The sequence below is a fragment of the Rana temporaria genome, chromosome 3 (assembly GCF_905171775.1).
Source record: "Rana temporaria chromosome 3, aRanTem1.1, whole genome shotgun sequence".
NCBI lineage: Eukaryota > Metazoa > Chordata > Amphibia > Anura > Ranidae > Rana > Rana temporaria.
The window spans coordinates 257,104,694-257,681,409 of NC_053491.1; the positions used below are offsets into that span (position 1 = coordinate 257,104,694).

At 42.2% G+C, this 576,716-nt stretch overlaps 1 protein-coding gene and 1 pseudogene across 1 annotated transcript; both read right to left on the minus strand.

The window, feature by feature from the left end:
- Positions 1-38,567: 38,567 nt before the first annotated feature.
- KCTD16 (potassium channel tetramerization domain containing 16) lies at positions 38,568-481,526 on the minus strand. Its single transcript, XM_040344594.1, has 3 exons — positions 480,920-481,526; positions 479,473-480,599; positions 38,568-40,189 (listed from the first exon to the last, which is right to left on the minus strand). The coding sequence occupies exons 2-3, from the start codon at positions 480,302-480,304 to the stop codon at positions 39,738-39,740; spliced, it is 1,284 nt and encodes a 427-aa protein (XP_040200528.1). The 5' UTR covers positions 480,305-480,599; positions 480,920-481,526; the 3' UTR covers positions 38,568-39,737.
- Positions 481,527-485,375: 3,849 nt separating this feature from the next.
- Positions 485,376-485,825, minus strand: LOC120930724 (annotated as a pseudogene).
- Between the last annotated feature and the right edge of the window lie 90,891 nt (positions 485,826-576,716).

The window sequence follows — 576,716 nt, forward strand, 5'->3', positions numbered from 1 at the left end:
ACACCTCATTGATTAGTGACCACAGTGAGAAATCTCCCAGTACTGTGGTTATCAGGAAACAGACAACCGGGAAGTGTCCAGAACAGAGAGGAATTACAGCAACATCAAAGCAAAAACGAACAATGAGGACATGAAACCAGGACTGCAGTAAGGTAAAGGAAGCTATTTAGCTAAAAAAAATCCTTTAGTGACCCTTTAAATTAAAATACCTGTTTGGATAGACAAACGTAAATTTACAAATCATGAAATAAGCCATATTGTAGACCTATATGCAAAAAAAAACAAATGAGGATCATATATTGTGATGAACAAAATATGAACTATGAGCCCTGCATTGGGCTAAGACCTAAAAAACACAGTGAATTGAAAAAAGTCCATATGATTGCAATATAAGGAAACACCCAGTGATGATCAAGTTGACAGCTGCTCTATCTTCTCAAGATCCGCAACATTAAGTGAATTTCACCACCCTAGTGTAAGTGAGACTGCTTACCAAAGCCAAAGGTCCCTTGTAATAATATAGGACCAAAACCAGCATAAGTGTTAAACCCAGCAGACACTACTGAACACTGCATCCATAGCGATGATTCGATGTGATGATACGACAAGCTCCTCATACCACAAACTCCAAAACCATATTGTTTTGTACTTGCACAATTTTTAAAGGGTTAAACTTAAGAAAATGTGCATGTGTTGCAAAATTGAACTAAATATTTTCATTTTTATTTTTTTTGCTCTAATAAACAATTTTAATTGGCAATTGTCATGGATATGCAATAAAGTCTGGCAGCTTACCTGTCTCATGTGTTCATTAGAGGCCTGACCCTCTTTCTGGCTGTCTTTTATAACCTTCCTCCCTGTATGGCTCCACCCCAGGCCATCCCAGGTAACCTATATTAACCACTGCACTGCTAGTCTGCGGTGCTGTTCAACCTTTGTTTGTAGCTTGTTCCTGTCTGCAGTGTGCTACGTTTACCTTCCTGTGTACCGACCTTGGCTTGTCTCTGACTTCTCCTGTTTGCCTGTTTCCCTGACCCTTGGCCTGTTCCTTGATTACCCTTGTCTGCTTGTTGCCCCAACCTCGGCTTACCCATCACTATCGCTTGTCCTGGTTGCTGCTTCCCCTCTCTCCCTGTGGAGCGTGACCTTGGGGGCCTCAGGGGTCGCGACCTGGATCCAGCTGCGGCGAAGGCCATCCTCACCACCAGAGGCTTTGGTGAACACAAAGCTGGGTCTTAGACTCCGCGCCCTGGGGAATCTTGGGCTCACGTTTCCTCTCTGATCGCAGCAGTCGGCCATAGGTTTCACTAGCCTGTGGTGCATCCCTGACCCCAACGGGGTGCACTTGTCACCTGGCCACAGGTGACCTGACAGTTTGAACAGCCATGAATCCGGCCGATGTGCCGCTCCCCGCAGACGATCCATTACAGAGCATTGTTCGCAGACTCGAGACGCATGAGGCTAATCAGACTCAGGTGATGCGTTTTCTACAGGATCTGGCTTCCCGCTTTGATCAGCTTCAGACCTCGTTGGGAACCCCGAATCCGCAACCCCAAGTACAACCAGAGGCTGTGCCTATCGCACCAGTTGCAGAGTCACATTCACTGAAACTACCACCTCCAATCCGTTTTTCTGGAGACTCCAAGGCCTGCAGGGGGTTCCTTAGCCAATGCACTATTCATTTTGAGCTCCTGCCCCAACACTTTCTGTCTGATCAGGCTAAGATAGCCTATATCATTTCCCTCCTCTCCGGTGAAGCCTTAGCCTGGGCTGCCCCTCTGTGGGAACTGAATGATCCAGTGGTTTCTAGCCTGTCTGTTTTATTGAAACTTTTTCGGAATATCTTCGAAGAACCGGCTCGTGTCTCTTCAGCGGCCAGCGCCCTTTTACGTCTCTGCCAAGAGTCCCATTCAGTTGGACAATATGCTCTTCAGTTCCGTATCCTCTCAGCTGAATTGAGCTGGAACAATGAGGCCTTAGTCGCAACCTTTTTGCATGGTCTTTCTGACAGAGTGAAGAATGAATTAGGAAAAACCATCCCCACTGATCTGGACGGAGTGATCTCCTTGTGTAACCAGATCGATATTTACTTTCAGGAAAGGACCCTAGAAAGGCGACACCAGCATTCATTGGTCCTTAGTCAGCCTGAGCTCCCCTCTCTTCGACCCGTGGAGCATCTCCTGCCAGCTGAAGAACCCATGCAGCTGGGTCGGACCAGGCTATCCCCTGAGGAACGTGCTAGGCGCAGAACTCTAGGACTGTGTCTCTACTGTGGGGTCAAAGGTCATTTTCGTGACACTTGCTCTCTTTGTCCAGAAAAACGTTCTGGTCCAATACATCTGGAAAGTGGAGTATTGGACCCAGAAATATCACCTTCACCTTCTCGTCTTCTTCTTTCTGTGTTCCTTCATGTTGGTGCTTCTTCTCATTCGGTCTCGGCATATTTGAACCCCGGAGCCGCTGGCAATTTCATGGACTGGGAAGTCGCATCGTCCTTGAGACTTACCCTTTTGCCTCTCACCACGCCATTGGTGGTCTTGGCGATTGATGGCACCTTCTCCCAGGGTTCCTATCCGCTTCCAGACACTCCCTGTTAAAATGTCGGTAGAAACACTTTATCAGGAGTGGATATCCTTCCTTGTCTTACCTAAGGCCTCAACCCCTATTGTTCTGGGACTCCCTTGGTTACAGCACCATTCTCCACACGTTGACTGGGCTACTGGACAGATCCTGTCTTGGGGTTCCTCCTGTTCCTCGTCCTGCCTACCCAAGGCTGCCCCAAAAGAGACACTTCCTGCTGCCACCATCCCAGTATCTTTTGCTCTTCCTACTGCATATAGTGGTTTCTGGGATGCGTCCTGCAATAGTCAGGCTGATGCAAGTCATGTGGCACTCTGGATGAGGAGCCCATCTGTGAACCTGAACCGACCATTCCCTCCAGTTTGTATGACCATTTACCTTTGTCTGTCCCTAAATACCCTTGGACGCACGGCCAGGCTAGCTTGTCTGCAAGTCCTGCAGTTGCTACACCGTGCGATGCGATTCAGGTAGTCCCTACACCTGACCTTGCTATTCTATCGGTCTCTGAACTAGTTATGCCATTTCAGCCCATGCCCAGTGAGCCCCCTACCTTTTCTTATTCAGGACTTTCGATAACCTTGTCTCACCCTAATACTGTTACGTCCATTCAAACCTATCTAGGGGGTTCAGTCCATCCTCATTCTGCTTGTCTTTCAGCTATCCAGCTTGACTCTCGTGACTTGTCACCTTCTAACCAACCTGATCTCAGAGTTCCACTGTCCTCGGCTCAGTCTGATGGTCCTGTGCTAGATGCCCAGTTCATTTTTTAAGGGTCTGGGAAATCCCTCCTCAGATTCCTGTTGATCCTCTCATGCCCTTGCTTATTCCCAAAAGGCCTTTGGTCCTCAATAAATCCTCTTGTCCTCTCTCTACTTCGGTTCTGGTCAATGTTCTGGATTCTCATCTCTGCAGAGGCATTCTTCAGTATCTTGTGCATTGGAGAGGGTTTGGTCCTGAGGAGGCATCTTGGATCGCAGCATCTGAGGTCTTGGCACCTCGTCTGTTGAGGAGGTTGCATCTGAGATTTCCCGTTAAGCCTAAGCCCAGGCTGGGGAGGGGCCATAAGAGGGAGGGTACTGCCATGGATATGCAATAAAGTCTGGCAGCTTACCTGTCTCCATGTGTTCATTAGAGGCCTGACCCATTTTCTGGCTGTCTTTTATAACCTTCCTCCCTGGATGGCTCCACCCCAGGCCATCCCAGGAAGCCTATATTAACCACTGCACTGCTAGTCTGCGGTGCTGTTCAACCTTTGTTTGTAGCTTGTTCCTGTCTGCAGTGTGCTATGTTTACCTTCCTGTGTACCGACCTTGGCTCGTCTCTGACTTCCTCACCACCAGAGGCTCTAGTGAACACAAAGCTGGGTCTTAGACTCCGCGCCCTGGGGAGCCCTGGGGAATCTTGGGCTCACGTTTCCTCTCTGATCGCAGCAGTCGGCCATAGGGTTCACTACCCTGTGGTGCATCCCTGACCCCAACGGGGTGCACTTGTCACCTGGCCACAGGTGACCTGACAGTAATTCATATTTTCTCGAATTTCAAATATCACAGATTTACAGATATAGCACATTAGAATAGAAGACACATAGTCTTCGATTGGATTTTTTAGATAAAAAATAAATAAATGCTAATCCAATTTTTCTATTTTAACATACAGTAAACACAAGTAAAACCAACAAATAAATGGCAAAAAAAGCAAAGGAAGCAGCTATTTTTCACTTGATAAATATTTCTACCACCATCAGCATTAAACCATTTTTCTTGTTTTACTAAAACCCAGCTCAATGTTTTGCTGTCCCAAGCATTCCCAAATACTAGCAGGTGATCATGATAACAGCTGCTGTAATGCTATTGTTATGCTATCTAAAAATTGCTGTACTGTAGTTATTATGCCGCGTACACACAGCCGCTATTCATGTCATGTAAAAAAACAATGTTTTTCTCGACGTGATTCCTTTTAAGCCTGCCTTGCATATACACGATCGTGATAAAAAATGCTCGAGCAAAGCGCAATGACGTACAACGTACAATGGCACTATAAAGGGGAAGTTCCATTCGAATGGCGCCACCCTTTGGGCTGATTATACAAATTTCCCTTCTCACAACTTGCTTCTGAGCATGCACGTTTTTTCCCCGTCAAAGACTACACACGACCGTTTTCACAACGATAAAAACGATTATGTGAAAAATGACAAAAAAAAAAATAGAGCAGGTTCTAAATTTTCAATGGCCATCAAGAAAAATACGCTGGAGCCTACACACAACCGTTTTTCACGACCAATTTAAAAAATTGCATTTTTCTCGTCATGAAAAACGGTTGTGTGTACGTGGCATTACAGTAATACCTTAATGCTACACATTCTATATTATTACAGCTGATTCAAACATCAGGTGCAACAGGTGGACCATGCTGAGTTACCATCAATATATCGTCCACCATAATGAACAATTTACCTGCAATAATTAGCCCATTGTCTATGGAAACAAAAGCAACAAAGCTTTCACTATTTACCTTTGGATACATTCAATAGTCAGTCCAAAAAGGGGAGAATAGAGAGTTGAGGATTTTAAGGTTTCAACAGCCTATTGTGTGGCTGTGCTTTCTAGGGGGATTGTTTGGTCCCCCTGCTCAGGTCATATGAGCTAATTTTTCATCTCTTTGGAGAAAAAAAGAGGCATCACCCTACACCGCATAATACGTTTAGAATATGGTTATATTATGTATTATGTGAATGTTTATGTATTGATGTTCTTAGAGTGATTGACCCTTAGTTTTCCTGATGAATCCGATTTTGAAGTCCAGGAAAGGCCTTGAGCCCTAAGTTGCCCATTACAAACTGTTAAAAGGAACTGTACAAACGCTGTATTGGAACGTTGGACTTGATCTATCATTATTACTTTACCTGTAATGGATGATAGTGCACTAAGTTTATTTAGGGTCATTACTTATTTTTAAATATCTAAAAATATACTTAAAATATATTAAAGGGGTTGTAAAGGTTTGTGTTTTATTTTCTAAATAGGTTCCTTTAAGCTAGTGCATTGTTGGTTCACTAACCTTTTCCTTCAAATTCGAATTTCTCACTTTCTGTTCCTTTTCAGTAAGCTGTTCTGGCTGACTAACCACCAGGCAGGAACAGTTTGGATTTTGGAGTTTGGAGGCAAGCTTACTGAGGAGAAACAGGAAGTGAGAAATTCAGACAAAGAAAAAAAAAACATTTAGAAGGGAAATCGAAGGAAAATGTAAGTAAACCAACAATGCACTAGCTTAAAGGAACCTATTTAGAAAATAAAAAACGAACCTTTACACCCCCTGTTTTTCATAATGGTTAATGACGTACACAGATACTCTGCCAGGCTTACCTAACCTGGAGGGATTGAAACCATCACCGACCAAAGTGCCAAAAGTGGCACCTGCCACCCTAGCCACCATCCTTGCTAGGGATAGACCTCTGCACAGAACAGAATGCCTAGGACTCTCCAGCGCATGCTAGCAGAGACAAAGCCAACATGAAAGAGCCGTTTGGAGTCCTACCAATCAAAGCAGATCTCAATGCTGACCTGGACTGAAGGAACAGTAATGAAAAAATTGACTGAACTTAAACTAGAGGTTCACAACTTAGAAACTAAAGTGGCAACACTAGAATCACCTGTTACATCCATGAAGGATCACATCTCATTGAAAAGTGTACAAGCTACTCACATTCAGCACCTCCAACCCTTACACTTGTGGGTGAAAGTGGAAAGAATAGGGGTCCTCACAACAACCTACACAGTTAGGACCTCCTGGAAGCCTTCTCCAGGACCCAGTAGTCACAAGAGACACTATTACACAACTTACCATGATCAACTGGGCATGCCACAAGCCCTTCATCCAGGGCAGGCTAATTAAACATGTTTCCGGTAAAAAAAAAAAAAAAAAAAGCCTGGCCAGAAGAATACCCCTACAAACATCTGAACTTAAAGTGGTTGTAATGCCAAAAAAAAAAAAAAGCCACGAGATATATAGAACAGTGCATTTGCCATGTAAATTGTCCTTTTCTATGTTCTATAATACCTGGCTGCTCTTGCCTGTTCCTGTCTTCCCCACTGTAAACTGACCACATTTATCATGGCTGCTGATCACTGCTATTGTGGGTCAGTTTACATGCCTCCATCCAGAGGCGGCTCTAGGCTTTGTGAGGCCTTAGGCAAATCTTAGACACGAGACCCCAATGCACTAGCTTAAAGGAACCTATTTAGAAAATAAAACAAAAAAACTTTACAACCCCTTTAATATATTTTAAGTATATTTTTAGATATTTAAAAATAAGTAATGACCCTAAATAAACTTAGTGCACTATCATCCATTACAGGTAAAGTAATAATGATAGATCAAGTCCAACGTTCCAATACAGCGTTTGTACAGTTCCTTTTAACAGTTTGTAATGGGCAACTTTGGGCTCAAGGCCTTTCCTGGACTTCAAAATCTGATTCATCAGGAAAACTAAGGGTCAATCACTCTAAGAACATCAATACATAAATATTCACATAATACATAATATAACCATATTCTAAACGTATTATGCGGTGTAGGGTGATGCCTCTTTTTTTCTCCAAAGAGATGAAAAATTAGCTCATATGACCTGAGCAGGGGGACCAAACAATCCCCCTAGAAAGCACAGCCACACAATAGGCTGTTGAAACCTTAAAATCCTCAACTCTCTCTTCTCCCCTTTTTGGACTGACTATTGAATGTATCCAAAGGTAAATAGTGAAAGCTTTGTTGCTTTTTTTTCCATAGACAATGGGCTAATTATTGCAGGCAAATTGTTCATTATGGTGGACGATATATTGATGGTAACTCAGCATGGTCCAACTGTTGCACCTGATGTTTGAATCAGCTGTAATAATATAAAATGTGTAGCATTAAGGTATTACTGAAGTGGTTAAATATAACTAGGCCTCGCTCTGAAAAGTCCCAGTTTACAGTGCCTTGCAAAAGTATTAACCCCCCTTGGCTTTTTACCTATTTTGTTACATTACAGCCTTTAGTTCAATGTTTTTTTTTTAAATCTGAATAAGACTACTGTGTTCTGATCCATCACATATAAGTTGGTGAAGTAAAATTAGAAAAATATATACATAAAAATATTTTTCAGAAATAAAAAACTGATAATTGGCATGTGCGTATGTATTCACCCCCTTTGTTATGGAGCCCATAAAAAACTCTGGTGCAACCAATTACCTTCAGAAGTCACATAATTAGTGAAATGATGTTCACCTGTGTGCAATCTAACTGTCACATTATCTGTCATTACATATACACACCTTTTTGGAAGTCCCCAGATGCTGCAACACCTAAGCAAGAGGCACCCCTAACTAAACACTGCCATGAAGACCAAGAAACTCTCCAAGCACATAAGGGACACTGTTGTTGAGAAGTACAAGTCAGGGTTAGGTTATAAAAAAAATCCACATTATTGATGATCCCTAGGAGCACCATCAAATCTATCATAACCAAATGAAAAGAACATGGCACAACAGCAAACCTGCCAAGAGACGGCCGCACACCAAAACTCACGGACCAGGCAAAGAGGGCATTAATCAGAGAGGCGGCACAGAGACCGAAGGTAACCCTGGAGGAGCTGCAGAGTTCCACAGCAGAGACTGGAGTATCTGTACATAGAACGACAATAAGCTGTACGCTCCATAGAGTTGGGCTTTATGGCAGAGTGGCCAGAAGAAACCCATTACTTTCAGCAAAAAGCTAAATGGCACATTTTGAGTTTGAAAAAAGACATGTGGGAGACTCCAAAAATGTATGGAGGAAGGTGCTCTGGTCTGATGAGACTAAAACTTGGACTTATTGGCCATCAAAGTAAATGCTATGTCTGGTGCAAACCCAACACATCACCCAAAGAACACCATCCCCCCAGTGAAACATGGTGGTGGCAGCACCATGCTGTGGGGATGTTTTTCAGCAGTCGGGTTAAGTGAAAGATGGATAGTGCTAAATACAGGGATATTCATGAGCAAAACCTGTACCACTCTGTGTGTGATTTGAGGCTAGGACGGAGATTCACCTTCCAGCAGGACAATGACCCCAGACACACTGCTAAAGCAACACTTGAGTGGTTTAAGGGGAAACATGTAAATGTGTTGGAATGGCTTAGCCAAAGCCCAGACCTCAATCCAATAGAAAAAACCTGTGGTCAGACTTAAAGATTGTTGTTCACAAGCGCAAACCATCCAACTTGAAGGAGCTGTTTTGCAAACCAAGCTCCCCAGAACCTGTCCTGCCGCAGAGTACGTACAGGTAGTTGTTACCTGCACGTTTCTACAGGAGCAGCCTATCAAGCATATACAATGTTGAGTTCCATCGAGTTGGGCAGTCACAAATAAGACGTCTGATGGGCAGGTTGTGTTGCCGCTGAATGTCAGCAAGGCGAGCCATGGCCGTGTAAGATCTTCTATAATGGGCCGAGATTTTCCTAGCCTGACGCAAGACGTCCTGGAGCCCAGGGTATTTGGCAACGAATCGTTGCACGACCAAGTTCAGGATGTGTGCCATGAATGGCACATGTGTAATTTTGCCCTGTTTCAGCACGCTCAGCAGATTGGCACTCTCATGGACCTTGGGATGCTAAAGTGTTTCTACTTGACATCTGTTACACAGGAGAGGGTGGCTAATAAATCATAATTCATGAATTACATGAGATGGGACATATTACAAGTGGTTTATTTTGTCCTGAATAGGTCAATAGGACAATGACCCTTCAATGCTTAGCTCAGGCTATTGAAATGCTAAGTGGAGCCGGCTTGTGAAATACCTTTTTATTGTGTTCTTCAGGTGAAAAGCTGTTGTCAGAGACGGGACGTCTCTGGGAGATAATTACCTCAACTAAATGTCTTTTAGAATGTGATTGAAGTTCATTGTATGTGTATTGTATAGTGGGGAATTGCAGACAAGCCGCCTAGTCACCTCGTCAGGCTAAATGATTAGATAATTGTCTCATGTTAATTATTCTGATTGCTTTGTTGTACCTTATATAATGTTGTAGTAATTACCTCTTCTATATGCTGAGCCAAGCTGTCTAGATAACGTATTCTGTTACAATTAGTAATTAACTTCACTGATGTAATTATCTAAAGAAATGTGTCTTGTCAGGGTCGGCACCAGAGTGTCTACCTAAAATCTGTATGGAAGCCCCAGTGTGTGAAAAGGGGGTGGAGATTTCATTGTTCTTAGATTGATGATAAGCTTGTAAACTGTATATAACCAACAGAATGCTGCCATTAAAGAGAGTCCTGTTTGAACATACATACAGCCTGCCTGGTGTGTGTTCTTAATGGGTCCGAACGGCACATAGCTGTAGTTCGGATCCCGGAACCTTGGATGACTGGACCATCAGACGTTGCAATTGACAATCTGATCCAATAGAAGCAGAGGAGTGTCGGGAGAGCAGAACCGAGCGAGCAAGGGTCTCGTCACAGGCACCGTTGTCGTATACCACTTTACCAACTGTCAAATTGAGCAGTGTTAGTCACTGATCTGCCTGTGAAAGCAAAGCTGAAAGGAGTGCAGGACCAGTGTGGCTCTTGTCTTCCAGGCACAATAGACGCAGCACAGCATGGCAACGTCTCACCTGGCATGTCAAATAGGTTCTGGGGATCTTGGGCGGCACAGCGGAAGAGACGGTAGCATCGGAAAATGAGGAGTCAGCCGAGGAGGAGAGGGAGGATGTAGTAGGGGGAGGAGGAGAAGAAGAGGCATGTAATCCGTGGCAGTAAAATCAAATCTACATGGGTGCCACGGGTTACATGCTTGACGGCAGTCAGAAGGTTCACCCAGTGGGCAGTGAAAGTTATGTGCCTTCTTAAGGCGGTCGTCCCTAGGTGAGTGTTGGGCTTACCACAACTTATGCGTTGACTGCAAAGGCTGCAGATGGCAACACTATTGTCTGCAGCAGACACGTTAAAAAAAGCCCACACTGCGGAGCCATGGGCCGGCATCCTGGGAGCACCAGATGTGACCGTACATGGTTGATGGCTCGCTCCTGATACATTAGGAGTCTGGTTTGTCCCTCCTGTGCAATGTAAGTTCGGCCTGCTTCTCCTCCCTATCTGCTGGTCCATCTCTCCCTCTGAACCCCCCTCCTCTTCCTCTGTTGTGGGCACCCATGTGACGTCTGTAGACATGTCATCATCTACGTTCCCCATCACTAACAGTAGAGATCTCGGAGTAGGCAGCAACAGAGGGCACCAACCTCCTTGGGCTGATCTGAGTACTGTTGTCAGACTGCTGAGTGTCGACTGTTGCTACCTCCTATTCCTGATCCAATGCCAAGAATGGCTGCGCATCCGAAATGTCTTCTGATTGATTGGAAAATAATTCCTGTGACTCAAGTGGACGGTATATGGTGGTGGTGGTGGTGGTGGTGTTGGTGCGTCCTTTGACATAATCAAATGAACATTGTGCCACTTCCCACTTTGGCTCTGGCCTGGTGCTCCTGCCCTACCCCTTCCACCCCTGCAGAAGGGCCTGCCTCTTCCTCTACCTGTCATTTTTTAAATGACCCTGTGACAACACAAGTCTCTAGAGAAGCGCAGTATATGTGGAAGAAGGTACTGTATTTATTGGCGTATAACACTCACTTTTTTACCCTGAAAATAGAGTGTAAACTGTGCATGCGTGTTATACGCAGGGGGCTGTGGAACATTTTTTTTCTTGAAACCTTCCTCTTATAATTATGGTGCGTGTTATACGCCTGTGCGTGTTATACGCCGAAAAATACGGTATATAACAAAATCTGTCGTTTTGGGGGCCACTGGTTTATCGCACCAGTTATGATACTTTTTTTTCAGGAATATTTTTTTAATGTGTGTAGCAGAGGTAACGCAGCGAAAGAGGCAACAATTCAGCAGTACACCGCCAGTCACAATGCTGCACAATACAAATCCACTATAATACGCTTTCTATATTCGAAAGTATATTATAAGTCTATATTACACCTATATAATGCAGAGCAAGTAGCACACCTATACCAGTGCTTGAAATTACTTTTGTGGACCTGTTAGGTAGCGATTTGTGTCGCTAAAGTCTGTCCCTGCTGGAAACGCCAACCTCTCCCTACACTGAAAAAAAGTATATGAATGTATTACACATTATCATGTACTTCAGAGTAAGTAGCACACCTATACCAGTGCTTGAAAGGACTTTTGTGGACCTGTTAGGTAGCGATTTGTGTCGCTAAAGTCTGTCCCTCCTGGAAATGCCAACCTCTCCCTACACTGACAAAAAATATATGAATGAAGGTATTAGACACCTATATACTGCACAGCAAGTAGCACACCTATACCAGTCCTTAAAAGGACTTTTGTGGACCTTCTAGATAGCTTTTGAATAAATACAGCCTGTCCCTGCTCCAAACAGCACCCTCTCCCTACACTGACAAAAAGCAGAATGTAAGATGGCTGCCAGATCAGGTCTATTTATAAGGTAGGGGGTATATCCATGTGCTGAAATGTCTCAATTGGCTGTCCTGCACCACCTGATGGATGTGTTATAGGTCAAAGTTCTTACCCATGTAACATTGCGGACCGCCGCGAACATCACCAGATGACCGCCGGTTTGGCGGACCACGAACACACAAAGTTCGCTGTGAAACGACCGCCGGGCGAACCGGCAGGCCATCTCTACCTGGGATACCTTTGGGCACCCCAATGACAGCAATAGCTTAAAGGGTCACTAAAGGATTTTTTTTTTTAGCTAAATAGCTTCCTTTACCTTACTGCAGTCCTGGTTTCATGTCCTCATTGTTCGTTTTTGCTCTGATGTTGCTGTAAAACTGCTCTGTTCTGGACACTTCCTGGTTGTCTGGCTCCATATGAAAAAAGTCATGGGAGAGTTTAGTTTCGTTTTCCTAGCCATGACTCTCTATGGCACTGTTCAGCACAGAGGCATATAATAACATGCAAAGACTAAACTACTTTCAGTTTCGTTTTTGCATCTAAGAGGCACATTATATGATTGATTTTTATCTATTTTTAATCGTTTTTAAAAGGAATCAGTTAACTAGTATGTCTCTATACCCTGTAAATAGTCATTTCAGCCAAAACATTTTTTTCCTTTAGTGATCCTTTAAATGGGCATGGTTTAACAAAATCTGAGCCATCTTGTACCCAAAAAATATATTTGAGTCGCTGTGCTATAAGCAAAATCCCTGCTCCCAGCACAAATCCGCCCCCACAAAATTTCCCTTTCGAGCACGTCAGCAGCACAAATTGTCCCTCCCTCTAAAATCCCCCTCTGAACACAAATCCTCATTCTTCCTGAATCCCCCCTCTCAGCACAAATCCTCTCACCTCCCCTAATCCCCCATCTCAGCACAACTCTCTCAGTAAATACAACAACAATAGAATGCCTCAGGCCTCAGGCCGTACACACGGCCGAGGAACTCGACGTGCCAAACACATCGAGTTCCTCGGCCAGTTCAGCCCTGAAGCCGCCGAGGAGCTCGGCGGGACGAGAGCTCCCATAGAACAACGAGGAAATAGAGAACATGTTCTCTATTTCCTCGCCGAGGTCCTCGTCGGCTTCCTCGGCCGAAAGTGTACACACGGCCGGGTTTCTCGGCAGAATTCAGCCAGAAACTCGGTCGGAAGCTGAATTCTGCCGAGGAAACTGGTCGTGTGTACGAGGCCTCACACTTTAGTCCTGCCAATCTTTTCTTTTAATAATTGGGATTTCTTAGTTTATTGGTAATTAATGGCAATAGGGGGGATAACTGTGTGGTGCTTTGGTGTGTACAATATTACCGCACAAACATGCGGTGACGTGCTGCAAATAAATGTTAGTTTTGCTGTGTCAGCAAAGAAATAATAAAAATAAAATATAGAAAATTATTACTTCCAAAAAAACAAATATTACTTAAAAAAAACACTGATTTGCTACTGCCACTATCAGAAAACGTGGCAAAAAGTTTCTTTTCAACAACTTATCAAAGTCGGGCATGTTGGGATCCCTCTGGAATGGTGAGATTTTCCCAGTTTCCTCCTACCACCAGCCTTCCTCCTTCTTCTAACAACCTTTCTTCTCCTCCTCTTCTTCTGCTTCCTCATGGATTTTCACATGCTGGTGGAAGGCATGGATGTACTTCTGTGGAAAATAATGGTGGACAGAATATGATCTTTTCTGCACAATACTGATGGCTGATTACATGGAAAATGGCACATACGCGGAAAATGGCACATACTCATTCTCGCACCCTTGAGAAGGAGGAAAAGGGAGCATTAACAAATCTATAAAATTCGCAACATTAGAAAAACAATTGATGAAAGCTCTATAATCTGAGGCAGTTACAAGGAATTTAGTTCACTATACCACTGGTGCTCATATTAATCACTGTCCAGCTCAGGAACGAACAGTGCCGCTTTCTGACAATCTTTTATGCCTAGTGGGACTACCCAATTCACATTTCATTGGCTGGCTTATAATAGTTCTCTGTAATACTGGAAGTTTGTAATGTGTTTGTAATGTGTGGAGTGGGTATGAATGGATTTATAATGCTGGATTACCACACTACACAATAAAAAAAAAAAATTATTTACTGGAGAAATACATTCACACAAGCAGAAATCCCAGCATCAAATATTTCATGCAATTTGCAAGACCATTCTTCAATGATAGTTGACAGTCGTATAGCTTAAGATAATTATTGCTTTTTATAAAAAAAGAAAAAAAAAATGCTCTAGGCAATTTTGAATAAGCACTGTTAAGTCTGTTTTATAATTAGTTCTTGGTCATCTTGGACAACAAGAAAGATTAACTCATGTTTCTTAAAACAGCAAGACTCTTCTATGATAATCAGACCCGGGAGCAATTGTATTGATTGTCTAAACACATGATTACTACTGAGAGACACTCAAAAAGTATGCTGATGAACGTGTGTGGCATATTAAAAGGAGTAAATCACTGTTAATTATGTTATCGTAGGGCTGCACTGGCCACTGGTATAGCCAACAAGAAAAGGTAAGCCATCCATCTACCATTTTCTCACTGATGGATTCTCTTTATGTATACTTACCAACCACACTCCACTTACAAATGTTTCAGCTGTACAAAAGTGGAGTAAGTATGGACAGTGCAAAGTAAGGGTGGGAAATCAGTAAAACAAAATGATTTCTTTGATCTCCTACAAATTAAAAAAAATGTGGTAAACATTCTAAAAAACACACCAAATTTATAGGGTAATATTAAAACCCAACTTTAAATTAGAACTATAGGCAAAACTTATATATAACCCCGGTAAGGTTTATTTTTGCCATCTTTGTCCCATTGGGGAGATTTAGCTTCACTTCCTGTCCCATAGCCAAAAGGCAAGTAAGAGGAAATTCCTGCAAATTAAGGGAATCTCTTGGGGAACTAGTGTCCCCATTGGAAGATTTCTCCTCTCTTACTTTTCAGATTTTTCTTTACTTTCACTTTCAATGATAAAGGTAAACAGGACAAATAGAGAGGGTGAATTTTCTTAACGAGGACACACATAGTATTAAGAATGGACAGGTGTTTTTATCTAACATTCTCTCTATCCAAAACAAAAAAAATATATATATACTTTTAATTATACTTTATGGTTTGATCAAAGCTTACTGCTCAGTTCTCTCAACCTCTCACACACTTTGGCCCCTCTCCCACATTTATTAAAATATATTTTCCAGCCATCTTCTGTTCAGCCACATGATACACAGGTAGAGTCCTCTACAGTGAGTGAGTGAGTAACTTGTATGTTTTTTTTTCTGAAGGCCCGATGGTTTTCTTTCATGCGGATATCTGTGGGTAGAGTGTTCCATAGCCATGGTCCTTGGACTGCAAATCTTCATTCTCCTTTAGATTTGTAGCGGGTCTTGGGGATGTGGAAGAGGTTTGGGTTAGCTGACTGGAGGGCGCGACTAGGGGTGTAGTGTTTTATTTTCTCGCATAGGTATTAAGGAGCATTTCCTTGGGTGCATTTGTGAGGCAGAGGGTCTTGAATGAAACCCGATCCTTCACGGCTAGCCAATAGAGGGTCCTCAGGGTGATTTTCCCATTACCAGTCTGGCTGCTGTGTTCTGGACAACTTGTAGACAGAAAATTTGGTATTTGGGGAGTCCGAGGTAGAGGGAATTTGCGTAGTCGAGTCGGGAATTGATGATTGTTCCAACTACTACTGTTATCAATTCTCCATTGAGCTAGGGATGGGGGCGTATTGGTCGTACCTCAGCCAAGACTATTTAATAGCCTCCCAGCTTCAGCATTTTGCCGGCTGGGGAGTTGTGAATTGGGAGGATCCTATACAGGCTCTATTGCTAAATTATAGTTCTTGTTATAATCTTCTGGCTCAGTTGGAATCTGGAGCCCTGGCCTATACCTGTAAAGGTCCAACAATGTCACTTATGAATAGAGTTTGGAAGGAAATGAGGAGTATAATGAAATTTGAAGGGATCTCGGAGTATTCACCTCTTTGGGGGAAAAGGCAGTATAAAAAACTGTGTAAACTGGAGGGTTTTGAAAGCTGGCATTCCAAGGGGGTTCAATATATAGCACAGTTGTACGTTTTACACTCTTTTCAGGATCTGCAAGAATCTTTTCAACTCCCTCATCCTAATTTTTTTAAATACTTACAATTACGGCATGCAGTGCAATCCCAATTTAAATGGGAAATGATAGTGATGAAATCAATGCCACTTATAACCTCATTAGCATTGGCAACGGAAAAAAGAGGCATGATTTCATCACTATATTGTGAACTTATGAGATCATACCAACATAAGGTTGTCAGCATTGATAGAAGAGGGTGGGAGAAAGACATAGGGGATATTTCAGATGATACCTGGCAAACAATACTGAAAAGGGTACCTTCAGTTTCATTATCACCAGCACAATCTTTGACGTAATTATTTATAATATATAGGTTATATAGAACACCCGTTAAGTCCACAATGTCAAAAATGTACCGCTGACTTAATACATATGATGTGAAAGTGTAAACTGGCTAGATATTGGTGAGAGGTGGTGAATACAATTAATGAATCCTTTAACACACATATTAATGAGGATCCTAAGACATGCCTAGTGGGCTATTTTGATGTAGAATTTTTGCCCATGGAGATTTAGTAGAGTACTGTTTACAGCACAAAAGTCAATTGCCCAAAAGTTGATATCTCCGAGCGCACCCTCATTCGAGGAATGGCACCTTCAGGTAAATAAAAATATTCTGAAGGAACAGCAGATCTATTGTAATAGGGGTGTACCTAATTACTTGCATAAACTGTGGAAACCATGGATATCGGTCCCACGGTTAGCACTATTTTTATTGGCATCTGTTTTTCCTTTGTAGGACTGTCAATTGTAGCTCAGGTTAGTAAATATGGTACTAGAAGGAAAATGGGGGTGGACAGCTACACTAGGGAGTAGAATTGAATGTAGAACAAGCCTCCACCAGAGGTAACCTCTTGTATAGATGTAGACATACAGCTCATTACATTAGGCAGGGTATGGATTAGTCACCCCCCTCCTCCCCCTTTTTTATTTATTTATATTTTATGTCTAGTTTTTGTATGTTTGTGAATATGTTGTTAATATTTAATTAAATGCTTGTTATGATGTATAAATGATTTATGTAAGAAACAAAGAAAAAAAAATCAGAACCAGCTTTGGATTGACCAGATGTAAGGTGCTAGAAATAAGGAACTTATGTATTAGCTCAGTAATGAGACAAGTACTGAATTTCCTAATAATAATATATTTTGGTCTGTAAAGATGAAAATGTATAATAAAGAAGTATGATGGAAAAAAACAGGCACGGACTAATGGCTGCTACTGCAGCCATCAGCTTGAGTTTAAGGGTTTAGCTGAACTAGTTAAAAATCTGAATCCCCAGTGAGTTGCTAGGGATTCAGATTTTTCCATCCCCCTATCCTGCTGCCCCAAAGCAACTGATGGGTACTAAGTATAATTTCAATTAATTCTGATTCTGAATTGATATGTTTGTACACTCCTGGTGTGTCAGAGGGGCTGAGGCTCTTGAGAAGTTTAACCACTTAAGACCCGGACCAATATGCAGGTAAAGGACTAGGCCCCTTTTTGCGATTCTGCACTGCGTCGCTTTAACTGACAATTGTGCGGTCGTGTGACACGGCTCCCAAACAAAATTGGCGTCCTTTTTTTCCCACAAATAGAGCTTTCTTTTGGTGGTATTTGATCACCTCTGCGTTTTTTATTTCTTGCGCTATAAACAAAAATATAGCGACAATTGTGAAAAAATTCAATATCTTTTACTTTTTGCTATAATAAATATCCCCCAAAAATATATACAAAAACATATTCTTTCCTCAGTTTAGGCCGATACGTATTCTTCTACCTATTTTTGGTAAAAAAAATCGCAATAAGCGTTTACCGATTGGTTTGCAAAAAATGTATAGCGTTTACAAAATAGGGGATAGTTTTATTGCATTTTTATTAATATTTTTTTTTTTACTACTAATGGCAGCGATCAGCGATTTTTTTCATGACTGCGACATTATGGCGGACACATCGGACAATTTTGAATTTTTTTGGGGAATAAAAATGCATTGTTTACTGTGAAAATTACAATTGCAGTTTGTGAGTTAACCACTAGGGGGCACTGAAGTGGTTAAGTTTGACCTCATATGTGTTTCTAACTGTAGGGGGGCGGGGCTGGACGTGTGACGTCATTGATTGTTCCCTGATATAGGGAAAGGCTATCAATGACAGTGCCACTGTGAAGAATGGGGAAGGTGTGTTTACACACACCCCTCCCGGTTCTTCAGTTCCTGTGACCGATTGCGGGACTCCGGCGGCGATCAGGTCCGCGGGTCACGTGACCGCGGTCACGGAGCTTCGGACCGGGTCGCGGGCGCACCCGCGGCCCATGGCTGGGCACTTAGAGAGGACGTACAGGTGCGTGCTTGTGCCCAGCCGTGCCATTCTGCCGACGTATATCGGCGTTAGGCGGTCTTTAACCACTTGACAACTGGGCACTTAAACCCACTTAATAACCAGACCAATTTTCAGCTTTCGGTGCTCTCACATTTTGAATGACAATAACTCAGTCATACAACACTGTAGCCAAATGAAATGTTTGTCCTTTTTTTCCCACAAATAGAGCTTTCTTTTGGTGGTATTTGATCACCTCTGCGGTTTTTATTTTTTTCGCTATAAATGAAAAAAGAACGAAAATTTTGTAAAAAAATTAATTTTTCTTCATTTCTATTATAAAATTTTGCAAAAAATGAATTTTTCTTCATAAATTTGGCCTAAAATGTATACTGCTACATATCTTTGGTTAAAAAAAAAAAATTGGATATTATTTAGTCTGGGTGAAAGTTATAAGGTCTACAAGCTATGGTACCAATTACTGAAAATTGATCAATTTGATCACATCTGATGTACTGACAGCCTCTCTCATTTCTTGAGACCGTAACATGCCAGAAAAGTACAAATACCCCCTAAATGACCCCTTTTTGGAAATAAGACATTTCAAGGTATTTAGAAAGAGGCATGGTGAGTTTTTTGAATTCTTTGCAAAGTCAAGGTTTTTTTTATTTTTATATTTTTTCCACAAAAGTTTCATATTAGCAGGTTATTTCTCAAACACAGCATATGCATACCACAAATTACACCTCAAAACACATTCTGCTATTCCTCCCGAGTATGGCGATACCACATGTGTGAGACTTTTACACAGCGTGGCCACATACAGAGGCCCGACATGCAGGGAGCACCATCAGGCGTTCTGGAGCACCCAGACCAGTTCTGACATTTCTCTCCTACATGTAAAAATCATCATTTATTTGCTAGAAAATTACATAGAACCCCAAAACATTATATATGCTTTTTTAGCAAAGACCCTAGAGAATACAATGGCGGTCGTTGCAACTTTTTATCGCGCATGGTATTTGCACAGCAATTTTTCGAACACATTTTTTTGGGAAATAAAACAGTTTTGTGCTTTTTAAAAAAAAAACCATTAAAGTTAGCCCAATGTTTTTGCATAATATGAAAGATGAAGTTACGCCGAGTAAATAGATACCCAACATGTCACCCTTCAATATTGCACACGCTTGTGGAATGGCGCCAAACTTCGCTACTTAAAAATCCCCATAGGTGACGTTTTAAATGTTTTTACTGGTTACATGTTTTTAGTTACAGAGGAGGTCTGGGGCCAAAATTATTGCTCTCGCTCTAACGTTCGCAGCGATACCCCACATGTGTGGTTTGAACACCGTTTTCATATGTGGGCGGGACTTACGTACACATTCGCTTCTGTATACGAGCATGCGGGAACAGGGGCGCTTTAAATATTTATTTTTTTATTTTTATTGTTCATTTTACTTTATTTATTTTAGTTTGACACGTTTTTCCCCAAAAATAAATGTTTTGATCACTTTTATTCCAATTACAAGGAATGGAAACATCCCTTGTAATAGGAATATAGCATGACAGGTCCTCTTTACAGTGAGATGTGGGGTCAATAAGACCCCACATCTCACCTCTAGGCTGGGAAGCCTGAAAAAAAACAAGAAAAAAAACGATCCTGGCTTCGATCGCAGCGGTGAGTCAGAAGAAGCACCGGAGGGCGAAGGGAGTGGGGACGTCCCTTTTTGCCTCCCGTAAGAACGATCAAGAGGCGGAACAGCCGCCATGATCGTTCTTATGGTGTAGAGAATCGCCGGCTGAAAAAAATGATATCTGAATGATGCCTGTAGCTGCAGGCATCATTTAGATATCCCTGCACAAAGTCAAGGACCTCATATGACGTGGGCGGGAAGTGGTTAAAACACATTTTTTTCCCCAGAGTATTTTCTGGGTATTGCAGAGTATTGGCCGGGGTATTGCAAAGTATTGGTGCGGGGGTATTGCAGAGTATTGGTGCGGTGGTATTGCAGAGTATGGTGCGGGGGTATTGCAGAGTATTGGTGCGGGGGTATTGCAGAGTATTGGTGCGGGGGTATTGCAGAGTATTGGTGCGGGGGTATTGCAGAGTATTGTGTGGGGGGTATTGCAGAGTATTGTGTGGGGGGTATTGCAGAGTATTGTGTGGGGGGTATTGCAGAGTATTATGCGGGGGGTATTGCAGAGTATTGTGCGGGGGTATTGCAGAGTATTGTGCGGGGGGTACTGCAGAGTATTGCGCGAGGGGTATTGCAGAGTATTGTGCGGGGGTACTGCAGAGTATTGCGCGAGGGGTATTGCAGAGTATTGTGCGGGGGTACTTCAGAGTATTGCGCAAGGGGTACTGCAGAGTATTGCGCGGGGGGTACTGCAGAGTATTGCGCGGGGGTACTGCAGAGTATTGCGCGGGGGTACTGCAGAGTATTGCGCGGGGGTATTGCAGAGTATTGCGCGGGGGTATTGCAGAGTATTGCGCAAGGAGTACTGCAGAGTATTGCGCGGGGGTATTGCAGAGTATTGCGCGGGGGTATTGCAGAGTATTGCGCGGGGGTATTGCAGAGTATTGCGCGGGGGTATTGCAGTGTATTGCGCGGGGGTATTGCAGAGTATTGAGCGGGGGTATTGCAGTGTATTGCGCGGGGGTATTGCAGAGTATTGAGCGGGGGTATTGCAGAGTATTGCGCGGGGGTATTGCAGAGTATTGCGCGGGGGTATTGCAGAGTATTGCGCGGGGGTTTTGCAGAGTATTGCGCGGGGGTTTTGCAGAGTATTGCGCGGGGGTTTTGCAGAGTATTGCGCGGGGGTTTTGCAGAGTATTGCGCAGGGGTTTTGCAGAGTATTTTTTAGAACGGCGACCCCCAGTTAAGCAACCACCTTGCCGCCGTTTTTGGACGGCGGCTGGTGGTTAAGTGGTTAAATGGTTAAGGCAAAGAACAGAGGACTCACCTTATCCAGTGATTCCTAGAGGGGAAGCACTACACAATAATGGAGATGAAGGCATATCTTAAAGTAGTTGTAAAGGCAGAAGGTTTTTGATCTTAATGCATTCTAAGCTGCCCCAGCACCCCCTAATTTGATTGCTCTGCCGGAGAGAGGTATTCTGAATTTTCCAGCTTCAGACTTGCATTAAACGCGGTTAAACTTTGAGTGGGATGTGAGTAATATGTATGAGTAGTCTAGTGGATTTCCTCTCTCCGGCAACAATCAATATACACTGATATAATGGGCATTATGCCCATACAGAGGATGGTGGATGATGCATTGCACATATATTCATCTATTCATTTTTTACATAAAATCTTTTATGCACTAGGATTGTGCTATATTTCTTAATATCTATGTATTGTGATGTAATCATCCGATACCTCCTTGCTCAGAGACAAGCATATGCACATAGCTACTGATTGGCCACATCTACTATCAATTCGATAGGCCGGTTACTCTCAGCACTTCATTATAGGCGACCTTTGCCCCGGATGTTATTGGCCATTGAGTACTCTCATTGGTCACATCCGTGAGCTTATCTGATTGGCCGTCCATTTATGCTTTCACTATAAATTCTTTACCATTGGGGACGTCCGGCGTTCTCTCTCACCCGACGCTGAGGAAGTCCCGCCCACGGGACGTAACGCGTACGAAGGGGGAGGAGTTACGCACGGACGTCACCCTCGATCATCGCCGCTGTGTTTGGATTGTTTGCTGTACATGCTGCTTTGCTCGCACTCGGCTCAGAGTGATTTTAAATGTAAGTGTACCACTTTTTCCTCATTAAATATCCCCGGTACATACAGAGAGCACTTAGATTCTTGTGTGTTTTTCTTTTATGGTGACCTGTGGATATCAATCTGATATGGTGTCATGCTGGAGACTGGAAGCTGGTCTTTGACTGAGTTTTGGATGCTGTTATGCCGATATGCTTTGTGACTCTTTATGGGTCGAAGCAATGAGGTGAGAGTCCATCCTTACCTTGGTGGTGGATTTACCTCTGGTGTCTCCTCTTCACTCTCACCCCTGCCGGATTTATTTATTTATTTAAAGGACACTTTATTTTGCACTTGGACACTTTATATTTATATTTATATTTATTTTTATATGTTTATTAGATTGTATTTTTGCGCTGCACTTTTTTCTTTATATGCACATTTGGACATATATTTCTCATTATTATACTCCCTTACAGGACCATTGGGAACAGCCCTCTACTTCTTCCAATCATTTTTTAGGACAGGAGGGGACCCCCTGGAGGGGTCCTCCACCTCCTACCCCAGTTTGGGGAGGTTGGAGGGAATTTCCACCACCCCCCCCGAGGGATATGTGGAGAAACACCCAGCCCCCATTGGCCCCTCCCGGAAATGGTCAATTCAGCCAAAAAAGGAAAAACCGAGAGGAACCAGGGGGGGACGACGAGTCCAAAAAGCCAAGATCACATTAGGGACTGGTATTTTTAACCTCAGTGGTACCACACTCTCTGAGGACGAAATACGTGTCCTTGATCGAGGTTTGAAATTTGCCCCAATCAGGAATTTGAATAAATTCCATACGTATGTTAATGTTCAAAAATATGTACGGGGGTTAAATTTGAAGAGGTATTTCCTCTCTAACCCTATCCAAAGGAATGTTCCCTCATCCTTTGTGCAACATACTAACCTAAGGAACAAGTCTGTTTTCAATCCCCAAGGTCAAGATACCAGACATCTTGATGTTTTCAAGAATTTAGTCTGTAAAGATTTGGATGATTTAAAGATTAAAAATGTACGTGACTCCCATCACATTAAAAAGGGTATCAAATCATTAGAGCTTAGAAATGATATCGTAATCCGCCCTGCGGATAAGGGGGGTGGCTTGGTTGTGCTCAGTAAAACATACTACCAGGAAGAGATGACCAGGTTACTTAGTGATAATGATACTTACCTATTGCTGAGAGGCGACCCGATGGTTCAATTCAAAAATGAGTTGCACTCTCTTGTGGAAAAGGGGAGACTGGAGGGGGTTTTGAATAAAAAGGAATCATCTTATTTGGACCCCTTCTACTGTCGTACACCCATCATTTATTTTCTCCCTAAACTTCATAAAGACCCCGATCGGCCTCCTGGTCGTCCCATAGTCAACGGGATTGACTCTGTCACCTCCAGACTTGGCCAATATTTGGACCATTTTCTTCAGCCGTTGGTATCCAAAATGGAGGCCTATTTAAGAGATACAAAACAGGTGATACAGATTTTAGATACTCTGTCGTGCACTAAAGATACAATCTTAGTGACGGCAGATGTTGGTTCACTTTACACTATAATCGATCATGAAGCAGCTATGGCTTCGACTGTTTGGGCCTTGAATGGCACAGATTTGAACAGACAACAGATTCATTTTCTTTTGGATAGTTTAAATTTTTGTCTTCTTAAAAATTACTTTTGGTACAATAGGAATTTTTATTTACAGCAACGAGGCGTTGCTATGGGCGCTCGTTTTGCTCCCAGTGTGGCCAACCTTTTTATGGCCCACTGGGAGGAAGAGACGGTGTTCAATAATCGCCCCCCTCAGCTTCTATGTTACAAACGGTACATAGACGATTTGATTATGATTTGGGAGGGTGATATGGCTAGTTTACAGCAATTTATGAGTTTGCTTAATGCCAACACCAAAAATATCATTCTGACCTGGAATATTTCATGTGATAAAATTACTTTTCTGGATTTGGAGATTTTTAAAAATGATTCCAAGTTGAGAACTAGGAATTACTTCAAAGCTACGGACCGTAATGGGTATATACCCCTGACCAGTTGCCACCATCGGCTGTGGCTATGTAATATACCCAGGGGACAGTTTGTCCGGTTACGTAGAAATTGTACATCAGAAACAGATTATGTCACACAATCTCAGGTACTTGCCAAAAGATTCATCCAGAAAGGCTACTCTTCCTCAGATATAGATTCAGAAATTGAAAGGGTGCGCTTAATGAATAGGGAGGCTATTGTCTCAGACAAATCACCAGTCTCATCAGGCATTGATCAAACTGTTAATCATAAAATTGTTTTAGATTACAATATACAATACAAAAAATTTGAACGGATTGTTACAAAACATTGGTCAGTGTTAAAAGGAGATGCGGTTTTGGGACCGACACTACCTGATCGACCGCAATTCGTTTACAAGAAAGCCCCAGCCTTGCGTGATTTGATTGCACCGGGGGTCATCGACCCGCCTATTGTGCCTAGACCGAGATTATTCAATTTTCTTTCTGGTTTTTATGCATGTGGCAGATGTGCCACGTGTAAACATGTGAGAAACAATATTAAGAAACGAAAAACCTTCAGCTCTACCGTCACTAGTAATGAGTATACTATCAAAGAGCTTGTCACCTGTGATACTGAAGGAGTTATATACATGCTACAATGTGATTGTGGGCTCCAATACGTAGGTCGTACCTCACGTGCCCTACATGTTCGCGTTGGCGAACACATCAGTTGCATCAAACGAGGTGTGAAAACACATAGCGTGTCAAAACATTTTAGACGTTATCATAACCGTGATCCTAAATGTCTGAAATTCTGGGGTATTGAGAGAGTGTCCCGACATTGGAGGGGGGGCACTTTATCCGCCAGTTAAGCAGACGAGAATCGTATTGGATCTTTGAGCTCAAGGTTGCCTCGCCTGGGGGCCTTAACGTTGAGTTTGATTTAAATTGTTTCATTTCTAACCGGTAATTAATTGATTAAAATTTCGTTTTTATAGTAATTTTTAATTTTTATTATATTGTTGTCTGTATTTATTTATCTCTGTTTCAATTTGTTATCAGTCACTGTTAAGTGATGATGATCGAGGATGACGTCCATTTTTATATAAATTTTTGTATATATACATTTTTTATATATATATATATTTTATGCATTTTATATGAATTTTTAACATATATTTTAATATATTTAGCTGGCTTCTCTGTACAATTTTTTATAAAAATAAAAATAAAAATAGTCTTTTTTGATTGTGCGGGGATTGTATATAATCTAATTTTTATATCCAGTTAATTAATTATTCATGAGGCTTATTGGACCTTACTGTTTGGTTTTTCTTTTTTCCTTTCCATTCAGTTCTTGTTCCGATTTTTTATATATTTTTTATATATTTTTTATGCCTCCCTATTTTATTGTCTATTATTGATTTGTTGCCCAGCCTTGGATGTGTAATTCCAGTTTATTTCCCTTTACTGGCCACATCCTGAGACTCTTTCGATTGGGTGCTGAATCGTAATTTAAACAGCATTATGGCTTTTGAACCGGAAGTTGTTGGTCATTTAGCTACTGATTGGCCACATCTACTATCAATTCGATAGGCCGGTTACTCTCAGCACTTCATTATAGGCGACCTTTGCCCCGGATGTTATTGGCCATTGAGTACTCTCATTGGTCACATCCGTGAGCTTATCTGATTGGCCGTCCATTTATGCTTTCACTATAAATTCTTTACCATTGGGGACGTCCGGCGTTCTCTCTCACCCGACGCTGAGGAAGTCCCGCCCACGGGACGTAACGCGTACGAAGGGGGAGGAGTTACGCACGGACGTCACCCTCGATCATCGCCGCTGTGTTTGGATTGTTTGCTGTACATGCTGCTTTGCTCGCACTCGGCTCAGAGTGATTTTAAATGTAAGTGTACCACTTTTTCCTCATTAAATATCCCCGGTACATACAGAGAGCACTTAGATTCTTGTGTGTTTTTCTTTTATGGTGACCTGTGGATATCAATCTGATATGGTGTCATGCTGGAGACTGGAAGCTGGTCTTTGACTGAGTTTTGGATGCTGTTATGCCGATATGCTTTGTGACTCTTTATGGGTCGAAGCAATGAGGTGAGAGTCCATCCTTACCTTGGTGGTGGATTTACCTCTGGTGTCTCCTCTTCACTCTCACCCCTGCCGGATTTATTTATTTATTTAAAGGACACTTTATTTTGCACTTGGACACTTTATATTTATATTTATATTTATTTTTATATGTTTATTAGATTGTATTTTTGCGCTGCACTTTTTTCTTTATATGCACATTTGGACATATATTTCTCATTTATTTTTGATACATCTAGATACTTATTAGCTATCAGGTTTTAGATAAAAGTGTAGATAGATGGGTAGGAATATTGCAGATTACTGTGTATTATGCCCAAATCTTACTGCCCATCTCTATTGTTCGTTTTGGTTAGTTATCCCACTAAGTTCATGGCATGCTATATTTGATGGTGCCCTGTCAGTCCTTTGCAGGTGTGAGCTGCATTACATATGAATGGGTTTGCACTATACATTATATTTGTGTGTGAATTGTCATCTTTGTCTTTTTGTGTCTTGTGCGTTCATACTTTAGGTGATTCCCCTATCTATTGATGTGCATGTGTCTCAGTGATGCCAACCGCCAGTATTTTTACTGGCAGCCAGTAAAAAATAGGCACTTTTCTCCTGCCAGTAAATGCCAGTAAAATATGGCTCTGATGCTCGGCTCGAAACTGTGCATATGCAGCTTGGGTCTGGGGCCGGCTGAGACCATCCAAGTGCATGCTACAGTGTGTTCGGGCAGTGCTGGTGGGGGGCGGTTCTGGTGGAGGCGGTGTCTGAGCGTATTGTGTGATGTCATGGTGCATGGTGCAAAGGAAGCCGAGCAGAGCGGCTGGAGCCTTGTGTGTGGGTCTGCAGGACAGGAGTAAGGCAAGCCAGAGGTGGAATTGGGGGGACTAAAGGGACCACCTGGCATGGAGACAGACTGTCCATGTGACCCAGAAGGGGATGTGTCATGTCGGTGAGGTGTCAGCATCATCTGTGCTGCTGCACACTGCTGTCAGTGTTATTGTGAGAGTCAATTTCATAAGTGCATCGCCCATTTTAATGTATTGCCTTCCTGTCCCTTAGCTACTTATTATATATCAAAACTAAAAAAATAAATATTTGTTTGCCTTAATATCTACCTTAAATCACATTGCTAATTGCATATTGTACTTATTTGTAGCCTAAACACTGTAAATTTTCACTTAAAACTGTAATATTGTAACTTTTGTAACTGCCAGTAAAAACTTGGCGGTGCCAGTAAATTTTGGGTATTGTGCCAGTAAATTTCAATCTGGTAGGTTGGCAATATTGATGTGTCTATATGTATCGCTTGTTGATTTTATTAGTGTGGGAAGATAAAATGTTGTTCAATGTTCATACAGTTATATGTAATAGAGTATAAGGGCACAGGTTGGTATAAGGCTACATGGTGTTTTATGGCAATGTTTTTATATTTAGTGTTTTATGGAGCAATATTTTGTTTTGTCAGAGCACATGCATTTTCTTCTTTTGTTTATGTGTGATGTATACAACTATATATTTATGGGTTTCTGTCTAAGTAACAGGAAGTCTGAAATTAGTACCCAGTAACACCTGTCATGGGGGGGGGGGGAGGCGCTATATAATAATTGTATTGCTGACATATCTGTGTAATGACTAAGCACATGTGAAGTTAATGAAACATGTCTGTCCTGCCCAATGGGCATATAATTTGTTATATATACATATTGGCCCAGATTCACAGATTGGTTGTGAGCAGGCGCAGGGGGATGCGTCCACGTCACGGTGCATGCGCAGTTCGTGATACGTATCTGTCTGGCGCTCGGCCCATCATTTGCATGGGTCACGCCCACTTCCACCTACGCCGGCCTGCGCCCTCGAAACCTACGCCACGCTGACGCAGCGTTGGGAGCAATAGCTTGCTGAATGCAATGCTTGCCTCTCCGCGCTACGTTGGCCCAGCGTACAGCGTTTGCGCTCAGCGGCGTAATGTGCGCCCACACTCTGTCAATCTGGGCCATTGTTTCTCAACCATTTTCTATGCATGTTATGTTTAGTTTGCATGCTGCTATCTAGGTGACCTTTTGTGGTAATGCACAGTTCTGTATTTATTTTTTCTGATTATGACACACTTCCTTTCTGTGTATGCTCCACCTCTTCTTCCCGACTTTCTTCTTCCTCTGTTATGGCTGAAGCTACAGGCCACATGTAACAAGGGCACATATTCTGCAAAGGTAAGCTACAGACAGTTTCATCTTTTGACCGCACAATACTACAACCTGTTCATCTGCTGTAACCTGTCATCTGATATATTCTGATGTTTAGGATTAAAGCAACTTCTGTGAATATAATCGGTATTGGCGAGTTCAAGCTATCTGATAATGATTTTCCTCAGTGATTATATCTGCTTATACAGGCCAGGCAAAGAGGTCTCACAAGGGATAAATCGCTTCACAACAATTAGAGTCAGAATAGCGTCTACCCAGCACTTTTGTTCTTGTAGTATTGGGATGTCCTAATAAAGGATTTTGATCTACAGTGGTGTGTGCCCATTTATTCTATACCCCCTAATACCTACCTGAGCCCCATCTCTGTCCAGTGACATTCACAAATGTCTTCAGAGACTCTCACTACTGATTGGCTGAGACACAGCAGTGGTGTCATTGGCCAGCCAATCAGGAGAGAGGGGGTGGGGCGGGGCTGGGCCACAGCTCCATGTCTGAACGGACACACAGAGATGTGACTTGGCTTGGGTGCCCCAATAGCAAGCTGCTTGCTGTGGGGGCACGCGACAAGAGGGAGTGGCCAGAGGCAGCAAAGAGGGACCAGAGAAGAGGAGGATCTGGGCTGCTCTGTGCAAAACCAACTGCACAGGGCAGGTAAGTATAACATGTTTGTAAAGGCTAGGTTTTTTTCAATAAAAATAACAATCACTTTAAACAAATATTATTCTGCTTTGTGTAAAAGCTAATGTTACTGTTTTGCAACAAGAAGGATGTTTTGATTGTATTACGTGTCTTTTTTACATCATAATGCCCTTGATTACCTAGTATCACACAGCACCCATGCCAAGACAATTCTGCTTACGAGGAATTATTCTGTCCTTTGTGACCTGATATCGCCTTTGTTGGTAGCACCTTTAAAAAACTTTTTTTTTTTTTTTCCAAATGCAAATTATTAAGTTCCAGTAGGACCCCTTTTCACACTGGGGCCGCGGCCATGCTCATTTTAGCTGTGCAAAGAAGGGGTTAAAAACGCCTGTGTTGCTGTGCTCCCAAAGTGCTGCCCATTCATTGTAGTGGGCAGGGGCGTTAACAATGCTCCCAAACCGCCCCAAAGATGCTGCTTGCAGGACTTTTCCGAATGTCGGCGCATTCTTTAACGTCGTTTACGTAAGGCTTTTTTCATCGTAACGTTACCCCTGCTCTATGAGACGTACGCAATGTTAAGTATGGACGTCGGGCCAGTGTCAAATTTTCTGTCGTGTACGTCGTTTGGGTAAAACGTTCGCGAATAGGGCTTTGAGTAAATTACGTTCACGTCGTCTAGGCATTGAGCGGGTGTAATTTAATTTGAAAATTCAACGTGATACTGCGCATGCGCCGTACGAAAAAAAGCGCCATTTACGTGGGGTCAAGCTTATTTTACATAAAACATGCCCCCCTGTTCATCATTTGAATTCCACGCCCTTACGCCGGGAGATTTACGCTACGCCGCCGTATTTTTAGAGGCAAGTGCTTTGTGAATACAGCACTTGCCTCTCAAAGTAGTGGCGGCGTAGCGTAACTACGATACGCTACGCCTGCCTAAAATTACGCCGGGCTACGTGGATCTGGCCCATTGCCTGTAAACTGTCTCAGTGTGAAAGGGGTCTAAAATATTTCTCCTGGAGAGAACGCCTCAAAAAGCAGCATTCTATTTAAAGCCACCTACAATATATTGCTTCGCCTGTAAAATTTTCAATTATGGGTGATGTCACCCGGCGACTCCACCTCTTATGACGTCACAGTCCCGGGGCATAATGGGATTGTGACGTCATAAGAGGCGGAGTCACCAGGTGACATCACCCGTGACCACGTTCCATGCCTATATAAATTGTTGCACATCGCGCACACAACATTACAGCGGGAGAGAGTGTCATGTCAACATCCGAAGAAGAGAAGAGGGAAGAAGACGGCGGAGAAGACCGTGCCAACGCTAGTAAAGGAGCTGGAAGAAGATGACGGAGGAGCCCGGCAGAAGGCAGAAAGCACCGGAGAGGGAGAGAAGAACCGGAGAAGGCACCGGAGAATCGGAAGAGACCCCTGAAGTTGGAAGAAGACCCCCAGAGTTGGAAGAAGACCCCCAAAGTTGGAAGAAGACCCCCGGAGCTGCCTAATAAATGACATTAAAAACCTGTCTAGTGTGTTTTCTTCTTGACACTTTTGTGCATCACTGTCAGTCAGAGTCTCTCCTCTCTGCTTCTCCACGCTCACTGGAGCACTGAGATGTGGAGGGGTGGGGAGAGGCTGTCTCAGCGTCTCATCAATCAAGGCAGCTGGTGAATCCAGACTTGGAAGTCAGGATGACGCACTGCCTCAACTGATGGCAGTGACGTCAGCGAAAAGCAGACTTCAGACCGCTCTCTGCTGAAAACGGTTCACAGGAGTGCAAAACAAATTGCACTCCTGTGACCCATAGGATAATGCCCAGCCGAAAAAGCTCAGGCAGGACTTATCCTTTAACATCTCTCAGCTTCACAATGGGTGGGGGTTTGCCTTGTCCCTGTCTTATTCCCGGACTTGCGATGCACGGGATGACTTCCCTTCCTTTTGGGTGCAGGCAAGGATTGCCCTCCTGTGCATCAGTGCCACACAGACAAGCCCTGCTTGTGACGTTTTCTGATGTGGTTGTGCACCATCAGACGCCTGGGATGGGTGGATACGGACATATTCTTGCCTAATGCCGGGTACACACAATCATTTTTCTGCATGAAAAAAACATTGTTTAAAAAAAAATGTCATTTAAAATGATCGTGTGTGGCCTTCACATCATGTTTCGGCTTCTGAAAAACGTCAATTTTTTTTTTCGAGCATGTTGCATTTTTTAACAACATTTTAAACAATGTCGTTTTTTGGGTTGTAAAACATGAATGTGTGTGGGCTAAAACAACGTTAAACACCTGTGCATGCTCAGAAGCAAGTTATGAGACGGGAGCAATCGTTCTGGTAAAACTACCGTTCATAATGGAGTAAGCACATTCATCACGCTGTAACAGACAGAAAAGCGCAAATCGTCTTTTACTACCACGGAATCAGCTAAAAGCAGCCCCAAGGGTGGCGTCATTCACATGGAACTTCCCCTTTATAGTGCCGTCATACGTGTTGTATGTCACCGCGCTTTGCTAGAGCATTTTTTAAAAACTATGGTGTGTGGACAACGTCGTTTTAATGATGAAGTTGGAAAAACTTCGTTTTTTCTACATGCCGAAAAATGTAGTTTTTTTTCATGCCGAAAAATTATCGTGTGTGCGCGGCATGATCCTCATTGGCGTCCAGCATGACACTGGCATGGCCCCGTCTGAGTCACAACAGTGGGCCAGATTCAAGAAGCACTTGCGCCCGCGCAACCATAGGTTGCGCGGCGCAAGTGCTTACTTGCTCCGGTGTAATGAGTGCTCCTGATTCAGGAACCTCGTTACACCGACTGCAGCCTAAGATATGACAGGTATAAGCCTCCTTATGCCTTCATATCTTTGGCTGCATTCTTGCGTTGGCCGCTAGGTGGCGCGGCCATTGTGATCTGTGTATAGTATGCAAATTGCATACTACCACCGATTCACAAAAGTTGCGCGGGCCCTGCGCACGCAAGGTACGGAGTTTCCGTACGGCGACTTTAGCATAAGGCTGCTCCTGCTAATAGCAGGGGCAACCAATGCTAAAGTATAGCTGCGCTTCCCGCTCGTGAAATTTAAATTTCACGTCGTTTACGTAAGTGAACCGTGAATGGCGCTGGACGCCATTCACGTTCACTTAGAAGCAAATGACATCCTTGCGACGTCATTTGCCGCAATGCACGTCGGGAAAGTTTCCCGACGGAGCATGCGCTGTTCGCTCGGCGCGGGAGCGCGCCTAATTTAAATGATTCCTGCCCCCGGCGTGATCATTTACAGTAGGCAGCCTTACGCCCGGCTGTTTAGCATATCGCTCGCGCAATTTACGGAGCAACTGCTCCGTGAATCGCGGGCAAAACGCAATATTTGCGTGGGCGCAGAGAAAAATATTTGCTCTTTGCCCACGCAAATATTGCTCGGATCTACCTGAATCTGGGCCAGTGTTTTTTGCTTGGGTGAGTCATGTGTTTTTACACATATTTTTGTTCTTTTTTTTTACAGCATATCAGTGGCCTTTTGTGACTCATATTTATTTTCACGTTCACTTTCCTATTTTTCTACAGAATGTCCAGTGATGGCACTCTTCATACGTTTATTTTTTATTTATTTTTCACCCCTATCTACACCTTCACGGCTGTTGGTCAGTTGGAGCACATTTTTCAGACATTTATACACTGTTTGTTATATCTTACCATACTTAGCCACATATTTTTTATTATGTTTTTTCAGACCAGTGTGTTGGTCAGATGTGCTTTTCTGCTTCCCATATAAGGATTTTTGCCCCTATACATGTTTTCTATTAGTTATATTCACAGATAATTTTTGGCAACTTACTTCTGATAAGTGGACATGAGCCACAAAATGCACAGAGTTATATGTCAAGACAGTCTGATCCCTACATTTTATATCTATCATACATTCGTCTATTCTATTGTACCGTGTATTGGTTTCTTATAAATTAAGAGCTGACCTATGGCACATGATTATTATTAACTATGTTCATTAATACATTTTTATTCTGTGCTATGTATTTCGCTAAACATGAAATGTGCTTCTACGATGAATTTTTGAAAAAACTTTAAATAAGGCCTATTACAAAATAAAATGACAAAAAAAATATATATATTATAAAGTCCCATGACCAGAATGTTTGTTTTTTATGTAGGATCAAGGGGCCTTTCCTTATTAGAGGTTGATGGCCAAGTAATTCTGAGGAACCATGGGGTACAAGTTGTGGTATTTCCAGGAGATCATTCCAGAAGTGTGAATGAGAGGAGAAAGTTGTAGGAGAAAGCGGTGCTGAAGTTCACCCTGCAAAGCAAAAAAAGAGATCAGGCATGAGTGCACTGGAAACCCTTCTATTGCAGGTTAGACTTGCTGCAAAAGCCAGGGGTTTTTATTTCATGATAAAAGTTGTCTCATCTCTCCCTCTGTGATGTGGCCTAATCAAGCTACTCACATACTAATTTTTTCATAACAAAAACTCCCTTGTCTGTCCCTCTTACAGTCTGGCTTAATCTATGTGCTTACTGAATATACTCTAAAGCAAATGTACAATATTTGTGGTTATTTTTTTCAAATAATACATTGTCTCCCCCTCTTATATTGCCGCCTAATCAAGCTGGTCAGATTACCTATATATATTGTACAGTCACTGCAGGTTATGTTTTAGGATTAATCATTTAATATAAATTAGAATGTATTATTTCAGTCTCACCTCTCCCTCTTACATTATGGCCTTAAAAGACTGCTTACAGACTGTGCAAGGAGTATTTGTGACTATTGCCTGTGAAATATATACTCTATATTTTTTTCTGGATTAAAACTGCCTTGTCCCTCTGTCTCTCTATCTTTCATCATGACCTAATAATGTTGCTTACTGTGCAGAGACTGTACCATATGTGCTGCTACTTTCTCTAAAATAATATACAGTTTTTATCTTGAAATAAAAATACAAGTGTATCTCCCCCTCTTATGTTACAGCTTTATGTGGAGATGTGTTTTCGGAGTATTTTTTTTTGCACTTTGTATTGTCGTTAAATGTATACAATGTCAAAACAGTGTACAGTGTAGTACTACAAAATAAGAAGCTCAAAAACTATACTATGAATGGTTTTGCTGCTGGCAGCTATTGTGGTATATTTTTAAGAGTACAGCTTTCTTTAACACCTTCCCCACCGAGCCATAGTAAAATGACGTCGGCGGGGACCTTTCGTCCTTCAGACTGGACGTCATATGACGTCCTGTCTTTTCCGGACGCTAGGGGGCCCGCGTGCGCCGCCGACGGCGCCCGCGCGCATTCCACGGGACCCGGTGCGCATGCCCGGCGGCCGTGATGTCCGCCAGGCACCCACGATTACCCACAATCACGGCAGGACCATGGATCTGTGTGTGTAAACACACAAATGCATTTCCAGTCAGCGTAGAGGAGACCGATGTGTGTTCCCAGTACAGAGGAACACACATCGATCTCCTCCCCTTGTGAGTCCCCTCCCCCCTAACAGTTAGAACACACTTTAGGGAACATATTTAACCCCTTCAGCACCCCCTAGTGTTAACCCCTTCTCTGCCAGTCACATTTACACGGTAATCAGTGCATTTTATAGCACTAATCGCTGTGTAAATGTGAATGGGCCCAAAAATGTGTCAAAAGTGTCCGATATGTCCGCCGCAATGTCACGGTCACAATAAAAAAAAAACACAGATCGCCGCCATTACTAGTAAAAAAAAAAAAAATAATAAAATGCTAGAACTTTTGCGTAAACTGATCAAATATGCTTATTGCGTTTTTTTTGTTTACCAAAAATATGTAGAATACGTATCGGTCTAAACTGAGGAAAATTTTTTTTTTTTTTTTTTTAAATTATGATATTTATTAAATCAAAAAGTTAAAGATATTGTGTTTTTTTTCAAAATTGTCGCTCTTCTTTTGTTTATAGCGCAAAAAATAAAAACCACAGAGGTGATCAAATATCACCAAAAGAAAGCTCTATTTGTGGGAAAAAAAGGGTGAGAATTTTGTTTGGGAGCCACGTCGCACGACCGCGCAATTGTCAATCAAATTGCGACAGCGCTGAAAACTAAATATTGGTCTGGGCAGGAAGGGGGTGAAAATGCCCTGTATGGAAGTGGTTAAAGGGGTTGGAAAGGTTTGTTTTTTATTTTCTAAATAGTTTCCTTTAAGCTAGTAAATTGTTGGTTCACTTACCTTTTCCTTCGATTTCCCTTCTAATTTTTTTTTTCTTTGTCTGAGTTTCTGACTTCCGGTTTCTCTTCAGTACGCTGTTCTGGCTGACTAACCCCCAGCCAGAACGGCTCAGATGATGGGGGCAAGCTTACAGGAAGTGAGAAATTCAGACAAAGAAAAAAAAATTAAAAGGGAAATCAAAGGAAAATGCAAGTGAACCCATAATGCACTAGCATAAAGGAGCCTATTTCGAAAAAAAAAAAAAACCTTTACAACCCCTTTAATATAGCTTGCAGCTGGTACTTCTAACATTCTGTTTAAGCATTTAACCTCTAAATAAAATAGCAGGTATTGCAGCCCATTGTTTTTAAATTGTATACATTTTTGTTTATATTTAAAAGTGTTACTAAAGTCAGATAAATTATCTTTTTTTTAATTAAAATAAAAAAAACATGTTATACTTACCTGCTCTGTGCAATGGTATTGCACAGAATGGCCCCACTCCTCCTCCTCTGTGGTCCCCGGTGGAGATTTTGGCTCCTCCTCTTCTTTTAAGGACAACCATAGCCAGCCGCTTGCTATAGGGAGAAACGTAGTCTGCACGCTCCCGACCTGTGTGTCTATGGAGCTGCCTTTAGGCCCACCCCCTTCTTATTCACTGCATTTGATTGACTGTATAAGGAGTCACGATCAATAGACTTATACAGCGGGACTTAGGCCCGCCCCCCACTTCCTCTTCACTGCATTTGATTGACAGCAGCAAGAGCCAATGATTCCAACAGCTGCTTCTCAAATGCTGTGTGAAGAGGAAGTAAGGGGAGAATAGATGCAGCCATGCACAGCGATGATCTCTTCTCCCCTCTTTTACTCTTCACACAGGAAAGAGGAGGGGGCACAGAGAAATTGAAAAAAAAATTTACATTGATGCAAACAATGCATTAAGGTAAGAAACATTTTTAGGTTTAGTAACACTTTAATGTCAACTACAACTCTATCCTCCTCCTCTCCTCTTCCTGTTGGGGTACTCCAATGCTTTGTCCTCTAGCCCCTTTGATTCCCTCTCCACACCTCTTCCCTAGGCCAGTTGATAACCTTCCAATAACTTCCAGTATTACCTCTATGCTGACCACACTGAAATCTATCTCTTTACTCAGTTCACTCCCTCAATCTCCTCATATATCACTAATTTACTGAGTAATATATCATTATGGGTTTCACACCACTTCCTCAAACTCACTCTGTCTGAAACTGCGCTCTTAATATTTTCTCCCCTCCGACCCCCCCTATTGACTTTAGCATTGAGATCAATATCACAACTATTAGTTCCTCCGTGTATGCCAGTGTAATCTAAACTTCTCAATTAGGCCCCAAATCCAATCACTGACTAAACAAAGTTTGGATTTGCTGATCATTTTACGTAATCTGCTTAACTCCAGGTAAATTACATTTTATAGAATTTGCTCCTCACTTGAGTAGCAGACAATTCTGATTGTTGATGTCTTTAAAAACATTTATGAATACTTGAAAGGCTAAAATAAATTATGTAAGCATTTTTTTATACAATAAATCCAGATGATAGCAGATGTTGTACATGCTGTGCTTGATCTAGTGAAATACAACATTAGCTATAACTCTTTCCTATTGCCTTTATAATGTCATCTTATAGCATAATGTTGCCCTCTATGTATGCTAAACAAAAGTATTCCCATAATTAAATAGAAAGAATCCAGAAACACTGGGCTTTAAATTCTGTGAATTAGGAAAACTATGTATAGTGTGCAGCAGTCTGCTCTGCAGTACATAATATACAACACAATTTGTTGATCTTCTCCACTCCACACTGCTATGCATTACATACTCTTGACCAGTCAGCTTGATACATTACACATTCCATCATGCTTGTTACTAGCCTGCTAGAACTACTTTTTTTAAAACATAATCTTTTTAAGTCTGTTTAATTATGCATGTCACCATCTTCTTTTGTTTGCAATTTTAACACAAACAGTAATTCAAACAATAAATTATACAAAGGCAAAAATTATACACATTTTGGCAAACAGACTGCAAAAGAAAAAGAAAATGTTTAAGATTGGCTTGATCTTCTTGTCAGGATTAAAACGTGGAAGCTATTTCTACAATTGGTCCACAACAGACCTTTCTGAATAAATATTTATCAAAATAGTCTACGTGTGATTAGCGGTAATTTAAAAACTAGTGATGCGCTAATGATGTTTATCATCTTCCTTCAAACCAGCTATTTTCTTATGTGTATCCTTTAATAAATCCTTTGTAAAACAAATGAGAATACCTGGCATTGGACATACAAATTTGTCAAGCCTAAACCCCCAGTCAAAGCTGAACTCCAGGCTGAAATAAAAGACATCATCAATTACAGCTTTGAATCCATTTATACATTATTAAACATATTTTTAAATGCAGGTGGTGCAAGTACCTGAATTTGACCTGGCACCTGTCACTTTCACTCATATCCCCAGTACAGCAGAGCTCAGGCTGGAAGTTTAAAAGCAGCACTAGGAGCCAGTTAGTTGTTCAAATGCTATCAAATAACATGTTGCTAGGAGCAGAGATCATAGGGATGACTCTCACCAATCTGAAGCATAATTTGCTGTTCAGTGACAGGCTGGGTGAGGGAAAATAAGTGTGTCATTTAGCTTTAGAAGAGGAAGAGGTGATTTTCTGCTCTGCCAGATAAAGCCGTGCCTTATCTGGCACGGCCTTATCTTATGTATTTCATGTATTTCAGAAATACATGGACAGAAATACACATTGTTTCGCTGGTAAAAGTTCCTCTATACATCTGTGTATTTATCTGTTTACATGGAGTTGGAGTTCAGCTTTGAAATGTATGAACCATTGAATGTAACAGGTCTCCTCTTTAAAGATTTCCGTTACCTCCTGCCCATGTAACTATAATTTTTTTGAATTTCCTGTTACATCCTGTTATACCAGATAATGGTCACCAGGGCAAAAACTGATGGAGAAAATTCCCAGAGAGTAGCAAAAGTCTGGCAGGTATTTATGTCTTTAATCTATCCCAAAAAAAAAAAGTTTTGACTTCAAATACATTTTAATCATTGTTCTTCTTTGGTTTGTAACTGAGCAACATTCATTCGTACTGAGAGGAAATTAGGTCTATCCGGTAATCATGTGAAACAAAGCCAATGTTCACTGTGTGAATGAGCACTTAAGACTTTATTATGCACTTGTACATCAATGAATTTACACATTATTTGTTACCACAAAAGCCCTGTACTTTGCAAACAGTCATAAAGTATTTGCTGTGTCCATTTTACCAGAGAATGTTTCCCTACTTGGAGTCCACATGGGTGATGGATGTTTGTAGACTAAAATAAGGAAAGGGCTTTGATTTCTTAGTGGTAAACACCATCCACACATCTCAGAGTCCTACAAAAATAGAGATAATGAAGCAGCCACAGATTATATGACCACACAAAGCAGCCGTCTGACTTGAAAGAAAGTGCAGAGTAACAAGGATATAACAAGACCAATAATGTATGCAGTAATATATTCACTAAATGTAAACCATCATGATATAGTTTTACTTTACTTTTTTTTTTTCTTTGTTTCTTTTACTCATGTGACCTCCATTCTCCAATAAGGAAACATGCATTTTTGAGGTGACACTCTTCCAGAAACTTTCTTAACAAACACACACTTTTTGAAAACTGAGGAAATAAAATAAAATAAAAAAAGGACATAAATAAATAAAAAAAACTCCAAAGTATCTGTCTGTTAATGTTCAATGTCTACTATGTTTGTGCTATTTGTGTTTACAGAATCCATCTTGTTAAAATTTGAAAATAAAATAAAACGTTGTGCTTCCACAAGAACATGGTACCCTGTAACTATCAACGTTAAAAGGTAATGCCACCCAAAACTAAGCAGCCAGTCTTGCATCAACAGTGGTTTGTTAAACCATCCAAAAACTGGGTAAACTTCTTGAGTTGTTTTCTCTACTCCAGCCCACAGATCTTGGTTTGGCCTTCCTCATTGCTCTGTCACCAGACTCCTGATGTTCGGAATGAAGCCAAATCAGACAGATGTGTGATCTTGGACGGAGTTCTTTCAAGTCGGTGTTTGATCATACCCACCAGAGTAAGGCCAAAACTGAGTGATTAGTTTTAGGCAGACTTGCCTTTAATGCCCTTGCTGCTGGTTTGAATTGGTCAGAATTGGACTTTGTATCACGTTCATCCAGCAGCAACAGGGTTAAAGTGGACTATGTATATAGGCAGTAGTTTACGTGGACATGGCAATCTACCAAATAAACAATAGACTTCATATACCAGTGATTTATAATATCTTTGCCCTTTCTATAGGTGGTATTTTCGTAAAAGGTCTGATTGCCATGAATATTTCCTCTCAGGGAACCTTTCTGGTATTTTTATTTTCATGAAATCCTGAATACATTTTTCCAGCTCTTCTTCAATAGAAAGCTTTTCTTTCACAACTTTTTTTTTACTTGTGTTGGACTCTCTCGACCCAGTCGTTAAAGTTCTTAAAAGGTCACTTTTCCTTCGGATTTCGGACTGCTGGATAATCTGCACAGGTCCTTTCTTGGCTGGTCGGTCTAGAGTCTGTATATTGGACTGGCGAGTTACTGGACCACAGATGACTGTTTCTTGAGGAGAGCTGGCTTCAGATTGACTATCACAGCTGGATGTAGAAAGTTCATTGCACGATGTTCCACTTTCACCCTCTTTGTCCCCCTTCGTGTTTTTACAGCAGCAATCACAATGAGTTGAAGGCCATCTAGTAGGTCCTCCTGCAAATAAAGTTAATACATATTATTTATGTAACAATGATCAAAATTCCATTCATCAAATTTGCTTAGTTGCTGAAAAACCTTGAATCAATTCTATTCAAGAAAGGGAATTAGTGGCTGTACCCCTTAGCATAAAAACCAACCATGTACCAAATCGACTTCCAAATCCTATGCTACCTCTAAATAGATAGATAACACTATGTTGCATACATTTACTGCAAGTATCAAAACCTTAGCCAGGTTTTCAAATACAAAAAAAGAATGGCTTTATTCATAAATCTTAAAAACAAACTTCAAAAAAAATATATAAATAGTATAAACATACGTATATAGGATAAATAAATATAAAGTAAACAACACAATTTCTCAATTATAAATTTATACAATTTAGTACAAGTGAATGTTACAACAAAAACACAATTTTGAATATAATACATGACAAAATCCTAGGTGCCACAGACAATAAAGCGCAAAGTGGTTGAAATAAAGTCCAAAATGTTCTTGCAAGCATATTTTAACAGTCCTTTGAATTAGATTTTCATAAACAATAAGGCCCAGATCCACAAAGAACTTACATCGGCATATCTATTGATACGCCGCGTAAGTTCTAAGATGCCCCGTCGTATCTTTGTTTTGTGTCCACAAAACAAGATACGTCTGAATGTGGGCTCGATCCGACTGACATACGTCTTAGTACGCCGTCGGATCTTAGGTGCATATTTACGCTGGCCGCTAGGTGGCGCTTCCGTAGATTTACGTGAGGAATATGCAAATTAGGTAGATACGCCGATCCTCAAAACGTACGTCCGCCCTGCGCATTTTTTTATGTCGTTTACATAAGGCTTTTTTTGGCATAACGTTACCCCTGGGTCTATGAGGCATACGCAATGTTAAGTATGGACGACGGGACAGCGTCAAATTTTCCGTTGTTTACGTAAAACGTTCTCGAATAGGGCTTTGCATAAATTACGTTCACATCAAAAGCATTGACTATTTGCGACGTGATTTTGGCGCATGTGCCGTTCCAAAAAAATGTCATTTACGTGGGGTCAAGATGTATTGACATAAAACACGCCCACATCTTAGCCATTTGAATTCCGCGCCCTTACGCCGACACATTTACACTACGCCCCCGTAACTTACGGCGTAAATTCTTTCTGGATACGGAAAATACGCTCTAAGTTACGGCGGCGTAGTGTATCTGAGATACACTATGCCTGCCCAAAGATAGGCAGATCTTTGTGGATCTGGGCCTGTGTGTTCCTGTGACTTCACACACCTGCTTAGTGCTCACAGAACTCACACCTCTATAAAGTGATGAATCAGCCTTGAGGATAAATATGGTGATGGCAAACTCCCACTTCCAGGCTTCCGTTTGTCAGCTCTTGGTATATCACTCAGGGTTCTAGATAGCATGTGGGAATGAAATAAATACCTTCCATAGTGTGAATCATTTAAACAACTAAAGGTTTATTTAAAAGCCGAATGGAAGCTTACATGAATTGAAGTTAAAAGCACATTTGAAATAAAACAGCAGCATTACAGACACCTCTCATGTCACTTCTGGTCCACTACTCACTTACGGCCACGCTCTACGCGTTAATGCCACATCACATGACTTCATCAGGGATGAAGTCACGTTATGCAACATGTAGGGCATGGCCTGGGAGTGAGTAGTGGGCCGGACATAATGTGAGATGCATCTGTAACGCCACTGTTTTATTTGAAATGTGTTTTTAACTTCAATTTATGTAAGCTTCCATTTGGCTTTTAAATAAACCTTTAGTTGTTTAAACCAGTGGTCATCAATCCTGTCCTCAGGGTCCACTAAAAGGCCAGGTTTGCAAGATAACTGAAATACATCACATGTGATATCGTTTTCAGCTCAGTGATTGCAGTATTCTAGTCTGCATCTACCCAAGGTAATACATAAAACCTGGCCTGTTAGTGGGCCCTGAGGACAGGGTTGATGACCACTGGTTTAAACGATTCTATGGGAGGCATTTATTTAATTCCCGAATGCTATCCAAAACCCTGAGTAATATACCAAGAGCGCACAACCGGAAGCCTGGAAGTGGGAGTTCGTCATCACCATATTTATCCTCAAGACTGATTTATCACTTTATAGAGGTAAGAGTTGTGTGAGCACTAAGCAGGTGTGTGAAGTCTCAGGAACACTTAGTCCTTTGAAATAGATTTTCATAAACAATTTTTATATATGCTTTGAAGAACATTTTGGACTTTATTTCAACCACTTTGCACTCTGCAATGTATTGCCTGCGACACCTAGGATTTTGTCACGTATTATATTGGACATTTTTTTGTTTGTTTTAACATTCACTTGTACTCAATTGTATTAATTTATAATTGGGAAATTGTGCTGATCACTTTATATATATTTTTCGTCATTTGGGTTTATTGTGAACACGATAGACTCAGCAGCAGTTTCATTTATCACTCTAGCAAGTGGTTATTCACTTGGTAGCGTGAGGGATTACACTTTAAATACACTTTAAATACACATAGAATACAAAAAAACACCCACCCACCATTGTAGAATCTCAATAAAGTGCACATTGTGGTCTCAAAGTACTTCTCAATATGTCTCCATCACATAAGTAGCTACCATTCGAGTAAGATTATTTTGTGCACAAAAGTACCATGCACCATAGTTTATGGTTCCTCATACTATATAAATATATATGGAGTGTATGTAGCCATCACATAGTCCATGCTAGCCTGTTGGTCAGTAAAGCCTGCTCCTGAGCTGGACTATCCTGCATGACATGTCCTTCCTCTAGTGTACTCCTCGTACACAGGTGCCTCATGAACCAAGTGCCGTACTTGCGCTGATGAGTAAGCCATGTGTCAACACAAATCAAGACAGTCCTGAGTATGTGCAGCGCTACCATAGGATTTATGATTGTAGTGGATTTCTGCACTTTAAGGACTTGCTCTGAAATGCAAAAAACTCAGTTTGGTTTTGTGCTGAAACATTTATTACTTACCAGTTTGAGTATAAGGCACCATTGTACAAAGTGCTTTGGAGGAGGGACAAGCCGTGCAAGTGTGTTACTTGCTGGTCATCAGACATATCAATTAATTTTCTACATTTTGATTGCACATCATGTTTTAATTTATTTTTAATTTATAGAGATCAAGTTCCATACCCCCATCATTAGGTTTCCATACCCCCAAGTGGCTTGGTTGCCAGTGGTTAAAAAACAAAACAAAAAAAAAAACATAAATAGAACAATAGCAGCATTGACGCCAAGTCATGGTGAATTCATATTTTCATTTTCAATGGTACCATAAAGAAAAATAATGAATTGTATCTAGCCATTCAGGATTATTTAGTGGGTAAGCCCAACACACACATAAAGTGACTGAAGTAAAAAAAATAAAAATAAACATAGATCCACTATATCTTTAGTAAAATGCAAAAAAGCTTCTGTTTACAGGCAATTGGAACTCATATATGATCATACATTGTACATCTCTGTGACTGAGTTGTTTCCAGTGAGGAAATTTACAAAAGCAGCAGTGCCTTCCAGTCTGTGTATACTCAGGCCAGGGACATTTATAGACCCATTCTTAGACTTCTATATACAGCTCCCAAAAATCAATAGTGGCTAAATTGAAAGTTATTTAATTCTTGCCTTAGGAAAAACTATTGAGTGACACCCTGTAAAACCGGCCTTGTAAATTTCCAAGAAACTTATACATGAAGAGTATTGATTGCTACTTGTATTGGCTAATTTCTAAGATGCTTGCCCTTTTTGTGTGTTTTCACTTTGTTTCTGCCTCATCTACCTTTCTTATCAAATAAACTGAACCTACTGTTACAGCTTTGTTAATGGCCAGATTCCTAGGTAGTTTTTATTATGTATTACAGCTATGTATGTATATACAGTGTATATATATATATATATATATATATATATATATATATATATATATATATATATATATTGTGACAGGAAGTCAGGTAAATATGTGGGTGTTGTCACAGACGGGAGATACATTTCTGCCTTGTTTGGACAATACACCAATCATTATCGGGCGTCGGCTACAAACGTAGCCAGGAAAGGTTTGAGGCCGTTGAAAAAGTTCAGCTGTTCAGAATGAGGCAATTAGGATTACCACTAATTTGCTGCATCATTCCTAAGGCTTTGTGAGTAGGAGAGCAGTGCCAGAAGGTCTTCTGTGGAGGTGAGGAGAGGATTGATTTTTCTGTGTGATAAAAATCAAAAGACTATTGTTTTGTGCTGTATGACCAGCACTGTCTACCCAGCAGTAGGCTGTGTTAGACTTCATAGATAGGTTCCTGTGTGGAAGGTAGACGCCCAAAGAGGCTAGGATTTATTTTATGTTTGATTTTGTTTATGCTGTTTGGATGCTTGCAATTGTTTTCCAGCAAGATGGAAAAATAAACCAAAAACTTTGTTTTCAACCCTCTTCGACTGCCAGTCTGTATAAATTCAGTGTGTGGTGAACCCATCCAAGGGGTCACACACCCCCCTACCGAGCTAACCCCTCACAATATATATATACATACACACCGTATATACATTGTACTGACATTTATGCAGAGCTTTATGTACTATACATTTACTTCACGCTCTGCCCACAAAGAGCTTACAGTCTAAGATACCTATCTCGAATACACACATACACTGATGCCAGTTTAGATAGGACCCAATTACGACCGTGTCTTTTGGAGAGTAAACGAAAAATGGAGAACCTGGAGAAAACCCAAGAAAGCACAGTGAGTATATGCAAACTCCATGCAGACAATTCTGTCAAATGTTGGGATGCCATTTCTGAAATCTTTGTTTACCTGGCTGATATGCTAACCCTTTTGTATCAACATTTTGAGCAAGGAACAAAAATGCAGATAAGAACTTCTGATTTAAATTGACTTTCCTGATTTGCATACCTGTTCTGTAACTCAAAGTATATGAAATGCATCCTGCAAATAGTGTTTCCCAGTGCTTAAAGCGGAGCTCCACCCTAAAGTGGAACTCCCGCTGATTGGAACCCTCCCCCCCTCAGGTGTCACATTTGACACCTTTCAGGGGGGAGGGGGGTGCAGATACCTGTCTAAAGACAGGTATTTGCACCCACTTCCGGCCACACAGTCTGCGGGTAGACTGCGGGCAGGATGTCACCCCCCGTTGTGTTCTGGGAACACTCGGCTCCCAGAGCACAGCGGGAGCCAGTCAGCAGGCGCAGCGTGACTCGCGCATGCGCCCTAGGGAACCGGGCAGTGAAGGATGGCAGGGGGGGGGGGGGCAGCAGAGTGACGAGCGACAGGTAAGTGTGCCAATATTAAAAGTCAGCAGCTGCAGTATTTGTAGTTGCTGACTTTTAATATATTTTTTTTGCAGCGGATGTCCGCTTTAATCTTTTTTGTATAATTTACCTTTTAAGGGAGCGTGACAGGGGGTGTGTCCTACGCCTACATACTTATGCTAATAGGTGTCACTCGTTAGCATCTCAAAAAGTTGAGAGGTTTGGCTTAACAGACAGCTAACTAGCATTTTCAAAAGAAAGTATGTAAAAGCACCCCCTTAATTTTTCTCATGACAGGTTTGCTTTAAAGGTCAACTGAATCCAAAATTAATAATTTGGATAAATTGCTAGCTTAAAACAGACCAGTGCTGTGCCTTGCATGGGTCTCTTTAACCACCTCCTGCCTGCTTTATAGGCAAATGACGGCAGGCAGGATGCTCTTTTGTTCTGGGTCAACGGCATATGACGTTGCCCAGTCTCGCCGTGATCGCATTCCTGGGACACGGCCACAGCTTTTTACCCATATGATCAGTTGTGTCCAGTCACAGCTAATCACATGTAAAACAAGGAGATATTATGCAGCCCCATCAGTTATGCAAATTTGTGCCCATCAGTGATGCCAATCAGTGCTGCCTTTCAGTGCCCATCTGCACCACCTATTATTGCCACCTATCAGTGCTCATTAGTGCCGCTTATCATCAGTGCTGCCCATCACTGCTACATATTAGTGCCTACTCATCAGTGCCAAGCCATCACTGCCTATTAGTGCAGCCTATCAGTGCAGCCTCATCAGCACACATCAGTAAAGGAGAAAAATTACTTATTTACAAAAAAATTGCAGAAACAAAGAAAAAAGTTTTTTTTTTCAAAAATTTCGGTCTTTTTATGTTTTTTTGTGCAAAAAATACAAAAGCCAGCAGTGATTAAAAATACCACCAAAATAAATTTGTGGGGAAAAAATGATAAAAAAATAATTTGGGTACAGTGTTGCATGATTGTGCAATTGTCAAAGTGTGACCGCACTGAAAGCTGAAAACTTAATTGGGCAGGAAGAGGGTGAAAATGCCCTGTGAGCAAGTGGTTAAAGCTGAACTGCCACTACACACCAGCTACACACCAGCTAGGCTGGTGAGAATGGGAGTACGGGAGGATCCTTCCTGTACCAGATGCAAGAGGGACCACGGAGACCTGATCCACATGTTGTAGAGGTGTCCCAAGTTACACCTTTATTGGGGGGAGGTGGTGGACACAATTAACCGTGTATTTCTGGTTCAGCTGAAAACGCACCCGAAATTGTGCTTACTGGATATCTTAGACACCGTCCCAGGGGAAGAGCCTGCTAGGACAGGGATATCGAGGGCTCTCTTCCAGGCTCGGAAACGTATTCTGAGGCACTGGAAGTCGGAGGAACCCCCTACGGTGCGGGAATGGATTAGCCAAATGGGTGATACTATTAGATTGGAGAAATACATCTATCAGCACAGGGGGAGTATGTCGAAATTTGAAAGCATTTGGGCATGCTGGTTGAATGTCCCTGGGTTAGCTCCGGCTGATCTAATCATGGACCGCCTGTTACTATAAGAGGAGGGAGGAGGAAATGGGGCCCAGGGAGGCGGTAGTGGTGCCAGTCGCAAGTCACAGACTGGTGGCGGAGTGGTCATTGTAATTTCAAATGTGATGGCTAGTTGTATCCCTAAATGTGGGCCGCACAGATGGGTATGTCCCTTGGAATACTATATGGGATGGGCCAGAAGTGAAGTGTCTGCTATGTATTTATGATTTGCTGCTGTAAGATCGAATTGTACCTTGATTGGGTGTACTGTACTGCATGTATTGATGTTATTTTTGTATCTTGCTTTGTTTTTTGTTATTCTTCAATAAAACCCTATTTGATTTAAAAAAAAAAACGGCATTCCATGCATATTTACTTCACCGCATGATTCCAATAGCACTCTGTGTGCAATCTGCTGCTGGTGTCAATAGATTACTAATAACACCCCATATACAGATCGCAAATGCATCGCGTTTGCCTGCACCAGATCGCATGATACCACAGTAGCATGCAATCCGGTTGCAGTGCATTTTTAAATTAAATTGTTCTATTTGTTATTTTGAAGATCCAAAATGAAGGACAATTTGGGATAAGGGATAATTTTTTTGCAATAATCCTCATGGTCCTTGTTATTGGAGGCATGGCATCAATGTGTTCTTTGCCTATATATCTTGTGATGTGTCCCCCTTTTGCCTGGCAAAACAACTAGCATTTTTTAGCAGCAGGGATGAGCAGCAGGCATGACATATTCCATGACCTACCTTTCCTTTCATTCTGAAGCTACTATTCCACTATTATGGCATCCTAAATACATATAAAAGCAACCTATGCTTAGAAGACTTAAAGGGTCACTAAAGGAAAAAAAATGTCTGCAAGGTAGACAGACAGAATAGTGTAATGATTCTGTTAAAAAACGAGTAAATACCTATTAAATTCCTTCATCTCTCCGGCTTTCTAGTTTCTGTTCTCTCATTCACTTCCTGGTTTGCATCGCTTGTTCATGTAAGAACTACATTTCCCAGTATGAATTGTGGCACGCCCAGTAATTAACACCTCCTTGAAGTCTCTAACACGTAGAGAGCGTCCTGCCACACAGATGTACCGTATTTATCGGGGTATTGCGCGCTCCGGCGTATAGCACGCACCCCTAATGTAGACCCGTTTTTCCTGTAAAAAAAGATTTTAATACTTACAGTTTTGGTGTCTTGCCCGGCGTCCTTGTCCGGTCCGGCATCCGTCTCCAGCCTCGGTGGTGTCCTCCCGGCTTCTCCCGCGCTGTCTCCGAGTCAAATCCCCGCTTCCCGCGCTCAGTTTGAACGCCTCCGCCGACATATACCGTGCGCAGTACACTCGGGTACATTCGGCCACGCTCTCACATATAAATGTCACAGACCGTGACTATGAGCGAAGCCGAGCCTGGCCGAATATACCCGAGTGTACTGCGCTCGGTATATGTCGGCGGAGGCGTTCAAACTGAGCGCGGGTATCGGCGTATATCGCGCACCCATGATTTTCCCCTTATTTTAAGGGGAAAAAAGTGCGCGGTATACTCCGATAAATACGGTAGTTTCCAGGAGGGGGTGACCACGTTACTGACCACCGCAGTAAAGCCTCCCTTCGCGGTGGTCAGTAAAATCAGACAAGCAGGAAGTGAACAGAACAGAGAAGAAAAAGAGCAACTTCTGAGCAAAAACGAACAATGAGGAAGTGAAAAGAGGAATGTCTGCAGGTAAAGGATGCTTATTATGAAAAAAAAAATTCCTTTACAACCCCTTTAATTACATATATTTTTAAAGTATTAATTAGTACCAAAAGATACACAGAATTAGTGGCTTTATGTTTAGATGTACATTAGGTCTGCCTACACACAGACATATACTGTATATATGGATGGTAGGTATAAAAAATGTATTTGAAATCAGATATTCATTGCTTTAAAAACAATGTCAATTTTAAAATTATTTAGGATCAGAAACTTATACAAAAGCATGGTGTAAAATATATAAACATTGCCTACTTTTGACACACCAGAGAGGTGCAAAATATTACTAGGAATAGCTTTATGATTAGGTCTCCAGGTGATAGCAAATTTATCTTAAGTAACTTTTCCCATTTCAAGAGCCCAAGCAGCGTGAAATTCTCATTCCCCTCAGCATTATGATTATAAAGGCAACATCTTGCCAGCTTGATGAGTCCATTAGGGAGAGTGCAGTATACCAAAAGAACACAAAGCAATAAGCAAGAAAGGTTAAATTGCCTTTAACTTAAAAAAAAAAAAAAAAAAACAGAAAAGAAAAAAAAAAAGTTTCATCAAATCGTCATACAAATATCACTGCAAAAAAGACAAATTTGGCATGCACTATACAGAAAAATAAAACAGTGATTGATTGACAAAGTCTTGCAATTTACACAAGGACACAACTCCCATGTGTCACACCATCAATTGTTTAAGCTTAAAATGTATTTTACAGCAAAGTTAAGCTTACAATAAGAAGGGCAGCTACTGTAGAATTTTATTCTGTATAAAACATCCTAGTTTTGCACAGGTTATTTTAGGTAAAAAGAGAGTTTTTTTTTTTTTGAATGACTGAAAAATGAAGCCAGCTTTAAAAGTCTCAACTAAAGGTCTGACTTGTTCCAAGGCAGTGACTCTCTAGAAAGAGAACCTAAGATTAAGATGAGTCTTGGGGGCCTGCAACTTTAAAAATAAGTCAACGCTAACATGTCTAACCTCAATTTTCCATTAAAAAAGATTTAGTACATTAGATGAGTTTGTTGGTATCTCATTCAAGAAAACGTGACTATTTTTGGTGTTTCTGAGGGAATTTGTGCCTATTTTGCCAAAAGAGCATGTGTGTAATCAGGTGCTAATGTTGGACTGGTATGCAATTAATCTCAGAGGTGTTTTTTTTTTGAGTTTGGGCCAGATCTCTATGCAGGCCACCCGAGTTCCTCCTCACCAGGGGTCTCCAAACTATGGCCCTTCAGTTGTTCAGGTACTGCAATTTAACTTATGCATAGTCATGTCTGTGAATGTAAGAGTTTTACAATGCCTCATGGGACGTGTAGTTCCGCAACAGCTGGAGGGCCATAGTTTGGAGTTCCCTGCTCCACACCAAAATCAGCAAGCCACGCCTAGATTAAGGCTTACCTGTAGGTGCTTGAAATATCTCCTAAACCTCCACGGTTTAGGAGATATTTACTAAAATCATGGGTGCCGCTGTCTAGGGCGCATGTGCCATAGACAGCGGAGCAGGTGCACTGTAGTGTGCCATTCCTCATTGAGGCTGTGCCGTAACTGCCGGCTCCCGCGCGCACGTCATGCGTGACGTCATCGCGGCTCCGGCCAATCAGAGCGCCGGAGCTGCGATACACGGAAATAACCCCTGGGCAAGACATTGGAAGACGATGGCTGCAGGGGCTTCGATCGGAGGTGAGTATTACATAATGAGCTATTATGCCATGCATACTAGCTCATTATGCCTTTGCCTTGTAGGTGTTTTTTTTTTTTTATACCTGGGTTTACTTCCTCTTTAGGGACCTGGCTTTGTGCGCAGTGGCACACTTATGCCAGGAACAAAAAACAGCCTTCCTCAAACTGTTGTCACAAGATTGGAAGTGCACAAATGTTTCAAATGTGTTTTTTATGCTCTAGCATTAACTTTCACAGGACACATCAAAACTCAAAAAATGTGGAGGGGTGTCCACATACCTTTGGCTATATAATGTAGGTATGTCAACTGGTGTGACAATATCTGTCACCTAGTGAGATCAATGTAAGGTGGGTGCCGCTCCATAGCAAAATGGAAATCCAACAGGCTAGTCACTCTAAATTAAAGAAAATGTTGTACTACATTAGAGAGATTTTGTTAAAGGAAAAAACAAACTGTAGGTATGGCGTGCTTGCAGTTTTCTCCAAAATCTTACAGTAATAGCAGGCAGAAAAACGATCATACACATCACATGATCTGGAACCACAGTGATTGGTTCATGAGTATGAAACATGTTGCTGTCATTGATAGCCTTGTTTCAGAACCAGGGGCTTGCACAAGTGTATGCCTACTATTCTAAATTGTAGTGTTCATTAAGGCCCCATGCACACGAGACGCTGCTAAACTCGAGTTCAGAGGCATTTGGGCATTTTTTTCAACTGCCCCTGAACACATTTAATGTTATCCTATGTGTCCATGCACACAATCACGTTTTTTGGCGTTTCAAAGCAGTTGGGTTTAGGGCCGTTTTTCCAAACCCAAAATTTTGGGTTCAGAAGCTTTCAGCTTTTGCGTTTTAGACGCAAATCGCGGCAAATCGCGGCAAATCGCGGCAAATCGCGGTACCGGCGTTTTGCCGCGATTTCGTTTATAGGCGTTTTTAAAGGTGACCTATTTTTTTACATTAGAAATCTCAAAAATGATGGCAAATGATGAAAAACCATAAAAAAAACATAAAAAATGTAATTGCTTGCATTGCATTGTGGACAATCCACAACTTGTGGCAGGTGACGTGGCCAGTGGACAATCCACAACTTGTGGCAGGTGACATGGCCAGGTGACGTGGCAAGTGGAAAACCCACAACTTGTTGTAGGTGACGTGGCCAGGTGACGTGGCCAGGTCACGTGGCCAGTGGACAATCCACAACTTGTGGCAGGTAACATGGCCAGGTGACGTGACAAGTGTACAATCCACAACTTGTGGTAGGTGACGTGGCCAGGTGACGTGGCAGGTGATGTGGCCAGGTGACGTGGCAGGTGACGTAGCCAGGTGACATGGCAAGTGGACAATCCACAACTTGTGGCAGGTAACGTGGCCAGGTGACATGGCAGGTGACGTGGCTTGGTGACGTGGCCAGTGGACAATACACAACTTGTGGCAGGTGACGTGGCCAGTTGATGTGGCATGTGACGTGGCCAGTGGACAATCCACAACTTGTGGCAGGTGACGTGGCCAGGTGATGTGGCAGGTGACGTGGCCAGGTGACATGGCAAGTGGACAATCCACAACTTGCGGCAGGTGACGTGGCCAGGTGACGTGGCCAGTGGACAATCCACAACTTGTGGCAGGTGGGGTGGCCAGGTGACATGGCAGATGACGTGGCAAGTGGACAATACACAACTTGAGGCAGGTGACGTGGCAAGTGGACAATCCACAACTTGTTGTAGGTGACGTGGCCAGGTGATGTGGCAGGTGACGTGGCCAGGTGCCGTGGCCAGTGGACTATCCACAACTTGTGGCAGGTGGCGTGGCCAGGTGACATGGCAAGTGGACAATTCACAACTTGGCAGGTGACATGACCAGTTGATGTGGCAGGTGACGTGGCCAGTGGACAATCCACAACTTGTGGCAGGTGACGTGGCCAGGTGACGTGGCAGGTGATGTGGCCAGGTGACATGGCAAGTGGACAATCCACAACTTGTGGCAGGTGACGTGGCCAGGTGACGTGGCAGGTGACGTGGGCAGGTGACATGGCAAGTGGACAATCCACAACTTGTGGCAGGTGACGTGGCCAGGTGACATGGCAGGTGACATGGCAGGTGGCGTGGCCAGTGGACAATCCACAACTTGTGGCAGGTGACGTGGCCAGGTGACGTGGCCAGGTGACATGGCCAGGTGACGTGGCAGGTGACATAGCCAGGTGACATGACCAGTGGACAATCCACAACTTGTGGCAGGTGACGTGGCCAGGTGACGTGGCCAGGTGACGTGGCAGGTGGACAATCCACAACTTGTGGCAGGTGGCGTGGCCAGGTGATGTGGCAAGTGGACAATTCACAACTTGGCAGGTGACGTGGCCAGTTGATGTGGCAGGTGACGTGGCCAGTGGACAATCCACAACTTGTGGCAGGTGACGTGGCCAGGTGACGTGGCAGGTGACGTGGCCAGGTGACATGGCAGGTGACGTGGCCAGGTGACGTGGCCAGTGGACAATCCACAACTTGTGGCAGGTGACATGGCCAGGTGACGTGGCAGGTGACGTGGCCAGGTGACATGGCAGGTGACGTGGCCAGGTGACGTGGCCAGTGGACAATCCACAACATGTGGCAGGTGACGTGGCCAGTTGACGTGGCAGGTGACGTGGCCAGTGGACAATCCACAACTTGTGGCAGGTGACGTGGCCAGGTGACGTGGCCAGGTGACGTGGCAGGTGACGTGGCCAGGTGACGTGGCAGGTGACATAGCCAGGTGACGTGGCCAGTGGACAATCCACAACTTGTGGCAGGTGGCGTGGCCAGGTGATGTGGCAAGTGGACAATTCACAACTTGGCAGGTGACGTGGCCAGTTGATGTGGCAGGTGACGTGGCCAGTGGACAATCCACAACTTGTGGCAGGTGACGTGGCCAGGTGACGTGGCCAGGTGACGTGGCAGGTGACGTGGCCAGGTGACGTGGCAAGTGACACGCTAAATACACATACACTGCTGCTCTCTCAGCTGCTCTGGTCTCACAAAATAGCTGAAATGGTTAAATAATATTGTTTTTTGAGCTTAGGGAGGGTCTTATGATGTTTCTTAACCAAATGCTTATAAACGCGAACGCGGTAAAACGCGGTAAATCGCGGTAAAACGCCGTGTTTAGATGAGTTTGCATTTGCTTCTCGTGTGCATGGGGCCTAAAATTCTCTCAGCATGGAGACCTGAGTACTTTAGACTGCTGACCTAAAATTATTGTCCAGGTGGGGTTACAGTTGAAAAACACACAAATTAACACTACTAGGTGTTACAAAAAAAATTATTCTCTGGTTTTCAAAGGGGGTTGTAAAGTCAGAAGGTTTTTTATCTTAATGCAGTCTATGCATTAGGATAAAAAGCCTTCTGTGTGCAGCAGCCCCCCTTGGCCCCCCTAATATTGACCCGATCACCATCTCTGTCTCTTTGTACCCTTACTCATTCACCAAACAAAAGTCAAAAAAATTCATTAAAACACACAGACAATTCCTTTATTAAAAATGGAAAAAAAAATGCCCCCCAATGTAAATCTATTGTCAATCACACCGCCCACCGTGCCAGACACAAATAAAAAAAAAAAAGGAGCAAAAACGTATACAAAATGCAACACTTGCCTTTTGGTGAGGCTCCATTAAAGTCCATTACACATGTAGCGGCCTGCTCCTGTTGGGCTGGCACTGCCTTAAATTTAGGGGGAAGTCTGAGAGTTAGTTTACTCAGACATGTATGATTTAGAGCAAATTTGACCTCTGTTCCAGCCATGGCTGTGCTGTGAGTGACCACTATTGTTCTACAGGGGTGTTGTTATCACTCCAGGCCAAGGGTGGCAGCAGCTAGGTCAAGGTGATTTGGGTGTTCCCCCTCGGCAGCCAATCAGTGGGGGTTCATTGTCCCGTTGTGCATGCTGGGGAGGGGTACTTAAGGGACAGACGTCATTGGATCAAGGTCGTCGATCCTTGGTCTGTTGTCCCACCACCCCGTGTGTGACCCTCCTGCCCGGGGGTGCGTGCTCCTGCAACCCTGGCTCCGGGACCACGTTGGTCTAAGGTTGTGATCTGTTGAGTAGGCTCAGTAAGCAGATTGGGTCTACGCTTTCAAGGGTGATCCTGTGCTGTCCCATCCTGGACGGAGGAAGCCTATCTTGGAGCGGACCAAGCACGAGGCTGGTATCTCAGGAGAGGCCTTAAACTTCATCAAAGGATGCACCTTTACTGAAAGGCTTGATGGTGATCGCCTGTCAGTTCTAAGCTCTGCAAGAAGTTATTCTGGAGAGATCCGGGTGCTGAATCCTGTGCTACAAGGATTTTGGACAGAAAGTGTCTCCATCTGTGGCAAAGACTGTACCATATTCGGTGCGCCATTTTGGCTGCTAGGCTAGTGAGAGAAACCTATCCGGGTGTGCAATACTCACTCTGGCTAGAGTGGCGACGAAAGCTGTGTTGCTGGAAGCAGGAGTGTTTCCCGATTGAATTAATGCACCTGAACCTATTTACCTGTTACCCTTCCACCTCTTCAATCACTTTTTTAATTTCTTTACCAAGTTCAGCAAATAAATCTTACAAAAAAGAAGTCTAAAGTGTGGACATTGAACTTTCTCTACTCTCATCCATTACCCTGGACGGCGAGGAAATAGAGGTAACATGCCGCCCCGAAAATATCCAGCAGCTCTTTCGGGGGTAGTGCTACACGTGGAGGCTCGCCTGGCATAGGCTGTTGTCTGACAACGGTATCAAGAGTCTATTTCGCCATTGAGAGTCTGAATTTGTCAAGGTGTTGGACTGTGCTCGCAAAGAAGGGGTTAAGGTCAGGTTGCTTGGCTAGGCTTTGGCTGCACGTGCAACGGAGTAAAGTGCGTGGAGCAACGTGCCAAGAAAAGAACTGAAAGTGGGAGGAGTTACCCGCCCCTGCGTGAGGCGTGAGTGTGTCTGGCGCGCAAAAGTGTTGATTACTCGATCGTGGAGAGATCGGTTGCAGTCATGTCGGCGTATCCATCACAATCGGAGAGGCTGAGGCCTACTATGTCTCAGGCTGGAGCTAGTGCGAATAACACCCACCCACCCACTGGAGCCTTGTTAACAGATACAGGTTTCTGGATGAAGCTGCGGGGGCGTTTCGTACTCTACACGAGCGGCAATGTGGAGGCACTCGGTGTGTCATGCCTACGATGTGAGGGACTGCCAGTTCAAATCCGACCTTTCGGCCGATACTTACAGTGTGGAGAATATTTATTCATGGTGGACCAGCCTACCGGATCACCCCGTGCATATTGGGGTGGACTGGGTTACAGGTGCCACCAATTTGGAGGAAGTTACTCCCTGGCCTGCAACTACTACTACTACTACCACACCTGCCGTGCATGCTGTTGATGAAAATGTTCTTGGCCCATCAGCAGAAGCTACTACAGAGAATGTCTGTACAGCAGTCATACCTGCCATGCCTGCCTGGAAGAAGGTGGGTTATGCGAAGGCTTCCCACGGCCGAGGTTGAGGCCTACCTCAGTGTCTACCGGGACCGGACTCCAAGGAGGATGTTGCCCTCATAGCGGCCACGCCAGGAACTGGTAAGCGGGCTGGGGACAATGTCAAAGTCGTGCATACTTATTTGCCCGCAGAGGAGTATGCAGACTCTGATTTGGACTCATTGTCAGATGCCGGTGACAATCATTGGTTTGATCTGGAGCTTCCTGAACTAGCGTGGGATAAGAGATTCAAAGCTGCCACTTCCCGTAGTTTTGGGAAACGTTCTCCCATGGACAGTGGAAATACAATGCCTCAGGCGGAAACCCCGGGGGTGAATTGGGAAGTTGTGATGGATGCAGGAATCATTACAGGAGGGAAAGATGTGCCTCCAGTCATGACGCTTGTTTTGAAAAGGTCTCCGGAGGCTTGTGTAATGCCGGGACTGGGACATTCCCATACTTTGCCTTAACTTGCTCGGTTGCAGAGGATTCTGATGAACAAGGTTGCTCTCGACTATGGATGGGAGTTCCCTTATGTGCCAGAAGCCACCATGAAAGAGATTGAGGAGAACCGTAAAAAATGGTATCAGGAAGCCATTTGGGACTATCTTAAAGTGCCAAAGCCGTCCCAGAATGTCAGTTTTTCTTTTATAATGGCTCATCGTTTTGAGGGATGTCGGAAGTCCTGGAGCTATGGCAGACACATTTATTCGAAAATCCCAGAAATTTGGACGAAAAGGCATTCGGACAAAAATTAATGCACATGTCTACTTACCAGACCTACCACTATACCTTCTTATACTACCCAGACCTACCACTATACTGCCCTATACTATCCAGATCTATCACTGTATCTCCCTATACCAGAGGTGGCAAACACAAGGCCCGCGGGCCGAATCCGGCCCTCCAAGCCATTTCATGTGGCCCTCGCACCTCCAGCCCTCCTCCATTCCTACTCTAGACCCTTACTTTCTGCTTTCAAGCAATGCATCCAGTTTCTTCCCAGCAGCAGCATAAGGAAAGGGGGTGCACTGTGATGTAAGGGAGAGTGGGGGACTCAACTTCTGATGGTGGGGGGGCTATTGACATCTAATGTAAAGGAGAGGGCATGCACTGGACATCTAATATTACAGATACAACCGGCCCTTTTGAGGGCAATCATAATGCTAATGGGGCCCACAATGAAATTGAGTTTGACACCCCTGCCCTATACTATCCAGATCTACCACGATATATTTCTATACTATTCAGTCCTACCACTATATCTCCCTTTACTATCCAGAACCACCACTTTACCTCCCTATACTACCTAGACCTGCCACTATACCTCCATATACTATTTAGATCTACCACTATACTGCCCTTTACTAACCTACCAATGTACTGCCATATACTATCCAAACCTTCCATTGTACTGCCCTATACTATCCAAACCTACCTCTGTACTGCCCTATACAACCAAAACCTGATACTACACATTACTACATCCTATTCTGTATCCTCCTAACCTCCCCTCTACTGTGTCCTCCAACCCCCCTGTACTGTACCTTCCTGCCCCCCATACTGTGTACAGTTATACATAAATACAGGCCGCTAAATGGCTGGGAGTGTTTTTTTTTTACAGGGGGGCAATGTGTACAGGGAGGGTGATAGTTTCAAAAAGGAGTGGGAGCAGTGTGTACAGGAAAAAAGTGTCAGTGTATATGGGGGGGCAGTGTGTAGAGAGGGCGGGACAGTGTGTATAGGGGGTGAATGTAATTTGGGACAAAAATGTCATATGGGTACAGTGTTGCATGACTGAGTAATTGTCATTCATAATGTGAGTGCACTGAAAACTGAAAATTGGTCTGGTTAGGAAGGGGGTTTAAGTGCCTAGAGAGCAAGTGGCTAATCTACATTTGTGCCTGGATTTCAGCTTTAATTGAACCAAAATGTATAAATCATCCTTTTACTGAAAATGTTATAGCAGCAGCAAAAATAAGGCCATTACATTTTTTTGAATGAAAAAGATAGATTGTATAAAAACTAAGCAGAAGCCAAACCCTAAGGTAAAACGTGTTTGTAATATTTAATATTATAGATTTGCATCATAACACTCATTCTTCCTATCAAACAGATATACATGTTTCATCAACTTGAAAAAAATAAAAAGTGCACATCTCCATTAGAAGCAGAATACGAAAATAACCACACACCAATGTGAACCTGTGTCTTTTCCATCCATTAGCATTCATCTTCAAGCTTGCATCGCCCAGAGAGATTATCGTTAAAATAACTGTATTAGTGTGTCTGAAAGCAGAGCTTCACTGATTTCATTAGGCCCGCTCAGCGCACAAGGCACCTGGAGTATTATTTAACAAATTTTCATTTATTTAAAAGTTTGCTGATTATGATGCTAAATGCACATTTCTCTTAATTGGAGAAGTCTTCGGCATTTTTCTCTCTCTAATATCAACTCTTGTTCTCCTTTGGCAGCAATAGAAATCAGCCAGTTAATACAAATGCACTTTGCCGTTCACTGCAAATTGCTCTACTGTGGTTTATAGATAGCAGTAATGAGCTGCCATCTGTATATAAATAACAAGGTACAACCAATACATATTACTGATAATGTGCTTAGTGGAAACAGCAAAAGTGAACTTTTTACTCTAAAAGCAACTCAACTGCTGTGGTTTCTTTGTATCTTTTCCAAATAATAACAGCCTTGCTAGAAGCATGCCAGAAATTGTCTATATTATGTAGAAGGTGAGCAAGTAGAAATGGACATGATAAGCAGTCAAGCATAGCACATCAGTGCTTTGTTCTGCAATGGACTGATGACTTCTACAGGTGAGAATCAGCAAATACTACTTTTCAGCAGGATGCCACATACAAAACTATTGATGAGCCACAAAGTTTTCTCCAGCCAGGTTTAATGAGACACAAAGGCTGGCTGGTGTCTTTAAGGTCAGAGAACACTCTATAACCAGCAATAGTTCATTTGAAAAGCATCATTTACAAAAGCAGCTTTTGTAACGGCGGTTGTATTATTCGAGGACTATAAGCAGCAGGATACTTGGCTAATTGCAAATATATGAACATTTCATGTTAAACATTATTCAGTATTATAAAAGCTGTCTACCAACATGCATAGCTTGTTGGGTTTCTATTTCTGTAACACAGATAACTTAGTAGAAGTAAGCCGTTCAAGAACCTTAAAGTGGAGTTAAACCCTAAAATATAAAGGCAAAACTTTAGTTTTGGATAGAGCAGAGATGGATTGGAACACCTATTCGATTTTTATTGCCACCTGTGCCCCCATTAGAGAGATCCTCTATTTGTCCTGTTTACTGTTATTGAAAGTGAAATAAAGGAATTCTATTTTCAAAATGGACCAAAGTGCAATGGCATACAAAACAGATTCACAGTCACAACTTAAATCCCAGCTACAGCCAAAATATTGCAGTAGCAGTTTAGCACCTCTGTTGGCTTGTATTGCTCCTGTGCATTTTTGCCTCAGTGACAACCTATCTAATTTATTTCTTGTCCTGGTTCCAATATGGACTGGAAACTTTGTAGACATTTTAGCCCCCCCCCCTTTAAAAAGGGGCTGTAAAATGTTATGACTATTCCTATAATGCTATACCCATTACACAAGACGGAGTAGATTCCTTTCAGGACTAGAGCTCCTCTAGAACCCCATCCGATTTGTCTAAAGCAACATTAACTATGTAGCCTGCTCGGATTGGCAGAGGTTGTTACTCCAATCAGAACAGGCTTAGCAGGCTCTGTAGTCATCAAGAGTGCATCGCCCGCCAGAATTAGCTGAGCGGTACATATACTAAATACATACAGCTTTACAGAGCACCCGGCGGCCTGATATCCATTGGTCAGTGCTGCCTCACCCAGCATCTAATATGACCCCCGGTTTTTGGCTGTGTAAATGGTCGTCTTATACGCCGGAAAATACGGTATATTTGAAGTGTTGTTAATTTTTTATAATTTTATTTTTCATAATTTTATCATGATGTGTGATTTTTAGTCTTTATAAGAGATGTCCACCCCATCCCCTAATATTTTTCAGTTAACCAGGGAAATGGCAGAGCTGCCAGATTGATAATTTGGTTCTGGTATTTAAATTCATAAGATGAACCCGGCACATTCCCCGGAATGCTGGAGGTGTGGCGCCTCCCCTGGCGACTTCTCCCACATCTTCTGGCGGTGCCCTGAGGTGCAACAGTACTTGGAGATGGTGCTGGACATGTTTAATAAAGTTGCAGTGACCCAGCTACCAATGGGGATGGAGGTGTGTCTCTTGGGAATAGTTGAGAACATTGTCCCGACCTCCGCAAAACGTACTTTGGTCAGCTTGTTGCTTTTTTACGCACACAAAAATATTGCTATGCACTGTAAGAAACCCACACCCCCCTCTCTGGTGCAGTGGAGGAGCCTAGTGAACACCAGCCTTCGCCTGTACAGAGACACGTATATTAATTGTGGCTGTCCGCTGAAGTACGGCAAGGTTTGGCGTGCTTGGCTGGCAGAGTCTAAGACTGCTGGCTGAAAATGTATGTTTGGAGTCACTGATCTGTGAGTTGGTGCTTGTGAGTGGTCTCTGTTGAGCTGCCTCATGGGCACTCTGAGGATGTAACTGAAAGGAGATCTGATGCACCCTCACCCTAACTCATCCTATGTCAATGTATACATGTTGCAGTAGTATATTGTATCTGATGTCTTGGTATATGTACTGTACGTGCTTGAGCTATGTATGTATGTATATGGTTTGTTTGTTCTGTTTTTCTTTTGTATTATATGAAATACCTTAATAAAAACAACTTTAAAAAAAAAAATTGCACAGTAATGTATAAATATATATATATATATATATATATAGTAAGCATATTCATCTTCAAAGTTTAAACTTCCAATCCTAGAGATTTCGATTACAGAATGGTTTGCCGTTGTGGAGCCCCACCATATGCTCTTCCTGGTATTTGCAAATAAAAATGAATTATTTGCAGCTACAGCAATATAAGGTGAGAATGGTAGAAAGCTTGTGTAAGTCTTTTAATGTTTATAATGCACATCTGGTGTTTCCTGTGTTTGGAGCAACTCACTAAAATACAGGACAATACTGCTTTGTTTCTAAATTTGTTAACATGTTCTGCATAAAAAGCAAAATGTAAAACCAAAAGGAGGCTGAATGTTTTTTTAGTCACTATAATCTTTTTTCATTATGATATATAAAAAGTAAAACAAATGCTGTTGTTTTAAAAAGGTTAAGATTGTACCCCACCTTCTTTGTTTTCTTTTTAGATAGACAGATGGAAAAGTTGTTCTTTAGTGCCAGTGGTGTCACATATGTAGGTATCAAGGATTAGGGATGAGCTTCGTATTCGAGTCAAATTTATGTTCAACTCGAACATCGTATGTTCAATCCTTCGTCGAATTACGGACGTTTTGGGCCGTTCGCGCCAAATTCGAGTTGCGCTTCACGGCCCATAATTCACTGCGGCATCGCAGTGCATTGCTGGCTGATGATTGGCCAAGCATGCACTATGACCTGCATGCTTAGCCAATCACAGCTTTCAAAAAACAGAGAGCCATAATTGGCCAAAGCCAGGGTGGCTTTGGCCAATTATGGCCCAGGGGGTTTAGTACATGCCCCACACTATAAAAGGCCGCCTGCAGGTCGGCCTTGTGTAGTGTGTTGCGGTGGTTAAGAGAGAGAAGACAGAGAGAGAGTGTAATTTTTTGCAGGTAGATAGAGCAGTCAGTTAAAGTTACAGTGTGTAGAGGATATATATGCATCCAAGGTGTTGTACATATATTTATACACTGTATAGTTTAGCTAGATCAGCTCTTCCTAATTTACTGGCAGACAGGTGATTGTGCCAGCTGCAGTATTCTCACGTGGTGTATTGCCTGTGTCCTCTGCAGTGTGCACCATAAAGCTATGTGGTGTGTGTACTGCCTTTGTCCTCTGTAGTTTGCACCTAAGGCTACTTGGTGTGTACTGCCTTTGTCCTCTGCAGTTTGCACCTAAAGCTACTTGGCGTGTACTGCCCGTGTCCTCTGCAGATTGCACCTAAAGCTACGTGGTGTGTGTACTGTCTGTGTCTGTGCTATTTTTCTCAATGATTTTCATCCATATTGCAGGGACCAGACATTACATTAAAGCCGCAAGCAGTTTTAAATTACTTTTTTCTTATAGTAATCTCATTTTGTGCAGGGACAGTTCTAAACATGTGCCACTTCACAGGCATACTATAGACACCCATCAGGTACAATATTTAAAGGAATGTTTCATGTATTTTTTTTTTTAAATTTAAGCATCATTAAAATCACTGCTCCAGAAAGAAAAAAAAAACGTTTTTTTAAAACTTTTTTTTCCATTGATACATGCTCCCTGGGGCAAGACCCGGGTTCTCAAAGACATTTTCACAGGCATACTATAGACCCTCAGCAGGTACAATATTTAAAGGAATAAAAAAAATATTTATTTTAAGCATCATTAACCACTTAACCACCTGACCATATTGCTGGTCAAAGACCAGAGCACTTTTTTGCGAATTCGGCACTGCGTTGCTTTAACTGACAATTGCGCTGTCGTGCAACGTGGCGCCCAAACAAAATTGGCGTCCTTTTTTCCCCACAAATAGAGCTTTCTTTTGGTGGTATTTGATCACCCTTTTTAGTTTTTGCGCTATAAACAAAAATAGAGCGACAAATTTAAAAAAAATGCATATTTTTTACTTTTTGCTATAATAAATATCCCCCAAAAATATATATATATATAAAAAAAAAATTTTCCTCAGTTTAGGCCGATACGTATTCTTCTACATATTTTATGTAAAAAAAAAATTGCAATAAGCGTTTATTGATTGGTTAAAGCGTTTACAAAATAGGGGGTATTTTTATTAATATTTTTTTTTACTAGTAATGGCGGCGATCAGCGATTTTTTTTCGGTACTGCAACATTATGGCGGACACTTCGGACACTTTTGACACATTTTGGGACCATTGGCATTTTTATAGCGATCAGTGCTATAAAAATGCATTGGATTACTATAAAAATGCCACTGGCAGTGAATGGGGTTAACACTAGGGGGCAGGGATGGGGTTAAGTATGTTCCCTGGGTGTGTTCTAACTGTAGGGGGGGTGGACTGACGTGGGGAAATGACTGATCGTCTGTTCATACATTGTATGAACAGAAGATCAGCATTTCTCTCCCTGACAGGACCGGGAGCTGTGTGTTTACACACACAGCTCCTGGTTCCCGCTCTGTAACGAGCGATGGCGTGTGCCCAGCGGCAATCACGCCCGCCGGGCATGCGCACGGGAGTCGGGACGAGCGCACGCTCCTAGTGGCCTGTGAGAGAGCTGACGTACAGCTACGGGCTCTCGCCCAGGGGAGCCGACCTGCCGCCGTAAACAACGGCGGCTGGTCGTTAAACTAGTTAAAGATTTTTTTTTTTTTTAACCACTTCCAGCCCGGCCTATGGCCAATTTACGTCCGGGAAGTGGTTACACAATCCTGACAGGACGTCCATGGACGTCCTGCAGGATTTCATGCCGTGGGGGCGCGCAGCGCGGCGATCGGTGAAGCGGGGTGTCAGTCTGACACCCTGCATCTCCGATCTCGGTAAAGAGTCTCCGGCGGAGACTCTTTACCACGTGATCAGCCGTGTCGAATCACAGTTTTTGATAGCATGGGCAGCAATTAGAACACCTGTCAATTTTTTTTATTGCTGTCTTTGCCCCTGTTAGGGAGAGTCACCCTCTCTATTAGTCCTGTTTACCCTGTTGTCCCCAGAACAGAAATAGTGGCGATATCTTCCAATTGGAACATAATTCTGAGGTCCCTGAATAGTTAATTTTGCGTCTGGCACACAAATTATACACAAATAATGTATCTGACTTGAACAGCGGCGCACATGTTTTTTTTAAGATAGCAGAAAAAATGAACTGTGTGGACAACAGGTGAGAAATTTTATTGCATGCAGCCTTAGATCATTTGATAGTCTGTCACATTGTATAGAAGCAATTAGCTTGCAGTGTACCGGAAAGCACTTTCACAGATTAACAGAGTTTAATGCTGCATTATAACGATTTTAAAGTCTTTTCTTCTGAAGTTACACAATAAAAAGAAATGATTCATCATTCTCAGTTAATCCATTATGTTAAAAAAAAAAAAATCCAATTTCACATAGCAAATATGAACATTTTTATTATATTACACCACATGTAGAAAAAAAAAAAAAAACAAGCTGCTTATGTACCATAAATCTAGGAAATTCAGAAAAATATATAATAGTATACTGTACTATTCAGAAAGAAATATTGTAAGGGGGTTATTAAGAAGCCATTCAGTGTTCCCACCTAATAAAAAAAAAATATTGCTTATAATTTATTGTTCTATCCTAGTGAGATTAGTGCTTCAGTAAGCTATTTTCATTTGGCTGAGATTTATAAACATGCAGCCTGGCTCTTTACCTCCTAATAGAACAGCAGTAATGTTCTATTTCACCAAACTCAATTTACTGGAAAAAAAATAAGATAGATTTTCAAAAAGTGTCACTGTTGCCCATGTCAACCAATCTAATTTCTCACAGAGAATACTAGGCTAAAAATGATTTGCAGCAGAGTGTTGTATCGGGTTAGCCATGGATACAAGGAAAAGTTTACAGTGGGTCTAGGGCAGACCTGGGCAAACTACGGCCCGCGGGCCCTATACGGCCCGGCGGACCTTTTAATCCGGCCCACCCCCGTCGCCGAAATCGCCGATGCCACGTTAATCACCGCGGCGGGGAACATTACAGACAGCGTTCGTTTGAACAGCTGTTTTCCCCGCTGCGCATAGACACTCCCCCTTGGACGGATCTGTCCAATCGCGAGCAAGGGGGAGTCACATAGACACTCCCCCTTGCTCGCGATTGGACAGATCCGTCCAAGGGGGAGTGTCTATGGCATAGACACTCCCCCTTGGACGGATCTGTCCAATCGCGAGCAAGGGGGAGTCACATAGACACTCCCCCTTGCTCGCGATTGGACAGATCTGTCCAAGGGGGAGTGTCTATGCGCAGCGGGGAAAACAGCTGTTCAAACGAACGCTGTCTGTAATGTTCCCCGCCGCGGTGATAACAGTAGGCAGGGCCGGGAGGGGTCACTGTGCCAACACACGCAGCCACTTGTGCCAACACATGCAGCCACTTGTGCCAACACATGCAGCCACTTGTGCCAACACACGCAGCCACTGTGCCACCATAAATTGTCGCCACTGTGCCAATCACACGCAGCCACTTTGCCAATCACACGTAGCCACTGTGCCACTGTTCCTAAACACAGCCACTGTGCCAATCACATGCAGCCACTGTGCCAATCACATGCAGCCACTGTGCCAATCACATGCAGCCACTGTGCCAATCACACGCAGCCACTGTGCCAATCACACGCAGCCACTATGCCAATAACACGCAGCCACTCTGCCCATCAAACGCAGCCACTGTGCCAATCACACGCAGCCACTGTGCCCATCAAACGCAGCCACTGTGCCCATCAAACGCAGCCACTGTGCCCATCAAACGCAGCCACTGTGCCCATCACATGCAGCCACTGTGCCAACACACACAGTCACTGTGCCATCAATTGTTGCCACTGTGCCCATCACACGCAGCCACTGTGCCATCAATTGTCGCCACTGTGCCCATCAAACGCAACCACTGTGCCATCACACGCAGCCACTGTGCCATCACATGCAGCCACTGTGCCATCAATTGTTATTGATTAAACAGTGGCTGCCTGTCCCCAGCGTCTGTCCCCCTCCTGTGTCATGTCCCCAGCGTCTGTCCCCCTCCTGTGTCATGTCCCCCTCCTGTGTCATGTCCCCAGCGTCTGTCCCCCTCCTGTGTCATGTCCCCAGCCTCTGTCCCCCTCCTGTGTCATGTCCCCAGCGTCTGTCCCCCTCCTGTGCCATGTCCCCAGCGCCTGTCCCCCTCCTGTGTCATGTCCCCAGCCTCTGTCCCCCTCCTGTGTCATGTCCCCAGCGTCTGTCCCCCTCCTGTGTCATGTCCCCAGCGTCTGTCCCCCTCCTGTGTCATGTCCCCAGCGTCTGTCCCCCTCCTGTGTCATGTCCCCAGCGTCTGTCTCCCTCCTGTGTCATGTCCCCAGCGTCTGTCCCCCTCCTGTGTCATGTCCCCAGCGTCTGTCCCCCTCCTGTGTCATGTCCCCAGCGTCTGTCCCCCTCGTCTGTCCCCCTCTTGTGTCATGTCCCCAGCCTCTGTCCCCCTCCTGTGTCATGTCCCCAGCCTCTGTCCCCCTCCTGTGTCATGTCCCCAGCCTCTGTCCCCCTCCTGTGTCATGTCCCCAGCCTCTGTCCCCCTCCTGTGTCATGTCCCCAGCCTCTGTCCCCCTCCTGTTTCATGTCCCCAGCCTCTGTCCCCCTCCTGTGCCATGTCCCCAGCCTCTGTCCCCCTCCTGTGCCATGTCCCCAGCCTCTGTCCCCCTCCTGTGCCATGTCTATAACAAGTACTCGTACCAGTTTTCCAACAATGATATTTACTGCTTTTTATAAAGAAATACAATTGATTTTATGCAGTATTGAGTTTAGCCTTTTGGCCCGGCCCTCCAAAATATTTTTAGTTTCTCATGTGGCCCCATCGAAAAAATAATTGCCCACCCCTGGTCTAGGGTGATACCATTTATTGGCTAACCATACAGGCGGTAGTGCAAGTGTTTGGGGCACACTAGCTTTTTCTTCAGCCAATAGGTTAGGTTTAAAGTTGACTAAGCCAACCTACACTGGGGCAATTAGTTCCTGAATAGTTATAGAACAGTTTATTTTTTTTATTTTTTTTATGTCTTATTTTTTAAACAGTAGAGCCATGTAAATGATTAATTAATTGTAGTCCTAATGCAAGCCATGTAACCATTCCTACCTTTTGATTGGCTCCTATTGCTACTTTCCCACTTCACTGACATAAGTAATTCTACATATTTTCCAACTGTTGTGCAGTATTATCAGTTTATTGTAATCAAAAACAACTAACAGGTATCATAGTTGTTGTTAATTGTCATTGTATAGATCAGGCCATCCAACCTTGAAAACCTAGAAGTTTGAGATGATTTGGCCAAATAAAATACAACTCTGTATACTATATATGTTTAGTACTGCCCAATTTAGGTTTGTGTGAGCAACAACAGAACAAAAACAGGCATGTATTTCAGGAAACTCCTTGGGACTGATATTTTCGCTGTTAAAATTCATGGGCCAGATTCACGTAGATCAGCGGATCTATAGATCCGCTCGTTCTACGTGAATTAAGATCCGCTCCCGCAAGTTTAGGAGGCAAGTGGCTAATTCACAAACCACTTACCTCCAAACTTGCGACGGCGGATCCTAAATCCCCCAGCGGAATTCAAATTCCGCGGCTAGGGGAGTGTCATATTTAAATCAGGCGCGCTCCCGCGCCGATTTAAATACGCATGCGTCGTCCGGGGAATTTCCCGGCGTGCATTGCTCCCACTGACGTCAATAGGACGTCAGTGGTTGCGACGTGATCTAGACTTGCGACGCGCGTGTTCGTGAATCGGCGTACGCAAACGACGTAGGAAATTTCAAAATCGACGCGGGAACGACGGCCATACTTAACAATACTTACCCCTGCTTTTAGCAGGGGTAAGTATATGACGGGTACCGCGCTACGGAAACGACGTAAGAACACCGCGTCGGGTCCGCGTACGGTCGTGAATTTCGCGTATCTCGCTGATTTACATATTATTCAGTGTAAATCAGCGGGAACGCCCCCGGCGCCATTTTTAATTCAAAAAAAAGATCCGACAGTGTAACACAGTGTGACACTGTCGGATCTCAGCCCTATCTATGCGTATCTGATTCTATGAATCAGGCGCATAGATAGGACCAGAAAAAATCCGAGATACGATGGTGTATCTGAGATACACCGTCGTATCTGCTTCGTGAATCTGGGCCCATATTTATTATACAATAAAAAAAGGTTAATTAACCACTTGAGACCAGGCCTTTTCTGGAACTTTTTGTTTAAATCAGTATTTTTTGCTAATAAAATTACTTCTAACCCCAAACAATATATATATATATATATATATATATATATATATATATATATATATATATATATATATATATTGTTTGGGGTTAGACGTAATTTTATTAGCAAAAAATTAGCAAAAAATACTGATTTAAACAAAAAGTTCCAGAAAAGGCCTGGTCTCAAGTGGTTAATTAACCTTTTTTTATTGTATAATAAATATGACACAAGCAAAATTGCAACAATTGCCATTTTATTCCCTAGGGTCTCTAAATTAAAAAAAATATATATACATATATATATATATATATATATATATATATATATATATATATATATATATATATATATATATATATATATTTTTTTTTTTTTAATTTAGAGACCCTAGGGAATAAAATGGCAATTGTTGCAATTTTGCTTGTGTCATACAGTATTTGCGCATTTAAAAAAAAAAAGTTGAATAAATAATAAAAAAGAAAACCCAGACAACCAATGGCCAGGGTTGTCGGGAAGAGGCCCTTGTCCTTATCAACATGGGGACAAGGTGCTTTGGGGTGGGGGGGGTGCAGGGCGCCAACTGCCCCAAAGCACCCACTCCTCCATGTTAAGGGCATGCGGCCTGGTACATTTCAGGAGAGGGGGGTGCTCGCTCGTCCCCACCCCCTTTCCTGACTGGCCAGGCTGCGTGCTCAGATAAGGGTCTGGTATGGATTTTGGGGGGACCCCCCCATGCCATTTTTTTTGGCATAGGGGGGGGGTTCCCCTTGCAATTCATACCAGACCTAAGGGCCTGGTATGCTCCTGGAGAAGAATCCATGCCGTTTTTCTATTTAAAATTTGGCGTGGAGTTCCCCCTCATGATTTATACCAAACATAGTGCCTGGTATTGGCAGGGATTCAAGTCGGATCCCCGTTCATTGAAAGTCGGACCAGCAAGATTGACACAATATCACGGTCACCTACTGTATCTCACATGTGTGGTGTGAACACTGGTTACAAATGCATGTGCATTCACTTCTGCACGCAGGCATGGGGAGCACTTAAAAAAAAAATCGTATTTATTTAATTTTTTATGTTTACGTTGTCCCTTAAATATTTTTTTGCATCACTTTTGTTTCTATTACAAGGAATGTAAATATCCCTTGTAAAAGAAATGAGGATATCAAGTCCTCTTTATGAAGCGGTATCTGGAGTCAAAAAGACCCCACATCTCTTCTGTACCTTGAAAAGCAAAAGATGATCCTAGTATGGGCTAACATGTTGTGATAAGCCGTGTTCAGTACGATCACTCTTTGGGTGACCTCCTGGATAAGATTAGTGTCTCTCTTTTCATCCCATCAGAGGACATTACACAGCATCACAGATATATACACAGATCCAGCCAACATGTTTGGTCATACTGACTGGACAGGTAAGACATCAAAATCAATACATGGCACAAACATCTACAGATTTGATCTTAAATTCATCAAGAAAAACTGTAAAACAGTCAACTACTACAGCACTTCACAGTCCTATTGCTGCTGTGCTGATCCCCAGGAAGCTAAATGAGTGTAGAACAAGAAAAAAAAAAAAGATGTTCTGTGTTAATCCTTCCAATTAAATAAATAATTGCAGCATTTTGGATAAAACATATATGTATGTGTTGTACAAGAATTTCTTTGAAATTGTAGTGACCACGTTTTCGTACAAATCCTTAAATTGTTCCTGACATGAATAAAACCCCACTGGGCTAAATTATTAGAAAAATTAGAGCTTAAAATTATTTTGCAGATTGGCTGCCCACTCGTGTTTGGTCAATTTAGAATAATTATTCTGAATAAAAAGAACCTTTCTTGACATGAATTTGAAAATATTACCTTCAAAACTCTCTCGTGACCTCAAGCCTAGGCAGATTGGATCAGACTAAATATGATCTCCAGTTATATGGGTGGGGGGTTTACTAAAACCGGAGCGCTCAGAATCTGTGGCAGCCAATCAGCTTCTAACTTCAGCTCATTCAATTGAGCTTTGACAATAAATCCTGGAAGCTGACTGGCAGTGTTGCAGCAGATTTTGCACTCTCCAGCTTTAGGAAATAAGCTTGTTTCACCTCATTGAGGACTACAGAATATATTGTTTTAAGTCAGAGTCTTTCTTATAGATTTAGAGTGAGATTGGATAATTGCCAAGGCACTGCCACTAAATACCAGGTTGGGTGTTGTATTATACATATTGTCTAAAATAATATTAGTTTTGTTTTTTTAAAAGACAAATATGTGGGTTGCCATTGTTGACCACTTTTTTAGAATGCTAGTTACCGGACTAGTATGCCAAGCCTTTGGTCTAAATGCTTTACTGAATCCTAACTTGGCAATTTGTGCAAATCTGGAACGGCAGACTAAAGTTAGAAGGTTACTTTACTAAAGGTAAATTGGATGTTCACTTTGCAAAGGAAGTTGCATTTCCCAAAATAATTTTTCCCCAGAGCCTAGAGAATGTGGTGAAATTTCACTTTGCAGAAATTACCCAATTATACGCAAGGAAAAAAAAAACAGCAATTTTGCTTGCACATGATTGGATGATGGAAATCAGCAAAGTTTAACCTCGAACACTAAGCTCTGGGGAAAATTCTCTTGCAAATGCAACCTACCTTGCAAAGCGAACAACCTATTGGGCTTTAGCAAATCAACCCTCCTCATCTGCATGCTGGTTCTAGATAGTGACTCAAAGCATTAAAACCAACCATTCAAGGTGACAGCCAAGCAACTAGCATTTGTAGAAGTAGCCTCAGGGTTTCCTTAACACACTTTGAAAAAGTTATTTACAATAAGCAGATCTTTTTCATATGTATATTCAAAAACATTTAAAACATACAATTCCCTTACACATGCAGTAGAATGCCACTGAAGTGGCTCCAAGTGTTCAGCGACCCTACAGATCAAATCCACCAATTAGAAAAAAAGATGTTTAGAGGGGACCTGATTGACAGTGAACAGGTGAGGAATTACAACATCCAGTCAAGAATTGGTGTCCCAGCGTTTTCCTGCTCTCTCCGTGCCATAGAAAACAGTCATTGAAGAAAAAGATTGGTCGCACACCAAGGAAGAACTTCTGTAGAGTAGTTACTTTAGTGTCAAGGTGCCAAAGGACGTAGACAGGACATTACAGGAACATTGGTAGACCTGTTTTACATGGATAACTTGTGCTTGTGAACAAACACAAGATATCCATGTGAACCCGGTCTACCAATGTTCCTGTAACGTGCTGTCTATGTCCTCTGAAAATAAAGTAACTATTCTACAGAAGTTCTTCCTTCCATGGTGTGCGACCAATTTTCTTTTTCTTCAATTACTATTGACAGTGGTGAGGCGGGGCTAGCACCCACAAGGAAATCGTTAGCCACAGTCTGAGCGGTGTTACACTCTTTATGGAAAACAGTCATATAGGATTTGTTTGACAAAGGGCAACATATCACTGTGCATTGTTCCAATAGAAGTTCGGAGTCACTGCACTGTGTGGTTGAGCTCTGCCGGTCTTATAAAAGCTTATATCTCCAGAATATGGTCCTACAATTCCTGGTGAGACACGGTACAGATAGGAACTATCAGGAGTTTACTCAAAATGTAGAACTTTAGGACTGTAGCACTCACTTTTCTCCATTTCGGGGCTGGTTTTGCCCACTTTTATTCAAAAGAAACACAAGTTCAAAAATAAAACATCAGATTCCCTCGTAGGGGTATTTAGCATTACAGTCCTGCTTCAGAATCAGCATTCCTAGCTAAAACACATCACTCCTGCTCAGACCTTCCACCTTAGGCCTTGGTCTGTCTCCCCAGACCTGACATTCAGCACCTCTGTGCTTGCAGCTTCATGCTGAAATGGCTCCCTCCTAAGGCCTTGTACACACGACCGAACATGTCCGCTGAAACTGGTCCGTCGGACCAGTTTCCGCGGACATGTCCGACCGTGTGTAGGGCCTACCGGACAGTTTTCCGGCCTAGCGGACAGGTTTCCAGCAGACAAAAGTTTCTTAGCATGCTGTCCAGTACGACTCATCGGACATGTCCGCTGGCCCGAAATCCCGTGCATGCGTTGAAGTGATTCGACGCATGCGTGGAAGCATTGAACTTCCGGGTTCACGCACGTTGCCGCGTATTCTGTCCGCGGGGAATTTGGTCTGATGGTGTGTACACACATCAGACCAAAATCACCCAGCAGACATGTTCGATCGTGTGTACGAGGCCTAACTCCTAGGCCAGAACTCCTGTCTGCCGGGCAGAGCTTTCTCCAAGGATGAGCCTAGAGCCATGGTCTGGTGATTAATTAAAGCCCAGAACACAGCTGACTCAATAGGGAACTGGCTGTTTATGAGACCTGGACCCTGACAGGGTACCGGCCTGCTACAGAACATATATGATGTCCTAGCAACTATCTACATACTGTAAGAAGGCTAACTTTGGAGTTCTCTTCTCTCTTACTTTACTGATCACTTAAATATAAATTTATGTAAATAAATGTACTTGAAAAAATGCAAAACAACACTGAGTAGCAGAATGGAAATCAGTTTAAACATTAAAATATGATCAACACAAAACTAAGGAATATGAAACTAAGCTGAAACGGGGTGAGCTAAAAGTAGAATAATGAAAATCTGATGCAAATGATATAAAAATGTATGCCAGAATTTCAGAACAGTTGTATAAATTAGTGCCAGCAATATATTATTCCTGTTGTAAAACAAATCACATTATGATGTCCCACTTGCACCCATGCCTCACTTTTGGTTAGGAATGCCATCCATCACAGTGCTGGGCAGACAACACAGTAGGTGCAAGTGGGCAGAACGGACATTTGTCCACTAGAAATGGTTGATATTTACATGTCAGAAAACTCCAGTATCTGGGTCTCATGTAGGTGGCAGTTCTGTAGTTTAGGGAATACCACAGGTACTCTTTTAGGGTAAGAATCTCCCCTCCTCAATGTCTGAGCCATCAAAAGTTATACAATTCAGAGAGTACTTTGTTCAGACATTATCTTTGGTCGGGATCTATGTCCTGGACTGGCTGAAAAATGACACAATCATGTATTTCCTGGTGTCTGTGCAGTCCTCGGCTGTGTTTTCCGAGTCACATCAACCCATTGCTGCAGCCTCTCACTTTGTTTTTGTTACACAGGGAGAAATTTACTAAAACTGGTGCAGCTGTTCATGACAGACAATCAGTTTTTGACTTCAGCTTGTTCAGTTAAGCTTTGGCAATACAACCTGGAAGCTGACTGGTTTCTATGCAGAATTGCACTAGATTTTGCACTCTTCAGCCTTAGTAAAACATTTAAAAGGGAAATCGAAGGAAAAAGTAAGTGAACCAACAATGCACTAGCTTAAAGGAACCTATTTAGAAAATAAAAAAACAAACCTTTATAACCCCTTTAAGAGATGAGTGGGTAAAACAAAAGAAAATGCTTAGGGTGCTGGCTGGATTCAGTTATAATAAAAAAAAAAAAACTTCTTATACAGCTCTTATGTACAGTTAAACAAAAAACGGTAGCAATGCCTTTCTGTATTGCAATGCTGGTAAATCTGTTGAAGTTACAAAAAAAAACACTGTCTGCCTCTTTTAAATGGCATCCCCAATAAAATAAAATAAAATAAATTTACCTTTTTGTGCTCATTGTGAGATGCAGCAATTGTTTTAAGAGTTTCTGTTCCTACTCTAATAGGGTAACTACTAAGTAATGGCCCTCCAGCTAAATATATATCCTGGTAAGCAAGCACACTTAATGGAAGTATAGATCACTTGGCAGGAGGTAAACATCCGCAATCCATTATATTAAAAAAGGTTTATCCAGAATCAATAAATGAATTAAATTGTAATAAACTAGACTGTTTGCCATACGATAGAAGGCTCATCTGCATTAACGACAAACAAGAGTTACCGTGTGACTCTCTCAGCTTATTAGTATTAAAAATATAATTAGCAGAGGTTGGAGCCATAGCAGATGGGGTGATGAGTATGAGGGGAGATTGGTAGTTACGTGTGGTAATAGCAGTGGTGGGGAGGGGGACAGCACAGTTGGCAGGGTTATGAGAACAGAAAGGGGAGCATTTGGCAGAGAGGAGTGGGGGAGAGTTTGCCAGAGTGGTATTAGTAGAGGGTGAGCATTTTGCAGAGTGGTGATAGGAGGGAATGGATGTTTTGCAGAGTGGTGAAAAGAGGGAATTACCGCTCCAGATGGAAATGCTTGGTTAATCAATCGCCTCCTGGAGACCACGGGTGCTGGCAGTGCATATAGCAGAAAACAAAAAAGAAAATATTTGGACAGCTGCACTCCTGGAAAAGATTCCTGAATTGTCCTTTAATGGAATACACTACAATCCACAGAAAAAAAGGTAAAAACAGGATACACAGATGACGTTTCGCACTGATACTCAGTGCTTACTCATAGCTGACACTCTAAAGCAGGGATATGCAATTAGCGGACCTCCAGCTGTTGCAAAACCACAAGTCCCATCATGCTTTTGACTCTGGGTGTCATGCTTGTGGCTGTCAGAGTCTCGCTATGCCTCATGGGACTTGTAGTTCTGCAACAGCGGGAGGTCCGCTAATTGCATATCCCTGCTCTAAAGAATACACTCAAAATAAATGTTCTTAACATGGTGATCACGTGATCAGAAGAGGACCAATCATGGATGATATCTCATTAAATGAAAATAGCCATCACATGCGTGCATGCATGGTGATCATGAGGTTATTGGGCAGGGTGGTGAACATGGGGTTATTTGGCGAGTGGTGAGAGTGAAAGGGTGGTTGTGAGAGATGTGAAAACAGGGGAGGCACTTTGCAGTATGGAGGAGTGGAGGAGTGCTTGCCAGAGTGGTAAGAGTAGAGGGTGAGCAAAATTTCAAAGAGTGGTGAAAAGAGGAAATGGGTGTTGGCAGGGTGGTGAACATGGGGTTATTTGGCAGGGTGGTGAGAAGGAAAGGGTGGGTGTGAGTGAGTGAGTGAGTGAGTAACTTGTATAGCGCAATGAATGCAAACTTAATCACCTCAAGGGTGTGAGAGATGTGAGAACAGGGGAGGCACTTTGGCAAACACTCCCCACTCCTCCATACTGCAGAGTGGTAAGAGCAGAGGGTGAGCATTTCAAAGGCCCCTTTCAGACTGAGGCAGGAGCTGCGGTGGCGGTATAACGCCGCTAAAAATAGCGGCGCTATACCGCCGGGATTGCCGTGAGATTCGGCCGCTAGCGGTGCGGTATTAACCCCCGCTAGCGGCCGATAAAGAGTTAATACCGCCCGCAATGCGCCTCTATAGAGGCGCATTGCGGGCGGTATTGCCGCGGTTCCCATTGTTTTCAATGGGAAGGAGCGGTGAAGGAGCGGTATACATGCCGCTCCTCTCACCGCTCCAAAGATGCTGCTGACAGGAGATTTTTTTGTCTCCCGCCAGCGCATCGCCTCAGTGTGAAAGCCCTCGGGCTTTCACATTGAGTCTGCAGTGAAGGAGTTTTTCAGGCGGGATAGCAGCGCTATTTTTAGCGCTTTACCGCCTGAAAAACTCCTCAATGTGAAAGGGGCCAAAGAGTGGTGAAAAGAGGAAATGGGTGTTTGGCAGGGTGGTGAGAGTAAAAGGGTGGGTGTGAGAGATGTAAGAACAGGGGAGGCACTTTGGCAAGCACTCCCCACTCCTCCATACTGCAGAGTGGTAAGAGCAGAGGGTGAGCATTTCAAAGAGTGGTGAATAGAGGAAATGGACATTTTGCAGATGGGTGAACATGGGGGATCATTTGACTGAGAGAAAAGAGTGGGAAGAGGAGTTGAGTGGCGAGAATGAAGGGAGCCTTTGGTAGAGTGATATGTTTGGTAAGAGCTAGGGGGGGGGAGTGTTTGGCAGAGTAGTAAGACCGATGTGGGGGGTACACATATTTGGAAGCATAGGGAACAGGGGTGGCATTGGCCTACTGATAAAAGCATAGGGGTTGTTGGTGTCTGACAGAGTGATGAGAAGAGGGGATATGGAGTAGTGAAGGCAGGGAGCCTCTTCCTGCCCACATACAAATAATGGCCCTTACTTACACACACTTTCAATACCGCTATCACAGATGGTTGCTGTTCTCCAACTTCAGTACAAGGTCTATAATAATCTATAAAACCTACTAGCAGCAGATGCTGAAAACTATAGAATGATGCATTCCAGATCCACAGGCTGTAATCCCTGAAAATGCAATTTTGACAATGAGTGACCCATAACCCATTGCATTGTTGTTATTAGCTCATATTTCCTTTTATCATGGAGGAACAACTGCAAAGGGTCTTCAAAAATTGTCACCCTTCTTTGAACCCCCACTATGTAAAGTTCTTATTCACGCAGCATAACTTAAAATGGTATTTAAAAAGGTTTTAGATGCCTCATTATTTTTGGAAGAAAAATAAATTTGTAAATGAGGAGGCTGGGCAACTGTGCTTTGCCATAATGAACCCTGCCTGTACTGTGCAGACAGATCTTCATTATCAATTAGAAATATATTTGACAGCTGCCTGTCTTAACAAAGGGTTAAATGTATAATAGGCTGGGCTCCTTCCAATGTTAGTTAACAAGGACAGACTTGGGACAGGCTTACCCTGCCATTGTTCAAAAAAAAACTTGCAGTCAGCGATGACACCTTGTCCTGAGAAATATCTAAAAGGTAAGAAATACAGCATATTTAAATGTTACGTGTTCCCTATTCACACAGTATGCCTACAAACATACAATGACGTTTTCTCAAATTTGACTTCAAAATGCAAATATGCTTTAAGGACTTTACTGTCTCACCTAGGATAAGGGGAACTTATAAATTGATGCCTGCAGCCTGGTCAACTGCTACAGGATTATTTGTTACAGGATTATTTGGACCTATTACCAGTAACCTATTGTACAATATAAAATTAAAAAAGGTCCAACACTTTTTATATTTCACCTAAAAAAACATCTATTATATTGAACAAAATATTTACAAATTGCTTAACTTCAACAGATGAATCTGAAGCTTTGCCCATCGGACACCCCTGACTCTGGGTTTGAGTCTCATTTTGTAAATTATCAGAACCAGAAAGTCAATTTCAGTTATAGGGACTGCATTGGTTTCCTTTGCTCTGTTCAAATGCTAAAGCCTTGTACACACTAGCAGTTTTCCCACCTCAAGAAAGCACCGGTCAGCACTCTCAGCCATGGTCTGAGAGCACGGATCAAGAGCCGATCAGCAACCTTTTTTCCCCCTGAAGTACACACGAGCCAAATGTCAGACAGTTTCAATTGAAATTGTACTAGGCTTCAATAGAAACTGGCGTACATTTGGCCCATGTGTACTCTGCAGTCGGGCCGGCTTCTGTGGAAGGGGCATGACTGAAAAAGATCTGGCGATCGGCTCCCGCTCAGCATTCTCAACCCATGACCAAAGTGTTCTGGCGGGGAAGCCACCCCCTGTTAGAACACAATAGAACAGCACGGGAGATTGTTGTACCAATGTCAGATAGTTAATGCAGTGGCTTGTCCTGAGCTGTCAGTTTCTTTTCTCGTTCAGCCCTGCTGGGTTGAAGAAAAAAAAAACTACTAGTGTGTACTAAGCTTTAGTATCTATAGATAGTAAGAACAGACACCAGAGAGATATATATTTTTTCTGTTTAAGGCCCCTTTCACATTGAGGAGTTTTTCAGGCGGTAAAGCGCTAAAAATAGCGCTGCTATCCCGCCTGAAAAACTCCTGCACTGCAGACTCAATGTGAAAGCCCGAGGGCTTTCACACTGAGGCGATGCGCTGGCGGGAGACAAAAAAATCTCCTGTCAGCAGCATCTTTGGAGCGGTGAGAGGAGCGGCGTGTATACCGCTCCTTCACCGCTCCTTCCCATTGAAAACAATGGGAACCGCGGCAATACCGCCCGCAATGCGCCTCTATAGAGGTGCATTGCGGGCGATATTAACTCTTTATCGGCCGCTAGCGGGGGTTAATACCGCACCGCTAGCGGCTGATACCCGCGGCAATTCCGGCGGTATAGCGCCGCTATTTTTAGCGGCGTTATACCGCCACCGCAGCTCCTGCCTCAGTCTGAAAGGGGCCTTAAGGAAGCATCGCACACACAGTGAGAGGTCCATCTTCTATTCATAGTAGATGACAAGCTGATCAGTGAGTCAGGGAACCCTGGCCATAGGCACCTTTATCTGTTGCTAACAGCTGAGCGTGCAAGATTTTGGAGCATTAGGTGGTATAGGGAGTGATTCTAACTTTGTGGGGGCTGGGCTACAAGTGACACAATAGTGATCACTGCTCCCGATGACAGGGAACAGTAAATCACTGTCCTGTCACTAGGCAGACCAGGGAAATGCCTTGTTTACATAGGCATCTCCTCGTTCCGTGATTGTGTCACGGAGCTGCAGGACACCGGCGGATATCGAGTCCGTGGGTACTGTGGTCACGGAGCTCACGGCAGGGGCGCACAGTGGCAAATTCAAAGCAACGCACAGATACGTTTCTTTGAGCAGCCGTGCCATTCTGCCGATGTATATGTACAGGCGGCGGTTGGCAAGTGGTTAATATGACTAAACATTACACTGAAGCTGATATTGAAAAGAAACAAATTCAAGCACTGGAAATGTGAAAATAGATTGTTTAACAATGTGTCTGGATAGCGCGAATCGCCGTCGTACGTCGGTCCAATCATGTGATCTAGCGGGCGCACACAATTGCGGTATACAGAGGCAGATCCCCGTTCTGACAGGAACTGGCGATCTGTCAGAGATCTTCTGTTTCCAGTGATCGGGAATAGCGATCTCACCAAAAAAAAGCTCTATTTGTGGGAAAAAGGGACATACATTTTGTTTGGGTACAGCATAGCACGACCACACAATTGTCAGTTAAAGCGACGTTAAAGTGGCGTATCGCAAAAAATGGCATGCTCATTAAGGGAGAAAATCTCCCGATCCTTAAGTGGTTAAATTTTTTAAAAAAATAATGAACTTTAAATCTAATCTGTAATGCTGGGATACACTCTCTGTTGTCTCTCTTACAGAGAAAACTTAATGAGGAAAAATACCTGTATTAGAACGTTTCTCAGAACCTATCCTGGAAGCATACATGTGGTTATATAGAGAAAGGGAACAATACACAACACATATGTAGGAGATGCATTTTTGCTGCTCTCCTACTGGCCCTCTATGGAGATGTGTATGCTTATTTTGTATGTGATTATACACAAAATAATGAAAATCAGGTGACACTTCAGACTTTACTGGTTAGCCTAAGTAGCTTGCTAAAGCTTATACTTGCTGACTGGAATTGCTCTTTAATACGGCTTGATTTATCTTTAGCAATAAAGGCCAGAGACTTTCTAAAGTAATTATTACAGATACATTCTTTTTGGAGGAGCAGTCTTGGAACCTAACTGTATAACTGAATATTAATAAGGATAAGTAGAGGTGCATTAATTAATAAAGTTTCGAAAATGTTCTTAAGTCCGGAAAACATTAATAATTTAAAATGAAAGCTTCTGGTAAGTGGAACATATCTAGCTGGACTTCAGAAATGCAAGGATACATGGGACAACACACTTCTAAATCTAACAATAATTATAGAGAAGTAAAATGTGATATACAATTCATATATATCTGGTAAGTTGGTAAAGGAGAACTTTTATGAAGCTGGAAGATTGATAATAGTAGGAAAAAATTTGCATGAATGTTATCAGATCTATTATTCACTAATGAAATCTATATTGGATGCCTAATGGAAAATGTACCTCGACAATCATGTACATATGAAGACAGCAATCTACATTAGTTTCCTGCTAAGCATGACATAACCATAATTAAAAGGGTAAGTAAGAAAAAAAAAATATTTTCCCTGCCATCTATATGAAATTATGAGATTATATATATATATATATACACACACACACATACACACATACATACATACATACATACATACATACATACATATACACACAGTTCTTCATTTTGAAAGCTTTAAGGCTGCATTCACACCTGAGCGTTTTGTAGCCTGAAGCCTGAAGCCTGAAGCTATAAAACGCTAGAGGGGAAAAAAAAAACATTATTCTCTATGGAGATGATTCACATCTCCACTCCAAAACGCCTGAAGCCGAACGCCTGAAGCTCAAACAAGTTCTGGACCCTTTTTTTCCGCGCAAATCGGGCTGATTTGGGCATTTTTGAACGTTTGTATTCCCATAGAAACTAATGGAAACGCTCGATTCAAGCATCTAGCACGATAACGAGCGTTTCTATGGCCGTTTTGTCGCTTTAATCTCTTCTGTGAAATAGAATATTCACCCAGGAAGAAGATAAAAAAAAAATCTACAAACATAGCAACAAATTATGAAAGAGATGAGCATTTTTCCTATTGGCTAAAATAAAAAACGACAAAGTTCAAAAACGTCGGACAACACTGTATGCAAACGCACGAATACGTGTTAATACACGCAAAATAACGTGCGACAAAACGCCGGAAAAAAAGACCGAAAACGCTACCCTCAGGTGTGAATGCGGCCTAAAACTCATACACTGATGTCTTAGATTCCTGTCCTAGGGTGACAACCATATTCATTAGTATCGTCACCCTAGGTTAGGAAGCGTTGGGACCAGGGGTCAAGTCCTGGGGAAAAAAGTGTGGGAACTCACCCAAGATTCCCCACCCGCCTCAAAAAAATAAAAATTGCATGTGTGTGTTTTATGTACAATTTTTTTTAACAAATAAACTTCCCTCAGTCTGCACAATTACTCCCCCCATCTGCACAATTACTCCCCCCATCCCCCAGTCTGCACAACTACTCCCCCCATCCCCTCAGTCTGCACAACTACTCCCCCCATCCCCTCAGTCTGCACAACTACTCCCCCCATCCCCTCAGTCTGCACAATTACTCCCCCCATCCCCCAGTCTGCACAATTACTCCCCCCATCCCCTCAATCTGCACAACTACTCCCCCCATCCCCCAGTCTGCACAACTACTCCCCCCATCCCCCAGTCTGCACAACTACTCCCCCCATCCCCTCAGTCTGCACAACTACTCCCCCCATCCCCCAGTCTGCACAATTACTCCCCCCATCCCCCAGTCTGCACAATTACTCCCCCCATCCCCTCAGTCTGCACAACTACTCCCCCCATCCCCCAGTCTGCACAACTACTCCCCCCATCCCCCAGTCTGCACAACTACTCCCCCCATCCCCCCGTCTGCACAACTACTCCCCCCATCCCCCCGTCTGCACAATTACTCCCCCCATCCCCTCAGTCTGCACAATTACTCCCCCCATCCCCCAGTCTGCACAACTACTCCCCCCATTCCCCAGTCTGCACAATTACTCCCCCCATTCCCCAGTCTGCACAACTACTCCCCCCATCCCCTCAGTCTGCACAACTACTCCCCCCATCCCCTCAGTCTGCACAACTACTCCCCCCATCCCCCAGTCTGCACAACTACTCCCCCCATCCCCCAGTCTGCACAACTACTCCCCCCATCCCCTCAGTCTGCACAACTACTCCCCCCATCCCCCAGTCTGCACAATTACTCCCCCCATCCCCCAGTCTGCACAATTACTCCCCCCATCCCCTCAGTCTGCACAACTACTCCCCCCATCCCCCAGTCTGCACAACTACTCCCCCCATCCCCTCAGTCTGCACAACTACTCCCCCCATCCCCTCAGTCTGCACAATTACTCCCCCCATCCCCCAGTCTGCACAACTACTCCCCCCATCCCCCACAATTACTCCCTCAGTCTGCACAATTACCGCAACGTCCCCCCCCCCCCTCAGTTTGCACGGGGGAAGAAATGAGAGAGAAGCAGAGGCAAAGAAATAATAATTCAGGGGGGAGAGGGAGTTTTGCAGATAGCTCACGTACCTTACAACTCAGGTTAGTCATATAAGTCCATGCTGGAGGCTCCATGCAGGCTGGAGTGTGGGCGGAAACAAAGGGGAGGAGGAATTTGGATTGGACAGACGGCCGAGTGGGGGATGAGCTAGGAAGACAAACAGATACAGCCCGACTCGTGTGTGAAACAAACAAGGAGAGGGAGGATGGAAGGGAGCATTATGGCACTTTGGCGCCCTACCTCTGCAGGTGCTAGGGTGAACTGCACCCCATCACTAGACCTGAGACTTTGTTACGGCGGTCGCTGGAGGAGGAGGAATAGGCGGACTGAGGGAGGGGAGGACGGACGCGCCTTGGTTACTATGGGAACGACGTTCCTGCTGTGGAAAAGGTATAGGAACGTCGTTCCCATGCGTTCCCGCAGGACTCGAGCCCTGGTTGGGACTACATAACACGTATATTTTCCCTAAACAGAGAAGGCGCTTTGTAGTCCACAGAGATAGCAGGAAGCATTGTGAACTGATAGCAGCCCAGAGGCAGAAAGTACAGGAAGTTACCAGTCCCCATGAATTGCGGCTGAATAAACAGCTACTTTTTGTTGGCACTTGTCAAAAAGATATACTGGAATACGACAATGGTATATTTAACAGTCTAAAAGAGAGCAATTAAGGTAAATTCATTGTTTACATACATTTTAATATTGTTCAGCCCAGCAGCAGATCTCCTAAACTCAACATACAAATTACAATGTGATTGTACAATCTCTCTTAGATCTACCAACATGTAGTACAGGGACCTGTCTGATTGGATACAAATAGATTGGATAGTGTAGATAGATCCTCATATTGTATAGTTTTGATAAATCTAAATATTATCGTACAAAGATTGTTTAGTCAGACTGTAATTTGTATGCTAAGCATTAAGCCCCATACACACAGGCCGAATATCAGCCGAAATCAGCTATTTCAGTAGAAACCGGTCGACTTTTATTCCGTGTACAGCTAGTTGTCCAACAGAAGCCAATTTCACAATCTCTAGTTCCCTGTGAATTTTAATCTTGTACAGTGGAACCTTGGTTTACGAGTAACAAGCATTTTGAAAGATGAGCAACTTTTTAAAAAAAATTCTGACTCGGTTTGTGAGTGTTGTCTCGCAAAATGAGCAGAATTAAAGCTAATGGGGTGTGCTGTACCACATTTGGCCTGAGGTGCAGGGGGGCGCTGGACCTGAGTGGAGACATTCGCAAATACTTTGTTCCTGGGTGTTTCCAAGGTCAGACAAACTGTCCCCGATCATTTCCGAGGCTCTCTGGCGCCCCCCACCTCTGGCCACATGCGGTATTGCATGCCATTGTAGTCAATGCAGAACATATTATTTTTGTTTCCCTTGACTTCTATGGGGAAACTTGCTTTGATATGCAAGTTCTTTGGATTACGAGAATTCTCCTGGAACGGATTATGCTCGTAATCCAATTTTTACTGTAATCTGATTTTAAATTAGCTATTTCTTCAATTATTTAACATCACAAAGCTGTCTTGGCATATAGGATGACCTTCCAATCTGACCTGAGGAATAGCATTCGTTCAACATTGTAACACCATATGTTCGTCTTTGGTCTGCTATTACCCAATAAGGACTAAAACAGGATGGACAGTAAATTAACTGCAAGGACTTTCACAATTTACACCTTGGGGATAAGTAGGCCATTCAGACTTCTTTGTACACCAAGGTCCACATGTAATAATTAGTTCCTTCTGGAATACATATATCATATACAATGTAGATACACCCACACACTCCACATATGGGTGCACAGTATAGGCTCCCAGTTTAGTCAATAACTTTAAAGTTAAATCTTACGTTAATGTTGAGTCACAAAGTGATCATTCAGGGTAGTACTGTATGCCATTAAAATGTGTGTAGCTGATGACCTATTAACAATTTTCCCAGTTCTAAAATTTTGACTACCAATACATTTAACCATATAAGGATATAGAGAATAGTTTTTTTCCTATGCCACGTACACACCATCGGGATTTTCAGGGGTGAAAACACTGCCGAGAAACCCGACTGGAGAACCGAGAATCGGCTTGGTTCCTTTTCCCCGTGTACACACGACAGGTGTTTCCGACAGGTTTTCTCTTGGTCGAGAAAACCGGGCGTGTGTAGGCTCCCTAGCAGTGTTTTTTCCCTATGGGAAAATTGGCGAGAAAGAAAACGCCTGGGATTCGCGACGAGAAAATTTAGAACATGTTCAAAATTTTCCCGTTGTGATTCTCGGCGGTTTTCTCATCGGAAAAACTGCTGGAGAGCCAACACACGGCCGGTTTTCTCGTCCAAGAGAAGACATGACAGTTTTCCCGACGAGAAAACTGATCATGTGTACGCGGCATTAAAATGCTGCTAAAACCAGTTATACACCAGTAAAATTTCATTAAAATGTTTGTATGGAAATTTAGAAAAATCATTAGAGCCGGTTCACACTGGGGCGACTTGGGATCCGACTTGAAGTCGCCTAAAGTCGCCCCAAGTCGCGCTGTCGAGAAAAACAATGCAAGTGAATGGGAGCGGTGTTAATACACACGACTCGAGTCGCTCCGACTTCAAAAGAAGTTCCTGTACTACTTCAATCCGACTTGTAGGCGATTTGTACCCATTGATTTTAATGGAAGTCGCCTCCAAGTCTGATCACTGTCTTAACTGAAGCGACTTTCCAGGAAGATAACAGACATTTCTCAGGCAAACCTCTCCCTCCCCCTCCCTCCCCTAGAGCTGATTGTTGTTTGATTGGCCACTGGAAAGTCTCCTGTCCTGGAGACGACTTCAAGTCGTGTTGTAAATCGCCCCAGATATCCCTGTGGTTCATGTTCAAGTCGTGTCGGAGTCGCCTCTGAAAGTCGCGCTGGAAGTCGTGTCGCCCTAGTGTGAACCGACTCTGAGGAGCATTCAATCTCACCATCACTTCAAACTTTCTGCTATTTGAAATACATTCCCTGAAATGTTAAACAGATTTATTTTGTGCCTAAAACATACTCATTGCAATAAGAACACTTTTCCTTGAACTAAAACCACCTTCCAAGTTAGAATTTTGTTCATCTTGCTCATTTAAATTTCCTCATTGCTATGGTCGAAAATGATTGCCGATTTGACCTTACAAAATTAAGTGTACGTTCCAAAAATAAACATTTCCGAATACAATTCTACTTATGTATGGCCAGCTTTGCTCCTTCTCTCTCTGTATAATCAACCGGGCCTCATCAGTAGTGCAAGTTACATCATCATAGTGAAGTGGGTTTCTGAAATCCACAATGCACATTAACATAAAAAGAGTAAGGTGAGGTTAGCAAGCCCCTCATAATATATATCCATTTTGTTGTGTGTTACAAATACATATGTACTAACAGTCATTTTAATCAATAAAAGAGACAACAGTGATCCATTAAAATACAAAGTACCGCTTGTGATTTATTTCCTTTAATTCCATTGATTTATTTATTTATAGATAACCTATAAATAACTGTGACCTATATATATATATATATATATATATATATATATATATATATATAGGCAGTATGATCTGCACATAATATATTGCCCCCAATACTCCCATCTATATTGGCACAGTGTGTATGCCATTATCATTATGTTGTAAATTACTTGGTAAACTGATTTACTGTTACTTATGTCCTCAGAGATGCCACAATGTATTTTAACTCATAGCATGACTGCGGTGTTTTCAGCTGTATTGTTCTCATATTAAAGCCCAACTCTATCCAAAATGTTTTATTTTGAATACAGTGGGTGAAGAGTTAGGGCCTCTGTCGGTTTTTTTTTTTTTACATCTGTGCCCCTTTTTGGGAGATTATTCCTCACTGTCAAGGCAGGAAATATTGGGAAATCCATCAAACAGGGACACTGACCAATCACATTTTTATTACAGTGGGGAAGGTTACAGATGCCATTGTGTTTTTTTTTTTTTTTTGCTACCTGTCCCAGTGACACCTTTCATTTCTTGTATGGGAGTTACAGAAAAAGGAAATCAAAGAAAATCACCTCCATGCAGTACCAAAGAAAAATAAAAACTTGAAAGACATTGTAATACTCCTCTACTCTCAAATTAAAGAAAAACAGGTTGTTCCGAGTCAGGTTTAAAAAAATCTTTCACCAGCTTGTCATGACCGGCATACCTCAAAATATCTTTTTTTTTTTACAAGAGACAAAATATCCTATTTTCATCTAAACCAGCCACAACCAAAGAGGAAAGCTTTACCCCCCTAGAAGAAAAGGAACTGCACAATCAAATGTATGAATAAGGCTAGAGCTGAGTTGACTAAGGAGTATTGATAAGAAGAATCTGTTTGTACAGCTGAACTATTCGAAAGTTCTCAGTCTAAAGGGCAGGGCCGACCAGCTAAAGAAAATGTCATATACATGTCGATAGATATCGTTCTTTCCTCCTATTTTCTCTCCCTCATATATATGTGGATATATACATACTGATCATAAATGACGTCCATGCCACATTGTGAACTTATAAAGAGAACACATGTATATATATTGCATAATGAAAACATATGACAATACCCATCACACCTATATTGTGTTCACATTAATGAGATATGGACCATGTTATTGTTCATGCAATCATGCAGTTAGTATGATTCTAACAAATCAAATACACATTCAAGGATTACATTATGTGCCAATTATTAGGGAGCAGTATGGACATATATTCAAATCCCCAAGTGTAGATAGATATTCATAGAAAGGAAACGCATCTACTTTTGACACAATGGGGTAGATTCAAAGAGCAATTGAGTCTGTGTAACCATAGTTACGCAGCGCAATTGCTTACCTGCGCCGGCGTTACGAATGCTCCTTATTCAGGAACCTCGTTACGCCGACTGCAGCCTAAGAAATGACTGGCATAAGGCTCCTTATGCCGTCATATCTTAGGCCCCATACACACGAGAGGATTTATCCGCAGATACGGTCCAGCGGACCGTATCCGCGGATAAATCCTCTCGAGGATTTCAGAGGATTTCTATGCGATGGCGTGTACACACCATCGCATTGAAATCCGCGCTGAAATCCTCTGCCGATGACGTGTCGCGCCGTCGCCGCTATTATGACGCGGCGACGGGCGCGACGCTGTCATATAAGGAATTCCACGCATGCGTCAAATCATTACGACGCGTGCGGGGAATCCCTTTAGACGGATGGATCCGGTAAGTCTGTACAGACGAGCGGATCCATCCGTTGGAATGGATTCCAGCAGATGGATTTGTTGTGCATGTCAGCAAATATCCATCTGCTGGAAATCCATCCCAGGGGAGATTTCTCTGCGGATAAATATCCGTTGGCGTGTACACACCATAGGATCTATCCGCAGAAACCCATTTGATGGGATTTATCTGCGGATAGATTCTATGGTGTGTATGGGGCCTGAGGCTGCATTCTTACGCAGGCCGCTAGGTGGCGTTCCCATTGTGGTCAGCGTATAGTATGCAAATTGCATACTAACGCCGATTCACAACCCTACGCGAGCCCTGCATACGCAGTTTACGTCGTTTGCGTATGTCGGTTTTTGCGTAAGGCTGCCCCTGCTATTAGCAGGGGCAGCCAATGCTACGTATACCTGTCGTTCCCACGTCGCAAAATTTTAAATTTACATCGTTTGCGTAAGTGAATCGTGAATGGCGCTGGACGCCATTCACGTTCACTTTGAAGCAAATGACGTCCTTGCGACGTCATTTACCGCAATGCACGTCAGGAAAGTTTCCCGATGGAGCATGCGCACTACGCTCGGCGCGGGAACGTGCCTAATTTAAATGATCCACGCCCCCTTACGGGATCATTTAAATTTTGCGCGCTTACGCCGGGCATTTTGCCGGAGCGCCCACGCAATTTACAGAGCTACTGCTCCGTGAATCGAGGGTAGAGCAGATAATTTGCGGGGTTGCAGGGCAAAAACAGAGCCCTGCGCCTACGTAAAAACTGCGCAAATCTAACTGAATCTACCCCAATAAGTTTAGAAAAACATTGGTAAGCCTCAGACGCCCCCCAGTGGCTGAAAATAATATCTCCTCTGGTACCTGGCCGATCGTAAGAATTCCCGTCCAATAGAAAGGAAGCCAAACCTCCTGGGATGAACTCAGGACAATTTTATGAGCATATTGTTCAAAATGGTATAAAGATGGTGAAGGCCCATAAGGCAAGGATGACAGACCCCACACACCTGATGCATCCCTAGATACCTGCTGATTTCTGACCACTCCCCACCTGGCTGGACCTTGTGACGTGACTGTCCCCCTTTAAGTTTGGTAAGATACAGATCATCCAGATCATATATCATCTTCTTTCTCAGAATTGTAGGGATTCTATTTTAGGGGTTATGTATTGATGTTCATTTGATTGTTTAGGGGTGTATTATTCCAACTGTGTTTTAAGGAATTCAAGTATATATTTCCATAAGTTAAAAAATTTGTGATCACCAGAGAGATTTCCTCCATAAAATCTTGGTACTCTGTTGGTTGAATAATTATCCAAATTTAGCAATATTAGTCTGTAGAACTTGGTGAGACACATTTCGGATTTCTTTCCGGCCGGAAGAAACTCGAAGGACTGTTTCCCTGAAGCAACAAGGAATATTGCGTGGTTGATTTTAAAGCATACATTACTGTACCTATTTTTCCAACAGACCAATATGGGCCCCTCAGAGTTATTATATTAATTATTGTTTAATCACAAGTTGATGTTTTTATAGTGTATGTGTAAAGTGTCAATCACCAGTAAATCTTGTTCTTTATGAAATTGTATGAATATACTCTATAATTAATAAAGTCAAATTATTTACTTGTTAATTTGGTGGGACATATTTTATACTTTGGTAAGAAAACCCCATAAATTAATGAACTCAGGAAAAGATTACGGTATGCATTAAAATTCTGAACTAAGTTCATCAAATTACCGTAAGTTTGGAGGCACTAAATAAAAGATATATAGCATTAAGATCTAAATAGAGATCTCATACCATACTCACAACAAGCTCCAACATTAGCTTATGTTATATACTTCATACTGTCTACACAGTATGTCAGAGGAGTACATCCAGGGGTCGTTATTGCGACCCCAACCCCATGTTCCAGGGGGCCTGTACAGCCCCCCTATATGCCTGGATTGGAGAGCGGCGGGGGCGGTGGCATATAGAGGAATCGATACTCCATGTACTGTAGCCGTTGAATGCCCGCTTCTTCTCCTCTCCCTTCCACAGGCATTCAGTGGCTGCAGGAGAGAAATGGAGGGCACTGTTTCCACCACATGCCACTCCTGCCGCCTCCCTAATCATGCCCTGATATCATGGCCCCCCTTGCAGCGCTGTCAGGTTTCCCCACTCCCACAGGCTGCTGGGGGGGATCTGTCAGGGTGGAGAGGGGAAAGGGCCAGTAAATGTGTCAGTTACCAGCCTCTTCATTGTCTTAATGAATGAAGTCAGTGATCGGTACCGTTTTTTTTTTATTCACTGACAGCTGGAGCATAGTAAACTGTGTTTACTATGCCTCAGTTTATGAATGAACAGGAAGCTCTGCAGCCTCAATTGCACAGAATGAATGAATAGGAATGGCTCTGTACAGAGATAGGGACTGATGAATTTGTCCTAAGACCCTTTCTCTATATCAAAAGTGAGACACCTGGTATTTCATCAAAGCCCCCCAATATTGTTCCTAAAAACTATGTAAAAAAAAAATGTATAGAAATGCTAAAAAATATATAACAATAAAAAAAAAACTACTGACACCAGTAGCGGAACTACTAGGGTTGCAAAGGTCACATTTGCGGCTGGGATATGGCATTGTGACACTGTCTGTGGGGAGACCCCAAGATGACAGGAATGTGGCCCGCTGCAGGACCGTGATAAAGGGTCCCAAACAATGGGAGTACAGGGCCCTGGGATAAATTAGAAGGTTTCTTGCACCGGGCCCTGAAGGTGCAGCTTTAACTAAATTTGAATAATGTCCTTGTGTATGTAGTACAGCAGTGTAGAGTATAAAGAGCAATATTATCAACTTACATCTCTGTATCCAAGCAAACTCATTATGTCACATTATATTATGTCACTTAGACAGATATAGATGCAGACCATCTTATGACAGACATGTACCTTCCCTATGTCTGGTTTCGATTACAACAAAAAATCCCCTTCTTAAACAACAATATTTACTTGATCAGCAAAATGATAACTTTAAAGGAACAGTTGAGCCTTAGATTACAAAACATAAGGGGGACTTTTTTTACATGACATTTTAATTGACCCCCTCTCCAGGAGAAGCACATCCTTTAACAGTTTAACACCCTTTTGCATGTGGGTGATTAGACGGAACCCCAATCGTCTGTACGGGGGAAAAGAAGAGAGCAGATTCTCGGTTTTCCCCTTGGGATTTCCGACGGACCTTTTCCCGTTGGGAATCCCGGTCGTGTGTACTAGGCATAACTCTCAGTTTGCCTATGCCAGGCATGTCCAAAGTCCGGACCGGGGGCCAATTGCGGCCCGCGTTCTGGTTTAATGTGGCCCCACTGGTAATTTGGATATATATCTCTTTTGTAGCCCCCAACGAATGCATCGTGCATTCAGAGGCTGCATTCATGTAAATAGTGAAACTGCATTCATGGTACTTTTGAGGCTGCATTCATGGCAATGGTGAGGCTGCGTTCATGGCAATGGTGAGGCTGCAGATGGGCACTGATTAGGCTGCATTGATGGGCAATGACCCTTATTTTGCTTTATATTTAATTAATTTTTTTTTCTGAAACTTCCCTCTTACAGTGAAGGTGTGTGTTATACGCCGATAAATACGGTATATCCAAATAACACGCCCGAGCTCATCCTTAGAATCTTGAACACACACAGCTAAAAAGGCAAGAGAATTCTTGTTGGGCAGAGTATTAGTTAATTTGCATTTAATTTTAATGGTTCAAAGAATGTCAGGCAAAATGGTCGGCCCTTACGCATGTTCACTTCATCAAATCTGGCCCTCTTTGAAAAAAGATTGGACACCCCTGGCCTATGCCATATTGTACACAGCAATAGAATCCCTTTTATCATGTTTTATTTTATTCTCTGTTATTCTGTGTTTTTTCATGCAAAGCCTCATCTCTCTTTCCCACTGACAAAGTGCATGTGTTTTTTCTTCAATGCCTTCAGTGGCCTTTGCTCACTAACAATTTGACTTGTTATCAGGCTAATGAAAACTCTGACCCTTGTAAAAGCAATCACAGACATCTGAAATGGCACCGTGCCACTTCCACCAACAGTGTCCTTAAGTGGCAAAATGAAATACAACACAGAAACTGGGAGCATATGCCTTCAAGCACATGTACATATGTTATCTGGATGTATGAATGCTGGAGGAAAAAAATGCAGCATTCAAAGGATCCTTGGTTTGTTTAGCTATGACTATTAAAAACACTTAAAAAAAAAATCTTCTTATTTTTTTTAACCCTCAAAGCAATGCCTTACAAAGCATGGTGAAGTAAAGAATCAACATACATTTTAGAGAACTAAGTTTCTGGCTATCAGAGGCTAATTGAGACCAGTATAGTGAACCTATTTTAAATGGTTGACTACAATTTTCAAATGAGGCTTTTTCACTTAGGTGTATGCAATAACTCTGGTTTTGAACATGCAACTTATTAAGTAAATCCTTAAAAATTCTACATTTTTTGTGCTGTAGATCTGTGTTTTTCTCAACCAAGGTGCCGTCTGGGTTCCTCCAGGGTGCTGTCAGTGAAGGAATGCCCTGGATCAGTGTCATGAGTTTGGTTGGATCGGCCGCCAGAACTATAGCAAATGATGGTCTGGGACCAGGACACATGCTGGAGTCATTTACTAAAATTGCATGGTGCAAAATCTGGTGCTGTGCTGCAAAGAAACCAATCAGCTTCCAGGTTTTATAGTCAAAGCTTAATTGAACAAGCTGAAGTTAGAATCTGGTGCAGCTGTGCATGGAAGCCAATCAGCTTCTGAGTGCACCAGTTTTAGTAAATACCCCCCATGGCGTCATTCAATTCTATGGTAAAGACAGCTGGCTCGCCAGCACCATGACAATGCGTGGCACTGATACAGGGCAGACGGGATGCAGGGTCATTCCCATTCATTGGAAGATGAAATTCCACCTTCTCCAGACCACCTCTACCTCCCACCCTCTGCTGGAAGCAAAAGGTAGGGCTCTGTTGTGAACTGTGTGATCATCAGAGGACTGTGTGACTGGGGGACTCTGTGGTGGGGGACAGTGTGATTGGGAGGCTCTGTAATGGAAGGAACCTGTGGTGATGGAGGTGCTCTACTGTGATTTGAAGGGTCTGATGTAAATAAGAAGCCTGTGATGCTAAGGGGTGACTGTGACATGAAGGGAGACTCTAATGTAACAGGGAGAACATCTGACATGATGGGGGCTCTGATGTGAAGGGGGATTCTGATATTAAGGGAGGGCTCTGATGTTATGGGGGGCCTCTGATGTGGAGGGGGGTTGCTAAACTTCCTCAATGTAATTATAGGTTGTAACCCTAAAAAATAAAGATCATGTTCCTTTAAAGCAGGGATATGCTTGAAAGATATTCCCTTGAGGGAGTTCTATAGGTATTTGCAGGTCCGTCATTTCTTTCAAACACATTATGCAGCTGTACCCTCTGACACTAACACGGTGTTTGAGACGCTATGTTCAACCTCCCCTAGACAGAAGGGTCTTATCTCGGTGCTGTACCGCTCTATGGGGGGTGGGGATGGTGATTTGGTTTTGAAACACATGGCCCAGTGGGATCAGGAGTTGGGCCTCGATTATGATTACAAGGACTGGGAGGCTTGCTGGCAGAACATGAGGAAATGTTCTGTCTCTCTTTCAGTTAGGGAGACAGCAGTGAAATTGTTCACACGATGGTACCTCACCCCTCTCCGTTTGAGTAAAATTTTTCCTCAGAGTTCCCCCTTATGCTTTCGCGGATGTCCCCATCAGGGTTCTTTCTTGCATTTGTTTTGGGAATGTGAAAAGTTGCGCCCAACTTGGGGGGAGGTCTTGGTTTTGATGGATAAGTTGGCGGGGGGTAGCATGGCTCTGACACACACTCACTGTTTGCTGTTCGAGAGTATCCCTGATACTCCTAAACCCCTGATGCGTCTGCTGCACACCATCTGTGTGGCAGTTCAGTGGACAATTGCGCTCCACTGGAAGTCCAGTGTCGTTCCTCTGGCACAGATAGTAGCTAGGGTGGATCAGATTATGCTCACAGAGAAGATTCATCATACTCTTAGAGACACTATGCATCTTCATGATGCTAAATGGAGCCCTTGGTTCTCGCATCGTATAATAGAACAGTCATAGACTAATTTGAGTACATGGTCTATTAGAGAAGAACTTTTTCGATCTCGTTCTGCTGATAAGAATTCTTGTGATTTGTTATGATTTTTTTGTCTTTTATTTTTGTCATCTTTTTTTTTTTGCTTTTCCCTGTTTACTTGGTTGATCCTTTGCTAAAGGCTATCCTTATGGTATTTATGACAGATGATGGTTATGAGTTTAAATAAGCTGTCTTTGTGGATAAGATGTCTCTGTTCTAATTGATGATCACAGAGGTCCTTTCCTCTGACTGTTTTACTTTGTGATATGCCTTATCTGACTGTTCATGCTTATAATCAACCTTGTTGGATGTATTTTTTTTGTATTTTGTCTTCTTCAAAATAAAGAACTTTTCAGTAAAAAAAAAAAAAAAAGCAGGGATATGCAATTAGTGGCCCTCCAGCTGTTGCAAAGCTACAAGTCCCATTATGCCTCTGCCTCTGGGTTTCAAGCTTCAATCTTGCTATGCATCATGGGACTTGTAGTTCTGCAACAGCTGGAGGACCGCTAATTGCATATCTCTACTTTAAAGCATATTAAACAGCATAGTGATTGTGCTGTCTAATTTGACTCTTTCTATGCTGTAAAGTAGTTGATCCTGCCTGTTCCTGTGTCCCTTATGTGAACTGACCACAGTTATCATGGCTGCAGATCCATAATACCGTGGTCAGTTTACATGCCTCCAGCTGTTTTAGAGTCTCTCCTCTCTCTCACCTCTCCCCTTCCCTCTCATCCTTCATGTGACAGTAAAGTCAGTGAATAGTACTACTACCATTACCTCTGTTATAACAAGGTATACGACACAGTGTCAATGTTTTTTTTAAAATGATGCAGCTAAACACCTTATTACAGAGTGCCGCTGTGCCTCCCCTTAATAAAGACTACAGCAGGAGGAGCTAAGCGGACAGCACAGCAGTCACGTGACTGGCTAATATCAGAGAGGAATCTCAGCCCCTCCCACTGTAGTCCTTAGATCAGGGTAAGGAGAGCTGTGGGAGGTCACATGACCACACAGCAGCGCTCATAAATAAGGTATTTAGTGGCATTTTTTTTTTTTTTTTAATGGACACTGCGTATTATACCCTGTTATTACAGAGGGGCTGGCAGTAATGGTATTCACTGACTTTACAACCACTTTAAATGCATCAACATGGTTGTGTGCAATGTTTCAGGCTCGGGTTTCCTACAGATAAGTAACATTTATATTTGTTTAATTTTTAGACTGGGGCACCTTGAGACTTTGCATACTTTTAAAGGGTGCCACGACTGGAAAAGGGTTGAGATACATATAAAATGTGTATGTTTTTGACAATGAACTTAATTTCAATGTGCCGGTTAAAAAAATATATAAAAACACACATACATATTTAGCTTCTTTTTTTTGTTTAAGTAATTCACTAAACTTTATGCCATTAATGTGCACCATTAATAATGAACAATTCAACTTGAAATGCATTTTCATGCATTTTTTTTAGCAAACAAGGGTGAACAGATCCCTTAGTGTGCTCCTTTTTACTTTACAGATTGAATATACATTTTGGTGAGCAATTATTTCATTACAGCAGTAGAATGAAAAATATTGGTACAGACACACATACTATATATACAGATAGCATTAGGATAATGAAGTGAACACTCAGCTCTTGTTTCTGATAGACCCTATTATTAATAAACAAGCAATAACCTCCAGAGTTCTCTCCGCATGTGTTCAGGGGAAGAGAAGTACATATCCTCCCATTCCGCGTTACAAATATATTTATTAACTATACAATAGGGAGTTTTTGTCAACCACTGGATAACATGACAGAGAATAGGTCACTTACACCTTATTACTGACTACTATGATTTATTGTTGGACTGAAAGCAAAAGTCTCCAGAATCCCCAGAGTACTGCTAATCAGATACAGTTTAACAGTCTGAATTTCAGGAGCTTTGTATGGATCACACTGTCCAAACAGTATATTGTCTCTTCAGTCTTATGACAGTCCAAAAATGTAGGCAGAAAATAAACAAATGGAAAAAAAAAGTATCAGTAATGGTTTGCATATTATTATTTTTTTTCTTTTAAAGTTTGTTTTATACTGTATTTTTATTATTTATTATTTTTATTACCTGAAGTGTCCTTTAAGCTCACCCTGCTGGATTGAAATAGATCATTCATAAGCAGTATTTCATACTTCCTAGAATTTCTAAAGGTTTCATGCACACTGGGGCTTATTGTAAACACTTAACCTGGCAGGAGAAAAGCAGTTTCAAAAACGCCCCTAAGCCACATTTTTGCAAAAACGCATAGGCGTTTCATGCACTCAGGTTTTTATTTTATTGGTCAGAATATTGAATTATTTTGGTCATTAAAATGAAACACACTCAAGCTTGAAATGAGCCTAGTGCTTAGGCATGTTTAGATGCATTTTCAAGCGTTTAGGTGTGTTTTGGTGTTTTTTCTGCCAAAACGCTCCTCATTTGAACACACAGCAAATGTTTTTTTTTCTGCCTCTCGATCTTGTACAAACGAGCGAACATGTCCGATGAAAACGGTCCGCGGACCGTTTTCATCGGACATGTCCGCTCGGAGATTTCGGTCTGATGGTTGTACACACCATCAAACTGAAATCCCCGCAGACAGACAGCGCGGTGACGTGGTGGTGACGTTGACGCCGCCACACCCGCAAACCTGGAAGTTCAATGCTTCCACGCATGCGTCTAATCACTTCGACGCCATGCGCGGCTTCTCGGGCCAGCGGACATGTCCGATGAGTCGTACTGTCCGACGGACAGGCTTCCAGCGGACAAGTTTCTTAGCATGCTAAGAAACTTTTGTCCGCTGGAAACCTGTCCGCTAGGACGGGAAACTGTCCGGTCGGCCCTACACACAACCAAACATGTCCGCGGAAACTGGTCCGACGGACCAGTTTCAGTGGACATGTTCGGTCGTGTGTACGAGGCCTAAATGTCCATGCCTCTAAACTTGTGTAAACACCTATTTGTGCATGGACACATATGCTAACATGGAGGGGTGTTTAGAGGCAGAAAAAAAAACCCAAGCGCTTGTAAAAGAAGCTTTTTGAGCTCAACTGTGCATTAGGCTTTGAAGTACGACATAAAATAACTAGGGGAAAATGGTAAAAAATATAATAATTTTGTTTAAGTCCAGCTGTATATTCGTTCTGAATTATTAAATACAACTTTGGCATGGTTCACTTTGACTTTGAAGGCGACATCCATGCGTGACTATATCACCACTTACATACGATTTCTTTAACAGAAGTCAATGCAAGTTGTATTGAAGTCACCCCAAAGTAGTGCAGGAATATTTTTCTACGTCAGAGCGACTTGAATTGCACCGATTAGAATGGTTCCATTGCCGTTAATGGGTCATGCGACTTTGAACCGGGGCTTATAGCTGAACTTCAGGACAACAGCCCAATACAAAAGGTTAAAAAAAATATAAGGGAGCCAAATGATTTTGTACTTATGTTTGTCCAGTTCTGAGCTCCGGTCCTGGCCTCAGGGCCTATGCTACCACTAGGCAAATTAGGAAGCTGCCTAGGGCGCACTGCTGCCTAGGGCGCCTGGCCACTGATGTTTTTACTCTTTTCTCTCTGCAGCAAGCAACTAATTCTCAGCCATAGTGTCAGAGGCGCAGCGGTGGTGGAGGACTGTGTCCAGACTGGAAGCAAGCAAATATTAATTGATGGGCACTGGTAGGCTCTATTGATGGGCGCTAGTGAGGCTACATTTGATGGGTGAGGGTGAGGCTGTATTGATGGGCGCTGGTAGGCTGCATTTAATGACGCTACATTGATGGGTGCTGGTAGGCTGCAGTTGATGGGCGCCGGCGAGGCTGCAGTTGATGGGCTGCATTTGATGGGCTCTGGTGAGGCTGCATTTGAAGGGCGCTTCATTAAAAAGGTAAGGTTTACATGGGGAGGGAAAAGGGGGTGGAGTCTGGGGTGGAGCTAGGCGGCAAAGTTAGGTTTTACCTAGGGTGTAAAAAATCCTTGCACCAGCCCTGCTGGCCATGGCAGGCTAAAAACATTAATCAGAGGCAATTCTACATGTGAGTGGAACCATTGCTTTTACAGTAAAAGCTTGGTTTGAGATGGTTTTTCAAGACAAGCTAAATATTTTTGGAGCGCCCACCCCCGAAGGAGCCGCTGATTAGTTTGGGATCGGCTTACTGAGTTATCTTTTTGACTTAGTCTAGGGGTGATGTCTGTGAGTGTGAATAAAGAGCAAGTGTCCAGACATCAATTCAGTTTTCAATGCTTTATTCCAAGGCCTAACACGGCCAACATCAACATGACACACGACAGAGAAAAGTTGATGAGCGTAGAGAAAACTTTAGTATCAGGCCTTGGATATGAAGAGAGAGCAAGCCTGTTCTCAGCAATGATATAGCTCAATACGTCGCCACCCCAATCAGGGTGGGTAAAGTGCCCCCGGACAGGCAGTTATCTCAGGTCTGGCAGCCGGAGCGTCACTTGCGGATCACTAGGAGGAAACAGACCTCTGCCACAGGCCTGACTCAGGGCCTCTGCCACAGGCCGGGCAACTTGGGATTTGTGAGATGAATTTGAGCAAATCCTTCCAGTTAGTTCCGTCAGTGTCACCCACTGATAGCTTGCGCAAACCTGTCATATGGTGTGGTGACCGGATCCCCGATGGTTCGTCTAGGCCTCCTGGACAACCTCTAGTTCTAGGTTCCCCCGAGCCAATCCCCCATCGCACAGCCTCCAGCTTAGGATCCTCTCAACAGAAGGTTGGGACCCAGCAAGTCGCTGGAGCCCCTCTCAATGTCAGGATGAGGCTCTGCATGGTGCACAACCTCAGTGAAGCAGGCCACAGTGGCGGGGCCCATGGATGCGCGTACCCTGAAGGTGGGTACCGAACCTGGAACTCGGGCACTGCACTGCATAGAACAACCCGCCAAAAGTGGCTATCCCCCTCCCAGCATACCCAACGAGGGAAGAACTCCTCTCATTGGCTGCTGGTAGAAGGTGGGTCCGTCAGAACCCCTCTAGCGCCAACTGCCGCCCAGGGGTGACAACATACCCCTGGAACGCAGACTGAACTACAGGACCGATTCTGAAATGGGCAGCAGCCTGAGTTTCCATAAATCACGAATGGGAGTAAAACTAAGCCTTCCATTCCCCACTAACTTTAGTGTAGCGCCCGCATAGAAAGTAAGGGGGCGCTACATTTTGATACATTTTTCCTTGTTATACAAGCGATGTCTTGATATAAGAGTAGCGTAATGTCACAGCTGAGTATAAAAGAGAAGAGAGGAGCCTCTAAGTGTAACAATATTAATGAAGGTACAACATTTAGCAACTTATTGCTACACTTAGAGGTGCTTCTCTTCTCTTTTATACCCTGTAAAAAAATGTTTTGATATACAAGTGCTTTGGATTACAAGCATGTTTCTGGAACTAATTATGCTCGCAAACCAAGGTTTTACTGTATTCCTATTACTGCTATTAACATTTATGGCCTTGTTTTTTTTTTAAACTTGATTAATGTAAAGGTGTCCAGCTTGTACAGGTTCTTTCCTGAGAAAACAATGATTCATCAATACATGCTGGAGAATCTGTGAGTGCCACTATTACAACAATACCTTCTAGATACCTTCTACTACAATACTCAAAAGGACATTGCCATGTTTGTTCAGGTATCATGCAGGGTTGGCATCTACTTACTGAACTAAGATAATGGCTCAGAAATGACACACACACACCCCATAAGTACAACTTGGTGCATGTGCAGTTCTTGACTGTGTACACAAATGTCTGACACAGATCAATGCTCTGCTGCACCCTACCATTGTATATTGTATTCCAATGTTACAGTCTGAATTATCACTGCAGGAGAAAACGCTTTCTCTCTCCTGCAGCAGACTGATGACATCGCCTCAGCCTATCAAAGTCACTGGACTGGAACTCGAATACCTTTTATCATTAAAAAACATTTAGCAGTAGAGGTCTCCACTGTCTTCTAAATGCAGTAAAATGTCAGGAATTTGACTATGCAGTCTTGTAAAAAAAGTACTGAAATATCCAGTCAATAATTTTAAAAGTGTAATGCCGCGTACACATGACCGTTTTTCGGGTTCTAAAAAATGATTTTTTTTTTTATGTCATTAAAAACCATCGTGTGTGGGCTCCAGAGCATTTTTCACGATCTAAAAAATGGCCATTAAAAATTTCGAACATGCTCTAATTTTTCACAACGTTTTTAACGTTGTCGTTTTTAAGGTTGTAAAAAATGGTCGTGTGTGGGCTTTAACGTCGTGAAAAAAATGTGCATGCTCAGAAACAAGTTATGAGACGGGAGCGCTCGTTCTGGTAAAACTAGCGTTCGTAATGGAGATAGCACATTTATCACGCTGTAACAGCCAGAAAAGCGTGAATCGTCTTTTACTAACACAAAATCAGCTAAAGCAGCCCAAAGGGTGGCGCCATCCGAATGGAACTTCTCCTTTATAGTGCCGTCGTACGTCTTGTACTTCACCGCGCTTTGCTAGAGCATTTTTTTTTCACGATTGGGTTGAAAAAAACGTTGTTTTTTCTAGACCCTTAAAAATTTAATTTTTTAGAACCCGAAAAAACGGTTGTGTGTACGCGGCATTAGGGACATTTTTTTCAATTATTTTTTTTTTCTTTGCAATAGGTAAATGAAAGATGTTTTTACATTTACAGGTAATACACAGCAATAAAACATGCGATATATGTAAGTACTGTTAAAGAACCATAGAGATGATTCATATGATAACCAGGCAATATATGAAGTAAAAATAATTGCAATTGATTATACCCAGCAGGTTGTAAATTTGTGTCCAATTCCTTATTATTTCCAGTCAGGGAAGATATAAATGATCAGTTAATCTGAGCATCCAGTCAATGTCTATGCCCTGCATAATGCCTATGCAACACATAGCTGTGATTAACTGAAATAAAAGACTTCCAATTATCAAGGGGTTACTATTTGACAAGCACATATTTTCTGTTAATGCTATTTATAACTAGCAAGCAGCAAAGGGGAAGAAAAGGTCACTTTTTAGGTCGGCTTTAAAGGGGTTGTAAAGGTAAAAAATGTTTTCCCTAAATAGCTTCCTTTACCTTAGTGCAGTCCTCCTTCACTTACCTCATCCTTCCATTTTGCTTTTAAATGTCCTTATTTCTTCTGAGAAATCCTTACTTCCTGTTCTTCTGTCTGTAACTCCACACCGTAATGTGACGCTTTCTCCCTGGTGTGGCGAAAGCCTCTTGAGGGGGCGAGCAGGAGTGTCAGGACGCCCACTAACACACAGCTCCTTTCTCTATCTGCAAAGTAGAGAGCGTCCTGACCCTCCTGCTCGCCCCTTCCCCCTCAAGTATAGTTACAGACAGAAGAACAGGAAGTGAGGATTTCTCAGAAGAAATAAGGACATTTAAAAACAAAATGGAAGGATGAGATAAGTGAAGGAGGACTGCACTAAGGTAAAGGAAGCTATTTAGGGAAGTTTTTTTTTTACCTTTACAACCCCTTTAAAGCATATTTCCACTTTTTTTGTCGAATTTGAGAATACCCCACTATATATTTGTTATGTGTTCCCATTCGCACACATGCCTAAAATATATGCCCCATCTGAGAAATTCCATCGGAAATTCCGATGAATTCCATCGGAGTTTAAATATAGAACATGTTATATTTTACTTCGATAGAGTTCTGATGTGCTTTTGGCCCGATCGTGTGTACGCTGCATAATGCTTATCTATTTGCCTGTTGATATGTTCGATCTGGTGAGTGCATTATCCTACTAGCATGAGGTGGAGCACGTATGGCGATTGGCGGAAGTCCTTTCCAACATTATATTGTATTCACTTGGGGGTGATTTGGTGGATTCACCAAGCATGGACATTTCAGTGATTGGGATTGTAAAGCCTTTTATGAATACTGAAAAACTGTTTGAATCAATAGACCTACAATAGTGAAATAACAAACTTTGGGCTAGCGCCTTCTTTTCATTTTTTTTTTTTTTTTTTGGTGTTCAGAGCCATTGGACATTTCAAAAGGGGTAACTACTCATATTTAAAGTGGTTGTAAAGTCAAAAGTTTTTTTTTTTTTTATCCTAATGCATTTTATGCATTAAAATAAAAATAAAAATAAAACATCTGTGAGCAGCAGCCACCCCAGTACTCTCTAATACTTTTCTAAGCCCTATCTCCATCCAGGGATGTCCAATTGTGCCTCTGCCATCCGGGACTCTCCCTCCTGTTTGGCTGAGACACAGCAGCAGTGCCATTGACACCTGCTGCTGTCAAAGTCAGTTAGCCAATCAGGAGAGAGAGGGGGCAGCTTGCTGTCGGGGCACTTGACAGGAGGGATGGGCCAGGAGAGCTGAAGAGGATCCCAAAAGAGATGGATCTGGGCTGCTCTGTGCAAAGCCACTGCAACACTAACATGTTTGTTATTTTTATAGAAAAACATAAACAAGATGTTATATTCACTTTAAATATCCACTAGTGTCAGGGTGAGGTATGAAACACTGTTCACATATTACACCTAGTGCTCACTTTTTAATAGTTTCATACAAGCTCAAATTGTTTTCCTATCTCTGGCCTGGGGCAAAACAGGGATTTTGGAGATGCAATTTTGTTTTATGATTACGGTTCATTATTGAAGCCAGTGGCAGCTTCTTTTGGGGAGTGGCAAACAAACAACACCCCTCCAGGGGCGTGGCATGGCACAGAGACAGAACCCCCTGGCACTTAGCCACTTTTGTGGCAGGGCTGTGGTGTCCTCTCCTCCTATCCTGGAGTGCAGGCAGCGGCCGCAGCAGCTCCAGTGTCTGCTTCTCCAGTTTCCTCCGTGTGTGTCTCCTCTTCAGCCAAAGTGCTAGGCATTTAATAAGATCGTCTGATGCTTTGGCCAGTCGGGAAACAGGTCTCACAGACCTGCCTCCTAATTGGCGGGGAGGAACTTTAGTGTGATAATAGCGAAAATGTATTTGCTATGGTCAAACAACTGGGTGGACTTGGAAATCAATGCTCTGTGCTCCACGCCCACCCTTTTTTGAAGCCTATTCGAGCCTCTGGCTTTAATCAGGTGCTTCAAAAATACACCCACCCCACATTGGAGTCCATGGTCAGGCGCCATTGTAGATCAGGGGGGCTGAACGCATGGATAGGGGAGGCGGCACCCGTGCACCCTCTATGGATGGGCCCCCACTGCAGGTAGCTAGCATTTTTAGTAAATCAGCAATGGCACTTCCAAGTATTCTGTCAGTACAGCTCTCCATTAGCCATAGCTCGTGTGGGAGATGCACTAGCCCTAATCCAGGCATGTCCAAAGTCCGGCCCGGGGGCCAATTGTGGCCCCCGTTAAAGTTTAATGTGGCCCCCCTGGTAATTTGGATATATACTGTATTTATCGGCGCTCCCTCAGAGGGGACAGGGAGAGGGGGAACGAGTGCTGTCAAATTACATACAGGAGAATCTCTTGTTTACTCAGCGACATCTGTAATAGAAAGTCCCGTCTCCTGGGCTGCCATTGGACGACTCCTCTGTCTATCATAGGAGGCGGAAGAAATTGGATTAAAGAGGCTGCTGTGTAAACAAGAGATTCTCCTGTATGTAATCTGTTGGTGCTCATCCCGCCCCCCCCCCCCTTCCCTCCAAGGCTGCAGATGGACATCGATCAGGCTGCATTCATGGCAATGGAGAGGCTGCATTCATGGCAATGGAGAGGCTGCATTCATGGCAATGGAGAGGCTGCATTCATGGCAATGGCAAGGCTGCAGATGGGCACTGATTAGGCTGCATTGATGGGCAATGAAACTTCCCACCTAAAGTGAAGGTGCGTGTTATACGCGATAAATACGGTTTATCCAAATAACACGCCCACGCTCATCTCTTCACCACACACAGCCACAAAGGCAAGAGAATTTGTGTTGGGCAGTGTATTAGTACTCGAACGAACACACTTTTTAATAGTTCAAAGAATGTCAGGCAAAATGGTCGGCCCTTACGCATGTTCACTTCATCAAATCTGGCCCCCTTTGAAAAAGGTTTGGACACCCCTGCCCTAATCTATAGCTAATGAAATCATACGACCCATCCCATTGATTGCTTTCATTTGTTCTCTAGGTGCCAAAGATGGACATTTCTTAATAAGGTCAGCATAATAAATTAGAAGTTTCACCTGGCACCTTAGAAACAAAATCTTCTTTACTTGCTGTAAAACTAGCACATTTTTTTTTTAATAAAGTTTTGATGGAAAGGTTACCGTCTACTGGGACAGGAATAAAAAAAAAAACAGGTCCTATTAATCTAACGATCTGCTGTTTCGTTTTAGAGAAACCAACCTTATTTCACAAACCAAGATGAAATATGCAATGCATACTATTGATGTAGGAGCCATTCTGCATGATACTGATACACTACTGACATTGAGCTTATTATATTTGGAGAAATCTCATTTACCTTGGACAAAAGGCTGAAATGTTCTAATTTTGTAGCAGATATTGGGAATTATCTGTTTTTCTGTACGTGCTCCAAAGTCACTCTCCACAGGCAGTGAATTCATAATGGATGAGCAATTCCTTGAACACTGATATATTGCTACTGGGGTTTTCCTCTCTGGTGGATTCTAAACACTGTCATCACTCTGCCAGCCTAGAGGCAGGATAATGTCAGCGATGCTAAATATTCCCAGGTCATCGGACTTGTTTCTTCTGCAATAGAAAACACTGACTGATTTGGTGCTATTATTAACCTTTATCATCTATGTTTATTGAGCTAACAACATGCAGTATATAGGGCTCCTAGAAACTAGCTCCATCTACGCTGAAGCTATATAACTGATAAGCACTAAATATAGGCCTGCTCTTTTGAATTTGTTCCATGATTCTGTGCAAAGCAATGAGGCATGATAAGGGAAGCAGCTGAGAGGAGCTGAACATTGGATAAGGAGCTGGTTACAAGAGCACTGTAAAAGCTGCCTCCATACAGAATAACCAGGTGCAGGTCAATGTAATCATGGCTTGTTTTTATTTATATATATATATATTTATTATGGGGAAATATTAACCACTTCAGCTCCAAAAGATTTTACTCCCATCATGACCAGGCTATTTTTTCACTGCACTACTTTAACTGGCGAATGCGCGGTCATGCAATGCTGTACCCAAACAAGATTTACATATTTTTTTTCGCACAAATAGAACAATTTTTTGTTCACCACTGTTTTTTTTTTTGAGATATAAATTAAAAATACTGAACATTTTGAAAAAAAAGCGTCTATAAAATAGGGGATCGTTTTATTGCATATTTATTAATGTAGCGCCTGGTTACTTTCCAGAACCGGTGCTAGGTTAAATTTAGAGGGGGTCAGAGTGTTAGTCAACTCTGACCATCATGATTTGTTTAAATTTGGGCCTCTGTCTCAGCTTTGGCTGTGATGTGGGCTCATTATGTCCTTTCTGGGGTGCTGATCACACCCCAGGTCGGCAGGTGGCAGCACTGGAGTCAAGGATTGGGTGCTCTTACCCAACAGCCTATTAAGAGGAGTTTGCCTTGCTGTGCATTATGGGGGAGGGTATTTATGGGACAGATGCCATTGGTCTGGGTCTTCTCCTCGTGTGGCGCCCACCTTTATGGTAGCCACTCCATGCTGCCCCGGCAAATGGCCTTCCGGGTCGGGGTGTGCGTGCAACGCAGAGATCCTGGCTTCGGGATCATGTCGGCCCAGAGCAATTGATCTGCTGCTTGGGGACTCAGTAATCGACTGGGTCCCACCTAAGGAGGTCCTGGGCTGTCCGTCCTGTTGGAGGAAGCTGTACGGTGGAGAGTCTGCCTGAGGAGTACCAAGAGAGGCTGGTGTTCCGATAGGGGCCTGACCATCCATCAGGGACAAGGTGTCAAGTCCAGTCAAGAGGACTCCGGACTATTATTTTCTGCAACCATTGGGAGGGTCTGTGGCAGAGACTTAATCCCAAGTTTGAGTGTTATTCTGGCTGAAAGGGCTGTGAGAGAGGCCTGTCCAGGTGCGCTATACCCATTCCGGCTGGAGCGGCGAAATGAAATTCCGTTTTACATACACCTGAAACTGCTATTTCCATTTCTACTATTCCTCTATGCGTGCCTAACAATGTTTAGTGTGTTTACTGTGTGCTTTACAGGGAGAAATAAAAACGGGACACACTGCTGTATGAAGAGAGCCCTGTGTTGTTTACTGACACAGAGGTCTCTTCTGACATACCCTGAGCCAGTCAGCGTGTTTCCAGGCCATAAATCATTGTCTGGGACCTGTTAATTGGCTTGTGCTGCAGCGAATGGCAGTACAGTCTTCCGGGTCCGCAGACCAGGAAGAAAGCCACAACAAACAGGCACATAAGTGTGCTTGTGCGAATGACCTGCCGCAGTAAATGTACTATGGCGAGACAGCAAGCAGTTAAAACGTATTTCCACTTTTACAGCCAAATTGGGATAACACATACTTTGTACATGTTTGCACCGCCCAATCAAAATAAATGGAAAATGCATAACAAATGTGGCAAAAATGCATCAAAAATGCATAAATGATTGCGGTTTGGTGCATTTTTTTAGTCACATGTCTGTCTTTTTTCACAGGTGTAAAATGCACCAGAAACACGTCAAAAACACAGCAAAAATGCATATGCTTTTTAACAGCATTTTTGCAACATGTGAAAGCAGCCTTAAAGAGGAAGTAAACTTGTTTTTTCTTCTTTTTTCTTACCATTAAAAAAGAGGCATAATGGGCCAAATTCTCAAAAGAGATACGCAGACTTAACTCCATTTTTCTAATTTTACACGGCGCGTATATTTGCGCGCGATCGTCAAAACGACTTAAGCAAAGATTTCCGTATTTTCAGCCGTACTTAAATTAGTTACACCTGCGCATTCCCGGGCGCAAATTACGCTAGGCTCGCCGCTGTTTTTGATAGGCAAAGATGCAAATGAGGGAGTTAGGGCGATTCTCAGAATTAAGTGTGTGTGCCGTATTTTCCGCCCTGTGCGCACCTGTTAGTTTTTCTGACTAAATTTCCACATTATAAAACCAGCCCTAATTTTACACATGCTGTGGAAGGGTTTGCAGAAGGAAGTGACTAGAGGTTACAGCTCTAGTTGTGAAGGTTGTTGTTGAAAAATGCCAGAACCAGCAATGATTTTGACGGCACTTGCTGCCTTACAGGCACAAAGGAGGAGGAGGGCACAGAGGAGGAGGATGAGGGCACAGGCGCGTGTTTATCGGCCACGCCGTGATATTTGGCAAATGCCAGTTTATGAGGTCATTGGCAACTACCGATTTGATAGGGAGGCCATCCTGGAGATCACCCAACTCCTTCATGAGGATCTAATCGCCCCAACCCTACGTTCCCATGCCCTGACACCTCTTGAAAAAGTTATGGCAACCCTCCATTTTCTATCGAGTGGCTCATTCCAGCGAGCATCTGGAGGTGTGGCTGGGATGGTGCAGTCAACCATGAGTAAATGCCTACATCAGGTGGTCCCTGCCATACTGCGGCGCATGAGCCACCAGTTTGTCATGCCCACCCAGGAGGACCAGCGTGTGCAAGCAATGACAGACTTTTACAATATTGCTGGCTTTCCTAAGATCATTGGGGCGATTGACTGCACCCATGTGGCACTCCAGCCCCCCCATGATACTGAACACCTGTTCAGAAACAGGAAAGGCTGGCATTCAATCAATGTCCAGATGATCGTAGATGCACATGGCCTCATCTGGCACGTTTGTGCCAAGTTTCCCGGCTCGTGCCATGATAGTTTCATACTAAGGCAGACCAAGATCTACAGAGACTTTGAGATGAACGTGTATGGAGACAGCTGGCTGATTGGTGAGTGACATTGGTGTCAGGTATGCCCCCCCCATGATGGAGACATCACAAGGGGCACATGCATGACTAATATCCTCCTGTCTTTTCCCTTACAGGTGACTCAGGATATGCATTGGGACCCCACCTGATGACCCCCTTTAGGAACCCCCAAACACCCGGAGAACGAAAATACAATGAGGTGCACAGCCAGACCCGGGCTATAGTAGAGCGGACTTTTGGCATGCTAAAGTCACGATTCAGATGCCTGGACAAGACTGGGGGTACACTATTGTATTCCCCAGACTTTGTATGCAAAATTATTGGTGCATGTTGCATACTGCACAATTTTGCATTAAGAAGGGGCATGCATGTGGAGATATCTCCTGACCTAACCCCCCACCCAGGCAACCCCCCCCCCCAAACCCCTCTACCCGGTCTGCTGAGGGCCAGGCAATCAGGAGACAACTGTCTGAAGGCATCTTTGCCCAGTAAATGCATCCTAATACTATTTTTGTTTTTGATTTGCCAAGACCAAATCACAGAGATTATGTGACCTTTAAATCTTTATTTTGGTAAATAAATGCACATTACTTATATGCCAAAGAGAATGTTTATTTTTATTTACAAAACGCACATTAATTATCTCACAATGAGAATGCATGAATGCACGTCACTGTGGTCCCTAGCACAGACACATCACATGCACATCGAATTGGATTAGATCCAAGTACCCCCCCCCCCTTTGGTACTTGGGAGCAGTAACGCCCCGCCACGGCTCCAATTATGTCACTGTGCATTCATACACCATTCAGGAACCTAGGATGACTTCTCCCTGGTCCTGGGGATCCCTACTCCACCAAAACTGAGGGTGACACCCTTATGTTTTCAGGAATGCCATCCCCCCACATTCACACATCATTCACACACATATACCAAATCATAAGTACAGTGTAAAAAAAAAAAAAAAAAAGTACCCCTGCAAATTAGGGATGTTGCCGAGTGCTCCTTCTGGGCTGCCCACGGGCACGGGCACGGGGACGGCCACGGGGACGGCCACGGCCAACTGGGGGATCTTCACGGGGGGGGTCTGTGCAGGGGAGGGAGTATTTTCAGGGGGGGGGGACTGTGCAGGGGAGGGAGTATTTTCAGGGGGGGGGGACTGTGCAGGGGAGGGAGTATTTTCAGGGCGGGGGGACTGTACAGGGGAGGAAGCAGCCTCCCCTGGTGTCTGTCCTCCTGCTGGCCTTCCCTCCAAGGCAACGGCTATCCTTGTCAGACAGGAAGTTATGTCAGCCGTATTGGCCTGCACAGCCCGGGTATTGGCCTGCACAGCCTGGGTGAGGGCAGTCACCTCCTGGGCCACACCTGTTGTGGCGTTCCTCAGGTCCCACAAACAGGTGATGACCCCCACGGAGTTGGTGGCCACGTCACCCAGTGACTCCCTCATTGCACCCAGGCTGCGCTCCACCTTGCTCATAGTTTTTTGTATTGCAGACAGACTGCGGGTCTGCCGGACATTGTCCCTCAACAGACTGACCGGCAGACGCACCAACCCCCCCCTGTTTTCAGGGGTCGGCATCCTACTTGCCCCTGAGGCTTGTGGCCTTGGAGGAGGAGTTGGAGTGAGCCATGGGTGCTGCTGCATGTTGGAGGAGGGTTGGAAGGGGCGACCCATGATGGTGGCCTGACTTCTGGGCGCCTGTGGGGTTCCCTCAGGGGATGATTCAAAGGTCATATCTTGGCCCATCATTATTTCCTGCCCAATCAGAATATTGTCATCTTCCTCCCCCTCATCCTCCTCCCACTCAACATCCAAATTAGGGGAGTTGTGGGCACTCCCCTCCCATGGCGAATCCTGCCCTTCTTGGGACTCTGCATGAGCCTGTCTTGGGGGTGGTGCAGCAGCCTGCCCTGATGGGCCTGCAACCTCCTGACCTGATGGGCCAGCAACCTCGTGACCTGATGGGGCTGCCACCTCCTGGGCTGATGGGGCTGCCACCTCCTGGGCTGATGGGGCTGCCACCTCCTGGGCTGATGGGGCTGCCACCTCCTGGGCTGATGGGGCTGCCACCTCCTGGGCTGATGGGGCTGCCACCTCCTGGCCATCTGGGGAGGACACAAAACAATCACAGGTTGTTGGATCCATACACTTGGCACATCTTCCCTTCCCCCACCCACACATGCTAATCACCAGATAGAAATTCCTAAAAATTACCTGTCCTCATAAGAGGATCATTGTCAAAGCCAGGCAGGCCCACCACCTGCTGTGGGTGGAAACACTGGGCCACTGCCCATTCCTCCTCACTCATCCTGACTGGGCAGGGTCCCCCTCCTCCAGTGCCCCTGGTATGGGCATGCAGCGTTGCCAGCTTGTTCCGGGACATGCTCCTCAAGTCATTTTTTTTTTTTTAACTCCAGCGATGGTCCTGGTCTCCCCCCCCCCGCGCCGCATTGATCCGATCGGTGATCTTTTGAAGGATCTCCTTCCTCCTGGCCGGGGTGGTGGTGTGGCTCTCAGGGCCATGGAGAAATCGGCCAAATTTAATGACGCCCTGAGCAAGTATATGCTTCTCTGCCGGAGAAAAATTTAGCTTCCTGCGCTTGGGAGCCATGACAGACAACACCCAGCAACAGGGAACTCAGCCAACAAACAAACAACAATACACACACACACCAAAGAAAATACAAACAAGCCAAAATAAAAAATAGACAGACAGCTACTATTAATTCGAAAACAAACAGGCAAAAAAGGAAAACAAAAAATATAAACAAAACCCAAAAAAAACTATTAGGAAAAACAAACAGGCAAACAATCAAAACAAAAAACAAATTAGCAAAAACAAACACCAACTATACCCTTCAACTCCACAAACACTTTTCTCACTAAACAATCTTACCAACAAACACTGACAAACGTTCAAAGCAGAAGCAACTTGCTTTAGGAAGGGAACACAGGGAAATACTTTTGCAATTGAAGTGTGTTTGACTGGGGCTATTTAGACACAGGGCGATCTTCAAACTAAGTACGCTTGGCCTTTTACCTATCTCACTGATTGCGCTGACCAAAGTTCTGCACATGCGCATTGAGGTCCAGATTCGTGCGCGCATGCGCAGTACGGCCGGCACTTCATTTGCATGGGGTCACGGCTCATTACAATGAAGCACGCCCACTTCATTCCCACTTGCCATAACCACGCCTTAGGCATTGAAACTTAAGTTAAGGATGGCGCAGTTTTGTGCGCAAATGCACTGAGAATACGGTAGTTACGACACCAACTTAGGGCGCCGTAACTTAAATGACATAAGTTAGATAATCCTAAATTTACACATGGTTTTGAGAATTTGGCCCAATGTGCTTGTATGCATCGCCTACTTGCACTTTATGTGACACTTACCTGCAAACAAAGTCCTCACTGCTAGAGGCTGCATCCAACCTGTGTGACTGGCCGGAGCCACATGACGTCACTCCCACACATGTGCACAAGAGCCACCGGTCGCGGCACAGGTCGCAGCCGTTTCTTCAGAGCACATGCGCCAATGAAGTAATTGCGGCTGTATACTGGAAATAGACACTTACAGTACCTATAGTTAAGCCTTATTATAGGCTCACTTATAGGTACAAACATTAGAGGGAAGTTTACTTCTTCTTTAACCACTTTAAGACCAGCCACCTCAGTTATACTGCGGCAGGTTGGCTCTATTGCGTGAATCGTCGTAGCTGTACGTCACTTGGTGCAATAGATACAGTAGTTGCGCACGTGATGCTGGTGCCGATGTACATGGCCGGTGGCAGTGACGTGGCCAGCCACCCGCAATCACTACACAGAGAGCCAGAATGGGGATCTTGCAATGTAAACAAACAGAATTTTTGAAATCGCAGATGTGGCGTCGCACTGATTAGGACAGTGCCATTGCCGACAATTGCCGCCGATTTGAGATGCGATTTGACATGTCAAATCGCATCTCAAATCGTTCAAAAACGTACCCAGTGTGAACCAGGGCTGAATGTACACATTTCTATCAATGTACTGTATGTGGTTTTCATTTGGTAAAGTCCATTCATTCTAAAATCAAATGTTAGCAGCAAATTAAATCTTCAACTACTTTCAAACGACATTTGAACATTCTGCAAATTTCTGTAAGAATTGTTTTTCAAAGTTTGAGCACGAAATTCTTATAGTGTATACCCAGCTTTAGAATCGGTCACAATACCTTCTCCTTAGAAACATCTACAAGGTTAAAAAAAAAAATACAAATATTATATTATATATATATATATATATATATATATATATATATATATATATATATATATATATATATATATATATATATATATATATATATATATATATTGTTTTTAAGGCATGCTGCTTGAATGTGATCACACAGAAAACACACATGGTTTTATCAGATTTAAATGCAAAAGTGGAACTACGCTATAACTGCTGTGTACGAGAGATTGAAGAGCAATGGGGCCATTATTACACAAGGGACCTACACTATGTGATATCTCCACTCTAAAAGATCAAAGTTCTTATTTGTCTTTGTAGCCTCTGCAGTTAATGTACTGTGGTTTGATGTGCTGATCTGTGCCCTGTCAAATCACGCAGGACTCATTGTATGAACTGACAACTATACAACCTCCACACACATGACCCGCATTTCTTAAAACAAGTGCTATACCAGCAGGATTATTGCAGAAACAGAAAAACAAGGTGATGAGTGCAAAAACCCACAACCAATCATATTTCATTTCACATATAGTAAACTGAAACTTAAATTGGTTAATATAGGTCACTAAGCATTTTGTATCCTCATTGCTCTTTGCACAGCTTACTAAAAAAAATAAAAAAAAAAAGGCTATAAAGGATAACTGACGAGTTACAGTATCCTAAATCAAATGTATAATCCTCATTACCTAAATATATCTGGAGGTTTCAACAAATTCAAGACAGCAGCAGTAGAAATGTAGTAGAACAGACCCTGACAAATAACAATAACAAAAAAAAAAAATGTAAATATTTCCCTTAATTCACTAATATTTATTCTAATAGTGTCAGTATAAATCATTTTGTACTGGATAACCCATTCAGTGCAAATTGTATAGACTGTGTGCCAATACAGAAACCCCTGTCAAATCATTTATTGCTGGAAGTGGTAGATTGCTGGTGCTGAAGCCTTATGGTGGCCAAACACGCATTCATAAGTGATTGATTTATTTTCTGATCAATCTCTTCCAATCAGAATTATCTATAGTTGACAACCTATTCGGTCAATATGCCACACACTGGAAAGTGGATTTTCATCAACAGGTAATGTGATTGTAACTAAACATAAGTAATCATAAGTAAACAAAGTATCTCGGTGCTGCCAATCAATGTAATCAATGTAAGATGATTGAAAATATTCCAACCTGGCTGATCGACTCAGTTGTTCTAATTGTATTCATTACATTTTTTAACAGCCTTGTTTGGGGGCTTTGGTGAAATATCAGGGGTCTCACTTTTGAGACAGAGTAAGAGAATGAGAACATAGATTCCTCAGTCCCCTTCTCTGCAGCCTTAGCTGCACTGGGCAGTAATCGAATGGGAAGCACTCTGTATAGAGCTGACAAACCAAAACATAGTAAACACAGTTTAATATGCTTAATATATGAATAAACACAGGATCGATCTCCTGATCACTTACTGGGTTCATTCAGGAAACAAAGGGGCTGTTAAACAAGACATATTTACAGACCCCCCCCCCCCCCGCTCATCCTGAACCCAATCCCCCTTGTGCCCTGCAGCCGGTGGGAGGGACAAGAGGAAAGCTGACAGTGTTTCGGGGAGGAGGGCATCACAGAGGGATCAGAGCTTCAAGGGGGGGGGGGTTACACATGAAGTGGGGGTGGGCTATTACATGTTTTACAGATTTGATTGTTTTAATCAAACTGCAGGTCTATTGGATAAAAATAATAATAATAATAATAATAATAATAATAATTAAATGTGTATGGCCACATTTAGAAAATCACAATTTTGAACTGCAAAGACAATATTAGTGTCTAAAAATTGAAGCACCGCACCAAGAATGCAAAACGAGATTTTATTCCAAAAGCAGATTAAAATGCTGGCTAGTAAGGCAGCTGTTGCCCCAGCCAGGAGTGACACAGTTAACCAGTTTCTCGCACTTGCTACTGAGCTCTGCCTCTCTCCCTATGCTCTTTAATAGAAGGGGAGAGGGCTCTGCCCAGACTTGGTCTACATGGGGAGAAAACACAGCCAGAACAAAGCATGTAATTTCCAGCCACATTGCAGAGCTGCTGCAACTACCAGAGAGAGAGCCTCGCCTGCCTCTAGGAACCTTCCACTTGTAGAGGAGGTTGCTGGGACCTGCAGTCCTCCCTGAAGAACATCAGCTCTGGAGACTTGCCACTGTACACTCTGCTGTGTATGGACTCTTGCCCGTGCAGTTATGCTGCAGACACAAGTTTGAGTTAGGGATGTTAGGACAAGACTGTACACTTTGTTTTGGAACTGTTATGCTGACAGTTTCCAGTAAAGCTTTTGAAACTTTGTCCTAGTCTGGTCTGAAATTACTTAAAGGGGTTCATAGTGATAATTGTGAATAGGAGAACAGGGCCTGTAATGCATACACATGGGGCAAAGTCATGGCTTGCTTTTGATGAAGGCCCAAGGCCATTTTTGGATGATATTACTCTGCTGTAATGCTTCAATAAATATTTTCTATAGAGATGCTGTCGAGTTGCCGGCCTGTACTTTCTATTTTATCTACTTTGAGCTATGACTAAGCACTAGTTTTGTATATCCCACTGCTTACTGTGCTGTGTTTGTAATGCTTTTATCCTGTTTGCACCAATAAAGGCTACCTTTCAGCCTAGGTTCACACTGCTGCAAATTCAAAATCGCGGTAAAATGTGCGATTTTACGGCCGCGATTTTGCCGCGATTTCGGCCGCAATTTAATGTAAATCGCGGCCCAAAATCGCAAAAAGTAGTACAGGAACTACTTTTTGAAATCGCAGATGCAGCGTCGCACTGATTAGGACAGTGCCATTGCCGACAATTGCCGGCAAATACCGCCGATTTGAGATGCGATTTGACATGTCAAATCGCATCTCAAATCGTTCCAAATCGTACCCAGTGTGAACCAGGGCTCAAGGTTTATTTTGGTGTGCGGCTGTCCATGAATTTTTTCCCTTGATTTCTGCCTTGTGCATTGCCAGCACCCACAGTCTCTGAGGAGGACATTGATTGCTCATTGCACTCACCTGGAGCGGCGGTTTCCCTTTCTTCACCTGTACTTTCTTTGGATCCCTTGTGAGCTTAATTAGCTAGAGCACTGACTACACTATATAGCAGTAGAGCTTGGGTGTTTTCATATGGCCTGCCATTGCTAGGGGAGAAAGATGAGATGCCAGACAGCAGAAGAGTGGTACCGGCAGGGGTGACGGCTGTTATGCATTATAAAGACAGCGGTCCCACGTGGCGAAGACCCTAGGGAGCTGTATGGTACGGATAATAGAGTTAATTATGTACATGCATGGGGTCAGTGCTGGTGCCCGGTGGGACCTTGTAATTTTTTTTAAGAGGAGTTTTAGTAAGCAGTTTCTTCCACTTACGTGTTGTGTTAGGCTTAGCCTAAGGGCCAAGTTAAAGTGTAGATGGGTTAGAATGCTTGTCAGTTTTTATTGTGGTCTGTGTCCCCATTAGGGAGATTCACCATCTGTATTTGTCTTGTTTACCATTAAAAGTGTGAGTAAAAGGAAATCCCACATTTTGGGTTGTCCTCAGAAAATAATAGAGGTGAAATCTTCCAATGGGCCCACTAGTTCTGGTGGGTCCCCAATGAATTATGTTAATTTGCAGGGATTTCCTCTCACTTCCTGATTTGCTTTGAGACAGAAAGTGAAGGAAAATCTCTGCAATGGGACACAAATACAGGCATACCCCACTTTTAAGTAAACAATGGTGTTAATTTACTATCGCTGGAGAGTGTAAATCAGCTGCACAGAAACCAATGAGCTTCTAGGTTTTATTACCAGGCTTAATTGAACAAGCTGGGGTTAGAAGCTCATTGATTGTAGTAGAAAAAAAAAAAAAAACAACATCTGATAGGGGTTATAACACTCATTTACTCTATCCAAAATGAACAAAAAAAAGTTTTGCCTATAGTTCTACTTTTAGGCTTCGTACACACGACCATTTTCCGAGGAAAACGGTCGTGTGTATGTTTTTCGTTGAGAAAAATGTCGTGGATCTCGACGAGAAGAAAGAGAACATGTTCTCTTTTTTCTCGTCAGGAGTCTCAATTTTCTCGTCGTGTTTCTCGTCGGGCTGGTTTACGACGAGAAACACGTTCGTGTGTATGCTAAGAAACCCACGCATGCTCAGAATAAAGTATGAGACGGGAGCGCACCTTCGGTAAAAGTAGCGTTCGTAATGGAGATAGCACATTTGTCACGCTGTAACAGACTGAAAAGCGTGAATCGTCTCTCACCAAACTTTTACTTAACACGCAGTAACATGAGATTAGCAAAAGCAGCCCCAAGGGTGGCACCAGTGGAATCAAACTTCCCCTTTATAGTGCCGTTGTACGTGTTGTACATCACCGCGTTTGAGAACGACGAGATTTTGTCTTGACAGTGTGTACGCAAAGAAAGCTTGACAAGATTCTCGACAAGCCTAACAAGGAACTCGTCGAGGAAAACAACGATTCTTTTACGACAAGATTTTTGGTCGTGTGTACGAGGCCTAAGGGTAAGGTTAGGGGTTGGTTAGGGTATGAGGGCACTGTTTTTAAACCTTCTAAGCACTGAACGCTGCCGTACTGATAACAAAATATGCCAGGTGTTTCCTCATTTCAGAAGTCATTGCAAGCAAGCAAGCATGTCAGCCTGATTTAAAAATTTGGGTGGTTTGCAGGGTATAATGGGAATTCATGTCTTATGAAGCCTCGTACACACAACCGAGGAACTCGACGGGCGAAACACATCGTTTTCCTAGTCGAGTTCCTTGTCAGGCTGTCGAGGAACTCGACAAGGCAAGTTTCTCCATTCCCGTCGAGGAAATAGAGAACATGCTCTCTTTTTGGCTGGTCGAGTTTCTCGACAGTTTCCTCGACGAAAATGTACACACGACCAGTTTCCTCGGCAAAAAAATATCTCCCAGCAAGTTTCTTGCTGGTTTTTGCCGAGAAACTCGGTCGTGTGTACGAGGCCTAAGAAAACTTGCTTGCTGATAAATGCAGTCAGTAAATAAACTGTCTTTTCATACATGGCAAGTGTTTTTTTCATACAGCATATAAATCAATATATTTGTTAGACTTTAGAAGACTTGAGTGCAGGCGAAATGGCTAGCAATTCACATCAAAACATAATAAAATGTATCAGCATTGCAAATCGGGTAACAGCAAGCGACATACGACTTGTATAAACTGGTATTTAGCCAAGAAATATTTCATTTATGAGCTAGCCGTTGATCATACAACACGCTAACCACTGTGGGTGAAAATAATCAATAATGTATAAAGTTAACAAATCTCCCCACTGATTTCATCACAGGGGGTGAAGGCAAAAGCGAGAGCAGCATGAAAATAAACATCTTGATTTAACTGCTACCATCAAGTCTTGTCTTTGCAGAACTCTGTTTGATTTATATATTTATGTGCATTTCCCATTTTATCAGGCAGTGGTTAAACCCTAGATCTTGTTTTCCCCCCTGCGTTCAGAAATGGGACAGCAGGCGAAGGCAGATCTGTGTATCCGCTGATGAACCAAGAGAGACATTTACGATATCAAATGCAGCCAAGCGGTACCCTCTGCCTGGGAGATGGAGACCATCTCCACAGCAACGCAAGGAGCAGATGATGACCTGATCTATGGAAACCTGAGACTGGTTCGCAGCCTCGCTGATAAAGCTCATTGCTTTCTCTGCTGGACTCCGCTTTTTAATTTTAATATTCATTTCCTTGGATTTTATTTTCAGAAAACCTCTACTGATGAAAGGGTGACAGTTTAGTTGTGCTAACAAGACTGAATGCATAAGCGGTGGTGTTTCTCCTCAGCAAAAAGTCCTTTGAAGTTGGATGTGTACTCACATACATATTTATAGGCATCTTAAAGGATAAATAATATGAATGTGCGCTAATGCTTATATTCAATTTAAACCCAATTTTTGCAGACTCGTTTTGATTTATTGGACGTAACTTTCACTAAGCAGTTTTATTTGTCAACAGTGTGAGCTGCTTAACCTTCTCCCGCCTAGCCCCAGCATTGCTTCTACCATGCGATTATGCCTGAGGGGGCAGGAAGGTCTGCTCACAGTACTAGAGACTGGGAGCTGTCTTTGACAGCTTGGTCACTGTGCAGGGAGCACGCTCTTAGGACAGAAACCTCTGCCACCTATGGGCACATATGTGCATCACGTGGTCCTGTAAACCCAAATTTTTTGTTTTTTTTGCTGTCACATAGCCAGATTCATGTAGGCGGGCGCAACGTTAGGCAGACGTAGCGTATGGCATATACGCTACGCCGCCGTAAGTTAGAGAGGCAAGTGCTGTACTCACAAAGCACTTACCTCCTAAGTTACGGCGGCGTATCGTAAATGGGGCCGGCGTAAGCGCGCCTAATTCAAATGAGGATGGGGGCATGTTTTATGTAAATGATTGGTGACCCGACGTGATTGACGTTTTTTAAGAACGGCGCATGCGCCGTCCGTGTACATATCCCAGTGTGCATTTCTCCAAAGTACGCCGCAAGGACGTGGAAAAAAAACACAATTAGCTAGATTCAGTATGAGTGCCGCATCTTTAAGGCGGCGTAGCGTATCGTATTTACGCTACGCCGCCTTAAGTTAGATAGGCAAGTACTGTATTCACAAAGTACTTGCCTCCTAACTTACGGCAGCGTAGCGTAAATGTGGCCGGCGTAAGCGCGCCTAATTCAAATGAGGATGGGGGGGCGTGTTTTATGTTAATTACTCGTGACCCGACGTGATGCGCCGTCCGTGTACATATCCCAGTGTGCATTGCTCCAAAGTACGCCGCAAGGACGTATTGGTTTCGACGTGAACGTAAATTACGTCCAGCCCCATTCACGGACGACTTACGCAAACGACGTAAAATTTTCAAATTTCGACGCGGGAACGACGGCCATACTTAACATTGACTAGGCCAGCTATTTGTTCGACTAACTTTACGCCGGAAAAAGCCATACGTAAACGACGTAAAAAAAATGCGCCGTGCGCACGTACGTTTGTGAATCAGCGTATCTAGTCATTTACATATTCTACGCCGAACTCAACGGAAGCACCACCTAGCGGCCAGCAGAAAAATTGTACCCTAAGATACGACGGCGTAGGAGACTTACGCCACTCGTATCTTAGCCTAATGTAAGCGTATCTGGTTTCAAGAATACGCTTAAATTTAGGACGGCGTAGATTCAGAGTTACGTCTACTGATACGCCGGCGTAAAGCTACCTGAATCTAGCTAACAATGTAGAGTATAAGATTTCCTATCATCTGTGCCTAGTCTTGCCACAACGAGTTAATCCAGCTCTTTTCTTTTTTCAGTGAGATAAATGGACAAACAGGAGAAAACTTTTGTCCGTTCTTCCCCTTTGCTGTGAATGACAGGTTATTGCACTAGCCTGAGACAGGCATTATTTTTTAAATTCCCACCCCCACTCCTTTTCTGAAGTCATGTGGTTACTTTTCTGAATTTTAAACAAAGGATAGACATTTTCCCATGGGACTTTCTGGCAGCAAAAAATTAATCCAAGAAATCATTCGTGGGTTGTTTAATAATACAAAATATATTTCGGTTTTATTTGTAGAAAAGATGGCACATGACACACATGAGGCTATAAAATGTATAAGTTTATGAGCTCTGGCAATTACAAATTGCAACGAGATAAATGCAAAGGTAATAAAATGAATATGTGGTATTCAATTTAGCATGGATCATCTTGCAACATGGTTAGATATGCAGATAGAGGCCACTCTTCTGGATTTTGACTGGATGTTAGTGATCATAGCAGAATTTAGTGTAAGGATTACACAGGAGAAAATGCATGTTGGCAAGGGGAGTTTAGAGGTGGGCGGGGAGTCTACTGACATCACAACTCCACCCACTGAGCTCCAGACAACACACCCACCCACAGAATCTGCAGTTTTTCAGTTCTTATAACAGACAGAGGGGAGACATTTGACAGGTAAGGATACATGCAGGAGGCATGTACAGTATATCCTTATAGATCAGCACTATGGCAGTAGTTTAGAATGAAATGAGAGTAGGATGAGAGTGGGTTTACATCCACTTTAACCTCCCTGGTGGTATGATTATTTCAGAAAAAAGGTGCTGAAAGCCGTACCATTATTTGCAAAGAAATTTGGCGTTTTATACTGTAGGTCTGTAATTTTTAGGAATAACTTACTTATAGCTAGTGTAACTATCTCCTAAATGGGCACCTGTGCTATTCCTTCAGAGCCCTGTGCCGTAATCGGCTGCTCCCGTGCACATGAGCAGGAGTGACGTCATTGTGGCTCCGGCCAGTCACAGAACGGGAAGCAAGACAGGTAAAGATGGAAGCGGCTGCAGCGTTGACATCTAGAAGAGCTTTGTTTTAAGGTAAGTTTAACGTAATGTGCTAGTGTGTGATGCATACTAGCACATTATGACATTACTTTGCAGTTTACAACTGCTTTAAAGAGAAATTTCTTCAAATGCCCTTCAAATGTGTGGAAGGTCTTTGTCTGGTCACTGGGAACCAGCAGAGACCTGTGGCACATCTGTACACATGGGGGATTCCCATGCTTAACCTGCCTGGCGGTATTCCCGAGTCTGACTCGGGGTTAGATTTTCCTGCTGCGAGCGGTAACCCCGAGTCAGACTCGGGCTTGCCTCGCTGGATCCACAGGCACTTTTTACTTACCTTGTCCCTGGATCCAGCGATGCCACCGCGCTGTGTGAGCGAGCGGGACCTCGCTCGATTCACATAGTGCCTCCGTGTGACGCCGATCTCCGTTCCCTGCGACGTTACGACGCACGGGGACGGAGAACGGCGCCAAATTCAAAAAGGTAAACAAACACCTTACATACAGTATACTGTAATCTTATAGATTACAGTACTGTATGTAAAAAAAACACACACCCCCTGTCCCTAGTGGTCTGTCCTGTGTCATGCATGTCATTTTATATAATAAAAACGTTTCTTTCTCCCTGCAAACTGTAGATTGTCCATAGCAACCAAAAGTGTCCCTTTATGTCAAAAATAGTTTTAGATCAGCTAAAAAACAGCTATAATAAATTATAATCACTTGCAGAATTGTGCGATAGCGATTTGTGGGGAAATTCGTCATAAAAAAAAAAAAATAATGACAGCGACAATTCTGCAACTGAGCAAATTTCAGTGATTTTAATTTGATTACATTATTGAATAATTTTTATTATAATTACATTATTATTTGTTATAATTATTTATAATTATTTATTATATTATAATTTATAATTTTGTTTTTAAAAAAATGTCATACCCGGGATGCCTATTAGAATCTTGTTTGGTCAGATTTAAGTGAGTTATTTCTAAAAATTACAGACCTACAATGTAAAACGCCAAATTTCCTTGCAAATAATGGTACCGCTTTCAGCATGTTTTTTCTGAAAGAATCATACCGCCAGGGAGGTTAATCACACACCACTAGTATATTAAACCTCCACTTTTGCAGCCAGATTGAGATAACACCTACTTTATATGTGTTGCATGTTCGCACAGGTATGACATAACAGAAAAAAAAAAAAAAATACAAATTGGCACTTATATTTATATTTATTTATATATTTTTTATTAAAAATAACAAACATGTTATACTTACGGTACCTGCTTTGTTCAGTGGTTTTGCACAGAGCAGCCCAGATCCTCCCCTTCTCGGGTGCCTCTTTGGTGCTCCTGGCCCCTCCCTCCTGCTGAGCGCCCCCACAGCGAGCAGCTTGCTATAGGGGCACCCGACCTTAGTCAGAGCTTCCCGTGTCTATTCGGACACAGATCTGCGGCCCATCCCTCTTTCTATTCTCATTGGCAGACTGACTGATCGACAGCAGTGGGGGCCAATGGAGCCACACTCATAGCTCCAACTGTCCCTGATTTTGAGGGACTGTTCCTGATTTGGAGCAATGTCCCTCTGTCCCTCATTCCTCCTCATTTGTCCCTCATTTTGGTCTGATCTATGTAGTTGTATATAAAATGCACTTTTTATCTATCAAAAAGTGTTTTCCAGCGCTAAACCTTTCATCCAAATTCTAAATTGCTGCTTTTGTAAATTCCACAAGCCAATATAAAGGAAGAGTATTGGTAAAAAAAAGCACTTGTGGGTTTAACCAATCTTGTTTTTTTTTTACAATTCTCCTCTAAGGGGGTGTAGCAAGGGGTGTGTCCTATGCCTGCATACTTTTTCTGATAGGTGTCCCTCATTCCCAGCTCAAAAAGTTGGGAGGTATGCACACTGCTGTCTCAGCCAATGACGAGGGGAGTCCTGGACCACCAAGAAATTCCTACATCGCTGGAGCTAGAGGGACCTCAGGTAAGTATTAGGGGGGCTGCTGCACACAGAAGGCTTTTTATCTTAATGCATAGAATACATTAAGATAAACACTATTTTATGATTTTACAACCCTTTTAAGGCAGGGACTGGAGCGTTATGTTTACTATTATTAACCCTGTCTGTACTGTGCTGGCAGATGTTATCAGTTGCAAGCTAGATGACTGTCCTAACAAAGGGTAGAGATTTCAAGGCTTGGGTGGACCATAGTATGTTAATGCATTTTTAATAAATTGTCCGTTGGTCTGTTCCCTGAGTGTGCATTGTAAGCCATTAAGAACAATATAGGTAGATAGCCTGTAGAGTCCTATGTATAATCGTGCTGCAAAGAAACAACTAGAAAGGTAAGACATTTTTACAATTATATTTAGGTATGTTTTTTTTTTTATAGGCACACACAACAAATATATAGTGGGGGCTTCTAAATTTGACTGCAAAAGTGGAAATATATTTTAAGGGCCAATTTGCACTAGGAACTGCATGAGAATGCACGAGGATCACACAGGATCATGCTGCAAATTTGTGTGTGATTCACAGGCAGTTCTATGCAGTGCAATTTCAAGCCTATTCATTGAATTGTCTGAAATTGCACCGCACCAAAAAGTAGTGCATACACTACTTTCGGAAACGCACTGCAACTGCTTTGCATGGTGCAGGATGGTGAAACTTGTGTTCCGAGGAATTCTCTCTTGATTGGTGGACATTTAGGCAGTCTTAAAGGGGAACATAGCTCCGATTTTAAAAACTTGCATGTAGGAAGAAATTGTGAAAAGTGCCATGGGTTTACTAAAGGCAAAAAGACTGTGGGCCAGATTCAGAAAGAACTGCGGCGGCGTAACGTATCGTCTTTAAGTTACACCGCCACAAGTTTTCCTCGTAAGTGCTTGATTCACAAAGCACTTGAGTAGAAACTTGCGGCGGAGTAACATAAAGACGTCCGGCGCAATGGGGCGTGTACCATTTAAATTAGGCGCGTTCCCGCGCCGAACGTTCTGCGCATGCTCCATTAGGAAATTTCCCGACGTGCATTGCGTGAAATTACGGCGCCCCCACGTGTTTTTGAATGGCAACGTGCGTAACGTAGTTTCGTATTCCCTGGACGTCTTACGCAAAAAAAAAAAAATTGAAATTTGACCCGGGAACGACGGCCATACTTTAACATGGCTCATCTAAAGTTAAGCCATGAAAAAGCAGGCCTAACTTTGCGACGGGAAAAAACGACTAGCGACGACGTAACGAACGCGCGTACCTTTGTGGATCGCCGTAAAAGCTAATTTGCATACCCGACGCTGGAAAACTACGCAAACTCCACCCAGCGGCGGCCGAAGTATTGCATCCTAAGATCCGACGGTGTAAGTCAATTACACCTGTCGGATCTTAGGGCTATCTATGCGTAACTGATTCTATGAATCAGTCGCATAGATACTCTCAGAGATACGACGGTGTAATAGGAGATACGCCGGCGTATCTCTTTTGTGAATCTGGCCCTGTGTACTTTGTAAGTGCAGTTGCTACAAAGCTTAGTAAATGGGGTCAGGGTTGATTGGACCCTGGGCAAAAAATTCCGCCACCCGCTATTTACATATGAATGCTCCCATAATTTTCCCATCATTTGCATATAAATGACAGTTATTTAAACACAAGGGGCCAAATTCTCAAAAATCTTGCTTAACTTAACTTTAGGGAGTTAAGTTACACTGCCGCAATTTTCCGAAATTAAGTACCGATTCTCAAAGCACTTACCCGGAAAATTGCAGCAGCGCAACTTAACTCCGTCCGTCGCAAGGCATTCCTAGTTTAAATGGGCGATTCACATTTAAATTAGGCGCGCTCCCGCGCCGGACGTACTGCGCATGCGTGTGACGTCATTTTTCCCGACGGGCAGCACGCGAACGTAATTTACGCCGGGCTTTGTGGATCGCGACGGGACAATAAAGTTGCGTCGGAAAAAAAAAAAATACGCGCCGGAAAAAAAAAATCAAATTTAAAAAAAAATCGCGGCGATCGAAAAAAAGGTCTGATTTTACATGGTGGACTAACTTTCCACATTGTAAAACCAGCCCTAGTTTTGCGCAAGCAAATCGGAACTTACGCAGAAACCACAATGCTTAAAAGCTTTGTGGATCTGCTTAAGTCTTCATTTGCATACGCAAAGCGGCATTTCAATGAGAAATGCCCCCAGTGGCGGATGCGGTACTGCACCCTAAGATCTGACCGTGTAAGTGTCTTACACATGTCAGATCTTCTGCCTAACTTTGGAAAAATCCTTTTGAGGATCGTTTCCAAAGTTAGGCACAGGGATACCCAGGCTGAACAGCAGTTCCGCCTGCGTATCTCTTTTGAGAATTTGGCCCAAGGTCTGCAGGTGAGTCATCTGTACACAACAATAGGACAGAGCTGGACAGCATTAGTAGCAGCACTTTACACTGAGATATCAGGACACAGCAAAGGACTAAAACTTCAAGGGACAAGGGAATTTAAACTAGTATAGTTGGCAGCTCCTTTGGGCCCCAAAACAATGACAGGGGCCAGGACAGGTGTCCCTTTTGCCTTGCCTTAAAGACGGCCCTGAATGGGGTGAAGCTTCACTTTGCAAAGAATACTGAATCACATGTAGGAAAAAAAAAAAAAAAAGAACAGCATTTCTGGTTGCACGCGATTGAATGGATGATGGAAGTCAGCAGAGCTTCATCTCATTTAATAAGCTCTGGAGCAACTGCACCCTATATTTTGGTGTCATTAACTTTGCAATGACACTCGCTGCAGATCACAAGGACAGTGCAATATGAATGCAGTGCGAGAAAGCGTCATGGAAAGCAGGTTTCCCACATGGCATTCTAATATAAACGGTCTCTAAATGTACCGGGAAAAAACAGGGCCAGCAACTGCTACATTCTTCCAAGAGTGCAAACTGCCTGGATGTCTATGGCTTTAGTAGCCTATTAGTCAGGAGACCAGAACAAGCTTGCAATTAGAAAGTGAAAATGCTTATAAAGTATGCACTGATTTGCATACTTGTTTCATTACACCACTGTCACAAGTAATAGAACATCTTGGTACAATAACCCTTGCTAAACCCAGACAGTCCGTATTTCCCCACTCCTAAAGCCCCGTACACACGATCGGAATTTCCGATGGAAAAAGTCTAACAGAATTTTTCTATCGGAAATTCCGACCATGCGTATGCCCCATCGGAGTTTTTCCATCGAATATTCAGAGGAATTCCATCGGAGTTTAGATAGAGAACATGTTCTATTTTACTCCGATGGAATTCCGATGCGAGTTTGGCTGGGCAAAAGCCTGACCGGGTATACAGGGCTTTACAGTGACACAACCTCTTTTGGAACCAGTAGTACAAGAGCACCAGTACATGTCAATGGCAGGTGTGCAAAAGACTGCAGTCATGTGACCTCAATTTCTCATTGATATTAAAGTGGAGGTTCCATCAAAAAAACAATTTTGCTTTAAACTGTAGCTTACGACTAAAAAAGAAAAAAAAAAATAACATTTTTTTTTTTACTCATCTGGAAATGCCTGTTGCTATGCAGTCCCACGAAATCTGCCTTTGAAACCACCTAGGATTCTGACATCATCTCCCTCTAATGCTCCTGGGAAATGTGTGTCATCATTTCCCAGGATGCAGTGCGCTGTCCAATTATCACTCCCCATCCAAGACTTCCAGGAAGTAAGTGCCTGTAGGCTTCACAATGCCCACAAGCAAAATGACAACGGTGTAGATATAGTTTTATAAACTATCTTTTTGAATATCAATGCGGATCGGCGGCGGATTGTAAAATAGTAAGTGACCAGATTTATATTATAAAAATGCAGGATGAAAGGACATACATTTAAAAAATGCCAGTTGTGGTTGGAACTCCGCTTTAATGATATGTGAAGGTCACAAAACAGAAAAAGAAATCAAACTATCTGCAGTGGTAGGATGGACTAATAAACATTTACATCCTGAAGTTGGGTTTTAAACAACATGCACATGCTTTAGAAACTGCAATGATGGAAAGGTGGCACTAAAGTATGAAGGTACTTGACCCATATGCTTCTCAGTAATTAATTAAGCAGTGAAGCAAGAATAAGGATGGCAGCACTTGAACTTTTACGTTTAAGAACAAGTCAACAGTGCCAGCAGCCATATTTCTATCCTGACAGGTTTCGCCCCTTTAACCTGACCCTTCTGTCACAGCTAATATATTGTTAACAGTCCAGAAATAGTTAATTATCCCCTAACATCACTTATCAGACTCTCTCTACTGCCAGTCATTCAACCACACACTGAGACATTAATCTTGTGATTTTAATCAAATCTTCCTATTTGGTAAGCTCTGGTAGTACCAAAGCAAAGAAGTCGTTTTGTAAAGTGCATTTATACCTTAAAGTTTTTTTTTTTGCCATTGGATATAATGGAGAAAGCAGTAAAACCTGACAGGGGTTCCAGCCTATCTGGGGCTCCATTAGGGAGATTTACAATGCTTTTGGACAACTTTTTTTTTTTTTTTACCAGAGAGGAATTTAGGGAAAATCTGAAACAGGAAAACAGACAATGATAAAAAGCTGAACTTAAGTTACAAAAAAAAACAAAAAAAACTTTTGTCTGTGTTGTTAGATAGATTTCTCACTCCCTATTTTGGAGACCATCTTTTTACCAGACAGGCAGTGACATAAGTTTTAATTCATCACTACTTTATCCCAAAAAAAAAAAGAAAAGAAAGAAAAACATATAGGTAGATTCAGTAACATTGCCGCAACTTTGCGGCGGCGTAGCTTAAGAAATTTAAGCTATGCCGCTGTAAGTTAGCAAGGCAAGTACATGATTCACAATGTACTTGCCTGCTTAGTTTCGGCGGCGTAGCCTAAAGCGGCGGGCGTAAGGGCGCCTAATTCAAATGTGTTTGAGGGGGGCGTGTTTTGTTAATAGTGCTTGACCTTACGTTTTTTACGTTTTTTTCTAACTGCGCATGCGCCGGGCGCCTACACTTCCCAGTGTGCATTGCGGGTAAGTACGCCGCAATGATTTTGACGTGGACATAACCGACGTAAATTGCTATTTGCGGACGACTTACGCAAACAACGTAACAATTTTGAATCTCGAAGCGGGAACGGCGGCCATACTTTAACATTGCTATTCCATCTAATAGATGGAATAACTTTAGGCCTGATAATGGCTTACGGAAACGGCGTAAATGTACTGCGGCGGCCGGGCGTACGTTTGTGAATCGGCGTATCTACTAATTTACATATTCTACGCTGACCGCAATGGAAGCGCCACCTAGTGGCCATCCGAAATATTGCAATCTAAGATAGGACGGCGCAAGCCGTCGTATCTTACATATGTTTAAGCGTATCTCTGTTTGAGCATACACTTAAACATAAGTCGGCATAGATTCTGAGTTAGGTCGGCTTATCTACTGATAAATCAGCTAAAAAAGTTTTGCTGGAATCAAAGGGGCAGAGATGCAAATCTTCATTCTATGCTTCCACAGAAACTAGGGCAGGTATATAAAGAGGCCGCTTACCAGATATGTTGGATCCCTGGAGATATTTTTTTCACTTTTGTTTGTTATATTGTGTTAATATATTTCCCACTCATTTAGCACTTTGTTTGCTATTTATGGTTGCGCATCTATTCTTATTTTCAACACTAATATGCACAAATGAAAACAGTTAGCAGGAGCCCTATACTACGCTAAACTATCTAACTTAAAAAGGGAGAAGAAGGCAGTGCATTTAAATGTCGTGGGGGAGTGTAATTATCTGGAAGAATAGAAAGAAAACTCTTGGCTTTGCCATTGCCTACAGTTTAGTATAAAACTCCAGAAATATATTGTTTATATTATCTCCTAAAAGTTATAACGTATACAGGGCCGTCTTTAAGGTAGGGCAAAAGGGGAAGCTGCCCTGGGCCCTGTCATTGTTGTGGGGCCCAAAACAGCTCCCCCATACTTGCCAACTATCCTGGTTTAAATTCCCTTGTCCCTTGAAGTTTTAATCCTGTGTTGTGTCCCGATATCTCAGTCTAAAGTGCTGCTACTAATGCTGCCCAGCTCTGCCCTATTGTTGTGTACAGATGACTCACCTACAGACCCTTTGTTTACATGTAAATAACCGTCATTCTTATGTAAATAGTTCAGGACGGCAGTATTCATATGTAAATAAAGGCGGCATTTGTATGTATATCATGCCCCTCTGCAGTGAAGAAATCATGTGCTGTAACTTCTAGCAACTAATCAGTGAGCCATAATGTGTGCTGTAACCTCTAGAAACCAGTCAGTAAGTGGTAATGATATGCTGTAACCTCTGGCAACCAATCGCAATTACTGCCTGATCTGATACAGTAAACTGATTTTTTAAGTCTAGCTGATATTTTGTGTATGTCTCAGAGCAGGTGGAGAGCAACATTTCATGGGGGGGCCCAAGAATTTTTTTGCCCAGGGTCCAATCAACATTAAAGACAGCCCTGAAAGTATAGTGCACCTATATATGCCTCCAGCACTACTATCCAACATTGCTGCATTTCTGAATGTTTAAATAGAGATTTTCATTTAGATTTTTTTTTTTAGCTCGCTAAACAGTTATCGGAAGCTATATGGCACTAAAACTGTCACAATCTCCATTGTATATTTAAAATGCATTTAAAACCGAAACTTAGTTCTTTATACAAGTTCTTTATGCGTATACATTCTGTCTTAAAAGTGTACATAGATATATCATTAGGCTCTGGCACACATAAATGAATTTCCTTTTACTAAGTCAATGGGCACATCCGCCAGAGCAACAATATGGTTTAGATCAATCACCCAGTCAGGCAGCACTCTCCTTGTAGTCTCTTACGTTCATACACATGAATTAAAGTCCTTATGACTGATGGCTTCTCATTAAAGCTTCTTTAATACATTGTGACATGCAGATCTGGCTCACTTGATTGGCAGATTGTCTTTGATTCTTAATGGGAGCACTAGAAATACGTTGTAAGCAAGGGTTGAAGTCTTCAACAGAAAACAGCTTGACTGTCACATACAAACTACTGAGCTTTTGATCAATACTTGCTCCCTTTGACTGTCACCTACAAACTACTGTGCTTTTGATCAATACTTGCACCTTGGCGCAGCTCCTGCATATTGTACCATGCGGTTAGATAAAAGCATTTTGTAGGGCTTAAATAGAGGTCCCCCAAATAGTTTTTTCTTATTTTAATAAATACATTTTAGTTTATTGTAGGCTGAAGCAGGTAACATCAACATTTGCCATGGTCCCAAACAATGCAAATACATCATATTGAGCTTAACCACTTAAGACCCGGACCAAAATGCAGGTAAAGGACCAGGCCCCTTTTTGCGATTCGGCACTGCGTTGCTTTAACTGACAATTGCGCGGTCGTGCGACGTGGCTCCCAAAAAAAATTGGCGTCCTTTTTTTCCCACAAATAGAGCTTTCTTTTGGTGGTATTAGATCAGCTCTGTGGTTTTTATTATTTGCGCTATAAACAAAAATAGAGCGACAATTTTGAAAAAAATTCAATATTTTTTACTTTTTGCTATAATAAATATCCCCCAAAAATATATATAAAAAAATGTTTCCCTCAGTTTAGGCTGATACGTATACTTCTACCTATTTTTGGTAAAAAAAATTGCAATAAGCGTTTATCGATTGGTTTGCGCAAAATTTATAGCGTTTACAAAATAGGGGATAGTTTTATTGCATTTTATTTTATTTTTTTTGCTACGAATGGCGACGATCAGCGATTTTTTTCGTGACTGCGACATTATGGTGGACACATCGGACAATTTTGACACATTTTTGGGACCATTGTAATTTTCACAGCAAAAAATGCTATAAAAATGCATTGTTTACTGTGAAAATGACAATTGCAGTTTGGGAGTTAACCACTAGGGGGCGCTGTATGGGTTAAGTGTGACCTCATGTGTGTTTCTAACTGTAGGGGGCGGGGCTGGACGTGTGATGTCATTGATCACCTTTCCCTATATCAGGGAACAGACGATCAATGACAGCGCCACAACGAAGAACAGGGAAGGTGTGTTTACACACACCTCTCCCCGTTCTTCAGCTCCGGGGACCGATCGTGGGACTCCGGTGGCGATCGGGTCCGCGGGTCCTGCGGCCACGGTCACGGAGCTTCGGATTTAACAATCACTCACAGGTACATGATTGTGCCCAGCCGAGCCATTCTGCCGACGTATATCGGCGTTAGGCGGTCCTTAAGTGGTTAACCGTTTCAGCCCCAGGAGATTTGGCTGCCCAATGACCGGGGCATTTTTTGCGATACGGCACAGCATCACTTTAACTGACAATAGTGCTGTCATGCGATGTTGTACCCAAACAAAATTGACATCCTTTTTTCCCCATAAATAGTTCTTTCTTTTGGTGGTATTTGATCACCTCTGCCATTTAATTTGTTTGCACTATAAACAAAAAAGAGCGACAGTTTTGAAAAAAAAAAATTAAAAACACAATATCTTTTACTTTTTGCTATAGTAAATATCCCAATTAAAAAATAAATAAAAAATCCTCAGTTTAGGCCAATATATTCTTCTACATATTTTTGGTAAAAAAATAAGCGTATATTGATTGGTTTGCGCAAAAGTTGTAGTGTCCACAAACTATGGGGAAGAGTAATGGCATTTATATGGCGTTTTTATTTTTTTACTAGTAATGGCAGTGATTTTTGCAGTATTGCGACGTTGTGGTGGACAGGTCGGACACTTTTGACACATTTTTGGGACCATTGACATTTACAGAGTGATCAGTGCTATAAATATGCGCTGATTACTCTGTAAATGTCACTGGCATGGACGGGGTTAACACTAGGGGGTGATCAAGGGGTTAAATGCGTACCCTATTTTGTGTTCTAACTGTAAGGGGGATGGAACCAACTAGGAGATTTGACAGATTGTTTCTTTCTACAAAGTAGAAGAAACAATCTGTCTGGTCTCCTCAGACAGCACAGGGATTTGTGTGTTTACTCAAACAAACCCTCGTGCTCCCACTCGTCCACCAGATCGCGTGTGGCCGGCGGCGATTGCGCCGGCTGGCCATGTGCTTCGTGTTCCCTGCCGTTTCGTTCCCTGCTCAAGCACCCTCTGGTGGCTCTCCTGGGCGAAGCCGTATATATACGCAATTTTGCCAGTATATTCTGACATTCTGCCGCAGTATGTCTGTGTGAACCGGTTAAAGAGACTCTAAACTCTGTTTAACAAAAAAGAAAATTATATTCAAGTATGTATTCTTATCTTCTATTGTTCTCAGCCTCCTTCAAATCTCACTTTTTTTGCTGCTGTGATTTGACTTCCTATTAGTGTGTGGATGAGCTAATCTTTCATGATTCCACTGTATGTAAGAGCATAGCTACCATCTCTCCTGAGATAGACTTGGCCAGTGGTGGTCAACTTGAAAATTATAGAAGGCCTCAAGTGTGGCTTCCCACACTTTTAGATGGCTTGACAATAGCAGCACCTTGATACCCACAAATTTTAGTCCTGTTGCATTTTTTGCAGTATATTGCAATGTACACCTAAGAAGTTGAAGCACGATAATCCCCAGCAGTGGTGTCAGTGGATGCAATAATAACCCCCAACATTGGTGTAATTTTTACAACTGTGTGTAAATAGCAGGGTCCGATAATTTGTCATGCTGTGTTTTTTAGGCATAAACCAGGCAAATTATTTATCTGCCTCCGTTCCCAGTCGACGCCTTGTACGGTGAAACACATCGGGTAGAGCACAAATCTCTGACGTCACCACGCACCAGCTGGCTGGCTTGAGCCGTGGCTGTTTTGAAAGCGTGTCATTGCTTTTGGATGTCAGTGTTTTTTTGGAAGTTTGTAATAAATCTTTTAAGTGGAAATACTGCACCATGAAGCCTCTTCTTTTTACCTGGTAAACTCATCCAAGTTTGGAAGATATATAGGAGGACCGGCTAATGCTTTTTTGAAAAATATTGCATACAACAGCAGTCTGCTGTATCGGGAGGGATATCAGCTCCTGTTGTGTCCTAGGAGGAATATCCATAGTCGGACTAACCCATTGCTGAGCGAGTTTGATCTCTATAACCTCAGATCCACCTTATCCGGTAAGCGGCCCCTCTTATCATTAACATCGAATAATAAGTCTCAAGCTACAACCTGAATGTTTGATATCACTCTTTTATTTTGAAACACTATATGGACTCGAATGCTAACAAAGTTTATTCGTATCAGATTTTGTATTGCATGTGGTTGCGTAATTTTGATCCTTTTCCCTATAAATTATTTGTTATATTTATTATCAGAGTTTCCACAGGGGGTTTGATTTACTAAAACAGGAGAGTGCAAAATCTGGTGCAGCTGGGCATGGTAGTCAATCAACTTCTAACTTCAGCTTGTTCAATTAAGCTTTGACAATGGAAGCTGGTTTCTATGCAGAGCTGCACCAAATTTTACACTTTCCAGTTTTAGTAAATCAACCCCATTGTGTTTATGCTGTTTAAATATCAGTTGCCTTCTTTTTTAAGATAAGAGTTCTGTAATTTTCCAGGTTGTCAGTAAAAGAAATGTGTCCCGTCAGTAAATTTTCCATGTTTTGTCAGTACAAAAATGCTGCAGAAGGTTGGCAACACTGGTCAGTGGATGCAATAATAACCCCCAGCATTGGTCAATATTATCACGCATATGCTGGTGGTTATTTGCAGCGAAAGTTACCCCCATCCCCTACATAGGTGATCAGTGGCAATGAAAGTTACCCCCTCCACCTTCCCTTTCCTGCACTGGTGGTCATGGTAGTTCAGTGAAAGTGAACTCCCCAATTGGTGGTCATGGTAGTGAAAGTTACCCCCCCCCCCCCCATTGGATTATTCATCACCGACTTCCACACCACTCTCAGACTCCCAAAGGCTAGGATTTTACTTGTACTGTGTGCAGAGATAACTCCACCCATAGTACAGTCTCCCTGTCAGTCCTGGGTGCTGGTGCACCCAAGGCGTTCCCGCGCCCAGCACCCCTCTGCCACTCTACTATCGATATGGTGCTCAGTAGCCTATGGGTTGCATGAAGATAGCTGGCAAGCCTTGTGCTGAGCACTAGGTGATTTGTAGTGTGCATAGAGCAGTGTGTACAAGACCAAAACTAGCGTGCACTGTTCATTCCAAATAAATCAAAGTGAAAAGGAAAGGAGAGGTTCTGGAGCTCATGGATGTTGCAAGGAGACAGAAAAACACAGTGCAATTTCAAGTGCAAAGTGTATTTGCCTTTTATAAATAACCCCCATGGTGTAATTTTTATCATGAACCTTAGTAACTGTATGTAATGGAGAAAGATACAGATGCCTAGAGTTCTCTATTAAGTACAACAATTTCAGTATTAGTTTGAAAATATGCTGCCAGTTGTGTGATTTCATTGAACATGAGCAAGCAGGCCAGCTTTACCCAGTAGGCTGTAAACAACTTGCACTCAGCAGCATGGAAAGGGAAATGTGATTATTACATTTAATTTAAGACTTCCTCTAATTTCTACTACAGTGACCTATTAGAGCCATTCACTTAATTATGCTTGACCATTTGCAGCCCAAATAAAGCAAGTGTAATCAGTTTCAAGAATACTTCCAAAGCCTTGGAAAGGACTTTGTTTTGTCATTGTGATTGCTCTATTCATTAGTCACAGTGTGACACGGTGCTAGAATATGCATTGTAAGATACTTTCCAAAAGGCACTGAAACCTTGCTGCAGAGGAGATAAAATGTGAGACAGTTTACAAACTAGGTCAAACATTTAAGAACCACAATAAAATAAAATAAGTGAACTGCTATTCAACTGTTGATCCTGAATTTCATTTCATTTACCTTCAAATATTTACCTATTCATAAAAAAGTAGTAAATGAGCTTTAAATAACTCAAATAACTCTAATGCCGCGTACACACCATCACTTTATGTGATGAAAAAAAACAACATTTTTAAAAACTTCAATTTAAATGACCGTGTGTGGGGGAAAACGTTGTTTTATGTCTTGTGAAAAATGACAAAAAAAAATTGAAGCATGCTTCAATTTTATGTGTCGTTTTTCAAAACATCGTTTTTTACTTCACAGAAAATGACCGTGTGTAGCAAAAAACATTGTTTAAAACTACGTTTTTAAACCCGCGCATGCCCAGAAGCTAGTTATGAAGCGAGCTTCAATGCAAAAGAGTGGTGAACGTAACCTCGCTTTGCTAGAACATTGTGAGAAAAACGATGGTGTGTAGGCAACTTCGTCTTTGAAAATTGAAGTTTCAAAAACGTCGTTTTTTACTTCACAGAAAATGTTGTTTTTTTTTCATCACATAAAGTGATGGTGTGTACGGGGCATTAGCAGCTCAGCTCCACCTTTCTCACTTTTTGGAAATGTTGTCACTGCTAATCTTCCGATTTCTAATTTAAATACAGAGTAGGTGCTCTGGAGGGGAAACAGGGTGAGCTGAACTGTTGAAACTTGAACTTCAGTACTTATACTAAGAAAGTTGAGTATCAATTGCTCTACCGTGCCTGCAGCTGCAGTGGTAGTACAATAAGGACTTACTCCTTGGTCAGAATATGTAGGGTATATTACATGAATGTCCATATCCTAGCCACAAGTTCACTGTAAGGGGGCAACAGTGGTGGAACTACCAGGGCCACAAAGGTCGCACTTGTGTCTGGGCCCTGGTGTTCATTTACCATAGGGGGGGGCCCTCTGCGGGATCGTAAGACTTGGTTCACTCTTTTGCAACCACAAATTCCTGCAACTTACTACATGATTTAACATTGCAGTCTATGGCACTCAAATCACATCAAAGTCTATGGCACTCAAATCACACCAAAGTCGCAGATAAGTAGTGCAGGAACCTTTTTTTTGTCCGAAGCAAATATATCCAACAACTTGTGTACTGTTCTTATCAGACATTATTGACTACATGTAAGATGATACAGTGGGGTTGATTTACTAAAGGTAAATAGACTGTGCACTTGGCAAAGTGCAGTTGCTCCAGGACATAGTACATGAGTTAAAGCTTCATTTTTAAAGAGTACCCAATCACGTGCAAGGAAAATAAAAAATGCAGTATTTTTACTTGCACGTGATGTGATGATGGAAGTCAGCAGAGCTTCTGCTCATTTACTAAGCTCTGGAGCAACTGCTCTTTGCAAAGTGCACAGTCTTTGCCTTTATTAAATAAACCCCACTGTTTAGTCTGAGGAAGGCTGTGATAGCCAAAACACATTAGCATTCTATACACTGTGGCTAACACTGAGTTGCTGGCTTTATTTGGTTTGGATTGACTGGATGGGGAACTGAACATCCCGACTTGAGCAACGGTCTTCAGCATTTGTATCATGGATTAAGCAGTAGAGCTGCGGTATGATTTCCAACTTTTTAGTTTTTTTGTCACTGCGACATTGTTCAAGAATGAATGTTTTATGACTTGCCAAGCCACTTTATGTGTTGCAGTGTAAACCTGGGCTTATAAAGGGCCTTTCAGCAGGAGTAAAGGGCTTTAGAATCAGTGGGAAGGGCCCCAGGACCAGAGAAAATCACCCCCTGACCATCACCACTTGGTTTCTTGAACTGAAGCCCTGATGCCACACGGTCGTTTTTCAACATGAAAAAAAAACAATGTTTTTAAAAACGTCATTTAAAATCATCAGCCCAGATTCACGTAGCTCGGCGCATCTTTGTGCCGGCGTAGCGCATCCCATATGAGCTACGCCGACGTAACATTGAGAGGCTAGCGGAGTATTCACAAAGCACTCGCTCCCATATTTGCGCCAGTGTAACGTAACTTGGCCGGCGTAAGCCCGCCTAATTCAAAGTAGGAAGGTAGTGGGCGTGATACATGTAAATTAACCGTGACCCCATGTAAATGAATGGCCGAACGGCGCATGCGCGCGCATTCTCAGAATCATGTCGCATATACTCCCTAAGATATGACGGCTCAATGCCTTCGACGTGAACGTAAACTACGCCCAGCCCCATTCACGTACGACTTACGTAAATGACGTAAAATACGACGCTGTTCCCGCGCCCATACCTTAACATGACTCACCCCTGCTTTATGAGGGGTATACTTACGCCGGACATACGCCTTACCTAAACGGCGTAGATTACAGCGACGGGCGCAAGTACGTTCGTGAATCGGCGTATCTAGGTCATTTACATATTCGATGTGTAAATCAATGGAAGCACCCCTTGCGGCCAGCGTAAATATGCGCCCAAGATACGATGGCGTAGGAGACTTACGTTGGTCGGATGGAGCCAGAATTCAGGCGTATCTTGTACTGTGAATACGGCGCATAGATACGACGGCGCATCCGTGGACTTACGTGGCGTATAAGAAGATACGTCGGCGTAAGTCCTACCTGAATACGGGCCATTGTGTGTGGGCTTCACATCGTTTTACAGCTTCTGAAAAATTTGAGCATGCTGCATTTTTTAACGTAGTTTTTTAAAATGTTGTTTTTCGGGTTATAAAAAATGATCATGTGTGGGCTAAAACGACGATGCCCAGAAGCGAGATATGAGACAGGAGTGCTCGTTCTGGTAAAACTACCATTCATAATGGAGTAAGCACATTCATCGCGCTGTAACAGACAAAGAAGCACAAATCGTCTTTTACTAACAAGGAATCGGCTAAAAGCAGCCCCAAGGCGAATAGAACGTCCCCTTCATTGTGCCGTCGTACGTGTTGTACGTCACCGCGCTTTGTATATAATTTTTCAAAAACGATGGTGTGTGGGCAACATCGTTTTTAATGATGAAGTTGGAAAAACTTAGTTTTTTGGACATTTTCATGCCGAAAAACGACCGTGTGTACGCGGCACGAAGGTTAAAAGGGGTTTAAACCTTTCTGTTTTTTTTTTAACTTAATGAACCCGGGGCCACTCTGCAAAACGAGCTGCGGAGGGAAGTATAATGTGTTATAGTATCACTTTAAATTACCTCTCACTTTCTCTGATTTAACAGCACAGTGAAGAGCAGACTGTTTAGGGATAGAATGTGTTGCCAGGTGCTAATAACTGCTTAAGACATCTGATACATTTGTTATCACACATATAGAGATTTGCCAACTTGCTGAAATTATCTGTGTGAAACTTTTACCATTGAGAAACACCAACAGGTCTTCCTGTTGCAGAGAAGGGCAAAAATGTGTATGCATATTGATATCAGGGACATATCTGTCGTATTAAAGTGTTCTTTCACCTAGATTTTAGGTAACTCCAGGGAGTTCCCACATACAATTCTGAGTAGTTCTCAAGTAATGTAACTCTGTACTACACAACCTCCTCTCTCTGACAAAAAGAAGAAGGGATCTACAAACCCCTTTAGAGCCGGTTCACACTGGGGCGGCACGACTTTGGGGGCGACTCGGCAAGGCGATCTCAAGGCGACTTGAGAGGCAACTTGCAAAATGACTTCAGTATTGAAGTCAATGCAAGTCGCCCAGAGTCGCCCCCAAAGTCGTACAGGAACCTTTTTCTAAGTCGGAACGACTTGCGTCGCTCCTATTAGAACGGTTCCATTGACTACTGTGACCGCGACTTGTCAGGTGGCTGAGTCGCCTGACAGGTCGCCCCAGTGTGAACCGACTCTTAGCCTGTGCACCCTGGAATTAAATTAAACAATACAATGTGACAAATATATTGATAAAAAAAACAAGCAGCAGGTAGTAAAGCTCAAAGCCTCAAACATGTAAAGCAAAACAACTGTAATTTCATACCGCACTAAACACACACATGTGTATATCACTTACAAACATAAGATAAAATAATGCTCATAGGAAATGGCAGGGGCGCCGTCCGTATTCCCCCCTGCATTTCAAAGAGTGGTGGAAGTGACGTGGCACGTATCACGGAACCCAACACATTTTGTCAGCAGTGTCTGACAACATCAGGGGTCACTATATGCAAATTTTACTGTACTGGCTGTTTGCTTGTAATCTGTATTGTTGTTTCTGCTGACATCACCGACACATGCATATCTTAAAACACAATTAACGGCACACTTTCTGTGCTGTCACTCCATAATGATGTGTGCCTTGTCCTTCATCTCCGCTTGCGGCATCATCCTGCGATCCCACGATATTAGTCTCATTAAACATTTCCTGATACACCCCCTGTGACTTACACGTCACAGGGGGTGTAAACATTGGGACAGCACAGCGTCCTATCAAAACAACGGCACACTGCAGTGGGACATGGTTGTCATGATGATCCCAAAACAAAAGGGAGGCTTGGCTAAGAACCCCAGTGTGCATGTGAGAGATTACAGATCAGGCTAGCAGGAAGGGCGGAAGTAAATTGCTAGACAGACTCGGAAGACTAGCAGTTAAAATGGAGCTGCCTGGGGCGTGGTCTGGACATGGACGAGTAGAGTCGCACATTTGTGGAGCTCCCGGTCCGGCCCGGCCTATTACAGTGATATTTCAGCGAAATTGACCGATATTCCCCGGTATGTTCTCTGCTGGGAAGCGGAAAGGAAGGAACAAGTGGAAGACCCCTCCTAAGCCGATCCAGAGCGGTGAAATCCGCAAGTTCTTCCAGACTAGCAGCGGGACCCCTCCGGCCACCAACATCATGGCGGACGACACGAGGCACAACTTTATGGATGCCCTGCAGACAGGAGCTCTCTCCTCGCCCCTGGCGTCCTCCTCCGCCGCTGAGATGGACCTTACTACACCAGCGGCTTTCTCTGCGGAATCACGGGACCCACAGGAGCGACATCCCTCCCCGCTTACCTTACGGGCTGACGAGGAGCTGCGGGAACTGCTCCGGGCGATCCCCACGAGGTCCGACTTTGAGGCCTTGGCCACCAGGCTGGAGACGGCTCACCGCAGGGAGATCGCGGCAGTGAGAGGCGAGGTGGAGACACTGTCGGAGAGGATGGGGATGGGAGAGACTTCGGTGGCTGCCTTGGAGAGACGGATCGCAGCGGTGGAAGCTCAACAATCCGCACAGGCGACGACAGTCCTCACGCAGCAGCTTCAGTTAGAAGAAATGGAGGACCGCAGCAGGAGGAACAATTTGCGGCTGAGGGGCATGCCGGAAGCTACGGAGACAGAAGACCTGGCGGCCTCGGTACTTGGTATATTCCGGGACCTGCTGGGGAGTGAGTTCCCAGCTGGCATGTCCTTTGACAGGATCCACAGAGCCCTGGGCCCCCGCTCGGATGATCCGGACAGACCCAGGGATGTGATTTGCCGTATCCACCACTACGCGCAGAAGGAGATGGTGCTACGGAAGGCATGGGAGAAGGGAGAGATGGATTTCGATGGCGCCGCACTCCGCATCCTCCCCGACCTGTCCAAGGCCACCCTGCAACGCAGAGCCATACTGAAGCCGGTACTGGAGGTGGCCCGAGGATCTGGAATCACGTACAGGTGGGGGTTCCCTCTATCAGTGACTTTCAAGAAAGCCCACCAGTCCTTCACTCTGCGAACCTCATCAGACCTGCCTGATCTCTTCCTGTTCCTGGAGACTGAGCCCTTCGAGATCCCCGACTGGCTGCAGCCCCTACATCGCCCAGCTCCCCGATCCGGTCCACCGGGTCGCCGGAGAGGCAGGTCGCCTAGGCCACAGAGAGATCGCCGCAGATCAAGGCATAACCCAGCCGAGGAGTCAAGAGAAGCCTGATCATTACCGGCCGTGAGGTGAGCCCTTTGATGTGTCCCCTCTACCCCTGCCCACCCTGATGGTTGTATATCTTTTATTTTTATATTTTTTTTTCACCTTATTTTTTTCTACCTGCCTTTGCCTTTCTCCCCCATCCTTTGTCCCCCTCCCGCGGTGGTTGTTTTCTTTTTTTTTCTTCTCCCCCCCCCCCCCTCTGATCGATCACTGTTTTGACCCCTCCGGGGTGACCCCCCCCCCGCGCCAGCCTTCCAGATCCTCTCCTGCTATCCAGCCTTCTATTGCTGCTCACCCCCCCCCCCCTGGATCTCTGGGGGGTGGCTCTGCTGGCGGGAGGAGTTGGCATTCCCCCTCCACCCTGTGTTTGGATTTGGGGTTGTCTCCCCTGCTCCGGCCGGACTGACCCTCAGGGTGCCTCTAGGCGGAGTCACAACGGCATTGGGAACTTTGTACACGCCCGCTGGATCTCTGGGACTCCGAGCTGTTCGCCGGTCAAGCAGGCCCTGGGATGGGTGCGGGGGTGGCGTCCCGGATCTGTCGCGGCGGCTCTGATGACCTGAGCTGGAGATGGAACCCCACGGTGTCCCCTTTGCTGGGGGGGAGGGTGGTATGGTTGTTTTGTTTTTTGTTTTTTGTTCTGATTTGAGCCTGCCTTTTTTTTTCTGCTCCCCCCCCCCCCTGTTTCTTCCTGCTTCTGGCTTGGGGATACTATTGATGGAGGGGGGGTGGCGGGGTCGGTCTATGCAGCCAGATGAAGAGTGATGGAGCCAACATGTATCTCATGGTGCGATCAAGGTACTAAACGTGGAGATGAGATCTCACTGATGGACTGAGGGGAATTGACTGCATGGATGGACTATGTCCCCCTTGGGAAGTCATCGGGACCAATGTACTATACTCATGTTCCTATGTTAATGGCTTATGAGGGGCGGGGGCTTGTTTGTTCGTATTTTTTTTTTGGGGGGGGGGGGGATATCTATCTATCTATTTCCTGTATTGATCTCTAGGGTTGAGAGACGTGGGGTAGGGGGGTACGGTTTGGGTTTGTATTTGGGCTCGAAGCGGTAACCACACGGTGGGTTGGTAGGTGGCTGGATAAAGTTCTATCATACCAACGCCTGATTTTCCTTCCCATAATATGTTGTTTGATCTTTTTTCTTCCTAGGAATGTTTAGTCATGTTAGATGAGGGGGGCCGGGCTGGACCGGAGTAGCTCTCCTCGGTCCTGTCTAACCTCCTCCCCAATAGGCTGAAGCACCACCCCTGGTGTGAATCGGGGCGTGCTTTCTTTTGCGCAAGCGCATATCGCTTGCACCTCTTCGTAGGATAGACGGTACATACTGTCCACTGTGTGGGGATTTGTTTTACCAGTAGGTATACAAGTGCTACATCTGTGTGTTTTTTTTTTATTATAGAATACTTGTAAGTTTTGTCTGGTTATTTGTGTGTATTTTGCCCCCCTTTTCTTTTCCTTTTTTTCTTCTCTTTTTTCTTTCTTCTTCTCTCTTTCTCTCTATCTCCTTCTCTCATCCCCCCTTCCCTTTTTATCTGCTCTCGTCCAATTCTTTTTCTCTCCCCCCCTCTATCTCCCTCCCCTACCCCCCCCCCCACTCCCATTAGTAGCTTAGCTCCCCCCTCTACTCCTCCCTTCTGCCCACGCGCGCATTCTCCCCCCTCCAACACCTGACTTGTGCTCTTCGCCCCCCCCTACCCTCTCTAACTACTCCCTTTATTGCTAACCCCCTTCGAGTGACCCGGGGAAAATGGACAGTCTCAACATCTTTTCGCTGAATGCAAAGGGACTTAATGTGCCCGAAAAGCGTCGGATGCTTCTCAATGATCTTAAGAGGATTAAAGCAGACGTAGCATTCATACAAGAGACGCACTTCAGGACTGGGGGGCCCCCGTGCTTGAATAGTCGTTTCTACCCCTTTGTGTACCATGCAACTAACGAAACGGCCAAATCTAAAGGGGTGTCCATTCTTGTGTCCGGAGGGGTACCTTGGACGTGTGGCGACACCCTGGCGGACGCCGGGGGTCGTTATATGTTCATCAAGGGGACCATAGGGGATACAAAGGTGACGTTCGCCACTTTGTACGTACCCAACGACCGACAAGACACCTTTATACACGATACCCTGGACCTACTAACAGGCTTCCAGGAGGGACAATTGATTGTGGGAGGCGACTTCAACATCCCGCTGTCTCCAGCAGTAGACACTTCATCAGGACACTCTTCTGTACGCCCGGGAACGCATAAACGCGTCTCCAGGGATTTACACAATGCCCAACTGATTGATGTGTGGAGGTTGCACCACTCAGGGGTTAGGGACTACACGTTTTATTCGTCTCCGCACAAGGTATACTCGCGGATAGACTACCTTTTCGTCCCTCATGGCCAGTTGGAGGCAGTACATACACCAACGATCGGGAATATCACGTGGTCGGACCACGCACCTATTACCATGCGATACGATCTTACAGAGACCTCGAGGTCCAGAACACGGTTTTGGCGCTTGAACGAAAGCCTACTCCAGACGCCGGAAGTTCTGTCTGAGGTTACAAGCGAGATGCAACATTACTTCAGAACTAATGCCACTGATAACTGCGACCCAGGTATTTTGTGGGAAGCACATAAATCAGTGATCAGAGGGATACTGATCAAATGCGGCGCGCGGGTCAAACGGGAGCGAGAGCGGCAGTTGTTGGGTCTCCTGGACAAAATCCGCGTGGTGGAGTCCACTCACAAGCGGACACCTACGCCCTCCTTGGAGGCAGAATTGCTCGTACTCAGGAGACAGACGGTAGACCTACTTCAATACAGGGCTAAAGCGGCACTACAATTCTGCCGGAAACTTACATACGAATCTGGTAACAAATGCGGAAAAATACTCGCCAGAGCAGTTCAGAGCCGCAGGCTTAAAGCGTTTATACCTCACATAACTGCACCTTCGGGACAAAAACTGACTCTCCCCACCCATATAGCACAGGAGTTTAGGACCTACTACTCCTCCTTATACAATCTCCCGACCGGGACCCCCAGCGAAACGACAATCGACGCTTATATCGAGGCCTCGGGACTACCCCACCTCCCAACGACGTTGAGAACAGACTTAGATGACCCTATCACTATAGAGGAACTGCAGCGAGCGGTGGGTGACATGAAACCCGGTAAGGCGCCGGGACCGGACGGATTCACCTTACAGTACTACCGGACCTTCCTCCCGTGTCTGGGTCCCCATATGGTGAAGATGTTTAATGGCCTCGGGGAGGGGGGAGCCTTCCCTAGAGATACTCTGCGGGCACATATAACCCTGATACACAAAGATGGTAAGGACCCGACGGCATGTGGAAGCTACAGGCCTATTTCCCTGTTGAACACAGACCTCAAACTGTTTACCAAAATCCTGGCCAATAGATTGACTCAATCCATGCCGGATGTTGTACACTGGGACCAGGTGGGTTTCATCCCGTCACGATAGGCGAGAGACAACACCACGAAGGTGATGAACCTGATCCACGTGGCGACCAAGTCCAAGGTGCCCTGTGTCTTCCTCAGCACAGATGCTGAGAAGGCATTTGACCGGGTTAACTGGTCATTTATGTTCGCCGTTCTCAGACATATAGGCGTAGGACCTAGGATGATTCAATGGATCTCTAGCATCTACTCCATACCTACAGCCCAGGTTAAAGCCAATGGAATTCTTTCAGAATCCTTCCCCATTACAAACGGGACCAGACAGGGTTGCCCGCTCTCGCCCCTGCTCTTTGCCTTGGCTTTGGAGCCGTTTCTGTGTACGGTACGCGCACAGCCAGACATTACGGGGATCACTGTGGGAGATGAACAGTACAAGATCTCCGCATACGCGGATGATCTCCTGTTCTCCCTGACCAATCCGGTGATATCCCTACCGAATTTACTGCGAGAGTTTGACAGATATGGGAATCTGTCCAACTTGAAAATAAATTTTGACAAATCGGCGGCGATGGGGGTTAATGTTCCCCCCGCGAGATTAGGCTTTCTGAAGACCCAGTTTAAATTCAAATGGTCTGACTGCTCCCTCGGGTATCTGGGGACTCGGATTCCTGGAGACTTGAGGCGCACCTTCGATCTTAATTTCCCGCCGTTGCTGGCCAGGGTTAGGGAGCTGTTGAAAGACTGGACCAAGGGATTGCACTCCTGGTTCGGGAGGTGCAACCTGATTAAGATGTCAATCCTGCCCAAGTTTCTGTACTTGTTCCAAGCATTGCCGATTAAGATCCCATCATCATTCTTCAAACAGGTGAACTCCATCTTCATTGACTTTATTTGGGCCGGCTCCAAGCCCCGTCTACGTAGGAGCCTCTTGACGCTGCCAAAACATCTTGGAGGGCTGGCCCTTCCAGACACGCGGAATTACTACAGGGCAGTTCACCTGGGCAGAATTATAGATTGGAACCGGCATGGTAAACTTAAGCTCTGGGTCCATCTGGAACAGGCACAGGCGGAGGTCCCGTTGGGGGGGGCACCCTGGTGCGTTGACCGACTACCCTCAGACATGACTTCCCACCCGGTTATTGGCACTACCCTGGGGGTGGGGACGACAACCTTGTTCTCATCTCATCTCTCGTCAGGTCAATCTCCACTATACCCGATTTTGGGGAACCCAGCGTTCCCTCCGGGATTGGAGGCAGCGGAATACGGGGCACTGGCGTCGACGGGGAGGGTTCGGGCCTCCCACTTCCTGGAGGGGGATCATTGGCCTTCTATTCAGGCCCTGACTAGAGATACTGGCCAGTTTCGACTCCCGTTTTGGAAGGCGATTCGCCTACACCACTTCCTACATTCTATTGCGAACCCAGCGCACTATCAGCGGGAGCTAACGTCCTTCGAGGAGTATTGCAGGGATGAGGGGGCAATGCCACAGGTGTTGTCCAAAACGTATGAGCTGCTTAACTCCCCTCCGACACAGCCCGACTTGCCCTTTCTACAGAAATGGGAAACCGAACTACAGTGTTCCTTTACTGATACCCAAAGACAGAAGATAATTCGCTTTTCCCTTAAAACGTCGATCTGTACAAAAATTCAGGAGCTTAATTATAAGATCCTAACCAGGTGGTATTATACCCCTCAGGTCTTACACAGATTCTTCCCCACGTCCAACAATTTATGCTGGAGATGCCTAGCGGAGGTGGGAACGTTCCTTCACATCTTTTGGTCCTGTCCCAGATTACAGCACTTCTGGTCAATGGTCGGCGAGATCACTCAGAAATTCACAGACCACGTAATAGTGAACGACCCGGCCTTCTTCCTGCTCCATGACACCCCAATCCCAGAGAGGACTTACAAGAAGTCAATCGTACGTCATTTACTGAACGCGGCTAAGTCCTGCATTCCTCTCAAGTGGAAGAAGAGATCGCCCCCGTCGGTGGGTATGTGGCTGCGGAGGGTGGAAGATATTAAGCGGTTGGAGGACCTGGTCCTCACGGCTCAAAATAAGCAGGAGAAACATTCTCAGGCGTGGAGACTCTGGAATATGTATATCTATTCAGATGAAGGGTCCGAAATGCTCGCTTCATAACTTGATCAGGAGAAATGGCCCCGCTGTCCGTGACGGCAGGGAACCTAATCCCAACCCCGGGTCGCCCCTTCTCTCCTCCCCCCCTCTCTTTTTCCCCTTCCCGGTCCTCATCCCTTTTCCTCATTCTATGGTTATTTATCTTTCTCTACCCCCCTCCCCCTTGGCCTCTGTTTGCTCTATCCCCATTGCTCCCATGCTAGCACTTTCTTTCTCTTTCTGGTTAATGACAGGTGAGACCTGGACGGGGCAATTGAACCGTAGACAATCACGAGTTAGTAGCGCAATCTGTTCGATGTCTTTTGTAGCACAGGCCAGCGTAGGGGGAGGAGGTTATCAGCGTAGTCTTGTGATATAGGGCCGATATTGTCTCAGGTTATGCTTTGTACACTGGAGAATATCTGGTCCCTTCAGGGATAAGAATGCACGTGATTCTTACACCACCCCTTCTGGTGGACAGTACCGTATTGTATTGTAATTGTCATTTTTTTTTGTTTGTATGTATGTATGTCTTGTCTGTTTTGTAAGAAAATAAATAAAAATTTATATTTGAAAAAAAAAAAAAAAATGGAGCTGCCTTTTCCCAGGAAGGATAATTTTTAAAACCACTGCAAAATGGTAAGAAACACAAGATTGGGGGTTATTATTAATGTGGAATGTGTTAGAATACATTGCTATACTCAACGCTGTATCCTGGCCCAAGCCTAGGGCAGCACAGAAAGAGTCCCCGTCGGCTTGCACTACACTCTTAGGGGCAGACTGGGCTGAGAGGCAAATTAGTCTAGCTCCCCCATAAAGCGACTGCACTTCTTCCGGTATGTGGGAGGCCGGCATTCTGCAACTGTGGGGGGGGGGGGAGGCGCTACTTCTAATTTTGACTGTTCTATCATCCTGGACCACAAACCTTCCTCACTGTGCTATATGTTTTCTGCTGCACCATCGGCATGGTTATATCTCCTCTCCATAAAATTATCAGAAATTTGTGCTTAATGTAGAACTATAGGAAACCCTTTTTTTCATTGTGGATAGAGCAAGGGAGGGAGCCCCTGTCAGTATTTTTTACAATTCCTGTCCCATAGCCAAACAGGAAGTGAGAGGAAATCATTGCAAATTAAGGGAATCCATTGCCGCCACCCAAACCCAACCACCCCCCCCCCCCCCTTAGAAGTAGTGTCCCCACTCGAAAATGTCAGGGTGGGTCTTAAACAGAAATGGGTGTGACCTTGATGGGAAAGGGTGGGTCATATTTAAATTAGGGGGGCACAAGTTTAGTCAGGCCTAGGGCAGCACAAAACCTAAATACACTAATGCATATCTTATTTAAAAAACAAAACAGCTTTATAAGGAGAGAGTTTACCTCCTCTTTAAAGGAATCACTATTCCAGCCTGAGGAAGACAGGCATAAAGGGAGAAATAAGCTGCACCTACCTTCCATATTATTAGTTTGATAGCGATTAACAATTTTTTCAACATTGTACTAAATCTAAGGAAGCATACACTAGAAGTCTAGCCCAGAGTAGGAAACCCTTTATCCTAGCAAGTATTCTCTTATCTGGTTTATAACAATATGACGTCTCAGTGGTAGAACATAGAGGTGTGCCCCATGTCATTCAAACGTATTAAAAGAACATAACGCCTTAGTTCCAATAAAAAAGTTGAACAACATGTGTGCCTGGACTTTTTCTTTAAATTGTTAAAAATACAGTAAATACTATGCTGCCAAAGTCTATTCAGTTAGACTCTATACAGTTTATACAGTTGAAGATTAACGCTAGAACAAACAGCACTAAATGTAAAGTCAATTCTTGCCACATGTCCTATAACCATCAATGTATGTATGCGCTGCTGGAAATGAAATCCTCCCATGTACTGTACTGTAAGAATTGAAATGCCTCAGGCACCCAACTCCACCAGTTCCTTCCCTTGCTAAAATCAGTCAGATGTACTACAATGTCATAAATCATATAGACACCCTGCCATGTGATAGATCAATGCTGTGTGAAATCCCTTTTGACATTAGTAGGGTGAGGTAACGGAACACAAGTGTTCACATATAATTGCTAGAATTACCACGGTCTGGATGTGCAACAAATCATTTTGCAGAAATTTTACTTTAAATATTGTATTTAACCCCACGACTGCTGCTGCAACTATTGTGGTGATCGTGGCAGTAGCATGTAAGCATACTTGTTTACTTTTTTTACTCCAGGCTGTCAGCTTTTTAGAAGTGACTTAGAATAGAAATGCTGTAAAAGCAGCTTTAAGGCCATCTAACGCATGGCTCCATTGAACCTGAAAGAGGACTAGTGATTGACAGAGTGTCTGCAGAGGACAGCCTCAGAGGAGAGGGGAGTATTGAAGCAAAGACTGGGTTTTTAATTTTGCCAACTGTTGGGCAAATTAATATTGAAATTTTACTCAAAGCTCAAGATGGACTGAAGCGGTATTAAACCGAAAACCAAAAATGTATTATATTGCAGCTTACCAATCATTAGATGTGGTGGCTGCATCGGTGTGGTGGCTGCATCAACTTTCTTTTCTTTGGCTTTTTTCCTTCTGTTTTCACCTGGTGATCTCACCAATAACACACCTCCTGTATTGGTGAGACACAACTCTGGATTAATGAGAACAGGAGGCACAGCAGATAGCAGTATTGTCAGTCTGAGGGAGAGGGTATAGCAGTCTCAACTCCAGTCCTAAAGGCGCCCCAACAGGTTATGTTTTCAGGATTTCCCTGAAGAAACGGCTGTGGTAATTACTGAAACAGTGAAACTGATCAAATCACCCATGCAAAATAAAGGAAGGCCTGAAAACATGACCTGTTGGGGCACCTTGAGAAATGTTTATGTTTTTGGAGTGTGAAAGCAAACTGGATAATCTGTAGAGAACCAGCGCAAACAGGGGGAGAACAAAAGGGGTTACATCATGGCAAGCAGAGACCGTCCACACAAAAGTTCATATTTCAAATTTCCATCAATCAAGTGATTTGTTGCTGTAGCTTTAGAACCTTTTTTCATGCATCCTTATTTCGTATGCATCCAATTCCTCATACAGCATATCCTCTTATAGGAGAAGGAAAATTAAGACAACGTATTCTGCTTCTACGGGCATTAGGATGCATAATTGCGCTCACATTGTATGAAACTTTGAGCAATATTTTAGGGCATACTTTTTCCTTTAATCTATCAGTTAACATCCTGCATCATCATGTGCTTTTTTTTAAGATATGTAACACATCTTGTCTGAACAAGAAAACAATAAAGATGTACCAGTTGCAGACCTGAAGGTTGATAGCTGCCAAAATGCACAGAGGGTGCTATAGTGATCTAAAGGATGGCACCATCACACATTTGTTACATAATATTCAACACCACACCATCTTATATGTAAGGAATCTAGTTTATTGGAAAAACATATCAGTCATCAACAAGACCAACATTTGTAGGAATATGCAGGGTCTTTTCATCTGCTCTGAAATAAGGACCTTGCACAGCTCCAAAACAAGTCTTCTGATGTTGTTGACTACTAAATTTCAACTTCTTACATATAAAGACATTGGGGGTTATTTACTAAAGGCAAATCCACTTTGCACTGCAAGTGCACCTGAAGGTGCACTTGGAAGTTCAGTCACTGTAGATCCGAGGGGAACATGCAAGGAAAATAACAAACAGCATTTTAGTTTGCACATGATTGGATGATAAAATCAGCAGAGCTTCCCCTCAGATTTACACCGAAGGCACTTCCAAGTGCACTTGTACTGCAGAGTGGATTTGCCTTTAGTAAATCAACCCCATTATGTTGATGATGATTATCTTTTTTTTTAAAGAACTCCAGTTTAATTGAGAAAAGAAAACAATTATTAAAATGTTGATCTTCTGAAAACACAAAATTAAGCCAAATAAAACCTTGACTTAATTTCTGTGTTATGGGAGACCAGTTAATAATATAGAATTTGATAAACATTTTTGTGTTTGTGTCCAATCCACTACAATTTGTTGATTTTGCAGATTTTACAAAACAAGAAGCCTTTGAATAAGGCCTCTTCCACACGAGGCAGACTCCATCGCTACGGAGTCCGCCGGCTCAGCGGGAGATCTCTCCACTGAGCCGCCGTATTACAAGTCCATCTCTGCTCACTGAGCGCGGATGGACGGATGGCGCATGGACGGATGGGGACGTATCGCCATCCGTCTGATTTTGGCGGATCGGATCGGGTCGGATGTCAGCAGACATGTCTCCGCTGACATCCAGCGCTCCATAGGATTGCATGAACCGGTCGTTCAGGTCCGCCAACAAAAATGACAGGCGGACCTGAATGGTCCGACCATGTGAAAGGGGCCTAATAGGAAGTGTTTGTTTTTTTAAGCGCCATATACAGGTCATATGTTATTATGTTATTTCATATGACTAAGAGCTATTGAAGTAATAAATGTTAAAGATATAGGGCCAGATTCTCGTACAGCGGCGTATTGTTGCGTGGGCGTAACGTATCCTATTTACGTTACGCCTCCGCAACTTAGACGGGCAAGTGCTGTATTCTCAAAGCACTTGCTCCGTAAGTTGCGGCGGCGTAGCATAAAAAGGCCGCCATAAGTCCGCCTAATTCAAATTTGGAACAGGGGGGCGTGTTTTATGTTAATGTTCTGTGACCCGACGTGATTGACGTTTTTCACAAACGGCCCATGCGCCGTCCGTGGAAATCTCCCAGTGTGCATTGCTCCTAATACGCCGCAAGGACGTATTGGTTTTGACGTGAACGTAAATTGCGTCCAGCCCCATTCACGGATGAGTTATGCAAACAACGTAAAATTTTCAAATTTCGTCACGGGAACGACGGCCATACTTAACATTGGTACGCCGCACTTACGCCACCATATAGCAGGGGTAACTTTACGCCAGGAAAAGCCTAACGTAAACGGCGTAACTGTACTGCGTCGGCCGGGCGTACGTTCGTGAATTCGCGTATCTCGCTGATTTACATATTTCGACGCTTAAATCAGCGTACACGCCCCTAGCGGCCAGCGTAAATATGCAGTTACGATTCGACGGCATAAGAGACTTACACCTGTCGGATCCAAGGGAAATCTATGCGTAACTGAATCTATGAATCAGGCGCAAAAATACGACCGGCCAGACTCAGAGATACGACGGCGTATCAGGAGATACGCCGTCGTATCTCTTTTGAGAATCTGGGCCATAGTTTACCTTTTGTACAAAAATTGTAAAACATACACACAATAAAAAAAAAAAAATATGTGCATTTGTTGAATGTTTTTATGCAAATAATCTACGCTGTAGAATGCAACATTCTACATTGAAAGCCTGTATAAAATGAATAAGCCATTTTTAACACTGCAACAGTTTAAATGGGCCATGACGGAAAAGTACATTTAAAGAGTTTTAAACTATTCTTAATGGACAGGTAACACTTTGTAAGTGCAATAGCTTATAGCAGGTTTCTCCATTACTTATGTCTGTCCTTGCAGGGATGAACCAGGTATAAGCACATCAGTACATGTTAATAGATATGGTATAAACAAGCCCCAATCTTGCTGGGTTTGGGGAAACTTGTTAAATCAATATGTGCCAAATGTGTTATGATGTGTTGTCATTATTTAGCAACTACATACAGTGTAAACATATAATTTAGTTCATTGCTTTATTGTGTGCAAACTAATAATTCTTTCTTTACAAGATGCTATACATGCAAAGCAGGAATGTGAGTAGTTCACCTCTGTAGTGAAAGAGTTAATCTTGCATTAAAAAGGTAAAAGGAGTATACTGTACTGTTAAATGCAACCTTGCACAGGAAATTAATTCCCCAGGTGATTGAACAAACATTTGCCATCTGTGCTATCTATGTAGACCCCTGGGGCAGGCAAGTAAGCATAGGTCAGACAGGAATCCCGCAACGTCACGTAATAGTTGAATTTTCAGATGAATAAAAAAAAATAGGATGTAACTATAAAGAGCAAGATAGCATGTACAAATGATTAAAAATTAATCTAAAAAAAAATATGGTTGTTAACTACAAATACATTGTGATCCATTTAAAATCTAGCCATTGTAATTTTGAGGTATTTGATAGGGTCTGCTTTGATTTACAGAGAAAAGTTGTTTCCAAAGTTAAAGAACTCCAGTCTCCCCCCAAAATATTAAAAGTCAGCAGCTACAAATACTGTAGCTGACAACTTTTAATATACAGTAAGGACACTTACTTCCAGGGATCCAGCACTGTCCTCACCCAAGCCGATTCTTCGATCAGCTTTGTGTCAAAAAATACGGAGGCCACCGATATTGACTTCCCTGAGGTCATGCAAGATCCTCTAACTTTGGTACTTTTTGAGTCATTGACCTGGAACATGCATGCAGCCAGTGAAGTTATGCCGCGTACACACGATTGGTTTGTCTAATGAAAACGGTCTAATGCACCGTTTTCATCAGACGATCCGATCGTGTGTGGGCCCCATCAGTTGTTTTCCCATCGGTGAAATAACGTAGAATCTGTTTTAAAATTATCTGATGGTTAAAAAAACGATAGAAAAAAAAATCTGATGGTGTGTAGACAAGACTGATGAAAGTCAGCTTCATCGGATATCCGATGAAAAAATCCATCAGACCGTTTTCATCGGATGAACCGATCGTTTGTACGTGGCATAAGTAATTGCCATTATTGAACCAACCGGGACAACATAACACTTTTTATTTGACCCAGGTAAGAAGGTCTGAAAACCATTTGATTGGGATAACAACCAAGCAACTAGTGTTTACAGCAGGAAAGGTATGCAATGGTTGCTGCCATAACCTCTTGCTACAGGAATGTACATTGTACATCAACCAATTGGAAATTACTCTGCTGAAGTCATATGATGACTAGGAAAATGCTAAATAGTTGCTATGGTTTACTACACCTAAGACCTAGCATTAAAGAATAATTCTGATGATTTTATAGCACTTGACCTGATTATTGCAACTTAATAATAATTTATTGTAGACTATTATGTACAGTATGTAATTATTAGAGAAAGGGTCTTACTATCCTTATCCGAATGCAATACAACAGACATTGTGCATGAGCAAATTAAATTGAATATATGCCACGATTCCTTTATAAATAGAGGGAGAGGGTCCTCTTCTTCTTGCACCCCCTGACCAGGATTGGTGGAGGTGGGTATTTACAATTGAAGCTATGACCAATGCTATGTGTGTACTGTAAATGTAGTCCTTTTTCATTTCATTTATACCACAATTGATTACTGATAAACCTTTTTATATTTTATTATTGTCAGAGCCATGTCATTACTGGTGGTACTAAATAATCCCCTGAGGAAGCCAATGCTGGCGAAACATGTTGGGATATAACATCTACTTTTGACCATCCATGCCCCTGTGGGACACCAGCAACCAGTTAATAGCTAAACTGTATATGCTCTGTTAATTAATTATGTCTGAACCTTTATTTTTATGTTCCAATAAAGATTGATAGATTTTACCTTATATGTATAGTTTATTATCCAAGCACTGCTATAATCTCATCCTTCCATTTCCATTTATTTCTGATACCAGTGATGAGGTGTGTGATATTCTAGAGTCACTTAATCTATTTCCCCAGCTATTGTACACCAGGTGTTTTCAATACATCATTACTTGCTTGGGTGACTATTAATACATAACCAACACTGTTTTTTAGGATAATAATTGTTTATATGTTCGCATGCCTTTTATTTTTTTCTCCTTTTCTACTTGTCTCCAATATATATTTTTTCAATTATTGATATTTTGTGATTCTGCTACATTATTGTTTTTTAAATATTTGCTGTCTGAGATGACATTGTCTCATCACGGCATGACTTTTGTGGAGAAGCATGGGAGGGATTTATGCCAAAGATACATTCAACCCAGAATGCCACAATATCACAGAGGCAGACTTGGATAAATCATTTTTGAGATTACAATGTCTTCTAGAGAAAAAAAAGTAAGGATTTACTGGCATAAACAATACTTTGAGAAATATTCAGAAAACAAAATCATCTCATGGGGACTTATAGGACATTTTTCCTAATCTTAGAAAAATCAATGACTCCCTTAAATTGATTTGGGAACAAAATTTAAAGAACTGCCCTTTAGAAATGATTGCCAATCTATGCAATCAATATCAAACTGAAATTGTTAATCTTGATGCACAAATCAGTCTTTGGTATCAAGACCATATTCTGATTGTTTCATCTACCTTGATTGTTCGCAAGGAAAAGGAACTACGTGTACATCTAGGAGGAATATACAGTAGCTCTCATAAATGCCAAAGAAGGTACATTTCTTAAGGATAAGTCAGCACACGAAAACAGATATGCCTACAAATGGAATCAATCGACCTTTAGCAAACCCATGAATAGACCTTTAACACAGGCAGCATCCAAAACCACTAATGTTGTACCCAATATGTCCTCTGTTTCTTCAGTGTCATCTAGCCAATCATATATCGTGATTTGTCACGAGACAGATTTCCCAAAAAAACGCAGGAGAACTAGATACAATGTCAACGGGATCACTTTTGGATCTTCAGCAACTCGACAATCACAGACTGCACGCTCTAGCCAAACCACCTCACGGGTTTCTTCATTCAATTAAACATGTTGACACTCTGTCCACACCGGTCTACAGTTCTGCACTTAACACTCTGGCTTTTGCTTCATTGTCCTTTTCTTCTAAAACCATGACCACTACCAGAAGGGTAAGTGAACCAAACCTTCTTTCTCTATTTCCCCACAGCACTCTAGCTATAGATCCCAAAATATCTCCCATTTTTTTTTGGTGAAAACACCGGATCAGTCCCCCAGTCCCACTGTCACGACCCCACTCCCCGGGAACAATATGGAGACACCAAATTAGAAACCATTAATCTCTCCTCTGTATCTCTAACTAGTGACAACTGAAGTGCTAAACTTAGGGTTATCCAGATGATTAAAGCTATACACCTCTTTGCGAGGAAATTAATGTACAAAGTCATTTACAATGTCCCCTGTGTTAGGTGAATGCACTTCCTCTAGCACCCCCACTGAGCAATTTAATTTTGGTCCTGATGAACTTTAAGCTATTAAGGATCTGATGGATCTGTGGGAGGAGGGCCACACTGATTCAATTGCAGAATTATAATTAAACAAACATACACAGGGGGAAACCTAGTGGTTATGGATGTTGAAGACTATGAAGACATGTGCCTAAGCATTCTCAACAACAGATAATGGTATTGACCTATCTCTAAAAATCGAATTGAAAATTTCAATTGTGAATACTATTCTAATTTTCAAAGCATACACCAAGGGGCTCATTGATAAGAACACCTGAAATTACTTAAATACCAAAGAACCTAGGATCTCTACATTGTATGCATTACCCTAAGTACACAAATCATTATCCAATCCCCCTGGTCGACCAATTTTATCTAGTTGCCAAAGCCTAACTGAAAATGCTAGTACACTCATTGACAAATATCTCTACCCTCATGTGACTTTAAACTTTAAATAATTCATATTTATGTTCTCCAACATTACAGCATAATGTTTACCCATAGTCTGGTCAGTAAACTGTTTTTTTCTTTTCCTTCACAATGCAATTTCTGCTGCACTTTGCAAATACTGAGAGAAGAAATATTATTTTTTCAAATGCTACAAGGATGACAAAAAAACCCATCTGTGCATGCCAGAGGTGCCTTAAAGACATACAAAAAAAAAAAAAAACTTTTTGAAATGAAATGATGAGAACTAGAATGAAAGCGCAAGTAGCTTTTCCGTCCAGAGTTCTCATTCCAGAAACACTCTTTCTGCTGCTTTTTGATTATCACAAAGTTTCTTCTCTAGCAGCATCTTCAGTTATACACCACTGCCTCCCAAAAATACACAATACCTTTATTTATAGATAAAATTACACTTGAAAATCAGAATATTGATCAAGATCTTACAAGAGTAATATTTGCTCCTGGATTGTCTTTGACTGAAAATGCATATTGACAGGAAGCTTTTGAATTGTGAGGGAAAGGAGGCTGGTTACCTGTTCTCATGAATAGGTGAAATGTCCTTAACCACTTACCCACTGGGCACTTAAACCCCCTTCCTAACCAGACCAATTTTCAGCGCTCTCACATTTTGAATGACAATTACTCAGTAATGCAACACCATAATTAAAAAAGAGTGCACCAAAAAACGCTCAAGGGGGAACTACACAGTGCACTTTCCGGCGCCCAGAAAAATAAAAACTTTAATGTAAGATGGACAGGAAATGGACTAAGTCTAAAAAGTATAATATATATATATATATATGAAATTAACAGAAATAGCTAAAATCTCTGCTAAAACCCGGAAGGTGATGTATATATATTAAAGCAGCTGTTTAAAATAGATAAAGCACATCTATTAAAAGTATAAAGAAAGAATCAATCGAATACAACCAGTAAATAATGGTTATAAAATGATAAAACAGCGCTAAGCATAAGTAAAAAACATATAGATAAAAGATGTTGGAAAAGAGTCCATAGATCAGTGAATCCGGCAAAGTTCAAAGTAATATAGCAAATGTTTTCCAGGAATGGTAGTACACCCTCCACCGATTTCCAATCTTCACCAAAACGTGAGACACACTTCCCCTCTGGGGTTCAAACTCACCAGAAAATCAATAAAGAAAAGCCTTGAAATAAATCATCCTGATCGGACCTCCAACCGCATTCCAGAAGCAGCAAGGGATTTTTAAAAAAATGCAACATCATACCCATATGAAATGTGTGTCTTATTTTTTTACACAAATAAATCTTTCTAAGTTTATGTTATAACATTTTCCAAGTTAGTAATTTTTCTTCATACATTTTGGCCAAAACATATTTTTACATATCTGTGGTAAAAAAAATGATCACACCTGATGTACTAATGGCTTATCTAATTTCTTGAGACTATAACAAGCCAGGGCAGTACAAATACCCCCTAAATGACCCCTTTTTAGAAAGTAGACATTCCAAGGTATTTAATAAGAGGCATTGTGAGTTTTTTGAAGTTGTATTTTTTTCCCCACAATTCTTTCCAAATGAAGATCTTGTCATATTTAACAGGTTATTTCTCACACACAGCATATGCATACCACAAATTACACCCCAAAACACATTTTATTCCTTCTCCTGAGTATGGTGATACCACATGTGAGACTTTTATTCTGCATGGCCACATACAGAGACCCAACATGCAGGGACCGACATCATGGGTTCTAGGGACAAACAATACACAATTTTTTTTTGCACTTTTGAAGAAAGACAGAAAAGCACCTCTGAGTACAGTGTTTAATGAGTAATGCAATACATATATCCAACACTTACATATAAGTACAGATGTGCTCATAAGATCAGTATCTTGTGGTAATTGTCCCAATGTCTGCGGCATGTCTTAGAGCCGTACCAAATCCAGACTGTGAAGCCGCAAATAGCCAGGGGAGAAACCAGCTGTTTACTTTGGTGGAGATGGTGACAGTCTGCTCGTAGTGTAGCGTGTGACGTCAGCGGGATCAAAGGGAACGGACCCCGTGCAAGGCCGCAGACGGACGCCGGACAAGGCCGCTGATGGACGCCGGGCAAGACAGCAGACGGACACCGACAAGGCTGGACGGACTCCGCGCAAGGCGGCAGACGGATGCCGACAGCAGACAAACACCGACAAGGCTGAGCATCCAAAAAGTTTTTTCCTAAACTTCCCTTCTAAGCTTGGGGTGCGCGTTATATGCCGGCGCGCGGTATACCCCGATAAATACGGTAATTGGGAATCACATGCATGCTGCATTTCCACACAACCAGTGTATCCTCTTCATTTTGCAAATCACATGGTACACTTTACCGGCTAGAAGCTGAACTCAGAAACATATTAAGACAACTTTCAGCTCTGAATATTAGCAATTGGTCCTTGTTTAACATTATCACTTTCTGCACATAATCACTAAACAAATTTTGTCTTTTTTTTTTTACAAGCTAAGTTTTACTAACTTTACTTACTAACTTAAATGTGTATTAGGAATATGGATTATTAACATTTTTGGAGAACGTCTTGTCCCTTACACATAGAGAAGACATAAAGCCTATTACAATATTTTACCAATTTATTTATACGGAACTACTACCTTTGCAGCCCAAAAACCCTCTACGAGTCCTAAAGCCTTACCGAAGATGGCAGCAGCAGCATCCGAGAACCGAGGCAGAGATCGACTTCGGGTGCCCTCATCGTGGGCGCGCTGGACAGGTAAGTGTCTTTATTTTTAAAAGTCAGCAGCTGCAGTATTTGTAGCTGTTGACTTAAAAAAAAAATTGGCGGACCTCCGCTTTAAAGCCCATCATGATGCAAACCCATAAATATACTGTAGTTAGTACTTTAAGTGCTGACTGCACAGGACTTAGATTGAACCAGTGGATTGGGCCAGTTCAGCAGGGACCAGCCAAATTTTGATCCATGTATAGGCAAGGCTGGTTGTACAACTTCTGTACAACCACCATGTTGGATTTTTGCCGCTCAGTCAGCACTGCCAACTATAGCCAGCAGTGCTGATCAGTGTATTCTGATGGCAGGGTTCCCCCGCTGTCAGAATGCAAAGGCAATTTTTTTTACAAATAAATGTGAAAAGTGTGGAGTACATTTGTATTTACCCCCTCCCCCCCCCCACCCCCACCCTGAACCAATACTTTGCAGAACCACCTTTAACTGCAATTACAGCTGCAAGTCTTTTTGGGGATGTCTCTACCAGCTTTGCACATCTAGAGAGTGCCATTTTTGCCCATTCTTCTTTGCAAAATAGCTCAAGCTCTGTCAGATTAGATGGAGAGCGTCTGTGAACAACAATGTTAAAGTCTTGCCACAGATTCTCAATTTAATTTAGGTCAGGATTTATATTGGGCCATTCTAACACATGAATATGCTTTGATCTAAACCATTCCATTGTAGCTCTGGCTGAATGTTTAGGGTTGTTGTCTTGCTGGAAGGTGAACCTCCGCCACAGTCTCAAGTCTTTTGAAGGTTTTCTTCTAAGATTGTCCTCTATTTGGCTCCATTCACCGTCCCATCAACTCTGAACAGCTTCCCTTTCCCTGTCCCTGCTGAAGAAAAGCATTTCCACAACATGATGCTACCACCGCCATGTTTCACAGTGGGGATGTCACTCTTCCATAAAGGCCAAATTTGTTGAGTGCATGACTAATAGTTGTCCTGTAGACAGATGCTCCCACCTGAGCTGTGGATCTCAGCAGCTCTTTCGGAGTTACCATGGGCTTGTTGGCTCCTTCTCTGATTAATGCTGTTTGTCCACTAAGGTTCTCTAACAAACCTCTGAGGGCTTCACAGAACAGCTGTATGTATATTGAGATTAAATTACACACTGGTGAACTCTATTTATTAACAAGGTGACTTTTGAAGTCAATTGGATCCACAAGATTTTAGTTAGGTATATCAGAGTAAAGGGGGTTGAATACATATGCATGCCACACTTTTCACATATTTATTTGTAAAAAAAAAAAAAAAAATTAAAACTGTTTATCATTTTCCTTCCACTTCACAATTATGTGCCACTTTGTGCTGGTCTATTACATAAAATCCCAAATAAAATACATTTTTGGGTTGTAATATGAAAAAAAAATTGTAAAATAAGGGATGTGAATACCTTTTCAAGGCACTGTATATAGTACATTTTTTTCATCTCGTCTATGTATATCAGTGGTAGGCAAGCTGTTAAATTTTAGAACCTAACATACAGGACTCAGCTTCTCAAAAGGTCCATGAAATAAGGTTTTTTATTTTGCTATAAAAGAGCAAAAGAGGTAGTGTATTATTGAGGCTAAGTGAGGATTTTTTTTTTTTTTATATATATATATGCAAATATTTGCTGAAATGCTCAGCAATATATACTACATCCCAAAAAAATGAATATATTTTCTTCTCAACAACAGAATACATTACACCTATCCCATGATAAATGTAAGGCCTTGTACTCACGACCGGATCTGTGCGCTGGAAACTGTCTGCCCGACAGTTTCCGGCGTACAAGGCTGATTTTTGTTTGGTTCCGCTGGCTTGTACACACCAGCGGACCAAATTACCGTCGTACCGGAACGCGTGCACGTAAACTACGTACGACGTCACTATAAAGGGGAAGACCAAACTTAATGGCGCCGCCCTCTGTTCCTCTTTTGCTAGTTACGGGTTTGCTCGTGTTAGTGAAGGTTTGGTTAGAGCTGATTCGCGCTTCTCGGTCTCCAGGCTTTGACAGCGTGTATTCACGGGTTCAGTGCGTGTGCTTGCGGTAACGTAGTTGTCATTCGGCTATAGGCTAGCAGGTTGTTTCTGCTTTAGCAGTTGCATCCTGTGCGCTCGTATCTGTTTGTCACGCGTTTGTCGCAGGTAGTGCTGGATTTGCGAGTGCTTTCTGTTTGAGTGTGTTCTTGACTGACCAGCCGGCCGGTTTGAAGCCATGATGGAGCAGCAGCGTCAATTTTCGCGAGTTGGTGCTGTTTATGGGATGGCTGCTGGATATGTTCATTTTTCCAGTACTTTGGCCAGAAACAGGGGGCGGAGGCGTTTCTGGACCAAGAATTGGTTGCGCCAGCGTGACCAGTTCTCACATATGCCTCTGCTTAGGGAAATCCAGGAGAATAATCCTAATGACTTTAGGAATTTTCTCCGCATGACGGACCCCGTATTCAACAGTCTGCTGGAACTTCTGTCCCCCTATATCACGAGGCAGGACACTGTGATGCGCCAAGCCATCACGGCCGAGCAGAGGCTTATTGCCACGTTGCGGTACCTGGCGACTGGGAGGAGCCTGCAGGACCTCAAGTTCTCAACAGGCATCTCTCCGCAGGCGCTTGGGGTCATCATACCAGACACGTGTGCTGCCATCATCAAAGTTATGCATGAGGAGTATATTAAGGTAAGTTTCCTGGCTGTAATAATGTTGCTAACTAACTTTATTTTTAATTTCCCAGATATGCTGTGTGTTTAACTAACGTTCCCTTTTCTCCCTATGCATGTTGATATCAGCTTTACATGTTTTTTTCTTGGCCTACCTGCATATTTGTCCCTTACCCAATATTAACCTGTCCAGCATGCTATCCTAGGGACAAACCCACCTTGCCATTTTTTAAAACAGGACTTTTTGGTTTTTGTGTCCCCCCCCCCCCCCTTCAAACTTTTAGTGTCCCCATCAGAGGGCTGTGGAGTCTCTTAATGAAGTGGCCCTATATATTTCATTTCCCAAATTCTCCATGCACATTTTTCAAATGCAATTTTAATACTTTGAAGTGTCACAAGGATGCTTGTAGGATGTTTTTATTCCAAAGTACTAAATCTCTTTTTTTGTTTGTCCCCACAGCTACCCTCCACACCACAGGAATGGCAGTCTGTGGCTTCCCAATTTGCCCAGCGGTGGGATTTTCCGAACTGCGGTGGAGCAATAGATGGGAAACACGTCCGCATAGTGCCCCCACCCCACTCGGGGTCCTACTATTATAATTACAAGGGTTATCATAGTATTGTGTTGATGGCGGTGGTGTCGGCACAGTATGAGTTTCTATATGTGGACGTGGGGAAGAATGGCCGGATGTCTGATGGGGGAGTGTTCGCACGGACTGATTTCTATGATCGTCTCCAAGCTGGTGGTCTGGCATTGCCACCAGATGAAGATAATGTGGAAGGACTTCCGTTTGTGTTCCTAGCGGACGAGGCTTTCGGGCTTGGTCCTCACCTCATGCGGCCTTTTCCCCAGAGGACCCTCACCTCAGAGAGGAGTGTGTTTAATTTTCGGTTGGCCAGGGCTCGGAGGGTAGTCGAGAATGCCTTTGGGATACTCACCAACCGGTTCCGCCTGTTCAGGACATCGATACATCTGGCGGAATATAAATTGGACACCGTTGTATTTGCCTGCTGCATTTTGCACAACTTTTTACGCAGGCACTCCCAGACGTACCTACCCGACATCGGTTCTGAGGCAAGACTACCCTCAGATCCCCTTCCCGGGCTGGACACTGGTCGCGCTGGCTTGGCCCCCCAATCAGCTCGTGAGGTACGCGACAAATATGTTGAGTACTTCATGGGTCGGGGGGCCATTGCTATGCCAGATCATATTTCTTTCTAATTCGGCCCCCAAAGAAAGGAATATTCTCTCAAATAATAAATAATTAGACCATTGGACTTTATACAGTTGTTTGTCATTAATGCTTTTTCTCTTTTTATCTGTCTTCCTGGTTCTCTAACTAACTTCTTCAATTTTAATGCATAATTGATTTCTCCACTTTTAGTAAATAACCACATTTAGCACAGTATTCACTCATCTACAAACAGGGTATTGAGTCTAGAAATAAGAAGCAACTCCATTTGTGAATTTTGAGGTCAAGTTTTTTAATTTTTGCTTGTTCATGACCCCACAAATTATTTTATATTTTTTTCATTACTCCCTGCTTTTGTACTTAGGAGTCTACAAAACTTTTTTAAATTTTTTTTTTTTTCAGGTAATTCTACCAAAAATATTATGCAGATTATACATTTTTTAACAAGTTCACATTTTTGTTTATCAAATATAGTTAGATTTATTGTTTACATATATATATATATATATATAGAATATTTTTGGTGGGGTGTTTACCGCCTTAGTATTTTTTAGTTTCTGCATATTTTTTATGCACAAAAACCAATATTTTTTTAACAATTTTTTTTTTTTTTTGGTGTGTTTTTCAATAAGAAAATTTGTTGTGGAGATTTAGGAGTCAAATCTCGACTTCACTAAATTCAGTGATTAGAGAGATTTATAATTCTATATATATATCTTTTTAAAATTTTTTCGGTGTTTATTCTTTATGGTCTAAACTTTATAGTATCCAAAAAGGTTCAACATGGTCAAAAAGTAACAAAATACAATTATAAAAATATAAAAACTCACAACAGCAGTCAGTCATGGTGTGCTTTCACACTGGAACACGCCAAAATTTCAAGATACACACATTCAGTGCAAACTCGCCAAATGTCATTGGTTCAACAGACAAATGGCCACATGTGCTATCTGACATCATGGGTGATCAATGTCTGTGTTCTGTGGGAGCAAACCCTTCCTCTCAACTACTTGAGGATGGAGGAGGGGGTTGGACCCACAAAGCACAGACACTAGATATTCTGTGATGGCAGATAGCACATGTTGGCACACTGTGTGTGTATCTTCAAATTTTGGCGTATTCATTATTAAAACAGTAAAAATGTTTGTGGGGGCGGGGGATGGGCGGGGGGTGTTTCAGTCTTTGACACGGCCCATCATGTCAATAATATTTTTAAAATTAGATTCGATGACCATCATTCTTTGCCGCATATTGTCCATTTCCGTGCAGCATTCCAAAAGGACATTTGTTAAATTCTCTTCCATGACAACCATCCTTTCACGCATATTGTGCATTTCAGTGCTGCACTCCATTACCTGCAGAATAATTATAGCAGCACTTGCACGTGAAAATATTGGCACACCATCCTCCTCCCCTAAAAAAAAAAAAAAAATGGTCATTTACAAAATTATTTTTCGATGAGGCCTATCTACATATGTTTTTTTTTATCAAGCTAGGGTGACACTGACCTGATGGGCTTCTCCTTTCCACCTCTTCGACATCTTCTATCACTCCTCCTTCTTCCACCACCTCCCCATCATCTTCTATCACTCCTCCTTCTTCCACCACTTCCCCATCATCTTGGACTCCTCCTTCATCCATCAATCCACCTTCTTTCAATTCGCCAAATTGTTCTTCCGCCACTTGCCCTTCATCTGCTATAAATTCTAAGTCCAAAATTACTTCTTCCTCCTCTCTTCCTTCCTCCTTTCTTCCTTCCTCCTCTCCTTCCACATCCTCTTCTCCTTCCACATCCTCTTCTCCTTCCACATCCTCTTCTCCTTCCACATCCTCTTCTCCTTCCACATCCTCCTCCTCCTCCACATGTTGAGATGGCAGATTTTGGCCTTGTCTGGCCCTCTCTGCCTCCTCCAAATGCTGGCGACTTCTTTCCCCTGAAATAAACAAAAAAAAATGTAGACTCATCAGCACACAGATATTGGAGAGCATAAATCGCACACATTGCTTAGAAGATGCTTTCATTTAGTTACTTTTGTCTTTCACCAAACCTACATTTTGCAATTACTTCTATGGGAAGCTCTGATCCTGCCCCTTTTTAGCAAAGTGACACACATGGATGTCCCCCCTAAACAGTATTTCTGGGAGACCCTACCAAAACACATTTTTGGTTTGGGGAGACACAGGTGCTCTGCATTGCAAATGTGAAAACATCTGCTTTATTACCACTGTTTTTAGAATGAATCCTGTTTGCCTTTCCCATTCTCCTAATTTTATTTTTTTGAACTAGCTTTTACACAATGTTTACAAACAAAGTTTTTGGCCAGTGAGCCATGTCCAGGTGTGTTGTTCCTGGAATAACCGAGCCTTTCTGAGAAACTATGTGATGTTACGTGGTTTACTAAGAACACTATTTGTAAATATGTAGGTATTTATGTCCTAAAAAATAAATGACAACATGTCTTTAAAATTACAAGCAGGCCAAGGAGGCAGATGGTGAAATATACATGGCAACACATTATTGCAGACAATCACCCACCCCCCCCCCCCCAACCCCAATATATATTTACTTACTTTTACGCAGAATTTTAAGTATTTTCTTCATCTGATGTGGCTCCCTCAATTTTAAGTCTGACCAGCGTTTCCTCAGCTGTTCCTTGGACCTGGTGATCCCAAACATCCTCTGCATTCTCCTCGCCACCTTGTCCATAATATGTGCCTTTCGGCGGTTAGGGGTCTTGTATGGGCCTAATTCACCATCATAGTCCTTCTTTCGCATGATGTAAACTAACTCCACCATTTCCTGGAACCGCATATTAGTGGCTTTGTATCTTCTTGGCCTTGATCGGGACGTCCCTGCCTCTGTCCCTTCACTTGTGGCATGAGAGCATCGTGCCCGCTCGTGTGACATCGCCATCTTTCCTTTCCCACAGAGATTATGGGCGTGGAAAAGATGAATTCTTACGCCATGGGCGGAGAAGAGGGCGGCGTTTAATACATACGCGGAGTGTAGAGAATGCAAACAACGTGTTTACGTCGGTTACGCGGAGAATCTTCGAGCGCATCCAGAACATACACAGTTAACGCCATATTTCCTAAACTCATTGATTAGGGGCCTCGCAAAGGTGACGAGGGCGGGGTTTAATAAATACGCGGAGTGTTTAAAAGGTGCACGCCGTGATTACGCATCTTACGCGGTAATTAGGCGAGCGTGAGAAACGAGGAGCGAGAGACAGGAAGGTAAGGAAATTAAAAATGTGATCAGCAGAGGCCTTGAAAATGGAGACACATGGGATGGGGGTTTGGGCTGTTGGTTGCACCCTTTTTAAGCTATTCTGTCTATGGGGTACCACAATGTTATTTTGGTATCCAAATGCTTTTGGACACCTCACAAAATAGAGATGTGAACAATGCTGTACCTCATTGACAAGTTTTTGAATGGTGTATTCAGATCAGGCAAAGTATTGTTCAAGTGTTGGTTGTACAGAGGTCATTAGGAAGTGTCTTTTATGTCATCCATTGTCAGGGGCATGAGATTTACACATGAAAGAGTGCCTAGATGAATACTGTCATTTGTAATCATTGTTTATTTTTCTATATTAAAAATATTTACTGCAATGTTAACAATGGCTCTGCATCTAGCAAATCAATGTTTGGTACAACCAATGCGGCCGAGCTGCCAATCATTGTTTAAACAAGAGAGACTGTGTTTGTAATTAGATATAGGTAATAAATTTCAAGACACATATTATATCAAGGTCAACACTGATCCTTTTGAATATTTATTTTTCTTTGGTTTATGTTTTGCGAATCTAGACTCCAAAAGAAATATCATTTTTAAAAAAGTGAAATGGACCAACTACAAACCAAGGAAGCTATAGAGGCCTTACTTCAAAAATATCAGGACACGCCCATCCTGTGGAATTCAAAACACGCATTATATTGCAATAAAGATGTACGAGCGGCAGCACTAGAAGAGCTAGCAAACTATATGCAAACATGGGTGCCAGGATGCACTGCCAACATGGTGAAGGATAAACTTGCCAACCTCAGAAGCACATACAGGAGAGCATACAAAGCTAATAAAAGCAAAAAATCGGGAGCAGCAGCAACACAAGCAAAGGAACCCAAACTGTGGTATTATAAACAGATGGCTTTTTTGCGGGACGAAATGGAAGGCAGGAAAACGATGTCGAGTCTTTCTTCCAACCTTTCCTCCATGCTACCTTCCAGCGGACATTCCCCAGATGACCACAGCCCTGCAGAGTCGGAGGAAGAGGGCCTGGCTGACAGAGATGCAGATCTGCCACCCTTCGATGAGGAGGTATAGTAGTTTCCTCTATATTTCTGGCGTAAATAATTCTTGGTGGATTAATGATTTGATATTGTAAAAGAAAAGCCAAGCTGGGAAAAAGCAAAAAAAAAGGTGTACAGACAAATAGGTGTCAGGGATGACAACTGCAGGGGTCAGAAGTAGAGTGTATTCAAGTAATAATGAACAGAAAATACAAAACGAAAAACATGAAAATGAGTGTGGTTTTATTTAGCGAAATTGTAAAAAATGTCCTTTTTTTTACACACAGGAAGAAGAGATCAGCCAGGAGGTGGCAGATCCTCAGGTGTATGTCAGCCAGGAGGAGGCCGGGGTCAGTGGCAGCCAGGAGGAGGCCGGGGTCAGTGGCAGCCAGGAGGAGGCTGGGCCCAGTGGCCTGCAGCAGGTCCCCCCGGCCAGGAGAACCACCACCAGCCAGTCTTCTCCCCCCCAGGTGAGGCCATCAGGCCGAAGGAGGCAGTTGAGGCCTGTGGAGGAGGCAAGCCTCCGCATGATACAGGAGGCAAGCGCCATCATGAGGGCCCCCCTCAACCCCACAGAGGCCTTCAGTGCCTCATTGGCCCACGATTTGAATGAAGGGGAGGAGGACCAGAGAAGACTGGCAAAGGCCCTGATGAACCAGGTCCTTTGGTGGATGCAGAAGGGCCTGCTGACCCCAGACACTGGGCTATGTGACCCGGCCCGGCTTGCGGAACACCATCCTCCTGCTGCCACATCGACCCCACCTGCAAGACCCCGTGTTAGATCCGCTGGAAGGCTGCCTGGAGGGAAGGCTGGAAAGAGGAGGAAACGTTGATTCTCTGCCTTCCATTTCCTTCCACATAAAGGACATCTTGTTTGGACTACCACAGTTTGGGTTCCTTTGTTTCTGTGCTGCTGCTTCCTATTTTTGGGTTTGGTTCCTGAGGCTTGCAAGTTTATCCTTCACCATGTTGGAAATGCAAGTTTGCATATAGTTTGCTATCTATTCTAGTGCTGCCGTTCTGTTTATTTTTTGTGATGACATTTGCCTGAATAAAAGGCTTTTTGCTTTCATTTGAAAACATGTCTATTGTTTGTTATACTGTGGGGATTATTAGGCAGCAAACCTTTAATAAATATACAATGGGTCATTTACAAAGGACACACTCCTTGGGGGGGGGGGGACATTTGGTGTGCCAACATGGTTTAATATTCTCAAATGAAACACAAAAAAAAAAAATCAAATAAATAAAAAGAAAAAAACATGTTAAAAAAAAATAAACTAAATGGTGACATAACTAGAAACAACAAAAAACAAAAAAAGATGCACATTCCTTTACAAAAATGACTACTATAAATTATGGAGGACCACCAACCAAAACACACGTCTGGCATAGAAAACATTATTAAAGGATTACATCACAAGCAAGAAATGTGACATTTCAGTATGGGACAACTCTATTGAAATTGCATCAGCAAGAGAACAGGGTTATTCTAGCAAGAGAAGAATTAATAAAACGAGGCAAGAAAATGTGGTTTAGTGCGCCTTTTTAAGACATTGTTCTCTTGCTAGAATAAAAGGTTTCTAATGACGAATGTGCCATATCCCAAACAAACGCGAGTTTTACCTGAACGAGCGCTCCCGTCTCCTCATTTGGACTGAGCATGCGCGGGGTTTTTGTACGCTGCTTTTGTGTACAGACGACCGAACATGTCTGACGGACACGATTCCAGCAGACTGTTTTAAAGCAAGACAAGGAAACAGTTGTTCGTTGGAAAACGGTCTGGCCGACGATTGTTTGCTGGAATCCTGTCTGTTACTGCCTACACACGAACGAACATGTCCGCTGAAACTGGTCCGCGGACCAGTTTCAGCAGACATGTTTGGTCGTGAGTACGGGGCCTAAGGGTTACAAAGGACAAATAATGTCCCTGTTCTGTCAGATAGACTTTGCCATAATGTATGCTGAGAGTCATCATAATCAAACTGAAAGATCTGACCGTTCTGGCATACAGCAATTCTCCTTCCATGAAGGTAAACTGCATTCTCCATTAGAAATCTGTTTGTTCATGAAAAAAAAAAAAAAATCAACCCTGTTACTTTGCATTCTCTCATGAAAACAATCATCAACTTGACCCCATTAACCACTTGCTTCCCTGCCCATAGTCAAATGACATCGGCAGGCGGGCGTCATATGACGTTTATGGCTTCCCGGCCATCTAGGGGGCATGTGTCACTCAGGAGCCCATGCGAGTACCAGATGGCGGTGATGTCCGCTGGGCACCCGCGATTTCCTGAAACAGAGCAGATCCACATCCTGTCAGGGGAGAGGAGACCGATCGTGTGTTCCAAGTACAGAGGAACAATTATAGGTCTTCTCTCCTTGTGAGTCCCCTCCCCCTACAGTTAGAATCACTACCTGGGTAACACATTTAATCAATGCATTTTTATAGCACTGATCGCTGTATAAATGTGAATGCTTGCAAAATAGTGTCAAAAGTGTCCGATATGGCCGCTGCAATGTCACAATCACAATAAATATCAGATTGCCGCCATTACTAGTAAAAAAATAATAATAAAAATGCCATCCCCTATTTTGTAGACGTTATAACTTTTGCTAAACTGAGGGAAAAATGGGAAAATAAACATAGTGGTAATCAAACACCACCAAATAAAGCTCTATTGTTGTGCATTTGGATACAGTGCTGCATGTCTGCGCAATTGTCATTCAAAGTGCGACAGCGCTGAAAACTGAAAATTGACCTGGGCAGGAAGAGAGTGAAAATGCCCGGTATTGAAGTTGTTTATGATTTAAAAAAAAAAAATAAGTTCTTAAAACTACACATTTTGAACAAAATTCTGCTGGTGTATGGCCGCTTGCTTACCGTATTTTCCCGGCGTATAAGACGACTTTTTGGATGCAAAAAAATGCATCCAAAGTCGGGGGTCGTCTTATACGCCGGTGACAGTCTCTGTGCTGCGAGCGTTCATGATTTAATAGCCGCTCCTTCTCTTCAGACTGTCCTGTGATAGGCGGAACACAAATTTTCCTAGCAGCGCCTCTGTTCTGTGTTCCTCCTATCACAGATGCCTTCTCATCCTCGGACGAGAGGACGCCCGTGATAAGCGGAACACAGAACAGAGGCGCTGCTGGGAAAATTTGTGTTCCGCCTATCACAGGACAGTCTGAAAAGAAGGCACGGCTTTTAAATCATGGACGCTCGCAGCAGACGGAGACTGTCATCGGCTTGTCAAAATCAGCAAAACGTGAGTGATAGCACTGTTGGCACAGTGGGGGCAAGTGATGGCACAGTGTGGGCAAGTGATGGCACAGTGGGGGCATGTAATGTAATGGCACAGTGAGGCATGTAATGTAATGTAATGGCACAGTGAGATTTGAAAAAAGCCTGTTTCTGTCAGCGGTTCTGGCTACCCCTCAGCTTCCAGAAAGACTAGTAGGAAGGGTGTAGTCTTATATGGCGAGTATATCCCAAAACCAACATTTTTCCTGGAAAATTAGGGGGTCGTCTTATACGCCCAGTCGTCTTATACGCCGGCAAATACGGTAAGTCCCCTGCCACCACGCCCCCCCCCCAGAGGCACTCTTATGGTGACACCTAATGTTAGGGGGCACTCTGATGAGGACACCCTATGTAAGGGGGCACTGTGATGGGGGAACCTTATATAATGGGACACTCTGATGGGGACAAATGATGTAAGGGGGCACACTGATGGGAGACACCAGATGTAAGCGGGGCTTCCATTGTAGAAACCTGATGTAAGTTGGCACTCTGATGGGAAAACTTGATGTAAGGAAGTACTATGATGGTGGCAACTGATTTATGGGGGTAGTCTGATGGGGGAACCCAATGTAATGAATTACTCTGATAGAGGAAAACTGATGTAAGGGGGAACACTAAAGGGGCATTTACATTTACAGAGTATTACTAGAGAGTGTGGAGGAAACAGAACCAAAAGCACCAGAGAGTATGGCTTGTGCCAAAGAAAGGAAGGTAGACACTGAAAACCAAGCCTTCAAAGATGAATGGACCAACCAATATATGTTCATTCTTTCTATGGGAAATTTAAAACCAGTTTGTCTCATTTGTTGCAAAACTGTGCCAATAATAAAAAGTGCCGATAACAAAACCACCACTACGAAGGCAGTGGGGTGAGAGCATGTAAAATAACTGAACTGAGAGCCCAGTATGACAGATCCACCAAAAGTCCTCTCACATTCATATACAGCCTAGCCAAATGCAAATAAATGTTCACCTAAAGTAGCATGGATTTTGGGGCAACAGAAAAGACCATTTACTGAAGGAGTGCTTGAATGCTGTGGCTGAAACTTTGCTTGAGGGTAAACAAAAAGACGAGCTGTGTGAAAAAAATAAACCAAATCCCACTGTTAGGCCTCGTACACACGACCAGGTTTCTCGACAAAAAACAGCAAGAAAACTGCTTCTTGCCGAGATTCCCATTCGCGTTTACGAGGCATTCAGGTTTCTCGTCTCGAAATCTGGCCAGAATCTCGAGGAGAAAAAAAGAGAACCTACTCTCTTTTTTCTCATTGGGATTCTCGTTTGCCTGTTTCCAGACAAGAAACCCGAGAGTGTGTATACTTACCTGCCGCCATAGAAACCCGTGCACGGTCGAAATGACTGACACATGCACGGTAGCTTCCACTGCATAGGTAGGGTGAAGCAAGATGGTGGCGACGGCATCGAATGTGACGAGCGCATGCTCGTCGTACACAATGACATCACCGCATTCTTTCCTTTCATTTCAAAAGAACCACGGTTTTCTTGAAAGTCAGTACACTCGGGCGGCAAGAGTTTCTTGCCAAGAATCTCGTCAGGGAAAACTACGGGTTTTTCCTGACGAGATTCTCGGTCGTGTGTACAAGGCCTCAGAGTCAACAGCAGCAAAAAAGACTGAAATGTTACCAGAGGATGCATTGGCATAACTTAATGCACCTATTCAGAGTGCAGCCTGCATTTCTTTAGGCATTGATCAATCAACAGATATAACTGATAATGCCCAGCTTTTGGTGTATGTAAGATTTTTTTTTTTCTTTTCACAAAGAAACACAAAAACTCTATGAGGACCTGTTAGGAGTAACACCACTTGAGAAATACAAGAGGACAAGACATATCTGAGGGCATTAAGGAGATTTTGAGAAAGGGGAAGATAGATCTGAAAAAAGTGGACTCCAGATAGTGCCCCTGCCATGGTAGGGAAGGAGAGAGGAGCTGTGGCACGGCTGGCAGAGCACAACCCTGACCTTATTGCTTACCATTGCATCATTCACCAGGCTGTGTGCCATTCTATCAGAAAAGTTTGCAGAAATCATAGACAAAATGATGAAACTGATCAACTTCCTCAGGGTATACTCATGCCATCAACATCATTTACTAAGTTTCTTAAAGAAGTTGAGGCAAATGCAAATAACCTTTTACTGCACAACAATGCAAGATGGCTGAGTAAAGGCAATGTATTGGAATGCTTTTGGTCCATTCAAACAGAAGTAGCGGCTTTCTTAGTGCAACTGAAAAGTCACAAAGCAAAACAGTTTTCACTGTTTTTACAAGAGGAGAGCACAATGGATAATATCGTTTTCCTAGTGGACATAACATTACACCTTAATGAACTCAATTTCAAGCTCCAGGGCAAAAACAACTCCATCTGTGATTTGATGGCCGCTGTCCGCTCCTTCCAGAGAAAACTGGATTTGTCCACGGAAGATCTGCAAGGAGAGTGCTTTCTTTTCACAAAGGTGAAAGAACAGATTCAAGGAAAGAGAGATGACTTTCCATTTGTTGACTTCATAAATAAAAACAGAGAGGGAACTTCAGAAAACGGTTTGACAGCTTCACTCTTGGACAGCAGATCCTCCTGCTCATACACAATCGATTCCTCATAAAATATGTCAGAGTGTTTTCAAAAGAGGTGATGCAGACCTTCAAGTGGGCAGATGAGGGATCTCTACAGACAGAAATGATTGGTCTGCAAACAAATGTTGCACTAAGAGAGCACTTTGGAGGAACTGATCCTGCTCATTTCTGGCTACAGACTGTGACTAATGCCTTGTACACACGATTGGTTTTCCCAGCGGTAAAAAGTCCGCCGGGAAAACCGAGAACCTGCTCGATAGCTTTTTCCCTCTACACACGGCTGGTTTTCCTGGCAGGAAAACTGCCAAGAGAGCTTTGGCCGGGAAACCCGACTGTGTGTATGCTCCACCACAGTGTTTCCCATAGGAAAACTGCCAGGAAAAAGACCGCCGGGAATCGCGGCAGGAAACAAGAGAACATGTTTTAATTTTTCCCGCCGGGATTCTTGGTGGTTTTCCTGTCCGGAAAACTGCCATGGAGCATACACATGGCCAGTTTTCCCAGCCAAAAGCTGTCATGGCAGTTTTCTCGACAGGAAAACTGGTCATGTGTACGAAGCATTAGATGGATTTCCCTTGTCTAATTAAGGTAGTATTACACACCTTGACTATGTTTGGATCTACAGACAGCTGTGAGTCAGCTTTCTCCACTATGAGCATTATAAAACAAAGTATTGTTCCAGGCTCACCGATGAGCACCTACATATGTGCATGAGAATGGCAGCAACTTAATTAAGCCAAGATTCAAACTACTGGCAGGACAATCAAAAGCCCATTTCTCGCACTAGACAGAGAAGATTTTTGGGTGGGGAAAAGATTTAAATACAACCAAGGATATTTTGTGTACTTTTTAAAATTGACACCTTTAGTTAAGTCAGAAGGTGCAATTTTCTTATACTTGCAAAATGTATGTACTTTTTATGTGTTATTGATTTGTTTCTATGTTGTTTCTGTTAACCACTTCACCCCCGGAAGAATTTACCCCCTTCCTGACCAAAGCACTTTTTGCGAATCAGCACTGCGTCGCTTTAACTGACAATTGCGCAAAGTTTTTCCCACAATTAGAGTTTTCTTTTGGTGGTATTTGCTCGCCTCTGCGGGTTTTTTTTTGCGCTATACACAAGAGCAACAATTTTTGCGCTATACACAAGAGCAACAATTTTGAAAAAAAATATAACAAAAAGTAAAAAAAAATCATTGTTTTAATATCCCCCCAAAAAATATAAAAAAAACTATTTTTTTCCTCAGTTTAGGCCAATATGTATTTTTCTACATATTTTTGCAAAAAAAAAAAAAATTGCAATAAGTGTATATTGGTTGGTTTGCACAAAAGTTATAGTGTCTACAAAATAGGCGATAGTTTATGGCATTTTTATTATTTTTTTTTATTAGTAATGGCTGTGATCAGTGATTTTTATCGTGACTGCAACATTATGGCAGACACATCGGACACTTTTGTCATTGTCCTTTATACAGCCATCAGTGCTAAAAAAAAGGCAGTGATTACTGTGTAAATGACACTGGCAGGGAAGGGGTTAAACACTAGGGGGGCGATGAAGGGGTCAAGTGTGTCCTAGGGAGTGATTCTAACTGTGTGGGGGCTGGGCTAAAAGTGACACGACAGTGATCACTGCTCCCGATGACAGGGAGCAGTAGATCACTGTCCTGTCACTAGGCAGAACAGGGAAATGCCGTGTTTACATAGGCATCTCCCTGTTCAGTTCTGTGACACGACTGTGGGACAATGACAGACATCAAGTCTGCGGGTCCCGCGGGCACGGTCACAGAGCGTACAGGTACGTTACTTTGTGCAGCCGTGCCATTCTGTCGACGTATTTAACGTGGTTAAAGATAGTTGTTTGTTTTCCATACAAAGACAAGAGCAAATGTAAAGCTATCCTAGTTCCAACTGTTGACATGTTTAATGTCGTAACTATAACTTGACATAAATATTGTCGAAATGCTATGGAAATTGTACTATTTCAAATTTGTTGATAGACATACAGTAACTACAATCTTTCTGAGTCATAGCACAGACTTGAGATTCAAACCTCAGCCCAAAGAAAATTTTAGCGACCGGACCTCCTTGAATTTTATTTCAATATCCCTGGTATATGATGAACATGTAGGGCCTTTTCATTACACTATGGAGTCAGCTGCTGAATGCAGAGTGGTAGCAGGGGCCAGGCACCATTGCCACCACTGGGCAATGTACATTGTAGGAACTATGAACAGGGGTCAAGTCCTGGGAAAAAGTGTGGAAACTCCCACCCAAGATCCCCTCCCCCACCAAAAAAAAAAATGATACGATCATATGCATAATTACTAAACGCATGTTTGTTTGTTTGTTTTTTCCGATCCACTGTACCTTAGTAAACCTTTATGTTACTGGCCGCTTCCTGCATATGGATTCATCGGGTAGTGTGCGGGAATTCCGTCACTTCCTCGATGCCGCAATGTCTCCTGGGAGCTTTGTCATTGTTCCCAGGAGACATTGCGGAGGTCTGCCACAAGTTATCGCGGGATTTAGAAAGAAGCAAGTTTTTTCTAAATCCCACGTTAACTCGCGGCAGACCTCCGCAATGTCTCCTGGGAACAATGACAAAAGCTCCCAGGAGACATTGCGGCATCGAGGAAGTGACGGAATACCTGCACACTACCCGATAAATCCATATACAGGAAGCGGCCAGTAACAAAGGATTACTAAGGTTCGCCTGCCCTGACAGTGACTTGAGCTGGGCATCGCCACTTAGTGAAGGATTGGCTCGATTGGCTCAGGCGACTCGGCTGCTCTAGTCCTGCAAAGGGAACTGAGTTCCTGCTGTGAAAAAAGTGCAGGGACTCCGTTCCCACAGGATTTAAGCCCTGACTATGAAGGCAATATATCTTGTCCGTATAGTTCAGCCGTGACATTATCTGACCAGTAGAGGTGTGACATAAGACATATATTAAAAGATAAGTAACCCCTGGATGCTGGGGAAGGGCTTTCCCAATCCCACTTACACCACTGATGGAAAATTATTTCTGACACCAACAGAGAGGCACTATTTCGCCCTCTGACACCATCCATGGTGCACTATTCCTCCCAATGCCATCAATAATAGGCCACCATTTCTATTTTTCTATTCCTCCCAGGCTCTCACTGGCAAACTTATAGGACACCATTCCTTCTACTGACCACTAGCAGAGGGAAAATATTTACTCCTCCTGACTACTAACACCAGGCCTTTTTTTTTTTCAATCCCATTGATACTTGGGGAATTTTTAAATTCCACTGACACCTGGGGATTTTTTTTTTTTTTTTTAATCACTGACAATGTGGAATTTATTTTAGTTCCACTGACCTCAAAAGTTGGATAACTTTCTACTCCCACTGAAGCCGAGACATTCTTTACTCCCACTAACCTCTAACGCTGGGCCATTTTTTAAACTTATTTTAATAAGCCTGTTTAAAAGCGAAACAGAAGGGAATTTCACTTTCATTGAATGCATGCCACACTGTTCTAAATTCTTGCTCAGGAAAGTACAGTTAATCCTATTTCCAATGAAATGCATATTAATTTAAATTAATTCATATATTTCTCAGGCAACCAATCTAATTAAGTCAAGGTTGGTAATTTCAATCAATTCTGATGAACAAAAAGCTAGAGACAAGCTACTTTCATACACATACTTGGGTTTACAATAACAACTCTGCTCTTATTTGATACTGTTTGAATACATTATGATTTTTATTCACATTTCTTCCCTCAACTAAGTTCCTATCTAGCTAACAAACGTACAAGCATTAAGTTCCTACTTCTACTGGTATAAACCGACACACACCACAAAAGGTGTGAAGATCACAAAACCCTAGGCATACATGAATGATGCCACTTTTGAGCCAAGAGATTCTATGTTTGAAAGTATAATTGAAAGTATCAATCTATTTGCTTTCTATGCAAAACAGCTGTGCAGAATGGAAGATGCAAGAATAGGGCTGTGCATTACCTGAGATAGAGGAAAATCTTGTGACTCTTCCCAAACAGGTAGAATATCCATATGCAAAAATGAATATGTGTATTCATAATAATCCATTATTCAGTATGGCAATGAGTAAAATGTAATAAATAGGGAGACAGACAGAAATGATGTTAGCAAGTTACCTATGAACATACCGTAGAAACCTAGAACAGTTGGGTTATTGCTATAATCAGAAATGCACAGTGCTTCCTTCAGTACAGTATGGCATCTTATACTGCCATATAACACAGTGAGAAGCTTCCTTGTTTATCGGACATTCTATGGACTAATCCTTGTAATTTTTCCCATAATCACTCTGCTTGTGTTCGATTTAATTACAGACAACCACAGACCGCAAGTTTAAACTAAGCCTCATGTAATACTTACCATAAATGTTACAATGTGACTGTACATTCATCTTTAGATCTACCAACACCATATCATATGAGGACCGACCTAGACTATTCAAATTGTATCTGGTCAAGCAAGGCCCTTGTACTACATAGTTGTTGGTAGATCTATATAGTACAATTCGATTCTAATGACCTTGCCAGTAACACACTTCCTGTCCTAGGCAGTCTCTACTCAGGATAATATGTTTTTGTTTTACAGTTTAACCACTTAAAGCGGGGGTTCACCCTAAAAACTATTTTCTAATATTACATTGACATGACCCTTGACAATGACAGTATGCCGAACGGCGAGTTGGCTCTATACGGCGCCTGCACACCGCAGTTCGGCTTCTTTTGGCAACTCGTGACGCTCCTTTTGCGACGGGGGGAGGTAGTTTTTGTCATCACGTCAATCACCTGCTGGATAGGAATGGCCACTACCGCGGGAGGCCCTACCCGGAAGCCAGAGAAGAAAATAGCTGTACAAAAGGTACGTACAGCAAAAAAAACACACAAAAAAACGGCATACTGTCATTGTCGAGGGTCATGTCAATGTAATATTAGAAAATAGTTTTTAGGGTGAACCCCTGCTTTAAGGACCCCTTCACGCACATATACGTCGGCAGAAGGGCACGGCTAGGCACAGACACGTACCTGTATGTTGCCTTTAAGAGCCCATCCGTGGGGTAGGGAGAGCGCCGCCGGTGGCGCTCTCGCCACCCAGTCCAATACTCCGTGACCGCGCCCGCGGGACCCGATCAGTCACAGGAGCTGAAGAACGGGGAGAGGTGTGTGTAAACACATGTTCCCCGTTCTTCTGTGTTGCAGTGTCACTGATCGTCTATTCCCTGATATAGGGAACAACGATCAGTGACGTCACACCTACAGCCACGCCCCCTACAGTAAGAATCACTCCCTTAGTGCACACTTAACCCTTTAGCGCTCCCTAGTGGTGAACTCCTTCACTGCCATTGTCATTTTCACATTAACAGTGCATTTTTATAGCACTTTTCGCTGTGAAAATGGTAATGGTCCCAAAAATGTGTCAAAAGTGTCCGATGTGTCCACCATAATGTCGCAGTCATGAAAAAAATTGCTGATCACCGCCATTACTAGTAAAAAAAAATGAGTAATAAAATGCCATAAAACTATCCCCTTTTTGTAAACGCTGTAAATTTTGCGCAAACCAATCGATAAACGCTTATTGCGATTTTTTTTTTACCAAAAATAAGTAGAAGAATACATATCGGCCTAGACTGAGGAAAAAAGAATTGTCGCTCTATTTTTGTTTATAGCGCAAAAAATAAAAACCACAGAGGTGATCAAATACCACCAAAAGAAAGCTCTATTTGTGGGAACGACCGCGAAATTGTCAGTTAAAACGACGCAGTGCCGGTCCGGGTCTTAAGTGGTTAATATCACTTTAAGGGTCAGACTACTAAATAGCAGCTTTATGGACAAACGTCTGGGAGCAGAGTTAAACCACTGGTTTATTACATCTCTTAGGTTGCTTTCACACTGTTGCCCTGTATTAACATGTGATATGCCGCACATTAATAAGCATTGAATGGGCTGCCTAACACAATTAAAAAAAAAGTACATGTGACATTTTCTGCTGTGCAAACCAACATAGGTACATTGAAAGGGTGCATTGGGGTGCCATTTAGAGAGATGTTGATAGTTGTATCAAGTGCATCACACTGGTACAACACAGCTGTTGTACATCCTACTTTGCCCTGTAACATCAGTCCTATCAGTCCTTTTCCTGCTGCTGTAATCACCATGTTGGATGTCCCAAGTCAGATGGTTAGGACAAGGATCCAACTTTTATCTGTCGTCAATGATATTCAATGGGCTGAAGTAGGACCAAAGTAGTGCAGGAACCTTTTTCAAAGTCGGACCGACTTGTATCAGAGCAGTTAGGGCGGCTCTCATAGGGAATCATTGATTTACACACGACATGAGCTCCCAAAGTCAGAGTGTATGTCATGCCCGTGTGAACCCGGCCTTAAAGTCCTGCACTGTCTAAGAAGTGTGCCAATAGCCAGGGGAATGAGGAATAGAATAAGTAATACAGCCTTTACCCACCATACTTAAGCGTTCAACCTATACCGGAGTTGGGCTTTACATTAATTTGACCACAGAAAGCTACAATCTAATATTATAGGTTACTGTAGTTTGCACGCCATCTGACTTTAGAAAAATACTCTGTGGTTTCCTCTCAAGCAAAAGTGCTTAACCTTTTTCTCCGATCCAAAACAGAGACCAGTGAAAGCTTTGCATTACCATATGTATTATTCATGTAACTGGTAACAATATCTATATGGTTGACAGTCCTGCTCTAATGCACCAAAGAAAGCAGGAATACAAATACTATACATGGCTGGTAAACAGAGCAATGATACCTGGAAGACACTTTAGAGAGAATCAGTCTCAAAAAGCTTTGTAATAATCAAAATCTCCATTATTGGACTGTTATAATAGTACATTCTTATGCTGACCATACACTGACATTTTTTTTTCTCCTTCAGCCTAACTATACAGCGCAGATGACTGGATCTCCCGCTGTGGCCACTACATTTTGACAGCCACCCCCACCAGGGGTACAAAGGGTGCCAATACTTTTGGTAGTATAGTGTGTGTATAATGTGTGTGTGTATCTATATGTATATGAGCCACTGGTGGAATCGTGAATGCTTAAAAAAATGGCATAGTTCAACTTTGTTTTATTATTCACTTATATAAATTAACTATGCTTTTTTGGCAGCACAACACATTTTTTTTCTGTTTTCTTACAAGTATGCCATTTATATTCAAGGAGATGAAAATCCAAATGGTGCCTGATCAAGTGTACCCATATTAAGAAGCACAAACATCAATCGTACCATGGTGAGCTGCTGAGAATTAACAGCTGTGATCACATTTAACTCATCTTGGGCTTTAATGTGGCGAGCCAAAGGACATTGTATCCAACTGAAGGCAGAGATAAAACTAACAGTGCATTATGAATGACTGTGTTCAGTCATGTCAATATTACTATTGCATATTCTTCAAGAAAACCATAGCCTGTTTACAAAATAGGTTATTGTTTTAAATGAATGAGATGTTTAAATTTCCTTGGGCACCAGCGTGTTAATGGGATGGCCAGGAAAGGTAACCATGAGCAATAGGGGTGGGGTATCAAGTGAATATATTGCATTGCAGAATTTGCAACGTATATGTTTACATCAGTGGAACTGTCAGTAAGCCCTGGTTCACACTGAGTGCGGGAATGAAATTGTGCGAGTTCAGCTGAACTCGCACAATTTCATTCCCGCATGTCAGTCCTGATTTCGGGTTTCTGCACAGATATCAATGGAAATTGCATCCCGAAATCTCCAAAAGTAGTGCAGAAACTACTTTTGGAAATCAATGCATGCGTGTCAAATTGCATGCCAAATCGCACCAATGTGAATTAGAGCTTAAAGCAAAAATATTATACATGATGCCCTTGCCAAAAGTATTAACGCAACAGTTGCTCAAAGGCTTCTTTCACATAGACAGCAGTGCATATTGTCCCCTGAAAAGCAATCAATGGTAATCTTTCATTGCAGGACTGTGAGCCAAGCATTTTTGGTGCAGTCCCATTAATCTCAAAAAGCAAGTTTACCGGTGGTGCAGCCGTAAAACAAAACATTGTGGCTGTGGCATATGTACAGCCCTGTCAGGTTATAATGTTAGAATTTAAGTGGGTGACTGGGGGGCACTGTGTAAGAGCCTAATGTCACGTACACACGATTGGGCTTTTGCCCGGACAAATCACATCAGAATTCCAATGGAATTCCATTGGAAAAATATAGAACGTGTTCTATATCTAAACTTTGATGGAATTCATCGGAATTTCCGATGAAAAAAACTCTGATGGGGCTACACACGATCGGAAAATCCGATGGAACAAGTCCATCAGACTTTTTCCAATCGGAAATTCCGATCGTGTGTACAGGGCATTAGGCTTCACTTGCGGAGTCTCATGTTTATAATACCCCTCAATTGCTCCACTGTAAGCTGGGGGGGGGTACATTTACAACTGCCCCGAAACCCCACACAATGCACACAGTTGCAGTATGGTGGTGCAGGTGGTTAGCAATTAAAACAGGTGGTGGATAGACAACATAACACTTCCTCATCATCTGGGAAACGTCCTTTGAGGAGCCATCCACCACAGATCAGCTTCAGAGGGCAACGCATGTAAACGAGTCCTTACTTCATTATAGGAAAAATGTTTTCATTCTAGTTCAGAACTGCTCAGTGTGGTAGCCGTGGCCTATTTTAAGAAAAACGTTAATGAAGTGAGGATAACATAATCAGCAAATGTTGTTTTAGGCAGCCATTCTAGATCCAAGCACAGCATTTAGCAGAGTGTTGGACGGAAGAACTGAAAGCTCTATTTCCATTACTTCTAGAGGAAGTACTCACTGAACCAGAATGTGCTGCAGGTGCACTCTACTCTTCTCGTCTTTTTCTGGATTGTAAATTGGCTGTAAAATTGAAATTGCCTCTTTTGTTTTCAAAACTGCTTAAACAAATGTTGCAAATAGTCTCTTTCACATGATTTGCTACAACGACCTCGTAATCCATCTTAAATGACACGGGCGCATTGCTCTCCTAATCCCATACAAGACATTAAAGCTGGCACAATGGCGGCACCTTATGTTGTACATTATCCCGAGCACGCCACGTAAATAATGCTAATCAAAGCACTTAGTGAACACATAACAGGATCTAGCTTTATTTGATCTGAATAAGGGATTAATCGTTTGCTAACAAATACAACAAAAGGAATTCTGCATAAACATGTTACTTAGCTAAAAAAAATTGCTGGGAGAGCTGATCCTAAATATAAGCATACTTCCCAACACTGGAACAAAAGAAAATAGATACTTGTTAGATGGGAAAAGTGAGGCGTGAATTAGACCCCTTTCACACTGGGGCCACTGGTGTGTTAGCGATAAAGCGCTGCTCCTTTTAGCGACACTTTGGTGCTGTTTAAATGACACTTTTCAGCCGCTAGAGGGGTACTTTTAACCCCCGCTAGCAGGTGAAGGTGTTAAAAGTTTGTTCTGCACTCCAGTGACACAGTTTCAGCAGGCTGAAGCTGAAGGCTGATGTCAAAGAGCTGGTCGGCAAAGTTCACGGCCATATGGTCGGGATTTGCCCACATGTCTGGACCTGCACCTGGCTCAGCCTCTCAGCGAGCCGCTGACAGCCTGAGCTGGCCGCTCCCACTCCCTTCACAGCCCATCGTTCCAGTGAGCGGGCAGGGGCAGAGCAGAGAGCCGTGACTGACAGTCTCTAACTCTCTGCACACAGAGCTTTGAGAACCGAATGATCGGTGGTGTTTGATCTCTCAGTTCTCAGTGTTAGAGCTGGCGGGGAACCAATGCCACATCCAGCTAGGTAAGTAAAATGCTACAAAAACATGGATTCCCATACTTCTCTTTTACATGCATGACGTTTTAAAGGGGACACCCTCCCCCTTGAAATTCCGAATACACATTTAAAGTAATAATGAAGTCTTATTTAAAAAAGAAAAAATAAATAAACACGTTATACTGCTCTGTGTAATGGTTTTGCACAGAGCAGTCTCACTCCTCCTCTTCTAGGGGCTACTGCCGGTGCTCTTGGCCCCTCCCAATTGCCAAATGTCTTCATAGCAAGCTGCTTGCTATGGGGGCACTCGTGTGTGCTTGCTCCCAAGCTACCTGTGTGTGTACATGGCATGGCTCGGGGCCCTGTCCCTCCGCCTCCTCAGTGGCAGTTATTGACTACTAATGACAGCGGCTCGCTGAGAGGCTGAGCCAGGTGTCTGCACTTGGGTGATCCATCTCCTTTAAGCAGGAAGTAATGGCTGTAAATGCAATCAGCAAATATGGCTGTCGCTATGTACTCTATAATGACAAGTTATACCTAGAAACAAGGCTTTTAAAACATTAGCACATATTGATAAGATTACTTACATCAAGCTAATCTATTTTTAATGTTAAGCTAAACTATTTTTCAGGCTTTTTAGTGGCTTCATATATTTGTTAAGTTAACTGACATCAGCTGTACATAATCACTGGGTGTATTTCAAGCTGTGAACACAAACCTATTTTCATGCAACACGATAAATTACATTTGGGCTTCGCCGAGTAATAAATCTCAATGCTGCTTTGATATAATAGAGGAGATCATATTCTTGTTAGAATGTCAAAAATAAGTGAAACTTTTCTGATTAAGAAATATATGATAAGGATGCAATAAAAATAGTCTTTAAATTACCAAGAGAATGCACATTAAATCTTGCATAGTTATCATTAAGTGATGACATTTTAAAAGCCTCTTCTTTCCAGGTTATATAATCTGTAGCAGAGATTTGCTGGCATTTTGTGGGGGAAAAAAAATCTATTGTAACAGAAATGAACCAGAAATGTTATAATTAAAAAAAAGTCACTAACACATGTTTCACTGGATATTATAATTAATAAAATACAGGGTTTGCCTATGGTAACAGATGACATTTTGTTTTAATTAACACTGCAATCTGAAAAAAACAATATGCATAATGTAAAGCAACCAATTGAAAATTGGCTTTCATGAGTATTATAAATGATATGAAGCAAATGTTTTTTTTTCTTTTCGCTTTCTATGATCAACTATGCATATAAGAATCAGTTTATGAAGGTTTTAACTTATTTATGTTTTTTTTTTTTTTTTATTGATTCAATTTTAGATGGACATGTGTGTTTCTGGAAACTAATTATGTAACTACAGTATAGTGTTATAGTCACTCCATTCCAGTGTTTTGCACCATTTTATTTAACACGGGCATGTGGCTAAAAAAACATAAGAACTTTGAAACCACAGGAATTGTTTTTTTTCCCCCTTATACTGGTTTGAAATCAATAATAGATATTTTGGGCCAGATTTTATCTTTTGCCCTTTAGAACAATCTTTTCGGCCATCACTGTCACACAGTTCTATCCATATTGATTGGCTATCCTTAGCAACAAGATCAGATGTTGTGACCCACACTGAGTCTAGTGGCAGAGAGGCTAAGGCCCCATACACACCATAGAATCTATCCGCAGATAAATCCCATCAAATGGGTTTCTGCGGATAGATCCTATGGTGTGTACACGCCAACGGATATTTATCCGCAAAGAAATCTCCCCTGGGATGGATTTCCAGCAGATGGATATTTGCTGACATGCTCAACAAATCCATCTGCTGAAATCCATTCCAACGGATGGATCCGCTCGTCTGTACAGACTTACCGGATCCATCCGTCTAAAGGGATTCCCCGCACGCGTCGTAATGATTTGACGCATGCGTGGAATTCCTTATATGACAGCGTCGCGCCCGTCGCCGCGTCATAATAGCGGCGACGGCGCGACACGTCATCGGCAGAGGATTTCAGCGCGGATTTCAATGCGATGGTGTGTACACGCCATCGCATAGAAATCCTCTGAAATCCTCGAGAGGATTTATCCACGGATACGGTCCGCTGGACCGTATCTGCGGATAAATCCTCTCGTGTGTATGGGGCCTAAGGGTGCATCACCCTAACATTTTTAGCTGTGCCCGAGTGTGGCTCACCCCTTTGGTCAGACTTGATAGTGTAGTGTGAGTGCTCTGAAGCCTCGTACACACGCTCGGTTTACTCGGCAAGAACCAGCAAGAAGACTGCTGGCAGAGCTTTCTTCCCCAGTATACCGAGCGTGTGTACGAGGCTTTCAGGTTTTTCGTCAAGAAAACTGCCTAAAATCTCAATGAGAAAAATAGAGAACATGTTCTCTATTTTCTCATCGTGATTCTCGGCAGTGTTTTCCTGCCGAGAAACCAGAGAATGTGTATACTTACCTGTCGCCATGGAAACCTGCGCATGCTCGACTTTGACGCATGCACGGTAGCTTCCTAGGCATAGGTAGGGTGCAGCAAGATGGCGGTGACGGCATCAAATGTGACGAGCGCATGCTTGTCGTACGCAATGACGTAACCGCATTATTGCCTTCCAAAAGAACCGCAGTTCTTTAGAAAAGAGTGTCTTTACACTCGGGCGGCAAGAGATTCTTGCCAAGAATCTCGTCAGGAAAAATAACAGTTTTTTTTTTTTTTCTGACGAGATTCTGGCTCATGTGTACAGGGCTTTAGTTTAGCATTCTGAGCCACTTGGAAAAGGTGGTACCAGGCATGTTTCACTTGTGGCCCAGTACAGTTAGCTTCAGTGTAAGTGTAAACCATGCCTTAGCACAGAACTCTCCACTAAAGCAGGAATCACTGTAGGTGTGACCAGTAATATTATATTCCAATATTACTTTTTAATATCTTTATAAATTAGATAGGGTCTGGGATTAAAAGTACAATTTCAGTTTTTGCAGATGACACCAAGCTATGCAGTGAAATAACGTCCTTACAGGATGTCTCCAACTTACAAGCCGACCTCAATGCTCTGTCTAATTGGGCAACTGTGTGGCAAATGAGGTTTAATGTTGATAAATGTAAAAGTTATGCACTTGGGGGCTAAGAATATGCATGCATCATACATACTAAGGGGAGTAAATCTGGGGGGATCCGTAGTAGAGAAGAGTCTGGGGGTTTTGGTAGATTATAAGCTTAATAATGGCATGCAATGCCAAGCCGTGGTTTCCAAAGTGAGCAAAGTCCTTTCTTGTATTAAGAGAGGTATGGACTCCAGAGAGAGACATATCATTTTGCCCCTGTACAAATCATTAGTAAGACTTAATCTGAAATATGCACCAGTTCTCAAAAAGGCTATTGGGGAACTGGAGAAAGTGCAGAGAAGGGCAACCAAACTGATACTAGGTATGGAGGAGCTCAGCTATGCGGAAAGATTAGAGGAACTGAATTTGTTCACTTTTGAGAACAGGAGAATATGGGGGGATATGATCAACATGTACAAATATAAAATGGGACCATATAGTGAACTTGGTGTTGAGTTATTCGTTTTAAGGTCATCACAGAGGACAAGGGGGCACTCTTTACGTCTAGAGGAAAATAGATTTCATCTCCAAATACAGAAAGATTTCTTCATGTTAAGAGATGTGAAAATGTGGAATAGACTCCCTCCAGAGGTGGTTCTGGCCAGTTCAGTGGATTTCTTATGGAAAGGCCTGGATTCTTCCCTAAATGTACATAATATAACTGGGTACTAACATTTATAGGTAAAGTTGATCCAGAGAATATCAGATTGCCTCTCGGGGGATCAGGAAGGAATGTATTTCCCTGATGTAACAAATTGGATCATGCTTTGCTGGGGTTTTTCACCTTCCTCTGGATCAACTTTGGTATAGGTTTGTGTATATGGGATTGCATGGATGTTTGTTTTTTATTGGTTGAACTAGATGACTTGTGTCTACTGGTGTAAGCAAACTTTGTCCATTTTAGTTTGAAAAAAAAATGGAAGAGGACTGAATTTCCATTTTTGCGGATCAGAGTGCAGGCAGCCTGATGTAAACGTACAGCAGACTCCATTTAAAGCTGTAGTAAAGCCTGCTTTGTGATTTTTACCTACAGGTAAGCTAAGGCTTACCTGTGGGTAACATAAATATGTCCTAAACAAGAAACGTTTTGAAGATATTCACCTTGGGTGCAACCAGTGTCATCATTGGCTCATGCATTTTGAAGGTCCGCCATACCTTGTCAGAACTTCAGCTTTGTACAGGAACCGAGAACTGCCGCGCGCATGTGCAGGAGTGAGTCATCACGGCTTTGGCCAACCACACAGCCGAAACATGCAAACCCAGAAGAAAGACCAGGGGAAGACATCAACCCTCTCAGCTGTGATAGGGCAGCACTAAAGGGCTTTGTTCTAAGGTAAGTATTTCATAATGTGCTAGTATGTGATGCATACTAGCATGTTATGCCATTGTCTTACAGGTGTCTTTTTTTTAACCAGCTGTGGTTTACAACTGCTTTAAACCCAGTGGCTTACAGAGCTCATGTGGGTCTGCCAGTCAGAAACTGTTCACAGATTCCGTGCTGAAAGGATCAGAGTCTGCTTTGGTTTAATGGGGCTCAAAACAGCATAAATCATGAACTTACTGTATAATAGAATGCACTAAGCCTGGTACACACAATGAGATTAATCGGACCAATGATTGTTTGTAGTTTTTTTTTGCATGCTAATCTCAGCTTGAACCTGAAGAGTTTACAAAAATTCTTGTACAACAGAATACAGTTTTGGAAGTGATGTAATGCGTTGCAATGTATTTGTATTGCATTTTTGAACAACAACTGTATTGATTAAATGAAAATTGTAAGATCTGGCATTGTACGAAAAAAGTTTTGTGCATGTCTGATCATATAATATCGGATGAACTCTCATGATCGGCTCTCGAAAGCTCTGTACTAACGATCCAATCGGGGTCGTTTTTAAGGCAGGGCTAAATGGGAAGATGCCCTGGGCCCTGTCATTGTTGTGGGGCCCAAAGCAGCTGCCTTATACGTGCCAACTATCCCAGTTTAAATTCCCATGTCTCTTGAAGTTTTAGTCCTGAGCTATGTCCTGATATCTCAGGGTGAAGTGCTGCTACTAATGCTGCCCAGCTCTGCTCTATTGTGTACAGATGACTCACCTGCAGACCCTGTGTTTACATGTAAATAACAGTAGCATTCATATGTAAATAGCTGAGGCTGGCAGCATTCTTATGTAAATACAGGTTGCATTCATATGTATATCATGCCCATCTGCAGTGAAGAGAGAATGTGCTGTAAACTCTAGCATCCAATCAGTGAGCAGTATTACTGTACAGTAACCTCTAGCAACCAATCAATAAGAATAAATCATGTGCTGTAACCTCTAGCAACTAATCAGTGAGCCATAATGTTTGCTGTAACCTCTAGCATCCAGTCGGTAAGTGGTAATGATATGCTGTAACCTCTGGCAACCAATCACAATCACTGCCTGATCTCCATACAGTAAACTGATTTTTAAGACTAGATGATATTTATTGTATGTCTCAGAGCAGGTGGAGAGCAAAATTGCATGGGGGGGGCCCCCAAGAACTGTTTTGCCCAGGATCCAATCAACATTAAAGACGGCCCTGGATCCCATTATCGTAAGATTGCTTACGATACGATAACATTTTCTGATTGTGTGCATTGGGTTTAATGTGACCATGAGCTTACATCAGAAGGAGGAATGCCAGGTATGTACAGAATATGCATCTGGTCAGCTGGAAGTGGTTCTGTAGGTCCATACGCCATGTGGACCTGGCAGAGAAAGGGTTGAAGAGCACCTGTGCTTTGCCCACTAAACATTCCCTCCCCAGCAACATACATTTTTATATGCTCTGAAAAAAAATTGTATCCTCTGCCATTTCATTTAGCAACCAGGAGCAAGGAATAACGCCTCCCTGTAAGTTCCAAGTCACTACTATCAGAGCTTGCCAAAGGCTGAGGACTCTCCTATGTGACAAGACTGAGGCCCCATACACACGAGAGGATTTATCCGCAGATACGGTCCAGCGGACCGTATCCGCGGATAAATCCTCTCAAAGATTTCAGAGGATTTCTATGCGATGGCGTGTACACACCATCGCATTGAAATCCGCGCTGAAATCCTCTGCCGATGACGTGTCGCGCCGTCGCCGCTATTATGACGCGGCGACGGGCGCGACGCTGTCATATAAGGAATTCCACGCATGCGTCAAATCATTACGACGCGTGCGGGGAATCCCTTTGGACGGATGGATCCGGTAAGTCTGTACAGACGAGCGGATCCATCCGTTGGAATGGATTCCAGCAGATGGATTTGTTGAGCATGTCAGCAAATATCCATCTGCTGGAAATCCATCCCAGGGGAGATTTATCTGCGGATAAATATCCCACGGAGTGTACACACCATAGAATCTATCCGCTGAAACCCGTTTGCACGGATTTATCTGCGGATAGATTCTATGGTGTGTATGGGGCCTCAGTGTTGTTACATGGCATCAGTCATATACGTCTACATACACAACAGTACCGTTTTCCTCAATCTTAGTGCCTGAATGTAGCAGTGGGAGAGCAAAAGAAAATGTGACTATATGCTGCCGAGGACCAGGACAAAAAAAAGCAATCCTACATGGACAAAGCACAATCAACATCTTTACATGCGAATCAGCCTCTGATCAGTACAGTGTTTTTGTTTCTGCTGGAGAATCAATCCAATATCCACTACTACTTACACTACCTGTGGACTGTTGAACTATTATATTCATTTTTGTTATTTGGCGCGGCTTTTTATATTGTTTATTTTTCAATCACCAGAGACCGGTATTATTTTTTCACCAATGAGAATGAAATCCTAAACTAAAGTAGGTAGAAATATCTCCAATATGTGATTGATTTTGTCATCTTGTTTACTTGATACGTCATTTTGTATGTTATAATAATAAAAAAGCCAAGCAAACGATACATTTTAATGAGAGTTGTCTTTTTGTGATGGTGTTTATTGTAGCTCATCATTATCACTTCATATGCAGTTGTTATAAAGGGTGGGTGTGAAAAATATCATACATTGTTACTGGGTCTATAATTATTTTAGTAAAAAAAAAAAAGAATTACAGTTATTCCAAGTGTAGCGAGCTCTAATGAAAACTCTTGGCAATCCGTCAACCACACTTTAGCGCCTTAATGTTATTCTGCTAATAAAAGTGTGGAGGTAATAGGAGTAAGATGAGACACTTAAAATTATGTGTGCAATTAGGCTTTAACAGCTTACATCCTGAAAAAGAACACTTATTGGGTACTTGTGAAATTAGCTGGTTTTAGCCTTGAACACCACGTGGAATAACAGAATCACACTTTGAAAAGCAATTTGCTCAATATTTTAGGGCTCAAGTACTGGACAAGGAACGTTGGCTTGACTAACATGGTAACGGTATTGTATCTCCCAGAACATACCAAATTCTCGGAGAGATAACATAATGCTGGAATGGTAAAATGTTGCACATGATTTGTGGCCTTTCAACATTTTCATCTATTTTTTTTTTCATCCTAACAACTTATTTATGGTGCTGAACTGTAAATGTAATTTGTGCATTCAGCCAAGACAGGGTGCATATGCTTCACAGCATTTACAAAGCTAAAAAACAAACAACCAACAACAAAAAACAGACTCTGCCTACTTCATAATGTAGGCCTTATGCAATAACTACTTGTCTACTGGAGCAAGTTTTCATTTTTTTTTTTTGGCATACATGTAAAAACCTGCATTTTGTGCTAGAAATTACTGTAAACCTACAAACAATTATGTTTTCTGAAAACAGACACACTGGAAAATAAAATAGAAGCAATTGCAATATATTCTGCACAATATTTTTATAGCTATTTATCAAGCACATATTTTAGGAAATATACACTAAAATTTATTTAAAGTGGAGGTTCACCCCAAAAAAACTATTTTTAACATTAGATTGGGCCTAATTACGGGAAGCAGAATCGGGTGTTTTGTTTAAAATCAATGCAGTACTTATCGTTTTTGAGATAGATGTTCTCCCGCCGCTTCTGGGTATGGGCTGCGGGACTGGGCGTTCCTACTTGATTGACAGCCTTCTGAGCGTCGCATACAGCGCATCACCAGTTTCCGAAAGTAGCCGAACGTCGGTGCGCAGGCGCCGTATAGCGCCGCACCGACGTTCGGCAACTTGTGACGCGCTGTATGCGACCGTCGGAAGGCTGTCAATCAAATGGGAACGCCCAGTCCCGAAGACCATACCCGGAAGCGGCGGAGAACATCGATCTCTAAAACGGTAAGTACTGCATTGATTTTAAACAAAACACCTGATTCTGCTTCCCGTAATTAGGCCCAATCTAATGTTAAAATACAGTTTTCGGGTGAACTCGAAAGCACAGAGACAATATTATACCTTTTTTTTAATATATAAAATATAAAAGATATAAAAGATGGGGGGTTGCTTTGATTAAACACATTAAATACTAAACATGCCAAGCCTTAAAACTATGTGTTCATGTAAAAATTTACTTTTTATTAACAGCTTGCCTTTAATGTAAAAAAAAACATACAACAGGCACATATCAGAAATGTGAAATGTTGGCTTTACATATTCTTTAGGTGGACTTCACTAGCAGGATCAACAGGTATTTGTGGGATGTTCCAGAGGGACTAGGAGAAAACTAAGTACAGATGCATGTATAATTATATTTTTTAATAAGAGGTCATCGTTTTATTTCAAAGCTAAACTTGAGGTATATAAACAAAAAACTTGTATAAGAATAAAAACAAATATATTTATAAATAAAATGTCTTGATTAATTCAACTAATGCGAGTTTCTACATTTGTCTAGGTATCAGCCTCCAGACCAGTGGCATAACTAGAACCTTCAGGGCCCCAGTGCAAGAAATCATGAAGGACCCCTTTTGACCCCAGGGGCCCTTCCACCCAAGCCTGGTCGCAAGTACCTATGTATTTTTTTTTTTTACTTTTTTTTTTTCAGAAGCCCTCTTGGGCATGGGGGCTTTAGTGAGATACCAAGGGTCTAAACAGACCTCTGATGTTTCATCTTTGAGACAGAGAAAGAATAGAGGATACAACCCTCAATATCCATCTCTGCAGTCTTAGCTGCACATAATGAATGGACAAAAATGGCTCTTTACATAGCTTTCCGCTCATTCACAAATGGAAGCATAGTAAATACAGTTTATTATGCCACTGTTAGGGTCCTTTCACACCAGCGGACGAACGGTCCGCTTTTCATAAGTCCCTTTACGGACTTACAATGGTTCCCTATAGGGTTTCGGCCATTAGCGAATGGAGCATCCGCTAACGTCCGTAATCACCCACCTCCGTCAGGATCCGTTTTTTCAGACGGAAGAAACCCCTATTTTTCTTCTGTCTGATGGATTGGATCAGACGGTCCGTATTCATCCGATTCCCCATAGGGGAGAGCAGAGAAGAGACAGGGCGGTCTCTGCACTGTGTGCGGGGACCGCTCTGTCTGCCGACAGCTAAGCGGGGATTAACGGAGGAATCCCTGCTGAGCCAAACGGGCTAACGGAGCGGATCAATACGGATCCGCTCCGTGTGAAAGAGCCCTTATGAATGGACAGATTCATTGATTGGTGTGCTTCCCTGCTCTCCATCCTGTCAGATCCCCAACAGCAGCCGGAGAGGGGAGGAGAGAACATGGCAGAGCTGCAGGGGACAAAGGGGGTCCAGGAAAGAGAAAAGGGGGCTGCAGAGCACAAGGGGGCAGAAGGAAGATGAATAGGAGGAGCAGCTGCTGAATGGCCGCTTCTACTCCTCTCCCTCACGCAGGCATTCAATGAGATTCAAAGAGATGGATTCCTCTATATTCAGCTGCCCCTCCTACTCAGGAGTACATGGGGTCACACACGCCCCTTGCAGCATGGGCCCCTGCAACCCCTATAGGTACGCCCCTGCTCCAGACTAGGGAAATAAGGTAAAGGATGAAAAACTGGGATGTATACTCATGTCCTCATAGGTCAGACTTTGTTGTGTTTTTGGCCAAGCGGTGCTGCTTATATAGTGGAGGTCAAGGACCAGACCAAGCATGGTCAAGACCAGACCATCTAGGAAGGTTTCTGTATCAGAAGACTGGATGCACAAGATTATAAATCCTTTTGCAGGTAAAACCTTTCCCAAATATGACATTCAACTGTGTATCTGGATGCATAAATGAAGTCAAGCTTTAAGTCTTTTGAATTCTATTAAATCTCTATCTCTACCTACCAGTGTGACCTCTGTACTAACCAGAGGTAAATGTCATGTGAGGTTAGATATTTTTCTCTTTCTCTTTCATTTCTGGGTTCTGTTATTAATGAGAAAAAAAATAAAAAATGAAAAAGGAAGTTTAAAAATGAATTGTCTTTGATTTTGTCTTGTGACAAGCTACTGTGCACTTGTTTCACCCGTGTGCTAGTGGATGTGACTATAATACAGTTCTCCTGAGTTCAGTTATGATGAGATGCATTTTCTTCTGAACATTCCATAGACCTCAGAGGTCAGCTTTATTCCACATCTCCAAGAAAAAGAGTATGAAATGACTTCTCGCTCCAAAGCTGCCTCAGGCTACTGCGTATAGAAGGAAAACAATGGCAGACAGATATAGGATTCAGGTTTACAACTGTGTATTCGTTGTTCAGATTTGCTTTGTAAGCATTTTGTGGCCTCTAAATATGAGGTGTTGCTTGTGAGAAAATGTGGTTTCACTGATTTGCTCTGATAAGTTTCCTATTAAATATTAATATTATTGATAAGACTGGATACATTCACAAAAAAAAAAAAAAAAAAGATGTCCTTAAGTGCCGGTTCACACAGGGGCAGCCCGACTTACAGCGCGACTTTGCAAGGCGACTTCAGCGCGACTTGGAGCAACATACAACGCGACTTAAAGTTGCCTCCAGGACAGGCGACTTTGGCTGTGGCCAATCACAGAATAATCAGCTCTGTGGGAGGGAGGGGTTTGCCTGAGTAAACTATTTTCTCTTCCTGTAAAGTTTCTTCAGTTAAGATGAAGATCCGACTTCTGAGGCAACTTCCATTGAAATCTATGGGTACAAGTTTCCATTGAAATCTATGGGTACAAGTTGCCTAGAAGTCGCCTTGAAGTAGTACAGGAACCTTTTCTGAAGTTGGAGCGACTTCAGTAGTGTACATTAAGACGGCTCCATTCACTTCAAGTCAATTTCTCATGTCACGCGACTTGTAGCGACAAAAGTTGGATCCCAATACGCGGTAGTGTGAACCGGCACTAAATGTCATGCTGTTTCCAGGAGTGAAAAATTTTGATATTTTGTTTTCCTGTCCAGTCTTTTAGGCCCCTTTCACATTGAGGAGTTTTTCAGGCGGTACAGCGCTAAAAATAGCGCTGCTATCCCGCCTGAAAAACTCCTTCACTGCAGACTCAATGTGAAAGCCCGAGGGCTTTCACACTGAGGCGATGCGCTGGCGGGGGACAAAAAAATCTCCTGTCAGCAGCATCTTTGGAGCGGTGAGAGGAGCGGCGTGTATACCGCTCCTTCACCGCTCCTTCCCATTGAGAACAATGGGAAACCGCGGCAATACCGCCCGCAATGCGCCTCTATAGAGGCGCATTGCGGGCGGTATTAACCCTTTATCAGCCGCTAGCGGGGGTTAATACCACACCGCTAGCGGCTGAATCCTGCGGCAATCCCGGCGGTATAGCGCCGCTATTTTTAGCGGCGTTATACCGCCACCGCGGCTCCCGCCCCAGTCTGAAAGGGGCCTTACTGAATCAAATTTAAAATGTCTAATTTCTAGGTCACTTGCTTAACATGTGCTGGGAATGCTCCCTGGACACCCTACTACCAAAATATTGTTACATAATTGTGTGAGCTGGCATCAGGAACTGAAGACTATCTAGGACAGGGTCATGATTTTATGGTCTTAGGTCACAATGTAACCATTGCACACAATGCATCAGGTGATTGGCTATCCAGTACGTCTTACGTCACTTCCGGTTCACAGGGACAGAGCGGTGGAATGCACACGGCGGCTTCTCACCAGCCATCCCTGTTAGTGAGACCGTCTGGTTCCCCACCCATTCTTTGTTAATATCTACTGGTTATTTTATACTGTGGGTCGGCTTGCTTAGTGCATGCCTTCAGCAAGCGACCTTTTTTAAATACCTTTTAAATAAAAAACTTTTCACACTATGGAAGCATTTTGTTTTACTTACTTCCTGTGAGGAGCTGTAACGGATACTGGCTGTTTTGAGTGAGGATTGGAAATCTTGGAGGCGTGTGGCTAAGGGACGAGACCGAAAGGCAGCGGAGCAGTCCATCCATCCCCCTGATGTGCTTATTGCCCCTGTAGGGGTATCTATGTCCGGTGAGTAGGGGGGGGGGGAGCACTCCAAGTCACCTGATTTCAAACTGAAGATCGAACAGCTAGGATTCTTATGTCACATAAGTCACCTATTTATAGCCGGCAGGGACCATTTACTGCATTTACTGTCTTATCTATGTCTGATTGCTGCTAGCGCTTATTTGCTCTCACTGCCCTAGAGAGTGGAGTCATTTCTTGGCCCCTTGCAAGTGGGACAGCGCACTGAGGACTTTGATGAGCTTTATTTTATTTAATTTAATTTTGTATTTAATTAAATGTATTACAATCATTCATTATCATATGGCACCCATTATTATGCACTAGGTAGAAGGATTGTCTTGTGGATAGTATTTACACAGCAAAGTCCTGGTTTCAAGATTTCATGTTTGTTTATTATTACACATACAGTATTAATGCAGGAAGCGTTGCACTTGGCATTTTAACACTATTAAACGGCCCAGGAGACTGGGGTTGTTTCACTTCACCTGTAGAATTGGGGTAGCAGCCTTTGATGGTCGACCCTCAGAAGCCTCTTACATTAGTGTTTAAACATCAGATTATTTACTCATCATTTACTTCACACACAACACAAACTTAAGGTGTGGGAAGTGTGGGCTGACACACAGCCTAGGGGCCACACATATTTCAAACAGCACACAAGGCATTAGGCATCACGTTACTCGGTGTACTGCAAAATATTGGAGATTTTTCAGCCAAACAGGCAGCGCCATTACCCCTAACACGTATCTATTCTTATCACCATTGTTTTACTTAGGACACTTGAAGGGGGGTAGCAACCACTTCTTTCCATTTAGCGCAGATATTCTCATCTTATTATGAACCCTCATATGGACCCAGTAGAGCGACTATCCTCAGGTGATACTCAGAGATTAAACAAATCCTCCTATATATGCTGTACCCGATTATCTGCAGTCGTCTCTCCTCTACATCTATTCAAAGTCTAGAATTTAACAAGTCTGAGCGGTCAAAATAAAAGGGTGGAGAGCTGTAGTTACACTCTAAAGCCTCATACACAGGATCAGATTTCCATCGGACAAAGCGTAGGACTTTTGTCTGAAGGGTGTTGGCCATGAACTTGTCTTGCATACAAACGTAAAAGAATTGTCAGCCAACAAACACAACACTACATGTTTTTTCAGCTCTTTAGCACCACCCTTTGTTATGGTTAGCATTGCTTCCGAGCATGCGTGTTTGTACTTTGTATTTTTTTTCGACAGACTTCTGTACACATGATCGGATTATCCGACAACACACATTTGTTGTCTGAAAATTTTAAAGCATGCTATCCCACATTTGTTGGCATAAATTCCGACAACAATTGTCTGATGGAGCATACAAACGGTCTGATTTTCTGACAACAGCCTGTCATTACACAATTCCCGTTGGAAAATCCGATCATGTGTACAGGCCTTTATACTCTGCAGAGCTCAGCGAGGAGAACTCTGAGAGCTGATAGGAGGAAAGGAACACCCCCCCCCCCCCCCAGACAGGAAAAGAGATGAGACTGTCAATCAGTTGGAGGAATGAAGCAGCAGACAAAAATGACACCAACTCTGGCCATATACTAGCAAACATTTTTTTTTTTCATTTGGACCCTGCATTTGTTTTTTGTCCAGTTAATGGACACACATAGAATATCAGTTTTAGCTTTTTAGATCCGAAAAAATCTAAAGAACAGGTTGGAAAATTCTGCAGATTGAACGATAAATTGAAACATTAATGTGTTTCGCATCCAAACTGTTTGCACTAGGCATATGTGACAAAACAAATGAAAAACTGATTCATTTGTATCCATTGAACGATTTATCAATCAAAATTTGGTTATTACATGATGACAAAATTGTTTGCTCTGATGGCCGGGATTTGAAAACGAGTTTGAACGATTTTTCATACAGTGTAAGAACAGCATTAGTGCTCTTAATTAAGACAATACACCCCATAGAGCAGGGATAGGCAATTAGCAGACCTCCAGCTGTTGCAGAAGTCCCATGAGGCATAGTAAGACTCTGACAGTCACAAGCATGACACCCAGAGGCAGAGGCATGATGGGACTTGTAGTTTTGCAACAGCTGGAGGTCCGCTAATTGCATATCCCTGCTATAGAAGAATATGCTTTGTTCATATTTCATGTCTGAGATTTACAACCACTTTAAGGTCTTGGGGAACCCCTGCTAATAATTACTACACCTACAACTTGGTATACATTAGTATAATGGTCATTGGAAAGAATGATCTTTACACTTGTGGTCATTAGGAGGAATCCCCCCCCCCTTAAAAATAGCTAGAAAAAGATAATTGAATTGATTATAAAGCATTTTTTTTTTTCATAAAAAATAATAAACATGGCATATTTATCTGCTGTGTGCAATGGTTTTGTACAGAGCAGCCCTGCTCTGTTCCTCTGTGGTGCCCTGCCAGTACTCTTGGCTTCTCTTTGTCAGTGAGTGTCCCCATAAAAAGGGACTTTCTACGGGGGCACTCGTGCAAACTTGCCCTGAGCCACCCTGTCTATAGGTACATAGATGGGAATGCCTGTAGCGGTGAAAGCTCCATACTTTAAGGTAAGTTTAACCTACATTAATATGCAAGCATGCAATGCGTGTGCTGTGAACAAGGCTTATTGCCGAAACGCGTCTGTCACAGTCTTCGTACTCACTGGTATAGAAAAATAAAAATATCTGAAGTTTATGGAGTTGACAGCTGTCTTTCTCTGTTGACTACAATATATTTTGGTGGATGGGAAGACAACAAAGCTTTGGCCCCCGGACTGCAACTTCCAACTTTATTTTAATGCCTCGTACACACGATCGTTTTCCCGGCAGTCAAAATTCCGCCGGGAAAACCGAGAACCCGATTGGTTGCTTTTCCCCGTGTACACACGGCCGTTTTTTCGACAGGAAAACTGCCATGACATCTTTGGTCGGGAAAACCGGTCGTTTGTATGCTCCACTGCAGTGTTTCCCATAGGAAAATAGCTGAACAAAAAAACGCAGAGAATCACGGTGGGAAAAAAGAGAACAAGTTCTCATTTTTTTGCTCGCAGTTTTCCTGTCGGGAAAACTGCTATGGAGCATACACACGGCCGGTTTTCCCGACCAAAAGCAAACATGGCAGTTTTCGCGTCGGGAAAACCGATCGTGTGTATAAGGCATTAGGCTCCACGGCTCTGAATTATGTATTTCTTTTGTTTGCATACTAGTACATTATGGCTTTACCTTGCAGTGTACAAAAAAACAATCCAAATCCAACGGTTTACTACTGCTTTAAACACAAAAGTGTACTTTTCCCAACAATGAAAATATATATAAAAAAATAAAAAAATCACCACTGCAAAAGAAAAAACTTCCAGTGTTACTAAAGCCCCATACACATGGTAGGACTTTTTGACATCAAACTTCAAAATGAGCAAGTTTTCAAAAAAAAAATCCTACCATGTGTACACTCCATCGGTTTTCATCGGACAAAAGTTTGCTCTTCAAACAGACAAACTTTTCGGCAACAAAAGTCCTACTGTGCAAAGTCCTATCGTGTGTACAGAAATCCACCAGACTTTTGTCCGAAGTACAAACATGCATGCCCAGAACCAATGTTAAAATCAACCAACAATAGCAGAAGTTGACCAAAGGGTGGCGGTAAAGAGCAGAAAAACCATGTGACGTTGGGAAAGTTTGTAGAAAAGTCATGCCATGTGTATGCTATGGGTGTGCCCGGCCAACTCTCTTCAAACAAAAATCCACAGAAAAGTTTGTTTGAAGTCCGATCGTGTGTATGAGGCTTTACAGTTGAAAATGTGCACACAATACTATCAAAATTTTCTCTCTGAGTAATAGAACAATGTTACCACACAGTGTGTGGCAGCTGATAATGCTTCAAACAACACCTAACACGTTTAGTATGTGTTAACGCTCTTTAATGCATCAGGTCTTACTAGCTTGAGGAATTAAAAGCTTTCAGAGAACATTGTTGTATACTCATCAACAGAGCCTGTCAAAATATATTTACACAAAATGGGTAAGACTGAACACAGATTTTAATAAAATGTTTCTCTCATACAGCTAACTGACTAACAGCGTATCTATTTATGGCACATTTTAACACTTAAATGCCATTATGTTTCCTCAATGGTGCATTAACAGTTCCTGTCCATTTTAGAGTAATGAGTTTTGTTTACAGGACATTTCACCTGGGTATCATTTCCATAAGCATACTAATTAATACAAACGCTATCAACAAATGCAATGGTTATCTTTGAAACAGGAACGTGAAAGCTATCTTGGGTGAAATGTTTGCTTGCTTGATGAACACAACATACTCCCACATCCACTTTATGAAAAACTAAGCCACGTGCCTATTTATTATTTCAATTTTCATGGGGTCATTAAAGAGTATGTTAATCCAACAACATGACAAATTCTTTACATGTGTCTGTTGTACCATGTACTTGTGATAAAAAGTATCCTGTTTTATTGCAGTACTTCCTTTGTGGAAAATATCTGGTGACCCTGCCGCTTCCACTGCTTTTCCTATTTCAAACTGACCACGCTTGACATGAGAGCACATCCACCCCAGCGTGGTCAGTTTTCTGGCTGTGCTGGGAGAACGGCTTGCCTGTACTCCAATTATCATACTTGTGCTGACAGCTCCCCCTGCACAGCAGTGGGAGCCAATGGTGCTGCTGCTGTGTCTCAGACAATCAGGAGAAAGAGTCCCAAACGGCCGAGGCCCTTGTGCACACATCTCTAGATAGAGATGGGCTCAGGTAAGTATTGGGGGGGGGGGGGCCTGCTACACAAAGATTTTTTTTGTTATCTTAATGCATTAAAATAAAAAAACACACTTACACTGGGAACATCAGTGTACTGCTGTTTTTCCATGCCGGCCTCTCCAAACCTCTTATACAGCCGACAACAAAAAATTATATATATATATATATATATATATATATATATATATATATACACACAAATGTTGGGTTGTTTTACAGGGTGAAGAATCACATATCCATTAAATTAAAAGCCTGCTGTCTGGTTTACAAAATAGGGGATAGTTTTATAAAATTTGTATCATTTTTTTTTTTACTAGTAATGGCGGCGATCAACGATTTTTTTATTGTGACTGCGACATTATGGCAGACACATCGGACACTTTTGACACATTTTTGGGATCATTGTCATTTTTACAGCGATCAGTGCTAAAAAAAATGCACAAATTACTGTGAAAATGCCACTGACAGTGAAGGGTTTAACCACTAGGTGGTGCTGTAGGGGTTAAGTGTTCCCTAGGGAGTGATTCTTACTGTAGGGGGGCGTGGCTTGCTGTGACACATAATTGATCGTTGTTCCTGATGACAGGGAACATGATCAGTGACAGTGTCACTAGGCAGAACGGGGAGATGTTGTGTTAACACTAACATCTCCCCGTTCTATCTCTCCGTGAGACGATCATGGGTATGTCCACTGCGATCGAGTCCATGGAACCCGCGGGCGGGCTCACGTAGATCGCGGCAGGCACGTGCACCTGCAACAACCGCTTCTTAAAGGGGACGTATATATACGTCCTTCTGCCTGTCCGTGCCATTCTGCAGACGTATATCTGCATGCGCCGGACGGCAAGCGGTTAAAGAGTACTGTTTTTGGACTTTTCTTATGACATTAATACTTGTTTTTGTTATAATTACTTTGCACATGAAATATTATATATTTGATCATTACATTTTTGTATTGAACACTGACTTAATATGGTGTTATTGTTGCACTACTGTGAATATTGCTATATAAGAACTTTGGTATATTCAGTATGCATTTTGGTAAATATACAGGCTGTCCCCGGGTTACAAACAAGACAGGGACTGTAGGTTTGTTCTTAAGTTGAATCTGTTTGTAAGTTGGAACAGGTCCTTTAAGTGTAGCTCCAGCTAAAACATCTATGTTTAAGCTTTTTGGATAGCATAGGGAAGGGTTATCACCCCTGTAACATGTGTTTTGCTGTCTGCGCCCCTGTTCAAAAGAATTTACCTCACTTTCTGTCCCAATGACCATTGGATTTAGAAAATTTGGGGTTATTAGGCAAACACAAGGATTGGTGATAAAGCCGTTGATAGAGTCGTTTGTAAGTCGGATGTTTGTAGGTAGGGGGACACCTGTATTGCATGTTCACTGGTTTTGATATAGTGAAGCATAACTATAACAAAATATATACCTGTAATAATAAAAAAAAGTCTAGCCAGAGATGAATTATGAAAACTAGCCTTAAAAAATCAGCACTGAAGCTTTTGCCCATGGCAATCAGCCAGAATGTTTATTTCCAGGAAAATTAGATAGTAAAGCTATTTAGTTGATGAAGGCAACAGTTCCGGTTGTGCACCTATTCTCATATAGCCAGATTCACGTAGGCGGGCGCAACGTTAGGCAGGCGTAGCGTATGGCATATACGCTACGCCGCCGTAAGTTAGAGAGGCAGGTGCTGTATTCACAAAGCACTTGCCTCCTAAGTTACGGCGGCGTAGTGTAAATGGGCCGGCCTAAGCGTGCCTAATTCAAATGTGGAACAGGGGGGCGTGTTTTATGTAAATGACTGGTGACCCGACGTGATTGACGTTTTTAATGAATGGGGCATGCGCCATCCGTGGACATATCCCAGTGTGCATTGCTCCAAAGTATGCCTTTTCGACGTGAACGTAAATTACGTCAAGCCCGATTTGCTTACGACTTACGCAAACGACGTAAAAAGATAGGCCTGTTCCAACGTCCATACCTTGCATGGGATGCGCCACCTAGGGAGCAGCTTTATCTTTACGCCGGCGTATCTCTAACGTAAACAGCGTAACTAATTGCGACGGGTGCACGTACGTTCGTGAATCGGTGTATCTAGTCATTTGCATATTCTACGCCAAACACAACAGAAGCGCCACATAGCGGCCATCGTAAATATGCACCCTAAGATACGACGGCGTAGGAGACTTACGCTACTCGTAACTTAGCCTAATTTAAGCGTATATGGTTTCCAGAATACGCTTAAATTTGCGACGGCGTAGATTCAGAGTTACGACGGCGTATCTACTGATACGCCGGCGTAAAGCTATCTGAATCCACCTAATTTTAGGCGTCATTTGTCCAAGAGGCCTTATTAAGAGCGCTCCTCTTTAGCATCCTGAAATGATGGAAATATAGCCTGTATCACTGGCCTATAGATATTTAGTAATACTGTACCTTATGAAACCTGCAATTACTTCACTTGCTTAACCTCATGTGTACAGTTGGTAACTGACAGCACAAAATCCTCTGGAATTAGGTAAAAGTATAACGAAGTATCTTACTGTCATTTGCTGTGTTATGCAAATTGTATCTACATTTCAAGACCTAGGGTGAAATCTGTTTTCATTCAAATTGGAAAAACAGGTTATTTAAAGTTTACTGACACTACATTGAAGTACTGTGATTCATGAGTGACAGAAAATAGATATCCTTTAAGTAGACTGATTTCCAACTGGAGAGGTGATGGCCTACTACTTGGTGGTGTGAAAAGACAGCAGTAGGAGCCAAGAGTGAGATGGGAAAATAAGGATTTTATGTTTAACATCTGTACAATGGTGGAAACAGACACTCATTGTTTTCAGGAACGATAAAAGGGGAAGATTTTTATCTCTTAAACCACTTGCAAATCATGTTCCTCCATGTTAAAAAAACAGCAGGAAAAATAAATATACCAGCCTGGAAGGCAGCATTAAACAAATGTAGGTCTCAGGAACAAGCTGTCAATGATTGGCAAGGAAAAGGCATAAAAATGAATGTGAAATGAACGATGCATTTTATCAACAACATTCACCAGGCTGTTAACTCTCGGCTAGCATTCAGCATTGCTGTAAGGTGGCCAGTTTTCAAGGCTAGAAGGAATAAGACAAATACTTTGCACAAACAGAAATTATTTGAAATGATTTCTAATTAGAGCCTATGAGGTGACTTTAACATGCATGCTGTTGAGGTAAAGCCAGACACCTGAATAACAGTACTATGATGTGTTTGGAATAAAAAAAAGCTAATGCCTGTAGATGTTTTGTACATTGAAGCAATTGTTTTAAAACCCTGTTGGTAAAGCTTTTTAATCTAGTAGCAGATAAACTCTTTTTCACACAGCAAAAGCACCAACACAATAAAACCCAATTGCAGCTAAACCTATTTTCTTTAATCTTAGATAAAATGCAGAAGGAAATAGAATCTCTGTCACCTTTTTATTGCTCTCTGCAGCCACATTTATTTTCTTACATCTTGTCTATGTGATGGTTGTTTATAATAGCAGAGTGGGAAGTCATGGGTATCAGACAGAACAGAAAGAAAAAGTTCCCCCTACAGGGGTCAAAGGCATGTAAGCAGGTTGAGTAACACTGCCCCAGCCGGGAAGGTTAGCGTCAACATGCTTCCCGGGTATTTCTTGGAGATCTTTCTTGGGCCCGACTGGTCCTGTTCTGTATAAAAATGGGACAGGGGTGTGATCCAGGGTGCGCATAATACAGGACTTGTCGTCGTTACCGGAGCCCGTCCATAAAGCCTACTGCCAAAACCAGAGTTCCTATGGATAAAAAGCCTTCTAGAGAGTATGGGACCACTGAGATCTTCAAATCTTCTGAAGACACCAGATCTGGAGGTCTGCCATAATTGACTCAATGCCATACAGATATGATGGGGCAGTTACCAAACCTGAGTTAGGGATTAGGGATGTTAGGGAGAGACTGCACACTGTGAATTTCCAGTAAAGTTTTCAAACTTTGTCTTATCTTGCCTGGTCAGAAAGAGTGTATGTAAGTAACTGACACACACAGCTTGGGTCAGTTGAAACACATTGGAGTAGGAAGTCAGCAGTACAAGAGTCAATGTGACACAGAAAACAGCAAGTGGTTACCAAGGGTAACAAATATTTAGCTAGCAGCCTGTTGTGAAGCATGTACCTGTGAAAAGTGTGACAACCTCTTTTTAGTGAGGGAGTTGTTGTCATCATTATCTCCCCTGGTTGTATGTCTCCCATGGCAACAAGAGCAGATCACCACTCAAAGGTCCTTAGCCTGGGCACAGATACAGAAGGAGTTTAGTGAGTGTGTGAGGAGATAAGCTGGACAGATGGAATGGGCATCGGCTCAGTGTATTCCTCCTAAATGCAACGAGTGATAGTAGTAGTGTATGTTAACATGAAGAGAGTCAACTAGAGTTCAGTCTGTTCAAATACATGTACCCCATTTGTAAGGCAGCGACTCTGTTCAAGGTGCCCAGCGTAAAACCAGAAGAACCCATCCTGAGGTAGGACTCATATGTGACCCACATTTGGCATCCAAGGAGGATGGGAACATGGAGGAAGTGTCAACTGTCTAAATATCTACCCAGCAACAAAAACATTTGTAGTATATTATTATGTAGTATTATTATTTCAGGTACATATATAGCGCCATCAATTTACGCTGTGATTTACACATATATTATACATTCACATCAGTCCCTACCCCTCAAGGAGCTTCCAATCTAAGGTCCCCAACTCACATTCATACATATACTGCTAGGTAAAAGGGCCAACCACTACACTACTGTGCTGCCCTGTATATTAAGGAAGGATTAAAAAAAAATACTTTATTTTATTGCTGTCTCCATGCAGGAGATTTACCATTGTTTCCCTTCCAGTTGGCAGGTTTCACAAAGAACAAAAAACAATTATAATCCTTCTCCAGGTTATTGAATGCTAAAAATGTTTCGGCAGGAGCTGGGCTGTTCCCAAACTATAAACACTGAAGTATTTACACGTTTAACCACTTGCCGACCGCGCACCGCAGTTATACGTCCACAAGGTGGCTCTGCTGGGCGAGAGCACGTAATATGACGTCCTCTCTTCCAGCCGCCACTAGGGGGCGCGCGCGCCGCCGGAGGCGCGCGCCCCCTGCTCGCCCCCGACTCCCGTGCGTGTGCCCGGCGGGCGCGATCGCCGCCGGGCACACGCGATCGCTCGGTACAGAGCGGGGACCGGGAGCTGTGTGTGTAAACACACAGCTCTCGGTCCTGTCAGCAGGGGAAATGCTGATCTTCGGTTCATACAATGTATGAACCGAGGATCAGTGTTTCCCCTAGTAAGGCCACCCCCCCCCCCCACAGTAAGAACACACCCAGGCATACTTAACCCCTTCCCCGCCCCCTAGTGTTAACCCCTTCACTGCCAGTGGCATTTTTATAGTAATCCAATGCATTTTTATAGCACTGATCGCTATAAAAATGCCAATGGTCCCAAAAATGTGTCAAAAGTGTCCGAAGTGTCCGCCATAATGTCGCAGTAACGAAAAAAAAAATCGCTGATCGCTGCCATTACTAGTAAAAAACGCTTATTGCGATTTTTTTTTACGAAAAATATGTAGAAGAAAACGTATCGGCCTAAACTGAGGAAAAAAAATGTTTTTTTATATATTTTTGGGGGATATTTATTATAGCAAAATGTAAAAAATATTCATTTTTTTCAAAATTGTTGCTCTATTTTTGTTTATAGCGCAAAAACTAAAAACCGCAGAGGTGATCAAATACCACCAAAAGAAAGCTCTATTTGTGGGAAAAAAAGGACGCCAATTTTGTTTGGGAGCCACGTTGCACGACCGCGCAATTGTCTGTTAAAGCGACACAGTCCCGGATCGCAAAAAGTACTCTGGTCTTTGGGCAGCAATATGGTCCGGGGGGTAAGTGGTTAAACACGCCGTCTTTCACCTCTGTAGCTATAAGCATATTATAAAAATAGAGAAAATGCAAAAATACTAGAAAATATAGAAAAATAATAATTAAAGTACAGCCATCTAGATTAATAATACATTAATGATAGATAATAGGCTATACTTTAATTATTATTTTTCTACTGCTATTTTTGTATTTTTGCATTTTCTCTATTTTTGTAATAAATATTTATTTTTATATATACTTCCGCTTTGCCTCAAAGTCTGACCTTCATTCACTCCTGTGATTGTTTTTTTCCTCATTTCTCACACTGCAGGTGTGTTTGAAATAGATAAATAAAAAGGTAAAAAACTGATGTGTCCACTGCAATGTCGCAGTCCCACTAAAAATCACAGATCAGCGTTGTTACTAGTAAAAACAATAAAAAAAAAAAAAAGTCCCTAAATCGATCCCCTATTTTGGAGACGCTATAACTTTTGCGCAAACCAACCAATATATGCTTATCGGGATTTTTTTACCAAAAATATGTAGCGGAATACATATTGGCCTAAATTTATGAAGAAATAAGAATTGTTATTGGAAATGTTTTATAGCAGAAAGTAAAAAAAAAAAAAAAAAAATGTATTTAAAATTTTCTATTTTTGTTTATAGCGGAAAAAATAAAAAGCACAGAGGCGATCAAATACCACCAAAAGAAATCTCCATTTGTGGGAAAAAAAGGACAGCAATTTTATTTGGGTACAGTGTCACACAACCATGTGATTGTCAGTTAAAGGGACGCTGTGCTGCATCACAAAAAATGGCCTGGTCAGGAAGTGGGTAAAATCTTCTGGAGCTGAAATGGTTAAAATATTTTTTTTTTTTTTCCCTTTCACAAATACATTTTATATTGACATGCAATGTGCTATTAAACTTGCTAACACATTTTACTACATCAGAACAGCCAATTTCCTAACCTAGCCCTTTCCCTTATTGCTTACCTAAGCTTTCTACTCTTTTGGGAATGTCACATAAAGGGAATGTGTGTGATGGCCTAACACTTCTGCCTCTCACCTCACTACATAAACTTATGAGGATCAGCCTGGGCAGAAGTGGAGGGAAATACTAAGACCGCGTACACACGGTCGGTCCAAACCGATGAAAACGGCCTGAAGTCCAGTTTCATCGGTCCAAACCGACCGTGTGTACGGCCCATCGGTCTGTTGTCCTTCGGACAAAAATTAGGGAACTTGTTTTAAAATCGAACCGATGGATGGCTGACCATTGGTCAAAACCGATGGTTAGTACACAAAAGCATCGGTTCAATACCCGCGCATGCTCAAAATCAAGTCGACGCATGCTTGGAAGCATTGAACTTTGTTTTTTTTCAGCACGTTGTGTGTTTTACGTCACCACGTTTTGACCCGATCCGTTTTTGAACTGATGGTGTGTACGCACATCAGACCATCGGTCTGCTTCTCATCGGATGGACCGGTCGTGTGTACACAGCCTAATAAGTGTTATATGAGTGACATCTCTGAGTCTGCTGAGGCTGTTGACATCATATACAAGATTGTAGCACCCAGAAGCAGTCTTAGGGCCCTTTCACAGGGGTTGACCGATCGGGTCTGTCTTTCAGTTTTTAAGATGGACCCGATTGGGCCCTTCAGTCTCCTCTAAGGAACGGCTGGTGTTCTCCCGAAGAAAATTGAAAAAAAACTAGTACAAGCATTCATACTTTCCAGGTTGGATTACTTGAATGTTTTCTTATTAAATCTCCCAAAGAAATGGATTGCTAAGCTGCAGTTCGTTCAAAACCATGCCGCCTGCCTTATCAAATGACTAACTTACAGAGAACACGTCACAAGCTCTCTTCAAGAGCTTCACTGGCTGCCTATTGCCAAAAAAGCCAGATTTAAGGCCCTCTGCCTTGTTTTTAAGGCATACTGGAGTCAAGGTCCAATCTATTTATCGAGTATAGTTTCCCACTCTACTCCCACAAGATCTTTAAGTTCGGTGAATCAAAATCGCCCTATGCCTAAACCATATAATTTTGCAGCAGCTGGTGGAACAACTCTCCAAGTCTTTGGTGTATTTCTATGGAATAATCTTCCTGATGCGGCGTACACACGATCATTTTTCGAGTTGTAAAAAACAAAGTTTTTCAGGTTCTAGAAAAAACAAAGTTTTTTTCAACTTCATCATTAAAACGACGTTGCCCACACACGATCGTGAAAAAAAATGCTCTAGCAAAACGCGGTGACGTACAACACGTACGACGGCACTCTAAAGGGGAAGTTCCATGCAGATGACGCCACCCTTGGGGCTGCTTTTGCTGATTTTGTGTTAGTAAAAGACGATTTACGCTTTTCTGTCTGTTACAGCGTGATGAATGTGCTTACTCCATTACGAACGGTAGTTTTACCAGAACGATCGCTCCTGTCTCATAACTTGCTTCTGAGCATGCACAGGGTTTTCACGTCGTTAAAGCCCACACACGACCATGTTTTACAACCCGAAAAACGACATTGTTTAAAATGTTGTGAAAAAATAGAGCGATTTTGAGCGAAATGTTCGATTTTTTTTTTTTTTCGTTTTTCAGAACCCGAAAAGGGCTCTGAAGCCCACACACGATCGTTTTAAATGCCATTTAAAAAAAAAATGCATTTTTACAACCCGAAAAAATGATCGTGTGTACGCAGCAAGAGAGTATGCGAAAAATGTCCTCGCTAATCCATTTTCGCAAGGTACTGAAGACTCACTTACTGTCCAATGTATATGGATAAGGGGCGTGCACTATCTACTATTAACCATCTGATCAGCCCGCCCTGACTTGTTGCTGCTTATTTAAATGTGGACTGTTATTCTGTTCCTTCAACCCTTCATTTCTTTTTTCCTTTGTTTAGATGATTCTTACGTTTTCTCAGTTGTTATTTATTATTAATCTATTCTGTACGTGATATATGTTATGCTTATTTTGAATGTCAGTATATGTATTTGGTCTGTCTAGTGCTTAGGCACAGTTCCTGAACTGTATTTGGCACTTTACAAATCATAAATCAAATCAAATGAGGTAAACACATATATAAATATCATATACATACATATATAAATATAAGGGTAACATAACAAAAGAATAAAAGTATATAAATGTACTAATTAAAATAAAATATATGTAAAAGAAAACTGAGACCACAATATTCAAACTAAGGGAAGAAAAAATATATATAATAGGGGACTAAACAAAGAAAAACAATAAACAGTGTACATCAGTGATTTCCTAAATACACAATTTATTTCTAATAAAACCTTAGCAATCAGCAAGAGAAGGCAAATATGACACCATTGTGTTAGGTTCTTGGGAGCCATTGTCTGCAGAAAAAAAAATCCATATGATTCTCTTTGTAGTAATAAACAATTTCTGTCACCACCATGGCCTGAGGATGGCACCTAATCGATCACCATACCTCTGAGATTATGTGTTTAATGCGGAGCTTGTATAAAATGAACCACAACTGGTTTGTCACAATATATCAGTTTTCACAGCCGGTGGTTCTCAAGGGCCACCCTGATGTCACTGCTATGTTTCTAGAAGTAGTTTTTGAATGGTCCTCTAGTTTTACCTACATAAACAAAAGAACAATGGATTCTTAAAATATATATATATATATAAAAAAAAAAAAGAATAAAAAGATTCAGAAATAGCAAACTTATACCCAGAATGTGAATAGGAAAATGTAGAAGCACATACTGCATGAAGTTACTACAGGTGTTACAGTTTTGGCATTTAAAGCAACCCTCCCTTTCAGATATCTTCAAAGGTTTATATCAGCTTTGATCAAAAAGTAAATTTGTTATGTGTGTGTATGCATGCAGTAGGGGTAATTTAACTTCACTGTGCATATTGTTGTCACTTTTAAGGATGTAGAAATGGCTGTACACAATGGGGCAGATCCACAAAAGCATTACGCCGGCGTATCTCTTGATACGCCAGCGTAATTTTAAATTTCCCGCGTCGTATCTTTGTTTTCTATCCACAAAACAAGATACAACGGCATCTGGGATCGATCCGACAGGCGTACGTCTTAGTACGCCGTCGGATCTTAGATGCAATATTTCGGCGGCCGCTAGGTGGCGTTTCCGTTGATTTCCGCGTCGAGTATGTAAATTAGCTATTTTTGGCGATCCACAAACTTACATCCGGCCGGCACATTTTTTAGTTAAAGCTCAGTTAAAGCTGCTGTTATGAGGCGTACTCAATGTTAAGTATGGCCGTCGTTCCCGCGTACAGTTTTGACATTTTTAAGTCGTTCGCGAATAGGGATTTGCGTAGAATGACGTCACCGTCGGAAGCATTGTCTTTTTCCGGGTTAATTTCGAGCATGTGCACTGGGATACCCCCACGGACGGCGCATGCGCAGTTAAAAAAAAAAGTTGTTTACGTCGGGTCACGACGTATTAACATAAAACACGCCCCCACTCCATTTGAATTAGGCGCCATTACGCCGGCAAAGATACACTATGCCGCCGTAACTTACGGCGTGGATTCTTTCTGATATTGAAAAAAAAAGTAAGTTACGGCGGCGTAGTGTATCTTAGATTCGCTACGCCCGGCGCATAAATGCGCCGCTGTACGAGGATCTGCCCCAATGTAGTTAAAACTATCTGAAATTATATTATAGGGGTATATTTACTAAAATGGGGGCACTCAGAAACTAGTGCAGCTGTGCATGGTAGCCAATCAGCTTCTGACTTGAGCTTGTTCAATTAAAGTGGTTATTAACCCACTTTCACATGTTCACATAATCCGTTTTGTCTCCTAATACAGTGTTTGTTTTTTTAATCCTCCTTTACCGCATCTCACTGCGGCTCCCAGCACTCATGTAACCGGCCGTGTCTTCTCTCTGCCTGTCTGACAGAATCAGCGGGTGGGCCGAGATTCCCCCGCTGATGTCAGCGGTTCGCAAGAAGGAGAGGTGACACGGCCGGTCACGTGACCCCCAGGAGCTGCTGTAAAATACTGTAAAGGAGTTTTTTTTTTTTTAAAAACACAGAAACAGGGGGCACTGTATTAGGAGACAAAAAAGATAGTATACAGATATATCGCTTATTTCTGCAGCAGGAGGGGGATGGGGCAGACACAGAAAAGCAGGCTGCGAATGATGGAGACACGTAAACTGACCACGGTGTCAGGTCTCAGCAGCCATGATTACCGTGGTCAGTTTACATAGGGGGTTTGGCTTATCGGAATCTGGAAGCCCCCTTTAACAAAGGGGACCCTGGATCCTGACCCCTCCCCTATGTGAATTGGTAATGGGGTACATTGTATCCTACCATTTCACCCCAAAAAATGACCAAATGGTAAAAAAATATATATATATTTGGGCTTATCCCTACTGAACAAAGGGACCTGCATCTACATATGGTAGAAATAACTAGGTTAGAATTGTATAAAACCATTTTTTTTTTCAACAAGGGGATAGAAGTGGGAGATTCTTGGCAATGTTGGCACAACAGGAACATTCAGCTCCCTCTCATATCTATCTTCTGGATTAGATGCTGTTACTCCTTCTGGGGTCCTAATTTCATTCTGGAGGGGGAATTACGGCTCCCTGTATGCTTCCTCTCTCCCCTCCGACCTCCACCCAAGGGAGATGTCTGACCACTTAGATTGGATAGCCCTTGGGTGGCTGTCAGATAGGGAGAGAGAGGCTTTGGTTGGACCGATCACAAAAAAGGAGATCCAGAAGATTATATATACACCTTTCCAAAGGGAGAAGCTCCAGGCCCCAATGAAATTCCTATCAAAATATAGCCCCAAAATTTGTAGAAATATTTACTAATAAGTTACTGAAAGGGGCTCTTCCAGAGTCAATGAGACAAGCACATATAGCTCTTATACATAAGGGCCCAGATTCACAAAGCACTTACGTTGACGTATCTCGAGATACGCTGCGTAAGTATGCATCGTCGTATCAATGCGCCGTGCCCATAAACTGAGATACGCCTGAAAATAGGCTTCATCCGACCGACGTAACTTTCCTACGCCGGCGTATCGTGGGCGCATATTTACGCTGGCGCATTTGCCACTCCCATTGATTTTCTATGCACATATGCAAATTAGGGAGATACGCAGATTCACGAACGTACTTGCGCCCGGCGCATAATATACGCGGTTTGCGTAAGTCGTACATCCGGCGTAAAGTTATTCCCCATATAGGAGGCGCAACTCATGCAAAGGTATGGACCAGGGAACACAAGTCGTCGTATCTTTTGTCGTTTACGTTGTACGTGAATAGGGCTGGGCGTAGGTTACGTTCACGTCATAGGCAGTGATCCGTCGTATCTTAGGGAGTAGTTCCGACGTGATTCTTAGCATGCGCACAGGGATGCGGCCACGGGACGGTGCATGCGCCGTTCATTTTAAGTACTTCTAGGGCGCTTGCCCCATCATTTGCATGGGGTCATGGCTCATTAGCATGGCTCACGCCCACTTCCACCTACGCTGGCTTACGCAGAGGAAACCCAGCGTATCTTTAAGAGCGAGTGGGAGCAAGTGCTTGGTGAATCCAGTGCTTGCCTCTGTGCGCTGCGTCAGCGTAATGTATATTAGATACGCTACGCCCACATAAATATGCGCCGATGTATGTGAATCCGGGCCAAGGAAATGAAAGATCCAAAATGATGTGCTTCATACAGGCCAATAGCATTATTGAATATGGACTTTAAAATATTGACTAAACTACTGACATTGAGAATACAACCTTTGTTAACAACTATGGCCCCGTACACACGACCAGTTTCCTCGGCAGAATTCAGCTTCCGACCGAGTTTCTGGCTGAATTCTGCCGAGGAAACTGGTCGTGTGTACACTTTCGGCCGAGGAAGCCGACGAGGACCTCGGCGAGGAAATAGAGAACATGTTCTCTATTTCCTCGTTGTTCTATGGGAGCTCTCAGCCCGCCGAGGTCCTCGGCGGCTTCAGGGCTGAACTGGCCGAGAAACTCGATGTGTTTGGCACGTCGAGTTCCTCGGCCGTGTGTACGGGGCCTATCATTGACTCGAACCAGATAGAATTAATGCCCATTAAAAATGACAGATAATAATCTATGTAGACTCCATACGAATATACATGTGCAGCATATTAAAGAGGGTTCTAGAACGGTGGCCCCTCTGGATATAGAAAAGGCCTTCAATACTATCAAATGGCAAGTTTAGCGTGGGAAAAACACTCCAAGATGATTTTATCTCCAAATTTGCAGGAATGATAGAATACTCCAGGAAGCTACTTTCTCCTTGTCCTGAGCGAGCCTCTGGCGTTGCCATCTCCTCTGTCTGCAAGCACCCCTCTGTGTTCCAGCCAGAGGAAGTGACGCAAAGTACTTCCAGCGGATCAGGATCATCAGGGGGCGCCGCAAGACGAGGTTCTGGTCTCCTGGGCGCAGCGTGCTGACGGTGAGGGGTGGCCATGGCTTACTCTGGGGGGATGGGGGAACTTGTGAACAAAGGTCCCTCCCTGGGTGGGGAACCACAGGTGATGGGCTGGGCACTTCCTAGGTTTGACCCCAAGCACAGTGGTGGTGAGGGTCAGGGGTGCACACTAATGGGCGTTTGTCTTTCTTTTTTGGCTCTCAGATTAAAGCCCAGGACAGGACCCAGATGCAGCCTCCTAGGAGAAATTGTGGACCATTGACACAGTGTCAAAACTTAAACTTTGTTGATTACCTTTTTCAGGTGATCACCTGTTTGAACTGGAGCGAACCCAGGATAAGAAATAAACGTTCCCAGAAAAAAAAAAAAGGGTGGAGGGTAAACATTTTTTTGTTGAGGCCACAGGCAGCAGGGCCAACAGGAGAGAGATGGCCACCCTAAAAAGCACTGGGCAGGGCACAAGGGGCGAGGAAGAGGAGGAATCTTATTCAATCCTCCTCAGGCCACCACAAAGCCTCAGTGACTCCTGCATCCCGGTGGGAGGGAGACTGGGGGGCTTCCTTCCATAATGGACCGTGGCAACTTCAAGTCCATTCATATTAGGCATAAAAGAGAACGGCTACAAGTTAGAGTTCAATTAAATTCCCCCTTCCAGCTTTCTGGTCACCCCGTTACCCAAAGATTGAGAAAAAGCAGAGGCTCCGAGTCTTTTTTTTAGGGGAGCTAGTGGATCAGCAGGTTCTTGTGCAGGTGCCTTGGAAGGAACGCTGCCAGGGAGTATATTCCCATGTGTTTGTGGTCAGAAAACCTTCAGTCAGAGTGAATTTGGGAGGTTCCTCACTTTCAGTTTCCGGGACTGCCTTTCGAACTAGCATCCTCTCCGAGGATCTTTACGAAAGTCCTTGCAGAGGCTTTAGCCCTGTTAAGAATCAAGGCCATTACAGTAATCCCCTTCTTGGACAATCTGCTGTTTGTCTTTTTGGCAACTGGAGAAGGACTTGCAGGTAGTGCAGAATTTCCTTCAGTCCCTTAGTTGGTTGATCAACCAGGACAAGCCCCAACTAATTCCAACACCGGAAGTCCAGTATTTGGGGTACAGTATTTCCTCAGTAGAGAAGAAGGTCTTTCTCCTTGTGGAAAAGATCCAGAAGATTGGACAGGCAGTGGCACAGCTTCAGACCAATCAGGAAGCCCATATCAGATAGGTCATGAGGGTGATAGGTCTGATGACGTCCTGTTTACCAGCAGTCCCCTGGACAAGACTTCACTATCAATCAAGGTCAAGAGGGTTTTTATGGTCTTTTATGGGCCAGACCTTCAGCCTTAATTATAGCGACAGATGCTAGTTCTTTCAAATGGGGTGCCCACTTGGAGGAAGCCTTGGCTCAGGGAACTTGGTCTCCAGTGTAAGCCAGACGGGCCTCGAATCAGAGGGAGCTCCTAGCGATTCAGAGGGCTATAGAGACCTTCCAGTCTTAGAAAAAGGGGCAGCACCTGCATGTGCGGACAGACATTGTGGTGGCTGTCACATATATAAACAAGCAGGAGGGACCAGGAGCCCTGCTCTGCAGTTTATAGCAAGCAAGATTTTCAGTTGGGCTAAAATAAAACCTGGCTTGGTTGATGGCCATTCATTTAAAAAGGGAATTTGCTGTTGGATTTTCTCAGCCCCCAACGAATAAGACAAGATGAATGGTCCCTCAACATGGATGTGTTCAAAGAGATCGTGCGGTCTTGGGGACGGCTGGAGGTGGACTTCTTTGCCTCAGAGAGCAACAGAAAGGTCACATAGTTCTTCTCCTTCCATCAGCTGGATCGAGCCAGAGGGATAGATGGTTTTGCCAATGCATGGCAATTCAATCTTAGCTATGACTTTTCCCCAGTGAGACTGATAGCCGCAGTTCTCTAGATATTTTTGACTGAAACGACAGACCACATTCTGATAGCCTCGTTTTAGCCGAAGAGAGCCTGGTTTGCCAACCTAGGCAGGCTCGCCATATATCCTCTGTTACATCTCCCAGTGAATTTGCCTACACCTACTTGCAGAAAGGCCTTACAAAGTTTTTTGGGGTTCGCTAACTTCTACAGAAAGTTTATAAAAAAATCTCCTTACTCGTGAAACCCTCACCCAACTTACCAGTTCCTCTGTAAAATTTACCTGGTCAATTGCTGCCCAGACGGCTTTCGAACAATTAAAACATTGCTTTACTACTGCTCCTATTCTCCAGCTTCCCAATTCTAATTATCATTTTGTATTGAAAGTTGATGCTTCACAAACTGCCCTAGGCTTCCCATTCACCACTTCATCCTGTTGCATTTTTTTTCAAAGACCTTAAATCCAGCCCAATGTAACTACCCTATTGATGAAAAAGAATTGCTTGCAATTAAATGTGCCTTAGAGAACTGGTGGCACTTATAGAAGGATCAACAAATCCAATAACAATCTATACTGATCATCGCAATTTGCAATATCTCAAGTCTAACAAAACCCTCTCCTCAAGACAAGTACGCTGGAGTCTTTTTTTTTTTTGTAGATTGGATTTTTTGATCACCTACAGGCCAGGTGCAAAAAATGACACAAGTCCTTCGGACAAAACTCCAAAGTACAAACACGCATGCTCAGAAGCAATGCTCACCATAACACATTAGAATAAGTTGCCCGAAGGGTGGCACTAAAGAGCTGAAAAACCATGTAGTTTTGTGTTTTATGCCCGACAATTCTTTGCCGTTTGTATGCAAGACAAGTTCAACGCCAACACCTTTCGGACAAAAGTCCTACGAGTCGTCCGATGAACATCTGATTGTGTGTATGAGGCTTTAGTCTAACACAGGAAGGAGAGATAACATTGGGGGTTAGTTACTAAAGGCAAATCCACTTTGCACTACAAGTGCAAAGAGCACTTGGAAGTGCAGTCACTGTAGATCCAAGGGGGACATGCAAGGAAAATAAAAAAAATCAGCATTTTAGTTTGCACATGATTGGATAATAAAATCAGCAGAGCTTCCCCTCAATTCAGATCTACCCCACAGATTTACAGGGACTGCACTTCCAAGTGCACTTTCAGTGCAATTTCAAGTGCACTTTGCACTTGTAGTGCAAATGGATTTGCCTTTTATAAATAACCTCCATTGTGTTAACTCATTAATAAGCTGGTGCATTTAGTTTCCAATCACAGGCAGGGATGGCCCTTCACAAAAGCTGTATTACTTTAATTGCAATGGAAATTTGAGAGGTCAAGCGCCTGGCAACACTGTCTAACACAAGGTTAATGAATAACCAAAAGCTAAACAAAAATACAAATTCTTTTGATTAAAAAAAAAAATTTGGCCTATGTATTTCACCAGCATATACAGTATACTCATTTGTCTTGTGTTCTATTCTGAATATGGTCATAGTTGTTCTGCCTACTCAACAGGGATTTTCTTAAAATAATGGTTCATAAACGAGCAAATCTGAAACCTGAATGGACAAACTACTAGCCCAATCAGAGATGTTCCCCAAAACACACCCAACCCTGGGAATCTGTGAGCATTTACAACTTTTCTCCCACATTCTTTCTGTAGTAGTTGATTTGTCAAATACTAATGACAGGAGCAAAAAAAAAAAAAATGTGGTCTACAATCCAAATCTCATTCATCACATGATCTTTGTATTAGGCAGGCAAGAAAAGTACTCAAGCAAAAGTGAAGAATGATTTAACTGAAGAAATTATCTGTGCAAACCCTTCAAGGCAAAATCAATCACTTAAGATCTGATAGTATGTCTGCAGCTCTGTCATTATTTGGCATTTTTGTCAGAACCATTTGGCTTTTTCTTGTTGCTGCTTAGCACAAAAATATTGTGTTTCACAGAGATCAGTCTTTATTTGTAAAGATCTGTGCCAATTGGGGTCTATTTTACCCACAGATTTGTAAGTGTCTTATTCACAAATGCTAGCATCATCACAGGAATGAATCAGTAACCAAGTTCAAAATGACATGTCCAGATGAATGAACAAGCCACCTTTGATGGCTTCTCAATGCAAGCTGCAAGTGACAGCAACAAAAACACCTCTTGGGAGTTGTCTAGAAAGAAACACTGAGTGAGACATGTTTGCCAATTAGAACGTCTCCACATGAGTACTTTAAAATTGTTCCTTTCTGCCATTCTAAGTGGTAAGCAAAAAAAATAAATTTGGATATGCTGTCGCTATCAGAACATGGTATTAGAACAAAACCTAGTTGAAATTCATTAATTTAATAGACATACCTGTAAATTTCAAAATGTCCATGCTAGATTAAATTACCTAGAATTCATTCTTTGTATTTAAAAGGTATGTATCACTTATGCCGCTTACACACAATCGGTTAAACCGATGAGAATGGTCTGATGGACCATTTTCATCGGTCAAAACCGATCGTGTGTGGGCCCCATCGGTTATTTATCCATAGGTTAAAAAAAAGCAATCTTGTTTTAAATTTAACCGATGGATTCCTAACCGATGGGAAAAAAAGCGATCGTTAGTAGGCACAACCATCGGTTAAAAATCCACGCATGCTCATAATCAAGTCAACGCATGCTTGGAAGCATTGATCTTTGTTTTTTTCAGCACGTCGTTGTGTTTATGTCACCGCGTTCTGACACGATCGGTTTAACCGATGAAAACGGTCCATCGGTCAATTCTCATCGGATGGACCGATCGTGTGTACGCGGCATCACAGTATTTTAGGGCAGGTTACAATGCTTGGACACAAGATCCATTTTCATGTTGCTAACCTTTCCGAACATGGATAGAATAAGACAGAAGGGGATCCTAGGCCAGTCAGCAGCTTTCCCCCACTATCCATTCAATTGACCTTGGATCTGCCCCATTTTCATTGTCTGTTCTGGCATGGCACCATTACACTCCAACTGCCTCTGCCTACACGTACATTCTCTATTGAGCAGCAATAGGCAGATGCAACTGTTCTATCATCATGGTTTACGGCAGGAACATGAATGTTGTAGTTTGACCCTGTGAACATCCACCAGGCCCTAGACTCTTGCCTTAGTTGCCATGTTGATAATTCTACTTTCAAGTTAAAGCAGTACTCGGGATAACATTTGTTTTTCCTTTGAATAGATTAGGGTAGGATTATATCCCTTAATTGTTTTTTATTGCTGTGTATCCACATCCGGGGGGGGACCCCTCCCCACTGTATGGAAAATCTAGTCGTCGATAGCTGTAACTGGAAACCATGTCCACCTCTTTTTTTTATGTTTCGGTCTTCCCCATACAGTGGGGGGGATTCCTACTCATTTATTTTTTTTGGTCTCCCCCGGATGTGGATACACAGCAATAAAAACTGATTAGGGGCTCTAACCCTTCCCTAATCTATTAAAAGGAAAAACAAATGTTATCCAGAGTACTGCTTTAACTTGAAAGTATAATTATCCACATGGCAACCTAGGAAAGAGTCTAGGGCCTGGTGAATGTTCACAGGGTAAAAATACAACATTCATGCTCCTGCCGTAAACCATGGTGATAGAACAATTGCATCTGCCTGTTGCTTCTCAATAGAGAATGTGCATTTAGGCAGTTGGGGTTTAATGGTGCCTTGCCAGAACAGACAATGAAAATGGGGCAGATTCTTTGTGCTTATTGCAAAGCTTATCAAGCTCAATTGAATGGATAGTGTGGCAAAGCTGCTGACTTGCCTAGGACCCCCTTCTGTCTTAATTAATATCTGCTTGGAAAGGTTAGCAACATGAAAATGGATCTTATTTATAATTATTCAGATACTGTATAATTTTGGCTCCCCATCACATTTTGCCCCAGTGGCTGCCACGACAAATAGTGAGAGTGGATATCTCTCCAACAGGATAATAAGAGCCTGACTGAAGTTTTCACGCTTCCTACTCTATACAAAAAAAAAACACTGGCAGGAATACTTTAAATAATAATTCTAAGGTCATAAATACCCAGAGTGAGTAGCAATTAACCTGCATTTGCTTTTTGTGTTTGGACGCATCATTTGAAAGACAGAACAATGGTCCATAAATTGCAGCAGTAAATGAAGCATGTCTAAAGCAATATTCTACCTCTGTGGATCTGAAAGATCAACTAGCCATTATACATAATGTAACAGCAGAAAAAAATAGCAATTTACTTTAAGCTACTGGTAGCTGTTAAATTTTAACTTTTGGTGTGCGGATGCAAGGTAAACCATTGGAACATTACACTCATAATGCAAATATATTGGAATAGTACCAAAATCAATATAGGTACTTGTAAAGCTAAAAAATACTGTGTTTACTTACAGTAAGTAAACATAATGCATTATATATAAAAAATTTTTTTTTTTTTTTTTTTTTACAATACATTTATTTTGCCCCTCTCCCCATGTACCTTAAAATCCCAAGGCTGGAAAGAGAAAAGGGACCCTTTTAACAAAATATATATATATATTAAAAAGCCTGTCAGCCTACCCCCATCTGGACAACATTTTGACTACCAAAGGTTGTGCGTGGCATTGTGTGTGCATAACCGATAGCCATCATTCAGCCCTATAGCTATCTGTTGCTCACATGCAGCATATTACTGGGGCACTGGTAAAAACAAGTGCCTGTTCACACCATCACACTGTGGTAATGCTTGTTACAATGGGAATTGTGGTGCCATTCATTCTAATTGTTTTGTAGCACCATTGCAATGCTGTGATGCCAAAAAATGTAATACAGTATGCCTTTTTTAGGTGCTTTGGCCAGCCCCTTGTTACTCTTGTGGGCCTGCACTGAATGGGTGGTGTTTCTGCATCTGAGGTCTGGGGTTCAATGTAAACAAAATAGGTGAATGTTGCCTCATTTACGGACATTAAACAGCTACAGTACTGCAATTGTTAAGTACATTTATCTCTTTATCTAAACAAGGACGACAGATGAAAGCTGTACCTCTAGAAAATACATACATTAGGCTTTAGGCACGAGGCAGCTTTAAAGTAAAACTATGGGCACATTTTATTTTATTTTTTTCATTTTGGATTGAACAACCCCCGTCAGATTATTTTTTTTTTTCATCATCTGTGTTCTATTGCAGAGATTTCCCTTCACTTTCTGTACCATAGCCAAACAAGAAGTGAGAGGAAATATCTGCAGATTAAGAGTATTCCTTGGGGAAACTAGTGTCCCCATTGGAAAATTTCCCCTCTATTACTTTTCTGGGGAAAATCCAAAATTGGGGTTTTCCTTTTACTTTCACTTTCAATGATAATGATAAACAAGACAAATAGAGAGATGGAATACGACTTTGGGGGCAACTCTGCAAGTCGTCCTGAAGACGACTTCAGAGGCGATTAGCAAAATGACTTCTGTATTGAAGTCAATGCAAATCGCCCCGAGCTGCCCCCAAAGTCGTACAAGAACCTTTTTCTAAGTTGGAGCGACTTGCGTCGCTCCTATTAGAACGGTTCTATTGCATAGAATGGGACGCGACTCGTCGGGCGGCTGAGCCACCTGACGAGTCGCCCCATTGTGAATATCTCGATCTTCCAAAATGCATGCAGCCACTGCCAATGCTAATCCTGACAGGGATTCAAGACTGTGTCTTGGTGATGTGAACAACTGGGCAGATCTGCCCTACATTGGCACTTAGAAAATGTGGCTAGCATGTAGCAGAACCACTAACCTAAAATACATCCACAAGACTTAATTTACTATCACTAATTGAAGCAGATTGAGGTGTGCAGCACTTATGGTCTGAGGGAAAAAGGGTCCTTATTTTAATCTACGAAGATAGCTTAAGGGTCTATGTTAGAAGCCACACTATGGGTGCAGCTTTTTAAAGACCCCTTTCTTTCTCGTCTTCCTTTAATGCAGTCACCTTGCACATAAGATACAGATAAACATCCTGATTTTTCAGATCACCTTGGTAAATAGGATGCCTTGTGATTTTAGCATAAGCAGATATTTCCAGGCATATCATACTTCAATGGTTCTCTTGAGTACACACGTAGTAATACATTTTATTGGCAGCATGTCATACAATTTATGAATTCTAATAATCAGTCTTTACTATCACTTAAGTAATCCATTTGTCCACTTCAAAGTTATTCTTATAGAATCATAAAAAGTGAAAATGATTATTAAATCTTTCCCCCATCTTCTTAAATGTCAACTACCTTTCTCGATACTTACCATTAGACCTCCTACCAAGTTCTTCATTGTACAGCCCTAATCTGGTCCGTACTTATGGCAGCCCCATCCATCCAGAGGAATATGACTCCAGATATAGGCATTAATAAGCCATGTGGCACACATGCATAGAAGTAGGTGGACACATAGGGGTTTATTTACTAAAGGCTAATCCACTTTGCACTACAAGTGCACTTGGAAGTGCAGTCGCTGTGGATCTGAGGGGGATATGCAAGGAAAATGAAAAACAGCATTTTGCTTGTACATGATTGGATGATAAAATCAGCAGAGCTTCCCCTCATTTTAGATCTCCTTCTCAAATCTAAAGCAACCACACATCCATGTGCACTTGCAATGCACTTTTAGTGCAAAGTGCATTTACCTTTAGTAAATCAACCCCATAGGGTAATTCTTACCTGCAAAGGTTGTGAGGCTCCAAGCAGTACCACATAATAAAGAACATGGATCAGGGCAGAAGGTAAAGTATTATTGTAGGCACTTACTACTAGGGGTTGGGGGGAAAAAAAGGGGACAACTTCACAAAAAAGAAAAGTTGCCCTTAAAAACATCCTCAATGAACAAAACTTTACATATAGCATTTAACCAGAACACAATATTTTATACCACTACCTAGAACTTCACAACCTGCACAGAAAAAAAAAAAGAACAAGTCCTTGTTATTTCACACCAACACACTTATAATTCGCTGCCACAACAGGATTTGTCTTCAGAACCCAAGAGCTGTGAAAAGTATTTGTTTTATCTTCTGTGATATAATTCACCTTAATGTGCACTGCCGAGGAAAGGTCTATCAGTGAGATTAATATTAACCAATGGAGATGGTATATTGTTGAGAGGGAGAAAGCGTGTGCCATCTACTGCTGTTTTACGACTCTCTGGCGCTGCAAGAGATATGCAATTGTTATCTGTTTAATTATTGATTACCTTCCTGCAACCAGAGCATAAAAGGAAACTTTCTGTGCTATAATAACAACGTTAATGCTCTGTAGAATAGCATGAGGATTTAGAGTTCGCAGAAGGTTATGAAGCCAACCTGGGAAAGCAGCCCTCGAGATTTGTGCCTGAAAATCAATCTCAATTTCTGATTTTCTCAAGGAACTGCCCTCAGCCTTTATACCTTGGAGTTAAAACATAGATCAAATCAGAAGAGATGATGTGAACTTCCTGCACAAGAAGCCACTGTTTCCATTGATATTATGTCATCTGACAAAGCACATTGCAATGTATTTACACTGCTTTACTATGTGCTTACATGAATCATCAGTATGAATAGAACTTCGTAAAAAGAAGGCCTTCTTTTTACAAAGTTCATTTTCTTCTCTTTATTCTTTCATATAAATATCTCTAATCAGCATTAAACATAACTGAAAACATGAACTAACAATTTTACCATGCATATTTACAATTACTATTATGGAGCATTTTAAAAGTAGCAGTATAAACAAACTCAAAAAATAAATAAAAATAAGGGCACAGGGCAAGCCATATGGAGAGTAGTAAGAGATCCAGAAAAAAAGGAGAGCCCCTCTCACTGTTGATCATATAGGCCCTTTTGTAGGGGCATCAGACCCCCATACAAATGTTTAACCACTTGCTTACTGAGCACATAAACCCCCCTTCCTGACCAGGCCAATTTTCAGCTTTCAGCACTATCCCATTTTGAAGGACAAGTGTGCAGTCATACACCACTGTATGTATATTACGTTTTCATTTTAGGTGGTATTTAATCACCGCTGGGTTTTTAAATTGTTTGCTAAACAAATTAAAAAAGGAGGAACATTTTGGAAATAAGTAATTTTTCTCCTCCCTGCTGATGAGGCTGCACTGATGGGTACTGATGAGGAGGCACTGATGGGTAACACATATGATCAGTGCCCTGATTATCTGTGTACACGTCCCATCAGGATTGCCGGTTACCGACTCTCCTTTCCTGTGATAGGATGTGAGGAAAGTACTGGTGATAACCTTCAAGTATGTTTACATTGTGATCAGCTGTTAAGGGACACAGCTGACCACATGGTAAAGGGCTGCTGTTATTGGCCCTTTACCACAACCTGTGGTCAGCTGTGTCCGAAGGACACACAGCGTGTGCCAGATGTGTGCCCCAGGGAGCAAGTCAGGGGCGTGTTTCCATGGATGTCCTCCCGAAACAACAGAGCCAAGCTGTAGCCGTCTTTCGGATATAGTGCCGTTAGGAAGTGGTTAAAATGTTGAAGGTCTAAACAAAATCTCTATATGTACCTTAAAGACAATAGATATTTTTTAAGCAATTTTTAGTCAGGTAAATATAAAATGACACATAAGAATATTCCTTTATATTTGCAACTAGCCGGTGAAGCTATAGGTTCTGTCACATTTACTAGGCTAATGTACCCCTTTAACATTCAATTACAGACAGTCCAAAAGCAAACAAATTCTGCTGTGTTCTCTCTATAGAAAACCAATAATACTCTATAACCCCATTGTCATGGGTGCAACCTGTATTAAAACTTTGTAAAATCAAGATTTTATGTACTATGTATAGTACATCAAATACAAAATCCTTGGATTAAAAATGTATAAACCTTCCCTAGAACGGGCTGTAGAATTGCATTGCATATATTGGTATTGTGTTTCAAAGAATGATGAAATTTAGCAAGGACTTCTAGCAAAATTTATAAGGTCACCTTTAGTGGAAATAGTCCCATTGTGATTTGGAAAATGACTCAAAGTTTTCAACTGTCAGTTATGTTGTGGGAACCAAGGTACAGGGTGAGAACACAGGGAGTACTAACTTGTGTTCACCAGGGCTCCTAATGTTGGAGAGCGGTTTTGCCGCATGTTAGTTCTAGGTCACAGTCCTCAGGATTGCCTCACAAGGAGGTGGGCAAGCCAGGGTCCAGTACAAAATACAGTATAGCAGGTAGGGATCAAGCAGAAGAGTAGTCAGTAAATTGTTGTAGGTTGGGATCAAGCAGGAGCGTAGTCCAAGAACAAGCCAAACAAACAAGGTCGAGAAAAAGTAATATCAAAGATACAGATGTCAGCAGGAGTGACAAGAGTGAGATATTGGCTGGAGAAAGCTCAATATTCTGAGAAACAGGAAGGGCAAAAACATGGCTTGAATAGGAACCAAACAAGGCACAAGGCAGGAGTGTAAAGTGGAGCAGACAAGGCAATGTCCAGCATCTGTGGTGGCTTAGCAAGAAGAGACATTGGCCGACCCAGCAAAGGCTGCAGGTTTAGACCTGGGTCCTGACATCAAGTCCAACTTTATCTGTAAGAAGACCGGCGTATCGGCCTGGATTTATGGGAGGAGCCCGGCAGCCTATATAGCCAACCCGCTCGTCTGCGGGCTTTGTTGGTTTCCTGTGCGCAGTATGTGGTTTCCGGTGCACGTCACTACGTCACCAGGCCAACTCAGCAGCAAGCACGGAGGCATTTTGCTCCGCCATGCACGCAGCACACGCGCCCGGCTGGCTATCACAGGTAAGGCTTTTCCACAAACCTTGTCACACAGTCCTCCGGTACCGCTCAGGCTCCGTGTTACCATGAACCTCGCCCCAGGACACCCCGCACCATCAGTCAGTCCAGGTGTCACCCACGTCCGGGTCGCGCCTAGCCAAAACATGCCGCACATGTCATGGATGCGCCCATAGCACATCCACCGGTGCATCCCCCCCCCACAGGGCAGCCTTTCCCTCGCCCCGTGGTCACGTGCCGCGCTCACTCAGCAGATACACCAGCATCGCTTCTTGTCAATCACAGCCGTGGCACACTGATAAGTGCCTTGCTCGTGCCAGAGCCGCAAGTCCCACGTCATCTACACGGACCCAAACACAAGCACCGTGCACCCACACATTCAGCTTCACCACTAACGCACCCCCATGGCTGACCCCATTTCAGCATGTAACCCAGAACCCAATCCTCGCCAGTCGCATATGCGACGCTCCACTTCACGTCCCACCATGGGGTAACACTCACGCATCCGATGCAAACCCCACACGTTCGCACAGGCCCACCTCAGCACCATGTCCTTACCACTATCAGCCCCATTTCAGTACATGCACCAGAACTCGGTAGTTGTCAGTCGCATGGCAACGCACCGATTCACGCCTCTGTCATGGGACATTTTTGCCACTCACCTAGCTGCCACACATCTGGTTGAATCCAAGCATTCTCAGGCGCAGCTTACCCCAACATGCCCAAGCCCGGCCTGGCCCCATTTCGGCACATGCTCCAGAGCCGGTAGGCGCCAGTCGCTAGCACGACTCACCGGTTCATACCTCTGCCATGGGACATTTCTGCCACTCGCCTAACCATAAACACATTCCAGCAAGTCCATGCACACCCTCAGACACAGTCCTGCCCAAAACATGCCCCACTCATCTTGGCCCCATTCCAGTACATGCTCCAGAATTTGCACGCTGCAAGTCGCACCATGCCACACCGATCCGAATCTCTGTCATGTGAATTTTCGGTCACTCATTTCATTGAAACACGTTTAGATTCGAACACTTGCACGTTCTCGCAAGCAGGCTCGTCTCAAGTGTACCCCAGCGGTTGTCGGCCACATTTCAGTACATGCTCCATCCATTTCGCTCACTTAGGAACGTTTGAGATTAGCTAGCCACCCCCCCCGTCCCTAATATTGTCATTTCTCCTACAGGTCAGTCAAGCTCAGTAGCTCCTCCCTGCACCAGGTTGGACGTCATTTCTACAGGTTAAAAAAAAAAAAAGTACATAAATATAACCCAACCCCCCCCCCCCCCCCCCCCCCCCGCAGGACACAGAAACAACCCTGATTCTCGTGTCACCCCCTATAGGTTCCGGTCGACCAACCCCGACCTAAAAGACAAGACTTCGCACCCAGGGCACAAATCACCCATACTCGTGTCTCAGGCCGGCAGCGAAGACCTCTTTGCCCCATCCCTCACCGCCTCCCGTCTCAGAGCGGCAGCTCACACTCCTTCAGGGGATGGACCATCCCCAAATTGAGGACAGAATTGAGGCGCAGGCAGGTGCCTTTCCCAGCCACAGCCAGGAAGGCAGAGCTTTTCAGGCTCCAATTCCCACCACCAGCCTCAAACAATGTCCCGCCAGCCTCACCCGGACCAAGTACCCAGCAGGCATCCTTGCAGTCCATATCCGCCGCCGTGTCTCAACTCCACACCATGATATCATCCCTGTCTACCACAGTCACAGACATGCAGACTAGAATGACACTTCTGGAGGCTCGCCTGCCCACGGCCACCCCTGCCCCGCCCACGGCTACCCCTGACCCGCCTACGGCCACCCCCGACCCGCCCACAGTCCAACTTCAGAAGCCCCCCGGCTACTCCCGCAGGCAAGTGCTCCACAGTCCTCCCAGCACACTTGGTCCCAGCCAACATTAGGAAGGACATCCTGGATGGCAAGGACATCAACCTTGCCTCCCTCCTCATCTCAGTCCACAATTTAGCAGAAAACAAGGCCTACTCCTGGGGAGACGTGTCGGTGGTCCTCAAGAAAAAAGACCCAAGGCTCAATTGCAAATTGTCTGTTCCGGAATTTGCACTGGCCTTCGGGATGCTCAGGGATGTCCTATGCTCTGCCTCCCCCAACATGAGGGAAGATTTGGACCTATATCTCCACACCTTGGTGGATCTTGGTTACAAATACAGGAGGTTTTTCGTTCTACGATTACCACCACTCCTTCTCAGCCAAAGAAGCAGCCAGGCTGTCACAATTCCAGACCACCACAGATTGGAGTCACATGGGCACCAAATTATTCTGACGTCACTTTGCCGGCCTGCACTCACCTTTATGCGCCATTTGCCAGTCCTCCACTCACACAACCACTTTTTGAGCCAACACCACAAATAGTCGCCCCTTCGAATTCCCCTCCACCTCAAGGGCAGCTCTGGGCCTACCCGCCACTCAGCAGACGACTCAGGCGGACAAGTTTGGGCGCCCAGTACAGACAGCAGGGGGAGCAGCCATCTGCAACAACTTCAATTACGGGTCCTGCAACTTTAGCCAATGTCGTCTACTCCATCTCTGTCTTATATCTCACAGAGCACACCCCAGAGCCCTATGCCAAATCAAACAGCAGAAGTCTTGACTAGGCCGAATAAACATTCCGTGGCTGGAGCTCTACCTCAGGTCCAACCCCACCCCTCTCTCACCACCTTCCTTGTCCAAGGGTTCACAGCAGGTTTTCACACAGGCCTTGTTTCCCTGCCCCACACATCTTATGAGTGTAGGAACCTACGCTCAGCCACCACAGACAAGCAGGCCATAGACCAGTTCTTGCAGACCGAGCTGGAGCGCGGCTTCATCATTGGCCCCTTCACTAAGCCCCCCTTCAACACGTGGAGAGTCAGCCCTATTGGACTTGTCAAGGGCAAGTTCTCGAATAAAGTCTGTTTGTACGTTCCTCCCCGGCAAGTATAGTCTCGCCGCAGACGCTCTGTCCCACTTTGACCATAATTCCGTTTTCCAGCAGAGACCGATCAAACCCCAGCTCCTATCCCTCCTTGGTCTCAGCTGACCCTGGACTAAGACAGCACCTACAGCAAGCGACCCAGCTGATCAACCAGTCCCTCTCTCACAACACTCTTAAAAAACATACCATGCAGCTTGGGACGCGTTTAACAAGTTTCTGGCACACCGCTCCGCGAACACGACCATAGACGTCAAGCACATACTGGCCTTCGTTTCATACGGCCATACTTGCCTGTCCTTGTCCTACAATACCATCTGTCTCTACTTGGCAGGTGTCCAGCACTTTCTGGCCTTGCAAGATCCTTCAAAACCCTTATTGTTCACATCTCACGCAGTCAGAGCCGTCCTACGCAGAGTCCAGAAACGACAACCAGTCGTCAACACCAAACGCCTACCTATAACCAGTAGTGTTGAGCAGAATACGCCATATTCGATTTCGCGATATATCACAAATATATAGCCGAATATTCGAGAAATATTCGCTAAATTCGAATATTCGTGATATTTTATCGAAATGAAATTTTTGCGAAATTTCGCTATTGCGAATGCGAAAATAATTGCGAAATTTCGACAACAGCGGAAGGAGCACTCTGATTGGCTCAGAATATTCGTGATATTGTATCGAAATTTCGCAAAATGCGAATGCGATATTGATGGCAAAGTTTCGGAAGGAGCACTCTGATTGGCTCAGAATATTCGTGATATTTTACAATACAAAATAATTGCGAAATTTCGACAAATGCGGAAGGAGCACTCTGATTGGCTCAGAATATTCGTGATATTTTACAATACAAAATAATTGCGAATATTCGGCAAATGCGGAAGGAGCACTCTGATTGGCTCAGAATATTCGTGATATTTTACAATAGAAAATAAAAAGTGTTTTGCATTGGTGGTGATTCTTTACTCTATCCATCTGTCACAGCCGTTTGTCAATCAAACACCTTGAAGATTGAACACGTTCATGCTGCATGCTTTGGACTTTTTTTCACTTCACATATCAAAGACATTTTTATGAAAGATTATTTTTCTATTATTGGGACTATATTTCTTTATATATTTGTTTCACTGTGTATTTCACAAGTTATTTGCGCTTGCTTTTTTTATAATTTGCCCACATGTCTTGTCACTAGACATATTTTTTATTCTTGTAGAGCGACTCAATTTTCTGTCTTGTATTAATTTATGTTGTATAACATTTTTGAGTTGCTGCTGTATTCTCCCCTTTTTTTAAGGTATGCGCAATTTTTTCCTTCTTACAAAAAAAAATATCAAACATACAAATATTCATAACAGAAACATACACAAAGCCCCCCCCTTTTGCATCAGAGACAATCAGAGTTCTCCTACCACAGTTATCGAAAATTCGCAATCATTTTCGCATTCGCATTAGCGAAATTTTGCATTTTAAATTTTTTTATATTCGGCAACATAAAAGGATCGCCTCAGCTTAGCTACTCGGCCCAGGGTCTCTAATCATACCAGCAATGCTTTTAGACGTCGATAGGATGTGATCTGTTTTAAAAATAAAATTGAAAAAATGTGAATATTCGGAATAGCGAATATTCACCACGAAATTCGAAATATATCGCGAATACTCGAATATGCCATATTCGAGCCGAATATTCGCAATACGAATATTCGTGAGCAACACTAATAACCAGTGCCATCTTTAGAGACATATCTACCATCCTCACCACATCTCCGTGTGGCCTCCTCCCTAGCTTGGTCATACAAGCGGCCATCTACCGGGCGTATAAAGGGTTCCTCTAACCGAGCGAGTTCACCTACAACAGCCTCGCCGGCCAAGTTCTGCGCAGACGGCACTTGGTTCGCCACCAAGATCGCTTCACGCTCCATCTTGCAGTGTCCAAAACCCAGCAATCAGGCCCCGGCATAGACATTGGCATATACAAAACGAATAACATCTGGTGTCCAGTAACCATATTCGACCGCCTACTGTCACACCTACCAGAACAATCAGACTCTACTCCTCTACTCCATTTTCTGATCAAACCACTGAGCACCAGCCAGTTTATCAAGCAAGTGAGGATCCTTCTACTGAATCTACACCTCAACCCCACTCAGTATACGGGTCACTCCTTTCGCATTGGAGCAGCCTCAGCCATCTCTTGACATGGGGTCCCCGACCACGTCATCAATAAGCTAGGCAGATGGAAGTCCGCCTGCTTCGCCGGTACATCCCTAAACCTCAGGCAGAAATGGCACAATATTTTGCCAAACTTGCTCAGTGAACAATCAAACTCAATAAAACCATACCCCTACCTGAATGTTTTTGCCCCCTTATTTTGGCGTACTTCAGGCCCATTGTAAGTTGTAAGTCCATGTCAGTCTATGTCGTCTATATCCGTTTCGGCCATAGGGCTTCAACTATATATAATGTTTATTTTCTTTTTTTCCACCTGAACCACTTACCTACTTTCACCCCCTTCCTGCCCTGATCATATTTTTAGCTTTCAGTGGTGTCATACTTTGACTGACAATTGCGTAGTCATAGAAACAACATTTTCATAATTTTTTGAGACAGATAGAGCTGTGTTTTTTTTTTTTTTTTTGCTAAACAAACAAAAAAATACCCAAAATTTCAAGGGGGAAAAAAAATGTTTTTCTTAGTTTTTGTCATAACATTTTGTAAATACGTAATGTTTCCCCTCCACTGATATGTTCTGATAAGGCTGCACTGATGGGCACTAATAGGCAGCACAGATGGGCACTGATAGGCAGCACTTATAAGCATCACTGAAGGTAACTGAAAATAGAATGTTTCTAAAAATGGGGTAAAATCTTGTTAGAAGGCATTGGCAAGTAGAAAGGCTGGCCGTATTTGTGGGAGGAGTCCGGGGCTTTATAGCCCGCCTCCTCCTCTTCTCCAGCGTCGGCTGGGTTTTGGTTTCCGTGACGGCGCGGCGCGTGCACGTCACTTCCGGTCGCGGACGAGTAGGTACAGGCTCCCGGTGCATCTCGGCACCTCGTGGTGGCGGTGTTCAGGTAGGGATGCACGGTCCGTAGGGGGGGATCGGAGGCACACGGCGGGTGCCACAACAGTACGGGGGGGGCGGCGCGCCCTCATTGGGCCCTCATCAGGCTTATTGCATTGGTCGGCATGGCGGCGCATGCCCAGGTTGTATGTGTGGGGGATGTGGTACCTTCTGGGCGTCATGGGTCTGGAGATGCCTGGGGGGGGGTGTGGCCAGCAGCAATGATAGGGGGTATCATGCCATGGTTGTTGGAGGACAAGTGGGGTTGAGGGGTAGCCTGCGGCCAGGGGGAGGGGGGGGGTCTGGGCTGTTATCTGTAACACCGGTCGTTCAGCTTCTGCAGGGTGAAGGTATGTATATTTTTTGTTTGGGTGCATTGCAGGTTCATTTATTTGGCTGTCATTTTATTACAGGTTGCTTCCTTCTTGTGTCATTTGGCAGGAGTCTTTGCTTTTCCCTGTCTACTTCAGGTGCGTGCAGATTCTTGCATGGTACCTGGGGAGGGGGGAGGGGGGTTACGCTTGTAATTTCTGTCATTTTATTTTCAGGTGTTGTGTCAGTACGGCTGTTGTTGCTACAAGCCTCGCATTTTCCCTGTAACGACAGGTGTGTGTGGTTTCGGACGGGTTGGCATGGGGGTTGGGCGAGCCGTGTCTCGGGGGGGGGGGGGCGTGTTTCCTGTTTCTGGGGGTTTCAAGTTCGGTTTCTCTGTCCTAATTTGTGTGACGGGTGGGCGGGATCGGTGTCATTCGGCTCTTTGTCGTAGAGCGGCAGGTGTGTTTTTTCATGTTTCTTTCACGGGTAGCGTAGGCTATGCGCAGGGTCAAGGGCTTTAGGTCTTTCGGGCCAGAATTTTATTGTACGTGTCATACAGGTTCTCGGCCGACATTCATCATACGTTGCACTTCACGTCTTACTCTCATATTTCATACCCACCACGTTCTGTGGGTATCACAGCCCTGAGTGTTTCGTTATTTAATTACCTGTCGCGACAGGTGACTCGGGCTGGTTTGTTTCATTCAGTCACGGTGGTTGTGCGTCAGGTTCATTCACGCGCTTTTGACACTTGTCTGCACCTTCAGGTTAGGTGGTGTAGGTTGGGGGGGGGGGCAGTGTAGTGTCACGTGAGGCGGCATGGCATTTTCAACATGTGTTGTTTTATTACTTGTGCAGTATGTCACATGTCTCTGAGAGTGAGGGGTCCTCTTTGATCCCGCCGTCACTCTCCAGGGGTTCGGAGCACGGCAGCATGCATCGTAGGGGCAACGTGTTTTCTGCCTCTGCCAGGAAAGCTGAACTGTTCAAGTTGCTGTTCCCTAGCCCACCACGGTCTCTCCCTGAGGATGATCTGAGTCAGGGGTCCGTGCAGAACTCTCTCACACAGATACACGCCTTGTTAAATACCTTGTCCTCATCCATATCTCAGATACAGGACAGGATGGATGCAGTGGAAGCGCATGCGGCTAGCGCTCAGGTGGCTCCGGCACCTCCAGTTCCAGGGCCTGCGCTTCCTTGCGCCCCCGTAGGTAATTCGGCCATTCCCTTACCTGTGGCAGCACCATCCCTGTTGGCGGCCTTTCCGTCTGTGTCACCGGCGCATTTCATTCCCACCAATCTTAGGAAGGACATACTGGAAGGGAAAGATGTCAACTTAGCTTCCCTCTTGATAGCATCCCAGGATGTCACGGAAAATAAATCCTATGCTTGTGGTGAGGTTTCGGTGGTCCTTAAAACCATGGACCCCAGACTGAACCGGAAGCTCAATGTGGCGGAGTTTGTGTTGGCATTTTCCGGGATATCTTATGTACGGTTAGTCCGGATAGGAGGGTGGAATTAGACTTATACATGCATAAGGTGGTGGATTTGGCTCACAAATACGGTGGTTGCAGCTTCTACGATTACCGCTGGTCGTTCTCGGCTAAAGCAGCGGCCACTTGGGCTCAGTTTCAGGCGGTCATGTGCTGGAGCAACATCGACATGGAGTTATTTTGCAGACACTTCTCTAACCAGAAGTCCCCGGTTTGCAGCACGTGCCAATCCACCGCACACAGCTCTGCGTGGTGTCCTATGGTAGAGGTCCCGGGTTCCTCAGGGGTGGGTAAATGCATGTCCGGTGTGTCCTCCTCGGCTTCATCCGGGCAGGTGGACAAGTTAGGTAGACCTGTGTATTTCCTGGGTAAGTCGCAGGTCTGCAACAATTACAACAACGCGGGGTGCAGCTACAACCAATGCAGGCTGCTCCACGCGTGTTTGAATTGTTTTAGGGTGCATCCTAAGTCTTCCTGTGGGGTCAAACCTTTTTCCTCCTCATGACTGAGCCGAGTCAATGTGGTGGCGCTAGGTGCCTATCTGGAGGGTCATCCGTCTTCCTGTATCAGGCAGTTTTTGTTGGAGGGTTTCTCCTCTGGCTTTCACACAGGTCTGTTCACCCTCCCCATGATCACTTGGGAATGCAACAACCTCTTGTCAGCAGAACTTCATGCTTCCCTAGTTGATGAATTGTTGGGGGTAGAGGTGGACAAGGGTTTTGTCATCGGGCCGTTCAGCGCTGCACCTTTTGGCATATGGAGGGTCAGCCCGATTGGGGTTGTATGTGGCAAGTTCTCTAATAAACGCTGTCTGATTTATGATTTGTCCGCGCCTCATTGTTCACACATTCCCAGTCTGAATGCGCTGATTTCTGCTGAGGAGTTTTCATTGAAATACTCGTCGGTGGACTCAGCCATTCAGCTCATCTTACAGTCGGGTAGGGGGGCTTGGTTATCCAAAGCGGATATCGCTGATGCGTTCAAATTGCTACCCATCAGGCCGGCACTCTGGCAGTGGTACGGCATCAGGTAGCGCGGCCTGTACTACTTTGCCACCAAACTGACTTTTGGGTCCCGCAGCAGTCCCTGCTTGTTTGACATTTTTGCACAGGCGCTCCATTGGATCCTGGAGCACTCCAAGGGCTGTCTCGGGCTAGTGCACTATCTGGATGATTTTTTACAGGTAGAGCACTCCGGCCGGGCGCCCAAGGATTTGCAGGGGCTCAGGCAGTTGTTTGCTGAATTGAACGTACCGTTGGCGCTTCACAAAGTGGAAGGTCCGGCTTCGGTCATCAATTTTCTGGGTATCACTTTGGATTCTGGTCGCATGGTGGCTAGCTTGCCCAAGGTGAAGCTTTAGAGAATTCGTTTGGCGGTGCATTCGTTTGCTCGCTCTCCAGTCTGCATCAGGAAGGAGTTACAGTCTCTCTTGGGCATGCTCAACCATGCTATGAGAATCATCCCGCAGGGTAGGGCGTTCGTGTCTAGGTTGTTGGCTCTGTTGCCACTGTGTCCCGATGGCGATGCCCGGGTCAGCCTGCAGGCTGATGCTCGCGCTGATCTGGTGATGTGGGACCAGTTCCTGCGGGACTGGAATGGTATTTCCTTACTCATTCTTCAGCCCACTAATTCGTCCCCCAGGGTCTTCACGGACGCAGCAGCCTCTGCAGGGTTTGTGGCTATTTGCGGGCCGGAATGGCTGGCGGGTACCTGGCCCCAGGAGGTTTTTCGTCTGCCCAAATTTGCGCAGACGTCAGCTTTATTTGAAGTTTACCCCATAGTGGCGGCAGCGGTCACTTGGGGGCCTGAGTGGGAGGGGAGGTCAGTTGTATTTTTTACGGACAATCTAGCCACCGCCTACATTGTCAACAAAGGCAGGTCCACTTCCCTGGTCATCATGGCCTTCATGCGCAGGTTAGTCTGGTTGAGCTTGCAGTACAGGTTCCACTTTCAGGGGGAATTCATCAGTGGGGTCTTCAATGGGGCTGTGGATGCTTTGTCCCGTTTAAGTTCAATCAATTTTTCTTGCAGCACCCGGAGGCGGATCGAGTAAGCCTATCCCGCGGTTTTCCCTTCTCACCATGGATTGACTGGGTTCTGGTTGCAGGCGGTCGATTTGGTTAATGCTTCTTTGGCCAGCAACACGCGTAGGGTGTACATTACAGGGTGGAGGCAATTGCACAGATTTTCCAGGCTGAATCCGTCCAGTTGCCCGTGGGACATCAAAGCCATCATGGCGTTTGCCGCTTACTGTCACAGTGTTTTTTCGCTATCCGCCAGCACCATCAAGTCTTATCTGGCCGGGGTGCAGCATTTCAGGTCCCTGCTTGAACCCTCCTGCCCGTCCATTTTTGCTGCTCACCCTATCAAGGCATTATTAAGGGGCATTACGAAGTCTCTGGGTTTGTCACATGTGTCAAGATTGCCTATTACCGGTCAGATGATCCGGGACATGTCGGTCTTGCTGTCCGCATTCCCGTTTGAGGTGGGGCTCAGTCTGGTCATCAAGGCTGCTATTCATCTAAGTTTTTTTGGTTTCCTCAGACCAGGGGAGGTTACCCGTGTCAGTGCTCTGGCCCCTTTCCTGCCCAGGAGCAGTCTCAGCCGGGGCAGTGATCACTTTGCCCTACAGCTCAACAACAATAAAACTAGACAGGTTGGTCGGGGTCATGTAGTCAAGTTTTATGTTACTTCGCAGGCTTGTTGTCCACTGGCTGTGCTAGAGGCTATGTCTGGGTTTCTGGCCACGGCGTCACCTGGTAGCCCTTTGTTACCATTCCCCTCTGCCCCGTTAACTACAAAGCAGTTCTTGGCACATGTCAGGATTCTGGTGGGGAGGTTGGGTTTCAACCCCAAGTTCTTCACCGGCCACTCATTTAGGATTGGGGCAGCGTCAGCCGCGTCTAAGCAGGGGGTACCTCCGTTCATCATCAAGCACATGGGGCGTTGGAGGTCCTCGTGTTTTAACAGATATATCCCCGAGCCGCACGCAGAGGTCGTTAGGGCATTTTCCTCTTTGCTTGATTGAGTTGTGTTTCATCTTCATCAAAACCTTCGGTTCACACCTACTCATGTGTCTTTTGCCCTCTTTTCAGGTATACCGTACAGGCAGGCCAAGGCACACCGCAGACCTTGGTGTTTTGGTAGGTAGGGTCGGGAGGACTCTGATTACAAGTAGAAAGGCTAGCCGCAAGCCAGCCTGTATTTGTGGAAGGAGTCCGGGGCTTTATAGCCCGCCTCCTCCTCTTCTCCAGCGTCGGCTGGGTTTTGGTTCCCACCCTCCCGGCCCACCTTTTTCATGATTTGCTTACATTATTTGCACACAGGGTATGCCCTCTTTTCAGGTATACCATACAGGCAGGCCAAGGCACACCGCAGGCCTTGGTGTTTTGGTAGGTAGGGTCGGGAGGACTCCGATTACAAACCAGGTTCTGGTTATGCCCCTCATCTGGCTCAGGTCAAATACTAACAGGCACAAAGTGATGCAATGATGATCATTCATATGTAGAATGGGGCAACTGTTGTTTTGTTTGGGTGCTGTATGCAGTGTGCATCCACAGCCGGGTTAGAAGATGGCAGGCTTGGTATAACGATATGTTCCTACTTCACCCAACATGGCTAAATTATTATTATACACACAATTTATATAGGGCCAACAGTTTACAATGTAGAGGGGAGACAACACAATTACAGTACAGTTTAATACAGAAGGGCCCTGCTCATAGAGCTTACATTCTAAAAGGGGGGGTGGTACAAAAGGTAATAGCTGCAGAGAATGATTTAATGATTTGATGGGAGTGGCTCAGGGACAGTTGTTAGGTGGGTGTGGGGTAGGCTTCCCTGAAAAAAATAGTTTTCAGGGGTCCCCTAAACGTGGACAGGGTATCGGACATACCCGGGCAGGGAGTTCCAGAGCATGGGAGAGGCTCTGGAGAAGTCTAAATGACACCTAAAGCACTTTAGTAAATCTGTTCATCCTGTTTACACAGATAAAATGGTTATGAGTTTCCAGATTTAGAAATAGATTATGAAATACTGTATACCTGCTGATTAGAGCTGAAGGACAATGGATACCTGCTATTTTGCTACTTGGTCAATTAATACCAAACTAAAACAAGTGTCAGTTTTAAGAGACAAAGGAAGACAAAGACAAAATTACCAGAATGCTAGTGGGAGCCTTGGAGGGGAAAACAGCTGGATGCCCTACACTGACTACACCTACAAAAGTTTCTGTGTGGTGGTGTCATTGTACCTTGTACATTATAGATGGACCCAATGTCACTGTCATGTTTGGGTCTCTACAAGCCTTGCTACACCTCTGCCTGGCACAGATCTACAACTTTTGACCCAGTAATAAAGTTTACATGCTTCTGGCTGCTTCGTCTTTAACAGGGAAATTTCCTTAACAACCTCTGTTTATGCAGATGCAAAGAGCATGGAAAAAGACTTTGATAACACCAATTTACAAGTATTTAAATAGGCTGTCATCTTCTCTGCAGCCCTGCAGAACACAGATACATGATAAAACAGTTCTGTAATTATGTAGGTTGGGCAACTGACGCTACTCCAGCTTTCATGTGCACCAAGGCCAGCAACATATTTTTTAAATATTTATGTATTCTTCCCTCAAAAAAACTCATTGTCATAAGCATAACACCCAGCAACTCAATATTCAAATGCAAAATATCTACAGCATCATTAATCTTACTGTCTTATAATTAGGAGTGCAATATCAGGTCTTAATTAGCATCAGGGTGGCAATCCATCTACAAAAATATTAATGCAATGCCATTAAATCTTCAAATCTGGAAAACTTTGGAGAGTTTGTGTTAATAATTTAAGAGAAATTCCAATAAGGCAAAGCGCTTCCATCTGGTACAAAGCTAATTTAACATCCAGGCACAAAAGTAAGCCCCATGTGTTCTAATGAACAGGGAAGTGTGTTTGACACAGAACGTTATTGAAAATGCTTACAGTCTTGTTCTCTAATTATCCTAATGCAATAGATCACCACTGGGCAATCATCCCAGCATGCGAAGATTTGTATGCATGTATTTGAGAGCTCTATGTTCCCATCTAAAGCTGGTGACAACTACACTAAAATGGATTTGAAAAGCAAATCTATGCCACCCAGTTTGGTGGTATTTGCTACAACAATACACTAGGAGCACCCATGATCATGTTATTCTTTTTCTAAGTGCTTACACTATGTGTAAACTCAACCTCAAAGTGTGAATAAGTTCCCTGTCCGTTACTAAGCTTTTGGGAAAAGCTATTTTTGGTACAAGGCTTAGTGGAAACAGTATTATTGAGACTAATATAAAAAAAAAAAAAATGCAAATTCTTAAGATGTCAGTAGAATACTCTACAGTTTTCATGTACAGTGTTAGCTGCTGACCACGCACAGATGATGATTTCCTCTTTCGTGAACCAGATACAGGACTATTCAGAAATGCAAAGGGTTCCTTGACTCCCACAAAAGAAGTGAATGATAATAGGGCGTGCACATTTATGTTGACATAATTATTTTTCTTTTTTATTATTATTATTATTATTATTATTATTATTATTATTATTATTATAGCATCTCTAGGTCTGCACCATCTGCAGAATAATAGGTGTTATACAGTGGGGGCATATTTGCAACAGCAATAGCAGTCCCCTAACTACTACCCTCTGATGCTTCTGTTGCTTACACTAGGGCCAGGTAGTGTACTTAAAGCATAGTTTAGATGTTTACGGTCACTTTTAAACCAAGGCTGTGTTTAGCCTGTCTACTGTATGGGATATGGTAAAAAAAATGTCATGAGGGACAGAGGATGGGAGGTAGGCAGGACAGGGTCAGCAGTTTGTAAGGCAGTGTACAGAGGTCAGCAGAGCAGTGTACAGGGTCAAAAGGGTGGAGGACAGGGCTTAGTAGTAAGTGACAGAAAGTTCAAAGATCAGTAGTACAGTAGATGAGGCCGAGTTCAGGGGTCAGTAGTATGTGAGGCAGAGTTTAGGGGTCAGTAATAAGTGACACACTGGAAAAAAATTGCAGTTGGATGATTAAACAGAATTCACACCTAGTTGCTGCACACATATAACAGTCCTTGTAGCAACAAAATATTACTTACTATGCCACAACTCACAGTCCCACAGATAAACTGATCACTTTTAGTGTGCAGAAAAACATGTGTAAAGGGAATGTTCACATTTTTTAAAATGAGCCTTTGTTCTGAGGTTTATGTGTGTCTATCTGGGCTTACCTTAAAGAGGAAGTAAACCCTCTCTTAAAAAAATATTATTATTATTCATTATGAATTACCTACCTGAGAACGAAGCCCCCCAGCGGTCTTTGGACACCTCCTCCGTCGCCGCCATGATATCCGGAGTGACTTTCGGGGTATCGCTACTCCGGGGCGGTGACTGGCCGATGACTGGATAATGTCAGCATGATCGCCGTTAGTAGCGGCGCGCTCAGTGCTCCTGCGCACCGTTGTCTACGGCGGATGCGCCATAGACATTGGTGTCGTCATTCTTGCAAGTATCTCCTTAATCGTGTAGGTTAAGGAGATATTTCTTGCACCTACAGGTAAGCCTTAATCTAGGCTTACCTGTAGGTCAAAGTGGTCTGTAAGGGTTTACAACCACTTTAAAGAATAACTTTAATAAAACCAGTGACTGTTGGGACAATGAATGCTATGGTCAGGACTCTGTAATATACAATACAATGGGGTTCATTTACTAAAGGCAAATCCACTTTTGCACTTCAAATGCACTGCAAGTGCACTTGGAAGTGCAGCCGCTGTAGATCTGAGGGGGACATGCAAGGGAAATAAACAGCATATTTGCTTGTACATGATTGGATGATAAAATCAGAAAAGCTTCCCCTCATGTTATATCTTCCCCTCAGATCTACAGTGACTGCACTTCCAAGTGCACTTGTAGTGCGAAGTGGAATTGCCTTTAGTAAATCAACCCCAATGTATAGAGTGCAAGGGTTATGCCCCCTACACACCATAACTTTATGTGATGAAAAAAAATGACATTTTTAAAAACGTCACTTTAAATGACCGTGTGTGGGGGAAAACGTTGTTTTATGTCTTGTAAAAAACGACAAAAAAAAATTGAAGCATGCTTCAATTTTATGTGTCGTTTTTCAAAACGTAATTTTTTACTTCACAGAAATTGACTGTGTGTAGCAAAAAACATCGTTTAAAACAACGTTTTTTCACCCACTCATGCCCAGAAGCTACTTATGAAGCAAGCTTCAATGGAAAAACGTGGTGAACGTAACCTCGCTTTGCTAGAACATTGTGAGAAAAACGATGGTGTGTAGGCAACTTCGTCTTTGAAAATTTAAGTTTCAAAAACGTCATTTTTTACTTCACAAAAAATGTCGTTTTTTTTCATCACATAAAGTGATGGTGTGTACGGGGCATTAGAAGTAACAGAGAATAATATAGTGCAGCATCAGGAGGAGCTCACCCATCCACATTAGATTCCCCCTTTACATTAAGAATCCCCATCAGAGTCCCTCCCTTACATTAGGGTCCTCAGAGCCCTACCCCCAACATCAGGGTCTCCAGAGTCATCCCCTTACATTAGGGTCCTTAGAACCAGAGCAGACAAGCAAACAAATGCACAAATGTAAAGGGTTCAATTAAAGTAAGCCTTGTAACCGGATAACAGAACATTCACTGCACAGTGTCGTGTTTACTGACCAGGCTGTCTGTGAATCTCAATCTCCAGTCTATGCTGACTGGTCTGGCAAGCAGAGATGAGCAATCACTACACATTCCGGCCCAGCCTTTTATACTGCCAAGCTGACTCTGTGTGTAGTGAATGTTCAACATACATTGGAGTTTGAGATACACATTCAGCCTGACAGTAAACAGGGATGTTTGCAGCAAAAATTTTGTTATCAGATTTACTGTAATTCACCACTTGGCTTGGCTGTGTTTTTCTGGGTCAGGGTTGACTGACTCAGGGAGGCTGGTATGACTCACAGGCATACCAGCCTTTGAGTCATACCTCTAGAAACATGCATCAGGTTCTAGAAGAATGTCAGTGGAGAGGTGGAGGAGCTGCCTGGAGTATTCTGAGGGTCATGACCAATCACCAACAGATGCCCAGGGTCAGCCCAGCTGGGGCATTGTGGAGTTTGGATGGAAAATGGAGATGAAGTGTTAGGCTGTTTGAGGCTTTTGAGAGTGTGGGGGGGGGTGGTGAACGTAGGCTTGGGCTCAGGTGCGGAAGGGATCCCTCTTCATGACACACGGAGGGATCCTGACCAGGAGGCACTGGGTGTAAGCTGTCTGGGAGGAAAGTGGAGAAGTAGCCAGGAGGGCTAGTAAAAGGGGCAGCTGCAGCCAGGCGGGCTGGCACTGCCTAAAGAGGTGGTACTGGGACCAGTAACCACATGAATAGGACAGGTAAGCACTAAAGACCTCTTTTTTTTTGCTACACTACTAAAGGGACCAGCGGTTCCTGCCTGCAAAGGGCATTCACCTGGATCTGATGGAGACTGTGTTGGAGCTATTTGCTCAGTGCTATTCCTTGCTACTTCACTTGAAGTAGTGTGATTTCAAAGTAGCAAGGTCAGCGCAATTTCAGGTGCTACTTGATAGGCATTTGTGTGGCTTCATGCACAGATGTCTATTGAAGATTCTCCCGAAATCGGCAAAAGTAGTACATGAACTACTTTTGCAAATCGGTGTGGCGCTGAAAAATTGGTGTTGCACCGATTGGAAAAGTGCCATTGCCTCCAATAGGCTGTGACTTGTCATGCCATTTGATCTCTCAAATTGCATGAAAAATCGCTCCAATGTGAACCTAGGCTAAATCTGTCTTAGTGAGCACTTCTCATTTGCCAAGATAATCCATCCACCTCACAGGTGGCATATCAAGATGCTGATTAGACAGCATGATTATTGCACAGGCGTGCCTTAGGCTGGCTACAATAAAAGGCCACTCAAAAATGTGCAGTTTTATGCATATTTATGTGTAGCACCCCCTTACTTCCAGTATGGGCGTTACACTAAAAGTTAGTTAGAATGAGAGGGTTAGTTTACTTCCATTCGCAATTTATGGAAATTTAGGCTGTTGTCATTTTGGAGTTGTCCTGTGGGTCAGACTGCGCTCCAGGGGTGCGTTACCACCCCTGGGTGACAGTTGGTGCTAGAGGGACTCTGACAGACCCACCTTCTCCTCAGCAGCCGATCAGAGGTGAAGTTCCCTCGTTGGGCATGCTGGGAGGGGGTATATCTGTGGCAACCGCCATTAGTGGTTCTGTTCTGTGCGGGGCCCAATTTCCAGTTGTGGTATCCACCTTCAGGGTATGTGCATCCATGGGCCCCGCCACCGTGGCCTGCTTGGCCGAGGTCTCGCAATGTGTGGAGCTTCACCCTAACATTGAGAGGGGCCCCAGCGATCTGCTCGGTCCAAATCTTCTGCTGAAAGGATCCTAAGCCGGGAGCTGTACGGTGGGGAATTGGCTCGGGGAGAACCTAGAGAGAGAGGTTGTCCGGGAAGCCTAGATGAACCATCGAGGATCCAGTCACCACACTGCATGACAGGTATGTTTAAGCTGTCAGTGGTGACACTATCTGAACTGACTGGGAGGATTTACTCAATCTGATCTTCATACCTCAAGTTACTAGGCCTGTGGCAGAGGCCCTGAGTCAGGCCTGTGGCAGAGGTCTGTTTCCTCCCAGTGATCTTTAAGTGGCGCTCCGGCTGCCAGGCCTGAGATAACCGCCTGTCCGGGGGCACTTTACCCACCCTGATCTGGGGTGGCGACGAACCGAATTAAGTTGCTGCCGAGAGCAGACTCGCTTTCTTTCATATCCAGGGCCTGATACTAAAGTTCTTCTCTTGCTCATCAACCTTTCTCTATTGTGTGCCATGTTGATGTTGGCCGTGTTGGGTCTTGGAATAAAGCATAGAAAAATCTATTGATGTCTGGACACTTGCTCTTTATTCTGCACTCACAAGAATCACCCCTAGACTGAGCCACAAGAAAAAAAGGTAACTTAATACGCCGATCCCAAACTGATCAGCGGCTCCTGCGGGGTAGCAATAGATATGGTTTTCGGAAGTGTATTGTAGCAAGGAAGTTAGCTTTTAAAGACTATCAATTCAGAGGTGAATAGAGAAGAAACAAAAGAGGGTGATAAACTATACTTATTGTTTTGCTGAAATCTCTGGAAAAGGTACAAAATACTGTAAACTACAAGTATGTGCAAGGAGTTAATATGATATGTAATCATAATTTAAATAATGGGGTTGTTTTACTAAACGCAAATATGCTGTGCACTACCAGTGCACTTGCGCCAGAGCTTAATAAATGAGGTGGCTGCATTTATGATAGTCAAAAGGAGACAGAGCAATGTTACATAAAAAATAAAAATAAAAAAATAAAAATTCTAAACAGTCTCACAAGCACTGAACTGGTTAAAGTGTATATCACATTTCTGTTTAGTTTTATCCTTTGATGAAGATTGAAGTCCATTGAAAAATATACTTTGAGCACCATGCAAGAAACATGATATAATAAGAAATGCTCACCACCTAGAGGATGTATAAAATTCTGTGCAATCAATTGATTAATCCAGGTACATTGGTCAGACATAACAGTCAGGTCCTTACTGCATCAGCAGTCCTTGAACACACCCCAGCTTGCTAATTGTACAATAAAAGAGCAGCAACACACGAATGGGGTCATCTCCCTGCCTGCAACACCTGCCATTATGATCCTTGTCAGCTCATGTAGCAAACCTGTCTCCTAATGCGTCCCCTTCCTCTCCTGATCTATGAACAGGATTAAGGGAACCTGATAAACATATAAGCATAGTGACACTGTACTGTACAGGATGCCAGGGATGGGTCCTGAACAAGAAATGATTTGGCTTGTGGACTTTTTAAGGGGGACATCCAGTCCTGATGGGGGCATCCAGTCCTGATAGGGGAAAAGGAATTCAGAGGATTGACAGAGATTTTGTGTGGGGAAGAGCCTCCAACTCTAACTACGAAGACTGTGGTCCAGAAAAAGGTTAACCTGCCTCCAGGAGACTGCTGAAAAGAGCAGGAACAATCAGCAGGTGTCTGTTAGGTGTGCTGAAACAGGCAGGACTCTTCACCCATCAGCTGACTTTCAATCTCCCCTCCCACCATCTGTGTGGCCATGCACTGTGTCGGGCGCCGGATCAATAGGTTTCTACCTGGTTCGTCACCCCCCTCACAGGCAGATGGCCACATCCCAACAAAAAGAAAACACTGAATCCTGGTAGAGTCATAACAGGAAACCACAAGGACACTGGCAAGGCTGGTGGAACAAACAATATAAAAGGGCAGGGAAAAGAAGTGCCAGGCAGGCATAGTGTAGCACAGTTTAATAAGGGTTACATTATAACATATAAAATGTATGCGCTCACAAGCGGGTAGGAGTAGGACGACAGATGGCAAAGAAGGAAGGCCGAGTTTGAACCTGGGACTAAAGTCTCTACCCAGAACACTATATGAGAGAGCCATGAGGAGGAAGCAGGATGAGCCTAGGAAACGGTCATGTGTTTTCAGAGGATAGTAACGCCTCCTTCATCAGCATGATGAAGGAGGCCTGACTAGCCTCCGAAAATGCGTCCTCACAACAGACGGTGGTGACAGCACTTGCCAGACACTCCAGCTGGAGAGACATACACTTTGAAAGGTACCCACATACCGGATGACTCATCCCAGCCCTAGAGGGCAGCCTGACGCAGGCACCTCTGCTGGCTGCCTTGCTCATCCTGTTCCCTCCTCATGGCTCTCTCATATATCGTTCCGGATCCTACTCCTACCCACTTGTGAGTACATACATATTATATGTCATAATTTTAACCCTTATTAAACTGTGCTACACTATGCCTGCCTGGCGCTTCTTTTCCCCGCCCTCTTATGATACAGATTATGTATCCCAATCTTACTTTTAACAGTTAGCATGCAAGCATTAATTTGTGTTAGCCAGACTTTTATATATTTATATTCTTATACTTTCAGGAATACAGACTTTTTTTAATTGATCCAATTTTAGCATTCATCTAGCTTATGTTAATGAGACTGGCACAGAGTTAGCATTGTAATATATACCAAGGGTGGTCCATAATCCAGTAGAATTGATCCAGGACATTGGGATTCTGCAATCAGCGAGGGAGCCGGCCGGGAACAACAGGATGGGTGGATACCAAGGGGAAGAGAAAGGGGGTGGGGGGAGGGGGTTTGACCGGACGGGAGCTTATGTCACTCATACTGAAATGTAACAAGGAATTACCAATATAATCATTTCAACACACATGAAGTTAAAATTTGAATTTAAAATAAAAGTAAAAGTAGAAATAAGAATGATAATAAAAATAATAAGAACGATAACAAAAAAATGCATGAAATTTAAATGAGAGGTTGAGCAAACAAAATACTAAAATATTTATATAAAAAACATTTTGAAAATGGTAGTAATTACCACATATGAAATCATAAAGAAAAAGAAATATATAGAACCCATATATGTACATTGATGTAAACATGTAAACATTATCATAGACACAAGCAACCACCCATACATACAAGTATGGCTGAAAGCACAGCAAAAATGAAAGGCGTTCATATATAGATTAAACCTGTGTCAGAACGCAGGAGTATGACATCACATTACAGTATGGACATCCAGCGCCTCGTTTAAGCCATGAGGGGAAAAATTATTGAGCTTATATATCCAGAAGGTCTCTTTCTTGCACAGCAGCCAGAATCTTTGGTTGTCTGTCAATGACCCCTTGGGTATATACTCATTTGCTGATACAGATAATCAAAAATGGCAAGGGACACTGTGTTCGTCTTCACCTTTTTTGATGAATCTGCAGTGCTCGCCCACTCTATTGCGCAAAGTCTCTATGGTACAACCTACATATAATAAATTACAGGGACACTGCAGGACATATATGACAAATTGGGTAGAGCCAGTGATAAATTGTTTGATGGAATAATTATGACCGGAACTGTTGCTGATGGTAGACTGGCCATGAAAAATAAACTAGCAAGTTAGACAGCCACATTTCCTACACTGGAACATGCCCACCCCCTGTTGTCAAAATAGCATATAACCGCCCCAAAAGATGCTGCTTGCAGGACTTTTCCAAACGTCCCGCAAGAGCACTGCCTGGGTGTAAAAGCACCCATTGTAATGAATGAAAACTGCTTCAGTGTGAAAGGGGTGCAACACATAAGTAACTGTATTTTTAATGGAAGCAATGTATGTACCTGAATTTGACTTATTCTGTACAATAGAACTCTGACTGGGAGGGAATAAGCAGCACAATCAGCCAACCAGTTGTACATGTGCTCATGTGCCAATAAGGAAAATGCTTAGAGAGCAGAGTAATGCCCTGTACACACAATCAGGTCACCAGATGAAAACGGACCGATGGATTTTTTCATCAGATATCCGATGAAGCTGACTTTCATCAGTCTTGCCTACACACCATCATTTCAAAATCCGTTTGTGTCAGAACGCGGTGATGTAAAACACTACGACGTGCTGAGAAAAATGAAGTTCAATGCTTCCGAGCATGTGTCAACTTGATTCTGAGCATGCATGGATTTTTAACCAATGGACTTGCCCACAGACGATCGTTTTTTTCCTATCGGTTTTTTAACCATCAGATAATTTTAAAACAGGTTCTAAGTTTTTTTCTTCCGAGCATGCGTCGACTTGATTCTGAGCATGCGTGGATTTTTAACCAATGGACTTGCCCACAGACGATCGTTTGTTTTTCTATTGTTTTTTTAACCATCAGATAATTTTAAAACAGGTTCTACGTTTTTTCACCGATGGAAAAAAAAACAATGGGGCCCACACACGATCAGTTCGTCCGATGAAAGTGGTCCATCGGACCGTTTTCATCAGACGAACCGATCGTGTGTATGCGGCATAACAGAGAGACAAGATCATATTTTTTCAGAAAGGACAAGACCTGTAGGACTTCTACCCTGTGGCAGAGCTGAGTAAATCTCAGAATTGAATGGACAGAAAACTAAGGGCTAGATTCAGTAAGACTTACGACGAGCGTATCAGTAGATACGCCGTCGTAAGTCCGAATCCACGCCGTCGTATCTTTAAGCGTATGCTCAAATTGAGATACTCTTAAATGTTGCTAAGATACAACCGGCGTAAGTCTCCTACACCGTCGTATCTTAGGGTGCATATTTACGCTGGCCGCTAGGTGGCGCTTCCGTTGATTTCCGTGTAGGATATGCAAATGAGCTAGATACGCCGAATCAGAAACGTACGTGCGCCCGGCGGATTTTTTTACGTCGTTTACGTAAGGCTTTTTCCGGCGTAAAGTTACCCCTGCTATATGAGGCGTAGCCAATGTTAAGTATGGACGTCGGGACAGTGTCGAATTTTCCATCGTTTACGTTGTTTGCGTAAGTCGTTCGCGAATAGGGCTTTGCGTAAGTTACGTTCACGTCGAAAGCATTGACTATTTGCGACGTGATTAGGAGCATGCGCACTGGGATATGTTCACGGACGGCGCATGCGCGGTTCGTTAGAAACGTCATTTACGTGGGGTCATGCTTTATTTAATAAAACACGCCCACCTCTTCACAATTTGAATTAGGCGCACTTACGCCGGCACATTTACGCTATGCCGCAACTTCGGGCGCAAATTCTTTCAGAATACGGGACTCGCCTCTCAAAGTTACGCCGGCGTAGCGTATATGAGATACGCTACGCCCGCCTAAAGATAGGCGATTCTTACTGAATCTAGCCCTAAATCTTTTTGTAAGTAAAAAAGCTCCCATATATGTATTTCTTTTGTGTTTTTGCTGTTTGCATGGGTATGGATTCAGTCTCATAAACGCTAAGTTAAGCTATAGTATAATGCCCAATAAACAGCTTTGAGGTGGGGTTTGCCTAAATATTTTACTTTTGTCTTTTTTTTTCTATAATGTCCACTGTATTGATCGGGTATACTTTCTCAAAAAAAATAAAAATAAATTATATATATATATATATATATATATATATATATATATACACACACACACATTTATATATATATATATATATATATATATATATATATATATATATATATATATATATATATATATATATATATATATATATATATATATATATATATATATATATATATATATATATATATATTATATTACTTTTGTCTGTTTTTCTATAATGTCCATTCTATTGATCTAATATACTTTCTATAAAAAAAAACTCCCTTTCTGACGCTTAAGGCGCAACTATAACCAATCTAATAATAATTCAATTGCATTTGTATTCCTTTTTTGTGCAGACTAAAGAAAAAGTACATCTACACTAAATTAAGCTATACAAGTCATTGTACAATGTCATAATTTGTCTCTTCTTTTGTTTGAAGGTCAAGCACTTCTTTTGGCTCGGTATCCCTCTAGGTTCCAACATTGTCTTTTTTTCTACGGAACGTTAGTTTTTGCCAGCGGGGGCCGGTAGCTGTTCATGATACAAGGCTTTAACTGCCAAACAAAAGTTACGTTTAAATTGTGTCTACACATAAAAAGTGTTTAAAAAAAGTAATAAATCAAATAGAAAAAAAAATGTAAGCCCTGTACTACCACACAAATAAATACAAACTTTGACATACACGCACAAGTAAACACCATTTAAACAACAGATACTAGGTATATTGCCTAGAGTAACACAGTGAGAGGAATAATTCTAGGTCTATTATTTATAGTTCACTGTAGAGCGATGAGCTATAAAGTGTTGCCTTTGAAAGATTTTGACTATCCTAGCTTGTTGCCATTTCATAGCCACACACAAATATTAGTCTTGACATCTTTGGTCTTTATTTATTCAACTTAGTTTCAGCTTTTATATTTTACAATAGATTAGGTGATGTTTTTGTGTTTGAGCGCACTAAATTAACTTAAGTTATTTTTTTTTTTTAAATATATATGTTCAGATATCAAAAAAATTGCAATGTCAATAAGTTTATTCTTTGGGTCGTTTGCTTTCAGAAAATATGCGTTAACTATGTTTTCATGCACACAAAACAAATTTAATTTATTTGTTCTTATGTTCTTACAAATGCAAGGGCAGTGCAATGGATTTCTTATGTTTTTCTTACTTTTTTCCCCATTTTTATACCTAGAGACACTGCTTTGTTTCTGTGATGCTGCTCTTAAAGTGATAATAAATATGCACTATTTAAATTTACATTGTCCCTTCTATTTCTGTATGTGGATGATGCCAATGTAATTATTTTAATAAAAAAAAGAAAACATCCAAGTACCATTTTCCTAAGTGATATACAGCTGCCACATGACCCAAATCTTTCTCAGCCTGTCTGCAGCGAAACATAAGCAATGCTAGTCCTTTTTCTGCCTGTTTACAATTTCAAAATGGCAAAACAGCCTTCGGGATACAGAGTAAAAATAAACAAACTGTTTTAAATTGGCATTCAAATATGTATTTGTAATCAAATCTTTATTGTTTTATGGAAAGAACATGGTGTAAGCGGATTTTTGCCAGTCACAGGTTGTGTCACGCCCCTCCAGCCTGTCACTTAGAATAACAGGGAGGAGAAGCCACCATTAATCTACATGTAATACCCTGCCTACATTGTGTTTAGCTGGTTAGTGGGCATGGAGGAGAAGAGAGTGAGTGGGCTGTCATTTACCACTGTGTATATGCTTGCATGTGTGACTCTATAGTCATATGGGCTGCTCAGATGTGATAGGGAGGAAATGCTCAGCATAGAAACTCAGAAAAAGTGAGCATGTGCAGAGCTGCCACCACAGCTGAAACATCCCTAGCTGAATTGGGGACATGAACAGAAAGGTGAAGATAGAGAGCAACAGGATCAACCAGTTTTTTTGTAGAATACAGAAAACTGATCTCATAGTGACTAAGTATGGACAGCATGCAATACAACCTTTATTGATAGTTGTTTTATGATGTGGGTTTAGTGCCACTTTAATCCACACACTGAGCGGTTTTAAGGATATCGGGAGGATAAGTTTATCTAGTAAACCAGGTGTCTATTAACTTATTAAAGTGTTACTAAGGTTCAACACTGTAGCTCTTATGTAACTATTTTTTTTTCAACTAGATACATATTCTCCTGGGTCTATTAGATCTGCTCCAAACCTAAGAAAATGCAGCTGCCTTCAACAAAGCACAATTGTTAGCTTCTTTCTAAGATTCACACCATTTTTTTTTTCTATTTTGAGGCTGGGACATGATGACCAAATCTTATTAAAGCTATCTAATCTGGATTGTAAGGCTTATAAAATGTGCCTCATGTTGTGGACTCATCTAAATGTATCTAGAAGTAGTTTTTGACATGCTGTTTTTTATTATCACATCTGGCAGCTGAACAAATCTAAAATAATATTTTATTTTTTTAATGGCACATGCATATTTAAATGTCTTCTTTGTGATAATTGCATTCCCACTATGATCCCATTTTCCTTTGAATATTCCAATACACTAGTTTCTCTACCTCACCCATGTGAATACCTAGTATAAAACTATAGGGATTGAAAATAAAGGGCCAAATTCACGTAGCGCAGCGGATCTATAGATCCGCTCGTTCTACGTGAATTAAGATCCGCTCCCGCAAGTTTAGGAGGCAAGTGGCTAATTCACAAACAACTTACCTCCAAACTTGCGACGGCGGATCCTAAATCCCCCGGCGGAATTCAAATTCTGCGGCTAGGGGAGTGTACTATTTAAATCAGGCGCGTTCCAGCGCCGATTTAAATGCGCAGGCGCCGTCCGCAAAATTTCCCAGCGTGCATTGCTCCCACTGACGTCGCTAGGACGTCAGTGGTTGCGACGCTTACGTAAACGACGTCCGTCCGTATTCGAGAACGACTTTAAAAAATTTAAATTCGACGCGGGAACGTCGGCTATACTTAACATTGGCTGCGCCTGATGAAAGCAGGGGTAAGTATACGACGGGTACGCCGCTACGGAAACGTCGTAAGAAGACTGCGTCGGGTCCGCGTACGTTCGTGAATTTGCGTATCTCGCTGATTTACATATTATTTATCGTAAATCAGCGGGAACGCCCCCAGCGCCATTTTTAAATTGAAAAAAAGATCCGACAGTGTAACACATTGTAACACTGTCGGATCTAGCCCTATCTATGCGTAACTGATTCTATGAATCAGGCGCATAGATAGGACCAGTTTACGTCAGAGATACGATGGTGTATCTGTAGATACACCGTCGTATCTCTTTGTGAATCTGGCCCAAAGAAGGTAACTAGGGTGCACTCTATTTTATTTATCAGCCATGTGCTATCAGGTCTCCCTTAATGATTAAAGCAAACATTTCATTTCATATTTTATTCTTCTTGCTTCTGTTATCTGTTGCATAGGCCTCTAGCAGACGTATTATGAAAAATGTATTTGGAAGTTATTAAAGAAATTCCAACTCTTTTAATTAAAGATTAGCAGCTAAAAGGCTGAACACAATCCTCTAAAGTTGTATGGTATATGAAGAGGCCATTTTTTGCGCAGATTTAGCACATAAGCACTGTGGATTTTAACTATATGCTTGTGTAGCGCCTGTGTACTTTCAGTCCAGGTGCTATCTTAAATTTAGAGGGGCATGAGAGAGTTAGTTTACTCTCATCCAGCTAATTTATGTAAATTAGGCCGCTACTCTAGCTGGGCTGTACTGCCAGTTCATTTTGTGTTCCAGAGATACCTTTCCATCTCTGGGCGACAGGTGGCAGCAGTGGAGCTCAGTCTGAAGTGCCTCTTGCCAGCAGCCAATCAGAGGGGTTTCTCCCTAGCGGGGCATGCTGGGGGAGGGTACTTCTAGGGCGGACACCATCTTGTAGGGAGTTCTGTTCCTGGTGCGGCACCCACCTTCAGGGTGTGCGCACATCACGGGTCCCGGTGATATGGCCTACCAGGCCGGGGCGACAGTGCTTTACGGTGTCCTTAGTTCCCGGACCACGATGGCCCGGAGCGACTGAAGCTGTGGCGGGGGCCCCAGTAATCCACTGGGTCTCCACAATTCTGAAGAAGATCCCAAGCGAGTTGTGCTGTTCGATGGGGAGTCAGTCTGAGGTGAGCCCAGAGGCAGGCGATCCAACAGGGCCTAGACAATCCATCGGGGATCGAGGTGACTGGACACTGACAGTTTGTTTGATGGCAACCTGTCAGTCGGTGACCATTTGAGAGAGTACCTGAGGGAGATTCAGGCACTAATCTACCAAGGAGGATTTACCTCACTACCTATGTTCTGGAGAAGGGACCTGTGGCAGAGGTCCCGTTCTGACTTGTCAGTTCTATTAAGTTTGTGGCAGAGACTTAATTTCTCCTCAAGTTCCGAGTGATACCTTGGCTGCCAGGTTGTTGTGAGAGGCCTGTCCAGATACACTATACCCACTCCGGCTGGAGTGGCGACGAGGGGTTAGAGTCCCATTGGAAGCAGGATTGTTTCTGTCATCCATAGGCCTGAACCTGCAAGTTCTCCTTTCACCAACCTATATCTATCTATCTCAAGTTAATTGTTTGCCGTGTTGGGCAAGAATAAAAGCACAGAAAACGACACCCTGCTGTTTGGACATTCCATCATTGCTCTCATCATCATCATCCCTAGACACATCACAGAGGTAACATAGCATGCCGACCCAATCTAACCAGCGGCTCCTGTGGGGGTGAGCGCTACACTTAATTTTATAATTATAAAACAATCAATACAACATCGCACCTTTCATTATTTTTAATTAATTTCCTTATCTCCCTGTTGTGTCTGCAGCACAGAAATTAAGAATAGGAAAACTTCTCAACAAAACCCAGACAGCAAAATATATATTAAGAGCCAGTTCACACTGGGGCGACCTGGGATCCGACTTCAAGTCGCCCCAAGTTGCCCCAAGTCATGTGGTCGAGAAAATGAATGGAAGTGAATGGGAGCCATCTTAATGTATACTACTGAAGTCGCTCCGACTTCAGAAAAGATTCCTGTACTACTTCAATCCGACTTCTAGGCGACTTGTAGGCAACTTGTACCCATTGATTTCAATGGAAGTCGCCTCAGTAGTCTGATTACTGTCTTAACTGAAGCAACAATACAGGAAGAGAACATACATTTCTCAGGCAAACCCCTCCCTCCCCCTCCCTCCCACAGAGCTTATTGTTGTTTGATTGGCCACTGGAAAGCCTCTTGTCCTGGAGGTGACTTGAAGTTGCCTTGTACTGTCCCGGAGGCAACTTGAAGTTGCCTTGTAAGTTGCCTGATTCATACTCAAGTCGTGTCCAAGTTGCCTCCCAAAGTTGTGCTAGAAGTCGTGTTGCCCCTGTGTGAATGGGCTCTAAAAAGGAATAACATATATATATATATATATATATATATATATATATATATATATATATATATATATATATATATATATATATATATAATGTATCAAAAACTAAAAAACAAGTTGGCTTTAGATATTCTTGTAAGCACAAAAAAAGTTTTCAGCAACTCAAAGGGGTAAGAGGGACCTCTGAAATGTGTGGATTATGGTCAATCAAGGCAAGAGTAAATTGGTGGCTATTGACAGTGGCGGCCACCTGCTTCCTAGCAACCAATGATGATGTGAGGGCCAGCCGCCTAAGTCTTGTCGACTGATGATGTCATTGATTGGTAGGATGCTCGCAGCAGCACAGACATTTGTTGTCATTGGATATAGTACATTATAGCAACCACTGATGCATGGCAAAAAAAAACAAAAAACATAGGGCCCCTCCAAAGTCTAAGCCAGACCTCTACAGAAGCATACAACCTCATTGGCCAGTAAAGGCAATGCACTTTGTCCCCAGGAGCCAAGGTCTTCATCCACAAATCCCTGGACCTGTGTGCGTGTGTGTTGGGGGGAGGGGGGGTCGACCGTTCCAGAATCTGGAAACCCCCTCTGGAAAAGCCTGCTCTTTTTTGTATTTTTGTGTAGGCCCTCTCTAAAATCCATACCAGACCCTCATCAAGGATAAGGTTAAATATGTTGAGGGGAACCCCAGACACTTTACTTGTTTACAAATGTAATTTAACAGTAATTAAAACAGTATTTTTTTATTTGTAAATGACAGTTTTGCTTTTGTATACAGTAATGTATAGGTGTGCCACGTCCCAGGCAGGTTGAAGGCATCACCCAAGTATGTTATTTAAAGGATTTTGTCCCCTTAAAGCTTTTTGTTTTGCATTGGTACATGTTCCCACTTGCAACGCCCAACTGTCCATGCCCTTTTTCCCCAAAAGCTTGCACATCATTCTCCAAAAAGACCAGAAAAAATACAGGATTTGGCTCCCATAGACTTCAATAGGGTTTTTTCAGGTTTGTGGATGTTTTCAATTGTTCTATCAATGTCCATTGAACTAGTTGGTCATCACTAGTAATGACCCATGACAGGCATTGCATAGAACACAAACAGAACATGCCACTTGCCACACATGTTTTGGTGATGTGGCCCGTGCAAGGGTTTAAACAATGCACAGAGCAGTTTTTATCAAGCTACAATGGAATTGCACTGGTGCGCTGGTTTCATGTTCTATGACTTTGTCACTTAAAAGTTGTAAACAGTGACATACCTGCAAAGGAAAAAAAAAACATATACTCATCTCTTCATCTCTGACACTGCTCAAAAGAAATCATTACCTGAAATCCTTCTCAAAAATGGACACTTCCACGATTGTCTATTTCCTGTTCCCCTGCAGACACCCCCTGCCGACCCATTCTTTGATTGGCCACAGCTTGAGTTTGGCAGCAGATTTCAGGCAATGATTTCAGCTGAAACCTGCTAAATGGCTTTGTCCAATTACACACAGAATTCTGTGTTTACATAAACACAAAACTCCGTGTACAGGAAACAGCAATCTGGCTGTTTCTTCTCTCTGAAAAGCAGGGAGAAAAACAGCACACATTAAACATTGTTAGTTAACCCTTTGATTGCCCCCTTCTCAGCTAGTGTCATTAGTACAGTGTCAGTGTACAGTATTATCACTGTGTTAGTGTCACTAGTGACACCAGTGTCAGTTAGTGACGCTCCCAGCCAGTGTCTGATAATGCTAGATTGCCCAATAGCCTATAGTCTCACTATTAGCAGAATACATTTCACTTTATAAAGACATTAGATTTTTTTAATTTACTGAATATGTTTTATAACAGAAAATAGAAACTAGTGTTTTTTTATTTATTTTTTATTCTGGGTCTTTTTTTGTTTATAGAGAGGGTGAATCTCCTTAACAGGGGCATAGGCAGCAATAAAACCTGACAAGCATTCAAATCCCTTTGTACTCCATCCAAAATAATAAAAACAAGTTTTGCCTTTAGTTATACTTTAAAGCAGAGTTCCACCCAAAATGTAACTTCTGCTTTAAGTACTTGTGACCCCCTGACTTGCCACATTTAGCATGTAATTTTTTTTTTTTTTGGGGGGGGGGACCTAGTTTTCACAGGTACCCATCTCCCACTTCCTCTCCTGGCTCAGCGGCGCCGAGTGGAAGTTCACCTCTCCCCCCTCCCTCCCTGCAATCTTCTGGGGCACGTCATAGGTCCCAGAAGATTGCGTGGCCATTCACAATGCGCAGCGCAACTTGCGCATGTGCAGTGCACACCTGGCTGTGAGGGCACAGCTAGGCGCCAACACTTGCAATGCTGGCACCACAGAGAGGAGGAGGAGACAAACAAGGCTTTGGGCAGCCACATCGATGGGCCATTGCACAGGTATCTGTTTATTAAAAGTTAGCAGCTACAATTGTTGTAGCTGCTGACTTTTAAATGGGTGGAACTCCGCTTTAATCAAAGCTACACAGCTTGGTTTGATCTACAGACACCCCTAATCTACAGTTTTTTGGTACAAGTGAACTATGCCTTTAAGGTCTAATCGTGACATATCTTGGTTAAATCTTCACATCTCTTGCATTTATGCATGTCATAGTTGTATTATACATCAAAGGTTTTTACAAGGCTGTCACATAATATCTCCTTGTTATATGATTACAATATCCTTAGTAACTGGAACATTGTAGCACAAAGAATCTATAATGAACACCATTTTGGCATATTATATTAAACCTATCAACTATTAAAAGTATTGTTTACATTGTGCTGCTTCCTGTGGTTAATGCGTATCTGAGCAAAATTTAACTATGATTTATAAAAACAAGTTTCTTCAAGAAGCATAACGAATTAATGAGTAATTTGCTGGATGGTGCATAGTCTTCCATTGCCAAGCGAATGTTCCTAGAGTCTTTAAACAAAGGATAGGCTTTGCTTGTTGGAAGTATTTGCTTATTGCAAATGTGTTGTCTTCTTCGAAAGCAAATAAAAACCATTAAGTTATTGAGTTAGTGACTGATTAGGACCAGCGCCAATATTTTATGCTCTAGGTCCTCCAACGGGATAGATGAAAACATTTCTTTCTTAAGCATGCTGAATGGCAGAAGTTACTCTGGCGATAAATGGTGAACAGTGGAAATGAAAATGCATTATTTTATAAGAAAATTAATTTTCTGGAATGCCAATTTTAATAGTATGGCCACAGGACACAACATTTTAATTGATAAACTCAACGACATTGTAATTTCATGTCACTAATAATGTCCTGATCTACAGTATATAGGGTATGGAAAATGTGAAACAAATGTATACTATTCCATTATTCTATTCTCAGAAAAAGGGAACATAGGATGATGCACAAGATGTGCATACATGCGAAAATACAGGATTAACCACTTTGTCTCTGGAGCATTATTTATTTGGTAAACGCCTGATCAAAATCTGTATTTTTGAGTTAAAAATGACAGTGTTAGTAAAGTGTTAACAAGAGAGAGCATGCCGCTTTAGGGCCCTTTCACACGTACGGACAGTATGTCTGTATTTCATCCATCTGTTTTTGGATGGAATACGGAAATACATGTATCCCTATGGGATAGCGGGTGTCAGCGGATGAACATCTACTGACACCCTTTGTCATAGGTCTCCGCTATGGTCCGATTCTGCAGATGGAGGAAAAACCTATTTTTCCATCCGTCTGCAGAGCAGATCAGGTGAACATGGACAGACGGTCTGTTCATCCGATCCCCCCATAGGGGAGAGCCCCATAGGGGAGAGCGGAGATCTGACAGTGTGGCCCCTGCACAGTGTGAAGAGACCGCCCTGTCATTTGCCGGCTCAGCGGGGATCAATGGAGCGATCCCCGCTGAGCAAGCGGATAAGAACGGTACATATCCTCATGGGATCTGAATGTGGGAAAGGGCCCTTAGGCAAACTACAGGTGCAAACAAGCCCCAGGTGCAGACCCCGACTCACCACTGTCCACAGCAGGTATGAAGAAGAAAACTAAACGGTCGCACACCGGGGCAAAACAAATGCTTGATAGGAAATCTTTATTGTCAGATGCCAGACAGATATACAGGAATTACAGTTGACACGTTTCACATGAGTATACTGTGCTTGTTATTAAAGTATTGCAGAAATATTATTTTTTTTGCTTAACACATAAAGTACAATTAAATAAACATTCCCTAATAATTAATTTATTTTTTACCCCAGCACTTAGGGCCAGATTCACAGAGACTTACACCGACGTATCTGTTCATACGCCGTCATAAGTCCAAATGTGTGCCGTCGTATCTATCTGCTGATTCTCTAAATCAGATACTCCTGAAATGTGGCAAGATACGACCGACGTAAGTCTCCTACGCCGTCGTATCTTGGGTGCATATTTACGCTAGCCGCAAGGGGCCACCGTTGATTTATGCGTCGAATATGTAAATGACCTAGATACGTCGATTCACGAACGTACTTGCGCCCGTCGCAGTAAGCTACGCCGTTTACGCAAGGTGTACGTCCGGCGTAAAGATAAACCACCAAATAGCTGGTCTAAGTCGTGTAGGGTATGGACGTCGGAACTGCCGTTGGATTTTACATTGTTTGCGTAAGTCGTACATGAATGGGGCTGGGCGTAGGTTACGTTCACGTCGAAAGCATTGAGCCGACGTATCTTAGGGAGTATATGCGACGTGATTCTGAGCATGCGCCGTTCGTTCGGGAAGTCATTTACATGGGGTCACAGCTAATTTTAATACAACACGCCCACTACCTTCCTAATTTGAATTAGGCGGGCTTACGCCGGCCCATTTACGCTACGCCGACGTAACTTAGGGAGCAAGTGCTTTGTGAATACTGGCCTTGCCTCTCTATTTTATGTCGGCCCCCTCAAATGTACGCCGCTCTACCTGAATCTGGCCCTTAGTTTACAACTTTCAATGTTGATTTCTGCTCGCACTGTGCCGCTACCCTGAATTTTTAGGCTTCACATGGAAGTGTTAGTTAAAGTGATATTAAAGGTATTTTTTTAATAACATGTCATACTTACCTGTAGTGGTAGTGTGTAGTGGTTTTGCACAGAGCAGCCCTAATCCTCCTCTTCTCTGGTCGGCCATGCTCCTGGCCCCTCCTCTTCTCCGAGTGCCCCCATAGCAAGTCGCTTGCTATAGGGGCACTCATGCATGCTTTCTCCCGAGCCCCACTCTGCATGTCCATAAGACACACAATACAAACAAATGGTCACTGCTTTCAACTACAACTGGCCTTTGCAGCAAGGAGCACATAAAAGGGCAAAGCATGCAAAACAAAACAAAATAAATTCCCGGCTCAACTTTCGGACCAGCCTGCTAAACAACCAAATTGACCTGTCTAACAATATGCATTAAAAATAGGGGTTTAGTTTACACACATTTGCAAATACATGCATAAGCTACAAAGCCCCGTCAAGGCACCTCAGTATCTGTATGCCTAACTTAAAATTTTGAGAACCTCCACAGATGAAGCACATGCATTATAATGGATAGGCAGAGGGCAGGTGAGCCTGGAGGGAGCCCACCCCTACTTAAAGGTACAAGGGCATACTGGACACCTTTGCTGCCATGGGACTATATGTTGGGTGTCCAGTGTGCCCCTGTGCCTTTAGGTATAAATGTGAGCTCCCTCCAGGCTCACCTACACCATTGAAAGTATTTTGTATACCTTCTTCATAAGCACAAAAAGAAAAACAAATGATCCTGCAGAAATCCAGTGAACTTGTAAGTTCCTGTGCTCCTCTCCCTCTGTTATGGAGATGATGAAAAGGGGAAGGCCCCGTACACACGATAGAATCTATCCGCAGATAAATCCCAGCAAATGGGTTTCTGCGGATAGATCCTATGGTGTGTACACGCCAGCGGATCTGTTTCCGCGGAGAAATCTCCTCTGGGATGGATTCCAGCAGATCGAATATTTGTTGTGCTGCACAACATATCCATCTGCTGGAATCCATTCCAACGGATGGATCCGCTCGTCTGTACAGACTTACCGGATCCATCCGTCCAAAGGGATTCCCCGCACGCGTCGTAATGATTTGACGCATGCGTGGAATTCCTTATATGACAGCGTCGCGCCCGTCGCCGCGTCATAATCGCGGCGACGGCGCGACACGTCATCGGCAGAGGATTTCCGCGCGGATTTCAATGGGATGGTGTGTACACTCCATCCCATCGAAATCAGCGGATTTCTTTGAGAGGATTTATCCGTGGAAACGGTCCGCTGGACCGTATCTGCGGATAAATCCTCTCGTGTGTATGGGGCCGAAGTGTTATGTGGTCCAAGTCAGGAGAGTAATCCAAGGTGACAATGCTGCTACTTCATAGTCCGGCCATACATTATACAATTTTCTGGTACAATGTTCCTTTAGATTTACCAACTCCATAAAATATGAGGTCAAACCTAAACACTTTCAATTTGAATGTAATCAGGCAGGCCCTTGCACTACATAGCTTAAGGTTAATCTAAAGGAACTTGAATAAGAACATTTAATAATGTATGGGCAGCCTTATGCTGGCCATATACTATATGAACAATTGTCTGAAATTCGGTCATTTAGACAATTTGTTCGTATTTCAGCCAGTTAAAGTACACAAAATAAAATAACCGTTGGGACGTTTTTGAGCCGAAAAAGGACAAGTTTGGAAAATTTCTTCCGAACAAATGAGAAATTGAAAGGTTAACCACTTGCCGACCGGCTCACGCCGATATATGTTGGCAAAATGGCAGGGCTGGGCAGATCATACGTTGCCTTTTAAGAGTGGCATTGTGGACATGCGTGCCTGACGTGAGCTCCGTGACTCTGACTGCGGGTCCTGCGGACTCCATGTCCGCGGGCATACCCGCGATCATTTCACAGTGGGGGGAAATGTAAACAAGCATTCCCCCAGTCTTCCTAGTGACATGACAGTGACCGCAGCTTCCTGTAATCAGAAGCGGTGATCACTGTCATGTCACACACAGCCCATCCACCCTACAGTTAGAACACATCCCTAGGCACACTTAAATTCTTCAGTGCCACCTAGTGGTTAACCCCTTCACTGCCAGTGTCATTTTCACAGTAATCAGTGCATTTTTATAGCACTGATCACTGTAAAAATGACAATGGTCCCAAAAAGGTGTCAAAAGTGTCCCATGTGTCCGCCATAATGTCGCAGTCACGAAAAAAATTGCAGCTCGCCGCCATTACTAGTAAAAAAATAATAATAATAATAAAAATGCCACAATTGTATCCCCTATTTTGTAGACGTTATAACTTTTGCGCAAACCAATCAATATACGCTTATTGCGATTTTTTTTTACCTAAAATATCTAGAAGAATACGTATAAGCTTAAATTGAGGAAATTTTATTTTTATATATATATATATTTTTTGGGTGATATTTAATATAGCAAAAAAAGAAAAAATATTGCTTTTTTTTTTAAATTGTCGCTCTATTTTTGTTTATAGCGCAAAAAATTAAAAATGCAGAGCTGATCAAATACCACCAATGAAAAGCTCTATTTGTGGGAAAAAAGGACGTACATTTTGTTTAGGAGCCACATCGCTTGACCACGCAATTGTCAGTTAAAGCGACGCAGTGCCGAATCGCAAAACATGCTCTGGTCTTTGGCCAGCAAAATAGTCTGGGGCCTAAGTGGTTAACGTGTTTCCTATCCGAACTGTCTGCACTAGGTATTTGAACAAAAACTAACAAAAAATGTATTCATTTATGTCCACTGAACAATTTATCGGTCATTACATGATGGTATTTTTTTTTTTTTAGCATGCAAATGTAATGTTTGAAAGGCTGTGAATTGTAGTCATGTGCAATAAAATATGTTCTATTACGTATTACTACAATGCACAGTAATGCAGTGCCATTTTTGGTACAAAAAAATAGGTGCTTGCCTGGGTTTAGGTACATTGCGGTGTGTTGAATCAGCTTCTATAAAGTGCGGTAAAGAAACATTTCATCACCAAATAAAAAAAACACACTTATGACAATATAGCGAATTGGCCTTTCTACCCAGTTAGTGATCTGTGACATTTACATTTTATTGGTAAATTCATTTAAAATGATTACATTCCAGATGCAATGGTTAATAATATACAAGTCCTCTTTACAGTACAGCTCCTCTCAGATTTGTCAGTAGTTTTTTTTCCCTCAGCTGGACCTTCATAGCAATTGTCATGTCACCGTGCTCATTGTCATTGTGGGCTGTGACTGCACATTTTTGCCCCTAGCACTAACTTTCTTTGTGTCCTTGACCATTTCACCGTCTGCCCTACATGAGCGTTTGCTGGCAGGAACTAAACACAGCAGAGCACATCATTTCCAACCAACTCCCACTGAACACTGCGGTGGTTTTGTCAGAGCGATGTCCACACAGTTCTGGCTGGCTCTGTGCTGAGACAAGCATCATTATACGGTCCGGTCTGCACAAGTGTTCACTCCTGCTGCCAATAAATGCAGGCCTTAACAGAAAAGATAATACATCTAAGGAAGTGGAGGCCAACCTACTACATTTTGGAGGTCTAATATGTATCCAAAATTCCTTTAAAATTGCTGTTTAATAATTGATAAAAAAACAAAGCAAAAAAAACAACAACACAATAAACATTGAAACAGTATGACAGTTTGAGAATGACAGTAAAAATGTAAAACTATTCGGAAAAAAAAAAATTTGCACACAACTTTATAGACACAACAAAGTTAAACATCTTTGTTACAAAAATATATATATTTTTTAACCGCTTTTGGACCGCCCACTGCATATATACTGCGGCAGGGCGGCCCGGCTGTGCAAAATGACGTAACTGTATGTGATTTAATGCATGCGGGGGAAGGGGGTGTCCAATCAGCGGGCCACGATGGCCGACGTGATCTGCCGATCATTCAGTGGAGAGACAGAGCAGCAGTGTGTCTATGTAAACAAGGTAAACTACTGATCTGTCAGGGAGCAAAAGAGAGATCTTGCGTTTCAGCTAAGCTGAAACACGAATCTCTCTTTTCCCCCAGTGTATCCGTCCCCACAGTTAGAAAGCACCTCCCAGGCACACAACCATTTGATTTCCCCTGATGTTAACCCCCCTTCCCTGCCAGTGTCATTTATACAGCGATCAGTGCATTTTTTTTAGCACTGATCTCTGTATTGGTGTCACTGGTCCCCAAGAAGTATCTCTTATTACTGAAATTTCCAATGGAAAAAGTCCGATGGGAGCTTTTCATCGGATATCCCGACCGTGTGTATACCCCATCTGACTTTTTCCATCGGAATTTCCGACAGACTTAGGTCCCTTTCACATTGAGGAGTTTTTCAGGCGGTACAGCGCTAAAAATAGCGCTTCTATCCCACCTGAAAAACTCCTTTACTGCAGACTCAATGTGAAAGCCCGAGGGCTTTCACACTGAGGCGATGCGCTGGCGGGAGACAAAAAAATCTCCTGTCAGCAGCATCTTTGGAGCGGTGAGAGGAGCGGCGTGTATACCGCTCCTTCCCATTGAAACAATGGGAAACCGCGGCAATACCGCTCACAATGCGCCTCTATAGAGGCGCATTGCGGGCGGTATTAACCCTTTATCGGCCGCTAGCGGGGGTTAATACCGCACCACTAACGGCGATTCCCGCGGCAATCCCGGCGGTATAGTGCCGCTATTTTTAGCGGCGTTATACCGCCACCGCGGCTCCCGCCCCAGTCTGAAAGGGGCCTTAGCTAGAGAGCAAGTTCTCTATTTTTCCATCGAAAAAAATCCCTAATGGAAAATCCGTTTGTCTGTATGGAATTCCGACACAATAAAAACCAAGCATGCTCGGAATCAAGTCAATGCATGCTCGGAAGCATTGAACTTAATTTTTCTCAGCTCATTCTTAGTGTTGTACGTCACCATGTTCTTGACGGTCAGAATTTGGTGTGACCGTGTGTATGCAAGACAGCCTGAGTGTAATTCCGTCGCAAAAACCATCCGAGTTTATTCCGACTGAAAAAACGGTCGTGTGTACAGGGCATCCGTGTCCAATTTGTCGGCCGTAATATCGCTGATCGCCGCCATTATTAGTAAAAAATATATAATAATAAAAAAATGTCATAAATCTATTTCAAAGTTTGTAGACACAATCAATGTACCCTTATTGGGATTTTTTTAAAGAAAGATATGTAGAAGAATACATTTTGGCCTAAACTGATTAAGAAGAATTTTAGATGTTTTTTAAAAAAAATTGTATTGGGAATGTTTTATAGCAGTAAAAAATATAGATTTTTTTATTCAAAATTGTCAGACTTCTTTTGTTTATAGCGCAAAAAATAAAAAACCGCAGAGGTGATCAAATACCAGCAAAAAAAAAGCTCTATTTGTGGGGGATTTTAATTGGGTACTGCATCGCACGACCATGCAATTGTCAGTTAAAGCAATAAAGTGCCGTATCACAAAAAATGGCCTGGTCAGGAAGTGGGTAAAACCCTCCGGGGGCTGAAGTAGTTAAAAACATACAAACATTATTAAAACCTTTTCTGCTATGTCAATATTTCCTAGATTTTATAGGTCACAACACCATTTACACCAACAGGATTATATGCTGTGCAGTCGTAGAAATGTCCTAGAGAAGACGGTTGCCAACGTTCTATCAGGCTTGGTGAAGATTGGTTGGAACATGCTGTGACTTGGCTCTACATGTTTCAGACGTAAGCGTTTCTTCAAGAGCCTAGGCATATATTAATATATAAATCACAAATGGATTTAGCAGGGAAACCACACAGGTGTCCAGAACACATTTAAATAGGCCATACATAGATACTTGACCCCAGCACATCAATGGTCCCAGGCTATGTGCTCCCTGAGTGTAACCCTTGCAAAAAAAAAATACATAATAAAAAATAAAACAGTTTCTTTCATCCCTGTAACTAACATCTGCAGAAGGGCTTGATGTTTTGAGAAAACAACAGACCTACTGGCTGGATCACCAGGTGAAAATAAAAGAGAAAAAGCCTAAAAAAGAAAATTAATGCAGCCATCACATTTAAGAACTGATAAGCTACAATATAATAAATGTTTGCTTTTTTTACTTTAATAATATACTGTGAGTAAAGCAGAATATATGAGACACCACACTCCTAACAGCCTGAGTATTACACCCAAAAGCAGCCTCAGCCTGGGCTCCTCCCAAGACATGCCCCCTCACTCATTTCACCCCACCCACAGAGCTTAGGCATAGTGAATGGTGTAAAACGGATCAGTGGACATGGCTTTGGAGGAGCCAATGCTGAAGCTGCTTTTGGACCTAAAGTGGTTGTAAACCCATCCATATACCCAGTGAAGTGACTGGGCTCAGGTTATACACAGATTAAACAAATATGTATACATGAGTTGCACCTGTTTATCTGTAGTCTTCTTCTCTCAACAGCCATTCAAACTGGAGATTTCTTACACCTTATCTGAGCTGCCAAAATACAAGGGGACGGAAAGCTGAAATTACACTCTGCAGAGCTCAATGAGGAGAGCTCTGAGAGCTGATTGGTAGGAAGAGACACACCCCCTCCACACAGCACACAGGAACAGAGCTGAGGCTGTCGCTCCCCTTGTCACCTTTTTTTCTATTGGTGTCAGAAAAACTTGTCAGAAGTGATGTTTATAGCGGAGGAACAAAGCAGCAGACAGAAATGATATTTTCTGCTCCAAAACATCCGTTTACTGGCAGCAGTGTACATGAGGCCTAAGAGTAAAAAATAAAAAAATGTTTATATATATATATATATATATATATATATATATATATATATATATATATATATATATATATATATATATTAGGGCTGTGGAAATTAACTATTAATTCATCGATTAATCTTTTTTGATCGATCAAAATTATTTTGATTGGTACTCACCTCTCCGCCGGCTTTCGGGCCTTTGGGGAGCTCCGTCGGAGATCCGGTGATGTCACGGACACCGGAGGGGCTTTCCGTGTCAATCTGAAGGGCTCCTTTGCTGTGCCTTCATATCTGCATGCCGGTGGGACCTTACTATCTGCCACACGCAAGGGCTGTTACACTTCCCTCTATCACTTCCCTCTATCAACCTGGGATTCTACAACCATCCACTGGGAGTTGTGATAGTTCCCTTCACGGGACATCTACATGCCGACGGACTGATGTTAACTTTTCCTCATCTGGATTCAGCAGTGGTATCATTGTACACATTTTTATACCAGTATCATACTTAGCTACATGTTTTTATGACTGCTTTTTGGTACCGTTTGGCATTACTCGCACCATTTTTACAGTTGATGTGGCTATATCGATTTTATCTCCAGTGCAATATTAATTTTGTTACCTACTTGAAGACTATAAAAGTTTTAATGCTATTCCCATCGAGCGCTGCCTTTGTGTGTATTTTGTATCCTGCTATCCATTTTTCCAGTGGTTGGTAGCTGCACTGGGAATCAGCCTGCAAGGAGATCAGCTAAAAGTAGTTGGATCTGTATGTGCGTTATAATTAATCGAAATTAGTCGATTAATCGATTAAAAAAAAATTGATTAATCGAACACAAAAATTTTGATCAGTATCAGCCCTAAAATATATATATATATATGCACGCACACACAATTTGGTGTTATAAATATAGAATAATGATCCTTTTTTTTTTTTTACCTGATACCAGGCACCCAGATGTAAACAAAGCCATGTCCTAAAACAGAAACCACTCACGCATTCAGTATTGCACGCAGTAGGTAATTACTTAATCATTTCCAGCTATGCTATCATGAGATGCGTGATGCATAATTATACACTTGTTAAAATTGTTTTATTTAATGTTGTGTTTGCCTTTTCAGCAGTAAGAGCTAAAATGGATTAAGTAACTGTCCTCACGATGCAACACATCAGCCGTTTCCCATAAAGAGTGCTGTGCTCTGTGTAATTCCATCACGCTTCATGAACTGAATAAGAAAAGCAGAGCTGAAATCCCAGCAGTATCCAACATTTTTGCAGACAAAAAACAAAATAAAAAAATAGCTTTCCTTCATTTATATAGCTTCAAATGTTTAAGAATACAATGTTCTCAGCAATAATGATAACAATTATGTTGTTTCACCAACACCCTACAGTTAGGTTATTTCCTGCTAAGGCTTCATTTCCACTGGCGTTTTTACAGCCACTTGTGTTAGCCTTTTTTACAGCTTAAAAACGCCTGTCCATGTTTAGGCTTCATTTTCACTGACGTTTTTACAGCCACTTTTCTGAGCGTTTTTTACAGCTTAAAAACGCATGTCCATATTATTCTATGGCATCATGCCCACATAGGTGTTTTTGAGCTGTAAAAAAAACGCAGGACCAGGGCGTTCTGAAGCTCCAGAGTAGAGCTGGAAAAACGCCAGACATTAAAAAATGCTCAAAAACACGCGAAAACGCTCAAAAACGCTCAAAACCGCTACGTTTTTGAGCTCCAGCTCCAAAAAATAAATAAATAAACATGGACAGGCGTTTTTAAGCTGTAAAAAAGGCTAAAGAAAGTGGCTGTAAAAAGGTCCATGGAAATGAAGCCTAATTTTGCGTTTTTTAACGTCTAGCGTTTTTACAGCTCTACTCTGGAGCTTCAGAACACCCTGGTCCTGCGTTTTTATTACAGCTCAAAAACGCCTATGCCATTTGAAGCTCAAAAACGCCTATGTGGGCATGATGCCATAGAATAACATGGACAGGCGTTTTTAAGCTGTAAAAAACGCTCAGAAAAGTGGCTGTAAAAACGTCAGTGGAAATGAAGCCTAAGAGTTAGCATAAACTAGTTTCAAGCGTGCTAACCTACCAGGCGATCGGGGATGAGGCGACACAGACCATCCCTAATCAGGGTAGAGAGACACTGGGGCTTTCACACTGAGGCGATGCGCTGGCGGAAGAGAAAAAAAATCTCCTGTCAGCAGCATCTTTGGTATGTATACCGCTCCTTCACATTTAAAACAATGGGAAACCGCGACAATGTGCCTCTGCAGAGGCGCATTGCGGGCAGTATTAAACCTTTATCGGCCGCTAGCGGGGGTTAATACCGCACCGCTAGAGGCCGATTCCCATGGCAATCCCGGCGGTATAGCGCCGCTATTTTTAGCAGCGCTATACCGCAACCGCGGCTCCCGCTCCAATGTGAAAGGGGCCTTATACAAGAGAACCTGTCTGCAGCCCATAACGTTCACACAGGACTAAATAATATACACTAATTGTTTTTTTTTTTTTACCAAAGATATATAAGCAGTATACATTTTGGTCCAAATTTATGAACAAAAATTACTTATTAGTAAGATTTTATAAAAAAAAAAAAAAAATTCTAAATCTATCGGAAAAAAAACAGTGGTGATTAAATACCACCAGAAGAAAGCTCTTTTTGTGTTAAAAAAATAAATATTATATATATATATATATATATATATATATATATATATATATATATATATATATATATATATATAATATATATAAGGTTGTTTTTTTTGGATACAGTATAGCATGACTGACCAATTGTCATTCAAAGTGTGAGAGCGCTGAAAGCTAAAAATGTGTTTGTGCGCAAGGGGGTAAAAGTGCCCAGTATTGAAGCTATTAAACCAATGTTTTGCCTTCAGTTCCAGACACATCGTTATTGGTTAGGTTGGCCAGATTGGACAAGAGTGCCAGCAGTGGAAGGGAGGGGAATTCCCTTCCGCTGCCTGTAGAAATAATTGAGTGGCTGTATAGCCACTCAAATCACTTTTACATAAAAGAACATTGTTGGCTGAAAAGTTTTTAACCAGGATGATGCCTGCATCTGAGGACTTCATACGACGTCCATCCGGGGAGAAATGCTAAAGCAGTACTAAACCCAAAAATATTATATTGCAGCTTATCAGCCTATAAAGCAGAACTAATACAATCTGTTTCCCTAATTTGTTACTTTTAAACCATACCTTGATAAATACCTGTTACAGTTAATAGTGTGCGTATGAAAGCTTTCAACTGTCAAGTCAGCAACTGTCAAATGGTCGGCGTCATAGCTTATATGTGCTGTACCATGGTAACTTTACATCAAACAGAGGCTAAGAGGCTTCCTTGGCAGAAAAGGTAGGAGGTTGAGTTAAGCTTTATATATGGTAGCTGCATTTGTTTTCTTGTTTAAAGCCTATTACACATGACCGGTTTCCCCGGCAGGAAAACTGCCAGGAGAGCAGTTGGCCGGGAATCCTGGCCGTGTGTATGCTCCCTAGCAGTTTTCCCATCAGGAAAACAGCAGATAATCCAGACGGGAAAATAGAGAACCTGCTCTCTATGTTCCCGTCGGGATTCCCAGCAGTGTGTTTCCTGCCGAGAAAACCGGTTGTCTGTATGCTTACCTGTCCCAGGTAAACCTGTGCATGCTCGATTAGAGTTTGATGCATGCGCGGTAGCATACAAGTTTAGTGTGGGGTGTAGCAAGATGGCAGCAACAGCATCGAATGTGATGAGCGCCAGCTCGTCGTAGTCAATGACATCACCACGTTCTTGGCATTCAAAAGAACAACGGTTCTTTTGAATGACCATCTGTATGCACGGCTTTGCAAGACAAGCTTGCCAGGAATCCCGTCAGGAAAACCAATGTTTTTTTCCTGCCAAAAAATAGCAATAAGTGTATATTGATTGGTTTGCACAAGCGTAATAGCATCTAAAAAAGGTATAGATTTATGGCATTGTATTTATTTATTTACTAGTAATTGTGGTGATCAGCAATTTTAGCGGGACTGCAACATTACGGCCGACAGATCAGAGACTTTTGACTCTTTTTTGGGACCAGTGACATTTATACCGTGATCAGTGCTAAAACAATGGACTAATTACTGTATAAATGACATGGGAAGCTAAGGGGTTAATACTAGTGGTGATCAAGGGGTTAAATGTGTTCTCTAGGGAGGTGTTTCTAACTGGGGGGAGTGACTGGGTGTAGCAAAAGATTGTTGTTCCTAATCCTAAGAACAGACAATCTCTCTCTATTTCCCTGTCAGAATGGGGATCTGTTTGTTTACATTGGCAGATCCCCATTCTGGCTCTCTGTGGAGCAATCGTGGGTGGCCGTGGCCAGTGGACACATGCATCAGCTCCCCCGCCGTGCATCGGGAGCTATAGCTGTAAAACAGGCCAACGTACACATACAGCGATTTGCAGGAACGACAAGGGTTGCTCTGATGTTCCTAAACAGAGCCAACCTAAGAGTGTTATTGGCCAGATCAAAAGTTAACAAAAATTTAAAAAGAAATGAAGAAATAATAATAATAGTAAACAAATTATAGCAGCCACCACATTGTAGGTAAGCTGCAATACTTGACATTTTTTGTTTTAGGCCTCATGCACAAACACCAGTGCTGCTGCCAGGAAAAAACAGCGTTAAAAACGTAATGTTAGCTATGTTATTGAATAGCACCTATACTGTAAAAATGCTTGTGACAGCGTTTTTTGTCATTTCTCATTTGTATAGCTCAACAGCCTCTGCTCCTGGACTGCCTCCAAATGCCTCTGAAAGTTTATGTGTGCATGGACACATATGCTAACACGGAGGGACGTTTAGAGGCAGTTACAAAAAAAACAAAAAAACGGCCATAAAAGCAGCTGTAGAAATGTCTTGTGTGCATGAGCCCTTAGACCCCCTTTCACACTGGGTTGGTTTTCAGATGCTTTAACGCTGGCCTCTGCTAACCGCCTGAAAACTGCCTCCCATTCATTTAAGTGTGACTTTTGACACACTGGGGAGGTGCGCTATTGGTCAGTGGGGCCAACCACTGTATTAGGGACCAATATAGAAGCTAAAAGTAGTCCTAAACCTAGTTATACCACCTTTCACTACAGGTAAGCCTATAATAAGGCTTACCTGTAGGTACCGCGAATATCTCCTAAACTTGCACTGTTTAGGAGATATTCACTGTATCCGCATGCACCAACTTTATCGGCACATGCACACTGAAGAAACGGCCCAAGCTTGGGCTGTTTCTTCGGTATCCATGACGCGACCAGCGGCTCCTGCACGCATGCGCGGGAGCAACGTCATCGCGGCTCCGGCCAATCACAGCGCCGAAGCCCGTAAACATGGAAATAACTCTGGGAGACATGTCACCGGTCACAGCGGTGTGCCGGGACTGTTGAAATAGCTTTGTTCTAAGGTAAGCATTTCATAATGGGCTAGTATGCGATGAATACTAACTCATTATGCCTTTGTCTTGCAGGTTTTTTTTTTATTTAGTTTAAAACCACTTTAAGAAGGAGAAAAGACAGAGCCAAGACAATCTTTTATAGGAAAAGCAAAGATTGTTTTTTGGAAGTTCCGCTGCTTTTAGCTACAATTTTTGACATTTGATTTTCAATGAAGACAATCTCTGCTTGTACATTTTATCACATCCTCAATTGGGATTTCTTGAATGTGTGACAGGTTTACTTTAACCATTGCATTTAAAAATCATTCCAACTTTTTTTTTTTTTATCTCCAGGGTTTCTTTGTTCGTCTGCCTCAATTGAATGTTTTGCATGTCAGTGCTATGTCTATGGCAAATATCTGGCTAATTCAGAAGAAAGTACAGATCAAGCTCAAATTATCCATACGAAAAAATATGCCAAGACATATTGAATTCCTCACTCCATTCTTAAAACAATCTGTCAATCATATCTATTAAACGAGAGCATTTACTATTTCTAACATGATGACAAATGTTCGCGGAAATGGAAAAAAGTGCTCTTTTCGAAGTCTTTTGACACACAAAAATTGCATCATTTATGCAATGTATTAGCTGTCGGCAGTGAAAATCCACCTAGGAATAAGAACGCGCTTTCACTAGCAAGAGTCATTTGTTATCTTGACAAACTCCTGCCAGAGAACTCCCTAACAATGACTACTGTATAAGCTAGGATGCCAAAGTATGACAAGTTTACGAGAAGAAAATTACTCTTTAATGAATAGGACACTTCCGCCTGTAATATAACAGCACTGAGTGGAAAATATAGCATAATGTAAGAATAGGGTATGTGTGTTCATTGTATTCTCTAACATGGGTGTCTTTGCAGTATTTTAGCTTGCTACTATACGAAATATCATCACCATGGCGACAAAAAAAAAAAAAAAAAAGCTATTAGCTATTTCTCGACTTCTGACGATTTTGGTCCAGCTGATAGAATAACACATTCATGTAAGATACCCAAGAATTTTATAGGTCAGAATGTTACCTATGACAGCCAAATATTAGCTTTTCTACATTTTACCCAGATGTATCAAAAAAGAACCCAGAAACAGGAGCCAAAAATGAAAGACAGGCTTGCTGAACTAAGAAACCTTAGAACAAAAGACAGATAATACAACAAAATATATATATGTTAGTAAATATCTTAATAAGATATGCAATAATGAAAAAAATATTAAAGCTAAACTAGGTAACTCATACACCGATCAGACCACTGACAGTTTAACCACCTGCAGAAGAGTTACACCCCTTCATGGCCATTTTTTGGCGATCCGGCACTGTGTTAATTTAACTCACAATTGCATGGCCATGCAATGTTGTACCAATATAAAGTTGACGTCCCTTTTTCCCACAAATAGAGCTTACTTTTGGTGGTATTTGATCACCTCTGCGTTTTTTGTATGCACAGCCGCATCCCTGTAGCAGTAAAACTGCTATTTGGGTAGCCAGTAAGTGGTTAAGTGAATTACATTGATTATTTCATTATTGCTCAATGGCATCTGAAAGTTGGTGGAATATATTAAACTGTAAGTAAACATGTTGTCACTGAAGTTGATAAGTTGAAAGCAGAAAAAAAGCATCACAGTTTGTTGTGTATGAAGCTCCGTAGCTGCAGACAGATTAGGGTGCCCACGCTGATCAGTGTTCAAAGCCAAATGTGTCTACAATGGGCATGTGAGCATCAGAACTGGACCAAAAAGCAATGAAAGAAGATGGCCGGGTCTGATGAATCATGTTTTCTTTTACATCATGTGGATGGATGCTGTATAAAGCAATGTTGCCCACTTATTGCAGTACCAATGGTATGGTGACCTTTACCATTTAAAGTGGTTGTATACCTTCCTAAGCTACTTTCACCTACAGGTAAGCCTATATACTTGATTCTGAGTATGCGCATTTTTTTCCCTTCGGAAAAGCATACACACGAGTGGTTTTCGCGACGAGAAAAAGACTGACAGGAAACACGACGGGAACAAATAGAGCAGCTTCAAAAAAAAATTTGCGGGCAGTTTTCTCGTCGGGAAAACTGCTATGGAGCATTCACACGACCGATTTTTCCCGACCAATCTAAAAAAATATGGCAGTTTTCTTGTCGGGAAAACCGATCGTGTGTATGAGGCATTATTAGAATGAGTAGCACTGCTGACAGGTTTGGGTGGTCACAAAAGAACCACGTGCTGACAGGTACAGCGATGCAATATTTTGCACCTTGAGGAAGAAACCACTCCACTGTGGTAGCTCTGGTGAGCTCTTTAACCTCCCTGGCGGTATGATTCTGTCTGGAATTACGTACCAAAAGCGGTACAATTATTTTGCAAGGAAATTTGGCGTTTTATACTGTAGGCCTGCAATTCTTAGGAATTAATTTAAATCTGACCAAACAAGAGTCTAGTAGGCATCCCGGATATGAATTTGTTTTAAAAACAAAATTATAAATTATAATATAATAAATAATTATAAATAATTATAACAAATAATAATATAATTATAATAAAAATTATTCAATAATGTAATCAACTCAAAATCACTGAAATTTTCTCAGTTGCAGAATTGTCGCTGTCATTACTTTTATTTTTTTATGACAAATTTCCCCACAAACCGCTATCGCACAATTCTGCAAGTGATTATAATTTATTATCGCTGTTTTCTAGCTGCTCTAAAACCATTTATGACATAAAGGGACACTTTTGGTTGCTATGGACAATCTCCAGTTTTCAGGCAGAAAGAACAGTTTTTATTATATAAAAGTACATGTAGGACACTGGGCAGACCACTAGGGACAAAGGGGGTGTGTATTTTTTACATACAGTACTGTAATCTATAAGATTACAGTATACTGTATGTAATGTGTTTGTTTACTTTTTTGAATTTGGCGCCGTTCTCCGCCCCTGTGCGTCGTAACGTCGCAGGGAACAGAGATCGACGGCACACGGGGACACTGTGAATCGAGCGAGGACCCGCTCGCTCACACAACGGGGATGCATCGCAGGATCCAGGGACAAGGTAAGTAACTTTGTCTGTGGATGCTGCGAAAGGAAAGCCACGCCGCTGCACGCTCTGCACATCTACCCCGAGCGTGACTCGGGGCTAACGATCCTAGCATGGAAAAACAACCCCGAGTCACGCTTGGGGATACCGCTAAGGGGGTTAAAGAAACCAATCAGCTTCTTGCAAAAACTTAAATGAACAAGCTGAACTTAGAAGCTGATTGGCTACCATTGCAGAGCAGCAACAGATTTTGCACACTCTAGTTTTAGTAAATTAACCCCAGTATATTAAAAAAAAAAAACCTCAGTATATTCCAGTTAAAGATTTTTATGGTACAAGACAGACGACAACGGATTTTCTTTAGACGTATAATCACCCCTTGTTAAACATGATAAAACCAATTAAACTGTTGCTTGTGTCCTTTATATGCCTCTGTTTTGTGACACAAAAGGAATGCTCTCCTAAAGCTGCCAAATTACAAACAAAAAAAGGTTGCTTTAGCCAGATGGAAGAAAAAAAACAAAATCAGTCTAGTGCCAGGCAGTCATTATCTTCATCTATGCTTAGCAAGTGTGACCATACATAAAATCAGAGGCACAATAGCCACTTATAATACATTCAAAAACCATCACAAAGCTAAGCAAAGCAAGCTTAGGTATTACAGGAAAAGTAGAGGTATGCATATTTCATGCAAAAACAGACCCAGTAGTAAGAGGATACAGTACAGTAAAACTTTGGTTTGCGAGCATAATTTGTTCCAGAAACATGCTTGTAATTCAAAGCACTTGTATATCAAAGCATTTTTTTTACAGGGTATAAAAGAGAAGAGAGGAACCTCTAATGCCCTGTACAAACGATCAGATTTTCCGATGGACTCGTTTCATCGGAAATTCCGATCGTATGTGGGCCCCATCTGACCTTTTTCCAATCGGAGTAAAAAAATAAAATATGTTTCAAATTCTTCCAATGGAAAAAAATACGATGGAAAATTCAGATCGTCTGTGTGGAATTCCAGAGAAAAATCCACGCATGCTCAGAATCAAGTCGACTTCATTTTTCTCGGCTCGTTATAGTGTTTTACGTCACCACGTTTTGGACGGTCAGGATTTAGTCTGACAGTGTGTATGCAAGACAGCTTGAACAGAATTCCGATGAAAAAATCCATCGGATTTTAGACCATCGGATACTCCGATCATGTTTACGCGACATAAGTGTAGTAATAAGTTGCTAAATGTTGTACCTACATCAAATGTAACAATATTGCTACACGTAGGCCGCGTACACATGGTCATTCCAAACCGATGAGAATGGCCATCCGACGGGCCATTTCCATCGGTTCACTGCTGAAGTGGCCTTTTTTTTTTTTTATACTCAGTTGTGACATGGCACTACTCTTATATCAAGACATTGCTGTATATCAAGACAAAATGTATTAAAACATTTTGCTTGTCTTGCAAAACGTTCTCAAACCAAGTTACTCTCAAACCAAGGTTTTACTGTATTAAGAACTGCCTAAAATAAGACAAATGCAAATTGTAGAGTTTTGGAATTACTTATCTGCTGCTCTTCCATTTCATGCTAAATAGGTAAAGTGTTGGGTTACTAGAATCTCAACTTAAACAATAACCTGATACTTAATGCCGCGTACACACGATCAGTCCATCCGATGAGAACGAACCAATGGACCGCTTTCATCGGTTAACCAATGAAGCTGACTGATGGTCCGTCGTGCCTACACACCATCAGTTAAAAAACCGATCATGTCAGAATGCGGTGACGTAAAACACAACGACATGCTGAAAAAAAAAACGAAGTTCAATGCTTCCAAGCATGCGTCGACTTGATTCTGAGCATGCGTAGATGTTTAACAAATGATTGTGCCTACTAACGATCGTTTTCCCATCGGTTAGGAATCCATCGGTTAAATTTAAAATAAGTTGGCTTTTTTTAACCAATGGTTAAATAACCGATGGCGCCCACAAACGATCGGTTTGGACCGATGAAAACGGTCCATCAGACCATTCTCATTGGTTTAACCGATTGTGTGTACGCGGCATTAGGGTTGCTTTACTAAAAGCAAATAGGCTATTCAGTTTGCATAAAAATGTATACAGGCGGTCCCCTAGTTACAAATATTTTTGCTTGCTCGTGATTTGATGATGGAAGCTAGCAGAGCTAAAACTAAGGGAAAAAATCCCTTGTAATGTGAACAGTGAATCAACCTTTAAAAAACCAACCCAAATATACTTAAGTTCTATAGTATATGTGTCTCATGAATATATTTTGTATACTTGTCTTCCCTGCCAACTTAGTAGTAATAGACATAAGAGTGCTTAGTGAAGAAGCACACATCAAGGAGGAAAAAGGTCATATTGGGTGAGAACATAATCCTGTACCTGCAAATTGTGATTCTCTAGTGTATGTACATGGTGATAACGCTGGTCTGTAGAAAATTGAGCTATTGGGAATTCACAAATTGCATAATTCCTAAAAGGAAAGGACGAATCAGCATGCACAGACATATTCAGAGATTCAAAGTCTTAATCAGTGCATCTGTACAGATCATTGTGTTCATCTTTAGTGTTATGCTTTAAATGTTTGTCTTACTAAGCTGTAGAAATGGTGTAACTCCTGTATAAATATAACAGACTCATGCTCACTTTGAAAAGTGAATTTTCACTTAGCTTAGCAAATGATTTGAAGCAAAGTGAAAATTAACTTTGCAAAGAATATTGAAAAATAAACAGCATTTTTGCTAGCATATGATACAGTGATTGAAGTCAGCATATCTTCATATTCATTATATACAGTAAGTGAAAATTCACTTTGCAAATTCAACATGTGCTACTGTTTCAGGAAATCAACACCAATACATATTTATGTCAGCCTATACAAATCTAGCTAATTTATGAAGTGTACTTATGCCATAGTACTGATGTCACATTAGTGGTGTCACCAGTAACATAACAAATGTGAAACTGGCAACAATAACATACTCAGGATGAGCTCTCACCTATAGTGGAGGAACGGCACTGATATCTGTCTCGTAGAGCTGGAGCTGAGAAAAAAATGATATAACGCAATCAGCTTTCTTTGTTCCAAATAAAATCATTTGTGTTAGGAATAAAAATGTATCAGATTACCGAAATATAACAATGTATGAGGTCAGTTCAGACTTCCTTTACATGCAATTAGACCAACATCTTAATATGTGCATCAAATACCTCTTTGAGGTATGTTAAAGGGCAGGTGTACTTGTATAGAAAATCCCAGCAGCCACCCCCTTGGCCTCAGTGAATATTCTAAGGAACAGGTGTACTTTCATATTTAATCCCAGCAACCACACCTTTGGCCTCAGTGAATATTCTAAGAAACAGGTGTACTTTCATATTTAATCCCAGCAACCACACCATTTTTTTTTAGTCAGATATGTTAAAACAATTTCACAGCAGAGAAATGGAAATGCCAAAGCCACATATGAAAATGGATCATTCAAGGATGGAATTGAACGACCTGTTCAAAAGTTGTGAGGTCAACCTTTTGAAAAATGTACAGTTTGCAAGGACATCCTCATCAACACCCTGGGGAAAAAACATCAACACCCTATGCAGAAATTATGAAAAGAAGAATAAAACACAAGATGCCAACTTACATATTCTCATTTATCAAGTCTTCATTTACCACTCCTATCATCACCACTCAAGTTAGGCACCAACATGGGGAATGGGGAATCATGACAGATGAGAGGTTTGAACCACTATGAAGGAAGAACCAGGTCTTGATACGCTATAAATCTTTAATTTTCAGGAATTCTAATGAGCAGCCGCTACCAGTATACTGTAGGTCACTTTTTCAAATGAGAGTACATTGTGCATCTCTCCAAGACACTTCTCAGCAATGGGGAGAGCTAAGTAAGCCTGCCTCCTGACAATCAATTTATGTAAAATAATAAGAGCTTTGCAAACAGCATCTTAATTGTACTGATCCAGGGTGGACATGTCAGTGTAGTTGAGTATACTTTTAAGAAGGCTGTACCTTAAGCCTCGTACACACGATTGGACTTCCAGCTGACATTTCCGTGGATTTTGGTCCGAAGGGCGTTGACTGCGAACTTGTTCTGCATACACGGCCCAACATGTTCAGCCAACATTCACCAAATCACATGGTTTTACAGCTTTTCACCATTTGGGCAACTTCTGCTATTGTTGTCTGATATTTAGCATTGGTTCTGAGCATGCATGTTTGTACTTTGGATTTTAGTTGGACAGACTTCTGTACACACGATCGGATAAACCGACATAACAAATGTATTTAATTTTGGACATATCCATAGAGGGGGAATTAGATCTGCTGTCTCTCTCTTACACTCAGTCAATGCCATTACATATCCCAATTTTGAATATAAACTGGGTGTACAAACTGGGTGTATGTTCTATGAATGATAAACAATGTAATTAGTCTACCAGACTGGGACACTTTGGGTAACATACTAGTTACCTCTGCTCACTGATTTTAGATATGTTTCTTTTTCCAGATCTACATTCTCCTAATTTATCAACCCGGTCCACCACATGACAAAACTTGGCACCAGGGAGACAGCAAACCATTCAGTTGAGGTGATCCTGGCGACATATTATTCTATTAGTCCTTCTGATAATAGAATTCCCTAGTAACCCCAACTGTCTAGGCCTTACCGCACTAGCCTTTACCTACTAGATAGGCTGCTCTCTCGGCTGTTGGGGGTAACATCTAGGTCTGCCACCTCTGAGTTTACCACCCCCACATCTTCACCCAACTTGGCAAATTTGTTTGGGTGCTCAAACCCAGGGCTGGCCTTCCTTTTCTGTGAGCCTCTACCACTCCCTCTGAAAACAGTAAATCATATTTCTGTCTCATAATCCTGACTTACCCCTCCACCCTTCACATCAACCACATTAACTAAAAATAGAAGAATAATTAAATAGAAGACTCCTTTCAAGGCTGTCAGTTCTGCCCAGTGTTGAAATTTTATTCAAGAAGAGAAAAGAAAAGAAAAAAGGAGGGCGCCCCAACCTTGTGCATTATCCTTAAGTATGTTTTAACCACTTAACGCCCGCCGTACGACTATTTACGTCCGCAAAATGGCACGGACAGGCAGATGGGCGTATATATACGTCCTTGCCTTTCCGCGGGTCGGGGACCCCCCGCTGCGTGCGGCGGGCGGCTTACCTCGGGGAGCGATCCGGGATGACGGCGCGGCTATTCGTTTATAGCCGCTCCGTCGCGATCGCTCCCCGGAGCTGAAGAACGGGGAGAGCCGTATGTAAACACGGCTTCCCCGTGCTTCACTGTGGCGGTGCATCGATCGTGTCATCTCCTTTATAGGGGAGACACAATCGATGACATCAGCCCTACAGCCACACCCCCCTACTGTTGTAAACACACACTAGGTGAAGCCTAACACGTTCAGCGCCCCCCTGTGGTTAACTCCCAAACTGCAACTGTCATTTTCACAATAAAGAATGCAATTTAAATGCATTTTTTGCTGTGAAAATGACAATGGTCCCAAAAATGTGTCAAAATTGTCCGAAAAAAATCACTTATCGCCGCCATTAGTAGTAAAAAATAAAAATTTTATAAAAATGCAATAAAAATATCCCCTATTTTGTAAACGCTATAAATGTTGCGCAAACCAATCGATAAACGCTTATTGCGATTTTTTTTACCAAAAATAGGTAGAAGAATACGTATCGGCCTAAACTGAGGAAAAAAAATAAAATGTATATATGTTTTTGGGGCATATTTATTATAGCAAAAAGTAAAAAATATTGCATTTTTTTCAAAATTGTCGCTCTATTTTTGTTTATAGCGCAAAAAATAAAAACCGCAGAGGTGATCATATACCACCAAAAGAAAGCTCTATTTGTGGGGAAAAAAGGACGCCAATTTTGTTTGGGAGCCACGTCGCACGACCGCAAAATTGTCTGTTAAAGCGACGCAGTGCCGAATCGCAAAACCTGGCCTGGGCATTTAGCTGCCTAAAGGTCCGGGGCTTAAGTGGTTAATAAAAGTAGAGTTAAAAAACTACTCACAAACAAATGGAGAAACAACTCGCGACACAAGTGATCTCCAAATGACAGCAATTGGTCAATAGACAAACGACTCCAGATGGTACCAGAGGCCACTGCCGGCTGACATGTTTTAAAGGAATACCTTTTTCCTCAGGCTGGGCTCTGAGGAAGAAGGTATTCCTTTGAAACGCTTCAAACAGCAGTGGCCTTGGAAACCTCCTCTGTTACCATCTGGAGTCGTTTGTCTATTGACCAATTGCTGTCATTTGGAGATCACTTGTGTCGCGAGTTGTTTCTCCATTTGTTTGTGAGTAGTTTAACTCTACTTTTAATAAAACATACTTAAGGATAATGCACAAGGTTGGTGAGCCCTCTTTTTTTCTTTTCTCTTTTTGACTGCTGGGATACCCCTATCCTTGAGGGCAGCAAGGCCTGTGACACTATCCATTGCAAACTCTAGTTCACCTTGTACTCACTTGTGCGCAGGAGTGTTTTGGCTTTTATTCTCCAGATCTCTAATGTGAGATTTCAGAAGGGCATTTGTCACAGCGGTATTCAATTGGAGCTGTTGTTAATTTACTGTATACATGCTGCACACTGTGCACTGCACAAAACCTTTACCTTTGCTAGTACTCATTATCCCATTTACAATATTAATATTACTTGCAGGAAATTTCTAATGTTACTTACAGGTTTCAATCTCCTGTTTTAATCTCCTGTTTTTAACTTGCACCAGTAAGCAAAATGTAGGCAAGCTCAAGGTGAGTTGTGTTATTACTTTAGACCAACTGCAATTTAAATGTTTCTTACAATATGGCAGCCTGCATGTGTTCTAAATATTACCGGTGTATGTAATGCTCCCACAAACCATTTTTTGTGTGTCTCTGGTTTTTTTTGGTTTTTTTATCTGCACTTATATGCCATTTAAATGTCAGGCATCTATTGCAGCAGCAATTTCACTTTTGGTAATATAAGCCAGAAGACCTTCAGTCAATAATACAAAAAATCTCCTGCACTCTGGTGTTTTCGCTAAAGGGTAATGTAGTCCAATCCTAGGGCAAGGTCTAGAGTTTTTCAGCCCTCCTCAGAACCATGGGCGTTCATGTGACTTAAAAAAAGAAGAAAGAAAAAAAGGGGGGAGAGCGCACCGACCTAGTGCATTGCCTTTTAAAAGGTTTTATTGGATTCTGGAGACACGGCTAAGAGCTGGCCCTGGATCACCACAACTCTGCCACGTTGGGCATCACCTTACTGGTGATTAGGGATGCCTTTCAGCACTCCTGGGTAGCCCCGTTGCCCTCTCCTATGGTGCCGGTTCTGGGTAATCCGGACTTCGCACCAGGCATTCAGTATCCTCATTTTAAGCGCCTGCCAGCTGGCAATCAGCTTCGCTTATGTGACTTTGTGGGGCCTAACGGCCACTTGTCAGCAGAGGCTGGGGTGTTGGCTGCTGATCCTCCTTTGGACTTCTGGAGCGGCCTGCAGCTGCGTAACTTTCTGCGGGGATGTCTACAGACCCCAGGTATCTCCCGTCAACTTACCGACCTGGAACGAGTCTGTCATCAGGGGGACCCAGTGCGGCACAGTCTCTTGCTTATTTACTATATATTGATCCAACCAGCGGAATGGTTCATTCCTCCGTTCCTTTCGAGGTGGGAGGCGGATCTTGGCACCTGTTTCACTGACCCGCAGAGGGAGAAGATTCTCCATTTTGCGCAGAAGTTTTCCATGGCTACCAGAATTCAAGAGACCTGCTATAAAATCATGACTCGATGGTATAGGGTGCCCACCACCTTGCACCGTTTTTTCCCGCAGGTCTCGAGCATGTGTTGGCGCTGTGGTGCAGCAGAGAGGACGATGTTACACATTTTTTGGGCCTGTCCCAAACTTCTTCCTTTCTGGCTGCAGGTGACTCGCACGATCAAACACTTGACTGACGTCTCTTTGAAGGGCAACTCCGCAGCATGTCTGCTTCATCTTTCCGAGCGCCCTATTCAGAAATTCAAGGCCTCCCTCACCATACAGCTATTGAATGCAGCCAAGGCTTGCATCCCTCTCTGTTGGAGATCGGAGAATACACCGACAAAGTCCTTGTGGTTCTCTAAAGTGAATGAACTAAGAGACATGGAGGATCTCACGGCCACCTTGCACAACAGGAAGGAGACCTTTCAGGAGACTTGGAGACCCTGGCAGAATTTCATCTACATGGACGAATAATCTCCGTGAAGTAGCAAGGTCTGGTTGACCCTCAGGGCTTGCCTTGACTCCTGGTCGGGGGATTCTCTCCCACTCTTCTGTATCTAATTCTCTCATCCTTCTCCCCTCTTTTTGTGGCCTCTCCCCCCATTTTTTTATGGTCGGTTCCTGGCCTTTGCCCCCTTCCCCTCCCCCCTTTTCTTTTAGCTGATGTTCCTTCCCCATAGCTAGCATCCAGTCATGGACTTTCTCGCTTAGTGCCTTTTGTTCAGGCCCATCTGGTTGTTGGTTTGCTCAGCTCCCCAAACTGTTACTAAAATACAAAATATATTGTACTGTATAGCACCATATGCACTTCTAGAGGTTTTTGGTCATATAACCATCTGTTTGGTCGCCTCTATGACCCTGTATGTGACTCCGGTCTAATTGACTTGCCATTTGTGCCTTATTACCAGTATACTACTGGAGTATTTGCTATGTTTATTTGGTTTGACGACCCCTTCTTATCTTTCTGTATGACCGCTACTGAATGTTGACACTGTATGTATTTTGTGCCGGTTGATAGCCGCACTATTTTTTCAGTATGAAAATAAAGGAATTATAAAAAAAAAAAGGTTTTATTGAATAAAATAAAAGCAAAAGTCCTACTCACACCCCTTTCTTCACAGCCTAAATGGTCTGTTATGTTATCATAACAGACGGTAAAGCGCAGCGTGAAACACTCAGTGTGAAAACAGTCTTAGAAAGCATAGTACTAATGAGGCCAGATCAAGCTGTAGGTCAGATTCAGGGAGCCCAATGTGTCATAAGTAGCAATCAGCAGGGCCAGTGACATCAGTTGTAGAAAAGTAACAGGTTCTGGTTAAACCAAGATCAGACATAAATCAGTCAAACATCCTAGGTGACACAGTTAACAATATAATACCAAGGCAATGATGGGGTAACTAGGAACAGTAGGAAGAGAGCAACAAAACATAATGAAATAATATTACAAAAGCAAACCCCAACAACAACAATTGGAATGTTAAACTGGCAACTTCAGTATGGGCTCTGCTGTCCTTTTGAAGAAGCATTGGTGTGATCAGGAGGCATAAACCTAGCTACATTTATGCATGTGCACAGCTTACCTGTGCAGATAACCAGGGCACATATGCTCGTGTTGAGGGTTAGGAAAAAAAGTTATATACTGTAGGAAGGCCAAGAAAAGACAGCAGACCCCAAGAAACACAAGAGAAACATAAGCTCTGCTGAGCACCCATCTATAAAACCCACTACATGGAGGAGGCCTTCAGGTAAATTCATCATGGTTACCATAACCAGCATTTCTTTAGTGATGCGTGATTTACCCACATTTCACTCTTGCAAAAGGTAAAGGAAACAGAAAACAATATTTTAGCAAACGTGTTGGCATATTTACTTGTTAGAAAAGAGAAAAGGGGGTTCCCCCGGGTTGACTTTTAAGGCACTGATAGTATTAATTCCAAATATACGGGATATTGAGGTAAAAAAAAGTTGTATTCAGAATTATACATATTTATCAAAAAAATGAAATATTGAATTAAAATATACAGTTCCAAAGATTGTCACCATATAGGTAAATACATGCAAACCTTCTTTACACCCTGATATTTACTTGTTTTACATTGTATTCTTTTGTGTATTTAAAAAAAAATATATATATATAAAGTTTTAAAATAAACCAAAATTTTGTAGGATACATTTCCCAAGTCTACATACAATATACATAGGTCAAGTTCTTAGCCCTTACCTAATCATTGAATTCTTGCTGTGAGCACAGTTCTAGTGCTTGTGAAGTATTGTTCAAAGAAGAGAAATAAAATCACTTCCCCGGTGACTTTGCAATCTTATTTCAAGGCAAAGCAAGACAAATTGACTTGGTATGGGCAACCTGCAAATGTACTGGAACCAAGCTGTGAAAGCTTTCATTTCAACCAGAGTACTCTGATGACATTGCTTGGGCAGTTTCCAAGATTAATTGCCTAAGTTTGTTTGTGATTTTTATTTGTGGATTATTGCCTAGAAAATAAATTACTCAGCAAAGCCTCTTGTAAGAGTTGTAGAAGATTTAAGCAAACAAGTACATTAGCACAGCAAGACTTGACGCGAGTACACTTAAATCAAGTGAACTGTGAGGAAAAAAATGTTCTGCTTTAAGACTTAAAATACTTACATATAACCTGTGTGTTAGAATAGCAGGCAATAATATATCAAACATAAACACAGCACGCTTGATCTCACAGTTGCTACTTGGTAAAACACTACAAGATTTGTCACCGTTACTTGAACTTTTATGCCACTCCCTTCCTTCCCCTTTCTTTCTTACAGAATCCTATCCAATTTTCCAGTTTTGTGTTTGATAAATAACTGCTTTAGCTAGATTCACCCTCCCACCTCCTGGTTTACTGGCCTAGGCAAGATTGGTATACCTCTGAGCCACCTGCAGCCTCCTGAGATACCAGTGTCATACATCCAAGGAGGCTGCAGGGTAAAATGTAATGCCTACTATATTCTTGAACACTATAGCTTTTTTTACTGGATGCCATAGTGGCCTTATGTGACCTGATGATGTCAACCAGCAGAAAACAATTATGGCTGGCTAGATCTCCATACACATGCATACAACCAGGAGTGTATCTACCGCAAGGCAAACAAGGCATTTGCCTTGGGCACCGCCCCCAAACGGAAGGGCAGAGGTGGCTCTTCATCCACTGCCTATTCTTTTGGTGGTTGTACCGGTATGATGCCTGCAGCTGCAGGCATCACCCTGGTATAGTTTTTTTTAGAGCTCGGGGTCAGCTCCCTCTAGTGTAATTGGAGTGGCTTACTATTACAAGCACAAGGCGGAGAAGTCCCTCCCGCGCACTTCCATGGCTCTCTCGAGCTCTCCCAGCAACTAGTCTGTGCATTCGCCGACTGTCCAGACAGCCAAGCAAAACCGGGATCAGCTTTGATCGGCTGTTTGTAACAGTAAACCAGAAGCGATGACATGGCATCACTTGCAGTTTACTCAGAAACCATTGACGGCTGTTTTTAAAAATCTAAAGCATTAAAAAAATAAAAAATAAAAGATCTTGGTGTTTTGAATGCTTTTAAGTGCAGAGGAGGGATTTAGGGTCTCCATAAAGAAAACCTGTCACATGCTTATTGGTGTCACAAGGATGTTTATATTCCTTGTGACATCAAAAATAAAGTTCCCCCAAAATAAAGTGCTCCCATCCTCCCGTGCTTGTGCGCAAAGTTGAATGCATGTGTTAGTCCCACGTGCACGCAAACAGCGATCATCCCACACATGTGAGGTATCACTGCAAATGTCAGATCATGGGCAATTATTCTATATGTGTCACTTGGAAAAATCATGATTTGGGGTCTGGTGAGAAAGCCACAGCTGTTTACTGTGAATGACTGCAGCTTCCCCATCAGTCCCTGAAACAAGAATGAAATATTTCGCAGCAGGGTGTGACAAATTTAGATTGGGGGGGCACCTTATTTTAGTCTTGCCTAGACCAGCATATAGCCAAAATGCACCACTGCATACAACCCAGCAGTGTGTCATCAGGCTGCTGGCTGTGAAAATCAGCAAGTAATAGCCAGCTCCCCAGATCCTGAATCCAAGATGGCAGTGCAGAAAAAGTGATACACTGGGAAGATATTGCGAGGATGACATCATTAGATTTCATAGGCTAGTAACTAGCTGATCTATTTATTTAAAAGCAAGCTTTTATTGAATCCAGTCATGGAGATGTACAGTACATAGTTACTTCAACATTAAAAGTAACAAGCAACATTATCCCAACCCGACATAGGTTACAGAAGTAGATACAAAGATAATACGAGGATCTCGTAAAATCTTGTAATGTTTCATCAAACATAAACTAGGTGCTCTTTAATTATACACTTCAGCCCCAGACCATTTGGCTGCCAAATGACCAAGCCACTTTGTGATTCGGCACTGCGTCGCTTTAACTGACATTGTGCGGTCCTGCACCGTTGCTCCCAAACAAAAATTATGTCCTTTTTTTTACCACAAATAGAGCTTTCTTTTGGTGGTATTTGATTACCTCTGTGGTTTTTATTTTTTGGACTATAAACAAAAATAGAGCGACAATTTAAAAAAAATATATATATATTTTGTACTTTTTGCTATAATAAATATCCCCAATTTTATGTTAAAAAAAGCAATTTTTTCTAAGTTTAGGCCGATACATATTCTACATCGCAATAAGCATATATTGATTGGTTTGCGCAAATGTTATAGTGTCTACCAAATAGAGGGTAGTTTTATGTCTTTTTTTTTTTTTACTAGTTATGGCGGAAATCTGCAATTTTTATCATGACTGCGACATTATGGCGGACACATCGGACACTTTTGACGCTATTTTGGGACCATTCACATTTATACAGTGATCAGTGCTATAAAAATGCAGATTACTGTATAAATGTGACTAGCAGGGAAGGGGTTAACCAGTAGGGGGGTTAAGTGTGTCCTAGGGAGTGATTCAAACTGTGTGAGGGCATGGCTTACTGTGACATGTCACTGATCGCTGCTCGCGATGAGAGGGAGCAGACAATCAGTGTTGTGTCACTAGGCAGAACAGGGAGATGCCTTGTTTACAAAGGCATCCCCCGTTTTGTGACACGATCATGGGACACCGGCGTACATCGAGTCCGCCGGACCCGCAGGAACAGTCACGAGACCGCGGCAGGCGCTAGCGACTGCTAGGCGGCAGGTTAAAAGCAACGTATATATATATGTTGCTTTGCCTGCCCGTGCCAATCTGCCGACGTAAATGTGCGTGAGGCAGTTGGCAAGCGGTTAAAATATATACACATTTACTGTTGTAACAAAATCAAAGATTTCACAAATAGATGGAAGGTCCACTTTAAATTTAAAGTCAAAGCAAATAGTAATTTTAGGAACTCATTTAATTTACCAGTGATAGGTTAAATTGCTCCAAATTAATAGAGTATGTTTGCACTTAATTAAGATATTCTTCTCTTTAATAGCCCACTTAAACTGGCTGTTTAATTCAGCAGCAGTGTTATGTAGTGGACACCATTTTATGCTATTTATGCTAAATTTTAGTGCCTAACATTAAAATACTCAATTTTCATTTATTAGGTAATTTGTTAAGCCCATAGTCTATTACAACGGAATTAGTTTGTTTCATTAACAGTTCTAAAATGAGTAATGTTTTAAATAAATAAGTTTGTATTCACTCTCTGTTGCTTATTTCCATGCTCAGCACTTTTTTTTTTTATATTAATTAACCTATCCTTAACCTTGGGGCTTTAATTAGGTATGTAGTGAAAAGATCATAACTCTCTGGACCGAACAGAAATCGGTTTATATCAGTTTACAGTGGGCAGCCTATACACTAAAGATTCATGTACACCAGCATCAGACTGGGAAGTGAACCGGGGAAGAATTAGAGATTCTGTTGGTTTGTAATGTAATCTGTGTCATGATTGGGTAGATTTCCCCTCACTTCCAGTCAAGACAGAAAGAGTTGGGGAATCTATTTAACGGAGAGCGAAAAGGATTTACACATCTTTGCTTTCAATGCTAAGTTCACCTTCAAATAATAAATGCACATTTTTTTTTTTTACATATGAGCCTGCAAAGTATTATAACAGTGATCATGGGTGCAACATCAGGTTTCCTAACAACTACCGTCCAGCTTACTTACTGACATGACTAAGGACTAACATCAGAAACGTGTAGGCTATTTTACAGCTTTGTACATGTACTCAATAAAGAAATACTGTTTTGGATGTCATCCTGAGTGCCAACTATCCCTTTCTTTGCCCTCCAGCTTACTGCCTGTATCTTCGCACAGGCTTTTCGTTAGAAAGCTGGAGAGTGTGTGAACGGACTACGAGCACACAAATGTGCATGCTCAAAGTCAATTGAGTACTACAAGCCCTCTGCTGCAATGGTAGTCGGGACTTGTAGTTTATTCATTCACAGATCCCCATAAATGAATGATGTGACTGTATGGGTAGAGCTCTGCACAGCTGCACCAAATTTAAATGGGACAGCGGCTGCAGGGGAAAGTAACTCCCTCTATAAACAGGAAACTGGGGGGGGGGGGTCAGGGGATCTTCTGGAACATGTTACACCCTAAATATAAACATATACTTTCATTTCTGTTTTGTCCCAGTGCTCCAGTCAAGACAGAACAAGATGGGGAAATCTCTCCAAATGGTAGAACGAATAAAGCCTTGTACTTACATTCGGATTTTCCGCAGACAAAGCGTCATTTTTGTCCGAAGGGTGCTGACCATGAACTTGTCTTGCATACAAACAGCACACAATTTTCAGCCAATAAACACAAATGTAATGACATACTATATGAAATATCAGCTCTTGAGCAAGCGTACAAACGGTCAGATTTTAGGCCAACAGTCTGTCATCACATAATTCCCATCGGAAAATCCGATCATTTGTACAAGGCCTGAGGCCCCGTACACACCATAGAATCCATCCGCAGATAAATCCCAGCAAATGGGTTTCAGCGGATAGATCCTATGGTGTGTACACGCCAGCGGATCTTTTTCCGCGGATAAATCTCCCCTGGGATGGATTCCAGCAGATCGGATATTTGCTGACATGCACAACAAATCCATCTGCTGAAGTCCATCCCAACGGATGGATCCGCTCGTCTGTACAGACTCACCGGATCCATCCGTCCAAAGGGATTCCCCGCACGCGTCGTAATGATTTGACGCATGCGTGGAATTCCTTATATGACAGCGTCGCGCCCGTCGCCGCGTCATAATCGCGGCGACGACGCGACACGTCATCGCCAGAGGATTTCCGCGCGGATTTCAATGCGATGGTGAGTACACTCCATCGCATAGAAATCTGCGGAAATCTTTGAGAGGATTTATCCGTGGAAACGGTCCGCTGGACCGTATCCGCGGATAAATTCTCTCGTGTGTATGGGGCCTAAGAGTTTACACATTTTTTTTTCTGTTCATGACATCTTGTCCCATGGTCCCAACCACAACAGAAAAAAGATGGAGAATCTCCACAAGGTAGAAAGTAAGGGTTAACACATGTTTGCTTTTTCTTTCTGTCCATGCCATCCTGGCTTATTGTCCCAGTCAAAACAAAAAATGGTGGGGAATCTTTCCAAGGTAGAGTGAGTAAGAGCCCATTCACACAGGGGCAACATGACACAGGATTAGCAGTTTTTATTGCACACCTATGCTCTGAAGACACAGCCTAAATCTGTAAATGTCTAAAGTAAGTTGACTGAGGATGATTGCACTACAACTTTACTGACCCCTTGGGTAAAAGTTGTTATACTTAGTTAGAACTTACTCCAACTACACCACCTGAACCACCACGTAACACATTAAAAAATAAATCTGATAAGTTCCCCCCTCTACAAATGAATTCCAATCTAGCTGCCTTTGTGGCTCTCACTACGGCTGAGATTAAGAAATTACACAAATCCCGTAATGCTGGACGCATGACTTACCAACCTAATGAGGCACTTGATAAATTAAAAGATTGTCACCAGCTTACTATTAAGCCTTCTGACAAAGGAGGGAATATTGTGATTCAAACCAATGATCAGTACAGGAGTATGTGTCTAAAGATTCTTTCCAATAAGGATTGGTACATTCCCATCCCAAAATCTACCATCATCAGATACGAAACCGAGTTTTATGCTCTGGTGGAGCGTTCTCTCAGGGCGTAATTAATCAAGACACGTGGGAATTTATTCGTACTAAATTCCCTAAAATTCCAACATTTTATTGTTTACCCAAGGTCCATAAGGACATTGTCAACCCACCAGGGCGACCCATTGTATCTGGCAATGGCGCCCTAACTGAGAATCTCAGTATGTGGGTTGATTCCCACCTCAAACCCTTTGTACTGCACCTCCTATCTTACATTAAGGATACCATCCACCTCTTACAAAAAGTCCAGCATTTTAAAGTATCTCCAGGAGCACTACTGGTAGCGATCGATGTGGAGGCTCTTTATAGCTCAATCCCACACTCTTTGGGACTATCTGCTATAAGGAATGTTCTCCTCCCCATTTTCCGGGGAGATCGTAGGCTCGGGGAATTCCTTATCATGGCACTGGAATTTATACTTCATCATGGCGTTTTTTCTTTCGATGGCTCCCACTTCCTCCAGGTGCAGGGGGTTGCGATGGGGACTTTGTGTGCCCCATCGTATGCCAACCTGTACCTGGGGGAGTGGGAGAAGTTACTTTTGACCAGTACCCCTGTACAACCCTTCATTCATCTTGTATCTGGATGGTACCGATACATAGATGATGTTCTTATGATCTGGGAGGGTTCCATTCCAGAGCTTGAGCTGTTCATGACTATCATGAACTGCAATGACTTCAACCTCAAATTCACTATGAACTTCAGTAGCTCTCGGATTGCTTTTCTTGATGTCACCTTGCTAAAGAGCCCTGATGGGACCTTATCAACGGGGCTCTTTAGAAAACCCACAGCGGGTAACACTATATTACACGCCACCAGTGCCCACCCCTCTCCATTAATAAAATCAATACCATATAGCCAATACCTGCGCCTCAAGCGAAATTGTTCGACGCAAGAAGATTATCTTCTAGAGGCGGCAGGACTAAGAGATAGGCTACTACTTAGAGGCTATTCCAAGAAAAACTTAAAAAGATCTTTTCAACGCGCCAATGGGCACCTTCGGCCACTCCTTTTGACTCAGACAGGGAAGAAGTCCTCTGGCAACAATGAGGCTGTTAGGATAATTACAAAATACCACACCCAACATCAACTAACCAGAGACATTTTGAAACGATTTTGGCACTTGCTTTTGATCGATCCCCTATGGGACCTTTCGTACCAAAGGAACCTGCGATTACATATCGCCAAGCTCAATCACTTAGGGACCATCTTGTGACCAGTGAGTTTAAAGGTACCTTCAGATGTGACCCGTGCAAGAGGAAAGGCACCTTCACTTGTGGAGGGTGCTCTATTTGCCGTTATATTAACTCCGATCGGCAAATTGTTCTACCCAATGGCCAACTCCATAAACCCAGACACTACGCCAATTGCAAAACCTTTGGCGTAGTGTATTTGCTAACTTGCCACTGCAAGAGATTTTACGTGGGCAAGACCAAACTACCCTTCCACAAACGGGCCTCCCGTCACCTGCATGCCATGCGCACGGCCAATCCTGATTTACCCCTTGGGCGTCATATTCTGACCGAACACGATGGACACTTTCTTGGGGTCAAATTTTTGATCCTTGACAGAGTCCATCCAAACCCCAGAGGGGGGGATTGGAACAAAGTCCTGTTACAGCCCGAAACCCGTTGGATCGTGGAGCTAGAGGCCAATCACCCTCCTGGTCTCAACGAACAGATCAGCTTTAGGCCCTTTTTGGAGGGCTTTTCATCTGGGGGATGTGAGAAAGATTGATACGAGACTGTGTTATTTGGTGTTTTTGCTTCTTTGTTTGCTTTTTGCATTCCATGTTTCTTGTCAATTTGATTTCTTTGTTTTCATCGTTGTGCAAATATTGATGATTTGTGTATTCATTATTATGTCCCTGTATCCCCTGCGCATCCCCCTTTTTAGGGACCTCCCACAGGCTCAGAACTGGTGTCCGTGCGGTGTCTGTTTCGCTATACATAGCTGGGCGCACGTAAGCCGTTCCCCGTTTGAGGGACGGCTTCCCCAGACCTGGTCCCCCGGCACCTTTTAGGTGCCGTTTGACCTAGGGTCTATACCTGCGCCCATAACAGGGATTTGGAAATTGCAGGGGTTTCATTTATTTTACCCCTGGCTTTCCTTTATGTCCCTGGATCTCTTTCTGGCCCTTTGTCTATACATCTACTAACTTAATACTTTTACCTTTTGTGTGTCCTTGGCCTGTTATACATAGAAGAATGTCCCTTTCTTATCAGAATGGCTCTGTCTATGGTATCATTTTACCATTATATACTTTATGCTTGGTGCCTTTCCCAGCAGTTTTTATTTTCAACCGTTTTGTAACTAACAATTACTTCCTAGTTTAACGTTCTCTGCTGACACCTTTCCAGCAGCTCCTATCTCTGCACCACCCCTTCCTCTCACATCAGCCCATCCTATTTCCTGTCCTACCCTCACTTCCGTGTCAGGTGACTGGCTGTCACCTGACAGGTTTTCTCTGCCTTTCTCCCGACGTTACGACGTATTACACGTCGTGACTCCGCCTTTGAGGGCGGCGCTGTGGGGTCCCGACTGTGTGATCGGCGTCCTCCCGCCCCGCCCGTTCACGCCCCTTTTTCATGACGCAATCGCGTCTGTTTACTACCGCCCTTTTCAATACAACTGGCCTATTATGTCCCGCCTGGTCTCTCTGACCACGCCCGCCATACAAAGGCCCGCCTTCCCACTTCCCTATAAAAACCTCTAGCCGTCCAAACAATGTCAGACATTGCTGGACGGCAGCGGTACAAGCGGCACATCTCTTGGCCACATTGAGCGCCCGCTCTATGTAAGCAATCCTTCACTTTGGATCTTTTCATTTTTTCCATTGGTTTCTTCCTTCCCTATTTAATGCCTGCTTCTATTGCCATCCATTGTATTTACAGATTGGAGCTCTGCTAGCTCTCTACTGACCCCTCTGGCCAAATTATATATGACACACTTCTGCAAACCTCAGGTATGCAGTTATTAATTTTTTTACATATTTTTCTACAAATGGTTAGGTATTTTTATTACGTGTATATTTATCCTGTCCTTCTTTTTATGGACAGGTTTTTACATTATTATATGTTACTTTGTGACTAATGGGCCTGAGGTCTTGCTATATGCGATTCTGCACCGCCGGCTTCCTTCCTCTCAATTTCATCTTGAGGAGTTCTTCTGCATCCTGATAGTGGTGTCCTTTTTCTGGGGTGTGCAGGGCTGATTAAGCGCTGTGAGTGGTATGTGTGTTTTTATCTGCACCTTTTGATGTATTTATTGCCATTTTCTATTTGTAATATTTGCTACATATATGTTTATTTTTTTGTTTTCTAGAAAAGTGTTTCTTACACCTGTTGACTACATATACTTCCGTCCCTGATGAAGGGTAATCCGAAACGCGTAGGGCCGTGTATGTCTTCATGGACTCTGCTTTTCAATGACACCCAATTATGCATTGTTTTTAAATAATTCTGTGTGACATATGTGTATAATTTCCTCTTTTTGAACATTAAAATACCCAGTTTTGGATTACTTTGACTACTGTATATCATTGTTGCCTTTAAAGCCCCATTTAGCGGGTCTCTCCACATTTTCCTTATACTTAGTTTTGAACACCCTTTTTAAAAACAGTAGTCTTCAAACGTGAATTACCCAAGTATGTATATTGTAGTGAACTATGATTTCCTACGTTGTGCACCTGTCCATTGCACTGGTCTTCCACAATTTAGGCATGTAATCAGTTGTCTTGAAAAAACAAAACAAAAAAAACACACACAACAGGGAACATCAAAAAAAGCCTTCCCCTGTAAGGTTTCTACACCCTTTTGTAATTTGTATTGAAGCGCATATGGAAAAGGACCTTTTGTAGTCTACAGAGGGTATGCCTCAGGGCCGTCTTAATAGCATCATAGGCCTCTGGGCAAAGTAATGCACTGGGGTCCCACCAGCTTTCCCCAATTAACACATCTACTTTCAAGAAATAAAGTATACATAGTTGATAGAATTAAACATGTATTCATTAGTACTTGACAATTAGTACTCAATAAAATCGATTTTACAAAAGGAAAACATTCCATAAATCAAAAACTAGTCAACACAAAGGGCACAGTACAGGGGGGAATGCAGAAGGGCACAGTACAGGGGGGGGGTTAAGAGGGTATAATAGGTTCTGGAATGCTTCCTGGGAAACAAACCATATCGGGACAATTTAGTAAAAAGCATGACTGTCCCAGCAAATCCAGGACAGTTGGCAAGTATGATGCAATGCAAGATCATTGAGAGCCCTCCCCCCCCATGTACTGTGCAGTGCCCAGGAGTGCCTTTGCATTACGATGGTCCTGGTATGCCTTATTTATGTTTGCTTCCCATCTTGTCACACGGCTTTTTGAGCTTCTTCCTTAGGCTGGCTTAAACTAAGCTGCACTACCCTGATAAACCTCATACTGAGAGGACCCTTAAAGATGGACATGGGTTAATCAATATAAAATAATACACCATGATATAAAAGCAGCTTATTATTTGTTTGTAATTGTTGCCAAAGGTGAAGAAGAAGATAATAAGCAAATTAAAGAAACAAAAACATAATGTATGTCTATAGCCTTTAATTCTTGCCACATCATGCTAATTGATTGATTGCAAGTAAATTAATCTACTGTTCCTGTCAGAGTAACACAATACAGAACAAAGACAGGAGTTTCCGGATGACAAAGCTGGGAGCCTGGGTACTCAGATGTAGTTCAACAGTCTTAGCTGCAACAGCTGCAACATTTGAACAGAAGCCAATGCAGAAGCATTATCACCTTGTGTATATACCGGTATATAATTATTAGTTTAGATTCATTTTCTTTTCTTTTTTTCTTTTTGCAATGTATGGTTAAATCAATAATAGTTTCCGGAACCATGAATTACAGCTAAAAACTCATTAATGATGGCTATAACCAAGCTAGAAAAGCTATATTCATGTTTAACATTAACAAACATATAATGTATAATATGCAACCCCATCAACTACTCAGTTATTGTGACTGTAAAATCGCCTGCAGCTGTAAATATGCCCCAGCTTTATTGTCATAATCATTTATAAAGTATGCATTACAGATCCATAAAATTCTAGTACGTACCATGAGTCTGAATGATGCTACAAACAGAAATTAATTTGTAATTTATAAATAATTCATCATGTGTTGTTTAACATAACATCCTGTATTGTTTAACATAATTTCCAGGTCAAAGCAAAGTTGTATGCTAGCTTGACAGTGTTTATGTATTTAATAACAAGTGGTTGCTTTGAGGTATTTCAAAAATAGATTATTGCCTATCAATCAGTAAACTTTGACAGATTACTGATCTTTTAAATGGAGTAACAGTTTTTTTCTCTAACTCTACCCAGCTCCCAGTCATATACTCACCTGGGCCCATCTACCAAGGACTCTATAGCCAAATTCCTGGGTCTGCACATCTGATGTGGCCATACTGAGTAACTCCTACTCTACCCATTGCATTTTTTTAATTATTAATACCATATTATAAAGAATGCAACAGATGGGCTGGAACATGTAAAGGATAGTGAAACACACAAAATGCCTAGGCGGACAGGAACAGTGTTGGGAAATTCCTTGCCATTGCAATATCAAGGATAATATAAGAAGATGGGGATTAGCTACATTTATTGGGCACCACCTATAACCTTTTTGGAAAAGCCCTTTAAGAGTTAAAGTGGTTCTAAAGGCTGAAGGTATTTTACCTTAAAACATTCCCTGCATCAAGGTAAAATGCCTACTGAGTGCAGCTACCCTACCCCCTCCCCCTTTATACTTCCCTGCACCAGATCTAAAACCAGAAGTATGCATCTCATTGGCTCTCTCCACCTCATAGGCTCAGACAGAATAGTGGGAAACATTGGCTCCTGTTGTTGTCGATCACACCCAGTAAGGAGGGGGCAGTTACTGGGCCCAGCCGGCTATGGAAACACAGGACTGGTTTGAGCTTGACAGCAAACCCACATGAGTGCCCCCATAGCAAGAGGCTTTCTGTGGTGGGAACTTGGCAGGGGCAGGAGCCAGGAGCACCAGTGGGGGACACAAGAGGAGGAGGATTGAGGCTGTTCTTTGCAAAACCATAGCACAGAGCATATACGTTTAATATGTGTGTTATTTAAAAAATGTTTACAATCATTTGGAGTGTTAATTTGGGGGATGGATTTAGTAAGATTCTGGAGGTAAAGAGTGTTGTGCGAGGTGGTGTCTATGGTAGGATTTTTTTGGGAAACATGTTAGTCATACTTTATTGTAGGACTTCTAGCACTAAAAAAAAAATGCTAAAGCACTGGGTCTTGAGTACAGCAAACAGGAAAAGGGTTCTTCTCCTCTTTAAATAATTTGTTTTTCATATTTGTACAGTGTTAAATAGATCAAGGATAGTGTGTGTGTGTATATATATATATATATATATATATATATATATATAAAAAACTGGGTCTCACCATTTTAACAGTAGACACAGGTGTTGGCAGTTCACCTACGTAAATGCAGATGTCTATGCCATGCAGTTTCTAGGGCTAATAGGAAAAACATCAACTACTTGAGAAAAAGGACTGTGTAAGGCTTGGTTCACATATATGCAAATCAAATGCTTTTTAATTGCATTCCGATTCGCATAACGTTCATCAGACAGGCTTTCAATAAAGCCGGTTTACACATGTCTGGGGCGGCCACGGTCTGTTTCTGAAAAGGATCCTGTGCGATTTTGGGCCTGGCTTAGGTTTAAGTAAAAATGTGCACCTGAATTGTACCTGAATCAGTGAACAAAACCGCACCAGACTCTGGACTGTAAACCACAGCCGAACATGTGGGAAACTAGCCTAAGGGTCTGTTCTCCTGACCTTGTCTCTGGACTAGGACGCACTAGGAACCTATTGGATCCAGTTTGGAATTACAGTAACTACATATTTTGGGGATAATACTGATTGCACAGAACTATATACTCTCCCCGTCTGGTATGCAACCAGGACTATGTAGGGATCTCATTCCCATTAAAAAATACATATCAACTGGTCCATCTATGTTTCCTCACAGTGCGTCCTCAGAGGGGTGACATCACTATTTTAGGTATCTTTTGATAGGGAGTTTTTCTGTACCTGTGCAACCTAGGTTGCATGTGTATTGCTAAGGAAGGACGGGAAGCTTTTCACGCCCTTTGTGAAATCAGCATTGGCCAAGGTGTATAACATCTTGTTTGGGCTTGCAGTCTCCGTTGTGTGCCACTCCAAGGCAGAGAACATGGTTCCAGCTGTCTATCAAACTAGAATTTTGGTGTCTTTTTAATCAATCAGCCCACTAAACGTCTATGTATACATATGCGTGAATGATACCGCTGCCATCATAGTGCAATATCCCACCCCTGAAGAAGAGGTTCTACCAACAAAGAAAAACCTTGAAACGTTGGGTCTTCTGTCTCACCCTATAGACAGAGTTGGGTCCTGCATTGTCACTATCATTTGTCATTTATTACCTTTCATTTACGCCTATGCTTTTTCCCATCTGTGCCGTACATTCATCTGTATGTGTGGTTCCATTTTGAGATACAGCCGTATTTGTATCTATATATATATTTGTATATTTTTTCAATAAATCAAGTCTATTAGAACCTTTTGGTATCAATCACTATTTTTTATTAAGTTATTTAGCCTCTCCAATTTAAAGTCCCAATTGAGGAAGCACACTCTTCTGAGTGTATCTCTATAAAGCCCCTTTCACATTGAGGAGTTTTTCAGGTGGTACAGCGCTAAAAATAGCGCTGCTATACCGCCTGAAAAACTCCTGCCCAGCTACCTCAATGTGAAAGCCGGAGGGCTTTCACACTGAGGCGATGCGCTGGCGGGAGACAAAAAAAATCTGTCAGCAGCATCTTTGGAGCGGTGAGAGGAGCGGCGTGTATACCGCTCCTTCACCACTCCTTCCCATTGAAAACAATGGGAAACCGCGGCAATACTGCCAGCAATGCGCCTCTATAGAGGCGCATTGCGGGCGGTATTAACCCTTTATCGCCCGCTAGCAGGGGTTAATACCACACCGCTAGCAACCATATCCCGCGGCAATCCCGGCGGTATAGCGCCACTATTTTTAGTGGCGATATACCGCCACCGCGGCTACAGGTCCAATGTAAAATGGGTCTTAGGGTCTGTTCTCATGTCAGATGGGCACTAGAATTAACACACTAGATAAGAACGTGAACAGCATAGCATGGGTCAGAATAGAGACTTTGGGAGACATTAATACACATTAAGGTCAATTCACAAAATACAAAAGTGACAGAAAATCAGACGAAGAAAGCTTGAAGTGGAACTAAATCCTCATAGGAAGTTGCATTTTTTTCTTCAGTTTGATCTGTAGTTGCCATGGTTCTACACATGTGGTCAGTTATGACAACATCTATTTAAAGGCTTTATAGTTTGATTGAGCCTAGGTTCATACTGTGTTTTGTTTTTTGTTTTTTATTCACACACAAACCAGAACATATGGGTGTCTATTGCCCATTTAATAGTCTGTTCATCTAATTTTGAATCACCTATGGTTTGTGGTTCCGGTTCACATCACAGAAGTTAATACTCAGCGCATATTATTATTATTGATTTTTCGTTTTTTGTTTGACTAACATAACATATGCTGCGTTTATTATTTAGGAATTTTTTTGATGTCACATATAATTAAGTATTTAGTAGCGCTGTAGTAGCATTTTTTCATTCATCTAATAATTGGACACAACTAACAGACACTTCTGCATTTTAATATGCTCAAACACCAAAGGGCAAAAATAGCGCATACGGATGGAGGCCCATGAAAGGATCAGGCTAGAGTGGAAGCACTGGATACAAGTGAGCAGGATAAGTACCATGGATGGGTACAGATGGGTGCGATAGGCAGCTGTCATGCAAAAGACATCCTGATCCAAACTACTGTAGAACCATCATGAAGAAATGTATGAGAGAAGTGAGGCCGGACAACTGACCAAGTGAGTAATTCACAGGTGAATTTCTGAAAGTCAAAAAGCAGTACTCGTAGTGTACAATTAAATTACTGTACTGGAACTGAAAATTTTACTAACCAACGCAATTTTAGCTTAAATTTCTCTTTACAGTTTAGATGATGAAACAGGTATCTTTAATGGTTATTGTGATCCATAGCCTAGAACCACATTAGGCTAAACACATTCTCGTGTTCTTAATTGCAGCAGTTGTCAGATACTGTAGTAAATGTTCCCAATGTGTTAAAGCAGCTTTAAAACTTGGTCAGCAGTGACATAAGTTGCTTTTGTTATTTAGTCAGCCATCCTTGGGCTAGTTCTTTACGTCTAGCACATTTTTCTGCCAAATGGGAATTTAATGAGTCAAGGAAAGTACAATTAGCAGGATTGAAGACCATCGTCCCACTCATCATTTTTCTGCACGTGTAGGAGTGCATCTAATGTTGGAGCTGTCCTAGGCTCTAAGCCAGTGTGATGGAGGTTCCTTAGATAAGTCATCTTGCAATGGTCAGTCCCTGCTTTAATAGATAGCAGCTTTTTGGAAATGCATGGAGCAATGCAATACATCAATATACATTGTGCCTCACCTAGGCTTGTTGTGTATTAACCACTTGCATACAGAAAGGATTTACTCACTTCCTGACCAGGCCATTTAGTTTGATACAGCACTGTGTCGCTCTAACCGACAATTGCGCGGTTGTGCAACGTTGTACATAAACAAATTACATTGTTTTCCCACAAATAGAGCTTTCTTTTGGTGGCATTTGATCACCTCTGTATTTTTTTTTTTTTGTGCTATAAACAATATGTTTTACTTTTTGCTATAATAAATATCCCAAATAAAAAAACTAAAATAATAATAATAAAAAAAAATCTTCATCAGTTTAGGCCAATATGTATTATATGTAAAAAAAAATTGCAATAGAGAATAGGGGATATATTTATGGCATTTTTATTATATATATATTTTAATAGTATTGGCGGTGATACGCGATTTTTAACGGGACTGCAACGTACAGACAGACACTTTTTGGGGCCAGTGACATTAGTACAGTGATCAGTGCTAAAAATAGTCACTGACTACTGTGTATAAATGTCACTGGCAGGGAAGGGGTCAACGCTAGGGTGCGATCAAGGGGTTAAGGGTTCCCTAGGGATGTGTTTTTAACTGTTGGTTGAGGGTACTGACTGGAAGAGGAGAGAGATCGCTGTTCCCGATCACTAGAAACAGCAGATCTCTCTTTACTCCCCCGTCAGAATGGGAATCTACACATACAGATCCTTGTTCTGGCTCTCTGTGGAACGTTCTTGGGTGTCCGGCAGACATTGTGGCCACCGGCCACGCGCATTGACTCCCTTATCCCGTGTCCCTTATAGCTTCTTAAAGCGACCGACGTGCAATGTCGTCGATTTGCACAGCCATGCCAACCTGACGGAATACAACTATGGCGGCTGGTCGGATAGTATTTAAAATATTCAAAGATGCACCCAGATAACTATGTGGACAAACATGTGCGTAGTCATGAAAAAGTTAAATGCAGTTCTCTGTCCAAGGCCCCTGGCACAAGAATGCATGTTTTACAAACATATCATTTCCAAAAATACATACAGTACAAACTGCAAAATCTTCAAAGTGTTTGCAAACTGCCACAATTTAATATAGGCATATGAACAAATAAGGGTTAGTTTACTAAAGGCAAATTGTCAGTTCACTTTAGAAGGGAAGTTAGGAACTGTGCATGATAATTTCCCCCCAGAGCTTAGTAAATGGAGTGGCATTTCACTTTGCAAAGAATATCCAATTGCACATGATTGGATGATGGAACTCAAAAGGAAAATTCCTATGCAAAGTGAACCATGCGTAGGGCATAGGCTTTGGACATGACATAACTGCGGTATTCAATTTCAAGCTTGCAGTCAGATAACCAGCTTGTCTGTTTTTCAATGTGCTTTATACTAGTATTGGTGTTTTTCTCTTCCCTTTGGATGTTCACGAGACGTGTTAGTGTTATATGAAAAGGATTTTGTGGCTGTGCAGTACTGTGAAAACTTCCCCTGAATCCATAGAAAGAGTTCTACTGTTATCTGTTAAGAGACTAGCAAAACTTGCATACCAGCAACTTGGTCTGGTGAGTTCTTAACCCCTTCCTAACTGCACTACAGCCGAAAGACGGTGACAGTGCGGGCCTAATTTGCCAGGAGGGCGTACATAGGGCGTACATAGACATCCTCCCATGATGGCGCTGCCCGCGTGAGTCCTTCGAACTCAGCACACCACAGATTGGGGTACAGGGCTGATCACAGAAGGCCCTTTACCATGTGATCAGCAGTGTCAAATGACAGCTGGTCACAGAAATAAACAGAAGCCGGTTATTAGCTTTTTATTTCCGTGTGCTGACAGCATGAGGAGAGAAAAATAGAGCTGACAACCGGCTTGTGTTAAAGGGACATCAGTACTGCCTCTCAGCCTAAAAGTGCTGCCTATCAGTGCCACCTCATCAGTGCATCCACATCAGCGCACATCAGTGAAGGAGAGAAAATACCCGTTTGCAACATTTTATAACAAACTATGAAAAAAAAAGATTGGCCTTGTCATCAGGAAGAGGGTAAAAGTGGGCAGTAGGCAAGTGCTTAAAAGCATAGTGGTGCTGGTATCAAGTACAGCATTTTTTTGCACAAGGCACTTTATTGTGGTTTTGGCATGTATGGATTTTGGAAGATAAGGGACACAAAACACATTTTTGGGTGAATTTTTGTTGAAATCGAAAAAGCCACATGTGACACCACCATACCGTACCGTATTCATACTCCTTGAAATTTTGCACATTTTGTCATGTCACAACCAAAAACGTAACTGTACTTTATTGGTATTTTATGTGATAGACCAACACAAAGTGGCACCAAATTGGAAGGAAAGTGATCAATGGTTTAACATTTTTTTTTTTTTTTTACAAATAGATATCTAAAAAGTGAGTATTCAGCCCCCTTTACTCTGATACCCATAACTAAAATCTAGTGGAACCAATTGCCTTCAGAAGTCACGTAATTAGTAAATTAGGGTCCACCTGTGTGTAATTTAATCTCAGTATAAATGCAACTGTTCTGCTAAGCCCTCGGAGGTTTGTTAGAGAACCTTCATGAACAAACAGCTTCATGAAGGCCAAAGAACACACCAGGCAGGTCAGGGATAAAGTTGTGGAGAAGTTAAAAGCAGGCTTAGGTTATAAAAAATATTATATATATATATATATATATATATATATATATATATATATATATATATATATATATATATATACTGTATCTTAAGCTTTGAACATCTCACAGAGCACTTTTCAATCCATTATCTGAAAATGGAATGAGTGTGGCCCAAATGCAAACCTACCAATACATGGCCGTCGCCTAAACTGACAGGCCGGGCAAGGAGAGCATTAATCAGAGGAACAGCCAAGAGGCCCATGGTAACTCTGGAGGAGCTGCGGAGATCCACAGCTCAGGTAGGAGAATCTGTCCATAGGACAATGATTAGTCGTGCACTCTACAAATAAATCTCATCCCCCACCTGTTGCTGTAGAACAGAGGTGGTGACCACACATCAAAAACCACCCCCCGGTTATCCAGTACGCAAACCCGCCCCATCCCTAAGGGCGGAATAGGCTTTTTGGTACTATGTGGATAATGTTATTAATATACTTAATACTTTTGAGGTAAATTCTATGGGTTGAAATAAATTCTAGTAGTTTTTGACTTTTTAGAAAACAATATCTGAAGATGAAGCATTGCTTCAAATGTCATTATACGTGCTGGGGTATAATATTTGTGCTCATTAGAACTGGGGAAGCTACTCAGTTGCTTGTTAAAAGTCTTCAACATTACTAAAAAAAGTTCAGTTTCATGTGACTAACGACTTCTAGTCCTTGGCCCAATGTCTGCATGCTCTTTCCACCAATTTTAAAGTGCCAAGGTATACAATCTACTTACCTCCTTTTATCCTATTGCTTTAAAACCAAGTTCCAACCATTAGTATGGGTTAGTGCAACATAAGCCTTTGGCTAAAATAACAACAGTCAGGCATTTTTTTATAAAATGATGGGATTTGGCATGACTTGTCAGTTGTTCCTTTACAAGACAAGATAATATCCTTGTTTTCAATCCAACAAAGATGCAATGTTTATAATGTTAGAAAAGTATTTTCCTGTCATGTAACATCTATCAATGAGATCGTGTGTTTGGCAGTAAGTACTGAAAATTAGTTTTTCCATTAAAATGCAATGGGCAGGATTCTGTTGACGAAGTTTAAAGTCGATTGAGTGTATTTCTTCAAAGGCTTTGAGCTCACACCTCTTAGCAAGTTTGTATATCACATAATGATCACTTCTCTCAATGCTACGTGAATGCCTATTGTTATCTGTTGACAAAAGCTTGAAATCCGCCACCGCAGATGGAGCTGTCACTTGGCCAGATCTGCACAGAAATGTGTAATTAGCTTGCATTACACACACACATATGTTTAAACTTTTATATGCAGTGCTCAGCCTTTCCAATTAAAGCATAGCTTTGGAAAGTGACCAAGTCATTGAATATCTAGCAGTTTATTAACATCTACAAAGCATCATAAAATTACAAACATTAGAAGGCCATTATGAAAGTACACAACTTTACATATGCATATGATCATTTGTTTTAAGGGATGAATTAGAATGAAGTCCAACACGTTTGATACATGCAGATGTAATGCCAGATGGAGCATAATCCATTCTAAAAATAGAATGCAAGCAGTTTACTTAATATTTCCTGCATTACCTTTTATGGAAAGGTTTAATGGAATAAACACCTTTAAGCTAAAATTCACATTTTCTGTTTAAATGTGCATTTCACAAATATTAACTAAATTATATAGCCAACACTTTGTGCTCAAAGCCAGGTCCATAAAGACATACTTTGTATATGTTTTGTTGGGGGGAACTCAAGTTGCCTGCACAGAACCCTGATCTCAACCTTAGTTAAAGGGGTTGTAAAGGTTAGTTTTTTTATTTTCTAAATAGGTTCCTTTAAGCTAGTGCATTGATGGTTCACTTACCTTTTCCTTCCATTTCCCTTCTAAATGTTTTTGTTTCTTTGTCTGAATTTCTCACTTCCTGTTTCTCCTCAGTAAACTTCACACCATCATCCGAGCAGTGGTTAGTCAGCCAGAACAGCTTACTGAGGAGGTACAGGAATTGAGAAATTCAGACAAAGAAAACAAAGAAAAAAAACATTTAGAAGGGAAATCGAAGGAAAAGGTAAGTGAACCAACAATGCACTAGCTTAAAGGAACCCATTTAGAAAATAAAGGGATTGTAAAGGCTATTTTTTTAACACTTTTGGATGAACTAGAAGCCAGGTCTCAGTACCCGATCTCAGGCTGGGATCACATATGTGTGGCTGCGGGTTCGTGCCTGGGGTCCAGTACGTGTCTGTTCATTGGTTCAGGTGTGAATCAGGTTCAGACCCAAACACGCACAGAGAGCCGATCACACTTGCATGTCATGCAAACTGAATGTGGGAAAATATTGTGTGAACCCAGCCTCGCAATACATTTTTGGGTGAATGCATACTGTACAAATTCTTATAGGTGAATTTCTTAATGTTAGTGTTCCTAGAACAGTGGAGACTGTTTTAGTCACAAATAAATTGGATAACCAACTTGCACATATAGAAATGATTGCTTTTGATGTTCACAAACTTTTGGCCATATAGGTGTCATTTTATGAAGCAGTGCAATCTATTCACTGCTTCGTTCTCCGTCTGTTTATGAAGCGGAGTAGATCGCTTCACCCTTGGAGGAGTGAAGTGATCTACCAACGCTTCAAACAGTGGAGAACGGCCCTGATACTGGAATCTCATGAGACTTTACGAGATTACAGTACCAGAAATTCACAGAAACACTGAGATGTCAGTTTACTGGGCAGTGATAAATTATGTGTATACACATAAATATTACAGGGGGACATTGTTACAGTGTTGGGGGGTCTTAACGAGGTAGAAGGAAGTTAAAAATCTTCCTCCTTCCTCCTCAGATCCCCCGAGATTTCCTCTTCACTCCCTGATTCACCAGCTCTGAGATGGTGTATCGGGGAGTGTGAATTCTGACACAGATCACCAGTGAAGTGCTCAGATCACAGCTTCATAAACTGGCCGTTACTGTGTCAGTCTATGAGACTTCTCTGTGTGTGGAGATAATCGACAGGAGAACAAATTCAAACACTTCTCCCCCTGATTATCTCTGTTTCATAAACTGTTTATCTTTGGGATCACCGCTGTTCACTGCTTCATAAACAGACACCATAGTGTATTCTACATACAGTGAAAAATTATCTCTGGCTCAAAGAAGAGAAGGCTGCCTATCGTTGAGCAGAACAGGTTTACAATTAAAAGGAAAATATCTAAAAGTCAACAGACATGATCTAAAAGTCAACATACATGACAGTCAAACAGATTTTTCTTCCTCGTAGATAGTTATTCTGTAATTGCCTTGTGTCCTGGAAAACTTTGATGGATCCTTAAGTTTAAAACAATCACGTATGTGGATATTTGATGTAAATTCACATTATTTTAAAGATTTTTAAAGCCTCACATATTTATTATTATCAACTTTTTGATTGTTAAACCACTCACCCACTGTTTAAATCGGAGTTCCAAATATAAAACAAATATTAAAAGTCATCAGCTACAAATACTGCAGCTGCTGACTTTTAATAATTGGACACTCATCTCTCCCAGGGTCCAGCAATGCGGGGGAACAAAGCCCCACTCGTCTCTCCCTCCTCTCCGTGGTGCTGGCATTGTCACTGTGGGCCCCTGGGATCACAGCTGCGCACGCATTGCACATGTGCGAGCCGCACTGCGACTGGCCGGGCAATCATCTGGGACCTGTGATGTGTCCCAGATGATTGCCGAAAGGGAGGGGGTAGAGGTGAACTTCCTTCTGGCACTGCAGAGCCCCGAGAGAACGTGGGAATGCCCCCCCTCCCCCCAAAAAAATGACATGCCAAATGTGGCATGTCAAGGGTTCACCTTCCCTTAAAGTGGAAGTTCGATTTTTGGGTGGAACTCCGATTTAAAAACCAAATATGTGCAAAAACACAAAATAGCATTCTAAAAAAAAAAAAAAAAAAAAAACAGGACAGGAATGAGGATGGTGAAGAAAATGGGAGGGGGGTTCAAGAGGGGCAGCTGGTCTGGGTACAGTGTTTTTATATGCTGATGAGCAAGAGCAGCTCTGGTGGCATTTTAGTGCTGAAACATGAGCTGTCAGCAGCCATCCAGCACTATGCCCAAGAGCTGAGATGATCAGCTCCTGAGTGGACATTAGTACCGTGGCAAGCAGACAGTCTACATAACAAACCCAGCTTCCCAGGCAAGCCCTTCCCACCCCTGGTATGCAGTGGCAGGCTCAGCAAGTTACAGTGAAGTGTGGAAGGGACATATTTTGCTGTGCAGGACATATGATCTATGGAATCGGTGCTGCCTACTTCTTAATGCGGAGGTCCATCTATCAGAGGTCTGTGTAGTATTAATCAGAATAATTAAGTAAATGGTTTATTTTGTTAGTTAATTCCCACTAATGGTATGCATATATGTGGCCTCATGGAAGTGGGTCTTTATCTGTGAGAATCAGAGGGGACGGGGTCACACGTACAAGTCAATGGCTTTCTCCTTGCGTCAAAGAGGGGGCAGGGTCACTCGCACATGTGACAGGTGGCCCTGCCCTCAGCTATAAAACGCTGTCACACCAATCGAGCGTCATTCAGCCGGGCGCCTCCTATGGAGGCAGTATCGTTCCTAGCGTTGTTTTTTTTTTGTTTGTTTTTTCGGATCGCTCATTAGAACCTTTTTTTATTTTTTTTATTTTTTATTAAAATTATTAAAATTATTTTTAATAAAATGACTTTTTTTGTGAAATGTACAATGTACCCCATTACCAATTCACATAGGGGGGCAGCATCTGGGGGCCCCCTTTGTTAAAGGGGGCTTCCAGATTTCCGATAAGCCCCCCGCCCGCAGACCCCCACAACCACTGGGCAAGGGTTGTGGGGATGAGGCCCTTGTTGAGGGCATGTGGCCTGGTACTGTTCAGAAGGGGGCGCTCTCTCGCACCCCCTCCCCCCTTTTTTTCCTGCTGTCTGCCAGGTTGCATGCTTGTATAAGGGGTTCCCCTTAAAATTCATACCAGACCTTTATGAATTTTTGGGGGGAACCCCATGCCATTTTAAAAAATGGCACAGGGTTCCCATTAATATCCATACTCGACCTGAAGGGCCTGATATGTAATTTGGGGGGGGCCCCACGCTTTATTTTTTTTTGGTTCGGGGTTCACCTTAATATTCATACCAGACCCAAAGGGCCTGGTAATGGACTAAGGGGGGAACCCATGCTGTTTTTTTTCAATGACATATCTGTATTGCCAGGACCCGGCAATTCATTATAGCCGCGAGTAGTTTTAAATTACTTTTTTTCCTTAGAAATGTCATTTTGTGCAGGGACTTTTCTAAGCACGGGAAACATGTGCTATTTACAGGCATACTATAGGCGCCCCCAGGTATGAAATTTAAAGGAATATTTCACTTTTATTGTTTCACTTTAAGCATTATTAAAATCACTGCTCCCGAAAAAACGTCAGTTTTTAAAACTTTTTTTTATTTTTTTTGCATTAATACATGTCCCCTGGGGCAGGACCCAGGTCCCCAAACACTTTTTATGACAATAACTTGCATATTAGCTTTTAAATTAGCACTTTTGATTTTTCATATTTGTGTCCCATAGACTTTACAGTGTCCGCGTGTTCGAACACATTTTTTGCATGTTCTGCTGCGAACCGAACCAAGGGGGGTGTTCCTAGTGTTCAGGTCTTCAATTGAATCAATGTGCCTCAGTAAAATACTACAGCAGATGTATTATTCACATTTATTTTGGGTGCCCTATGGCAAAGCATCGGGGTCATAGTGATACACTTAGCAGCGGTAGTCTGAGTGGATAAAGCCAATTATACACGCCAAACTTTGAGTGGTATAACCCTAAAAAAATTACCTAGTCTGTAAAAGTATGCAGTCATAAATCCACTTAATTTAATGCAGCAGGATAGTTCTCATTTCATAATTTCCTGCAAAATGGGTTGATGTGACTAGTAAAAATCTGACAACCTCAGTAAAGGAGTTGAGATAAGAGTACAAATGTTTACCACACATTGCTCTTTAGTTATAATAAACCGTGTGCCCAATTTAAGCGGTGTTTGCTACTTTTGTGCATCTGTCGGGTCTGGTAGGCTTTCCCTAGAAGGTAATAATGAGAGCTTTGAGCATACGAAGTGCTCATTAACATTCTAACAAGCTTCATCATTTCTAAGCATATAGGTGCTAAAAAAGGGGAACTTGTCACCAGTTGTACTCTGCACACAACCGACAGTTAATTCAAGTTGGTCCCAGGGTGCTGTAATAGTTCTTAAGAGTATAGCACATATCTCATTGTCCACTTTCCAGAGACTAATTCACCCAGGCAATGAAGAGTGGATGTAGAACTCAATAAAAGCCTTTACACATTTTTGTTAAAATGCAGGTCTTCTGCAGCATTCCCTGTAAATGTATCTTTTACCTTGGATTTTAACACAACACAAGGCCACACAAAATACAATGTTCAATGTAATCAATACAATAAAGTAGTACAGCAGATGCATTTGCACATTTTCTCCCATTAATGTGTGTTTGGCACCTCTGTCTCCTGTCTCCTCTCACTCTCACAAATAAAATATAATTTTTCTTCAAAAAAATAAATAAAGTTATTTGTGCTGGCATGTGGAATTCTCATTAATGCCTCTGCACATTGTAAGGGGTTAGCTCGGTAGCGGGGTGTGTGACCCCTTGGATGGGTTCACCACACACTGAATTTATACAGACTGGCAGTCGAAGGCGGTTGAAAACAAAGTTCTTGGTTTATTTTTCCATCTTGCTGGAAAACAATTGCAAGCATCCAAACAGCATAAACAAAATCAAACATAAAATAAACCCTAGCCACTCTGGGCGTCTACCTTTCACACAGGAACCTATCTATGGAGTCTGACTCAGCCTAGCGCTGGGCAGACAGTACTGGTCATACAGCACAAAACAATAGTCTTTTGATTTTTATCACACAGAAAAATCAATCCTCTCCTCACCTCCTCACAAGACTTTCAGTACTGCTCTCCTTCCTCACAAAGCTTCAGGATGCAGCAAACTAGTGGTAATCCTCTGGGCTACTTATAGAGGCCTTAATTGCCTCATTCTGAACAGCTGAAGTTTTTCAATGGCCTTTAGCCTTTCTCTGGCTACGTTTGTAGCTGACGCCCGTTAATGATTGGTGTATTGTCCAAACAAGGCAGAAATGTATCTCCCATCTGTGACAACACCCACAGATTTACCTGACTTCCTGTCACAACATGCATAGAGTTTCCCCACACACATCCAAAGACTGCTACCGGAGAGGCCTCAAAATTTTCCTGTGTGTGCGGCAAATAACCTGTGCCTACACAAATATATCAATGTGCTCTGCCCGACCAGGCAAAGCTTGTGGGTACATCTGCACAGATGCCATATTGGTGGCACTCGAGGGGAGTGGAGGGGAGGGGAGTGCTTTAAAGTGTCATTAAACGCAGACTATGAAAAACTCTCATTACATTGTATATAACAGAGTGTTCAGTCACAAAGCCACTGAAGCATTTGTTTTGTGTAGTTTGAAATGTACCTAGTTGATCCTACATTCAGATATTCTTCCTCTCTATTTTGTGTCCCTATTGTAGGCTGAAATTGTGTAGACCGACTGGTGTCCTCTATGGAGCATGCTTGAATTTCAGTTCCCTTTTAAGCTCTTAATTTCCTCCTCTTTTTCTTATCTGTGAAGTCCACATGACTATAGAGTGACACATGTGGGCGTATTAAGAATAGTAAATTATATTTCCATCCTTCCCTCCCCCCTTCCTCCTGGTTCCTCCTATTGCTAAACACTATGGGGGTGGGTATAGTATGCTGATTGATTACATTCACTAGGAAATTCACATACAAATCTGTGTTTTAATATAAATCAGTGTTAAAATATCAAATGTAATTGCTAATACCTGTATAGTCGTGTAGCGCTACACCCTCAGGAGCCGCTGGTTAGATTTGGGATCTACTCTTATTAATTGACTCACCCCCTTTAATTGACTTGAACCCTCCCTTAACACACCAGATAAACTGCAATGGTATTGTGACCCCCTACTTGGCTGGGGCCACAATAGCATACATAAAACATGCAATGGTAATACAGTAATATTGTTACCTTTCCCAGTTGATGGCTCCCAAGAGTAAGCACACCTCACACAATGAATATGTTCAAACCAAAAGAATAGCTTTACTTTGAGTATGGTAAAGAGGATAAAGAGGGTTTGAATAACAGGTCAAACATACATAGGTATTAACATAAAAATGACTCTGCAAGGGCCCTTGCAAGAGTCAGCAGATAAAACAAGAAAATCTAAACTACACGGGTAATATTGCTAAGCATCAGTTAGGCTAGGCAGTCTATACTCGCGAGCTTCCCCTAGTGGGTAGTCCTGCAAAACAGCTAATGTAGAACTCTTTGCCAGGCCTGGCTCAAACAGCTCCCGAATGTCTCCTAAGGACAACGTTTATGTTGCAGCCGTTGGTGCACTTTTAAATTGTAATCCAAAAGGGTAAAAGAGGGATAAAACTCAGTCAAAAAGGGTAGGATGAATACCAATGCTGATGAACTGATCTCCAGTCAGCGTCCGTCAACTCTGCTGGTATAACTCTCAACTTGTTAGGCCTCTCTGATTCAGTCAGAGATCAACCACGTGGCTCTGGTTTATGGAGTGGCACTAAGTTATACGCTGAAGTGGAATTTGAAGTTTGGGCATGTGCCCTGTCACCCGAGCAGGCCCGATCCTTCACAAAGGAGTCCTTCACAAAGACGCGCCGATCAGTCACTGCTCTGCAACACACGGTCTCCGTTATCAGACTCTCCACTGCTAACGATTGTCAGCTGACGAGCTTCTCCTGTCTCCTGGAACACGAGCTGGACACCCTTGGTCTTGCTTCCCTCCGGATGGTTGGTGTTCCGGTGGATCCAGGCCCAGGCTTCAATCCTAGCAGCTCGGCTGTGGTGCTCTCCACAGCTCCGCAGAGGAGAAGGTGCAGGTCCCAAGAGAGCAAAGTCAGCTCCTCCCTGTCTTTAAGTAACCTCCCCCATAAGTCTGTGCGGAGGTGTCATGTGCTCCAATAAGGCAGGGCATTGGGGGAAGTGTAGTCTGTTCCTACTCAGTGTCAATGGAGTCCATATCTCCCGTTACTTCTGATACCACAATGCATTGTTTTTAAAGAAATATCAACATATATGTACAAGTGTGGCTGGAGCTCCGGTGGGGATTCAGGCTGTCAGTAGTCCATGACAGTGTGACCCCGCTACAGTCAAAAAGAGCCTTGGATGCAAATGCCATCTGAACAAAATGAAAGCTAGTGTCAATCGCCTTTGACTCTGCCTACACCATATTAATGCACAAACAATACAAACAATGTGATGTTCAACAATGATTTATTGGGAAATAGATATATTTTTTTATATTTATCATTTAATATAGTATATAATTTGAATTTCTGTTTTGAAACAGTTTTTTTTATCCAATCAAGGCTGGACAGACACATACTGTAGAGAGCATACATCCACAGAGTAATAGCAGCCGCTCCCAAAGATCTTTCCATGCAGATGCCAAAGAACAGGGAAAGATCATGTTACCACACAACAGTGTGACAGGAACAAGGTACCTAAAAAGTAATTGTATACCCCCAATGTGGAAGTTGTACCTATAGGTCGGCCTATAATAAGGGAACAAAAAGCGGCGCCCTTTTCAGAATTGCTTCTTCTCGGCAGCTGGCAGCCTTCTCAGCAAAAGTATATAGTGTATATATATATATATATATATATATATATATATATATATATATATATAATATATATATATATATATATATACTTTCGTTCACTGTTATATGAACTTGATCCTATGGACTGAACTCTTTCATATCAATTATTCCCTTAAGACAGCTGCAATTTTTTCCCTTCCTGCCCCTACATCCAGTTCTCTGCTATTCCACAATTGTATATATATTTAAAAAAAAAATTCACTTCATTTGGAGAGCGCTTTATTATATTGTTTGTCTTTTATGTAGCCTATAATAAGGCTTACTGTACCTATAGGTACTGTAAATATCTCCAAAACGTGCACCGTTTAGGGGATATTTACCTTGTAGTGGCCCTCTATGCCGTTTCTTCACTAGCAAGTGTCGTGACTGATGGCTGCCGCGTGCATGCATGGGAGTGATGTCACATGATTCCAGCCACTCAGGGAGCCGGAGTCCGCGACCCTGGAAGGAAGAGGGGCGAAGATGGATGTGGCCACCAGCGAGGACAGCGCTAGCTTTGATTGCAAGTAAGTGGCATATAATGGGCTAGTATATGATGCATTCCAGACCATTATGCTTTGACTTTGCAGGGAGAAAAAGAAAAAGAGGAAGTAAAACCCAACAGGTTTACTTCCTCTTTAAATAATAATAAAAATAAAATAAAAAATACAGTGGCATGATATACAGTATATGATTTTTGTGAAAGAATTGGAGCAAAATAACACCTCTCTGCTTGCCTACCAGCCAGTTATATGGCGGCAGGTTGGCTCTGCTGGGCGAGATCATGCATAGTTGCCAACATTTTTAAAAAATTTCCAGGGACACTTTGCAGCACAGCTATTAATTAATTACCACGCTGACTTCTCCGAAGCTCCACCCACTCCGCATAATCTTCGCCTGGCGAACATTATGCTTAGTGGGTGGAGCTTCGGGGAAGTGAGTGTGGTAATTAATTAATAGCTGTGCTGCAAAGTGTCCCAGGACAAATGTTGGCAACTATGGATCATGTAGTTATACATGATCTCTTCCAGCAGCCAATAGGGGCGCGCATGCGCGCCCCCTGCTCGTCCCTCATCCTGGCGCGCGTGCCCAGCGGTCACGATGGACGCCGGGCCCCCACGATCGCTCATTACAGAGTGAGAACCGGGAGCCGTGTGTGTAAACACACAGCTCCCGGTCCTGTCAGGGGAGAAATGCCTGATCTTCTGTTCATACAATGTATGAACAGCGATCTGTCATTTCCCCTAGTCAGTCCCACCCCCCCTTCAGTTAAAACACACCCAGGGAACATACTTAACCACTTCCTCGCCCCCTAGTGTTAACCCCTTTCTTTGCCAGTGGCATTTTTTTAGTAATCAATGCATTTTTATAGCACTTTTTTTTTTAAAAAAATCGCTGATCGCCGCCATTACTAGTAAAAAAAAATATTAAGAAAAATGCCATAAAACGATCCCTATTTTGTAAACACTATAACTTTTGTGCAAACCAATCAATAAACGCTTATTGCGATTTTTTTTTTACGAAAAATATGTAGACTAATACGTATTGGCCTAAACTGAGGAAACAAATAGTTTTTTTATATATTTTTGGGGGATATTTATTATAGCAACAAGTAAAAAATATTATTTTTTTTTCAAAATTGTCGCTCTATTTTTGTTTATACTGCAAAAACTAAAAACCACAGAGGTGATCAAATACCACCAAAAGAAAGCTCTATTTGTGGGAAAAAAAGGACGTCAATTTTGTTTGGGAGCCACGTCGCACAATTGTCAGTTAAAGCGACACAGGGCCCAATCGCAAAAAGTGGCCTGGTCTTTGACCACCAAAATGGTCCGGGGCTGAAGCGGTTAAAGTGGAAATTGGTAGCTTGCGATTCTGTTCAGATTTTTATTTAACAAATATAGGTGAACACCTGGAGATACAGTATTAGGATATGGGTGGATACTGTGATAGCAGAAAGGAATATCATCATGTGTGCAGTGTGGGAAGGATTCTCCACAGGGTCCAGAGGGAACGGACTTCATTGCAGCATTTCAAAATAATCCCTGTTGTCAAATGGAGAGTCATGCAGGGAAGGCTACACCAATGTAGACACTCCCCTGGGAAATCATGTTAACCCATTTGCATGCTGATATACATAAGCACAGGAGGAGATCACAAATATACTACAAATATTAAGAAACATACAGTATTTCCAGATAGTATGTTAATTTACATATTGTGTGCAATTTAAAAGTAACATAAAAGCAATGGAAATAACAGTTATGTATTCACCAAGGATTAATTTTGCTTTACGGACAAAATTGCTATATTTCATTTTTTTACAGATTCCAGTTAAACACGCTCACATTTGTTGCTATGTGTTAAAGCACGTTACCGTTTAAATTCTTGTTACACTGACTTTAATGTTAAAACTACACATACAATGTAAATGCAACTTGGAACAGTTTGAGACCGTTTAGCAGCAGGATAAAAGTCAGAAGCAACGAAGGAAGAATTTCAGAGCGATTAGATGCATTTAAAGATTGAAGCATTTGCCCATCTACACAAGCCTGTGGGCAGAAGGTCGGAGGTGACCTGTGGTATACCCAAGGAGTTATGGTGTCACTCAGTAATGTCAATTGCAGAAATGCAGTAATGGCATTTCACTAAATCACTTTCCCATGAAAAGTGAGTGATCGCTGCTAACTACAGATGCTAGATGGAGTCAGCATAAGACAAATGTGTCCTCTGCCATGGGCATAAGAGATTTTAACAGTCACTTGGGGACTAAGGTGTGCTAAAAATAGCATGTTTGGCATAACCAAGAGGCCCCAGTGTGGAAAGTGTGGCTAGAGACAAAGGCACATCTGACAGGGAGAGGTAGACACTCTAGGTAAGAACTGATGCCTTGTACACCTGATCCAAATTTCCAATAAAAAAAAATGTCAGACAGAATTTTTTCATCTGATATTCTGACCGTGTGTGGGCCCCGTCAGACTTTTTTCTGTCAGAGTTTAGAAATAGAACATGTTTTATTTTTTTCCGATGGAAAAAAATCTTATAGGAAATTCCAATCATCTGTGTGGAACTCCGATGGAGAAAAAAAACGTGCATGCTCAGAATCAAGTCGACCCATGCTTGGAAGCATTGAACTTAATTTTTCTCATCTTGTCATAATGTTTTACATCACTGCATTTTGGACGGTCGGAATTTGGTCTGAAAGTGTGTATGCAAAACAGCTTGGACGGAATTCCGACGGAAAATTCCACTGGATTTTATCCCATCGGAAATTCCGATCGTGTGTACCGGGCATAAAACTTGTTTTGTAGGGCCAGGATGGCTCAGGAACAGTCCAGTTCAAGGTGTTGGATACCATTTGGGAAGTTTTGGTTAAAGAATAAAGTGAGAACTGTCTAGTCTAGTGTTTGTGGCGATTCCACTGGTCGGGAAACGGTCACTCTTTAACCACTTTAATACAGGGCATTTTCACTCCCTTCCTGCCCAGACCAATTTTTAGTTTTCACGCTGTCACAATTTCAATGACAATTGAGTGGTCATGCAAAACTGTACCCAAATAAAAAAAAAATGTTCCCCCACAAATAGAGCTTTCTTTTGGTGGTATTTCTTTTGGTGGTATTTCTTTTCTTTTGCGTGTTCCCCTGATCTAAATCCAATTGAGAACCTTTGGGGATGGATGGCAAGGGAAGTTTACAAAAATGGAACAGTTCCAGACAGTAGATGGCCTTCTTTTTTGCCCTAAATGGGTGTTTGTTGAATAGAACAATAGAAGAACACTAGCTAAAGTGTTTATCTCACACGTACAGAAATGGAGGAAAAACTGCAAACACTGGAGAAAACAATGCAATCCCCCCCCCCCCCCCCCAAATGGATGTTTTTTTAATAGAATAGAAGAACACTAGCTAAAGTGTTTATCTCACACGTACAGATATGGAGGAAAAACTGCAAACACTGGAGGAAACACTGAAAATGTTTTTATTTTTCTTGCCCTAAATGGATGTTTTTTGAATAGCACAATAGAAGAAAAGTATCTAAAGGGTGTATCTCACAGTAACATATGCAGTGCTGGTGTAATTTGATTTCTGAAGCAGGACTGACTCTTGTATATTTCTGTCCCTATAAGCACAATCAGGGACCTTTCCCTAAAAGGTATCTAATGCAGAGTATCTCACAGGAACATATGCAGCACTGGTGTAATTTGATTTCTGAAGCAGGACAGTCTGACTCCTATATATTTCTCTCCCTACAAGCAGCAGCAGCCTTTCCCTACCCTAACTAAAGCAGAGTGACGAGCTGTGCTATGTGCCTCTAGCTTATATAGAGGCTGGGTCACATGCTGGGTCACATGCTGCACTGGCCAATCACAGCCATGCCATTAGTAGGCATGGCTGTGATGGCTTCTAGGTCACACAATTAAAACAAATGGTGATTGGCTGCCCTGCAGCGCGCCATTACATTGCCGAACACCGAACCCGAACTTACAGCAAATTTTTCGGGTTCGGGTCCGGGCACCAAAAACCCAAAAGTCCGGTATGAACCCGAACTTTACAGTTCAGGTTCGCTTAACCCTAGTCTTAAACTTTTGATCAGGACTGTATTTTTGTTAAAAAAAAACAAAAAACAATAAGTGTATATTGATTTGTTTGCGCAAAAGTTAAAGTGTCTACAAAATAGGGGATAGACTTATGGCATCTTTTTTTTTTACTAGTAATGATGGCAATCTGCGTCGGACATATCATACACTTTTGACAAATTTTTGGGACCATTCACATTTATAAAGCCATCAGTGCTACAAAATTGATTTGATTACTGTGTAAATGTGACTGGCAGGAAAAAGGTTAACACCAAGGCCAATCAAGGGGTTAAATGTGTGTCCTAGGGAGTTATTCTAACTGTAGGGGGAGGGGACTGACTGGGGGAGGTGACCGATCGGTGTCCCTATGTATGAGGAACACACCATCGGTCTCCTCTCCCTGACAGGATGTGGATCTGTGTGTTTACAAACACAGATACATGTCCTTGTCTGTGTAACTGGCGATTCCGGGTGCCTGGAGGTCATTGCGGCCGCCAGGCAATCGCATCACACCCGAGTGACACGACAGGCGCGCACACCCCCTAGCGGCTGGGAGGCCAGGGGACGTCGTATGACTGCCGGCCAGGATGGCAGAGTAACCTTGCGGCCGTCATTTTCATAAATGCGTGATGGGAAGTGGTTAACACAGTGTCGGAAAGCTTAAGAAGACAAGTGGACAATCAATGAAGATGGATGTGAAGCAGTTTTCTTTACTGATGGAGTGGTAAGGATGTGGAGCACCTTTCCACAAGTGGCGGTGTAAGTGGGTATTGTTGATAATTAAAACACAACTCTCCTAGATGGGCATCTTAATGCATGCAATATGAAGGCATGTGCTAAATGGTAGCGACACATACATACACACTCATACACCCACACAGATTGAACTGGATGAATTGATGTCAAGCCAACTGTGTAACTATAAGTAACCATAAGCGACACTAAAGTTAATTATTTTTTTATTTTTTTAAATAACAAACATGTAATACTTACCTCCACTGTGTGGCTCATTTTGCATACAGTGGCTCCGATCTATGTCTTCTGGGGTCCCTCAGCGGCTCCCGTGCATAGGATGTATTAAGGTGAAAAAATTTTTTTTAACTTTACAACCCCTTTAACTAGATGCTGACCAGCCGCCACAGTTCTACGGCGGCAGGTCGTCTCTCCTGCGCGAGAGCCCGTAGCTCTACGTCGGCTCTCGACGCGGCCACTAGGGGCGCGCGCGCCCCCCGCTCGCTCCTGACTCCCGCGCCCGGCAGTCGCGATCACCGCCGGGCACCGGCGATCGCTCGTTACAGAGCGAGAACCGGGAGCTGTGTGTGTAAACACACAGCTCCCGGTCCTGTCAGGGGAGAAATGCCTGACCGTATGAACAGCGACCAGTCATTTCCCCTAGTGAGTCCACCCCCCTACAGTTAGAACACACCCAGGGAACATACTTAACCCCTTCCCCGCCCCCTAGTGTTAACCCCTTCCCTGCCAGTGACATTTTTATAGCAATCAATTTCTTTTTTTTAGCACTGATCGCTATAACAATGCCAATTGTCCGAAAAATGTGTCAAAAGTGTCCGAAGTGTCCGCCATATTGTCGCAGTACCGGAAAAAAAATCGCTGATCGCTGCCATTACTAGTAAAAAAATAAAAATATTAATAAAATAAAATATTAATAAAAATGCCAAAAACTACCCTCTTTTTTGTAAACGCTATAACTTTTGCGCAAACCAATCAATAAACGCTTATTGCAATTTTTTTTTACGAAAAATATGTAGAAGAAATTGTATCGGCCTAAACTGAGGAAAAATTGTTTTTTTATATATTTGTGGGGGTTTATTATGGTAAAAAGTAAAAAAAAAATATTTTTTTTCAAAATTGTCGCTCTATTTTTGTTTATAGCGCAAAAACTAAAAACCACAGAGGTGATCAAATACCACCGAAAGAAAGCTCTATTTGTGGTAAAAAAAAGGACGCCAATTTTGTTTGGGAGCCACGTCGCACGGTCAGTTAAAGCGACGCAGTGCCGAATCGCAAAAAGTGCTCTGGTCTTTGACCAGCAATATGGTCCGGGGCTGAAGTGGTTAAAGCGGGGGTTCACCCTATCGACGGGAAATTTTTTTTTTATTTTATTTTACCTTAAAATCAGGCATTGTAGCGCGAGCTACAGTATGCCTGTCCCGAATTTTTTACCGCCGTACTCACCTTGTAGTCGTCCATCGAAGATTCCGGGGAATGGGCGTGCCTATGGAGACGGAGGATGATTGACGGCCGGCTCTGGCGCGTCACGCTTCTCCGGAAATAGCCGAAATAGGCTTGGTCTTCACGACGCGTGCGCATAGCCTGTGCGCAGGCGCCGTGAAGAGCCGAGACCTACTCCGGCTGTCTTCGGGGAGAGTGACGTGCCAGGGCCGGCCGTCAATCATCCTCCCTCTCCATAGGCACGCCCATTCCCCGCGGGAGCCGGAATCTACGATGGACGACTACAAGGTGAGTACGGGGTTAAAAAAATCGGGACAGGCATACTGTAGCTCGCGCTACAATGCCTGTCTCGATGGTAAAATGTGTCGGGGGGGGGGGGTGAACTACCGCTTTAAGGAAGGCATACTTTTCTTGGTATCTGTCAAGAAGATCAAGAACATGGCCATGCCCGAACACCTGCGCCATGCACAGAGCAGTTTGTGGATCACTACACAGAGTCAGGGCTGTGCGTGCTTTCAAGTGTGTGCCTGCACATTAGCGTGAATTAGCATGCATGTCCAGCACTGGCTTTTGGCGGGCAGTGGCCTACATAACGCATAACAGAACTTGGCAGTATTGCTGAGTGGTAGACAGCTTCAGTGACTTGTTACCAGATCTGCATTCAGATTAGCCAGTGTTTTGACCTGGCTTGCTTTCTGACTCTGCTTGATTCCAATCTCCTGTTGCTGACCTTGGCTTGTGTTTTGAAACCCCAGCCTGGCTTCTGATTCTGCCTTTCAAACAGGCACCTCCTCTGCCCAATTGTTGCAGACCCTGGCTTGTTTTAACTATGGCCTTGATTCCTGCATTTGCAAGTTTCTGTGTGCCATCTCCGTGACAGTTACTTGGTAACAATGTGAACGACAATCTTCCATTTGAGGACACAGATGGCAAAATCTGTATAGATTTATTTTTGCATTAGTGCCCACAGGTAGGATTTTCCTTCACACCCATCTGGACAGTGGTATTCTCATGCCAAATTATTTTTTAAATCCATCAGATAAGAAATAAGGAGAAGATTCCAAAATGGGGGCACAGAAATAAAAGGTTGTCTAGGTCCCAACCATCCCAAATTGGCTGAATTTGGGATATAGTGAAGTAGTATAACAACATCTTATTAGCAGTATAGCCTCTCATTTAATATGGCACCCCACAGTGCCAATTTGACCTTGCCCTTAAATATTGCTGTGAGCTAACTGTTCACTTCTAACTCTTCTTATTGAAAAAAGTATATTCTACTGTGTATTACTTTGGATGCATTTAAGTTTTAGGTTATTAATTTCCAGAAAATGGAAGCATGTGGTCACATAATATGTTCTAAATGTTTAATTTCATCATGGTGTTCCCAGCTAATGTCTGCTAGAGCATCCGATTGTAGACATCTACTGGAAATGTAGTAACTGATACACCTGAGACAAATTGCATTATTTTTTTTATTTTATTTTTTATTATAAATGAACTCACAATATTATCTGCTAGGAAATAAAGAGCAATGACTGTCAATCAGAAAAAAAAAAAACATTTTAAGCATTAATAATGGCCCTTTCATATAGTGCCTGTAAAATATTATCTTTTTCTGTGCAGCCAGATCTTGTAATAAATTATATATTATAAGACCAAGTGTTTATATAGCGGCAACAATGTATGCAGTGCTTTACATATATATATATATATATTTGTTCACATCAGCCCCTGCCCTTAGCCCAGGTTCACACTGACAGTGTGTCAGGTCTGGGCTCAGCCCTTCCTTCCCTGAGCTGGCTGCTCAGCTATCAGATGATTCCCAGCTTCCATCTCTCCACAGTGACTCATCTGTTGATGATCTGGCTTGTCAGTCCTGCCTACTTAAGCCTTCCAGTTCACTTGCTCTCTGCCTTCACCTTGGTCAACATCACAGAGACTATCGCCTGCATGCCTGTTGAAGACTTGCTTGGCTGACCCATCCCTTCTGGCTCCTGATCCCACTACGTTCTCTGGCTCTATGACATTTGGCTCAGCTGACTATACGATCTGGTTCCTGAACTCTGGCTATGTTTTGACTATGCTTACTCCTTTTATATTTTTTATTATTATTATCATTATTAAACAAGTGTGATTTAACTGTACTTCTGTCTCGGTCTGATTCATGGTTTCTGACACAGCGGGAATGAAATAGTGCAAGTTCAGCTGAACTCGCACAATTTCATTCCCGCATGTCAGTCCCGAGTTTGGGGGGAAATTTTAGAGACATCTGTGTGGGTTGCTGCACAGATGTCAATGGAAATTGCACCCCAAAGGTCACCAAAATCAGTGACTGCAAATGCGGCATTGCACCAATTTGAACGGTAGAAAATACCCATGCAGCTAAGTTAGGTAAAAGAAACACTTCCTCAGCAAACTCCTTAAAATAGCTCACACTCCGCTATCAGATAAACATAAAAAAAATATGCACATCATGGAATTTTGGAAATGCATTATTTCATACAATACTTAGAACAAATAAAACTATTCATATACTGTAAATCTAACACACACATATATATATATATATATATATATATATATATATATTTCCTCACTTCTGATCTACTCCAATCCTCAGCATATTTCCTTCTGTTCATAGCTACAAGCCATTTACTGGAGGAATGTACTGTAGAAAGTTAATTATAATTGTTGGTATTTAGTTGACCAAGTAAGGGGCATACTGTAATAGTTATTTTTTTTGCTATGGAAATGCATGTATCCTTAAAAGAGAGCTGTACAGGGAAACTATAGATGCAACCACTACTAGTATCTCCAGCTGCCTAGCCGTCCAATTCTGATCCAATGGCTTCAAAATTTTCCAAGGCACTGACCTAGAATAAATATGCATAACAGGACTTTATTCTGACTCTATAATCTGCTAGTGTGTTAATATCTGCCTAATTATTTATGGAAATTTATAGAAAGGATTTTGTTGGAGGCAGCCAGGTAACTAGTAGACTTAGAAGCAGGACATCAATGACAGATGCTTTCTTGCCCTTTATCTGGCCCTTGAGGCACCATTCCTTCCACAGACACCAGTGATATGGCACCGTTCCTCCCACTGACACAAATGATGGGGCACTGTTCCTCCCCTAAATACCAACATTGGGGCCCTTCTCCTCCCACTAAAACCAATAAGGAGGCACCATTTACTTCCACTGGCCACAGTCCTGCCCCTATTTTCTAGAGGAAAAGCCTGAAGGACAGTTAACTGGCCCTTGGTTTGAAAAGTTTGAAGACCCCTGCTCTAAGGTTTATCATAATGTCACAGAATAAACAATACACATCAACAATGATCATTCGGGAGAAGTACTGTTAGGAAAGGTAGACAATGATGTCAACAAACTGCTTAAGGTCCCTTTTTAGACACTTAATTTTACAAGATGGGAGATTGCCTTTAAATTGAAAACCAATACACTGCTAATTGGGTCTTAGTGGATAAAATTCCTTAATTAATCCCGCTACATTCTATAAATCAGTTATCTTAATTGGGGCTGCTCAAGGAAATCTTATTTTTGACCTAGTCAAAATAACCAAATAGCTTGATCACTTCTCTAAGAAAATTGTAAACAAAAAGATAATCTAATGCTCAACGCTGTATCCTGGCCTAAGGCCAACAAGGCCCAGGCCTAGGGTAGCACTTTGCATGGGGGCAGCACAGAAAGAGTCCCCATTGGCTTGTGCTACACTGTTAGTGTAACGCAAGTTGCTTCCTCCTATCAGCCTGGACCACAAACCTTCCTCACTGTGCTATATGTTTTCTGCTGCACCATTGGAATGGTTATATCTTCTTAGTCCTCTCCATAAAATTATCAGAAATGTGTGCTAAAAGAAGAACTATAGGCAGCATGTATTTTTTTGGGATAGAGTAGGGGGGGTTCATAGTTCCTGTCAGTTTACTTTTTACCATCTCTGACCCATTGCAAAGATTTCCCTCCACTTCCTGCCCCATAGCCAAACAGGAAGTGAGAGGAAATCTATTCTATTCAAATTAAGGGAATTCATTGCTTGCCCCCTCCCCCCAAGCCCTAAGAACTAGTGTCCCCACTCAAAAAATTCAGGGTGGGTCTTAAACAGAAAGGGGTGTGGCCTTGACAGGAAGGGATGGGTAATATTTAAATTATCGGGTGCACAAGTTTAGTCAGGCCTAGGGCAGTACACAACCTAAATACACTACTGCTAATAATCTATACTATTAGTGTATTCTTGGGAAATGTAATACATGGAGGATTTGGGAAGTAAGACTTCCTAAATCCTCCCCCTTAACCACTTGCCGTCGCCGCACCGTCATTATACGTCCACAAGGTGGCTCTCCTAGGCGAGACCACGTAAATGGACGTCCTACCTCTTAGCCGCCACTAGGGGCGCACGCGCGCCGCCGGAGGCGCGCGCGCGCGCCCCCCGCTCGCCCCCGACTCCCGTGCGTGTGCCCGGCGGGCGCGATCGCCGCCGGGCACACGCGATCGCTCGGTACAGAGCGGGGAACGGGAGCTGTGTGTGTAAACACACAGCTCTCGTTCCTGTCAGCAGGGGAAATGCTGATTTTCTGTTCATACAATGTATGAACAGAAGACCAGTGTTTCCCCTAGTGAGGCCACCCCCCCCCCCCACAGTAAGAACACACCCAGGCATACTTAACCCCTTCCCCGCCCCCTAGTGTTAACCCCTTCACTGCCAGTGGCATTTTTATAGTAATCTAATGCATTTTTATAGCACTGATCGCTATAAAAATGCCAATGGTCCCAAAAATGTGTCAAAAATGTCCGAAGTGTCCGCCATAATGTCGCAATACCGAAAAAAAAATCGCTGATCGCCGCCATTACTAGTAAAAAAAATATTAATAAAAATGCCATAAAAATACCCCCTATTTTGTAAACGCTATAACTTTTGCGCAAACCAATCAATAAACGCTTATTGCGATTTTTTTTACGAAAAATATGTAGAAGAATACGTATCGGCCTAAACTGAGGAAAAAAAATGTTTTTTTATATATTTTTGGGGGATATTTATTACAGCAAAAAGTAAAAAATATTCATTTTTTTCAAAATTGTCGCTCTATTTTTGTTTATAGCGCAAAAAATAAAAAACGCAGAGGTGATCAAATACCACCAAAAGAAAGCTCTATTTGTGGGAAAAAAAGGACGCCAATTTTGTTTGGGAGCCACGTCGCACGACCGCGCAATTGTCTGTTAAAGCGACGCAGTCCCGAATCGCAAAAAGTACTCTGGTCTTTGGGCAGCAATATGGTCCGGGGGGTAAGTGGTTAAAGAGGTTGTAAACCTTCAATTTCAAGTTGTACCTGTAGGTAAGCCTTTAATAAGGCTTACCTATAGGTATAGTACATATCTCCTAAACGTGTGCTGTTTAGGAGACATTTACTTTGTACTGCACTGATGATGTCATTGGGACGTGCCGTTTCTTCACTAGCGAGTGCCGTGACTGGCAGCTCCCGCACACGTGCATTGGGGTCACCAGTCACGCAATTCCGGTCAGTCACCGAGCTGGAGTCCACTGGAAAGGAAGAGGGACGAACATGGATGTGGCCTCCAGCGGGGACAGCGTGGGTTTCGTTTGCAGGTAAGTGTCACATAATGTGCTAGTATGCAATGTAAAGTTTTACCACCCTGTGCTACTTTTTAGTAACCGCCATAAAAAATGCCTTTGTAAACATGCTCACAAATTAAATTAACATTTAAACTTTTGCTAGGATCTAGTTTTAGTGATACTAAATTCTGAGAAAGACCATAGGAGCTTTCATCCTGCAAGAATGATAAGGAGCGTGCTTATCCTAAACAATCTCATAGGATGTTCTTTAAAAAATAGAATTCGAAACTGCAGCATTATTGAAGTAACCTGAAAAGGTTGACATAAAAAATAAATGTGGTCAAGAAAAAAAAATCAAGAAAAACCTCAAAGAAATTCAGAAAAAAAGCTGACTACAAGTTTTAGTGAGAGGCATACCAATATTACTGAGCGTTCATTGGAATCATCAGAATGTGCTTATCTGGTTTCTGTGAAAGAGCTGGGAGCATATCACTTCACTAATATATGATGTGAAATGGAATGTATAAAGTATGCCCTGTCAGTGATTTTACTGTAATGATTTATTCCTCTTACAGGAAACCACATAGGTAAATTGATTCACATATCGACAACATATTTCTCCATCAGTATGGTCATGGCCTCAAACAGTTATTCCTCCAGATAAAATACATAATAAAGCTTGATGGTTATAAAGGACTTGCCATATGAAAGTATGCACTACCAATAGGTACCGTTTTTCTTTATTCCCTTTCCTATCTCACTATGCTGCTTAAGTTTTTGTATTATTACTAGTATGTATGCTAGTTTTTTTCCCCTTATTACATCGTTTTCCACTGTTACAGTAAGAGAGCTGTACACTACAATGTAGGGAAAAAAAAGAGAAGCATTGGATTGCTACTGTATACATTTACAAATAACTCTTACTTCAGCTGATGGCAAGTTTTTTAAAGTGGTTGTAAACCCTCTTACACCACTTGTACCTACAGGTAAGCCTATAATAAGGCTTACTTGTAGGTACTGAAAATATCTCCTAAACCTGCACGGTTTAGGAGATATTTACCATATACTCTTGCACCATCATCATCGGCACATGTGCACTTTAGAAAGGGCACGATTGTGACATTTCTAAAGTGCCCCGAGCCACGTCCGGCGGCTCCCACAAGCATGTGCGTCAGTGACCAATCACACCGTCAGAACCTGCAAACCCAGAAATAACTCTGGGAGACATGTTGCCGGTCACAGCGGTGTACGGGACCGCTGCAACAGCTTTGATATAAGGTAAGTATTTCATAATGAGCTAGTATGCAATGCATACTAGCTCATTAGCCTTTGTCTTGCAGGTGTTTTTTTTTGTTCCCCCTCTTCTTTCATTCTTTTTTATGGGTTTGCAACCACTTTAAAGCCCCATTCACATTTCCCCAGGCCATTGTATTGCATTTTCCCATTTCCACTGCATGGTGCAGCCAAAAGGTTTTACACAATGTGGAGGTCTCTTGTTTTTTTTATGAATGTTGGAGTTTATAACCTGACATGTAGCCTGGCTGTTGTGGAGAACCTTGCTGCCTACTCCTGGATACCATCTTTGTGTTTTTTTAAATAACAAACATGTTATACTTACCTCCACTGTGCAGCTTATTTTGCACAGAGTGGTCCCAAACCTGGTCTTCTGGGGTCCCTCGGTGGCTGTCTCGGCTCCTCCCTGCAAGAAATAACCCCCTTCATGGGAGCTCGCTCCCATGGGGGTTAGTTCTTGCAGGCATGCTTCTGTGATACAGCCGGTGGCTATAGCGGCTCACTGTATTACTTGGCCCCCCCCGGTGCACCACGTCATTGGATGTGATTGACAGCAGCGCGAGCCAATGGCTGCGCTGCTATCAGTCCATCAACTCTAGCCAATCAACGGCCAGACTGAGCAGAGAAGACGACGTCGGGGGCGAGGGCAGCAGGTGAACAGGCTCAGGTAAGTAAAACGGGGGGGGGGGGGGCTGGGGGGGCCATAACTGTCAGATGTTTTTTCACCTTAATGCATAGGATGCATTAAGGTGGAAAAACACGAACCTTTACAACCCCTTTAAGTCAATTTTTAGATATTCCTTCACAATTACCATTGAAATTAAAGGGGTTGTAAAGGTAAATTTGGTTTTCCCTAAAGAGCTTCCTTTTCCTTAGTGCAGTCCTCCTTCACTTACCTCATCCTTCCATTTTGCTTTTAAATGTCCTTATTTCTTCTGAGAAATCCTCACTTCCTGTTCTTCTGTCTGTAACTACACACAGTAATGCAAGGCTTTCTCCCTGGTGTGGAGAAAGCCTCTTGAGGGGGGAGGGGCAGGCAGGCAATTCAGGACACTCTCTACTTTGCAGATAGAGAAAGGAGCTGTGTGTTAGTGGGTGTCCTGACACTCCTGTTCGCCCCCTCAGGAGGCTTTCTCCACACCAGGGAGAAAGCCTCACATTACTGTGTGGAGTTACAGACAGAAGAACAGGAAGTGAGGATTTCTCAGAAGAAATAAGGACAATTAAAAGCAACATGGAAGGATGAGGTAAGTGAAGGAGGACAGCACTAAGGTAAAGGAAGCTATTTAGGGGAACAAAAAAATTACCTTTACAACTCCTTTAACTTGTGCCTCTATTCACTATTTAAGTAGCTGACGGTTATGTCATCTTTCTATATTTGCACTTTATTATGCTGATATGTTATTGGCTGTTTAGTTACATTTAGCGCTGCACTTTTGTATCTCATTGTATTGCATTAACCCCTTCAAGGGGCCACGGCATACGGTTGAAAATTGGAAATCAGCCTTTTTTTAATGCAGTACTATGTGGCTGTGCTGCAACCTACTTTACTAATAAGGTTTGTTTGTTTTTTTTGCTTCAGAACTACAAATACAGGTCTATGAGAAAGAAAAAGAAGCCAAAAGTAGATCAAACGTGGGTTAACTGCAGGTCAAATAAACCTGCAAAAATTTCTACATTTCTTAGAAGGTCCTCAAACTAATCTCAAAAGCATTCTGCATTTGCCCATCAGCACTACCCCTAGTGTTGGCACGATTAGAGGTACAATTTTAAAAGAAAGAACATTTTGGTCAGGGGGACTTTAAATGAGGCCAATCACTGAATAGAGTAAGCACATATGATGTCATGCATGTTATTACTTGTATGAGGTTCTTACATAAAAATTACATTGGAATACAAATCTAAAATTAACACATAACAATACAACAAAAAGATCATGTAGTAATACATGTTTATTAATGCATAATAAAATGTGTGTTTTAGCATGTGATCACAATGCACAAAAGTAAAAAGAGGTTACATGTTTATGGGATAGGGTTCTCAGTTGCCTGAAATTCCTTTCTGTGTAATTATTATTTACTGTGTAGAACCTACACAAGTGTCATGTTGTCTAAAGTAGGCTGCTACAGCCCTACATAGTAATGGCTTTTAAATTATGTATCCAGAAACAGGATACATAAAAGGTTACCAGTCAGGTGTAGATACTAAAAGACACAGTTTGGCTGTTGTGCTTTTCTTGCAGCTGACTGGAAGTAGAAAAACATAAGGCTGGTTTGGGGGATTAATGAACCTCAAAATGGAGGCTTCTGTGTGAAGCTACAGTTCAGTGGCTGGTATACAACGATTAACTGGTAACTGTAAAGAACATTTTAAAAAGTCAGATCTAAAAGCAACACTAATGGGCTCTGCAGTCAACTGTTTTAATGGAACATAGCTGCTCATCAGTGAGCTGTAGAATAGTTGGATGAGTCTTCAGTGTTTTTCAGAAAGAGAAAGCTTTGCTGTGAGAGAGATATGCATCAATGCCTCAGTGCCTTTCAGAATGAGGAAATGTTGCTATATGAGGGAGACAATCAGTGAAATTGAAGGTAGTGTGAACGGGAACCTACAAGCTTGCTTTACCTAGGCATCGGTCCTGGATACCTAGAGGAAAACCCAACTAAGAGCATTCAAATGAAAAATAATAACTGTAGCAAGATGTTATAGGTTCCATTGCTGCATGTCCTTCCTAATTCTCAAGACAATCTGTTTTGAAGGATTCATGCCGCGTTCACACGATCATTTTTTAGCATGAAAAAAAAAACTTGTTTTTTTAGCATGTCCAAAAAACAACGTTTTCCCAACTTCATCATTAAAACAACGTTGCCCACACACCATCGTTTTAAAAACATGATCTAGAAAAGCGCGGTGACGTACAACACGTACTACGGCACTATAAAGGAGAAGTTCCATTCGCCTTTGGGCTGCTTTAGCTGATTCCGTGTTAGTAAAAGATGATTCGCGCTTTTCTGTCTGTTACAGCGTGATGAATATGCTTACTCCATTATGAACGGTAGTTTTACCAGAACGAGCGCTCCCGTCTCATTACTTGCTTCTGAGCATGCACAGGTTTTTTACGGTCGTTAAAGCCCACACACGATCATTTTTTTACAACCCGAAAAACGACATTGTTTAAAACTACGTTAAAAAATGCAGCATGTTCGATTTTTTTTTTTGTCGTTTTTCAGAACCTGAAAAATGATGTGTAGCCCACACACAATCATTTTAAATGACGTTTTTGAAAAACAACTTTTTTTCATGCCGAAAAATTATCGTGTGTACGCAGCATAAGGCAGGATTTGAACCTTTGCATTTTTAGTGTCTTTTGCAGATTTGCACTACAGAACATGTTCCGTAGGAAACCATGCTAAATGGACTATAGTAGCAAAATGCAAAAAGCACAAAAAATGCATAGGTGTGAATCCAGCCTAAAAAAAGACTACAAATTCTGCAGTCAGATTTTGAGAATGTTTGCTCCCTGGCATGCAGCGAATGCTTTAATTTTGATGCTCTCTTGGTCACTTACCCAACTCAGCTATAGATATAAGTAGTTCTGATGTCATTTCGACAGCATGCTTAGTCTGTGTCTGTGACACAAAGGTAATCAGGTCAGACACAGACAGGTACCTAGCATTTTCAAAAAGATGGTTGCAGTGGCAGTCCCCATATATCTCTCATGACAGATACTTTAGGGATTGATTTACTAAAACTGGAGAGTGCAAAATCAGGTGCAGTTCTGCATAGAAACCAATCCGCTTACAGTTTTTTTTTTCAAAACCTAATTATACAAGATGATTGGCTATCAGGGCCATCTTTAAGGCAGGGCAAAAGGGGCAGCTGCCCTGGGCCCTGTCATTGTTGTGGAGCCCAAAGCAGCTGCCTCATACTTGCCAACTATCCCAGTTTAAATTTTGTTGAAGTTTTAGTCCTGTGTTGTGTCCTGATCAGAGCTTTTTTTCTCAGAAAATAGGTGCAGGAACTCAATCATGACCCCGTTCAGATTTCACAAACAGTAGAAGGGTCTTAAAGTGGCATTAAATACCAGGATTGCATTACATACAGAGTGTAGAGTTCAGGGGGGGTTACACACAGAGTGCAGAGCTGTCACTTGTAAACACAGAAACCAGACTTCTGTGTTTACAAGTGATTGTGGTGAGCCGGCACCAAAGGGTCTGGGCCAAAGGTGGTGGAACCGAGTTCCCCCAAGTTCCCCCTGAAAAAAAGCCCTGGTCCTGATATCTCAATGTGAAGTGCTGCTACTAATGCTGCCCAGCTCTGCCCTATTGTTGTGTACAGATGACTCACCTGCAGACCCTGTGTTTACATGTAAATAACGGTGACATTCATATGTAAATAGCCAAGACTGGTGGCATTCATATGTAAATAAAGGCGCCATTCATATGTATATCATGCCCCTCTGCAGTGAAGAGGTGATGTGCTGTAGCCTCTAGCAACCAATCAGTGAGCAATATTACTGTACAGTAATCTCTAGCAAACAAACAAGAAGAAATGATGTGCTGTAACCTCTAGTAACTGATCAGTGAACCACAATGTTTGCTGTAACCTCTAGCAACCAGTCAGTAAGTGATAATGATATCCTGTAACCTCTGGCAACCAATCACTGCTTGATTTGATACAGTAAACTTATTTTAAGTCTAGCTGATATTTATTGTATGTCTCAGAGCAGGTGGAGAGCAAAATTGCATGGGAGGGGGGCCCTAAGAAATGTTTGCCCAGGATCCAATCAACAATAACGACGGCCCTGTTGGCTACTATGCACAGTTGCACCAGATTTTGCACTTTCTAGTTTTAGTAAATCAACCCCTTTAAGTGATATTATTCCAATGACCATGTTTGCACACATTCAATGCCTACTGCAGCAGTCATCAGTTTCACTGCAAATGCAATTTGCTTTTCAACAGCCAACCTAAGCAAAAGCTCAGCTGAACCACTAGTATTTATTGGGGGGTAATTTACTAAAGAAAAATCCACTGTGCACTCGCCGTAGATTTGAGGGGGACATGCAAAGAAAAAAATAAAATATATATATATATATATATATATATATATATATATATATATATATATATATATATATATATATATATATATATATATATATATATATATATATAAATTTTGTTCCTTGTACAGTACATGATTGGATGCTAAAATCAGCAGAGATTCCCCTCAGATTTACAGCGACTGCACTTCCAAGTGCACTTGTAGTGCAGAGTGGATTTGTCTTTAGTAAATCAACCCTGTTGCTTTGCCGAGCTTGGCACTCACAGAATGTACACCCTCTTCAGACATCACCCTACAAGACTTGCCCAAAGAAATCATACACAACACCGAGAGCTATCTAGTAAGAGGATAGTACTTTATCGTCTTTAACCACTTCCATACAGGGAATTTTCACCCCCTTCCTGCCCAGACCAATTTTTAGTTTTCAGTGCTGTCGCACTTTGAATGACAATTGCGCGGTCGTGCGACGTGGCTCCCAAACACAATTGTCACCCTTTTTTTCCCACAAATAGAGCTTTCTTTTGGTGGTATTTGATCACCTCTGAAAACGCAATAAGCGTATTTGATCGGTTTGCGTAAAAGTTCTAGCATCTACAAAATAGGAAATAGAATTATGGCATTTTTTACTAGTAATGGCGGCGATCTGGAGTTTTTTTTTTTTATTGTGACCGTGACATTGTGACGGACATATCGGACACTTGACACATTTTTGGGGCCATTCACATTTACACAGCGATTAGTGCTATAAAATGCACTGATTACTGTGTAAATGTGACTGGCAGAGAAGGGGTTAACACTAGGGGGCGCTGAAGGGGTTAAATATGTTCCCTAAAGTGTGTTCTAACTGTAGGGGGAGGGGACTCAAAGTACAGAGGAACACACATCGGTCTCCTCACCGCTGACAGGACATGGATCTGTGTGTTTACACACACAGATCCATGGTCCTGCCGTGATTGCGGGTAATCGCGGGTGCCCGGCGGACAATCGCGGCCGCCGGGCACGCGCATCGGGACCCAAGGAATGCGGCGCGCGCGTGCCCCCTAGCGGCCGGAAAAGACAGGACGTCATATGACGTCCAGTCTGAAAGACGAAGGGTCCCCACCGACGTCATTTTACTATGGCTCGGTGGGGAAGTGGTTAAAAAGTCTTTATCTGAAAACATACATTTGCATCATCATAAGGATGAACCCCCAATCAACCCTAATATGACTAAGGTTTATTCTGTTATTATTACCCAAATGCTCCAAGTTTTACATTATAATTATATCTGTGAATTTGTTCTTATAAATATATATACAGTTCTACAACTGAACAAAGCTTATCAACCTAATCATCACTATTAACGGAAGCTTCCCATGAGGACAATTGTTCCAATGACACATGTCCAGGAGATTTGCTTTATTTTGGAGAACTTTCATTTCCTGTTGTGTTTACACAACACAAGGGAAATATCCCCCATGGGACACAGGTAGCAAGAAAAATAACAGGGTTTTTCATAATTTCCTGCTCTATCCAAAATGAAAATAAAAAATAAAACATTGGCTTGACTACTGCAGCCACCCTAAGCAGGAGTGTCTACATTTAGTTTTGTATGTATGCTAATTTATAGTGTGTGTCTAGTTCAGCTTGGCTATTAGTTCTCAGTTCTGTCAGTAGGTGGCACTGTCACCTGGTATTAGTGTGAGATCACACAGTAGGTATGGCTTATGATGAATATTCATATCTTTTCCCAGCCCACCACTAGGTTTTTCTTTTGACAGTGGTGCATTATGGGAAAGGTTATAAATATCTGGGGTTGTCTGATGCAAGCTCTCTTCCCCTCCCGGTTTTGTCTGGGGAGGGTGTATGATCTGAAGCTGCTTCTTTAGGGCCAGGTGACTAGGCCTAGAGTTTGGGCCTGAAAGCAGGTGCAAGATGGAGGATGGTTGACTCTCCAGCATCTCCTCTATTTGCAGAAATAAAGTGGAGAGGCGTATGTGCAACTGAAGAGCAGCATGTACTGCGCTGGAGATGGGGTGCCTATGAGCAAAAATCACTTGTGTCATTATGTGTTTATATACAGTGCATACATATTTACATATATATATATATATCTAGATAGATATAGATAGATATAGATAGATATATATGTGTCTCAAGTAAATGTAAACAATCGTGCAAAATGATCATTTATTCTTAAAGAACTTAGATAACGAGTGCTGGCAAAATTAACTCAATTCACAGTTGTTTCAGAGTGGAACTTTTGAACCTGAAAGTTTTGCACTTGCTAGGCAGGTGATTAGCAATAAAAGACAGAATGATGTGAAGCCAGTAATAGGCACTCTCAGAAATCCCATAAGGATCATTCTGACTCAGTCACTAGGAAAGCTTTCATGGCATATTCACTGAAAGAGGCAACAGAGCACAAGAGAACTGTGTTCAGTTAAAAGCTGCACTTTATCAAATCCCTTTAAACAGGTTAGTAGCTATCACAGCACTTTCAAGAAGAACTGATTTTATTAACAGCAAAAAACAGAAGTCTAAAATCTGAAATAACTATTGTTTGAAACACTTCACATAGTCTTAGCTAGATATATATATATATATATAGATAGATACATAGATAAATAGAGATAGAATCTCTCTCTCTCTCTCTCTCTCTCTCTATATATATATATATATATATATATATATATAAAAAAATATATATATATATATATATATATATATATATATATATATATATATATATATATATAAAAAAAAAAAAATATATATATATATATATATATATATATATATATATATATATATATATATATATATATATATATATATATATATATATATATATATAAAAAATAAATGTGGGATGGGGCACACATTTTATAAACAGATTTTTAAAAACGATTCATTTTCTGCAGTCTTTTATATACAGCTAAAAAAAAATCCAAATACTTTTAAGATTAAACTTAATAATAATATATATATATATATATATATATATATATATATATATATATATATATATATATATATATATATATATATATATATATAAAGTTTAATCTTAAAAGTATTTGGATTTTTTTTTAGCTGTATATAAAAGACTGCAGAAAATGAATCGTTTTTAAAAATCGGTTTATAAAATGTGTGCCCCATCCCACATTTTTTATGTGCTGTCAACAAACTTTGACACGCACCCTAACTTTAGGGAAGTTTCAGGGAAAAAAACTATTCACAGTCCCCTGTGTATAACACGCAGGCACCGTTTCCCCTTTATTTTCAGGGTAAAAAAGTGAGTGTTATACACCAATAAATACATATAGGTCCTTTACAATTTTTCATTTGTTTACAAACTGCAGTCTAAGGCGCATTTGCGCCAGCTAGCAGTGTCTGTAGATGTGTATTGGAGTGTAGTTGACAATGAATGGCAACGCATCACTACAAGGATATACACTGTGTATATAGAGTATGACAAGTTGGGTATTTTGTAGATCATTGGTAGTGCACAACAGTGAGTTTACTCCACATCAGAAGTGTCTTTTCAGGGATTTTTTTGCCCACTTTTATTTAAAAGGAATCAAAGTTCACAAATGAATAGCATCCCACACGCAAGGGGTTCTCACCACCAGTATTATAAAACATAGAGTTCAGCCCTCTGGTGGCAGCTTACTGCTCCGAGTAGTACCGCTTGGTCCTCCTGACCAACAAAACACGTCCCAGTGTTTGTGCACAGATGCTGTACCTCAGCTCTGCATCTTCTTTGCAGCTTTTCGGCCGATCTGCCCCTCATGGACTCTGTCTTAGGCTCGGGCCTTGGTCTGTCCTGACCTGTACAGTACAGTGCCTGTGAGCACACACCTACATCATTAGTGTGCCCGTTTTCTAGAAAACCTGTCCAGACCGCCATTTTAAACAGTGGCACTGGCTTGCAGTGCCACAAAGCATACCTGTATTAAAAAAAAGTCAACTATTTTCAATTGAGTTCAATGACATTAGAAAATTAGTTGTTTGGCTAAATCAAATCACTCTCTCCTTGTGTTGAATCAGAATTAAAACACACCTAGCCTCGCTGCCACCAAAATCTTCACCTGGACTTTAGAATCTTTGGCAATCTAGATTGACAAGGCTAGAGCGATGTGAACATGGGAGTTTATTTCGGCACTTAGGTGTGCTGAAAATATATACTGAACTGAGCATGTGTAGCTCAGTCTACATTCAATGAAGATTTCAAACAAGCAGTTAATGTTGTTTTATTAAAGAAGAGACATGCTATGTTTACTTTGCAGAAGAGCCTTTATTTTTCAGTTTAGTTCCACTTTAAAAATTAGTAAATTAAGCATAAATTTTGCTGTAGTGTGAACAAACCCTAGATCTCTAAAACTAAAAGGCACACTTGACAATCTCAGAACAAGAACAGAAGTCCCCCCTATGGGGACACATACAATTTAACCACTTCCATACAGTGCACTTATACACCTTCCCGCCCAGACCAATTTTTAGCTTTTTTGTGCTGTTGCACTTTGAATGACAATTGCGCGGTGATGCTACACTGTACCCAAACAAAAATTTTTTCATTTTGTACCCACAAATAGAGCTTTCTTTTGGTTGTATTTGATCACCTCTGGGATTTTTTTTTCTGCAAAAAAAATAAAAAAGACCGAAAATTTAAAGAAAACAAGTTTTTTTTTGTTTCTGTTATAAAACATAGTAAATAAGTAAGTTTTCTCCTTCACTGATGGGCACTGATGGTATTGCACTGACGGGCACTGATAAGGCGGCACTGATGGGCACCGATGAGGTGGCACTGATGTGGTGGCATTGATGGGCACTAATATGCGGCACTGATGGGCGGCACGGATGGGCACGGATAGGCGGCACGGATGGGCTTGGATAGGCGGCATGGATGGGCTTGGATAGGCGACACGGATGGGCACGGATAGGCGGCACTGATAGGCGGCATGGATAGGCACTGATAGGCGGCATGGATGGGCACTGATAGGCGGCACGGATGGGCACTGATAGGTGGCACGGATGGGCATAGATGGGCACTATCGTATGTGTTGTACTAAAGGATGCCAATCAGTGCCAAACAATGCCTGCCAATCAGTGATGCCCATTGTGGGCACTGATTGGCATCCATTTTGTGTGTCCTTCTCATCCCTGGTGGTCTAGGGTGACACTTTTTTTTTTTTTGCATCCCTGGTGGTCTAGTGGGCATCCCTGGTGGTCCAGTGGGCATCCTCGGGGGGGCTGTGCTGATAATCGATCAGCACAAACCCCTGCTGTCTGACAGACGCGAGTGAGGAAAAGCCGATTACCGGCTTTTTCTGTTTACATCGGGATCAGCCGTGATTGGACACGGCTGATCACGTGGTAAAGAGAGTCTCCGTGAGAGACTCTTTACCTTGATTGGTGTTGCGGGGTGTCAGACTTACACCCTGCAACAACGATCGCCGCGATGCGTGCCCAGTCAGGATTCTACAACCACTTTGCCGACGTCAATATGTCATTGGCGGGCGGCAAGTGGTTAAACACAAAAATATCCTCAAAAACCACAGCATTTAAAAAAAAAACTGATATTGTAACCTTTCACTTTTCCACAAACCATCTAAAGCTAATGTGTGTCTGGAGCTAAGCTTTAAAGAAGTATGATACCTCCAGTAATTTTTATTTTATTTAATATATATGTTTAAAAACCCAAACCAGTTGAATCTGCAGCACTGTGTAGATTTCTTAAGAGAGTTAAAAACTCATACGATTACTTAGGAGTGATCTCTGTTGTCTGCTTTGCACCTGAATGATCTGTTTGTTGCTGGGTGTGTGCTGCCCTGACATGATTATACATTTTATATATATTTATTCAAAAGCACTAGGCACTTCTACAGACAAGACGGGCCCTACAAAATATTTCCTGTTTTTTTAATCAGCAGAGAAGATGAAGAAAGTAAAGCTGATTATTATGTGCAAAAAAAAAAAAAAAAAACATGCATAAATTCACACTATAATGCTAGGGGTTTGGATATTCCAGGTACAGTGTTATACAAACCTTGACTGCTGATGGAAGGCTCAAGGGAGGAAGAAATGTTAAATTATTCTTATGGGATCTTGTTTCTGTTCATGTATTTACTACTCGTTAGTTATATGTATAATAAGCATTATGATTAAGGCATTAAGATGATCTATCACAGCTAGTTTTTACATAAAATGCAACCATATATAAAAAGTACAATATTAATTGTAAACAATATTGTTTTTATTGACCATATATTGTAATAATTTGTTGCTTGATTTATATGCAGTTTAATTTTCACCCACCTACTTTACTTTTTGCTTTAGCCCCCACCTCTCAATTGTCAATAAATGTACAGTATATTTATTGCAGTTTGCAAGGTCTTTTCCACCATATTAGTTCTGTAATAATGAAGGCAGAAAGTACCAAAAAAAGTTCAGTAAATTATTGGCACACAATGCAATCCTCTGTCTCGCATTGCATTACAGCTGTGGTGTCTTGGTGACAAAGTAAAAAAAAAAATGTTGAGAATTTTGTTGTCACAATTACTTTTGAACAATTTGAGACATCTAAAGTTAGATCAGACCAGGAGCTCTAATAGTCTTTAAAAAAGGGTGGGCTAGAGGTGCAGAGCACTGCGCCCTGAGCCCACCCAGTTGTGTGATGTGTACTGTGGTGGTTGGAACAGAGGTGGAGGCGGGGTTGCTGGCGGCAGCCAATGAGTGTGCAGTCTCCAGCGGTGACGTGCAGAGCAGCCCGAGCAAAGAGAAGAAAGATGGAATGGCGCGGCCTGTCCTCCTCTCAAGGAGGGGAAGCGATCCTAGATGGGGTAAGTACAAACCGACTGTCATCCTCTGTTCCCTCACTGTGTGTCTGCTGCTAGCAGATCAGTGACAAGAGCGGTATCTGTGTAAACCCCACCCTCCTGGCAGTGCCCCACCGTGACTGATTGGGGGGGGGGGTTGGGTATGGTGGTGGGTGCCGTCCGTGGGGAGGGGGGTGTCTGATGATGTCTGTGACCCGACCGAGGTCGGGTGACAGCTGCCATTGGATCAGACCAACCTCCAGTGAATGAATGTTAGCCATGGATAGCAGTTCCATTTTGCCAGGTAGATGGCGCCATTCACGGACGTCTTACGCAAACAACGTAATTTTTTAAAATTTCGACGCGGGAACGACGGCCATACTTAACATTGGTTGCCCCTCATAATAGCAGGGGCAACTTTACGCGTCGGAAAGGCTACGGAAACGACGTAAATTCTCTGCGTCGAGCGCGCGTACGTTCGGGAATCGCCGTAATTTGCTAATTTACATAAGCGACGGGGAAAACGACGTCCGCGACACCTAGCGGCGGGAAACAAAATTGCATTTTAGATCTGACAGCGTAAGAGCCTTACGCCTGTCAGATCTAATGGGTATCTATGCGTAACTGATTCTAAGAATCAGTCGCATATATACCCGGGGCCAGATGAGGAGTTACGACGGCGCAAATGGTGTTGCGCCGTCGTAACGCTTTTGAGAATCTGGGCCTCTGTGTTTGTGTTTGTCTAGAGCGGAGACAGAACCCCTTTACTACTTAAATAGTTCATTGATCCATAATATAATGCAGATTTTGCAGATTTTGATTTGCCAGATCAGCAGCAGAGTGAATCTGTGGGTTACTTCTATAGTGTGAAGTTGGCTCCTATTCTGGATAGCAGGGTGCCAGTGACTATATTGCCGCCATTTTTTTAATTGGTCATTAAAAACGATCGTGTGTAGGCTCCAGAGCATTTTTCTTGACATGAAAAATGTCCTTTAAAAATTTAGAACCTGCTCTATTTTTTCTCGTTGTTTTTCTCGTCGTGAAAAACGGTCGTGTGTAGGCTTTAACGATGGGAAAAAAATGTGCATGCCCAGGAGCAAGTTATGAGAAGGGAAATTTGCATAATCAGCCCAAAGGGTGATGCCATTCGAATAGAACTTCCCCTTTATAGTGCTGTTGTACGCGTTGTACGTCACTGCGCTTTGCTCGAGCATTTTTTTTTCATGATCGTGTGTATGCAAGGCAGGCTTGACAAGAATCATGTTGAGAAAAATGTTGTTTTTTTCCATGACATGAAAAACGGTTGTGTACGTGGCATAACAGTTTCTTTGCTTGCTACAAATTGTTGCCATTAGTTACTTGTGGCAAGGAATCACTGCTACAAAATTGCCCATCTGACATGGCCCTAAGCTTGCTCTTAAAAGGAAACCGCCAACAAAAATGTGTAACCTTTCCCTGTTCCAACACCTGCACCTTTCTAATGGTCGGGAAGGACACACAATCCATTTGCGGGCCTATTGAAGGCCAACGGTGGTGGAAAGGGATAGAGCTAAATGGCAACCATGCATGATTTGGCCGCACTATTTCCCTTAAATTCTTGTCCCTAGAACACCTTGAATAGGTTTGCAGATTTACAAGATATGCTTGAACACTTGAACGTTTACTGCAGTCTTGATGAATATTGGAGATTGTAGAGTGAAACTCAACATGACACAAGAAAGAAATCAGGAAGTATTAATGAGCATCTCATTTAAAAGTGCTTTGTAATGTTGTCACTGGACTTCATTGGCTTGCTTTTAGTCATGGCCCTGTCTGCAGAGGTGTCATTTCATGTGTTTGTTGCAATTGTTTTCTCTGGTTTAAAATCCATGGTAATCAATTTTGTACACAGTTAATGGATTGTTTCCCAGTGAAGTTTCACCATCTGATTCATTTGAGTAATACACTTAAGTAAGTAAGTAGTAATTTAGACAACTAGGCCAAAGAACAAAATACAAAAAAAGTCTCATTAATTAAAATAAACTTTAGAACTTAACACAAAAGAACAACCTGTGGATATAAATGTATAAAGACTAGCAAATTGTCTGCATAATCATTAATGAAGTCATTTCAGTACAGGATGAATGTTTAATACTCCAAAATAAGAGTTACACATTGAACCATGTCATGAAAAAGAGCTTACGCCTGTGCTCTGTGCATGCACACAGTACAGTCCACAGAACTGTGCACAGGATTGAGACTGTGCATGTATCTACACGAGCATGTGTACATACACGTTTTAATAGGTTTGGAGCCCAGTGTTTTATTTAAGCACTTCAGGTCTCAGGATCATTGCTGAGTGGTTGTCAGTTCCTTCTGCCTGTGACCTGATCCTGTGTTTACATCTGTATCTGACCTGGCTTGTTTACTCTGTATGTTCCTGAACCCCTATTGGTGACTCTGGCTTGTGGCCAGACCTTGCCTCCTGCCTGCTGTTCCAGTACCTCCTGTTTGCCCGATACTGATCTTGGCCTGGCTCTGACATCGCTCCTTGTTCCTGATTCTGTACCTCTGCCGCTAGGTTATTGCCAACTGCTGCCTGTCTGACCATGCATCTGGAATCCATCAACTGACAGCTTGCCTGCTGCACTGTTTTCAGCTCCACATCTGCTACAAGATCTCCCGACCTGGATCTCATACAGGCACCTGTGCCACTCTGTGCCCGGTTATACCCTGTCATCAACCCCAGTGGAAATTGGAGAAGAAATATAAGGGAAGCCCTCTTGTCAACTCGTCCTTGACCACATATGTGACAACACCATAACTGATCTGAATTGACCTTCTGAGCAGAGGTGTAACTAGAACCTTCAGGGCTCTAGGGCAAAAAAAACCTGTAGGCCCCCCCGAACTAATGATCCTGAGACCCTTACCTCCAAGCCCAGGCCCCTTTACGCCCATCGTGGGCCCCTTTATTATGATCCCACAGTAGGACCCTTTCACATGTTCTGCAGTGGGCGCACTTCCTGCCATCTTGGAGCCCCCCACGGAGGTGGAACACCAGGGCCCAGTCACAAGTGTGACCCTGGTAGTTCAGCCATTAGGTGAGATACTCTTCATTGTCATGGAATGGGTGAAATGCTCTACAGTGTATCATGGGTTGGGTGGAATGCTCTGCAGTGTGTCATGGGATTAGTGAAATGCTCTGCAGTAACATGGGGTGGGTGCAATACTCTGCAGTGTATCATGGGATGGTTGAAATACTCTGCAATGCCTCATGTGAGGGGTGGAATGCTCTTCACACATATACAGATATAAAAAAAAAACACACACACACTATATATATATATATATATATACACACACACAGATTTTCCAAAAATCAGCAGTACAGTACTCTCAATCACACACACACATCCGGGTAGGGCACTGTAGGGGGAGGCAGAGAGAACAGCACTCTGGAAGACACCTCTCCCTCCTTTGCTTTCACTTTGCTGAGTGTGTTCACTGTCTGATGGAGCTCCTAGTGCTGATGTATGATGGGTAGTTTTATCTGACAGCCTCTCTCTATGAGCCTCACCACCGCCCCAGAGCAGGGGCTGGGTCACCATTGTGACCCCTGTAGCTATGTCACTGCTTCTGAGGATTCACACCCTACTACCAAAGTGCAGTTGTTACCTTAGATAAGGGGTCCTTAAATCCATAGACCATGTAGGAACATGTTTACCAAAATGCAAGGAACGCAAAGTCCAATAATAATGGCCAAACAATTTATTGTAGGTGCTCTTTAGAATGTCTGTTAGCTCAGTTACAGCAGAAGAAAGTAAATGATTTGTTATATGTTGCTTATTTATCTAGCATCAGGGTCTATTCACCTCACACTCTTGTCTATTTAAACACCCATGTCCCCCTCCTCACACTCTAGGCCCACATAGGTCTCTGTGCTGTCAAGCATATAAGTTTTTTTCACAGATTTTCATTATTTTACTGTAAGATATGGCAAACATCTGATAATAGCATTGTGTAGTCGTCAGAAATAGTTATCACATTTTCATCCTAAAGAAATGAACGCTCATTGTTACGCAATGGGGATGATTTATTAGTGCAAAATCTGGTGCAGCTGTACTGTACATGATAACCAATCAGCTGCTAACTTCAGTTTGTTCAATTAAGCTTGATAAATATGAAAAATAAAAATGGAAGCTGATTGTTTTCAGCTGCAATAGGTTTTGCACTCTCCAGTTTAGGCAATTCAGCACCATTAGCTGCATTATTTTCTCTGACTAAAGTAGTATTTGAAACATAAGGTGTGCTATATCACTGGCCTCTGATTCCACCCTTGGACAAACTAGGCTACAATCACTACACGATCACGTGGTGACCCATCACAAACATGTCTGCAACCCAATTTAGGTAATGAGCCATAGTTTAAGGAGCCCTGTCCTAGATGTTTGTACATCCATAACTTCCTGATTCACTTGTAGCCAGGTATATTGTTTTTGTATATGTTTAGAATTTTTACTCTTCCATTTTAGAGGTAAATATATTTTTTATTGTTTGTTTCCATCAAAAGGAACAATACAACAGAGGGTTATACCCAAACAGTATTTTTTTGTGAGAACAATGATAATGGAGTCCAGGTAAATAATACAAATCACATTTAGCATTGTAGAAAGAATAGACAATCATTTCACAGACATTATATCATATTGCAGAAACAGCAAACACGTAGGGCTAAAAATACCAAGGAACAGAATTAAATGAAGAAAAAAAGTAGAGAAAGAAAAAGGCCTCGGGAGGTCTGAAAGGGGAGAGGAAGAAACAGCTTAAGCTCCCCCAAGACTGGACAATAAAAAGGCAAAAGAATTTGAAAAAAATATAACAGACTGGTTGTAGCATATCTTTTAGGCTGCATTCACACCTGAGCGTTTTGTCGCCTGATGCGCGAAGCTCCAAAACGCTAGAGGGGAAAAAAGACATTATTCTCTATGGATATAGTTCACATTTCCTCTCCAAAACGCAGAACGCCTGAAGCTCAAACAAGTTCCAGACCCTTTTTTGTCGCACAAATTGGGCGGATTTGGGCGTTTTAGAACGTTTGTATTCCCATAGAAAGTAATGGAAACACTTGATTCAAGTGTCTAGCGCGACAATGAGCGTTTCTACGGGCGTTTTGGCGATTTAATCAATAGAACATTTCACCCAGGCAGAAGATAAAAAAAAATCTACAAACATAGCAACAAGTGATGAAAAGATGATAATTTTTCCTATTGGCTAAAATAAAAAACGCTGAAGTTCAAAAACGTCGGACGACGCTGTATGCAAACGCGTGAATACGCACGACAAAACGCCGGAAAAAAATACCAAAAGCGCTACGCTCAGGTGTGAATGCTGCCTAAGTGTAGCATCGGTGAAGAAGTCAAGCCACACATACTATAAGATTTTAAACTTCTCAAAAGTATTATCCAACGCAAGCATCTCCTCCATCTGCATGATATCATTGACAGTGAAAACCCACTGGGATAATGGAGGGGATTTATCTGTTTTCTTGCTACAGAATGAAATAAGTGTAACAAGCTCCATGTCTAAAGCCGCGTACACACGATCATTCAAAACCGATGAAAACGGACTGAAGGACCGTTTCATCGGTTAACCGATGAAGTTGACTGATGGTCTGATGTGCCTACACACTATCGGTTAAAAAAACGATTGTGTCAGAACGCGGTGACGTAAAACACACGACGTGCTAAAAAAAACAAAGTTCAATGCTTCCAAGCATGCGTAGACTTGATTCTGAGCATGCGCGGCCTTTTGACGGATGCTTTTGCATACTAACGATCGGTTTTGACCCATCGGTTAGGCGTCCATCGGTCAAATTTTAACGCAAGTTCTATTTTTTTTGACCGAAGGATAACTGACCGATGGGGCCCACACACGATCGGTTTGGACTGATGAAACGGTCCTTCAGTCCGTTTTCATCGGTTTTGACTGATCGTGTGTACGCGGCCTAAGATGCTACCAAGCCCGGGAGCATGGACAGGAGTGCTACTTCTGGGGTGGTTGACAGGGCTCCTGGTACATTTTATTATAGATGGTAAAAACTTTGGACCAAAAAGGGGTGGATCCCGCTGCACTCCCATCAGATATATAAATAATTCCACTCTGTCGAGCCACATCTCCAACAAGTTTCTGGCACAGCAAAGAACATCCTATGTAGTGAAAGGGGGTCCCTGTTCCATCTGGAGAGGAGTTTATAGTTTATTTCTTGTGCATAACATCACTTGTGAGTAAAATGAAAAAGGAGGCCTGCCAATCTGCAGTTGCAAGCTCCTTCCCCAGGGCCACGAACCACGCTCAGGTATATGGTGGAAGGCCATTGTGTATCAATGCATGAAGTAGTTTATAAATGAAGGAGAGTAGATGTCTGGGCTTCTTGGAGAGGGAAAACAGTCACTCATACTCTAAGGCCCCATACACATGACCGAGTTTCTCGGCAGAATTCAGCCAGAAACTCGGTCCGAGCCGTATTCTGCCGAGAAACTCGGTCGTGTGTACACTTTTCAGCAAAGAAGCCGACGAGTTTCTCGTCGGGCCAAATAGAGAACATGTTCTCTATTTTCTCGTTAGTCAATGGGAAAAGTCGGCCCCCCGAGATCCTCGGTGGCTTCAACACTGAACTCGACGAGGAACTCGATGTGTTTGGCACGTCGAGTTCCTCGGTCGTGTGTACGGGGCCTAACTCTTTCATTTTAGATGTTCTATTTTAATAAACCCAACAGCTCAGTGCTTCATACTTTAGGCCTAGTGTTTACCTAAGTATTAAACCTATAACATACTGTACACCACTAGTTATGTGACCTCTAGCGATAACACATTGGGATTGGTGTATAAAAAGTGTGTTGTATGAACTAGCCTAGTATCCCAGAGAGGGGTCCAGCTTTAATTTGCGTATCATGGCTAAGCCTGCTAGTGCTGCCTGTGAGAGGTACCTAAAAAGGCAGAACATGCTGATCTAGGTCATGATATTAACATTTTTTGCTTGCAGGATTTTATGTTTCAGAAGCATTAATTATTTTTACATATTTTTTTTTTTTTCACTAGGCAAAGATTTGATTTGTTGTAATGGACAGAATTAAATAGGAATAGTTTTGCTGCCCCAAGAGGACTCACAAATTGCTGGATAAAAAAGAAAATTACTCACTCGCTCTCCATGGATGCTAATATACTATGTGGGTCATTTATTTTAAGAACAAAAAAATACAATTCTTTTATATTTAAACTAGTGAAAGTGTGCCTGTCGAGGCACAGAATGCTTATGACAATGCATGCTGTATGATGAAAAAGTGGTAGGGTAAAATGTTTTAATTAGAGCAGGGGTATAGGCAACCTTAATAAGGTGGAGATCTACCTGAACAACACGGGAGAAGTCAAAGATCACTGGGCACAGTGTTCCCTGATTTAAACCTTAAATTGCCATACTACTGTGTCACAGTCACGTGCGTTGCACTGCAATGGGTTTAAATCAGGTGGTGAGGAAGCAACACAACACTGCCTGATTTAACCCCTTGTTTTCTGTGCTGCACAAGTTTGCAGGGCACATGCAGAGTGGCTTCCTTCACTTGAATGGGTCATACTTGGCAGGTGCTACACCCACCAACTATGATAGAGCATATAACTCCTGCTGGGGCTGTGACACGTGTACACCCCTGGCCACTGCAGCTAAAGTGGGTGCTATTGGGGTGGGAGTGATAAAAATATGTCTTCATGATGGGGTTTTATCACCCTCCAAACTGCACCCTTACTGTTCTGAGCCCCCTATTAGGCTCCTTTAGCACAGATGTGCTGTGGTTTACCTGAACTATGGGTGCAGCGCAGTGCATCTGCAACTTTCCTGGGCTAGCTGTGCTTTGCCATATACTTCTGTTATATCCTGCAGGTGTAGTGAACTTTCTGAAAGTGCACCAAATGCTCAGGATATATTAAAAGTCTATGGCTAAGCACAGCAAACCCACTTGAAAGCTGCAGGTACACTGCACTTCACCTGTGGTTTGGATAAACTGCAGAACATCAGAGTGAAATCAGCCCTATACTATTATGCCCAGTGTATTGCTCAACACTGACCTGAAGATATCCTCTTTCCTGCTGCTGGAGACCGCTAGACGGGATAAGAAGTGGAGTGCAGTTGTTATCACTCCACATGGGACAAAAGCCAGTACTACAGAGGAGACATTGGCCTATGTGGTTCATGCTTCCTACTACAACTACAGCTTTACAAGTAGTCCCTCTGCATTGCACTCTGTTTAATGCTCTGAAAATGTGGGTCAGCCAGCCCAGACTGTGATCCCCTGCTAGATTGTGAGCTACAAGTTGCTGACCCCCACATTATATATAATTATATTATTATCTAGTTTATACAATGCGTGAAGTATATGAGCCAGAAACACAAGTTAGTGTTTATCCAGCCAAAAGGTTTTCCTTTTGCACATTGCATTAAATAAGTTGTAAAGGCAGAAGTTTTTTTTCTTTTTATTCTAATGCATTCTTTTCATTAAGTTAAAAAACTTTGGGTGGTGGTGGTGGGGGGTGCTGGGGAGGCTGCATCACACAATTACTTACATGATCCCTGTCTCTCTCCAGCGATGTCTTACAAATGTCTAAGCCATCTGGGACACTCCTCCTGATTGGCTGGCTGACTGACTTTGATTCGACTTACTGGGAGCCAATGGCACCGCTGCTGTGTCTCAGCCAATCGGGAGAGGAATGGGTGGGGCTAGGTCAGGGCTCCGTGTCTGAATAGACAAAGGGAGCTGTGACTCAACTCCAGTGCCCCCATAGAAAGCTGCTGGCTGTGGGGGCACTCAATAGAAGGGAGGGGCCAGGAGCAGCAAAGAGGGACCCGAAAAGAAAAATATCCAGGCTGCTCTGTGCAAAACCAACTGTTTGTTATTTTTTTTATTTTTTTTAAAAACAAGACTTTACAATCACTTTAATGTGTGTTTTAATATACATTGCTTTACCAAAGCCAATTCAAATTAACAGACTTCCAACATTCCAAAACGTCCAAAATAAATTAGACATTCAACATTTTTTGCAACACAGTGCAACTACAGCACATATTTCCTTACTTCAATGACACTGCAACACACCAAATGCCAGCAAATCACAGTTCTGTAACAGTGTTGATTGTCCCCAAAGCTAGCGGTATGCAGATTTATGAAAAGAAAGAATGACTTAGGGGCTAGTCATGGACTTTGTCGGCATGATAGGTTAGTAAAGATATGAGTCTTTCGAAAAATGACTTTATATATAAAAATATTTATTACAAAAAAATATATATTTTAAAAGTTTCACTCCAAAGAGTACACATAGATTACACAAAGCATTTGATCAGTCCAGCGTTCACAGCAATTGATGTAACTTAGAAGATTAGATCTGGTTATACAACACTAGCACCAAGTATATAATACTAGACTAGATGTCCTAATATGGACTGATAGTTTAAACCATAAATAAGTACAAGAATAAGAAAATCATCAGCAACTGGAGATTTTAGCACTTGCGCTGGGTTGATCGGAGTCCTGACATGTTTCGCGCTGTATCTGAGCGCTTCCTCGAAGGACTTAGTGAGGTCAATGTGCTATATTGGTGAAGAAAACAAATATACATATATAACATATTGATTTAGAACAAAAGAAAAATGTATAACAACCTGTATAAGTATTTGAGAAACCGGAGTGCTCCTATAACATGCAATATGGTGAGGAAGGACGAAAGAGAGTCACCCCCATGAAAATTGTGGAAATAGCCACAAATAGCAGACAGGATGCCTGAAAATAAAGTCCCAAAAATTCCAGTACGAAGGAGACAGGAGGCATAATAAAATTGGAATATGATAGTTAATAATCTCTATCCTTAAACGTTTCTTCCATACTTTTGTGCGGCCAATTCTATTGGGCTCACAGTCTCTTTTCCTTTATATCTTTTTCAGTGACTGGCCTATCGAGGCAATCCTTGCCCCTGTTTTCTTGAACTGCTCTAAAGATTAAGATTAATGTTTTTTAAACACTCTAATCTTACATTTGCTGAATGCAGCCTTGTTATGAGCTATTGCAAATTCTACATGTAACTGGTTCCAAATATTGGGTAAGCATTATGCTTGCTTTCATTACTATTTGCCCTTTATTATTATTTATTATTATTTTTTACTATCAACAATTTCTAACAATGCTCTGATTCTATGTATTGATTTTTTGCTACAGCCCTGCCGCCTTTGCTACGCCATTTAATTCTTTTTGGAGTTACAAATTTAACTCCTTGCTAGCCCTTGCTACATATCTCTCTATCCAGAGAGTACCAAGCCAAGTTATTCTACAGCTATTTTTTCTGTACTGTTCTACTCCTTTTTATAGGTAAGCAAATTGGCTCTAACCTTATTAACTATCATATTCCAATTTTATTATGCCTCCTGTCTCCTTCGTACTGGAATTTTTGGGACTTTATTTTCAGGCATCCTGTCTGCTATTTGTGGCTATTTCCACAATTTTCATGGGGGTGACTCTCTTTCGTCCTTCCTCACCATATTGCATGTTATAGGAGCACTCCGGTTTCTCAAATACTTATACAGGTTGTTATACATTTTTCTTTTGTTCTAAATCAATATGTTATATATGTATATTTGTTTTCTTCACCAATATAGCACATTGACCTCACTAAGTCCTTCGAGGAAGCGCTCAGATACAGCGCGAAACATGTCAGGACTCCGATCAACCCAGCGCAAGTGCTAAAATCTCCAGTTGCTGATGATTTTCTTTAGAAGCCTTTGTACTTATTTATGGTTTAAACTATCAGTCCATATTAGGACATCTAGTCTAGTATTATATACTTGGTGCTAGTGTTGTATAACCAGATCTAATCTTCTAAGTTACATCAATTGCTGTGAACGCTGGACTGATCAAATGCTTTGTGTAATCTATGTGTACTCTTTGGAGTGAAACTTTTAAAATATATATTTTTTTGTAATAAATATTTTTATATATAAAGTCATTTTTCGAAAGACTCATATCTTTACTAACCTATCATGCCAAAAAAGTCCATGACTAGCCCCTAAGTCATTCTTTCTTTTCAAAATTCGTTTAGGACGTGGCATATGTGAAAATATTATGCATCCACATGTGCACTACATGTGAGGATGTATTAATCCTTTTGGTATGCAGATTTATGTTTCAGTCAGCCAGCAGGCTAAACAGAAAAAAAAAAAAAAATGGGAAATTGCATATACTCCAGAATGTTATGAAGAGTGATGAAGAGTCCATCCATTTTATTTAAACCATATAGATGAAATTAAATAAAACCCTTCCTGTAAATCACATCCCCTATTTACAGGGATACTTATATGCTCAAATAAGTTCTTCACCTACCAAGTGATTTTCAGTTACTGTTATAATGTTCACTCTCAATATCCAACTTGTATAACTTCAAGTTGAACTTTTATATCAATCATGGGGTATCCAAGGGGGGGGGGGGTTATGTTCATCTCTATGTGGAGAGGGAGCTGCAGTAGATCTACAAGTGAAGTATCATAAATCTGTTTCCATTTTTATTGACAATGGGCAATCCCATTCTTGGTATTCTAAGGTGGTAGAGTTATATGAGTGAATAAAATTGGATGATACCCTGCGCTTGGGAAAATACAGGATGAGATAAAGGCTGCAGCCCCCCTAATAGAGTCCCCCTACGGAGGATACTAAGGTATGAAAAAATTGGAGAATGGGGGTAATGGCGCTGCCTCCCCTTACAAACAAGGAGGGGAAGAGTGATCCTATGTTGCAATATGTGATCCCGAAGTGGTTCCAATGCTCCCCCACATGGGTTCCCACTCACCAGAAAAACTCACCCCTCCAGGGGTACACAGCATGTAACTCCAATCTCCGGGACTTGACTGCTACACTCCTCGGCTCCTCAAGTCAGCTTTGCAATTGGGAAAAGGTGCACACACAGTGTGGGAAGCTACGTGGAGTCCAGTGTCCTCAGAGAGAAGGAAATGAGACTTCCATGGTGTAGTATAAAAAATTGTATTTAATTGTACTCACACCAAGTATACAAAGATATTATAGAATATAGATATATTCTTTCAGGTTTTCTTTTTTCTTTTTTCATTTACTAAACCACTTCTAGGTACACCTGGAGAATTTTTGGATTCTGTTTTTGCTGGTCCAGGGCACTATATGTCAGTACATATTTATCCTATATCACATGTGGTTTATCCAGATTTATTTTATATTATAATTTCATATTTATGTGAGGTAAAAAATTCTTATTTAATATAGGATATTGCACTTTTTGTACACATCACATTGTTTGGTGACATTTGATAATATTATTTATAATACGGCACAGGCACATGAATATTGCTCACATTGCTTATGGATGTGCTTGTTACATATTTTTTTTTAATGCACTGCTGGGTATATGTTATTCAGTAACACATTTTGGTATTTTTAACTCACCACCACCTATATATTTCTGAGGGTCCTTTTTTCCCTCTCTTCCCCTCCTTGTTTGTAAGGGAGGCAGCGCCATTACCCCCATTCTCCATTTAGTTTTATATGAGAGAATGATATGTATCCTTGTTAACAGAGGATGTGATTTACGTGAAGGGTTTTATTGTATAGAGGTTTTATCTATTCTTTTAAATAAATTATGGATCCTTGAGTACCATTACAATTCCAACGGTTTCAAATGCTTATATATGTGGAGAAGTATTGTACTTTGCATTCCACAAATCTTTACACACTTCAGTGAACTATATGTGGAGGAGTATTACGCAGAAGTTCAAGAATTGGCCAGCCTATGGAATCTGGTGAACAGAATATGGAATGTAATGATAAATATTAGTACTTGTGCTTTTTTTCATACAGCCGCATAACATATAGGGTTTTTTGACATGTTGTTTAGCATGGTGCATACACATTCAATGACTTCATAAACTAGTCACAATTTAATTTATTTTTTAAGACAAAATATTTGGTATGCACAGTCTATGGTAAACCTTATAGGAGCAGAAGGCACAAAAGCCACGCTATTTGAATTTTCAATGCACATGGCAAACTAGGATGCATTGAACATCAGTGTATAATCAGATACATAGGTTCATGGGTCACGATCACACATGGGAGTGAATGTTCGCACATGTTTGTGGGCCACCAGTCCAATAGCATCCCAATAGTTTACAATTTCTCTTGTCAAATCAGCATATAAAGCAGGGAAAGTATAGTGTAGATTTATAACAAAAGATAGCATAGCAACTATTGCTGTGCTAGGGCCATTTGTCAGGGAAAAGACGGGTATTTTAATGGGTAAATCTTTACAAAGAAAAACAGGAACAGCTGGCAATTACATAGTTACAGTATATGCAAAAATATGATAAACTGTGTTTCTGTTACAAATATTTTACTATATAGCAGACATCTCATTTAGCTACAGAAATAGATTATGTAAATAAATACAATTCATATAACTGCAGGGTTATAATAAACTAGATTTTTATGGTACATCATCTTATGAACAACAACAAATAAAAGCAAAATCAAAGTCTATCTTGCAAGGGATCAGGCCTGAAAGAGAAACTAGATAATATACTGCAGTAATGGGAAGTACAAGACAAACATCAATCAATGCTTCACTAGTACATTATTTACAATACATTAGCTTTCACATTTTATAGTTTCTAGCAATACAGAGGACAGTGACCCCTTAAGCGGGCCATACATTTTAGTTTAGCCAGTGGACTGAATGAAAAAAATAAATAAATGGATTTCTCTATCCACGGAACCCCAACAGTTGGGACATTGTATTCTGAAGTTCAGAATACATAGATCACTTGTTTTCAAGCATGTGCCTTTGACAGAAGTCAATCAAACAATCAACTTCTGTCAAGCAGGGATGTGCACACACTGATAGAAAGTAGGGACTGACCAGCTAAAAAGTTACCTTCAAGGTACATGCAATGAGCTATCTGCTTTTTTAATTGACAAAATCAAACACATTTGTGAAATAATTCAGCAGAAAAAAAAACAAAAACCGACTGACCTCACTCGAACAAAGCTAGAAGAAAATGTCAATACTGTCAGTACTAGGATTCCTTTAGGACCCAGCACAACTCACCTGACACAGCCTTTGCCTGGGAAACAACAGTGATTGGCCAGCTCACCCTTAAATCACCTGTATCATCATCCAATCAGTGCTCGTGATAGAGTTACCTTTGTTTGCCACTGTGTGAATCAGCCTGACATTCTGCTCTGTGTATTTCGTGTTTGACCCTTTGTGTTCGCTTCTGATTCGGTACCGTTGGAACTTTGATCCACCTGTGTATGACCCAGCTTGCCTAGTCTACGCTTCGCCTGATTTTCCTGTAGTACATCCATCTGCAGCGGTGAACTACAAACACCAGCACATATCCATCTGCAGCAGTGAACTACAAGTCCCAGCTGACCTGCTCTTTACAGACCTGCTCAAGGTATGTGCTCTTGTTCTTGAACTGTTAACAGTTCAGGTGTGCTAACTATGTAATCTGCTCCTAGCCTGACAAATACAAACACTCTACAATCAACACATTTTACTCTGGTCCCAATCACCGTCGACACCACCAAAGGCATCATCAGAAGTCTCCGAGACAGTACATCACCAAACGACATTATTTCGACAAACTTTCAACACAGTAGACCACAAAATTCTGCTCATTTGCCTCACAGAAGTAGCTGGAGTCACAGACTCAGATCTACCCTGGTTCACATGATTCCTAGAGAATCGATCCCAGACAGTGAAACTGGAAACCTTTGTGTCGGAAGCGTGCATTGTCACATGCAGAGTACCTCAAGGATCACCCCTGTCACCCGTGCTCTTCAACATCTACCTCTGCCCATTCTTCAAAATCATCAGCAAACAGGACCTGCTCTACCACTAGTACGCTGATAACACTCAACTTTATTTTTGCATCACTAACAAAAAAGACCAATATCACAGACTAGAAAAATGCCTCACATTGATAGATAATTGGTTGACGGAGAGCTACCTCAAACTCAATGAATCCAAAACAGAACTTCTCTTTCTACACGCAAACCAAAAGACAAACTCTAGGTCGACTTTGGTGCTTGGGGTGATGGTGGGTGGTCTCAAAGTCAAATGCCTCGGAGTCATCTTTGACTCAGACATGACTATGGATGCACAAATAGGATCAGTAGTCAGCGGATCTCACCATCTTCTCCGCTTGCTGCGCAGACTCATCCCATTCATCCCGGAAGAGGACACAGCAGCAGTAGTTGGAACACTCATCAATTATTGACTCGACTACAGAAACTCCCTCTACCTAGGTCTACCCAAGTACCAGATTTCTCATCTACAAGTCGTCCAGAACACAGCAGCAAGACTATTAAACAGGAAAAAAAATTGGGAATCAATCACCCCAGCCTTGAGGACTCTCCATTGGCTATCCGTAAAGGATTGGGTTACATTTAAGACCCTCTGCCTCACCCACAAATGCACACAAAGAAACGCGCCTCAATATTAATGCGAGAAAATAAAACACTACACCCCTAAGTGACTCACTCACCTATGCAGGTAAGGGTGCTCAGTAGATAAAAAAAACAAACTGGGCAGCTTTGACTAATGTTGGATAATGCCCTTGCTATAGTTGTAGGCCTCTTACAAACCTTCAGGAGTCTGACTGAAAAACTCCCAGAAATGGCATCATCCCATTCTGACCTGTTGCTAGGATGTTGCTAGAACACTTCCAGATCTTACTGCTCACCCCTACCATCACAAGACCAAACTCTCAAATCCCTGCACATTCGCTAGCTTATGGTTCACCATTTCCCATGTCTCAAAGTTGCTGACCTCAAAGTAACTGCGACAGGGGAGGACAAGCGCAAGCTGGGAGTGTCTTAGCAATGTTTTAGCAACAAGGCAGGATGGTGCTATCGCTAAAAATAGATTGCATCTACATAGTTTGCACTTGCTTGTTCTTTAATAAGATTTTATCCAGCTTGTTCTATAGATTTCACCTAGCTTGTTCTATAAATAAATTGTACCTGCATGTTCTATAAATAGATTGCAACCAGCTTGTTCTATAAATAAATTGCACCTGCTTGTACTTTAAATTGATTGCACCAGCTTTTTTCTATACATAGATTGCATCAGACTTCGGGGGCGACTCTGCAAGTCGTCCTGAAGACGAATTCAGAGGCGACCCGCAAAATGACTTCTGTATAGAAGTCAATGCAGGTCGCCCCGGAGCTGCCCCCAAAGTCGTGCAAGAACCTTTTTCTAAGTCGGAGCGACTTGTGTCGCTCCTATTAGAACGGTTCCATTGCATTAAATGGGCATTGAATGGGACACGACTCGTCAGGCGGCTGAGCCAGTGTGAATCCGCGGATCAGTTCCAGCGGATAGATCCGGTCGTGTGTAGGCCCGAGTGGAAAATTTTCGCGGCTAAAAATCCAGCCGACGGATTCCCAGCGGATAAAAATTTTGTAGCTTGCTACAAAATCTATCCGCTGGAATCCAGTCCAGCGGACTGATCCGGTCGTCTGTACAGACTCACCGGATCAGTCCGTCCGCTCCCATCCCTCGCATGCGTCGTAATGATTCGACGTATGCGTGGAAGTATTTACCTTCCAGCGTCGCGCACATCGCCGCGGCGACGGCGCGACACGTGACCGCGGATGTTTTCCGCGCGGATTTTGATCCGATGGTGTGTACAAGCCATCGGATCAAAATCCGGAGGGGAAATGTCCGATGGAAACGGTCCGGCGGACCGTTTCCATCGGATAACCCCTCGTCTGTACGAGGCCTTAGTGTTGTGGTGTGTTATTACGCACACATTAATATTTTGTATGTTAACGCAAGTTGCATCATGGCAGCTTGATTATTTTGATTGCACCAAAAAAGAGGGCATTTTTTTCCACGTACCACACCACCTAATTTGAGATGCCACTGATTGTGCATTATCATGCCTTTCAGGGATGTATGGTAAAACATCCCATATAGCCCTATGTACATGGGGTGTGTGATTTTATGCAGGATCTTGCTGGCAGCAAGATCATATGTAAAATGTTGTCATTACACTGTTACATTTGCACAGATGCTATTAAAACACCCCATACACATGTTAGTACAGGCAATTTTAGACTATGGGCCAATACAGACCATTGTACATATGCCCATATAATACAATACTGTTGCAATGAAACCTGTAGGATAATTTCAACGCAGAGTATTGTGCGCCCATGTGTACAAGCAGGTGGTAAGCCTTGCACACCATGCAGCAAATATACATCTTAACAGAATGATTCCATATACATGGCGCTGTGCAGTTCTTACACAAATATATGTGGCAAGTGCACTATAACTCAAAACAATACATTTACAACAAATAAAGAAATCAATATAAGAAAAGGTTTCAAGTGCATCAATATAGATAAGTGATAATGGTGACTGAAACAGTATTATCTCAGTGAAATGAAATCAATATAAACAAAGTCATCATTTAGTGATGTGTTCTCCATTTTCTATGGGGGGGGGGGGTGAATCCTGTATTTCCACCAACACCTCTGTGCTCACAGAACTCTCACCTTACTCCCAGCAAGAGCCTAGGGGTAAGGTTCCCGCTATATGGTCTAGCCTTCCGTGAGGGGTCCTCCCTTTTAGGTTTCCCTGTAGGATCCTTGGCTAGTGGGTCTCACAGTCATTCTACAGTATCACTGGTCTCCTAAATCCACATGTTAGGGTAAAACGAAAAAATTACCTCACATAAGGTAAAACGTTTAAAAACTACCAATTTATTAAATTGGTAGGTATGCTCTTATATCAATAAAGGATTAATATTGCATTAAAGTGATGAGCACACAGGCAATGCTGCCTCTCATGTCACTTCTGGTCTGCTAACTGATTCGGCCATGCCCCATGTGTTACATCAGACCTTGTGACTTTCTTAGGGGAACCTAATTGACTGTTAGTTCAGTGCGTTTATTTACTAGGGACCGGAAGTGTGATTGGCGCCATTTTGATAAAGCCAATGTTTTGTTTCAATAGAAGCCATGTTCTAAGTGATCAGTTCAATGAATCTAGATACAAGAAGACCAGGAGTGATATCCAGATGACAATTTTGTTCTGGACTTCATGCCATCGGCCATTTTCAATGGGATTAATGAGTTGAATATAATATAGGGGTCTGTTTGCTCAGGGGCCCACATACCACTAGACTGGCTATATTATTGTATATTCCATTTGATCTTCTGTTTCATACGGCAGGTAGGTGATGTGAGATGAAAAATATCAATAACAATTTGTTTTAAAAAGTTGTTTAAAATTGTTTATTATATTTTAAGAAAATGTTTCCCCGTGAACGAAAACAAAGGAAATAAAAAAGAAAACAAAAAAATAAAAAAAATATTAAAGAATAATAGGGGGGTTAATCAATGTGTCAGTGGGAACCCACATAAAAATGGATCCTTTGTGGACCCCTCTTTCCAATAATGTATGGAGGAGGGCTGACAAGGGAGCTACATAGTTATATTTCCCACTTTTAACAGACCCAATGGCTAAAAACTGACCCGCACACTGGTACATTATTATGAGTGCACTTGTCACATATATTTTTAAAGGAACTGCGCAGCACCATGTATATGGAATCATTCATTTAATGTGTATTGTGTAAACATAGTAGGTGTTGTTGCAATCCCCAATTTTGGTCTTTTGCTTACATGGTATTTGATATATTTGAAGGTTATCACTATCTACATCACCAGTTAGCGCAGAGGATAACACATATATACATCTTAACAGCTTTTCCCCTTAGTCGTCTTCCAGGGCAGCCCTTGAGAGATCGGAGCTCCTCCTCACACACAGGAAACACATTGCCAATTATTTCTTTGAAAGGCGGTTCTTCAGGTCCCTGGTCAGTCCTAGTTTTTAGTCCGTCCAGAAGAGACATGCTGCCAAAGGACCTGAGGGCCTCCATCTCCCAAGGGCTGACCAGAACAGGGGTTCGGCTGGAGCAGCAGGGGGTCAATAGACCTTACCCGAGCCATTGTTTTTTGCGTGGAGGTCAGGTATGGGGCCGCGAGCAACCCTCCTTAGCAGTGGGTGGGAGGTGTCCTGGATGCTTCTTCCCTCTGAGCCCAAAGGTGGGGAGAGGTGGTGTCCCCTTGGCGAGCTCCGGCAGGGGGTGTGTACCCACGGCCATAGGCTAGCTTGAGCCGAAAGATGTGGCGCATCATTTCTGGGGTGGGATGACGTCATCGACGTATGCCAGGGAACTGGTCCAACCCCTTAAATGTGCAGGGAGGTCAGATGGCTGGCTGGTGCCATTTTACACGTTTAGACCTGACTGTGTCATTTTCTTACTGCTGCACAGCCAGGATCCATGCATCTTGTTATAATCCATGAACTAAGGTATGAGAATCTGCAGTCTTGTTAAGCTTTGCGTTAGCACACCAAGCTTTGCTTGGCTGGTCGGTATGTACTCACATCCGCCAGTTCTTTGGTCCGTGCTGTTGGCATTTGTTCTTTTCCCCTTTCTTATACCATATTATACTTATACATAATAATTTCTTTTAATAGATTTCACCGCACCCTGCCTGCATCTATCCTCGTGAGATTTTACACACTGCATGGTTCCATCTCTCTGCTGATCTTATGTCTGATCCTTTTTGTCTAATATTCCAAACCTCAATGGAATGATGACACCATTTCCATCTTTTTAAAGGGCCAGACTTTCTAAAGGGCAAGACATTATATATATATATATATATATATATATATATATATATATATATATATATATATATATATATATATATATATATATATATATATATAAACATTTTATTATTTATTTTTTCATCATCTATGGATATATGCATTATAGTTCGGCTGGGCCTCCCCAGAGATTCATCCAACCAGACATGCCCAGTTTATCCACATGTGTAAATATCATCATATGATGCAAGTACTATGTATTTTTTTCTAGTGAATAAATAGACTCTATTTGATGTTGGACATAATGTCTGTAAATGATATTCAAAATATAAAGCTCCAGAAGCAATATAAGAAATTAACAATGCTACAAATTATATTTATATTATGTTCTTCTTTTCTCCTTACTAGGAAAAATGTTATATTATTGTTAACATCAATATTAAGAATCCCTGAAGAAGGAATTTGCAGATGGTTTATGAATTAACCTAACCGTCTGCCTCTGAAACATGTTGGGTTTTATCCACCCTTGCTTGTCTTGATTTATTTGTCAGCATTCGGGTGTGGATTTCTGTATATTGGTGAATTCACTTTGTATGTTAAGTCCTTTCTTTTAAATGAATGTTTTTCAATTTTTTTGTATATTGTGACTATCATGATTTATACCAAATAAACCTTTTCATTTTTATATACTTTTTGACAATTCCATCCTATTATTACAATACGTACCATCCCAGGGGCTTTCTTCTCCTACAAATTTCCATTTTGCACGTGGACACAAGCTGCAGACTACTGCACAGATTCCACAGTGATTCTAGGATGCGGAAGGAAGATGATATTGCATCTGTCCAAGCTCCAGGAGGTGAAAACACCAGCATGACACAGGTAGGCACCCGGGGGTGTCCTTTGTGTCCATTATAGTGGGACACAAGCTAGATGGTGGTGGTCATCAGCTAGCTGGGGGTTACTAGTGTCACTGGATGTGCACTGTAATAATGTGGTGGAGTGTGCCTTGTCTCGCCTCCATGGGCCCCCCCCCCCCCGTGTTTTTTTTTGGTTTTATCTTCTGGCATGTCAAACCGCCTAAAGGTCCGATGCCCTTGGAATATACAGAACCGTTATGCCAAGTGTGCATCGACAGACTGGTTAAAAAAAACTGTCAGATGCAGTCTACGCAACGCAAAATGTTTTGGATCTGTGAGGGATGACATGGCTTTTACCTTTTAAAGATCTTAAAAAGTTTATGTCAGAGGTTAAACCTCCAACAGCTCCCTCTGGAAGTTCCTCTCCAATAGCCTCGCCAAAATCAGTCACCTCAGGGTCGCAGGAGACAGCGAGAGAACAAGCGGGTAGCAGAGCGGTTAGTGCAATAGTCACTGTAGTCACCGCAGTAAAAAGAAAAAACGCGGAACCAGAACCAAAAGGAATGCGTACTAAACCCATTCCTAACCAATCAGAGCAAGGCACAGCACCTCCCCCAGCTCAGCCCTACCAACCAACCCCCAATGGGTCAATATTATCGACCATGGAGGGGAGGGAGAGGTGGAAGAGGGAGGGGATACTTTGGACAAAACTATGGCCCCCCACAATGGCAGGGGGAATGGAGAGACTGGAGAGAACCATACAGGCCCCCATGCCGGTTTTTCAGACGAACCGAGGAGGATGGAACCACAACCCCCAAGAAGGAGAGGGTGCAGAGGGGGAGGCAAAGCGAAAAAAGATGGGTTAGGAAAAGGCATTTTTAATTTGACAAATATCATTTTTACACGGGAGGAGTTAATAGTACTAGACAAGGGAATCAAATTTGCACCCAAAAAGGCATTTAACAAGTTTGAGGCTTTTATAGACCTGCAAAGGTTTATTAGAAAGCTAAATTTAAAAAAACACTTCAAGGACAAAGAAACAAATGGTGCACCAACGGATACAGAATATGCACATAGTGGGTTAAAAAAACAATCGACTTTCAATCCGAAGTCCAACTCACACCAGTATATAGAGGTCTTTAAAAAACTAGTGGAAAAAGAAATCAAAGCCATTCAACCACAAAAAAATGAGAAATGCGACAAAATATGGCAAGGCATAAAGAAATTAGAGAAACGCAATAATGTGGTTATTAGACCAGCGGACAAAGGGGGGGGGGGGGCTTGGTTATATTAACCAAGGAAGATTACATGAAGGAACTAGACAGACTGGTCAATGATATTACGACATACAAACCCCTAAAGAAGAACCCAAGTAAAGAACTAAAAACCAAGTTGAGGGAATTTTTAAACAATGGCATAAGGAACCATATAATAAACAAAAAGGAAGGAAGGTACCTGTTACCCAAGGCACCAAGGATACCAGTCATCTATCAAGTACCGAAGGTACACAAGAACAAAACAAAACCACCGGGTAGGCCAATTATTAGTGGCATTGAGGCCATACACTCTAGGTTGGGGGAGTATTTGGATATTTTCCTTCAACCACTTGCAGCCAAAGGTAAATCCTTCATAAAGGATAGCAAGGATGTGATCAACAAACTCACAAAAATTGAAGTTGATGAATCCACCCTATTGGTAACAATAGACGTGGAGTCCCTGTACACAAATATTAAACAACCAGATGCACTGGCAGCAGTGGCATGGGCCCTTAAACGACAGTCTGAACTAAAACTCAAGCAAAGAAAGTTCATCCTCGAAGGCCTGCGAATAGCTATGAACAATATATTTTTCTGGCACAAACATAATTTTTATAGCCAGATTAAGGGTGTAGGGATGGGGAACAAATACGCACCAAGTGTGGCGAACATATTTTTAAACAAGTGGAAAGAGGCAGAAGTTTTCGGTAAAATTTGGCCACACCTCCACACCTACCAACGATTCATAGATGATATATTAATCGTATGGAAAGGGAGCGAGAATGAACTAAAATAATTTATCGATCACATCAACACCAACCAGTACGGAATTAAATTTACAGTAAACATACAAAAAACTTGTATACAGTTCCTCGACTTGGAGATATTCAAGAAGGAGAACAAATTACATACGAAAACGTTCTTTAAGGACACCGATAGAAACGGGTATATACCGTACAGTAGTTGTCACCACCCTCAGTGGAAGCAGGCCATCCCTAAGGGACAATTCATTCGCATTAGGCGAAATTGTACCACCATTGAGGACTACGTCACACAAACAGATATACTGATTGGCAGATTTATGGATAAGGGATATGAAAGAACCAAACTTGAGAAAACCAGAGATACAGTCGGACTAATGGACAGGGGCAACATACTGAAGAATAAGGGATGGAGGGACGAAAAGAAAAATAGCTTGTCCTTTATAACAGGGTTCAACACAGAGTACAAAAAGCTTGAAGATATCATACGTAAGTTTTGGCCAATAATCCTGGAGGATCCGCACTTGAGAGACATCGTACCCAGTAAGCCAAGGTTCCTGTACAGAAGGGCGAAAATAATCAGGGACACCATCGTAAGAAATGTCCCTGATCCCCCGAAAAAGATATCAACATTCTTAGACCAAAAGGGTTTTTTCAGATGTGGAAGGTGTAAACCTTGCCGCACAGTTAAGGGCCCTAGGAAGACCACGAAATTTAAATCAAATACAACTAATGAAAAATATAAAATAAATAAACTAATAACCTGCAGCAGCACTCACGTAACGTACATGCTAGAGTGCGACTGCGGTTTACAGTACGTGGGCAGGACCACACGAAAGCTATCGATAAGACTAGGAGAGCACATCCAAAATATTAGAAAGGGGTTCAAATACCACAGCGTTTCTATGCACTTCAGGGAAAAGCATAACCGAGATCTGACTAAATTAAAGATTTATGCAATAGACCAAATATAAAGAAATTGGAGAAACAGCAACCTAAAAAGGGAAATTTCAAAAAATGAGACCTACTGGATTTTTAAATTAGACACCTTTAAGCCAAAAGGAATGAATATAGAGCTGGACATTAACCGTTTCTTGGAAAACTATTAGAGAGATATTGTGTGTACATGCGTATCTGGGGAAGTTTTATATATATTTTATTTTATTTTTATTTTATTTTATTTTAATCTTTATTTTCATTTTTATTTTAATTTTATTTTAATTTTATTTTAATTTTATTTTAATTTTATTTTAATTTTATTTTAATTTTATTTATTATTATTTTTTATTATATATATATATATATATATTTCTCATCCCAACAGATACACAGGTACACATACATAGTAGTAAAAAATCCAACCTTTAGATACATCGAAAAGGTTTTTTGATAAAAAAGTTTTTTTAAAAGTTTTTTTGATACCGGGGACATTTTTTTCGATGCAGGGGTGCATAAACTATACTAGTACATCAATATGAAGTTTTTAACCCACAAATTTTATTGTATTTTATTTTATTTTATTTTATTTTAATTTTAGTATTGGTGGTCATACACCACACTAAGCATTTTTAATAGCATAAGTCAAGCAAAGGTACATACGAATGTAAGGTTTGCCATACCACAACAAAAATGGCGCTGGCGACACTTCCTGTATTGGATAGACTAGAGCTGTGGTTTACCAGTTTCCAAAATGGCGCCAGCAGCATTTCCGGTGCCGACGACGCCATTTCCGGCCGTGAGTAATCAAGCATAGACTACAACCACTGTTTACCATTTGTAAAATGGCACCAGCGGCACTTCCGGTTTCGACGACATCACTTCCGGTCGCGAGCAATCAAGCAATTGGACACAGTAAGATTTAGGGTATAAATAGCCATTCAAGGGGTACACCGGCAGCTTACTGAGGACGAATCTAAGTATTCGAAACGCTTCGAGGCGCGGGGGTACCACACACGTTTTTTACGCCACACGACCCTGACCCCTGGAACGATACCGCACCGGCATTTCCGTCCGCTGGAACGCACCACGGTCGAGGCTTGGAACGCACGCCGGGGAGGTAGCAGTGACGCTGGACAGGCTAGTGCCGGCTTGGGCACAGGAACATGTGAGTGTAAAATTAGTTTTTAATGTTTCATGAATAAAACCTGTTAAAACGTACTACACCATATGGGCCTTTTTTCTTCTTGGGAGTAAAAGAGAACCCATAGAGAGTTGGAGCGCAGAGATTCGGGACCAGAAGAGGAAACCGTACACCATATGATTACATGCAGTTTACTTTTTTGAATCTGGTGAGAGCATAGCGCAATAGGAGGTGGTGGTGACACTATAAGGTGGCAAAGTCACACATTTTTTCAGCAAGGCACAAATTCCTGCACTTACTGGAGGCACGCTTTTGAGGACATTGTATTAATGCACGATTGCACTGGACTATTTAGTGTATTTATAGTTCCGTATTTTCACTATTGATTGACAGCGCAGACGCGCTTAGGAGTTTGCAGGGGAGAAGGGGTTTATTAATTTTTCTTTTTTTATATAATTTTTCCATTTGTTTTCATATATGTGAATGTATCACATTTTCAGAGATAACGTTTCACAAGAGCTGGTGTATGAATGTCACGGATATATACATATTCATTTATATTTTAAGGTCAGCGCAGGAGTACAAACTGTACGAATACACTTTATAATAGTCACCGACAGCTCAGATTCAGAACAGGAGGATGGGGAAGAAAAGAAAAAGGGGCCCCAAGTACAAATTGTCCCTAGAAGACGTAGATGACTTACTTGGGGACATATATGAGATGAGATGAGAACCCGTCATAAGAAAACACGAAGAGGAGGAAAAGAGACTCAAGAAATCCAAAGAACACTACATACACCCTACGAGGGAAGAGGTAGTAACCAACGTCATGAACATCCCTGATAGAGTTTTGAGCACTGAACAATTTAAGTTATTATCAAAGGGACTTAATTTTTGTCCCACTAGACATTTTGATTTGGTACACTTCATGATGTTAACAAATTCTCCTGCAGCCTCCACTCTAAAAAAGCACTATTTTGAATTTCCAGCTAATACAAGTGAGATCCCCTCTGGCAATGTGGATGCAGGTGAGTTACCTCCTTCCCCTGTTTTATTTAAGGAAGTTTGTGCTTTACGAGATTTAAATGAACTGGCTTGTGAGTTTGATCCGTGCCCTGTCGATCCCACTGATGCATTCAATACTGTGTATTTTAAGTTAAAGTCCGATTTTTACCCAGTGGAGTCGAGGGGCAGGGATTTAGACCTATACTAGAAGATGGAAGGATCTTGCTCACCTCGCCCGCAATTGTCATTGGAAATCCAGCCATGACAGTAATCTGATAGTCATGGAGAGACAAGCACTCAAAAATCTAGAATCAGACAAGGATATAGTAATCAGGAATGCTGATAAAGGAGGGACTGTGGTTGTTTTAAATCCTGCTATGTATATGAATGAGGCACAACTATCTGATGTAGATATCTATCAAACACTCAGAGCAGATCCCACTATTCCCTTCAAAAAAGTTTTACTCTCTCTTTTAGATAGAGCTACACTCGTTGGAATTTTCTCTGAAAAAGAGAAGGAAATGTTCATTCCTGAGTGTTTCATTATGCTGGTCTTCCATCACTTGCCCAAGGTCCACAAGGGGCAACCTATAGTTGCAGGGATCAGTTCCCTCAAAGAACATCTCGGCGAGTCGTAGGGTGGCCAATTACAACCTTTGGTGGCAGATTTACCCGGTTATTTAAAAGATACTAAACAGCTCCTCATGAAACTGAATCATTTCCAATGGCATGAAGATTACAGATGGATTAGCTGTGATGTTGTTAGCTTGTATTCCAGTATCCCTCACAGTATAGGTGCAAGAGCGGTAGCGACATTTTTACAGGAATCAGGAAAATCTTCTCTAGTCCTTCAGGACTTTATTCTACAGTCCTTGGAATATCTGTCAACCCATAATTTTTTCATGTTCGACAGGGGCTACTATCTTCAGAGATGTGGGGCCTCAATGGGAGCAAAATATTCTCCTTCCCTTGCCAACCTGTTTATGCATCTTTGGTCATGATAGCCCCCGCCGGCTAGATACCGTCTTTTACTGTCGGTATATAGACGACCTTCTATGTGTTACATCGGATGGTGAGGCTGATTTCAATAATTGGCTCACATACTTTAATGACAATTCTCTGAATTTAAAGTTCACTGGCAATTTATGTGTCACCACCATAGATTTCTCATATGTCAAATTAACAGGCACAGGCAATACAGTAGCAACTAGTCTGCATATAAAACTTACGGCTGGTAATGCCTTTTTGAGAGCCGACTCGGCACATCCAGAACATACCATTAAAGGGGTACCATACGGTCAATTTCTTAGACTGAAATGCCTTTGTAGTGAACCGGAGAATTTTGAAAAAGAAGCTAAAGAAATGGCATAACGGTTTAAAAATATTTGTCCTGTACGCTGGCAAGTTGAAAGGTAAACAAGCGTCCAAGGAAACAATAGCCAGATGGATCAGGGCAGCTATATTGGAATGCTACGGAGTTATGGAGATAACACTGCCAAAAGATCTAAAGGCTCATTTAACAAGGGCTTCAGCAGCCTCGTGGGCAGAGAGGGCAGGAGCCACTCCGGAGCAAATTTTCAGGGCAGCAACTTTGTAATGCTGAACAAAGGTTGAGAATCTTGACCGCCAGGACCAAGCTTTTGGTAGGAAAGTCCTTCAAACCAATGTCCCACCCTAAATCTGGTGAGTATTTGGTAATCCTCTCAAGGGCTGACCTTGTAAACGACTAGGGGAAAAGAAGAGTTAGTTCTTATCAGAAAATATGTTTCCAGTAGTCTTCCAGGGCAGAGCGATCCCACCCTAAATGTCTAACCTTGTGGGGTTGTGTTGTTTTTTATGTCCTTCAAATTCCAGCCTTCGGTTCTCTTAAATGACTGACCAGGGACCTGAGAGACCACCTTTCAAAGAAATAAATGGCAATGTGTTTCCTAGAAGACTACTGGAAGCAGAGTTACTGTTAAGAACTGTTTTTCTAAGCGGTTCTAAGTCTAAATGGTATGATTGCTTAAAACCCAACTTCATCCAAAACACAGTGGTCACATGGTTAGGAGCCAGACCCACCAGTTCCTAATAATTAGTACAGTCTTTGACAGCTCGGTTTCTGTGCTGGGAGTACACAGATGCATATGTGCCAAGTGGGGGTGTTAAAGCCTACCACTTTTGTCGATACAAGGATAGTGGTTTGTTACATGGGTGTTACTTGAGTGACAGAAGGTTAAGAATCTTTTTTGCTTTATATCAATCTGCAATTACCTCATGGCAACTACAAGAAAACCATTACTATATTTTTCACAAGATCTTTAGTGGTCTTTATTACCATTCTGCTTCATCTAAAAGTGTATTGGTTTTTATGGTGTGTCCCCCACACCTTTTATCATGATGTCATCAACTTCAAACTATTTCTTTTAGTCTCCAATAACAGATAACACTTTCTTTTAAATAAATGAACTGGAACTAGTGAGACACAGAAATATAGAAATCTCAAGAGGATTGGTCGTTTATGTCTTGTAAATGTAAGAAACAGTAAAAGGTTTTTTATGTTGATAATGGAAAGTGGAACATTGTGTGAAAAAGTAAAAATAGCATCAGTTCCTAATTATGCCTTACCCACAAAGAAACATCAGTAACAGAAAAGCCAGGTTTGTGTGTTTATAAATGCACACAGGCACAATAAAATAGATATATAAATACAGTATACTGTGTATATATATATATATATATATATATATATATATATATATATATATATATATATATATATATATATATTCATGCTGTAAATTATATACAGGACTAAATGTTTTTTCTTTTTGTTCTAGCGCCAGTAGCCTGGTATAGTTATTCTCAGCAGTGAGCATGCTGGAAACAAATAAAAATAAGATTTTTTTTTAGCTTATATAGCTAAGCCAAAATATAACACGTTTGTGTCATTTTATGATACATTTTTTTTAAATGGTTTTATTTATATATATTTTTTATACATTTTAAATATGTATCTGTTATTTAAATAAAAATCACTGCTTTAAAAAATAAAAATTTAATACACTATCAAGACATACCACAAGTATTACCTTATAGGGTTTTCTAAAGAGAAAGCATAGCAAAAACTGTTTGCTTTCAGATTTTTTTTCTTTAAATCTGAATCTTTAGCAACCCTGTATTATAAGTACAGGCAGGAAGAGATGGAAAAAAATGATGAATTACTCTTCTGTGACTGATTCAGTTTTGTGTATAAAATTGAACTTAAGCTATTAAGCTCTGTAAACAAACTACTGTAACTGTAAATCTATTTTCAATAGATTAACTAAGAATAGACAGTTAAACATAAAAAAGAAGCCTAGGAGGTCCACCTGACTGCTGTACTTCTAAATATGAAATACTCATATGCAGTATTTCAAATTTACCTCAAAATAATTATTTCTCAATCCAGATTATAATAAAGAAAAAATAAATATAGAAAATATTCACACAAATTCCACTGTACACTCCTTTTAAAACTAACTTTCAGCTTCTTTTTTTTTCATAATCTTTGATCTTCTTTTGTTTATTTACCAAAAAATAGCAAACCCCTGGCGGTATGATTATGTAAGATTTGTGATGCTGAAAGTGGTACATTGTTTTGCATGGAAGTTTGGAGTTTTATATTGTAGACCTGTAATTCTTAGGAATAACACACTTAAATCTGTGCAAACAAGAGTATAGCAGACATTATAATATAATAAATAACTATAAATAATTATCAAAAATAATAATATACCAATAATAAAATGTATTCAATAATGTAATCAACTCAAAACCACTGAAATGTGTTCAGTTGCAGAATTGTAGCTGTTGTCACTTTCCCTTTCTGATGACAAATTTTCCCACAAATCACTATCGCTGAATTCTCCAAGTGTTCTAATTTACTATCGCTGTTTTCTAGCCGGTCTAAAACTGCTTTTGACATAAAGGGACACTTTTGTTTGCTATGGACATTCTCCAGTTTCCAGGCAGAAAGAACAGTATATATAATATAAAACTGCATGCAGGGCACTGGACAAAACACTAGGGACAAAAGGGCGGTGTGAAATAATTTGTAACATTACAGTGTTTTGCATGTGTTTTGTTTGCACTTTTTGAATTTCCCACTGGGCTCCGTCCCCGTGGGTTGTGCCACTCTCAGGGAACGGAGCGCGGCCTACAGTCAAAGATACAGCCAGCCGCACACAGCGGGGGGGACATCGCAAGATCCCAGGGGACAAGGTAAACAAGTAACTTTTCCTGGATAATGCAATGCAGCTCAAAGTGTGGCTCGGGGTTACCACTCTTGGTATGAAGAATTTACCCCGAGCCACACTCGGGAATACCGCTAAGAAGGTCAAATACCACCAAAATAAATCTCTATTTGTGTGAATAAAATTACAGAAATTCCATGAGTACATTGTAGCAAGACCGCGCAATTGTCTTTCACAGTTTGACAGTGCTGAAAGCTGAAAATAGGCATGGGCAGGTAGGGGGTAAAAGTGCCCAGTAGGCAAAGTGATTAAGCTTGAACAATAAAATCTAGAAGCCGATTGCTATGCACAGCTGCACCAGATTTTGTGTGAACCAGTTTTAGTAACTCTCCCCCAAAGTGTTGCAGACATTAATGCTTAATGAATTTGACAGACACAGTACATTACCAAGAGGGATTAATGCGAGAAAAGTGGCACAGCAGCTTTATTAAATTCCCCCAAAGTGTTTTTTTTTTTATAGCAAACTCTGTGTCATTCAGTTAGGGCTTACATCTACTTTAGAGATATGCTGACCTTTCCAATGATCAAAGCACTGTTCATTTTTTAATTCAACTGCTCACAGTAATTATCTCTGTAGTGTACATCACTTAAAGAAGTATTAAACCTAAAAAACATAAATGTAATATATTGCAGCTTACCAATCAATAGATGTGGTGGCTGCGTTTGGTTTTCTTCCCCTGTTTTCACCTGGTGATCTGGCCAGTTATACACCTATTGTATTAGAGTGTCCCCACTCCGGATTAAGGAGTACAGGGTTATAACAGACATCAGCATTGCTGTTTTTTATTTTTATTTTTAGAGGGGGGGGGGGGGTTGGGATAGTTTTAGGTGTGCTAGAAGATTTAGGCCTGGTTCACACCACTTTGTTGTGCATTTCCAGTTTTGCAGAAACAATACAGTCCATTTAACATGGTTTCCTATGGATGTAGTTCACATCTGTGCATTCTATGGAAAGGGCCAGGGACTTTCTTCTGGTGTTTGGTTCTATAGACTTCAATGTTTTAAAGGTGTGTATTGAAAAATGCAAAATGCACCTGCAATATGCAAACTGCAACCTGCACAAGTGTGAATCGGGCCTTATGCCGCGTACACATTGACATTTTTTTAATGACATTTTTTTTAATGTCATTAAAAACGACAGTGTGTGGGCTCCAGAGCATTTTTCATGATGTGAAAAATGGGCACTAAAAATTTAGAACATGCTCTATTTTTTGCATCGTTTTTTCACGTTGTCAAAAACGGTTGTGTGTAGGCTTTAATGATGTGAAAAAAAATGTGCATGCTCAGAAGCAAGTTATGAGACGGGAGCACTCGTTCTGGTAAAACTAGTGTTCGTAATAGAGATAAGCACATTCGTCACGCTGTAACAGACTGAAAAGCACAAAGACTGAAAAGGGCAAATCGTCTCTCACCAAACTTTTACTAACACAAAATCAGCAAAAGCAGCCCAAAGGGTGGCGCCATCCGAATGGAACTTCCCCTTTAGAGTGCCGTCGTACGTGTTGTACGTCACCACGCTTTGCTCCAGCATTTTTTTTTCCACGGGCGTGTGTAGGCAAGGCAGGCTTGACAAGAATCGCATCGAAAAAAGTGACGTTTTTTCTAGACCATTAAAAATGGTTGTGTGTACTCGGAATAAGACATACTAACACATTTAAGCCAAATTCCAGCTCACACTGCAGTTACAGCAAACAGGGGTGGGGGGATACAGATTTTTAAATGAATAATTTAAAGCTGACCATTGTAAGTATGCCTATCATGGGTAAATGGTTTGTCTCAACCCACTAACTGTTAGGCCTCGTACACATGACCGAGGAACTCGGCAGGCGAAACACATCGTTTTCCTCGTCGAGTTATTGTTAGGCTGTCGAGGAACTCGACGAACCAATATTCTCCATTCCCGCCGAGGAAAAAGAGAACATGCTCTCTTTTTGGCTCGTCGAGTTCCTTGACAGTTTCCTCTCTGAAAAATGTACACACGACCGGTTTCCTCGACAAAAAAAAATCTCCCACCAAGTTTCTTGATGGATTCTGCTGAGGAAACCGGTCATGTGTACGAGGCCTCACATTTCAAGGAGAGTGTGTTCTGTTGAAAACCAACAGACTTACTGGCCAGATCACCAGTTGAAAATATAGGAAAGAAAAAAAATCAACCATTGCATCTAAATATTGAGCTGCAATATAATAAATGTCTGCTTTTGGTATTAATACCGCTTTAACACATGACATTATTAAAGAAATGTCAGTCATGGGCATCATTATACCATCTCACTAAAACCCTGAATGCAATAGCAGACTATTAAATGCATATTTATATGTTTTTTTATTTTTTTTTGTTTTTTTAATTGATTGAAAGTTATGTTTCTTCTAAGTTGTGTATCCCCCAGAAACAGTTAATTGGATGGTTATTTAGAAAAAATTCAGATCCATTTAATATGAAATATATGTAGCAAAGGCATAACATATATTAGCGGTAATATAACCTTTCTAAACCACTAAAATTCATACTGCGCCTCTTTTATTCAAAGTCTGTGTTGCAGGTCAGACACCCAAGAGAGGATGAAGAGCAAGAGTTTAGAGAATGAATCATTCACAAGTTTTGCAAGCAAACTTTCAGATGTATTTTAAAGCCAGTCGGTTAGGCACGCTCCACTCATTCAGAAATAGCAGTACAAACGCTCAAATATTTATACGCTTTTTGAGGTAAAAACACAGCCTGTGTGCTTTGTGCATTGTGCTCTTTCCTCTGTCACATCCTTAGGATTCACACTCGATCAGGCTGGAAGAAAATAATTGAATGCAACAAGGGAGCAGTGGTGGAGGCAAACGTAAATTTTCATTTGTTTACAGCATACCAAAACAGCCAGCGTCGTTTCACCTCTGCCTAGACGTTTTGGAGAGTTAAAAGCCAGAAAGCAGAATGACAAATGAGGAAAACGATCGGTCGAAGAAAATATTTAGATTGCATTTATTTAGGTCTATTAGCACGCAGATCACACTTTGCAAATGGCACTATTTATGCATTTGGAGCATTTCAGGCACATTTAATCTGAAAATTAGATATGCCTATTTTGCAATCAATCTGTAGTAAGGCTCTGCAGGAGAAACATATCAAATTTGCCGGTTTATTACAAAGTCGCAAATAATTGCAAATCGTTGTTTTGATATATATGTTTTCAAATGTATTCCATTGCTTAGCCAGCTCATCTACTGCAGCAAGAAAATATACTATTTAGTGAGTAAAAAATAAGAACAAGTTCTATTTGATGTCATTCTGCCTTCGAGGTCATAACAACCCTGCTAAAAGAATCCCACAATGCAACTTTCAGTCCCACACCTAGATCAATACTAAAATCCTTTGTCCTGATACGTTAAAGCTCAACAAAATATTCATGAAAATAGCCACAAAGGATGTAAATCTAATTTGTGTGCAGTTATTACCTTAAAAGTAGAAGTGACATCATCGCTGTGCTGCGCTAAACTGTGCAGGGAGCAGAGTTGTGGGAGGGACCCAACAGGCCCCACCCATTACAGGCTGCCTGTGGAAAACTACAGGAGGGTGTGGAGACAAGAGCAGTCACCCTGCACAAGGAGAGAGCAGTAATGACTGCACAGAGGCAAAGTTTATGCTGGATTACTGCACAGATCTAAAGAAAATGTACAAAGCACACCAGAATTGAAGTGTTGCTAAACCCAGGAGCCTGCAGTCACTATATCTGGTCTTCCACAATCAGGGCCGCCATCAGGGGGGGACAGCCAATACACTTGTAAGGGGCCCGAGCAGCCCAAGGGGTCCGTCCGGAGGGGTCCAGGAAGGGCTCGCACCCCCCACAGCAACGGAATGACATTTAGCGGCCAGCCACAGAGAAGAACTAACTGCATGCTGCATCCAAAGCTGGGACACAATTCCTACTCCCCACGTCCCCTTCCCCCTGCCCTGTAGGTGTTCCATGTGCCACCGGAACTCGCTCTGCTTTTCAAATGAGGCGGAGCCTGCTGCTAGGTTAGTAATGTGATTGGGTGGGACTCAAGGGTGTGTGGCCAGCCTTGTCAGTGTGGGGGTCAGCCCTCTCAGGTACATGCAGATATGGTAAGTCACAAAATCAGTGTGTGTGCAGCGGTGTGCTGCTGTATATTGGCTGACCCCAGATGGGACATCATACACCTGACCCTGATAAGCTGACATGATGGAGTTATATTGTGGAGAGGGATGAGGATGTTTTTGGGTGGAGATGAAAGGTACATTGTGGAGAACCTCTTCATAATGTAACTGGATCGTGGGTGGGGGGCTAAAGGAGTGTTGGTGGTCAGGCCCCCGGGGGACCCAGGCCTAAAGATGCGTAAGGGGCCCCAAATTTTCTGATAGCTGCCCTACCCACAGTACACAGAACTTGGACATGTAATCATTTTAGTAAATATAAACTACGAAATACCTTTTCTCATCAGCAGTATATAGCAATCTTGTGGCTTCTATCAGTTCCTAGTAAAGCTTGTAGGAGGGGTTTTCATTCTGCACTGAGCTGGACAGTACTGATTGGCCCTGTGCTGATCACATGCACCCTCCCAAGAGAAAAAAAACCTCTCTAGCAATACATATCAAACTGGAGCATGTGCAGCCTGACTCAAAAAGCTCTGTCTTATCCAGACCTGTTGTGGAGTCAGTGGAAGATCTGTGCAGACAAGATCAAACAGTAGTTTTACATAATGCATAGGGTTAACCCCTCAGGTCCCACAGTGAGTATAACTAGCATGCTTAACTGCATATACAGACTGATTTTACTTTTGTAGGTTTAGTAACACTTTATTTAAAGTATGCACTTGACTTGTATTTGGACAATATTTGCTTATCCCAGGGTTCATATTTAGGCTTGGGTCACACCTATGCATTTTTTAGCACGTTTTCCGTTTTTCAGAAACACACTACAGTCTATTTAACATGGTTTCCTATGGATGTATTTCACATCTGTGCATTTTATGGAAAGGGCCAGGGACTTTTTCTGGTTTTTGGTTCCATAGACTTCAATGGGTGAAAAGCATGTATTGAAAAACACAAAATGCACCTGCAATATGCAAACCGAATCGGGCCTAAAGTAGATCTAAACTATTATATGGATGCTAGTTTGCCAAACTACTGTGCATCATAAACCACGGGTGCTCAACCTGTGGCCCTCCAGCTGTTGTGGAACTCCAAGCTCCATCATATCTCTGCCTTTGAGAGTCATGTGTGTAACTGTCAGCCTTGCAATGCATCATGAAACTTGTAGTTCCACAACAGCTGGAGGGCCACAGGTTGCCTTTTTTTTCACCGTACATTACCATTTACACCATCTTCACTTCAGTGCTGCTGATCTCCATCAGTCTCTTTTATCCACCTCCTGTCTAAATGCACTCACAGTAGCATAAGCTACACAACATCGCTCCAAACCAATTACCTCATAGTGACAATAACATACCTTGACTGTGCAATGCTTGTCCATATAGGTGCTTCAAATATCCAGCAGGGGTGCATGTGACAGGCTAACAGAATAGGAGTACAACTGGGAGACACCCTATAACATGGGGTGCTTGAACAAGGTTTTTCGGCAGGATCATCGGGTATTAATCTAAAGTAAAACTATGTCCCTCCATTAAAAAGGTATGTGATGATGAGATGCAACACTCAATTATTAGTGCATCTGCACTTACAGTTTTCTCTTAATGGCCCTTCAAATTCCTACAAATACCAGATGATCCTGCCACTGAAGTCCACCCCATGAAGCTACCTGATGATGTGGTGTTGCAATTATGCTGCACTGCTCCAGAATTCAGAGCAGCATTGTCACTTTATGTAGGATGTGCCTGCTTGCATTACCAGGGGTGTGGCTGTCAGCATTGTCACTGCTAATTCACAAGTCTGAACTTGTCAATCAGTGACTGACTGGCCACACCTTGTCCTGCCCGCTGTTTTTGTTGCTGAAACCCTCCCACTGTGCCCTGTGGGGTCTGGAATGTGGAGCGTAAATAAATGAGGATCTAAAGGGATGGTAAAGGAAGGTTTTGGTGACTTGCGCCACATAGTAACTGGATGAAAAACTTCTTTAGACTCATACAGGAGCACATAGCTGTACATTAATGCAAACTGCAGAATTAAAAAGATTGAAAACATTACATTCATTTGTTAAATCTATAAAGTTTATGTAACAGTAACTGTACAATGAGAGCATGTTTGCCTTCAGAAACAGTCTGAGTCTGATTTGGAGGGATAAAAGTAGACTACATGTCCCATGATGCAACACTTTTTCATTATCTCTCCTTTAGTCTCCCTAGTTCCAAGCTTGTGCAAGATGGTTTATATCACATACCAGAGCCTCAATTTGCTAAGCAATAAATACTAAGGGCCAGATTCAGAAAGCTTTTACCACGGCATATCTATTGATACGCCGCACAAGTTAAAAGATGCACCATCGTATCTTTCGTTCTATTCTGGAACCTAGAATCGCCTAAAATCTGGCTTCAGCCATCCAACGTAAGTTGCCGTCGTATCGTGGGTGCATATTTACGCTGGCCGCAAGGGGCGCTTCCGTAGATTTACGCGTTGAATATGTAAATGAGCTAGATACGCCGATTCACAAACGTACTTGCGCCCGCTACGCCGTTTACGTAAGGCTTACGTCCGGCGTAACGTTACCCCTGCTATATGAGGTGCAGGTAATGCAAAGTATGGACGTTGGCACAAGCGTATCTTTTTACGTCGTTTACATAAGTCGTACGTGAATGGGGCTGTGCGTAGGTTACGTTCACATCACAGGCATTGAGCCGGCGTAACTTAGGGATAAAATTTGACGTGATACTGAGCATGCGCCGTTCGTTAGGCGCTTCATTTACATGGGGTCACGATTAATTTCCATAAAACACGCCCCCTACCAGCCTATTTTGAATTAGGCGGGCTTACGCCGGCCCATATACGCTACGCCGCAACTTAGGGAGCAAGTGCTTTGTGAATACAGTACTTGCCTCACTAAGTTACGTAGGCGTAGCGCATATGAGATGCGCTACGCCCGACTATAGATACACCGCGGTACGTGAATCTGGCCCTATATGTATTATTGGCCACAGCTATTTTTTATTTACAGCCAGTGTTTAATGACTATTGGGGCAAAAAGTGATAATTTTAGCTAGTCTGAGGTCTACTTTCATGTAAATAAACCAACCACTCTTGCCTACTGAACGTTACAGATCATCAACACTCATTAATCACTTTAGCTCTCTAATAGGTTTACACCTAGACCAATTTTTTACATTTCAACTGTGGGCCAGTTTACAAAAAAAAAAAGTTTAATTACTTAAAGCGGAGTTCCGGCCACAATTTCACTTTTTAAATATAAATATCCCTGTAATACACAAGCTTAATGTATTCTACTACAGTTAGTCTGTAAACTAAGGTCCGTTTTGTTAGGTTGTTACAGCATTTAGACACTTTATAAAACAGAAATTGACTGGGGCCATCTTAAGTGTGGGCATCATGAAGCCAGACTGTATGACTTCCTGGATTTCAGCCTTGCAAATCTCACACAGGTCAGGTTTCAATAGCAATGGGAGTGTCAGAGAAAGTTGCCGCCCCTTATCTATGCAAACCTCTCCTCCCCTCCTCCTTCCAGGAATCAGTAAATATACAAAATAATTTGTTTCTGTGCAGATATATCTACATAACAAAATTATATATATATATATTGTTATATATGTGGTGTGTATACATATACTAGACATGTGCACTGTCAATAAATTCATTTTGTTTAGTTCCGTTTCGCATTAGCCGTTATTTCGTATTTTGTGCCCGAAACTCAATTCGGATTCGTACGCTCATAATGAGCACAGCAGGAGTACAGCCACAGGAACTCAGCACAGGGATGGTGGGAAACTGCCATTCCACGTCAGTGAGGGTGTGGTTGCTAGTTCCTTTGCTCCTGTGCTCCAGAGACCAGGGGCTAGAGTAGCTTCTCTGCCCCAGGAGGGATGCTGGATCCTGGGGAGGAGCCGGGCGGGGCCCCCCTGGATAGGCCTGTGGAAGAATCTGGGCCTAGCCAAAGGCGAGATGAGTCCCTGTCGGCCTTTAGACAGAGGACTGTCAGCAAGCTGAAGCGGATTGAGAAGGAAGAGGAGAAGTTGATGGGCATGGTGGCCGAGTTCAGAAAGAAAAAGCAGATTTGTGTGAAAATGTACAGCAAAAAAAGACCGGCTCTGAGACCTGAGCTGAAGGAACTGGAGCAAGCTGTGAGGAGGCAGAAGGATTTGCTGTATTCTCTGAAGGAGAATAGTGGAATTTTTAAAGAGAAATATAAAAATGAGGAGCGATTTAATCGCATGAGAAGAGGAGCCGCTTCATGCATGGAGGATGGGGAGACCAGCGAGGAGATGCAGGTACAGGCAGAGTCAGCAGTGAGTGAGACGGTGGGCCCGGAGGATGAGCCCACCTGTTCAACACTTCAGGAATCTGCTGAGCCCTCAATGGCGGAGGCCTCTGTCCCTCTCCCTCCCCAGCAATGTGGAACATCTCAGGAGGGTGAAGGTTCTGCCATGATGGAGTTTATCACCAAGCTGGAATCCCCTCCTGAGGCGGCTTCCCCGGATGATGATAAGATGGACACCGTTCCTGGCCCTGTGGAAGACAAACCTGTGCCTAGAGCGAGATCCACCATAAAGTCTGCAACAACTGGGAAGAAAACTGACCCCACCATCAGCCATGACATCGCTGCGGTGACAACACAGCAAGCAGGTGCAGGTACAGTGTGTGTGCAAGATGGTGTGAACTTTAATGACAATGCATCTGCTAATAACTGTCAGCATCAGTCTGCAGAGAGGTCCATGGACAATACAGAGACTTTGCCTGGACCAGGCACAGCGGCTGTACCTGTGAATGATGAAGGAGATGCTGGGTGCAGTAGTGCCACAACTCCCCAGGAGTGTGCAGTGGACAGGACTGGAGCTGTGTGTACAGAGCAGGGGGCGGGTCCTGACTCTGCTATCCCAGCTGAATCAGACTCTTTGCCAGCAAGTGTGACTGTGTCTAAGGACAAGACTGTGAATACTGGGGGTGTCAAAAAATCCTATGCTGGTGTTGCTGCTGCTGGATCTGGGAAGGGGGAACAAGAAGGGAAGGAGCATGGGAATGTTTTGTCTTCCTCCCTGTTTAAAAGGAGGAATGTTGTGCATCTGAGGTGGGAAGGCGGTGGAATCCCCCCACATAGGAGGGCGGTGGTGGATAGGATTCTACAGATGGGGTTCACGCCCGCAGATATCTTCGCCCTGATCAGTCCGGCAGGTTCCTATGAGTATGATTTGTCCTTTCTCCGTCGGGAGTCTTTGGACATATTTTGGGAGAAGTATGAACACGTGTGTAGGGGCCTGCCGGACTGGAAGGGGCTCATACCCAAGCTCGTCTCCCGCCAACCACTCATTAAAATGGTCACGATTTTGGTCCGCAATGAGTCCATACCACAGGGGGATTTATGTATATGGCTGAGGAGGTATGGAGACGTCCTGAGCCCCCTAAAAAAGATTCTGAATGACCGGGGAATATGGACGGGGGGATGGTCTGTACAGTTAAAACTAAAGATCATCGATAATGTTGTTCAGCATCTGCCATCCTCGGCTTTCCTGGGGAGGGACAGGCTGACCATCTTCTATCCGGGCCAGCCAAAGTTCTGCAATAAGTGTGGAGACAAAAGTCACCTTGCATCCTCCTGTCCAGTGATGAAGTGCTCTCTGTGCCAGGGTATAGGACATCTGGCTAAGGATTGTAACATCATAAGGTGCAATCTGTGCAATGCAGTGGGACATCCTTACAGTCAGTGTCCTGAGGCAATGCACAATAAGCCTGAGCTCATGAGAGAGTTCTTCCGCCTGGACATGGAGGATGCTCAGAGCTCAACAGCTGGAGGGCCTGTGAGTCCATCTGAGTCTATGCCAACACCCAATGTGTCCGTGTCTCCCCAGTCTGTGCCAATTCCCAATGTGTCAGTATCTCCCCAGTCTGTGGTGCCCCAGTCTGTGTCTTCCCAGTCTGTAGGTAAGGTGTCAGTTGCAGAGAATGTGTCCAATCCTTCTGTGTCTTCTAAAATTGCAGAGGCAGCAAGAGGTGCTGAGGCAGGTGCATCAGGTGCAGTGCCAGTCCCCCTACCTCGACGCTGCAGGGTTCCTGTTAAGGATCGTGGGGTGCAGAGGAGTGGGGAGGATGGTGAAGAGACTGGCCTGGTGGTGGACAAGGAAGGGAGAGTGGAGGGGGGTGAAGGGAGGATAGGTGTGGGGAGGCTGCTGACTCCGGGTTGTCCAAGGATGATATGGAGTGGTTGGAGGATAAAAGGAGGAGAGGCAAAAGGAAGGGAAAAAAAGGAGGTACAGGTACCTTAAGTCCTGAGGTTTTGCCTTTGGCGAATAAATTTAAGGTGCTGTCTGATGATGATGTTGATGATGATGAATGGGGCTCGTTTAGTTCAGCATCCTCTATGGATGAAGAGTTCCAGGGTGCAACGAAGCGCGCTGGTTCTCCAGGGAGGGGGAGTAGTCAGGTTAGGAAACGGCCCCAACTACTTTAATGGCAGTTCCCACTCACTTTATATAAAAGGCTATATGCACGGTGATGCTCTTTAGTCTGACTCTCCTGTAGGGGTTATGTTGTGCGCAATTTTGGTTTGCACCGTTTATTATGTTCTTGTGTGTTCTTTATTATTTGTTTTGTTCTGTATAGTCATATTCAATTATTTTGTAAATATGTTTTATTTATTATGGTTTTATTGTATATAAGTTGTTGTTTGTAAGATTTTTCAATAAACAAAATTAACCCCTCATAATGGGCACAGCACAGGGATGGTGGGAACCCCTCATAATGGGCACAGCAGGAGTACAGCCACAGGAAGTCAGTACAGGGATGGTGGGAACCCCCTCATAATGGGCACAAGCAGGATTACAGCCACAGGAAGTCAGTACAGGGATGGTGGGAACCCCTCATAATGGGCACAGCACAGGGATGGTGGGAACCCCTCATAATGGGCACAGCAGGAGTACAGCCACAGGAAGTCAGTACAGGGATGGTGGGAACCCCTCATAATGGGCACAGCAGGATTACAGCCACAGGAAGTCAGTACAGGGATGGTGGGAACCCCTCATAATGGGCACAGCAGGATTACAGCCACAGGAAGTTAGTACAGGGATGGTGGGAACCCCTCATAATGGGCACAGCACAGGGATGGTGGGAACCCCTCATAATGGGCACATCAGGAGTACAGCCACAGGAAGTCAGTACAGGGATGGTGGGAACCCCTCATAATGGGCACAGCAGGATTACAGCCATAGGAAGTCAGTACAGGGATGGTGGGAACCCCTCATAATGGGCACAGCAGGATTACAGCCACAGGAAGTCAGTACAGGGATGGTGGGAACCCCTCATAATGGGCACAGCACAGGGATGGTGGGAACCCCTCATAATGGGCACAGCAGGAGTACAGCCACAGGAAGTCAGTACAGGGATGGTGGGAACCCCTCATAATGGGCACAGTAGGAGTACAGCCACAGGAAGTCAGCACAGAACAGGGATGGTGGGAACCCTTCATGAGGGGTTCCCACCATCCCTGCACTGAGTTCCGGGGTCTGTACACCCGCTGTGCCCATTATGAGGGGTTCCCACCATCCCTGCACTGAGTTCCGGGGTCTGTACACCCGCTGTGCCCATTATGAGGGGTTCCCACCATCCCTGTGCTGACTTCCTTCTGCTTCCTTCTTCCCCCAGCACAGCACATTGCCACCATAACATCGCGCACCGCATCGGCCCCAGCCCACCGCATCGTCCCCGGCACAGCACCCCGCATCGTTCCTGGCACAGCACCCTGCATCGTTCCTGGCACAGCACCCCACATCGGCCCCAGCACCCCGCATCGTCCCCGGCACCACACCGCATCGGCACCCCGCATCGTCCCTGGCACAGCACCCCGCATCGGCCCCGGCACAGCACACCGCATCACCACCACCACTACTACTACCACAACCACCACCATCACCATCACCACCACCACTACTACTACCACAGCCACCACTACTACTACTACTACTACTACTACTACAACAGCCACCACCACTACTACCACCGCCACCATCACCACTACTACTACAACAGCCACCACCACTATTACCACCACCACCGCCACCATCACCACTACTACTACCACCACTGCCACCGCCACCACCACTACTACTGCCACTACCACCACCACCACTACTACCACCATCACCAGCACTACTACTGCCACTACCACCACCGCCACCAGCACTACTGCCACTACCACCAGCACTACCACCGCCACCATCACCAGCACTACTACTGCCACTACCACCACCGCCACCAGCACTACTACTACCACTGCCTTTCTTTTTATATTTATCTGTTTACTTATTTTTAGGAAACAAATCATAATAATAATGACTACACATTTTCCTCTAGAATATCTGATCTTCCTCTTGTTTTTTTTTTATTATTTCAGCCGCCTGCTTTCCAACAACTTGTTTTGTGACTGTCACTCAGTGGCCCACCATTGGGTTATTCACACGGAATCAGGATGACAGAGCGCATCTCGGTCTGTCTCCGGTGCAGGGAGAGTTACAGATCATCAGGATTCCTGATGATCTGTAACTCTCCCCGCACCGGAGACAGACCGAGATGCGCTCTGTCATCCTGATTCTGCTAGGTGCTAGCCCCCGTTCTCCCGCCTCCACCACCCACCCGCCATCTGTCTCCAGTGCGGGGAGAGTTATAGATCATCAGGATTCCTGATGATCTGTAACTCTCCCCGCACCGGAGACAGACCGAGATGCGCTCTGTCATCCTGATGAACTGGCGGGCGGGTGGTGGAGGCGGGAGAACGGGGGCTAGCACATAAGACAATAGCACCGGGAGAACAGCTGCGGGAGAACTGGCGGGCGGGTGGTGGAGGCGAGAGAAGGGGGGCTAGCACATAGCAAGACAATAGCACCGGGAGAACGGCTGCTAGCACCTAGCAGGGAGGAGTTGGAGAGTGACAAGGGGACACCACCTCTATGGGCGGCATAGCCCGCCCACTCTCCCGCACATTCTCGGTTTTCAACTGCGGCGATAGTTCAGCCCAGCCTCCTGGGATTGATGACACACATCTCCCAGGAGGCATAGCAGCGCTAGATGCGGCGGCGAGGCCATTCCGCCGCGGCGGGAGAAATAAACAATGAAGAATAAAACCGTGAGTTTTTAAAAAAAAAAAAAAAAAAAAAACATGCCAAATACATTTAAGGGGGCAGTGTTAAATAAAATGCTGTTAGGTTGTAAAATAGGGTGGAACTTCGCTTTAAGATGGCAAAATAAAAGATACATTTTTTTTATGGCAAAGATTATTTTATTTACAATCATCTATAGACAATATATATATTTCTTTAATTGTTTTCTCTTTTTTTCTATTTTGAGAACTGCTAGTTTAACCGCTTGCTGACCGCTCCATTTATATGTATCGTGGGACGGCAGCTCCTACAGGCAAAATCATGTGCCTGTACGCTATATTTACTTTCGGGTTTGTGGAGCGAAGGGACCTTCTCCCGCTGTGATTGGACACAGCAGGAGCCAATCAGCGGGTCCCGTGGACACGCCGATCATTCCCGACAGATGCAGAACGGCAGTCTGCCTATGTAAACAAGGCAGATCACGGTTCTGCAACATAGGTAGACAGAGATCCTGTGTTTCTGCCAAGCAGGAACACAGATCTCTGTCTTCCCACAGTACAAGCCCCAGGCCCCCACACACACACACACAGAAAGCACTCCCTAGTAACAATTTGCAGTATTTTGTGTTTTGATGCTTTTTTATTTAGGCAAATTTGTTGTTGGGCAGATTTAAAAATGCAAAATGTGGTAAAAATGCACTAGATGCTTTTCTGCACTGAAGTCTGTTGAACCAAAAAAGCAAAAAGAGCAGCATTTTGCGTTTAAAAAAAAGTCCCTTACCCTTTTAAAAAAACGCAAAGGCACAAAAATGCATTCGATGTGAACATGTTCCATATGAACCCATGTTAAAAAAAATGTCCTGCATTTCTGCAAAAAAAGCATGAAAAAATGTATTGTTGTGAATATCGGGTGGGAATGTCAGGGTAGGATGGGTGCCAGTGGTGGTGGGGGGCAGGGAATGCCACAAAATTTTCTTAGGTGCATGCACAATTAGGCTATGCAACTGATAAAGGAATCACAAACTTTCAAAAGGTTAACAAGAAAGGCAGCAGGGTTGATTTACAAAAGGAGTAAAGGCTGGTCACATAGCAAAGTGAATGTTAGTAAATCAGGTGTACCTGTGTACATGTTAACCACTTGATGCCCGGCCACCATTAAACGACGGAGGGACGTTGCGACTCTCTCTTTGTGGGTGGACGTCATATGATGGTGCACCCGAACGGCAGCCCTTCGAGCGCCTGCAATCACAGCCAGTCATATGTAAATGCAGAAGTGCCGGTAATCGTCTCTCATTGCCTCTCAGTGCCCTGAGATGAAGTGACCTATCACGAAACGCGCCGGGCGGAGCGAGCGACGTGCTGACGTCATCCCCCTCATCGCTGAAATCTCTACACGAGTGGTTTTGCCTGTAAGCGTCCGGCTGGCACTACAGGCTTGAATCTTATTTGTACCTACTGAAATGTGAGTTGTTTACCTGTACGTTTTTTATTAATAAATTACCCCCTGATTTTATGCTATGTGAAGCACTTTTCTTTCCTACATGATCAATGCCATTGAGTCTCTATGTGGAACTTTGTTATATTGTGGACACACCATTAACCAGTTCCCTGCTGGAGTGATATGCTGGATTTGGTCCATGAGGACCTTTGTATCTGGTAAGCAGATTTTTGAATAAAGGTGGTGGATTCACAACGAGCCTTTCTGGGATCACAAGGATTCACTAGTTGGAATGTGCACGGGTGTATAATCAGGAGCTCATCTATGGTCTTTCCTTATTCACTGGGACTATATATAATCAACTGATTTTTTATATATAATTTTTCACTTCATATTTTTTCACTTTTCACCCTCCACTAGATGGATTGGGCTTATGTTTATTTGCTGATTTAGTCCTCAAGCTGGTTAGGGTCATATCTGCCAATATGATTTATTGCATTTTGACATCTATTATCACTTTTATTTATTCATTTATTTATTGATGTCTGTTATCAATTTATTATCTGTGCCAATATCACTAAGCACATTTGATTTTGCACTGGGCTTTATGCCCCTTGTGTGTGTCTCCATATTGGTAGCACCATCTTTGGTTTAGCGCAATTATATTTTTTCCAGTATCATCTCCTCACTGGGGAAAACAAGGCAAGTAATCAGGGCACTAATCATTAGTGCCCTGATTACAGTAAAGCCCCATCAGTGCCACCAATCCGTGCCCATCAGTGACGCAAATCAATGCCCATTAATGGTGCCAGTCAGTGCTGCTTTTTAGTACCCATCAGTGCTGCCCATCAATTTCCACCAGTGCCACTTATTAGTACCCATCAGTGCGGCATAACAGTGTCTCCTCATCAGTGCTTCATCAGCACACAACAGTGAAGGAGAAAAATGACTTATTTTAAAAAATTACTTATTTTTTCTAAATTGTCTTATTTATTTTTTTATTTATTTATTTTTTTAATCCAGCAGTGATTAAATACAACCAAAAGAAAGCTCCAACTGTATGAAGAAATGATAAAAATGCTGCTACTACTTTAGTAAATCAACCCCAACTTGTACATGTTGAATTTTACATTGCATCTGCAGCAACAAAATCTAGACAGACAGTGTATCGCAAAGTCATCTCCTTGGCTTTTGTGCTACAATGTCGAAGTTATGAAACTCTTGAGAATCCCTCCAAGAGCAAAACAGCTGTTGTTTCAGATTTGTGATGCCTGTGGGATAGGGCAGCCTTAGGCAGGTTGATCACTATGTCTTCTGCTCTCCAACTTATTGATGCAGTGACATTGATTTCTCTGTGCTTGTTCAGGTAGTCACTGTCTGCCGTGACTGACAATTTTTTGTGAGATACTGACAAGACTGACAATCTATGTAAGATACTGACGAGACACTCGATTTGATATTCTTACTTTGAAAAGCTCAAAACAATGACAGGGGCCTTGCTATGAGTGCGTTACTTTACCCTCAATGGACAAGTATTGCTTTTCTTTGAAACATACATTTTCTAACTCAAGTCACATTTGGGGTATCACTTTCATGGCATAGCAGGCACACCCAGGTGTGAGAACTTAAAGAATAACTCTAGTGGGAAAAAATAGCATATACAATTGCTACACAAGTCGTATTGGAATTGAACTGTTCCCACATCAAACTTCAATATTGCTGATCACCCCACCCAAAACACAGGTTTATTTACTAAAGCTGGATAGTGCAAGATTTGGTGCAGCTCGTCATAGAAACCAATCAGCTTCCAGGTTTTTCTGCCTAATCAAAATGACCGAGCTGAAGTTAGCAGCTTTTTGGCTTCCACGCACAGCTGCACCAGATTTTGCACTCTTCAGTATTAGTAAATCAACTTGACAGTCTTGTGCACATACTGCAGTCTTCCTGTCAAGTAGTCTCTATTACACAACAAAAAAAAGTCAACCTTTTCGCCAAAGATATCCGACCTGATAGTTTTAAAAGCACTGGAGAAGTAAAAAAAGATGCCCCTCACAGTGCTTGCTGGCTTATCCAGGGGCAGTGGCGTATCCATTGCATGGCACATATGGCAAGTGCTATGGGCACCATATGAAGGGGGTATTTTTTTGGCAGTTTCCGGAGCGGCCCAATCCAATCCTGTATTCAGCCAGCAGGCGAGGCTGCCCAGCCCCAAGGGCAAACTTGACAGAGACTAGGCTGGCGGCGTGCTACTACTGGTGGCAGGGTGAGTGATGTAATGGCGCATCCTGCCAGCATTTTAAAACAGTCACTGGGCGCAGGAGGCAAACTGTGCAGATGGAACAGAGGAGCCCTGGTAGTGGTCCGACTGTCCTAACGATCCAGAGAGTCGAGGACAGAGTGACAGGGTGAGCGTGACAGCCCAGGCATCCACAGGACGAACAGACCAGCCCAGGGCAAGCAGGCACACCTTAAGGTAAAAAAAATAGAGGAGGCAGTGGAGGCTGGAGGGGTGGATCATGGAGGGATGGTTTGATGGAGGCAGCCAGCGTCCTCTTCTCCACGGAGTCCTGGCGTTGATTGGATAGATTGATAGCATACACTCAATGTCTATAGACACCAAGAGCTCTTCTCCAAGGGGGTTATCTAATGCTGGGTGGAGCCGCGAGAGCCACGAGGGACCCCAGAAGAGGATGTTCGGAGGCCACTCTGTGCAAAACAAGCTACACAATGGAGGTAAGTATGACATGTTTTTTATTTAAATAAAATAAAAAATAAACTTTAGTGTCCCTTTAAAGAACTTGACTTGTAGATGTTAGCCTTTTTTTTTTTTTAAGGTTATCTGAAAGATGGGGTTCAAATGTTTTGACAGGGGTGCAGTTTCAGTGCTTGCCATAGGCGCCATTTTCAGATACGCCTATGTCCAGGTGTTCATATATGCGAATTAGCATGAAGATGATAGCATCCTCAACTTCCAGTCTTGGCTGGTAGGCAAACTGCAAAGGGTCTAAATATTTACTAACCATGGGTCGTAACTGATGCAAAACAAGTCTCTTCAAGGTCTTCATAATGTGGGAGGTCAAAGCCACTGGCTTGGGAGTCACAAGGACGTGGTATCTTTGGCACAGGGACAAGTCAGGACGTCTTCCACAACACAATGTGACAGTGGCACTTCAGAAATTCAAATCACATTTCAGCATCAGCTTAAAGAAAGTGTTTCATCATTGTTCTTACCAATCTACATTCCTGAAAGGATGAAAATCTGATAAGGTGCATCATGTGTGCATATACTGTATGTATATTTGTTGTTGCTAAATGACAATAAATTAACAAATACTGTACAAGCACATTTGTATTTGACCATTATAATGCTAATTAACGTGTTTTATTTCAAATCTATAGAGATTGTTTTATTTAATAATTCTGTGGTAAATGCTTTGTGATGTTGGTGTTGTATATAGAACACCAGATTGAATCTGTTTTTATCCCTGACAAGACATTCCTGTATAACATAATACTTCTGTTTGTAGTTATTATGCTTCCCTCTCCACAAAGAGAAAATTCCACTTCCGAGAACACTATGCTTATTTTAATCTGGCCCCAGGGGCGATATAATGATAACAGCACAAAGACTGACTTGCAGCTCCATTTCAAGACCTTATTCTCAGCGCTATCCCTTTTATGGTTGTCATAGTCCCTCTTTGGGAATTGGTATCCGGAATAAGGTTACAAATTGTCTGAGCATCTCCTAGCAGCCCAGGAGATGGTGTTTAGGTGATGCTTAGAAAACCGTCTTCAGATTTCATAGGTTATAATGCCTAGCATATATTTAGTATAAGCAATACTGAAACCTTAGCATTATTTTCCATTGACATGGGTACCCTGAAGAGTTTAAAGGCCTCAAAAAAAACTGAAGTTATAAAAAGGACATACAGTTAAAAAAAAAAAAAAAAACAGTAAAAACTACAGGGTTCCTTGTAGACTGTGTACTAAAGAAAAACACCAGGGGTTTTAGTTCAGCTTACCCTTCTCTCTACAAAATGGTGTTGATTTGCTAAAACTGAAAAGTGCACAGTCTGGTGCAACTGTGCATGATAGTCAATCAGCTTCTAACTCCAGGCTGTTCAATTGAGCTTTGACAATAAAACCTGGAAGCTGATTGTTTCTATGAAGAGCCACATCAAATTTTGCACTCTACCTTCTTAGTAAATCAACTCCAATGTGTTTTACTGCTGTTTGTGTCTCCTATCAAGAGTAAAACCTATATTGGTAACATATTTTATGGGCGTCTGTTCTGGCACAATTTACTTCCAGCATGCTGTGACAGTCCTTCTAGAGCACAGATGTCAAACACAAGGCCCGTAGGCCGAATCCGGCCCTCCACGCCATTTCATGAGGCCCTTGCACCTCTCCTGCAGCTGCAGGAGAGCTCCAGCCCTCCTCTGGTCCTCCTACAGACCCCTACTTTCTGCTGTCAAGCAATGCATCCAGCTTCTTCCCAGCAGCAGCATAAGGAAGTATTTAAAGGAGTTGTAAAGGAAAACTATTCTTTTTGTTGAAATGACTGTTTACAGGGTATAGAGACATAATAGTTAACTGATTTCTTTTAAAAATGATTAAAAATAGATAAAAATCAATCATATAATGTACCTACAGTTTCAGTTTCGTTTTTGCATGCTGTTTTCTGGTTCGGTGATATACAGAGACTCAGAGCCAATACAGGGCAGTGATGGTTTGTAAAACTAAACTGATTGGTGTTGAGGGGTTTTAGACACACAGTAATCAAACCTCCTTGATTAGTGACCACAGAGAGAAAGCTCCCATCACATCAGGAAACAGACAACCAGGAAGTGTTTAGAACAGAGAAGGATTACAGCAACATCAGAGCAAAAACGAACAATGAGGACATGAAACCGGGACTGCAGTAAGGTAAAGGAAGCTATTTAGCTAAAAAAAAAAAATCCTTTAGTGACCCTTTAAGTCCACTCAAAACATCTAGTGTTTTTTTAATACATGTTGGCATGTTGAATGCCTTATAAAAAATGTATTTACCTCTTCTTTAACCCTTTTACTGTTATAGAGTTATGTCACAAGAGAACTGCGTATAGCAGGATGGCGCAGTAACCTCTACATTGGCAGCATCCCCTTAGGCTATAAACTTATGGTCACTTTAGCAAACATGAATATGTAGCGCTCCCCCCTGAAGGAGTCACTGGTCACTAGGAACTTTGAGGGAAAAGATCTCTGCCACAGACCCTCCCTAGAACTTAGATCATGGAGACAATCCTCCTTGGTAGAATTTGTGTTAGAATCGCCTTCAGGTAGTATTTTCAATCAGGTTACCGACTGACAGGTTGCTGACATCCAACCTCTCAGTGTCTGGTTACCTTGATCCCTGATGGATTGTCTAGGCCCTGTTGGATCGCCAGCCTCTCTTGGCTCTCCTCAGGCTGACTCCCCACCGAACAGCTATCTTGCTTGTGATCTTCTCAGAATTGGGGACCCAGTCGAATACTGGGGCCCCGCCACAGCATTAAATGTTCTGGGCCAACATGGTCCTGGAACCAGGAACACCGCGTGGCACGCGCACCCCGGCCTGGTAGGCCATCTCGCCGGGGCGGTGATGTGTGGTCACCCAAAAGGTGGGTGCCACCTCAGGAACAGAACCCCGCCTCAATCGCGTCTGCTCCAGAAGTACCCTTCCCCAGCATGCCACGCTAGAGAAACTCCCTCCTGATTGGCTGCTGGCAAGAGGCACTCCACTGTCGCCCCGGGTGGTAGGGTGGTATGACACCCCAGCAACCACAGAATGGACCCGCAGCACAGCCCAGCTGAAACAGAGACCCTTTGTAAAATTGCAATCAGAATCAGAGTCAACTACACTCTGATTATCCCTTAACTTTTAATAGCACCAGTACTTGGAAGTACACAGGCGCTACAAATATATAGAAAAAGTGATTCCCTGGATTCTTACCAATTTGTGAATGACTGCAATCAGAGACTAACAAGCAGTACTGAGCATTTCCAATGTCATTCAGAAACTGATGGAGATCAATAAACATGTGAGACATCTTTATTAATCTTGCTGCTCAGCATTCTGAAAGAAAGCCAGCAATGAAGATGGTATTAAGTCAATATATCTGCCGTGATGGGCAGTCATTTCAAATAGGATGACAATACACCATGCAGCCATATTAGGTTAATGATGTCACAAGCATCCCTGCCCATTTGTGTATGTGCAATTCATCTTTACCCCTTTGTGTATGTGTAGCTGTGGTCCCCAAAGCTTATTACTGTATATATACTCGAGTATAAGCCGACCCGAGTATAAGCCGAGGTACCTAATTTTACCACAAAAAAAATGGGAAAACGTATTGACTCGAGTATGAGCCTAGGGTGAGAATGCAGCAGCTACTGTAAGCAGAAAATAGGGTCAACAATGCCCATTTATATATAATATCTGAATGAAAATGAGCCTACTGCCATTTCCATTTTACAAGAATGTGAATACCAACCATTCTAGTATATTAGTACTTCTAAAAGCATTGCTACAGAAAACTAAAGTTCACCAGTTAGCCCTATTAGCGTCCTACTGTGAGTCTCCATTATTGTAATTAAATATGTTTACAGTTCATATTATTATTTCTATAGTTACAGTGTAAGTAGATATAGGTATATATGTTTGTAATAAAATTAGGCCAATTCGCCAACTACTACTATAAAATAGAAACAGCAAGCTAGTATAATCATTATATTACTTGACAAATTAAAGCTTTGGCCACCTGCATTCTATGAACATAAGCTGAATTGCTGACACCATCTGTTCCTTTCAAATGTTAGTGTCAAATCAATATGCCAGATCCCTATAATATTATAGCGCACATTACTCATTTGTAAAATATAAACACAATATACAAAGAATTATACTGAGACACATTCTTCTGAAATGATAGGATTGTTGTTGACATCTGGCTGACCATCATCTCACCTAGATTGTGACATTACTGAGATAGTAAAAAGTATAAAATGCAATCAGTGCAAAAATAAACAACACCCTCCTTAAGATATGCAGGCTGAACACTTAAAATGTTATAAAAGATTTAAAAGAGAAATATATGTGGTAGGAAGTGTAAAGTGTAGCACAATATTCAATGTAACCAAAAGAAATAAAGTCCAATGAAGTCCTTTTAGACTGGTGAACTACAGATCTCAGAGAATGCAAATACACTCCACCGGTGAAGATCAAACAGCAGTGAGTAAATGGTGACAGACCCTCCACCTCCGATCTTCTATCTATGCTCACCTCAATGCATAGACTCCTGAACTAACAGGTAATCATGCAAGCAGATCCCACACAACAGGTAGGTAACAGGTATGTATCAATAAGGAATTGTACCTCCAGAGCGTTCTCATCAGTGGGGACATCCAGATATATGTGAGTCAACTTCCAAATTTATTTATTTTTTTCCAAAAATACAAACAAACAATGAGGATATGCTGACCATCCATTAAGGGGGAAGCAATTTGGTTTCAACCAGTGTTTCTTAGGCATTTATTCCCCGCACAAAACACTTGTTATTGTTCTCTAACAGGCTTTCTAATCCGGTGAATGTGGTCTGATGTGTCAGCACCGATCAGTTGTTATGTGTAGTGCTTACTAACGAGTATTGTAACTTTGTTGTGTTGTTGGTTGGTATGACAACTGTGCTCTTTAAATCAGATGTTAGGAGACGTTGTGGCCCCGCCCCACTGAGGAAGTTCATCCGAACGTAACGCGTACAGGGGAGGTGCCACACTCAAGTGACGTCACTCGCTGTCATCTACTCTACATTTTTATACAGTTGCAGTACTATGAGCCTGCTTTTAACCTATAACATGTGAGTAGTCTGTGTTTGGACTTTTAACAAAATTCTAATGCCGCGTACACAAGAACATTTTTCAGCATGAAAAAAACGTTGTTTTTAAAAAACGGCATTTAAAACGACAATGTTTTTTTTCCGAACATGCTGCATTTTTAAACGTTGTTTTAAAAAATGAAGTTTTTCGGGTTGTAAAAAATGATCGTGTGTGGGCTAAAACGAAATTTTAAACCCGCGCATGCTCATAAGCAAGTTATGAGATGGGAGCGCTCGTTCTGGTAAAACTACCGTTCATAATGGAGTAAGCACATTCATCACGCTGTAACAGACATAAAAGCGCAAATCGTCTTTTACTAACAAGGAATCAGCTAAAGCAGCCCAAAGGCGAATAGAACTTCCCCTTTAGAGTGCCGTTGTACGTGTTGTACGTCACCGCACTTTGTTCATAATTTTTTAAAAGCGATGGTGTGTGGGCAACGTCGTTTTTAATGATGAAGTTGGAAAAACGTAGTTTTTTGGACATGATGAAAAACAACGTTTTCTTTCATGCTGAAAAATGATCGTGTGTATGCGGCATAATGATTGCACAGCGAGCACTTAGATCACTCCTTTTTTCATACATATATCTGGATGTCCCCACTGATTAGAACGCTCTGGAGGAACAATTTCTTATTGATACATACCTGTTACCTACCGGTTGTGTGGGATCTGCTTGCATGACTACCTGTTAGCTCAGGATTACCGAGATAGAACATGGATCAGAAATCATCCTTTTCTACTGGATGTCTAGGCAGGGATGACTTAAATTGATGATCACTCTGTAACTGTGTCCTAATATTAGGAATCTAATGCCAGACCAAATGGTGACATGGTTTGCATAAAAGTAAATGCTTTCTGGTGTAGACAGATGCTTCCCTGTTTTCCTGTCCAGGGAGCTCCACCGACATACATTGCTCAAGTCTTGGCACTGACGCTAAGATCTGCATAGTTCAGTTATCCAGGTTTTAAGGTACTAGATCAATTTATCTAAAACAAAAATGTGTTTAAACTTGTTGCTAATTTATCAGGAGACCCCTTGGGGTTCCACGTACACAACTGTTGACCCATTCCTCTGGTTGAGAGCCAAGCTCAGGACTGGAGGGAGCCTTGCTCCCTCCAGTCCTGTGTGCCTCAAATTAGGCCTATGAAGCAAGCCATCATAGTGACTGGCCAATAATAAGACCTAGAGAGTGAGTGGGTAATAAGCCAATCCCTCAAGCACTAAAATATACAGATCAAAGTTTTTTTTTTTTAGGGTGCTCAATATGAATACAAATGTGATATACTCATTCCTGACAGGTTCTCTATAAGAAGTTAAGTGAATGTTCCAATAAGTGTCACCTGTACCCACCCTTCTTTCTGATAAGAAAGCTTTCTTAAAATCCACTTCACAGGATAAGATGGTCTTGAATAGATGGTGTCATTAAATCTATGGTGTCGATTTGCTAATATTCCCTTGCCTTAAATGGGTAGTAAAGGTTTTTTTTTTTCCTAAATAGGTTCCTTTAACCACTTCAATACAGGGCTTTTATACCCACCTCAATACCGGGCCTATTCTGGCACTTCTCTCCTACATGTACAAATCATCATTCTTTGCTAGAAAATTATGCAGAACCCCCAAACATTTTTTTTGTAAAATATGAAAGATTATGTTACGCCAAATAAATAGATACCCAACATGTCACGCTTTAAAATTGTGCACACTCATGGAATTGTGCCAAACTTTGGTACTTAAAAATCTCCAACGCTTTGGGCAACGCTTTGAAAATGTTTACAGGTTACCAGTTTAGATTTACAGAAGAAAACTAAGGCTAGAATTGTTGCTGGCACTCTAACACACGCAGCGATACCTCACATATGTGGTTTAAACAACGTTTACATATATGTCAGCGGAACTTACGCGTGTGTTTGCTTCTGCGCGCGAGCTATGTGTGTGACCCCACATCTGTCCTCCAGGCTGGAAAGCATGTGATCGGTGAAAACAAATTCACCAATCTCAAGATTAGTGTTGCTTATTAGCCGCAATTGTGGCTTTGTTTACTTACGGGTACCCGGGCGTGACATCATCACATCGCGCCTGGGCCTCCGACGGTCATAGAGATGACTGGTGACCATCTGTTCACCAGTCATCTCTATGCTTCCTGCCTGCACCAGACGATTCTTTCTCCGGGCCCCCGATGGAACGGAGAGCCCGGAGAAGCACCTGATGGCGGCGGGAGGGGGGGATGTCCCCTCCCGCCACCTATAAGAATGATCAAGCAGCAGAACCGCCGCTATGATCATTCTTATGTTGCACAGAATCGCCGGCACTAATGAATGATGCCTCTAGCTGCAGGCATCATTCAGATATCCCCCCACAAAGCCCAGAACGTCATATGACGTCCACCCAGGATGGGAGATCCCATCTGTGGACATCAAATGACTATGAGCGGGTATTGAAGTGGTTAAGCTAGTGCATTGTTGGTTCACTTACTTTTTCCTTTAATTTCCCTTCTAAATGTTTTTTTCTTTGTCTGAATTTCTCACTTCCTGTTTCTCCTCAGTAAGCTTGCCTCCATCATCCATGGGGGTTAGTTAGCCAGAACAGCTTACTGAGGGGGAATAGGAAGTGAGAAATTCAGACAAAGAAAACAAAGAAAAAAAACATTTAGAAGGGAAATCGAAGGAAAAGGTAAGTGAACCAACAATGCACAAGCTAAAAGGAACCTATTTAAAAAAACCTTTACAGCCCTTTTAAACTGGCCATATATGGGTCAAAATTTGGATGGTTCAGCAGGGACTGACCAAATTTCAATCCATGTATGAGCAAGGAGGTTGTACAGAAGCCAATCTGCCAATTGACTTTTGTACAACCACCCTGTTGGGTTGTCCTCGCTCTGATCAGTGTATTCTGATAGTGGGTAAGTCTTGCCACTGTCAAAATACAATAGTTCAGCGGCAAACATTCCCACATATTCAATATGGATGGGGAAATTAAATACTTTCTTTCGTTCAACCTAAAAAAAATATATATATATATATATATATATATATATATATATATATATATATATATATATATATATATATATATATATATATATATATATATATATTACATTGCACCCGTATTGGCATCCTTTGTTAAGTGAATTTTCTTTCCCTTTAACTAAGCAAATGAAAAATTCTCTTGCAAACTGATCAACCTACGTGCCTTTAGTAATTAGTAATGCAAACCCCATGTCTGAATAACTACAAATTGTATATGATGCCCTTTCAGTTAATGCCTACAATGTGTTGCTAATAAATAAATTTGCTTTCAATTTTTTTTTTTTCTAGATCTTGATGGTCTAATCTTTTTATCAGCAAAGAATACCCATACAAAAGTAACAATTACATTCTGAAAAATGCTGTTATGACTAAAAAAAATGACAACTACAGGAAAAGCATCACTGTCACTGCTGTATCAAATAATTATTGGCTTGCATTGTCCTAATCCAATAATTGAAATCTAAAAGTCAGCAATATGTAGATGCCAGATGTGATGGACTGAAAAGCAACAGGCTCAGACAGTTTAATCACTGACAATGCAAGCGTAACATAGGCAATAAAGGGCAATTTATTTTTTTATCGGAGTTAAAGAATGGCATCTTCCATGATGGGCCTCTTTCACGTTTCCCTTTGTAAAAGATAACCCTTAAAGAAGAACTCCAACTTTTCCTCCCCAACACAGATGCCTTGTGTATGTGAATGAATCCCAGTCCCCTTTCACACCAGCGGACCCTATGTCTGTTTTTTCATCCGCTTACGGATGAAAAGGGGACATACACTTATCCCTATGAGATAGCAGGTGTCAGCGGATGATCATTCGCTGACACCCAATCTCATCTGTGTCCGCTATGCTCCGATTCTGCAGACGGAGGAAAATCCTATTTTTCCATCCATCTGCAGAGCAGATTGGGTGAACACGGACAGACGGTCCGTGTTCATTCGATCACCCCATAGGGGAGAGCGGAGATCTGACATGGCGGTCCCCGCAGGACCGCCATGTCATCTGCCGGCTCAGCGGGGATCAACAGAGCGATCCCAGCTGAGCAAGTGGATAAGAAAGCTACGGATCCTCACAGGATCCATACGTCTGAAAGAGCCCTAATTTACCTCCTTTAGCTGCATAAAGTAGGTTTCTGTGTCTATGATACAACTCCTTCTGGCTGAATTAATAAATTCTAAGACTTCCTGTTTCCTTCCTTTACAAGTCCTGATACTACATGCTCCATCATCCTTTGAGAATCTGTAGCTTCAGGGCAGGTTATAGGGGTCAATATTACCAGTTCTGGGAGTAAATAGGGATGAGTCCTAGGGTTACTATGGGTGGTGAAAGGTATAAATATGTCATACCTCCTCCTGTGCCATTGTGATCCATTCAATCCTGCCCAGCAGCAGCACAGCTAGCTTTCAGAACAGACTGTGTATGAAGAAGTTTCCTTCTTGAATAATGCTGTGATCTGTGAGGTGGACTTGGGAAATTTGGACTATTTCTGTAGGTGTAACTGCACGGTATTGAATGCTAATTAGGATATATTCAATCCCACCCACCAACCATCAGAGCTGTGAAGAACATTACATAGTCTGCAGAGGGGAGTGCTACAGACTCAAGCTGCTGCAGGAAGTGGCCATGGAAGAGACAGAGTCTATCACCAGGGTATCAGACTGTCACATGATTCAAAGCCACAACTAAACCCAGAATATCAGGGGATCTGCAGACAACAAAACAACATGGTACAAGGGTATGATCTATGCTGGCATTCAGTTCGAGTGACAAGAAAGTTGGAGTTCAGCTTTACAGTATATGTAAACCCTTACCTTGTAAAACAACCCATTCTGTTTAAAATATAAATGAAAAGCAAAATATTTTGCAGCACAGCTAGAAAACTGTGCTCTTATGCCTAGTTTGGTCCGTTTTTTAATAGGAAAGCAAAGGGACTGGCAAGAACACCAGGTATTTCACAGAAAGGAAACAATAAAAATAAAACAGGATACTTTTTTTTACATGGTACAGCAGGCACACATCAGGAATATGACATTTTGGGTTTACATATTCTCTGATCAGTTTTATATAATATTCTGAATCAAGCTGGTTCTTCACAGTGCTTGTGCATGGAACTGTAACCTGCTTACATGACTGTGTGCTTTACAACAACCCCACATGCTCCAAGGGGTTTGTGCAGACTTATTTTTTGAACAGAAGGAGTTTTTGCATTAACTCAATTCAGAGGATTCAATTGATTCACTTATTTAAATAATTATTTAGCCAAAGCATATGTGTTTATTTGACTTGGACAGATTATGGCCCAGATTCTCAAAGGCGTTACACCATTTGCGCCGTCGTAACTCCTCATCTGGCCCCGGGTATCTATGCGACTGATTCTTAGAATCAGTTACGCATAGATACCCATTAGATCTGACAGGCGTAAGGCTCTTACGCTGTCAGATCTTAAAAGCAATTTTTTTTCCCGCCGCTAGGTGTCGCATCGTCGTTTTCCCCGTCGTCTATGCAAATGAGGTAATTACGCGAGATTCCTGAACATACGCGCGGTCGGCGCTGAGAATTTACGTTGTTTCCGTAGCGTACGCGACACGTAAGGTTGCCCCTGCTATTAGGAGGGGCAACCAATGTTAAGTATGGCCGTCGTTCCAGCGTCGAATTTAAAAAAAATTACGTTGTTTGCGTAAGACGTCCGTGAATGGCACTGGACGGCATTTACGTAAACGTCTAAGCAAATGACGTCGGGGCGACGTCATTTAGCGCAATGCACGTCGGGTAATTTACCCGACGGAAGCATGCGCAGTACGCTCGGCGCGGGAGCGCGCCTAATTTAAATGGTGCCCCCCATTTGAATTGGGCGAGCTTGCGCCGAGCGATTTAACGATACACCGCCGCAAGTTTACAGGTAAGTGTTCTGAGAATCAGGCTGTAAACCTGTAAACCTGCGGCAGTGTAACGTAAATCACATACGTTACGCTGCCCAGGAGCAACGTAATTGTATGAGAATCTGGGCCTAAGGGTTTAAACCCCTGTCAATGTGTTTTGGGGTCTTTACACTAGGTAGATGGATCCCCTCTATTTGTCCTGGTGACCATTATCACCAAAACAAAAAGAGATGGAAAACCAACATTTTACAGTTGTCACCATAACAAGAGGTGAGAATAAATCTTCAAATAAGGACACTCGTTCCAGTTAAAATCAAAAGGGAGATTCTTGTAAATGTGTAGGGACTTCTTCTTGTTTCCATTAATGGATGTGAAGGGAAATCAGGTCTAGAAAAAGGGAATTGTGCTGGAAAAAATAAACTTCCAGGAGGTTAAGAAACACAACAAAAGAATATTTAACTCAATAAAATAACAATTGCCACCTAAATACCAAACAATAAATACAAATTACTAGCAGTAAAAAGGAAAACATGACAAAACAAAAGAAACAGTTAATCACTAAAAAGCAATATGCGTTTGAAGGGAAAATGCTGCATTTGACTAGGACATCCATCAATTCTAAAACACTTTCCTGAAGATCACCAAGGTAAAGGTGGCCTACAATGATCACCCATGTAAGGGGACAATTCTCCTTTGACCAGTAGTGTTTGGGGATGCAACATACTAATTTTGCTGTATAGAGTTTGGGGATGTTGTGAAAAGATCCACCCTGGGTACTAACATTTTGTGGAAGACCCTATTTGTTTTATTTAAAATGTTCTGCAACTAATAAAACATGCTTATGACTTGTAGATAAATATTTTTTATCCACTTAAGCCCTGGACCATTTTGTTGCTAAATGCCCAGGCCAGGTTTTGCGATTCGGCACTGCGTCGCTTTAACAGACAATTGCGCGGTCGTGCGACGTGGCTCCCAAACAAAATTGGCGTCCTTTTTTCCCCACAAATAGAGCTTTCTTTTGGTAGTATTTGATCACCTCTGCGGTTTTTATTTTTTGCGCTATAAACAAAAATAGAGCGACAATTTTGAAAAAAAGGCAATATTTTTTACTTTTTGCTATAATAAATATCCCCAAAAAACATATATAACATTTTTTTCCCTCAGTTTAGGCCGATACGTATTCTTCTACCTATTTTTGGTAAAAAAATCGCATTAAGCGTTTATCGATTGGTTTGCGCAAAATTTATAGTGTTTACAAAATAGGGGATAGTTTTATTGCATTTTTATTAATTATTTTTATTTTACTACTAATGGCGGCAATCAGCGATTTTTTTCATGACTACGACATTATGGCGGACACTTCGGACAATTTTGACACATTTTTGGGACCATTGTCATTTTCACAGCAAAAAATGCATTTAAATTGCATTGTTTATTGTGAAAATGACAGTTGCAGTTTGGGAGTTAACCACAGGGGGCGCTGTAGAAGTTAGGGTTCACCTAGTGTGTGTTTACAACTGTAGGGGGGTGTGGCTGTAGGACTGACGTCATCGATCGAGTCTCCCTATAAAAGGGATCACTCGATCGATGCAGCCGCCACAGTGAAGCACGGGGAAGCCGTGTTTACATACGGCTCTCCCCGTTCTTCAGCTCTGGGGAGCGATCGCGACGGAGCGGCTATAAACGAATAGCCGCGCCGTCGTCCAGGATTGCTCCCCGCGGGAATCCGACCGCCTCATGTAGCGGGGGGGGGGTCCCGATCGGACCCCCGACCCGCAGAAAGACGGGGACGTACATGTACGCCCATCTGCCTGTACGTGCCATTCTGTGGACGTACATATACATGCGGCGGTCGGCAAGTGGTTATTTTTAGCAGGGTTTCCCTGATGCCGAGCAGTTAATTTAGACCCCTTTCACATTGGAGCGGTTTGCAGGCACTATTGCGCTAAAAATAGCGCCTGCAAACCGACCCACAGCTGCTGCTGGAGCCCATAAAAATCAATGGGACAGTGCGTCTATACCGCCGGCAATGCACCTCTGCAGAGAAGATACAGCTTGATAGTCTACCCAGCTATAGTGGTGTTCTGCCATTTGAACCCTGCACAACACCTTGTATAACATACATGTACTACTCTCCTGATCACTGCCCACTGACTTTTTGAATATCTAGCAAATCTAAATTAAAACATATATTATATTGGTGTTGTATTCCATCATTACAGCCTTTGGTGTACGTTTAATAAACCGTGATAAGCGGAGATCATGATGATCACGGCTGATCACTGCTTATCACAGAGCATTGCCGGTTTAATAAACTGTGATAAGGAGCAGAGAACACATTCTTCACTTCACATCACAGCACATGGATGTTTTGTCACAAACAGCCAGTTTAATAAACCGTGATCTGAAGATTTCACAGCTCTTCACCTGAAATATCTCCCTTCCAGATTCACCAGCTCAGAGGTGGAGAATCTGGGAGAGAAGCTGGTGTGATAAGAGGAAGAAGGCTTATTTCTTCCTAATTTCAACACCAGTGGGTTAAAAATGAATATTAACAACAATATACGTGTGTGTGTGTATATATATATATATATATATATATATATATATATATATATACACACACATACAGTATCTATATAACACGTGTGTGTGTGTATATATATATATATATATATATATATATATATATATATATATATATATATATATATATATATATATATACACATACATACACACACACACACACATATATATATATATACCGTATTTATCGGCGTATACGCGCACTTTTTTCCCTTAAAATCAGGGCAAAATTGTGGGAGCGCGATATACGCCGATACTTGCTTTCTGCACTGTGTTTGAACTTTGCCGCCGATCCCTGCTTCCCGCGCTGTGTTTGAACGCTGCCGCAGACATATACCGAGCGCAGTATACTCGGGTACAGTCGGCCAGGCTCGGCTCCCTTCTAGGTTATGCGAGAGGAGCCGAGCGTGCCCGAGTGTACTGCGCTCGGTATATGTCGGCGGCGGCGGCGTTCAAACACAGCGCGGGAAGCAGGGATCGGCTCAGAGACAGCGCAGGAGCAGCGGGGAGGACACTACGAAGGTCGCAGACGGACGCCAGACCGGACAAGGCCGCCGATGGACGCCAGGCAAGACACCAAAACTGTAAGTAATAAAAAATAAATAAAATTCAGGAATTTCACGTCCAGAGTAGGGGTGCGCGCTATACGCGGGTGCGCACAATAGGCTGATAAATACGGTATATATATATACACACATATACACACACACACACACATACATATACATACAGTATTTATATATATATATGTAATTTTATATATATGTTATCACATGTCTGAAAACATTAATTACATGTTCTTTTAAACGTTAGTTTCACTGTTTGAATTCGGCTGCACCATAATCTCACAATATCTCGCGAGATTACAGGCAGTCCACCCACTTTTACACAGATCTCGGCTGTTTTCAGAGAAAAAACTTCACCTCTGTTCACCATCTGAGAACTGAAGTTCTCAGTTTATTAAACCGGCTGCAGAGGAGATAATTCTCCTCATGAGAACTGCCGCGAACTGCTGTGAACTGAACGGAGAAAAAACTTCACAGTTTATTAAACGGACACCTCAGTGTGTTCCATCATCACAGCCTTTGTGTGTTCCATCATCACAGCCTTTGTGTGTTCCATCATCACAGCCTTTGTGTGTTCCATCATCACAGCCTTTGTGTGTTCCATCATCACAGCCTTTGTGTGCCACATCATCCCATCATCACAGCCTTTGTGATAGTGTCTGCAAACCTCTGCAGAGGCGCATTGAGGGCAGTTTTAACCCTTTCTCGGCCACTAGCGGGGGTAAAAACATTTTACCACCACCGCACCTCCCGCCCCAGTGTGAAAGGGGCCTTAAAGGGTTATTTTGAGGTATAAAAAAAAAGCGGAAAATGTCTACACCAAGTGTATACTATTAATGGTGGATGCCAAAGGGAACTGTGTGATATGAGAACTGTCAGGTTGATTTAGTAAAAATAGAGGATGCAACATATGGTACACCTGTGAATGGTAGCCAATTAGTTTCTAACTTCAGCTTGTTCAATTAAGCTTTGAAAAAAAAAATCAACCCCAGTGTGTGTGGGTGGCTTTACATGTTCCAGACAATATTTTGGAGAAGACAACAACAGAAATTTTTAATATAGCACATGTGGCACACAAAAGGCTGTGATGATGGAATACAACACAAATATAAATTATGTTTTAATTTAGATTTGCTAGATATTTAAAAAGTCAGTGGGCAGTGATCAGGAGAGTAGTACATGCATGTTATACAAGGTGTTGTGCAAGGTTCAAATAGCCTACCCAGCTGTAGTGGTGTTCTGCTATCAAGCTGTGTCTTCTCATAATGCTAAAGTACAGGAAGCCAGACCTTCCCCTACATAAAGAGCAATGGTAAGGTCACACATAAGATTTCAGCATGCTCTCTTATTGCATGCCGGAGCACATAATACATGTGTCACAATTGTATGGACATTTGGTAAGGTCAATATGGTAGCATGTCTATCCTGTCCAGCAAGCCATACAGTGTTTATTTTGGGGATCAAACTTCAAGTTATCCATCTGTGTTCATGTGCTTGCTTGCAGTTTCTCTCATATAAACTATAGCCATCTTTGTGTACCTGTGTGATTCTGAGGAATGCAGTCACAACGGGGTAGATTCAGGTAGGGAGCGCGTAACTCTATGCGGGCGTAGTGTATCCTATTTACGCTATGCCTCCACAACTTTGACAGGCAAGTGCAATATTCACAAAGCACTTGCTTTGTAAGTTGCGGTGGCGTAGTGTAAATTGGCCGGCGTAAGCCCGCCTAATTCAAATCTGTAAGATGTGGGCGTGTTTTATGCAAAATCATAGTGACCCCCACGTAAATTAGGCTTTTTACGAACGGCGCATGCGCCGTCCGTGAAAGTATCCCAGTGCGCATGCTCCAAATTAACCCGCAAAAAGCCAATGCTTTCGACGTGAACGTAAATTACACCCAACCCTATTCGCGAACGACTTACGCAAACAAAGTTATCGACGGAAAATTTGACGCTGGCCCAATGTCCATACTTAACATTGGCTGCGCCTCATATAGCAGGGGGAACTTTACGCCGGAAAAAGCCTTACGTAAACGGTGTATCTGTACTGCGACAGCCGGGCGTACGTTTGTGAATAGGCGTATCTAGTTGATTTACATATTCTAGGTGTAAATCAGCGTACACGCCCCTAGCGGCCAGCGTAAATATGCAGTTAAGATACGACGGTGTAGGAGACTTATGCTGGTCGTATCTTAGACAAATTCTGGCGTATCTGATTCTTTGAATCAGGCGCCAAGATACGACGCCTCACACTCAGAGATACAACGGCATATCTGGAGATACGCCATCGTATCTCCTACCTGAATCTGGCCCAATATGTACAGTTCAAACACAAGAACAAACAGAGATGGATTCAGATATTCTAATGCCTTGTACACATGCTCGGGATTTCCGACGGGAAAAAAGAGAGTTGTTGCCTTTTTTTTGACGGCGGTTTTTGGTAGTTTTCCCATCGCAACAACTGCAAGGGAGCATACACACGGCCAGGACTCCTGGCCAAAAGCTCTCATCGCAGTTTCCCCATCGGAAAACCCGAAGGGTCACTGAAGGGTCTCTGGGCTCACTGGCTCCAGTTTGGCAGTACTTCACAAGATGGGGACTCCTCTTAGAAACAGGGTAAGAACCCAGAATTAAGAATCCACATACATACAGATCAATGAGAGCACCAAACAAATGTCCAAGAGTCCAAGGTTTTACTGATAAAATTGATTCATAGCTATGAATACATTTTATTAGTAAGAACCTTGGACTCTTGGATGTTTACTTCCAGGGCAGTAGCATAATGAAAGGTTTTACTATACTGGCCTAACGCCTGGAACAAAGTTGGTTAACTTGATAGACATCGGACACCTCAAGTTCAGCTCCTCACACCACCCAAAGACTGCACATTAGTCAACAGAGAAGGAGGTTAAAGCGGTCCTCCACCCTAAAGTGGAGTCCCGCTGATCGGCACCCTCCCCCCCTCCGGTGTCACATTTGACACCTTTCAGGGGGGAGGGGGGTGCAGACACCTGTCTAAAGACAGGTATTTGCACCCACTTCCGGCCACACGATACGGGCGAAAGACGGGCATTCCGTCACATCCCGTCTGTCGCCCGTTGTGTGCTGGGAACACTCGGCTCCCAGCACACAGCGTGTGAGCCAATCGGCGGGCGCAGCGCGACTCGCGCATGCGCCGTAGGGAACCGGGCAGTGAAGCCGCAGCGCTTCACTTCCTGGTTCCCTCACCGTGGATGGAGGGGGGAGCAGCAGAGTGACGAGCGATCGCTCGTGCTCTGCTGCGATCGGCGCTGGACTCCAGGACAGGTAAGTGTCCTAATATTAAAAGTCAGCAGCTGCAGTATTTGTAGCTGCTGGCTTTTAATATTTTGTTCCCATGGCACATCCGCTTTAAGGACAATCCTTGAATGGGAACACCTATTCCCATGACAACTCTCTAAGATGGGAGTTCCGTTCACTTTGGAAAGTTCTCCAATTTCCTGCAGTGTCTCTAGAACAGAAACTTAAGGGAAATCTTCCTAGCGGCATGTAGGCAAAAATAAATAAATAATTTAATAAGGGTCTTAACCTTTCCCTACTCTACCTAAAACAAAGAAAAATTTAAATAATGTTCAGAAATCTTGCCAACAACAGAAAAAGGAGCCTGTGCGTTAGGTAATATTATGTATAGAATTATGTTTAAATTGCTCACTTAAACATAAATCAGGCAAGCTTCCACTACAGGTAAATGTGTTTCCCCTTCAGCAATTTAGTAAATAAAGGAGTATTTTTTTATTTATTTTTTGTCAACCAACCAAATAAATTCAGAAATTAATACAGTGTAAAAGAGAAGGTGCACTCCACTGTACAAGCCACAATAGCACATAGGCCGTGTACAACATTCTACGTAAAACAGAGAAAGCAGTAGTATTACTGGCCAACTGTAATTTGCTCCAGTGTCACATAACAGAAACTATGTAACCTTTGTGGGTGACATGAAGTCAAGCAATTGTATGCTGTAAGTGTTTTGTGCAAATATCTCTTTCTGACTAGCAGTTTTATGGCAGCATTCCCCTGGGGTCTTGTGGTTTTTGTGCCATGCTTTTAATATCAATAGTTTTAATAACATAACAACCAGAACGATTACAGAACAAAACAGTAGCTGGAAACAGATAAGGAAGAAAAAAAAAAATATTTAAAAGAAACACGTATCTGTTATTACATGCTCAAAACTACCCTTATGTGTTAATCTACCGTTAAAGAAGCATAATCTGTTAACACCACATATGGAAAAATTTCAAGGATCACATTTATCTTCAACTAGCTGAATACCCGGCGTTGCCCAGTCTTCCTATCTTAACCTTTTGGGGAGGAAAATCATAGTAATATAAATATACCCATCTTTTATATAAGGGTGTAGGTAAGGGTTAATTTAATTGTCATATATTTTTATTTGGCATATAAGTAATATGTGTACCAGGTATTATTGAAATATCTCCAGGCGTACAGAAGTTATGTGGGAACATACATTTCCCATTGATTTGCATGGGACTTTAAACAAAAACCCCAACCCTCACAAATGGGGGTAGTTAAGGGATAAATTAACTATCCTATAGTTTAAGTGGACATATAAGTAACATGTGATCAAGTGTTATCGAAATATGTACAGCCGTTTGGAAGTTATGAAGTAACATGTATTTCCCATAGAGTTGAATGGGACTTTAAAGAAAAACCCTGACCATGGCAAATGGGGGTGGGTAAGGGTTAAACCACCTATCCTATGTTTGTTGCTGACATATAAGTAACATGTGTGCCAAGTTTCATGTTAATATCTTTAGCCGTTTGGACGTGATGCTGGAACATACATACATACATACACATATACTTTGAGTTTTATATATATAGATAGGGACTGTCACTTTACCCTGAATGGGCCACCAGCTGGTGTTGGGATGTTAAGGGAGTGAAGACATAACTTTTAGTCATCTAATATGTTAATTTTTTTCTTTTAGATAGTTTGTTTTTGTTTTTTTCCTCTCTGAGCTATTATACATTGTGTTAATGACATATTTTAAATTCTGTCACTATGTGATAATGGTCACAATTTATACCAGTGTAATCTCTCTCTGACTCTGACTTAATTTTGCCACGGGGTTCCCCATAATATCCATACCAGACCTGAAGGGCCTGGTAATGGAATTTGGGGGGACCCCCACGCATTTTTTAGTCAATGACTTTGATCTGTATTGCTGGGACCCGACAATTTATTATAGGCATGAGAACTTTTTTTTCCTTTAGAAATGTAATTTTGTGCAGAGACTGTTATAAACATGGGAAACAGGCACTATTTTACATGCATACTATAGACACCCCCCAAGTATGAAATTTAAAGGAATATTTCACTTTAAGCATTATTAACCCTTTCCCTTACTGAGTCATTGTAAAATGACGTCGGCGGGAACCCTCCCTCCGGGTGGACGTCACATGACGTCCTTGCTTTCCCGGGCGGCTAGTGGGTTTGTGCGACCCCAGCGCATTGCTCGGGACCCGGTGCGCGTGCCCGGCAGCCGCAATGACCGCCGGGCACCCGCGACTGCCCGCAATCATGGCAGGACCATGGATCTGTGTGTGTAAACACACAGATCCATGTCCTGTCAGCGGTGAGGAGACCAATGTGTGTTTCCAGTACAGAGGAATACACATCGGTCTCCTCCCTTTGTGAGTCCCCTCCCCCTACAGTTAGAACACACTTTAGGGAACATATGCACCCCTTCCCTGCCTGTCACATTTGCACAGTAATCAGTGTAGTTTTATAGCACTAGTCGTTGTATAAATGTAAATGGTCCCAAAAATGTGTCAAAAGTGATCGATATGTCCGCCGGCAATGTCACGATCGTCGCCAGTACTAGTAAAAAAAAAATGCCATAATTCTATTCCCTATTTTGTAGATTTAGATTAAATATGCTTATTGCAATTTTTTTGAATACGTATCGGCCTAAACTGAGGAAATATTTTTTTTTTTAATATATGATATTTATTAAATCAAAAAAAGTAAAAGACATTGTGTTTTTTTTCAAAATTGTCGCTTTTCTTTTGTTTATAGCACAAAAAATAAAAACCGCAGAGTTGATCAAATACCACCAAACGAAAGCTCTATTTATGGTAAAAAGAGGGCATCAATTTTGTTTGGGAGCCGCGTCGCACGACCGTGCAATTGTCATTCAAAGTGTGACAGCGCTGAAAACTAAAAATTGGTCGGGGCAGGAAGGGGGTCAAAATGCCCTGTATTGAAGTGGTTAAAATCACTGCTCATGGAAAAAAAACTGACATTTTGCAACCTTTTTTTGCATTGATACTTTTCCCCTGGGGCAGGACCCAGGTCCCCAAACACTTTTTATGACAATAACTTGTATATTAACCTTTAAATTAGCACTTTAGATTTCTCCCATAGACTTTTAAAGGGTGTTCCGCGGCTTTTCAAATTTGCTGAGAACACCCCAAATTATTCGCTGTTCGGTGAACGGGCAAACAGCCAATGTTCGAGTCGAACTCATGTTTGACCCAAACATAAAGCTCATCCATATATATATATATATATATATATATATATATATATATATATATATATATCATGGTTCTTATAGATAAAGAATTAGGATACCCAATATGGCCATAATTGTCTGACGGATGTGTTGTGTCGGATAATCCGACCGTGTGTATGCTCCATCAGACAATTAGTAGCCGAACGACAACAAAAGTTGGCTGTTCATGCTCACCAACTGTTGGGCAATAAATCTGTTATGTCGGTTTATCCGATCGTGTGTACGCAAGTCTGTCCAACTAAAATCCAAAGTACAAAAAAACGCATGCTCAGAACCAATGCTAAACATCAGACAACAATAGCAGAAGTTGCCCAAAGGGTGGCGATAGAGAGCTGAAAAACCATGTGGTTTGGTGAATGTTGGCTGCAAATGTTGTGCTGTGTGTATGCAGAATAGGCTCACGGCCAACGCGCTTCGGACCAAAATCTATGGAAAAGTTTGCTGGAAGTCTGATCGTGTGTACGAGGCTTTAGACATCAGATTCTGTCTCATTGCAATCATGAACCCTGCCAGACAAATGATTACTTTAGACTGACACATTCTAGCTGTTCTAGCTTCCTATTTTGCTATTTTTTACAACTGTATATTGTCCTGCAAATAGCTGTCCAACGTCATTTTGTAAGCCCACATATTAAGTAGAATGCACATTACTCCTTTAAACAAAAACTGTATAGGGCAATGAAATACACAAAACAATATGTTGGCTCCAACATTGCTTTGGTAATCAACAATTGGCTGACTTACCTAAGAAACTTGCAGGCCAGAAGTTTCCTTTTTATAGGCTGGGATTGATATCCTGTGACCACTGAAAAAGCTGTTGCCTTACCTGAAGGCACTTCTATTTATTTATTCATAACTGAAACATGTGCAAAGATTGCCATGTCTTCAATCAAGAATAGAACCGTTGCAGAGAACGCCTTTAGTACACATTGTACTGCAGGAAACAGTTCTTGTGGGCTTTGAAGTCAGCTCTCTCTTTGAGGAACTTATTCCTGAGGCACAGAATGGAAGCATTTGATAGGAAGCATTGGAAATGCCTGTCCTATCTCTGCATAAAATGATTATACTATGCAGATTGGAAACTCAATGAACCTATTTTACAGTAACAATAAAGAATGAAAAAATAAAAATAAATACACAGTTAGTGATGTCTAGCATTTGGTGGGAGGCTGTAAATGAAATCCCCAAAATGCAGTTTCTGCATTGTCAGAACATTACAGTAGTTTGTGCAGCTGGAGTTTGTCAGGAAAAAAAATAAAATAAAAAAGGCTTTGAATATTTTAATACTACATCAAACTAGGAAACTAATACATTAATAATTGGTGCTGCAACACTGGATGAGAAAATATGCTCTAGACCAGTGGTTCTCAACCTGGGAGTCGAATGATGATTTGCCAGTGGTCACAGAATCCTGTTCTGTTCCTGAAGCCCGCACCACTCTCCCAGCCTTTTTTTGGCCGCCCAGTAGGGCTGTCCCTGGCGCCTGTGGCCACCCAGTTGGGCTGTTCCTGGAGCCCACGACCATCCACTCAGCCTCTTCGCAGCCACCCAATCAGTTCACGGCATGGCTGGGGGGCAGAGACTAAAGGTCAGCTGACTGGTGAGACATGTAAAGTGGGAGGGGCTGGAGGAGACCCTATCTCCTGATTTTGGCATAGGTGTCACTGCTACAAGACACCACTAACTCGGAGACACAGTAACACTACCTGTGATTATAGTTGCCATTAAAAGTCCCCACTACAGTTCTCAGATTACTTTGATCAGGAGCACCTAAGTTGGCTGATCAAAACTCCCTCAGCACTGCCACTCATCCCATTCCCCCCACCCCTCCCACCAAGGAGTAAGAAAAGAAACAGAAATAGAGAATACATGGAGGAGAGGAAAAGAGGGGGAGGAGCAAAGAAAAATGGAGAGAATGAATAAAGAGAAAGAACAATAAAGATGGTTAGAGAGGGGAAAAAAACAAGAAATCAGGATGGAGAGAGATAAAAGGGAAAGAAAGGAGAACAAAAAGAAAGTGGTACATCCAAAAATGTACCATAATGGGTTTTATTACTGTACGAGTGGAAGGGGCTCTGCATGTCTGTGGGTTAGGGGTGCAAATGACTTGTCTTGCCGTGGGTGCTGACAACCCATGCTACAAAAATTATTTTACTGTTATGGGCCCCCACAGCTTGGGAAATGTTATTAAGGGGTCACGGCACTAGAAGGTTGAGCACCACTGTTCTACATAATGTAAAAAGTGAGCTAAAGTACCATGTAACAGTAAAATGAGGCACAGCTTAAGAAACAACTTGTGTTGCAGTGGCATCATCCTTGGCTTACACGAGGAGTATCCTTGTGTTGTGGCTATGCAAGGGGAAGTTTGTGAAAATACCAAATATTTAAAAGTGGACTCCTGGCTAACCTTAAAGGGTTTGTAAAAGATTTTTTGTTATCTTAATAGCTTCCTTTACCCTAATGCAGTGCTGTTTTAATGTCCTCATTGTTCGTTTTTGCTCTCAAGTTGCTGTAATTCTTCTCTGATCTCCACACTTCCTGGTTGTCTGTTTCCTGATGACCACAGTACTGGGAGCTTTCTCTCTGTGGTCACAAATCAAGGAGGTGTGATTACTGTGTGTCTAAAACCCCACAGCAACAATCAGTTTAGTTTTCCAAACCATCACTGCCCTGTATTGGCTCTGTGGCTCTGTACATCACTGCCGCCGATCTGCGCTCCCTGCGACGTTACGACGCATGGGGGTGGAAAACCCGCGCCAAATTCAAAAAAGTAAATAAACACAATACATACAGTATTAGGGCCGAAACAACTAATCGACAACTAATCGATTATGAAATGAATCAATTACAATTGTCATAATCAATTAATCGGCCAGTAACATAATGGGGTTAAAAAAACTAAAATGAGCCCTTTTATAGTACAAAAAAGCAAACCTCTACTGTAAATATTACTTTCACTGTCCCACAGTAAAAAAAATGAACCCCTTACAGTAGCGATTATTTGCCCTTTTTGTACTTATTTTTATTTTTTTAACCCCCATTATGTTACTAAACATCTCAGGCCTAGGACACGCCTCTGTTTTTTGGTGCTTTTTGCAGAAACACACAACAGTTCATTTACATGGTTTCCTATGGGAAACGTTCACATCCATGAATTTTTTTCAGCTGCTGCGTATTTGGAAAGGGCATGGACTTTTAAACGCAAAACAGTGCTATTTTTTTTTTTTGTTTAATATACTTCAATGGAGCAGCTGCAGAAAATCATGTAATGTGTTTTTGCGACAATTTGTGTTTTGTAATCTGCCCAACAACAAATTGGCCCAAAAAAAAATTAAAAATGCATTTTTTTTAAGGCTATTATCCGATTAATCGAAACAATAATCGGCCAACTAATCGATTATGAAAATAATCGTTAGTTGCAGCCCTATACAGTATACTGTAATCTTATATATTACAGTACTGTATGTAAAAAATACACACCCCCCTTGTCCCTAGTGGTCTGCCCAGTGTCCTACATGTACTTTTATATAATAAAAATTGTTCTTTCTGCAAACTGTAGATTGTCCATAGCAACCAAAAGTGTCCCTTTATGTAAAAAGTGATTTTAGAGCAGCTAGAAAACAGCGATAATAAATTATAATCACTTGCAGAATTGTGCGATAGCGATTTGTGGGGAAATTCGTCATAAAAAAATAAAAGTAATGACAGCGACAATTCTGTAACTTAGCAAATTTCAGTGTTTTTGATTTAATTACATTATTGAATAATTTGTATTATAAATTATATTATTATTTGTTATAATTATTTATAGTTATTTATTATAATTTATGATGTTGTTTTTCAAACTTTATCATACCTGGGATGTCTACTAGACTCTTGTTTGGACAGATTTAAGTGAGTTATTCCTAAGAATTACAAGCCTACAATGGAAAACACCAAATTTCCCATGCAAAATAATGGTACCGCTTTCAGCACCTAAAATCTGACATAATCATACCGCCAGGGAGGTTAATATAATACGCCTCCAAAGTCCATCATCTGCCATATAGTTTTTTCCACACAGGTGAAATACATACCGGTAAATGGGAAGCATTTTATCTGCCAACATGTATTTTATCCCTCAGATGTGGGTGACTGTTGACACCATCCCTAATATATTGAACTGGAAATGGTTGTAAACCTCTTATGGGATTTTGTTGGCAACCAAGCATATACACAGAAATATCAATAAACAAGTGATAAGCGCTTCAAATAGGTGATCGTGATCACGACAGAGGATAATTACAATAATAAGTGCACAAATACAATCAATAACTGCACTGTGATATGTGAAATGAATATCAACTGGGAAAAGACTACCCCAAAAATAACACAAGGATGTGAACATGAAATGGTATAAATAAATAAATGAATAAATCTCTGTGCATTTGAAAGTGTCCAAAAGTAATAAAGTGCAAATGCTGAGGCTTCCCTGCACGAGGGAAGATGACTTTAGGGAACAGGCCCAATTTATTGGAAAAAGGTTTGAAGAAAAGGGTTATGATAAATCCTGGATAAATGAACAAATACGGAATGTACAGGAACTGGACAGAAGACCTATGCTTGAAAATAAGACAACTAATAGAAAATCTCAAGCAGATTTGGCACCGAGTCTCATATTGGACTATAATGTTCAATATAGAGACATAAACAAACTCATCCAACGACATTGGCATGTGTTACTGAATGATAAGGATCTCAACACAATACTCCCTACTAAGCCTAAAATCATATACAAACGGGCTCCAACCCTTAAAGATATGTTGGTTAAATCTGTGATTGCCTCGCCCCCGAAACCAATGTTCTCTTTTTTCAATGGAAAGGGATTTTATCCATGTAGGAACTGTTTTGCCTGTAGACACGCCAAATTATTTCAAGGCAAACGGCAAGACTTCATTGGTACCAACACAGGGCACACACACCAAATAAGAGATTTTATTGGATGTCACACGGAGGGTGTGATATATGTGCTCCAATGTAGTTGCAATCTACAATATGTGGGCAGGACAAAAAGGAAACTCAAATTGAGAATAGAGGAACATGTACGAAATATTACCAATGGCTATCCCAAACACAGTGTATCACGACACTTTGCGAAAGAACATAACCAAGATCCTAGCACACTGCAATTTTGGGGTATAGAAAAATACAAGGCATCTTGGAGAGGTAGCCACAAGATACGGGTTATTAGTCAGAAAGAATCCCGCTGGATACATACACTCAACACACTTACTCCGGGGGGTATGAATGTGGATTTCGATCTCAATTGTTTTTTAAACAACTTTTAATTATATTTTATCCTATTTTAAATAGTGTAGCATTAATGCTATTATATGGAGGATTCAGGTTTCCCATGTATAGTGTCCATTGATAGGGTATGTTATATTTGGTGTGGTGGCCTTGGGTTTGTGGGGGTGTCGGTGGACCCACCCATGACATTAGGACACCCTGGGTAATAACCTAACCTATGGACCTTCAATTGTGGGAGATGCTCTTTCACGAGAATCCCCATTGTCCATTACACCACGCTCAACAATACTTTAATATTATTTTGACATATACATACCCCTATAGACACATAACTATATACATGTATGCAGTAAGATTTATTCCACTGCTATCCCCATTTCCACTTGTATTTTTATATCTATTTTTATATATATATTTTAATTCTCATTACCTCTCAAGTTGGCTCTATCCTATATTTATTTCAGTCAACCTGAATGGTTTCAATATTATATTGGTACTAATTTTAAATATGTGGTCTAACTATTATCCATTAACCAGAAGACATTTACACTGATATGTGCATCTGCACAAACATTAGACATACTTATTGTCAGTACATATCCTGTACCCAACAATCGGTAAATGCCTTCACTTTATTTTTATTCCTATTTCTATTTAATTTTCATTAATCCCTATTTATTATATTTTAACATTATATATAATGTATACATCTGAGCTTTGCGTTTTTAAACATATATATGGCCAGTATATTTTACTTTATTTTTTATATATAATGAGAAGCATTCTCATAATTATATTTGTATTTTCCTTATTGCCTTATGAACAGCAATTCTGACACTTCATAATCTGGATTGTATACACACAGAACTTAGCCACGTTCAGCGATGTCCAACTACACTCGCTTCCTTCATTACTATGTCCATTGATATGGACTACAAGAAAATGGAAGCTTGTTTACTTCCGGTTTGCCATTATTTAATTGACGGCCTGACAGCCAATAGGGTTCCCCTGATGAAGTCACGAGGTGCGTGACGTAACGCCGTAGGGAGTCAGACCGAGATACACACCCGCACAAGCCGGAGGCCATCGGACGTCAGGCGGTACTTAGAACGCCGCGTCCCCGGGAAATTTAAAAACACTACTGCATGCGCCTATCCCTGTTCTGTTTATTTTTATTGTTTGCTACAATAAACGCGCTCAAGCGTAAACATACTACACCATCGGAGGCATTCTTTCTTCCCTCTCTGTCCCATATTCCACCCTTACCGAGGACTACGGAGCCTGGAGATATCCAATAGCCGGAGCAGCAGGAGTGATTCGCAGTTGGGGACGCAAGATCATCCATCGTGGAGGTCCCACTATATGCCTATATATAGCACCCTGCAGGTAAGGGCACTACATTACCTATGAGGATAGTCCACCAATCGTCTGAGGGAAGAAAATAGAGTATTAGAAGTTTACCTCTTCAGACTCACCTGGTTCAAAGACTGTCTGTCGTCATTTTTTGATCCTTTTTATTTATTTATCTATTTATTTTTTGAAGCCTCAGCATTTGCACTTTATTACTTTTGGACACTTTCAAATGCACAGAGATTTATTCATTTATTTATTTATACCATTTCATGTTCACATCCTTGTGTTATTTTTGGGGTAGTCTTTTCCCAGTTGATATTCATTTCACATATCACAGTGCAGTTATTGATTGTATTTGTGCACTTATTATTGTAATTATCCTCTGTCGTGATCACGATCACCTATTTGAAGCGCTTATCACTTGTTTATTGATATTTTGATTTTTGTGTTATGTGAACACTCTTAGATATAGCTGCATCAGATTTATATTTATGATCACCGCTTTATTATCACAACTGTATACTCACAGTAGCGCATTGAATTTTTTTCATTTAATATACACAGAAATGTTATACAACAATATATCTGTATTAATAATAATTTACCTGCCAAAAGATTTGTATTGTTTCGGAGATGTACACAGCACAGCCTTGGCAGGGTAGGAGACCTGACTTTTCTCTGCTGCAGTTTAACACCTACAGCCCTCTTTCTGACCCCATCCTGTGACTGGACAGTGCAAGGAGAAACAACAGACTCATGAACTCATCTCTCTATCACTATGGTCTCTTCTATCATGCGACTTGTTCATTTGTGAATATTGCAGCACACCTGACTGGATCTTTGTGCTGCCTCTCTCTCTCTCTGTATCCGAGATCTACAGGGAATTGCACTAGGTTGCATTCATTTTTTTGTCCTCTATATCTGACTGGAGTTCAGCTTTATGTCTGCATATTGAAGTAATCACGATCACCAAAATTATGCCAGGTTAAGCTTTCTGGGCAGAGAATGGATGAAACCAAAAATAATTAAACTTGAAATCAATTCAGATAATACAAGATCACTGTTTAATTAACTGTTATTCCCTGTTCAGAAAGCCTCAGACTCTGAGAATTAGGGGCAGCACTTCTCTGTCCAGTGGCCATATTGGGGACAAGCCATGACCCGCTCACGTATATATACGTCATGCTGCCACAACCGAGTTATTCATCTTTACCGTGGCCGGTCCTGTAAACAATAACGGTGGTCTCCACGGTGAATTCGCCGCAAGATCACTGTTATCGTGCCCTCCGCCGCTTACCGGAACCAGCGGCAGCGGCGGAGGCAATCCGGTCCTGTGTCCTGCTTGGCTGGAATACATGTGACCCCCACCCATCTCCATAGCACTGCAGGGCGGAAGCGACATCAAAACGCCACTGCTTCTGAGGCCTTGTACAGACGAGCAGACATGTCTGATGAAAACGGTCCGCCGACCGTTTTCATCGGACATGTCTGCTGGGATCTTTTGGTCTTATGTGTGTACACACCATCAGACCAAAATCCCTGCAGACAGAGAACGCGGTAACGTAGAAGACACAGACGTTCCCTGACACGGAAGGTCAATGCTTCCACGCATGCGTCGAATAAATTTGACGCATGCGCGGGATTTCGGGCCAGCAGACATGTCCGATGAGTTGTACTAACCAGCATGCTAAGAAACTTTTGTCCGCTGGAAACCTGTCCGCTAGGCCAGAAAACTGTCCGGTAGGCCCTACACAAGGTCGGACATGTCCGTGGAAACTGGTCTGACGGACCAGTTTCAGCGAACATGTTCGGTCGTGTGTACAAGGCCTTAAGGGCACATTTTTCTGTTGTCATTTTTTTTTTTTTTTTTTGCATTTCAGTCTAAATATGAGATCTGAGGTCTTTTTGACCCCAGATCTCATATTTAAGAGGACCCGTCATGCTTTTTTCTATTACAAGGGATGTTTACATTCCTTGTAATAGGAATAAAAGTGACCCATTTTTTTTTTTAAACAGTGTTAAAATTTATAAAATCAAATTAAAATAAATAAGAAAACCAAAAAAATAAATAAACATTTTTTAAAGCGCCCCGCCCCAACGAGCTTGCGTGCAGAAGAGAGCGCATACGTGAGTAGCGCCCGCATATGAAAACGGTGTTCAAACCACACAAATGAGGTATTGCCCCGATCGTTAGAGCGAGAGAAATGATTCTAGCGCTAGACCTCCTCTGTAACTCAAAAGATGCAACCTATAGAATTTTTTAAATGTCGCCTATGGAGATTTGTAAGGGTAAAAGTTTGACACCATTCCACGAGCGGGCGCAATTTTGAAGCGTGACATGTTGGGTATCATTTTACCCAAAAAAAAAAAATTGGGCTAACTTTACTGTTGTCTAATTTTTTTTATTCAAAAAATTTTTTTTTTTTTTTTAAAGTGCACTTGTAAGATCGCAAATACGGTGTGACAAAAAGTATTGCAAAGACTGACATTTTATTCTCTAGGGTGTTAGAAATAAATAATATATATATATATATATATATATATACAGTGAGGAAAATAAGTATTTGAACACCCTGCTATTTTGCAAGTTCTCCCACTTGGAAATCATGGAGGGGTCTGAAATTGTCATCATAGGTGCATGTCCACTGTGAGAGACATAATCAAAAAAAAAAATTCCAGAAATCACAATTTATGATTTTTTAACTATTTATTTGTATGATACAGCTGCAAATAAGTATTTGAACACCTGTCTATCAGCTAGAATTATGACCCTCAAAGACCTGTTAGTCTGCCTTTAAAATGTCCACCTCCACTCCATTTATTATCCTAAATTAGATGCACCTGTTTGAGGTCATTAGCTGCATAAAGACACCTGTCCACCCATACAATCAGTAAGAATCCAACTACTAACTTGGCCAAGACCAAAGAGCTGTCCAAAGACACTAGAGACAAAATTGTACACCTCCACAAGGCTGGAAAGGGCTACGGGGAAATTGCCAAGCAGCTTGGTGAAAAAAGGTCCACTGTTGGAGCAATCATTAGAAAATAGAAGAAGCTAAACATGACTGTCAATCTCCCTCGGACTGGGGCTCCATGCAAAATCTCACCTCGTGGGGTCTCAATGATCCTAAGAAAGGTGAGAAATCAGTCCAGGACTACACGGGAGGAGCTGGTCAATGACCTGAAAAGAGCTGGGACCACCGTTTCCAAGGTTACTGTTGGTAATACACTAAGACGTCATGGTTTGAAATCATGCATGGCACGGAAGGTTCCCCTGCTTAAACCAGCACATGTCAAGGCCCGTCTTAAGTTTGCCAATGACCATTTGGATGATCCAGAGGAGTCATGGGAGAAAGTCATGTGGTCAGATGAGACCAAAATAGAACTTTTTGGTCATAATTCCACTAACCGTGTTTGGAGGAAGAAGAATGATGAGTACCATCCCAAGAACACCATCCCTACTGTGAAGCATGGGGGTGGTAGCATCATGCTTTGGGAGTGTTTTTCTGCACATGGGACAGGGCGACTGCACTGTATTAAGGAGAGGATGACCGGGGCCATGTATTGCGAGATTTTGGGCAACAACCTCCTTCCCTCAGTTAGAGCTTTGAAGATGGGTCGAGGCTGGGTCTTCCAACATGACAATGACCCGAAGCACACAGCCAGGATAACCAAGGAGTGGCTCTGTAAGAAGCATATCAAGGTTATGGCGTGGCCTAGCCAGTCTCCAGACCTAAACCCAATAGAGAATCTTTGGAGGGAGCTCAAACTCCGTGTTTCTCAGCGACAGCCCAGAAACCTGACTGATCTAGAGAAAATCTGTGTGGAGGAGTGGGCCAAAATCCTTCCTCCAGTGTGTGCAAACCTGGTGAAAAACTACAAGAAACGTTTGACCTCTGTAATTGCAAACAAAGGCTACTGTACCAAATATTAACATTGATTTTCTCAGGTGTTCAAATACTTATTTGCAGCTGTATCATACAAATAAATAGTTAAAAAAATCATACATTGTGATTTCTGGATTTTTTTTTTTTGATTATGTCTCTCACAGTAGACATGCACCTACGATAACAATTTCAGACCCCTCCATGATTTCCAAGTGGGAGAACTTGCAAAATAGCAGGGTGTTCAAATACTTATTTTCATCACTGTATATATATATATATATATATATATATATATATATATATATATATATATATATTTTTTTTTTTTTTTACATTACAGCCAGCATAGTAAGGACATTTCATTTTGGCATGTTTTTTTTTTTTCTCTGTACTTACCTTTATATCCTGATTTTGTCCAGGGCTTCCGCGTCCTTATGAATCCGGGACTGGGCGTTCCTATCCCAGCCTCAGGGTTCTGATGACTGCGGGACTGGGCGTTCCTATCCTTCCGTTGGATGATTGACGGCTTGTGAAACAGGTGACCTGTCGCACAACGCGCGTCACCAGATTTACGGAAATAGCCGAGCTGCGAGTCGACACTATACAGCGCCTGCGCCCACTGTGTGGAGCTCACTGTGCAGGCGCCGTATAGTGCCGACTCGCAGCTCGGGTATTTCCCAACATCTGGTGACGCGCGTTGTGCGACAGGTCACCTGTTTCACAAGCCCTCAATCATCCAACGGAAGCATAGGAACGCCCAGTCCTGCAGTCATCGGAACCCGGAAGCCCTGGAGAAAAACAGAATATAAAGGTATGTACGGAGAAAAAAAAAATGACAAATGTAAATGCCCTTAGTATGTTGACTCTAATGGGTGAACCCCCGCTTTAAGTGGTTAACTGCAATTTACAAAGACGACTCCCTGCACATATTGCCATATGTACTTGGTTAAATATTTGTTTTTGTCACCAGAGATGCCTGAACATGTAAAAGGTAACTTTGAATACCCAAAGCTCCTACTGACAATGACACGAAAATGGGCACAGATTAAAAAAACAGCTGATGGGCATATAAAAATCAATGCCAAATTCAAAACGGTTATTAGGTTGTATTTTACAAAGAGTAAACAGTTTTGCCATTAGCAATTTTTTTGGTGTAAGCCACTATTCTTCTGTACCTAAAGAAAACAAGGAGCTATGAGAATAATATATAATAAAGGTATTTATAGTGTGAGTTTTCATAGAAGTTACTAATGTGCCACCTGCTTGGCACAAGCACTTGAATTTCTTGAAGTGTCTCTGGGGAAATACAACCAAGCTGAGCACAAATTACATCCCTCCAGGCACATTGACACTTCCAATATTTAACTTGTATTTACTGGGTTGAAAAGGTTATATACCTTCCTTCTTACAAGTGTGTTTTATTTTTACTAAAGGAAATAAAGTAGTCCCCTGGGTATTTTTCATTCATTTTAAAGATTAACGGAGACAAAAATAAAGCTTCCCTGACATTTATATTTCTCTAGCAGCTCTTCCTTCTGCAAGTATACTGGTATTTAATGTATCTTCATTTACAGCTGAGAAATGACAATGCACCTTTCAATGAGCCGTGGATGACTACCTAAACTGTTACTGCATGGTATAACAATTACCAAAGCTGGCATAGAAAAAGCCTTCAGAGAGCTTGCCACCTATTAGTGAAAAATATAAATATTAATTTGCAGTATTCCATATTTTCCTTCTAAAAAAAGAATGTTACTATGTTATTTTTCCTTGTCAATATATCTTTATTGTGTAATAGTAACAACAAGTATACAGAATTTTCAAATAGTATTAGCGTATACAGAGGAAAATACTGAAATATTATATAATGAAGCATAACATCTACATTACATATGAAAATCATTCATGAAAATCCGATTAAAAAAAAAAATTCAAAAGTTTAACAGAGAAGTCCATCAGGACATGTTTTTGGATATCAGAGGTCTTGCTGTGTAATATTTGAACTTCGTTCCAGGTGTTGTACTGCTTCCAAGATGTTAGAGGCATCTAGTTGATGTTGTATTTTCCTAATATCTTAGGTAAATAGAAGTCGCAGATACGACGTAATAAGGAAATAAAAAGTAAAAAGGAAAATTATAAAGCATTAAATTAAAGAGGGAAGGTAAGGGAGGGAGGAAGGGATAGAGGGCTCTGCAGGACTAGACCGGGGATCCATCAGCATTTTGGTTAGATAAGTCAGGCTGTCTATACAATGGCTGGACTACCATGGCATCATTACCGCATTAACAAATGTGTTCTGCATTGTGAGATTAATCCAGGGTTCCCATATACATTCAAATCTAGTGATCGTATCCAACTCAATGGCCGACATTTTGGCATACTTCATTGCTGTGTTCATTCTATTGACTACTTCGCTCATTAATAAATTAGGAGATCTCCAAGCTTTCGCTATTGTTTGTTTTGCTGCCGTGAGGAGCTGTTTAATCAGGTTGAATTGCATATGCGACAAATTGTGTGGTTTTAAATTAAGTAATGCCAATTTAGGATCCATAGGGAGGGAAGTTTGAGTGAGGATTTCTATTGTTTGGAAAATTTCTGACCAAAATACCTGTGCCTTTGGGCACGACCACCATATATGAATATATGTTCCCGTACCAGAACAATCCCTAAAGCATTGATCAGAATAATTACTAGAGAATTTGGCCACTCTAGTCGGCACCAAGTACCACCTAGATATTACTTTATAGTTCGTTTCCGCTGCTAGCACATTAGAAGAAGCTGTTTTAGTGTTGGTCCATATTTGCTCCCACTCCCTCTCATTCAGTTCTGTGCCCAAGTCTTCCTCCCATTTACGGACATATGATAGCTTCCCCTTGTCTGATTGTGAAAGTAGCTGCGAGTATAGGGCTGAAACCACTTTTCTAGCATGAGGATTCTTATCACACACCTTTTCAAAAATCGTGAATTTGTTCGGCAAGTGTGCTGAGTTAGTAGGGGGTTGGAAAAAGTTTTTAATCTGTAAATATCTAAAGATTTCCTTCGATGGTATCCCATGTTTTGTACACATAGATGGGAAGGGGGTCATTGACATTGAATCAAAAAATTTGTATTTGAGCGTACAGTCCCTATCCACCCATTCTTTAAAGGAATTGGGAAAGACCCAAGCTGGGTAGAATGCTGGGTTTTTATTAAATGACAGTAACGGGGTTAATGGAGACAATAGGTGATGTTTGGATTTAAGTGCATCCCATAAGGAAAGCGAGTGCTTCGTGACTGGGTTGGTAATATGCTTACGTAACTTTGGAGAGATCCACAACAAGTTAGATATAGAAATAGGGTCGCTTTCCACTGCTTCTATTGATACCCAAAGTGGCACCTCAGTTTTGGCATGATATTTTGTTAACATTGCCAGTTGCGCTGCTTGGTAATAACGGGCAAAGTTGGGATAGCCGAGTCCACCTGCCGTCTTGGGGAGATGAAGGACTTGTGATTTGATTCTTGGCCTGGAGGAACCCCAGATGAAGGTGGAGACCCGTTTTTGTACTATTCTAAGAAAATGCGCCGGAATAGGTATGGGGAGTACCCTGAAGAGATAAAGGAGCTTGGGCAGTATGGTCATTTTTGCTGCATTAATTCTACCGAACCAGGATAAGGGGAGTTGGGTCCACGAGTGTAAAAGACTTGTTATGTGTTTCAAAAGTGCAGGATAATTGTAAGAGTATAGATCTAGTATATCAGCAGTGAGATGTATTCCTAAATAAGGGATGCTTTTGGCTGGCCATTCGAAGGGAAGACCCACTTTCGCCGCATTCAATTCTGTGCTTGAAAGTGAAACGTTGAGGGCCAGACATTTCTTAGGATTTATCACTAATCCCGAAAAAGACGCAAATTGGTGCAAAATTGGGGTTAGGTTGGGACCAGAAACTTGGGGAGACGAGAGGAACAATAAGATATCGTCCGCATATAGACATAATTTGTGTTTTACACCGCCCAATTCTATACCCATTACCTTGGGGTCCGCTCTTATTTTTTGGGCCAGAGGTTCTATAAGGAGGGCAAACAATAAAGGGGATAATGGACAGCCTTGCCTAGTGCCTCTCTGTATGGGGAATGCATCTGATTTATATCCTGCGTATTTGACATACGCTTTCGGGTTTTTATATAACTGTAGAACCCATCGTATGAAGTTGGGACCAAAGCCCCATTTCAGCAATGAGTACTCTAGGTATGACCAAGAGACAGAGTCGAAGGCTTGTCTAATATCTAATGATAAGAAGCATGCTGGAATTTTCCTCTTTCTTGCAATGTGTGCTAATAGACTAGCCCTCCGAATGTTATCCCCTGCTTGTCTATTGGGCATGAATCCCACTTGATCCCTATGAATCAGTGTTCCGATAATCTTATTCATTCTGCTAGCTAGGATTTTGCCAAGTATTTTAATGTCCGTGTTGAGCATGGATATCGGGCGGTAGTTCTCACTAAGGGTAGCATCTGAATGTGGTTTGGGTATCATACAAATCGTGGCCGTGAGGGATTCTTGTCTAAAGGATTTATGGTTCAATAGATCATTGAATGCGTCAGCCATTGTGGATGAGATCTGTTCCTTGAGTGTTGTGTAGTAACGCGCAGTAAACCCGTCTGGACCTGGTCTTTTATTTATTTTAAGGTCTTTGATGGCCGCCAAAATGTCTGATGGTGTTATAGGTCCGTCTAATAGTGCGTTTTGGGAATCACTCAATCGCGGTAACTGTAAATCGGAAAAGAAGGTATCAGCTTCCTGTGAGTTGAATACCTTATTTTCGGAGTACAATTTTTTAAGGTGCGTACTGAATTTTTGCACTATTTTGATCGGATTACTAGAAATGTTATTATTTGCAATTTTTAAATGGATGGGTTTGTATGTTTTATTAATTGAATTAAGTGATCTTGCGAGGAGTGAGCCTGATTTATTAGCATATTTGTAGAAAAAGTGTTTTGTCCTATGCAGGGATTTATTGGCAGATTCCGTGAGGAATAAGTCATATTCCATTCGCGCCTTGTCGAGACGGGTTTTTGTTTTGGGTGAATGACTATGTTGGAAGGCCATGAATGCCAGATTGTGCTCTAGTTCAAGTTTATTTGCTAGTTGCTTGCGTTCCCTTTTAAGGATACCGTATTGTTTTTGTATTATTCCCCTCAGCACTGGTTTGTGCGCTTCCCACAGTGTTAGCGGTGAGATTTCCGAGGTTGCATTAAGCGTCAGGTATTCCTTTAGGCTTTGCTCTATTACCATTTTATAAGATGGGTGTTTAAGAATTATATCTGGCAGGTACCATGTGGAATCATGCTTTTTGGGTATAGTCGAAGCCAGAGTGGTAAGGACTGCGTTGTGATCCGACCAAGGAATAGGAATGATGCCGGAGTCTAATACCTCCGGCAGCATACCTATTGTCAAAAAGATGTGATCAATACGACTGGACGATTGATGAGGATTTGAGAAGTATGTGTAGGAGCGCCTGGTGGGGTTCACTTCCCTCCAGGAGTCCACTAGATTGTGCTTAGATAGTAAGTTGGAAAGGGACCATTTGACCTGTTTTTTCGGAGGGGTGTAGGGAGTTTTGTCCAAAAAAGGGAGGAGAACCCGATTAGAATCCCCACAAATAAAGAGGGAGCCAAATTTGTGTGTGTTTACCACTTGAAATAAGTGCGACATGAATGGGAGTGGGTTTTGATTGGGTGCATAATATGATACAATAGTTACTGCAGCGTCCATTATATGACCTGTTAGTATGATGTAGCGACCCTCTGGGTCCTTTATTTCAGACTTTACCGTGAATTGTGTAGACCTATGGAATGCAATTAGGGTGCCCCGTTTTTTAGATGAAGCGGATGCTGTATAAACTTGAGGATAGGAAGCATGAAAAAATTTAGGAGTGGCGTTAGGGGTGAAGTGGGTTTCCTGTAGGCATACTACATGTGCTTTCTTGGCTTGAAAATATCTGAAAGCCTTTACTCGTTTTTGTGGAACATTTAGGCCCTGCACATTTAAAGATAGTACATTCAAAGGAGCCATGGCAGCCAAACCATTCCGCACATCTTACCATGTGAGCCTGTACAACGATTACCCGGTCTAGTCCTTGCAGAGGGGGGAAGAAGAGGAAAGAAGGGGTTCAGGAAATTGATTACCTTCAAAAAAGAAAACAAAATGTTACTGGTAAAATAATAAACAAGCATTAGAATGAATAAAAAATGTTCCGAACTGGCCCGTGACCGGGAGAAAAGTACCCGGTCAGGGGAAAAAGGGCCCACGTCTAGCCCTCGCATATTATTGCGAGGATCAGAGGGGAGCCAAGTGTGGCACGTGTATTGTCCGTGCCATGGAGACCCGCGTCCAAAAAGAAATTCTGTAAGTACCCAAAACAGGTACTGAATGTACAACATCTCTAATAACTTCTATAATATACGGGGTAACTGGTTTGTGTAAATAAGAAAAAACTATTGGTTTTGAAGGAAAGAGGGAAGAGGGAGTAGAGTGAAACTCCACTCAGTGAGAACCGGGATGGTGGTATCTCTTTCCCTATAAGCAGGGGAGAATTAGCATAAAGGCAGCAGAGTATAGGTAGGGCATTAAGAGAGGATGGGTTAGATTGAAGTATCCTAGTGAGAGATTGGTGAATGACAAAAAGTTGTATAAGTAATAGTCAATCTGGCAATTGGGTTTACTGGTCCCCTGTATTGGGGAGGGGAGTGCCTAATCTTGTGGTGTGAGGAAGCTGCGCTTCTGAATAAAAACCCATGCACATTAGTGGTCCCTCCTATGAGGGTATTGGCTATAACTATGGTTGAAAAGTAGAAGAGAAAATTAAAGAAATATATAAGAAAGAGGAAAAGAAAGAGAAAAAAAAAAAAAAAAAAGAAAAAGATGGTCACTGTAATTGCCATGCGTTTTGCAAACAACAATTGAACAAGTTCCTGCCTTTAGGCAGAGGGAAAAAAGAAGTGTCTTGTTCAGTGGAATCAGTCCATAGTATCTTCCTGGTCTTGTGCTTGCTCTTGAGCCACAAATCTGCCACGCTTGTGCATTTGATGGATGCCGTTAACCTGGTCTTGCTTAGGTGAAGTGTTGTGAGGAGAGGAGGATGCAGATCTTCTGCGCGCAGCATGTGCTGTTGGTGGATTTTCAATAATTTTGAAGTCACTAAGAGCTTGGTGTAGCTGATCCGGGGTTCTGCACACTATTTTGGTGCCTTGAAAAGTGAACCTCAGGGAGAAGGGGAAACCCCACTGGTATTTAATTTGGCGATGTTGTAATTCTTGAAGAAAGGGTTTCATAGCCCTTCTCTTATTTATCGTCAGCTGGGAAATGTCCGCAAAAATCTGAAAGTCATGCCCCTGAAAGGATAATTTCTTTTTTTCTCTGGTGGCCTCCATTATTAATTCTTTGGTTTTGTAAAAATGGAATTTGGCTATAATGTCTCTAGGTGGTCCATCCGCTTTTCTGGGGGCAAGAGCCCTGTGGACTCTGTCCATTTCCAGTCTGGTTACGGGTATGCCAGGCAGCAGTTCCTGACATAGTGCCAATATGGTTCCAGGCAGGTCCATGACTGATTCGGGCAGACCCCTAAACCTTATATTGGACCTCCTGGCTCTATTTTCGAAATCTTCCAGTCTGTTTTGCAGGGTTAAATTTTCTTCCTTAAGGGTATCAATTTCAGTCAAACACTCTTGTGTGAATACCTCAACTTCGTCCATTTTTGATTCAAGGGCTTCTGTGCGGCCCCCAAGGTCCCTAATCTCCTTGGTGAGATTGGCTGTTATCTGGTCTGAGGTAACATGCAGCGCTCTGTGTAGCATCCTTTCAAATTGCTGTAAAATACCTGAGGGGACCGCTGCATCCTGTCTTAATAAAGATGAGGGTTCTTCTAATGTGTCCTCTCCTTCACTATCAGTGACTATATTACTGCGGGAAGCCATTTGTTTCTGTGGCTTTGTTAAGGGTTTTTTCCTCCTCACAACCTCTGAGGAGAATTCACCTGAGGTAACTGGCGCCTTTTTCACAGCCGCGCTCTTGAGATGCTGAGCGCCGCTTGTGCCACTATTCTTGTTCTTTCCCTTGCTTCCTCCCAGCACCATCGTATATCATTCGATGCCTCTCACCTTCCGAAAGTCCGTTCCGGTGTCCCCGTTCGTTTTGACGGATCGGTCCGTCGTTTATTTGCGGGTTTATCTCCTGCACGGAGCAGAGCTCTAGCCCAGCATTACCGCTCCGCTAGGCTCCGCCCACACGCCTCCACTATGTTATTTTTCAATTAACTGACATGAGTTTTGCTCTTGTTCTCTCTTTTCTTGCATTGCAAAGAATACTCCCAATTTCAAGCATCATTTGCAGATATTGGACCACTACTGCTTTCTTAAGGGGTAGTAATAATCAGCTTCAGAAATTGGAGGCCCTTATTATTGAACATGGAGATTTTCAGACCTGCTGAGTGGAACCCAAATCCACACTGTTTTATAATTAAAATTAAGGGTCCAAACTATCACCATGGAGATTTTCTAAGCTGACAAATATTAGGTATTGATCCTTCCTATTTGATGGAGAATAGCAAATACGCTAGACCAGTGTTTCTCAACTCCAGTCCTCAAGGCGCCCCAACAGGTCATGTTTTTAGGCTTTCCATTATTTTTCACAAGTGATTTGATCACTTTCACTTCCCTAGTAATTACCACAGCCATTTCATCTGAGGGAAAACCTGAAAACATGACCTGTTGGGGTGCCTTGAGGACTGGAGTTGAGAAACCCTGCGCTAGACTATCACTACCAACACTCATTATTGAAAATGAAACATTTCTCAGCCTAGTGAGCTGGTCCCAGTCCTTCACTGTTTTAAAGAGGATAGAGAAAGACCTAATCACATTTAGAACTTATTATTGAACATAGGCATTTTCCAACCTGGTCAGTGGGTCACAATTCATTATTTTGTGTAATGAAGGATTCAAACTGTCAACATTATCTAAGTATGGAGGCACGTCCGGATACTTTCTGGAGTATTGTCAGCATGCATTGATACCTACAAGTACTCTCTGGAGTCATGTCAAGAAGAAACTATGGGCCAGATTCACAGCAGAAATATGTGTGTGTGTGTGTGTGGAAAGCCCTCCTAAAGTAAAATACACTTATTTAGATATAACTTTTTTTTTTTTACACATATGAGTGTTCACTAATGTTAATTTTTTTTCTCAAACATATACTGTATATAGGTCTGGATGGGAAGGCGTTCTTAACCTCCCTGGCGGTATGATTCTTTCAGAAAAAACATGCTAAAAGCGGTACCATTATTTGCAAGGAAATTTGGCGTTTTATATTGTAGGTCTGTAATTTTTAGAAATAACTCACTTAAATCTGACCAAACAAGATTCTAATAGGCATCCCGTGTATTACATTTTTTTAAAAACAAAATTATAAATTATAATATAATAAATAATTATAAATAATTATAACAAATAATAATATAATTATAATAAAAATTATTCAATAATGTAATCAAATCAAAATCACTGAAATTTGCTCAGTTGCAGAATTGTCGCTGTCATTACTTTTATTTTTTTATGACGAATTTCCCCACAAATCGCTATCGCACAATTCTGCAAGTGATTATAATTTATTATCGCTGTTTTTTAGCTGATCTAAAACTATTTTTGACATAAAGGGACACTTTTGGTTGCTATGGACAATCTACAGTTTGCAGGGAGAAAAAAAGGTTTTTATTATATAAAATGACATGCAGGACACTGGGCAGACCACTAGGGACAGGGGGGGGGTGTTTTTTTTACATACAGTACTGTAATCTATAAGATTACAGTATACTGTGTGTATAGTGTTTGTTTACCTTTTTGAATTTGGCGCCGTTCTCCGTCCCCGTGCATCGTAATGTCGCAGGGAACGGAGATCGGCGTCACACGGAGGCACTATGTGAATCGAGCGAGGTCCCGCTCGCTCACACAGCGCGGTGGCATTCCTGGATCCAGGGACAAGGTAAGTAAAAAGTGCCTGTGGATCTAGCGAGGCAAGCCCGTGACTGACACGGGGTTACCGATAGTAGCAAGAAAATCTAACCCCGTGTCAGTCTCGGGAAGACCGCCAGGGAGGTTAAAGAAATAAACACTTAATAGTTATCACATTCTGGAGGGGTGTATATCTCCCCACTATTCCCCCTCTTCACCCCCCTTCACTTTCACTGAATTTTCTTTACATTTTTTTTACATATATAGGCCTGGGTGGGTAAGCCTTCCCAAAGAAATATACACTTATTTAGATATTACCTGTTCGGGGTTCTCCCCTTTAATTTTCTTTTATATATTCTCTCTCCCCCACTACACATAAGAGTGTTCACTAATGTTATAAATGTATCTAGGGGTTTAGCCCCTTCCTCTCCCCCTTCTTGATCTTCACCGTGAAATATATTTTCAGTTGTTTCACACTTTTTTGTTATGTATAATTCCACATGTGTTAATTCATAGTTGTGATGCCTTTAGTGTGAATTTACAATTTTCATAGTCATGAAAATAAAGAAAATTCTTTGATTGAGACGGTGTGTCCAAACTTTTGGTCTGTACTGTACATATATATAGGCATGGGAGGGAAAGCCTTCCCAAAGTAATATACACTTATTTTTTTTTAATCTCCTTGAAGAGGGGGACAATGTTCCTTTCCCCGATATCTCTCTATCCCTCCCTTTCCTTCTTCCCTCTGTACCTTATTTTTTCTTTGACCTGTCTTGTCCCTCCCTTGCCTTTCCTCATCTCTCTCTAGCCTATTATCTCCCAGCATTGGGTCTAATTCAGATGGAGAAGTCGGAAGGAATAGGACTGGGGATGATATATGTAGGAGATAAGGGGATACACTGTATGTTATTTTAATAACAACAATTAATATAAATCCAAGTTAAATTCTATTAAGGGGTTATATTGAAATTGTGTATGTGTGTCTGTATAATGTTTGTTATTTTAAATAATGTGTATTTATTTATTTATCTGTTTGTAATGTTTAAAAAAAAAAAAAGAAGTGAAGCACAATAACTAGGCAAACACATGAAACATCAGGGATAATGTATCTTCTACCGGAAATGTGGAGTATGCACTCTTACCAGAAGTGGTGGACTCGAATGTCGGTGACAATGAGTCAATCGAACAAAGAAAACCAGGATCAGCGGACTTCCAAGACGATCATAGGAACCCAGGCCACTCCAGGAACGGCTTTGGGGAGTCATATGAGTAACTGTGAAGTTGGAACACTAAATTTGAGCAACCGTATTGAATAGGCAAAATAACTATCATCGGGAAAGATTTAAAGAGAGAAAAAGCCTCCACATGGTATAGATCAAAAAGGATAGGTTGTATTGAATTAAAACTAGTATACATCAGTTAATAGAATTTTATATTTACTGATGTACCGTATTTTCCGGCGTATAAGACGACCCCCTAATTTTCCAGCCAAAATGTTGGTTTTGGGATATACTCACCGTATAAGACTACCCCCTTCCTACTAGTCATGCCTCGCCTCACGGTGCCACCATTACATGCCAGACTATGCCACTACATGCCAGACTGTGCCCCATTACATGCCAGACTGTGCCCCATTACATGCCAGACTGTGCCCCATTAAATGCCAGACTGTGCCCCATTACATGACCAGACCTGCCTCATTACATGACCAGATCTGCCCCATTACATGCCAGACCTGCCCCATTACATGCCAGACCTGCCCCATTACATGACCAGACTGTGCCCCATTACATGCCAGACCTGCCCCATTACATGACCAGACCGTGCCTCATTACATGACCAGACCTGCCCCATTACATGCCAGACCTGCCCCATTACATGATCAGACTGTGCCCCATTACATGCCATACCTGCCCCATTACATGACCAGACCGTGCCCCATTACATGCCAGACCTGCCCCATTACATGACCAGACCGTGCCCCATTACATGACCAGACCTGCCCCATTACATGACCAGACCTGCCCCATTACATGACCAGACCGTGCCCTTACCTTATCCCATGCGAATCGCGGCCATGTAACCTAACATCTTACCTTACCAGAATCGCGGCCGTACGATTTTTCAAAAGCCGCGCCTCCGACGTCTTCTGTTCCCTGATAGGCGGAACATTCAGCTTCCCAGGAGGCACTGTGTTCAGTGTTCGCCTATCACGGAGGCCCTCTCGTCCGAGGACGAGCGGGCCTCCGTGATAGGCGGACACTAAACACAGGACGAGAGGCCCTCCGTGATAGGCGGACACTGAACACAGTGCCTTCATGGGAAGATGATTGTTTCCGCCTATCACGGAACAGAAGACGTCGGAGGCGCGGCTTTTGAAAAATCGTACGGCCGCGATTCTGGTAAGGTAAGATGTTAGGTTACCGGCGTATAAGACGACCCCCGACTTTTAAGAAGATTTTAAGGGGTTAGAAAGTCATCTTATACGCCGGAAAATACGGTATGTTGGTTTTTATTCAATAAAACCTACCCTTTTTGATCTATACCACGTGGAGGCTTTTTTTCACTTTATATCTTTCCTGATTTGTTTTTTTGGTCTTTCCATCATGTTGCTCAAATTTAGTGTTCCAACTTCACAGTTACTCGTATAACTACCCAAAGCCGTTCCTGGAGTTGTCTGGGTACCTATGATCGTCTTGGAAGTCCGCTGATCCTGGCTTTCTTTGCTCGATTGACTCATTGTCCCCAACATTCGAGTCCACTAAGAGTGCATACCCCACATTTCCGGTCGAAGATACATTATCCCTGATGTTTCATGTGTTTGCCTAGTTATTGTGCTTCACTTCTGAGCAACAACCATTCCAGTTGAACTTTATGTGTTTACTACACAAATTCATCCATGTTTCCATTTATTTATATATGTTTTGTTATATTTAAGATCCACTATTACAAATTGTGTATTCATTTTTTAAGCGCTACATTACTTCACTTACCTTGTTTTACTAATCGTTGTCACATTTTTATGTAGCAGCTGTCCACTATCCATTGGGTTAGCGCAGAAATACCCATCATTTACAGATAGACAGATAGAAGAGAATGTGTCACTCCAAATAAAATAATAAAATTTACAATGAAATTCCATGGCAGCGGGTAAGGACACTGCAGCTGAGATTGGTTATCTATATAGACAATAGGGTCTATGTATAAAGCGTTTTTGGTATGAAATGTCGGTTTTATTTTATGCATAATATATATATATATATATATATATATATATATATATATATATATATATTTAATTATTTTTTAACATTCAAACACAAGTCCATTTTAGGGATGTAGTTAATACTTCGTTAAAGTGTTTGTTACCCCAGCATTTCATATTCCTGATATGTGCCTGCTGTATCATATACTTGTATGAAAAAAGTTTCCTGTTCTCTTTGTATTGCTTCCCTTGTGTGAAATCCCTGGTGTTCCTGACAGTCCCTCTGCTTTCCTATTAGAAACTGACCACACTAACAAGGAGAACACACTATAGTCAGTTCTCTAGCCATGCTGGGAACTCAGCCTGCATTCCTCCAATGATCAGTCTTGCACAGAAACCCCCACCCATCCCACTCCCTTCTGCACATTCACTCCTAAGATCAGAATACTGTTGCTTTTCCTCTCCTCAGCTCTTATGCAGCTCAGAACAGAGGGAATGTGATCATTCAGAAGAAAAAAAAAATTATATATATTTTTTTATACCTTTACAGAAATGTTTTGCCTTTCATTTCATTTAAAATTAAACTGAATAGGTTGTTCTACAAGGTATTTTGTTTATAATCACTTTAAGTACAATTTATCTACATAGAAGAACATTAGTTGTGTGAGCAGTATGTTACAGGAACATTGCTGCATAAATCCATCATGGCTACACTGTTGTTGAATGAAGCTCTCATTTATAATACTATAGATGCCATGATTTGTCATATGTCAATATATATCACATTATAAAAACAGATGACGACTGCTAAACATCCATACAACAGACTTGCACAGTACTTTACAGTACCCAGATGATTTTCCCTCTGCACAACTTTCATTGAAGCTTCAGAATATTTGTAAAAAGTATTTTCTTTAATTATTATTATCCCTGCCCACAAGGAGCTTACAATTTAACATCCATAACTCACATTCATATATTCACATACTATGGCCAATTTAGAAAGGAGCCAATTAACCTACCAGCATGTCTTTGGAGTGTGAGAGGAAAACAGAGTACCCGGGGGAAAACAACGCAGACACAGGGATAACATGTAAACTCCTTATTAACTTTTGTTTACCCTTTCAAGCAATTCACGCAAATAAGTACATTTAAACATAAATCAACCAAATGGACCAAAGTAATATAAAAAGGCTGGTATGATAACGTAACCATAAATTGATGTCTTAGGCTCTGTTTCCACTATTGCAACTCCAAAGTCGCGCAATTTACAATGCATCTTTGCAATGCAATTTTTAATGAAATGTCATGCGACCAGATAAAGCCATGTGAAAACAAGTTGCACCGGAATCGGAACAAAGTAGTGCAAGAACCTTTTGTTTCTGTGACTTGAGTTGCACCAATTAGAAAACAATTTATTTAATTTAATTAAAAAACTAACAACAACAATTTACAAAGCCATCTACAACTCCCCCTGCTACATCACTAGCCTAGTCTCAAAAAAACAACCAAAATTGTTCTTATCGTTCCTCCAAGACTTTGTGCTCTCTAGCTCCCTTATCACCTTGTCCCACTCTCGCCTTCAGGACTTTCCCCCAGCATCTCCCATCCTATGGAACTCTCTATCCCAATATGTCCAATTATCTCCTACTCTGTTTGCTTTTAGACGACCCCTGAAAACCCATTTCTTCAGGAGCAGCTTATCCTGCTTCAAGCTAACAACTGTTATCCATCGCCTCCTCCCCCACAGGTATTACTGTTTGTATCACTTAACCCTCCCTCCTAGATTATAAGCTCTAACGAGCAGGGCCCACTCGTTAGATTGTAATCCTGTAATAAATTGTATTGTAACTGTACTGCCCAAACTGTTGGTGCTATATAAATTCTGTATAATAATAATAATTAATTTTTAATATTCAAAGAAAACTACCCCACCCATCAATGTCTCCATGCTTTATTTGCAGAAAAATTATATAGAACCCCCCCCCCCCTAGCATTTCAGGTTGTGGCAATCTTGAGTAAGGGCAGATGTAACATCTACTTCCTGGGATCCATCCTGGGAGCTCACCCAGACAGGAAGGTGTTCTTAGTTGAGAACACCTCCTCCCCATCTGAGGGCTCCTGGGATGTATGACATCATTTGCCTCAGCATGAAAACTAGAAAGTAACTAAATAAATGTAATATAAATTGTTTAAAACAAGTAAATACAATATACTTTCCTATTTATTTAATAATGCTAGCGGCATAAGGACTAAAAATAGTCGATGTTGATTGAGAAAGTGAAATTCCACTTTAAAAGAGTTGGAGAACATATGTACACTATCTTGCCTGCCAAAGGGTGGTAATTTTGTTCAGTCTTGTGATCTAGACACTCATGCCAGAGATTTCACCTTGTTCATTGCAATTAAGCACTGGAGTACCAGCTTAGTCTAGGACTAACTTTATTCTACAGCTTTGGACAAGAAAACAGCAGCACTATGGTGTTCTATCCTTGTATCAACAAGTTTAAAGTTTTAAATAGACAATACTGTGTACTGTAGCAGAAAATTACTGCATCATATTGTTGACTTAACAGGGGATTTTAGCATATAAACATATTTACTTACTTCATACAAGCTGCATAAAGTAATTATTTTATCATGTTTAATGAATGAATATGCTATATATATATATATATATATATATATATATATATATATATATATATATATATATATATTCCTCATAAAGCACCCCTTCCATTGTGGCTGAATGGACATACTGTTCACTGCATTTCTCAACTTTGATGCATATACAGCACATCTCCCTATCATCTCTGTGGTGAGCCCAGGCTGTAATGACCATGCAGTTCAGGTAAGCAGTTATCAAGATCAACCTTTTTCCAAATTTGTGCACTGAAGAAGATATAAAATATATTTAATATTTTATTAAAACCAAAGAGAAATCACTAAGCTGGCTGAAGTAAAGACATGTAGTCTGTATGTATGACCAGGGCCGTCTTAATAGCATCATGGGCCCCTGGGCAAAGTAATGCTTGGGGCCCCTGCAATGGAAACAGAGTAACCCTCCGGGCATTCCAAGCCTTTCGGTGCAAACAGTGCTGGACAGCTCACCATGACACCATCCACAATGCTACTGGGGTGGGGTCAGAGCATCACTGGAGCTTTGCCCTGCCCCTCCCTGCTGGCTGTGATATAATAGGTATTGTTCTGCACAGGATGGGGCACCGCTGCCAGCCTGCCTCCCCTGTGTATCCATCACTCTCAGTGCCATCATGGGGCCCCCAATTTCGGGGAAAGCGTGGGATCCAGGACCAGCTTTGGGGAAATTGCAGGGACCCCCATGCCGCTGGGGCCCCTGGGCAGTGCCCAGGTATGCCCTCTCATTAAGACAGCCCTGTGTATGACAGAATCGTTTTGCCACTATGACAGACTATTTTAGTGAATTGAGTAGAACGTGCATGTCGTAAAGTGCAAGAGGAATGTTACAAATGTAAAATTGCCTCTTTGTAGATATAGCTATCAACCCAGCTGCAAAGGCCCTTCTTCATCTGAATGCACCATGACCTCAATGCTCTATGTACCTTGTATACATCAATATAGTTTAACATGGAGGCTACAAGGATTATGTATCGACACATCTGCATTTACAAGAAGCCATATATTGATTACTCTTTAGTAACCATTGCTAATTACAGCTAGTAATTGTTTATCTAGAGGTACATGCAATTCAATATTTGTATTTGCTAAATGCCTTATGCACGATGTTTCTTATAATTTATATATTCACTTTCAGCCTAATGGGGTTAGAAGAGTCATTTTCTCAACCTTCAGAACATATCATAGTAGATCAGGAGTTATAAATAAGAAGGCCAGTATGGTGGCCTGAGTATATGGGAGGAGCCCTGAGGGTATTTAAGCAGCCTACTCACACATGCTCTTTGTCGGTTCAGTGTGCAGTACTACACGTCACTGGGCTGACTCTTCCCAGCTCACCTCATGTCCGTGAGTCTGCTCATTCAATCACATTTGACACCCTCCTGTCCTTCCCTTTTTCAGGGCACTTCTCAGCATATCCTTCTTCAATTAACTACCCATGACTTACCTTGGGTAGGCCCCCTTTTCTTGGCATACTGACCAGACCACCAAGGCACACTTCAGGTCTATTTATGTTGTAAGTCTTGTCGCGTGTTTATTTGATCCACATCTCTCTCGGTCAGAGGGTAACGACCATACTGTACCTGTTGCCGAGAATGTGTTTCCAGCGCGACAGCATCGCGCTGATTCTCGGCGTCAGGTTGCCGACATCTCGCACTCGCTGGAATAGACAAAGCACATTCCAGCGAGCGCGTCATAGAAGCGACGGGAATCCGACGTCACAGAAGAACAGGCTGGCCGCCGCTAGTAATTGAGCCAACACACGAAGATAGCGGCGGCCAGCCCTGAAGGAGAAGGCACCGGAGAGCGAGCGGGAGAAGAACCAGAGAGCGGAGAAGATGGGAGAAGACCCCCGGTGAGTGGAAAAAGAAGGCCCCCCGGAGAGTGGAAGAAGAAGGCCCCCCTGGAAAAACAGCTAAAGAAGACAGGGGGGTCCCCGGAGCTGTCTAATAAATTACTCTAAAAACCCTGTGTTGTGTGTTTATTTTCTTTTACACTTTGCCTCCAGGTGAATGAGTAGGGGTACAATGTACCCCATATTCATTCACCTAGGGTGGGGGGCCGGTATCTGGGGGCCCCCTTATTAAAGGGGGCTCACAGATTCCGATAAGCCCCCTGCTCGCAGACCCCGACAACCAACGGCCAGGGTTGTCGGGAAGAGGCCCTGTCCTTATCAACATGGGGACAGGGTGCTCTGGGGTGGGGGGGCCCCGCAGTGTGCCTCCCTGCCCCAGAACATCCAACCCCCCCATGTTGAGGGCATGCGACCTGGTAAGACTCAGGAGGGGGGGCCGCTCGCTCGTCCCCACTCCCCTCCTGACCGGCCGGGCAGCGTGCTTTGGATACGGGTCTGGTATGGATTGTGGGGGGACCCCCACGGCAGTTTTTTGGCGTGGGGGGGGGTCTCCTTACAACCCATACTAGACCTAAGGGCCTGGTATACCCCTGGGGGGGAAGCCATGCCGGTTTTTTATTTAAAATTTTGCATGGAGTTCTCCCTCTCAGGATTCATACCAAACACTGCAGCTAGAATTGGCGGGAATCCAAGTCGGATTCCCATCGCTTCTATGACGGCTTTGTCTCCATCGCGGCAAGCCACCTCGGCGCTGGCTCCCGCGATGGGGCTCGTAGGTGGTCAATCTCGCCGACAAAGGGAGCGAGATTGACACAATATCGCAGTCACCCACTGTAAATATTGTTTGTACCATCTATCATGGAAAGGTACTTGTGGCAGGATTCTTATCATGACTGAATGTGACTAAAAGCAGTTGAGACTAAAGCTAAACAGCAGATAGTCTGTGAATCAGGAAAATAAACTATAAGAAATACCAAATAAATGTGTTCTACAACCAAAGATAAAACATTGAAATGAAATAAAATGACAACCTTGCTCTAACCTTGTCTATCAGTGTATTTTCTTTCTTCTTCTTCCTGCAGGCTATGATATTTTGAAATTGCAAACCAGGGGCACTGTTTAATCAATGGCATATATAGTATGTCGTCTGTCTCAAAGGAATTGTAATAATGCTTGCCTTGGAACAGATCAGGCAAAGCAGTTTGATGGTTGATTCAAAGTATCACAAAAATGCCTAAATATTCAAAATGTTTTGGACAAGAGTTTAGCACCTAAAGTTACAAAGCTTAGTTCACTTAATATGCAAGATAGGCTGCTGTGACATGCATTTGTGTATTTGTAAGGGAAGACACTTGCCCCCTTCTTCTGCCGAGTGGCAGATTGGGAATGTTAGCACCAGCTGCTCTGTAGTTATGTGCTGCAAGCCTAAACAGGTTTCCCTCCATGTTTTTGCTACTGGTATGGGGTCCAACAATCTGCAGCAAAAATACCAATGCATGTGAGCATCCAAACTAAAAATATGGCTACCATGCAATGGCTGAATTCATGACATCTTATTTAAAAGGCACACACTAGACTTTAAAGTTCACCTTTTATAACATGTCACATGTTAAACCCACATTCAAGGTGTAACATGTTATGAAAGCACTGGCCCCAGCTCTGACAGCTAGTGTGTGTGTGTGTGTTTGGTCTTCTCCTCCCCACTAGCTGTCAAGAAAAAAAAAACTCATTCATAGCGGTTGTCTGCTTGTAGTTCTCAATGAACTACCACAGCACTGTGGAGTGCTGTGGTAGTTCAATTCATGCTTCCTGTCAGAATGTATTGGTTTCCTTATATAAGGTACGAGGAAGCAGATACATTGGCAGGTCTGCAGGAGAACTGCATGGCATTTGTGATCTGACGATCGCTGGTACAATGCTTTACAGGATCCTGCAACAAAAATAATAAATTCACATTTTTTACTTACAAAAAAAAAAAATGTGCATTTAATATTTTTAAGCAAAAGATGAACTTAGTCAAAGCTAGCCTAACAATTATAATCCCATTTGGTGCTGCAACTATATATCTGCATGAATTCTGAAAATTGCCAGCATAGTTTCTCTAGACAAAAATTTGGAATTAAGAGACAAGGCCTCATACTGTATATGTAGAGCCAGAATGCCATGTTGAATGTGTAGGAAGAATAAGGAAACATAGGAGAAAAATCTCTGATCTGTGAAAATGGTAGTGATGGAAAAAAAAAAAAATTTCGGTGTTGGTGGCCATAGTAAGACAAGTTGTAAGGTGTAGATTACCTAACAGAAAGAGAGTAAATAAAGACTGCCTGATAAAGGTGCCTGTCAGCACAAGGAGAACAGCAGGGTCACGTTTTGTAGTTTCATAGCAGCTGCTAGCGATAATCGCAAGAGAATATGGCAGGTTGCTTGTACCCAAGTTGACCAATAAATTAAATTGGTACACTCAGCCTGCCCATTAGCGGTTCACACTATTCGAACCAGGTATGGCCGGCCTTAGTTGCATTGGTGTCTGTCGGCTACATCAAGAACTGAATGCCTGAAGTCCTCTTTTCTATATGTATTTCAAGGATTCATTTTTAATTGTATCTGCAGTGTACCTTTGACGTGTGGCAAGCGTTTATGATATATAAATTGGTGTTCAATTCAGGAGAACAAAACTAGAAGGTGTAGTTTGAGCCAGAACAATAAAAATGTCAGAAAATAAATAAGGAGGTTGCTTTGCTTTATAGTTCTCTGTACCTTTGCATATTGATTGATTTTTCATATATTGGGAAGATAATTACATTTTCTATTTTCTGGCACCAATGTGTACCCCACTTTTAAGTATACAATGGGGTTTATTTACTAAAGCTGGAAAGTGAAAAATCAGGCTCACTTCTGCATAGAAAACAATGAGCTTCTAACCCCAGTTTGTTCAATTAAGCTTTGGTAATAAAATCTGAAAGCTCATTGGTTTCTGTGCAGAAGTGAGCCTGATTTTGCACTTTCCAGCAATAGTAAATAAACCCCATTGTGTACTTAAAAGTGGGGTATGCCTGTAATGATTAGTGGAAGTTGCAGAAATCTTTAGAATCTTAACTTTAAACACATCAAAAATCAAGTTAGTAAGTCTGAAGCAGCTATAGGTAGGGCTTCAAAAATATTAGCGGTCCCTATTAGATGATCTGGATCCCTACTTTTACCATGACTGAAACTTTTAAAATGTAGAGGACAGTTCACATGCTGCCAGGAAAGGTTTAAAATTGCATGCCATGCAAGGCTTTTATGCAGGGACAATACACAGCACAAAGCACATTTATGAGTCTTCATCTATATTTTATTTTATTAAACATAAAAGGGATAATGTCCCTGCTATTTCAGTAACAAATACTTTAAAATATTGAACAAGAATATGTCTGGTATGCATAAAAAATTCCAGTAAAAACAAATTACCTAATTGTCAAGTACAAATAAATTGTTAAAAACAATACTTTAGTTAAGTTTCAATGACAGCAATGCTCAGCTCTATGTCCATAGTAAATTTTACAGCCACATCACAATTTATAATTACCGTATTTATCTGCGTATAACATGCACAGGCGTATAACACGCACCCTAACTTTAAGAGTGAAGTTTCACGAAACAAAACTTTCCACAGCCCCCTGCGTATAACACACAGGTACAGTTTACCCTCTATTTTCACGGTAAAAAAGTGAGTGTTATACGCCAATAAATACAGTATATGTGACTTAACATGGGATGCCAATTTACTGTATACAACAAAAAACAATATATAAAAGGGAACATGTAAAGCTAGATTACGGGACTTTGATTAATAGACTGCACAGCTCCTAAATCACCTAAATCTCTTCCAGGGTCTCAAACAGACACTCAGAACACATAGTCCATATTCCTCACAGAGATAGTAACGCCTAGTTTTGACAGCTTCTTCATCTGTAGACAGCAAGTAATGTGCAGCGAAAGATGGAAGCACTCCGTACAGACTTATGTCAATGTGCTTCAGGAGCTTGCAGGCTGATGGTGTCGCTGGTGTCTCTGCCCTAAAAGTTCTGAATATCTGTCAGCAATCGGTAAGGAGCTGTAGGATTCATCTGGTGTTGGGGCATTGGTCTGGAGGCATATAAAGGAGAAAATTGAATGTAAGGGTCATGAATGAACTGAGGATGCAGTTGGCATTACTTTAGGGGACATGGGGACACTCAGAAAGCATGGCATGAGGGGGGCACAGTGCTAAAGATTAAAAGAGCATGTGAAAGATGGAAGCTCTGAGAAAGAATGGAAGCATTAAAGGCTTGTGGGGCATGGGGGTTTTGAGATTGGATATGATGAATGAATGAATGAATGAAAAACTTATATAGCGCGGCACATGCGAACTGAATCGCCTCTGGTGATGAGAAATGGCATGAGGAGGGGGGGTGCTGATTATTGGTGAAATGAGATGGATTAGAGCATTAAGGATTGAGTCAACTCAATCTGTTTTAGCATGAGTCACCCTGTTTCCAGGATCTTTTCCCTGGTCACATGACCCCTTACTTAAATCTGGCCATAGTCTGAAATCCCTAGATTTCAAAGAAAAGCTCCTATTGTATCTGACCATCAGTGCATCAGACAACTCTACTGACTTCCATGGCACCCTAAAGCAAGGTTGACCCTGGCTACAGAAACCAGATACCTCATGGCAATGCTTGTTATCCTGACAGATAATCATTTACACACAATTATCCCTAATAGGTCCTGAAATCTTTTCTCTAGTGTGTCAGTATGAAGCAGCCACATTTTCAGTCAGTCCTGTGTGATTAAGAAAAATAAAGAAATGTTTCAATCAGATAATTTGTAATCAGTACTATGTGATAAAAAAAAAAAAATAGAGAATGTATAGATCCTGCATGTGAACTGAACATACAAGAAACCCCTGCAGCAAAATTCTGTTTTAGTCACAAAGTGGAGTTCATTTACTAAAGGCAAATAGGCTGTTCACTTTGTAAGGAAATTTTGCGTTAGCTTAACACATTTTTGCTTGCACATGATTGATGGAAGTCAGCAGAGTTTCACCACATTCACTAAGTTAAGTGGAAATTTCCATGCAAAACAAACAACCTTTTTGCCTTTAGTAAACCAACATCAAATGTTGTTTTCTGGAATATGTAATAAAAAATGCACAGCAAGAAGCGTGTATTTAATTCAAGTCATGGTCATGGCACATAGCTGCCACTGTGCAGAGAATAATATAGTGTGCATAGCGAACAGATAAACAGCAACAATAAAAAACAAAGTTAAATATGATTCGGGGGGGGCCGTGTATGCGGATGTTGTTCCGGCGCCCCCTATTGTCCAGGTCTTCGACATGGCGCTGCATGTCTCTTAGCATGAGGCGGTGGTCTGAGGCCTGAATTTGAGTGTGATGTACTGCTAATTTAGTCTCTTGAATTTCCTCCTCTGCCATCTCTACTCTGTCAGCTAAGTGTTTGATGCCTGTTTGGAGGACTTGGATTTCAGCATGGCAGGTCGCCTTGACGTCCTACACTGAATGCCCTCTTCATTCTGCTCTGCTCTTAAAAGTCCAGGAATCACACAAATCGCCACCAGAAATGTCCTGCTGCCTATCAGCATGCTTCTCAGACACTAGATCAGGCATTTTCTTAGCGCATTGACATCTCAAATTTTATTTTTTTATGAAAAACAATGGCATTTTCCAGCATATTTACCCTTTTTCTAAATTGTGCAAACACAAAAAATGCATTGTACTTTGTTAGAAGGAGCTTCAAAAGTGTAAATCTCATGTGCTTTGTTATTTTATATGACAACACAAGACAAAAAGGGTGCACCAACCTTGTGCATTACCTCGGATACCATTTATTGTAAGACTACATGAGTGATATACTCAAAAAAAACAACTTGATCCTAGGCTCATAGAATCACTAGCAAACCAGCCTCAATACAGAACACACACACTGTTGATTTAAAGGCAACATTCCATGACAAAAGCAAAAACTATTGTGTTTCCAGTGCTGTGACACTGGTTCCCCACTAAATCAAAATTTTTGCACTTAGTTACAAGTTGTGCTCATAAGTTTATGTACCCTGGCAGAATTTATGATTTCTTGGCCATTTTTCAGAGAATATGAATGATAACACAAACTTTTCTTTCACTCATGGTTAGTGTTTGGCTGAAGCTATTTATTATTATCAATCAGCTGTGTTTACACTGGTTAAATCATTATCACAACAGAAACTACCCAAAGTTTTCATACCCTAGTTCCTAACACTGTATATTGCCCCCTTTAACATCATTGACAGTTTGAAGTCTTTTGTGGATGACGCTCTTTATCTTCTCAGATGGTAAAGCTGCCCATTCCTCTTGGCAAAAAGCTTTTAGTTCCTGTAAGTTCTTGGGCTATCTTGCATTAACTGCACCCCAGAGTCGCTCAATGATATTGAGGTCAGGAGACTGAGATGGCCACTCCAGAACCTTCACTTTATTTCACTGTAGCCAATGACAGGTCGACTTGGTCTTGTGTTTTGGATTGTTGTCATGTTGGAATGTCCAAGTACGTCCCATGTGCAGCTTCCTGGCTGATGAATACAAATGTTCCTCCAGTATTTTTTGATAGCATACTGCATTCATCTTGCCATCAATTTTGGCCAAATTTCCTGTGCCTTTGTAGCTCACACATCCCCAAAACATCAGCAATCCACCTCTGTCTTTCACAGAAGTAATTGTGTATGGCGTATTGAAAGCACAATACTTTGTGGCATTTGCGTAGTAATGTCTTTCTCCTGGCAACTTGACCATGCAGCCTATCTTTCTTCAAGTGCATCCTTATTGTGCATCTTGAAACAGCCACACCAAATGTTTTCAGAGAGTCCTGTATTTCACCTGGAGTTATTTGTGGGGTTTTCTTTGCATCTTTAACAATTTTCCTGGCAGTTGTGGCTGAAACTTTTGTTGGTCTATGTTTCAACGAAACCCCTTATTTTCCACTTCTTGATTAAAGTTTGAACACTGCTGATAGGCATTCTCAATACCTTAGATATCTTTTTATATCCATTTCCTGTTTTATACAGTTCAACTACCTTTTCCCGCAGATCCTTTGACAATTCTTTGGTTTTTCCCATGACTCCGAATCCAGAAACGTCAGTGCAGCACTGGATGAAAGATGCAAGGGTCTGTCAGGAGTATAGAAACTCATTGACCTTTTATATACACACACACTATTTACAAGCAAGCAGATCAGGACGGTTACCTTTAATAGCCATTCAAACCCATTTGTGTCAACTTGTGTGCATGTTATCAGGCCAAAATCCCCAGGGTATGTAAACTTTTGATCAGGGCAATTTGGGTAGTTTCTGTTGCGATTATGATTTTAAAAAGTAAACACGGTTGATTGATAATAAATGGCTTCAGCCAAACACTAACCATTGAGTGAAAGAAATGTTGTTGTGCTATCATTCATATTCTCTGAAAAATGGCCAAGAAATCATAAATTCTGCCAGGTTATGTAAACTTATGAGCACAACTTGTAACTCATAAGTGCAAAACTTTTGATTTAGTGGGGAACCAGTGTCACAGCAGTTTTAACAATGAACTATTCTATCCATAATGGAATAATTGGCTTTATATATACTTTAACCACTTGTCTACAGGGCACTTACACCCCCCTCCTGTCTAAGCCATGTTTCAGCTTTCAGCGCTGTTGCACTTTCAATGATTATTGCACGATCATGCAACACTGTACCCAAACATTTTTTTTATTTTTTTCTTATTATTATTGTTTTTATGGTTTTTTTTTGTTACTTTGTTTCTATCAGTAAATTTTGTAACTAAGTAATTTTTCACCTTCACTGATGTGCGCTGATGAGACGGCACTGATAGGCATTGATGAGGTGGCACTTATGGGAACTAATAGGTGGCACAGATGAGCACTGATAGGCGGCACTGATGGGAACTGTTAGGTGGGCACAGATAGGTGGTACTGATGGGCACTGCTGGGCATTGATGGATGGCATTGATCGACAGCAGTGATGGGCACTGATTTGTGACACTATATTGCTATACAGTGATCAGTGCCCTGGTTACATTCCTAGATATCCCCCTGCGTGGAGATGCCACTGATTGGCTTTCCTCGCCACACATTCTGTCAGTGTGAAGCGAGGAGAGCCGATTACCGGCATCTCCATGTTTACATGTGTTCATCTGTGATTGGATACAGCCAATCACATGGTTAAAGAGCCACACATGCGGCCCTTTATAGAGATTAAGGTCACGCTACGCGTGTGAGAGCGACCATTCTGGGACACCGTCATATGCATCATCCCAGAATGAGAGCCGCACCACCCACCGTCATTTGACCATGGGTGGGCAGCAACTAGTTAGGAAAACAAAGAAAGCAAAAGCAGCTAGGCTAGAGCGCAAAAAAAGTAGAAGACATTTTATTTTTTTTAACCAAAGGCAAATCCATTTTTCACTATAAGTGCACTGCAAATGCACTTGGAAGTGCAGTCACTGTAGATCTTAGGGGAAGATCTGAAATGAAGGGAAGCTGTGCTGATTTCATCACCCAATCATGTGCAAGCTAAAATGCTGGTTTTTTTTCCCCTTACATGTTTCCCTCAGACCTACAGTGACTGCACTTGAAAGTGCACTTGCAGTGCAAAGTGGAGTTGCCTTTCATAAATAACCCCCATTGTATTTTGTAGTCTGGGTTCAAATTGGAAGCAAAGCATAGCTGCCTATGTAGTATCCTATGACAAGAGCAGGTCTGTGTATTCAAAGTCTGGGTTTTAAGACTTGGTACTTTCAAACACAAGGCCGGATGCTGGCTGTATGTTATTGTTATCTATTGGCTTCTTCCCACTCATTGACTCCTCAAATGTCTAATGTAGTCAAACAGTAACAGGAACAGAATGTTTAGCAAGGTAGAGGCAATTGTTTTATTGTCCAAGAGGCAATCTAAATTAGACTTTATGATTGCATTCAAGTTTCAGATTGGTGGAATATGTACTTGCAAAATTGTAGTCATGTAGAATGACCGACATACGGAGTGTGTAGCACCAATGTCAACATTTTGGGTGTGAAAGATTCCTTCTACTTCAGTAGATAGTTAGAATAATGCAAAGAACATTTATCTTGCTGTCTCAAGCACATTGATGTGTCTATGTATAGAGTGTCCTTCAGAGGCTCATACTGCTTGTCATTCTCTGCTAAAACACTGGCAGTCCCCATACTGTACAAGCACAAAGATAAATTCTGATAACCTGCCACCTGAGTCATTTATAATGACCCCTCGGAATGTCACTTCATGGAAGCATGGATTTCTTAGATTATGTTACTGCAATGATTTCTACTACACAAAAAAGAAACATCATACACTACCACAAATGCCATTTCTCTGAACTATGCTAACCTGTGATACACAATGGTCTATTTGTTGATCCATTCCACAAAATATTTCAATAGTTGATAAAACAGGCGATTGTCCATACATTGTATATACATCTTCTGCCATAGATTGCACAGTGACTGTGTTTGATGGCATGGCACAGTGGTGTGAATTGATGGCATAGTGACTGCATTTAATGGCATGGCACAGTGGTGATAATTTATGGCACAGTGGTGACAATTGATGGCACAGTGGCTGTGTTTGATGGCATGGCACAGTGACTGCATTTGATGGCACAGTGGTAACAATTGATGGCACATTGGCTGCATTTGATGGGCACAGTTAGGCTGCAATTTTTTCTTTTCGTTTGCGCCCCCCCCCCCCCCCCCAAAGATTTTGAGCACCAGCCGCCACTGGATTGGTTGTTTTGGCCAACTGCAGACCAGACCTCGCTGCATTTTTCTATTAAATAACTACCAATCAAAATATTACTTTTTATTCGTTTTAGAGTAATTAGAATGATGGAAGACATTTTATAACTGGCTGCTAGGATTTACTGTGCATTGCACATTTTTCTTAACCTGCATAATAAAGGCTGATTCCAAGGTGTTGTGGATAAAGAGACTAGGTTATCATGGTCACTTTATTTTTATCAATAATTCATGGAAAGGAATAACAGACAATGTGTATTGACTACTGGATGGATTAATGATGAATTACTGCCTTGTGCTAATGCTGAACTCAGCTAAGATAGCAGCCTTTCACACACCCGAGCAGGCACTTGGCTTTACATTGAAAGCCAAAAGAAACATTACAGATTGTTTCTTTCTTCCCATGAGCAATCGTCTGTAATATATAAATATCCAGAAACTCTAAACCTCTGGTAGAGAGTGCTGAGCAAGCGCCTTACATCTCTCTGCAAAACAAGAGCCTGTGAGACAGAAAAACTAAAATGAAATAGAGAAAAAAACGTTCTATATGCTTGGAAAACTGGGTCATTTTTTGGACTACAGGTCGTCATCTCTTAGAAGATGTGATATTTAAAATGGAAATTCCACATCTTTAGCTTGCACTGCCTAAGCAACCATGCCTGTGGTGTTTTAGTTTTAAACTAAGCTAAACTCACACTAAAATGATCACATTTTTCATACTGAACGTTTCCATTAATCTAAAAAAAATTAAAATTAACCTTCCCTACACCTTCAAGATCTAAAACTAAAAGTGCTGCATAAGAACAAATGCTCCATGATGCCTGCTAATACCTCTCTTCGCGGGGGGGGGAATACACTTTTGTAGCCTGAGATCACTTGCACTTTACTATTGAAACCTTAAAGGTGCTGTAAACGAAAAAAAAAATGTCACCTTAATGCAATCTATGCATTAAGGTGAAAAAACATCTGAAGATGTTCCTATAGTGACCCATTAACTTATTGATTTTGGGTATATGCCTCATCAACCTTTGCCAGTAAGGCCCCGTACACACGGTCGGACCGAACCGATGAGAATGAACCAAAGTTCAGTTTCATCGGACCAAACCGACCGTGTGTATAGGCCATCGGTCTGTTTTCCTTCGGTCCAAAAAAAAAACATGCTTCAAAACCGAACCGATGGACCGCTGCCCGATCGGACCAAACCGATGGTTATTACAGAAAAGCATTGGTTCAAAACCTGTGCATGCTCAGAATCAAGTCGACGCATGCTTGGAAGCATTGAACTTCGTTTTATTCAGCACGTCGTGTGTTTGACGTCACCGCGTTCTGACCCGATTGGATTTTGGACTGACGGTGTGTACACATATCAGGCCGTACGGCCACTTCAGAGGTGAACCGATGAAAACGGTCCGACAGACCAGTCACATCGGTTTGGTCCGTATGGTTTGTTGGTCAAGGGGGCCAGCAGGCAGGCAAGGCTTTTGCCAAGGCAGAATGTAGAGGTTTCTGATAGCAAATGCAAGTAAATCGCAGAAGAAGGTGGCAGCAGGTACCACCAATAATTTTTTTAAGTAAAAGTACATTTTAGACCTAATGTATGTAAACAAAATTCAGCTTAAAGCTCTGGTGGTAGACTGTCCCCTGGCATCATCACATCCAATGCAGGGCTATAGACCCTACATTGCTATTGATGATGTAAGGAACTTATACCACTTGAGTGTAGAGAAGACTCTGTGTGGACCAGTCTAGAAGCATGGAGGAGCAATATCTTCTTTTTAGTTTGTGCCTATGCCATTACTGTACAAACAGATTTGCTTTTTTGGTTGTGCCCTGTTGGTCTTATTATTTTACTGAAAGACAAACTGACAGATATTGGATTGAAGATAATAGATGCTATACAGTCTAAAAATCAACAATGCTCCTGACAGCTATAGGACAACGAGTCAATTTATAAATAATGTTTCCAACCAAGTTTTACACACTACCACAGGATTCACATATTTTTCCAATTGAACCCAGTGAGGCCTAGTACACACGAGAGGATTTATCCGCGGATACGGTCCAGCGGACCGTTTCCGCGGATAAATCCTCTCTAGGATTTCAGCGGATTTGGATCCGATGGAGTGTACTCACCATAGGATCGAAATCCGCGATGACGTGTCGCGCCGTCGCCGCGATGATGACGCGGCGACGAGCGCGACGCTGTCATATAAGGAATTCCACGCATGCGTCGAATCATTACGACGCATGCGGGGGATCCCTTCGGACGGATTGATCCGGTGAGTCTGTACAGACCAGCGGATCAATCCGTTGGGATGGATTCAAGCGGATAGATTTGAAAGCATGTCTTCAAATTTATATCCGCTTGAAATCCATCCCAGGGGATAAAAATCTGCGGAAACAGATCCACTGGATTGTACACACCATAGAATCTATCCGCTGAAACCGATCCGCTGAGATTTTTCAACGGATGGATTCTATGGTGTGTACGGGGCCTTAAAGTTGGGTAAGAGTAGGTAAAATAATTTATAAAAAAGGCCCTGTCAGAAAGTTTTATGAATTTTAGTTTAAATAATTTATAAATAGACCCAGATGTGTTAATTTGAGAACATACAATTCCAGCGGAGGGGGTGTCCCCCTGTCAGAACACAATAGAGCAGCAGGGGAGATCACTATACTAACTAGTGGCGCGTACTAGGCTTTAGTATAATCTTTCAGGTGGAGCGTGTCTGCAGCTTGCAATCTGCATTTAAACTTTTTGATTGGACAACTAGTGCATGCTTCTATATAATGGTATTGAGCAAGCGTCCAGGTGCGGACAAGAGCTACCCTAAGGCCCCATACACACGGAAGGAATTTATCCGCGGATACGGTCCAGCGGACCGCTTCCGCGGATAAATCCTCTTGAGGATTTCAGCAGATTTTAATGCGATGGAGTGTACTCACCATCGCATTAAAATCCGCGCCAAAATCCTCTGGCGATGACGTGTCGCGCCGTCGCCGCGATTATGACGCGGCGACGTGCGCGACGCTGTCATATAAGGAATTCCAAGCATGCGTCGAATCATTACGACGCATGCGGGGGGGATCCCTTCGGACGGATGGATCCGGTGAGTCTATACAGACCAGCGGATCCATCCGTTGGGATGGACTCCAGCAGATGGATATGTTCTGCATGTCAGCGAATATTCGATCTGCTGGAATCTATCCCAGGGGAGATATATCCGCGGAAACAGATCCGCTGGCGTGTACACACCATAGGATCTATCCGCTGAAACCCATTTGCTGGGATTTATCTGCGGATGGATTCTATGGTGTGTACGGGGCCTTACTCTTTATGTTAGTTTCCTGTCAAAAACAGTTGATATTATCTAACTGAATAAGGCAGAACCATAGAGCAGAATGCAGGGTGCAGTAACTCACATAAAACAAAACTTTTTTTTTTTTTGGTGCATATTAATAAACAGACATTACCTTCCTCATGGAAAGGCCTGTGATATATAAAAATAAGCCTAGCTCCTTTCTAGTAGCCTCTGGCTGCGTTACCTGCTGCACTACAAAGGCTGATGTTTATATTTTTGGTTTGAGATGATCATTGTGTAAATAAAGTACAAACCATCTCATACATAAAGAGCAGTCTTCTGTCAGTCGAAAACCAGTGAAAGGTTCTGTGGGATCGTACACATATTTACACTGCTTTTCAGGCCAAAACCTTTTGTTTAAATGTTTAGATTTGGATCATGTAAATTGCAGTTTGAACTTCTGTCATTATTTTATTACTCTCTTTATCTCTATTTAGTAGATTCCCGATCACTTCTTCCCCAGAGCTACCCTGAATATGAGGGTATGGAAGAGTGTTACTGTTAAACAAAATAAGGGGAACTCCAAAGCTGAAATACTTAACCACTTACCCCCCGGAACATATTGCTGCCTAAAGACCAGAGTACTTTTTGCGATTCGGGACTGCGTCGCTTTAACAGACAATTGCGCGGTCGTGCGACGTGGCTCCCAAACAAAATTGGCGTCCTTTTTTTCCCACAAATAGAGCTTTCTTTTGGTGGTATTTGATCACCTCTGCGTTTTTTATTTTTTGCGCTATAAACAAAAATAGAGCGACAATTTTGAAAAAAATGAATATTTTTTACTTTTTGCTGTAATAAATATCCCCCAAAAATATATAAAAAAACATTTTTTTTCCTCAGTTTAGGCCGATACGTATTCTTCTACATATTTTTCGTAAAAAAAATCGCAATAAGCGTTTATTGATTGGTTTGCGCAAAAGTTATAGCGTTTACAAAATAGGGGGTATTTTTATGGCATTTTTATTAATATTTTTTTTACTAGTAATGGCGGCGATCAGCGATTTTTTTTTCGGTATTGCGACATTATGGCGGACACTTCGGACATTTTTGACACATTTTTGGGACCATTGGCATTTTTATAGCGATCAGTGCTATAAAAATGCATTAGATTACTATAAAAATGCCACTGGCAGTGAAGGGGTTAACACTAGGGGGCGGGGAAGGGGTTAAGTATGCCTGGGTGTGTTCTTACTGTGGGGGGGGGTGGCCTCACTAGGGGAAACACTGATTTTCTGTTCATACATTGTATGAACAGAAAATCAGCATTTCCCCTGCTGACAGGAACGAGAGCTGTGTGTTTACACACACAGCTCCCGTTCCCCGCTCTGTACCGAGCGATCGCGTGTGCCCGGCGGCGATCGCGCCCGCCGGGCACACGCACGGGAGTCGGGGGCGAGCGGGGAGCGCGCGCGCGCGCCTCCGGCGGCGCGCACGCGCCCCCTAGTGGCGGCTATACGATAGGACGTATAGCTACGGGCTCTCGCCCAGGAGAGCCGACCTGCCGCCGTATAATGACGGTGCGCGGTCGGCTACTAGTTAAGATGAATGTCCTGACAGGAATTGGACTTTAAATATTAACTGTACCTAATTATACAAATTTTCACACAAAATTCTAAGAATTGTTTCCAATTTTATTACATTTAAAAAATATTGTAACGCCTTTAATATTTGTCCTTTCAGCCTTTAATAAAATGCCAATATTTTTTATACATTTTCTGAAGAAAAAAACATTTCTCCAGTATTGTAAGTTTGCATCCATCTTTCCTATAAACAAGCTGTTCCTGGTCACCAGTAGATGCTACTTTTTGGAGATGAGAGAACAGCTCACCATTATCGCAGAGCGCTAATCAAACTCATTTGGTGGCTGGTTTTCCAGCATGCTCGTCCGACAGACTGACATACACTCAGGCCGAATGTGAACTGGCAAATCTCTCCCGACACTCAGCCTGTGTGTTCCCGGATTTACCTTATAAGCAACTAGAGAGGCCGGGATTGCTTGTTTTAAAGCTCTTTTACTGTTTAACCACTTAAGGACCGCCCCCTGCTCATATACATCGGCAGAATGGCACGGCTGGGCACAAGCACGTACAGGTACGTCCTCTTTAAGTGCCCAGCCGTGGGTCGCGGGCGCGTGCCCCCGACCAGGTCAGAAGCTCCGTGACCACGGGACCCGTGGACCCGATCGCCGCTGGAGTCCCGCAATCGGTCTCCGGAGCTGAAGAACGGGGAGTCATGTGTAAACACAGCTTCCCCGTTCTTCACTGTGGCGCCATCATTGATTGTGTTTCCCTATAAAAGGGAACACACAATCAATGACGTCACACCTACAACCACACCCCCCTACAGTTAGAAACACAAACTGCAATTGTCATTTTCACAGTAAACAATGCATTTTTAATGCATTTTTTGCTGTGAAAATGACAATGGTCCCAAAAATGTGTCAAAATTGTCCAAAGTGTCCGCCATAATGTCGCAGTCATGAAAAAAATCACTTATCGCCGCCATTAGTAGTAAAAAAAAAAAATATATAAAAATGCAATAAAACTATCCCCTATTTTGTAAACGCTATACATCTTGCGCAAACCACTCGATAAACACTTATTGTGTTTTTTTTTTTACCAAAAATAGGTATTAGAATACGTATCGGCCTAAACTGAGGAAAAAAAATTATATATATGTTTTTGGGGGATATTTATTATAGCAAAAGTAAAAAATATAGAATTTTTTTCAAAATTGTCGCTCTATTTTTGTTTATAGCGCAAAAAATAAAAACCGCAGAGGTGATCAAATACCACCAAAAGAAAGCTCTATTTGTGGGAAAAAAAGAATGCCAATTTTGTTTGGGAGCCACGTCGCACGACAACGCAATTGTCAGTTAAAGCAACGCAGTGCCGAATCGCAAAAACTGGCCAGGTCCTTTAGCTGCCTAAAGATCCGGGTCTTAAGTGGTTAAGCATATGTAAATACCTTACCAACCATAAACTGGGCAAATGTCAAACATCTACTGGAAATATCTACTTATACTTTTTTGCATTTTATGTAATATGTCTTAGGAATGTGCCTATCATGTTTTAATTAGGCATTAGGACAGTAACAGAAAAAAGAGGTAGTAATTGGTTTTTAGTGTTTTTATTTTACCTAACTAAAACATTCTATTACCTGCTTCACTTAAAAAAAAAAAAAAAAAAAGTTAAATATTTGCAATCAAAATAATTAACTTAGATCAGTAAAATGCATCACCCATTTTATTTTTTAATTGCCTTGATTAAGATGTGTTATCTTCTTTGAAACGGTGTCGCTAAACCATAGTTTGTGAAGGTTAATTGGATTAAAATAGCTTACAACACCCATTGAATAATGTAAATTCTAATTCATCACAATCGTGAAAAAGTGTAGACCTATTCTGAAGGGTGAGAAACTAAATGAAAGACTTAATAGATTGAATTAAGCATTCACATCACCAGTTTTTTCTTAGGGGGTAATATTTCACAGCCTTTCCAACAATACAGGAAGATATTCTAAAATTTAAAAATATGATACCTGAGTCTGCTTTTTTCTAGATGCACTAATAAAAATAGAAATACAACAAGCCTTAGAAGTTTATTGGTGCCATCAGTGTGTCTGCCTTCACCAATGCGTATAGATCAAGCAGTTCCTGTTTGAAGCTTGTACAATTACTTTGAAGTAATATATCTATCTACAATATAAAACATTTTACAAGGTTTCTCATTGACCACCTGAGTGTTTGTATATTTATGCCACTCTGATGCTTGTGTAGAAAAATAAATTACCGTATTTATCGGTGTATAGCACACACAGGCATATAACACGCACCCTAACTTTAAGGCCCCGTACACACGACCAAACATGTATGCTGAAACTGGTCCGCGGACCAGTTTCAGCATACATGTTTGGTCGTGTGTAGGCGCGAGCGGGCCAAATTCCAGCAAACATTTGCCCGCCGGGCCTTTTCCCAGCAGACAAATATTCCTGGACGTGTTTTAAAACCGTCCGCTGGAATCCTGCCCGCTCGGACATGTACGGTCGTCAGTACAGACCTACCGTACATGTCCTAGCGCCCGCCGTCCCTCGCATGCATCGAATGACTTTGACGCATGCGTGGAAGCCTTTAAATGGCAGGCCCGCCCACGTCATCGACGCGGACACGCCCCGCGTATTGTTTACGCGCGGACTTCTGTACGATGGTTAGTACAGCCATCGTACAGAAGCCCTCTGGCAGACATGTACGGTGAAAACGGTCCGACGGACCGGTTTCATCGTACATGTTTGCTCGTTAGTACCCGGCCTAAGAGAGGGAAGTTTCAGGAAGAAAACTTTCCACAGCCCCCTGCGTATAACACGCAAGCACAGTTTATTCTCTATTTTCAGTAAAAAAAAGTTTATTATAAAAGGTATAAAAAGGCAAGAACTTTACATCCAGTTCAGTCTCTTCTTACATGTATATGGCCATCTTTTTATGAGGCCAGAAAATAAAAAAAATAATCGGAGAATTCATCAGGCTATTCTTATTCCCAGTTAGGTTAAATGGTAAGAGAAGTTAGCAGCTCCTTAGAAATATCGTATTTTCCGGCGTATAAGACGACTTTCTGGATGCAAAAAAATGCATCCAAAGTCGGGGGTCGTCTTATACGCTGGGTACAGTCTCAGTACTCACTTTTTTCCCAGCGCTGACAGTGTCCCATGCTGCGATCGCGATCGTGAAGGATTTCAAAGCCGCGCCTTCACTGCAGAGTGTTCTGTGATAGGATGAACAAAAATCTTCCCAGCAGCGCCTCTGTTCTTTGTTCCTCCTATCACAGATGCCTTCTCATCCTCGGACGAGATGAGAAGACGTCCGTGATAGGCGGGAAACATAACAGAGGCGCTGCTGGGAAGATTTTTGTTCATCCTATCACAGAACACTCTGCAGTGAAGGCGCGGCTTTGAAATCCTTCACGATCGCGATCGCAGCATGGGACACTGTCAGCGCTGGGGGAAAAAGTGAGTGTTATTGCACTGGGGGGGCAACAAGTTCAGGCACAGTGGGGGCAAGTGATGGCACAATGGCAATGTGAGGGGCAAGTGATGGCAATGTGGGGGCATGTAATGGCACAATGGCAATGTGGGGGCATGTAATGGCACAATGGCAATGTGGGGGCATGTAATGGCACAATGGCACAGTCTGGGCATGTAATGTAATGGCACAGTCTGGGCATGTAATGTAATGGCACAGTGAGTAATGTAATGGCACAGTCTGGGCATGTAATGTAATGGCACAGTGAGTAATGTAATGTAATGGCACAGTGAGATTTGAAAAAGCCTGTTTCTATCAGCGGTTCTGGCTACCCCTCAGCTTCCAGAAAGACAGTAAGAAGGGGGTAGTCTTATACAGTGAGTATATCCCAAAATCAAAATTTTTCCTGGAAAATTAGGGGGTCGTCTTATACGCCGGGTCGTCTTATACGCCGGAAAATACGGTACATATTTTTGTTGACTACTGTGTACCAAAAGTCATCACATTATGTTTTTTTAATTTGCTCTAGCAAGGATTTTCAGTTGTTGAAGTATCATACAGGCTCACATGTACAGTACTTAAGTAAACTATATTTAATTTTTTGGCAAAATAGAGAGATGATGGTATAAAAATATCAATAGTGTAATCAATGTTATCCTACAATGACTCAGCTGTAGGCATAAGCACAAATGGTGTCCCATGTTTTGTTGTACTATGTTTCTCTCTAATGAGACTATACTATGAGTATAAGTGGGGGGAGCCAATTCTCTGACTGTGCATTTTGTGTGATAATAAAAGAAAACACAACATAATTAGAATGTTTTAGTCAGTCAAAAAAAGAGGCAATGTTGTCCAGAAACCATTCACAGTGTCAAAAAACACAGACTATAGCCCCCTTTAGAAATACAGAGTCCAGTGAACATAATCACGTTCCTGCAAGTGCAAAAATCAGTGTGTAAAAATAAATCTTCGTTTCCAACATTTGAAAATAATTAGGACTGACACCCTAAAGGGACTGAGAAGAAAAACATACTGGGGTAGTTTCAGAAAGAATTTTCGCCAACGTATCTATAGATACGCCGCGTAAATTCAAATCTGCGCCGGCGTATCTTCTTTCTGTATCCAGAAAGCAAGATACGCCGACATTAGCCTAAGATACGACTGGCATAAGTCTCTTACGCCGTCGTATCTTAGGGTGCATTCTCACGCTGGCCACTAGGTGGCGCTCCCATCGTTTTCGGCGTAGAGTATGCAAATTACCTAAATACGCCGATTCACAAACGTACCTGCGCCCGGTGGTAGTTTTTTACGTCGTTTGCGTAAGGCTTTGTCGGCGTAACGTTGCTCCTGCTTCTATGAGGCGCACGTAATGTTAAGTATGGACGTCGTTCCCGCTTCGATTTTTGAATTTTTTACGTCGTTTGCGTAAGTCGTTCGCGAATAGGGCTGGACGTCATTTACGTTCACGTCAAAACCAATATGTTGTTGCGGCGTACTTGAGAGCAATGCACACTGGGATATGTACACGGACGGCGCATGCGCCGTTTGTAAAACACGTCAATCACGTCAGGTCATCACACATTAGCATAAAACACGCCCCCTTACACATTTGAATTACGCGGGCTTACATCGGCCCCATTTACGCTGCGCCGCCGCAACTTACGGAGCAAGTGCTTTGTGAATACTGCACTTGCTCCTGTAAGTTGCGTTGGCATAGCGTAAATACAATACGCTGCGCCGCCGTAACTAGGCGCGCAGGTACCTGAATCCGGGCCACTGTGCTACGTGGGCTGCCTGGAAGTGATTAAGAAGAAAATTGTTGGTGGAGGCATGAGAAAAAGGGGTCAGCTATCCCCTTTTCTTTGCACAGAGGTACGCTAAAGATATTGTGGGAGTAATATAAGCCCCATTGTTGGTGTTATTGGCAGCTTTAAAACTCCCTAGCATTGGTGCCAGTGCCATAAAAAATAAGCCCCAGCAGGTGTCAGGTTTGGCAAAAAAACCATAAGTGCCAGGGCCAGCACTGATGACCTCCATTTTGGGCCAAGGCCAGCAATGATGACCTTCATCTTGGGCCAAGGCCAGCAATGATGAACCTAAAAATAACCTCCATAATTAGTGAGCAGTAGTTTAACTACTGAGACCCCACCCACCCCCCCTTAAAGCATAATCTTTCCATTGCTTTTGCCCAAACTATAATTTACCTGCTGAGAAGAGGATCACTTCAATTTTGTTTTTCAGGCAGTGTGCTGTAGAACTTTTTTTTTTGCTAAGGCAGCAGGGGCCTGGCAGGTGGAGGTGCTATAGAACACCCAAGCTCCCCCCTGGAGGATCCATAATATGACAGCTGTAAATGTACCACTGTACTTCTTTGTAGGAGTTATTTATATGGGTATAGCAATGTTTTATTATATGACCAAAAGTATGTTGGCACTCCTTCAAATTACTTCTGGAGTTTCTAATTTGTGCTTCCATACATATTATATTACATAAGGACTATGTAAGCTGGCTTTAAGTCATGGTTTGATGACTTCGCTGTGAAAATAACTTGGTTGGCCTTTGCATAGCCCTTAACACCCTAGGGATGAATTGAAAGGTAATTAAAAAACAGATTTGTGATACAGTATTGAAAAATTGGCAAAATGAGCACACATTCCCCAAAAGGACTTGGAAGAACTATCATCCATATACCTCTTTCTCCAATAAGAATAACCTAAGAACAAATCGACAAGCTCCAATGTAGATCCCAAAGCTGCTCAGGAAATATATTGTTAACCAGTGCACTGGCCCCTGGTTTCAACAGCATGACAGGGGGCAGTAGTTGTGCGCATCTCAGAGGTCAGTATAAAAATGAAATGCATTTTTTTTTATATTTCTATTAACATTGCTCTAATGTAAGACCTCATACAGCAGGCTGTGGATCGCTAGCTGCCGAGGAGTGTTCACTTGGCTATTTCTGAGCATCATGCACCATATGTCTCCCATTTTTAACAACAGCTACTGGTAGAATTCTGTTTTAATTATCTATTGGTTCAAGGAGTTCTGTCTCCTTTTCTCTCCTCTATGAAAAAAAATGGTAATGCACCAACATGAAGTAATGCTTCCACAAACAAATATATAACAAATTTTATGAACAGATCTGATGTCCTAATCTACATAGGCACTGGATTCAGAACAAAAAATGAAAACCATCTACTCACTAAAGTGTGAACACTGCACCACCAATGGTCTGTGCATATATGGTGCAGCGTCCCTAGTGTTGCTGACTCACCAATTAGGTGCGGTCTCCGTGACTCATAATCTGACACAAAAAAAAAGAAATCAGGGGTTGAAGTCCCCCTGAAAAGGAAGTCACAGGCGGACCAAGCAGCTTAAATAGGGAAAATACTTTATTGCACAAAAATATCAAAATACAGAAACTGGGTACCCACCGCCTGAATAGTGTTTAAAACGAAGGCCCCGTATACACGGTCGAAGATGTCCGCTGAAACTGGTCCGCGGACCAGTTTCCGCGGACATGTCCGACCGTGTGTACGGCCTAGCGGACAGGTTTCCAGCGGACAAAAGTTTCTTAGCAAGCTAAGAAACTTGTCCGCTGGAAACATGTTCGTCGGACATGTCCGATGGTTAGTACACCTAATCGGACATGTCCGCTGGTTATGACGTGTAACCAGCGCCCCGAAATCCCGCGCATGCGTCGAATTGATTCAACGCATGCGTGGAAGCATTGCACTTCCGTGTTTGACAACGTCGGTGTCTTCTACGTCACCGCGTTCTCTGTCCGCGGGGATTTTGGTCTGATGGTGTGTACACACATCAGACCAAAAGCTCCCAGGAGACATGTCCGATGAAAACGGTCCGCGGACCGTTTTCATCGGACATGTCTCCTCATGTGTACGGGGCCTAAGACAATGTTGTATATTAAGAACATCAGATCAGACTATGCACACACATTATGCACAGGTATAGAATATAACAGCATGTTAGGCAGTGTGATGGGCACATACATAGGTCCTGGTACTGCATACCTTAAGGGTATGCACATATCACCACACTGTCTACCAACTGCTCCCAATTGGGGAATATGTTATGTATGCAACAAGGACTTAGGTAATTTGTGGAAAATTAACCAGTTTGTGGTTGACGGTAGACACATTAGCATAAGTTAGCCAAAAACAGTCCTTAATTCAGCGTTGCTGACACAGACCAAGCTGTATGATCAAAGGTTGCTCAGTGAAACAGTCTGTGGGTTTTGGGTAGTGGCCACAGAACAATGCTGAAAATTCTCTGATTCCTAGGCATCCTGGGCAACCCGGTTTGTAACTGCCTGATGTGAGATCTCTCGCTACTCAATCCTGGTTAGTCCTGGGGCTCAATTCTTTTGTATAGGTGTCCAGAGAGCATGACTGCTGCAGATCTAGTCACTGGAGCACTGTAACGTGTATGTATGGATGGAGCATCCTGGTTACTCATTCAAAAATGGTTCCTGCTGTGCTCAGAGTGTGCTTGCGCTGACATGACGAGGAGCGTCATCCGTGACGTAATTGACAATGGATTTAGAACCAATACCTAGGACCCATGTGCTCTGAATACAATGCAAGTCAGTGAGAAGCCGTATGAAATGTTTGAGATGATTTGAACTGAAATGATGTCCAACAGATATAGGGATGTATGCCGAGACTGTTTGGCAGTTTTTGACAGGGATTATAAACTTGATAATACCAGCCAAAATCATATTTAAAGTGCAGATATAGTGGGTATGTAAATATTTGCCTAAGTCAAGACTAAAATTTGAAACTACTAGACAGGTAATAGGTAAATATGAATTATTGCATGCAAACATTTTGTATTTCCAGATGAAGCGTTGGGCTGCTTTTCAAAAGCTGTCTGCCCTTCGCATCTACTTTGCTGGAAAGAAAGCCGCTTTACAGAGCTTAATATTTTTAACACCTGGGGAGAACGTCTCTTATCCTTCCTGATCTCTTCATATTGCTACATACTACATTTCAGTCAGAGATAGGAAGTCCAAAAGAAAGCAGCTTCTGCTGTGCTGCCCTACTTTTAAAAACCATAATGAAATGTCATTTGCACTGTAGGTATTTGCTGCTCGTCCAGAAACTAGGATTTTATATAAACTAGTAAAAACAGAAACAAAACTGTTTAAAACATATATAAAAAAAAACTTCAAACCAAAAGAAAAATTGACACAAAATAATGATATAGTTTCCCTTAAAAGCTGCAGTCAGAGCTCCCATTAAAATATGTATGTAGTACTCCCAGACTGGAGCTGAAGAGTGTTTTAAGGACTTCAAAAAAGCTGTTCAAGCTGTTAAAATGCTTTATTAATGTTTGCTGTAGTGTGTGTTATTCAGACTTTTATTCAGAAGATTAAACAAAGCTTGTGTGTTTAGGGACCAAGAGACTTAATGTCACACATTTAGTGCTTCTACAAATGCACAGAGAGTAAAACTCTCTCTCTCTCTATATATATATATATATATATATATATATATATATATATATATATATATATATATATATATAACAAAAAAAAGTTTAAGCAAGGGTTTTGTGTTTAGGGACTATAAAACCCATTACTACAGTTAAAGGGCCCATTCACACCATTGTAGTGCGTTAATGCACCAAAAAAAGGAGCATTACTACTCCTGGCAGTGCAACACGTTAATGTATGTTGAAGATTTAGTGTTGAATTTAAAGAATGAACCATAATTATATTCATGTCCAGTGAAGGGGTTCCATCGGAGGTGTTCCATACCTGTGTAATAGAAGTTTGTTATAATCTTATTCAGCAGTCAGGTTATGTTGGGAATGCAGTGTTTTATTCATAATATTCAAGAGAAGTATATTTAGTTAATTTTAGGTAGTTGGGTTATGCTGAATCTTTGTAGTATAAAATAGGACTGTGTCATTAGGATCATGTCCAGGTAAAAAATTATATTTAAGAATTTGTAGAGAGTGTATTAGAACTGTATTATGATCATGTCAGACCATATTGTGGTATAGTGCTCAATGTTACATAGCTAGACTGGTTGAAAAAAAAGTCCATCCAGTTTAACCAATAGAAGGGAAAAATAAAAATGTATACAATCATTTATACACAATCCTATACTCACAGTTGATCCAGAGGAAGCCAAAAAAAAAGTATTATCCAATTTGCTCCAGCGGCGGGAAACAAATTCCTTCCTTATCCCCTAAGAGGCAATCGGATACTACCTGGATAAACTTTACCTATAAATATTAGTATCCAGTTATATTATATTATATTATAGGTATCTAGGAAAGAATCCAGGCCTTTTTTTAAATGATCTACAATCTTACTGTGAAGAAGCCTTTCCGTATTTGGAGATGAAATTTATTTTCCTACAGATGTAAAGAGTGCCCCTTGTCCTCTGATGACCTTAAAGTGAATAACAACATCAAGTTCACTATTTGGACCAGTTATGTATTTATATATGTTCATCATATCCCCCTGATCTGTTCTCAAGAGAGAATAAATTCAAGTCAGCTAATCTTTCCTCACAGTGGAGCTCCTCCATGCCTCTTATCACTTTGGTTGCCCTTCTCTGCACTTTCTCCAGTTCCTCAATATCCTTTTTGTGAACTGGTGCCCAAAACTGAACTCTGTATTCCAGGTGATAGTAGAGTGTAATGTGTATGATTATATTCAATGATTAAAGGAGAAGTATGGCCAAAGCTCTTTTGGCCATACTTCTCTTGTGGTTCACAGGAGTCCACTTAATTTTGCATTCTTGTGATGCAGATTCAGCCTACAATGGGCTAAAGCCTACTGACAGATGATGCCACAGAGCCAATTCAGGCTCTGCAGGGATTCTGGTAATAATGTTGGCATGAGCCAGCTGCTTCTGCCCCTACCAAACTTAGCACCCCAGTGAGTACTGGAGGAGCAGAGCATGATGACTGAAAGTCGTCATTCTCTGTTTAGCGAAGACCGAGAACTGAGCAATAAGAGATCATGTGATCAATCACTTCTCCATCTTACAGGTGGTGGGGGCAGTTGCAGCATCAGATCAATGCTTCAGTCACATAGATAAGTGTGTATGTTTATTTTTTATTGTTTTTAATCCCTCACTTCTCTTTTAAGGCCCCTTGAAGTATTCTAAATAAAGAATATACAAAACAATGACAGCTTTTTTTTCTTTTTTGGAGCGAGTAGGGGGCTTTGCAGTAGAAATATTGGTGACCAGGAAGGCGTGCACCAGCTTCTGCACAGGGTACCGGTACAGTGGAACCTAATGCTAGCTGTTTTACCATTTTCCTCTACTCAGAAAAATGCTAGTTGAGCATTGACAGAAGCAAACTCATAATAATATGTTGCATGTATTCTGATTCCTTTCCAGCCTCCATACTATTGGATGGTCTCTATGAGCTCATCATTCTGTAGAGATTTCAAGGTCTTTTTTGAACACATACAACATTCTACAGCTCTTAAATGCTAACCACTAGTATCAAGTATACGGTATACTACAATATAATAAGTTATATGTTGCATATCAGTACAGCATTTTGCCTATCAGAATGGGTGCAAAATCTGTGCAAGATATATATTGAACAAAATGTGTCGTTCAATTCATAAAAAGTCAAAACTGAGCCATAGGGGGGGCAAATAGAAATAGTAAAATATCACATTTCAAGAGCCTAACAACAACCTTCTACCCATGAGAAAGCAATTATAAAAGCTTGTCGGTGATACAGGATCAAAGAAATTGTTCAGTACAAATAGAAACATTATACAATAAAGCTTTGCTGTCACTGGCTCCAAGTTTTTTTTTTTTTTTTTATTGAATAACCTCAGTGTAATAAGAATATGTGCCAATCCGAGTAACATTAACTGGGCTAACCCATAGTTTACTGAATTTATGTGGGCATCTCCTATGCTGAAAGATACGTTTTTCCCCAGGCAGAATGGCATTCATTTGGTTTTTCCAATCCTCAGAATTTGGAGGATTTAGGGATAACCATTTCCTGCAACGTCTTTTTATAGTCTGCATCCTTGCCTCCTGCTGTCTGTTACAATATATGATTGCAAACCCAACAGGATGCAAGCATAGTGATTGACAGAAGTGGGAAGCTCTGTAAACAGTAAAGAGAGCTCCAAGCATAAAACACATTTCTGGCAATGTTAACTCTCAGCAATCTAATGTCAGTGTTAGCCTACACCTCTTTAATATGTATTTATGTGAACAGCAATGAATCATTCTACTGTGGAACCAGTAGCTGAATGATCAATGTATCTTGGTGTGACAGAAATTATCTACTAATGTTTTCATTTTTCTAAGGCAGAATAGTTAGATCTTTTGCACATAGATATAAATGTTATCAGTTCTGATAAAGAACAAACTTCTATCAATATGCAAGGCATGTGTACCACAACACATACACTTAATTCAGTTTATACTCTTGCATGACCACCCATCACTTGGTGATAGAAGACATAAAAAATAACAGAAGGTGATTACAAGATAGCTCTATAAAATGCTGTTTAAAAGGTCCAGCACTACCTCGGTTTTTCATATGGGACACTTTATGCAATATGTCCCTGACAGTGTATATTGCCTCATGATATATTCCAGCAGATGGAACGCTTTTGGAGCTGCAGTCTTAAACTATAGCCCTTTAATTGTTCTCTGTCCATCAGTTTCTTGTAATAACTGAATGCTGAGGTGTCTTTCATGTGATTGATGACTTCTCGCAAGTAATTCTCACAGGTCAGTCAGCTAGAGGTCAAACCATCCCTCCGATAACCAGTCATCTGAATTAATTATGGCCTTGTCCAGAAGGTACTATTATAGGCCTCATTAGAAGGCTATGCTTAGGGTTTTAGACACTGCTCTACTCCTATAACCCAACAAACCAGTTTATAAGCTTTACGTTTATCAGCAACTATACAGTGCTGTTTTATATTAGAAAAAAAGTGGTTACTGTTGGCAGTGGGCAAGCTAAAGTGAACAAGCATTGCCTTAAAAATAAAACTTAAGTATGTCAGTAAACATTAATGTTCTCACTATTGATTGTTTCCTAAAGGGGACAGATGTATGGTACCCAGGGGAGATGTTTGATTGAAAAAACTAATTGGCAAAGGTCATTACCAGCTGTGCCTTTAAGTGTATGTGTTTGCTTAATTGCTGAACCGATTCTTGACACCCTTTTCCATTAAACACATGTAAATCATAGCCAACAAGATTTTAATCCTATCATCCTTTTTAATTTCTTGACAAAGTCATAAGTCTTCTACATGACATTAGATTGATAAAGACTAATATTAGACAAAGGTCTATATACATTAAACATGTAATTACCCAATACATTGTACTGCTTGTTATTAATGATGTAAGGAAAAGTGACATGTCCTATTTACAGTATTTAACAATGTAGCTTACGTGGTTGAATGATGCCTCTTTCCTCTATTTGATTTTTTATTTATTTTTTCCTAATGACCCTAAGGCCTTACACTGGGCTGGATGCAGAACGGCATGTTTATGCACTGCTTCCTTGACAGGCAAGAACCCACAGAAAACAAGAGAGCCTCAGAATTACTTGGGCACATTAGAAGCCAAGGACTAGCCAATGTTTGGTAATTGGATCACCAGGGCTGTTGACCTAGTATATAACAGCGGTCACTATACAGAGCAATATCTCTGATGGGAAGACACCACTATACAATGGGCACCATACATGAAAAGCCAGAAACAAAAAATGAACTGGAGAGAAAGTGACACTGTATAACCACTACTGGGTAAATAACCTTGGCAGTTCAACTATTAAGTATGTGACCTCTACTGTACCTGACTAATTAGGAGGATGGTGTTATTGTGGGATATACTATACATCTTGACCAACAAGTATAAATGTTTAGATTGTACATCTAAAGCCTCATACACACGATCGGACTTCCATCAGACTTTGCCATGGATTTTTTGTCTGAATGGGCGTTGGCGAAGAACTTGTTGTGCATACACATGGCAGAACATTTTCAGCCAACTTTCACCAAATCACATGGTTTGTCAGCTCTTTACCGCCACCCTTTGGGCAGATTCTGCTAATGTTGTCTGATCTTTATCATTGGTTTTGAGCATGCGCGTTTGTACTTTGGACTTTAGTCTGATGGACTTGTGTACACACAATGGGATTATCCTCCATTGGACATTTGTTGCCGGAAAGTTTGAGAGCATTCACAGTGAACATTTATCCATTGAAAAACTGAAAACAATTGTCCGATGGAGCATACACATGATTGTCCAATAAAACACGTCCCTCGGACCGTTGTTGTCAAAAAGTCTGATCGTGTGTATGGGCCTTTAGCTTAACCAATGCTTATTTAGGTTGATTTAACATCTCCCATGTTTGCGTGTCTGGTTTTTCCATCTGTAAGGGGTTATCTCTTGCCCAGTAGACTATGGTCTGGCAGTGGCTTTTATACTTCAGCATATCCCACTCCTAGTTGATGATTTTTGTTGCAAAATAAAGTTTAGTTACATTTTAAGTATCATGTTTCTTTTACCTTAGAAATCCAGGTGCTTATTTTTTGGATTGTTTCTATACATGTTAACATATAAAACATATGACTTTAGTGGTCAGATAAAGAATTTGGCTTTAACAATGCCTCCAATGACAACCAATACTGAAAATTATTTTAATTAACATTGTTGTTTCTTGCGTGGCTGGGATGCCAATTTTGCTAAGGAAATGTTAGTATTCTGATAACTAGTGTCTTTTGAGAACCTCCCTTGGTTACAATTCATTTACACAGATACGACATCTTGATGAATTACTGCTTATATAAACACAGTTGGCAGTTGCTAATTAAATAATTATAATAGCACATAAGATGTAATATCCCACCAGAAACCTAATAAAGACCAAGCTGTCAGTTGGGTAGATTCAAAGTTAAAGCTAGAGTTACGCATGTTATACAGGCAAATGCAATCTTTGTAATATACAGTATATACAGCTATTTCTGAGACTGTCTCTATTGCAAGCAATATTTATTCAGCTCTGACTATAATGGAATATGCTACAACATAGAAACCTGCCCAAATGTAAAAGTGGAGAAAAAAAAATTAAGCATGATGGTTTTATAATAGATCCGAACATTGCAAAGCAATTGTTATCCATGTTTTTAATTAAGAGCAGATTAATTTGGCGGAGGACGTAACTGAAATTGTGGGTATGCCAATGTTTTAGAGGAATACATTTTTGCTCAAATAGACAAAAAAAATTCAGCATTCATCCACAGCAGAGACTGCTATTGGGATAGAATATTTTTTCTATCCAGCCAAGGACATGTCCAGGTATAATGTATTACTCCATCATAAACTGAAAACAAGAAGCTTGATACAGTTTTCTTTCCCAATTACTGTATATACTGGAGTATAAGCCGTCCCGAATATAAGCCGAGGCACCTAATTTTACCACAAAAAAATGGGAAAACGTATTGACTCGAGTATAAGCCTAGGGTGTCCATGTGCATGCCTCACTGTGCCCATGCCTCACTGTGCCCATGACTAGACTTACGTTTAACAAGGAAGTATAAAGAATGGGTGACCGGATTTGAAAAATCGGTGCTCCCCGGCCGTAGGTCCCCCAGACAGCAAACTTTGCAAGCTTGTAGAGAACTGGGGTTGCAAGTGGGCCAAGTTTGGCACCGGGTCCCCAAAGTCCGGGAGATCAGGCGCAAAAAGGTGACTCAAGTATAAGCCAAGGGGAGGCATTTTCAGCACAAAAAAAATGTGCTGAAAAATAACAGACTTACTGGCTGAATAACCAGGTAAAAGCAAAGGATTAATGCCTAAAACAAAACACATCTAAGGCCCTGTACACACGATCGAACATGTCTGCTGAAACTGGTCCGCAGACCAGTTTCAGCGGACTGATCCGACCGTGTGTACAGCCTAGCAGACAGGTTTTTCCAGCAGACAAGTTTTAAACCAGTCTGCATGTATGCATCCAACACAATAGATGCCCAATTTGTTGTACAAAAAGAGTAGGTATCTAAAACCAGCCATTTTTTATTTATTTTTGTAACACATGCATAGCAGCAAAAAGACTTTCCAGAAAACAGTATTTAGAGTCAGTGAGTAATGAATTTTGTCAGGTGCATTGGGATAGTTAGAGCGCTGTGTTGTGTGTGTATGATGGCTTTGCTCCCCACTGAGATGGATTTGAAGAGTGGGAGTGCAGTTCCGTTTTTTTTTTTTTTTTTACAATGCTCAATGCATATGTGAATGTAGTCTTCTACAAATAAACTCTGAGGAAAAAGAGTCAGACTAAAAGGCAGTCATTTAGGTTGGATAATTTCAGCTGACTCCATCACTGTGACTGCTAGTCCAGAACAGAGGAAATTTCAGCACTACACGTCACATATTGTGACAGGGATTAGAAATACCATAGACCATGCAGGTGCTATCTTGTTATATGTGTATATCCAATCATGAATCTTGGTGGATCCCTTAATCTTATCATGTGATTAATGTTTATAAATATGTTATTACCGGATATTACTGTTTCAGAAATTGACAACAAGGGAAGAGGCGCCTCTGGGTGTAGTAGTTTAAAACACAATTTAATATAAGCACAGGTATTGGTCACTCACATTTTTGAAGTGACAGGTAGGCATGTAAAAAGTTCCCAGGAAGGGAAGGGTGTAACCCGGCCGTCGCTCACTTCCTGGTCCTGCTGGAGCGCTGTGTGGTAAGGGGGATCTTTCCATCGCTGGTGAAGAAAGCCGGCTGCTATAGGAGATCCTCAAACCGTGGCTTGGAACGCTGGTGGACAGCAGGCGGAGGATGATGACGTCACCGGGTATGCAACGCGTTTCCGAGTGGTCAGGCAGCGTGTGATGCGGCTGCCGCACTCCTTTCTCAAGAGAGTCAAACGCTGCCTGACCACTCGGAAACGCGCCGCACACCTGGTGACATCATCATCCTCTGCCTGCTGTCCACCAGCGTTCCAAGCCTCGGTTTGAGGATCTCCTATCACAGCCGGCTTTTTTCATCAGCGATGAGAAGATAATCTCACCACACAGCGCTCCAGCAGGACCAGGAAGTGACACCCTTCCCTCCCTGGGAACTTTTTCCATTCCTCCCTGTCACTTCAAAAATGTGAGTGACTATTACCTGTGCTTATATTAAATTGTGTTTTAAACTACTACACCCAGAGGCGCCTCTTCCCTTGTTTTTTTATAGAATTGGAACATGGTCTCTGTTTCCCTCTGATGGCAGCCCTGAGAGTGTGTACCTCCATCAAACTTTACAGACTCTTTTACCCCTCTTGTCAGACCTTGTAATTTATTGCTTGCTGATACTGCCCATCTTGGGTGTACCTATGGTCCTGATTTGATGCCTGATGCATTGGCTTTACTGCGCATTTTTTACTTGTTTTGTTCCAGAAATGGACACTATGAAAATTGTGCATTTCCATGTATATGAAGTGTAATGTATGTAAACATGTATTTATGGATTATTAAATGTTTTATTATCCACCTTTGATTCAGTTGCTATCAGGAGCGTCATTTAAAGTCCCACCCTTGGTGCTGCTTTTTTCTCGTAATGATAGGGATAGAGGCACATGACCTTACCTGGTCATGGCTTCATTTAAAGTCCCAATTTACAATTAAAATTTGAAAGTGTGTTTTAGACCAACAAAAGAATCTTTTCAAACATTGCATTGTATATCAAAGTATTAGAGTCTTCCTGAAAGTAGGGAGTTTGGCATAGGAGACACCCTTAGGGCCCATTCACACCAATGTGCTACAATAAGTGCACGGCACTGCTGTGATTGTGCTGTGCAGATGCGCCGATTCTGATGCGCATCACAGACACGAACAGATCTATTCACCGCACTGGGATTTCAATGTGGTGTGTTGAGAAAAATGGATGCATGCCATACTATTTCAGTGCACACCACAGCAACACTGTGCTGTGAACAGACACCATAGGAAGCATTGTTTGACTTCAATACATTGGGGCTGTCCTGGAAAAAGCTGCCAGCGCAGCCCCACCACATCTGGTGTGGATGAGCTCTTATGGGAAGCTTCACAGAAGCTTCTATTTCTTGCAGAAGTGTCTCTAAAGTTGTTCTCTAAATATGAATCCTTCTGAAATGAGTCTTGGCACTAGTTCTTGCTCTGATGAAAGAAGAAAAACGGGGTGCTTCTAAAAATATTATGCACAAAATAAAACAGACTATTGTACTAACATTTAGAGCCAACACCAGGGGTAGTTCATCCAGGGAATATTCATTTTTCTTCTGGGGGATCAGTAAGGGTTTTTCCCCCCAACGGGGACAAACTGGATCACACTTTATTTTTATTTTTTTTGGTTTGTTTGTTTTACTGGTTGAACTAGATGGACTATTGTCCTTTTCAACCTGACTAGCTATGTAAATATGTAGGCAACACAAATGCAAAATAAGGTGACAAAAGCGGATCTGATTTCTTGGCTGAAAACAAAAAAACTTAATGTATTGTGTTGTAAAGCCGTATCCAAGGCTTGCATCCAATAAAATGATCAGCAGATTTTTTTAATTGAAATAAATAAAATTCTTGTGACATCACCTGTTTGATGTTCAATTATAAATCTGAAAACAATAGGAAAGCTTCCCTAAGCGTATTATTGTTATGCAGTCATCAAAGCCATAAATGGCCCGAATCTCAGCCAGTTTAGCAGGGACCAGCCAAGATTTATACCATCTATGGGCAGGCTGGTTGTACCCAAGTCTATCCACCAATGGCTATGGCCACTAGCAATAATCACTATATTCTCTGGGCAGGGACTGTTCCCCATGCCCCCTGCCCAGAGAACACAGTAGCTCCTCAGGAGGAATTCCCCCATTGACACTGACTGTGTTGATGGGGGTATTGAGTGATATTCTTTTGCCATCTATGACCTGCCAAAGAATCCAGAGATGGAGCAGCTCTTCTAGTTTCATTGCTAGGTTATACACTCACTATCTGTGCACTGTATTTAGGTCACACAGACCTTTACAAGCAAGTCAGGGGTCACACAATGCAGAGTGAACAGGGGGCAAATAATTTACCACTAGAATATGATTCTGCAAAAACTATTTTGGCTAATGTAATGTAAGACTCAAAACACAACGTACATTCCCTGTATGTTAGTTCAGCTCAGATGCAGCTTAACAGTTGTAGAATAATTTAAATTATGATCATATATTGCTATGTACAAGCAGAGCAGCCCACCCGCTAAGGGCTTTGGGATTTATTTGTATGCTGTTTGTGCATTCTGAAGTACCATGTTTGAGAGATTCTATGCCCTTCTATGCTGGGTGTGTTTGATATATTGTATGTACATGAAGGCTAGTCATATACATATTTCCAATGTAACTGATAATGAAAAAAAAAAAAAAAAAATTACCTGGGTACAATGAAAGTCGCAGGCCTCGTACACACGGCCGAGAAACTCGACTGGCAAAACACATCGTTTTGCTCGTCGAGTTCCTTGTGAAGCCGCTGAGGTTCTCGGCGAGCCAAATTTTCCCATCCCTGTCAAGGAAATAGAGAACATTTTCTTTTTTTGGCCCGACGAGATCCTCGTCGGTTTCCTCGTCGAAAAGTGTACACACGACCGGTTTCCTTGGCAAAAAAAACAACCCAGCAAGCTTCTTGCTGGTTTTTGCCGAGAAACTCGGTCGTGTGTACTAGGCTTTAGGCATTCAGAAGATAAAATTGCACATATATTAGAAACTCTCCCTGTATCATTTGTTATAACATAACAATTTATTTATTTTCATTTTTGGTAGATGCTGTGGATAGTAAACCACTTAATTGTGACCAAGCACAGAGATCAACACAGCAGTGCTAAATGAATGGCTATGAATGAAAGCCTTTCATTGTGTACAAATTTCATGTGATAACTGTGATTGGTGACAGCAATCACATAATAAGGGGCCGGTCCAGCACACTGATATGTCATTCACTGTGTCTGGTGAACACAGTGGGTGACAGATTGAGCCGCAGTGCATCTGCCAGAGCAAACAAGAGGCATGTGGCTGGGAGGACGTCAAACGAAAACCCCCTTGAACCAGGGAGCTCCCGCCCATCCATCATATTACAATAGGCTGGGTGTGAAGTAGTTAAGGAAACAAAAAAAAAAAAAAAGAACTAAAAAAACAATACTGATGCTGCGTTTCAAATAAGCCACAGCATTCACTTGAGCAAAGCTATTTTCAGGTTTAGCAGTGTGTGGAATAAACAATGATCAATAATGACTAACAATCTTTATAGAGACTGCCATTATGGCCACACGTTATTTGTCAAGAACTGCTCAGAGTTCAATGTGATCATTACAGCCAACAATCTAATCAAATTCACTCTTGCAGTTGACAGGATTAGTTTATTGTCCTGCTTTTCTTCTTCTTTCTCAGGGGAAGAACAAACAAATAAACTTGTTACACACTGGACCTGCCACAGGGATCTGTCCATAAAAAGAAAACATCATCAAGGTTGTAAATATTAAAACAAGTCCCCATTAAAATTTGAAAAAAACTCTTGTTTAAGCTCCATGTCAGAGGAGTAGCACAGGATCAAATAAGCCATAATATTTTTCCTCTAGCATCCCCTCTTCGCATGAGCCTCTCAAAACTCCAATCAAGTCAAGTCAGAGCAACCTATCTTAAAAAAAAAAAAAAAAAAAGGAAACTTACATCCTTGTTAAGTGAAAGTGAATCCGGCAAAATATGTATCTTAACCACTTGGGATCTGCCTGCCATCAATTGATCCCAATCCCAATCGCCAAGCTGCCGTCAATTTACGTCCGCCCCTTAGGGCGGTCCCCGCCTGCGCTCCAGAGCGCGCTGCGGGGAAAATCTGTGTTGGCCGTGTCCCTCGGACACAGCCAATTACAGATCGCCGCGAACGGCCAATCAGAGTGGCCGTTCGCGATGCGATCTGTGCGGCCAATGAGAGATGATCTCATATGTAAACAGATGAGATCATCTCTCATTGCCGTTTTACACAGAGACAGCGGTGCTGTCTCTGGAGAGGAGACCGATCTGTGTCTCTTGTACATAGAGACACAGATCAGTCACCCCCCCCTCCACCTACAGTTAGAACACTATATAGGACACACATTTAACCCCTTCCTCACCCCCTAGTGTTAACCCCTTCAATGCCAGTCACATTTATACTGTAATTAGTGCATATTTATAGCACTGATCGCAGTATAAATGTGAATGGCGCCAAAAATGTGTCAAAAGTGTCCGATGTGTCCGCCATAACGTCGCAGTCCCATTAAAAATCGCAGATCGCCGCCATTTCTAGTAAAAAAAAAAAATTAAAAAATAATAATTCTGTCCCCTATTTTGTAAGCGCTATAACTTTTGCGCAAACCAGTCGCTTATTGCGATTTTTTTTTTTTTTTTTACCAAAAATATGTAGAAGAATACGTATCGGCCTAAACTGAGAAAAAAAATGTTTTTTTTTTTTTAAATTGGGATATTTATTATAGCAAGAAGTAAAAAATATTGTATTTTTTTCAAAATTGTCTCACTTTTTTGTTTATAGCGCAAAAAATAAAAACCGCACAGGCGATCAAATACCACCAAAAGAAAGCTCTACTTGTGGGGAAAAAAGGACGTCAATTTTGTTTGGGAGCCACGTCGCACGACCGCGCAATTGTTAGTTAAAGCGATGCAGTGCCGAAAGCTGAAATTTCACCTGGGCAGGAGGGGGGTATATGTGCCCAGTAAGCAAGTGGTTAAAGGAGCTATAAAGACAAAAGGTGTTTTATCTTAATGCATTCTATAAATTAAGATGCTATTGGCTTCCATGGCTGTCGAAGTCAGTCAGCCAATCAGGGGAGATAGGGACAAGGCCAGGTCGGGGCTCCATGTCTGAACGGATACACGGAACTCTAACTTGGCTTGGGTGACAACCTGTAACAAGCTGCCGGCTGAGGGGCACTCAAAGGAGGGAAGGGCTAAGAGCAGCAAAAAGGGACCTGAGAAGAGGAGGATCTGGGCTGCTCTGTGCAAAACCAACTGCACAGAGGAGGTTAGTATAACATGTTTGTTATTTTTTTTAAAAAAGTGAGCCTTTACAATCACTTTAAGCACCACTTCTACATTTTGCTGTGAAGTCATTGCTCAATTTATACTGTATCAACCCCATATGTGGTTGTATACCCTTTTCACCTACAGGTAAGCCTATAATAAGGCTTACCTGCAGGTAAAATTAATATCTCCTAAACCTGTACGGTTTAGGAGATATTTACTTTCCATGCAGCCGCTGATGTCAGCATGCACCGTCAAGGCCCGGCTGAAGATCTGGTGGACACAGTGCCGGAAAGACTCCCGCACTGTAAGTGTCCGGAATCGCAAACCTGGAAAATGTCAGCTTACATCGGCGGTGACCGGGATCAGATGCCGATGCCTTTCTAAGGTAAGTATTTTATAATGAGCTAGTATGCGGTGGTACTAGCTCACTATGCCTTTACCTTACAGTTTTTTTTTTATTATTATTTATTTTATTTATGTGTGGGTATATAACTGCTTTAAAATGTACAAGAAGACTTTTCATCCTTTATATTTTGTCTGTGCATCAGGAGTGGCGTTCTAGCATTCTGCTCCTTGCAGCATTCCCCCCCAAAAAACTACAAATACTGCCAACTCCACCTAGCAAAAATAATTGGTACTCAGTCCATTAATTGATGTACATAATGAACACTAACCTCCCCATTTGTGTTCATTATGTATATTAATTAATGAATTGGACAGCAAATATAAGCACCATCGCGTGAGGATGCATCCTCAATCTGCTCTGTTTAAAGCAAAAGCCTGAATTTTAGTAGTAAAAATTAAAAGAATATTGTTTTTTTATTTTCCTTCTTACAGGCCTCTGAACCTATGAAGCAATCAGAATACCTTTCTCTTTATAAATCCAACATGTACATGCTTATAAATGGTTGAAAAAAATAGATGAATAGATGACAACACAAACATAGCTTTAGTGATGCATATAATTGTAGATTGTGCTGTCTCTGAGGGTTTCAGATTTATTTTACCATGAACAGCTGTAGAAATTAAACTGTTGTTTAAAGTAACCTTGTAGTGTGGAAAGAATGTACTAATCAGAGGTCCCTGCTGGATAGAAGACATGATAAGGTGACAGATTGTACATATCTTATTGGAGCCAGTGTCTTGATAGCAACCTGTGAGTTCTTCAAAGTTCATATTCAAATGCTACATTTCTGAAAGTTGCTTGACTCGGCTAAATCTCATGCCTCTCCATGTCATGCGACAGAGCTCAAGCCTAGTGATAGGATGGAAATGTTTCTGGCATCCTGACCATCACACCTACACTATATGCCAAAATTCAGTGGATAAACCTACAAATATTGGAGTTTAGGAGTCTTGGTGCCAGCTGCCCACAAATATGCGGCCTCTCAGTGCCTGGTCCTTGGTGTTGAGAGGCCGCATATTGGCATTTATTGCTGTCACTGGAGCTGTACAGAGAGCGTGTGCACTCCTGGCACAGTTACCGGCACTTAACCGAAAGCTCCGGATCACTGCTTGTGGGAGTTTTTGGATCACGTGACCGCTGTGACAACCAATCATGGTGGTCACATGATCTTAAGCCCCACCTCCCAACGTCATGAAGGTCTTAAAGAGCCAGGAGGCGCCGGTGTTCTACCGAGATGTGTCCCCCTGGCGGATAATGCCCACTCTGGACTGCGCAGGCACAGCGCTTCAGCTCCGAAAATTGCCAAACATGAAGAGCTGTGCATGAGCTGTAGACTGTGCAATGAACGGCACGCTCCCGATGCTCACGCCCCTCTGCAAGGGGGGTGGGTGTATTACTATTATATTGTGTAAGGGGCAGATAGCACAAACTCGCCCATCAACAGAGCAAAAAAACTGACCTTTCTTTTCATGCACCTGCCCCCCCTGCAGATGATATAATAGTAATATATACGCCCCTTGCAGAGCGTGCATCAGCGTGTGGCACAATATTGTGCTCATTGCACATGCGCAGTGTCCAGGTGATTCACAGCTGTGTTGAGTGTCGGCTATTTTCAGAGGTCCTCTGCGCCTGTGCAGGACAGAGTGCAAAATCCGCAGGGGGACAATTCTCTGCAGGACACTGGCATTATAAGGATAATGTTGCAGCACACAAAGACATTGTAAACAATTGTACACCTCTAACCTTGTAGTAGCAATTTGGAGAATACCCCTTTTTGTTCCAGCATGCTCCTGTGCACAAAGCAAATTCCATAAGGACATGGTTTAATATGTTGTTATGTTATATGTGGAGGAACTGAACCGAGTCCTGACCTCAACCTACTGAAGACCTCTGAGATTTACCTGGAATGCCAATTGTGAAGCAGAACTGTTCTTCCAATTTTGGCACCTGGTCCAACAAATGCAGTTTTCTAAGCACACTCCACAATCTTCCTGAAAAACATCTCTGAAGAGTGTAGGTGGTCATCGACAACTCAATGTTAATGCCTAGGATTTTGAAATGAGTCGATCAATAGGCTCATACAGATTTTATGGTCACTTGTCCACAAATGTTTGGCGATTTTATGTAACATCTCAGCTTGAGCAACCTCACTAGTCAGTAAGAGCCGGTTCACACTGGGACGACCTGGGATCCGACTTCAAGTCGCCCCAAGTCGTGCAGTTGAGAAAATGTATGGAAGGGAATGAAAGCCATCTTAATGTACACTACTGCAGTCGCTCCGACTTCAGAAAAGGTTCCTGTACTACTTCAATCCGACTTGTAGGCAACTTGTACCCATTGATTTCAATGGAAGTCGCCTCAGAAGTCGGATCACTGTCTTAACTGAAGCAACAATACAGGAAGATAACAAACATTTCTAAGACAAACCCCTCCCTCCCACAGAGCTGATTGTTGTTTAATTGACCACTGTCCCAGAGGCGACTTGGAGTTGTCTTGTAAGTTGCCTGATGATTCATACTCAAGTCATGTCCAAGTTGCCTCCCAACGTTGTGCTAAAAGTCGTGTTACCCCTGTGTGAATGGGCTCTTAGGCAATAATGACTTTAACAATAATTGCTATTGCTTTTTTGAAAAATTATACTGTAAGATTGTTCTGCAGAGACCCAACTCAAGGGGTTTTAGTGCATATAAGTACATGACATCTCCCGGTTCAGGCTTGAACAGAGTGTGCTGATTACAGTGAAGTGGGGTGATAGAAGTTGTAGCTGTAAACCAGGCTGATGTGCTTCTTCAAGCAGAAATGCCTCAAGGCACTATGTTTAAAATGGAAGTGGTAGCTGACAATTTTACTGTAACAGAAGACCAGACAATCCTTAAGGACAATAACAATAAAAAAAATATTATTTATTAATAATATTCTTGACTGGCAGCCTATGTACTATATTTTGCTTTTTTGTTAGAAATCAAAAAGATTTCTAGCATTGGGTATAATAAATAGTTTGGAACAGCAATGACTACCTTTTCTAAAAAAAAAAAAAACATTTTCTTATTTGTAATCCTCAACTAGAACACTGGAGACGAAGAAGAGCTGTGCTACTGTATATTTACTACAGCACTAGTGTCCAGTATTTCAAAGTGTGTTCTGCTGAAACACTACATGTCCTTTATCTGTTCCCAAGCGATATCTGTGAAGTCCTGATATAGATATATCTCTAGATTGAGATTGATTGATTGATATATATATATAACAATGACACTGTTGTCTGCTTCCCAGCTTCAGTGTCCTCTCAAACCACTGCTGGCATATTAGATAGATAGATAGATAGATAAAATAAAATAAAATATTTTTTTTATAGAACATTGACAGCTTACATATAGAGTATATAATCATGTGATTATTCTATAAAGCAACTATTTCATTATATATATATATATAAAAAAAAAAACTCCAAAAAGAAACAAACCTATTACCAATGACTGAATACTTACCCTTACCACTGCCTGCACCACCAGAATAATGATCTATTTAAAAGCGGGGTTTCGGGGAAATTAATCACATTAATTAGTCCCTAAAACATATTAATAGCTCCCCCTAATCGTTCCAGAAATCATTGCAAACACTTGCCTTATATCCTCCAGCTCATGTTGTGGCCGTATCTATCATATGTGTGGGCATGTGAAGCCCAGTTCCTGGTTTTCAGGGAGAGGTGCATGCTGGGTGATTTTTAGGCACAGAAATGCCCAGAGAGGACTCTCATTTCCCAGGAGGCAATGGGGTCCTAGGACAGGAAGTTGAACCACCTAGGACTAGGAAGTAGGCAGATTACGAAATCTGCTAGTAACAGCCAGATAGAATTTATTTTTTATTTTTTTTACATTAAAGGCAAGCTGTTAATATAAAGTACATTTTTAGGGTGGAACTCCGCTTTAAGGTGATCCTCATGTGAGGTTTGCAGGGAAACCAACACTTTCAAGAGTATTAAACTCTTGTGTACCCCAATGCACTCAGTGGTTCACCCTGCTAACCTGGAAGTATTATAAGATACAATAATGAAGTGGAGGACAGCAGAAGAAACCACTTAGTGCAATGGGCTACACAGGAGTTGGGCACTGCTGGAAATGTTGGCTTTTCCTGCAAAAGTCACATGAATATTTCTCAGGAATGGAACAGCATTCTAGTGGTGAAGGCTATGGGAAAAGTAAAAGATTTTTTCTTTTACAGGTGTACTTTTTTTTTTTTTTCTAATATAATGATGGTTGGCAATACCAAAGTTCGGGGAAATGCAGAGCGATTGAGCTATGCAAATAAAGTTGACCATTCATTATACAATCCTTATAATTCATATTAAAATCAGACAAGCCCAAGAACGACATAGTTGATGGTAGATCTAAAATAAGAAAAGTGTACAATCATATTTTTTAGCGTATGGTCAGTCTAAAAATTCAAAAACATAAAGCAAACTTGTAAGGGAATTATGTAACCTGAAACAGAAAAATGCAGAGCAAGGCTATAAATGAGATAAGTAAACCGAATCCCAAATATACAAAGCAAGCTTGTAAATGAGACAAAAATCAATCATCAAAATGTTCCTTGAGAAGTAGCCCTGTGCACTATTTACTAAAAATAACACAGTGACAGTATGCACCTATGATAACTAAGAATCCCGTTTCCATTTCGCAATTGCCTCTGCAGTACAGTATATTAGAAATGCAATAAAGTGGAAGCACTCAGCCAATTTCTCTGTCACTGACACTTTAATGTTTTTTTCATGATCTAAAACATATTTCACCGTTCAGCGCCCAAAAGTCAAAGCGTAGCTGCATACTGAAGACATTCCACCACGTCTGATAAAGCAGATTATGTAAGAAGTCCAGTTGCATGCTAACATCAATGAAACATGATTATGTACAAGTCAATCAAGCAGAGTCATAATACACCAGCAGTGGTCTGAGAGGACACTGAAGCTGGGCAGCAGACAACAGCATCATTGTTCATTACACGTCATCTCATGTCACCATAATGTAATTATGCTTATAAAGAATGTAGCAATAATGTTCTATACATACATTTAACAGATTAGACTGAACATAACAGTTAATCTAAGTCTATATACTAAGTGTAAATTGTATTAAAGGGGTTGTAAAGATCATTTTTTTTTTCTAAATAGGTTCCTTTAAGCTAGTGCATTTTGGTTCACTTACCTTTTCCTTCGATTTCCCTTCTAAAAGTATTTTTTTATTTGTCTGAACTTCTCACTTCCTGTTTCAGTAAACTTGCCCCCATCATCCGAGCCGTTCTGGCTGGGGGTTAGTCAGCGTGCTTGCCCCCTCCCTTGGGACTACATCCCTGCAGGAAAATGCTGTGAACACACCTCAGGGATGTAGTCCCAAGGAAGGAGGCGAGCACGCTGACTAACCCCCAGCCAGAATGGCTCAGATGATGGGGGCAAGCTTACTGAGGAGGAACATGAAAGTGAGAAATTCAGACAAAGAATAAAAACATTTAGACGGGAAATCGAAGGAAAAGGTAAGTGAGCCAACAATGCACTAGCTTAAAAGGAACTCATCTAGAAAATAAAAAAACAAACCTTCACAACCCCTTTAAGTATTCCTATTCTCTAACCTTTCTGAGTTAACATTTGTTGAAATAAAAGAAAAGGGAAATCACTATTTAATTATAGCTAGCATGAATTAAATGTTTTTTATTACAACGTTTGCATTAAAATTATTTTTGATGTGGAACATTTTTAAATCCTCCCTCACTTCGTTATTTAGATGACATTTTATTTGTTGGGCTGAAGGATTATGACTCTGGTCATAGTGTGCGGTCCACTTTTCAGGGGCTCATGGGACCTATTGGTATGTCGATGGCTGTGGAAAAAATCGTTTTGGCCTGAACATCTATTTAAAGTTGCTGTAAAGGTTATTTTTTTAATATTATATATATATATATATATATATATATATATATATATATATATATATATATATACACACACACACACACATGCTTTCTATTAAGATAAAAAGCCTTCTGTGTGCAGAAGCCCCCACAATACTTACCTGAGCCCCATCTCTATCCAGCGATGTCCACGAGTAACTAGGCCGTCCTTGACTCTCCCTCCTGATCGGCTGAGACACAGATGTGGTGCCATTGGCTCCTACTGCTGTCAGAGAGAGAGAGAGAGAGAGAGAGAGAGAGAGAGAGAGAGAGAGATAGAGATAGAGATAGAGAGAGAGAGAGAGAGAGAGAGAGTGGGGCCGAACCATGGCTCCGTGTATGAATGGACACACAGAGCTGCAGCTCAACTCGGGTGCCCCTATAGCAAGCTGCTTGCTGTGGGGGCACTCAACAGGAGTGAGGGGCCAGGAGCCCCACCCACGCCCTCAAGAAGAGGGAAATCCAGGCTGCTCTGTGCAAAACCACTACACAGAGCAGGCAAGTATAACATGTTTGTTATTTTAATAGGAAAAAAATGACTTTACAATCACTAAGTATCATAAATGATACCGTAAAGATGGCGTTTAGACTCCCACAATAGAAAACGTTTATGGTGCTAGAGCTGCTAGCTTTTGCATGTGCATAAGGACCATGGGCAGAGTATGTTCTGAAAGGCTGCATTATTAAAAAAACTTAGATTTGCTGGTTTAATACACATTTATTTCTCAGCACAATAAAAGCTCTATGTGCCAAGAAGAATTTGGACTAGATGAACAAATTAAGCTTTTTACGGATGTAGCCAGGTCCGTTAGTTTGGTGGATTTTGGTCAGGGAGTTAGTGTACTGAAATTTAGGACCATGGATTGGCGCTTCTATTACTAGAAATGTTATCCTACTGAAGCGGTTTCCTCTTGTTATAGCAATTGTTTTATATGGTAAGCAATTTAGCAACTGGAAGATTTTGCTACAGAGCGACAGGAAGATTGTTTTATATGCATTGAAATGCCTTTCCTCTAAATCTCCATTAGTGATTAGGCTACTTAAGTATATTGTTCTTCTTTGCCTCCATTTAATATTTGGCCTAAAGCCAAATACTTGGCAGACGCTCTGTCTCGCCAGAACTTTCATCAGAACATGGAATTGGCCCCCTCGGCAGACATCAGAGGTCTACGTTGCCCATCACAAGTGTAAATTTTGATGTGCATGCCCATCACACGTATACCTTCTGATCTACAATTGTTACCTTCTATGGTTCAAAAAGTTACTAAACCTGGTTTGCTTATGCAACTGGTTGGTGGAAGTGGCAGGATTTTACTTATGTACTGGGTTTATCGCTTTGTAGGGATTCTTGCTTTCCCCAGACCAGATTTACTTTTGACATGACCATTTGTCAAAGCTACCAGCAGGTGTTTCCCTTTTTGAAAAAAATAAAACAACGCAACTGGCATTTTTTTTTTGGTAAAACAATTCCTGAAAGGGCTTAACAATAGGGTTGATTAACTTTACAAGAGGATTTTATCTTAGCTTAGTGAGAACCTCTGCTAACGTCTATCATCCAATTGTGAAAATAGTGAATTTTTACTACATTAGTTAGGCTAAGGGAAAAAAATAAATCACAGTGTACCTTTAGTAAATCAGCCTCAATGTTACCATCTTGACACTAAATCTTCCACAACCTTTGTTTTTTTCTGTGATATTGTTGCAATTACTGAGTTTGTTTGTTCTTCTGCATATAAAACTTAGCTATTTAACATTGTCTTTTCTCTTGCCTTTTGTGTTGTCAAATCAGTTTCCATTTCCTGTTCAGTGTATTCTGGTTTATTGCACGACAAAGTTAAATTCCAAGCTGAGTTTGTTTATATTTTCTCAAGGAAGTCCAAAACTGACCAGCAAGGTTATGTTCCTTCTAGTTCACCTTCCCCAGTACATTTAGTTCAACAGTTTGTATTTGGAAGGTTGGAAGTTTGAAATAGGTTAGCTATCCTCATGGGATATGAAAGGCATAATTACAATCAATCCTTAAAAGAGATGTAAAGGCAGAAGGGTTTTTTTCTTTCAAGAAAGCCTTTTGTGTGTAGCAGTCAGCCCAGCACCCCCGTAATTACTTACCTGAGCCCCAGCATTACCTGAGACACAGCATTGGCACCATTTGCTCCTGCAGCTGTCAGTCAGTCAATCAGGGAAGAGAGGGGGCATGGTCAGGTCAGGGCTCTGTATATGAATGGACACACAACGCTGTGACTTGGCTCCAGTGCCCCCATAGGAAGCTGCTGACTGTGGGGGCACTCAATATGAGGGAGTGGCCAGGAGCAGCAAAGAGACATCTGAGAAGAGGAGGATCCGGACTGCTCTGTGCAAAACCACTGCACAGGGGTGGTAAGTATAACATGTTTGTTATTAAAAAAAAAAAATTACAATCACTTTAATTATACTGGATCTGGGGCTGCTAGGCTATGGCCAAATCACCCTGCACCCCCCCCCCAAACCAAGAAAATAGTCTGAATAGTCAGGCACTTCTATATGTTTTTGGCCACAAAGAAATTCAAGAGGAGTTACATGAAAAATCTTGCTTTTTTTGTCCTGATGAAGTTCGAATTTTTGGAAGCGGTAGACAGGGAATGTTATTGAAGAAACTGCCTAGTCAGCTATCTGACTTACTTCAGGTGTGGCCTATGCATGATGTCCTTGGGATGCAATGATTTGGGTAGAATTCAGACCTCCTTAACAAAATAAAATTTGAGTGTACCGACATCAGCGTACAGTTACTGTTTGCTACACTTGTCTTTTCCCAAGCTGGTGACTCTTTTACAATGGGGGTCTAAACCTGGGTTCCGGATCCTGGGTAAGAAAAGGAGAATAATCAAATGAATCCCAATTTGTCTCACTTTGGAACTGTGAATTGGAAGTATTTGGTGAATTTGAACAATACAGGTAATAATGTTCTAAATGATGATCTACAAAGTTAGGCTGCAGTGGTAGCAAGGGCCAGGTTATAAAAAAATATATTAAAAAAAATGAACTTTTGGGTAATTTCCCTCATTTGTGGGAGTGTATTTATAAAAAATATTGTATAGCTGTGTGTCCATTGCAAGTCAATGTACATTTGCCTTGTTCGAATAGGGCAAAATCAAATGTTCTCCAGCTAGATTATTTTCATTTTGAATGTTGAAAATGCTCCAATAAGGCTACTGAATGGCACTGTGGAGTATACTTATTTCCTATGATAGTCAGTGCCATCCAATGGCCAGACTTGCATTATAGCCACTAGATGGCACTATTATAGGGAATAAGTATGCTCCTCTGCACCATCTAATGAAAACAGCTGTGCTTAGTAATCAATGAGCTTCTAACTTCAGCTGTTCAGGTAAGCTTTGAAAATGAAAGCTAGAAGCCAATTGGTTCCAGTGCACAGATACTCCAGATTTTGGCTGCTCCAGTCTTAAAAAAATTAAAGTAAATTCCATTCTTTGTATCTTTTTTTTTTTTTTAGCTCAGAACCACAGGGGAGTCTCCTAAAACAAGTGATCACTGTTATTGGCCATCACCACGATCACATGATAGCAAGCAGCTTCTGATGGTTACTCTGAGCTCAGGAGCTGCCAGTAATAGCTTGGTGTCCAGGCTGGGAGCACACAATCAGGTATGCATATACTATATGTAGAAGCACAGCATTAAGCCCAGTCTGTTCTGCCTTGTATATGCATCCAGTCAGTGGGAAAGGGTTAGTTACAGAAGAAGAAATAAAATAAACAAGTCTCTATCCTAGCATCAGTTGCTTAATGGCCAGTTCACACCAGACACAGCTCCGAGTGCTTTTTTTCTGCACAAATGCATGCACAGTGTTTTCCATGTATTCCAATGGCTCTAGTTGGCTCTAATTCACACCATGCTGTCAGTTTCCGCTCAGTTTCTGCACCAGAAACTGACTGCATGGTGTGAACTAGAGCCATTGAAATACATGGAAAACACTGTGCATGCATTTGTGCAGAAAAAAAGCACTCGGAACTGAACAAGACTGTGTCTGGTGTGAACTGGCCCTAAATGTCCAGTAAGTTTTATATATATATATATATATATATATATATATATATATATATATATATATATATATATATATATATATATATATATATATATATATATATATATATACACACATACACACCTTACATGCCACCCCTTACAGGTTGACCACTCTTCGTTAGTGCAGAATTCAACACAAGTAACCCATGATTCATCAAAAAGTTCACACTGGCTAGAGAATAGGACATGGAACACTACAGATTTGATTCCATTCATCTGACTCTGAATGCACAGTGTTAATAAACCAGTTTTACATAAGCTGCCTAGGATATTAGCTCTCTATTAGGAAACACTGGCTTTACTTTTGTCATTGCCTTGAGAGCGGCAGAACTAATTTAGAAAGGATTCCCAAGAGTCTGCTGTATGTGACCTTGGGTGGAACACCATTTCATCTGTAAGAAAAATGACACTAAAAACTCAATATACTTTTACGCCTTGGGTAAGCACAAATGTATCCCCTTTAAACGCAGATCAGTGTAAACATACAATAGCATTAATCTATTACTATTTTTATCTGTATTTTTTTTTATCACTAGCAAGGTTCTAGATGATTTCAATAATACATAGAAAAAGTATTCTGCAAAAGAGCTTACATTTCCCAATAAAAGTAGAAACATAACCTGATACAACACAAGGAATATTACCATGTAATTGCTTACATAATTGCATAGATAAAAGATGCACGCACATGTTTCAAAGGGATAACTAATCCAGCAACCCATCTTCCCTGCAGCTAACTTTTTCTCTAAGTATGCCCTGAACAAGTACCCCATGATATACAGTAAATGTATAAGCCAAGTGCTGAAAATGTATTTCTAAGTATCCAACATGAAAGGAGAGCAAATCAAAAGATTTACAGCCTCCTCTAATCCCATCCCAGCATCTCCCCTTCTTTTAGCTGTAAATGCTTAGCTACTGTGTGACAATGACATCCTGTTGATTTATAAAGTCAGACACAGCAGTGAGCTCCATTCCAGTAAAACTTTGACTGGCCTCTGGTGCCACCTAGCCACAGTACTGCACTTCTACTATCATAATATTCAGCACCAAATGCTAATAGTACAAACTATGCTTTCATTATGACAATCCTGGAAGCAGAAAGAACACTGCCTGTATGAGATGACATCACTACCTTTGTGGCACTTTAAGCCAGTCTAACACTATGTACCATTTCAGCGTGACACTTTTTTTTTTTTTTTCCACATTTATTTTGTACATTGTATGCATATATCATTGACATCAACTCAGAAGGTATGGAGGCACTATTTATGAACGCAAGCAGCAATGTATAGTAACTCATAGCAACCAGTGGTCAACTTTTGCATCGTGACATGTTCTACAGAAGGGAAATGTTACTGGTTGCTTTGAGTTACTGCATTAGAAAATAAAGTTAGCTCATTCCAGAGCTTAACTGGTACTTACTGTAAAAAACGTATTCTGTGTAACTGGACCAGATCTTGTCATCAGTGTACTGATTAACGAATGAAGCCGTTACTGATGAGTTGCAAGCCACCATTTGGAATCCACATTCTGACAGCATGTCAAAAGCTCTCTCTAGATGTTTGAACTTGAGATAAAACCTGGAGGTGTATTTTTCTGGGGCGCGGTCTGGATCCCTGCTTTCATTAAGCGTTTCTCCAAAAACTTCTTTGGCTAGAGAGATTCGACCACAAACAAGAATTCTTGGAACTCTCCGAAACTTGGCATCTGCTTGGCTTTCTCGACCCATGGTGCAAGATCCACGGTAACCAATGGTAATGAAGCCCCATTTTTTATCTGAAGGCATTAAAGATGAAGATGGACATATTCTCGTTTCACTACCTTGGGAGGCTTCTTCAAAGTCGCTGTGGCAGAAGTCATCTGGGCTGTGTTTCACTTCATCAGGTGCTAAGAGTTTTACTAGTTCTGGCAGTAGAAAATATTCCGCTTCCCTTTTCAAGCGCCCTTTTTCTGGAAAGTGATCTGGCAAGACCACCTGTCGGTCCCTGAGATAGTCAAGAACATAACGAAATAGAAACCCATCTCGGTCAAGAAAGAATCGTCCTTTGGCATCTTTGGCCAGGTCGTTTACAGAGTCCCTTTTGGAGGTGAACATTTTCCATAGAAGTGAATGGGGTATACTGGTCAAGGTGGAGTGACGTGTAAAGTAAACTTGTCCTCCAACATTTAATTCAATTACCTCTGGGTATGACTGAAGACCAGTCCCTTGGTCTCTAGGTGGGGCATAAGTTCTGCAGTTTCCACTCAGTGCCATTTGTGCTTGACAGATGTTCCTAGCTACAATACAAAATAGTTCATGAATTGTAAAATGGGAATGAGAAACTGTAATGTAGATCCGCAAAGAGCAAATATTTGCTTATTAGTCTTGAATTTGTGATCATGAATTCAATCACAAGTGAGCATCAGCTTAATTGATTAGTCTGTTGGAACTTTTAAGACCAGTTCCACTGGAGTAATAACTTCATAAAAAAAAAAAAAATGAAAGATGTGTACCTCACACTAAGCCCACTGGATGCAAGGTCATGCTGTATGTACAGACATGTTAAAATCTGTAAAAATAAAATAAAATAAAAAAGCATTAGTGAAGTTAGGAATAATATCAGGATAGTAATATGCAAAAAGCTGTTTTTTTTTTTACATAATTATCCATATAGTTATGTTACTAGATGTGATGAGAGCAAACATACATGCAGACTATGTTCATACATCTTATGCTGATTGCATGCACTTGACAGCAGATGCAAAACTGGATTTTAAAGATCAGAAATGCAATTTAAATGCATAGCAAAGCCATACATTCTGTTTGCCCTATGTGCCTATGTGATGCTAGTTATATAGAGTACAACATTACAGAAAACAGTTACAATACCTGAGATGCATAATCCTTCCTCGGTGAAAAAAGGAGGTCATTTTGTATAAACACAAATAAAAAAGCAATAGAAAAAAAAAATACTAAATTAACAAAAAGTCTCAGAAAGCTGTAGCTCTTAGCAAGTGTAGAGAGTTATCGGCTCCTGGGTGGCAGCACAGTGATGAATAATCAGATGTAGTGATCAGCAGATAAAATGCACACTGGAAATAGGATTAGCTTGTTATTTATAAAAGGAGAGAGAAAAAAAAATACCCCAGATGGGATGCTGCCTTTTTTAAATGCTTTGCAAAAAACTCTCAGCCAGACTGCATGGGGAAGGATTCATGTTTGATACTCCAAGTTCCAACAGGAACAGAGAGGTTAGCATACTTCTAGGTAGGCTGAAAGAAAAAAAAAGAAGAAGAAGGGATGGGAGCAGCCAGAGCAAGCAGCAATAGGAGTAGTAGCAGCAGCAGCTGATTTTCAGCTGTGGGTGCTTTGGTGCTTGGTTGCTGAGCCTGCTCTAGCTGCTGAGCTGGGTGGATCCACAGTTCCCAGGGCTGTTCTGAGATGGTGCTATTTCAGCAGTGCAGGGAAGAAACCAACCAGGGAAATAACTATTACATCATCTTAAAGGAATATAGCAGCCAGAGAAAATAAAAGGACAGAGGATGCATTGAAGAGCAGCATGGTGTTCATAGTCAGGCTTGCTTTAAACAGGTGAATGCTAATCCTCTGCAAGCCTAAAAATTGCAAAGTACCGTTCAAGCCATCCTTTTACCCAAAGGGTGTTTTAACCTATTAACCTCTATTTACATGATCACAATCAAGCATCGGTTCTAATGGGGTATGCTGATGCAGATTGCAGCAATTACGGGACAAAGCTTCACTAGCAATTATAGTCTTATATCTCCAATAGCAAACAACATTTGTATTGTCATTTAACAGTCACTTAACAGCAGTGTTTAAAGTTGTCATCTGTGCATCTTTGTGGCGCCTACTGTTTTTTATTTCCTCTATACACATAACATATACACTAAGCCTCTCCTTACCTTCATTAGAGATATTATAGTGCAATGATCACAATCCATTTTTTGTAATACTAGTTCAAACAGGGGCAGTGCAAAGCACCGCAAAGAGATCACAAGCCATTAGCACCATAGTTGCAACTTAGTTTAGCAATTAGCTGAGCACTGCAAGGGATGTATTTTAGTAGCAGCTGGAATGTCTGCCTATTTTATCTAAAATGCATTATTCACACTGAAATATGGATAGTTCTCTCATATTATATATCTCTCTCTCTCTCTATTATATATTTAATATATATATATATATATATATATATATATATATATATATATATATATATATATATATATATATATATATATATATATATATATATATATATATATATATATATATATATATAAATATACACACACACATATATATATATATATATATATATATATATATATAATTAGAGATCTCTCTCTCTATGTAGCGCCCCCTTACTTTCAGTATGGGCACTACGCTAAAGTTAGTGGGGAATGGGAGAGTTACCTTGCTCCCATTCGCTATTTGTTTACATTTTGGGACTTCTGTCAATCCAGAAATGTCCACTGGGTCAGTCTGTGGTCCAGGGATGCAGTGTCATCCCTGGCCGGCAGTTGGCGCCAGAGGGGTTCTGGCAGAGGTAGTTTCTCCAGCAGCCAATCAGAGGAGCTTTTCCCTCGTGGGGCGTGCTGGAGAGAAGTATATCTGTGACAGGTGTCATGTGTTCTAAAATCTTCGCATAATGTGAAAGATGACGTTACGACGAGTAAATAGATACCTAACAATTGCACACGCTCGTAGAATGGCGCCAAACTTTGGGAACTTAAAAATCCCCATAGGCGACGCTTTAATTTTTTTTACTGTTTACATGTTTTGAGTTACAGAGGAGGACTAGGACTAGAATTATTGCTCTCACTCTAACGTTTGCAGCAACACCTCACATGTGTGGTTTGAACACCGTTTTCATATGTGGGCGGGACTTATGTATGCGTTCACTTCTGTGCACGGAGACAGTGGCACTTTAAAATGTATTGTTAATTTTACTTAAAAAAATATATATTTTGACACAAAAAAAAAAATTGATCACTTTTATTCCTATTACAAGGGATGTAAACATCCCTTGTAATAGGAATATGGCATGACAGGTCCTCTTTACAGTGAGATATGGGGTCAATAAGACCCCACATTTCACCTCTAGGCTGGAAAGCCTAAAGTTAAAAAAAAAAATAAAAAAAAAAAGGATCACCGTTTCACAACCGAATCAGTGCTGTTTTTTTTGTTTATTTTTTTTTTTTAATGCAAATTGATGCCATACCCAGGTAAAACTTTTTAAGCAGTTACAGCAGAATTTTTTTTGTTTTTGTTTTACATAAAAAAATAAAGGCTGATCATTCTAAGCACATCTGTCAGTGGTAAGTGGTTTGTCTCACCTATCTCACTACACATCTGTAGAAGAGCATGTTGTGTTGAATAACAACAGACTTAGTGGCTGGATCACCAAATAAAAAAAAAATATATAAAGACATTAAAGTAAAAAAAAAAATAGTAAGTTGCAATATAATAAATGTTTGCTGTTGGGTTTTGTCCGCACGCATTTGCAAATGCATGTGTGAGCCACAGAGCCGCGCCAAGGCACCCTGTAATCTGTGGTCCTAACACTAAACAATGTGCATCCCCACAGTGGAGGCACATGCATTTAAATGGATAGACAGGGGCAGGTGAACTGAAGGGAAGCCACCCCTCCTTAAAAGGTACAAGAGCACACCAAACACCCAGTATATAGCACAATGGCTGCAAAGGTGGTGATGCTCTGCTGGACCAATATGAGCACCACAGGTGAAACATAAAACGTGTCCACTGCCCCCATCTATAGCTGGCAATCGGAAGGCTAAAGCATATAACAACAAAACCTGGGGAATGCCCAGGGAAAAACTTTGCCACAGAGACCACTTTTATTTTGTAGTGGACCGCCCGCTGAAGAAGAGGATACCGGGGATATGGTAGCTAGCTGCTGTCATAACAACGGTATTCCTCTTCAAACAGCCGACATATTCCTACGGTGAGCGGTCCATAAGTGGTTAATTTATAATGTCACCAAAGTAAAAGGAAAGGTGTTAAAAGGCATCTCTATCCGAAACTGCAAAAGCAGTTTGGGATACAGCACATGGATCTAAAATGGCAGCATTGTGACATAGGGGGAGATTTACTAAAACTTGTGCAACTGTGCATAGAAACCGTTTCTAACGTCAACTCGCTCCGTTAAAAGATAAGTTCACCGGGTGGAACATGTTCCAGCAGCTAGCTACAGCCTCTCTCTGTGACAGACATCTTCTCCAGGCACCCACTGTCACTGTTTGAAAATAACGTGGCTGTGCAAGGCTCCACCCCTCCGGACCACGTCATTCATTCATGAATGGGAAACTACAAGTCCCAACAGACTTTGTGGCTGTCGGCTTGTAGTTTCGGTAAACTACCATGGAGCTGTTGAACACTCTTGTAGTTCATTGTCTTTTCCTGTCAGTGGGGTAGATTCACATACACCGCCGTAATTTGAAATCCGCACCCACGTATCGTTACGCCGATTCTCAAAGGCAGATACGCTTAAAAAATAGGCTTCCTCCACCGACGTAACTTGATTGCGGCGGCGTAGAATTGTGTGCAATATAACGTTGGCCGCTACTGTTGTTGTCAGCGTAGAATATGCTAATTACCTAGATACGCCGATTCACAAACGTACGTACGCCTGGCGCAATTTATTTACGTTGTTTACGCTAGGCTTTTCCAGCGTAAGGTTGTTCCTGCTATTAGGAGGCGCAGCCAATGTTAAGTATGGACGTCGTTCCCGCTTCGAAATTTGATTTTTTTTACGTCGTTTGCGTAAGTCGTTCGCGAATAGGGCTGGACGTAATTTACATTCACGTTGAAACCAATACCTACTATGTAACATGACTTGATAATTTAAGAAAATATTTACACACTGGTTTACTTGAAGATTCTGAACTCCTTTAATAAATCAGCGGTTTTAAATTTGTATCTTCACCTTGTTCATTACTGGGTATTTTTTATTTTATTTAAACACAGCTTTGTGTTAGTTATATGCTGATTAGGCAATACATTTGAGGAATACACTATATTATCAAAAGTATTGGGACACCTGCCTTCACATGCGCATGAACTTTAATGGCATCCCAGTCCTAGTCCGTAGGGTTCAATATTGAGTCGGCCCACACTTTTCAGCTATAACAGCTTCAACTCTTCTGGGAAGGCTGTCTACAAGGTTTAGGAATGTGTGTCTATGGGAATGTTTGACCATTCTTCCAAAAGTACATTTGTGAGTTCAGGCACGTATGTAGGACGAGAAGGTCTGGTCTTTTTTTTTTTTTATATATACTTTATTGCAGAAAATATACTTGGTAAATTTAACGGTAAGATTTCTGGTAGCGAGCATGGGCTCCAGGTCCACCAAACTTCTTGGACTCGCAACGACGATGATCTGCAACTAGAAGGGTCTTGTCATACCGAATAAGAATATTTTGATTCCTTCTTGGAGGCTTCATGAACATATTTCTGATAATAAGCCACCAATGATTTAGAAATAGCCTGGTGATTGCGCAAACTTGAGAGACCTGTCCACCATCCTTCACACGGACTCTGCAGCAAATCGCTCTTTGCCCAAAAGGAGAACAGGCTTCAGCAGCTTGTACTGCAGAGTCGCAGGTTCAATTATCTCCAATGGTCTTCCATTAACTTTGATGAGCCCATTGCCTCTTTTGCAGCGGGCAACGGCAGTTGCAGTTTTCTTCCGTCTGAAAACCTGCACGGACTGCAGAGGACCCTTGGCCGGCATTGTCTTACTTTCAGACATGAGTGCAAAGAGGAGGCTTGCATTCTATGTTCCAATTCACCCCAAAGGTGTTCTTTTGGGTTGGTCAGGACTCTGTGCAGGCCAGTCAAGTAACTTCACCCCAAACTCGCTCATCCCATGTCATTATGGATCTTGCTTTGTGCACTGGTCCAAATCATTTGGTGGAGGGGGGATTATGGTGTTGGGTTGTTTTTCAGGAAGGGGCTTGGCCTCTTAGTTCCAGTGATGGGAACTCTTAAGGCGTCAGCATACCAAGATATTTTAGACAATTGCATGCTCCCAACTTTGTGGAAACAGTTTATGGATGGTCCCTTCCTGTTCCAATATGACTGCACACCAGTGCACAAAGCAAGGTCCATAAAGACATGGGTGAGTGAGTTTGGGGGTAGAGAAACTTGACTGCACCAGAATTCACTGCAGCGTTGGCTGCATGCACCGATTGACTGGCGGTTTTCCAGCAGGGCTGTTCAGCAGAAGTTGTTCACCAGACCAGCTTCTGTTGGACAGACAGCAGCAAACATAGATGTTGATTTACTAAAGACAAATCCACTTTGCACTACATGTCCACTTGGAGATGCAGTCGCTGTAGATCTGAAATGAGGGAAAGCTCTGCTGATTTCTATCATCCAATCACGTACAAGCAAAAAAATTGATTATTTTTTTTTCCTTGCATGTCCCCCTCAGATCTACAGTGACTGCACTTCCAATTGCACTTGCAGTGCATTTGTATTGCACAATTGATTTGCCTTTAGTAAATAACCCCATAATTCCTGCTGAACTGGCTGACTTTCAGCACATGTGGTCTAGGCTTAATACATGAGCACTACCATATTAATTTAATCCGTTCAAAATTGCCAGGAGGAAAGAAAAACTCACAAAACACCTTTCCCATTTTTGCATAGAAAAGCTTCCCTCTCCTGTAAACTGGTTAAGATGGCTCTAAAATTCAGTATTACAGTAAACCTGTCACAAACACTGCCAAACGAGCATGTTAAAAAACAAAATACATAATGCAAAATTATCAAAACTAAAGCAGACAATGCATCAAAAAGATCAGTAGATCCAGAGATCTATGTTATGTTATAGGTAAACTTTTATTTTTACTGTCAATGTTGAGCTTGGTCCCACCCACCCTTCCTTCCTGTTGGTCAGAAAGGCAGCCTATCATTACTACTATTAGGAAATCCTAAAGAGAGAGGCAGAGCAAACGTTTACAGAAAAAAAGGTAGGTAGAACGAAAGCAAAAACTTTCATTTCCATTTTGGATAAAATGGAGAACTTGCCCTTCACTTCCTTTTGTGTGGACACGAAAGAAAGTGAAAATAAATCTCTGGGGGGGAAGGAAATGCCCTCCTAGACAGTTGTCACTGCACCTAGTGTCCCCACTGAAAGTTTCCCCCCCATTTCTGTTCTGCTGGCAAGAATTTTCGTTCCTCCCTGACTTTCCGTCCAAGTGATAATGCTGATCAAAAAAAAGCAACACAGAGTAACTCCCCAACAGATGACACAGCTAGCAATAAAGACCGGGCAGGGGTTTCTTACCACTCACAGCTCTATCCAAAGCCTTCTATCCAAAAGTGTTGTCTGAAAGCAGAACTTCACCCAAAAGGGGAAGTTCTGCTCTCCCGACTTCTACTCCCCTCCTCTGTTATATTTGGAACATATTTTTCTGGGGGGGGGGGGGGGGGTACCTAGTTTTGACAGGTACACGCTCCCACTTTCGCTTGGTTCATCCACACTCTTCCTCCGTGCCCACAACCTTCTAGGACATGTCACAGGTTCCAGAAGGCTGCAGGATCATTTAACCACTTGACCCCCCCCCCCCCCTCCCAGACCTGCCCATTTTTTGTAATACGGCACTGTGTTTTTTTAACTGACAATTGCGCAGTTGTGCGACACTGTACCCAAATAAAATGTATGCCTTTTTCCCCCCACAATTAGAGCTTTATTTAGGTGGTATTTGATTACCACTGCAGTTTTTATTTAATTTTTTGCCAAAAGCTAAATTTGAATTGTCCAGTTTTGTGACAAGCTAGCATTAAATGTAGGCTCATAATCACACATCTATGCCACCAGCTATTTGTATTTCTTCAAGAAGAAATAAGGTAAGTGACACATTTCCTTATGAGCTTTTAAGCTGATTTGCTTCAGTGCACGCAAAAGCAATTGGTGGTTAACAACTATTAGTTCTATTAGTATGACAAAAGTAGGAAAGCCATTTATTTTTCCAAGCACACAAGACTGGGGCAAATGACAACTAAAGAGACCGCTAATATGCTCCAGTGTCTTAATAGGACAAGGGGTTGCAGACATCCTGTTCTGTGGCTTGAGGTTAAGTGGGTTTCCAGAAATTCACACTCGATGAACCCAAATGTTTCTTAGCAATAAAGTCATAAACACTGAGCTTTATCAGACTGTAAAATGGTATAGTTATTTACATTTCAATGCCTAAAATTAGAAGCGATCTTGATATTCAGACTACACAATGCACCATAAACTAAAACTATGAAAATAAGAGCTTGCAACCCTCATTTTAGCAGAATTTTTAAAAGATATTATAACATTTTTATAGGACAGTATTTATTTCCTTAATAATAATGAGCAAAATTGAAAAATGTTTATAAAATATACTCAATGACGCATCTTTGCATGCAGAATTCAAAAAAAAAAAAAAAAAACATTTTCAGTATATACAGTACCTGAAACTTGATTCATCTAGTGCCAATACAATAATTAGTGTATGCTTTTGTAAGCTACACGTATTTAATTTAAATGAGTAGTGTTTTTTTTTTTTTTTTTTTAATTACACCTTTTAATTAAAAGTATTCATTGACCCCCATTATGTGACTTTGCCAAAGAGAATGCTGGGAGAAATGGTCTGCTGGAGGCATGAAAGAGAAGAAAGAGAGCGGAGGGCGCACCGACCTCGTGTGATACTGATAAAAAATATTTATTCCAATAATAAAATCAATGGTTATACTCACAAAATTGGAGTTAAAAACAGGCTTTAAAAGTGAGTACAGCAGATGTCCAGCACCGTCTGTGGAACACGAATAATCGTTTGAACCAATCGGTAGATGTAAAAGCTGACGCGTTTCGGGGGCGTACCCCTTTCCTCAGAGCTAACGTGGTCTGCAGTGCTCCCTCGCCGTGGAGATAATGGGGCTATATATACACATACACACACACATATGCACAGAAATACACGCCCACATAGGTGGGCCAGGCAGACCTATGTTGATAGGTTCATGTCAGGGTGTAAACCTCCCAGGTAGGAGGGGGGCGTTTTTTCAAGGACCACACCTCTAATATCCTCAGAGTACCAGTCCCTTAAATGAGGGTGGTCCCAAAGCAGTAATACAGTATATATAGTGTTATTTGGAACTGTCATTGCAAATGTATACTGACTGCCATCCTTAGCTAACAGTGCATATTTATTTGTTTAGTTAATTACTATATTACAGGCCGAGTGTGTGGAGGAAGGAGTACTCATATGCTTTACCCCTGTGTGGAGGAACAATAGGGACTTACCTGACTGTCCCTTTGTGCTTATCTCTACTGGATCAGTATACATGCTCCTCGTGAGTCTGCTGGAACGCACGCCAGCCATATAGGACAGCAGTGCGTTTCAGCAATTGATGCGCGCGCGCGCGCCGTACTGTTCGCGGCGCGCGTGCGCGCGCCGTACTGCGCGCGCCGCAATCGCGATGTACCGCGCGCCGCGCACTGCATCAGTGAATCGTCTCCCTATGCGCAGAGCGGAGACTAACTGCTCCAAGCTCTGCAATACAGGGACTGTGACGTCACTGCGACTCTATGGTAGCATTTTACCATGGAAGAAGGACCTCAATGTCTGCCCTCTAGTGGTGGAGGGTGCAAAGGACACTTATACTCCATGATAGTGAGATCCTGAAGGGAAATTACATCAATGTCCACCCTCTAGTGGTTGGAGGGTGGAAAAGTGACATTAAAAACACATTAATTTTCCAGGTCAGTGCTTTTAGCCTAACTCCACAGAAAATTATATGGGGCTGCGTGCGAGGGGAAATACAGTAATATCACTGTATCAATAGTGATGTGCCTAGCTGTGCCCATGTACAGACACCCACATCTCACAAAGTGGCTAACATAGGGGGGACTGCAGACCATCAAGACATCTACATATCAACAAGATGCAATGTACAAATAAATAGTGACAAAAATCCCTCAATGATGTTACATTAGTGCCCAACATGGTGTTTGCTAATTTGTTTCTAAAGCTACTATAATTGGAATTATTTTACATACTATGGTGTTAAATAGCTTAATGTATCTATCTACTCATACTAATATATTGAAGTTAAGTTAAGTTTAAGATGTATAATCATATGCATCAGGAACGAAAGGGGGAGGAAGCCCTAGTGATGGGGGAGGGGGACAAAAAAAAGGCAGGAAGGATGTAATGTGATAATAGGTGGACTTGATTCAAGTCGACCTCTTTCGTTATTATCACAATGGTGTGCAGATACTCATGTCACAGTGTGCAGTTCGATCTCTTCATTTAACCCATTCGGGACCATACTGCCCAGGGTGAAGATCCAGTAGGCCTCTCTTTTACAGAGGATCTGGTATTTCTTCCCACTGTCCAAACCGTTTTGGATGGCTTCTATGCCAAACACTTTTAGGCCCTCCACTTCACTACCATGGGCTTCTTTAAAGTGTTTTGGTATAGAGCCTTTGTCTTTTTTAGTTAAAATACTACTCCTGTATATTTTTTATCAGTATCACACGAGGTCGGTGCGCCCTCCGCTCTCTTTCTTCTCTTTTATAGCTTCATGAATACCCACGATTCTGAGGAGGGCTGCAAGACTCTAGATGATAACTTTTAATTGAACCGCACCACCCCATAGCACTCCCTACAAAATATCAGAGCGCAGGAGACTTGTTCTTGTATATCTGCTGGAGGCATGACCATGCATTTACATGGTTCCCTCTCTCCCAATGATCTGACTGTTGTATTGCATCTTTGAAGAAAGTCACAAGGTAAGAGGCAAGTAACTTATCTGTACTGAATGAGCCAGTATCTCATTCCAGGAAATAGATGCTGACCCTGAATATAAGCAAACATTGTGTCATCCTTCTATAGAGAAAATGGATCATGTTATTGCCATGAAGTATTGTGATCTCTGTGATGGGTGATATTAGGTTCACTTTGTAATTGATAATAAGCATCCGCTTTTTCATAGCTGTCCAATGCTGAACTTGTGTTTTTCAAGAGCTGCACTGAACGTTTTTCATGGACTTACAATATTAAACAGGCAACCAACAGATATGAGCTGAAAACATCAACCATATGGTCTAATACAAGGAAAGGGATGGTTGGCAATCAGGTTGACATCCAAAAAATAGTATTTCTCTATTGAGTAAACATGTACAATGTTGTAAAAAACATCCCACTTGTTTCGAACGTTAGTCCTTAGTCATGGCTAAGGATTAACGTCAGAAATGCTTAGGCTGTTTTTACAGCATTGTTAATGGTTACTCAGTGGTTTTACACAGCGCTGTGTGTGTGTGTGTGTGTGTGTGTGTGTAGGGGAGGGGGGGGGGGATACAATAGTGGAGGGAGGTAGGATGTGAAAGGGATAGAGGACACTACTTAGGGGGATGGAGAGGCAGAAGACACTAGAGTGTAGGGGGGGGGGGGGGAGAGGGTGTCATGTGAAGGGGGTAGAGGACACTACTGTGGGGGGATTATGTGATGTGGAGGGGGGCAGAAGGCACTACTGAGACACATTATTCTTCATGCCATCTTTTCATTGGGAGCTTGACAGTTTAATTTGTTTTAAATAGGGCAGCGCCCAGACCCCCTGGGATCTTTGTTTTAAATAGGGTGCCACCCAGACCCCCTGGGATCTTTGTTTTAAATAGGGCGGCGCCCAGACCCCCTGGGATCTTTGTTTTAAATAGGGCGCCGCCCAGACCCCCTGGGATCTTTGTTTTAAATAGGGTGCCACCCAGACCCCCTGGGATCTTTGTTTTAAATAGGGCGGCGCCCAGACCCCCTGGGATCTTTGTTTTAAATAGGGCGCCGCCCAGACCCCCTGGGATCTTTGTTTTAAATAGGGCGCCGCCCAGACCCCCTGGGATCTTTTTTTTAAATAGGGCGCCGCCCAGACCCCCTGGGATCTTTGTTTTAAATAGGGTGCCGCCCAGACCCCCTGGGATCTTTGTTTTAAATAGGGCGCCGACCAGACCCCCTGGGATCTTCGATTTCATCCATGTTGTCAAGGTAGATCGATCTCAACCTCTGAACGGTAGCCTACCCCTGATTTACTGCATACATTAGGTTTCATATCACTTGGTATTTTTACTTGCAGGATGGTTATATGATAGCCCCTCTCAAAAAATCAACCTGGCTCTAAAGTGCACCAGGTCCTTCCATACTATGTGATTCTAAGGAACAGATCTAGGAACTGGGTTTATATATAGCTTATGGCTGCTTACCTGTCCTCATGAGTAATGACCCATACACACTATTAGATTTTCTGCAGATTTTTGTCTTCATTTTAACGAAAACCATGTAGTGCAAGGGTCTGCCTGATTGCATACAAATTGAAACTCTTATGCCGCGTACACACCATCACTTTATGTGATGGAAAAAAACGAAATTGTCTGTGAAGTAAAAAACCACTTAAATTTTCAAAAACGACGTTGCCTACACACCATTGTTTTTTCACAATGCTCTAGCAAAGCGAGGTTACGTTCACCACTTTTTTCCATTGAAGCTCACTTCATAACTAGCTTCTGGGCATGCGTGGGTTTAAAAACGTTGTTTTAAACGTCGTTTTTTGCTACACACGGTCAATTTTTGTGAAACAAAAAACAACGTTTTGAAAAACGACACAAAAAATTGAAGCATGCTTCAATTTTTTTTTGTCGTTTTTCACAAGACATAAAACAAAGCTTTCCCCCACACACGGTCATTTAAATTTACGTTTTAAAAAATGTTGTTTTTTTTCATCACATAAAGTGATGGTGTGTACGCGGCATTAAGGTTTGACCTTCTATTATATGGTTTTGGTAAATTTGAAGACAAAAATCTGAAGAAAATTGAATGCCTTGTACATACGATCGGAATTTCTGATGAAAAAAGTCTGACAGACTTTTTCCATCGGATATTCCGATCGTGTGTAGCCCCATCTGAGTTTTTTCATCGAAAATTCAGATGAATTCCATCGGAGTTTAGATATAGAACATGTTCTATTTTTCTGCGATGGAATTCCATCTGAATTCTGATGAGATTTGGCCGGGCCAAAGCCTGATCGTGTGTACAAGGCATTATAGTGTGTATGGAGCTTTAGTTGTCACCTGAACTGGTGAACGGGCCCTTTGTTTTCCTTATGTATTAAACTAAAAGGTGAGTATGCCAATGAATAATGGACCCCTTCACCAGTTTACTAAAGTCGATAAAAGTACCAGGATCCAGTAAATATATGTAAATTGCACATTAACCACTTAAGAACTGCCTAACGCAATATACGTTGGCAGAATGGCACGGCTGGGCACAATCACGTACCTGTACGTCCTCTTTTTACATGCCCAGCCATGGGTTGCGGGCGTGCGCCTGCGACCCGGTCCGAGGCTCCATACCCGCAGACCCGATTGCGGCCGGAGTCCCGCGATCGGTCACAGGAGCTGAAGAACAGGGAGAGCTGTGTGTAAACACACCTTCCCCGTTCTTCACAGTGGCACGGTCATTGATCATCTGTTCCCTGATATAGGGAAAGGTGATCAATGACGTCACACGTCCAGCCCCACCCCCTACAGTTAGAAACACATATGAGGTCACACTTAACCCCTTCAGCGCCCCCTAGTGGTTAACTCCCAAACTGCAATTGTCATTTTCACAGTAAACAATGCATTTTTGTAGAATTTTTTGCTGTGAAAATGACAATGGTCCCAAAAATGTGTCTAAATTGTCCGATGTGTCTGCCATAATGTTGCAGTCACAAAAAAAAAAATGCTGATCGCCGCCATTAGTAGAAAAAAATTATTAATAAAAATGCAATAAAACTATCCCCTATTTTGTAAACGCTATAAATTTTGCGCAAATCAATCGATAAACGCTTATTGCGATTTTTTTTTTACCAAAAATAGGTAGAAGAATACGTATCGGCCTAAACTGAGGAGAAACAAACTTTTTTTATATATTTTTGGGGGATATTTATTATAGCAAAAAGTAAAAAATATTGTTTTTTTTTTCAAAATCGCTCTATTTTTGTTTATTACGCAAAATATAAAAACCGTAGAGGTGATAAAATACCACCAAAAGAAAGATTTATTTGTGGGGAAAAAAGGACGCCAATTTTGTTTGGGAGCCACGTCGCACGACCACGCAATTGTCAGTTAAAGTGACGCAGTGCCAAATCGCAAAAAGGGGCCTGGTCCTTTACCTGCATATTGGTCCAGGTCTTAAGTGGTTAAGCCCCAAAAGTACCCACCTTTAGAGTAGTATAGGTGAGAAAGAGCCTACAGTCTTTCTATACCAACCTTGTGCTTTGGAATAATTGGCCAGCACATTTATGATCCTACATATCCCCATTATGAGCATGCTACTTTGTTGAACACACAATTTTTTAAAATAATAGATGTAAATTTATAAGAGCAGTGCAATTTATTCGGTGTTCAACTTCTTTAATATAATGTTAACATTGCAAGGGAAAAAAAGTTTGTTTTAACATAGAAGTAAAAACGGTACAGTATGTACTCGGTGATGAATCAAAATAGGTCACACAAATTGAAAAGCACTTGAATTTTGCAATGTACGGTATGTTACTGCTGTTTAACCACTTACCCCCCGGACCATATTGCTGACCAGAGTACTTTTTGCGATTCGGGACTGCGTCGCTTTAACAGACAATTGCGCGGTCGTGCAACGTGGCTCCCAAACAAAATTGGCGTCCTTTTTTTCCCCACAAATAGAGCTTTCTTTTGGTGGTATTTGATCACCTCTGCGTTTTTTATTTTTTGCGCTATAAACAAAAATAGAACGACAATTTTGAAAAAAATGAATATTTTTTACTTTTTGCTGTAATAAATATCCCCCAAAAATATATAAAAAAACATTTTTTTTCCTCAGTTTAGGCCGATACGTATTCTTCTACATATTTTTCGTAAAAAAAAATCGCAATAAGCGTTTATTGATTGGTTTGCGCAAAAGTTATAGCGTTTACAAAATAGGGGGTATTTTTATGGCATTTTTATTAATATTTTTTTTTACTAGTAATGGCGGCGATCAGCGATTTTTTTTCGGTATTGCGACATTATGGCGGACACTTCGGACATTTTTGACACATTTTTGGGACCATTGGCATTTTTATAGCGATCAGTGCTATAAAAATGCATTGGATTACTATAAAAATGCCACTGGCAGTGAAGGGGTTAACACTAGGGGGTGGGGAAGGGGTTAAGTATGCCTGGGTGTGTTCTTACTGTGGGGGGGGGTGGCCTCACTAGGGGAAACACTGATCCTCGGTTCATACAATGTATGAACCGAGGATCAGCATTTCCCCTGCTGACAGGAACGAGAGCTGTGTGTTTACACACACAGCTCCCTTTCCCCGCTCTGTACCGAGCGATCGCGTGTGCCCGGCGGCGATCGCGCCCGCCGGGCACACGCACGGGAGTCGGGGGCGAGCGGGGGGCGCGCGTGCACGCGTGCCCCTAGTGGCGGCTAATAGACAGGACGTCATATTACGTGCTCTCGCCTAGGAGAGCCACCTTGTGGACGTATTTCGGCGGTGCGCGGTCGGCTAGTGGTTAACAAATAGGGGGATAAGTATTAGAAATGTTAAAGCATCCTGTATACACAGAGTTTTACTCCAACACCAGTTATATTTCACAGCAGCTGTACTACATCAGAACCAAAGACGTATTATTAGTACTTATATTGCACAATTTACACAGCACTTAAAGTGGGTGTAAACCCTCCATACACCCAGGTAAGTAAACAACCTCAGATGATACACAGATTAACCAAATCTCCCTAAATAGGTTTTATATGTATATCTGATGTGTTCAAATGTATACTGTTTAGAGAGTTGAGAACGTGTTAGGATATTTTCTCTTCCTGGTCAACACAAAGTGCGATGTCTGGGCATACAGCCAAGATAGCTAACATTGCTGATTGGAGCAAAGGCACCCACCCCCTCTCCTCATGGGCAGAGACTCTCAGGGCTGTTTTGTAATAGGAGCTGTTCTCTGCTACTCTATTTTAGCAACCTCCTTTGACAAAAGATTCAGGCTGCTTTTGTCTAAAAAGTCAATAAATATGTCAAGAGTTCTCAGGCTGATAACAGAAGAACCATTCAAAAGAGAGCTATAAGACTTAGCTCATTGAAAAGAGATAACACAATACTGCAGATATATGTGCCCAGCTCAAATTTCATGAATCAGGTTTACATCCACTTTAACATATTTATTAGAGCCCTTTCACACTGACTATTTTTACCGCCGATGCTATGGGCAGATTTGCGGCGAGAAAGGGTTAAAACTGCCCACAATGTGCTGCTGAAACAGCGCATTGCGGGCGGTACAGCCGCCGCTGTCCCATTGATTTCAATGGGCAGCAGCGGAGGAGGAGCGGTAAACACACAGCTCCAAAGATGCGGCTAGCAGGACTTTTTTTACCGTCCTGCTAGCGCACCGCTCCACTGTGAAAGGCCCTCGGGCTTTCACACTGGATTGAATTGGGACAGGACAAATTTTTAAGGGCGTATTGCAGGCACTATTTTTAACGCTATAGCGCCTGCAATACGCTCCAGTGTGATAGGAGTCTTATACATCAGTCCCTACCCTCAAGAAGCTTACAATCTATGATCCCCTACTCACATTAATTCATACACATACTAGGGCCAGTTTGGACAGGAGACAATAAACCAACTAACATGTCTGGGATGAATACTAGAGTACCCGGTGAAAACTCATGCAGAGGGACAACATGCAAACTCCAGCCAGGTAGTGCCATGGTTGGGATTCGAGCTGACAACCCTAGTGCTGTTAGGCAGAAGCACTAACCACTTAGCCACTGTGCTGCCCCAAGTTGTTTTATCCCTTACCACAAAAGAAGGCCACAGTTGGACATGGAGAAAATGATCTGACCCTGCACATATTTTTTTTTTCATGCCTGGTACACAAATCAGCATGCTCAAATTACTAAAACATACATGTTTATGCTCTGGAATAGCTTGACTTAGGGCCCTTTCACACGGGCGGACGAACGGACCGTTTATTACAAGTCCGTTTACGGACTTGTAATGTTTCCCTATGGGATTGCAGACGTTAGCGGATGATGTATCCGCTAACGTCCGTAACGACCCACGTCCGCAAAGTTCCGCTTTTTCAGACGGAAGAAAACCCTATTTTTCTTCCGTCAGGCGGAACGGATCGGATAAATACGGACAGGCGGTCCGTATTCATCTGATTCCCCATAGGGGAGAGCGGAGGAGAGACAGGGCGGTCTCTTCACTGTGTGCGGGGACCGCCCTGTCCGCCGACAGCTCAGCGGGGATTAACGGAGGAATCCCCGCTGAGCCAAACAGGCTAACGGAGCGGATCAATACGGATCCGCTCCGTGTGAAAGAGCCCTTATTAGGACTCATAAGCGAGATATGAACCAGGGGCCCTGAGCTTTAATCTGTAACACAGGTAAACAGATTGCTTGAAGACACAGGGGGAGCACCCCTACAGAATTAGCATACTCTGTTTTCAATTTGAGGGATGTTCCTCATAGTAGCTCATGGTTGTTCTGAGGAAAAAAGGGGTTAAAGTGTCCCATGCCTGCAACTGAACATAATGAGTAGTTGGATATTTTACTACAACAGCAGCTCTGACAGCACAGTCAGCATCTGCATTCTCCACATGGCTGTGTTTTAGAGACTATGGGCCAAATTCTCAAAAAGTCTGCGTAACTTAAATTTCAGCAGTTAAGTTACACTGACTTAAAATTTCTACCTAAGTGCCTGATTGTCAAAGCACTTAGGTAGAAATTACACGCCGTGTAACTTAAGTGCCGCCGTCGTAAGGCGGTCCTCCTCTCCTGGGGGCGTTTAAAATTTAAATGAGGCGCGCTCCCGCGCCGGCCATACTGCGCATGCGTGTGACGTAATTTTCCCGACGTGCAGCGCGCGAACGTAATTAACGCCGGGCGGCTTTGAGAATTTCGACGGGACACTAAAGTTGCGACGGGTGAAAAAAAAAAGACGCGCCGGGAAAACAAATAATTATAAAAAAAAATGTCAGCGTCGCTCAGCATGCATTCCTGAGAGGGAGAACTCCATGCCAATTTTCAAAGAAAAAAACGGCATGGGTTCCCCCCCCAGGAGCATACCAGGCCCTTAGGTCTGGTATGGGTTGTAAGGAGACCCCCCCCACGCCGAAAAATTGACGTAGGGGGTCCCCCTACAATCCATACCAGACCCGTATCCAAAGCACGCTACCCGGCCGGTCAGGAATGGGAGTGGGGACGAGCGAGCGTCCCCCCCCCTCCTGAGCCGTGCCAGGCCGCATGCCCTCAACATGGGGGGGTTGGGTGCTCTGGGGCAGGGGGGCGCACTGCGGGCCCCCCCACCCCAGAGCACCCTGTCCCCATGTTGATGAGGACAGGACCTCTTCCCGACAACCCTTGCCATTGGTTGTCGGGGTCTGCGGGCGGGGTGCTTATCGGAATCTGGGAGTCCCCTTTAATAAGGGGGTCCCCAGATACCGGCCCCCCACCCTAAGTGAATGGATATGGGGTACATCGTACCCCTATCCATTCACCTGGAGGCAAAAAGTAAAAGGTAGTAAACACACAACACAAGGCTTTTTAAAATAATTTATTATTCTGCTCCGGATGCCCCCCCTGTCTTCGTTATTAGCTCAATTACCAGGGGGGGCTTCTTCTTCCACTCTCCGGGGGTCTTCTCCGCTCTCCGGGGGGGGGGTTTCTTCTTCCGCTCTCCGGGGGGGGGCTTCTCCGGACTCCGGGGGGCTTCTTCCATCTTCTCCCCTCTTCCACTGTTGACTCGGCGAACCCCGGTTCTTCTGCAGCTCTCCGGTGCCTTCTTCTTCAGCGCTGGCTGCCTGCTATGTTTGTGTGTTAGCTCAATTTCAAACAGGCAGCCGGCGCGGTCTTCTGTGACGTCAGGGTCTTCTCTTCTGTTCTTCTCCCCTCTTCCGATGTTGCCTCGTCGCCTGTTGTCGCTGTAATGATGAAAGCGCGCCTTGCATCACATTTATATAGGCATCACCGTCCCATCATGCTCCGGTAGGTACCCACGTGGTGGGTGCACGTGGGTAGGCACCCACCACGTGGGTACCTGCCGGAGCATGATGGGACGGTGATGCCTATATAAATGTGATGCAAGGCGCGCTTCCATCATTACAGCGACATGAGGCGACGAGGCAAGATCGGAAGAAGGGAAGAGAAGACCCTGACGTCACAGAAGACCGCGCCGGCTGCCTGTTTGAAATTGAGCTAACACACAAACATAGCAGGCAGCCAGCGCTGAAGAAGAAGGCACCGGAGAGCTGCAGAAGAACCGGGGTTCGCCGAGTCAACAGCGGAAGAGGGGAGAAGATGGAAGAAGCCCCCCCGGAGTCCGGAGAAGCCCCCCCCCGGAGAGCGGAAGAAGAAACCCCCCCGGAGAGCGGAGAAGACCCCCGGAGAGTGGAAGAAGAAGCCCCCCCTGGTAATTGAGCTAATAACTAAGACAGGGGGGGCATCCGGAGCAGAATAATAAATTATTTTAAAAAGCCTTGTGTTGTGTGTTTACTACCTTTTACTTTTTGCCTCCAGGTGAATGGATAGGGGTACGATGTACCCCATATCCATTCACTTAGGGTGGGGGGCCGGTATCTGGGGGCCCCCTTATTAAAGGGGACTCCCAGATTCCGATAAGCACCCCGCCCGCAGACCCCGACAACCAATGGCAAGGGTTGTCGGGAAGAGGTCCTGTCCTCATCAACATGGGGACAGGGTGCTCTGGGGTGGGGGGGCCCGCAGTGCGCCCCCCTGCCCCAGAGCACCCAACCCCCCCCATGTTGAGGGCATGCGGCCTGGCACGGCTCAGGAGGGGGGGGGCGCTCGCTCGTCCCCACTCCCATTCCTGACCGGCCGGGTAGCGTGCTTTGAATACGGGTCTGGTATGGATTGTAGGGGGACCCCCTACGTCAATTTTTCGGCGTGGGGGGGGTCTCCTTACAACCCATACCAGACCTAAGGGCCTGGTATGCTCCTGGGGGGGGAACCCATGCCGGTTTTGAATTTAAAAATTGCCGTGGAGTTCTCCCTCAGGAATGCATACCAAATGCCGTCGCTGGAATGGGCCTTTACAAGGTTTGGCTAACTTTCCACATTATAAAACCAGCCCTAGTTTTGCGCCGGCAAATTCGGAACTTAGGCAGAAATCACAGTGCTGAAATGCTTTGAAAATCTGCTTAAGTCCTCATTTGCATACGCAAAGCTGCATTTCAATGAGAAATGCCCCCAGTGGCGGATGCGGTACTGCATCCTAAAATCTGACCGTGTAAGTGTCTTACACATGTCAGATTTTCTGCCTAACTTTGGAAAAAGCCTTTTGAGAATCGTTTCCAAAGTTAGGCACAGGGATACGCAGGCTGAACAGCAGTTAAGTCTGCGTATCTCTTTTGGGAATTTGGCCCTATTTTTCTAAGAAGTATTATGTATTGGCACCTAGTGGAACTCCTACTGTCATTTTAACAGGTTCACTTTAACTTAACATCTAAAGACAGATGGATTTCCTTTGGATACACACTAACTGAAACCTTGCAATTATGTAGTAAATCTTTCACAAAGGGTAAAAGCTGATCCTGGAATAATCAATGTCAGAAATGAGCTACAGACTTACATGACCTATGATTCATTTTCCTGTTAGTCATTTAGCATGGTGCTAAAATTGATATTGTAATGGGTTCTCTGGAATGACTATTATTTCTACGGGTTTGGCCTATTGAAAAAAAATTAACATGTATGAAATATACTTCTATAATTGATTGCTCTTTCAAGGGGATCAGTTCTTCTAAATATGAAGCATATTTATTTTATTTATTTTTGTTTGTCTTGGGCAATGTCCACACATTATACCTTTTAGCCTTTGCTATCTACTATATATATATATATATATATATATATATATATATATATATATATATATATATACTTACTTTAAACAAAATAAATAAATCAATAGGGAAAGAAAATGCATAAAAATAAACTGTGTGTTGGGAAAAAAAAAAAAAATGCTTTATGCAATTTGCACACCCGAATATATTTGCTGCAAAATATCACATTGGTGTAACTTATGTAATGTAGCAGAATGGTACAACTTAAAGTAAAGGTACAGTATATCACAAAAGTGAGTATACCCTTCACATTTATGTAAATAATTGCACTATTTTTTGTTGTAAAGCGCTGTATAATAATAATAAATCTTTTTTTATGTGACAACAACAAAAAAAATACACTGTGCTACAAATGTAAAGTAGTGAATGTACAGCTTATATAACAATGTACATTTGCTTTCCCCTCAAAATAACTCAACACAGCCATTAATGTCTAAACCGCTGGCAACAAAAGTGAGTACACCCGTATTGGTCCAAAAGTGTCAATATTCTGTGTGGCAATACCCTCTTGGGCATGGAGTGCACCAGAGCTTCACAGGTTGCCACTGGAGTCCTCTTCCACTTCTCCATGACGGAATCATGGAGCTGGTGGATGTTAGAGACCTTGCACTCCTCCACCTTCCAATTGAGGATGCCCCATAGATGCTCGATGGGGGTTAGGTCTGGACACCTGCTTGACCAGTCGATCACCTTCACCCTCAGCTTCTTTAGTAAGGATAGGCTCAAAAGTGTTCTCAGCTCCACAAGCCTGAGCCTGCCAGGATGCTTACACTGTGCAGCAATAATCACAGGCAGTAAGACATTTCCCAATCTGCGGCTGCAAGGCAAGGCAATGGTCATTTTGGAGGTGTGTTTGGGGTTGTTATGTTGGAATAATGCTTGAATTTTTTTTGTCGTTTTTCAAAACGTCGTTTTTTGTGTCATAAAAAATGACCGTGTGTGGGCAAAACGACGTTTAAAACAACGTTTTTAAACCCGCGCATGCTCAGAAGCAAGTTAGGACGCAAGTTTGAATGAAACGGAGTGCCGTCGTACGTGCTGAACGTAACCGCGCTTTGCTAGAGCGTTTGGAAAAAACGATGGTATGTATGCTACATCGTTTTTGAAAATGAAGTTTGAAAAACGTCTTTTTTTTTTTCATCACATAAAACGTCGTTTTTTTCTATCACAAAAAACGACGTCTGTACGCAGCATTAGTTTGTTCAATGTCTAGCAATCCAACTACAAATCCCAGCGAATGAACAAACCTTTGAAGTTGGAATAATTAACCCCCTACATGAATATCTATGTAACCTCTCTTTTATTCTTTTTCTACAAGAATCTTAGATTTATGAATATTAAATAAACTCTTTTAACATTACACTTTTGCCTCTTTCAGGCTTCATCATTTGCACATGTGTGAAAGTCTGATAACCATGTGTCCCTCTGCACTTCAATGTAAGAAGTTAATTAGATTTCAGTTATAATTGTTCAATACTGAAACATTTCAGTGTGCAAAATAGGTAACTTCTAATAGATTTTTTCAATGTGTATTAGGACATGCTGCGAAGAAGGCGTAAAAATGTTAATGCTTACAAATGAAGGGCATGTTGCTAATCTGGGACTTTGTAGTAACATTATAATGTGCTTTTTATCAGCTTAAGAAATACTTTAAAGCACATTTGTAATGGGATACTGAAATTAATCTGCTTGGTGATCACATAAGAAAAAAGCTTACATATTAATCTGGCAAATTAGTTATTAGGTGTCCGTTTAATAAACGGTGACGTTTTTTCTCAGTTCAGTTCACAGCAGTTCTCATGAAGAGAATTATCTCCTCTGCAGCCAGTTTAATAAACTGAGAACTTCAGTTCTCAGATGGTGAACAGAGGTGAAGTTTTTTCTCTGAAAACGGCTGAGATCTGTGTAAAAGTGGGTGGACTGCCTGTAATCTCGTGAGATATTGTGAGATTATGGTGCAGCCGAATTCAAAAAGTGAAACTAACATGTAATTAATGTTTTCAGACATGTGATTATATATATATATATATATATATATATATATATATATATATATATATATATATATATATATAAATACTGTATGTATGTGTGTGTGTATATATATATACAGAGCTTTTTTTCTCAGAAAATAGGTGCAGGAACTCAACCACGACCCTGTTCAGATTTCACAAACAGTAGAAGGGTCTTAAAGGGGCATTAAATACCAGAATTGCATTACATACAGAGTTCAGGGGGGTTATACACAGAGCGCAGAGCTGTCACTTGTAAACACAGAAACCAGACTTCTGTGTTAACAAGTGACTGTGGTGAGCAGGCACCAAAGGGTCTGAGCCAAAGGTGGTGGAACTGAGTTCCACCAAGTTCCCCCTGAAAAAAAGCCCTGTATATATATATATATATATATATATATATATATATATATATATATACACATACACACATACATATATATATATATATATATATATATATATATATATATATATATATATATATATATACTGTATATATCAGACTATTGTGCGCACCCGCGTATAGTGCGCACCCCTACTCTGGATGTGAAATTCCTGAATTTTATTTATTTTTTATTACTTACAGTTTGGTGTCTTGCCTGGCATCCATCGGCGGCCTTGTCCGGTCTGGCGTCCGTTTGCGGCCTTCGTGGTGTCCTCCCCGCTGCTCCCGCGCTGTCTCTGAGCCGATCCCTGCTTCCCGCGCTGTGTTTGAACGCCGCCGCCGCCATATACCGAGCGCAGTACACTCGGGCACGCTCGGCTCCTCTCGCATAACCTAGAAGGGAGCCGAGCCTGGCCGACTGTACCCGAGTGTACTGCACTCGGTATATGGCGGCGGCGGCGTTTAAACACAGCGCGGGAAGCAGGGATTGGCGGCAAAGTTCAAACACAGTGCGGGAAGCAAGTATCGGCGTATATCGTGCACCCACAATTTTGCCCTGATTTTAAGGGCAAAAAAGTGCACGGTATACGCCGATAAATACGGTATGTGTGTGTGTGTATATATATATATATATATATATACACACACACACACACGTGTATATTGTTGTTAATATTCATTTTTAACCCACTGGTGTTGAAATTAGGAAGAAATAAGCCTTCTTCCTCTTATCACACCAGCTTCTCTCCAAGATTCTCCACCTCTGAGCTGGTGAATCTGGAAGGGAGATATTTCAGTGGAAGAGCTGTGAAATCTTCAGATCACGGTTTATTAAACTGACCGTTTGTGACAAAACATCCATGTGCTGTGATGTGAAGTGGAGAATGTGTTCTCTGCTCCTTATCACAGTTTATTAAACCGCCAATGCTCTGTGATAAGCAGTGATCAGCCGTGATCATCATGATCTCGGTTTATCACGGTTTATTAAACGTACACCTTAATGTGTTATAACTTTATGTTGCTGGAAGCTTTTTTTTTTTTTTTACAGTTTCTGTATTCCACATTTTAATCTTGAAGTTGACTTTGTCTTTTAACCACTTCAGCACCGGAAGGATTTACCCCTTAACCACTTCCCTCCCGGGGGTTCAGTTATCCTGACTGGGTGTCATATGACGTCCAGCAGGATAACAGATGCTGCGCGCCCGTGAGGGCGTACATTGCGGCGTATCAGTCTGACACACCGCTACACCAATCTCGGTAAAGAGCCTCTGACGGAAGCTCTTTACCACATGATCAGCCGTGTCCAATCAAGGCTGATCACAATGTAAACAGGAAGAGCTGTTGATAGGCTTTTCCTCACCTGTGTCTGACAGACAGACACTCTCCTGACAGGAGGGGTCTGTGCTGATCGTTTATCAGCGCAGCTACCCCACAGATGCCCACCCAGAACCACCAAGTATGCCACCCTAGACCACCAGGGAAATGCCAATAAGTGCCCATCAGCAATGCCTGCAAGCGCCATCAGTGATGCCCATCAGTGCCACCACCAGGGGCGGACTGACAACTCATGGGGCCCCCGGGCAATAGAAGATTATGGGGCCCCTCTGGCTTACAGATGGCCACCACGCCAGGAGGCAGTGCAGAGGCAGGGCAGCTAAAATCTTGGGATATTCACATTAAAAGCATGTCAGTTTCGGACATATCAGGGACAGATCTAAAAAAAACACAGATTTTTACATACTGTCCCTGGTTTTACTGAGCCTGGCAACCCTGATGGGGCCCCCTAGTGGCATGGGCCCTCGGGCAGTGCCCGAGTGACTCAATGGTCAGTCCGCCCCTGGCCGCCACCCATAATTAACCATCAGTGCAGTCTATCAGTGCCACCCATCAATGCTGCCTATCAGTGCCCATTGTCAGTGCCACCTCGTCGGTGCTCATCAGTGAAGGATAAAATGCAATTATTTTCAAAATGTTATAACAGAAACAAAATATAAACAAATCCTAAATTTGCTGTCTTTTTTTAATATGTTTAGCAAGAAATAAAAACTGCAGGATGTGATCAAATACCACCAAATCAAAGCTTAATTTGTGGGACCAAAATGATAAAAATTCTGTTTGGGTACAGTGTAGCATGACCACGCAATTGTCATTTAAACAGCGACAGCACCGAAAGCTGAAAATTGGCCTGGGCAGGAAGGAGGTGTAAGTGCCTGGGTTTAGAAGTGGTTAATGACTGTGCAATTTTTGTGATATGGCACTGCACCGTTGTACACAAACAAAATTGATGTCCTTTTTTTTCCCCCACAAGAATAGCTTTTTTTTTGGTGGTATTTGATCACCTCTGCGGTTTTCATTTGTTGAGCTATAAAACAAAAAGCGACAATTTTGAAAAAAATATATATAATAAATATCCACAATTTAAAAAAAAAAAAGCGAATTTCGTCATGGGTTTCAGCTAATATGTATTTTACACACAGGGACATTATTGCAGTGATCAGAGCAAAAAATAGCCACTGATCACATAAATCATATACATGGCAATGAAAGGAGTTAACACTAAATGGCGATCAAGGGGTTAAAATGGAGGTTCACCCGGAAAGTTAATTTTTTAATATTACATTGATGCTCATTTTGTCTAGGGGAATCGGCTAGTTTTTTTTAAATCGAAGCAGTACTTACCGTTTTAGAGAGCGATCTTCTCCGCCGCTTCCGGGTATGGGCTGCGGGACTGGCCGTTCCTATTTGATTGACAGGCTTCCGACGGTCGCATACATCGCGTCACGATTTTCCGAAAGTAGCCGAACGTCTGTGCGCAGGCGCCGTATAGAGCCGCACCGACGTTCGGCTTCTTTCGGGTACTCGTGACGCGATGTATGCGACAGTCGGAAGCCTGTCAATCAAATAGGAACGCCCAGTCCCGAAGACCATACCCGGAAGCGGCGGAGAAGATCGCTCTCTAAAACGGTAAGTACTGCTTCGATTTAAAAAAAACTACCCGATTCCCCTTGACAAAATGAGCATCAATCTAATGTAAAATTTGGGTGAACTCGAACCGCTTTAAGTGTCCCCTAGGGAGGCGCTTCTAACTGGAAGGGGGGGGGAGGAGAGTACTGACAGGGAGTACAGAGAGATTGCTGTTCCTGATCACTAGGAACAGACAATCTCTCTCTGCTCCCCTGTCAGAAGGGGATCTGTTTGTTTACATTGACAAATCCCTGTAGAGCGATCGCAGGGACCGACTTGCAGCTATGGAAATTCATGCAGCCTTGCTAACCTGTCGCAGTATAATCGTGGTGGCTGGTCGCACAACTTTCTCCCCAGCTTTACACATTTTTTTTTAACCACTAGGGGTCCGCGCTATAGCCGAATGACAGACACAGCACGGACCCCAATTGGGTGATCACAGATCCGAGTAACAGGCTGATCCCGGTCCCTTACCACTTGAGCCAAAGACAGCTGATCACGTGCTGTAAACAAAGCTCAATAATCTTTTCTGACAGCGTGAGGAGAAAAAAAAAAGCCAATCACCGGCTTATGTGCAAGGGACAATGTCCCGAAAAGGAAAGAGGCTCATCTGTGCAATCTGTACCCCCCTGCCAGTGCCCACCAGTGCCACCTATCAATGCCCACCATTGGTGCTAATCAGTGCAGCCCATCTGTGCCCATCAGTGCAGCCTCATCAGCGTACATTAATGAAGGAGACAAACTAGCTGTTTGCAAAATTTTATAACAAAATTCTGTCATTTTTTTTATTATTTTTTTTAACAATACCATCAAAAGAAAGCTCTATTTGTGGGGAAAAAAATATATAAAAAATGTATTTGAATGACAATTGCGCGGTCATACAATGTACCCAAAGTGCATCAGCGCTGAAAGCTTAAAATTGGTCTGGGCAGGAGGGGGGTTTATGTGCCCAGTAAGCAAGTGGTTAACTGCATCAAATTAGAAAAAATGATAAATATTTGGTAAAAGTTGAGTGAATCTTGTGTGAAAACATTTATAAAATAGACCTTATAGAGTGTGTGTTTTGCCCGTCGAGTTTCTCGGACGTGTGTACGGGGCCTAACTCGCAGTCTCTACTCCAATTTGTTCCCAGAAGTGTTCTATCGTTTGAGGTCAGGACTCTGTGCAGGCCAGTCAAGTGTCTCAACCCCAAACTCGCTCATCCATGTCTTTATGGACCTTGGTTTGTTCACTGGTGCACAGTCATGTTGGAACAGGAAGGGGTCATCCCCACAAAGTTGGGAGCATGAAATTGTCCAAAATATCTTGGTATGCTGACATCTTAAAGGGTCACTAAAGGAATTTTTTTTTTTAGCTAAATAGCTTCCTTTACCTTGCTGCAGTCCTGGTTTCATGTCCTCATTGTTCGTTTTTGCTTTCATGTTGCTGTAAATCCTCTCTGTTCTGGACACTTCCTGGTTGCCTGTTTCCTGATGACCACAGTACTGGGAGATTTCTCACGGTGGTCACTAATCAAGGAGGTGTGAGTAAAACTAAACTGGATTGGTGCTGAGGAGTTTTAGACAAAGTATCACTGCTCTCTATTGGCTGACTGCCCTCTAGTGGCTCTCTGTACATCAGAGAACCAGGAAACAACAGCAAAAACGAAACTACACTGCAGGCACATTATATGATTGTTTTTTTTATCTATTTTTAATCATTTTTAAAAGGAATCAGTTAACTATTATGTCTCTATGCCCTGTAAACAGTCATTTCAGCAAAAAAAAAAAAATCCTTTAGTGACCCTTTAAGAGTTCTCTTTCTCTGGAACTAATGCCGCGTACACACGGTCGTTTTTTGTGATGGAAAAAAACGTAATTTTTTAGCATGAAAAAAAGCAACGTTTTTCAAACTTAATTTTAAAAAACTACGTAGCCTACACACCATCGTTTTTTCAAAGAGCTCTAGCAAAGCGCGGTTACATTCAGCACAGGCGGCGGCACTCTGTTCCATTCAAGCTCGCGTCATAACTTGCTTCTGAGCATGCGCATTTTTAAAAACGTCGTTTTAGCTACACACGGTCATTTTTTATGACACAAAAAACTACTTTTGGAAAAAAGGACATAAAAAATTAAAGCATGCTCAATTTTTTTTCCGTTGTTTTTCAGAAGACATAAAACGACGTTTCCCCACACACGGTCATTTTAAATGACGTTTTAAAAAATTTCGTTTTTTTTCATCACAAAAAACGACCGTGTGTACGCGGCATAGGAGTGGCAAGTCCAACCCCTGAAAAACAACCCCACACCATAATCCCCCCTCCACCAACTGATTTGGACCAGTACACAAAGCAAGGGTGACATCAGGTGGTTCAATAAAAACTGACATTATGGCAGCGGGTCAGACGAGCATGCTGGAAAACCAACAGCAGACCAGCTCCCGATTAGCGCTCCCGCTGACTGGAGTGTTCTGACAGGGGGGGTGGCTGGACCTCACCAGAACACAAAAGAACAGCAGGGGAGATTGCTGTACTAACATTGGATCGTTAGTACAGTGGCTCTTACTGGACCGGTCTTTCTTTTTTTTTTATATATATAACCTGCTGGGTTGAATGGAAAAAAAAATAGTGCTGCATACCAGGCTTTAAAAGTCCACTTCGCCATCATAAACAATTGATATTTTTTCATAAAGATCCGCTTCCATCTTTTTTTTTTTTTTTTGTGCAACCTTTTTTGCCCTCTTCCTGTCTGCTTGAGCTCAAGCCAGCCTCCGTCATTGCTAGGATGACTCTGCGATAATGACATTGTGCTGGCACTGCCAACAGAAGCATCCAAGAGAGCATGTGAAAAGGTGACAACATAGGAGCAAAACTGGGAAGTTGTCACTCTATAACAAGAAATGCCTGACCGAGGAACTTTATGGCATGATCACCAGGTATTATTCAAATGAAAGTTGCATATTTAAAAATATTGAAAGTGTTTGAAATTAGGTTTACATTTATTTTAAGTAATTAGTTTACATCTAGCTTTGAGGACCATCAGTTTTACGTTTATTTATTTTTCAGCACTTGGCACTCATCAGCCAATTGTATGAGAATTACTGAATTATAATTCAAATTCAAATTTCAGTTTTCATAAATGTTGCAGGGAATTTTAATGTATTCCCATGCTGTTATTTTAGTTGGATAAAAGAAAACACATCAGCTACATCATACTGTATAATATAACCCCTGTTTATTTGTCTTGTTATAGAATGTGGAAATCTTACTTTTTTTTTTTTAAACCTGCTACTGTCACACATAATGACAGCCAACATGTTGCTAATCCATTGAAAAAAAAAAAAAAAAGAACTTTACATTAATTAACCTGCCTTGCCTAGTCTGTTGGTTTTTGCATTGATTTTTTGTATGGACTGTATAGAGTTTGTATATCTTGATGGGTTTATTTGAAATTACTTGATTGTTTTAGATTTCTACAATCTACAATCATAAAAATATAATATTTTGTAAACTGGATACTAAATTGGCCCTGTTCTGTTTTTGGGCTCAGCAGAGACAAACAGTGACTTTCTTCTTTTTTTTTTTATTGGATATACCAATTCTAAATGTCTCACTTATTTATAAATCTGCCCAGGGCAACGTCTAAGCTCATAGGGCCAGATTCACATAGAAATGCCCAGGCGCAGCGTATCAGAGATACGCTACGCCGCCGTATCTTACCTGGCTCTAAGTCGAATCCAGGAAGATTTTGTGCCGTAGTGTATCTCTCGGCGCGTAATTCAAATCGGCGGGTAGGGAGCGTGATTCATTTAAATGAAGCGCGTCCCCGTGCCGATTGAACTGCGCATGCTCCGTTTCGAAATTTCCCACCGTGCTTTGCGCGAAATGACGTCGCAACGACGTCATTTTTTTAACTTAGACGTGACTTACGTCCATCCCTATTCACGGACGACTTACGCAAAAAAAAAATTCAAATTTCGATGCGGGAACGACGGCCATATTTTAACATGGCAAGTCTATCTATACGCCGCAAAATAGCAGCTTTAACTATACGCCGGAAAAAGCCGACTAGAGACGATGTAAGAGAATGCGAAGGCCGCGCGTACGTTCGTGGATCGTCGGAAAAAGCTAATTTGCATACCCGACGCGGAAAACGACGCAAACTCCACCCAGCGGGCGCCGAAGTATTGCACCTACGATACGAACGCGTACAAAGCCGTACGCCTGTCGGATCGAACCCAGAAGCCGTTGTATCTTGGTTTGAGGATTCAAACTAAAGATACGACGCGGGTAATTTGAAAGTAAGCCGGCGTATCAGTAGATACGCCGGCGTACTCGCTATGTGGATCTGGCCCATAATATTTTGTTAACTGGATACTAAATTGGCTCTGTCCTGTTTTTGGGCTCAGCAGAGACTTTCTTTTTTTTGTTCTTTTTTTTTTTTTTTTATTGGATATTCCAATTCTGAATGTCTCACTTATTTATAAATCTGCCCAGGGCAACGTCTAAGCTCATGGTGGCCAGATTTTGACAAGGTTGAAATGGATCCAATGAAATGTAAGTTGTAGCGTTGCCAGTTTACAAAGACCGTGCCCGTTTTCTTCACCAAAAGTTTTGCTGATTTCAGCTTCTTTAAAATATGGTATACTCTGTTATTTTAAACATATTCAAGATTTAATACCTCTCTGAATCTCACACAAACTATTCTTTAACATATAAAAAAAAAAATATATATATTTCTAAAAGAAAATTGTGAGAAACCCTGCAAAACCTGGATAAACAGCAAAGTTCTGTGTATGTAGAAAAACAAGCAAATCGTATTTGATGATCACATAGCTCCATCTGCTGGCAAAAACATTGAAGGCACTTATTGAGCTCAAAGATTGCCAGTTCAACGAATTTAATAAATGTATGTTTTTGTTGCAGAAAAACGATGTGTGGCAGTGGCATCTCTTTGCCAAACCATTTAAAAAAAAAAAACAATAAAATAAAATAAATATAAATAAAAGTATTTTATAATGAGATAGAAACGTTGCAACAGTGGGTTTATATCTATAATTTTAGCAACATAGGTAAAAAAAAAAAAAAAAAAAGAGAGGGCAGCCACTAGGAATCAGTAATACTGGTGAATTATGCATATTGACTATCACTTACATGCACAAATAAAAACACAAAAGGGATGTGAGCGTACCCGGGAGTGGAGCAGCACCTTTTCCCATATCTAAAACTAGTGATGAGCGATTCAGTTCCAGGTTAGTTTACCATGGGTTCCATGATTCTTGTTCAAAATTCAGCACACCCAAGCTTAGGATTGAATCTGATTGAAGTCAATAGGGGGCAAACCTTGAGCTTACAGTCTGGCCACTTGTGGAGCTAATAGGAAAACTACTGTCAAAAAAGACATGAAAAGCCAGGAATTACCATGTTTCATATGGGTCAGTGTTAGAAAAAATATTGTACAGCAGCGAGAAGGTCTTTTCATACAACTTTGAAGGGCAACATTGAAAATACTAATCAAACAACAAACTCTTTAAATAACATGCGTGGAGTTACAGAACAATATTACTTAAATTCAGCAGAAACCCCACAATTACATTAATTTCAGTTTGAAAAATAAATTAGCATTAGCAGCAACTTATGTTTTTTTATTAAATGATAATAAGCTACTGTACCCTTGAGTGGCAAATAGAAAGTTGTAGTTGGCTATGGCTGTTTTTTTTTTGCCGATGAGAAACTGTCCTGCTGCTGGCCAATTTCTAGTTTGCTTTCAATAAGAAAAAAAGAGATACAGCAGTGTATTTGCCAGCAGCAGGACAATTTTAAATAATGGGGCAAAGCCCACATTTCCTAGAGACACAGACCACAGGCTGGGGGATTATTAAAATAATCAAAGTGTAACTAAAGCCAAAACTTATTTTTATTTTTTTGAGTGAATAGACTTTTTCCAATGAGGATACCTGGTAGGATGGATAAGAAGGCCAAGGAGGAATGTGGGCCTTATTGTCCATCCTACCATCGCAACAGGTTGGTTTATACATGCATTCCATTATATAATTTATGATCATTTTGCTAATTTTGCCATGTTTGATTATATACATATATTATAATTGACACCTTAATGGATTATTTAGGATCACTCATTTCTACCCATGCCACGTCTGCCTTCCCATTATTCCTTGGTCTGTTTTTTTTGGTTGGCTCGGCCCCCCCCCCCCCTGTTTTCCTTGCAAAACATATATTGCTGCCATCCTCTGTAAACCTAGGCCTTGTTGATTGGTGAGTATAGGGTCTTTCTTTAAAGAAAAAAAGAAAGGAAAAAAGGGTGCACCAAACGTGTGCATTATCCTTGGGTATATTTTATTAAAAAGTAAAAAAAAAAAAATCTCCAGACGACAGCAATTGGTCTTGGCTGAGCTCTGAGGAAGAAGGTAATCTTTTGAAACGTGTCAGCCAACAGTGCCCCCTGAAATCTCCTCTGTTACCATCTGGAGTCTGTTGTCATTTAGTCCAATTGCTCTCATCTGGAGATTTGCATCGCAAGTTTTCATCCATACGTTTGTGAGTAGTTTTTTTTACTTAATTTTTAATAAAATATATCCAAGGATAATGCACAAGGTTGGTGTGCCCTTTTTTTCTCTCTTCTTTTCTGAGGGCAACAAGGCCTGAGGTATTATCCACCACAAAATCTAGTCCACCTGGTAACTCACTTGTGCGCAGGAGTGTTTGTTTTCTGGGGTCTTTCTTTCTCTGGCCCCTCTTACCATTTGTCCATTTTTTATTCATGTGTTGCATTACCTTTTTGGTCATTCATTTTCAGATATATCCTACATGCATCCACCCCTGAAGAGCGAGTCACATCTCGCAAAACACGCCGGGTTATTTAGATGTTATGTATACACATGTATTTCAAATGTAATGCAATATTTAACCATGTGCAAAATTGTATCAGCTTTGCCTTTGTTTATGCTACCCTTTCATGTGTGATAATTTCTGCAATAAAAGGTTTGTATTCTATTTATATTTGTCAATTTCATTGGCCAATTGTGCACACCTCATATAAAGTCCCAAAAGGGCAGTACCTATGTTTCTAAGGTTTTTAGTAATGTCTGTGCTTTCATTAGAGCAATTTACCCCACTATTTGTCATGTTTAACGTTCTCAAAATCCCAAATTTTAGGCTGTCCCCAGAACAATAAAAGAGGGGACATTTTCCAATGAGGATACCTGTTCTGGTGATTCTGCTGATAACTGATGTGCCAACAAAATGGAATAGCACATATGACATGGTCAAGAGGTTCTTATAACAACCTGCAGTCTATGACACATTGCTGTCTCCAGAAGTCAGATCTCTGCACTCTTAACAAAACAGATGTGTCAAATGCAGAGGATGCTGTCAGTGCATTAAAACCAATGAAGGATGTAACCATGCTGATGTCAGAATAGCGCAATCCAACAGTGTCTCTCATTGCCCCTCTAAATACCCAACTCCTCCAGAGCATTGACAGACATGCCCATGATCCATGAGATCAAGAATGCCATCAAAACAGACCTCCTGAAGTGGTACAACAGTGAGGCAGAGAAGAAGATCCTTCATACTACCTCTGCACTGGATCCTCACTTTATGAGACTGCATTTAATTGTCAGAGGAGAGATTGGATATTTACACAGGATAGGAATATTGTTCTGACGTGGTATACTAACCTCAATTGTATCCATTTCCTAGACCTGAATATATATATATATCCCAAAAGTACAATTTGTCTGAATACGGAGAAATTGCACACGGGATACAGACTATTTATAACAAGCACAAGTTATGTCCAATAGGTTCGCACAGAAAGGATATAAGGGGACAATGATAGAAGAGGAAAAACAAAAGTATTAAACATGGATAGAAATAAACTGATATGAGTCAGGGGGTGAGAGATCACAAGAGTACCATTACAAAATGATTCTGGATTACAAGGGTCATGAGTAAGGTGAGAGATCAGCCCAGAACTACACTGCAGGATCTGGCCAATGACCTAAAGAGAGCTGGGACCACAGTCTCAAAGAAAACATTAATAACATACTACGCCGTCATGGATTAAAATCCTGAAGTGCACGCAAGGTCCCCCTGCTCAAGCCAGCGCATGTCCAGGCCCTTCTGAAGTTTGCCAATGACTATCTGGATGATCCAGAGGAGGAATGGGAGAAGGTCTTGTGGTCTAATGAGCCAAAAATAGAGCTTTTTGGTCTAAACTCCACTCACTGTGTTTGGAAGAAGGATGAGTACAACCCCAAGAACACCCTCAAAACCGTGAAGCATGGAAGGTGGAAAGATCATTCTTTGGAGATGCTTTTCTGCAAAGAGGACGGGATGACTGCACCATATTGAGGGGAGGATGGATGGGGCCATGTATCGCAAGATCTTGGCCAACAACCTCCTTCTCTCAGTTAGAGCATTAAAGATGGGTCGTGGCTGGGTCTTTCTGCATGACAACAACCCGAAACACACAGCCAGGGCAACTAAGGAGTGGCTCCGTAAGAAGCATTGCAAGGTCCCGGAGTGGCCTAGCCAGTCTCCATACCTAAACCCAATAGAACATCTTTGGAGGGAGCCGAAAGTCTGTATTGCCCAGCGACACCCCCGAAACCTGAAAGATCAGGAGAAGCCCTGTATGGAGGAGTGGGCCAAAATCCCTGCTGCAGTGTGTGCAAACCTGGTCAAGAACTAGAGAAAACGTATGATCTCTGTAATTACAAACAAAGGTTTATGTACCAAATATTAAGTTCTGCTTTTCTGATGTATTAAGTTCTGCTTTTCTGATGTATCAAATACTAATGTCATGCAATAAAATGCAAAATTAACCACTTCCCTCCCGGTCAATAGTAAATTGACATCCGGAAAGTGGTTTCGTTATCCTGACTGGACGTCTATTGACGTCCTGCAGGATAACAGCTGTCGCACGCCCGGGGGGGGGCGCATCACGGCAATCAGTGGTGCAGTGTGTCAGTCTCCGGAGGCTCTTTACCACGTGATCTGCCATGTCCAATCACGGCTGATCACAATATAAACAGGAAGAGCCGCTGATTGGCTTTTCCTCAATCACGTCTGACAGACGTGAGTAGATGAGAGCCGATCGGCTGCTCTCCTGACAGGGGGGTATGTGCTGATAGTTTATCAGCGCAGCCCCCCCCTCGAATCACTGCACAGGACCACCAGGGATGGGCTACTACACTGGACCACCAGGTATGCGCCCTAGGCCACCAAGGAATGCCAATCTGTGCCAAGGCAGCTGCTAACCAGTGCCCACTCAAAATCTCTGCCAGTGCCCACCCAAAATCCCTGCCAGTGTCACCAGGGATACCCATCAGTGCTGCATATCAGTGCCACATGTCAGTGCCCATCAGTGCCGTCTATCAATACCACCCATAAGTACCCACCATTGCAGCCTTTCAGTGCCCAGTGTAGCCTATCAGTGCCCACCAGTGCCACCCATGAGAGAAGACCCCCCAGAGAGCGGAAGAAGACCCCCGGTGAGCGGAGAAGACCCCCGGAGAGCGGAAGAAGAATGCCACCCCTGCTAAAAGAGCTAAAGAAGACAGGGGGGCCCCCGGAGCTAACTAATAAATTACCCTGTGTTGTGGTTTTTTTTCTTTTACACTTTGCCTCCGGGTGAATGGGTAGGGGTACCCCATATTTATTCACCTAGGGGGGGGCCGGTATCTGGGGGCGCCCTATTAAAGGGGTCTCCCAGATTCCGATAAGCCCCCGCCCGCAGACCCCGATAACCAACGGCTAGGGTTGTCGGGAAGAGGCCATGTCCTTAACATGGGGACAGGGTGCTCTGGGGTGGGGTGGGGGGCCCCCGCAGTGTGCCCCCTGCCCCAGAGCACCCAAACCCCCCCATGTTGAGGGCATGCGGCCTGGTACGGCTCAGGAGGGGGGGGCGCTCGCTCGTCCCCACTCCTTTTCTAGCCGGGTAGCGTGCTTTGGATACGGGTCTGGTATGGATTGTGGGGGACCCCCACGTCGGTTTTTCGGCGTAGGGGGGTCTCCTTACAACCTATACCAGACCCAAGGGCCTGGTATGCTCCTGGGGGGAACCCATGTCGGTTTTTTTTATTTAAAATTTGGCGTGGAGTTCTCCCTCTCAGGATTCATACCAAACGCCGCAGCTAGAATTGGCGGGAATCCAAGTCGGATCTCACGTCGCTTCTATGACGCGCTCGCTGGAATGTGCTTTGTCTATTCCAGTGAGTGCGAGATGTCGGCACCCTGCCGCCGAGAATCAACGCAATGCTGTCGTGCTGTTAACACATTCTCGGCAACAGGTACTGTAAGCATGGCAATTTTCCCCTACAATACTATAATGTCACTTGGATGAAGTATACTACTGCCCTTTGATACAACCTATCTCCCTGTATATATCTTTTTTCGCCCTAGGGCTCCCCTTTCTCCTTCTTTAAAAGGTAGAAAAAGGACCAATCCTGGAAAGTCAGGCGAGTGCAGTTTTTTGGCTTTAGAGCAGGGTCTCAGACAAATTACCATTCTCTTTCCTTCTGCTCTCTAAAATTATAGGTATGTCTTCTTTTATACTTTACACATTTGTGCATAAATCACTTATGAATAATTTAAATTATATTTGAGTTGGATACTTTCAGTCCCCACTTGTTCATTCTTGTCTGTAGGTATCAGCCCGCTAGGAGACCACGTCACCGTGCATGCCGTCTGGTGTGTCAACTTATTTATGCCCCATGTGCCAGCGCCCTTCACCTGTGTGTTTTGCGACATTCCGTTTTAAGCGTTTTTTCTGTCCTTTTTCAGGTTGCATGATCCAGTTGAGGATTTAATCCCTCTGTTCAACCTTTTCTGTGAACCTGGATGCCTCTTCTTTTTAATAACTGGCAATGTATTTCCCTTTTGAGAATACTTTTAAGCACGCAAAATGGTCAGTATTTGCCATTTACCTGATATTATATATTTTTATGTATATTCAATGTTTGCTGTGGAGCTTCCTTCCCCCCATATATATATATATATATATATATATATATATATATATATATATATATATATATATAGTCACACTGCATTTTGTGCATAGAGAGCAATAGGTTTGTAACTATGTATCCTGTATGTATTTTTATGATCATTTTTCTGTCTCTTTATGTCTGTATTATTTTTTTTTCTCTTTTTGTATATAAAGATTTTGCTGTCAACATAAACCGCAATACCCCTCCCCTGAAGAAGAGGTCCTATAAAGAAGCTTTGAAACGTTGGGTTACCTGTCCTCACTTTATAGACAGAATTGGGTTTTGCACCATCTCTTTTTGTTGTTTATGTGTTGCAAGTATTCTCATTATAATATGTTTGCCTCCGACCTTGTGCTGTGTTCCATGTTGCTCTCTTCAATCTCTTGGATGCGTTCCAAATGATTAGCCTGGCCACAATTACCAACAGTGTAAACATATTATATTTTTGCAAATAAATGTATCTATTCTTCAATACCTTGTGACTTGTTTTGCCACTTACTAACCTAGTCTTCTCAATTTAAAGTCCCACTGAGGAAACACACTCTTATGCGGGTGTTGCCATCCTTTTTAATACTAAGGATGTGACGGTGCACATACTCACTGAGGTGTCAATGGTGTTAATGGGTAGAGGTCTTATATTGGAAGTAACAATTCATGGAAGGAGACTCTGATTAATTAACATATATGGGCCTCAAACAATATCAGGAAGAATCGGGTTATTTAATGATGTGAAGCCATATCCTTTTACATCAGTACCTGTGGTCATGGTAGGAGACTTTAATGTCACCAGGACACTAAGTGACCGTTCTTCTGGTAGGGTGTTGGGTAGTGACTCCAAAGTCCTTAATCATATTATTTCGCAAACCGGTTTAAGTGATGTTTTTGCACAAAATGGCAGGAAGCCAGGCTTCACCTTCTTATGCGGTAATATAAAAAGCAGACTAGATATGGCACTGGTAAGTCCTATTGAACTGGTGACCAATATGAGTGAGAAGTTGGTACCTTATTCAGATCATGCGGCCCTCTACTTTTGCCTGGGCACCTGTGAGCTTCCTGACATGAGCAGGGGGCTATGGAGGCTCAACTGTAGTCTTTTAGAAGATGTGTCTGTTCAGCAACAAGTACAGAACCTCTTGCAACACCATGCAGAGAGACTGGACTTCTATGACTGCACTGCGGATTGGTGGGAGGACGTTAAAAAGGACATCTCTTCTTTCTTGAGGAAATCGTCAGCTAGAATGGGGAAAAGTAGATATATCAGTTATCTTAGGCTGCGGAAAGAACTGGAACTGCTTTATTCAGGCAGGTTGGAGGCATGGAGGAAATTTGATGAAGTAAAATCTGAGCTAAGTCAATACCAATATAACAAATATAACTCCCTAGTATTTGAACGGGACTATGGATCCCCAGGGACACCTGATCCCTTTGAGAATTGTAGGGACAAGGTGGCTAAAAAGTTAACGGGCCTGAAGGATTCCCAGGGGATTTTGCAGAAGTCTCGGGAGAGTATTCTGGGAGTAGTAAGATCATACTATGCTGACTTGTTTCAGGAGAAGTGTTTGGATAGGGAGAAGATGGCACAGTTCTTAGAGGCAGTTCCAGGTCCTGTTGTTGATAATTTGGACTTTTCTCCTTTGACAGCAGACATAGCGGTGGAAGTGAGGGACGCTATTGACAAATTACGTCAAAAGAAGGCACCAGGACCTGATGGCATTACAATCGAGTTTTATAAGAAGTTTAAAGAGCCCCTAGCTCCGATTCTGGTGGATGTGTTTAAAAGTTGTTTGGAGAAACGCCTGATGCCTCCATCCATGAGAGTATCATCCTTAGTTCTGCTGTTCAAGGGTAGAGAACCTAATGACGTCAAGAACTGGAGGCCTATATCCCTTTTGAATGTAGACCGGAAAATTCTGGCAAAAATATTATTTTCTAGGTTGAAGAGTTTTTCTTCAGCACTATTGACAAACTGTCAGTATGGTACTGTAGAAGGGTGGAATATTTTTGGTGCTCTCATTTCCTTAAGGGAAGCCTGTGAGAGGTGTAAGGTTCTTAGGCATGGGAAATATATGGTGAGTTTAGACCAAGCTAAAGCTTTCGACAGGGTTGACCATGGGTATCTGTGGGCGACCCTGTTAAAGTATGGCATCCCAAGGTTATTTTTTGATTGGCTGAGAACTTTATAGTGGAAGGCTGAGAGCTTTCCACGTATTAAATGAGTGGTAGGGTGGTACCTTTGGGGTTGCGGCTGGGGTGAGGCAGGGCTGCCCTTTGAGTCCCCTCTTTTATGTTTTCGCCATTGATCCTTTTTTGAGATCACTGCAGGAATGTGGATTTCAGGGGGTACCTGTGCCCCATGCCTCGGCTCTATCCGTATTCGCTTACACGGATGATGTCACTGTAGTGGTGTCTGCCTCCCAGGAGGCCCAGTTGCTAGAAGCTTCCATTGGAGCTTACTCTGAGGCCTCTGCGTCTCTTGTCAACTTTGAGAAGCGTGAGGCCCTCTGGACACTGCAGGGTGATCCAGATTTTGATCTACCCCAGTTTGCAATAGCTTCAGATCTTAAGTCTTAAGATCTTAGGGGTTAAGTTTGGAAGGGAAGATAATGCCAGGCTAAACTGGGAGGAGAAATTGGATGATGGAAATGCAAAGGTTCAGCGATGGAAGAATTGCAAGCTGACTTACAGAGAAAGGGTCACAATGTTGAAAACGTATTAATTCCCATCTTTCTATATGTCTCAATGGTTTTTCTGTTGCCGGAATCTTTCTCTGCAAGGCTCTTCAGTCTGTTTTTTCAGCTCTTCTGGGCTAATAGATTGAATCCAATTAAAAGAGGGGTTATTTACCTGCAGAAGAAGGAGGGTGGGTTGAATATGATAAACCCTATGGTGTTTTTTGATTCTCTTTTTCTTAAAGTAAATTTTGGGTGCTTGGACTCCAGTGTTGGCCCTCCGTGGGTAAACAGTGTTAGAGCCTGGATATTGCCTCATGCAGAGTCCTGGATGCAGAGATGTACTCAGGGTTATCTCCCACCATATCTGGACTCAGCTCTGAAGTCTCTGCGGAGGCGGGGAATTGAGAAGTCCTACCTTGAAAATAGCTCAAGGAAATTGTTATACCAGAGGATCTGTAGGACCTTCTTCTGTTCTCCGCTTGTACTCAGAGACTGCACTACGGCTGTTATGGAGGGAAGCTTAAAGTTGCTGAATAGCCCCAGATTACCCTTAAAGTTTCATGACATTGCCTGGCTGTCTCTCCATGGGAGAATGTATGTGAGGGGGAACATGAAAGGTCTGGCCGCATCTGAAAGGACCTGTCCTTTGGGATGTAATCAGGAGGAGTCCATGGAACATTTCTTGGTGGATTTTTGGGGAAGCCGTGAAGTTGCTCAGACAGGCTTTATGGTGTTCCCCCAACAATACACGGTGTAGACAGAAGGACAACGCACATCATCATTACCGTAGTCAAGTACTACCAATGGCATGCAAGGACTAGAGTAGCCATGCATAATGAACAGTTTATCTCTAGTAAAATTGCAGGTTTAGTGTTATCCGAGTTACGATGGATCAAGTGTTTGGAGATTAGGAAATGTTGGAGGAGTTCCGATTTATGGGAAGGAGTCTTATTGTGACATTTAGACTTTTTATGGACTTTTATTCTCCTAATGATGCTTTTTTTTAACTGCTAAGTATTTGACCTGAACATGTCGGTAATTGTTGTATTACTGTACGTTATTATGTATCTTGTCTGTTTTTACAAATACAAATATCCACAGAATCAACCATTACCATCTCTATGTTACTAACTGCAGTCGATGAACCCCTCGACTTGTTCTGCAGTTCAGGAATAGATTCCATTGATGTCTGAGTGGATGCATAGCTGTTATCTAAAAAATTGGTAGAAGATTCTGAAGACGTATCTGTTTTGGTTCCTCGACGTTTTGAATAATTGTGTTCTAACTCAAGATGAGATTTTATAGGGGGTTTTTCTAACAGTAGAGAAGGATAAGCTGTTTTCTTCAGATGTCTTTTAGGACCTTTTTGTTCAAAATCTTCTTCATTGAAATGTTTGGAACAAATTAAAAATTTTGTGTGTTTATTAATATAAATTGTTTCAACCAATGATTCTAAATCATGTCTTGGAATTTGTATTTTTTGAAGCCATTTTCTGATCCTCTCATGATTGTGGGGAAATTAATAAAGTTTAATATTCTTAGAGCCCTTTCACACTGGAAACGCCTATAGCGGAGCTTTAAAACACAGCGTTTTTACGCAATTTTACCACGTTTTCAATTAATTTCAATGGAGAGGGGAGTTTTTGTAGCGTTTTTTTCAGCGCTCAAACGCTGCTCCAAAGATGCTGCTTGCAAGACTTTTCTCAACGCTCCTCCAGCGCAACGCCTCAGTGTGAAAGGGTCCATTGAGATGCATGGGGAGCGTTTTATGAGCGTTTTAATAGCGCTATTTTTACCGGGAAAACGTGGCAAACACGCTGCAAAAACGCACCAGTGTGAAAGGGCTCTTGGTTCTGTGATTCGAACTGCAAGATTTGACAAAACAAGTGGGCATTATGAAAAATAGAAAATGAAAAATAGGTTTATTATATAAAAAAAATTAAGATTTAATAAAAGACCTAAAAAAGTCCAAAATACAATCTGTGCCTTGAGCGAGGGATAGCATGAATGGATGTATGGATATTGAGACATATGACACACTGATGTCTGAGCAAGGGATGGGATGAGTGGATATATGATAAATATGACAGACTGATGCGGTAGAAAGTTACGGCTGTGAATGTATATAATAGAGATTGGACACACTAATCTGTGAGAGAGCGATAGGATGAATAGATGGGTGAATACAGGATTGATAGTAAAGACTGATGCGTGACAGAGGGAGTGGATGGATGTATGGATATAGGAGAAATAAGGTACACTGATTTGTGAGTGAGTGATAAGATAAAATGATGCATGGATATTAGGGAAATAGGACAGACTGTTGCATTAGCGAGGTATAGGATGAATGGATAAAATATAGAGAAATAGGATAGACTCACGCGTGGGCAAGGTACTGGATGGATGTAAAAATAGGACACAGTGTTCCTTGGGAAGAGTGATAAGATGAATGGAATAATGGGTATTGGAATTATTAGAACACAATGATGGGAGAGAGAGTGATTGGATGGATGAATGGATATAGGAGACATAGTACATACAGATGTGTGAGCGAGGGCTAGAATAATTAAATGAATGTATATGAGAGAAATAGGATAGACAACTGCATTAGAAAGGGATCGGATGGATGAATGGATAGGAGACATAAGAAAGACTAATGCGTGAGGAAGGGATTTGATGAATGGATATAGTATAAATAGGACACAATAATTCAAGTGAGATGGATGGGATAAATAGATGAATGGATATAGGAGAAATGTTACAGAATGATGCGTGATCAAGGGATTTGGTGCTAAGCGAGGGATTGGATAAATTGATGAATGGATGTTGGAGAAATAGAACAGACTGCTCTGTTAGTGAGGGAGGAGATGAATGGATCTTGGAGAAATAGGACAGCCTGATGCGTGAGCGAGGGATTAGATGAATGGATATAGCCGACATATGACACACTGATTCAAGAGAGAGGGATTGGAAAAATCGATGAATGGATATGGGAGAAATAGGACAGACTGTGGCGTGAACGAGGGATACGATAAATGGATATAGGAGAAATAAGGCACACTGATTTGTGAGTGAGTGATAGGATAAAATGATGCATGGATATTAGGGAAATAGGACAGACTGCTGCATTAGCGAAAGTATAGGATGAATGGATAAAATATAGAGAAATAGGATAGACACACGCGTGAGCAAGGTACTGGATGGATGTATATAATAAAAATAGGACACAGTGTTCCTTGGGAGAGTGATAAGATTAATGGAATAATGGGTATTGGAGATATTAGAACACAATGATGGGAGAGAGAAGGATTGGATGGATGAATGGATATAGGAGACATAAGACATAATGATATGAAAGTGAGGGATAAGATAAATGGATATGAGAGAAATAGAATACTCTGCTGCATGAGAGAGGGATGGGATGGGATGGATGAATTGAGCGATATAGGAGACATAGGAAAGAAAGATGTGTGACAGAGGGATTGGATGGATGAATGGATGGATGGATATAGGAGAAATAAGACAGAGCGATGCGTGAGAGAGGCAGGGGCGGACTGACCCATCGGTCACTCAGGCACGGACCAAGGACCCATTATGCCAAGGGGCCCGGGAGAGCCTCTGCATCCGCAGAAGAGAAAAGAGTTTCATAACGCATCTGTGATAGCTATAAAAGTGCGCTTCCTTCCTTCCCGTCCACCCCAGGTGCTTGTACATGATATCACCTGGGAATGAATAGAAAAGAGGGGTCGGCATTGATCAGCACGCTGTGAGAGGTATGCAGGCTCCAGGCATCGGCACATTGGGTGGCCATGAGGCAATGTTTTTTTTTGCTATAGGTGCCATGGCCACCATGGCGGGGGCGGGAGTAGATGTAGGTAATGCTGTGTGGAACACAGTGCGGGCCAGGTGGTGTAGGGGGCTCCTCAGTCTCCTCCATAAGTGTTTCCCTGTGAACACCCCCCCAGTGGAAACCCTGGCCTTAGTGCTGCAAACCCCCCCTCAGTGCAAAACACCCCCTTACTGCAAAAACCCCCCCTCAGAAGAAAACACCCCCCAGCGGTGCAAAACCCCCCTTATTGCAAACCACCACCCTCAGTGGAAACACCCCCACCCCTTAGTGAAAACCCCCTTTCTGCAAAACACCACCCTCAGTGCAAACCCCCCTGCACTAAGGGGGGTTTGCACTGAGGGAGAGGAGGGGCTTTGCACTGAGGGTGGTTTTCACTGAGGGGGGATGCACTGGGGGGATGTTTTGCACTGGGGGTGGTAGGTTGCACTAAGGGGGGGTTGCACTGGGGGGGGGGTGTTTCCACTGAGAAGGAGGGATTCCACTGGGGGGCGGGGGTTGCATTGAGGGGTGTGTTTTGCACTGGGGGTGGTGTTTTGCACTGGGGGGGGGGTTTGCACTGAGGGTGGTGTTTTGCACTAAAAGGTCTTTTGCAATGAGGGAGGGTTTTCACTGGGGGGGTGTTGCACTAGGGGTTGTTTGCACAGAGTGGGGTGTTTGCAATGGGGGGGTGGTTTTCACTAAGGGGGGGGGTGGTTTGCACTAAGGGGTGGTTTGCACTGAGGGGGGTGTTTCCAATGAGGGGGGTGTTTTGCACTAAGGGGGGGTTGCACTGATGGGGTTTGCATTGAGGGTATCTGCAATGAAGGGGGGTGTGAACTGAAGGGGGATCTGCACTGAAGGGGGTCTGTGTAACATGCAGGGGGTCCAGAACTGTGGTGGCTGTATAATGTAAAGGGGTCCAGAGGTGCAGGGTGCTGTGTAATATAATAGGGTCCAGAGTGCTGTGTAATGTAAAGAGGTGCAGGGTGCTGTGTAATGTAAAGGGGTCCAGAGGGCTATGTGATGTAAAGGGATAAAGAGGTGCTGTGTGATGTAAAGGGCTCCAGAGGGCTGTATAATGTAGCAGGGTGCTGTGTAATGTAAAGGGGTACAGAGTTCTGTGTAATGTAAAAGTGTACAGAGGTGCAGTTGTGGAGAGGGGGTACACAGTAGTACCAAAGAGATATTGAAGGATGCAGAGGTAAACAAGGGGCACAGTGACCCCCAGTGTCCTCCACCCACCATCAGTGTCCCCCTGTGTCCTCTACCCACCCACAGTGTCCCCCTGTGCCTTCCACCCACCCACATGTGTACCCCTGTGTCTTACACCCACCCACATGTGTGTCCCCCTGTGTCCTCCACCCACATTGCCCCCCTTTGTCTTCCACACACCCACAGTGTCCCCCTCAGGGCCGCCATCATGGGGGTACAGGCAGTACACCTGTACCAGATAGCAAGAACCTTTTTTTGTATTTCTTTTTTTTAAGGGGTCTGAAGTCCCCAGAGTGGGGGGGGGGCAGTCTGACAGGGATAGGGGGGCAGTGTGACATGTGGAGGGGGCAGTGTGACGGGGATAGTGAAGGACAGGGATACTGTAGAATGGGGATAGTGGAGGACAGGGCATAATGGAGGCCTGGGATAGTGGAAGACTGGGATAGCGAAGGGCGGGGATAGTGGAGGCCTGGGATAGTGGAGGACAGTGATAAAATAGGAAGGGGATAGCGGAGGATGGACGGATAGCAGTCAGATTGATGCCTGAGAGTGGGATGGGATGGATGGATGAATAGATAGAGGACAGATTGATGCCTGAGAGAGGGATGTGATGGAATGGATGCATAGAGGACAGATTGATGCCCGAGAGTGGGATGGGATGTGATGGATGGATGGATAGCGGACAGATTGATGCCTGAGAGAGGGATGTGATGGGATGGATGGATAGCGGACAGATTGATGCCTGAGAGAGGGAGGGATGGATGGATGCATAGGGGACAGATTGATGACTGAGAGAGGGATGGGATGGGATGGGATGGATGGATAGAGGACAGATTGATGCCTGAGAGGGGGGGGATGGGATGGGATGGATGGATGGATAGGGGACATATTGATGCCTGAGAGAGGGATGTGATGGGATGGATGGATGCATAGAGGACACATTGATGCCTGAGAAAGGGATGGGATGGGATGGATAGGGGACAGATTGATGCCTGAGAGAGGGATGGGATGTGATGTGATGGGATGGAATGGATGGATGCATAGAGGACAGTTTGATGCCTGAGAGAGGGATGGGATGTGATGGGATGGATAGGGGACAGATTGATGCCTGAGAGAGGGATGGGATGTGATGGGATGGATGGATAGTGGACAGATTGATGCCTGAGAGAGGGATGTGATGGATGGATAGAGGACAGATTGATGCCTGAGAGAGGGAAGGGATGTGATGGGATGGATGCATAGAGGACAGATTGATGCCTAAGAGAGGGATGTGATGGATGCATAGGGGACAGATTGATGCCTGAGAGAGGGATGGGATGCGATGAAATGGATGGATGGATGCATAGAGGACAGATTGATGCCTGAGAGAGGGATGGGATGTGATGGGAAGGATGAATAGGGGACAGATTGATGCCTGAGAGATGGATAGGATGTGATGGGATGGATGGATAGCGGACAGATTGATGCCTGAGAGAGGGATATGATGTGATGGATGGATGGATGCATAGGGGACAGATTGATGCCTGAGAGAGGGATGGGATGGATGGATGGATGCATAGAGGACAACCCAACAAAAACAAACAGCCACATAAACACTTGACGCCATCAACAAGGCGCTACTACTACTAGTAGCACCAAAACGCAAAACTTGCATCCGGAAAAACAACTCTAGCTGGTTTAATGACCCAGCTGACGTTGCTAAAGCAAGAGCGTAGAAGAGCAGAAGCTGCTTGGAAAAGGTGCCCTTCAGATAAAAACCACACCATTTACAAGATAATAACCAAGAGATATCACAAAGAAATCTTCATGGCCAAAAAAAATCATATCTCCAACATCATCGCAAATGCCAAAAACCGCCCCCGCGAACTCTTCAAGCTGGTCACTCAGACTATGAATCCTTGTATAAGTGTAGATGGGGTAGTGGCGCTGCCAATCTGTTCCTAAGGAGTATGGGGTTAGTGTTTGCAGTAGGAGTACCTGCCATGTTTGGGACTAGTGTTTCCATACCACTGGATTCCATGAGGACAACGAAGATCTGGATGAAACCCTCATGGAATCCAGTGGTATGGAAACACTAGTCCCAAACATGGCAGGTACTCCTACTGCAAACACTAACCCCATACTCCTTAGGAACAGATTGGTAGGGGCTGATAACAATCCGAATTGGAGGGGAATGAGTGGCAGCCGAGGGGGTACCCATGGAAATACCCGAAGAGAAGACGACCACCAAGGACCGAGTATACCACAGCAGCCGGACGAACAACAATATACAAGGAGCAACAGGCATATGGGCCAAACCGCAGGGCCCCCACAGAGGCATACCCAAAAGAGAAAACGCCCCAGAGGATGCCGGGGAGGGAAGAAGGAAAAGACCAAGACAATATTAGGCAAGGGAATTTTTAACATCAGCGGGGTTGACTTCACAACAGAGGAAATTAAGATTTTGGATCTGGGCCTTAAATATGCTCCAGACAAGCCTCTGTACCAGTTTGAGGTCTACATTGATTTCCAAAACATTTTGAGGAAAATTAACTTGAATTTTTTTGCCACCAATACAGAGGAAAGTGTGGCAAGCAACCCCTGTTACACACAAACTGGCCTGAAGAACAACTCTACATTTAACCCCACCATCTCAGGCAACCAATGCGTAATAGCTTTTAAAAAAATGGCGGAGGGTGACCTTAGGAAACAAAAGTAAAAACGCATGGAGAACCATTAAAGAAATAGGGGAAAAACATGAAGTAGTCATACGCCCTGCCGACAGGGGAGGAGGATTGGTCATCCTCAGTCGGAGTGACTATGAGGAGGAGATGAATAACCTCCTTTCAGTGGCCAGCACATACTTGAAGCTTAATGGCAACCCCAAATGGAAGTATAAAAAACGGCTTGAGAAATATGTAAAGAAGGGGAAGGATATGGGGATTCTCAGTAAGAACGAATCATACTATCTAGTCTCTAACTCTACCAAGACCCCTGTTATGTATTATACCCCCAAGATACACAAACAACTGGCCAAACCACCAGGGAGGCCAATCATCAGTGGAATAAATTCAATTTTTTCACGCCTTGGGGAATATCTTGATACCTTCCTACAACCCTTAGTGAAGCAAGGACGATCGTATTTAAGAGACAGTCTTCAACTCATCCACGAACTAAGATCAGTTGAAGGGGCAGAAAACTTTTTGTTGGTCACTATAGATGTCAACTCGCTGTACACAAGTATAAAGCAGGAGGATGGACTCATGGGGGTTGCAACAGCACTGCATGAAAAAACAAGAACAAATTGAATACATCTTGGAGGGGCTACATATGGCTATGGAGTGTAATTACTTCTGGTATGATAAACAGTATTATGTACAAACCAAGGGCGTTGCCATGGGGGCCCGCTATGCCCCCAGTGTGGCGAATCTCTTGATGAATCTCTGGGAAGAGGAGTACATTTACAATGGAGAATATTCGGAGATCAAAATGTACCGGAGGTACATCGATCTTATTATTCTTTGGGATGGTACAGTTGAAAACCTGCAGTATTTCTTCTCCGAGCTTAACAACAATAGATTTCAGCTTACGTTCACCGGTAAATTCAGTACAGAAAGTATAGAATACCTGGATCTAGAGATCTATAAACATAGGACAGCATTGCATACAAAAACATTCTTTAAAGAAACTGACCGTAACGGTTACATCCCGATCTCAGGCTGTCACCATCCAAAATGGAAGGCACACATCCCCAAAGGGCAGCTGTTGAGGATGAGAAGAAACTGCGATTCACTTGATGATTATGACAACCAAGCGTAGACAATCGTAGGGAGATTTAAAGAAAAAGGCTATGCACCCGAAAGTCTAGACAGACTGAGAACTGAAATCTCAAAGAAAGACCGTAAAGATCTATTGTCGCAGAAGAATAAGATCATTAAAAGCCAAGGTAACATTGCATTCATTACTGGATTTAACACTCAGTACAAAGAATTCGAAAATATTCTGAAGAAATACTGGCCTATCTTAAAAGAAGATTGCATTCTGTCAAAGACGCTCCCAAACAAGCCATTGTTTATATACAGAAAAGCCCCTTCTATTAGACACCATCTGGTACAGAACATAATTAACCCACCGAAGAAGGTAGAGATATGCCCTGAGCTTAAAGGGTTTTATAAATGCCAGAGGTGCTTAGCATGCAGGGAGAGTAAGAAGCAACCCTGCAGAAAAACCGAATTCAAGTCCAGGACAGACCAAAAAGTCTACAAAATCAGGGATTTAATCACCTGTAATACTATCCATGTGACCTATATTGTGGAGTGCCCATGCCACCTGCAATACGTGGGTAGGACCACCAGGCCTCTGCGTATTCAGATACGAGAGCACATCAACAACATCCGTAAAGCGTTCCCCAAACATAATCTATCACGCCATTTCGAACAGTTCCACCAGAAAGATCCATCAGGCCTAATATTCTACGGAATAGATATGGTTAAAGACAATTGGAGGGGTGGCAACAAACAAATTGCAATCTCTCAGAACGAAACGAGTTGGATTTATCGTCTGGGGTCCCTTGTGCCACATAGCCTTAATGTAGACATTGACCTCAACTGTTTTTTAGCCAACCCTTAATTACCTCAACTGTTTTCCAAGCTAACCCACAATTATTAGTTGTGTCACCTCCATCACCCACCCACCACCCTGATGGGGATAGGGGTTAAGGGATTCCATCATGATGTGTATAACTCCCCTGCCTTGTATAGGGGGCCACCTTATCCCCCTTTTCATTTTCATTTATATGGGTACCTTTTTTTTCATTTTCATTTATATGGGCACCTTCTTTTGGATGTACAACCATATTCAGTCATACATGGGTAGCCTGTATATACACATATTCCATGTATATTTTCTTTTATATTAATTTCCTTTTATTCCCTTCACAGGGGCACTTCCTCTTATATGTACATTGGGTTCACTGTATATCAGTATTCACACACTGCCTACTATTATAGATTATTGGCATTATAGATTTACACTTTGGATCATTAGCCAGAATACTCAAGGTATTTTACCCACACATCAGCCTAACATGGGTATGACCTCATTACAAAGATTCCCCAGGAGGTAGCTATTGTCTTTATGTGAGCACCCTAATGCCGCGTACACACCATCGCTTTCTGCGATGTAAAAATGCGACGCTTTATGTGCTTTAAAAAAACGTCATTTTTCAAACTTCAATTTGAACAACGACGTAGCATACACACCATCGCTTTTTCACAACGCTCTAGCACAGCGCAGTTCCGTCAATCACGCACGACGTCACTATAAAGGGTCGTTTCCATGCGGAAGACGGCCTCTTTTGCTGATATCGTGTTGCTGCGTGTTAGTAAAAGTTTGGTGAGATACGATTCGTGATTTTCAGTGACTGTGCTTTAAATTTCGTTTTCTGTCGTATAGTTTGTCTATTTGTTGTCGGATCTGTGATACAGTGCTTGTACTAAGGACGTATTTGTTTTGGCATTACGTTTTGTGTGCACGGTGCTGTTTAGCAGGTCGTTCTTCAAAGGCCATTCTGTACTTCAGGGCGTAATTTTTAGTCTGATCTGATTTGACGACCGTTTTCTAGCCATGTTGCGGGTACGAACTTGTCGCCGAGATCGTGCTGTGCTTGTTGTTAGGATGTGTGCTGCATCCCAGCGACGGTCCATGAACAGGGTGAGGAGGAGGTTGTGGACCAAGAACTGGTTGCTACGCAGGGACCAGTTCTCTCATATGCCTCTGCTGCGGGAGATCCGAGAAAATAACCCTGATGATTTCAGGAATTTTCTTAGGATGTCTGACCCCGTATTTCAGCAGCTTTTGGCTTTGGTGTCGCCATATATCACCAGGCAGGACACCGTTATGCGGGAAGCCATCACTGCTGAGCAGAGGCTAGTTGCTACGTTGCGCTACCTTGCAACAGGGAGAAGTCTGCAGGACTTGAAGTTCTCGACGGGCATCTCCCCCCAGGCTCTGGGCCTCATAATCCCGGAGACCTGTTCGGCCATCATTCAGGTTCTTCAGGAGGACTATGTTAAGGTAAGTGGTGTTCTTTCAATGGTCAAACTATGGCCCAAAAAAAGTAAAAAAAAAATGTTTCTAATATGCTCAGAATGCTCACTTTGTCTCTATGTATGCTGTTCTACACAATTTGTAAAGCCCTACATGTTTATTTAATTTAGCCAACCTGTCCATCATTCTATGTTGTGGCCAAACCCACCTAGCATAGTCCCTATATCCCCGTTTATTTGTGGCCTCCATTGTAGTGCTGCATTTTGTGTGTCCCTATATCCCCGTTTATTTGTGGCCTCCATTGTAGTGCTGCATTTTGTGTGTCCCTATATCCCCGTTTATTTGTGGCCTCCATTGTAGTGCTGCATTTTGTGTGTCCCTATATCCCCGTTTATTTGTGGCCTCCATTGTAGTGCTGCATTTTGTGTGTCCCTATATCCCCATTTATTTGTGACCTCCATTGTCCAAACCCCCCCCCCCTAGATTTTTGAACTACATAATAATAATTATTTTTATTATTATTTTTTCTTTTTTGTGGGGTTGTTTCTCATGTGAGAAACTCATCTTGGGCCCCCACTCCCCCTAAATATATTTTTTGAACATCAGAGGGGGTGATTAATATGCTTAGTGTTCACATGTTATTTTTTAATACTAACCTTTTTTGTGGAATTGTTGGTGGGATCCCTTGTAATTTTAGCTATATTCTGTTCAAAATGTTTGTTTGAATGTATTTTTTATTTTCTTTCTATCCAGTTTCCCACCACGCCACAGGAATGGCAGACTGTGGCAGCGGACTTCTCCCAGCGTTGGAACTTTCCGAACTGCGGAGGAGCCATTGATGGCAAGCACATCCGCATTGTGCCCCCACCCCATAGTGGATCCCATTTCTTCAATTACAAGGGGTTCCACAGCGTTGTTTTGATGGCGGTGGTCTCTGCCAATTACGAGTTCTTGTATGTGGATGTTGGGAAAAATGGCCGGATGTCGGACGGCGGTGTCTTTGCGGAGACGGAGTTCGCCCAACGGCTTCGGTCGGAGGACCTAGGATTGCCACCTGCGGAGGAGAACGAAGAGGTTCTGCCCTTCGTGTTTGTTGCAGATGAGGCTTTTGGTTTGGGTCCCCACCTCATGAGGCCATTTCCCGTACGCACCCTCACCCATGAGAGGAGGGTTTTTAATTATCGGCTGGCCAGAGCAAGACGTGTGGTAGAGAATGCCTTTGGAATCATGGCCAGCCGATTCCGATTGTTTTTAACAGCAATAAACCTTGCGGAATACAAATAAAATTACATCATCCTATGTTGTTGCATTTTACACAATTTTTTAAAGAGAAATTCACAAACTTATCTGACGGTATTGCCTGATGAGGCTGATGTTGTGGCTCCGGAGCCGGGACATCAGGCTAGCCATAGAGGCTTGGCCCCCCAAACCGCACGTGCAGTGCATCAATCATAGACTATGGACTATTTTATGGGGAGGGGGGCCATTGAAATGCCCGATCTTGACTAAAGAATAAAATTTACTTTTTGTTTGATTAAACAGTGTTTATTTTTTGGATTTTCTTTATTTGTAAGTTTTGGGGGGTAATGTTTCTTTTTCCTAGGTTCTCATCCAGCCATGTGTTTGGGATGTCATAAATTCACATGAGTGTTAAATCTTAATAACTCTACAAATATGCCTGAGTAATTGAATGAGTCTGCATTGATACCAATAACTACACACAAATTTTTTGGAGTCCAAAATTTTATTTATTTTTTACTTTTTTTTTTGATTATTACAAAATAGAATCATTGTTTTTTTTTTTTTTTTTTTTTTTTTTTGATTAGTACAAAATAATATTTTTTTCTTTTTTTTGTCTTTTTTTTGATTAGTACAAAATAATCTTTTTTTCTTTTTTTTGTCTTTTTTTTGATTAGTACAAAATAATCTTTTTTTCTTTTTTTTGTCTTTTTTTTGATTAGTACAAAAAAAAAATTAAATTTTTTTTTTTTGGTGTTTTTAAAATTCAAGGGAAATAAAAATAACACAAACAATTAAACCCTCCCCAAAACATTAATAAAAATTTTAAGCTGCCGTTCCAGCGTCTTCGCTTTGTGGCGTATTTCCCGGCAGGCCAGACGTATGTCCTCGACTTGGGCCCTGCAGGTGAGAACCTCGCCGATGAGGAGCTGGGCACTATACGTGTCCAGTCCCTGACCAGCCCGATTTCCTCCTGAAATGTGGAACCAAAACATGTGTTAAAAGATTGTATGCCTATATCTATATTCACTGAAAATGTGGTATATGTTACTTTACCGGATGTTGAGGCAGGTTCCTCTTCATCTACATCCCTCGGGGGTGTGGCTTGATTGGCTTGTGCCTCCTGCCTTTCTGCTTCATTGTGCCCTACAAGATTGAAGAAAGGGAAAACATGAGGTTAAAACATTACGAGCGGCATGAAATGACCCAAAAATATTCCGAAATTATAAACAAAAGGGCAATATTGTTGATTTTTAAACAATTATCAAGAAAATAGACCAGTATTTAATCCATTCACAAAGTAATGTCAAATCTGTTGACCAAATTTTTTTTATTATATATGTAAGCTAACCAAGTCTCCCCTGGATCTGCTCACCCCTGTGTGTGACCCAACATAGGTTGTGATTGTGACAAACAATTGTGCTACTGAGTACACATGTTCAATAAAAAAAAGAGTAGCAAACGCTCCTTTTTGGGAATCTCAAGGTATTTACGTTTCTTATAAAATAAGCTGAAACACATTTACATCAATACCAGAATTGAATACACCTTTTTTTTAAGGCCCAAAAATGTCACAACTTTCATATTTGTGTCGACTAATTGGTCATAGGAGTCGTCGTTCATTCGCCCACAATTCCTAAATTTACGATTTTAGTTCAGATACAGTGCTTCAACTCCCCTTTGCACATGCAAACTAGGCATGATGCCATTTCTCATTAATATGGTATTGGATTATTGAAAGTCAGCGAATGAACGACGACTACGACGACTGCATCATGCGTCCACATTCATAATATTCATTATGGTCAACCTGCAAAAATAAAAAACATGGCACAAAGAACACACCAAAATAATTAATACACATGGAAAAAACTTACTTCTTCTTCGAATCACCCTATTAATTTTGGCAAGTTGGTGGGGTTCCCTTTTTTTTAAATCCGACCACCTTTTGCGCAGGTGCTCTCTGCTCCTGGTTTTCCCAAACTTCCGCTGGAGCCTACGGATGACCTTCTCCATAATTTGTGCTTTTACTTTATTGGGATGCATGTAGGGGCCATGCTTGGCATCATAGTCCTCCCTCCTCAATATGGTGACCATCTCCACCATTTCATTAAAACTCATGTTGGAGGCTCTGCAGCGGAATCTGCGGCGTGGTTGGGCCTGGCCTGCCTCCTGGCTTGAGCTAGAATACACCTCCATGTTGTCCATCTTTTCTCACTCACCAAACGACAGAGAAGGGGCGTGGAAAGGACGATACCGAACGTCAGGGGCGGGGTGTCGTGCGGAGCGTCACGCGTGCGTAGTGTAAAAGGGATGGGACGTGTTTGTAAACGGCGTGCATAGTCTGTGGAAGAAGGCGTAAATCACGATCTTTCATAACGACGATACGTAAGTTTTTTATTCCGACTTTATTATAGTGAATAGGGAATGAGTTTGTGGGCTAGTTAGGGGAAGTAAGCTAGTGACTTTAATTACATTATGTTTTGGCTTCTGTTTCATGTGCAGAAAGAATGGATCCCTTCAAGGATGCTGATTTCCTCACAGAATTCATACAAAAATGGAAGGAACATCCTGTTCTGTGGCAAACCAAAAGCACAATAAATAAAAACAAAGATGCCAGGGAAAAAGCTAGACAGAGCATGCTTGTTTTTCTGAAAACAAGGGTCCCCAACGCCACAACAGACACAGTGAAAAGCAAAATAAATTCCATCAGGGGCACCTACAGGGCCCAACGGGTCCAAGTCCTGGCCTCAATGAGGTCTGGGGCTGCAGCTGACTCCATATACAAACCAACCCTGTGGTACTACAGTCAGCTGCAGTTCCTGGACAACCACATTGAGACCAGGGCATCCATGTCTACCCTTCCCCCAAGAGGTAGCTCCCAGCTTCCCAGCAGCCAATCCTCCAGTGTTCCCTGCAGACAAGAGCAGGCAAGCTCGGAGGAAGAGCAAGAGTTCCTGGAGGACCCCAATTGTGAGCCATGGAGAATGGTATGTGTTTTTTGTATGAATTTAGTTAGTATATGACAAGTATAGTAATAATGTTAAATGTATGTTACTATTGTTCTAAATTCTATGTGAATCTCCTAAGTTTAGGGATAGGATCAATAGTCAGTAGTGGCAAAACATGATGGGGTCAAAATTGGCAAATTAATAATGTTTATGAAGGAGTGGGTGGCATTTTCAGATAGGCCAGTAGGGGGGAGTAACGCAATACACCTGCAAGGGGTCCCAGATGGAAGACACCCTTTTTGAGTACTATCTAGTTGACACTAAATTTAATATCAATTTTTTTGGGGAAAAGGCCACTTATTTGCTAAATTAGGCATGCAACAACCCACATAATTCCAGGGGGACCATGTCTGAAGGTGTTTAAGGGGCCACATAATTAGGGATGGCGACCCTGTGTGTAATATATATTGACATTCAATTTGCATCACTCATGATTGTAAAAATGTGTGTGATTAATGACAAACACAAATAACATATGTTCCTTTTTTTGATACACAGGCAGACCCAAGCCAGGAAGAGCCAGGGCCCACAGGGAGCCAGGAAGAGCCAGGGCCCACAGGGAGCCAGGAAGAGCCAGGGCCCACAGGGAGCCAGGAAGAGACAGGGCCCACAGGGAGCCAGGGCCAACTGCAAGGCAGGAGGTGGCAGAGCCCACTGGGAGCCAGGAGGTGGCAGGCCCCAGTGGGACCCAGGAGGCACGCCGGCGGGATACCATCTCCCGGATCCCTCCATTCCGCAATCCCAATAAACGGCTCAGGAGTATGCGACAAATGGAGGAGGAGACCCAGGGCCTGCTTCGCCAAGCTACTGCAGCCATCCGAGAGCCACCCAGTGAAGTTGAGGGGTTCGCAGCGCTCATTGCAGCCAAGCTCTACAATCTGGAGCAGAGCCAGCGTGTGCGCTGCGAACTCCTCATCTTCCAAGCCATAAGCATGGCATCCCTGGGGCAGCTCGATGACGACACCCACATTGTGCGGATTGCTCCTCCTGTCCTTGCTGCTCCTCCTGCTCATGCTCCTGCTCCTGCTCCTCCACTTCATGAGGCTGCTCTGGCTCCTGCCACCTCATCTCCTCCAGGAACCCAGCCCCCAAGGACTCGGGCTACAGGGAAGGCTGCAGGGAAGACTGCAGGGAAGGCTGCTGGGAAGAAAAAGCCCAAGAAATAATACGGTGCCCCTGATGGAATTTTAATGTGGACTCACAGGCTGTATTTGTGGCTTCGGGGACCCTTGTTTTCAGAAAAAATCAAGCATGCTCTAAAGTGCTGCCTTTCTTGGCATCTTTGTTTTTATTATGTTGTGTTTTTGGGTTGCCACCTTTTTTTTTGAAATTTTTATGAAGACTAAAATAAATGTTAATTTTTCAGCCAAATTTCACCATGTTTCTTTATTGTAGATTTGAGAGATCATTATTGAGTGGGCAGACCCATTACAAAATAAATATTGCAAACATTAACAAGGTAAAAAAACATGCTTGTGGGTGAGTTAACTAAAAAATTAGGTTGTTGCAGACACTTCACACACTCCTAAATAAACACAAAATAGAGATTACAAATAAAATTGGTGACAAAAATATAAAAAAAAATAAAAAAGGTGGACCAATATATATATTTAAAATGTTTAAGATGGAAGATACAACTAAATAACAGAACACAAACATAAACATTATCAAACAAGAAAGAAACTAATTAAAAGCTTGTCATAACTATGTAACAAGATCAGCCGCAACAAACGTCCATTTCTGGGTAGCAGTTAAAAGCAGGGGTTAAAGAAGCGCTTTCTTTTCTTGTCTATAAGCTGAAAAACACCTTAACGAATGTGCTGATTCCATTCTGAACAGTCGTTTTACATGAATGAGCGCTGCCATCTCCTAACTTGCTTCTGAGCATGCGCGGGCTTAAATCGACGTTTTTACGTACACACGGTCAATGTTTAGAACACAGAAAACGACGTCGGCCAAAAACGACACATAAAATTGAAGCATGCTTCAATTTTTTTCTGTCGTTTTTTAGAAGACATAAAACGACGTTTTTGCCCACACACAGTCAATTAAATTGACGTTTTTCAAAATGTCGTTTTTTTCCATCGCAGAAAGCGATGGTGTGTACGCGGCATTACACTATATATTCCAATATATGATGCCTATATGACACTTTTTATGGGCATGCTGATACCTATATGCATATATGCCCTCACATTTATATATTGTTTCACTTAGTTTTTCAATTTACCTAATTGTCCACCTTTATTTAATTGTCCACTCTCAGGGGGTTATCCCCCATTCACTTACACTGGGCCAGTCTGCCCACTATTTACTACCTATATATATATGCGGTGCATTTTGCTCTTGGGTGTATATTCAGTCACTATATAGTATTAACATGCAATATGCACCGTTATACTATGTGAATATAGCACTGCTGTCACTTGTAGTCCGCAGTGAGTTATAGTATGTACCTCGATGACCAGTATATGATACCTGTTACTGTATTTGTATGATATATCGGGTGCCCTGCCGAGCTGCGCTATTACTTAACACCAAGGGATTTCCCATATTCAGCCGCCAGCCGTCCGGATTGGCCCATGCCCAGGGGGCGGGTGGATTTTGCGGCATGGATTGGTTCACCCCCTGGGGGGGCAGAGTATGCAGCCCGGTGGCACCCATTTATACCTGTCAGTGACGAATGTGTAGGCACGCCTCAGAAGACGATTCCCAATCGAAACCTACATCAGGCGTACACGCGCATACGTCACTTCCGGGTCAGCGTCTAGGTGTTTGTAGCTGGAGCGCACGCTACATACTACTGTGCAAACGCTCTGTACCCTGCATTCTGGCGAAACTTTTTTTCTGTCTTCTGTTTCTCGTTTTGTATTTGTTTTTATACTAGCCACTCCTTGGGAGTATACTACCTTTGGCTATAATTAATTTTTAATACATTTTACTCAAAAAACGGTACTGCACTATTGGAGCCCCCCTCTCTCTTTTTCTGGGATACGGAGGTATTGGGCGGTGTACACTGCTTGCTGGATAGCAAATACCTGGAGAACCACCTGGAAGGCAGCTGCACGTGTGAGCAGAGGAGAGGAGCAGTGAACGAGGGATTTTGTGGTACATGCCTGTTACCCCAAGCGGGGACTATCATCTGGTGAGTGGGGAACCCTAAGGGGAGCACCGGGACCACCTCGTATCAATAGACCTAGGATCACTCCCTCCACATGAAACAACCTTCTTGGACTCCATATATACTGCAGTCATATTGTTGTTTATAGACGTTTATGCTTTGCTTGGCTTATTGGATGTGGACTGACCATCTCATACAGCAGCTGCTTAGCAGTCTCTTACTGTGCTGTTAACATTGCTGCAGGATCTTATTGGATATTAATACTACAGAATTGCTGTCTGTTGTTTGTTAATATATATCCTGTATTGCCATATGCATGTGTTACCTGTGTAGTTCATGGTAAAGGGTAGCTATCTGTTTATTGTAGCATAGCCTATCACTGTATCTGTGCATTTTACCAGCACTCACAGTACTCATTTAATATTTTGCTGATCTGATTCCCAGCTTCACTCTATTGCTGGGTCCTTTCAGTAACTTTTAGCCTATCAGGTTGCACTAAGACACCATACATTCTGGGTGTTAATAAGAACGTGCACCAGGCAGCGCCACTACCCCATCTACACTTATACTTTCTTTTCATATCTCCTTTTAGGGGATAGATACAGGGGGGCAGCAGCCTACCATTTTTAGTCCCATTATCAGACTATGAATCCTGCTTGTTTAGAGGTCCACAACTCTGATTCACAAGAATTTTGCAACAAATTATCGGATTATTTCATTAATAAAATTGAAAAAAATCTGTGAAAGTATTCAGCAAAATGGAACCATCATCAACTCCCCCCCAAATCACAAACCTAATACCCACATAAATCCGCCGCAATCACCAAAATTCACGCTAAAACCCATTTCCATCAATGCCACCAAAAACATCATCGGGACTCTGCGCAAAAGCACAGCACCCAATGATATCATACCCACTAAACTGCTGAAAGAAAGTGCCGATATACTGGCACCAGCTATCACGCAGCTCATTAACCAATCATTCAAGGAGGGCATGGTGCCCACCTTGCTGAAACAAGGTACAATAAAACCAATTCTAAAAAAAACTACCCTCGACCCCAAAGACCCAAACAACCGGAGGCCCATAACAGGTTTAAATGTTTTCTCCAAGGTAATGGAGAAAGCAGTTGTACAACAGCTGCAACTGCATTTAGACACCCATAAATTACTCGATCCGTTTCAATCAGGCTTCCGTGCGGGTCACGGAACAGAAACGGCGCTGGTCAAAATATGGGATGACGCTCTAGAGGCCGCAGATGAAGGAGAATCTTGTCTCCTGATACTGCTGGACTTAAGTGCGGCTTTTGACACTGTAGACCACGGACTACTATTGGCTAGGCTAGCTGATGTAGCCGGAAATCGCTGAAGGTGTTTTACCCTGGTTCTCCTCCTTCTTGGAAAACCAATCACAAACAGTGAAACTGGGGTCTTTCACTTCTGAAAAACGTCCGGTATCATGCGGAGTCCCTCAGGGATCTCCCTTGTCGCCGTATTGTTTAATATCTTCGCCCTCTCTTTGAAATCATCAGTAACCAGAAGTTACTTTATCACTCTTATGCAGACGACACACAACTGTATTTCCGCATCTGCAACAAAAAGGATCATTCTCTTGGACTAGAGAAATCCCTTTCTCCAATAGATAACTGGATGACATCCAGTTATCTTAAACTCAACGGTTCAAAAACAGAACTTCTCCTGTTTCACTCTAACCAAAAAAGTCACCCCGTGTCAACATGTACTCCCCCGCCCATTCTGGGAAAACTATCTCCCCTAGTCAAGACTAATTTTCGACACCTACATGACAATGGATGTACAAATAGGGTCAGTAGTCAGCGGATCCCACCATTTGCTGCGCCTACTACGCAGACTCACCCCCTTTATCCCGAAAGAGGACATTGCAGTCGTGGTGGGAACAATCATTAATTCCAGACTTGACTACGCAAATACCCAAATATCAAATCACTTGCCTGCAAGTCGTTCAAAATGCAGCCGCTCGACTAGTGACTGGGAGAAAATCATGGGAGTCAATCTCACCTTCACTGAGATCCCTTCATTGGTTGCCAGTAAAAGACAGAATCACTTTCAAGGCACTCTGCCTAATACATAAGTGTATTCAAGGCAACGCCCCCCAATATCTATGGGAAAAAATAAAAACCCATAACCCCAATTGCATTCTGCGATCCACCAATCAAAACCTACTCCAGATACCCAAAGCCAGATACAAGTCCAAAGGAGATCGAAGATTTGCAGTCCAGGGACCTCGGCTGTGGAATGCACTACCTACCACCATCCGACTGGAGTCGGACCACTTGGCCTTCAGGTGAAATATTAAAACCCATCTCTTCTGAGGTCAAGGGGTTCCTTACCCATGAAACGGATACAGCGCCCAGAGGCGATTTAGTTTGCATGTGTTGCGCTTTACAAGTTTCTCACTCACTCAGGACAGATTGATGCCTGAGAGAGGGATGGGATGAATGGATGGATAGCGGACAGATTGATGCCTGAGAGAGGGATGGAATGTGATGGGATGGATGCATAAGAGTGGGATGTGATGGGATGGAGGGATGGATAGCGGACAGATTGATGTCTGAGAGAGGGATGTGATGGGATGGATGGATTGGGGACAGATTGATGCCTGAGAGAGGGATGGGATGTGATGGGATGGATGGATGGATAGGGGACAGATTGATGCCTGAGAGAGGGATGGGATGGATGGATGGACGTTGGGGGAGGGGCCGATTTGTAGAATAATTACTAGGAGTCACAAACATTATTGCATAAGGAAAAAACATTGACCTAAATTAGATTTTCATTTGTATATTGTTCACATATTGTTTAGTAAACTGTCAGGAAGCTTTTACCTTATTTTAGGATTTGTGAACAGATTTCAACTTGCTTCTGATGGTGAGAGAGAGTGTTTCAGTGTGTTCGTATGGAAGCTGTTCAGAAAGCAAGGGGACGGGGTCCAGGCGGGGCAGTGCAGGAGATGAAACAAAACCTATTCAAATGGAGGAGGTACTATGGTGTTTTAGACACACAATGCTCACACCCTCTTGAAGTCTCTGGTTCACGTAGAGACACATTGCTGTAGTCCATGAGTGCTCAACCTGTGGCCCTCCAGCTGTTGCAGAACTACAAGTCCCATGAGGCATTGCAAGCCGCTGAGTTACAAGTATGACTCCAAAACACAAAGGCCTGATGGGAACTGTAGTTCCACAACACCTGGGGGGGGCACAGGTTAAGCACCCATGCTGTAGTCCATAGGATGGGGGCGAGCACGTCTTGGACCACAGAGAGAAGCTCCCATGAGTTTTTTCATCAGGAAACAGACAACCAGGAAGTGTGGAGATCAGAGAAGGATTACAGCAACTTCAAAGCAAAAACGAACAATGAGGACATGAAACCAGGACTGCAGTAAGGTAGTGCAGTGTCTTACATGCCCGTGTGGCCTACTTTATGTAGGCCGCACTATACATACACTTTGCAAGCTGGTAGAGAAGGGCTCTGACAAGCACAGTGTACCTAGACATTTTAAGGAATGTCATAAACAACTCTCTTCAGGATTGCGTGTTTGGGTTATTGAATCCATCCCCCACAACTTTCCCACTGCTGAACGCTATAAGAGATTGTGCGAGAGAGAGAACTACTGGATATACACTCTAGAAACATTATCGCCAGGAGGCCTCAACGAGGGCATTAAAATATTCTGTTGTGACTATTATCATAGGACTATCTACATGTGTATGTATGTATATTTCATGTAGTGTATTGTATGCATTTTATGGTATTTTTTATATATTTTGTTTCTTATATTTTCTTTATATACTTACATGCATATATGTATCATCTTGATCATGTTTACCCACCTTCTATCATTTCTGATCTTTTGCCCAAGTTATCTGGTACATGTCTATTAGTATACATGTGTACTTCACGGGTAGATGTGTGCATGTATTATTTGTATCTTTTGGCACACACTTCTGTTGTAATCATCTCATATGAGCCCATCTTCATGTGCAGCCCTGTTCACCTTTTCTCCTCCCCCCTTCTCCTTTTTCCCCTTTCCAACCCACCTCCCCCTCACCACCTTCTTTCACCTATTCCCCACCCCTTCCCTTCTAATCTAACCATTTAAATAACCACATTTAAATAACCCCAATAATCTATTTGAATAATTAATAATGGATCCTTAATGTATATATTTGTTTGTCCTTAAAGCGGAGTTCCGCCCAAAAGTGGAACTTCCACTTAATCCACTCAAACGAAAGAGAGTAAAAGGAGAAGGTATTTTCAATTTAAGCGGAACCCCACTCACACAAGAAGAAATTGGCATCCTCGACAAAGGTCTTAAATACGTGCCAACAAAGAACCTTGATCAATTTCAGACATACATAGGAATACAAAAGTATGTCAGAAGTTTAAACATTAAAAAATATATAGCCAGTAATCCGATTAAAACTCCTTTGCTCCCAACAAATGGAGAAACTGTTCACAGCACCCTGAGAAACAAGTCCGTTTTTAACCCCCCGGTCAAGAACAACAAACATATAGATGTTTTTAAAAAAAAGGTCATAATTACAGATCTTAAATCTTTGGAAATTAAGAAGAAAGAGGAACCTAAGTTATGAAATGTGGCATCAAAAAACTCACCAAAAAGGAAGGATATTGTCATTCGCCCCACAGACAAGGGAGGGGGTATTTTGTTTTATCGAAAAAATGACATGATGGTGAACCTTTTGAGTGATGGAAATACTTACAATAAGCTGCCTAGTAACCCCATTTTTAAATGCAGAAAAGAACTTGAGCTGGTTGTACATCTAGGACTAAAGAGGAATATTTTAAACAAAAAGGAAGCTAAATTTGTAATCCCAGAATCCTGTAGGACACCCATTATGTATTCACTACCAAAACTACATAAAGACAAGGAAAACCCCCCTCCAAGACGTATAGTGAACAGAATAGGATTCCCTGACTGCAAGAATGGGTGCATATATAGACAACTACTTGCAGCCAGCCGTGAAAAATACAAAAGCCTACCTATGGGATACAAAACAGGTATTACAGAGACATCAAGACACCAAGTGTTGCAGGTCTTTTTATGTCAAAATGGGAAGATGAAGCAGTGTTTACAAACAAACCAACAGAGCTAGTGATTTACAAAAGATACATAGACAATATCTTCATTCTCTGGAAAGGAGAAGAAGAAAGTCTGGTGCAATTCCTCCAAAAATTCAATCAAAATAATTGTAATATTACATTAACTTGGGATATCAGCAAAAACAATGTAACCTTCTTAGATTTAGAAATAATACAAGAAAATAATACATTAAGCATTAAAACGCACTTTAAACATGTCGACAAAAAGAGCTATTTGCAGATAGAAAGCTGTCACCATCAAAATTGGCTCTGTAACATTCCTAAGGGGCAGCTGATGCGACTACGAACAAATTGTAGCAAAATAGATAATTTTCTCTCTCAAGCCAACAAAATAGGCCATAGATAAATGTTACAACAGTGAACTCATAAAAGAAAACATCCAAGAAGTAGAAAAAATGGACCGCCTGGAACTAATCAAAGACAAAGAAAAATCTACCGCCAATTGGAATACAGCACCCATCATCTTGGATTATAATGCTTAACACAAAAAAGTCAAAAACATTATCAAAAAACATTGGCATATTCTCCTAGCAGACACACATCTGAAATCCATTTTCCCCCCAGTACCAAAATTCATATACAAACGAGCACCAACACTAAGACAAAATAGTCAAAAGTGTACCTGACCCACCCAAAACTGGCCTCTCTTTTTTCACTGGAAAAGGCTTCTATCCATGTAAATGTTTTGCCTGTGCCAGGACTAAAAAAACAGCAGAAAAGAAGTTTAAATTGACATCCACCAGCACAGGGAACACATATGAGGTCAAAGACTTAATTTGTTGTAATACAGAAGGGGCAGTCTATGCCCTTGAATGCAGCTGCGGCCTACAGTACATTGGACTTACAAAGCGACCCTTAAGAGTAAGAATCAAGGAACATGTACAAAATATCATCAAGGGCTACGATAAGCACAGCGTTTCTAAACACTTTGCCACACACCATAAACAAGACCCCACAGATCTAAAGTTTTGGGGCATTGAACCATACAAAAAACATTAGCGAGCGGGACATAAAGTCAGAACCCTCAGCCAGTTAGAATCTTAATGGATTTTTATTCTTGACACTTTCACCCCCCCCCCCCCCGAGGCCTGAACCTAGAATTTGATTTAAACTGTTTCATCAGCGATTTCTGACCTTATTCATTTTTTTTGGATTCCGTATTTTCAATGTTTTTTTTAGGGATTTTCAATTTAGGCAGTTCCCACCAGACCTTCCCCTTTTATATTTTATTTTATCATTGGTTCGGTCTATATCATATTTTATTATAAATTGGTCTACATATGACGTAATAGAACATGCTCGAGTGTCCGTTTGCTCGATTACCGTGTCCCCATTTACAATAATCTCTGTAATCGAACATGTAAATATACTAAAATCTATTTGCACCATCCACCACTTCACTTTAATATATATGAAACACTCAAATCGATCAGACTTTACTAGTTTGTCTCCCTTGTACACAACAAAAATGGCCACGGTTGTAGCCCAAATAACAAACCTCAAGAAAATAGCTGCTCCCATGCCTCAACAGGAGGTCTCCAGGAAAATGGCCGTTCACCTCACATGTCACACACACACTATATAAACACTTCCGCACACCGTATCCCTATCCCGTTGAAGTCACGTGAGAGTGATGTAACGCGTAGGACACAGACAGACATATACGGACACCGGAATTGATGCAATAAGATCCCTAGTTCGTTGCTCGTTTCATGCAATGTACTTTTATTTAATCCTAAATGTATTTTTTACATAATAAATTATGAATACTTATGAATACTTTTAAAACCAAACTTATACACCAAGAGGCTCTGTATTTTCTCATGTCTCCATCTATACTCGGCTCTCCGAGCAGCCCTCCATCTCTCATCTGCATAACACTGGGAACGCTTGAGAAGGAAGGAACCCCCTCCCCCATCTTGAATGACCTATCATTCCACCATACCCTGTAATGCTGCTTACCTTACAGCAGTAAGGTAAGAAGGTAGTACACCTACGGTTGTTACTCACACCAAAGAGCCACCTATCACGGAAGTCACAGTGCCAGCTGTTACTGTTACAGAGCACCTGTATACTGCACTTTGCACCTTGGATCCAGAGGAATTCCATTTCCCCTTCTGAGATTCGCTAGCACTCAGCACTTTTTTCTACACTTATAATGGACTTTATTTCCATTTATCATATAATTTTAACACTTGTTGTTTCTTATATAATTTGAACACTCATTGTTTTAATATCGTTGCTCCACTTGAAGTCACTTGATTACAGCACAATAGCACTTTATTTGTTAATATTAATATTTATACCCTCTGCATATTGTTATTTTACATAGGTTTATATGGTATTTTGTGTGGGAGCGCAACACCATTGTTTGATTTTCTTTTGATGCCTTTGTGGGTAGTGTTTGACCCTCACGGTGTTTGCGGCACCCTCTAGCATTTTTTTTAGTATCTGTCCATAGTAGCGCAGGAATACTCTACATACACATTTAATCCACTCCTCAACCCCTTACATGCCACATTTGACATGTCATTTTTTTGGGGGGGGAGTGGGACTTCCGTCCCACTTCCTCCTTCCGCCCAGGGACCACTTAGGCGATATGTCATATCGCCTTTTGGTGGCCCCTACCTGTAGGCGATCACCTGGGACGATCCTGCATGAGGCCATAATTGGTCGGGACTTCCCTACGTTTTGGCAACTGTGGGATCGTCCCGACCCAGTCGTAGTACCTGACTCAGTCACAGAGTCAGAACTCCTGGCAACTACTGACATTGTGGGTTCAGAGGACTCCTGTCAGGGCTCTCCGGGTTATCCTTTCTCAGTTATGGCAGGAGAGTTGGAGGAGCCTGAGCAAGTCCCCACAACCAGTAGAGCTGCACAGCCGTCTGCTGAATCTGAGCCTACGTTGGAGTTTGCTGACCTTTGTAACGGTCACCACCGTTTACGACCTTCCATCCACGACAACAGCTCATCTGACACACAGACAGACCAGCAGGCATCCCAATTTCCCAGAATCAAGACGAGACACGCAGCTCTGTACTTGTTCCAAATGTAATACTACTTTAATGGTTTCTTCTCAGTCTTATATACAGTACCAGGCATTAAAGCAACAATGAGATCTCCACCCCCCTAATCACACACTAAGGCTAATTACTAAACATTCCTTAATTAATAAAAACAAAACACCTTCACCCACTCCGTCTCCGCAAGTACATTCCACACATAAACAGTATACATAATGAGAGGGTCTAGGAGCCACCCTGACTCTTAGTTTCAATGCACAAAAGCAGTCTTTGTTAGCATCTCAACAGCCTCACACAATGGAAGGCCTTTCAAGAGCTAGCCTCATTTACAACTCACTAGGCTATCTAGAGAGATGAGTCACTATTGACTGGTTTGGCCCACATCTTGCAATCTCTCAAGATCCTGCAATATGTCAAAAGCCTGCAATACGAACTGTCAGTGATGTCAAATCTCATGTAATACATGAATTATGATTCACTTGCCACTCCATGCCCAAAGGGCACAGAGTGGACTCAGACCCAAGAGTTATCAGTGACGCTGACACAGGAGTATCCTCCATCCTCACAAAGTCTTTGGGTGTCATGGGTCATTCCGTTACAACCTTAATGTGCACAAGGAACATTTTGGTACTGAGCAGAGAAAAGACCCTACCATTGCCAGGGCCTGGGAAAATGTAATGGTGATTAATGATGTACCTGTCGAACCAGGGGACAGGCCCTGTTTTCCTTATTTCAGCAGCAATGAGGATATTGCGTATGTAAAAAGAATGATGAAGTTATTGAATAGTTGGTGGTCCCTAAGCCTTCCAGAGGGGTGGTGTTGGAACTTGCCCATAGGCACTTGCTAGGAGGCCATTTAGGAGTTGAGAAAACCACTGAAAGGGTGTTGCACAGATTTTACTGGCCCGGGACACAGAAAGATATTGAAAATTGTCAATCTTGTCCTGTGTGTCAAAATTCAGCCCCACTATCCCGCTTCCGAAGTCCGTTAGTGCCCTTGCCCATTATTGAAGGTACCCTTTGAAAGTATCGCCATGGACCTTGTGGGTCCACTCCCCAAGTCTGCCCGGGGTCATCAGCATATCCTTGTAATCATGGATTATGCTATCCGTTACCTCGAGGCAGTTCCCTTACACACCATGTCTGCTTAAAACATTGCCAAATAGCTGTTTATGGTGTTCAGTCGGGTTGGCATTCCTAAAAAAAAATCCTTACAGACCAGGGCTCCCTGTTTATGTCACAAATAACTAGGGAACTGTGCAAGTTATTTAAGGTGACACAGTTACGAACCTCAGTGTACCATCCTCAAACAGATGGCTTGGTGGAACGTTTCAATAAGACGTTAAAGGGCATGTTTAAAAAAGGTTGTTGACAAAAATGGGAAAAACTGGGACTTCCTGATACCATACTTGATGTTTGCCATCAGGGAGGTTCCCCAGTCCTCTACAGGGTACTCTCCATTTGAGTTGCTTTATGGCAGACACCCTCTGGGACTCGTAGACATAGCCAAGGAAACTTGGGAGGGGCAGCAGACACCCCACAAAAGTGTAATTAAGCATATCGCTCAAATGCAGGACAGGATTGCAGCAGTCATGCCGGTGGTGAAAGAACACGTACTGCAGGCCCAAGCAGCCCAACAGAGAATATACAACAGGGGAGCCCAACTCCATGTTTTCTCACCTGGCGACAGGGTCCTTGTGTTAATTCCCACTGTTGAGAGCAAGTTCCTGGCTAAATGGCAGGGTTCCTTTGAAGTAATTGAAAGAGTTGGGGAGGTCAATTACAAGGTGTATCAACCAGGTAAAAGGAAGCCTTAACAGATTTACCACATAAACCTGTTAAAGCCCTGGAAGGATAAACTGGCATTAACTGTGTGGTCCCTCCCGGTAACACTTAAGGGTACTGAATACTCTCTGATCCCTGAGGTCACAATTCCAGACACTCTGTCATATTCCCCAAAACAGGAAGCTAGAGAGTTCCTGATAAGGAATAGAGAGAAATTTTCAGAGTTGCCTGGCACGACTTCAGCAGTTCAGCATGATATTGTTACTGAACCTGGGGTCTGTGTCAAGCTCAAACCGTACCAAATTCCTGAAGCGAGGAGAAAGGACATCAGTGATAACGTTAAAAGAATGTTAGAGCTAGATGTCATTGAGGAATCCAATAGTTACTGGTCTAGCCCCATCGTGTTAGTCACAAAACTATGCAGCAGCCTATCTAGTTGACATAGTGGTACATAGCACTGACTGGGAGTCTCACTTGACCCGTGTCCAGGCTGTCTCTGATTCCCTCTTCAAAGAAGGGTTTACGGCAAATCCCCAAAAATGTGCCATTTGTCTAGAGGAAGCCAAGTATTATAATTTTGTATAGAATGAATTTGAATTCAATTAGAACATTTGAATTGAATAGAAAATAATAGACAAGAATAGCATAAAAAAAACAATAGATCAGAACAGAAAAAAAAATTATAAAATATTTTTTCTGTTCAAAACTATTTTTCTATGCTATTATTTTCTATTCTATTCTAATATTTTCTATTTGAATTCAAATTCATTCTATACGAAATTCGAATTTTGGAAAATGGTTATCTATCTATCTATCTATCTATCTATCTATCTATCTATAAATAACATTACATTACATAACCATTTCCAAAATTCAAATTTTGTATAGAATGAATTTGAATAGAAAAGATTAGAAATTAGAATTGAAAATAATAGAATAAAATATTATTTCATTCTATTCCAATCCCTAAGTCCTAGCCTTATACTTCAAGGGGAAACCCCAACCCTAACCATCACCCTCTAAAAAATATAATATAATATATCTATTTATCTATCAATATATCATATTTGTTATAGGGTTAGGGTTGGGGTTTCTCCTTGAAGAATAAGGCTAGGACTCAGGGATTGGATTGTTTTTTCTACTCTATTTGAATTCAAATTCATGCTATAAGAAATTAGAATTTCGGAAGATGGTTATATTTTCTATTTTATTCTATTCTGTTGTTTTTCTATTCTATTATTTTCTATTCTGTTCTATTCAGTTTTTTTCCTATTCTATTCTTTTCTATTTCATTTTTGTATTTCCTATTCAAATTCATTCTATTTGAAAATTGAATTTCAGATGATGGTTATATATTTGTTTCTATTGTATTCTATTTTATTCTATTGTTTTTCTATTCTATTCTCTTATTTTCTATTCTATTATCTTTTCTATTCCAATTAAAATGTATTAATTTCAAAATTTGAATTCATACTATTCGAATTTAGAATTTATTCTATTCAAATTTCAGAAGATGGTTGTATATTCTTTCTATTCTGTTCTTATCTTTTCTATTTGAATTTGAAATTTTGAAAGATGGTTATATACATCTGTGACATCAACTTGCTGTGCACCAGTGCAAAAAAAAAACCCACACATCTTATTTCATTTATATTTATCGCAACAAGGAAGTTGTCAGCATGTCTGATCGAAGAATTCATAATTTTTTTTTTTTAGTACAATAGTTTTTATTGAAAATTTTTCAAAGTACAAAGGGTAGAAAGTACAGTAGACAAACATTCACACGTATTCCTGAGGAACATCAAGGGAAATCACATACATTGATAACTCCAGAAATAAACAGAGCAAATCGGAAATAAACATATGGGTACGGACAAGGCAACCATAATGAAAACAACATTTTGAGGCAGGGGAGGGATGCATTGTCTTTGCCATCTGTCATACTCTGGACAGTACATAGAGGAGTACCATGGGGGGGAATCAAGTGGAGTGAATAAGATCAGGGAAGAGAGGGAGAGCAGGGGAAGGACGGGAGGGGGGGGGGGGAGAGGTGGGATAAAGATGGAAAGGGGGGGGGGGTTGGGGATGAGATGGATACCTGAGTGGTCATCATCATAAACTTTTACATAGGTATTTGTTTAGGGCATATCAAAAGGAACATAATATAGGAAGACATTTCAAATCCACCGCTTCATCGCACGCTGAACCAGTCAGTCCAGGGCTTCCACTGAGTATCAAACTTCGCTCTCCTACCTTCCAGACTTGCTAGCAGGGACTCGAAGATATAGTTGTTTCTGGTAAGTTCTAGGACCTCAGATACGTTTGGTACCTTGTTTGATTTCCAATTCCTAGTCAGTAACAGCCTGGCCGCCAGCAGGATGTGAGTGACTACAACTCGAAAAACTGGGGGGAATCCTTCGATTCCCAAGTTCAGTACTGCCAGTTCCGGGCAAGGGGGTGTGAGTATACCCGTTATGCGTGAGATACATCGAAAGACCCCCCTCCAGTAACTCGTGAGGTTTCTACAGAGCCAAAAGACATGGAAGATGATGCCAACCTCTCCACAACCTCTCCAGCACATTGGGGAGGCCGAGGAATAAAATTGGGCTAAACGATATGGTGTTAGGTACCACCTCAGGGCTATCTTTTGGGACAACTCCCAATGGTTAATGCATCTGGAGGCTTTGTATATAAGTTTAAATGAATACTTCCATTGAGTCGGAGAAAACGTTTTGCCCAAATCGGTTTCCCATTTACTGAACGGGGGAGTCTTTTTAAAGAGAAGTTTATCCTGGAACAGGTTGTAGAAAAGGGAGACTCCTTTAGGTGGAAGGGTTGCATTAGTGTAGAACTGCCATACAGCGCTGTGGATCAGTACATTATGAGGTTGAAGTGACTTAAGAAAATGGGACGCTTGCGAGTGCCTAAAACTGTCCAACCCCGTCAGGCCAAACCTCGCGGCTAGCTCGACAAACGGTCTGAGCACCCCCCGGCAATATAGGTCCTCAACTCTGTTGATGCCTTTAGCGGCCCAGCTGGAGAAAGAGGAATACGGCACTGCTGCCGACAAGGTGTCAATCGGAATTGGCATAGAGACTGTACTAGGGGACGTGTATGCTAAGGCACAGAGATCTCTCCAGGCTAATATGGTGGCCTGGATAGTCAACGGTAGTTGGCGCAACGGGAGAGGGCTCCAATGGTCAAGTATCAGAGCACTGTAGAGGTCTTTGGTCGGACTAAGAGCTTTTTCTATATCACACCAGAGAATGTCAGGGGTCGGAGAGATCCATCGTCTAACCTGGGTAAGTATAGCCGCTCGGTGGTAATCTTTGATGTCGATCATGCCCATGACCCCTATTGATCTATGTGTGATCAACAGAGACCTTGCGCATCTCGGCCGTTTGGTGCCCCATAAGTAGCGATTAAGGATACCGTTTAGGGACCTGAGGTGACTGGATTTCAGAGGGATGGGTAGCGTACGGAAAATGTACAAGATTTGGGGGAGGAGCAACATTTTGAAGGAGGCCAAACGTCCCGACCACGTCAGTTCGACCCTGGCTAGGCGTGCGGCCTCTTTAGTAATTTTGTCTATCAGGGGAATGTAATTAGCATCCGCTAGCTTCGCTGGGTCAGTTGTGACTTGTATCCCCAGGTACTGTATGCTGGAAGCGGCCCAAGAATATGGGAAGGAAGTTTGCAAGTGGGATTGAAGGGAGGGGGATAAGTTGAGGCCTAGAATAAAGGACTTGGTGTAGTTGATCTTATAATAGGATATGTTACTGAATTCTGCGAGGACTTTATGTGCATGTGGTAGGGAACAAGTCGGTGAGGTTAGGAAAAGAATAATATCGTCTGCAAATAAACGGATATTATGTGCTCGGCCCGCCACTAAGAAACCCGGGATACTCGCATGGGCTCTAATTTTTTCCGCAAGGGGTTCTACGAGTAGGTTAAATATGGAGGGGGACAGGGGGCACCCTTGCCTGGTGCCATTAGTTATGGTAAAAGCCGAGGAGAGCATACCTGAGGTATAAACTTGTGCACAAGGGGAGGAATACAGCGCAAGAATTGCCGACAGGATGGGGCCGGAGAACCCAAATTTCTCCAGTACCTGGGTCATATATGCCCAGTGTACCCTGTCGAACGCCTTCTCCGCATCCAGGGAGAGGAGCAGAGAAGGCGTTCGAGAGGCCCCGGCATGATGGACCAAGTCTATCACCCTTCTGGTCGCATCTGAGGACTGCCTACCTGAGGTAAACCCCGTCTGATCCGGATTGATCAGCGAGGGGAGGAGCGGGAGCAGTCTGGATGCCAGGATCTTGGCATACAGTTTGACATCGGTGTTGAGCAAGGAGATGGGTCGGAAATTAGCAGGTGTAGTAGGTGCCTTCCCCGGCTTAGGAATAGTGACAATAAAAGCATTAAGCATTTCGCTTGGGAAGGAAGCAGAGAGCATTGCTTCAGAGAACATCTTGTTCAGTTCTGGAGCTAGAAGGGAATCAAAGGCCTTATATTAACAATTAGGGAGCCCGTCCGGGCCCGGGGACTTCCCCAGAGGGAGGGACTTGATAGCTCGTTTGATCTCAAGTTCCGAAATTCGGCGCGTTAAGGGAATCAAGTTGGGCACGCGACAAGGTAGGCAGCGCCAAGTCAGCTAGGAAGGAGTGAATTGTCTCCTCTACAGGTTGAGGTGTAGAGGGGTCCTCTCGGAGGTTGTAGAGGGAGGAGTAAAACTCTGCGAACGAGTTCGCTATATCCTGAGGGTTGTAAATTTTGCTGCCGTCTGACTGCTTGACAAGGAAAGGGATAGTGGTTTTCACCCTTTGACTTTTCAGCCGTTGAGCTAGAAATTTGCCTGCCCGGTTACCCGACGCATAGTGGGACAATTTCAGAGATTGGACATGTTTATCGTAGCGTTCAAGTAGCAATTTCCTGAGATCACAGCTTTTTTTTTTTCCTTTCTGCTAATTAAGGGGAGTGTTTAATTGTTAACAGGTGAGTATATAAGTGTCTGTAAAAACTCCATAAGAGCTGGCTCCTTGCTAAGATCTGGTGTGGAATTTCTGATCAGAAGTGGAATTTTTGATTACAAGTGGAGAGTTAAAAACCAGGAGTTTAAAACAAGAGTTAAGACAGGAGTCTTCTAAAACTGTAAGTATTATCTTAATCTTCATACAAGTAATTATATTGTAACTGGGAAATGAGTGCTAGCAGGGTTGAAGGTTTTGCTCAGTGCACAGTGTGTCACATGTATGCAAAATTGGTGCAACAGCTCCAAGATGGATACCGCTGTGACAGATGTGAGCAGGTTGCCCTTCTGGAAGCTCGTATTAGAGATCTGGAGGAGCAAGTTGCAACACTGGGTAGAAATGACAACCTTGAAAGGGGTCCTCTGCTCGTTGAGCAAGTGGTCAGTAAGGTTGATGTGGAGGGTGGAGGGGAAAGTCAGGATTATCAGATAGGGAGATGGGTTAATGCAGTTAGAGGGAGTGGAAGGGGCGTGAAGAAAGGGAAGGCCAGTCCTGTATTTGTGCATCAAAACAAATTTGCCAAGTTGGGTGATGATGTGGAGGTGGCAAACACAGAGGTGGCAGCCCTAGATGTTACTGCTACCCCTAACAGCCGGGAGAGCAACCCATCTAGTAGAGGTGGGGAGGGGAGTGCAGGTAGGCCTAGACAGTTGGTGGTAATAGGGGATTCTATAATCAGAAGGACTGATAGAATAATTTGTCGCCAGGATCGCTTCAACCGAATGGTTTGCTGTCTCCCTGGTGCCAGGGTTCGGCATGTGGTGGACCGGGTGGATAAATTACTGGGAGGGGCTGGGCATGACCCAGCTGTCTTGGTCCACGTTGGAACCAATGACAGTATACATGGAAGGTGGAGGCTCCTTAAGAATCAATTTAAAGAACTAGGCTGCAAGATGAAGGGAAGGACCTCCAAGGTGATATTCTCTGAAATATTGCCTGTGCCATGCGCAACACAGGAAAGGCAGGGGGAGATTAGAGAGCTGAATGCATGGCTAAAGACCTGGTGTAGGAAGGAGGGATTTGGGTTTCTAGAGCACTGGGCTGACTTTTCATTGGGGTGCAGCCTATATGCTAAAGACGGTTTGCACTTGAATGGAAGGGGGTCTGCTGTGCTGGGGGAGAGGTTTATGGGAATGCTGGAGGAGTATTTAAACTAGGATTGAGGGGGGAGGGTGAATTAGAATTACATCGAGCAGACAGGTCAGTTAGTGGTCAGACATTAATGGAGAGTGGAATGGGGATAGATGGGGGGAGGGTTATGGCAGGTGACAAGAAAGTTCCCATGTTGCAAACAGCCATTGGAAATAATAGTGCCATTTGTACTACTATAAATTATATGAAAAACACCAGAGAAAAATGTAACAATACATTTAAGTGTTTGTTCACCAATGCCAGAAGTCTGCCAAGCAAAACAGGTGAGCTGGAAGCTCTGATGCATGAGGAGAGCTATGATGTAATCGGTATTGCTGAAACTTGGCTTCAATCCTCACATGACTGGGCTATTAATATTCCTGGCTATGCTCTCTTTCGGAAAGACAGGGTAAAAAGGAAAGGTGGAGGGGTCTGTCTCTATGTGAGAAGTGACCTCAAAGCAAGCGTGAAAGAGAACCTGGTTGATGGAGAGTGTGATGAGGCTGAAGCATTATGGGTGGAACTGCATACAGATGTGCGTAGTTCAAAATTAATCATTGGAGTTTGTTATAAACCACCCAATGTTAATGAGGAGGTGGAGACTCAGCTCCTTGCACAGATGGAAAGGGCTGCAAGGTCTGGGACGGTGATAATAATGGGGGATTTTAACTACCCAGAAATTGACTGGATTAATGGCACTTCTGGGACAGTTAAAGGACAAAAATTTAAAAACCTATTGCAGGACAATTTTATGGTGCAGTTTATTGAGGCCCCAACTAGGAATGATGCCCTGTTGGACCTGATAATTTCAAACCATGCAGAGCTTATTACTAATGTTCAGATAAAGGAACACCTGGGTAGCAGTGATCATAACATGATTTCATTTAATGTTAACTATAAGCAAGAAATACATACAGGAAATATTAAAACACTAAATTTTAAGAGAGCAAATTTTCCAAGGATGAGGGCTGCTCTCCAGGACTTGGACTGGGAGGGACTATTGGCACAGATGAACACAGAACAGAAATGGGAATTCTTCAAAAAGACTGTGTGGAACCTCACTGCAAAGTATGTTCCCATGGGCAATAAGTTTAAAAGGCTAAAAATAAAACCTATGTGGCTCACGGTCAAAGTTAAAAAAGCTATAAACAATAAGAAAGTAGCTTTTAAAAAATATAAAAATGAAGGAACACTAGTGTTGTTTAAATGTTACAAAGAATATAACAGGATATGCAAAAAGGAAATCAAGGATGCAAAAATTCAAAACGAACGACAGATTGCAAAAGATAGTAGGACAAACCCCAAAAAATTCTTTAAATATATTAATAGTAAAAAGGTGAAGTCTGAGCATGTAGGCCCCTTACAAAATAATCTAGAGTGGGTGACTGGGGACAAAGAGAAGGCAAATTTACTAAATGTTTTCTTCAGCTCTGTGTATACAATGGAGCATGGGGGAGCTCATGTCCAAAATGGGGGTGGGAGTGACACAGCCCCAAATCCACAATGGCTCAAAAGTGATATGGTCCAGAAATATTTAGACAGAATAAAGGTGGATAAAGCACCTGGACCTGATGGCATCCATCCACGGATCCTAGGTGAGTTGAGCTCTGTCATTTCAAAGCCACTGTATCTAATATTTAGGGACTCATTAAAGACAGGAATAGTACCACTGGATTGGCGCAGGGCCAATGTGGTGCCCATATTTAAAAAGGGAACAAAGTCTTTACCAAGTAACTATAGACCTGTTAGTTTAACTTCTATAGTTGGGAAGATACTGGAACGTTTAATAAAAGACCACATGGATGAGTTCTTGCAGGAAAAAAACTATTTAAGCAGCAGACAACATGGATTCATGAAAGACAGAAGTTGTCAGACAAACCTGATTTCCTTTTATGAAGAGGTAAGTAAAACCCTGGACAGAGGCGTGGCTGTGGACGTGATATATTTGGATTTTGCAAAAGCGTTCGATACAGTTCCGCACACACGGCTCATGTGTAAGGTAAGGTCTACAGGATTGGATATATCAGTTTGTAAATGGATAGAAAACTGGCTGAAAGACAGAATTCAGAGAGTTGTGGTTAATGATTCTTACTCTGAATGGTCCAATGTTATGAGTGGTGTACCCCAAGGTTCAGTGCTGGGACCCTTACTTTTCAATATATTTATAAATGATATTGGGTTTGAGATCAAAAGTAACATTTCTGTCTTTGCAGATGACACCAAGCTATGCAGTGGAATAACGTCCTTACAGGATGTCTCCAATTTACAAGCCGACCTCAATGCTCTGTCTGATTGGGCGACTAAGTGGCAGATGAGGTTTAATGTAGATAAATGTAAAGTTATGCACTTGGGGGCTAAGAATATGCATGCATCATACATACTAGGGGGAGTACAACTGGGGGGGTCTGTAGTGGAGAAGGATCTGGGGGTTTTAGTTGATCATAAGCTCAATAATGGCATGCAATGCCAAGCTGCGGTTTCCAAAGCGAGCAAAGTCCTTTCTTGTATTAAGAGAGGTATGGACTCCAGAGACAGAGATATAATTTTGCCCCTGTACAAATCATTAGTAAGACCTCATCTGGAATATGCAGTTCAGTTTTGGGCACCAGTTCTCCAAAAGGATATAGGAGAACTGGAGAAAGTGCAGAGAAGAGCAACCAAACTGATAAGAGGCATGGAGGAGCTCAGCTATGAGGAAAGATTAGAGGAACTAAATTTATTCACTCTTGAGAAGAGGAGAATAAGGGGGGATATGATCAACATGTACAAATATATAAGAGGTCCATACAGTGAACTTGGTGTTGAGTTATTCACTTTACGGTCATCACTGAGGACAAGGGGGCACTCTTTACGTCTAGAGGAAAAGAGATTTCACCTCCAAATACGGAAAGGTTTTTTCACAGTAAGAGCTGTGAAAATGTGGAACAGACTCCCTCCAGAGGTGGTTCTGGCCAGCTCAGTAGATTGCTTTAAGAAAGGTCTGGATTCTTTCCTAAATGTACAGAATATAACTGAGTACTAAGATTTGTAGGTATAGTTGATCCAGGGTAAATCCGATTGCCTCTCGGGGGATCAGGAAGGAATTTTTTCCCCTGCTGTAGCAAATTGGATCATGCTCCGCTGGGGTTTTTTGCCTTCCTCTGGATCAACTGTGGGTATGGAGTTGGGTGTATAGGATTTTACTGTGTTTTTTTATTTTTTGTTTTTTGTGGTTGAACTGGATGGACTTGTGTCTTTTTTCAACCTGACTAACTATGTAACTATGTAACTATGTAACTATGTAAGATCAGCACGAGCACTGTGTAGCTTAGTAGCCGTCGCGACATCAGGAATTTGCTTGTTCTGAGATTCTAAGGAAACGATTTCAGCAAGTATGGAGTCTAGTTTTTGTGCTCTCTGCTTCCTGACCCGTGCACTAAGTTGTATCACAATACCTCTAATGTAGGCCTTATGGGCACACCAGACAGAAAATGGGTTAGTAACAGAACCAGCATTCACATTGAAAAATTCTCTTAGATGTGAGGACAAATAAGCAACGTGAGAGGGTTGTTGAAGTAAATAAGAGTCCGCCCTCCAAATGAAGGGTGAGGATACTGGGGCCCCCCCCGTCCTCCACCACCGACACCGGAGCGTGGTCTGACCACGTGATGTCGTGGATGGCGGACGAAGACACCCTCTGAAGTAAAAACTTATCCACCAAAATCAAGTCAATACGTGAATAGGAGTTATGTCTGGAGGAGTGAAAGGAGTAGTCTCTTTCGCTTGCGTGTTGGCACCTCCAGACATCAAACAAACCCTCAGCATGGATTAATGCGCCTAGTGCAGGTTGGTGGCGTTTAGATTGGGAAGTGGAGTCCAACTCAAAGTCAATCGTCAGATTGTAGTCTCCGCACACAATCAAGGCTCCTTTTCTAATTTTATTGATTCTGCAAAAAAGTTTCCTCAGAAAGCGGAGTTGATGGGTGTTGGGTGCGTACAGATTGACCAGGGTATATAATTTGTTGTTGAAGGTTCCGACCAGAACCAGGAATCTCCCATCAGGGTCAATCAAAGAGTCTTGTAGAGAGAAATTCACAGAGTCTCTGATGGCAATGGCAACTCCTTTCTGCTTTTTTGAGGCAGATGCTAGAAAGATATGGGGGAACTTAACGTGGTGGAAGGGAGGTGCACCGGATGCCTTCAGGTGGGTTTCCTGAAGACATAGGACATCTGAGCGCAGTTTTTTTGAGCCTCCCTCCATACAGAAGCTCTTTTAACTGGGTGGTTCAGACCCCGGACATTAAAGGATGTAATTGACAGGGCCATGAGTGTGTGTGTGAAAAGAATGATAACAGTACCTTGCGGTGATGTATCCGGATTTCCAGACCGGCTGGTTGCAGGCGGCGAGAGCATACGGGGAGCAGGATGTCCTCAATGAGGGAGTTTTGGCATCCATCTCAGTGGAAGGGGAAAAAGATAAAAAAGGCTTAAGAACCAAAAGCAAGGGGGTTATAACAAAAACACAAGGTAGCACGAGTAAAAAGGAAGATCCCATCCGGGATCTGGATGCAGAGTAGCTGCACATATTGCAAGGAGGGGAAGTTCGTGGAGAAACAGAACTCCAATAGAGTCAGGGAATGATATGAAAATAACAATAAACAGAATTTCCGAGGCAGAGGGGTTTCATGTTTTCTTCTTATTGCTACGTTTACGTGTCACCAGTGACCATTCGTCGTGGGCTGGGATCCTGGGTGCAGATGTGGACGTTGTATCCCCAGGGGAATGCTCAGGCAATATGTCCCATTTGCGTAGGAGGGCGAGTCCTCCTTCCAGGGACATGATGACGCTGGAGGTGCCGTCTTTGGTTATGATGAGTTTGGGCGGCTGACCCCACTTGTAGACGATGTTATGGTTGCGGAGCGCTTTCGTGACAGGCAGAAGGGATCTGCGTCTCTGCATGGTGTGCTGGGAAAGGTCCGCATACACTTGTAGGTTAGCATAGCGATCAGACGACTGGGGGGTTTTGCGGAAGGCCAGCATGAATTGATCTTTGATATGATAGAAGTGTACCCGCATCAGTACATCTCTGGGTATATTGTCAGGAAGGTGCGCGGGTTTGGGCAGGCGGTGTATTCGGTCTACCACCAGTTCTGATTCAGGAACAGAGGGCAGGAGTGACCCCATAAGCTCACGGGCATACTGTTGAAGTTGGGCAGGCATGACAGTCTCAGGGACACCCCTCAGTTTGACATTATTCCTTCGAGATCTGTCCTCGAGGTCTGCGACCTTTGCCCTGAGCCATGCAACCTCATCTCCTTGATCATTATGAGAGTCTACTAGGGAATTATATGAGGAGGCATATTCTCCCATTTTCTGCTCCATGTGATCCACCCTGCCACCCAGCTCCCCTATTTCCGTCTTGAAGCCCCTCATGCATTCCATCATGTCTGCATGGAGAGATGTGCGCAGGGAGACCAGCATATCTTTTAATGTGGTGTCTGATACAGGCATATTGGAGGTAGGGAAGGTGTTAATGGGGGCTGAGAATTCACGAGTGTCCTCCATAGAACCCTGCAAGGCACTGACCTGAGAGTCACCTGTTGCGGCCGACAGCCGTGGCTTGGATTTTACAGGGCTGCAGGAGAGTGGAGTGGAGGCCCCCGGGGAGCAACGCTGAGTCCCCTCTTTCGATCCCGGACTCAGCGTTGATGTGGAAGATCCGCCGGCGGAGGCCGGAGAGATGCGGCCGGCGCCATCTTGGGACACGCTGCTAGGCCTGGGGGAGAAGAAATCCTCCAGTTTTGCCGGCTGAGCGGCGTTTTTTCTCTTTTTGGTCATCCCCGAGGAACGAGCGGGTCAGCGGGTGCTCTTTCGGGTGCTTCAGTACACCCCACGGTGCCTCGGTGTGTTGAAATCCCTGACGCTGAAGCGGAGCTCCGGAGTTAAGCGTCCATTAACCACTTACCCCCCGGACCATATTGCTGCCCAAAGACCAGAGTACTTTTTGCGATTCGGGACTGCGTCGCTTTAACAGACAATTGCGCGGTCGTGCGACGTGGCTCCCAAACAAAATTGGCATCCTTTTTTTCCCACAAATAGAGCTTTCTTTTGGTGGTATTTGATCACCTCTGCGTTTTTTATTTTTTGCGCTATAAACAAAAATAGAACGACAATTTTGAAAAAAATGAATATTTTTTACTTTTTGCTGTAATAAATATCCCCCAAAAATATATAAAAAAACATTTTTTTTCCTCAGTTTAGGCCGATACGTATTCTTCTACATATTTTTCGTAAAAAAAAAAATCGCAATAAGCGTTTATTGATTGGTTTGCGCAAAAGTTATAGCGTTTACAAAATAGGGGGTATTTTTATGGCATTTTTATTAATATTTTTTTTTTACTAGTAATGGCGGCGATCAGCGATTTTTTTTTCGGTATTGCGACATTATGGCGGACACTTCGGACATTTTTGACACATTTTTGGGACCATTGGCATTTTTATAGCGATCAGTGCTATAAAAATGCATTAGATTACTATAAAAATGCCACTGGCAGTGAAGGGGTTAACACTAGGGGGCGGGGAAGGGGTTAAGTATGCCTGGGTGTGTTCTTACTGTGGGGGGGGGTGGCCTCACTAGGGGAAACACTGATCCTCGGTTCATACATTGTATGAACAGAAAATCAGCATTTCCCCTGCTGACAGGAACGAGAGCTGTGTGTTTACACACACAGCTCCCGTTCCCCGCTCTGTACCGAGCGATCGCGTGTGCCCGGCGGCGATCGCGCCCACCGGGCACACGCACGGGAGTCGGGGGCGTGCGCCCCTAGTGGCGGCTAATAGGCAGGACGTCATTTTACGTGCTCTCGCCTAGGAGAGCCACCTTGTGGACGTATTTCGACGGTGCGGCGACGGCAAGTGGTTAAGCTGCGCGGTAGCCACGCCCCCCCCCCCCGAAGAATTCATAATTTTATGAATTGCTTCTTGCATGAACATGTCCTACATTTCAGAAATGTTCTTCAAATTTGATTTGAAATCGTATTTGAAAAGGAAACATATTTGAAACCAAATGTTCAATCAGAATTGTCCAATCAGCTACTTTCATTTCTCATTGTGGGTGGGGCTATGATCTATATAAACCTAATCTTCCTGGCGGGGTTTACCACAGATAGAGAAAGTGTCTTGTGGTGTGGAGAGGTGTACCTTTCTATTTGCCTTGATGTCTTAATCTAGTAGTCAATACGAATTGTCAATTATTATTGTTATTGATGTTTTGGAGGGAGATAGTGGGGGGATTAATTTTTTTTCATTACATCTTTGTCTTGTATACACTTATTGCAGTCATAAAGGTAGCAGTTACACACTTCACCTATCATCAGACAGCTGTGTGTGAAGTGGAGTAACTGTTTCAGACAGTGTCATAGTTGTTTGATTGAGGAGGACAGGCTCTGGCTGTGTTTTTATGATGGAGCCTTCTCAGAGTCCTATTGGAGCCATGATGTGAACATGAGGGTCTTCTGATGTATTTAAGGGTAAGTGTAGCAAGATGACAGCACCCCAGATGAAGTTCTTATTGTAACGAAACATGTCGGGATGGACTGCTGTTGTTCCTGCTACCCTAATTTTATGAGCTCGGTTTATCATTGCAAAATGTGAGTTACTCTCTTTTTAAAATAAATATTGATTTTTACGGAATTATGCTATGTGCGCCCCACTTTTTCTTTTACATAATCATCGGTTGAATAATCGATATGCCCTCCTTGTGATCTGTTGAATATCGCTGCATGCTGGGAAGCATTCCTGAATTGTCTGCCTGAGGTCTCTTTTTCAATAATACCAAATTGCAAGACGTGTATGGTGTACCCTCTTCAGTGTATCATCTTTAACAAAGCTTGATTGGCCTTGTAGGTATATGCCTTTCTCAGTCGAGTTCCTCCACCCCTAATCTGGGTTCCCCTGGGCAGCATTGGTAGCTCCTCCCCGCATCATATAATTCCTTGGAAGTGCTCTCCCTGGGGGCTTACCTTGAGGCCGCGCACTCCCGAGTCCAGCATTTGCGTGTAGACGCAGAATGCAGGACTCGGCACCGCCCCCACGGTGCATCGTCATTGGATTTGATTGACAGCAGAGGGAGCCAATGGCTGTGCTGCTATCAATCTATAGCAATCAAGAGTCGAGAACCCCAGGCAGAGGAAAAACGCATATCCAAGGTGGTAAATTACAGGGCTCAGATAAGTAAAACAGGGGTTGGGGGGGTCTGGGATGTACATTAACTGCAAGGTGTTTTTTTTTCACCGTAATGCATAGGATACACAAGGCTTTTCAACCCCTTTAATGTTTTTCATAAATTTGTTATGGCAAATTATAGCAATACAGAGTAACAAATCATTTTGTATATGCATAGATATCTTCTCGGTTTTTTGTTTAGCAGTCCAGTATGGTTTTAATCAGTCTTGTCACAACTGATGCTGTTGGCTACTAGTCTATGAGTGAACAGTCCACATGAGTTCAGTGCTCATGGTCAATTTTTTCTCACATCACCTTATTTCTCAACATAACTAACAGTAATGTACTAAATTCAGTGTCTTCACGAAGATGCACCATTTTTACGGACATATACTGTATTACATTTATTAATGTACGGAGTGTTATTTCTGAACTTACCCCTTCCTATTCATTACATTTTAGAGTAGACAGGTACAATGGGCCAGATTCACAAAAGAGATACAACGGCGTATCTCCTGATACGCCGTCGTATCTCTGTGATCCGCCCGTCGTATCTATGCGGCTAATTCATAGAATCAGTTACGCATAGATAGCCCTAAGATCCGACAGGTGTAATTGACTTACACCGTCGGATCTTAGGATGCAATTCTAGGCCGGCCGCTAGGTGGCAATTCCATTGCGGTCGGCGTAGAATATGCAAATGACTAGTTACAGCGATTCACGAACGTACGTTTTACCCGTCACTCTAAATTTACGTTGTTTCCGTCGAGATACGCCACGTAAGACTAAGGCTGCCCTCTAGGTGGCATAGCCAATGTTAAGTATGGCCGTCGTTCCCGCGTCGAAATTTTAAAATTCAAGTCGTTTGCGTAAGTCGTCCGTGAATGGTGCTGGACGCCATTTACGTTAATGTCGAAACCAATGACGTCCTTGCGATGTTACGGGTCAACATGGTCTATTCGCCTCTTCATTCTTCTCTTTCTCTTTATACCGTATTTATCGGCGTATATCGCGCACTTTTTTCCCCTTAAAATAAGGGAAAAATCGTGTGTGCGTGATATACGCCGATAGGCGCTTCCCGCGCTCAGTTGGAATTCCTGCGCCGACATATATACAGAGTGCAGTAAACTCGGGTACATTCGGCTAGGCTCGGCTTCGCTCGTGCTCACGCATAAACGTCACAGAGCGTGAGCGAAGCCGAGCCTTGCTGAATGTACCCGAGTGTACTGCACTCGGTATATGTCGGCGGAGGCGTTCGAACTGAACGCGGGAAGCGGGGACTCGACTTGAGGCGCGCGCTGGAGAAGCCGGGAGGACACCACCGCGGCCGCAGACGGAGGCCGGACCGGACGATGGACGCTGGGAAGACACCAAAACTGTAAGTAATAAAATCATATAACATTTTTTTTTACAGGAATTTCGGGGGCAACTTTAGGGGTGCGTGGTATACGCAGGAGCGCGCTATACCACAATAAATACGGTAAGTTGCATTATTTTTCCTGCTTCATTTGTGTTATGAAAGACAAAAAATTGTATTAGTTTGCATGAAGCATTACATAGCCTTCCATTTCCAAGCACAACTATGTCAAATGCTAGTTTACTCTTTGCTTTACAGAAGTCTCCAATGTCAAAATTTTAGAGCATGGGCGTATGCCAATTATTTTTTTCAGCACAACCACTGCTTTCCTCCACAGTTTTATTAAAACAACGATTGTTGCTATCCCTCAAGTATTTCCTTAATGTTTTTTTAATTTTTAACCTTCAAAAAATAAAAATAAAAATATTACATTTTGGCAGGTGAATGATCATGGTAGAAGACAATAATTTGGAAGGAGATTTAATCACTGATAATTTGCATAAAAATGGATGGTAGATGAATTTTCATATTCAAAATTGCATCAGAAATGGCACAGATCAAAGTGGTTGTAAAGGCAGAACGTTTATATTAATGCATTCTATTTATTAAGATGAAAAACATTGTGGCCAGCATGCTCCCTAATACTTACCTGACCCCATCTCTATCCAAGGATGTTGCACAAGATACTTGCCTGCCCAGAACTCCCTCTCCTTATTGCCAGAGACTCACATAAGGCAACATTGGCTCCTGCTCCTGTCAATTCTTAATCAGTGAGACAATCACAGTATGGAGGCATGGCTCATTGTCAGAATGCACACACAGCAAGCGGCTCAGGCCCGGGTGTCCCCAAGCAGCTTGCTGTGGGGTCACTTTGCAGGAAGGAGGGGACAGAAGCGTAGACGAGGGACCATAGAAGAAGCAGACTGGGGCTGCTCTGTACAAAACCAACTGCACAGAGCAGGCAAGTATAAAATATAAAAAAATATATTAAAAACTAATATAAAAAGTTATGACAGTTCACACTGGGGTGTCCATTTAATAAACTGAGAAGTTTTTTCTCAGTTCAGTTCTCGGCAGTTCTCAGAGGAAAATGATCTCCTCTGCAGCTGGTTTAACCTCTTCCCCACCGCACCATAGACAAAAGACGTCTACAGCGCGGTGGAGTTATTCTGGGAGGACGTCCCTGGGACATCCTCCCAGAATCCTTCACTCGCGCGCCCCCTGGGGCGCGCTCCCGGAATCATCTGTGAGCGCCGGGTCTAGAAGACCCGGCGCATCACAGATCGCGGTAAATCGCCGCTGATAGCGGCGGTTTACCACGTGATCGCTCCGTCAAATGACGGAGCGATCACTTGTAAACAAACCGGCGTTCCTCCCTCTCCTCTCTGTACCGATCGGTACAGTGTGAGAGGAGAGGGGGGAGAGCGGAAGCAGCAGCAGCTGCTGTGGCTGGATCTGTGACAAATTCAGTCACAGATCCAGCCATCCTTCCCTGCGCAAAACTCTGCAATAAAATCCATACTCTGCAATACCCCCCCCCATACGCTGCAATAACCCCCCATACTCTGCAATAGCCCCCCCCATACGCTGCAATAACCCCCCCATACACTGCAATAACCCCCCCATACACTGCAATAACCCCCCCCCATACTCTTCAATACCGCCAATACTCCGCAATACCCCCAATACTCCGCAATACCCGCTAATATGACAGAAACAAGATTATTATTTTATTTTTATTTTTATACAGAATTGTCAGTGTTTTTTCTTTTTTAGCGCAAAAAATAAAAAACCCAGAGGCGATCAAATACCACCAAAAGAAAGCTATATTTGTGGGGAAAAAAGGACAAAAATTTCAGATGGGCACAATGTTGTATGACTGAGTAATTGTCATTCAAATTGTGAGAGCACTGAAAGCTGAAAATTGGTCTGGTTAGGAAGGGGGTTTAAGTGCCCAGTGGTCAAGAGGTTAATAAACTGAGAACTTCAGTTCTCAGAGGGAGAACAGAGGAGAAGTGTTTCCTCTGAAAACGGCCAAGATCTGTGTAAAAGTGGGTGGGCTGCCTGGAATCTCGTAAGATTACGGTGCAGCCGAGTTCCAAAAGTGAAATTAAATTTTAAAAGAACATGTAATTACATGTTTTCAGACATGTGATAACTATATTATATATATATATATATATATATATATATATATATATATATATATCCTGTATATACACACACACACACACACACACATTATATATACATATATATATATATATATATATATATATATATATATATATATACACACACACACACACACACACACACACACATATATACACACAAAACACATGAATGAATATATATATATATATATATATATATATATATATATATATATATATACATATATATACATACACACACACACAAATTTAAAAAATACTGTGTATATATGTGTATATATATATATATATATATATGTGTGTGTGTGTGTGTGTGTGTGTGTGTGAGCCTTCTTCCTCTTATCACACCATCTTCTCTCCCAGATTCTCCACCTCTGAGCTGGTGAATCTCAAAGGGAGATATTTCAGTGGAAGTGTCATGCCTTTGGCCTACAAGCAAATACAGTAATATCTTCTGGACTTGTAATTCAAATATGGTCCACTAGATGTCACTCTTAACAAAGGACTGTTGATGGGCAGTGTTCTATGGTAATGTACACTTTCTGTTGTGTTACTAAAAACTGTCTTCACTTCCTATTACAACTCTTTCATCTCTTTTCCACTGGACAGTCCACATGGAGTCAGCTAAGCATGCACCACATGTTTCCTAAGTCATGATCCCCTTAAAGACAGCATCAATGGTATGATAAAGACTGTTTATCTATATGCCTAGTAGACATTTGTGTGTGTTCATATAATTCTTATATGTTCATTTATTTGTTTATCTCTAGTTTCACCATTATTTATACGCATCTTATATGGTTCATCGTAATAAAGATCCAAAGTTACAGACAGTCTGGTTATTTAGGATGCAAGGTTTAAGCTGTATGTTGAGCTACATATACACCAGGGGCAAACTTGTAGCGAGAACAGAACAGGAGGGGCTGTGAGATCTTCAGATCTTAGTTTATTAAACTGGCCTTTTGTGACAAACCAGCCATGTGCTGTGATGAGAAGTGGAGAACATGTCTCCTTATCTCAGCTTATTAAACCGGCAATGCTCTGAGATAGGCGGTGATCATCATGATCTCAGCTTATCACGGTTTATAAAACGTATACCTGGGGCGGCTTCAAAGTACTCAGATTTTGAAGCCGCGCTGTACAGAGCAACTTCAGGAGGCGTTACAAACGAGTTCTGTAATAGAAGTAAATGCAAGTCGCTTTGAAATTGCCCCAAATTGTACACAATCAATTTTCTAATTGGAGCAACTCAAGTTGTTGCGAATTAGAACGGTTCCATTGCCCTGAAGTACGACTTGTCAGAGGGCTCAGCCGCCTGAGAGTTTGCTTCAGTGTGAACCAGGGTATCAATTTAAAATGACACACATTTTTTGACACTGACACTGAGGAGTTTTCCAGGTGTTTTAGCGCTAAAAATAGCGCATAAATAACGCCTGGAAAACTCTTGCCCTGCCCTGCAGTCTCAATGTGAAAGCCCAAAGGCAGCATCTTTGGAGCGGTGAGAGGAGAGGTGTGTTTACCGCTCTTTTCCATTAAAAGCAATGGGAAACGGCAGTAATACCGCCGTCAAGGCGCCTTGCAGAGGCGCATTGTGGGCGGTATTAATCCTTTTTCTTCCGCTAGCGGGGGTTAAAATCACACCGCTAGCCAACGAATACCGCCGCAATTCAGACGGTATAGTGCTGCTGTACGTCGCGGTCGTTATTTAGATTTTGTGGTGTGCCATTGCCTGACATGTGCCGAGATTGTACACAGCATGATTTTTACTGTCTATGTGAGCAAATTGTAATGTGGATGTTTCTTTTACCTGCAAAGAAAAGAGAAGATACGGTTAATCCCCCGCATATAAGCAATAAATTATACACATAATATACCACTGTCAGGCAGACAACCGTTTGTTTGCCCTTCCTTGAGAGTGTCAGCAGTACAATGTCAGTGCATCTCATTAGCACTGACCACCATATTAGTGTCACTGGTGAAGTCAATGTCATACAGTCCAGTTTAATTTGAACAGGGCTGAATAGCATAAAGAGGCCTTGTCAAGAAGGGGTTAAAGTGTTCTGTAGGCTGTTTGATTAATAACTTTACATGATTTTACAAAAGGGTCACATATTTAATAAATTTTTAGTGTAAACCTTAAATTTCAACAAGATAAAAATCAATCTTCAATGTTACTGCTAAACAGTTTATAAGACAAATAAAAATAAATAAAAATAAAAGTGTAAGGCAATGTCATACAGTGCTAGTATGCATAGAATACTAGCACATTAAGCAAGACTTATATTAAAAAAAAGTCTTAGATCAAGCCTGCATGGAGGCGAATGCCCAATCCCCTCCCCCACACCGAAGAAGAAAAACAGATGATCAGCTGACATTAACTTACAGTCCAGGGGGAGGAGCTTAAGGAGAACCTATATTACCCATTGTCTTCACCAGTTGCACTTGAGGGGGAAGACTGAGCAGTATCAAGGAGTGGCACTATACTGACAGTGAGAGCAGGTGAGTTCCATTTTCAATGATTTTATCACTCCACTTTAACCACTTGAGAGCCCGTGCGAAAGACGTCCACAGCGCGGCTCTTAACTGCCGGGTAGACGTCCTTTTATGTGGATTCCCTGTGCGCGGCTCTGGGGGCGTGCAGAGGGGAAACACAGTGCCCGGCACATCGCTGAGATGCCGATGCGCGTGCCTGGCGGCCGCGATGTCCGCCAGGTTCCCGCGATCGGCGGTGACAGCAGGAACATAGAGCTCTGTGTGTAAACACAGAGCTCCACGTCCTGTCAAAGAGAGAGAGGAGACTGATGCTGTGTCCCTTGAACATAGGGACACAGCATCGGTTACCTCCCCCAGTCAGTCCCCCTTCACACACTAAGAACACACCCAGGGAATACATTTAACCCCTTCCTCACCCCCTAGTGTTAACCCCTTCCCTGCCAGTCACATTTATACAGTAAATTAGTGCATTTTTATAGCACTGATCGCTGTATAAATGTGAATGGTCCCAAAATTGTGTCAAAAGTGTCCGATATGTCCGCTCCAATATCGCAGGCCTGACAAAAAATTAATAAAAAAATCACAGATCACCGCCATTACTAGTAAAAAATAAAAAAATAATCATAAATCTATCCCCTATTTTGTACAGTAGGTGCTATAACTTGTGCGCAAACCAATCAATATACACTTATTGCGATTTATTTTTAACAAAAATATGTAGAAGAATACGTATCGGCCTAAACCGAGGAAAAAAATATAGAACAAAAAAATTGGGATATTTTTTTAACAAAAAGTAAAACATATTGTCCCAGATTCACGTAGGAGATACAACGGTGTTCACGTCTAAAGCATTGGCTTTTTGCGGGTTAATTTGGAGCATGCGCACTGGGATACTTTCACGGAAAAAGCGTCATTTACGTGGGGTCACAACACATTTACATAATACACGCCCACATCTTCCACATTTGAATTAGGCGGGCTTACGCAAAATAAACTTTGTATGTTCATTTTTAGTTTATATGTAATTTTTTTTTACCCTTTTAGTTTTTTTTGGGTGCATATAGTTTAAAATTTGCTGTCTAATTTTAGAATTTTATTGATACTAGTCTTGCACACTGACTATTCTTCACAAAGTTTTGGATTACTGAGCACCATCATTATTCACTGCTATTTTCATTGTGCTACTAGATAACATGGATGCTATACAATTAAAGAAATATTTAAATATTTAAACGCAGGAACATAACCTGAAAGAGCAATAAAAAGTGTTAAAGACACAATTCGACGGTGTGCAGCAAAACTTCACGATAAAGGGTATGTTTTTTTATAGATAAGTTGATTATTGTACTTAATGCAATGTCATGAATAAGTAAATCTATATGGTTTTACGATAAGCAATGCTATATTATATATATATATATATATATATATATATATATATATATATATATATATATATATATATATATTCATTGTTAGAGTCTTTCACTTTATTAAGAAATGTAATCTTGGTTTACATTTGAAAAGATCTTGTCGCCACTTTTGTAAATAAAGTTTATTTTTTTGGGGAGCTGGGGGGGGGGGGGGTTTAGAACTTGAAAAATTATGGTTTATTTTATTGTTATAATTTTGATATTTAAAAATGGATGCTAATATCATGTGTAAGATAAAGAAAATGGTATAGGGAGGTTTAGATTCATAAAATATATCTGATCTTTTTTTTTTAACAATCTTATGTAATAAACAAAAAAAATAAATACATTGGAAATTGATATTATACACACTCGCACAACTATATCTATGTGTGTATATATACTTTGAAAAAGCGCATAGAGCCGCGAAACGCGATGTCAAGGCAACCCCTTTTTAATATAATCTCCATCGCACATATGATTTGGTCCATCATGAATTTTTACAGCAATTATTTTTTTTGACTGCAAGTCACTAAGTGCTTTTAGGATTCCTTCAGTGCATTTCCAACTTTTCCCACTAGAGGGCAGTAGCGTATTGACGTTTCCAGTGGAACAGTGTATTACACAGCACATTCTTTCCACAACACTGCTTGGGCTAGATTCAGGTAGCTGGGCGCATTGTTACGGCGGAGTAGCGTATCGTATTTACGCTACGCCGCTGTAAATCAGAGAGGCAAGTTCTGTATTCACAAAGCACTTGCCTCCGAAGTTACGGCGGTGTAGCGTAAATGGGTCCGGCGTAAGCGCGCCAAATTCAAATGAGGATGAGGGGGGCGTGTTTTATGTAAATGGGTGGTGACCCGACGTGATTGACGTTTTTTTACGAACGGTGCATGCGCCGTCCGTGTACATTATCCCAGTGTGCATTGCTCCAAAGTACTCCGCAAGGACGTATTGGTTTCGACGTAAACGTAAATTACGTCCAGCCCTATTCGCAAACGACTTACGCAAACGACGTAAAAAATTCAAAATTTGACGCGGGAACGACGTCCATACTTAACATTGCGTACGCCTCATAGAAGCAGGAGCAACGTTACGCCGGAAAAGCCTTACGCAAACGACGTAAAAAAAAATTCCGCCGGGCGCACGTGTTTGTAAATCGGCGTATCTAGGTCATTTGCATATTCTACGCCGAAAACGACACCTAGCGGCCAGCGTAAATATGCACCCTAAGATACGACGGCGTAAGAGACTTACGCCAGTCGGATCTTAGCCTAATCTCGGCGTATCTTGCTTTCTGACTACAGAAAGAAGATACGCCGGCGCAGCTTTGAATTTACGCGGCATATCTATAGATACGCTGGCGTAAATTCTTGCTGAATCCGGCCCCTTGTACCTACAGACGCCAGTCAGCGTAGCATGAGAGTGACGTCATCGGCTCACAAGGACGGAGGAGTGTGTGTGTTCCTTGTCTAAGCTGAGTTTCTGTTCTGGCCATTGTCATCTATGCTGGAGGGCCCTCCCATTCTCGATTGTTTTGCTGGCTTGTACACTGGAATCAGCTTAAGGTACTGTGAACATACCCCTTTCCACCATATGAGCCTTGCATCAGGAACTTTAACCCCTTTTTTGCTGTATGGAGTGTGGACTTCCACACTGTCTATTGTGAACTGCTAGCTACTCATGATTCCTTATGGATAATTCTTATTTTTGTTTATATTGGATTGGAAACATCCCATTGCAATATATAAAATGAAATGGACTTCCTTTATTTTATTAAACTACTTGTTTGAGTTCATGAGCACTGTTTTTTTGCTCTGGACTCATATATTCGCTTCTGAGATGTTTTGTTACCTCCTGATTTTTTTATATAATTTTTATTTTTAGTACCATTATTATTCACCGATTTTGAGCGCTAGTGTTTTTGTGTTTTTTTTTTTAATATATATATTTATTTGATTTGCAATTACATGTTCATATACGTGATAGCCATTTAGTTCAAAATTTAGTTTCATTTTTTGAACTCGGCTGCACAATAGTCTCCCATCTTACGAGATTAGAAGCAGCCCAACCACTTCTACACTGATCTAGGGTATTTTCAGAGGAAACACTTCTCCTTTGTTCTCTCTCTGAGAACTCAAGTTCTCACCTTCTTAACTACTTGCCGACCAGCCGCCGCAGTTCTATGGTGGCAGGTCGGCTCCCCTGCGCGAGAGCCCGTACAATAACGTCGGCTCTCTAAACGGCCCCCCCGCTCGTCCCTGACTCCCGCGCACGTGATCGCCGACGGGCACCCGCGATTGCTCGTTACAAAGCAAGGACCGGGAGCTGTGTGTGTAAACACACAGCTCCCGGTCCTGTGAGGGGAGAAATGCCTGACCTTCTGTTCATACAATGTATGAACAGCGATCAGTCATTTCCCCTAGTGAGGCCACCCCCCCTACAGTTAGAACACACCCAGGGAACATACTTAACCCCTTCACTGCCAGCGCCATTTTTATAGTAATCCAATGCATTTTTATAGCACTGATCGCTATAAAAATGCCAATGGTCCCAAAAATGTGTCGAAAGTGTCCGCTATAATGTCGCAGTACCGAAAAAAAAATCGCCTATCGCCGCCATTACTAGTAAAAAAAAAAATGCCATAAAAACTACCCCCTATTTTGTAAACACTATAACTTTTGCGCAAACCAATCAAACGTTTATTGCAATTTTTTTTACGAAAAATATGTAGAAGAATACGTATCGGCCTAAACTGAGGAAAAAAAGTTTTTTTATATATTTTTGGGGGATATTTATTATAGCAAAAAGTAAAAAATATTATTTTTTTTTCAAAATTGTCGCTCTAATTTTGTTTATAGCGCAAAAACTAAAAACCGCAGAGGTGATCAAATACCACCAAAAGAAAGCTCTATTTGTGGGAAAAAAGGACGCCAATTTTGTTTGGGAGCCACGTCGCACGACCGCGCAATTGTCAGTTAAAGCGACGCAGTGCCGAATCGCAAAAAGTGCTCTGGTCTTTGACCAGCAATATGGTCTGGGGGTTAAGTGGTTAAACCGGTTGCAGAGAAGACAATTTTCCTCAGAGAAATTAAGTAATAAAAAAAACTTTAGTTTCATAAATCTTAGTTTAGCCAAAATGTGGAAGACCTGCCTCATGAACAGTGCACAGACAGGCTGAGCCACTTGCTCATCGGGCATTGATGGGAATGCCCACATAATTGTTGGCATAATTGCACATCTTGTACCCCTTGTTTGAGGTCTGAGCACAGTGGTCTGGTGTAAACTTTCTGCTGAAACTGGGTCACAGGATAGCAAAATCAAATACAGTCCTGTGACCCAAAGATGTTGTATTGGAAAAAAAAAAAAAAAAAGTGTGTTTGCATTAGTTCTGTTTTCATTAATTATTATATTTTTAAACGTTTCAATTCGATTGAATACATTGTTCATGTTTTTATGATAATTTTTTACTTGAACAGATGGTGTATTATATTATGAAGGACTAAAAAAAAAAAAAAAAGTGTTAAAGTCGTGACCGACAGGAAAGAGGCCAACAACATTTTCCACAATTTCCACAACAGAGCTATGGGTGGTCACAGTGGCATACAACGTACAATAGAGACAATATCAAGTCGTTTTATTGGCCTGGAATGTCGGTACAAATTCGCACATGGGTATGTTCATTTGCTAAAAATGTGTTTAGAATTCCTTTTCAATTTTTAACACATCCTAATAAAAATGTAAATCTTTTTTTTTTTTTTAATTGCAGCCCTTTACATCCTACAGTTACATGTTTATGGAATTTAAATTTACAGTGGTAGCATTATTACACATGGTCTTAAAGGAACAACTTACTAAGTAGTTGCATGCTTGGGCAATGATGCACTAAAAACACAGCTCACTCCCATTATATACAAATTAAATTACTACATTTGTGTTCTGAAACTTTACCTTTCTGGACCGTTATATCACAATCCCTGTTCAGATAACATTGAAACCCAAAACTTCTCATCACTGTTCCATATTCACATCACCTCCATTCCATCCACAGTAGTCTTTATTCACATTTGTGTCCTCAAACTCCCTTTCAAATCAACACCCACAAAACATATTGTACCATGCCTATCTTCATATCATCCTACACCACACCCGCACCCCCCCCCCCCCACACACACACACCAATAGAGCTTCCCATTGCCAAACTACCCAAAAAACAACACACATCAGCATCCTCCTCTCTAATCTCCCATCCTTCAATAGTGATGTTGTTCCTGATTACACTTTAACATCCACATTGAAAGAGCCCCCAACCCAAAAGAAATTGTACTACCCCCCAATTCCCCCTCATACTAATAAGTTCCTTCTTTGCCGACTTTAACATCACCCCCCCCCCCCCCCCCCCCCCCCCCCCCCCCCCCCATTCCTTCACAACCATATCTTAGACATTTCACTCTCATACCCAACAAGACACACAGCAGAGCATAATGCGTTAGGCACAGCAGATCTCGATTGAAGGTGGTAAGGTGATTTACTGTTCAGAACTTTTCATATTAAACTAGCTATAGTAGCTCAGCTTTATTGCTGTATCTCAAAACAGATTATAATTATGATCTGATGATGTAGCTTTAAATAAAATGTCATGGTAGATTAGAACGATTTCATAAATGTGTAGACATCTTGAAAATATTGTTCAAATATTTTTATTATACAAGGTAATGCAATGTGAAGAGTGCCAGAAAAATCCATCAAACGTGAAAATAAAAAAGAGTACACACCAATTAAGGTAAGAGTGCATAATATCTTTATGATCTTATAATGTACAATGCATGCTTTTTGCAGTGACTGTGTATCAGGATTGGCCAAGTTTTATTTTTTTCTAGACCCACAGATAAATAGATCAGTCAACACATGCAGTGCTACCACATTATGTATTATTAAGCATATAGTGTGTATGTGTCAATTTCTCAGCACACCAGCTGATCCCGCACGCCGCTGCAATTGAACAACGCGCCTCTTCACACAGCAACCCACACAGCTGAGGGTCCTGTTAGACGCATGCAGTCCTAGTGCCGGGCAGGCACTCTCCAAGATGGAATTCTGATCATCACTGGCATTGAATCTGCAGTCTGCACGTTATCATCAGTGTGCAGGCACTAACACCTGTTCAGCTTATCTGACCCAATTCACATGAAAGGGGTCCACTGCCTTTGGTAAGCCTCCCTTTTAGCAAGATCACTTCGGGTGCAAATGTATTAATGGTGGTGGCTGTAGCAACACTCAAGATCCGTTTTTGCATGCTCCAATGATCGTTTGGATTTGTCAATAAGCACACATGGACTGTTTTATTTAATTTTGCATATGGTTTTGAGTACCGCAATAAGACGCACTATTTGGATAGTGTTTTTTTGGACTTTCACTGAGGTCACCAGTGTGTGTGCTATATTAGCACAGTGATTGCATATGGTCAAATCGAGATATTTTTTGTTATAATTGTTTAGACATTGAGTATCATATACACATTTCCCACATATACCATTTGGGATCACGTTTTCAACACCCCATTAGAGGTATTTTTTACTAGCGCCCTCTTCCCCCATTAGATTCCATTGCACAATATGTGTCAATATTATCTGGTTATTATACTAATTTAACATGTTACAATAAAAAAATAAACAACAAATTTTAAATTGTAAAGTCACTGTTATACTTATCTGCTGGTTTACACACAGCGGCCCCAATCCCCATTTTATCGGGTCAGTCTTCTGTGCTCCTGGACCCTCCCTCCTGCAAGGGTGCCCCTACAGCAAGCAGATTGCTATAGGGACATCCAAGCCAAGCCACAGCTCATTGTGTCCATTTAGTCACTGAGCCGCACCCCGACCCCTTTCTCTCCTCATTGGCTGACCAACTGATTGCCAGCAGTGGGAGTCAGTGGTACCTCGCTGCTCTATCAGCCAATGAGGAGGGTAGTCCTGGGAATTTAAGAAACATCTGAACTTATGAACCGTAACAGGCCGAATGCCATCAACATGGGGGGAGTGGGTGCTTTGGGGCAGAGAGGCCCTGCGCCCCCCTACCCCAAAGCACCTTGTCCACATGTTTATGAGGAAAAGGGCCTCTTTCCAACAACCCTGGCCATTGGTTGTTGGGGTCTGCGGGCGGAGGACTTATCGGAATCTTGGAGCTCACTTTAAAAATGGGCCCCCCAGATGCCTGCCCCTCCCATTTTATGTCAATGAGTATGGGGTACATTGTACCCCTACATATATTTTTTTCAAAAATGAAAACCAATACACCCGTTTTTAAAGTAATTTTTTAGGCAACTCAACTTAGTCTCCCCTCTCTGGCGCTTCTACGTACTCTCTCTCCGGTTCTTGTCTCTACATCTTCTGCCGGATCTACTCAGCTTTCTTCTACCATTTACCTCGCTCTTGCCCAGTCTTCTCCTACGTCTTCTTCTCTTCTTCCGACATTGACACAATGCTGTTTCCT

Coding starts and splice junctions, on each gene's coding strand:
- KCTD16 (XM_040344594.1), bottom strand. CDS start 480,304: ATGGCACTGAGTGGAAACTGCAGAACTTATGCCCCACCTAGAGACCAA. Junction 40,190..479,472: donor CACAGAATACGTTTTTTACA/GTAAGTACCAGT, acceptor CTTTATTTGCAG/GAGGACCTACTAGATGGCCT.